Source organism: Epinephelus fuscoguttatus, linkage group LG4, assembly GCF_011397635.1.
Source record: "Epinephelus fuscoguttatus linkage group LG4, E.fuscoguttatus.final_Chr_v1".
NCBI classification, from domain to species: Eukaryota; Metazoa; Chordata; class Actinopteri; order Perciformes; family Serranidae; genus Epinephelus; species Epinephelus fuscoguttatus.
The window spans coordinates 9,670,697-10,215,914 of NC_064755.1; the positions used below are offsets into that span (position 1 = coordinate 9,670,697).

The following is a 545,218-nucleotide window of genomic DNA, read 5'->3' on the forward strand; positions in this document are numbered from 1 at the left end:
TCGTTGCAGAGACAGCAGGCGGTTGAAAAGCGCCTTTTAAGGGCATAAGATTTACCATGCGAGTGCGCTGAGCTGGGTGTGATGCATTGTAATGAAGTCTTGTAGGACAGTGGATGCACCCACGTCGGCACAGTTGAATGTGAAGGTGACGTGCAGCCATCTGCCCACGCCGAGTAAACAGACTGGTGTAAACAGGATACCAGTGATGTGGGCAGCATGATGGAGCACAGAGCTAGAAAATCATTTCTGAACCAAAGTCGTCTGGAGTGCAGAAAATAAGTTTCAAAGTTCATAACTGGGGCATAACTCTGAATGAATGAAGTTGACCTTATCTCTGTAGCACTCCCTTCTTAAAGTTACATCCTACATATGATGAGACATGTGTATTAGTTAGGCTATATAATTACTGATTGCAGTGTTATAAAGTGCTGCTCTTTTCCTTCTGTCTGTATGACAACCATGCTGACACTTATCTGTAGAACATGCTGTAGCTTGGCTGTAGGATACTTGTTCTTTCAGAGTCTCCAACACTCCTGCTCTACAAGCTGAGACATCTGAGGATCGCAGCAGAATTGAAGCATTAATTCCTTTTTTAATGAGTTCAGGTCATCATGTAAACATACAGGATATAGATAGATAATAAAAGCCTTTGTGCTGACACTATTCAGTGTAACTAAATTATGTAAGAGTGCAGAGTTCAACATAATGGACAAAACTCAGTTAAGTTATTCTATTTTATTTATTTATTTATTTATTTACCCTCTTTTTCTTCTATGGAGTTTTAATCATCTTTTGGCTTGTTTGCTTTTTTAATATTTTATTGTCTTGTCTCTGTGCCATTCCAATTTTGCCATGTGAAGCACTCTGGTCTGCATGTTTGTATGAAAGGTGCTATATAAATAAAGTTGACTTGAGTTGTATTTCTGGTAAATTCTAACAGGGGCTAGTCCCATTGTGTACAAAGAGCACGAACTTCAAAAATATTTTTAGATTCTGAAATTTTAATTTAAAAAAGACACTTAAAACCCTTTTTTTTGTTTTATTACAACCCATGGAAACAGAATGTGAGTCCAACACAGCTGGAGATGTAATGACACCTCGCTAAAAAATATGCAAATTCAGTGCTACAAGCACTGCTGGAAACACAATGACAGCTCTCTAAAAAAAAACACCCACATTTGGTGGCACAAACACCACTGGAAATGCAGCAATGGCTCGCATAAAAGATGTCCACATTCAGTGCCACAAACGCTGCTGGAAGCGTTTGGTGACACAAGCACCACTGGAAACATTAAAAAAAAACAGTGTTCTTGTTTGTTGGTCTCAAACAGTGTTTCGCTTTGGAATGCAGCTTGGCAGTCATCTCACTTAGAGTTTCACAACTATAATCCTTGCATTAAACCTGTTCACCTTCATCCTTGTCGTGTCCTGCGTTTGGGTCCACCTACAATACAACAAAGTGACTGTTGAGATTAATGGGTAAATTGACACAAAAAAGAAAAGATGGCCCTCTGGCTTCACAACTGCAAAACCTCTAGGTGTAATCAGTCTCTATCTCATTCTCTTTGCTCTCTTCACTCTCTCTTGCTCTGTTTCCTCACCAGTGTTTTAAGCAGGTACAGACAGAACCAGGCGATACACATGGTTCACTGACATGTGACTGTGTATGTGCACATGTTCCAATAAAAGAGTCTTCTTGACTTGATTACTACGAAGTGAGCTGTGTTCATGCTTCTATACTGATTCAGCTGTCAACAAGTTGAGACTTGAGAAGTGAGTCTTGTTAGTTCTTCTTTTCTCTTCCCTTTGCCCACTAACCCTCCTCTGAGTTGTATCCCTATATGGTAAAAGTCTCACTACTGAGTGACTGCACAGGAAATCCACCATTTGAATACAAAGTTTAAAAAAAGAAAAAAAGCCACACACACCACACATTCGCTTTGATAGACTGAAATCATCACCCAACTTCAAAGCGTTCTTACATATCCATTTCAAGAAAAGCTATTCTCTGCTGCCTTGCCACATGTAATTGTAGTCAATTGTACTTTCTGTATTTGGTCGGTATTCTCAGTCCAAAGATCATGAACATGATCACATGACATTTTCATTCATTTTTTAAAAGAGCTTTGACACAGAAAGGTACAATGACGTGTAGTAAAAACAATAAAGCATTTTTCTGTTTAAGTTTAAATGGCATGAGGTCTGTCACAAGGGGAGCTGTATTTCCCAGGTCTCATAGTAAAACAACAAAGCCAAGGGCTCCTTTACATGTTTGTCTTGTGTGCTTTGCATGTGTTTATCTAAGGATTTTAATAAGATGTACACTCCTCTGAGTCTGAGACAATTTTTGAATTCTTACAGAAAACCTGATTATTCCCTGTGCTTGTGTGCACACACCACAATGTACCACCTCCGGCTACAGCGGAGCGTCATCTCTGAAACACTGTAAAAAACATAATCACTTATTGTCATGTGGTTTTCTGGTAGATGACAATCTACCAAGGTAGACTTTTTTTTCATGTGCTCTGGCTTGCGATGGTGGAGGGAGAATCATTGGCCATGTGGAAATTAACATTTTATGGACTCATCTTTGTAGAAGTGAGATCATTTCCAGCTGCGCATGCCCATTTAAAATATTTGCATTAGTGTGACCAACCATATAATGAACCTTAAACAAGCAAGCAAACACACACATACTGTACACACATAGACATTTATCAAGAATTATATATCTTTCTGTCAGCTGCAGTGGAAGACAGATTCCTCAGTCTGGTTTCTGTCACAGCAGCTGATTCATCTGCTGAAATAAACCAGGATGTCATCACAACTTTCATGTGGGTGTTGAGACTTCTGCTTGCAGGTTTGACTGTAAAGTGCAAACTTGTTAAACGGACCTGTTACAGAGGGCAGCTTCAGTGAATGCATGTTGCACAGGAGCTTAGATGTTTCATATCTCATTTGTCTGACATTTGTTCAGCAAGATGAGACCACTGTCATTTAAAATACGGAGGCACACACATTTTGACAGTTAAGTAAGTGCAGTGTCCAAAAATGCAAAAAATAGTGTTACTTTAGGTGTTTCAAAAAGTAAGGATGTACCACATTGCATCCATTTCATAACATGATGGCTGCATTCCACTTAGGTGTGTCAGTTCCATAGTCCTGGTGTCGTTCACCTAAACCACTGGAACAGAGCCACCATTAATTTTATTAGTAATATCTGCTGTTCCCTCCAGGATAATGGTACAGTGTTAAAACACGTCAGGCTGTTCTCATGCGCTGTTCATACCTACAGTATACATATGAAAAGTAATGCATCCAGATTCATATATAACCCATGCATTTGGGAAGGCTGCAATCACATGACCAATATGCTAACACAGTCCATATAAGCAGGGTTAGGGTAGTGGCTGGGTCAAATAAACACAGGACATTCCCCAAGAAGATTGGCGTTCACGTCCTGTGTGAAACCAAGTGAAGTGTGAGTTATTTTGAGATTCGTCATCACCATGTTTCTGTTCCAAAACCCAACCTACATAACTTTACTTGCCGAAACCTAATCTATGGAACTTTACATTAAATGCGTAACTTTAAGTGCTTACATGACAACGGCCAACTATGTTTTTTTTCAACTTCACATTAAGTATGCAACTTAGTGTTAAGTATAGGCAATAATGTCCAACGATGTTTCTTTTCATAAAGCTACATTTACTACATACATTTACTTGCCTAAACCTAACTCGTGTAACTTTAAGTATGTAGCTTAAAGTTAAGTACATAAATGATGACGCCCAACCATGTTTCTTTTTCTAAACCTAACTTACGTAACATTAGTCTCCTAAACTTAGCCCACATAACTTTACTTTAAGTATGTAACTTAACGTTAAGCATGTAAATGATGACACCCAACCATATTTCTTTTCCTAAAGCTAACATACGTAGCTTTGCTTGCCTAAACCTGACCCACACACCTTTAAGTTAAGTACGTAACTTTACGTTAAGTATGTACAATACAATGCCCAACCATATTACTTTTCATAAACCAAAACTATGTAACTTTCCCTGCCTAAACCTAACTCACGTAACTTTACCCTAAGTATGTAACTTTACGTTAAGTGTGTACATGACGATGCCCAACCATGTTTCTTTTCGTAAACCTAACCTACATAAATTTACTTGCCTTAACCTAACCCATTTAATTTTGCATTAAGTATATAACTTAATGTTACATAATGGAAAGTAACAGCATTCAACCATGTAAACCTAACCCACATAACTTTGCTTTCCAAAACCTAACCATACGCATGACAACGTCAAACCATGTTTCTTTTCGTAAACCTAACCTATGTAACTTTCCCTGCCTAAACCTAACCCACATAATTTCACATTAAGTAGCTAACTTTACATAAAGTACACACATGACGATGACCACGTTTCTTTTCATAAACCTAACCTGAAAAGAATAGCAAAACAGAATCATTTTCTAAGGTTAGTACGTAAATGATGACGCCCAACCATGTTTCTTTTTCTAAACGTGACCTACATAATATAATTTTCCTAAATCTAACCTACCGAACTTAACGGTAAGTACATTAGGTGTCAATGCTATTTGTGGCGTGCTAATTTGGTAAATATCATCAACATTTGCACGTGAATACTTTCACTTCTTTTTCACTTCAGTTGAAGCCCATTCAACAAACAATTTTAAGTATGCTTGTTGTAACTAAGTACATTTATTATATTGTACTCCACTAAATTAATTCAGAGATCAGTTTGATATTTTGGGAAATACACTTCTTCACTTTTTTCAGTGAGTTAGACTTGAAGATTAATACCACTCTTATGTCTGTATATTAAATATAAAAATCCAGAAAAAAGCTAAACTTAGCTTAGCTTAGTTTAGCACAAAGTCTGGAGGCATGGAGAGATGGCTAGCTTGGCTCGATCCAATCAAAATACAATTACTAGCATCTCTAAAGCTTACTAATCGACACATTATAATTCATATTCATGCATATCCACTTTGACTTTTGTATATCATGAATCAAACAGATGTAGCCATAGCTTACAGATCAGTGCCTCAATCCTCCCAATAGCTCTCCAGCTGACCCATGCCTTGATTTACAGTGATATTACAAAAACTGGTCCTGGAGTCATTGAGGGTGCCATTAAAATGCACAGCTGTTCTCATTCTTATTATAAAGGTCCACACACAGAAGCAGTTGACCTTTTAATGTAACCTCATGGCTACAGAAGACAGCGCAATATACCAATAGAGCAGGTTCAATAAATGAATAACTATTTTACTGGGTGTCACTGATCCATGCAGAGCAGAGAGTTACAGTTTAATTAAAGGGAGACCAGAATATTCAGCAGGAAATAGATGTGCATAGTGTATTAGTAACTGGAGTGAATGGGGAAGCAAAGTTTAATGGAAAGAGAAAGACTTTAAAAAAAGACAGTAATCGTTTGAGACAGCCAAAAGGGGGTCAGAAAGCAGAATTATGTAAGATATTGCTTTGGTCTGACAGAGACAGATGAAGGGAAAATGTAGAAGAGAGGAGGAAAGAGGATATGTGTTGCCTCAAGGTAAAATGTTGAGATGAGGGTGAGTGGAGCTGTTGTGTGGGCCGATGTTAGTGAGAAACAGACATGTGACACTCAAAAGAAGACACTTGGTTCACAAATAATTCTCCTGAGTTAACAGGCGGATGTGAAAATGTTCTGTAGGGTTACTGACACACTCTCATTTTCAACAATATGACATGCTGTATATAATATATACAAAACATATGTACAGTATATTACTACAGGTTATAAGAATGAAATACAATGTGATGCAAAACAATACAGTACAGTACAGTACAGTGGGATAGGATACAATATGATAAATAAGAAGTCAAAATATTATGATATGCATAATAAATTACCTGATAAGAATTACATAATACCTACAATATGACATAACAATTACGATACATATGAAACATATATTATACAATGTGATGTGATCCAGTGAGATATGATGCATTACCTTATGGATCAGTGCATACTGTTGTGATGTGATGTGATGGGATAGGATGCAAAATGATACAAAATGATCAATACATACAATGCAAATAATATTATGCAACAGGCCAATACCAATATGAGTATGATGCATATGACATATTTTAATATGCTGTAATGCATTACAACATAATACAATACAGTGCACAATACAGTTACATGGCAATACACTAAGATCTAATACAAGTGACATAATATGTTACAATACAATCCGCTACACCATGATATAATGATGATACACTATGATATGATGTGATATGATTTATCATTTATTACATAATATAAAGTGACACATCACCACACATTACAACTCAATACAATTCAAATAGACAATTAGAGACATTAGAATATACTGAACTCAAATTAAGACATTTTGTCACGCACTCAATAGATACATTTCTCTCAAATTTTGAGAGATGTTTTTTTGGGATGATCATAATAAAAGGTCACTCTAAAACGTGCAGTTTGATCGCACAACACAATGAACACAGATGTCAAAAGTTTTGAGGGACCACGTCATTGCCATTCTGATTGCAGGAATGTCCAAAAGAGTTGTTGGCCATGAACTGAAGGATTTGTTCACGTTCATAAGCTGTTTCCAGTGCTGTTTCGGTGAATTTGGCAGTACATCCAACCAGACTCACAACAACAGACCACATGTAGTCACACAGCTCAGGACCTCCACATCCAGCGTTTGTCTGAGACCAGTCAATTAAACAGCTGATGCAACACATGGTTTGCACAGCCAAAAAATTTGGAGTTCACGGGCAACACCTCTGATGGACATTTCTGCATTCAGCATGCCAATGGCACACTCCCTCATGTGACATCATGATACATTTTAGAGTGGCCTTTTATTGTGACCATCCCAAGGCACTTCTGTGAACCAATGATGCTGTTTAAACAGCAAGTCGATATGCCACACTTGTCAAGCAGATGGATTATCTTGGAAAAGGAAGAGACAAATTTGAGACCAAAATTTGAGAGAAAAATATTTATTGAGTGCATTAAAAGTCTTAGATCTTTAACTTAAACTTGTGGAAAATGGGAGCAAAATGCAAACAAATCCTGCACAACAGAATCGTGATTCTTGATGATCCTTTTATCAAGGGTTTATATTGATGAATCATTAAATTGTGGACAATCTGGGACCAGTTCAGCTGATACAAGACACCTCTTTAGTTTATCATAAAAAAAAGTATTAGTTAACCTTGTCAGTCACTGTGAATCAGGATAAACATCATGAATGCAATCCCAGAGGATACATTTTTACTTTTCTCCTCCTTGCATTGCTTCCTTCGCCCAGTCTAGAATGGACAGCTGTCTTTGAAATAACCTTTGGAACAGGAAGTGAGCTGGACATTTCAACTTCCTCACACACAGACACAGATAAGCACTTCTGCTTAATTTCAGTTACTTAACCCCTTAGTGAACTGCTAAAAGAGGCACTGTAAAAATGCTTAGAGAGAAAGAAGCGGAAACGTGTAAAATAGCATCTAGAGTTTTTAGTTTTCTTCGAAGCATTTTTTGATGTATCAGTATAGTCACATTGCAGCTTGGTAAATCTATGGTGCAAGGGCTGACCTCTGAGCCAAACTTAATGCTGGACTGACTTCCTTGAATAATGACAGTGACAAAGAGTGAAACTGACAGCTCAGTGTACAAAGTGATAGAGGAAAACATTTAAAGATACCATAAACCAGACTAAAGAGATCCACAACATTCAGTGTGCTGTATGTCTAAGAATGTTGGATTTCAGTACAGTTAAGTTACAGGTAAATAAACCAGCAGTTTTATATAATTGTGACAATTTTATGCCAAGACAATCTGAATAATTGTAATGTTTAAATTATTTTTGGCATTAAGATTAGATTTTAATAATTTCAGCACAATGAATCCTCAAATCTGAATATTAGCACCCATGCTACACTATGACTCCTTGTAACTCTGTAACTGTTGCAAACTGACTAAAAGGATAAGTCTGCCCAAATCTCACAAATAGACCAAAACCATCAATGAACTGATCACACTAACACGTATTATGTGAGTGTGTATAAGTATAAAGATAAAGTAGATTACTGGCTCCAAACATAAAGAGTAAAGAGTAGAACTACAGTTTACAAAAAGAAACATGAAAATACTTGCTCCCTAATAAATATACATTTTTACTCATGTGCGTTACTTGAAACACGTCACTATCCACCACTGCTAGCAGGATGCTAGTTCAGCATGTTCGGTGTCATTCTTCTCTATTTTTCCTCGATGTTTACTTATGTTTCCATTTGAAAACCTCAACCTGGCTAGCTAGCAATTAGCTACCTATATATGGGGTCCATAGATCAAAATGAGTTTGTGTAAAGCATTAGCCCCCCAGGTTAGCTCTAGCTTGCAAGTAATTTGATGATTTTTCTGTGGCACTGATGTCACAGAGAGAGGGGGGGGGGGGCAATGTAGTGTATGATATTGTAAATTACAATGAGGGCAACAAGTTTAAACATTTTTGTGATCTGAAGTCATCCGAGCTAACTCAGCTGTGAGTCTTAGCAAGAATGCTGTTGTTCCTATGTTCATATTCCCATTCCCACTTCCATTCATCTTGCCAAGTTTGATCTCCAGAGAACACGAGTTTGAACTTGGTGTACTCTGTATTTGGGAATGAAGGCCTTTGATATGTCCTTGAGACACAAACAAATAGCACCACACTAACTTTGCAATGGGGAGACATCATTAAACAGGATTATCTTATATGAGAGGTGAATAACTGAGAGAGGCTGATCATCAGTAGTAATAAAAAATCAATAACAGACTGACATCACAGCAAACAGACACCCCACTGTCAACACAGCTTTAGAGTGTAAATGCACTCAGTAAACTCAGTAAACAGATGCTCATTTGGGGTGGGAGAATGAAGTGGCCCTCAGCTCGTTAGTCTCTGACAATGGCACCTCTGTGCCAAAACTGTGCAGCGCTGGCACACAGGAGCACTGAGAACTGACCCATTCACACTCACATTCCCTCTGTCGCTCTGTCTTCCCTATTCACACGGCTTGGAAGAATCTGAAAAGAGACCCACCCCACCCCCCACCACCCATTTGCTTTGCTCAGTCGCGCAAATTTCAATTTCCAAGCCCCCCTTCGTCCTCCCGCCAACCATTATCTCTCCTCTCACTGTCTCTCTCTCCCTCTTCACGTCTCAGTCAGGCATCCAACACCTTCCCAATTTACATTTTATTTAGACTGAATGCCACAGTGATGTAAATTAGTAATGCGATTCCTGGATCACAAAGACATTACAAGCAACTAAAATAAAAGAGTTTTGTAGGTCACATTCATTGTGCCTTTATAAGCTTCTTATGCAAACTACAAGTCAAGATTTTGTTGGTAACAAATTAAAAATTACAGATGTAAAATGCATAATAGGAAACAAGTTGTAAATGCAACATTGATATAGTTTCACATTTTAAGTAGATGCTAAACTGTTATTGAACAGTTGCAGCTTTGCACATTTGGCAGATTCGGAGCAACATTTGCAATTATCTGGAGTCATCTCTATGTCCACCTGATGAATGGAAGTCCAACTTTCACTTCTCTCTGACCTCTGTTCTGGTATCCACAGACTCCTGAGGGAAATTTCTAAGTCTTTAGAAATTCCAAATGCTCCACTACATTCATCAGCTACCAGGGCCGCCTGTAAGGGGGGAAAAAAGGGGAAAGCTTTCTGAGGCCCGGGTGCTAGGGGGGAGGCCAACAAGAATCATTGTCTCATAATAATGAGAATGAAAAATCATTGTTTCATAATGTAAACCTCTCTCCTGAAAATGGTATGAGTTGAGCTGTGGATACAGTTCTGGTCTACTGACAATGAGAAAGGAGTTTATTGCCTATGTTTAACAGGTTTTCACATGTTTAAAAAAACCTGCATACACATGCTAATTTTGGTGGAAAAGGTGTATAACAAATAACCCTCCTCCACCAAAATTAGCACGTATACAGGTATTTTAAACACAAAAAACAGTGTTAAGCGTAGGCGATAGACTCCTTTCCCAGAGAGCTCTGCGGCAGACGAGTTTGTTTCTTTTCCTCTGATGTGTCATGTTCAATGCAACAGACAGGCCAGAAAACAGGTTAGTACAGTAACAGTGGAAATGTTAACAAATGTTATGGTGTTTGCTCCTTTTTTATTTCTCTTACTTCCTCAGTCTCTCTCTCAAACTTGATGCAAACTAAATTTGGACGATGCTGAGAGCTGCTTAGATGGAGACAAACCATATTTTGTGGCAGGGTGTCATTGCATCGCACTGGCAAAGGGGTTAAAATTAGCGTGTTGTATTTCCATTGTTGCTAATTCGAGCCACAGCTAATAGATACAGATATAGATTAAGAGGGACCCTTTTCATATCACACGTTAACATTTGATCTCATATAAAAAAATATTGAATGTAGCAGCTTTAAACATAAAGTAGGGATTTTGAGTAAATGCCTAATGAGAGGAAAACTATTACAGATTATTTCATATTACGCAATTTAAATACAAGCGAGGTGCTATCTAGAATCTGCTGGTAAAAATGAGCCATCATGACCCCTGTTAATGATTCATTTTACAACAGGCAAAGTACAACAATCACTAATTAGAGCAAAAACATCTTTAAAAAATGTAGAAAAGACAAAATACACTATGGGAAACTCGAGAAATATTTCTTGAGTAGATTAATTCATTATGTGGGAAGAGATCCCCCATCCCAAAACACACAGAGAGCTCATACACACCCAGGGCCTCTGCCTGTCTCTTTTTTGGAGACGTTATGAGCTCATTCCCAGAGTGAGGGCTTGTTTCAACATCATTCACTCTCCCACAGACGACTCGGAGCACGCTGGTCCGTTTGGATTCAGGATCCCGCTGAGCTGTGACTAACCAAATGTTGAATCAGTCAAACGGTGGTGACGGAGTTGCAGATTGGAAGTGAAAAGAACCAACTGACCAAGTTTGAAAGGCTTTTATTCCAAACTCTAAACAAAATGTCTCATATTGTGCGTCCACGGCCAAGAATTATACAGATGTAATGTATTTCAGCCTTTTGGTGTTTATGGAAAAAAAGACACGTCCTTGGTGTGATAGAGATGTTTAAACTGGAGCAGACACATGCTAACACATACAGAGCAGTGGTTTCCTTTGTTTTAGGTTGTTTTTTTTTGTAATTACACCAACTACAGTATATAACTTCATTGAGAAATGTACCCAATTTAAAATGAATCCTTATCTAAACTCTGAAAGCAGTTGTCATCACATAAACATTTGGAGACATTGGATGCCGAAAAGACAATTCTTGCTTTTCTCTCTCTTTCTCTCTCTCTCTCTCTCTCTCTCTCTCTCTCTCTCACACACACACACACAGACACACACACACGCACACACACACACATGCTTGGACAGAGCACATGACTTGTTGTGGGCTATAAAATATGCTGCTGTGAGGTCTGAGGAATGCAGGAAGGATCTGAGTGGTATCGTTCTGCAGGAACTGATCTGACTGTCCTTGTTTGAACACTCCTACAGGTCTCTCTGGCACACACCATCACACACACACAAACAGATTGGGTAATATCTCAAACCCCAGGTTTCCTTGACAATCGCTGATGTTATTACACTTAACTGTGTTGTGTTTTAACAATGTACTTGAAATATGGAGACCATGATACAATCAGGGTGTGTACTGTATATCTAATATCCATTACAAGTCCTCTAGGCCCAGAGATCCAAGTTCAGTTTATTCAGCTGAAGTCCCAGGGAGTAACACAATTTTATGATGATGCTCGGTATAAGTTGTGAGTGAGTCACAAGGATGTCATTGCTGCATTTTAACATGCAAATAATGAAAAAGACTATACAGAATTGAAGGTGGTTACGCAGAGTTATGTTATTAGAAACAAGAACGGAAAAGCACACTTGAAAATGTTGTTGCTGTTTATATGAACATGGATGAATAATGACAACACATCCTGTTAGTCACAGTGTATTAGATCAGTTCTAAATCAGACTGAGAAAAAAACGCCTACAGATCAGTCCTGTTGTGATCAAATGGATGCACAATAATACATGTGAAAATAAAACAATATGGCAAATTAAATTAGAATGTCCCTGGTTTGTGTCTGTACTGTGTGACAATTTAATTCCCACAGTACCAGCACAAAATAAGTAGTATCCCTGCATAAAAAGATAGAAAATTAAGAACTTATCTAAACTTGAAGAACTACTACTCACCATGATTCTTGATGAGTTGAAGTCACTGTGGTCCACATACCCCCGTACAGTATGTGTGAGCCAGCAGAGGTCATATATGTGTGCATGCTCTGCCACTCTCTGGGCACCTTACTCATAGATGGAATTGTTTTATATTATAACGCTTTAGCAAAAATGCATGTGTTTGGGAAATGTGTTCTCACAGAAGGGTTTGTATTATTATGATGTATGATAGAGATAATTGATATGATATTCTACAAATTAGCGCCCCACAAATGTCATTATGTTTTTAATGGAAAGTTACAAAGTTAGGTTTAGGTTTTCCTAAAACTTTGATTAGGTTTAGGAAAAGTAACATGGTGATTCTGAATACGTCTCCTGAGGAAAGTACTGGGGGAAAATCCTGTGTTTTGTGACCCATCCACCCACTCACCACCTCAGCTTGCCTCCTTACAAGACTGCTCAGCAGTCCTTCCTTGTTTAGTCCCGTCGTGCTTCAGTCATGTGATTGTGACTTTCCATAATACATGGGTTAAACACAAATTACTGGCTCATGATTGAGCTGGACATTAATACATTTGGGTGCATTACGCACTTAGAAAAATGTAGAAAAATGTGAAAACAGTCTGGTTTGGGATGTACTAAAACATATGACTGGATGAATGAAATTTTGATTTCGAGTTGTGTGAGAATGTGTAAAGTTTCACTGTTGTTAAACATGATCCCCCATGACTTCAACCCATCAAAATTTTTTTCCATTTTTGGTTCTTTGTTCATCGTTTAGGCATCAGAGAAAAACAAAGTTTTCTTCACGAATTCAGTGTAACCTGCGTTGAGTAACCGATATGATGCTGAAATGGTCATTTTGGGAGTAAAGTATTCTAAGACCCCAATCCAACACCCTAAATTTACACTGTTATAAGACTTTGAGCATGGAAGTTCTAATCTTGATCCTGGAGACAATATGTGATACAAAATGAACTGGGCTCCAAGGTCCACTTATTAGCCTTTTAGATCGTTCAACCTCATGGTCTTAATGAGACATGGAACAAAATATTCGTTCGGACAGAGCACTGAAGGTGAGTTTGCATTATTTGAATGCCATTATTTGTTTTATTCATGCCTTACATTCATTGGCTGTTTGGCTGCTGGCTGCTGGCTGACTGGCAACATCCAGTCATACCACACCAACACCTTCTTTATGTGCTAAGATTTTGGTAGAGTTGATTTAACTAAAATCTATTGTTTAAATGTGAGTTTTTAAGGGGGATTAGCCCTCCAAGCACAACCCTTGTTGCTGCTCAGATTCTTTGAGATGAGCTTCAAAGACCAGAACATTTCTCCACCAAACCTAACTATACATATAAGTATTTGCTAGAAGCATTTGTCTTCAGGGTGTACCAGCAGTGTGATTAACTTCTTGCAATTTGAAGCCTAGCTACATGTTCAGACAGCCGGCTACACAAGGGAGACCCACTGGATTGCTTCTGGTGGTCCCTGTTGAGTAAGCAGTGTCCATCCTGATCCCGTATCATCATCCCCTTGTACCCACATGTCAAGAATGCCCCTCAGACCTGCCGTAGAGCCCTCACCCTATCCACCTAACTGGCAAGAAGTTGCTCTGTGTAGAGGGCTCCTCGCCACTGATCTTTTATGTTTTTAAGGACATTGTAATATTGGTCTGTGTGAGTGGGTTTCTTGTATACATCTTTATCCTACCATCAGCCCTCACAAGCCTTTTTTGTGGCTTTCCAGCAATCCAACTTTTGGCCCACTCTTTGCATTGATCTGAACACAAGATCCAGAGCGTGAGAGACTTCCATGCATCATCTGTGTTACTTTGTTGATTACATCACTGTTAACTGTGTGATCCTCTTTGTGTGAAATAAGTTCAAAGTACTGCTGTGCTTGAGTACAGCCTTACAGAGCCATTAGCATGGCTGTAGACACTTAAGGCTCATTTCTACTCCCTCTACATACAAAAATAGACATGTCCTTTTCAAATGTTGTAAATGTTACTGTCGCCATACTGCCACATTAGTATTGATACAGCCAATAGTTGGCTCTAGAGAGCAGATTCCACAGTTTCACATGACAACAAACAAGGTGACAGTGGAGGTTGTAATATTGTACCTTTCAATGCAGCATTGTAGACGGCAGTGGTCTGTGTGGCCTGTTCGGTTCTGCTATTATTTAACCTTCTGCTTCTTCTTCTCTTCATCTCATACAGCCTCTCATATGGTGCTTGAACTACGCTACACTGCCTTCATAATTTTTGGAGGTACTGCTCCGTTTCGTTTAAGCTTTCAGAAAATGTGCACAAATATGAACAAAATTAATGCAGAGTATGGACAGAAGGGTCCATCCATCTCCGTATCTAGCACTGAGCATAAATGAGCCCTTAGCAGGCTTTTACATCAAGAACCGGGATCCGAGTGAACTTAACCCATTTCATTTGATCAGTGTGAGCGCTGTGTATCACACCTCAGCACGGTTTTTCGACCTCTGCCCAGGTCCACTTGAAAACCTGGGCTGGAGTGAGGTTCATGCTTAGTCGCATACGGTTTGTGTCAGGTGTGGAAACCAACTTTATCAAAAAAAAACACTATGCCACCAGGCTCTTCCAGAAGTTATGCAGCAGGCACTGATTTCATCTTCTGAACTGCATGACCATGGGTGAAGTGGGTGGGTAAAGTAGGACAGCCCATTCTCATTTTGAACTCGTCAAATACTGCCGCTTTGTCAGTGATTTCAGCATCAGACACAGATACCAAAAGGCACCTTTCCCGGCGGTATGATATACCACTAGATGGCATTAGTTTGTAACGCCACCTGTAACAATGTAATATAAGGAGCTGGAAAGTCTCTATAGAGTAGCCGGGAGGGGAGGTGGCTGTGTCCAACAAACTACGGACATTTGCCCAGGAGCCTGCTGCTCGCTTCCTGTGTGAATGTTGAGCCAAATCATGATGTTTTTTTCAAAACCTAACCATCTGCTTTTGTTGCACAAGGAAATAAACGTAAATGTGAGGTGTTTTAACTACATTGCAAGACTGTATGCATTTAACAAGCAAACATTATACATTTCCTGTGAATACGAAAGTGTATTTTGAAAACACATGATGCATGTAACAAGCATACATTGATGCACTGTCCCAGAATATCAACAGCAGATGCAGGAGGGTACCTAGCACGTACATTTAGACGTCATAGTCCGCCGACAAAGCTGCGAATTTGACTAGTTTGGATGAGAGCAAACTGAGTAGGAAGGCAGGCAAGAAGGTCACTCTTGACAATCGTTTAGCAATAGTAGGCATATTGCAAAGGTCAACCCCATTGTATGGGCTTGGAATCCAGTGATTGGCCGCTTTTCTACACTGTAGCAACAATATTAATATCTCTTTTCAGATTCTTCCAGGATCGTACTCAGAAAAATAACTTGGACTAACTAATATGGAAGCGCCCTTAGTCTTGGTTTCTTTGGCCTCCTTTGAGTAAGTGTTGCTGTGTGGTTTCTGAAGAAATGAAAAAAAAAATTCAAGGTATTGTGTACATATCAGGAGGATGTTGCCTTCCAGTTCCAGTAGTTCCTCATTCTTTGGAACATGAAAAAAATAAAAGGAAATGATGCTCACAAATATTTCTCCATGATTCAAACTGATATGAACTCTAGAAAATGATCTAATCTGTGTAGGAGCACTAACCTTATTATCATGGCCCCTTAAAACACTCCACACAAACTCACACACTATAAAATGAGCTTAAAGTACATCCTCAACTACTCACTTCCTCACAGCTTACTTAAAGCCACAGTGAACAATACCAGAGCTCTGTCATTATACAACCCCCTATTTGTACTCATAGATCACTGCAACCACCCAGCCAGCCTGCCTGACATACTCACTCACTCTGCAGAATTATGTTTGATCAGTGGCTGAGTCATGCAGACAAACCATTAATCCATTCATCTGACAGCTGTAGCAGAATAGCACACACATGCTGATGGTGTGTGGGTTTAAACAGCTGGGAGCCATCCACTGACCTGATACAGACTGGCAGACGTCACTCATATTGGAAACCTGGCATTGAAAGTGACAAGAGAACAGGCAAATTAGGCCTCTTTATTGGAAATCATTGTCCAGTCTTTGATTATTTTACAGACTGTCCCCGGCCTCTGTGGACATGTTGACTTACCACGCCCATGTGAATGCAAACTGCAGGCAGCTGAGTGTGGATTCAATCAATAGAAGCATACTTATTAGCAATGTATTTACCTATCCTGCTGAATGGTAGTATTGAGAATGACTGTTTAAATACAGGGTAGTGAAAGGAAATATCCTCTGTGTACAAGTAATCCTATTATTGACTGTACAATTAGATTTGAGAAAGGAGTAGAGGCTGTCGGCATGGCAGAGACACATAACTAAACAGCATTATGGCTCCTCATTATTAATAAGTGACTTAATAACATTGCTTTTGAAATGACTAACATTTAATAAGTGATGTATTTATTTATTATGGTCAAACAAAATGACTGTTGAGAGGATTGCTTGACTACAACAGAGGGACGAGGACAGATGGTGAGGACCTAACTGACATACTGTATGACTAGATACACTATAAAACAATGACTCTCCCTCCCAGACTGCTGACTGGCTAAGCATGACGATTATAGTGGTCACCATGGAAACCCTTGAGAGTCCCCTAAGCTCCCAGAGACGGTTGCTGTGTGGACCCTAAATCCACAAGTGCCAAAATGCTCCCATTACCTCATCCTACACTGGGAACAAAACGAGATCTGAAAAGAAAAACAAAAAATTAACATGGCACTTCAGACTTATGTATTGCCAGTCACAGGTCACTTCTTGGTACAGGGAAGAACACTTTATTAGAGGTTTGTGATACCATTGCACTCCTATATCACTGTCTGACTCCAGATGGACAGGTTTTTTTATCCCACACATTCTTCTTTTTGTCAAAACCTGGCATTTACATTACGCACAATGCAACGAACCGCCAACAGTTTGGTGGGAGAGTTGGGTGTGTTGTGCTAGTAGCAGCTAATGTAGCTTCAAGCAGAGATAAGGTGTGGGCTACAGAGGTCTGGTAAGCTCACTTCTTTCTTACTACACACCCAGAAACCCACAGAAGTCTTTAGCCACAACTGATGCTGACTTACGTGACATCACATCAAAGTTTAGGCTCTCATGTCCTTTTTGCAGTGTTGGTGGTGCTTTTTGTGGTTGGTTTTGGACGGTGGTGATGTGTGGCTGAAAGTCACTCCCTGGGATGTGGAAATCAACCCATCAGTCTTTAAACTCTACTCCTGCTACTTCTGCTAGCTAACTGTTAGCTAGCCAGATCAACGTTTTCAAATGTAACATCAGTAAACAAGGAAAAGATGGAGATGAATGGGCACCAGCCAAACTGGCATCCCGTTTGCCTGTGTACAGGCGTTGGATGATAAACTGGATGATCTCCGTGCAGCTTCTGTTCTCAGTGGATATCAGCTGCAATATTCTTTGATTCACTGAAACTTGGCTAAATCTTGGACAGCGCCATTTAACCAAGTGACTCTTTTTCTATATGCTGATCCAACAGAGCAGAGGACTCTGGTGAGAGAAGAGGTGGCGTGTGCTTAACAATGACTAAGGACTAGTGTGACGATAGGAATGTGAGGTGCTGCGTCATTCCTGCTGTGAATCACTGCTTTACGCCTTGCAGAGGCAGCTGCAGAGTGAAGTCGCTGCCCGTGTTCAGGTGGAGCAACCATATGGTCATCTTGTTTAGGTCAGGATGTTTGGACAGTTAAATCATTTCACAACCAGAAACCATGGATCACCAGAACCATCTGGACGCACAGACAAATTAAAGCAGCAGCCAACAATATCCCTTTTTACATGGAGATCACACTTAGTGTGAGATAAAACATATGCAGCACTTTCTTAACAACAACGGCATTACCATGGCAATAAAAATCATTTTCCTGTTTATATGGCAGCTGATCTTGTCCTCTGCTCGGAGGGTAAGGAGCTCTAAGACCTCATTGTTTTCCCAATTTGCGGTCATTTTCAGCCCCTGTTGTTCCTCTTTGAGTTAGCTGCTGACTGCTATCAGCTACCTTTTTTTAATCTCCTGCAGCAGGTCATACATAAAACAACTGTAAAAATGTCTTGCCAGCTGTCTCTTTTAAAGGACATTATCTCAGGGCTGTTACTACTTTCAGTGCTGGCTTAAGGCTTATTTATACTCCTTTTATGTACAAAAATAGATACGGTATAGAAAATAGAATAGATTACATACACAAATACGGATGAAAGGAACGCAGAGTACAGATAGAAGGCTCTGATCGTCTCTGAATCTAACGTTGAGCATAAGTGAGCCCTAAAAGGCCAGATACTCTGTCTTCCCATTCCGCAGTTGTACCTTTTATACAAAACAGTGTGAAATTCTTGCTTTGACAGGCAGTGTAAAAGGGGCTTTGGACACATCACAGAGGGAAACCTCTTCGTTGGGGTCTAAGCCAACTCAAAAACTTGCAAGTGACGTAGACTCAACCCAACTTCTTTTGGCAGTTTCAGGTCCTTACCAAAATAACTACTATTGATGGTAACGTAAGATTCAGAGACACATAAAGACACTGAGAAGCAAGTTTTTGGAAAAAACATCAATTTTTATTTTGAAATGACTGATCTTGTGCCCACTCAGTTTTCTTTCTTTTTCTTTTTTTTCATTATTTTTTTTGAAAATCTCTTCTGCCAATGTCCAAGATAACAATGCTCTTAAAAATAAAATCAAAAGGTAAAATTCTTAAGAGAAAATAAAATTCATTTCAAAAACAAAAAAAAAAGGTACAAGAAAACATACATATTTTTTTGCAGGGGGAAGAGAGGGTTGAAACTAAATAAACTGAGATGCTACAACCGAGAAATGGCTCCTCCTGGGTTTGGACGATAAGCCCTGGCCCACGTTGTGATGAGCCATGAGCAGATCAAAGTCCCACCCCCATGTAAGAGCAATAGCCAATCACAGTGTAGTGTTCACAAGCTCCCATGATGCCCCTCTCTCCCTGGGAGGCTAAGGCAGTCAAACACAGTAGGTTATAGTAGGCATGGATACCTTTAAGTGGTAGACCGTGAGATGAAACACCAGAGGAAAAGATCTCCATTCTCAGAATCCTTTTTGGATTTTGGGAAACAGAAGTGCTGCTTAGGGTTCAATATATTAGTTGTTTCTCTGTATTTCTGCGCCATAATATCTACAGGTAGAAAGCCTCCTGTAAGACCAAGAGTCTCAATCTTTTCCATGCACTCTTCTACAGTTACTGCCCCAGCTCTGGAAACTGCTAACATTGATCATGTCTAGCAAAAACTAGAAGGAGAAAGTAAAAAGTAGATCTAAATAAGGTTCAGAAATAATCCCACTCACAAAAAGACATGTTTAGACATATGATAAAAGGGATTCACAGCACAGAGCACGTAAGTATAAAGACAGCAGGGTGAATTACAGTCTGTCTCAGGGTAAGATGTAATGGTTAACTTGAGGCTGTAATCCAAACACAGCTGTCTGGCTGGAGATGAAGAGGTGGTTTAATGTGTACTTAGCAGTATGACTCAAGATTATTCAAAGCAAGCCAGCAACCATTACCAAGGATATTGTTAGACAATGGAGATCATTTCCTCCTGGAGGTACAGTGTATCATGACTAAGAGCATGCTCTGGTGTTAAACACATGCCTGCAAGTAAAGAGGTTCATTTCAAAATGGTATTCTCGTCAGCAAACTCCTTCTTACAACATGACCCGTGATGAGCAGTTTTGAAGTGAAACCCTTAGTTTTTTTTTCTCCATCCTCATTACATGACATTATTCCGTGCAAACAGTGCTGAAGCCTTGATGTAACTTCCTATTGCTCAACTGCAGCCCAGCTGAGATGAAGATGAGCGTGAGATGTTGATGCACAGCACAGTAGATAACCAACCATGAGCTGACTGGGGAGAGGGCAGAGGCTAGAAGAAGAGAGGGCAGTTTGTGATCTTTAAGAGTGCTTATATGCTTGCTTTCAACTATGCATCTGTGTGTGCATGATGGCTACTTTAAACAGTCTACGTTTGTGTTGATTGTGCGCATCCTCAGAAATCACTGCCAGTGTAGACACTTCAGTGTATGCAGACACCCAGTATAGTAACAGGCCACATCAATGCCCACTGTCCGTCCATTTCTGGATTAGATCCAGGCCTTAAAGGGACTGTCTGACATTTTGGGAAGTGTGCTTTTTTTTGGATTCTTGTTTATTTTAGGTAGATGAGAAGGTCGATACCACTCTCATATCTCTCCGTTCAATACGAAGCTACAGCCAGCAGCCACTTAGCTTAGCTAAACAAGAATTTCCTAAAGTATTCTTTTAACAACACATTAACGTCCTTGAGTTTCATCTTGTCAAGTTCGTCTTGTGTGCAAATTCTCTTGGAGGATATTCGCCCAAGGATAAGGATAAATTGGTCCTGATCTGCCCCCAGATGTACTGGGAATGTACTTTTTAATCTTCCACATACACAAACCGATGCAAACAAGCATGTGAAAGATTCAGCTCACACACACTTTTTGAAAATCAAGCATATAAACACACCCTAATGCCAATGTTATAATTTTTGAGGTGCACCAATAGCATCTGAACTCCTTGGAACTGTGCCAGTTCACTCAGTAACTACATGTGTTTTTATCTATTCTGAAACTGTTGTTGAGAGTAAATTAATAGCTGTTAAACTAGTGGCGGGAAAAAGAATGTTCTGATTTCTAATAAACCATTATTGGGCATTTTTAATTGATTAGTATTTGAAAGGCTTACACTGGTTCTACAAACTGCTCTTTGTGAACTTCTGCTTTGTTTATGTGAGAATTTCCCTTTTTCTCCATCGCACCCTGCCCTCTCTCCAAGAGGTAGCAGCCCTGCCCAAACCCCCCCTGCTCCCACTTACTCCAAAATACCCCACCCTAATCACACCCGACACCCCCTAACCCCAACCCCAACCCTTCCAGTGGACTATGGCACTTCTCTACTCGGCCTGAGCATCATAGTTGGCTCCACCAGCCTTCTTCAGCTCTGTGCGGATGTTGTCTGCATCCAGTTCCCTCAGCTCACTAAACGTGAACTCCTTGGCAAAGTTCTGCAGAAACAAAACAGTTCAGAAAACCACAAGTTACTTTTCATTTGTTGCAGAATGGGAAGAAACCAAGACATGTAATGGGTGATGTTTTACATTGATTTTTGTACAGATAGCAAAAATAAGACTCTTTTTCTAGTACTTTACAGCTTTTTATACTTGCGACAGACCCATTTCACAGAATATCTTTATGTGTGAAAAGGAGAGCTTGCCTTAGTGTCATTTATCCAGTCAGTTTTCCCTTTTATTTTTGCACGTGTACATTTGCTTTAACACAGGTAGCATCCTTGACAGAGTTAGCCGAAATATGCTATTTCAAATTATTAGTTGCTGATTTTGACTCTGTGTTTTAGTTCCTTATTTTTCCCACCACCACATCTCGTCTTCATATCATCAAGTGTTCAGATGGTTTGTTGTTTTTCAAAATCCTATTCTATCAGACTGTACACAGCACTCTGTTGCCATATTGCCCCTGGGACCATCCACTTTCCCCAAACAGACCATTACAGCTTCAAGCTCTTTTAATCTCATGATGACAAACATAACTGGTACTGTCTCAGCGTGCAACACCACAGAGTCACTGACCTGCACAATCTCTTTGACCAGCGCTTTGTCAGTGCTGATCTTGGCGCGCTGCAGCCCACCGACGTTCTCACCAATCCAGGTGATGAGAGTGAACTTGGCCCGTTTGCTCATGGTGTCTCCCGTCGTGATCCGGACAAAACCAAACAGACGAGAGTCATCTGAGGGAGGAGTTGAAGGAGATTATGTAAGACTGAACATACAGAATGAAGGTTCTTACAGCTAGTATTTTAAAATGTTACACACTTCAACACACCCTGCTAGAAGACGCACACACTCTCCTGTCCAGTCAGAGGCTTACACACAAATGGCACTCTGTTGTTGTTAAGTTGTACTAACTGACCTCCTGTCATGCTCCATTCTTCCATCTGCTGATAAAAAAGGCTTCACTATTGTGATTTCATAGTGTCACTTTGTGTCATGATGATGTGTATATCTGGTGTAGCATCAAGTGTTACAGAACTGCATTGTGTGTTTGTAGGGCAGTGAGCAAAGAGTTTCACTATTGCAGTGCAGATGAATACAAGGTTCTGCTTTTTGTAGTTCACCTTCAAAGTGTGTGTTTGTGTGTGTGTGTGTGTGTGTGTGTGTGTGTGTGTGTGTGTGTGTGTGTGTGCGCGCGCGCACGCGCGTGCGGGCGCAACAAAGAAATATTCAGGTCAACAGACTAAATGAGTAAAATCTTTTGTGAGCCTTGCAGTTGTGTCAGAAAGCTCCCAGTGGCCACGCCTGTCACTCTCTCGGTGGTCCACTGCAGACCTGACAGTCTGTGAGTAATGTCTCCATACATGTAACAAGGCCAAAAAAAAAAAAAAAAAAGAAAGAAAGAAAGAAAAGAAAAACACTTCTATGGCTTTTCTTACGGACTTTTTTTTTCTCTAACTGTTCAGGCCCCTAAGTCCCATTCAAATAAAACAATGTCAGGGGAACAGTCTTTAGAGTGGACTGCTCACAGACATATCCAACAAGAGGAAAACTGAGGGCATGTATTTTTCTATGAAGAGAAACAACTCAAATCAACCAGACACCCTAGTTAAAGGAGAGGTAATAAATATCGCCAAGAACTTAAAACATTTAGGTATAATCACTGTTTCCAACGTAAATTTTAAGAAACAAAAAAGGTCTCCAGAAGTGTCAGAGCTAGTCTAATGAATTTTAGACATATTACATACCAACTGCCTCAGGCCGCTGCTAAGCTCTTTAAGCACTCAATGATTATCCTTTTATCTTACTGTGCAATAAGCTGTTCTTAGGCAGGTGTGACTACACTGAAATCATAAGACGTGAAAACTCTTGCAAAACTAGAATTACCCAAATGTAGTCATAATTAGCAAATTAATTCAGGAGTTATGGCCAAAAACATGTTTTGTAAGGTCACAGTGACCTTGACCTTCAACCATCAAATTCTTATCAGTTTTGTCAGGCGTGGCTTCTGTTAAATAAACTAATAAACTCAACGATACATGTAAAGAGGGGTCACTAGTAGACGGAAATTGCCTATAAAGGATAACACATCAATAAGATTAGGAACCAAAGATATCAGGCAAAGCCGCCAGTTCGGGAGTTAGGGTATGTATTGGAATTCTCCAGAATAACCCCTATATCCCCCGTAAGTGTTATGAATATAACACTGGCCTCTATCAGTGATATTTGGCATATCCAAATGGATAAAGTAGTTGTAATATGGTCATCATACTGGACAGGGTGGCATGTAAAGTCTTATGCACTGGTGGGTTCTACACGCATAATACTGACTTGAAAAGAGTGCTTGTTTTGCAGAACACATTTTACTCTAATTCAAGTAAAATACATATACTTCTACTCAGTTACATAGGACTACAAACCTCTTGCTAGCTACTTTTACTGCTACATTTAGCAATTAATAATTGTTATATTCTGCTGAGCTCACATGCACGACAGCGATTACCCAACAGCGAGCAATAAGACAGCCTGTACACACGTACACACATCAAGTACACTGCGCCCAAGCCTCTCCTTCAAGGATTCAGTAACTGCTGGATTCTACTGGGTGCAGCTGCAGTGGTGAGCTGGAGCTGATTGCGGCCACTCCAAACAATGCCTGTTACTTCACCAAACGCGCCCCAGCACGTTTCAGGTTGCTCTGCTAGTCTTTGTTTTGTTTTGAAAGATTAAACAGTACACAACAGCACATACTTTGTCATTTCTCCGATTCTGGATATGCAACTTTAATGACAATTTACATACATGTCAAATTTTAGTTTAAACTCTAGTCAATGTAATTGTAAAGAGTGACAAAATATGTATGTCAACGACTTTTTTTCAATGACTAAGACAAGTTAACGACAATACAGCAGCTGCATTTCCTCTGTTGTGTGCTCGGAGAAACTTACTAATTGACTTACTTATTTACTTCCTTACCTACTTGCTTAAGAGCACTTGGCCCCAGGCTAGTTGTTTAATAGTTTAATAAGTGTTGTCTTTCCTGGTTTAAAAGCTTATTACAACAAAATTATGTAATTTTCTGAACTCAACAGACTGTTTAAGCTCACCCAATTAGTTATTATATCCATATTACCAAAAATCTTATGGTGTAAATATTTTTGTGACACCACCAATAGTCACCCTACAATATTGTTGCAACATCGATATGACAATATGTGGTCAAAAATATAATGATATTTGATTTTCATCATATTGCCCAGCCTTACCTAATGTTAGTCAAGTTGGCTTTTGTCTGTAAATTCAAGGGTCTTTACTAGTGGCAAAAAAATGCCAACAAAATACTTCAGTATTCAAGTCTATCATAATAATGTCCTTGTTAAAAACAACAGATTCTGTATGTAAACGATTTTCTTCTGCTAAAATTTAGCAAATATAACCAGTGGTGCACAGTTACTATCTGCCAATTGGTAAAGGTGTTTGATAAATCTAATGAGCCCTCTATTTACATTGTGCACCTGCCATCACATGATCTAACAGCTGTCATATTGGCAGACAGAAAACACACTACTCTCTGTCCTGCAAGAAAATAACTGCATGTATACTGACAACCATAGAGGAAGCGATAGTTTTTGTGGTTCAGCTTGGAGCCCACAGAGCTGACAAGGCTTTGCAATGATCATTTTCTAAATGATGACTTTCAGATTTCCCCTCTAGACACAGACACAGACAGACACACACACACACACACACACACACAGAGTCACCTGATTCATCAAAGTCAAGGAAGGTGCACTTTTTTGTTTTTGGATTTGGATTTGTAAAAATTATAGAGAAGGTGTAGTATTAAAGTGAGCTGAGAAACACAGGCGACACATGCGATTACATAACTTTATTTTATACACAAAGTAAGCAGAAATTTTTTTCACTGTCTTGTCTGCTCCTTCAGGCAGTACGGTGCCATTTAGGTTCCATTCCTTTGTAGATGATACTTAGCTTTACATCTGTGCCTGACAGCTGTCATCAGCAGGTAAAACTGGACAAATGTATCAGAAATCAAATGATTGATGTCATCTAACTTCCTTCTTTTAAATGCTGAGAAAACTGAAATAAAAACTTTTGGTCAAACGCAGATCGGAAATAAATTGTCTGATCTCACTCTGAATGTAGCCAGTTCCACAATTTCACAAATGCCTTCTATTAGAAGCTTCAATGTCTCATTTGATCCTAACCTCTCCTTTGGAAAGCATATCAACAATAGTACAAAGACTGCATATTTCCACTTATAAAACATTGCAGAGATTCGTCCCATTCTATCAATGCCTGATGCTGAAAATCTTGTTCATGCACATGTTTCATTTAGGCTTGACTACTGTAATACACTTGTCTCTGGCTTTCCTAAATCAAGTATTAGCAATCTATAACTTCTACAAAACACTGCTGTTAACCAAATGTAGAACATTCAAACATATTACATGTTAATATTCCATTACACATTGCATACATACATATTGTTTCCCCTACCACCTGAAAAGCAGACAAAAATATCTGCATTTTTTAAACACTCCCAGAGTGGTGAAGATGGTGAAGAAGAAATGTTCCAATGTTTAGTTCAATGTACAGTTAAAATAATAGTTAAGATGTTATATGGACTGCTGTCATGTATTGTATTCCATTTGTAATTCTCTGTATGTCATTTATCTCACTTCTGTATGTTTTTTTTGTGCTTTCCTAATGTTGCTAACTGCTGTTTTTATTACATGTACAGCCCTTTGCGGCATGCTTTGCGGTATTGGTCTATGATAAACTTTGAACTGAGTTGACTACTTAGTATTGTCTTTCCAGTGTTCCTGCCTCTGTGTGACTGGCAGAAACTCTGTATACTCTGACTATGAGCTGTAGGACAAAAACCTTCTTACTTCCTCAACAAAGCAATCTAACCACTGACAGAAAGATCGTTGACACTCATGTTTCATCTGGAATTAACATCCATACTGAATTAACAACACACAAAATCTGTGTGTAAATTCATTTAACACATACTGAAGATCTATAAAGTTCAGCGACTGATGACTGGTGGGAGCATGTGACTCGATCAATGAATCGGCCTAAAGTCTGTTTTCCTGCAGTAACACCACTGCAGTGCACCACTGACTGACAGAAACCCAGCCAAAATCATTCACTGTTACTTTTAAAGTTCCACCAGACAGCATTTTTATGAAACATCACCCTAAACCTGAAAGTGGAGCAGCAACAGTGAGGAGCAGGACGCAACAACATCACACATCAGCCAGTCTGTGAAACATGAGCACACTGTTTGCAGCTCACTGCTGGAGGGATGGATGTATTCATCATTGTAAGTGTGTGTTTCTGAGCAATTTACTGATTCATTTGTAGAATTAATTTTGACATTCGCTTAATCTTTTAAGTCATTTATGTCATCTTCACTTTGATACTTTAGGATTTTAGAATGCTGGAAAATCTGAAGTTGTCCTCATGTCACCTGTCTGAAATTTTATTGACTAAAGGAGGAGCATACGGCAAATCAATATTGCACTTCCATAAACCTGAAGTACTTAAAAAGGCCAGTTTAAAAAGGAATGATCGAAATTGAGGAAGCAGAGGCCAAGATTTCCTGACTTTCCTGACTCAATGGAGTCTTTCTTAAGATCCTCCCTGCCTGGTAAATGCCCATGTCTTGCAAACTCCACATCTACTGCTGATTTTATTACCCTCTTTCAGTCTTTAAATTTTAAACAGCATGTAAAAGAGCCATCTCATAATAAGTGTCATACCCTTGAACCTGTGTTGTCTTCTGGTGTTTCTCTTAAAAATTTTGAATTGCTTCATTTTAATTTCTCTGATCACAAGGCTGTCATTTTCCAGACCTTGCTCCTGCTTTCTGTCCATAGGCCATCTACCTTCAATCACTATCAGTCTCTTTTCCCCATAATGACAACATATGACACCCCCCCTTAAATCCTTAATGACGAGTTTTGACGCCCCTGGCATATCCATAAAGATGGCATTTGAACAGATTCTGAGTTTGGCTTTCAAATGGTGATGACTTAAATGAATGAAAACACATTGAAATCCTCATAAATAGATAGTTTAGAGTCTCAGGTTTCTAAACATATATGGCATGTTTATGTTTCATGTAGGTTGGTGGAGTGTAACATTCATTTATAATCACATTTAATTTTTTTATTCAAATAATTCCATGGGTAGCATTAGAATGTTCAGTAAGGGTGGTTCTATTAGGCGTTCTCTGGGGTAAAGAGTTAAACTCCAAGTTAGCCTGAATTTCATTGCTAGAATTAGAGGATCTTATTTTTAACAATTTTAGACCAGTTTCAAAATGACTTGTTTCATCCCAAATTTCAGGAAAGTCTGCTGCCACTCCATTAATCTCACACATGGATAACAATAATATCTTTGAGCAATTTCAATCAGGATTCCGTACCTAGCACAGCACAGAAACAGCTCTTATTAGGGTTACTTATGATTTACTTCTCGGTGATGATTCCAGGGTTTGCTCAATTTTTATTCCGCTCGATCTGACTTCAGCATTCGATACAACAGACCTCCTTATAAACAACCTTGAAAACGCTGTTGGAATTAAGGACAGTGCTCTTGCCTGGTTTTGCTCACATCCCTCTGAAAGCTCTTTCTCTGTTGTAATGTGAGAATATTCTTCATCCACAGCCCCCCTCTCTTGTGGTGTTCCCCATGGTTAATTCTGGGTCCTCTTTTGTTTTCTATTTATATGCTTCCTTTGGGTCAGATAATCCCTAGGTATAATATTAATTGACAAAGTTATGCAGGTGATAAGCATCTTCATTTTCCACTGATTTGTAGTGACATTGGCAATTTTACTCTTATGTTATGGCTTGTCTCTGATATTAAGTGCTGGATATCAAAAACCTTTCTCTTGCTCAATGAGTCCAAATCTTTTCTTTCCTTTTCTTTGGCCCCCCACAACCTGACCTGTGACTTAAAAAAAGAACCCTGGGAACCTGTCCTCCAATGTTAAATATTCTGCCAATTTGGGTGTCAACCAAGGTTGTGTAATCATGCTTTCTTCATATTAGAAACATTGCAAAAGGTGTCTCAAGCAGACCTTGGAAAAGTCATCCATGCTTTCATCTCGTCACACCCAGTTTGCTGTATTCAGGGATCAGCCAAAATGCCATTTGCCACCTCCAACTTGTTCAAACTGACAGACTTTTAACACATTCCAAGAGACAAGACCACAGCACTCCCATTCTTGCAAGGCTACACTGGTTACCTCTTAAGTATAGAATTGAGTTTAAGCTTTTACTAATTACCTTTAAAGCCCTGCATGGCCTTGCTCCTACCTACATTATAGATTTACTTAAGTCCTATGAGCCTAGCTCATAGGACTCAGGTAGGACCCGCATAAATGTTCCTACAGCCCACCTCATTATAAAAGGAAACCGGACATTTTCCATTAGAGCCCCGCAGCTGCTGAACTCCTAACCTGAGGAACTTAGATTGGCAAACCCAGTATCTTCCTTTAAAACACTCCTCAAAACATACTTTTACAGCAAGGCTTTGTTTTTACAGTAAATCTGTTGTCTGTCTAGTTTCTATCCCTCTTTTATCAACAATAATAATAATAATAATAATAATTATTATTATTATTACATACTCTGTTTTATCTGGTCTTAGCCTATGTTAAATGTTTTTTTATTTGATTTATTTATGTTATCGCTGTTTTTATCTTGATGGTGTATACTACTTTATCTTGTCCTATAAGCACTCTGTAACTGTGTTTTGGAAAGTGCTATGCAAATAAAGTTTATTGTTCTTATCTGCAGTTTGAAACTCAGGCTTCCTGTTACAAAGTCGTAGTCTCCAATTTGCAAGCTGAGATAACATAACAAACTAAACACGACAATGAATCACTTTATGATTTTAAATTAAGATACTTAAATTTAAAGTGATAAATTCTGAAATGGACCTGAAGGTGGTAGCATGCTCATTTAAGCTGCCATTCTGTTATATGGTCAGTTGATTTTACTAGATTACATCAAGAGTTTTTACAACTTGTATAATCTTGATGTACCTGTTGAAGCAGCTGATTAAGACTTTCCTGGCAGAGCTTCAACGTTACTGTTCTCAGATCAGAGCAGCCGCACATTAACAGGAGCAGCAACTACAAAGAGTCTTATCAGTGTGGTCACAAAGGACATCGCTAGTTTCAACACCTTGTTTGAAGCAATACATGCATGCACGCATTCACCTGACTCAATTAAGTCAATTCTGACACTCATGAATAGCTTCCCTTTGTCTTGCTTGCCATTGTCACTGTTTGAGATACCAGAGAGGAACTAGCACAAACACATAACCTCACCCAAACCAGGAGCTCGCCCACACCCCCACACTTCCTCCCTCTGCCAGATTCTTCCTGGTTTGCCTTCCCTTTAAAGCCATGCTGACACTGCATGTAGTTTCATCTCTGCAGCCGGCCTCCCCCCTGCTGCAGAGAAAACTCTACTGAAACTACAACAATGATGAGACAGCAAAAAGACTGGTTGGGAGACACATTGCTCTACATAAACTGACTTCATTTTAGCACAGCAAAGGTTGGCAGGTGACACTGAATCTTCCTGTGTACACTCTCTGAGCCCACGCTCAGTCCCTCTGCGACATAGCCTGTAAACTAGAGCTGTCTCAGGTGGGTCTGGCAAGGAGTGGTGTTACCAACATGTTCTTGTTTTTATCTTAGCTAACAGCAGGGCCTGAGGATGGTGATGCAAGTCAGGTAACCAATTAATTTGGTGTGGATCCCCTAAGGAAGGTGATAATTTCCCCTTGACCAACTCTTTCGTCCATGACAAAATATCTCAATGCTACATTCCCTAACAATCAGCTGTGGATATTTTGGGGTCCTTAGAGGATGAATTCTACTGTACTGGGTGATCTCTGACTTTTCTCTAGTGCCATCATTACACCAAGATTTTCACTTGTACACAACAAATCTAAAAATCTATCAGATAGATTGCAATTTAAGTTACTGAGCCTATTCATGCTCCCCAGAGGACAGACAATTTCAATTTGATCACTCCATGAGCTTTCCTTTTATGCTACCCTCACGACAAAATGTCATCTTTGTACACGAGGTATGATTTACTAATGAGATTTACCAGAACCTCTGAACTCCCCAGGGGGTAAACCCTTTCCTCTGGCACCACTCTATCACAAAAGCATGTGTGTTTTTCTCCACTCAACAACTTAAGTTCTGAATAATTAAGTCATTAGGATCCATTCTCAGGGGATGCTGAATATCTTCATATCAACCCAGCTAAAAAGGTTGTCTTAAATATCAACATTATAGTGGCACAAGAGGAACAATCAGTGGGATTCATCCTCTGGGGACTATGATTGTCTGCACAAAATTCTGACCCAATCCATACACTAGTTAAGTGGAAAATTTGACCTGATGGTGGCACTAGAGGAAAAGACAAGGGTTCATTGAAAATTTGTAGGATTCTCTGAGGACAATGAATGTCTGTACCAACTTCATCATCCATCCATCCAATATCTGTCAAGCAATTTCAGTATGGACAAAAGTGGTGGATGGACCAACCAACACTGCCATCGCACAAGCCATGTTGCTAACATGACATAAATATTCTTTTTAATAACTATTTTATAATGCAGACTGAATAAATTTTTGGTTGTGGCCACATTTGTCAGCAGACATTAAGCTTTAAAAGTCTTGGAGGCAAATCAAATTAGATGTAAGAATTTAGGACTTGGTGGAACAATGCCATGCATGCAGTATCTTCTTGCATTGATGGAAGTGCGCACACCCAAATTAATCTATTTCTAATTCCTGCTTAAGATCAATATTCAAAGGTAGCCCTCCTCTTCAAGCCTCACTAGACGAGCAGTCTGCATCAGCTTCTCCTACATTCAGAGGGATTTTCTGCAGAGTTACAACTTCACCTCTAAATGAGGAAAACAAGCTCAGACAGAAAAATAGAAGTCTGATAACATGTGTGTCATCTTTGAACAGGAACCAATGGCAGACGCACCAGCTGAACTGTTGTAAAGCATGGTGATAAATGAGCTATTTCAACATAGGAATGTGAGCTCTGAAATATCGGCAAGGAAAATAACGGAGTACAGCCCCGAGGCAGCAAGCTTTAAAGACAACTAGAGCAAGCATCAGAAACAGCCACACCCAAAGCCAACATCTGAGCAGATGCTTTACTCTAGAAGACACAAGAATCACACAGAATGTGAGATAACTCCACATCCAGCCAGCACCTATTAGTTATTTTTGCTCAGTGGGAGTCATTATCTGAAAATCCCTACTTGACTTTTTGCGATTTCTCCTCTTTTCTTTTTCTGTGACATACAAAAATGAGCTCCATGCAGACAGAGATACTACTAATCACTGTGCTGTGCTGTGAATACACAGCAGATCTGATCCTTCATTAAAAAGGACACACAAGCACACACACAATCAGACAAGAGGGAAAACATGTTTTTAACAATGCATTTCGATTATTCAGCTGCATGCAGATGGTTTTTAGATTCATTTTTCAAAGGCAAGTGACAGATTAAAAACTTCACTTGCATGACTGACAACTAGTTGAGGAACCATGACTTACTACAAGTATGCTTTCACATCCTCAAAGTGCCCTACTTAACAAAAGGCTTGCCTTAAATGGTTCACCTTGTAAAAACCAGGTACAGGAAATTGTTGAAGAGATTATGCAATGCATACAGTGCTAAGTGCTTTGACAGTGTAGTTAGACTACAGGGCTCAAGGCCAATGGGTGACAGAGCACAGAGTCTTAAAAGATTAGTGTCCTGCCAAGTCAAGCTGTGTGGCATAGGCTATAGGCTGTGTAACCCGTCCAGAAACGGAGTGTGCATTGGCCACACACTCACAAAGACACACACCACAAAATCTGGACTAGCCAGCAACAGGGAGATATGTTTCATCCATACTGGCAAGGCTTGGTTAACAGCTAGGGTGGAATATTAGAAATGAAATCTACTCCTTACCTGTGCACATGCTCTTGAAGTCCTCATAGTCAGTCCCTTGTCCTGCAGGCAGGATCATAGAGCCGTCATATTTAAAAGCAGCCCTGCAAGATGCAGAATACACTGTGCATTAGGCGATTACTCCATGTACCATGTATCTTCCAGTTTCATAATCTGTTGATTCACAACATGGCATTGTGTGCACATCAGACCCATTTTGCAAACTGAAGCAGCACACAAAATACCCAAGACACCCATACAAAGTGGCAGCTGTGTGTAAGTATCACTACTATAACGTTATCCTCTGAATACAGGACAAAGGAAATTACTTCTGCCCCGCTGGGCCTGATAACTGTGTAGTGTGTGGCCGCTAAATAGCCAGAATACAGATCAGCTAGATCAGATCAGCGAGGACAGGACACTGAATGTTGCATGTATTACAGCAATTATTCTTATAAACACAAGCCCTGGAATTAGGGATTAACGTTTCCATTGTGAAACAATTCACGAGGGTTTCGGTTGCGGCCAATCCCCCCAATGTGCCATTCTAGCGCGTAAGCAGGACGAACTACTTAAAAATATCTCCCAATTTAAAGTTACCTTGGTTAAATAAAAAAAGTTAATGCAACATAATATACAGTTCATTACATTTTTTATGTCTTCCTGGATTTATCTTCCATTCGGCTTGTGTCAGGTCACCCAAAGTGTTCTTATTTAGATAAAATGTAAAGTTTTATAAAAGGTCCGCCTCTGATTTTGGCACCCTCTGCCACTGAAAAGACGGCGCAGTGGGCGGTAACAGGCTATGTGAATTAAATCCTTAACTGAGATTAGATCGAAAAACGTATTGATTGATGTAACGTTATTATATATGGTTACTTGAATAAATAACGGCTTATATGTTTTTATTATTCAGATAATGTGTGGCTAACGTAATGAATGAAACATCCACTTTTGAAAACGTGCAGGAAATATAAATTCGTCACAAATTTTACCGGAGTATGGATAAGTAACCATGTCCGCAAACTCACCAGTTGGTGTCCGTGTTATCGTCTCTGACTTGGTTGTAAGCCTCTCTGCAAGCCTCTTTATCGATTTGGGTTGCCATTTTTCGTATAACGTTAGACAGCAGCCAAAAAAAGACGAAGTCAACGTTGTATCGGTCCAAATCAGAGAGAGCTAGCTATACAGTAATAAAGCAGCTAACTTGTATAGTTAACGTTATGCATCAGACAACTATAATTGATAACGTTATACAATAGGCTTCACTCCAAATCACTACCACTGCAGTGAAACAATCGTGCCGGTCGGATGTAGCGGAAAAATACGGCTCTTCTTCTAGCAGCTAGGTCTATTTCCTGTATATTGCTACTTTATGGGCGTTGGTGATGCTAGTCGACCAGGTTGCCAGCACCAGCAGACAGACAGAGGACTCCCCCAGACGCTGGATTCACCTTCTCCCTGTGAATGGTCAATGGTATGAGGGCCGCTGTCAAGGCAGCTACAACCTACAACCACCTTTTCCGGTGAGGACTTTCAAAATAAAGTTAAAAAAAGTGGTAAAGCCTGGTTGCAGCCAGAACGCAGTTATAATATTCACAGAAAGTATATAAATAGCAGTGATAAATTTGGCAGTCAGACATGTATATCATGACTTTTGTAATATTAAAATGAGCATACAGTCTGAGAATCACCACCAAATAACTTGGTCTGAACACATGGCACCAAATCCAGGGCCCTGTCCATAAGCAGTCTCTTTAGGCCCCCTGCCCTTCCTCTCATGATTCATGTTTCTCTCATGCATCTTTTGAGTTTTTTCTAGGTTTCTAAGTCAATCCCTTTCCTTTCTTTCTTTTTCTCTTTTGGAGAACCAATTGCCCTTTCTTCGGGGTATTCCCGCAGCATAAGCAGTCATTAGCCCCTTTTACACTGCCTCTTCAAGGCAGGAACATCATACCATTATGCTGCCTCTTCTGTATAAAAGGTATCACAGAATGGGGGGGACATAGTTGTCAGCCTTTAAGCTAGGAGCAGAGGTAGCAACAGCATTGAAACGACCTCTGTATAAACAAGACAGTTGGCAGGACAGGATCAGGGATAGCACAGACGTGATGTTTGACGTGATGTTTGCCACGGGAGATTTAAAAAGTAGGTGTTTGCAGTTAGCTGCTAGCTCACAGAACAAGAACAGTCACCAAACATGTCCGCAAACTGAGGAAACATTGAGGTCCGGGAGCTTCTTACCCTCCAGGCAGAGGACAAGATCAGCCGCCATATGACAGAGACAGTAAATGATTGTTATTGCCATGAGTGTCCACAGTATTTTTAATACAAAGTTCCGTCTTTTAACCAGTTTATTTCACCAACTAATTACTTAAAGTAAAAAAAAAACTTTACATCACAGGCTTTTCAAGGTCCACCCTTTCACAGGGGACCTGGGTAAACAGGTCCACTTTTCTCCCCACTACGACGCCCCTGGGTGTGGACACCAGTAGTAACAGTACTTTCAATTTCATATTAAAATTATTTTTTCAGTGTCAGTTTTCTCATTTATTTGACAACCTATTTATTAGCTTTTAATTATTTCTAATTTTGCTAAATTCTCTATATATTTTTGAGTCTCTCAGGGAAAGGAAAACTATCTTATTTGTTTTACATTATGTCATGATCCAGTTTTCACATGAATATAGTATCCTACTTCCTACAGGACACTGGCCCTACAAACAGACAAATGTACTCCATTTAGGCGGCATGAAATTCGATCTTCCTCTTGTTAATGGTTTGGTGTATCCACAAACCTTACAGATAAGAGGCAGGAAAGTTCATTTTGACAGGGTGTTGAGAAGTCAGGTCTGCTGTCAAGAAACAAGGGTAAGGGGAAAGGAGAGAAATAACAAGCGATATCTCTGAAGGTAATCATTAATCAAATAACTGCCACGAAGGACAAAGGAGTAATGTCATAAAATGCAGTTAATGAATACATGTGTGACATCCTGAGAGGAAATGTGTATTGTTAGAAGTACAATTGTTTTGTTTTTGTAAGCCAGAAAATGCAAAATGCTTGTTTTGTTTAGGGGTTGGGTTTTTTTCCCCTTCCATCAACCATACGCTTTACTGTTTTATTCTGAAGGCCAAATAATCAACTTCCGGTTTTACTTGGACTGATTTGTGGAACTTGCCCAGTGCAGAGGTATTACAATCCACTAATTTTGTTTAGTTTCATTTTAATTCACAACATTTGTCCCCGAGGACCAATTCATGTTAAATACAAGCAGCCACATGCAGAACAAAACTGCACAGTCTTGAGCTACATTAAACGTTGCTATGCATTGCAACATTCTTGAAGGTAAGCCTTCAACACAAGACTAGTGTGGCTATGATACACTTAAATAGAATACAAACTATATGCAACTACACAACAAAGTGTATCTGGCAGCCAAGGGCGGGGTTGCATGTGTAGACTACATGAAGCACTGTGTGAAGTTCAGTGATGAAGCATTGGGCTGTGGTGGTCAGTACAGCAGGCAGGCAGCACAGAGGCCACAGGTCTCGCTCCTCCTCCTGGGACTCCTCCAGCTCTCACCAGCTCTCTGATGACTTACACTGATGAGGCCCATGACGACCACCACCTGGTCTGAGCTCTGTCCCTCTGGGTCGTCTGTTACTGCGACACCACGCCACCTGCTGGTCCAACAACAACCCATCACCCATCCCGTATTATTGCGTTGATGTAAAATGCATAGTCTGGTGTACATAGTCAAGCCAGAAATTGAAGAAGAAGAAGAAGAAGAAGAAGAAGAAGAAGAAGAAGAAGAAGAAGAAGAAGAAGAAGAAATGTGTGGGAGTTCAGTTTGCTATTCTTATTCCACATACAAAGCAGTAATAGAGCCAACCGTTTTTATTTGTTCATATAGGGGGGATGTGCCAAATTTCTGCTCAGCATAGGCTACATTATTTTGAGGTAATTTAGGGAATATTTAAAATAGTTGAAAAGAATTTAAGTTGTAGTTTTTCTGGGTGTGTTTTATCCCAGTCTTTGAATTGTGAGATTGAGCCCCACTTCATCTCCTCAAGATGAACTCATGATGGGAGTATTCTGCAAGTTACTGTGTATACTCTAGACAGATTTTAATGAATATTAGGTCGTTTGAGTTGTTGTTTTGTTTTTCAAAATTTGGTTTTAGAACAGAAAAAAAGCTCTCCTAGCTTTAAGATTCTCTGTGGTTCTCTCTTTCATTTTGTCTGTGTGTATTTTGTTTTTCTTCCCTGTAATGTGCAAACTAAATCAACCCTTTGCTCCGGGCACCTTGAAAGGGGAATGCTACCTAAGTTAAAAATTCCAATATGTTATCCCCATGGCCTAGGAAAGTTTAATCAATATTTGTGAACATGAGCTAATTTCTCTCAAAGCCAGAAACCAGAGAAGTAAGTCTCAAACTTGCAATGATCATTGGATATTAAGTCTGCAGCTCTATGGAAAATGAATGGGAGACTGATTTTGTGAACCCACAGAATGCTTGCTCTCTTTTTATGCCCAAATGAGCTTTATTCTATTGTAATATTCTCAGCTCTGAAACAGGAAATGTAACCATATACTCAGAACAATCCCCAGGGTGTTCTCTGTGTCATCTAGATTATCTTTCACCATTCATTTTCTATGGAACAGACTACTGGAGCACATTATGACTCTAATTCTTTTGATTTGGATAAAAGTTTTTCATGCTTACTAATATTTTTGGACTGTTTCAGACCATAGGACATGTGCAAACATGTGAAGTCAATTCATTTTCAAAATTACCGTAGTTTCCCTTTAATGAGCCATGCAAATGCTTGAAATATTTCAAAATAAGCATAAGGATATTGCAATGCAAGGCATGGAAAATTATAGAATTTTTCCTCATAAAGGCTTTTGTGTTTTATTTTTCTCTAATATGTGTAGTTATTGTGCTTGCATTCACATTCTTTTGACAGAAATGCAACCCTGCTTTCAAGTTCATAATGATCTATTTACCAGATCATCGAAATGTTAAATGTCTTTAAAACGTTCGCTGAAATTGCAGGTCTTGAATGTACTCGCATTTAACTGGTTGTGATTGGTCCATTGTGTGCATCTTATTTCCTGGAGTCAGCGCCGTTCTAACCAGCTGTCAATCACAACACCGGGCTGAAAGGTTTTGGCTTCAAAATAAGATGTTAAAATAGGAGGAGGATGACATTTACAAGTGAAAATTTAATTACCAGTTACATTTTGAGAGACCACTGGGGCCTGACAGTAGTATCCTGTTGTCACATTCATCTCAAACACCCTGTGACTCGCTGTTTCTGCGTCAAACAATGTTTTGTAACAGTTCTTCAATTTAAGACAAAAAAATCTCTTGAACCCCTTTACGAAGCTGTCAGGTTTTGGAGTTATTATATTTTACCGTATCCATTTTTATTTTTTCTCATCATCATTCCTTGAATATTTTGCTTTAGTTTTTGTGTGTTGTTTTGTTTTTGTTATAAGACAAATTAGTTTATTTTGAAAACCTATACCGGAAAAGCATTTGTTTATACAGGCTAGCCGACGCTACCCACAGTCTTTCCTCTCTCTCAGTGGTCTAAGAAATGTAAGAACAAATGTATTTACAGGAATGTGTCTCTGTAAGAAGACACTGTGTCACCAGAGACCGTTTCGGGAAGCTCTCCACGTTTTGTCGTCGTTGAAAAGCGTCGCATGTTGATCGTTTCCTTCAAAAATACAGCTTCCTCTCCTTCCTGTGCTAAACTGCGGTGACGAGAGATGCCACTGCCTGTAACAGTGTCCTCTGATATCTTCTTCTCCACGACACGTTCAAATGTAAGCGCTACTCATGTAATAACAATGGGAGATTTGGGAGAAACATAGTCTCTTGTTACTGACTGTTTGACGGTGTAGTTACCAGCTAACAATATGTACTAATTTAGGATACACAACGTTAGCTTTTCTTGTTTAGCCTACACTTCTGTACAGCAATGAGGCACAAATTACACTCAACACTTTTGTTTTTGCTCCTCCTCCCTTTTTTCATGCACTCGATATAATTCTCTGAAATTTTTGTCTTAAAATTTATAGAAATTGGCGAGCACTTCTCCTTTTCCAAGATAACCCATCCACCTGACAGGTCTGGCATATAAAGATGCTGATTAAGCAGCATCATTACACAGGTGTGCCTTGGGAAGATCACAATAAAAGGTCACTCTAAAATGTGCAGACTGATCACACACACGTTTTGAGGGAGCGTGCCATCGGCAAACTGACTGCAGGAATGTCCACCATTGCTGTTGCACCTGGCCTTAATGTCATGTCACTACCATATGCCACCTCCAGTGCTGTTACCTGAATTTGGCAGTACATCCAACCAATCTCACAACAGCACAAGTTGGTTACAGTGACAAACTGCTGTCAGGTTTAAGACCCTGGTGAGCATAAGCATGCCCATGAACTTCACTGAGACAGTTTCTGATGGTTTGCAGAGAAATTCTTTGGTTGTGCAAATCAATTGTTGCATCAGCTGATTACATGGCTGGTCTCAGATGATCTTGCATGTGGAGGCCCTGGGTTGGTGTGGCTACATATGGTCTGTTGTTGTAAGACTGGTTGGATGTACTACTAGATTCGTAGACAGCTTATGATAGTGACACAAACATCCAGTTCATGGACAACGGCTCTGGTGGACATCCTGCAGTCAGCATGTCAATGGCACGCTCCCTCAAAACTTGCGACATCTGTGCGATAGTGTTGTGTTATCAAACTGCAGATTTTAGAGTGACCTTTGATTGTGACCATCCCAAGGCACACCTGTGTGGTAATGATGCTGTTTAATTAGCATCTTGATATGTCACACCTGTCAGGTGGATGGATTGTCTGAGAAAGGGACAGTTAATCACTGACACAGATTTTAACAAATCTGCAACCGAAATTTGAAAGAAATACATCTGTTAAGTGCATAAAAAAGTCTGAGATCTTTAACTTAAACCTGAGAAAATGGGAGAAAAAACAAAGTTTTGTTCAGGATAGTGGAAGTTCTTACTCAGTATTATATGTGTGTATGTCCCTTAGGTGATGCCTGCCTGAGGGGACATAATGGACAATGGCAAACCGAGCCGTGTCAGTCGGCCCCAGCGGATCAGTGAATCGTCCAAGGTGAGTGTGTATGTGTGTCAGTGAGAGGCATGATCACAGAGCTCAGTTACTTCTCTTATTCTCTCTATATGTTACTTTTCGAAACTGATACTCATCGTTATTAAGACACCAGAATCTCAGCAAACAGATGTCTTTGTGAATAAGGCCTCAACATTTGAGAACAATTACAATATTTAAGACATATTTTCATGTAATTTGTAGTGAGCAGCACATACACTTAAATGTGCTTTGTGGGGTTTTCTTGTAATAAAAAAGTTATGTTTACATTCAGTGTTTCTCACCAATATTCAATCAGCCTCTTTACACTTGGTTTTAAAGCGTGATCTGAACACAAGCGGACAGTCAAGACGCATTGCCATAAACACCTGTATCTATCGTGTATCTTCAGCTGATCAGTTATAATCAGATTTTGTTAGTGTCTGCGTCACTTCCGCTAGCATGTCAAAGGGCCCTTCGCACAGTTAGTACATCCACACTCTTGCCAGTCACATCAGCAGTTTGTGTCACTTCAGCTGTAAGTTATTGCTGTCAGCAGATTACAACATGTCTCCTTCTGTAGGGCAAACTGATGGATGGTCATGCAACACATTCCCCAACTTTTTGTAAAATAGGAAGTTATGTATCGTTGGAGCCATAGAAATACATTTTATAATTTCTTTTTTGTAATGATATTTTTATGGTTTGAGCACTGTCACCTAAATGACCACCACATCATGCATTGATCCTGTTAGTCCTTGTCAGGAACGCATTAGCATGTACTACACTACACTACAATAGATAGGCTATATTTCAAGTGGCTTAAGTGATCAGATAACACTGCGTCTTGGTGGTTGTTTACACTTGTATTTAGCGCTGTCAACTTGTGAGCCAACTGGCCAAGACACATTTTAAAACCACATGTAAATAGGGCCATTGTGTGTCCTCAAGGGCTTAAAATTGTATTGATGTCAATGTACAGTCAACACAGGAACTCACCTGTCCAAACATTGCTCCATAAACCCAATAATGCTCAGAAAGTCCATGAGGTACCTTTAATGCTCCTGTGTGTAGAATTCTATTGTATATGTGAGTCAAAGACCTGGACCACCTGCAAGGCTGTCATTGTTATACATATTCAGAAAATACAGGTTATCCCCAAACAGCCACTGACTGTCAATACCCAAACCAGCATAACACACGCAATCACTCTAAAAACCAGTTTCAACGCAGACAGACTAATAAATGTGCTACAAGCTGGCCTGAGCTAGCCAGCCACCGGGAGTTACGACAGTCTGGTAAACTGCAGCAGGGATATGTAAAATTCTAGTGCACCTAATTTCCTCTCTATACTCTTAGACATTTGATACAAACATGGAAAATGTGTAACATGTATCATGGAATTTTCATCCTCAAATATCTTTGCTCTTGAACTGTGTCTACAGAGGGTGGATCCTCAAAAAATCCTGTGTAGAACATCACACTGTTTCTCCAGTGGTTAAAACAGATTAGAAATTTAAAGGAGACCACAGCTGCAGAAGAAATACATAGGTTTTAGTTGATGATTATGATATATAAATAACTGCTGTATTTGCTGTGTTGAAGTGGTTTACTCATAGAACCTATCGTAAGAAAGCTTTCTGCAATTCAATTGATGTAGACCATTTCAAGATACAACCACTGCGGCAGGTTCAATAAATGCTTCACTCACACAAAGAACAAACAATCAAACAGTTATAACTCACCTATGAAGCGTAAGGGTTATTATAATCCACAGATTGATATTATGCCAGCAAAACACTGCTTACACAGTCCTCATACATTACACTCCCAAAGGTCCAGCCAAATATTAATTCCAAACACATCATTACATCCATAGATATCCATGAACTGTCATTGCGTTGTTTCAAACGTCCTTATTTCTCCACATACTGTCTATAATATGTCCAGTTTGCATGTTAATATCTCTAAACTGAACCTTCAGCTCTAAGCAGACGCATGCACCCTAATTTTGAGCATAAAAAGCAGTTTTTCTTACATTGTGTATTGTTAGAAACAAATCCCATCCTTGGGAGAGGGTTAAAATTGCACTCCCAAGACCTTTAACAAACTTACCTTTAACCAACTGTGCTGTGTTGTGTCGGCAGGTATTCCGCTGTGTGGATCAATCCGTGGAGGTGTTGCAGGGCCTCAACGAGCAGCGGCAGCACAGCCAGTTCTGTGACGTGGTGCTGGTGGCTGACAACCAGCGGGTCCCTGCTCACCGAGCCCTGCTGGCTGTCTCCAGCCCATACTTTCACGCTATGTTCACCTTGGGCATGAGAGAGGAACGCCAGCAGGAGGTACTTAGGAGGGTGCAAAGAAATGTTTCTACACAGGGAGAAATGAAAAATGGGAGCCTCTGTGTCCTCTGTTTCCTTATTATTGTTCTCACAAATGCATTCATCTTGCTTTGTCTTTCTCAATTTACATGTAGATGATTAATAGTAAAGTCATTAGGATATGTCGTGTTGTGATAACTGTGTAATTGGATAGAGTGCGAAATACAAATGTCTACAGACATTATTGTATGTCTGACTCCTGATTAACCTTCATTGTCCTCTTCCTGTCTGTAGGTGGAGCTGGTTGGGATGTCCTACATTGGTCTGAATGCTGTAGTGGACTTCCTGTACAGCGGTGAGCTACCATTGGATGGAGGAAACATTGACTATGTGCTGGAAGCTGCCCACCTTCTGCAGGTAGGAAACTGGATACTTTCTGTTCAACACATGATGTTAAATAGAAGAATTAGGGTGAATCGTAGCATATTACAGTGTGTGTGAAGGACAGATGGACAAATTGGTTTTGGCTCAGCTTCAGGCCAAAACTCAGTGGTTAGAATGCATCACTTTCCCAAGTTTCATCAACATTGAACCAGTTACCTTGGATATTGTGCTGTATTATAATAAAAAGAACACTTTTTATAATGTGATATATGAAAAAAAAAAAAAAAAAAATATATATATATATATAATACGCTAAAAAAATACTTAATAAGAGAAGTTAAAATGAAGTATTACCTTTGAATTGTTATGAAATGAAAGAACCAGTATAGTTCATTATGATGGCCTATCAAATGTAAAAACCTGCTGGTTCAGTTACAGTAAAAGTTAAATATTATTTCTTCAAATATTTGTCAATGTTGTACTTGTTCTGCTTTCCAACTCTGCTGTTGTTCAGGTGTGGCGAGTGGTGGATTTCTGCTGTCAGTACTTGGAAAGGGAGGTGAGTGAGGACAACTACCTGTACCTGCAGGAGCTGGCTCTGCTCTACAGTCTGGAGCGACTCGACACCTTCATCGACCACTTCATCCTCACACGCTTCGCTACGCTATCTTTCACCCCCGATTTCCTTCATGATATTCCTTTACACAAACTCACGTCCTACCTCTCCAGTGGCCAGGTACAGTCTGTAGGATGTTTATATGTCCACATTGAAAGTTTATTCTTGAACTCAGAAATAGTAGTTGACAAAACAATGGGACCATGTTTAGGAGAGAGGGGTTAGATGTTCGGTAAGATCATAAGAAGCCATCATCATTAATATCTGAGCTCCACTCTTCATCATCAGGTTCAGCATGACAGTGAGCAGGCACTTCTCCAGGCCACCCTGCAGTGGCTCAGCCAGACTCCTGAGCGCACCGCTCATGCCAGACAGCTCCTCTCCCACATCCGCTTCCCTCTGATGCCAGTGGGGGACCTCGTAGACCGAGTGCTACCGGCTCTGCGAGCCCTGCTGCCAGAGGAGGCAGGCTGCGAGGCCCTCGTGGAGGAAGCTCTGGAGTACCACGCCAGGCCCAGCGCCCAGCCACTCCTGCAAACTGGTCGCACCACTCTGAGGGGAGGTGTCGAGCAGCTATTGCTGATTGGAGGAGAGGTACAGGTTGCTGATGGATTGCTTTGATGATGACTTAATTTTGAGAGATATCATAATGTGTTTGTCCACAAAGTTTATTACTATATAAAAGATTTCTTTATGTTTGGGGGGGGGAAGGGGGGGTTGTTTGTTTTTTGTTCTGCTCAAAAATGGGTTCATATAAAATATTGGTTTTCAGCTGTACAAAAAAAATCATTCACAGCAAAGTTTAGATATTACAGCCTTAGCAAAAAAATGTGTTCAATACATGAGCAGGTTAGAGTTTCTAGACAAACTGTAGACCTGAAACCTGAGTCAGACTTTAGTTGTAAAAATTCGAGTTTTCAGGGAATGTGCCATTGGCATGCTGACTGCAGGAATGTCCACTTGAGCTGTTGCGCGTAAACTGAATGTTACTTCACTACCATAAGATGTCTTCAGTGTTATTTCCCTGGATTTGGCAGCAAAACCAACTGGTTTCACAACCACACAAAACCCTGGTTAGGATTTTGAGCATGCAGATGAGCTTCCCTAAGATGGGTTCTGGCAATTTCAAAAGCTTATGGCAGTGAAATGACACATTCAGTTCATGGGAAACAGCTCTGGTGGACATCCCTGTAGTCAGAGTGCAAATGGTACACTCCCTCCAAACTTCAGACGTCTGTGGCCTTACGTTGTGTCATCAAACTACACATGTTAGAGCAGCCTTTTACTGTGACAATCCCAAGGCGTACCTGTGGAGTTATGGTGCTGTCACTAATCACTATTTTGAGATGCTGCACCTGGAAGGTGGATGGATTATCTTGAGTGCATGAAAAAAATTCTTAGATCTTTCACTTAAACCTGTGAAAAATGGGAGAATGAACAGACGTATTGCATTTAAATTTTTGTTCAGTATATAAGACACACCTCTGCTTTTTTCCTGCTATACGTGACATGGATTCCTGTCACCTCCTCCCTTTCCTACTTAAGGTGTCAGAACGTGGAGAGGAGCTGAGTGCCAATGTTTGCCGACTGGGCGGTGAAACTGGAAGCTGGGAGGTGGAAACAGAGCTGCCGGCACAGCGGAGCCACCACTGCCTGGCTGTGCTGGGGGGCTTCATATTTGCTGCTGGCGGCAGCTCTTCCAGGGACAACGGTGGAGACGCTGCCTGTAACCTGCTGTACAGATACGACCCCCGCCACAACCAGTGGAGCAGGGTACTGTACCAAAGAGCCAGTTCCTTTCTCTTTATCAAAGACTTTTTTTCAGCTTTCAGATGAAACGTGTAAAGCATACACACAACATGCAGGTTAAGGTTTCATCTCAACTTGAGCACAAACAGGAAGTAATCTGAGAATGTATCAGAGTAAAAGAAGATTCCCCACCTTCAAGCTGCCATTGTTTACTCTTTTGTCTCACTTCCTGTTTGCTGTGCTTGTCCTTTAGCAATTAACTAGGCCAGACACAGTGACAGTGTGATGCTTTCACAGGGTGCTCCAATGAATGAGCGGCGGGTGGATTTTTACCTGGGGGTGGTGGGAGAGTGCCTGATCGCCGTGGGTGGAAGGAATGACACCGGAGCTTTGTCCTCTGTGGAGGTTTACTGTCCCGCTGAGGATTGCTGGTCCTATGTGGCAGGACTGCCCAGGTAGGAACACATGTTACTACTGGGTCTGCTGTTTAGTGGGAAATTTCTGTCATGGATGGCTCGCCATGAAATTGGACATTTAAGGTCCCCTGAGGATTTACTCCTATGTATGACTCTCACTATGACTTTGGCGTCTGCCTGACTTTTCAAATAACACTCCCAGTAGGTCAAAACACTGTGTGTGTGAAATTCATGTCAGCCTTAGCTTACAAACTACAGTGTAAAGTAAATGTAAAATTGAGCCTGATTATATGATACTACATCAGAATTTTACCATTGCAACTCACCTCCTTACAGCCGTCTCAGGGGACATAATGTGCAATGTCATGGACATTATCATGAATATTCTGTGTTAACCATGCTTTCTTACTACCTGTACTTCCAATTTGATAGTATTATTGTTTGGTTTTATGCCTCTGCAGCGGCAACAGCCATGGCCAGAGGCATTGTGTTACCAGGCTGTCCATATATACAGTGGTGGGAAAAAAGTTTTCGGACACCCTTAAAATTTTACACAATCTCAAATATTATCATGAAATATTTGAGGAAAAATCTTTTTTGTGTTTCAAAAGGTGTGGCTGCATTAGACAGATACAAACAAATACAAATTATATTTTTTTGTTTATTGTTTACAAGAAAAACTAACAAAACTAAATTCTTGACAGTTTCAATATGTCAGTTCTCAACATTGTCGGTATCAAAGTCAACAAATAACAGAGAATGTGTTCAAAACTGAACAAAAAATAAATAAACCATCATATCATCAAATTAATATTTAGTAGTCCTGCCATTGGCACGTAGTAGAGCTCTAATCCTGGCTGGCATGTTCCCCACGAGCCTTTCACACTGTTGAGGGGTAATCTTGTCCCATTCTTCTTGAATTACTGCTTTTCATTCTTCTAAATTCTTTGAAACAGACCTTTTGATAATCCACCACAGATTTTCAATGGGGCTCATGTCCGGGGATTGAACTGGCCACTCTAAGACCTGGATACTGTGCTCCTGCAGCCAAGTTCTACTGGCCTTGGATGTGTGGCAAGGAGCATTATCTTGCTGAAACATCCAGTTTTTACCTCAACGGAACAGTGCACGCGCAGAAGGGAGCATGTGGGTTTCGAGAATGGTACAATACTTGGTAGAGTTCAATGTGCCATCACAGACAGTGAGATGACCAACACCAGCAGCACTCATGCATCCCCAAACCATGATACTGCCTCCACCATGCTTGACAGTAGGTACTGTACATGCTGGAGATAATGCTTCGCCTGGCCTTCTGCGTACCCTCACATTAGTAGGAGGAAGATAAAGCTGGAAACTGGACTCATCTGACCACAAAATCTTCTTCCAATTCCTGGCTGTCCAGTTCTTGTGTGCCTGGGCCCAACGACGCCGAGCTAATCTCCGTCTCTCATTGATCAGGGGCTTCTTGATAGCCTTGTAGGACCTTACGCCATGATCTAAAAGTCAGCCACGTACAGTGCGGGTGGAACACTGGACACCAGTTTGGTTTGACCACTGATGCTGAAGCTCCTGTGATGTCATTCGGCGGTTTTGCCTGCACATGCGGATCAGGATGTGGTCATTTCTTGCTGAAGAAACCCTTGGACGCCCAGATCTTGGTTTGTCTTCCAAGCTGTTGGTTCGTCTGTATTTCTGCAGAGTGTATCCAACTGCTGAAGGACTGCATCTGCACTTCCTGGCTATCTGGCAGCAGCTGTACCCTTCCTGGCTGAGAATCTTTATCTTCAGGCATGTTTCCTGCGTTAGGTTCCTTGTTTTAGCCATTTTTGTGTCTGAAGAACTTTCAAATGTGCTGGCTTTATGTAGACACGAAACTTGGCAACAAAAATTGTGTCTTTTAATAAAAAGAACGACCTTCATCACTGGTACCAAAATGACCCAATACTCAAAATTTCTTATGTATTTTTATGGAACCAATCAATTTTAAGTTTTTAATGGCTTTTTTAGGATTTATTTAGTATTTTGGCTGTGACTGTACTAAAAGAAATTGCACTTGAAGACCTAAGAGTGATTCTTAATGCAATATTTCACAAATGCATGGGGTGTCCGAAAACTTTTTTCCACCACTGTATGTCCCATTCTTTTGAACACAGTATCTCAAGAACACCTTGAGGAAATTTCTTCAAATTTGGCACAAAAAAAATGTGATGGTTAAAGTTCAAGGTCTCTGTGACCTTGCAAAACATGTTTTGGGCCAACATAACATCGTAATGTTCTGCAAAAACACTTTTGTGGCCATTACTTAACGTCGTAACTCGGGAACAGAAGGGGAGACATTTGAACAGTCACTGAATTGGTGACAGTAATCTTGAATGTCCACCTTGAAACTGTGCTGATTGTATGGATGTTCTGTGCTGCCAGGGAGAGGTAGTGTGTAGCATTTGTGTTTTCATAGACATGGATGTGAACTGTAAGTGCAACGTGACTGCTTTGTGGTGGCGCACAACCGGAAAGGAGTAATCCTTGTTCATATTTACACTATTTGTATTTGCACTCTTCCCACTTTGTATTTTATCTTGTGTGCAGCTGAAGCTGATGGAAATTGACAGCTTATAGAAAACGTCAAGTCTGACAATTAATCTGATAAGAGATGTCCTAAAATGGCCACTGTAGAAATGGCAAACCTTTTTATTCTTTGTATACAGATGTATTTATAAACAAATAGTCCTTCCCTCAGTTTTAAAAACAGTTCTGTCCAAACAACCTTTAGTTAACATTATATCTCCATCCACACTAAAATGACCCCAAATGCTCTCCGGCGTCCCCATCCCAAGGGTAGTTAAGCGTGCAGTCTGTTGGAGATCTCATCACCATTGATTCCTAGTCAATATAAGGACGAAGAAGCTCACTTAAACATGCGAGTGTTCCTTCTACTCCTCATCGACAACAATCCCACTCTTGAAGCTGTCCCACCATCTGCTGGTTGGACCAGGTCTGATCCTAAACTGTCATTCCTGGCCGATTTTAACCAGCGGATGCTGACGTGTAGCAAATAACATTGGGTGCAGCAGACGGCTCCATTTGTCTGTGAAGTGGGGTAGCAATAGAGTTTAAGTGTAAAGTAGTCATTAGACCAAGCAGTGCTAACAAAACATTAGGAAACTGACAGTCTGCCATTGTTGTAGCTTTTTTCTGTTGCACACAAAGCGACGATGAACATGCATGAATTGAGGATATTATGTCATTGTATTCCAAACACTGTTTTACGTGTCTACCCAAGTAAACTGTTAATGGAATTAAAGGCATTTATAAAAAATATCTGTAATATTGACCCAAATCTCAGTTTGAATGTGGACGAAAGGCGAAACAGAGGGAAATAATATCAGTTTTCAAAAACATCTGTGTGTGTGTAGACGGGTCGTAATTTTTGTTTGTAACTTTTGTTTGGCACCACGTGGGCCTAAATGTATTTTTTCCCCCTGGTATTAATATTCAAGCTTATGTTTACAGTTCTATAATGTGTGGCTGTAGTGCCTATTTATTGTTTTGCCAACTTTTTGTTTCGATGCTACATTGGGCTTTTTGAATTTTGTCGTTTCTAGGTTTACTTACGGCCATGCTGGGACGGTCCACCGTGGTGTAGTCTACATTTCGGGTGGTCACGACTATCAGATCGGCCCATACCGCCGAGATGTCTTGAGTTACGATCCATCACGGGACGATGAAGTGTGGGTGGAACGCCAGTCCATGTCTCTGGCCCGGGGCTGGCACTGCATGGCCTCCCTCAACCACCTCATCTACGCCATCGGAGGCAGCGATGACCACGAAGACACCACAGAGCGCTTTGATATCCTGCAGGTAGAATCTTATGACCCACGCTGCGGCCAGTGGACCCAAGTGGCACAGCTGCTGATGCCCAACAGTGAGGCGGGGCTCTCAGTCTGGGCAGGGAAGATCTATGTGCTTGGGGGCTACAGCTGGGAGAGTATGGCGTTCTCTAGAGCCACTCAGGTCTACGACCCTGACAAAGGCTCATGGTCTAGAGGGCCTGACCTGCCAAAATGCATTGCAGGGGCCTCAGCGTGTGTTTGCACTGTGAAGCCCTCACTATCATCAGCCTCTCCAGAGAAGAAGATGGACAAAGGGATAAAAGGAAGATTACGTCCCACGTAACAACAGCGATGAACTTTAGCTTTGTCCAAAAATACACGGCCTGACTTTTGGCTGAGACAGAGCCTGATGCATACTTCTGATACTAAATCTTTAATAGACGAGAAATATTTTGTCATGTCTGCTACACGTGTATCAGAATAAATTGCTCACAAGCTCAGGAGCACTGCAGCATCACAAAGGGAGAGAAGTGGCAATAATTGAAAACACTGAAGTAACCAGACAGTGTTTAGTAAAGACCACCTGACTAATGTATGTTGACAAAAACTACATTATATGAAGGACAGTCTGTGCACTGCATTTGCCTTTACAGCTAAATATAGATGTACTCTGAAGAAAGCAATCATTTTATGTCTCTTGTACAGTTGATACACAATTAAGCTTTAGCATTCAGGCGCCTCTCTGTATTTTTAAAGCCAGGAAATGAGGGCTTGTAGAAGCTGAAGGCTGGATAATGTCTTAATATGTGGTTTAAACTGCCAGATGGGTGAAGGGTGAGAGTTGTAGTTGTACTCTCACAGTCTAATCTGCACTTTGAACATATTTATATCCTGCAGAAAGAAAAGACACCCGGAAGGTCAACGTAAAACTTGGTGTACCTGTAGATTCTTTGGCACGGTGCTAATGTTTTTGGAGCTGTCCATAAATGAAATGTAGGCTACATATAATGTGAATACATGGCATGAGCAACTCTATTAATACAGTTAACCAGCTGCTGACCAACATACATCTTGACATATTCTTTTGAATATTTCTTATAGTTGACCCATACATTGTTACCTATTAGAAATCAGATACAGCAGCCATGCCCCAGGTCCTCTCACCAACTGCTGTCATGTAATCAAATGCAAAACCCCTCCCCTAACACAGATTGTCCAATCATAGCTTAGCAGCATTAACCAGGCGCTAATGCTGTCATCATGTGCTCTACGTGGACAGCAGTTAACAGTTACAACCTAATACCATATTACAAATTATATGTAAGGAAATATATAAACATACATATGTATGCAGTATATGAATTGATTAAAAGTTTATCAACATCAACAGCACATTTACTTTTATCCGCCATGTTTCTGTATATAGAGAGTAGGATCCTGATGTGAGCTGCACTGAGCGACATAAAGCATTGTGGGATTTTAGGACACGGAAGCTATGGTAGAGACTGAGTACTACTAGATGACAAGGTTGTCTTATCCATCTTGAAAACACGGTGGAATGGTAAACGTTGGCTGCATTATCAACTGCCATAATCACTCTCACAACCAGCGTGGGAAACGGACAGCTAATGAAGTGTGCTTTTTCAGCTTTCTAGTTTGCAGTGGACACTGTGCACACTCCACTTGATCACTGGAGCTGAGGATCACCCATGACTTGAGTGGAGGTTCATGAAGGCGTTGAGAGTGCACAACCTAAGACATAAGTAACATTGACCCAAGTATAATATAAATAATAAAATAAAAAACAATCAACATAGCCACCGCATTTACAGCTTTTAAGTTTACTAGTTAATCACCATGGTGGAAACTAGTCCAAAATAGAAAGAACAAACTGCAGCAGCAACAACAACAGCAATGACTCCACCACCGCTTTGACTGGAAAGCACACTTATCAATGAACTTAGCGGTAACCAAAATGTGATCTAAGTGAAAGACAAACTGTAATGACTAAATGTGATGCAGTGTTGGCCTTGGAAAAGGATATTGTTTTCTTGAGTTTGAAGTGGTGACACAAAGAGATGTGTGTGGTGAGTGGCGATGAGGTTAACTACTTTTGCGCAAACGATGATTTTCTGGTCCATTAGTGAATGGAAGGTGGGCCTCGAGATTTACAGTTTTGAAACTGCTCAAATGTGTAAGCACTTACACCACAAATGAGGCAGGAAAACATGTCCAGAATTGTTACACTTTTTAACTTGCTTATATTACCCGACCACTCCTTGTGTTCATACAGATCAAGGCCGTTTATTTCCTTCAATTTTGGAGGCTGTTTTTAAGCTACTCCTGGAGCTAACATTAGCTTAAGCAGCTAGCTAGCTACAGCCGATCAAATCTGTCAGTGACACGTGTAATTAAAGTCCAAAAACAATCGTCGACAAAGAACACTAAGCTGTTTTTGTTTTTTTTGGAACATTTATTAGAACAAGTTCCTTGACAGAGTCTCACACATTATGACAAGTATCAATACTCATATTGGTATCAAACTGACAAAATGCAAAATACAGGGACAATCAAATAGCAAAGAGGTGAAAGAATATTCTTTGTAGATCTAATTAGTACATCTAACCCAGTTGAACAGAGACAGTAGTCTCACCTTTCCAAATACATTATAACAGGTGACCACTTTTCAAGATACAAATCCGTCTGGAGTCGAAGGTTTGCCGTTATGTGTTCCATGCAATTTACTTCCTTAAGCCTTTGAGACCACTGGTCCAGTGTGGGTGGATGGGGCTTAAGCCAATTTACTGTGATCATTTTATGTGCAATCAATAAAAGAACCCTGAGCATGAAAACGCTATTTTTCCCTAAATCCGTTAATGATATAGTACCCAAAATTAGTTGCTGTGGTTCAATTGGTCTATTTAAATTCAAAATCTCACATATTTGTCGCTTCACATTCTCCCAGAATTTTTGTAATTTAGGGCAATCCCAGAAGATGTGGGAAAAGTCCCTATTATACATAACCCCTCCAACACAGTGGGAACAATTATTATCATAACTAGCTATTCCCAAAGGAGTTTTGAAATATCTTACTCTCAACTTCCAACCAAATTCCCTCCAAACTGGGCTGCTTAAACATTTCTGCCAGGGCACCCAAGAACTCTCCCACTCCTCGTCAGCAATTATGGCATTAGCTTCCAATTCCCATTTAGCTTTCACATCAAGTGTATCCACTGATGTATCCATACGGCCCTGCCATATATACATGATATTATGTTTTTAGTGTTCATCTTATTCTCAGCTATCTCAATCCAATATTGTTCAAAATTAGATGGAACTTTTTTAATTTTGTCCCACTCTTTGTGTGTCATCAGGTAATGCCGAATTTGAAAATATCTAAATAAATCCTTAGAATCAATGCCCCACTTTGCTTGAAGTTGTGAGAAAGCCCTGAGAGTCATTCCTTCGAATAATTGATTTATTGTGATGAGGCCCTTCCCCGCCCATCTAAAGAAACCACTGTCCATTTTTGCTGGCAGGAAGTCACCGGCAGTAGTTATTTTTGCTGCCCTTGATAAAGATAGAGGTAAATTCAACAATCGTCTTGTCTTCTCCCAAACCCTTAATGTATGATTAACACATTCGTTTTGTATCCTAAGTTTACGCCTTACTTTTGAATTTAGAAAGGGAAGGATTGAGAGCGATATATTTTTTACTGAACCTTGCTCTATATGTACCCATTTTGTGTCCATATCTAATCTCATCCATGAAACCAATTTTCCAAGTTGTGCTGCCCAGTAGTAGCTTCTGAAATGCGGCAAGGCTAATCCACCCTTCTCCTTGCATGCACAGAGGACTTTGAGTCTCACTCTAGGCCTTTTGTTCTGCCATATGAATTTGGAAACAAGCTTATCCAGAAATGTAAAGGTAAATACAGGAACATTGATAGGTAGCGCATTCAAAAGAAATAACAATCTTGGCAGGACATTCATCCTAATAGATTCTACCCTCCCAACTAAAGACAAAGGAAGCATCTCCCATCTTTCCAAGTCATTTTTGATTTGAGAAATAAGTTTATCATAGTTTGCTTTATATAACTGTTTTGAGGTATGGGTCAGAATGACTCCCAGATACCTGAAGCCCCCTTTTGACCACCTGAATTTCACCTGTCTATCCAAGCACGTAGGCCAACATCCTGTTATCATCATTGCTTCTGATTTCCCCTCATTAACCTTGTACCCTGAGACCTCCCCATAGTCCACCAGGCATTGCATAAGAGCCGGTATAGATGACTGTGGATTTCTTATAAACAAAAGAACATCATCTGCGAACAGTGAAATTTTATGCATCTCGCCTCCCTCATCCACTATTCCCTCAATCTGATCATTTCCCCTTATTAACTCAGCAAGCGGTTCGATACACAGTGCAAACAAAACAGGAGAGACCGGGTTTCCCTGCCTAACACCTTTTTTAAGATCAAAAAATTCGGGGCAGTACCCATTAACCCTAACCCTTGATATTGGATCTTTATTCAGGGTATTAATCCATCTTATAAATGTCAAATTGAATCCCATTTGTTCCATAGTATAATTCAAATATGACCAATCCACCCTGTCAAATGCCCTCTCAGCATCAAGACTGAGAAGCATTGACGGGTGGGCAGAATACCTTGCTACTGCTTGTACATTTAAAGCTCTTCTTATATTGTTTGCTCCCTGACGACCCGGTATAAAACCGGTCTGGTCAGGGTCAATCAATTTACCTAAGTATTTCTGCATCCTATTCGCCAATATGGCACTGATAATTTTTACATCATTCCCCAGCAAGCTGATTGGCCTATAGGCACCACAGTCCAGTGGGTCTTTCCCCTCCTTATGTAAAACTGTTATTATGGCCTCTGACCAGCTCTTTGGTGGGTCATTTTCCTGTAAAGCGTAATTAAAGACCTGACAAAGTTTTGGCACAAGCTCCTCCATAAAGGCCTTATAAAATTCACCTGGTAGACCGTCTGTGCCAGGGGATTTGTTGTTTTTCAATGACTTGATAACGTCTTGTATCTCACTTTCTCGAATAGGAGCTACTAATTCATCCGCCTCAGACACAGAAAGTTTCGCTAAATTAAGATTTTTGAACATAACTTCCAATTTCCTTTTGTTTTGTGTTTCTTCTGGTGTATCATAAAGCTTTTTATAAAAAATTTGAAATGCCTCAGCTTTGGCTTGTGTATTGAAGCGCTCCCTCAGCTTTTCGTGTGAGGAGTTCATCCAGGGAAGTTCTACAGTCTTGTAATTGCTTCAATACACTTTCATCTCTGGTCACTTTGTGTTCATGTCCTAGTCTTTTTATATCGCTTTCCAACTGTTTTTCCCTTTCCATTCTCTGTTTGTTTAGTTTGACAGCAATTTCAATACACTTCCCTCTCAGCACTGCCTTCACCCCATCCCAAAGAGTTGAGGGGGATACTGATCCATTATCATTAATTGTGAAGTATTCGTCTATAGTTTGTTTTATTTGTTCTTTTATACTTGGGTCCGTTACTAAGCTGTTTTTGTCTACTGGTTCTCAGACCAGTGCCAAACCCACAACACTGTTTAGTTAGGGCAATGGGCTGGAAGAAAGAATTTGTTGTGCTTTTATTTGTGGAGCATCTCCTACAAGACCTATAGTTGAGTAACAAATGCCTGAGCATTAGCACTGTACAGGCACACTTCCACTGCCAGGTATCGGATCAGGTGACCATTGAGGTGGAACACATTACCATAAAAATGAGCGACGTGCCTCCTCATCCTCATTCCAGCTCCAAGCTCCATCTGCTTTAGGTGACCAAAAGTTGTGGAACTGACAGTGTCTACAACAGACATTGTAACCACTGCCTCTTTAGTACATTAATTAAATGCTTTGTTTGTTTGTTATTTAATAATTATAAGGACAGACTTAAAGTGATCTACAGACTGAAAAGGCTTGTCTGTTCTCTGTTAGACACCAAAGCACAAATTGTTGCAGCGAAAGAGCTTCATGCTTTTTGAAGGTGCACCCAGCAATGCCAACCTTAACACACATATACTGAAAGTGTATGTAATAAAAAATAATGTGCTCAGTGTGTTGTAATTTAATTTATAATTAATTTGTAAGTCTTAACCTGTCATACTGACTTTAATTAAAAATGATTTGTGTAAACACAAATGTACAGTATTTTATTCATAAAATGAAAACATAAAATTTAGCATCTCATTTCTCAGAGCTTATCAGTGCCCTGATCTTTGTCACATTCATAACATTGAGAAACTGAATTGTCCTTAGATTTGTCTTCACTTTCACATCATCATTATTATCATGTAAAGAAGGCACTGATGAATTACAGCAGGTGATACTGTAGGTAGACTGCACTTAGCTACTCTTTGTCTTGTTGATGTTGATCAGAAGATCCAGTTCGCTGTCTCTTTTGTCTCCTGGCAGCCTTATTCAAACGGGTAGTATGGATGAGACTTGGTCCTGAGGAACAGAACAACAGTCATTACAGTGACAGTAGCTGCACTTTGCATATGATTATTATTGTGTGTTCACTTACTCGTCAAGGGCCAAAGTCCTCCAGCCTCGGTTTAGTCCTCTCAGTGCTGTCATGTCTTCTTCAGTCAGACTGAAGTCAAAGATCTACACAAACAATGAAAACTGATTGTGACAAATGGGCTTTTATAGGTAACCAGATTTATGCTTATTCTGTTTCCTCATAACAAGTCCTAGACTATAGTGTTATTATCCTTGCAGTGGAGTTAATAGACCAGCCCCTACAAAGGTAAATACACCAGTTTGGGGCTTATTGCTCAATTGGTCAACTTAGCTATTAAGTAGCCTAGTGAAAACAGACACCCAAAATCGTCTGTGTCAACTCAGAAGAACATGTTGTGTTGAATGATGACTACAAGCTGGCAGTATGCAACATGAGGGGAGGGACTTTTTAGTATTGAAACTTTAGTAGTGATTTTTAAGCCATGTTAGCATCAGGGGTCTAAGGATGGTGAGGTCTGCAAGTCCAATAAAAAAAGTTAACGCCTCCACATCATGGTGTCTATTGCATCGTATATATGTGTATATATACACAGGATACAGTATAAACACATTCATGCATACACCAATAGGCTGTCAAGCTCTATGAGTGCATTCACATGAACATGAATATCCCATTTATAATCATGTTTATGAAGTAATCTGTTTATGTGTTTGAGCTTGTAAACATCATATTCTGTTTGTCAGAAACCCGAATATGCTAGAGTACTTTGAAAGAAACCGTGATGTACATGGGAAAGATGAATAACCTGATTCTTCTGTACCCAAGTAAGTGGTTAATCATCCAACCTGCCCAGGATGGTTAACATCTCACAGCATTTAGCAATTCAAGAAGGTACATCTCAAAGACAAGTATCAGAGATTGCTCAGAGATACAGTGGTAGCGAGCATGTTAGACCTTCAAGAGGAGGAGGGCATAAGCACCCTCTCCAAAGGGAGAGCTTTTACCTCTCTCTCTTCAAACTCCAACACCAAGAAGGCTGTATGAAAAATACAAAGTACAACATTTTTTTAAATTTCAAATTAAGATCTACTTAAAGGTGAAAGGGGTAATTTTTTTTAACCTGAACCCTCTTTCCATGTTTTTTGCCTTTAAGTAACTAATAGAGACAACTGGGGTTTTTTTGTTTTGTTTTTTTGTTTTATAAATCAGTCCAGTATTGAGCAAGACTGCTGTAGCTGGCAACAGCAAAACTGGGGTCCGTTTCACAAGGCAGGTTTAGTGAAAACTCAGAGTCTGTTAACCCTGAAATGAGGGAAACTCTGAGTTTTCCGTTTCAAAGAGGGGGATAACTCAAACCAGAGAAAGAGGGGTAACTCTAGCCTGTTTCAGAGAGAGAGGTAACTTAAGCTCTCGGTCAGTTACCATAGTAACATGAACGTCTTGAAAACGAACCCCGTTTTTCGTTTGGGGGTTCCCGGTCTAGACCGATTCATGTCCAAGGTCCAAGGCTACTAACCTAACCTGGTCGGGACCAGGTTTTTCTCAATGAACCTCGAGTTTCTCTCTGTCTCCGCCCTCTTTCAGAGCCACACGCTCCATTTGATTTCCTCATTCATTCAGTCAGCAGGCGAGTTTTGGCGTAGCCTAGTTCTGTCATTTTAAAAAATCAGAGTCAGTATATTAGAAGTCCATTAGGCACAGTAGGTGGCGACTTTTTTCACTAACATGGCATGTCTGTTGATAACGATCCCGTGGATTAAGCATTACTGCGCAGAGAATTAAATATTCGTCGGGAGATGGTTATCAGACTGCGCATAGATGTTTTAGCATTTCCACACAATTATCTTTTTGAGCTGTACCGTTTCACGTCACAGTCCATCATCTACATACATAACCTAATCCGTCCTTACATTTGCAACATTACCAATCGTAGTCATGCTCTCACATCCCAGCAGATATTGTGTGTTGCGCTGTGTTTCTTTGCAAATGGAAGTTTTGTGTACAATGTCGGAGATGCTGAGCACTTGAGTAAGGCAACTGTAGGCAGGGCGGTCAGAAAATTGTGCTCGTTTTACGGGTATCTGCCCTCTTTCTGTTGGCTGAATAGAAGTCTGTGTTAGTTTAAAGAGGCTTAATTAGCCTATTTAACAGAACATGATATAGATGAGGAGACATTTATGTGTGTGAAAACAGCATTATGTTGGGGATAAAACAACTGCACAGTCAAACAGCCACTTAATATTTACTTTACAATGTAAAACATGATCAAAATGAGGTACCCCCATGAGATTATGCCGAGTTCTTACCTGTTTGAACAATGTTTTTATATTTCATTGCACCTAAATGAAATAAATTAATAGGCTACCATTCCAGCAGTTTTCCCCTGTAACATTATTGTGATTGCAAAGGACTACATTTAAACTTACGCATTGACCCGAGCAGCAATGTTCTCCCACACCGTCTCCCTCTCTTTTGCAGCTGCAGCGGTGTTGCACTTCTTTTTGAAAACGTGTTCAAACTCGCCGTATGAGCGCATTAAGATTTCTAATTCTAGTGGGGTGAAAAACGCAGCCCTCCTCTTCCCCGTTGCCATGGTGACTCGTCGAATCGGGGCTCCATTGATGCTGGCTTTTTATAGTTGTGGTGCACGCGCTTAACTCCAGGTGAAACTACTCCGAGTTGATTAAACTGATTCACATCAGCTGTTCTGGAACCGGAAACTCAGAGTTTCCTATCTCAGAGTAGATCAACTCAGAGTTCAGGATTAGACTCAGAGTTTGTTGAACCTGCTTTGTGAAACGGACTCCAGGCTGCAACGTAACGGTACAGGGCAACTGTACACCGTCATCTTGCATCCACTAAAAGTGCTTGTTTTTGTCACTGATAGGCTCAGATTGTTATTTTTAGTATCTGACAACACTGCAGAAAGGACTCCAACATTTTTGTTAAAGAGTAAGGTCCTTTTTGTCATATTCAGAAACAGCACCAAAATCGCTATCATCAACCCATCACCAGACTCCATTTAAAACAAAAAAAAACTGTCTTGGTTCATCTTTCCACTGTTTCAACAATCACCGACTCTGGTTTGGTTAAGATGAATTCTCAATTCACCCAGTTAGAAATGTAATAATAATAATAATAATAATAATAATAATAATATACTGGCTCTATACACACTAAAATGACTGTTTATTTAAATGGAGTCTGGTTGGTTTGCAGATTGTGATTTCTGGGTTGTTTCTAGGTAAACGGATTTTATTCTTTGACTTTGAAGTGATACTTTCCATAATGTTGGAGTACACTTAAAATAACAATCTGAGCCTGTCATTGGCAAAAACAAACACTTTAAGTGTACGTAAATTTACAGTGCAGACATGCCCAGAGTGTTTGCATTGCAGCCTGTTTCACACTCTTGATACTGCTCCCATTAGTCACTTAGACACAAAAACAGGAAAACAGTGGCCAGGTTGAAAAATACTGCAGTTACCCTTTAAGGTATATCTTCTTCTTGGTATCTCATCAAATTCTTGACACATGTGTTTAAATACAGTGCATATGTGTGCAGATATTCTGATGTGCCTTTATTGAGTTATTTATCCATTTTAAGATTCTCCTAGACAGGCTTGGAGTCAGTGTGCAGATGTTTGTTGATTTTTAACTGATGCTGCTTTTTACATCCTTCAAAGAAGTCTGTCTGTGCACCACTTTTGTTCAGACTGAATTATTTCCAACACTATTAAAGGGGATGAATTGTCTTGACATTTTGTACAGACATTCATGGTCCCCAGAGGGTGAATCCCTGAATCATTTGGGGTTATGAGAGAAATTTCTTGACAACAATGGATCGCCATGAAAGTTGTTCACGTCCCCTCAGATGAATTGCAATAACTAGATCCCTTAACCTTTCATCCAGCGCATTATTGTTAAACTTTCCGACTACACTGTAGCTGATGTATGATGCATTTGAACTGAGAGCTCTGTTGGGCCTTAGCTGCATGTAAGAGCATTTACCATTCTGCAGTTTCCTTAAAGCAACAAAATAATGCTAACGTCCAGAATCTGTGTGGACCAGAGTCCAGATGATATACTGAACAATGTCTAATGAACACACAACTATCACAAAGCAGCGTGAGCACTAAAGAGAGCAGGCAATTAGTGGGAATGAGCCTGCCAGATGGAAACAGTTAGAGAATAAAGAGCAGAGAGGAAGGAGAGGTTTTACCTTTGTGTTTTCAAGGATGTGATGAGGCTTGTCGCTCTTAGGGATGACTGAAATACCCTGCTGCACATGGTACCTCAGTAATACCTGTGAGAATACAGTTGTTACTAATGAAGAAATACACACATACTTACACACACACAGTACACACGCTCACACTGACCTGTGCAGTGGTGCGTCTGTGCTTCTTGGCTATGTCTGTTACGACTGGGTCCTCCAGGAGCTTATGTGGATCTGTGTCTCCTCTGAGCCTGAGATAGACAGATAAAACCGAGAGCACAGGATTGTTCATTCACAAGAATCAGTAGGCTGAATAGGTAGTTATTGTACATTTCTATTACACTCGTTACTCCATATTTCACTACTCTGAAGCAGCATCCTGCGTCAGTCTGTGTCAGAAACATCAAAGACCAACCTCACCTTGTCTGCAGTCACTTGTGCTCATATCTATCCATAGAGCTGTAGACTACTTCTCATTGAACTCAAGCTCAGAGGTTGTGGATCAGATAGGCTTAATGAGAGAATAAACCTTAAGCATAACAATGAGGCTCAGTGTTGTGAGATCTGCTTAACCCCTAACCCCACAAAGCCAGACTACATCAGCAAGATCCTCCTCTACTCCCAGAATTCTCTGTCACAAGAGAAACTAAAACTGGTAGAGCTCCTCTCAGGATTCACATCAGTGTATCCTTAAATCAGTAAGGAGCTCGGGGTGAGGTTCTAAAGTTCAAAAGCCAAAGCAGTTTCTCTGCACAGTGAGAAAAGTTTTGTTTGGGTGTGCTGACCTGAGGTGTAAAGAGTAGAGGAACTTAGAAAGAGTGTTGCAGGATTCAAGGATTTATTATTGTCATTATATGGTAAAGATATATTAAACATGTATTTTAATTAGAACAGAATAAAAACTTATAAAACATATTCAAGAAAATGTGACTTTGTGACTGATACTCGGTGGGTATCCCAATGCTAATATTACAATTGCTAAGTTTTAACAGCAGTAACTGTATCATTAAGGCCACACACTGTGTGTATGTCTACTACATGTACTGCCTACTACAGGTACTACAGACAGCAAAAATATGACATGTACTATACTATGTGCACTGCCTACGACAAGGAAAACAATGCTATTTCTCTGAACTCTCTTTACTGGTGTGAAGATGACAAAGGGTTGCTTGTAGGATCACAGATACTATTATGTAAAATAAATAGGACCTGAATTATCTGACCTGTTTAGAAGCTCTAATTTGATTATAACTCTGCAGTATGAATCAACACAAAGTGGATCTAAACACATCTTTCCTCTGGATTAAAAAATGACCTCTAAGCATGATCATATGCACTTAAGAATATAAACAGAAGTATCCAGATGCTTTATCCATCTTTAAGCCTCAGTGTGAGTAAGTGGAGTGTGTGAGTGAGTGATGCTGTATATCTTACAGCTCTGGGGGTCTGGCAGGTGAGCCGAAGGGACTGTAGGCAGTTAAAGCGACGTTCTTGGATTTACAGAACTCTATCATGTCTGTCTGCACCAGGTAGGGATGTAGCTCGATCTATGGATGATAAAACACCCAACTAAAGGTAAATACAAATGGATGCTGATCTAGACATAGCTCATTCAGAACTTTGATGTACAGTCAGCTTCTAAACTGGACCAAAGTTTAGTTCCAGGATGTTCTCTCTATGGTGTTACATTATTGTTAAAAAGCAAAACCTGTGACACATCACAATATGTTGCAGTATGCTAGTTGCACTGCCATATGATGTAACATGATTACATCACACAAATTACATGAACAAACTCGCCATATAATGATGCTATGTTGTATATGGCAACATATGATGTCATAGTAACCGAAAGAGAATTTCATTTGTGACATCATATAATATCACATAATATCATATAAGGTAATATGATAACCAGCTAAAGAAATCATTCATGCAAATAATCTTAAATATTTAATCATGACATAAATTGTGGTGATATTTGTGTAATGTCAAATGATGTCATATGACCTCATGTAATGCCATTTATCATATAATGCAGTACAATGACATCAAATGACACCAGTTGATCGTCATCAGGATGCTTTAAAATGTCATGGATAAATATTCACGACTCTTTGCCGTTAAAATAATATTTTTTTTCCAGTTTTCCAGTCATACCCAAAATATGCAATTCCAAGACTGTTTAAGAACCCCAGTGTGTAGAAGTATTCAAATATACCACTTTGAATATGGTGATGCCACTTTTTGTTTTTTCCTTTGCCAAAATTTTTCATCCATCCTTGACAAGACAGCTACTGTAGCTAAGTACTCATAACTTGTATTGTCAGTGATATAAGGCAGTAAGCAAATTGTTGCACTTGATACTTTCATCACCCTTTGACCCACTACACCCACGCCCTGCATCGGAACAGATTCATCCTACTTCCAACCAGAGTGCCTCCCCTGTTCCTCATTTTTATCTACTGGCTCATTAAGACAAAACAAAACTCAACCTGATGGAGCTATCTCTACCATTCAATGTGATATGTTTTGCTAAAAAAAAAAACCTCCAGATGTCGCTGTGTCTTTAAATAGTCTGCCTTTGTGGTTCACTTCCTACAGTAATTAGTTAGAGGAAAAAAAATACAAAAACAAAAGTCTAATAAAGGTCAAATTGTTATTTTTAAAAGCATGCCCTACCAAACAGTTCATTTGTTCTTTAACAGTAAAGATCGTGAAGCTAAGCTTATGTCATTAAAACTGGCTATGTGCTAACAAATGAAAACACTTCTGATCATCCATTGTTGTTGAACAATGCATTTAGTGTTATCCAACACACACACACACACACACACACACATATATATATATATATATATATATATGTATGTATGTATATTTTTTACAGTCTTAAGCCATGCTCAACCAAAAAGTTGAATTGTCCTTTTATGGTAAAGGTAGTAATGCTAAGATAATACATTTACAATTTTTATGTAATTAAAAAAAAGATTCATATTTACTGTTGGTAATACCATATATTTAATGTTATTCCATCATATGTTTGATGAAAAGAATCTATATCACTATGATTTTTCACCATCTCTGACATGTTTTCAAAGTACTGTAATGGTAAATATCGAGGAAAAAAATACCTGAAAATAATACTAGTAGTGGTAATATTACTAATTCCATGGTAACAAGTTAATATATGTTGGTATACTAACATATTCCTAGCATTATAACACTATATTGTTTGTAATTTTATTTATCTATTTTGTTTTACAGTTACTATAGAGTGACTTTTAAAAACCTATGGGGTCTGTTAAAAAAAATAAAAAATGAAAGAAAAAAGTTAATTAGGATAACCCAGCTGAGGTTGGACCACTTATTTTTTTTTACTTAAACAATAAATTAAATTAATTGGTCTATACTTGAATAAGTATGATGGAACTGATATGAGAATGTTATCTTTCTCCTGCTTATGTCAGTAATGGAGCTACTCTAAATATGTGGTACCTGATTGACAGCAGGGGGCACCCTGCACAGAGCAAGGACTCTCTCCAGCTGCAGGATGCTGAAGTTGGACACACCAATACTCTTCACTTTCCCTGAGGCCTGCAGGGCTTCCATTCCCTGAAAACAGATCGTGACAGTGAACACACGACAACCATCCGCTCTCAAAGGCTAATGTGGTTTAACTAAAAATAATCCAAATGTACTTCCCGTGCCAGGTGGTTGTTTGTTTGGTGTGTTTTATTTAAAACAAGAGAAAATGTACGGTAACTACTGAAGCGATTCTCTATGATATAGTGGATCAATGTGTAGAGCTGCATATATATATGGTGTCTGTGGTGGTGCCAGTGCAAACAGAAAGAGTACATGTGTTCATACCCTCCATACATCTACATAGTCTATGTCAGAGGTCAGAATCTTTCCATCCTTCTTCGGGAAAAACTCATCACCAATTTTCTACAAAGACATTTAAAGGTATCAGTCAGACAGATGCAAATATGTAGCATGTGTTCTTTTAACATATACAAGTACTTCCCTCTTTCAAGCATATTTAGTAAAGTTTTAAAACATGCAGATACAGAGACTACTGGCATTAAGTGACTTTTGTTACTGGCAAGGAATAAAATATGTGATTTCAATAGGCTGGTCCTACTGACAAACATACTTAGAATAAACATTGTCGCTTTACACAGTTTTAGCTTCTTTTAGCTCATTATTGTTGTTCTCAGGCCTGAACATAAACTCTATAAATGCCTCTCCCTGCTCTCACTAATCCCCCAGGGAGAAATTTTTTAATTCAGTTTCCAGCAGCATTAGGCAACTGTTTTCAGCAAACTATGATGAGCAGTGACACCTCCAAGGGGGGGCCAAACAGGGTCATGGCCATAATTGTCTTTAAGAGGCTGTGGCACTCATTTTTTAAGCTATCACAAAGGTAGAAACTAGTCAAAATCGAAGCTATCCATTGATAACAAGCATGTCGGCATAGCTTGTTGGAAAGGGGGCTAAATAACGTTCTAAACAGTAAAAGGCTACACAGGGAAAAAATGCCAACAAAAAATCAGCTGTCAAAAGTCAAAAAAGTCCTGTGCACACCAAAACAGTCTTGGACAGGTGCGTAGATGGGGCAAACAATGAATCAAAAAGGAGAACACCACAGGACTTTTTTGACTTTTGACAGCCGATTTTTTTGTTGGTATTTTTTCCTTGTGTTGTCTAATAAATGTAACCTTTTTCTGCAAGTGCAGACAGTGTGTGGGTGTTCTCCTTTTTGATTCATTGATTGCCCCACCTGAGCACCTATCTAAGACTGTTTTGGTATGCAAGGGACTTTTTTGACTTGGTGAGGAAACACCTGGCATGGCCATTTTCAAAGGGGTCCCTTGAAGCATTACCTCAAGATATCTGAATGAGCATGTGTTCTATGGGTGCCCATGAGTCTCCAACTAAACTTGAAAAGTCTTGTTCCCAGTAAACACATTTACTGTTTGGGCAGGACCTTTCCTTAATGGGCTCTTAAGCCGCAGAAATTCATACCAATTCTAGTCAAATATCTTTTTTTCTCTAGCTTGGGTCAAGGATCTCTGGGATAAGGGCAGGAAAAGGAATTTTAGATTTTACACTCCACCTGTAGGCCAACAGGAAAATGCACAAGGTAAAGATCCAGGTAGTCCAGCTGGAGATCATTCAGGGACTTATTCAGACACACAGGGATGTCCTCTGGGGCATGGAAGGTAGACCACAGCTATAACAAAAAGGTACAGGGCAGGAGAGGTGACAGAAAATTAAAATGTTGTATACAATACACTAGGTAGCATACTAAAACCATAAAAAAATCTATACCATAATCTAAAACATGGTACTTTTTCTTCTTTTACTAACTCAAAAGCTTTTTTGATCAAACAGAAAACTTCAAAGGTGTAATTAACGATGTAATTCTCCCTCATCATGTTGCATCCTGACCTTTTTGTAACACCTGTTCTCCTCAGCACCCACCTTACTGACGATGAACATGTCCTGGCGCCTGATGATGCCTTGCTCTATTTTGGAGCGCAGAGCCTTGCCAATATCAACTTCATTTTTGTAGCAGAGAGCAGTGTCTATATGGCGATAGCCGGCCGCAATGGCAGTCTCCACTGCACCCTGGACCGAGGTGCGGGGAAGATGTGAGGACTGTGAGAAGTAAAACATGTTAAAATAGGTCTGTCACTTTCTTGACATCTCCATCACTATCAGTCATATTAATAACAATAAAATCGCCAGTTCTCTTTGTGCTGTTAACAATTTAAAGCATATTTGAATATTGGGGCAATGTGTCCCTCCCAGTATACTGTATATGATATTTACTGCCTAGAGGTGTACTAATGTTCAGTTTCTTTCTGGGCATCAGATGAGAAGACTGATACCACTCTTACATCTGTCCGTTGAAAGCCTTACTGTACTTTGTCAGATTTTTTAGTACAGTAAGCAAAAGAGAGTCTGTTATGGGTCTATTATACAATTGCAGCATATCACCAAGTCTGTCTAGATTAATAGGCAAATACCAGGGCTAAAACATCTGTCCCAAGTCCAGAAGCCAGGGCAGATGCTTCAGAACAGGCTCCTGGACTGTGTTCTTTAAATGGGGCTTAACTAATTCAAGCTAAAATAATCCTGTTTATTCTCATCCAGCTAATTTGGTGTAGCATCAGCACTTTCTCCATTACAGTAAAAATTGTAACATTTTGCCTGTGTGTTGCATCTCTGAGGCAGCACTTTCTTTGCCCAATTATTTGAATGTCACTTAAAAAACGTTAAGGATCAGGCGGTTAAGGTTTTGTCATTGTTTGGATTAGGGTCAGTCTTAAGGGAACAGTTCTACATTTCTAGAAATATAATTTGCATTCTTGTCAGGCGGTAGATAAGATCAATACCATTCTCATATTTGTGTCAATTTGCTCAGCTTGGCTTAAAGACTAGGAGCAAGAAGCTAGCCTGGTACTGTCCAAAGCTGAGAAAACACATGTGTGCGAGCACATATGTTTTCTCAGCTTTGGACAGCTCACTAAAAAAAAACTTTACACAGTAGACACTTTGACATGTCAGGAAAAGAAGGTGGATTTCATAACATTAACGATGGCTGCGCTCCACTTAGGGGAGGCCCTGGTATTGTGTGTGCTGGCTTACTGAAATAGTTTACTGGGACACTTAAGTGAGCCATTGTTACTGTTATCAGTTTCACCTGTTCTTTTCTTACCATGACAAGTTAAAACTTCTGCTGTGAAGAAGCTTTGTCATCATTTTATACCTCATTTGTTCAATCCATATAGAACAGATGTTACGTACTGTAACTAAATCTCTCCTGGCACAGCTACTTCCTTTTTGACATCACATTAAAGTAGGCAGGCAACTAGGGAAAACTCTAGGAGGTATGATTTTGGTTTCTGTAGAAATTAAACAACAAGATATAATGTGTTGATTAGTGAGCTTCAAAAGTGCTCACAGGCAGATTTTTAGCTTCAACCAAGCGACAACCTCTGGGGCTAAAAATAAATTAAGCAAGCACAGAATTGCCTCGCTCCAGAAACAAGTCAATCCCGGTTGACCCCCATGTTAAAATACCTAACTCACTCCTCCACAGCTCCACCCACTCATACAACTTTGGTCATTTCTGGCTCCAAAAAACCAAGATGGCAACAGCCAAAATGCTGAACTTGGAACACCAGAAGAGGAGTCCACGAACCACTGGGGGACGTCACAGTAGCTACGTCCATTAATTTATACAATCCATGGCTTCGACCAGCAACTCTATAGGTCGTTCTGTTGGTCAGTCATTCCAAAAAAAATTTGGTGGTCATTGCTTTTGCTTTAGGAGGGTGAAATCTGGGAGTGAGCGATAGGAGTGGCCAATAACCAAAACTGCATAACTTCTGATTGGTCTCCACACACAGATTGACAGACATACACATACACATATATACACCATGGTTGTCAGAGGGAGCCTTAGTTGGATTTTTGACAAGTGTGTGTGAGGTTGTGCATGTGTGAATGCATGAACTTGCAGATGAATGCAAATTAGCACTTGTTGAACTTTGGACAGACCTAAAAGCTGCTTCCCTGTGCTTCCAGTCTTAATGCTAACTTAGTTAATCATCTAATGGTTCCAGCTCCATATTGCACAGATATGAGCTTGGTATCAATCCTCTGCAAAGCAAAATAAGCACATTTCACAACATGTCAAACTATTCCTTTGATAAAGGGGGTGGGGTCAGTGTGCAGCCTGAGATCAAGTCCCATATCCTTTAATCTGGAGGATAAATGATTGCCTATCAGAATCCAGTATTTTCAATTGACAAACGCAAAGTTCATGCAGTATGTACTCTTTAACCTAAAATTCATGTATTTGCAAAGCATGATTAAGAACTTTACTCTCAAACAGTATGCAAGAAAATAAATTGTTAACAGCTGGATTGTTTGCAGTAAAAAGCAGATATAGGAATAAGTGTGAGGCTACCTTCCATGTCCCCAGACCCAAAATTGGCATTCGTGTGCCATCATTCAACTCTATGGTCCTGGCCACCTGTGTGTCCTCCATGGAGTAGATTGCACGGCAGGAGAAAAACAACAAAATGTAAAACTCAGCACACACTTGCACACTGAGCTTTCCTCTTCCTCTTGTCCCCTCAGACTGCAACTGCTGAGTCAATGTCCTTCCTTTTTTTCTATGTTGACTTTACTTCTCTATCTGACGTTTTTCTTCCCTTCTCTCCCTTATATCTTCCCCTCTGACGTGTTTTTTTCTCCCTTCTATTTTGACCTTATCAGTCACGTAGTTAATTATTGGACAAAATAGAACACTCTACCACCATGAAGTATTTATGTGTATAGTTAGTAGGTGAGGAGGAGCATGTTGCAAAGGTCACTTTTCTCATAGGGGTGGCAGTACACACACACACACACACACACACACACAAAGGCACAGTCACATTGTAAGAAAAAACTGTTGTAATATTTCCAGTTCAACATTAGATGGTGATGTGGTATCACCTAAAATAAAAATGCTGTAGATTTGAAGGAGTAAGTTTTTATCCTATTATGTCCAGTGATAAAAGTCTAACAATCTTCATATATTATAAATAATACATAATAAATACGGATTAATGAATGATGGGGTCAGAATCATTCAAGGAGCATGATACCATAAAGTCATGTAAATGAATCATTTAGATGTATGACTCATGATTCACAATTATGATTTCCATTACACTTATCATGGAGCAAGACTTTACTGCCTCTTTGAGGTTGTACTTTGGCACAGCAGTGATTTGAGCGACATACTTTCCAACGGGCAGGGCTAGCAGCTGTTAGCACTTGGCAGTAGTAGCAGCGTGTGGCTGGACCCAGCTGCCCACATCGCACATCGCGGGGTAAGATGTACACTCACACAGACACAGTTTAACTTACACAAGTTACAACACATCCCATTTACTGTTACAACAAGCCCCAGGCCCAGGCTGATAATATAAACTGTCTGCAACATTTCTCCTGCATTGTTCAAAAGCCTACTCAATTACGAGTGCTGCTAAGCTAAAAGCTAATGATTTAGTCTCGGCACCAGACAATCGGAGATCTCCGCCTTCTCATAGTCTGGGGACACTCCTTTCTAAAGTGTGTTTAACACACCGGCAAAAACAGCCGGCAACAAAGCAACGCCTCTTGCGTTTTTGAAAAGAACACGCCTTCTCGGAAATGTGTGCTCCCCCTTTTCTCGTCCGCAAGGAAACAAACACACAGAGAGCTTGAAAATGGATGCCGAGAGATTTAACTCCATTTTATCAAATGTGTGCTCATCCGTGAAGAAAATATTTTTTCCAACGGATGTCTTAGTTACAATATGATTGAGCTAACTGGAGTAGTTTCATGTCGTATCAGACAACGGGAGGCTTTTAACAGATGACGTCCTGATGTTAGCTTTGCTGCTAGTGTTAGCTGTCCCTGTCAGCTGCAGCCACTGATGCTTTCTAGACATCGTGATTTCCCAAAACTGAATAAATACCACACACAGCAACACGTTTAATGAGTTATTACCTATTACAGACACCGCTAATGGCTAAGAAATAGTAATGTTTATTCAATCATTGTGTTTATAGGCTTTACAAACATCGGATTAGTCTAAACGGTGATATAGTGATGTGAAAAATGTGATATATATATATATATATATATATATATATATATATATATATATATATATATATATAGCTAAAAGCTCCACTGGTTTTCTATCCGGAAGTAGGCCTATTTGTAAACAACAAGGCGATTCCCTCTAGTCTATAATCCGGCCGGACGGATGAGTCATGGCCTTGTAAAAGATTATGTTTGTTTCTTTTAGTTGCCGAGAATGTGTTGCCGCAAACCTGACAAACATCCGCTAACTTTGACGGCGTTTTCTGCGAGCACAGCTGAGCCATTTTGCTACACGTGTTTCTAGTGGGACTATGTTTACAAGCACAAGAGTTCAACGAGCCACCGAAGGACCGCCCTGCAGATTGACTATTGGTTCTGCAACATAGGGAGTTTTTTTAAACTCTGAAATTGTATCCGCCCACCTAAACACAAAATCAGGGAGAAAGTCATCAGTCTTTAGTTAAGCAAAGCATCTTGTGAGTCTACTAATGATTAAGCTCAGAGTTTAGTGATAGAGAGGACAGGAGAGAAAGAAGAGGGAGAGGACAGGACAAGAGCAGTCAGCGGCGGAGCGGCTCGTAGTTAATGGGTACCTGTCTGTAGGCTCTCCACCTGAGTCAAACATGAAAGACGTGCACTTTAACCGACGAGGAGCGGTCATTACGCGCGACTATTACGCACGGTTGTGAGGTGCGCAGCAGCAGATCTCAAAGCACACTGTTTATAAACCAGTTTACCAGTTTAAGTGCAGGAAATGTTAAGTTGTTAAGCCATAAGTTAAAGATTAGACATTCACTCTGCCTGTTGGAGAGATAGAGAGAAGATTAAAGTGTCAAATTGCGGTAAAAGATGCTGTATAAAGGACAGGCTACAACTTTTTTTCCTTGTCATCCCTGGAATTATTTTCTATGGATGGATTACTGAACAGGCCTACCAGGCACAGGCACAGGCACAGGAGCCCATAGTGTCAGAGTGTCACCTGCAAAACCTCAGTCAAATTAACACAACCCTCTCATGAAGAGATACAAAATTACCTCAAATACCCCATTGTCACCAAATTAACTTTGGTTCTTGAACTGGTATCATTCAGGACTCTCGGAACCTTGGGAATATTTAGCGAACCAGTCTGTGTTTCCACCAGATTTGATTAGAAGCACTGTAATATGTGAAAGGATGTGTGATCAACAGAGGGCACTGCACAGTGCATAACTGAAGTTAATAGTTCTAGCAAGATGGCAGATGGCATTGATTACCTGCAAACCTTTGCTCTGTTGGTTCAAAATTAGGTTTGGGAACCGGCACAGAGCCTGTTCCATGCTGGTGGAAAAGGGGTAAGCTGTTTCAGGCCCAAAGACACACAAAATGATTTTTTTTTTTAAAGACATAAAACTCACTTGAAAGAGACACAAAACCTTAAAAAATGCATGATCATTATGAAGCCATGCAAAACAACAAAAAATGAAAAGGGAAAAACTCCACAAAGTCAGTGTGTCTTGCTTCTGTGTGGGAGAGGTGGTGGGGTCTTTTGCGTATCTGTGCCCAGGGGCCCATTCTGTCACAATCCACCCATGATCTTCAGTGCTACTAGAGAAATGTTGCCAAATTGAAAACCATTTTATGCTCCAGAGATGCTACTTAGGTTTATGGAGGAGCTCCAAGTCAGAAAGAGTCCCAGTCAGCAGGCTGCAGTGGAAAGATAGATCCATGAGTGTACTGTACATTTATATATTCAGGTGCGTAGTCATACTGGAGGAAGTTACATAAGAATCAAATACCCTGTTATAAAGTACAGTACAGGCCAAAAGTTTGGACACACCTTCTCATTCATTGTGTTTTCTTTATTTTCATGACTATTTACATTGTAGATTCTCACTGAAGGCATCAAAACTATGAATGAACACGTGGAGTTATGTACTTAACAAAAAAAGGTGAAATAACTGAAAACATGTTTTATATTCTAGTTTCTTCAAAATAGCCACCCTTTGCTCTGATTACTGCTTTGCACACTCTTGGCATTCTCTCCATGAGCTTCAAGAGGTAGTCACCTGAAATGGTTTCCACTTCACAGGTGTGCCTTATCAGGGTTAATTAGTGGAATTTCTTGCTTTATCAATGGGGTTGGGATCATCAGTTGTGTTGTGCAGAAGTCAGGTTAATACACAGCCGACAGCCCTATTGGACAACTGTTAAAATTCATATTATGGCAAGAACCAATCAGCTAACTAAAGAAAAACAAGTGGCCATCATTACTTTAAGAAATGAAGGTCAGTCAGTCCGGAAAATTGCAAAAATTTTAAATGTGTCCCCAAGTGGAGTCGCAAAAACCATCAAGCGCTACAACGAAACTGGCACACATGAGGACCGACCCAGGAAAGGAAGACCAAGAGTCACCTCTGCTTCTGAGGATAAGTTCATCCGAGTCACCAGCCTCAGAAATCGCAAGTTAACAGCAGCTCAGATCAGAGACCAGATGAATGCCACACAGAGTTCTAGCAGCAGACCCATCTCTAGAACAACTGTTAAGAGGAGACTGCGCGAATCAGGCCTTCATGGTCAAATAGCTGCTAGGAAACCACTGCTAAGGAGAGGCAACAAGCAGAAGAGATTTGTTTGGGCCAAGAAACACAAGGAATGGACATTAGACCAGTGGAAATCTGTGCTTTGGTCTGATGAGTCCAAATTTGAGATCTTTGGTTCCAACCGCCGTGTCTTTGTGAGACGCAGAAAAGGTGAACGGATGGATTCACATGCCTGGTTCCCACTGTGAAGCATGGAGGAGGAGGTGTGATGGTGTGGGGGTGTTTTGCTGGTGACACTGTTGGGGATTTATTCAAAATTGAAGGCACACTGAACCAGCATGGCTACCACAGCATCCTGCAGCGACATGCCATCCCATCCGGTTTGCGTTTAGTTGATGATCATTTATTTTTCAACAGGACAATGACCCCAAACACACCTCCAGGCTGTGTAAGGGCTATTTGACCAAGAAGGAGAGTGATGGAGTGCTGCAGCAGATGACCTGGTCTCCACAGTCACTGGACCTGAACCCAATCGAGATGGTTTGGGGTGAGCTGGACCGCAGAGTGAAGGCAAAGGGGCCAACAAGTGCTAAACACCTCTGGGAACTCCTTCAAGACTGTTGGAAAACCATTTCAGGTGACTACCTCTTGAAGCTCATGGAGAGAATGCCAAGAGTGTGCAAAGCAGTAATCAGAGCAAAGGGTGGCTATTTTGAAGAAACTAGAATATAAAACATGTTTTCAGTTATTTCACCTTTTTCTGTTAAGTACATAACTCCACATGTGTTCATTCATAGTTTTGATGCCTTCAGTGAGAATCTACAATGTAAATAGTCATGAAAATAAAGAAAATGCATTGAATGAGAAGGTGTGTCCAAACTTTTGGCCTGTACTGTAGAAGAAGAGAATTGCAGGAATTTTAAACCATATTGTTCAGGGGGGCACACTTTCACAAAACCCTGAGCTATTATTCTCATATGGTTAGTATACTTGGCAAAACGCTCCACCACATTTTCAAAACCTTTATTTCGTTTTTATTTTTTAATCATAGAGTGGTTGGTATGCTGCAGATTGTAAAGTCCTCTAAAACAAATTTGTGATCAGATTGATAAGGTTCATACTGTCTTCTTATTTAGACATGGGAGGCGAGATAGGCCTGACAGATTCTGATTGGTCTGTCAGGCCTACCACCTGATATGTGACATGTCAGCAACACGTTGGATGACGCTTCTGAGGAAGACTGGAGTCTCAGTCAAAACTGTCAAGCAGGTAAAACACACCTCCTTGCATCTTGTCTGTCTGAATATAAGAAAACCTTAAAATATACATTTGTGATCAGTGATGTAAAGTGGACATCGTAGCATTTTCAAGTTTAAAGAAAAATTCAGCCCGTGTATCATTTTCTTGTAAATGTCTTATTTTGTGATGGGGGTTCTATTAGGCTGCTCATTTCCTTACTGATCAGAATCCATCCTATAATACACAGAACAGTCTTTTTCATGGGCTGTGGGTGTTTTGTGTGCAAAGCACTTTGATCTGAGAGTCATGTCAACATGCTTTTATTAGGCAAGCATTAACAAAACCACTGAACAAACTTTAGCGTCTGTAAAAATATATATATGTAATTCAATATGGCACACAATTAACATATAAACAACATACAGGGAATGTTGTGAAATAAAGAGCATGCCAATGCAGTCTAAAACTACACTGAGTTATTTTCTAGCACAAGCAAAGTAGAAGATACAGAAAATTATCAATACATAAAGTTTAGAAAAATGGATTATCAAATAAATGATCACTTCACTAATTGTGACAGCAAAGAAGCCAGCCGGTGTGCACAGAGTGTATGTTTTACAATCCTGTGGTTAATATCAAAGAGGTTACATTACAAAGGCATACAAAGCATTTCACAAATTATATAAATACACAAAGTACACAAGAAGAGGTTAATATAAGTTGTATAAAATATAAATATTAGGTCTGCTTATTTCAAACGGTTTACATCGAAAATTACAACATCAGTGGACCATAAGATATGTTGCTCTCCTAGTTTTTTGTTGCCACAGCGATGATGAAATATTAACACTGTTTTTGACATCAGATTTCTACATCTCTAACTTCATAACACAATGGAATAAAATTTCAAAGCTGATTCCTGCTCAGTATCTGTGACTAGAGGACAGTTCTTCTGTTGTCGAGGCTCATGTCTTACGGCTGGTCCAGCTCTGTTGCATCACTGGTCCAGATCATTGCTGTCACTGCTGCGGGGCCGATAGTGGCGCTGGCAGAACTCTCTGATCCGACCACAAGCCTCCACCATCATCTCCTCCGGCACCGTCACCACAATGCGAAAGAAGTTGGGATACTCAAAGGCCTGGAAGAGGACAGAACATGGATACTGTCAGAACAGAAAGGATCACACGCACTCCTTAAATCTCATTCTAAATTTAAGTGTGTAGATGGACATAGGGACAAAAGGATAAATAGACAAAGGTGTCTCACCGTGGCAGGCAGACAGAAGACAGACTGCTCAGTCACCAGCCGCTCAGTGAATTCCACATCATCCTTAAAATCTGGAAAGTGAGCCATTTCAATCCCCACCTGGAAAAAATGTGCACAAACACACACATTTCCTCTTTTAAGAAAATTATATTCATATTTAAACCTCCTTTAATATAATATAATACTGTAGAATGAGGAATCACATGCATGGGTCAAAAAATATAATTATGCACATACATATATTCCTAAATAGCATAAACCACACACACTTTTAGTACTGACCATGAGGTACATGGCTCCTGAGGGCATGACAGGGTTCAGGCCAGGGACGGTGCACAGCTCATTAAAACAAATCTCAGAGTTGGTCTGAGGAAGCAAAACATAAACCATCCAATCAGTCTCATATACATATTATCATGATACATCATACTGGAAGTCCAAATAATATGAATAAAACAGGTAAAAAAACATTTTAAAAAAGACATAGTAGAAGAGGTGACCACTCGTTCTCATCCCAACTCGTCAAATATAGTCGCTTTGTCAGTGGACTTCCACATCTACATATGATGTGCTCAGTACCCTCTTTTGTCTATTGTTGAGGTACTAGGACGCCATTTCAATTTACACTTGTTACGCGCATTGTGTCTTCTCAAAATACACTATTGCTTTTACAGAAAAAAAGTACAATTTTTGCACATTAGATACATAGAGAAAAATAAACTTATTCAGAAAAAACATCATGGTTTAGTTCAACATTTACACAGGAAGCGAACAGCGGTCTCCAAGGTGAGAGTCTAGTAAAAGCCCGAGCTTTGATGGACCATCCACCCCTTGGTTTATCTGCCCTATAAGAACTTTCCAGCTCCTTATATTACATTGTTACTGGCCTGACAGTGTATATCATACCCCTGCACAAGGTGTCTTTTTGCATCGGTTTCTGACACCAAAATCACTATTTGAGGAGTTGGGAATGAGAACGGGCTGGAACTAAAGACATGTAATGATGACTTTTTAACAACACATTAAGTGGTGGTGGACAAGAAATGTGTAATACTACATGCTTATAACACAAAAACAATGCTAATGCAAAGTCTTTTAAAAACGGTCGCAGTTTGGTTTAGGGAAAGAAAAACACTTGATTAGGTTTAGAGAACAAAAACATAATTTAGGAAAAGATTTTAGTTTAGCTTAAAATACTTACATACTGCACGTAAGTGATGTAAACTTACATACATTGCACAGTTAGGTAAAATACCTACGTTAAGTACTCTGTGTAATAATGTAAAGTCCATAAATTAATGCAACCACACTGACTTTTGGTTTCACACGGGACACAGCTTTCTCATGGTTCAAAGTCCGTGTCCACCAACAGCAAAGACTTTCTCACTCTTTTTCTTAATTTATGTGTCCAGCCCATCAAGAGAGCCTCATTAACTTCGCATCTGTATTGTTTTTGTGTTGCCAGCACATAATATTAACACACACAAGTCCCAATAACATGTGACATGGTAAGAAGACATATTCTATATAGAATGACATAACAAATTATTCCCCTGTTTACCTTCAGGAAGCCGATGGTGTTGTTGTAGAAGCTTTGAGGTGTGTTGTTGAGGATGCTCTCCAGGGCGCCCTGGACGATACTGCAGGCTCCCAGAATACGTTGAGTGAGTTTGACCAGACCCTCTCGGATCTACGGAGGAGACATACTGCATGTGTTAATTAGGTAAATGTAACAGTAATCTACTGGAGTCTTCTTGTTCGCTCACTGCTTAAAGAAGAATGTAGAAATAAAGCCTACATACCTTGGATCCAAATATATTATTCCTGTCATGGATGAGGATCCATCCCAACCTCCAACCAGGGACCAGCCAGCGCTTAGCCAAGCCGCCACAGGAAAGGATGGGAACGTCACTGCTGAGAGATGCCATGGAGGGACAACTGCAGCCAGGGAAAACCTGAGGACACATGCAGGTACAAAATGGAATGCGTTAAGACAGCAAAATTTTAGTTTATGCTGCCGTCAAATGAAACTCCTTTTCTCTGTTTTTTATTGTCCTCGAAACAACTATCTCCTCCCCCCAACATGAGAAAGAAAGTGTCTGCGATTGAAAGTGTTCTAACCTTTTCTATATCTGTGTGGTATAGTTACTCCACAGTTCAGCAGAGGAAACAGCTGGACAGAATTGTTTCCCCTGCCTCAGAAATCATCAGCTTATCTTTGATGTGGGTGTCATAAACTGCCAAAGATCTTGATCCTTTGCAGCTTTCGGAGTTGTGTTTAAGGCCAAAAATCACTCTCATGTTATTTCTGTTTTGGTCTCTACCAACTCCTGAGAAACAATATCTTGCTTTTTAGCAACTACATGCTCCATTATGTTCACCAGCTAGTTGCTTACTTTGTCTGCTGTTTGGTGCTTGGCCTGCTGCAGCTGGAAATGAGATTGTTAAGAGTGGCAAGAGTGAGCCAAATCAGTGATGTTGTTGACTAAACCAATAAACTGAACTGAAATATGCTGAAACAATGCATTAAACTGAGGGGAAATGCAGAGTGAGGCTGTGATTTGTCACAACTAGTAACCGTTTTCACATTACACATAGTCATTAGTCTTACTGCTAATATAAAAGTATTGAAAGCTGGTACAGCACTCTAACAAGCAGCATGCCTCGAACTTTTTAAGTATCTTAGCTTCAAAACAAGCATGGTATGCAAATTAGCTGTATTACTTTTGAAAAAATACCCCAAGTACAATAATAATAATAAATTCATTAATCAGAAATATTAAGTATAATTTTATTTTATTATAAAGAATACTTATTTTGTGCTATTTTAATGCAATTATATAACATTTATTGTGGAGATGAGGGAGAAACCAAATGAAGAATAAGAGGAGAGAGAGGCCATTGGGAAAGGGAGAGTGTACAGTAACCACAGTCAGCAATGCTCCCACAGAAAGCTGGTTCTCATTAAACATTATCAGTGGCGCCCAGCGGGGAACTGCCCCACGTCCTATTGGCCAGACTGCTATGAGTGACATAACAGCATTGCATGAAATGTGCCGACATAGCTCTCCGCAATTTTGGGTTTGTGTCTGAGCTCAGATCCCCTGCTAACCCTAACCCACATCACTTGATGTGAGAAAACATGGAGCAATTACCAACTACATCGGCATTCACTACTGGTTATTTAGAATTGTATGAATTAAAAGTGTGAAAAAAAGAAAACCGACATGTGTTGTCAGAGTGTAATTCAGTGCTGAGGGCCTTGTGCAGGAGCAATCGGGGGTATAATGCCCCACTGTCTGAACCTAGCTTGGCTGGTGCTGTTAAAAGACACCTTGACCCCTTCCCCCCTAAATACTCAGGCCATAAAGAAAAGGCCTCACCGACACACCCCCAACTGGCTCTCCACCCACCACACGCCCCCATTCCTCTACTGTTCCTGCTGCGCCAAATCCTGACAATCTGCACTAATTGCAAACACATGCTGCCAAAAAAGTGCAAAGTCATTCTGGTCTGCTCGGGTTCAATGTGAAGTGTTCATATGGTGGGGATGCACTCAATAACCTCGACTCTAAATGTTTCCTCTCACGACATATTTTAAAAGCATAAATGCAAGCCTCCAAAAAGCATTCTTTGTGTGACTGGTGAAAAGGCACATTTCCCTTTTTTTGTATCTGCAAGACAAAGCTTCTTTTCTGGTATCCAGCTGTACTCTCTTCAGCTCCGTCTGTGACCTGATCTGTTGTCTTCGCTCTGAAACTGCAACATCCCGCGTGCACTCAGTGCAGATGGCTGACACACAGACTGTTTTCATAAACCTCACACTTTAATAAATGAACAAACCAAACCTCTATTTGTCTATTTGTCCTTTTTAATATCACACCACTAATAATTTCTTCAAGGGCAGCATCAACATTAATGTGATATGCTATATAACACTGACTTGTAAAAGAACAAAGCTGAATAAAGACCAAAAACTGAAACCGGTTATATTCAGTGAATCAAAGGCTAAAAGATACGTTTATACACCACCAATGATTTGTATTTATCCCCTTATCTGAATATTTCCTGAGTGGAAAATTACTGGAATACACTCCACTTTTTTTATTGAGCAGCATTCAGTTGTACGTGCGTGTGCGTGTGTGTGTGTGTGTGTGTGTGTGTGTGTGTGTGTGTGTGTGTGTGCGCACGCAGGAGTCTACGTGTATAGCTGTGTACATGTTTGCATGACCTTCAACTACAATTTGACCGGTACAAACTTTTCAAGGCTGACACTGATGTAAATGCTTTGGACTGAATGTGCCGAGAATGTTGTTTTCTCGCAGTCAACATTCAAATTTGGTCATTTGCCTGTTTAAAGGGAGAGCTCGAGCACTATCTGTCTCTTTGATTTTGGCCTCAACCCCAGTGCATTGGAGATGACTCAGATATCATCTAAGGGGCTTACAGCATTGTGTTCCCAACAAGCTATACCGACATGGTTGGTACCAATGGATGGCTTAGGTCTGGGGTCTTCAATGTTTCTAGGCCAAGAACACCTTAGCTGAAAGAGAAACCCCCTCCTACACATGCAGTAACTCTGAGGACCCCCTAGGGGTCACGGACCTCCTGTTGAAGACCCATGCCTTAGGTTGCCTTCACTATCTTACTTAAAATATGAGCACAGCCTCTTAAAGACAGTAATATCAGCCTCCAATTATTTTCGCCTAGGGGAGCCTCTGGGAAGCCCAGCTATTGTGTCGAGAAGGCCATGGGCCCCCCTTTGGGGTGCCACTGATCAGAGAGGAGGTACAGTTGCAAAAAAGTCAATAGAAAGATGTGACTGAATGCAAACAGACATGAATTTGCTCTTGACTGCTTGAATCGAGGTTCTGTTAGGACATGACTACATGAGCTGATAAAATGTAACCTTAAGTTTGAAAATTGACCTCCACTACAGCTAAATCTAATGTCTGTAATGTCATTAGCCCTTTGGACTGAATAAATGGCAAAAACACTCCAGCAGTCAAACTCCACACAAAAAATCAATCTGAATGTACCCCACTGTTTCTTAGAAAGAAATGCTGCTGCTGTATAGACAGCTTCATTATTATTATTGTGTCACTAGGGCAACAGTTTTGGTTCCTTTTTACTTCATGTCCAAATTTTGCATCTGTCCAGAGTTTGGTGTCATTTCTATTGGAGTCAATAACCCATTATAACTTTGCTGTTTCACCATGCAAAATTTGAACACTGTCACTGACATCACGTCCTTTCCTTCTTCTATAGTTTTCTTTGTCAGCTACTGCATTAACAAATTAGGGATACACTGATCGAACTTTGTCTCTCCGCCTACCAACCCTGATGCCTCAACTAATAATATCTACCTTGAAGAACAAGATAGTAGTGTGCTCGTGGACCGTCTTAATCATAAGATATTCAAGAAAAAACGCAGGTGCTCTAACAATATCTACCATCAAGTGCCATACCTTTGTCAATTCTCTCTTTTCTCCAAATGTAAAATATGTGATTTTCATCGAGTCATCGAGATTTATTTTGTAAAGTAACCTGAGGCCAGGGTTAGCTATGGACTAAAAATTTAGTTTTTACAATAAAAAGTTGTAATGCCATGTGACAAAGTTCTAATATGTTAAAAAATAAAGTTGGAATATATCAAAGAGAAGTCATGATATTATGAAAGTAAAATACTCAGTTGTAAGTTGCCCTTGCTGACCTCCATGACCCCTGCTCATCCAGCCTACCCGCCTTACTGGTTGCTGCTTCCAGGTCTCATTCACAGCACATGGCCCCTAATCCCCCCTGTGCTGATGTGGGGTTGTCCAACCATCATTCAGAGCCAGGGCAAATACCACCAAATGAAACACAACCTTTTCTCTCACTGTGGTGAAAAATGTGCCTCGCTGGTGTTACAGTGGGCCAAGCCCTGGGTTTGTACTCACCATATCACTGTAGATCTCATCAGCCAGAATGGGAACGCAGTGTCTGGAGGCCACTGAGAAGAAGAAGAATTATTTCATTATTTACGTGATAGTCCAAATGTTCGCCTCTGACTTCAACAAATTCAAAGCCTTTGAGTATTTCTAACTGTTTTTCCTAAAACAGAGCAGGGCAGAACTGCAGCTAACCTTTGAGGATTTTCTGTAAGTGTTCCTTGCTGAAGACAGAGCCACATGGGTTGGATGGATTCGTAACAATCAGACAAGATGTCCTCTCATCAATCAGGCTCTCCATGTGTTGCAGGTCAACTTCCCATGACTTCTCTGGCTGCAAATCAAAGATATATGTCAGAGTTAGGGCCATAGACTGTGTATAACGATGGACAATATAACAGTTGCCAGCTTCAATCACCCACTGGTGGCTCGCTGCAGTGTAGGTCATAAACCCCGACCCCTCCATGTTAGCAGACGGGAAATCAAACGAAAAGATCAGAGTTCATATCAAGTAATTTTTTTCCCCAGTTTTTTTCTGTCATTTTACGTTGTTCTTATCATGTTCAAATGTTGGGAAGTTTGTTTTTAATTAGTTATTTAATTTAAAAAAGGGAGTTTGACGTCATGATTGACAGCTATGTGTGCTGATATGTTCATGATCAACACCGCTGCCCGCGATTGGTCAGACGGGTGTATGGACAGGAATTTGATACAGTGAAGATTGCTACTGCACAGACACTGGCTTCAAATGATCACCAGCGCACAATGGCAGCAGCTGTATCCTGGATATGTTGAGACATGTATAGCTGCAGACAGGGCTGCCCCTGACCAAATTGGGGCCCTAAGCGAAATTTTATTTGGAGGCCCCCATCCCAAATGTATCATAGGTACAAAATGACCGTATAACAACTTGCCATTTAACTTGACAACCTTTACTGGCAATAACAAATGTACTGTAGATACAGTAGTTTGGCTGTATGAGTCAAATAAAATAAAAAATTCAACCTGAAATAAATAAATAAATATTAAATAAAAATAACTTCAAACTGAAATAAATAAATAAACAAATCTGAGTCACAAATAGCCATCAATTACTCATCAAAAGAAATTAACTTCTACCACCTCAATCCCCCACCCTTGATTAAACACTGAAAATAAAAGAGGGAGACAGGTTTTCCCTATTTAATCTTATTTTGTTATATTTCTCCCTCTCCCCTCTCTGGAGGCGTCCGATCTCCCTCAGCCCTCCGCCTCTCCCACCTTAATTAAACACTGAAAACAGAAATAAAATACAGAGACATTCTTTTCTATTTTCATCTTACTTAGCTATATTTCTCCCTCTCCCCTCTCTGGGATCATCCGACCTCCCGCCCCGCACATACCCCCGAGGCTCGGGTCTCCCCGTGGAGCCCGCCCTCCCTCCCGTCCCCGCACATACTCCTGAGGCTCTTTTGGACGACATGTTGACAACTCTTCACCTGCTGCAGTTCTGCAAGTGCCTGCCAGCGCACCCCTCTGATTGTTAAGATGTCGAGTGCTGTCAATCATTGCAGCGACGCATGGGCGGTCAGGTCTCTTCTCTCCTTCCTCGAGCTGATTCTACGCGCATCTCATGGTAGCGCATGTGTGCATCCATTGCGCATATGCGCAAATGCGTCCCCTCGCGCAAAATGTGGCCCCCCCATGGAAGATGAGGCCCTACGCACAGCGCGTGTTCTGCGTTTAGGGAGGGGCAGCCCTGGCTGCACACACATTCTGTTTGTAGCGTACACAACACACCCTGACAGACCACACTCACCTCTAGTAGAACATAAGCCCATCAACACAGTAGTATCATACCAAGTTATCTGAAACCTGCTACTACACGATGTTGGAATGAATAAATAGGGCCAAAAGTAGCAATAATCCACATCAATTGACTGTTCACTAAGCCCCGCCCCTTTGTAATGGTCCATCAAGCTGTCGGAGATAGCAAAGAGCCCACAATGTAACAACTGCACTCTCTAAGGAAATACCAAAGTTTTGGGAAGACGAAAAAGCAATTTTAGAGAAAAGCTGACAGAAGAGTCTACAATATGCGCTTAATGGATATATCCAAGATGTCAAACTGACTCAGCAGCAAAAACAGATTGAACAGATACAGATAGTAAGAAGCTAAAGCCAAACTACAGGCTACAGACCACAGTGTAAACATGAACCATATATAGAGGGAAACTTCGCTGGACCTCTGCCGCCGGACCTCCTCCAGTGGACAGGTGGAGAGCTCTGGGGAAAGCCAAACAGCGTTCATCTGCACAAACTGTGATGACTTACAGCTGGTTTGATATCGGCAAATTTTCCCTGTTTCCCTTCACTGGTTCCTGTTAATCAGGTTAGGCCTCTTTTCACTATTATAGACATTAAAAGCAAAAGTAGCATGTGTAAACTAGCTAGCTAAGGCTACACTTTTCAGGGTTTGTTTTTTGTTTTGAAATGGGGAGGAAATGTGTATCACCTTCCAGCCTTTCTGGGTAATGAGTGTCATTAATACACATGTATGGAGCTTTATCCCTATCTTTATTCAAGAGTGGTCTATCAGTTTGAGAGCATTATTTATTGATTTCACATTCAAAAACCCTGCCCTCGCACTCAAATAGCCTCTGCTTGCACTTGGATCTACTCTGTTTCTGCTCAAACTGTGTGCTCGCACTCAGATACCATGTTGCACGCATTCAGATACCATTTGCTTGCACAGATTTCCTGCTCGAGCTTCGGCTTTTCTCCTCGCGCTCAAACTGTTTCTGTGCACTTGTGGAATTTCTGCTCTCAGATTTCTGCCCTGCGCTTGGATTTTTTAGTGTAACAACACTGTCAAAATTCCCCAACCAATAAAACGCCAGATTTACTGTTGACCGATGAAATGATCCCTGCCTCCTTATGGGCGCGCTCGCCTTAGTTTTAGAGCGTCCCGTCCGGGCGGGCACTCTTTAACTGGGTTCATCCACTCCCAACCACCAGGGAAAGCCCTGTAAATTAAATGTTTTTCTATTGCTTTCTTTACCACTTTTGGAATAAAGGGACTGTTAATTTACACGTGTGCCATATATATATGATATCTTTAAATTTAATACTCTTTTGTCCCAGCTCGTCAAACGTCTCTGTTACGTCGGCTTTGGGTTGGCCCAGTGCCGTAGAATATACCCGCCCACATACGGAAGTCGCCACTGAAGGCAGAATTTCATCTCGGCGGTGTTTGTTTGGAACTGAGCTCGCGGGACACAGTATCTCATTGCAGTTGGTTTCAGGTAACGTTAAGCTAACCGAAATAAATTGGCAGCTAATAGCTTTGTTCTTTATTCTGTGACCGTTAAAAGAGGTTCCTGGTGAGTGGTGAGGCACGACTGGGTGTAGTCTATATAGCACAGGTCCTCCACCAGCTAACGTTATCTTTCGTTAGCTGATAGCTAGTTTAGCTCATGCTAGCTAACAGGCTACAACTGCTACATTTTATTTTCTCTAGCTGACGTTATCTGCTCATCTGGTTATCGTGAGCACTCGTTTTGGGTTAAAGTGGAAGTGCCTGGAGCTGCCACCCGTGGTCCCGGGCAGGGCTCGAGACTTGGGATCCACTCACCTATGGTCCCGCCCGAGCCTGACCTCCGCGGCCTGGATGGGTGCTCAAGTGTGGGTCAGAGGAACGGAGAGGACCACGGAGGTGAAATAGTGAAGTTTGAGGATGCCTTCAGTATGTTGTTAATGTGGTTTTATGGGCAATTTATCAGTCGATGTCGTCTCCTCTGCAAAGCAAACTGACCCGGTGGCTATGGGTAATAGCGCAGTTTTGAAACCACAAGACCGTTTTTCCGAAATGAGGGACTGATTGTTGAGCTGCTGTTAACAGTTAATGGAGTTAACGCCAGATCCCGTTATTTAACCGTTTCAACAATAAATTAAGCAGAGTGACGGACCCAAAGCCTTCAATCTGGCTAAAATACAGCTGAAATGCTAACAAAAAAAATACAGTGGTGAAGTTGGGATTTTTTTTTTTTTTTTTTTTTGAAGTTATGTGCTCATGTCTTTTCTGTCTCGTGCAGGCTGCCAGGAGAAGCGGACTCGCCATCAGATATTGTTTATGGAAATTTGAAAAATAAAGTTTGTCAAATTGACTTTGACATTGACTCTCTAAATTGTGCACACTTACACGAAATAGGGTAACAGTCAAGCTAGTTTTGAATGTTAGCATTTCTCACATTGAATGGTGAAATATTTGTAGTTTGAAAAGTCCGATCTAAATGAATAATAGTCGTAGTTAACGAAGCATATGAATATGTTTGAATGTGGCGTGGTGGTCATTTTCGATTAAAGGACGACGTCTCAGCGACGTCTTGGCAATGAGCAAACGTTCTCCCTGCTATGTGTTAACGATCTAAACTTGATACATCGGGCTGACATTGGCCAGATGTGCTATCTGGGGTGAGTGCTGATATAGACTGGGACTTGTAAGAGTAAAATCACTCTGCTCACAGGTGTTATAAATATAAATACAACCATTAATTAACCAGCAGTCACACTCGCTACATTGACTCAAACTGACACTAGCGTTACACCAAGAAGATGGCTATTTTCCCTAAAATTACTTTTGAATTAAATTATGAGTGGTCGTCAGGAGAGGACGAGGAAAAGGAAAGCCAGGACTCTTCTATGCAGACCTCCAGGTGTGTTTGAATCCGGCCGTGCCAACATCCAGGTTTGCTAACGTTTCATCAGCCGAACTGGACGAAGTTACACAGTTGCAGATCAATGTAAATACAAAGTAGCTTTTCAGTTCCTGTTGTGTGTGCTGCATTGCCTGGCAACAGACTGGGGGAACTGTTTTTTTCGCGGAGCTACATAACATACTTAAATCATTTATTTCATCACCTTTTGTTAACATTTCCTTACTCAGCATTGCTGTTTAAGCTGTTGTTGAACTGTTGTATAAAAGCAATAGCCTATAATAATAATAATAATCACATGAGGTCGTGACGTTGTACTGTATATCGTCACACAGCTGTAATTGTCTTCGACAATATACAGTATCACTCCCTCTCTCTCTCTCTCTCTCTCTCTCTCTCCATATATATATATATACACACATACATACATATATATTTGTAAGGGATAATAGTGAGCCGGTGACTGTTGAAAAATAACTCCTGACAGGGGAAGAGGGTGGGAGTGGATGAACCCGGTTAAAGAGTACCCGCCCGGGCGGGACGCTCTAAATCTAAGGTGAGCGCGCCCATAAGGAGGCAGGGATCATTTCATTGGTCAACAGTAAATCTGGCGACACAAAAAATCCAAGCGCAGGGCAGAAATCTGAAAGCAGAAATTCCACGAGCGCACAGAAACAGTTTGAGCGCGAGGAGAAAAGCCGAAGCTCGAGCAGGAAATCTGTGTGAGCAAATGGTATCTGAGTGTGTGCAACATGGTATCTGAGTGCGTGCAATATGGTATCTGAGTGTGAGCACACAGTTTGAGCAGAAACAGAGTAGATCCAAGTGCAAGCAGAGGCTATTTGAGTGAGAGGGCAGGGTTTTTGAACGTGAAATCAATAAATAATGCTCTCAAACTGGTAGACCACTCTCTTGAATAAAGATAGGGATAAAGCTCCATACACATGCCCAGGGCACAATGTTTAGCTCAAAGGACTTAGCGAAGGTCAATTCATTATACATGACGAACATAACCACTTGTCTTTTAATTTATTACTTCATAGTTAGCCAAACGCTATCTTCGCATTTTGTCCAGGTCTTCCACTTCCAGACCAAGAAGCGGAGGGAGCTGAAGGTGGACTGATGTAAATTATAGTGGTGGGCGAGTCATGTAGCTGCTCCAACTGCAGCTATACCTAGGCTACTGACATATGTTGGCTTTATTTTTGTACAGTGGGAGGAAGCATCTTTGTAGTCTGGTTAGGGCAGACTCTTTATTGTGCATGATAATACATCCATGTCTTGATGATGCTCGGGGATACTCACTACTGCAAACATGAGAAATATCATAGTGAGGTTAGGCTGATGCAGTGTTTGAGAGTGTACCAGGAAGGTGACAGGTATCATGTCCTCAAAAGCCTGTTGTACAGCATCTGACTGGCCAAGTCATTAATACATGATGTGCAGCAACATCACTGTTTTGATCCCACAAGTCCTCTCCACAGTGACTTTTTTGCAATTATGTCAGCAACCCATGTTTAACTAGACTGCTGTTACATTTCATTGGCCTGTGGTCAGTTGAAAATATGAAATATATTCTTTGTTCAGGGGGGAAATTAATTCCTGTCATTGAACTAACTGGTCCACCACTGATTTATTACACATTCTATTGTGTTTGATGGCCAGTTAGTTCAGTTTTTAGTTATGAGGGGGAATTTTTTGGCACCATACTTCTGTGCCTTATTACAGATCACTGAACTGTGCTGTGATTGGCTAGTGCTACATGCTGTGATTGGCTAGTACTTGTCATGTTGATGAATGGAAGGTAGAGGCGATTAGGGTTGGGGCAAAGAGGTCATGGTTAGGTCTAGTATTTGCCAATCAGAGCGCAATATGGGCTGGACTTGCTAAGGAATACAATGGGCTCCACAATGCCATGTCTGTGCTTCCAACAGCAGCAAGCTAACCAGTGAGCCTTTTTGATTAAGAAATGACTCCAGCCACTTCTGAAACCACAATAATTGGCTCATATTTTTCATTTCTATTATTAATGAATAAAAAAATATAATTAAGACAACTTTAGAGTTTTTTTAGGGGGATGGAGGATGGATGGGGTTTCCCTTACTTAACATATCACGTCATTTTATATCGATGGCGAACAATATAACTTATTTCCAAAAATGTTGAACTTTGAATAAAGTTACAATAGACCAATTGAAAGGTTCAGTAGGTTCAGTTAGTGTTTGTGTTTCAAACAAAAGAGAACAAACAGTATTGTGATGATACACCCTCCTACTTACCAGAAGGTTGTAGAGTTTGACCTCAATGCCCATGGACACAGCCAGAGTCTTATATAAGGAGAAGCCTGGGCATGGGACCAGGATGTTGTCCCCTGGGTTACACAGGACACTGATTGCCAGGTCAATGGCTTGACTGCAGCCACTGGTCAAAATCACATCCTGGAAGAGAGGATGGTGCACTTTACTTTAAAGAGCCTAGACACCAAAACCACATATCCATGCTAACAACAACACCTAACAGTTTATAGTCTTTGACTAGAATAAAGTCACTGTGACAAGCAGACTGACTTTCAAGACATGCACTCATATACATCTGATTATAAGCCTATTAATATTATGAACGTAATATCGCATGTACAGTTGTTGTAACATCATACTGCTGAAAGTCATTTTCGTTCACTCATTATGCCCTTAAGTTCTTGTATACTGTGACTCAGATTTAGAGGTAGCACTGCAGAAGAATTAGGATGAGAAAGCATACATTAAAAACAGAGGTATGAGTTGGAGTATGAGTTAGTACCTCTGCCTCTACGGGAGCCTCAGGGCAGCTGTAGAAGTTGGCCACTGCCTGTCGGCTCTTCAAATAACCTGCAGGTGGACACAGAGAAAATATTAAGCATGCGCAAACAGAGATACATTGGGTCAACTGATGGTGAATCAAGTCATTTAAAGTTTGGTTAGGCAGTTTATTTTGGCATCATTCAGCAAAAATCCCAGGATAAACTTTGAGCATGTTGAAATTCAGTTGGACTGAGCTAAAACTAGACTTCTGCGCCTCATCTTGGCACTTTTTCAAGGATTTAGAAATGTCGGGCAATGACAGGAGACTGTGGCCAATCACAGGTCATTTCAGACAGAAGGCGCTCCTACTGGATGTTTTAAAAATGCAGATACAAGTGCACGTCCCTTCGATGAAAGCTTGACTGAGTGGCAAAAAATCTTGCAAAAAAAAGTTGCTATTCCAGCACTGGCAACAACTGCCTACACTGCAAAGCAACCCACAAAAGGTGGACGAACTTATCAAAAATAGAATCTAAAAGACAGGCTGATAATAAACAGCTAGCTAACATTAGCTAGAGTTTTGAATCACAATGTGTCCTCTGTCTCACTCCCCACTGCTACAGGCCACCTCGCCGGGAGGAGAGCAGGCAGTAGCTCTGGAGACAGGTACTTTGTCAGTGACCAAAGCACCCCGAATCCAGCCAGTGCAAACCTCAGCTCCGGGGACCTGACATCCCCAACTTCCCGCTGGATCAGAAAACTTTCTGTTGCTGCTGTTACACAGGTTAGACCCAGCACTGCTGCTGGTCCCCAGCCCGCTGTGACACCCAGCTCTGGGGGGTTTGCACTGACCAAATTCGCATATACAGCCTCAGACCGAGGTCTGTCTTTAAGCTGCTGCCCACTGTCCTCCCATTCTTGTTTAATTTGTGGACTGATAAACAGAGAGAGAGCTAAGCAAGGAGGAGCTGAGTGAATGCACTGAGTAAATCGACAATGAAATAAGGTTAAATAAATCAATGTATGGGCAACACTGGGTTACTGTATAAAGTGCATGAATATGTCCATGATCATCTGGTGGGAGGTGTATAGTGTAGAGGGGGGAGCTGCAGGAGGAGGGTGTAAAAAGTTCTTAGATCTTTTATGTAAGTAAAAGTAGCAAGACCACAGTGTTGAAATACTGTGTTACAAGTAAAAGCCTGCATTCAAAATGTTACTCAAATAAAAATACAAAAGTATTAGCAACAAAATATACTTGAAGTGCTAAACGTAAAAGTACTCATCATGCAGAATGGCCCATTTCCGAATTCTATATATTACAGGATTATTAACTGATGCATCAAGGTGTTCGTGACCTAAATGGCACAGCTGGTCAAGATGGAGCTCATTTTAATCCCCATATAAACTGCTGGGCGATTTAATCTGTAATAAATCATCATCATTTATTGGTGGATTGTATTTTGTATTAATAATTTGAATCTTCAAAGTAACTAAAGTTATCAAATAAATGTAAAAGTACAAAAAAAGAATAAGTAAAAAAGTGGGAAGTAGTAAAAAGTACAGTAATTCCCTCAGAGATGTGGAGGAGTAGATGCACAAGGTAGCATACAATTAAAATACTCAAGTTACATTCCACCATTGAGTGAGCAGTAAATGATTTTGACATTAGACAATTTCTGGTTAAAAAAATTCAAAATGCAAGTTGAAGGTCACTATGTAGAGTCCCCTAACTGTAAAACATCTCAGCTTTAAGTATCTGCAACTTTGTTTTTAAAACCAACATGAAATTGCATCTGTGCATTCATCAATGTTTACTTTGGATTTAGTTAGGTTAGCGCGACTCACCAACGGAAGGAGCGTAGCCGTTGTATTTTTGTGAGTCGATGGCATCTTTCATGGCCTGCAGCACTTCATTGTCTGTAGGCAGGTTTCCAAACACAGTGGGATCCCCTGGGAACAGATAATAGTAAGCAATCACTCAACAGCAAGAGACTATAAAGATTAACCATTACATTCATGTTAAAAGTCAGCATTTCTCTACACATGAAAAAAATAGGAGTCATGGGATACCGCATACATACATGTGTAAGAAATGTAGTTTGTTTCCAATCTTAGAAACTAATTGGAAATCTTTAGTCTTTTTGATTATAGTCACACATTGTTGGAGTAATCTGACGAGTATTTGTCTGACATCTGTCTTATTGATTGTTGGTTAATTAATAAATTAATAACTACTGATTAAAAACAAAGTGGCATCTCTAGATTCAGTTTCAGTTTCTTCAGTTTCATCATGCAGAAACCCTCTCACCTATGGAAAGTGCAATCATGGGTTTCTCTGGGTTCGGAGTCAGCTTCATCCCATCCACAATGGCTCTGATGGGATTGAGTGTTTTGTTGGCCATTTCTGAGGGCTTCACTTCCCATCTCTGCCTGCGGCTCTTGGCCTTGGCTGGATACAAGCTGCCATTCACACTGACGTGATGGATGCCGTTCCCGTGTACTGCCTTCCCATTGACTCCGCTTCCATTCAGGCTTTTGCCATTGACAGCGCTTTTGCCGTGGACTCCATTTCCATTCATCTGAACCACGTAAGACTTGTTCTCCATCCTGGAACTGATGAAGATGATGGACAATGAGTGATAGAGCAGTAAAATAAATTTACTCAATACTTCAGTGTAATCTTGAGGTACTGTTTTATGCTACTTTATACTTCCCCAGTACAGTAGTGAAACTTCATTACATGTATTTGATATATATTTACTTTAAACATTAAGGTTAACTTACTTGTGATCAATTTATAAAATATAATGAATTGTTACAGACTGAAATGCCCAACACTGTAAAAAAAAATACTCAAACTTAGCTCCCCCTGAAACAGCTACAACCTTGATAAGTTCCTACATGCAGTGTTGGGGAGTAACTAGTTACATGTTAATGTTTAAGTTACCTAATCAATACTTAATACAAAATGAATGTAACTGTAATCATTACCATTACCGAGAAAATATATGTAATTAAATGTCAGTTTCTAATAAAACTTTTGGTGATTACAAAGGGGTTGAATCTGAATGTATTCTGTTTGGTAAAAAGTTTATATGTACAATAAAACACAATCCAGAAATGTCTTAAGGCAGAACTCCCCCCAGCCCTGCTTAAAATTTAATAACAGCCTATATAATATATAATATATAATAATGTAATCCTGCACACAATGAGTACTTATACCTAATATTTGACACGTATTAAACATATTAAACATATTAACATACATAAAAAAATTAAGAGCATATTTTGCTTATACAGCAGTATTTTATACAGGGTTATTCCTACTTTCATTTCACTTTGGCAATACTCATGTGGAACTGCAAAAATCTGCCTAGAAATTGTGGTTTGACGCATAAAGGAAATACGAAGGTTTATTGTGATCAAAATATGCTAATGATCACATCTGACTGCGCATATTCAAAGATTATAACCAGATGAACATATTCAGCAGACTTTCTTTGTTAATATTGCTGGATTTTCAATTTATTATTATTTAATTTTTCAGTCATTAAGAATTCAGTCTGTCCATTCATTGAACCGACAGAGAGGAGATGAACCGGAGTCGCTCAGGTCTTTGATGAATTTATTAATGCGCAAAAACATTAGAACATTAGAAGATCGACTTACAACAGTATATCTTCTAAATCATCAATAAAACAGAAAACGTGCATTTTATTTTAATTCAACTCCATTCACAGTTCATTTGTTTAATATCAGACCGTTAATTGAGATTATGAAATAAAATGAATGAAAGTATATAAAAATCACATTTGTACTTACTTCATTATTCAACAGGTCTCAGCGAGTGTCTCCAAAAAGCAGCGGTGCAGGTTAATTACTCTCACATAAGATGAACAGTATGGGATGTTTTACGCCGTTATATATCAAGATCCCCGAAAATGGGTGTAGAGCCCTGCCCATATTTCCATTGGTGGAGACTGAGGTTTGTACCATTACACCCCTCTTACATCACTAATCAGAACCATACCACCTCAAACTTTTAGCGGCATCAATTACCGGCCGGAGGAGGAGGGAGGGGAGGCGACGGGACGGGATTACGTAGATGACAGGACACCTCAGTGGCGCCTGCAGGAATGCGTCATAACGCACTCAAAACAGAGGGCGCAAAGTGCGAGTCAATGGCAGTAGAGATGAATCTAAAACCTGTGTGAAACCTGTGATTTCTTTTCCGACTATAACAAGTCAAACTGTCTGCTGTAGCCTACAAAGGAGTTTATAGAATTAGACTTTGTCCTTTGTAATGGATTTAAAAATGTTTAACTCAATATTCTAATAAAAAAAACGTCAATCTAAGTCAGGAATGCTCACAAGAAGAGCAACCATAGTCTTTTGCCCCTTTGCTTCTATGGTGCTCCCTACTCAAACAAGAAGTTACTTATTCATGATGGGTATGACATACTAAGGCTAATACGCGAGTCAACAAAACATGTTGTGATTTCATGAATCAGTGTCTGCTCGATGTGAGCCTCTAGACGTTCAGGTCACGTTGTGTTAAATCAATATGTCAGACACACAAACAGTTTCGACAAAACACACTGATGGTGTTGTTGTTATGCACTGAGAGCATCTTTGAATGTTCTGATGCATTCATCTATAAAGTTAGCTTCAGTGAAGTGCTGTTTGCAGTGAGTACAAGCGCACTGTGCTGGTAGTGAAGCAATAAAATGGGTCACACTTAAAAAACATCTGTGGAAAACTACTCCTTACATAATAGCATGTCAGTCAGGCTTCTTTCTAAACTGGGGCGTTTTCATGCACAGCAGCGGTTCATTTTACAGTCCCTTTGGGTGAAATAGTGCCAGTGAAGGTAGGTAAGGTCCTCTGAGTGATAAAAGAGAAAAGTGGTTAAAAAAATGGAGAAATAAAAACTAAAAGGCAGCGTTGCATCAATTATAACGAAGGGTATTTTATTTTTTTCTTATTGACAAATCACATGATGGGAACAAAACTAACAATGAGTTTATCCCACAATACAGTTCTACACCACAAGAGCAAAACAAGCTCACGCTACACAGAAGAAAGAAAAAAGAATAAAGTCATTGCTGTTTTCTTCCTAACAGAGGCGTGGACTCGAGTCACAAGACTTTGGATTAAATTTGGGAAAATCAAAAAAGACTTGCAACTCAACTTGGACTTTAACACCAATGACTCGTGACTTCGCTTGGACTTGAGCCTTTTGAAATGAAAACACTTCATACCTTACCCCATGTCCAAAGTTTAAAATGTATGTTGTGTTAAAAAAGTATGCAGTAATTCAATTTACTTCCCTTTATTTCCTGAATCAACTAATGTTGAACACTGTTCATTCCCACCAAGTCGACACTTAATTCCTCGGATCCTCTTACTTTCATACAATTCGACAGCATCTAGTCAAGTTGCAGGAGAGAACAATGAAGAACTAATGCTACCTTACTAAGCGGCAAACTATACAAAAGATCATTTTGTTTGGTACAAAAACTGCATGGTGTTCAGCAAAAAATGAAATGCATCATGCAAAACATGTGGGTCAAAAATTACAGGAACGCAGCAACTTCCACCAAACTTGTTTTCACAAGCAAATACAAAATTTAAAAAAGCATTCATGAATGACTTGCAGAGCAATGACTTGGTCCTACCTCTGCTTCTTAATGGGATCTAACAACAGTTTTAAAAAGTGATAATTAATAAAAAATAATAATAAAAAAAAAACATCACAAAGCTTAACATTTAGTATGAATCCATACTTGTGAGCAGAGATCAAGCTTTTTGTGGACCCTTTTATTGTCTTTTATATCTGGCCAACAAATGTAAAGCATGTCTGAGAACATCCCACCCAGGTGGTATCTGGTATGTCCTGAACACAACATGAGCAAACTATGAGTGTAAGCTGTTATGGGAGGTGTTTTGGCTGCTTGGCTGACCCATAAGTTTGACCTCCACTTTTCTCCAAAAACTGCAAAGTCATTGTCTAGTACTCCGTCAAGGGGGGACCTCTCAGTTTCATATATCAGCATGGTGGGAGAGTCAACATGCACCCAGCAGAAAGGGTCAAATCTTCAACTTTAAAACTGTACTACCGGCAATAATATCCAAAGGTGTCACAAATGTATTCATATATTTATCTAATGGACGTAAACCCCATGTCATTTTCAGTCATTGGGAGGTTTAAAAGGTGGTCTTGTGACCAGAGAGTCCCCAGAATGAATCTCCAGACAGGCAGTAAATGTGGCTGAGAGGTTGCATGAGTGACTGTTACTCCACAGAGACCTGCTATTGACGTGCCATTGAGCAAGACACAAAACCACCTTAGTAGTGCAGTCACTTAGTGGCCAACAGGACAACTCCCAGTATCAGAATTGCTCATCTTATTGTGAAACCAGATGATCTCAGGACATTATTACACATGGTGGATTAAAACCTTTATATTTATTATTCTCCTTCTATTTTTTCTAAATCAAATTTATTAAATACATGAACAAAACAAAAAAACTCACATAGTAGACAAATCACCCAATAGCTGGTTATAGTGATGTATGGTAGATACACTTTGTTCTCTGTTCCAGAGACTGCATTGCAATAAAAAAATAAATAAATAAATAAACAAATTTAGATTTGGGCGGCACGATGGTGTGGTGGTTAGCACTCTCGCCTCACAGCAAGAGGGTTGCCAGTCGATCCCGGGCATGGGAGCCCTTCTGTGTGGAGTTTGCATGTTCTCCCCGTGTCAGCGTGGGTTCTCTCCGGGCACTCCGGCTTCCTCCCACAGTCCAAAGACATGCAGATTGGGGACTAGGTTAATTGATAACTCTAAATTGTCCGTAGGTGTGAATGTGAGCGTGAATGGTTGTCTGTCTCTATGCGTCAGCCCTGTGATAGTCTGGCGACCTGTCCAGGGTGTACCCTGCCTCTCGCCCGATGTCAGCTGGGATAGGCTCCAGCCCCCCCGTGACCCTCAAGAGGATGAAGCGGTTAGAAGATGAATGAATGAATGAATGAATTTAGATTTGTGTATATTACATTTATCAAGCAGGATCATGAGGTTTATCATAAAATTCAGTGAATTAACATTGCTTTGAAATGAAAAAATAACATATTTGAGATTCATTATCACAGGTGGATTAAAATCAGTATCACAGGTCAAAGCCCCATTATTTAAAAAAAATCAATTTATCCCCTATAATCCCCTGGTGGTAGTACTACAGGAGGCAGTGTGGCAGACAGTATTGCACACTGCTATGTGCCATGCCCCATGACATCAGCTATTCTAAAACATGCTGTGATGGTATAAAAATGTCTTGAAAACAATGAAAAACAATTCAGTGTTACTTCATCAGTCATAACTCTTTAGCCTCATGGTGGGAACATGTAACATCACTTGTATCTGATACTATATGGTACGAGGAGAAAGCCAATAAACAAATAAATAAATAAACCTTCATCTGAAAATCCACTAATAGAATTATTCATTGTTTTGAAACACACTCAACATTTTAATTTATTAAATCAGAGGCATTTTTCTGATGAATTCTAATGTGTGGGACTGTTGGATGTGAGAGCTTAAATTGAAATATCATGGGGACTAATATAATGACATCATCAATTCAAGCATGATGCTGTGTCTATGTATGTCTTTACATTAGCTTTATGGACTTAAATACTGTGAATGTCTGTTGTAGAAATTTCTGTAATAAAGTGTATTCAACAAAAGCAGTTCTTTCAGCATCCTATTACAGCTGCTTGTATGATCACCAAGACTGACAAAAGGAGTGCTGTTCTCAGACTTACAGGCAGATGCAACAGCAGCCTCAGTGAAGAGGGACGATGTTCAGTGCTGCTGATTGTAGTGTTGTGGTCAACACCAAGTACACCGAGACCAGACCAGTGGGAGTCCCACACTGCATGACACTTTTACAATAAAATGTGCAACATGCAAACCATAAGCACTCCTCAAATTAATCTGAAAGATCCACCTTCCCATTAAAAACACCCTCGTATTTACAGTAAACAGCAATAAAAGAGATGCATGAAGAGGAATCTTCATTTGTTTTTTGTGGGTGTTTTTATGGGAAGGTGGAACTTCCAGATCAATTTGAGGAGTGTTTGCATGTTCTACATTTCATCATAAGTGTGTCATCCAGTGTGGGACTCACACCTGTAGTGTGAACAATAGCCGGCTCAGCCTGCAGAAGTCTCTAGTGCACCTGCTCTATGGGCCGCACAATACAGAAGCAGTGCCCATCATCCAGGTAATTTCATACACAGCAGTTGAACCATTTTGACTTAATGTGTGACTGAGCATCTCTTAGAGGGATGAACGGGGCCCTGACACCAATGCTGTTTCCAGGTCTCTTTATACATTCATGGGGTGAACACACACTAATTTTAGCCCCTTTACCAGCGAGATGCAATGACGTTCCACCACAAAATACCGTCCGTCTTCATCCAAGCAGCACTCAAGTATCATTCCAAATTAGTCTGAGTTTAAAAAAGAGACTGAATAAGTACAAAATGTAATATATTCAGCCTGTCTGTAATGTCAGATGTGACATACCAGTAAAAAAAAAAAAAAAAAATTGAGCACCATGCTAGTCTACTGGGAAAGGAGTCTAATATTAGGGTATTTTCTCGTGTTTAAAAAAAACCCTGTAAACAGCTTGGTCTGACTGAAATTGGACTATCCTTAGCTCGACTAACACACCTAGATAATTCGATTGGAAATCGAACTATTGCTTATTGTTTGACTGGAGTCGGACTCTGCGTTCTGCACATGCACCACTTTCTTTCGCAGGCTTTCACCTAGAAGAAAAAGGAGATGACGTAGCAGCAGTGCAGTAACTCCTGGAAAAACAAACAAACAAACACCATAGCGACCGAGAAGAACAAGACGCACTTCTGGACGGACAAGGGAACTAAATTCATGCTCCAACAGCTAAAGGAGCTTAACATTTTGAAGTTTATGGACGGTAGGAAAACGCGAAACGCAGATTTATTTTAAAAAGTTCCTGAACAAGAACCAGTACTAGTTCAACTATATTAAAAAGGACACAGCACCGCCTATCAAGGCGGAGTTAGACGTACGTCAGAAATTCGATTTTCTCTTCTGCATACAGTACAGGCCAAAAGTTTGGACACACCTTCTCATTCAATGCGTTTTCTTTATTTTCATGACTATTTACATTGTAGATTCTCACTGAAGGCATCAAAACTATGAATGAACACATGTGGAGTTATGTACTTAACAAAAAAAGGTGAAATAACTGAAAACATGTTTTATATTCTAGTTTCTTCAAAATAGCCACCCTTTGCTCTGATTACTGCTTTGCACACTCTTGGCATTCACTCGATGAGCTTCAAGAGGTAGTCACCTGAAATGGTTTCCACTTCACAGGTGTGCCTTATCAGGGTTAATTAGTGGAATTTCTTGCTTTATCAATGGGGTTGGGACCATCAGTTGTGTTGTGCAGAAGTCAGGTTAATACATAGCCGACAGCCCTATTGGACAACTGTTAAAATTCATATTATGGCAAGAACCAATCAGCTAACTAAAGAAAAACGAGTGGCCATCATTACTTTAAGAAATGAAGGTCAGTCAGTCCGGAAAATTGCAAAAACTTTAAATGTGTCCCCAAGTGGAGTCGCAAAATCCATCAAGCGCTACAACGAAACTGGCACACATGAGGACCGACCAGGAAAGGAAGACCAAGAGTCACCTCTGCTTCTGAGGATAAGTTCATCTGAGTCACCAGCCTCAGAAATCGCAAGTTAACAGCAGCTCAGATCAGAGACCAGATGAATGCCACACAGAGTTCTAGCAGCAGACCCATCTCTAGAACAACTGTTAAGAGGAGACTGCGCGAATCAGGCCTTCATGGTCAAATAGCTGCTAGGAAACCACTGCTAAGGAGAGGCAACAAGCAGAAGAGATTTGTTTGGGCCAAGAAACACAAGGAATGGACATTAGACCAGTGGAAATCTGTGCTTTGGTCTGATGAGTCCAGATTTGAGATCTTTGGTTCCAACCGCCGTGTCTTTGTGAGACGCAGAAAAGGTGAACGGATGGATTCCACATGCCTGGTTCCCACTGTGAAGCATGGAGGAGGAGGTGTGATGGTGTGGGGGTGTTTTGCTGGTGACACTGTTGGGGATTTATTCAAAATTGAAGGCACACTGAACCAGCATGGCTACCACAGCATCCTGCAGCGACATGCCATCCCATCCGGTTTGTGCCAAGAGTGTGCAAAGCAGTAATCAGAGCAAAGGGTGGCTATTTTGAAGAAACTAGAATATAAAACATGTTTTCAGTTATTTCACCTTTTTTTGTTAAGTACATAACTCCACATGTGTTCATTCATAGTTTTGATGCCTTCAGTAATAATCTATAATGTAAATAGTCATGAAAATAAAGAAAACGCATTGAATGAGAAGGTGTGTCCAAACTTTTGGCCTGTACTGTATATACTCAGACAAGACGAGAAGTTCGACCTGACTGATTAGCCGAGCTATGAGCTTAGCTCGACTACTGCGTACATGTAAACATACTGACTGTATCATGCAATGTGGGACTCACATTGGTCTTGGTCTTGTCTTGGTCTCAACACACTCTGGTGTTGGCTATGACTTGGTCTCAGTTTAGGTGGTCCTAACTACAACATGATGTTTAAATGTACCACGAGATGTTTCTTGATAAAATAGTCAAAAGGCATAATGAAGGTGAATTTTATGTGTGGGAATCTTCCTTTGTTTTCTATGAACAAACAAATACAAACAAACACAAGGAGCTGGAATCAACGAAACATTCTTTATTCAACACTCATTTTTGCACAGGCAATTTAGTGATATTTCTACATTTGTGGTCTTGCCCGGTCTTAAAATAAAATTCTGATCCCTCTTTGTCTGAGACTGAAACGAGAGCAAGACCTTCAACTGGTCTTGAGACCTGTCTCAGCACCAAGACCGATCTCGGGTACTACAACACTGGCTGACTGTATTCAAAGAACACAGAAAACTGGTTTGGACAGTTGTTGTTTTTTTTGTTTGTTTGTTTGTTTTTCTCTTAAAAATAATAACAATTTCTTTACATGCTTTGACCCAGAAGCCATTCATAAAAGGGCATTCAAAAATACAATGTAAATATGAACCCTTAGTGATTTTACACTTATTACTTATTGAAAGCAAAGTTTTTTTACTAGAGGATTTGGCTTTGTTGGTAAATAAGCAACCTGAAGAGGTTATAAAAGTTGTTTTAACAGAGATACATGCACCCATTAACAAGGTGCACCTGGCTCTTTTTTTCTTCTTTCCTGCAGTCAGTCTGCTAATTTATCTGTCTGAGAGCGGTATGATAAGAGCTTCTCATAGTGGGATATGTTAAGGTCAAAGTAACTGGCGAGCTGCCCGCACACACAAAGCAGAGATGAGACACAGGCCATATATTCACCAATGTGTATAGTTAATATATTATATAACTTAACCAAGGGACTAATATAAGCAGCAAATACGAAATTTCCACCATAATGTCGTCATATTTATCCTGCTTTAGGGGTGGATTTTAGAGACTTATATAACAAGTCAATATTCACACAGTATACCCTTTGAAACTTTGTACCCTGCCATTCAACTACCACTGTATCACTTTGCCAAGAGCCTTGGTCAGTCTGTCTCCCACTGCTGGCAACAAAATTACGTGCGCAAACAAAGTACATGCTGCGTGAGCATGAATGATTCTCAAGAGAGCAAGATGAACAAGTACAAGCAAAGAAAACCCCTTCATTTTGTGGAAGCTAGATTAATGAACATTGACTACTAAACATCAGACTGTAGGCAGGTGGATTGATGGACTACATTTACATGTATGTCACGCGTTGCAATTAAATAATAGAGGCAAATGTTGTGCATTAGCCTGACAATCTAGAATAGTCAAGACCAAGATTTTTAAGGGGTTGACATCAAGTCAAGACCACGACTAGGGCAGGGCGACACCGAGACAAGACCAAGACAAGACCAAGACCAGTGCAATGTGAGTTCCACACTGCACACTGTTAGTGAGCACTTCTCCTTTTCCAAGATAATACATTAACCTGACAGGTGTAACATATTGAGATGCTGATTAAACAGTTGGATTAACACATAAAAAAGCCACTCTAAAATGTGCAGTTTCATCACACAACACAATGCCACAGTTCTGTGGGAGTGTGCCATCAGCAGGCTGACTGCAGGAATGTCAACCAGAGCTGTTGCCCTTGAACTGAATGTACATTTCACTTCCATAAAACGCCTCCAATGTCATTTCTGTGAATTTGGCAGTACATCCAACCGGCCTCACAACAGCACAAGTCAATTACAATGACAAACTGCTGTCAGGTTAAGACTCTGGTGAGGACAAAAAGCATGCAGGTGAGCTTCCCTGAGACAGTTTCTGACACATTGTGTTCTTTGGTTGTGCTAAACAATCGTTGCATCAGCTGTTTGGGTGGCTGATCTCAGATGATCTTGCACGTGAGGACACATTACATTGCTTCTAGAGGTAGAACAGTCTCAGCTATGATTATGTAAGATTATCCTGTATAACTTTATGAACTTCACCTTCAGACTGCAGAGTCTTGGTGAAATTCCAGATTCAATACTTCATGATTAGACTTGCAGTGTGAAGTTCATTGCCCTGCTTTCACAGGACACAAGACAATTAATTCAAAACTACTAGACTTGGATTCAGTGGAGGCTGCTTTAATTGTAGTTCTCAACTCAGTTACTTGCTAAGAAATCTGTTAGCTTAATAACCCCCCCAGACCTCTATTAGACCATTAAAATGTAAAGAACAACATTCTTCACTAAATGGCCACGTGAAACGTATCAGGTCAAAGTGAGGTCCATTATAACACCTGATCACATCAAACCAACAGAATGTCCTATACTTGTTCTCTATTGAGCTTTCTGTTCATGATGTATTATTCAAGGGCACATTTACAAATCAATCCCAAGGCCAAAAGCCAGTAACCCGTGTCCTCATTTTACCTCCACAGCAGAGGAGGGAGTGATCTACTACTCCCTTGGACAGTGCTGTGTAAATACACATATGCAAACAGAGGGCGTTACTGTCGGCCTCCGTACTGACCCTTGTGATTCGCCATTCAGGTCTACACCAGTTTTTTTTAACATAAATTTGACCATCATGTGGACAGTCTGTGCTGTGTCGTGCCACATGGCAACCTGCAATGGAGAGCCGACTTCCACTAAGCTGATAGTCTGACTCAGGAGACAGCCACATAACAGGCCAAAGGAAAGTAGATGTGACGCCCAGTGGGCGGTCCATAGGTTGGAGGTCCATCTCTGCCCGACATCAGTGAACAAGGCAGTGGACTGGACACAGGCTAGTCCACATGCTACTCTTTTTTGTATTGTATTTTGTGCCAATGATATTTAACTGAAACCAGGCTCTTTACATAACACCAGGTAAATGACCTCTTAGCTTGTAACACAGCTGAACTGACTTTGGCGCTTTAAAGAACATTTATCTCCACATCAGAATGCACACATTGGATGCCTTTAAAGAAGATGATTCTACAGGGCAGCCATGATAACGGCTCTGCAAGGCAAACCCAACAGTTGGAAAAAAAAATGTTAGCATTGGGGGGATACCTTACATTTACATGTTACCATGTAGCATATGAGTCCTTAAGAGGGGGTCCGCGACCCCTAGAAGGTCCTCCGAGTTACTGCAGGGGAGAATCTAAGTTTTGATTTAAGTTTGCAACATATTATTAGCAAACCTATTTGATATAAAGAACACAACATTAATGATAGGCTAACTCATTCATTCATTTTCGAACAAAAGACTCTGACTCACCATCCACCTCAGAAACCGCTGCCAAAAGAGCAGAGGGTGAGGCTAACACACTGGGCCATGCTTCAACTGCTGCTGACTTAGCATCTACAGGCAAGCACAAACCAGAAAGGAAACAAAAATATTCAGAGAACTATCTCAAGTGCAACTCAATTTTATGGAGTATATGTAGTAGGGGGTCCCTGCTACATCTGTCTTTGAGCTAAGGTTTCCTGGGCCTGAGAAACGTTGAGGGACCCTGACATAGCTGATACACTGAAACTTTACATCTTGATAACACTGTGGTGTGGTTAGGTTTAGGCACAAAAACCGCTTGGCTATTGGGAGGAAAAGATCATGATTTGGCTTAAAATACCCAGTTTGGGGAGAGCAATACCACTGGAAAAGCAGCAATGTCTCCATAAAAACAACTGCTTTTTGTGTCTAATGAGCTGCTGGAAACAATACAATGACTCGCTAAATCACAACCTGTTTTATTGTTTGTTTATTTTATGTTAGTTTCGAGCATTGGTCTACAGTGGTCTGCAGCTTAGCAGGCATCACACCACCCACCATCTCTATGGAGTTAGATTTGTCTCATTAATACCTGTAAATGCACAGAGGGTGATCTACAAATATTTCTTGATCTGCACACGTTTCATAATTATGTGTGAACAGATCGACAATCTGTGTGTAAATGTGTAATCTTTAAATATAAAACACATTCCGCAAATACAAAAAATATCTGTGAATACATTAAATTAATTTGCAAATAAATTAAAAGCATTTATGAATATCTTCCGAACATTTACAACTTTCGAACAGGCATTTGTGAACTCATTTTTATTTGTGAATCGAAAAAACATTTGTGGATCTCAGTTCTACGCGTGTGGATTTGCTTTTTACACACACAGATTTTTGAGAAAACTTTCCACCGGTCCGAACGAAAATGCATCTTCTACCGTGGCCCTCTTTACAGGTTGGATGGTACTGACTTCTGGTCTATTAACAATGTATAAAATGCTGCACCCTGCTTTCGTCCACCCAGCCCGCAACATGAATGTTTACTCTTGCCATGGCAACAGATGCTGTTTCAGTAGCTAATGTTAGCTTAGCGCAATCTACATATTAACAATGAACAATACAACTACAATATTACATTTCTAAACAAAAAGAGCTACCAACACCAACAGCTGTTCTATCAAAGACCTTAACCAGGGTGTTGCCAATTGTCATATCTTACAATAGTTAACGTAACCTCACTGAAACGATGTAACCTAACTAAACACGATGCGGTCAGCACAGACATTACAACTACATTAGTAAGAGTACACTAATAATAAGATGTGACGTGCTTTGTGACTTTAATCCTACTCGAAAGAATAAATGAAAAATATAAAGGATGAGTTGGCTGATAACTGCCAACTGAAGAAGCCGCCAAGCCACCGTGCCTTTCATACTCAAACAGAAATGTATACAAAAGTGTGTGCCAGATACATAGAACAAATAAACCCACACTAATACTCACTGTATGACATTAACATAAAACAATGAATGCACGTTACTTATCGCTGATTATTATTAAAACAACAACAACAAAAAACAGCTCATAGAAAGACTGCGTGCTCTTACTTTCACATGCGGAAATGACGTCATCAGCTGGGTGATCACGTGCTATCCGAAGATGGCATTTTCGTTCGGACCGGCGGAAAGTTTGTCTCAAAAATCCGTGTGTGTAAAAAACAAATCTATACGCATAGAACTGAAATCCACAAATGTTTTTTCGATTCACAAATGCCTGTTCAAAAGTTGTAAATGTTAGGAAGATATTCACAAATGTTTTTCATTTATTTGCAAATTAATTTAATGTATTCACAGATATTTTTTGTATTTGTGGAATGTGTTTTATATTTACAGATTACACATTTACACACAGATTGTCGATCTGTATTAATTAGTTAATTAGTGTATTAATGAGACAAATCTAACTCCACACATCTCCTCCACCTCTAGATGATAAAGTCAGCCCATGTACTACATCATTTTAGAAACACTGATATGCTATGTATGAATCATGCAAATATAATGTATTTGTGGTTTCAAGGAGCGTACAATGCAAACATTTTCTTTAGGGGACTGGGCAGATGAGGCTGCACTGAGGCACACTGGTGCTTTGAGCTAAATGCTAACTTCAGCATACTAACATGCTGCCAATGACAATGCTAAAATGCAGATGTTTAGCAGGTAAGGTTTACCATGTTAGCCCAGCATGTTTACATGCTGAATTTGCTGATTAGAACTAAACAAACAATACAGCTGAGCCTGATGAGAATGTCGTTAGTTTTGCAGGTCTTAAACCAAAGTATTGGACAAGTAAGTCTGTCTGAACGCAGCCTAATCAATGAAAGCTCCAAATTTTATGTTAATTCATCTCATAGTTGTCGAGACATTGTACTCAGAACTGCAAATATAAACCTCATGGTGGTGCTAGAAACCATTTTATGTAGATACAAAATACCCAAACATTCAAGAGACCCCTGCAAGAGGAAATGCTACAATAAAAACTGAGAAGTAGCAGTAATATAGCAGTAGCTCAGTCCATAGGGAGTTGGGTTGGGAACCGGAGGGTTTCCTGTTCGAGTCCCCATCCGGACCAAATATAGAGCCTGGACTGGTGGCTGGAGAGGTGCCAGTTCACCTCCTGGGCACTGCTGAGGTGCCCTTGAGCAAGGCCCCGAACCCCCCAACCGCTTGGGACGCCTGACCAAGGCAGCCCCCTCACTCTGACATCTCTCCACTTTGTGCATGTATAGGTCCTGTTTGTGCATGTGTGTGTCTTTCGGACCTGTGTGTTAATGACAACAGAGTTAAAAAACTGAATTTCCCCTCAGGGGGATTAATAAAGTATATAAAATTAAAAATTAAATTAATTAATGTATATTTGTTAGATAGTGCAGTTACCACCCTTCAATTAAAGGTGGAAACTAGAGGTCTAAGGTTATATAGGTCATTTGAAACTTACTGAATAGCAGTCTTTTAAAAGTGTTAATAAGATGATTTAAAGCTGCAGTTTTTTTGGCTACTTTGGGGACACAGAAGCTGAACATTATCCATCTTTTGCTTGACATATCATGGCCTTGTAGAGTTGATATGGCTAACTTGTTAACCATCTGTCCTCTCTTTACACAACCAACGAACACAGAGCAACATTAGGATTCATTTGAGGATGCATTTATGTCCACCTATTTGTGTCACTCTCCATTTAGCTCTACTTTAGACAATACCTACCTCTGAGAAAAATATGTCTCGTTGGCTGCTACAGGCTCCACCTTCTTCACCTGCTAGTAACTAACTTTGAAACAGGGTTGATTGTGGTTAAACTAAATAAATCCAAAGATGCTAAAACACTCCACAGAGCTGAGGGGAAATGCAGAGTTGGGTCATAATTCTCTGTGGATTCACCAGTACAACCGACCCCTTTCACATTACACACAGTCATTTGACCTGTTGTTCACATTAATATATTTATCATTGCAGCCTTAAAAATTACACATTCAAGTCTTCATTTCAAAATGTCAGTTTGCCTGTATCTTGAGTCCCACTCGATTCAACAATTGTTCAAGAGGTAAGTCGAACAAAGTAACAGTAACCTCAGACTTGATGTCAGATCCAGTATATCATCCAGTGTCATTGTATTGCAGATGTATATATTACAATAAGTAACAAGGACTTGCAGTACAGAAATGTGAAACTGAGTGTCACCATAATGATGTTAATCCACCAGAGAACCCTGACAAGTTGATTTTCAGACTGTAAAATGTCCGTCTGTCTGTGTATTTTAGTGTTTTTGTTGCAAAGTGTACTCTTTGCAAATATATCACTACCTCATTCCACAACTCCAAATATCATTTTAAGTAATGGTGTCAAAAAGCCAGTACAAGACAGGCTATAGTCTGTATGTTCAAAGGTTCTCATTTATGACTGAAAGTCCTTGCAGCCTCATACTCTAACAGCAGTCTTTTCTTGTTAATGCGAGGTTTGTAATCAGGGTCGCAAACAAGCGAGTCCTCACTGTCACTGCTTGAAGAGTGACTGGAGAAAAGAGTGTTCCAGTCGAAAGAAGAATCTGCAGCTTCTTCCTCCACCTCCCTCCTGTCCTCATCACTGTCATCACTGCTGCCTTGTACCACAGGCTCTACATGCCTGGTGGAAGATCTCCACTTTGTCACTCTGTGACACTCCTGAGCACTCAGTCTGATAAGAGTCACAAAGGGCTGTAGCACATTGGATTGCAGCAGCACAGCCTGACTTGGCAGTGATAACCTCAGCTGGACTCTTTGGGCTCTGCTGGTCTCAGAGCTGACAGAAGGACAACTGGAGCTGGACGTAGTAGTGACGACAGTGGAGCATGGTTGAAAAGGACTTATGTTGTGTGTAAGAGGATAAGGATTGCTGGAGTTCTGAGGGACAACCTGTCTAGATGATTCAGTAGATAAAGGCATGTCAGTAGCAGCACAGACTGAGGATAGAGTCTCTGAATGAGACAAAGAGGTAGAAACATCTTGAATAGGAGGCCCAGAGACATTGAAGTTGGTTAAGGGCGGGCAATTTGTCCAAAAGTTAGTAAGGGCCTTTTCGAACTGCTCAGGTAAAGGGTTTTGACTAAAATCGTCAAGAACTTGTGAATGTCTTGTGGAAGTGCAAGCCCTTCTGAACTTCCTTGAAAGTTCGGACCAAGACTTGCTAGTTGGAGGTTGAAAGCTGGTAGAGGTAGATGCATCCTGGAATACAGGAGCTGTTTGTACTTTGTATGTTGTGTTCTGAGGTTTTGTCAAGACCACAGTGTCTGGTGGGTTGAAGGTAGAGTCTTTCATTGTTTGAGGTATGGCATTGTTCCCTGAGGTATGGTAGTGTGGAGAGCGTCGTACCTGAGGACTGCAAGCGGACGCTGCCTGTTTTTTACTAGACCTGGTGAAGTGTCTTAGAGATGCTGGATGGGGTTCAAAGGTAGGGCAGACCCCTCTGATGGAGGCAATGTCTATCAGTCGGACCACCGGCGACAACAGGGCAGGCAAAAGAGCGTCTCTGGACAAAGAGGGTTGTGGTAGAAGTGTTTGAGACATACCACTTGCTGATCCAGAGATCTGCTCATCTTCAGGGTTTGCTTGTTCAGATGTGCGGGCTGCTGACTGAAGAAGGGTGGAGGTCTGTGAAGGTGGATGCTGTTGGTCTGGGGGAGATGCGATGAGGTCAGAGGGAGTGCGGTCCTGCGATGAAGTGGTGGATGAGGACGACTGGAACAGTAGGGGAGAAGAAGAAACGTTGGCCTGAAGCAGCAGCTCCTCTGAGCACTCGTCAGGACACTCCTGCAGGATGCTCCTCACCCATCGCTGGTGCTTGGAGCAGAACTGAAGGGAGGAGGCAGCTTCTTGAGTACAATCACTGCTTCTCTGACTGGTTCCCTCCTTTTCCTTGTCACTGCTCTCTTCATCCACCCTCTTGACCACCTCGCCATCCTCCTCAGTTTGTTGATGTCTGCTAACATCTGATTTACTGTCATTCTCCTGTATAAGAAAGAAGTCTTTGGACACATTTTGGTCAGCCTCTCCTCCTTCCTGAAAAACCTCTGGCTGAATCTGTGGGGGAGTCTCAGCTTCCATTGACTTGAGGAGAGCTTTTGAAGAACTGCTATGCAGATCATCCATTGAGAGTAGAGAGTTTTCCACTTCATTCTTTCCACGTGCTGATGACTGAGAAATACTCCTCGGACGACATGATGCAACATCTAAAGGAACGCACAGGCATTGCATTTTGATTAACAAATGTGCTATTATCACCAAAAGAATAAATACATTGTTGGCTAAATGTAAACACAATCTTTTGTTGCCATGCAAAGATAAAGTGCAACATATAAGAACACACAAAAGCCCCTTTTAAACTGCCTCTTCAAGGTGGGAATTTCACGCCATACAACAGGGATGGTAAATGATTGTTATTGTCATGTTAATGCCACTCTTATCGTTTAGAAAGTTCTGCCGATGCGTTTGTTGAATCTCACACTCGAGTCCGACGTTGTTGTGTGCTGATATGCTGATATGATGCCGTAGTTGTTTGGTTCTGTGTATAAATGCAAAGGCGGCATTAAGAAGGGACGTTGTACTGGCTCTACAGCATGATCTCTGTGTAAAAAGGGCTATAGTTTAGGCACAATTCCTCTTATTTTGCACTCTGTTGAAAAGGAAAGTTGGTTTACAGGTCTTGGGAGAACGACTGCATATGTGGAAAAAGTTGTCTGATAAATTGCCCTAGCTGATGTGTCAGTGTTGGTTGGGTCTGAAGACCACATGTTCGAAAAGAAAAAATCTGGGGGTGTGGAGTTAGAGAGGAGCTTATCAGACCTCTGTAGCTCCTCACTTCTGCTAACCCTAAGCAGAAGTGAGGAGCTACAGAGGTCTCGAAGCTACATTAGCTGCTACTACAGTAACACACCTTAACATCAGATCAAACTGTCATCACTTGAGGTCATGTAAGCACCACGTTTTGATGAGGAAGAAGAACGCATGGAATAAAAAAATCGACTTTAACACAATTTTTTAGATTTACAACCAATCAGAACAACACATGCAAGTTGGGGCAGTACTTGGTCCACTTTCAACCAGGAAAAAATGGGTTTCTGGAAACATTTAAGGCGGGAAATAAGCCATGCACTAACAGATTCTTCATTCATTATTTGATCAGCACTGCCTAGTTTGACAGTTTGATCTCAGTTTCGTCAGCCTGGTACGTTGTGCTATGTATCAGAGAGACTTTTTTGTGTGACACGTGGCGCTCCTTTGTCAATCATTATATCAAACTCTCCTCACATTAGATAAACAGCTGTGACTGGCCCAGCCCGCAACAGGCCAGCTGGAGGACCAGACGCATCTGCCAGAGCAAATAAAACCTGAGCTCGCAGAAATTCGTATGGTTCCCAGTCTGGTAGAGTATACATTGATACTGGACAAATATAACAAGACGTTGAGAGGAAAGACTTTATGGATTTTGATTAAAGTGTTTTATAGCCATAATATAACATTTATTCAATTATGTATTTTATCGTATTCTTGTTTTTAAATGTTTTCCTTGCCTATTAGCTTTTTTTTTATTGTCTTTTATTTTTATTGGTTTTATTACATCATTTTTATCATTATAATTTTTCATGTGCACTGGTCTCAAATTGTTTTGCTGTCAGAGAACAACTGTGAGTTAAGAAATAATTGTATCAATGACGTAGAGTGTTATCAGTTCTCTCGTGAGCTGCATTAGTCATTTGTTTCAGATCTCTGAAACATCGCCCACATCTGATATTTGTTTAGTGATTCAAACAGGTCAGGTGTTCTTCCGTTCTCTGGCTTTTGCACATCTTATCAGAGTTTAGTGTCAGGGATTATGAATGGGGACATCATCTTCCTACATAGTAGGGGTGTTAACGATCCATTGATCTGGATCGATATAGCGATTTAATAATCAACGATCCAATATCATTGATGCAAAGTGAAAACATCGATCCATATCGCCATCGTTAGGATAGGTCTTTATCTTAGCTTTTTTTTTTTTTTTTTAGTCTGTGTCACTGTCAAACAGTGGCAGGCAGATGGCAAGCAGCCAAGAGAAAGAGGATGAGGATAACGTTTAATTACTCAGAAATACATCAGCAGAGTGGAAATAGTTTGGATTTCGGGGAAAATAAGGATCAACAGACAGAGCACATGCCGTATGTAAACACTGATGTTACGAGATAAAACACTACGTAATATTACCTGCCTGGACGAGCGTCTCACTCCGCTAACTTCTCACTACAGCAACATCAGCTGCTCTGTTTTGACAATGTTCAACTGAAAAACCGTGCATGTAGGCAAAAATAACTGAGTGAATGTGGTGATTAATAATGATAATGACGTTAAATGTAATTTGTTAAGCTATGAGTAGAGGAAAAACGTCTGCTAGCCGCTAGGCTAATTTACACAATGTAAACATGCTTAAGCTAATTTCGGAGTCACTAGCAAAAAACAACTGTCTCTGAAGCTTGACAGTTATTACTGAGCTGAATGTTATACTTTTGTTGAATGATCTTGCTGTTGATCTGTGTTTTATGGCTGTTTGGGGAAGGTTGCCTTCAGGGCTTTAAGCTAGATATTCCTTAAGTTAATGAAAAGGATAATTGTTTGGGTTAAAATGAAAAGATTTTTTTCAGAAAGGTCTCTCTGACAGAAAGCCCATTTTCTTTTTTATATGTGTCAGTGGAGTCAGTTTTAAGTGAACTTTACTGTACTTATTATTTATGTGTTTTTTGGCCAAAAGTAAAAAGAAAGGGATGGTAGCATCTTCTGTAACAGATTGTGTTAAATGGGCATGTAATATTACATATTGATCACAGACCCGTGACTTGTATCAAGTCAAAATCATATCGTGGCAGACTTTGCAATATCGGAAAATATTGTATCATTGTCCAAAGTATTGATATCATATCGTATTGTGATGAGACTGGTGATTTACACTCCTAGTACATAGCTAACTAGTTACCCAGTGGCATTCATGAGATCGATGAAGCTGTACAGAATGTTGTACAGTGACTTGCAGAAGTAACAACTCCTTAATCTATGTTTCACTGAGCAGAGTCAGGTTGTAGCGATGGCAGCCAGAACATGCCACAGCTGCACCTGGTGGAATTGTCTTTCCTGGCTCTTTTACAGTCAAGATGGCAGCGCAACTCACATAAATGGTTGTCTTATTCATCTCATTTCGTGCCTAACTTTAGTGGATCATAACATATCAGGTATGTAATTAACCTGCAGATGCTCCAGTTCAAAATTACACCATGGATGTCAGTTTTTGAGCCACAATGAGGTCCAAAATGAAGCCTGCAACAGACTGTAAGGGTTGTTGTATTTAGCTGAGCTGGTTTCTGACAACTTGCGGCCCTACCAGCCAGTTAAGAGGAGTGAGGAGCCAGCAGCAGTCAATGACGGTATATGACAGTCAACACAATTGTGAGATGAGAGGTGAGAGGTCCCTGAGCATACAGTCATAAATATGCACACAAAATATGAGGCTAACTGGTCCAGTAGTTTGCATGATTAGCTGCAGACAGACACACACATTCCCACAAGCAAATAACCAATGGCATGATCTTCTGCAGGTTAACACGTGGCAGAGATAATAATTGCCTCTCCCAACAGGAGACAACTAACATATTGTCTGGCTAAATGAAATGAGCTGACACAAAATGGCAATCTAGTGTGATTATCAGGCCAGGCCTGCATCACCGATCCATCATTCATTCATTCATTCATCTTCTAACCGCTTCATCCTCTTGAGGGTCGCGGGGGGGCTGGAGCCTATCCCAGCTACATCGGGCGAGAGGCAGGGTACACCCTGGACAGGTCGCCAGACTATCGCAGGGCTGACACATAGAGACAAACAACCATTCACGCTCACATTCACACCTACGGACAATTTAGAGTCTCCAATTAACCTAGTCCCCAATCTGCATGTCTTTGGACTGTGGGAGGAAGCCGGAGTGCCCGGAGAGAACCCACGCTGACACGGGGAGAACATGCAAACTCCACACAGAAGGGCTCCCACGCCCGGGATCGAACCGGCAACCCTCTTGCTGTGAGGCGAGAGTGCTAACCACCACACCACCGTGCCGCCCCACCGATCCATCATTTTTTGTATTTTCCACATTATTTTTACAGTACTGAGTGTGTATATGTAGTACTAAATACACAAGAGAATGAAACTGCCATGCTGTAAAAACAGAAAAAGTATTTAAAGTACAATTCTGATTTACAGCAAAGAGATACCGTCTTGTTGTCTATGCACTTAGGAAGTGAGTTTAATATTTGTATTTTAGGAGGCGTTTCTTACCACAGTGCAGCAGATTCTTCAGAGTTGTTGCAATGTTTGTGGAGTCCGAGGCAATTACTTCCAACAGTAGCTTCTCCTCCTCAGTCTCAGGACTTTGTTTCTTCAGTATCTAGTTCACACATTTGTATATGGCAAAATGCAGTCAGTGAGAAATTCCTATAACGATATCAGAGGCAATTCAAGTTGATGAACAGGCCTCAAGACTAAACACTATGGGCCTCACTCACCACCCATTACTAAAAGGAAATTTCTTCTTAAAACCTACTTACACAGTTTTCATGACAATTCTGACACTCATCAATGTTTTCTTATTTGGGATTTGTTCATAGGTAAGAACAGAATCTACGCACACATATTTTTATCATTTATATCACTTTTTAATGATTATTTGGATTATTTTACAAAAAACATTCTGGTCTTTTAAAACACTACACAAACACTTCAGTTCACAGCAGTTATGTTAACGTGAATCATGCCATCTAGTAATTAGCGGTTGATGATATTAGAAAATATCGCAGGCAGGTCGGAGGGGCAAAACAAAAACGGGACAAGGCAGCATTCTGAGTAAGTTATTAATAACAATGCATCTCTCTCTCTCTCTTTCCCCCTCTCTGTCTCTCAGTCTCAAAAACACACAGCCTGCTCCTGTAATGCATACATGTGGTGTGCAGGTTGGGTGGTTGATTGAAGCATATTTTTAACATCCCATGCATCTTTTTGTGTTATTTTATATCCACTCCCGATGATATTAAATATGAGAGCCTGTTGTCGTTCGCTTTCTGCAGAAGTACCTCCACTTCAGAACTACTGAAGGTTTTTTTGTATGTTTTTCATTTTGGAGTGCAGAGCTCCACCCTCTTTAGATTTTCAGTTGGGCATTCTTGACTTAATTCTCTCAACTTCTTGTACTTCTTCTTTAGTTTCTGTGCATGCACATGGCCCAGCAGTCTCATGCCCTTTTATGAGGACTGTCGTGGTGTTTACCAGAGCTAATTAGGATCAACTGACATGTGTTTAACTTAGGAGAACAAGGATATTCGTCATTATACATGTGCAAACAATTCTGTGGTTTAAGAACACATCTCGAATCCTGACATAGACTTTTCTTAGAAACTCTCTTACGAACGTATTTATGAAAACAACCTTGGAAGATACTGGAAAATGAAACCCTGTGTGTTTTGGTGAGAAACACTGAATGAAAACTAAAAAAAACTCTCCAGGGTACCTTAGGCACTCAGCTATTGAGACAAACACATTATTTGTCTATTCCTTGTTCTTGACCGTTGTAGTTGCAGTACCTTTATTTTTCTTTCCTCTTATTATGTTTACTGTATGCACCAAGGCAAATTCCCTTTAAGTGATAAACTACTCATTACTTACTAAATAAAGTTTTCATTCATAATAAAATAGAGCGCAAAATTTTACCTTATAACACCGTCAGAGATTCTACATCTCATCTACCAAAATAATGTTTCAGGTAAGTCTTTCAAAACTGGACAACAAACAGCAAACACGCATTAAAGCACACACTAGAACACACACCTTATCAATGTAGGTATCTCCTGGTAACACAGTCTCCAGCTCATGTAGGTAGTGCAGCAGCCTGTCCTCCACTTTCTGGGCATAATGTTCACCATACCGCTCCTCCATCTGAGTCTGAAAGACAGCAAACACTAAACATGTCACCTGGATAAAACCCTCGATCAGACATTCTGCACCTTGCATGTAGTTTGGTACTTCGGGTTTAATTATGAATTCAGAAATCTAGAAAGTAAACTGAAAGTTAGTTGTCATAAAGAAACATAACCTGGCTTGCACACAATATTGCGTAATCAGAGCATTTCATTTCATTTCATTTACTGCACGGGATAGATGAAACAGTCATGGTGCGGGTTTCAAAAGAAAACATTTTTATCCGCAGTGTTGCTCTCTATTTGTTTACTGTTTGTCCAGTGAACTTAAATACCTCTCTCATCCAGAGGTTTCTAATGCCACTCCAGCACCCTCTAAACAGTTTAGGAAGAATGATCTAGAATGTTTCCCCACAAAGTTTAGGTTTATTAGGTGTGGTTGGCCACAACAGGAAACAATGATGCAAAGCATTTCTCACTTCTCATGACACCATGTCTCAGATGTTCTGAGGACACCTACAGCCCTGATACATTCAGTATGCATCAGGGTTTAGTTTTAAATATGGATCTGTAGTGCCCCCTGCTAGATGGATATAACCCGGGTGCACAACCAATCACAGCAGAATAAACATGATAAATCTGTGTGTAAACAAACAATATTAAGAGGATTTAGACTTGTTTCAATTCTTAAAAAAATTCTAAAAAATATCATGTCAAAGGCACAATTAAGAACCACACCAGAACTAGTTTCCATGATGCATTTTTTTTCTGGATGTGATTTATGATATATATATTTGACTGAACTTCAAATGGGTTAAATCTAATATGTAGGTATTATTCTAAATGTCTGCCTGTATCCCTGTGTGATTAATTATATTCGATTTGATTCATCCTCTGATGTGTTGTATTGTGTGTATCCTGTTCACAGAGGCATGCTTGCTCCACATGTGGGAGTATCAGACAGCATTGTTAATCTCTGCTCTGATTGGTCCAACTACCATTTATTTGTTAAAGCCACAATTAAGGTCATTTATGCATATCAAACAAATGTTTGGCCCTGAATCGATGTCTGTCTGGAGGCTAAAGACCTTTAGTTGCACAGTTAAGAGCTGCTGTTCTTCCTCTGGTCATCGAGGTTGGCAGATTCAAAAATAATAAAATATGAAGGTTCAACGTTAATGGTTTTTTTTTTTTCCACTTTCACAATTGAGAAAGTGGGTCAGAGATACCAACTTGCCCAAAAAAAATTTTTATTTGCCCTCATACAATTGTTTTTTTGCGACTATCAAATAATTTGCAAAGTGAGTGAGTGAGTGCATGAGTGAGTGAAAGTCCAGGCATCTAAAAACTTAATGAAACCATCAACATACAAATCTTAATTAGAAGGAAGCAAGCAACAATTTAAACAATAATGAAATACATTTTTGTATTTTTATTTACTTTGATTAAAAGAATCTTGGCATTAGTTGTTTTAATCATGTATTAGAAGCTGCTTAGAGCTGGTTTTAGGAAGTTAAACAGCTCATAATTCCCTACTTTGTATGTAGCCTAGATATAAACGGCCCATTCTAAGGTAACAAAGACACAACGATTCAACAACAAAATTGTCATTACTTTTATATTCCATTTCTGTAAATATTAATCCCTCTTAACCCTACGCACTGGACATTTAAGGGAAAATGCATTTTCAAATCTTCTTCTGCCCCTCTAGCCCAGCTGTCTAATGCTATATATCACCAAGCACTGACAAAACTTCAATGTAAACATGTCAACTATGAAACTGGGCTCTTTAAGTCATTTTAAACCTGTTAAGTTTCTTGCATCCTTTATCCTGGCATTTACTCATGTGCTCATAAGACAGTGTGGTGAAGTATACTAACCTTAATGTAGTCTTCAAGTTTGTCCTTGTCCATAGCGAGTGATTGTGCCAGAGCCTTGAAGTCCAGATGGTTCTTCCTCATTAGGAACATTTCATGTTGGCTCTGTCCAACCAACAAAAAAAGGGACACAAAACATCTGTTACAAATCAGTAAGCTTTTCCAAAAGGCTGTAGTTAGGCACAGACCTGCCGTGATTAACTGGACAATGCTGTGAATAACATGCTTATTTTATTATGTGGCTTATAAAATGTATTTAAATTACAATGCAGGGGATAAGTGTCAGGGGCAACATTCAAGAAGTGTAGAATAGGTATAACAATACAAACACAACACTTTGTGAAGGCACTGGACTCACAGTCATGTCGACATCCCAGTCTCAATAAACATGATTTGTCAGTTTTGTAGGTACACAATATTGTTTCAGTTAGTTGTTCTTTTCTAAAGTCAAGTTTGTTTTTTGTTTTTGTTTTTTTTTTCAATTAACGACAATGTTTTTCACACCTTGTTTCAGTTCTGTATAGTTGTAGTTCACTATATATCAACCTTGTACCACAGCCGACTAAAATCAACAGAGTAAGAGCAAGTTTTACAATTTCAGAGATATAAAAATAAGCACAAACAATAGCTCCCAGTTTGGACACTCACACACTGATCTTGGTATTGAGGCAGTTTACTTGGGAAGAACTGACTGATTTTTAACACAGTATCAACCATTCCCCAGCCCTCCCTGAGCATCCACATAATGACCTGGAAGGAGAGACAACAACAGAGAGAGAGAGGAAGATGAACAGAGAGCAGGAAACAAGTAAACTTTAAAAATACGACCAAGGATCAGCTGCGACTGGAACATGGAAGCAACACCAGGTTTACATGCTTGTCTAATGAATGAATGCCACTCATCTCCATACCATGGTCTTAAGGCCAAACATGATCTTCATGTGTTTGATTGGAGCCACGAGTCTGGGAAGAAGTCTGTAAGTGGCTTCCAGAAAGCCAATCACTCTCTCAAAGTGCTCCACATCCCTGTTCTTCATGATGGAATATACCTGGGCAGAGGCAACACGCAGCCTCCATGAATCTTCAAGGCTCAGAGGCTGGGAGTCTACATCTGGCCAACTGGAAGGGTCCACTACTGTGAAGAACAGACATGATGAAACATGTCAAATACTCTGATTTACTTTCAATGCAACTGTCAATTTCGAAAGAGTCATCTACGATGTCGACTGGCCTAAAAGGTTCTTCATTTCAGCTGAGGTATGTGTTAAAGTGCAGCTAGGTTCAGGTTTGTTGTCAATGGTTTACATGTTCTTCACCAAAAATAAGGTGTTAACAGACCTGTTGTCCATTTTTTCTTAAAGAAAGATATGGTAGTATTAGCAATAACATGCACTTTAAGTATCAAAGTAAAAGTGCTCATTTTGCAGAATAGCCCTTCACAGGGTGTTATGTAATAATATAAATTAATGTGAAGTAATGAGTTAAATGTACAATATTTCACTCTGAAATGTAGTGAAGTAGAAGTAGCAGGTACAAGTATTCTCCAACCCAGAGTTGCCTCGCCCTTGAGCTGACATTGGAGGTAGTAACGGTGCCGAAATGACGTCAGTATAAAAGGGACAGCCGGCAGGATGGCATCATGGGCAGCAGGGGTGTGACAATTTGACGATGTGTTAGACATGCAACCCATCACGGGAGAGTTTTAAAAATAGCTGCTAGCAGTTAGCAGCTAACTCAAAGAAAAAGAACAGTAGCAGAAAATGTCCGCAAACTGGGGAGACAATGAGGTCTGGGAACTCCTTACTCTCTGAGCAGGGGACAAGATCAGCTGCCATGTTACAGGGACAGTAAATGATTATTATTTCCATGTAATGGCATTGTAATTGTTTAAAAAGCGCTGCAGACACATATGTTAAATGTCACACAAGAAGCCGATGCTGTTGTGTAACATCATCATGATCATGCCTCTTTGGATTCCGTTATGCCGGCATGTTGTCTAAAATCGCACAACCTAACACAGCAAACAAAAAACAAAATTATAATTGTATCATTAGATGCAGAAAAAGCATTTGATAAAGTAAACTGGTCATTTCTATTCAACACTCTTCACAAACTCGGCTTTGGAGAGTCGTTCATCCACTGGATCAAAATTCTTTACACTTCACCTATGGCCACAATAACCACAAACGATATCACATCACAGGGTTTCACACTGCACAGAGGAACCAGACAAGGCTGCCCACTCTCACCTTTGTTTTTTGCCATCTTCATTGAACCCCTCGCCACAGCAATACGACAAAGTAATAACATTAAAGGAATTCAAAACAGCCATTCACAATATAAAATTAATTTGTATGCAGACAATATATTATTGTTTTTACAAGACCCCTACAAATCATTAAAAGAAACTTTCAATCTAATCAGCAACTTCTCCGCGATTTCCAACTACACAATTAACTGAAACAAATCAATCATACTCCCCCTGTCTGAAACCGCTTGGGATTCTGCAACTCAAGACCCACTCCTCCCCTTTCACATCAGAAACATTCAGTATTTGGGTATCAATATTTCCTCCAGGCTGTCAGAGTTATTTAACCTCAATTATACTCCACTGCTAAAAAAAATACAGGACGACCTGAAACGATGGATAAATCTCCCACTCTCACTAATAGGACGAATTACAACAGTTAAAATGAAAATCTCTCTATCTCTTTTCTATGCTTCCCACTACCCCAACAGACAAATGGTTTCAATCTCTCAACTCCTCAATCAACCAGTTCTATTGGGAAAAAAAAAATCTCACTCTCAACTTTACAGAAGAAAAAATCCCAAGGCGGCCTTGAGGCACCAAACTTTCCACTATACTTTCTAGCAAATCAATTACAGTACAGTACATTGGAGGTGAGCGGGGGCTCCATGCCTGGTTCTCTTGGGGCGTGGCGGGACGCGGGGAGGCTGGGCCCTACCTCTCTCCCTCTCTCTCTCAAAAAAAAAAAAAAAAAAAGCCACTCCTCAGCAGGCAGACAACCTCCCAAGGGTCTGGGAGTTGCCCAGACCAGGAAGAGGCACAGGAGGTCAGATCTGCAACGGGGCAGCAGCCACCTCTGGGTTTGGTTGCGGCCCAAGGTACAATCGCCCCTAAATTAAAATCAAATCAAATAGAATTAAACAAAAATTAATCAAGGAGAAAAGGGGGGGGGGGGGCTTTCGCTGCCTGCTTATATTATCTAGACCATATTGGACATAATAATACCATACCATCTGTTTTTCACACACACACACACACACACACACACACACACACACACACCTGCCTATATACATATCATTGTTACTTCATGTTGTTTTCTGTTGTTGTTTGTACTGTATGTCCACTGTTTGTACTCCACTAAGTCACCTTGTCTGTTGTCACGTAATTTTTGATGCTATGTAAAAATGCAAAGGCAGAATAAAGAAGTGACTTCATAGCAGCCCTATAGTGCAACCTCTTTATAAGAAGGTCTATAGACTTTGTGGTGGTTTTGCCTCTTTTTGTTATTGTCTTGCGTGTCGTTGTAGTCATTTTGCATCTTTTTGTAGTTTTATGTCTGTGATCTTTTTCTGTGGTTGTAAATTTGTCTCCGTTTGCAGTTATTTTGTGTCACTCTGCAGTTCCTTTGCATGGCCCTGTGGTCTTTTGTGTCTCTTTGCAGTCATTTTGAGTCTCTTCCTTGTCAGAAAGTATTCATTTGAGTGGCAGGTGGAGGTCATGGGTCCCCCAGTGACACTCTGGGCCCCATTCAATAATCCATCCATAGACATCACCTGTATAACAATTTAGTAACAACATAAAGTATCTGATATGAAGACATGGTCTAATGTGAAGGGAAAAATCTGAATATATTTCACTATAAATGCAGAAGCCTCTGTTTACTGTTCTGTTGATGATAGGTGAAGTCTACTCAGTTCATATTCCACTGTATCCAGCTGTGACTGGATACAATATTATCATGATACTTTTGTCACAATACAATATAATTGTGATTTTAAACCTTTGGTAATATGCTTATTTTTGCAATAACATACAGCTTATTGCAATATGTTGCGATTATTATCTTTTTTTAACCTAAAATTATGTCCCCCAAGGAAAAATTTGTCAGCATCCGCTTAGATAACATCTCTCACTGCAATCATTTTTATTCCAGCAAAATGTATCCAGCGGACTGAAAAAGAAATTGATTTTATTATTCTAGTAGGCTACCAAATTTGCATTTGCAATACTAATAATTTATATAATAAAAAAATAACACCTGGAGTCAGTGTATTAATACAATAATGCCTCATAAAATATCACGATACTATGTTGTTTTCATTACACTTAAATGTTATTATATATTACATTATGAGATACTTGTGTATTGGTGATTTTCCTCTCATCTTTTTTGTGAAACACTAAATGACTTAAACCTTTCTGTAATTTTCATAGTAAAATCATGTGAAAGCTTAATCTGAAAAGCTACTATTTTGTCATAAATATGCAGTGCAGTAAAAGTATTTTCCTGAGGTACGTGTACAAGTAGCATGAAATAACAAATGTATATTTAAAATACTTTCCATCCTTGCTGCATTACTGTATCAAATACAGTGATAATGCAACAAAACTGTAAAGTAACTTGGATAATAATTAATGAAACCGACCTTCCTGTATATCCATCATCTTGTGAGCCCAGACATGCTCTATGATCCACAGCGGGAACTTTGGGAAGTTTAGTAAACATGTATTGGCAGGCTGCAGCTCTGTTCCCTCCATCATCAGATGCTCACAGGTACTGCGGCGCTCAGCTCATCAGGGTCTGTGCAGGGACGACAGCACCGACTATCAGCCCGCTGGACCCTTTTGAACCCCCATTCATGAATGGGCTGCGACCACCCACCACACTGGACATGTACCGGCAAGTTGAGAATGAGAAGTTTTGAACATGGCAGGTTGGGAGCTGTTTGCAGATCGTTTCACTTTGAAAACGTTGCAAAAAACTTCCCTGTGAAACTAACTAGTTGTCAAAATAAAGTTATTTTTGAGCTGTACTGATAACAATGTTAAAACGTTCAGACTTTTATTTTGAAGTGCGCTATGCCGCGCGACAATGATGACCCGGAAGTAGTTTAACAGAGCAGTTGTTCTCCACCTTGTTCCCCGGTCACACCTTCGGTCCTGAATATAATGGTCCCTTTTCAGCTAGAATGGTGGCGTACACATTAATGTAAGGTAACGGGTCTATGTAACGTGTTCATGTGTGCAACTGCTATGCTAAGCTAGAAGCATTTATCGCTGTTTGAATACATCATTTATTGCTGTACTACACAAACATGCTAACGACTTAGCTTTGTTGCCTGTGGTAGCTGTTGAATGGACGCGCGTGTATAGTAGCACTTGCGTACCCCGTCGGCGGTGTTTGATGTACTTAGAAGCTAAGATGACTTTTTTCTTTGGGTTTTTTTTTCATTGAACGATTTTTTTATGTTCAGACAACATGGCATTTACGTCTTTGCATTACATCAAAAGGATCAGGTGCATGATAAAAATCATGCAAGAGACATAAATATTAAATTCATTGACATATAATCATCTGTGAAGAAATAGAATTAATATTAAAATAAATTGGTGCTGGGGCTTTTTGTAAATTATTCATTATGCTAAACAGTTCTGTTGCATTTTAATTTCTCGTGAGTTTAATGGTTTTCAAATAAGAAAGAAACTCATAGTGAGGCACACTAACCCTAGGCTTCACCCTCATATATTTGAATTTGAAGCAGACAAGACTGGGCCTGGACAAAATGCCTCACTATCATCAAAGTGGTGATCTCATAAAATCTCAAATCTCTCTTAATGGCACATACATGAACTAAATGTCCTTCTTCTGTATGATTCTTCTTACAGCACTGTGCATCACACCCCTTACATGTGACACATCATCCCAGCTGCAGCTCTACCGTGAAGACAAAATCATATATGTTTCTGCTCCAGCTCCCCAGGATGGGGTTCAGACTGTGTGCATCCAAAGCCCTGCACTACAGTGCCAGGGCTTTGACTTTAACAAGGACTTCCACTTGTCTTCCACATATCTCACCCCACTGGCCTGTACCCTGCAGTCGCTCTTACTCCAGTAGCATTAAGGTGCGCCCCTATCTTCAGTACGTGAAACGTAAGATCATACCTCCTCCCAGTCCTCCGTACTGCCACGTGTGCCAGGTAGGGGACCCAGTGCTGCGTTCACATGCTGCTGCTGTTGACCCTGCAGCTATAACAGGCCCTGAGATCCAAAAGGTCATCAACACTATGGTGAAAGTGATGCGGCAGCTTGAGTGTGTGGGACTTAGTGCACCTCAGATCGGGGTGCCGCTACGGATCTTGACCCTTGAATATCCAGAGAAGATGCTGAGAGAGAGTTCGCCTGCATCGAGGGAGGCCCGTGGTCTTTCCATGCAGCCCCTGAGGATCTTTGTCAACCCTCAGCTGAGGGTCCTCGATGGGCAGAGTGTGGTCTTTCAGGAGGCCTGTGAGAGCATCTCAGGCTTCTCTGCTACAGTTCCGCGCTACCTGTCTGTGGAAGTGTCCGGTACGCATGTTTATATATTAATCCAGTGTTTCTGTGGCTTTCGAGTTTTGTGCCACATCTCCTTTGCCGAGACTGTTAAGGCTACAAAAAAACAGTACACGGAATGAAATTTGGCTTTGATTTATCCAAAAGAAGAATAACATTTCAAAATCAATCATTTAAGAGTACAAGTAGTGTGAAAGAGGATGCTGAAACTACACCACGTTTCTGATGGGGAATTAATTCCACTGTTTCTAATTAGTAGACACATTATAGGGCAGTTGCTGATGCATTTCTGTATATTGCTCTGATCCCTCTGCATGTTCACCCTGCAGGTCTGAACGAGAAGGGTGAAGCTGTCACATGGCAGGCCAGTGGCTGGCCCGCTCGTATCCTCCAACACGAGATGGACCACCTGGATGGGATCCTCTACATCGACCGTATGGACAGCAAAACTTTCATCAACATCAACTGGCAGGCACACAATGAATAGAAGATCCTCAGGATGGACCACAAACCACATAAAGAATACCTAAAACTGATGATGTGCAATGATTTAAGTTTATCTCAGCACCATCTCTGATCAGCCTACATTGTGTTGGTGAAAGCTGCTGTTTTGAGCACATGGTGTCTTTTTATCTTTCTGGTATTGAAATATTTTGGTTTGTGTTCTGGTTTGAACAAAAGCTCAGTGTCATGATCATAATGAACTGCCTCATCTGGAAATCCATCACTGGAAGTTTTTTTTTCTGCTGAGCAGAAACCCCAAAGCAATTATGACCACTTTGAAGTGCAAGCCAAGAGAGCCATGTTCTATGTCTGATGAATAAAGAGGTCGATATGTTCATGATGAAATGAATGAATCGCTAATGTCTGCCATCATCACAATGAATGAATGCAACTCTGATACTACTTAGCAAAGGAGAAGGGGGTGGAACAAAGGGTATTGCCTATTTATCTCAGAGACTTCTTTTTGTATAAAACTGGTCATTCTCCTGGTTTTACATGAGAATGGACAAATGGATGAATCTACATGAAGTTAATCCAGGACAGGGACTCAGGACGTGTCTGGGACATGAGCAGGCATGACCCAGGAAAACAGGTGGTTTTAACAGTGTTAGAAATGGTTCAGTTGTCTGGTCACTTTAACTTGTATCCAGGCTTCATTTTTCTGTATGTCAGTCTTAATGATTTACATGTCCTTTTGTGTCACTAAAATGTTAATCATAATGTGTTTATACATCTGTTTTTATTTTCTTTTATTTTTTTGGCACATTTGTCAACAAGGTATTTTCAAAACACTAAATGTTTAGCAAAATAGATTTGGATTTCATCCATCCAGCTAAAAGCATGCATCTCTTGGTGATCTTCAACTTTAGATACAGGAATATCAAGATGAGAAAACTTTACACTCACAAAACTGTTGGACCTGTGAAATGACCCAGCTACTGTTACAAAGAAATGTAAAATGTAAGTGTAGAATTAACTAGACTTACCGTCTCGTGGTCGTATGCCTCCATGAACCAGTCAAGTTGCAGTTACAGTTTACATCCATGTAGCCATCACAGCAGACAATACTTTAAACATGGATGTTGCTGTTAAGAAGCTGAATATTCTAAAATATGGATGCTTCACACACAGCTACAATCTGACAGCACAAAATATCTATACAATCAGCACAGTCTCAAGGTGGGCACCCAAGATTAGTGTCACAAGTTCAGTAGCTGACCAAATGTCTCCCTTTCTGTTCCTCAGTGATAAAGTTGGATTATTGCCAGAAGAAAAGCAAAACATTATGGTGTCACAGTGAAATTGACCTTTGACCTTTTGGCTCTAAATGGTCATCGCTTTATCCTATCAGACATTTGTGTTAAGTTTTGTTACAATTGGCGAATGAATTCTTGAGATATGGCCAAAACCATGTTTTGGGAGGTCACAGTGACCTTTGACCCCCAAAATCTAATCAGTTCATTGGTGAGCTCAGGTGGATGTTTGAAGAAATTCCCTCAAGGCGTTCTTGAGACATTGTGTCTACAAGAGAGAGATAGACAACCCAAAAACACAATGCCTCCAGCCATGGCTAGTTGCTGATACTGAGGCATAAAAAGCCAAATTTTCCTGTTAAATTTAAATTTAAATAAATATATGATTATATGCAAACACCATTACAGTGCACCTTTTTCCACTGTGATTTCAACTGAAACCTTGTCCAAAATACTCTGTAATGTTTCTAACTCATTGGTTAACAGAAAAATAATTAGCAAAATGTTTAATTGATTTATCAAGAAAATAATTGATAAAAATAATTGTTAGTTGCTTAGTTTGATTTTACAGCAAATAAATACAAAAACAAATAGCATGAAAACTATTGAAATCTTATGAGTGCTTCAAACTGTTAGTTATGATTCAGTAATAAATTAAATGTGATAACTTATTTTCATAGTACTTTTTCAAAAGTTTCACTAGTCCATACCTTAAGTAATTTGCTCATAGAACACACACAGACAAGTGAAGTATTGACCTTTTTTACTCCAGTTTGTGTGCAGGCAGCAAATACAGATGAAAACAGACTGCTTTGTGCTTTACATTAAACTACATTTAAGTGACCCAAAAGCACAAACCGCAATCACGACTTCAAGTCTCAGCAACAGACATTTTCAAAAATGTAGATAATGGTAAATATAGCCACGTAGAGAATAACCGTATGACAGAGTGATGAGGGTCTCAGAAAGAGGACCAAACTAAAAAAAAAATGGAGCACACTCAATACTGCATTTCAGTACTGTGTCAAGGCAACATTTGATTAATTGTACTTGATTTTAAAAAAAAGGAAATGTACGCAGATTTAAGGCACTGTGATTTTGCTAGTTGTGCCTCTTCAGTGCAATACATTTCCAATATAAATCACACAGATGATGACTGGTCAAAAGTTTGGCCACAGGCGCATACAACAGGACTTCTGTACCAGCAATCGCTACAATACTCATTTCCGCAATATCTGCACAGAACCAGAGGCTTTCTGGAGCACGCCCTCCCACAGGCGCACACTCCCAGGGGCTTGATATTGTGGTGACTTTGGCAGAAATCTATCTCTCTGCAGGAACCAGAGTGGAAGACTCCACAGCTGTGGCACAGGACCTGAGGGTCCAGCTTGGCGAGGTCGCAGCACTCATGGTAGGTGATTGGATGACGAGATGTAACTATTGATTTAGGTTCATCACGCAAAGCTAAGGAGGACATTGCTGCGCTGCTGCTGATGAGAGTGGGCGATGTGCTCATATCACTCACTCTGAGGCTTCCGCACTGTGGTGACTCCGCTCTCAATTCTTTAATTTCTTCTGTTGCATTGTTAGTGAACACTGTGTGGTGGCGTTTGTTTAAGCACGGCTGAATCAAGGCACAGGCAATGTCATGTGAAATGTTGCATTCAGTGCAGAACTTAAGACAAAGACGAGGAGTTTGGAGACAGCTGCAAAGGTGGTTGGCTTCAGCCTCACGCTCGCAAAGCCCTGTTGCTTCTGTCTGCAGACTGTGTGACTGTGAGTCCCCTTTGTCAAACCTCAGCTCTTCACAGGGGCGTCTGCTTTGCCTCATGCTGGCTGAGGAGCTTCTGGCAGTGTCTGATTCCAGTGCTGACGTCTTGGTCAGCTGGCAGTTATATGTAGAGATGCAGACGTCCTCTCTGGTCGACAGGGAGGTGGATGAGGAAGACAAGGACGTCATGCCATTGCTGTGTGATTTGCCAGCAGGGGGTGATGCACTGCTTTGATTTATCCAGGTTAAAGAGCGGGGACTCTCATCGACAACCACCTCCCTCTGCCCCCCGTTAACATGCTCATCTGTGTACAAATCCACCTCCCCTTCTCCATCAAATGGCTCCATCAGTGGTTTGTTGACACCGAGGGCCTTCTTGGTGTTGTCCAGCGCAACCTGTTGAGATGCACAGACAATGAATCCTCAACAATTCAAATGTATTTACTGCTCAGCAGGATTAGATCTTGTTGATGTTTAGTGCATTCAGCTGTTCACAAACAATGGTGTATCAAAGAGTATTACTTTTATGGTACTGACTGAAATGTACCCACAGTAGCGAGAATGTAAAGCTGTCATGTATTGAAAGATGGCAATGACTGTCACTTAGGGCTGGGTATTTCAAACAATACCCAGTGGGATGGAATCAGTCCAGGGGCAACCAGCAAAATAGGAGATCATCAAGTGAGAAGCAAATGGCAAACTATGTGACTGAAAATTTAAGCCAAAACCTGCAGTTCCTTAAACGGCCACTTGAGGGTGGCTCCAGAAGCCAATCAGTCCCCATAAGGCCTGTTTCCACCGCAGGAACTTTAGGGTAATTTTATGGGGCCGGGGCTGTTGGTGCGTGTCTCCACCGCAGGAACCACCCCCGAAGGACAGAGTTCCGGAACTTTTACAGGGGCTAAACAAGTCCCTGCCTCGGAGTAGGTACTTAGAACGGCCCCGAAAAACTCCTGGGTGGGGCTTGGGGATTACTTGGTGCTGACTGGATACACTCAAGGCAGGATGTGACGTCAACAGAAAGCAACAAAATAGCCAGCGTCACCCCGGTCAAAATGGTCGCGCAACGATTACGTCACATCTGGAGCCCAGTAACTTTACAGGAACCTTCCTCCTACTTCACCCTCTCAGTGGAGACACGGCGGTTGAGAGGGCCGAGCGGGAGGATGTTCCTGTGAAGTTCCTGCCCCCCCAAATAGTACCAGGAATTTCTTCAGTGGAAAACGGGCCTATAGACCCCCATGTTAATATTCCCAGCTTCACAGCATACATATTATGTTGACATCCTGGTACAGTAAACAGTTTTGGTCTATAGCTATTACTGTATGCACACTGCAATAAAAATCAGCCTAAACTCTTTGAGTTCTCCACAAGAATTTAAAATTGTCTGCGTGTCTGAACAATGTCTCGCAGCACAAGTGAGTTTAATTTGCCATATGCCAGGCAGACGTACCTGCAAGCTGCTTCCTCTCTGCCTCTCCCTCACCAAACTCAGCTCCCACTGGGCCTCACCGAGGTGTTTCCCCAGAGCTGTCAGAAGGAGGCAACACTCGCAGCGGGCCAGGAAGAAGGCACATGACAAGCAGAGGAGGTCATCCAGAGAGGAAGGACTGACCCTGGGCAGCTGGAGACAAAGCTGCTCGTGCCGAGACGAGCTGAGCTGGTATCCTAGCAGGCCAAAAAGTTTCTCAATCTGTGGCATTGAGAGCACCGGTTTGATATGGTGGGTAAACATACCAGAGTACATCTGGGACACGGAGGACAAGAGAAGAAAAACAAGTGAGTCAAAAATCAGGAATTTTATGGTTTTGTCCGTGGCTGTCTTGCCAAAAAATAAAACTACTGAGTGTAACCCAGAATTTAACAAACAAACATAAATAATAATAATTCTATCTTTGAGAAGAAACTCGGCAGAAAAATTATTTTTGTAAGACTAATTAAAATCAGTAGTTAATACGTGACTTCATTGTTGCAGCTCTTTTTCAGCCAACCTTGACAACTTTGTACTCGTCTCTCCAAGGACCGAGGTACAGGTTCAGGGCAGCTTGCTCCAGGACCTCAAAAGCTTTAGCCAAGCCCTGCAGCCCTCCTCTGGCTTTGACTCGCCCAGCACCGGCTGCTGTTGTCGATGCTGCTGCTGCTGCTGTGAGTGACTCCTCCATCACACTCAGTGGATCCAGACCGAGGCAGTGTGTCTCCTGAGCATCTCCGTCCCTCAGCAGGCCCTCCACCTGTTTCCACAGCTCCTCATCTCTACATGCCAGGCTGGAGCCTCGTCCCACAATTTGCCTCTCCAAACTGCGATCATAGCTGGTCACTAGATCCCTGGCTCTGTGCCTGGAGATGCTCATCTCTTTCATTCAGCTGAGAGGGAGACAAAAGGGACAGTGAAATGAAGGAGAAACTATGGCACTTGTTCATGCCTGTACTGTTTCTATCTAATTAATATTTAGCACCAAACACTGAACAAAAATTTAAATGCAACACTTTCATTTTTTGCCCCCATTTTTCATGAGAAAGATCCAAGACTTTTCTTGTGCACTTTATCGATACATTTCCTTCAAATTTTGGTCACTAATTTGTTAAAATCAATGTCAGTGAGCACTTCTCCTTTTGCGAAATAATCCATCCACCTGACAGGTGTCACATTTCAAGATGCTGATTAAACACCATCATTACTACACAGGTGTGCCTTGAGATCATCACATTAAAAGGTGCCATTGGCATGCTGACTGCAGGAATGTCCACCAGAGCTGTTGCCTGTAAACTGAATGTTCATTTTACTACCATGAGCCTTCTCCAATGTCGTTTGTGTGAATTTGGCAGTACATTCAACCAGCTTTACAATCACAGACCACGTGTAACCTCCCCAGCTCAGGACCTGTACAGCCAGCGTCCTCACCTACAAGATCGTCTGACACCAGCCACTTGAACAGTTGATGCAACCACTGGTTTGCACAACCAAAGAATTTCTGCACAAACTGTCAGAAACCGTCTCAGGGAAGCTCATATCAGTAGCTGGTCTCAGATGATCTTGCAGGTGAAGACGCTGGATGTGGATGTCCTGAGCTGGTGTGATTACACGTGGTCTGTGGTTGTATGGCCGGTTGGATGAAGTGCCAAATTCATGGAAAAGGCTTTGGAGACATCTTATAGTTATTTGAGAGCAATAACATCTTTTGTGTACATACAAAGAGTCAGATTCTTTTTACATTAACATGACAAAATAGGAGCAAGCGTTGTGTTTATTTTTTGTTCTATGTACATCTATTGTGCAGATTTCTTAAATTTGAAGCTGGACGACATTAAGTAGGAAACTTGCATATATAGGAGACATACAACTTAGTTGAAACTAATTTTTTTTTTTTTTTTTAAAGATTTTTTTTGGGGCTTTTTGCCTTTAATGGACAGGACAGATTGAAATGGGGTGAGAGAGAGAGAGTGGGGGTTGACATGCAGCAAAGGGTTGCAAGCTGGAGTCAAACCTGTGACCGCTGCAGCGAGGCATCGCCTCTGTACATGGGGCGCCGGCACTATCCACTACACTACCAACGCCCCGAAACTAAATTTTAAAGATGTACTATCTACACACATGCTCCACAAGAACTCATCAGTGTTTGAGCCTGCTTAACATGCTGCAATGATCACAGTCTTTCAAAATTAAAATTGTGTCAGTACAATATGATGAATGTAATTCTTAAATACATACATTTACTTCCTTTCCTAAGCTGGTTGACTACTGGGAGGACAGTTTCAGTTGGAATGCGGTGTAACCAGACCCAGCGATAATCACTTTCACACACCACAGACAGAGACTACTTTGATGCTGTAACAAATACTGACCATTGCTTGTGGCTTCATACTAGCAACCTATTTGTTTTACTACAACACTGGAAAACAACTGAACCACTTTTAATACGGCAGTGGTTGAATGTCAGGTGCCCTCCACTTTGAAAGAATCAGGTTTGCTCTAAAGGACGAATTTGATGCATACCAATACTAATGCTAACTCTCACTATTTATCTCAATCTTGATCTTTTCCCCCCTTTCCTTCTAATGTATTTATTTCTGCAAGTAGCCTTTGAGTTTCTGTTTGTTTTGTCAGCTTGTACCCTTCAGTGTTTTAACTACATATGCTGTTGTGGTTCACACATGGATGGATTACTGATTGGACCTACCAGACACAGGCGCAGGGGCCCACAGTGACAGGGAGGGCCCTGGCCTTCATCTGCAAATGTCAAATTAACACATGCTAATAAGGAAAAGACTCAGATATGACCACAAATAGACACAAACCCACAAAAAGATGCCTAAGGGCTGCAAAACCACCACAAATTTGTGTCTAGGTGGTGGAGGCCGGTTCTTTGCATATACATGCACAGGGCCCCACTGTCCACCATGTTTTCTGTTCTGCTGGTTGCCAAGTGTACCAACTTAGTGAACATACAAAAAAACAGGGCCAAACATCTGCAATGTTGCATGGCTTTCAGTAAATTATGACGATTTGTTTTCATGGAAATGTATGGTTGCCACACGTGCTGAGGAAATTATAACCACTGGCAACATAATGTTAATTATTACACGACAGCTGCATGACATATTACACACATCAGCTGTAAATTGTTTTGGGCGTAGACACTTACATTTATAACCGAAAGTGAAAGTTATGACACCTTGACCTATGTGAAAGAAAACTTAAGTAATGATAACGTTAACTTACTTTCGCAATGAGTCGAAGTGTTGACCAACGCCGTTTTAACATTAAGTTCGCCAACAGGTAAAAACTGGCTGTTAATGTGTGACAACATCGGTCAGAAACAAAATAACAGTCGTCAGCATTTTATTTCACGTTAGCATTAGCTTAATGTATTTCAACACTGACTAGCTAGTTTTGCTAGGTTAACGTTACCTGTTAGTGCTGCCTTTTGGTCTTTTAGAAACTCACACCAAATGTCATATCGATATGATACAATTTAAAGTGTTCTAGCTTTTTTCACTTAAATGAATTTAACATAAAATACCAGGAATGTTTTCAGAAACGTGTGAGCTCTTCTTTCAATTCGGCTATCGTACAATCCACCAAGCAACGAAAAGTCGACTTTTAGAGTTGGGTTAGGCTGATCTCCGCCGCCTTCCAATCTGTGGGGAAAAACCCAGGAAGTGACGGCGAATTTCCTCAGTGTAGTTAAAATTTCGTATTAAGGAAAGTTTCAAGTCCCTGTGGACTAACGCCGAATTAAAGGGCGACTCTCATTGATTCAGGTAACGTTGTGTCACTGAATGTAGACGGTACGATATTTTGCAGATACGCGAGGTAATATTAAATTATCTGAATTATGAATGGCAATTCAATCCAGGACAACATTGCTGCTGTCGGAGCTAAGCTAACGTTACCTCGCAGCTAAAGTTTGATCGAAGTGCAAGCTTTGATCGACAGAGATAGATACACACAAACTCACCTGTGTTTGGCACTTATTTAGATTCTTATTAATGAATCTGGTAGCTACAACATTTCCGGTCACACAGGCATCGTTGTGCAGCCGACACCTGCTTGATTGTCTACGATAAAGTAAACATTGTCACGTGGCACGGATTTTCCCAGCTTCAGATGGGTGCGCCTGGTTGGAGTATCAGGGCGGGCCGGAGAAGACTCTGGGAAGATGAGCTCTGCTGCGGAAAGATGACTTTGAACTCGAAATGCCCCATCAAAACTAAACTAAAAACTAGATTAAAGGACAACACGTGGCATATTAAAATGGTGTTGCGAAATCAATCGATAAAAATGACCAGTTTGCCTGTGTAAAGTTTTCTACTACTTATAAGGTCGAAAGCGCATAATTCACTAGGTGGCAGCATTTCATCTTTTAAGACCCCTAACAGTCTGTATATGAAGCAATTGCCCTGTCGTTGTCAGTTTCAGAGAATAAACACTCGCACACTCACATACACACTGTCCCGGGATGAAGACAGTGATGAGCCTCTTTTGTTGACCTGCAGGCGTGGCTTCAGTGACAGTGGTAGAAGGGCGGAACTGTGGCCCCTGAGTTTAGTTTAAAGCATCCCGTGTTGACCAAGATGCTCTGCACAAGTCAGCAGCTTCATCTCCAGCACACACACAGAGTCATCCTCCATCCTCCAGCAGGTCCGTGCAGCTGCAGCCAGCATGTCAAACTCGGACAGGGTTGTGTTAGCTCTTGGAGGAGCCGGCACAGTGGGCTCTGGGATAGTTAAAGCACTGCTCGACAAAGGTAAGCTGCAGAGAGGCCACTTGGAGACACAATGAAAACCCCTTCTCTACTGCTAAAATAGTTATCAGAAATTTTAATAATATACACTTTGAAGCAGATGATATGACATTTTTAACTCTTAAAACGAGATTAATCGGGGGACTGTCCAAACTCTTTTACGCACAGATGAATGTCTTGCGGATTTTACGCAGGGGGAGATTCCATCGTGATAAACTGCAGAGGAGATATTTTATGATTATTTTAGTTCTGTATGAGCATTTTATAGCTTTGAATTGTTAAATGACTGGCTGTTTATCTGATGCTGACAGCGCGTCTGCGTGCGTAAATGTGTTAATTGTAACATCTCCAAGCGCTGCACTGATAGATCCAATAATGAGGTACATGCTGTGCTTTACATTCAGGTACGTAATGTGCCGAAATAAATAATGGCATAATGTTAAATAATGTAAATATATGTGTTTTAAGTGTGTGTTGTGAGTTTTTGATAACTTGCACTTTTTAAAAAAAAAAAAAAAAAAAATCATATTTGCAATGTTGTCACTGGTGGTTTAATCAACAAAGTAGCATGAAAAAATAATTTAATGGTTGGAGGTAGTTGAGTGTAATTTCGGTTTTCAGATCAATTTCAGTTTTCAGGATATGCCGGCTTAGAGGCTTTTTCAGCTCCAAAGCTGCAATATCTTTGGCTTATTCATTGCGCACTGCTGCCTCTGCACTCTGGATGAACCAGTGAAGGAGACAGTGCAGGATGTTGTGATGAGAGTCCACTGGTTTGGATTTACATTGCACCTTGCACCTCCATAGCTTTGCTGTTTGAACTGAGCAGAAAGTTACCATCTGCTGCTCTGTCACGTTTATCCCTCTGATGGCCTTGATAACCAGATTTGGACAATGTAGGCCTATTAGTGAATGTTCATTTTCATGTGAGAGGGATTATTGCTAATGTGTATGTGTTAAAGGTGCTCTTTTTGTGTGTCTGCACAATAGATGAATGTAGTATCTGATGTGTGTGTGTGTGTGTGTGTGTGTGTGTGTGTGTGTGTGTGTGTGTGTGTGTGCGTGCGTGCGAAGGTTTCAAAGTCGCAGTGATCTCCAGGGACAGCAGCCGGCTGGAGAGGCTCCAGTCATTTGTCTCTCCCAACACAAAGGATAACCTCACCACTATAGTGGGGAATGTAGGTAAGTTGGTTTATATAGTTCCATTCATCTAGATAGCTGTATATCATTAATCCATTCATCCATCTATTTGAAGCTCCAGAGTCTTCACAAGCTCTTATAATAGCGAAAGACATCATCTATTTTATGTGCAGTGGGAATGCCCATGTTGGAGACTGTACTGGATATGACATCAAACTGTATTATGTCTGCATTGAAAAGAACCTTTAGTAGCCCCTTTAAGGCTGCAGAGTTCATTACAAATTTGATCACAGCTTGTACTTGTGTGTTTATTTTACAAATATCAAACAACATTAGTTTGGTTTTGTTCAAATTTATTGATAATTTGCTTGTGTCAAACCACATTTTTAATTTACTAATTTTTTTGCCATGAGTACCACCAAAAGCTGCCACAAGTTTTCCCTGAACAGAAAATATTGGGGTTGTCCCCAACTAAAACAAATTTAAATATTCCTGATACTTTACATATGTCATTTATACACAGAACAACAGTTCAGGACCTAGTACAGACCCCATGTGGAACTCCACAAGTAATATCCAGACATAATGATTTGTAATTACCAATATGTACAAATTGTTAATAGTTTCCTAAATTGCATTTTAGCCAGTTTAGCGCAACCCCTCTGATTTAAATACCTTTTCATTTTATTGAGTAATATGTCATGATCTATGGTATCAAATGTTTTTTTTAATCTATAAATACTCCCCCTGCATAGTTTTGTTATCTATACACCTGGTTATTTCTTCTGTTTTCATCTAATTAATGCCATGGATGTTGATCTGTTTGTTTTGAATCTGTGCTGACTGTCTGACAACAATATGTGCTTTATGAAATTGTCTAACAGTCCACAAAGAGTTTTTCCAGTATTGTAGAGAATCATCGTAGAGATCATTTAGCTGTTTTCATTTTACGTGGAAACGTATCCATTTTGAATGACAGGTTACAAATGTAAGTTAGTGGTTTAATAATAGCCACGATGACTTTCTTAACTAAAGTGACATTCATTCCAGTCTGTTGATGTTTTGTTCTTAAACTTGCTTACGATATCAGTAATTTATTTTACTTCTGCTGCTCTCAGAAAAATAGAGCTTGGATCTCCATAATCCTTTATAGTCACCCCTTCTTTTGGCTGTGGATGATTCAGTTCATCTGCCAGTTTGGGTCTTATAAAAAAAGTTGTGAAATCCAGAAACCACATCATTCATATTGTTTACAGTTTTTCCAATGTCAATAAAATACTGAGGATAACTTGTGTTTCTGGATCCATTTTAATAATGCTATTTAATATATTCCATATGCCCGCAATTTTGTTTTTGTTATAGCACTTATATTTGTTTTTTGCTTTTCTTTTATTCTTTATACAGTGGGATTTTTGGAGGCATTTTGTTGTCCCTTTGTCATCCATAGCCTATCCTAACTTACTTGCTGTAAAAAAACCCATGCCTGGTTCAATACTCTTGGGAGTTTTGTCGCCTCAACCTTGCTTGTTCTGGTATATGGTATGACCAAGCAAGCTTATTGTTGCTAATGTTTTCTAATGTTTGCAGACTTTTGATTTATTCTTGTGTTAGGAATTAAATAAGATATTTTATGTTAAAGGTTGTCAATTAGGGTTTTTTTTGTTGAAGAAAGCTCTTGGTCGTCAAATTGGAAAGGGTTCATCATCGGGGGAGCATAAATGTTCTTAGTAAATGTTACTGATAACCTGTTATGAAAATGTGTCTGATAGTAGTGCTGACGGCAAGGTGAGAAAGTAATCCAAAAAACATTAGGATTCATCCTTTTGGGACCATGACTATTGAAAGAAGATTTAATGGAAATTCCAGCCTTCCATGTTTGATGACCTTGTACCTTACCATGTATCTCAAGAGGAAACAGTTAGGTTGGAAGGTCACCATAATTGTTATGAATCATCCTCTAGGGGGGCAACTTCTCAGGCTCCAGCTCTAAATGTTTTCTGTCAAGCAGCCCCTGCAATTTTTATTGCAAAAACACGGCTAAAAACACTGCAACATGCATTGCAATTTTTTTTAGAAAAGCTGCCGGGAAATCAGACATTTCAGGCTGCAACAAACTTAGAAAATAGCCACAAAATCCTGGAAGGAGTGATTATGCCATTGATTCAAATGTTGCAGATTTGTCAGTGTTACAGGTACCGGGTTGCAGCACCAGTATACAGTTGTATGAATAACTGAAACAAAAGAAAACAAAGGATGACACGGGAGACGTGGCTTGTCTTTGCTGAATCTTCCTCAGTTATGTTTATTTACGTTACGTCATTCACTGTACTGTTAACACTGTCCATTTTAATATTCACTCAGCATCATACTGTATATGTATTGTCTTTCCAGACATATTTCAGTGTTCATAAAACACACATTTTCCGCAAAACACACTATCAAACTAAAAATAACCACCTTTCGTCACAATATCATCTTCATGTCACCTTTCCATGTCTCAGCTCAACACTGGTCATAATTGCACTTTAAATGTACTTTAAAGAGAATACTGTAATATTTCCTGGACTCACATGTTACACAATAGCATGTAAAAAGACATGAGCTTTTAACCTTTTTTTTAACCAACTACTATATCAATCCATACATATTAACTTTTTTTCACAAACATATTTCTAATGAATTTGTATACTTTTTACTTAATTACTTTTGACATATGGATTTTCAATATTTCCCATCAACCAGTTCTCAAACCACTTCCACACAACATGAACCTTTAAACATAATAAAATAAATCAAGGAGTTTACCATGGTATGTATTAAACCAAAAGAAATAGTTGTGCAGTCCACACTAGCCCTCCACATCTAGCTACTTGCTAGCAACGACAGAACATGGCGCCGCCACCACCATTTCCTCGGCGGGCGACGAGTCCGAAAACACTCAAATACTATCTCATGGCTCACAAACAAACCCGTGCCTAATGCAAAATTATCCTCAAATATTTATCCACCAGTTACGGTTACTTTCATTACATTTTCATATACCACGTACCTGAAACAAAAGAAAACAAAGGATGACACGGGAGACGTGGCTTGTCTTTGCTGAATCTTCCTCAGTTATGAGGGAAGACAGCAGGATGCAGGCAAACCACAAGCTCACAGTCAGTACGTTTACATGGACAGTTTAATTCCACTTTTAATCGGAATGAACGGTCATTCCGATTGAAAATTAAATCCGATTAAAGGGGGTGGTTTATTCCGTTTGTCATTCCGAATGAAAGAAATTTGTGTGCATGTATACACTCATTCCTCTTTAAGTTCATTCCGGTCTTTCTGCGCATGCTCGTTTCCTTGCGCTTCTCGTGCGATGACGTATATAGCGCGCATAGCAACGGGCTGCATAGCAACGGGCTGAGCTAGCGCAGTTGGACTCGTTGCACTCACCGGTTTCCATTCGCCACAGCACGGTCTTCTGCCTCCCTTCTCCTGCTCAACAGATGAAGCATTAGCAGAACAAGGTTGTTGTCGTACTGCTGCTTTAAGAATATAAGCAAAATACGCCCGAAAAAGGCACTAAGAACGGCATCGTCAAGCATCTTGTTATCCGGAGCGAGGACTACAGTGTTTTCTTCCGGTAAACGTAAACACGTAACATCCGCCCCGCCCCCTATCCAATCAGAAACCTTCCCTGACCCAAACCTTGCGCAGACCTGAATAAAGGCGATTGAACTGATCTCCCATGTAAACCCTCATTCGGAATGAATATTTCCCATGTAAACTACCTGGAAACACTTTAATTCCGAATGATTTCATTCAGATTCATTTCATTCTGAATGAGAAGCCATCATGTAACCGTAGCCAGTGCCTCCTACTGGCAGGAACGTGGCAATTATCTATACTGCATCTGGTTTTCCTAATTTGTTACTTGTGGTATAAATAAGCATTTAAAAAAAAAAAAACACAACAAAATGAATTTATAATGAACAATTAATAAGTAAGGCTTGTTTTAAACAACTAATATTAAACCAATATGCACAAATGTGAACACACATTAGTGGGCTTCACATCAGCAAAATATTCATTCTGTGAATTACAGCATATTATAACAAGGATACATTTCACTAAAGACACTTAAATGGCTTAACTTGCAATGGGATTGCTCCAGCTGCAATACAGCCATCTGCAACTTAAATCAAATGTTGACCAGGTGCATAAAATGAGGCAAAGGGCCAACAACACCTTCCCAATTTCCTACCCCCCTACTTGCTTGGACCACACCCATCTTCTCTCTTTATTTTGATCTCAAGTACACACCTGTAAAGTTCCGTGACAGCGTATTGTACAGTTGCAATGTTATGGCATTAACAAAATGTGTCCACGAACAGACAGACACATAACCACGTGGCAAAATACTCAACAACAATCCTGTAGCAGTTCCTGCCAAAATAGGTGCCACCAGGACTCTAAGACCCCCTTAGGTTTAGGCCAAGCCCTCAGTGCATATGTTTGGCTCCGCCCCTGCTCCAACTTCTGTTTGCAAAATATAGCAGCTTCAACCAAGAACAATTAATATCTGCCGTTAAAACCTTATATTAGTCTAAATATACACATATTTGTCTGAAATGCTGTTTTGAAGGCCTCAGTCTCAGCTGGACCATCACCTGGAAGTATATCCTCTCCTGAAACCTTGTCTCTGTTCCAGGGTCAGAGGAGGGAGCAGAGCAGGCAAAACAGGCCCTGCTGAAGGCGGTGGGAAAGGTGACAGACATTGTCTCCTCTCTGGGCTTCAGTTGGTGGCAGGGAGGACCGCCACACACCCAGTCTCTCAAAGACCTACACTGGGTGAGCAGCATACAGACATAAACCAGACACTGGCAGGACCAATACATGAGACTAACAGTGGTTTTGATTAGATATTTAATTTTATACTGTTGGCAGTAATGGTTGTCAGATGAGTCTTAGAAGTAGTAGTACATCATGTCTGAAATTGTTGCAGAGGGTTTTCCTCTGTTATACGGAATAAATTCTGATTCTTGCCTGATCATTTCATATTTCATCTCCCATCAACTCTCTAGGTAATTGAGACGTTACTTTTCAGTACATTTGTGTCATGGAAGGCCTTCTTTCCCTTGGTGAGGGACAACCCCAACTGTACCTACACCTTCATAACAGGTGACTTCTTTAGCTGTTTATTTCTACCAATAGCACTCTGTAAAAACTGATGTAATCTGAAAGCTGCTGCCTGCTGCTGCTAGAGGCAAGGTTGATGGAGCAATGAGAGTCAATCAAAATAGTAAAGTTGAGGGCCATGAGCAAGAATAGTAAGCTGAAAGATGCTTAGCAGCTTGGAGGAGCATTACACAAAGTCACTTCATCCATTTTTAATAAAAAATATTGATTAGTGCAGCTTTAACTTATAAACTAAGCATATTAAAGTCATCATTACAACAATTTCAGTCATTTTTACCATTTTGTCCAAAAGAAACAAGAACAATCCAGGAGATTTTCATAGTCAATAAAAAGGAGTGTGTTGTGGTTTTGTGGTCTATAGTCTCCTCAGCCATATCCCTCAGCACATAGACTATCTGCCCAGCTGTGGAAAAGCAGCCAAAAAATGATTGCTAGCAAGTGTGACATAGTTATATAGTGTTATGCCTCTGTTTCTCTGTGCCACAGGAGGAGCAGGTGAGAAGTTGCTGATGCCTGGTACCGGCTTCTTGACAGTAGGAGCTGCCAGCACCCTGGCCTTCTGCCAGGTACTACGAGAGGAGTATCCTGAGGTGCCCTGCAAACTCAACCAGGTGAGGCTTTAATGGAATTACGCAGCAAGACCTCAATTAAGGAAGCACCAAAGCTGATATAAGATATCTACCTGACCTCGATTTTATAGCTTCAGATCTGTTCATTTAGGTCTCCGCAGCTCAGCCCGAGATTATAAAAGAAATCCTTCAGATTTCATTCAGTGTGGCAAAATCCTGTTCATTCTCCTGCAGAGACTTTAAAGGTCTAGTGTGTGGGATTTAGTGGCATCTAGTGGTGAAGTTGCAGAACTGCTACTTCACCAATGTGCCAGGTGTGTGAGAGAACCCCTGGTAAAAACACAAATGGAGCCAGTGTTTGGTTTGTCCATTCTGGGCTACTGTAGAAGCAATATAATGGACTCTGTGGAAGAGGACCTGCTCTGTAGATATAAACAACTTGTTCTAGTAACGAAAAACACAACGATTCTTAGTTTCAGGGGATTATTCACTAATGAAAAAATGTTTATGAATACTGCGTTAAATTTCTGCCAGTGTATCCTCCTAAATTCTACAGACTGGACCTTTAAATGAAGAATTCATGCCTTTTTAAAGATGGCTTGCTAGAAAATTGAACAATTAATCAGCTTGATGTGCTACAGGTCACATTAGAACTGAAATACAACTTCAGGATTTGTCTTTTCACATAATGCTTTTCACATAAAGTTGAAAATGATTTCTCTCAACAGTTCTCTAAATCATTTGCCCTGTGTTCTCCTTTGGGAAAATAAAAAACAGAAACCAAAAGGTATAAATATGTATTTTATGTTCATGATAACGCCCCCTAGTTAAGTACTTAAAGGAATATGATTTTGCTGTCTGCCAGCTCAAACAAAAAGGATCGTTCTGATATCTCCCCAGTTCTGGTAAACATATTCATTGGGTTTGGCTATTCTCTCTGCATTCGTCATGTGTTCTTAGAAAACATTCCTGAAACAAGACGCAAGATACCACATTACTTTATTATCCACAATGTTTGCAACTCATGTATTAAGAGTTTCTGAAGCTGGTCTCTTCTCATCCGTTCAGTCATGGTGTTTTTTGTTTCATGCACACAGGAAATAAGGAACATCACCAACTGTGAGTGTTTCCCTAGTAAAGCTGGACAGTAAAATGTATGTATAGGAACAATATGAAATGGAATCTTAATATTATATTTGATTTTAATTGTTAATGTCACAATTTAATTCAGACTTGATTCTCAATTTCAAACTGTTTCTTGATTCAGTAAATAGAGAAAGAGGCACTGTTTTTAGGGATCTTACTTTGGTTCACTGCCAGACCAATCACTGGTGTTATGCTGGTCAACTAAATTGTAATATACGACATTTTTGGCTGTTAAACAAAGCGGTCCTATTTAAAGTCTCTGACAAACAGAAAAAGATACAAAAAGGGTTTAAACGTAGCCTCCAGCAGTGAAGACTACTCTCTCTGATGCCATGCTAACACCACTGAAACCCATTGTTATCTATAACTCAGTACGGGCACTAGGGCTTTTGAAATGAAACAAAATGTGGGTCGAGTTGTTTTCTTCATCTGACCAGAGTTACCCGAAGTGCTGCAGTGTGTTGGTTTGTTAATGCTGAGTTGGCACTCATTTTAAGGGTAACGGCTTGTAAAGGTTTAATAGACTACTTTGCTTACATCTTGCAAAGCTAATTTTTAAGTCACTAAAAGGAATACTTCACCCACAGAATGACCATCTAATATCAATAACTCACACCGTGTTACCTTGAATTTTTCTCACATTCCTCCTGGGTGAACGGAGAATCCAAAAAAGTTGAACATTCTTTATAAATTCAAGTAATTAGGGACTACATTTAACAACAACTAAACTATATCAAAACATCTGTTTACAAACTCTCGCACAACTAGTGCAGTATAATCCAAGTTTCATTTATCCAGTCATATGCTCAGTACTTCCCAAACACATACAGTTTGGCTAAAACATTACTATATAGAACACTTCTGCCTAAGAGTAGAGCACCCTGGGTAAGCTTGTAATTTTGAGCTAAGGTGCATGTGTGCCCTGGCACGCTACTCGTTTGTGTGAGATGGTTTGTACTGACGTGTTTTAAATGATTAAAATTAAGCAAAAATACATGTTTTGATATAGTTTTGCAGACCTTGATTACTTTTATTTATGAAGAATGTTCACATTTTTTGGATTCTCCACTCACTGTGGAGGCATGTGAGAAAAACAAAGTTTTCATCATGGAGTACAGGCAACACGCTACATCTGGGACCATGGCAACATCCCTTACATTAAAGCCTCTACAAGGAACTTTTAACTGGATATGCAAAAGTCTCTCATTTCTGCTGATGTCTGTGCGTGACCTACAACAGCAAATGAGACCATCGGTGTGAATATAAGCTATTTCTATATAGAGTATATCCATACCTTTAGGAAACTGTCTCTGGGCCCGCCCCAGGTCGCTTCCAGGGCGAAAGATTTACGGCACTCAGACGGCACACTTCATCTTACCTAGATGCTTACATTTATAGTGACTCTTATAAATAGTCGCTATTCCTCCTCCTCGACCCGACATCCGTGGAGAGTTAAAATAGCAGCAATCATCGAGTAAAAGTTCTGTGAAAGCACTGGACTCACCAACAGTCAGCCATGTCTCAGTCACACAGAGAAAACCCAATCCTCAGGAAGTCAGGAAATCCTTCAGGATAAACGTTTTGTTCACTAGCAATCTAGCATTTACCAGCCCAATCCTGGCAGGAGTCAGCGGGTCCATGGCGTTAGCTGTCTGGAGAGCCACACACAGAGGACACAGGTTGCGCAGATTCACCCCGCGTCAGCGGGGACGAGGAGAGCAGGGGCCGCGGGGCTGGAACACCTCATTCGGGCCAATGGCAGGTACCAGCCAGGCGTCGACAGGGTCCAGCGAGTGCCAAGAAATAAAGAGGCGAGGCACCGCTCCATACTCAGTCCAAGTGCTCGCCAAACAGGCCTTCAACCTCACCAGCCGACTGCTGCGTTTACCCCGGCGGCAGTGGCGCTTATGCCGGAGAGGTGGAGCTGGGGCGTGGCAGAGGTGAGCTGGGACCCCCGACAGGAGGGGTCCATGTCATTGGTCCAACAGCCCATTGGCCCGACATCCCATTAGTCCGATGGTCCACGGTGCTGAACAGCTCCCAGTGGGCGTATTTCTGCCTTGATGGTGCGCCACTACCAGCTCTGGGTCAGCTGGGAAAGACTTGAGGCGGAGCAGGCTCACAGCTTATGTGTTTGTCACTTTCTTTTTCATTTTAACCCACAGCATGATCTTTTCCTGACCCTAACCAAGTGGTTTTTGTGCCTAAACCTAACCAGACCTTAACCACAGGGCATCATGATGATTTCGGAACAACGGGATTTCGGAACAATGGGTTTAATATGGTCGGAACAATGGGATGTCGGACCAATGGGCAGTTCCCAATAGGAGTGGGGGCAAAGTTTTCCCGTCTTGTTGTTTCATTCATCCCCAAAACAAACACATGTGCGAGCCAGGTAAGCGTCTTTAAGACAATACGCGCTAGAGCTCATGGGAATTGTAGGCTTCATTCCGGCAAAACACTACCGCTTTTGTCCACACCTAAAAATCAACTCAAAATGAAAGTTCCTTGTAGGGGCTTTAAGTTTAAGTTTAACTTGGCAAGAAATGCAAACTGAAACATGATCAGACAGGTTTTAAGTACAGCTAAGGGTAGCTAAACTTATTTGGAAGAGAAAAAGAGAGTTTGACCTCCAAAAAATTGGTTTCATCTGGATAAAGTATTGGCTTTTTTACAACCTGTCCTGTTTGACTACCTATCGAAGTGATGCCACCATGTCCCGACCACTTACTTTGGTGTTACTGTAAGCAATGTCCAAAGCAGATGAACTGATAAAGACCTAATTTCCTCTTCCCCAACTCTTTGGTGTCCCTAATCACCTCGCATTCAAATCTGTCTTTCTTTCCCTTGGCTTTCTTGTTTTGTTAACGCCCTCATGTGTGTACCCTCCCTGCTCTTGGTCCTGACAGGTGAAGATCGACACAGGTGTGGCCACTCCAGAGCGCATGGCACCTGGTTACCTGAACCACCTGGACCTGGGTGAGGCTGTTGCCGCCCTTGTGGAAAGACGAAACACCTCCCACACTGTCTTCACTGTCAACTGTCCCGCAGACTTAAAAACTGTCCTTCTGGACAAGAACCTGTAGACTTGCAAACCCTTTCTCCAGCCCTGCCTTGTTGTCACAGGGACACATCTACACGTCTTCTGCTTCTGCTCTTGCTGAACTCTCCAGAAACACATTTACAGTGTCTTTTTGTTTGTTTTCTTCTCCCACACCTCTGAACTCCATCCATGCATTCATGTGAATTGTCAGTTGTTTCAACTAATACTGTACTGTATATTCAGCTGCCTGTTTTGCAATTGCAAGTGTTTGCAATTGTTTTCTCTGCACGTGCTGTTGTGTGATATGTTTATAAAAATACACAGGATTTGTAATATTCACCTTCACATTGTTGCATGTTTCTGTACAAATACTATCACGCAGTTCTGTTCTTTCTTCTACATTGTTGGAAGACATGATATCCAATATAATGATACCAGTTCTCCATGAATTTGCTAAATATACAAGGTATACAACTCGACTTCTTAAGGCCAAACTATTGGAAGAAGCAGGTTAAGACAGGGTGGAGGGGGTTCGAATTCCCTGCTGGCATTTTCCCAAGTGGTCCAAAAGGAAGAGGTTGTTTGGTTCTGATCGTATGTATCCACAAACCTAGTAATCTCTCAAGACAGATTCTGCAATCTACATTGTAAAGGAAGAAAAAAAAAAAAATATATATATATATATATATATATATATATATATATATATATATATATATTAATTTTTTTTTTTTTTTTTTTTTTATTTATTTATTTTTTTAACCGATGGATTTCCAGATTGCAAACCTGGTAAAGGTACCCTGTAGAGCTATATGGAGTAATGTTTTAATGAGCAGATGCCTGTTTTGTTGTGTATTAGTTTGCACAAGAGGACGCACATTGACGCACATGAGGAAAGCTTTATGCAGGTTGTTAAGACTGAAAAAAACAACTTTGCAGATGTTAAATAAAGAAAGAAGTTCTATTCACCTTTTTAGGCCTACAGGAAGCACTGAATAAAAGTGAAACTTTTTTAACAAGAAAACTCCACAGGATACCTTTAACACATTGACGTGAACGCTAAAAGTGCAACATGGTCAAACAGTGGAGGCAATACAACACTTACAGGTGGTGACCTGAGATGATTACGGACTTTGAGATACTGGGGATGTAGCTGGGGTGGAACTTATATGTTGAGGACTTGTCTTTTTTAGTCGTGAAATGTTGCAGACTTGTAACTGCTTAAAAAGCTGCAGAATTCTCTAAGGACCTTACATATTAGGAAAACTCAGATAATCACAACCTTCTGGAGACATTGAAATGTTAGGGAAATGATGTAAGGAAAAAGCAGAAGAGATGAATTAATTTCCTGTTATCCTTAAGGGTTTCAGTATGCTTGAAATAAACAAATTTGCATGATGGCGTCGTCCAATGTGTTCATACCTGATCCAAAAGCCATACTCAAAGACAGCGCAAAAATCATATCCTCTGTTGGCTGCATCCCACTGTCTCTCCAATCTCTCTCCAAGAACTCTGTGGCTGTGGCGAATCTTTGTACTCTCAATACAACTGAACTCTATAAATTGGGATGATTGTGCATACATTCCTACAGTCTCTCATTGAAGACATTCATATGCTGCACTTGGTTGTAAATGCAAAATGTGACATAGATAGTTGTGTGTAGACTGAAAAAAGAGACTTGTCACTTATGCACACCATTTCAGACATTTATAGACAATTCGACAAGCACTTTGTTGAAGCATACTGAGTCTTTATAGGCCTGCATGTGTTTAAAATTAACAAGTTCATACAACATGCCGAAGTTGTGTGAAGAATTACAAGAGAGCTCAAACCCCATCTGCCTTCTCACCTCTGCACATCTGGCCAATCGCTGCATAAAGAAGACCTCATTGTAAGATTGTCTCTGTTTCAGAAAGTCATAAAGACTGTCAGATGCCCCCATAAATTCCAATGCAGAATAAGTGTTAGGGTTTCAGATACTGTTTGAGTTGATGACTTAACAGACACTTCATTTGAAGCATACTGACCCCTCACAGACACCATGGCTCTGAATAGTTAAAATCATTGGCTCATTGTGGATACAAAGGTTACACATCATGTCCTTGGTGCATTTTAACTCCTTGTTAGAGTTTTAATAAGGTACAAATTATAGTTTAAATATAAAGCATTTTGCATTCAAAATCCAATAAACAAGAGATGTGCCACATTCTTGGCCCTATGTGTTCATTGTGGTATTTGGCTGAAAATGTGTCTTATTAGCAGTGACAGTGTGTGCAAAGGACATGGTTAAAAATTTCAATGGAGGCATTACTGAGACTTGCACTGAAATCAAATTAAATGAATGTAAAAAAAAAAAAAAAAAAAAGGCAAGTAGACTGATCTTTGGGGCGGGTGAGTTTGACACATTTACAGTACAAAGCCCTCGCGTGACTCTCTGTCCTGTTCACAAGCACAAGCACCGACCCCCTATAAGCCCCTCTATTTATCTGCCACCCATTATTTGGGCCAGCATGTCCCTTAGATAAACTAAACAGAAGTTTGCAGGCCACAGCAGATTGCAGTATCAGAGGGGGCATTGTTGTCTTGTGTACTGTCTGATTAATGTACACTTCGACAACAAAAATGCAAATTTGTCATGCCAGTAAAGATGTACTGTAATGAAGATTTGGATTGCATCTGGGATGACCGGGACTGGACAAGAAATCAGGGAAAGCGAGCGTAGTAGTAGTGCAGGGGGGGTTGTCAGTCACAGTTTTTGTTTGGAACTTGTCGGCTGACAGCTCAATTAGGCCAAATTTTAATTAAAGCACGAGGGAGAACCCGTTGGGCCCCACTTTCTCTTCCTAATATCCTCCTCCTTCGCCCTCCCTTTCTCTTGCCCTGAAAGGACGAAAATGGTCAAACACACCCACACAAACAGCCATGTTCGCCCTCTGATGATGACTCATCTCATTCTAATAGGAAAAGAAAACTGGCTTTTGTTTAAGGGGGAACGAGGGGCCACGGTCCTCTAAACAAGACTCAGTGAAGTGGGGATCAGTCAGATTAAATGAAAGAGATTAAGTGAAATGAGAGCAAACACTGGAGCAGGGAAGCTGTAAGGACAAAAGCAGTGTTAGTCAAAAGAATAGAAAGATCGATAGAAAGCTTTTATTGTCATGTTAAACTATACAATGAAGCAAGTGCTGATTGGTGCAGTAAGAAGACACAGGAAAACACAACAATAACAAAACAAATATCTACAGCCGACAACACAAAATGGATGGATTTGGTTATTGCACTAGTATGAATGTAATTGTTGCACTAGATGTACAATACAGGCCAAAAGTTTGGACACACCTTCTCATTCAATGCGTTTTCTTTATTTTCATGACTATTTACATTGTAGATTCTCACTGAAGGCATCAAAACTATGAATGAACACATGTGGAGTTATGTACTTAACAAAAAAAGGTGAAATAACTGAAAACATGTTTTATATTCTAGTTTCTTCAAAATAGCCACCCTTTGCTCTGATTACTGCTTTGCACACTCTTGGCATTCTCTCCATGAGCTTCAAGAGGTAGTCACCTGAAATGGTTTTCCAACAGTCTTGAAGGAGTTCCCAGAGGTGTTTAGCACTTGTTGGCCCCTTTGCCTTCACTCTGCGGTCCAGCTCACCCCAAACCATCTCGATTGGGTTCAGGTCCGGTGACTGTGGAGGCCAGGTCATCTGCCGCAGCACTCCATCACTCTCCTTCTTGGTCAAATAGCCCTTACACAGCCTGGAGGTGTGTTTGGGGTCATTGTCCTGTTGAAAAATAAATGATCGTCCAACTAAACGCAAACCGGATGGGATGGCATGTCGCTGCAGGATGCTGTGGTAGCCATGCTGGTTCAGTGTGCCTTCAATTTTGAATAAATCCCCAACAGTGTCACCAGCAAAACACCCCCACACCATCACACCTCCTCCTCCATGCTTCACAGTGGGAACCAGGCATGTGGAATCCATCCGTTCACCTTTTCTGCGTCTCACAAAGACACGGCGGTTGGAACCAAAGATCTCAAATCTGGACTCATCAGACCAAAGCACAGATTTCCACTGGTCTAATGTCCATTCCTTGTGTTTCTTGGCCCAAACAAATCTCTTCTGCTTGTTGCCTCTCCTTAGCAGTGGTTTCCTAGCAGCTATTTGACCATGAAGGCCTGATTCGCGCAGTCTCCTCTGGTGACTTGGATGAACTTATCCTCAGAAGCAGAGGTGACTCTTGGTCTTCCTTTCCTGGGTCGGTCCTCATGTGTGCCAGTTTCGTTGTAGCGCTTGATGGTTTTTGCGACTCCACTTGGGGACACATTTAAAGTTTTTGCAATTTTCCGGACTGACTGACCTTCATTTCTTAAAGTAATGATGGCCACTCGTTTTTCTTTAGTTAGCTGATTGGTTCTTGCCATAATATGAATTTTAACAGTTGTCCAATAGGGCTGTCGGCTGTGTATTAACCTGACTTCTGCACAACACAACTGATGGTCCCAACCCCATTGATAAAGCAAGAAATTCCACTAATTAACCCTGATAAGGCACACCTGTGAAGTGGAAACCATTTCAGGTGACTACCTCTTGAAGCTCATGGAGAGAATGCCAAGAGTGTGCAAAGCAGTAATCAGAGCAAAGGGTGGCTATTTTGAAGAAACTAGAATATAAAACATGTTTTCAGTTATTTCACCTTTTTTTGTTAAGTACATAACTCCACATGTGTTCATTCATAGTTTTGATGCCTTCAGTGAGAATCTACAATGTAAATAGTCATAAAAATAAAGAAAACGCATTGAATGAGAAGGTGTGTCCAAACTTTTGGCCTGTACTGTAATTATCATTTATAAGTATGAACATGATTATTGCACCAGTAATGTAATTACTGTACAAGCAAAATGCAATTATTGCATGAGTATGTTTGTAATTATTGTCTAGTATATAAGTAATAATTGTATTCGTATAGATGTCATTATTGCAGGAGTATGAACATAATCAATGCACAAGTATGAATGTTATTATTGCACTAGGTGTAATTATTATACTAGTATGAGCGTAATTATTGTACTAGATGTAATCATCATTTATTTTATGTTATTGTTATTAATTATTTATTAATTATTGTGCAAGTATGAACATAATTATTGTGCCAGTAATGTAATGATTGTACAAGCAAAATGTAATGATTGCATGAGTATGCTTGTAGTCATTGCATGAGTATAAAAGTAATTATTGTATTAGTATGAATGTCATTATTGCACTAGTATGAACATAATTATTGCACTAGTAATGTAATTACTGTACAAGCAAAATGTAATTATTGCACGAGTATAAAAGTAATTATTGTACTAGTATAAATAGTGGACTTGTATGACTGTAATTATTGCACTAGTATGAATGTTATTATTGCGCTCGTATGAATTTTATCATTGCCCTCCAAAGTCATTGAATTGTATGTGAGGGATCATTCAATATTTGTTGAAGATATAGTGCACTTATGGCCAAGGGAATTATTGTACTAGTACGAATGTAATTATTTCACTAATATGGATGGAATTATTGCACTAGTATGAATGTTATTATTGCACTAGTTTGAATGTTATTATTGCACTAGTATGGATGTAATTATTACACCAGTATGGATGCAATTATTACTCTAGTATAGATGTAATTATTGCACTCGTATGAATGTTATTATTGCACTCGTATGAATGTTATTATTGCACTAGTTTGAATGTTATTATTGCACTAGTATGAATGTAATTATTGCACTAGTATGAATGTTATTATTGCACTAGTATGAACGTAATTATTGCACTAGTATGGATGTAATTATTACACCAGTATGGATGCAATTATTACTCTAGTATAGATGTAATTATTGCATTCGTATGAATGTTATTATTGCACTCGTATGAATGTTATTATTGCACTAGTATGAATGTTATTATTGCACTAGTATGAACGTAATTATTGCACTAGTATGGAAGTAATTATTACACCAGTATGGATGCAATTATTACTCTAGTATAGATGTAATTATTGCACTACTATGAATGTTATTATTGCACTAGTATGAACGTAATTATTGCACTAGTATGGATGTAATTATTACACCAGTATGGATGCAATTATTACTCTAGTATAGATGCAATTATTGCACTAGTATGAATGTTATTATTGCACTAGTTTGAATGTTATTATTGCACTAGTATGAATGTTATTATTGCACTCGTATGAATGTTATTATTGCACTAGTATGAATGTTATTATTGCACTAGTATGAACGTAATTATTGCACTAGTATGGAAGTAATTATTACACCAGTATGGATGCAATTATTACTCTAGTATAGATGTAATTATTGCACTAGTATGAATGTTATTATTGCACTCGTATGAATGCAATTATTGCACTAATATGAATGTTATTATTGCACTAGTATGAATGTTATTATTGCACTCGTATGAATGCAATTATTGCACTAATATGAATGTTATTATTGCACTAGTATGAACGTAATTATTGCACTAGTATGGATGTAATTATTACACCAGTATGGATGCAATTATTACTCTAGTATAGATGTAATTATTGCACTACTATGAATGTTATTATTGCACTAGTATGAACGTAATTATTGCACTAGTATGGATGTAATTATTACACCAGTATGGATGCAATTATTACTCTAGTATAGATGCAATTATTGCACTAGTATGAATGTTATTATTGCACTCGTATGAATGTTATTATTGCACTAGTTTCAATGTTATTATTGCACTAGTATGGATGTAATTATTACTCTAGTATAGATGCAATTATTGCACTAGTATGAATGTTATTATTGCACTAGTATGAATGTTATTATTGCACTCGTATGAATGTAATTATTGCACTAGTATGAATGTTATTATTGCACTAGTATGGACGGAATTATTTCACTAGTATGGATGGAATTATTGTACTAGATGTAATTATTGCACTAGTATGAATGTTATTATTGCAATAGTATGAACGTAATTATTGCACTAGTATGAATGTTATTATTGCACTCGTATGAATGTTATTATTGCACTAGTATGAATGTTATTATTGCACTAGTATGGAAGTAATTATTACACCAGTATGGATGCAATTATTACTCTAGTATAGATGTAATTATTGCACTAGTATGAATGTTATTATTGCACTCGTATGAATGCAATTATTGCACTAATATGAATGTTATTATTGCACTAGTATGAATGTTATTATTGCACTAATATGAACGTAATTATTGCACTAGTATGGGTGTAATTATTGCACTAGTATGAACATAATTATTGCACTAGTATGAATGTAATTATTGCAAAAGTATGGCTGTATTTATTGCACTAGAATAGATATAATTATTGCACACATATGACTATAATTATTGCACATGATCCAGTATCTTTGCCCTTCAAAGTCATTGAATTGTATGTGAGGGATCATTCAATATTTGTTGAAGATATAGTGCGCTTATGGCCAAGGGAATTGTTGTACTACTATGAATGTAATTATTTCACTAGTATGGATGGAATTATTGTACTAGATGTAATTAGTGCACTAGTATGAATGTTACTATTGCACTAGTTTGAATGTTATTATTGCACTAGTATGAATTTTATTATTGCACTAGTATGAATGTAATTATTGCACTAGTATGGATGTAATTATTGCACTAGTATGAATGTAGTTATTGCACTAGTATGGATGTAATTATTGCACCAGTATGGATGTAATTATTGCACTAGTATGAATGTTATTATTGCACTACTATGAATGTAATTATTGCACTAGTATGAACGTAATTATTGTACTAGTTTGAATGTTATTATTGCATTAGTATGAATGTAATTATTGCACTAGTTTGAATGTTATTATTGCACCAGTATGACTGTAATTATTGCACATGATCCAGTATCTTTGCCCTCCAAAGTCATTGAATTGCATGTGAGGGATCATTCAATATCTGTTGAAGATATAGTGCGCTTATGGCCAAGGGAAACAAACAGTTCTGTGCTCAGTCAGTGCTTTGATGGTCTTGTTGTGCCTGCCACATGGCAACGGGTCAAACAGGTGGTGTCCAGGATGAGAAGAGTCCTTCAGAATTCTTTTGGCTCTGCAGAGGCAGCAGGAGCTGTAGATGGAAGATGTCTTACACAGAGGCCAGATGGCAGCTGATGAATTTCTGTGTGGTATTGATGACCCCAAGAGCTCTCCTGTCTGCCACTGAGCAGCCAGCATACCACACTGAGAAACAGTACACCACCGCACTCTCGATGATCTTGATTTCAATGTGAAATCTAAATTTTACAGCATGGCTCTAGAGATGGCAATGTTGGGCTGTTGGTCTAATGGCCAATCATTTACGATCACCATTGGCTCACAGGTGTTTTCCAAGACTGCTCAGACGCTTCACCTCGAGAAGTGTTCAAGTTCCTAAGTCTCCACATTAAAGTTCATGAGTTGCAAACTGATGTATTCAGTTCACTATTCACCAAAAATACAAGCATGTTGAATAAACACATTCTTTAAGTGTATTAACACACAACACTGCAAAGGTTTGTGCAAAAATCCATTGTGACCCCCTGACTTTTTCTAGCTCCCCCAAGTTTTTTTTTTTTTGAAAAATGCCTCACCAACTATTTTGATGGATTGCCATGATATGCCAAGATATTCATGTTCACCTCAGGATGAATTGCAGTCACTCTGGTGATCCTCTGACTTTTCATGTAGCATCATCATCAGGTCAAACTCTGACGTTACTTACTCAATACTACTATCATCAGCATCAGCTTTGCCTTGTGTTTAAATGCTAATTACCTCCACCAAGGAGGTTATGTTTTCACCGATGTTTGTTTGTTTGTCTGCAAAATAACTCAAAAAGTTATGAATGGATTTTGATGAAATTTTCAGGAAAGGTGGATAATAGGACAAGGAACAGATGGTAAAATTTGGTTGGTGATCGGTTGAAGCAAAGTGGATAAAATAATTATTAAAGTCTATCTTCTGACAGCCTCAGCAGCAATTCAAATTTCTAAAGACGGTGAAAATAGCGCCATCTAGTGGCCAGAAAGCACGTCTTGTTCTACTGCTAAATATTAATGTAATTCTAAAGTTGAAATTAATGTTCTGTGTTGAAAAATACAAAAAAACATTATATTCTGCGTTGGTACAAAATAAAAATGAAACAAATACACCACATTGTCTCCATGGTGAAGGCATACATAACCTAATAATGATAGTGATGCAAATAACCTAATTGTGATGCAGGCTGCAAAACCTGATGCAGAGGGGGAGGGAATATCACTTACTTAGGTCTGCAGTCTCTGAGTGTTTTTCTAGTTAGCAAATGTTAGCATAACGATCGCTCAGCCCAGGCCTTTACCTGATAATACAACAGATTATTGTTAGAATGAAGAAGATGATAGCGACAAGGATGGAAGAGCAGCTAACAGTTGAGGGGTGGGTGTCAAATTGCTCTTCTGCTTTAGATTAAAAACTGGAGCAGCCGAGATGAGAGGGATTAAAATTTTAAACCAGATGGAAAAACAAGCTGTGATCTTGGCAGTATGGTTCTCTGCCTTTCGTGTGAGAGCAGGGAGACCTCACCAAAACACTGACGAAGCTTTTAGTTTGTAAAAAGCCGACGCACCACATATTGACTTGCCAGGCCACACCACAAGGCGCAGCCAGACCAGCTGACATACAGACAGAGAGACTGTAGTTTAGTTCGAGATATGACGTGTGTGTGTGTGTGTGTGTGTGTGTGTGTGTGTGTGTGTGTGGTCCCTTGTGAGATATCATCTTTCCCTGGCCTGGAGAGTCAAAAGGAGTCATAGCATTGTTGGAAAGGGGGACACCAAGGTAATCAACCCATGAAAGCAGTATCAGTTTAATAACAGCTGCCTGTATGCTTGTTGCTGTGGAAATGATTGATACAGGCTTACACACTCCAGAGGCTTGTGTCATATCAGCGGCCAGCTTTGAGGTCAGGGAAACACAGTCACAACTCTCAAGTCACGCTATCTCCACCAGGGTGTGTCCCGCAATCACTGACACTGCAGTAAAACACACTCGTAAACACAGATGTATGCCAACATGTCACACGCAGTAACTCAATTATAAACTAATTGGTTCAAAATGTGGTCTTGTAAAGTGGTTTAGGGCGAAAGTGTGACAACAGGGTGAGAGTATATTTTAGCACACCTGCCATGTTTGGAAGAACATAAGTGGACGGCTCGGTCCTTTCACCATGATTCACATTTCTAGGAGGACAGCAAAGTAAAAGAAAAAAAGAGCTTTGTTCCTGCTTGCCTGTACTCTATTTGCTTTGTCTCTCATCCAAAGATGTAGGTGTTCTCTATATGATATTCAGAGCATGTTTATCAATCAGAGGTTGTCTGTGCACAGCTCTCAACATAGAGGTGGCTTAGCCAGCAGCGAGTAGCTATCAGTGCTAATAGTCCAAACATTGCTAATAACAGCAACAGTCCTGAGAGGCCTAACAGAAGCCCCTTTTACACACAGTTTGTGCTACAGAGTTGCTACGAAGTCCCTTCTTTATTCCGCCTTCCCACTTATACACAGCACTAAACAGGAGCAGCATCATGCCACCTCTGTGTGACTATAAACAGCATGTTAGCATTGCTGAGGCAAAAGAGGCGTGACAGGTGCCAATTTTCGGAAAATTCCAATAAAATTTGGGCTACATCCGGATGGAAACACTACTGGCTTTATATAGGGCCATTACGTTTTCAGGTTTTTGCGGCAGCCACTGTGGTTCTCCTACACGCTAGGCACTCGGAAAAAGTTTCAGTTGGTTGCAATTTGCAATGTCACCACTAGATGCCACTAAATCCTACACTAGACCATTAAAGTCAGGATCTGTAGCAGGCTGTAGTAGATGGGAAATATGCAGTGTTCTTGGAGTCCTGTATTGTTATGAACTTGATCTCTTTGGTTAGATTGTAATGTTAAACAGAAATCCTTTGATGATTTGTTCTCCAATTTTTTTCACGTAAATGGTCGATTTGATACCTTAAATATGGATTCATCTATACCCAAAGTACTTCAAAGCTCTGTTGTTTATCACTTCAAATGTCCTGGCTGCTTGCTGATTATTACAGACAAAGCTGTTTGTAAATGCTGTTTACTTTCTGTACTAAGAAACCACCCAAGACGACCCAGCAATGTTGTGTATCAACATTTAACATCATGCAATGAATTTAAACATGTAACTGTTATGAAACTTCGGCTGAGTTGTGTTTGGAGAAAACTCTTGTGGGTACAACATTCAAAAACACAAGAAATAAATACTGGGACATTTTATTTCTTAAAGTAGAATGCAAATGCTTCTTAAAGAGGAATCTGCCCATGGTGACTTTAGATTTTCTCTAAACAGTTCAAACAGTGGTTTGAAAGTTTCTGAGGAACTGTTGTTTTTTTTTTTTTTATTGCAAAATGTCAAATGTCTGCTGTAAAAAAAAACTGCTAGCACACTTGATATTTGCAGATCGTTTATCATTTGACTTTTACAATGAATTTGGAAATTATGTTTTAAAGTTTTCATGCGGACACTGACCAATTAGTCAAAATGAATTAACGCAATATGTTGCACGTTCATTTTATGTTTAATAGTAATAGCTGTCTAGTGTTCAGCAGGTTTGAACAGTGTGTTGTATAAAGACGAAACGAGTAGCTGGACATTTTGAGAGTTAATGTGAAGTAGGTGCCAGGAGATGATGAGCTTAGCATAGCATGTCATTAAAACTAGAAACAGCCAGCCTGGCTTTGTTAAAAGTGGAAAAGAAAGCAGCTACCAACACCACTCACAAATAGAGTGCATCAGCGTTTAATATGCCAAAGCAGAAGTAAGTGTGTCCCTGGTTCTCTCCTCAAAAAGCCTATGGGACTTTTCCATTGGATTTTAAATTACTGCAGAAAATAAGCTCTGTGGCAAACAAACTTATGATACACGTTTTGTTCAGCAAGAAAATCTTCAGAAATGAACACCACTTCCTTTCACAGAGCGTGATTGTACCCAAATGCAGCACTCAGAGAGGCAGGCAGACAGTTGGTAATGACCTTTATTGCTTACACAAATATGCAACAGCTCTGGGGATCTTTGGATTTGGCTTATTTGAAGTTCCAGCGGTGAGTGAATGAGACGAGAGCAGGCAGTCTGAGAGCTATGAACTGCACCGTGAGTGCAGGTGGGTCTCTTGGGAGGCTGGCAGTGGAATGAAGACCCAACGTAGCTAGCCGAATTAGGAGAGCTGAGGTTAGCAGGACTGGTGTCACACCATGCAGCCACAGAGCCAAGCAGACGAGAACCAGGAAGGGAGCAGGCAGGAATCGGAGTCGGAGACAGAAGGCTGAGGTGATTACCAGGGCAGAGACGACAGGGGCAGATCAGGAACGGACAGGGTCTGTACCAGGCTTTCAAGCCAAGAGTGAGTGCTGCAGTGTCTTGCATGAAGTTGAAGAACAACCTGGCAAAGAGTTTGTGTGCTGGCGAGGCTTTTATACCAGGCTGATTGGCTGATACCAGGAGCAGGTGAGGGAGAGAAGCAGACTGTGACACGTCCGTGATTTTTGAAGCGCAAGTACAATCACCAGAAGTAAAAAGGCAACATTAGGCTATGAACAACCTACAGCATGACTTAACGGTGCCACCACGACAAGGCTGAACAGCTGCGTGTGGCCCAATGACGTTCTGTAGTCTCATTTAGCCACTTGTTAGCAACTGCCTTTTTAAAGACACATAAAGGCTTCAAAATTTAAAAGTAGGGTATTTACTGACGTATTTTAAGTCGTGGATCAAAACATGAAAGTCTCTTACGCTTGTGTTAACCACAGACCTTATTTCAGGCATCTGAGCAAAAACACATCACGTATAACACAATGACTTTGAGACAATGGAACCAATAAGTGCAAAATGTTGACTCATTTCTGGGTTTGAAGACTCATTCCTGCACCACTTCATCAGCACATTATATGTAATTTGTCACTTGTGACGGGAAAACAAACAAGATGTAATGTCTTATTTAGGGAGCTTCAGAGAAGTTGGCACGTTCCTCTCTGGGGTGAGCCATGTCGGCTGTTTCCCTGCTTCCAGTCTTTATGCTACAAAGATCTCCTGCTTGTTCTATCTTAATACTTCATATTTCCTACTCCATACTTCATACAGACATCTTTATTGGACAGTTTGACAGTGACGAGACAGACAGTAAATGGAGGGAGAGAGAGGTGTATGACCAGGCGCCCAGGTAGTGCATCACACTTTAAGCCAATTTGACATAATGGTCAAACTGTGTAACTGCAACTTCACGTAAGCCACATGTTGCCATTGGGCCCATAAAGACTTTTTCCAATAGACCTACATTGGGAAACAGATATCTGTAAATCAGTGGATAGTTTTTCTGAGCTCAAGCCCCTGTGAAATGATTTGTTTCACAATCGGGATTTGATCCTTTCGATCCAATAATAAGTCTAGAAGAGTCGCACAATGAAGTCATTTTATAAACAATTAAGTTCACAGAACGTGAAAGTGGTAGTTAGCCACTTGGCCAGCGAAGTCTCTTGTGCACTTGCTCTATGGGCCCAATGACAATGGAAGATCCAGCGAATGTTATAACTGGGGAGTCAAACTTTTTTGGCTTCATGAGCCACTGAGCAACTGTCAGGAATGAACAGAGCCCCCCTCCAGCGCTGTATCCAGTTCTTTTTATACATCCATAAGTATGATATATAGCAAAGATCCCTGGCTGGAATCAATCCGGCGATGTTATGGTTATACGACATGTGCTGTACTGTAGCTACTTAAGTTAAGATTAGGTTATATTAGGGTTTAAAATTTCAGGTTGAATATGTGACTGTGTTGTTTAGGCTAGCTGTGACTAAAAACATGGCTAGTATAATTGAAGCTGCAGTCATTTGAACCTGAAGCAGGAGGCTTTGTGATGACCCCCCTGACCTGGAGTGAACCCAAGGAACTCTGAAACTGCTGAAGTGGAATGAACACACAACGAGACAGAAAAAGAACATTCATGGAGAGAGAGGGAGAGAGCGCAGGCAAGAGGATGATGACATGCTGCGTGGTGCTGTGGCTTCTGGTGGTGTTCTGACTGATTCAGAGTGGCATGTTGTTTTTTCTTCAAGTTCAAAGGCTTCCGCTGCTATTCAGCCATGTGCCCATCACAGCCTCCTGCATCATCCCCGCGCAGACACCCTAACAACTGACAGCCGAATTAAAAAAAACAAAGAAAAACATGTCACATCAGTTCCTGTTAGTATTGGATGTCAGGAGGCAGGGATACTTTCTTTTTCTTTTTTTAATGTTTGTTTCAGCTGTCCATTTGGTGGAAAGTGAAACAAGTCAAGTTCTACATTGAGTCCTTTCTCTCAGTAAAAAGTAGATAATAGATATGATTTCACTGCTATTGTCTTTGTTTCCAATTAGAAGTTATCACTCCTTAGTAAGGATGATCCATTATTATTATTCAAAACACATGCGCCTTTTTCACAGAAGACTTTTTACTTGTCATAGCGGGAAAAGCACAGATATATTTAGTGATGTTAACAATGGTCCCATTACATTATAGTGTGTTCTTAACCATCACCAGTTAGCTAGCACAGTGGTTCTCAAATGGTGTGCCGTGATGCAAATCCTGGTTTGCCGTGGGATTTTGTGACAACCACACAGTATTATTGTAATATTCAACTGGGCCTATACAAAAAGTTATGGATGAATTTTTCAATTGACTCTATCAGTATAGTGAACACACCCATTTCCTAATAAAGAGGCGAACTCTACCTTAAAAACTGTAATTTAATTCAATTTAATTAAAAAATAATTCACAGGGAACCTATTGGTCATCGTTCTTGTGAGGGAATTATAAGTGTGTAACACACCACATTATTTTACATTATCTTACATTAGTTCCTGTTTTAAAAGATGTAAATGGTGCTTTGATGTAATTTTAAAAAGTTTAAAATGAATTCTTGAACCATTTTGTTAATAAATATTTCACAAGTAATGCTTACTTGTCAATTAATATTTGATTTAAGTAAATAAAAACAAACATTTAAGATGCAAAAAGAGAGATAGCACACGTTATAGAAGTGATTGTGTACAGATATACATACAGGTGTGCCTTGAGATTTTGGCTCACCCTTTGGTGTGCCTTGGGCACAAAAAGTTTGAAAACCTCTGAGCTAACATACACATTACAAGAGCCTTAACTACTGTAGCTCAAACAAGTCATAAGGCACTCACTCAACAAATGTAATGCCATTTCTGCACGGTTTTCTCCTGCTAAGTGATTGGATGCTGTCAGATTCCAGAGGTCCAAGTGAGGTCATAAGTCCCTAAAGTTAAAGTCCAAGTCAAGTTGCAAGTCTTTTTTGATTTTGTCAAGTCCAAAGACATTAAATTTGTGACTCGAGTCCATAACTCTGGTATTTAGGGGGTATGGACAGGGATAGCTCTGTGATTAAAGAGGGTGAAAGTAGTGACACTAATACATTCTTTCTGATTGCACCCTGTGCCCAAGTGAGCCACAGGGCACCAACGGACTCTGGCCACGAAATTACCAAAAGTGTGTTTGGCATGCTCTCTATGCACTTGGCAGGGCGCACTTGACTGTGATCTGGTCAATGCGTGAGAGCTGGCCTGAGTAACAAAATCAGCTCCCTCTTCATAGATAGCACCAGTGCTACAGTAAGAATGCTGTTCTATTTATTTGCAAGGTTGTTGTTGGTCTCACTGAACTACTGAGTATGTTTGTAGCATTCTCTCGTCAATTTGCCCACGCTGGCTATAGGAGATGTATTCTATAAAATAGTAGGTAGCATACACTAATAGTTCAGTATATTATTATGTCAGTATGACATTCACTTGAATGCGGTATAATTCCTTCAAACCACACCATAACATTACCACTGATTGTGTATTTCATTTTACACTGCTGATATATTATGGGACAGTGTCCAACCTAAATGTAGTTCTTGAGTACAAAATTACTGTATCAAGTTTAAAGTTTAAGAGCTGTAGAATTTACATCTGTCATGTTAGAAATACTTGGTAAGCACTGAGTTCATTGAGTTAAAAGTAAATATTAACTTTCAAATTTACACAATTAGCATTCCCCTCTTGCCGTATTTGCAGCAACAGAGCTGCTTTCTGCTGTATTTTTATATGTTCTTAATAATAGATATCTAATATAACAACCTGTTCCTCCTGGCTGAGGTAGGCTTTGAACCTGTGTCATGTTACAGGCCTCGGGCTGAAGTCAGACCACAACACACATTAAGTGATTTAAATATTTCTCTGTTCTCTTTATTGACCCATCTCTCAAACACTCATTTATCATTCTTACATTTCCAACCGTTCACAGTAAAACTGTTTGATAACACATTCACATTCAGTTTTCAGAAGCAATGAAAACTACTATACATCATTTACATGAAAACAGTGGCTTAGTTCAATTTGCAAAATATCACAGCATCCTGTCATTTTTATTATAATTACATAAAGATTATTACATAAACAAATTTGTTTTTGGTGTTAAAGTCACAAAAGTAGGCAGTAAATCCAAGACAGTTCTTAGGACATATTTTCACATCTTCTGGACACATGCAAAAATAATGATAAAAATATTAAATTTGAGCAAGCAAACAAACCAAACTAAATAAAATGACAATATATAAAACTGTAGTTTTTCTGTGACACTAGAGGCAAGTCTGCTTCAGGTGTGTCTTCAAAACACAAACCAAACAATATTTTTGCACATTTTAGCATCCATTTATTACACGACACACACACCACTGGCCATCATCTACTGAGGGACATCATGATTAAAGACATCTGAATGCACAAGATTTGCCACAACGGCACACTTTGAACTCCTTGAGGTTTTAACTGCAGTACTGAAACACAACTGGAAACAAACTGGGTCTAATTTGATGCAAGTTTCCAGAAATCGAACGCTGATTTGTCCACTGTGGTAAGATGAATAAAAACTAATGGCTGCCTGGAAGGAATGAATGCACATTTAAGACTTACAGGGAAAAAAAACAAGCTTCAGAGAATTACCACTCAAGTAAACATGATTTGCAGGTAACGAGCTAAAATAAAAAATGCATGAACACCAGACCCTTTCAGGTAAACACCCACTCTGTATCTGCATGTATTTAAAACCAAACAGCTGGAAGACTTCACAGAAAAGCATTTTAGAAATGTTAAATATCGGTAAGAACGCAGTCCAGTCACGTCAAAGCAACATGACATGATCTCTGTATAACATCTCATATTCTCTGAGAGCCTCAAGATCTACCAGTGGATAATCTGTTTCCAAATATATAGGTTCTCATCTCACTCCCATTCTATGGTTGTGAATTATGTGCAACTGTGGACGTCAGAGAAGCATTGGGACATGGGAGAAAAGTATAAAATGAGTTGTGAAAGTGAGTTCACGTTTTTGCTTTCCTGTAAAGACTTTGTTGATTTTGAAACTTGACATTAAAAGACAGAAGCCCTTTGGCGTGGTTTATGTCTTACAAGAAGCACACACAAACACACACAATCTTGTACTTCTACTCCATTGAGGACATTCACTGACATAATACATTCTCAAGCTCCTTACCTTAACCTGAACTATCACAACTCAATGCTTAACCCTAACCCTTACCCTAATCTTGAACTCAACCAAATTCTAACCTGAGCCTTAAAGGAATACTATGTATCACGTTGAACTCATAATTCATGAAGTAAACTTTCTCACATGGTGAACAAAGAATCCAAAACAGATGAACATTCTTCATGAATTGAGGTAATCAGGGTCCAAATTTAACACAAGCAGAACTATATTAAAACATTTGTTTAAAAAACTTTCATACACCTTGTGCAGTATAATTCAAGTCTCACTTATCCAGGCCAACATATGCATTTTTGCTATAACCTTACAATATAAAACACTTCAGCCTAGAGCCTGTGCCCTGAGCATGCGCACGCTCGTGCAGAGTTCAAACACAAGCACCTGCTGAGGTACACTTCTCAGCCATGTATGAGACAGTTTGTACTAATGTATTTTGAATTGTGAGGTTTTAGTAAAAATGCATGTGTTTGGGAAGTACTGAGCATATGACTGGATAAACGAGACTGGACTCTACTGCACGAGTTGCATGAGAGTTTGTAAACAGATGTTTTGATATTGTTTTGCTGTTGTTAAACACAGTCCCTATTTGCTTCAATCCATGAAGACTGTTTGCCTTTTTTGGATTCTTCCCTCTGGAGCCATGCCAGGAAAACAAAGTTTTCTCCATTAATTCAAGGTAACACATAGTGAGTGGCTATCCAAGTGATCAGTACTCCTTTAAAACCACGCCTGAACCCTCAAACCTGTATTTAAAAGGTCTGTTAAAGGTGAGGGCAGGTCTAAATGTCCTCACTTTGCGAAAATTTCCTTACTCTGTATACCTGACTTAAATCTTAACCAACATGCTGTTACATGCAAACACAGCAAAGTACAAACTGGACTTTTCACCCCACAGCAGCGGGGCATCTCTAAAAATTGTTTGCTCTCTCTCCCGAAGGCAAGTCTGTCTGCAAATAGATCTACTGTCTGAACTCAAAGTCATCATCCAGTGTAGCCTCAGCGCTGAACGCTTCAGCACCCAAAGTACATATATTCAGTTTTTCTATCCATAGTCTGTGGATGGATTTTGTCACCAGTCTTAACATGAACACACACATACACTAACAAATGCGCACACTTAATTACGGGTCTGCGTGTTTTTGTAAACAAAAAAAAAACAACAAACAATGAAAAAACAGAAAGGCAAAAAGCCACAAGGTACATGGAATAAAACAGACATTTTTCTTCCAGTGAGTTTGCTAAAACAATGAAATGCTATTACCAAAGTCTACGGAAGACACATATCAGTCTAAACACACATGGTTGGCTTCTTCACGCAGGGAAAAAATCATAAGACCTGTAATATGGTTTATAATCATATTCCCTCAATAGTTAAACATATCACAGGTTTTACCTCAGTAGGAATTCATATAATTAATGGCTTCACTTCCAAAAGTTCCCTAAGACGACTCCAATCTCAACCATGTGCGGTCCCTTTAACAATCCAGTGCTTGCCAATGCAGCAGTGCTTTACAGGTTAAAAACACACCCTTAGAGGTCCCAGCAAAGCGCAGTTTCTGATTTGGTTAGACACAAGTCATAGGCACTGGTTTAGTTCTCAGTTGCAAAGAGAGCAAAAGAAGTCCTTTCGTTAAATATACAGAATGTCTGTATGTATACAAGATAACATGCATCTGCAAAACTTGCAGGGAGCTGCAGGTTCAGCTGTCACCTCTCTGTAGTGCAGCAGGTAGTGTGGGATGAACTGTTGCTAGGGTCTCTTGTGACTGCAGCAACCTACGAAACAAAATGGGATATATTATTCCCTCCATTGGACATGCAGTTTAAAAATGTCTTCAAGGTTAAGTTATGCTGATTTTTTCTAATCTCATAAAAAGACTAAAACCAACAATGTGCGACCAAAAACATTTACTAAGCCTGTCTGTGGCCAGCAGTCCAAACTGAGCCATATTTGTTCCTACCAAGACATATACAGTGGTGGAAAAAAGTTTTCGGACACCCCATGCATTTGTAAAATATTGCATTAAGAATCACTCTTAGGTCTTCAAGTGCAATTTCTTTTAGTACAGTCACAGCCAAAATACTAAATAAATCCTAAAAAAGCCATTAAAAACTTAAAATTGATTGGTTCCATAAAAATACATAAGAAATTTTGAGTATTGGGTCATTTTGGTACCAGTGATGAAGGTCGTTCTTTTTATTAAAAGACACAATTTTTGTTGCCAAGCTTCATGTCTACATAAAGCCAGCACATTTGAAAGTTCTTCAGACACAAAAATGGCTAAAACAAGGAACCTAACGCAGGAAACACGCCTGAAGATAATGATTCTCAGCCAGGAAGGGTACAGCTGCCGCCAGATAGCCAGGAAGTGCAGATGCAGTCCTTCAGCAGTTGGATACACTCTGCAGAAATACAGACGAAACAACAGCTTGGAAGACAAACCAAGATCTGGGCGTCCAAGGGTTTCTTCAGCAAGAAATGACCGCATCCTGATCCGCATGTGCAGGCAAAACTGCCAAATGACATCACAGGAGCTTCAGCAGCAGTGGTCAAACCAAACTGGTGTCCAGTGTTCCACCCGCACTGTACGTGGCCGACTTTTAGATCATGGCGTAAGGTCCTACAAGGCTATCAAGAAGCCCCTGATCAATGAGAGACAGAGGTTAGCCCGGGCCGTTGGGCCCAGGCACACAAGAACTGGACAGCCAGGAATTGGAAGAAGATTTTGTGGTCAGATGAGTCCAGTTTCCAGCTTTATCTTCCTCCTACTAATGTGAGGGTACGCAGAAGGCCAGGCGAAGCATTATCTCCAGCATGTACAGTACCTACTGTCAAGCATGGTGGAGGCAGTATCATGGTATGGGGATGCATGAGTGCTGCTGGTGTTGGTCATCTCACTGTCTGTGATGGCACATTGAACTCTATCAAGTATTGTACCATTCTCGAAACCCACATGCTCCCTTCTGCGCGTGCACTGTTCCGTCGAGGTAAAAACTGGATGTTTCAACAAGATAATGCCCCTTGCCACACATCCAAGGCCAGTAGAACTTGGCTGCAGGAGCACAGTATCCAGGTCTTAGAGTGGCCAGCTCAATCCCTGGACATGAGCCCCATTGAAAATCTGTGGTGGATTATCAAAAGGTCTGTTTCAAAGCATAAACCAAAGAATTTAGAAGAATTAAAAGCAGTAATTCAAGAAGAATGGGACAAGATTACCCCTCAACAGCGTGAAAGGCTCGTGGGGAACATGCCAGCCAGGATTAGAGCTCTACTACGTGCCAATGGCAGGACTACTAAATATTAATTTGATGATGTGATGGTTTATTTATTTTTTGTTCAGTTTTGAACACATTCTCTGTTATTTGTTGACTTTGATACTGACAATGTTGAGAACTGACATATTGAAACTGTCAAGAATTTAGTTTTGATAGTTTTTCTTGTAAACAACAATAAAATATAATTTGTATTTGTTTGTATGTGTCTAATGCAGCCACACCTTTTGAAACACAAAAAAGATTGAGCATGATATTGTGATTGTTTTCCATTAGAATCTAAACTGATTTGTATATAAAAGTCCACAAATATTTCATGAGAATATTTGAGATTGTATAAAATTTTAAGGGTGTCCAAAAACTTTTTTCCACCACTGTATCTTTAAACAGAATTACTATGCTTCGTGGTTGTATGCCTCCGTAAACTAGTCGTTGCGATGACAGTTCACGTCTATTTCTGTGAAAATATGGATGCTTCACACGCATCTTCCCCTTCACAGCACAGAAGATCTGTACAATCAGCAGTTTCAAGGTGGACACCCAAAATTACTGTCACCAATTTGGTATCTGACCAAATATTTCCTCTTCTTTTCCTGAAATATGACATTGAATAATGGCTGTTTTTTTCAGAACATTATGATGTCACAGTGAAGTTGACCTTTGATCCTTTGGATATAAAATGTCATCACTTCATCATTTTATTCTTTTAGATGTGTGTGTGAAATTTTGTCATATTTAGTGTAAGAATTCTTGAATTATGGTCAAAAACATGTTTTGTGAGGTCACACTGACCTTCGACCATCAAATTCCAATCAGTAACTCGTATTGTAGCAGTGCCTGGACAGCGTGACGTGTGTGGTTGTGCTGCTGCCGTGGTCCTGCCAGATGCCTCCAGCTGCTGCTGTTATCATTAGTCATACTTCTACTGTTATTATACACATATTATTGTCACACATGTATACTATGAGATATAAATATACTATTATTAATTATAATATTATTACTTTCATTAATGTTGTTGTAAGCTACTGTCATTACCGTCTGTCCTGCATCTCTCTCTGTCTCTCTCTGTCTCATTGTGTCATACGGATTACTGTTAATTTATTATGTTGATCTGTTCTGTACGACATCTATTGCATGTCTGTCCGTCCTGGAAAAGGGATCCCTCCTCAGTTGCTCTTCCTGAGGTTTCTACTGCCCCCCCCCCCGTTTTTGGAAGACTTTTTGAAGATAAAAACACTTTCCGACCACTGATTAATAGGGGTACACAATAACTATCGGGCCGATAATTATTGGACCGATAACAGGAATTATTACATCATTCCACTAAGTCCGATATCATGACGAACAGCCCCGATAACATATATAATTTTGTCAGCACGGCAGTGCCCCGCTCACACTATGAGACCTGAATGGCGTTCAAGTGACGTCGGCATAATCAGAAAAACTCTTTCTGACTGGAAAAATTCATGAATACCCCCTCATGTTGGAAAACAACTCGTTAACTCGGTCATAATTTCACACAGACGCGCACACTCTCTCTCTTTCTCACACACACACACACACACACACACACACACACACACACTCTCTCTCTCTCACAATTTGCATGGTATACTGGTACCAACGGTAGACCGCGGCACTAAAACTCCACAGTACATATCAGTGTTTCCGCTACATTCATTTAGCAGCAGTGTGTCGCCGCTACTAAATTATTGCCGCCGCTGCTGCTCCTTCAAAACATTTTTGCAAATGCACCACCACTCTGAGACATCTGTGCACTTGCACAGCGCAGCAGCCAGTATAGTGAGGAGAGCAGTGGTGAGGGGAGTGGGGAGTGGGGGAAGGCTCCTATTTAGGGATGCACCGAATATATTCGGCCGAATATTGCAAAAAAAACCACACATTCAGTATTCGGTGAAATAAGTGAAAAGCAAGGCCGAATAATAGCGGCGTGTTTTGATAACGCAATCAAACAGCATGCGGTGACGGACAGAGTAAAATGTCAGCAGTGTGGTGATAAACAGTGACGGCGAAACCCGCCGGTTGTGGGTTGAATGGACAGGAATACGTATTCCTGTCAAATACGGCGGCGCATTATAACGGCTTACCGGCAAAGAAGTCCGGCTCCAGGTGAATAACTTGTTGTCATGACTGCCCAAAAGTACCTGAACAGCTGAGCCATGGCGGCATGTGGCGTATCAGAAGAGAAACTTTAGGGACTGTTCTTTACTTATGAAGGGACTTGTCAGGGGAGGAGGGTGGCTGGTTGATTTTTATTTTATTTATTTATTTTATTTTGATCCCCCCTATGTTAATCACTTATTGATGCTGTTTTTGAAGTACGAATAAGTCAATAAGTAATTTATTCCATTGAAATATCATTGATGTATTATAGAAAAGTGATTTATCTTTTTATAAATGACAAAAGGCACATCTGCCTCATTTTTGCTGTGGTATAGTGATACTACTCAGAACCGTGATACTGTCACTGGTATTGTACCGTGGGTCCCAATTTTGGTACCGTGACAACACTGTCTCAAACACACAGAGACTCTGTGTCTCTGTCTCTGTCTCTCTCTCTCTGTCTCTCCTAATATGAGATAAAAGAACAACTGAACCTCATTTACCTTAGTGAAAAGGTATTCATTTGAATGGAACCATAAGCCAAAATTCTTTAAACTTATTTTTTTGTTACTATGGAATGCACTTTTCAGTTTGTTTACATAGACAAGTCTAACTTGTTCAGTGCAATCATTTTCTATATATATTTATTTTTTTAACTTCTGGAATGAACTTTTTCAGTTTGTAATCCCGATGCATGTATTTGCATCAGTTCAAGGGGTCTTTATTTTTATATCAGTAAGTAATGCACCTTATTTAAATTGATGTTCATTTGAGATATCAAATAGTTTTTTGTTTGATATCTTTTCAAAAATGTTTGAGATGCTTGCCAATAGTTTTTCATTGAAAAAAATAAATATCTCTTCATTTAAAGAGTCAAAACTGTTTTGGTTTTGTTTATAGTATTGATGTTATGATCTTAGGGATATATATGTATATATATATGTATACATATATATATATATATATATATATATATATATATATATATATATAAATAATGTATATGTGTGTGTTATCGGTTATCAGTTATCGGTATTGGCCTTTAGGAGCTGAAAGTTATCGGTTATCGGTATCGGTTTAAAAGACAAGTTATCGTGCATCCCTACTGATTAATAACATTTTCCCAAATTACCAGTAGTACTAGTCCAAGGATAAGATAATTCCTTATTCCAAAGTGTTTTTCTCTCATTAAAGTGAACAATTTCCTTGAAAACATTAACTTAATTCCAAACCAACTTTGTATAGTCTGTCACGTTTTCAAGCCACCGAGAGAGAACAGTTGTGGTTTTGAGTATGTTGTCAAATCCTCAACAACTTTTTCAAGAAAAAAAAAGCCAATGCAGTAGGTTTTAGACAATAATGGTAGTTCCCAGTAGTAGTATCAAAAAAAAGACACCTTCTTCCTTCCACTGATCTGACTCCGGCACTGAGATAAACTGAAAAAAAAAAAAAAAAAAAAGACTATGAAAAAACTGGGTTAGTTTGATTGGAAAATTACATGAAAATTTCACACAAAGGGGCTTTTCTTTAATCAGGTTTTCCATTATCACCCCTCTGTATATATTCAGTTCAAAAATAAAATAAAAAAATCTAAATTAAGGCTTGTTTTTGGTCCTGGATGCTGGATGGTCCTCATCTGCCACTGGCTAGTCTGGCAATCCAAACATATTTTTCACCAGCCAAATAAAAAAAATTGTGCCTTATTTGACGAAAAATAATTACCTTACGTTTTTAGTATGAAAATCCAACTTTAGGAAAATCCAACCCTGTCCTTTGTGTTTCTTTGGCGTGCTTGCGGCAAAGGTTGTAGCTCATCATGTTGGTGTGCAGGTCGTAGGTCAGCCATGACCGCAGCTGGCCAGCCTCGTCTAGTTTCTGTTTTTCAATAAAATGCCCTGCGACATTTGTACTCCGTTTAACTGTCTGTTCTTCTTGGACCTGGAGTCGGACTTCTCTGTCGCCGGTAAGCCGTTATCTTGTGCCGCAGAGCACTATGAGCCTCCGCCGTATTCCTGTCTGTGACCCCCGTTCAACCCACAACCGCCAGGATTCGCCTTTCCTTTCTGCTGTTGGTTGAAACGTGATAATAGGGGCGCCCACTCCACTAACTTGACGTGGAAATGAGTGGTAGTCTAGATAAACTGGCGAGTTGGGGTTTTTTTTTGGTTTTTTTTTGGAGGGCGCTATGCCCCTCACATAGATTGCGCCCTGGGCGGTCGGCCACATTGCCCATAGCAAAAACCGTCCCTGGCCACAGCTGGCAGAAATGGTCGAAGCACATAAAAAACCCACATGCAATTCAAAATTTTCCATCGGCCACTGGTGGGTGTGTGTTTTTGTTTTACACGCCAAACTCACTATTTTACCTGCCATTGGCGCTTGGCGGGTGTTAATTTTACGCTCTGCCTGGATGCTTTTGGGCTGGACACATGCCGCATCTTATACCGCCTGGAAAATGTGAGGTTGCCAGAAATCCAGAGTTCGGAGCTGATTTTCTTTCCAGGCATTATTTTTTCTAAGTGTGTATTAGGCCCAAAATAATGTCTGAGGGAAAGATGTTAAGTAGCCTTGCACTAGAATGATCAGCTTTTCTCCCATATTTATCACAGACTGATGTTCATGCAAGAAAGGAAAGACATCTGCTGGTTGTGATTAGCTGCTGTTCGTCACATGACATGCCATGCATGTTGCTGCATTTCAAGAGTTTGTTTGCCCAGAAAAATAGGCACTTTGGAACTCTTGTGCATGGCAACAGCATCGCTCTCGCTTTAGCCTTACACACGTCTACATTGAGTGCAATGAATTTGAGGGCTTTAAAAATGCATCATGTGTAGGGGCCTTTAAAGGGTTTCTGAAGCTCTGGCAGAAAGCAACTGCTTATGATTTAAAGCCTTATTAGATATGAATGTGGTCAAAATTGATTTTGTGTAAGAGAGAAGACATGTGAAGCCATACATGTAACGACTGTCTAAATATTGTATAAAGAAGACATAAAAAAATTAAAGCTGTTCCTTTAGTATGTATGTAAATGCTCGGAATTCTTCCACTTCTCAATCCAGCCACCCGGCAGATGAGCGACAGCTCTGTGGAGCACAGCGATCTGCAAAGTTAAATATTTGGCTGTAGTGGAATCATTGTGTCACTGGGAGTTTTGGGGAATGCCAGTTGAGGATGTCACATTTCATAACATGCAGTGTCATCACGCCCCGTCCCGCCGAGTAGCAGTGTGGAAACATCACCTTGGGCGCCAGACAAGCCATTCAGCGACACACTCATCCTTCAGTGTAATGCATCAGTCTCAGTCTACTTCACTCCATCCACCCCCCCCTCCCAACATCTCTCCTCCTAACTGCTGGTAAAACTGCTCAGGCCTGTGTTTCACAGCTCAGTCTGTTCTAAGATCAGCTCTAGTAAACAGCAAACTGACTGAGACACAGATCATCATGTGAAGTCATTAAGAAAAAACAAAAAAAAAAAAACAGATCAGTCTAAACAAAAACACAAAATGTGCAAAATGTGTTTACTCATCTCCATGTCAGTTGAGTCTACATCGTAATCTGTAAAACCCAAACAGCAAAGAGTTTGGATGAAGGCTGACACGCAGCCACAGCCACACAGCCAATCAACAGCTCACAGAAAGGCTCCAAAAATCCCTCAAATTTGTAAAAACAGCTTGTGGAGAGGCACAGAGTTTGAAGTTATGATACAAGGGCACACTGCCTCCATTAATCAGTAATCATCTTCTAGAGCATCTCAGTGTATTAATCGGTTTCAAAAACACTACGGCATTTTCATGCACCTGTTTTCAAGCGGAATTTTAATTTGACTGGAATTTGCAGAAATTTCAGACCCACAATCAAAAAAGTTGTTACACTTGGCCGAGGTGAGGAAGAGACGGAAAATAGCAACAGATTAAAAGTCTGAAGTTTGTGGAGTGATGAGGAGACTGTAACGCTCCTCAAATCAATACAGTACATGAAACAAACAAATGTCATATTTCCATCATGTTTTCCACAGTTTGATGTTTGAGGGACCCTTTTTGATTACTTCATCTCATTGTTCCTTTTTCTTATGCAATTGTTTAATGGCACCAAACTACAGAATTAATGTCACCAGTTGTTATTCCATGCGCATTAATTTGCATTTAACCCTGTTAGCCCATTTCGCCTCTGTCAGTCCAGAATAAATGTTGAAACTGTACATTTCTTCAAACCATGGATATGTTACATTTGTACATTTCCGATTTATCATATTAACTTTTGCTAAAAAGACGTAGTATATAAGTTGATTTTGTCAATGGATGGTGGAGGGGACAGTGGGTGGGTTGACACCTACTGTGGGCGAGACTGCTGTAAAGCTGCAACAAAACCTGTTGTTTGTTTAGCGAGACATTACTGCGTTTCTAGGGGATTGTGCCACCAAAACTGGTTATTTAAAGCCAAAATATAATCTTTTCCATAACCAAGTGGTTTTTGTACTTAAACCTGACTACCTGTTAATTACAGTGTTGTTGAAATGTTAAGTTTAAACATATTTACTACATAATAATGTACACATGTAACATTATCCATGGTTTGCTAAAACCCACAATGCCAACATTTATTTATTCAAGATGCATTGATTTTGCAGTCACTTGTAAACAACTGATTATTTTGGCAATTTAGATGAAACTGAACAAGGCTGAAACATCTAACTACACACCATCAGCTTAGTGAGATGAGAGAATATTTTGTTAGTAATCCAGCTGTTGTATCCAAAATTATGGTCTTCACAAGGCTGGGGAGACATTAATTTTAATAAAAGATATGTGTGCACATCATTTGTCAATGTCATAATATTTTTCAAATGTAAGTTTAGGTTACTGACAAAATGCTCAAAGATCTTTTTTCCATCTTAATACTATATTTTCTTTGTTTTAATGAGAAGCCCAGTTCATATCTTTATAGCTTACTTTGCACAAAAGTCAACAAAATGTTTATCAAAGTGTGGACGTTCCTTTACCTTTTTCAAATGTGTTTGTCTGCAGGAAGGCGAGCTCCTCCTGTTTGCAATGACTCGACATAGGCCAAGGCACTCTGCATGGAGGTCAGACAGTAGCCCTCCTCTCCTATCAAATAGCTGCAAAACAGAAATGAAAGTTAACATGCCATCTGTAAGTTCAAGTAGAAAAGGTAAAGTTGAGCTCTTTCATTTATCTGAACTTTGTCAAAGAAAACTGTAAGATGACAGAGACACAAACACAAAACTATTTCATTCTGACAGAACTAAACAAAATGAGGCTTAACTGCCCACAAATATTCCAAACATGCCAGCGCATAATAGATTCAATTTATTCATTTTGCTGAAATCACCACATCAACATTTTCCCATAGTGAGCAAAGGACCAAATATCTCTGCTCAATGTTCAACACTTTGGTACACAAGTATCAAATAGTTGGGCAGCATGAGGAAAGAGGGGAGTGACGGATGGAGAAGAACAAGTGATTAAGGAGGAGATTTGTTCAGATACAGCAGAAGAGAGACAGAAGGGGACTGAAGGGCAAGTCAACTCTGGCTGACCTCGACTAACTAGAGCAAGACATGAGACCGACTGTTGCGAAGACGCTGCACTGCACACAAAGAGTGAGAAAGGAGATAAGAAGATGCTTATCTCTTGACTGTGTTTTAAGCTTTTAAGAGCATCTAACAACCTTTTAGCTTCTTTTAAATTGTGGGTTCGATCACCCTTTGTGTTTTATTTTTTCTATTTAGACAACTTGGTTTTAAACTTAACTTATTAATTATTAACTTATTAACTATTTGGAAGACTTTACACTGAACCTTATCGTGTATTTTAAAGGGGGTTTTTTCTCTTTACTGTGGTCCTTTAATTTTTTCTTTAACCTTAAACACACATATGAATTCACATATTTACATATTAAAGAACAATTTGTATCACATGTATTCACAATTGAAAATCAACAACAGCAATCAGTTTCAAAGTCCTTTTTCTGTTCCTTTTTCTTTCCGGGGGGGGGGGGGGTTCAGGTATCTTCCCCAAGGTCTAGCATCTACTCCCCTGTTGCCATACGGAACTCGCATGAGCCACTAGATAAAGGAAATTTTCACTAAAAAAAAAAAATGTCACCCAGCATCTGCAAATAGCCGGAAATAACCGCATTTCACATCACTGTACAAAATAATATCCTTGTTATAAAGTTTTTAAATCAAATCTTTAATTCTGTAATTTATTGAACCACAGTGTACTATTTTATATATATATTTTTCTAACTCCTATTTATTCTCTTTTAAAGAAAATTAAATATGAACTGAACTGCTGTTTTATGTCATCTATTTATTATCATGTTTTTTTTTTCAGTGTTATGACTAACCTTTAGTGACCTGGGTTACACCATACTGTCCTCGCAATGAGTCCTCATACAGAGCTAGACAGTTAGCGAACAGTCTTGTTCTCCAATAACCAAAGGCGTGACTTTTCTTGAAAATTTAATGGAGACCAGTTACTGCAAAACTGCAACAAAAACACAAAATGCAAACACAAAACAGATTCTGAATACTTATCACACTGACATGACTATATCAAAAATAAAATATACCGAGTAGCAGAGCAAAGCACGTTAGCCAGTTAGCAAAGTTAGGCTACACGTCATTTTAGCTGAATTTACAGCAAAACGAATGTACAGAAAACATATTGTGCATGTCATATCTATTAAATGTTAAACCAAAATACTCATGGACAAATAGTGTCCAAGGCAACAACGCTGAAGACAAAACTGCAGCAGGAGAAGCGGTCACCATATGCTCTTCACCAAGTGCTTGTTAACTCTGAGGGAAATTCCCTGATCTACAGCTACTGCTATTGAGTAACCAAAAGGGGGCACTGCAGGCCACAAAACCTATTTAAATATTATATGCGCTCAAACAGAGAGCAGAACAGGGCTTGTCATTAAGCTATTTTTTTTTTTTTTTTAAATAAAATAAACACGATAAGGTAGGTGTCAGTCTGTATGCCCCCAGTTTTAAGAAACGGCAGGAGTGCCGAAACGCAGGCAAAGCAATGTGCTGCTGTGGATGGGGGTCAGTAGCAAAACATATTTCAGACACCTAAAAAAATGCCACCTAACAAAGTCCGACACTTTAAGTGTACACAATTTTGGGAGCGCTTCACCTTTCCGTCACACAGCCTGTTCTAACAGGGAAAGTGTTAACGACTTCAGTTCCACAACTATGCTCTTGTCAAAGCCACCACACTCCATTGACAAAAACAGTAATTTCACATCGCTGAACACAGGAGCTGCAGTTCTACTGCTGCGTCATTCAGTTATTTGGTTTGCGTTATTGTGTGACTTTGGTGAATCTGAACTAAACGCTTAAGTCACACAGTAGCACAAACTAACTGATAGCAACAGTAGTAAACCAGCAGCTCCTGTGTTCAGTGGGGTTAAATTTCTGTTTTTGTCCATGGAGTCTGGCTTTGAAGAGAGCTATATAACTGCTTCAATTCCTCATCGGAAATTACTGTCTGACGACAAGGTAAAGTAGTGAAAATATTCTCAATATAGCACACACTTAAACTGATACAGATTTTTTTAGGTAGGATTTTTTTTCAGTTGGCTGAGATGCGTGTTGCTGACTTCATCCACAGCAGTGCATTGCTTTGTGTCTGTGTCAGTACTGGTTGCTTCTCCAAACTTGAGGTGCACCAACTGTCTACTTTAGGTAATGCAATGACTGTGGAAAAGAGCCTAATACATCCCTACTTCAAAAATCCGAACTATACCTTTATTGCTAAGCCAAGACAATTATTTGTCTAAGGAACAAAGAACACAGTTACACTAGTGAAATAACCATGTAAAATTGTGGTAGCTTTCTTCACAGTATCAAGACATTTTAAAAGACACATCTTCAAGCATGTACCTCTGCTGTAATGGAGACACACATCCATGCTACGCTGGGCTGATGACCAGGTCAAACCAAGTCAAGTCCAGCCAGCACATGTGTATGGAAAAATGCCACAAGACAATGGGTCTCAGCTGTGCTCCCGCCCCAATCTTTCCTTTGTTCTCACTAGGAGATGAACCTCCCTTGTAGTGGAAAGTTGACATGAGACCTATCTTTGACAAACTGAACTGATTGTGCCCACATGCCGTTCACAACACACCAAGAGTCGAACTCAATGCAAGCCAGCCTAGTTCTGCATGTGGTCTGGTTGATCCGATCCTACTGTGAACAAGATCCGATCTTGGAGTTTACAGACTTGACAGTTAAGTCTCATTGAAAAGACGAGTGTGACCACAGCCTACATCTTTGAAGAAACATTTACTGAGGGGCTTGACAGCAGCTGGTCCACCTCTGGTGACTGCAAATTAACTGGATCTACAGTAAATTCTACTCCTAGCCTAAGTAGAAAAAACATGTCAGGAAGAACACTAAAGCTACAGTAGGTAGAAAGCCTGAAAACGGTCGATTTTTGAGTCTCATCTGAGTTAGGTTTCGTTCGTCTCCGCCCTGAGCCCCTCCTACCAGACGAGCAGGCGAGTATTTTATCCTACTTGGTTCTATTTCTCCCTCTCTGGGAGCCTCGGCTCTCCCTCACCGCGCAGCAGCCCTCCCCATCCCTCCCTCGCGGCCCCGCACATACTCCCGAGCCTCGCTCTCCCTCACCACGTAGCAGCCTGCCCCATCCCTCCCTCGCAGACCCGCACATACTCGCGAGGCTCGGCTCTCACTCTCCGTGAGAGCCCTCGGCTCCACTCCCACGGCCGACCCTCGCGCCCTCCAGCTGGGCCTGGCCCCATCTCACCCTTCCCCTCCCTCCAGGGCTCCGGAGAACCGAGTTCTGTCTTCCTTTTTTTGGGTTGTTTAGCCGTGTAGGCAGTTGTAGCCAATGCTGGAATAGCTATTTTACTTGGTGCACTGTTCGCCCTTGCCGCTTGCTCTCCCCTTCTGCCGGCGGCACGGGAACGCGCGTATGCAGTAGAACAGCCAATAGGAAGGCAGTGGTCTGAGCTGACCTTCCATTGGTTGACGCACACTGGCATGATACTGATTCTTTAGAGGTTGAACACAGAGCCATGGTGAGGTGCAGAAACCTATTGTTTGTCTCAGACCACTTGATTTACATTATGCTTAGAGGATATTGTAAAATTTTTACTCAATTATACCAAAACAATGTTGCCTACTGGAGCTTTAAGAAGCAGAGAAAGCTAAAGGTGCTTTTTTAAAAGAGCTTCTAATTTGACATAGTACTCAAAGGAAAAGAATAAAAAAAGAATATCAGAATAAAATTAAATGTTATAATCCCATCTCAACTAGTCCATGTGTGAACTGAAGACATGACATTATACTTGGAGATGAAATCCCATATACAATGACAGTTGACTAAACCAATCGTTTTAAAGACTCTTGGCTATCTCATTCACAGCCTTTGGAGAACAAGAGCATATGCACCCTCTCATAGCCTTGTGGCCTGTCTTGGTTCCACCTCTCCCTTTAATTGAACTTTTCCAACCCACTGAACTACATAAACATCAAGTGGGATTTTATTTGTATTTTTATAGAGAAGAAAAACCAAATCCCAAATATCCTGAAATTCCTTGGCCACTGCCAATCTAACCAACTGGCTCTTACAACCCACTGTTTTTATGGCAGTGAATAGACCTCTTGGGTGTGGTCTGAACTCACACGCAACCAAGATCAGCATGATGTAGTATCTCAACTCAAGACCTCCAGCCCTCACCTACTGTCCTATCTTGGTATTTGCCAGCAGCTATGGCTTATGCATACAACATGTTATAAATAAACTTGTCAATGCTCTCTTGTGGACAAACTGTAATGTCATGAGAATATACTGGTGGTGTATAGAGGGCATTTTAGCTGTAATGTGTTATTTTGATCTAATTCCATTGTAAACACGAATAAAGTTTGTTTCCCATGGTATAAATGCTTTATTAAGAGGTTTTTTTCCAGCTTGTAAAGATTAAAATTTAAAGTTCTGTATTGTTTTGTTCTAATTTAAAGCTGAACACAAAACTGATATATTATTGCATGATGAGATTGTTGTGGTGAACATGTTAGCAACAAGTGCCTTTTTATATATCCAACAGACAGCAACATTAGCAGTCCTTTTTTGGCCACCTATTAATGCAAATATTCACTCTGCTTTTAGTTGAGAAAAATATCTGGTTCTTTAGCAGCTCTAACTTTGTCATTTGGTGAAGGTAGTGTACAGTGTCAAGAGATTTTTTCACTGAAAACAGCGACCTGCTGCTGCTAATGAAAAGGGTTGATGAGGACAGAGTTTAAGGGCTGGAAAACCAAAACAATGAGCTAAAGGACACTAAATTACTCTTTGAGGCTCACAGCAAAGTTAGTGATAATTCTCTGCGGGTCCATTAGCTAGCTCCCTTGATAGCTCACAAGATAGCTTGCACGACAGACAGACAGACAGACAGACAGACAGACAGACAGTGATGACCAGCGTAATACACTGCCAAGTTCAATTGGACAAATTCTAATCTGCCCTGAAACGCTGTAATCAATCAAAACTGTCACAGTGTAGGGGTGTAAAGACACATCAATATGGATTAATATATCAATTTAGTGATTCAACAATTCAATATTATTGATGCAAAGTGAAAAGGTTGATACATATGTTCATCTTAAAGTCTTTATTTTGAAATTCCTATGGCATTTTTGTGTCACTTTTTCCATCTATTTCAAGTGTACCTCCTTCCCAAACAATAAAACAGGGCCAGTAGTGTAGTGCCAGGCTGACAATGGCAAGCAGACACAAAAAAAGACTGAGTAATTTTAGCAAATATTGTATCATTCAAAGAATTGATTTATCATGCTGTGATGTAACCTTGGATTTAGACTCCTCTCAGAGTTATGAGTGTTGTGCACACTGACTGAGATTTGTATCAGGTTAACTCTGGGCATGTTTAATCTAAGTACAAGGCCATTTGTCATGGGGGAAGGCTACTGTGCAGATGGACATTCCTTCAAAACTGGAATTTTAACCACACTAACAGAGAACTGTATCAATGATTATTTAACCTTGCAATGGATTAGGGGCAATACCATCATGATCATTATCTGTCCTTCCAGCCAATCAAAGTTTGCTTTGGGAGTTGGACCTCCATAACCCCATACTATGGGGAATATGGTGTTGTATGACCGGTAATAGAGATATAAATCAGGCCCAACCAGTTCTCATTTACTCCTCTGCACAATTTCTTGTGATTTATCCTATTTTTTTTCCAGAGAATTAATAGGATATAGTATTTATTTCTTTAAATCAATTCATAGGAATGTGAAGGGGAAGATGTAACGCAATCTTGGGAGGACATTAATGTTTAATACATCTACCCTTCCTTACAAAGACGAAGTTTTCCATCTTATACAGTCATCTCTTGTGGTTCTTATTAAACCTGGACCACTGGACTCAAAAATAATCAGCTGTGTTGCAGGTGTTTTGATATTTATACCTGAGTATTTTAGTCCTTTAGGTTTTTAGACAAAATGGGCAGAGCCTACATGAACACAAGTAAAATGATTTAGTCAAATGGCTTCAGTTTTATTCCAATTACTTTTATTCTCTATCTTTGACAATTTGGGTATAGAGGTAAGTGGATCAGATGGTCTTAATAAAACATCATCAGTGCATAAATTTCATGAAAATGTCCACCAATTGAGATACTTCTTATCTATGGGTTTTAACGAAGAGCACGAGCTACAGGCTTAAGGGCTAAAGAAAACATTAAAGGAAATATTTGGCACCCCGTCATGTCGCCCAGTGAAGATGAAAATGGTCAGAAAAAATGTTGTTTCTGGTTCACGTTGTTTCTCATACAGATGGGATCAAATCCAAATTTTGATAAAATATTAAATAAATATGGCCATAAATTCCTGTCAAAGGCTTTTTTGGCGTACAGCCCTATAAGTGTTGGCATTGCCTGAACAGCCTTCTCATGTTTATAGCTGGCTGATGCCCAGCATCGAATCTCCCCTGATCCAGATTCACAACAAAGGAATAACTTTACAAGACAGAGGGCGAAGACTTTTTTCTTATTATTTAATGACTTTATAATAACTGTTTAGAAATATTAAAAAGACTTTTGTCCAGTTGCACCAACTGGTCTTTACTATGCCTGGTCGTAACTCCTAAGACGGTCTTTGTTAAGACCAGTCTTAAGGAGTGGACTTACGCCAGTTGCACCAACAGGGCTTACGCCTGGTCTTAGCTATGCCAGTCTTAGCTGTGCACGTCCATGTGAATGCTCACGGAATGCAGCATGTGGCCTGCCTAGAGCAGCGCGGTGACATTAAATGACGCGCTGCTGATTCAACCCGCGTGCTTGACAGTTGACAGCCCCTCTCATCTGTGTTGACAGTTTATTTACAGTTTAAGATTTGAAGAAAACATGGAGGATCAACGAAAAAGAAAGGCTAACTATACCGACATTGAAATTAGAAAATTAATCGAGCTGTACGGCCAGCACAGAGACGTGTTAACTGCCAAGCAGTCAAACGTCATCACAAATAAGAAAAAACAGTCGGTATGGGCAGAGATAACGGGGCACATCAGTGTGTTCAGACTCTGGCTGCCTTCATACAGAGGCTGACATTAGGAAGAAGTGGAAAAATCTCCTCAGCAAGGCAAAAAAAGACGTCTCCTCCAAAAAAATTTCACCCAACTGGCGGGGGTCCTCTCCCGAAAACCTCAATTTACGGTGACATCATTGTTGATGTATTTGGGGAGGATTCCCCTGCCCCGCAATCAGCAACTGTAAGGCTGCATTGCGGCCCAACACAAACTGTAAATCTGGTGACAGCTCTTCAGTAAGTTCAAACAGATCTCTCCTACCGAATCGAAACCTCTCAATCAGCTCCTCATCATTATATAGGTCCAATGGATTGGTTCTGTCCTTAATTACTCTCTCCTGTCTGAATGCCCGCTCGTTGTACAGATGGTGGATGAGACGTGCCATTATCAAGCTGCACTCTCTGCACTCTAGAGCACATGGGCGCAGCTTGATAATGACCTTACACCTGCTCTTGACTAGGCGTAAGATTTACGCCTAGTCTTAGTGAGAAGAAGGGTTAAGCCTAGATGGTGCAACCAGCGTAACTATTAGGTCGGACTTAGAACACCAAGTTACGACCGACTTAGCTTGAGACTACGCATAAGCTCTGTTGGTGCAACCGGCTGTGCATAGGATATAGAGGCATCTACTGGCATAAATGGAATGTAACATTCGTAACTATGTTTTCATTAGTGTATGATCATATGATCACCTGAAACTAAGAATCGTTGTGGTTTTTTTTTAAACTAATAATAAGCCATTAATATCTACATACAGAGCAGGCCTTTTTCCGTCCACCGTGTTGTTTCTACAGTAGCCCGAAAAGGACAAACCGAACATTCATTAGGTATATTAGGAGTCCAATGCCCTATTCCATCAAAATTGTGACAAATCTACTCAAAATTTTGTGTACTTGGTGCAAACAAAGGAGATGCATTCTCACCCTTCATGAATAAACTCCTCCAAAGCAGCACATTCAGATACCAGCTGAGGACACTGGCACCGTAGAGCAACGAAGGACAGGATGGGCAACAGGTCATCTGCACCGCTGTGAGACGAAAGAAGGAAAGAGGCAGTGAGATCAAGTAAAAGAGGACAACACATGTAAATAAATAAAGCAGAAGGGAAAAAGAGTGACATTTACACAGTATGATGGCATGCGTTCCCTAGGGGACCGAATGGAAACTAAATTAAATGTAGCTCTTAATGGGATGCGTGTTCAGGGATGGAAATGATAAAGCTTTTTTTCTCTCCCTGAGATCTGTTGGGAGGACAAATTGCAGCCATGGAGATGATGACAGCCTGATAGCATTCTCCCTGTGTGCAGACAGTGACCATTTGTTTATCAGGACTCACACGCAGGGCTAACTGCTTGCTTGCTAGTTTGCGTGAGAAGGTAGTTTGCTGGCCCTCAACTGACCCAGCCACATGCAATTGGATACTCTCCTCCTGCAGGGTTCTGGAAGGTGTGGACAGACTCATGTAACCACTGAGAGCTGGACCTCACATACACACACACAATCGCAACCCTGAATTATAATCTTCTGAGTTCACTACTGTAAACACAGACATTGATCCACTCACACTAAAACCAGTCTCTCTGCATTCCAAGGATACAATGCAGTCTTCCCACACGCATAAATACTGATTTTAGTGAGAAGATTACGCTCCATTATGGGTTTGCAATGCATTCCTATTCAGTGAAGGATAAAACAAGTAAAAAAAACAGCATAAATGCGAAAAGGGGGGAAAAATCTTAATTAACAGGATACAGAGGGAAAGTGCCGACCAATTTAGCAGTACAATAGAAGAGAGAAAAGAAAGGGATATGGACAAAAGCACACTAGAGAACAAATGAGCTCCTAGTTGGTCAAGGACAAAGAACTGACGAAAAATGGAAATGCTGTTGAATGAATAAAAGAGGGCAGCCAGTACAATAAAGTGCATTTGTGTGTGAGAGACTGTAAATTAGAAACCAAAGTAAAAGGGTACAGCAAAAAAAAAAAAAAAATAAAATAAGTTGAAACAATGAGGGAGGAGAAATAAACATGCCATGTAAATATAAAGTACACTAATTCCTGCTGAAATCTGGCGGGTTTTGTCTGTCAGCAGAATTTTGTAGCACTTCCAAATTCTATCTGACTCAGGCCTTGATCAAAAACACTTTATGTGAGTCACAGTGACATGTTGAAAGGCAATGTGTACTTACATGGACTAAAAAAAGAAGTCACATATGGGTCTACTGAGCCACAATCAGGACAGGAAAAATGTGGACACTGGCAGATTGGAGGCAGGGAAGGACATTTTAGGTTCACTTTTGAATGAAAGTTTCATTGAATTAGAGTTGCCAGAGGCCACTGGCTAGATTATGACATTGTAAAGTGATGAGCAATTAGTGCAAGCCATTGAAAGCTTTTCCTTTGAAATGCTGGTTTGATTCATATATATGTAATTGTGGCCAAGTTGCACTGATTTTCAGGGAAGATGTTTGCAGATTATATTCCGACATGTCAGACATGATTGCATTCTTGGTCCCTACAATATAAACAAGGAAAAAATTAATCATCGATTGAGATCCCTTCTGCGGTTTGGGCCATGTTTGACTCATGTTTCCAGGTAACAAAACAAATCCTACACAACATGACCGTTTTCATTTCTTGGAACTACATGTTGTCACCAAGCTGTATATTTTATTGTACACAGTACACACAAAAATCCTTCAACGTCACAACTTCTTTGGATAAAAAGCTTTGAGAGGGGCCGTGCCCGGTCGACTCTTCTACTCCGCCATTTCTGATCACCTCATACGTATTCCAATACAAAGAGACAGATATGGAGCAGGAGACATCGCCTCAGCCATTCTCAAAAATCATTAGTGGATCCAACAAAAGAAAAAAACAGGACAAGAGGGTACGAAAAAAAGACAAGCTATCCGATAACTCTTGGGAACATTGAAGAACATGATTTTCTGCATGTTTTGTTCCCTGACACTGGGTGTTTGTGGGTTGCACTACACACCAAACAGATGACTTTTACAAGCATTAAAGATGTGCACTTACATACACACATAAACCCTCGAGTACTGGTGATATCAGTTTCATGGTAACTATTTTAAGCCCTAATAAAAAGTGTCAAACCTTAACTTAAGACTGGCTCTCCCAAAAAGCAAGTAAAAGCTTGTATTTCAGGACTGAGATCTACATCCACCTTAAAAAATAGTGGCTCTCTTTAGCCCCTTTTCTACAGAGATTGTGCAACAGGGCCGCTACAAAGACCCATCATTATGCTGCCTTTGCTCTTTTACATAGAATCATACAAAGCAGGCATCACACTGCCCTCGTGTGTGATTTTATGTAGGATGCTGGTGCTCTGGAGCAAAAGAAGCCTGACACTGTGTCCTAACAGCAAGTGAGCATCTGACTATGGCAATGCATCGCGTTAATATCGGACTCTCTGTCCACAGCAGATCCAATGATTATAAAACTCCATCACATCATCTAACCAAACCACTCTCCTAGCAATTGTGATCTCAAATTAACCACAAAAAAATGCCAACTTATTTAGGTTTTTGTAGTGAAATGGGATAGTATCATACAGATAACTGCTCATTTCAATCTTGTGAATGAGCAGTTCCTCATCCAGGGCAGCACTTTCAACTAAAGCAACAGGAATAAAATAAAAACAGGGCAACTGGCAGAAGTTTTGTACAGGCAGTTCGGACAGTCCAATAGAAAACAATGGATCAATCAACAATCAAACCGACTTTTGCTCACGTCGCATCTAGTTAGGACACTAAGGATATGACTTGTAACACAACAGCATCGGCCAATAACAATGGCATAACATGGCAATAACAATTATTCACTGTCCCTGTTACGTGGTGGCTGACCTTGCCCTCTGCTTGTACGATAAAAAGCTCCCAGACTTCATTGTTTTCCCAATTTGTCATTATTTTCTAGAGGTGTAAAGTTTCATCACGATACAATATTATATCAATTTGTTTGGATGACGATACAATGTTTGCCGATACCACAAAGTCTGTCACGATACGATTTTGATTCGATTCTATTCGATTCGATTCGATTCAGGAGCCTGCGATTGATATGACGCGATATCATATGCCCATGTAACACAATCATTTACATCAACTCACAAAAACAACTAGGATATGATATAACCATTTTATTTCTGAGCTCTGTTTGTTGTTTGAGCAGAGGCACACTTGCCCAGAAATGGTGACACAGACGTGCTATGTGAATTTCAAAATAAATGTGTATCTTTAAGATGACGATATGGATCTATGTTTTCATTTTGCGTCGATATAATCGGATCGTTAATCAATGAATCGATGTATTGATGTGGATCAATGTATCGTTACACCCCTATTATTTTCCATTGCTAATTTTTTTCTTTGAGTTAGCTGCTAACTGCTGCTGGCTGCTTTTGAAATCTGCAAAGGATACAGGACTGGTGTGAGGTTTTGATGTTGTGTTATGTGTGCAACCCAACACTAGGAGGTTTAAAAAGCAGCTGCTAGCAATTAGCAGCTAACTCAAAGAAAAAGAACAGCAGCTGAAAGTGTCTGTAAATTGGGTAGACAATGTGATCCGTGAGGTCCTTCCCCTCCAAGCAGAGGGTGAGATCAGCCGCCATATAACAGGGGCAGTAATTGATTGTTATTGTCATGTTAATGCCATTGTTGTCTAAAAAGAGTTGCCAAAGAGTACGTTATACGTATGTCACACTAGAGGCCGAGACTGCCTTGTTACATTAAACGCCCGTCGCACCTCTTTTGTTAAAGTGATCCCAGCATGCTGTCTAAAATCACACACTCAGTACATTAACATGACATCAGAAAAAATCAATTTATAAACCGGACTTTTAAAATACATGTAAATATGTTAGTCCGACTGATATCATACTAAATGGAATTTAGTCAGACTAACAAACCCAGATAACGCAATGGCGAGTCAAATTACCCCTGCATGTCTACAGTCAATCGGACCCAAACTGGCCTAGGCACTCAGCACATGCTCCACAGTTTCTGCCCTGGGCTTTGACCCAGAGGTCAAAAAGCACTAAATGCTTAACAGAAGAAGAAGCTGGTAACAACAAGTCACAATCTACATCCAGAACCATGCATTTTTGGATGGATGAGGAAAAACAGTTCATGCTGTGTCAGCTAAAAGAGTTTAATATTTTAAAATACATGGTTGGGGGGAAAGCACAGAGTGACGATTGTCTGATCTGTGATGTAATAAGTGAACCTGAAAAAGGTCAAATACTAACAAGCTGAAAGGAGGCATATCACCACCTATCGTAGCGAAGTCCAACATAATAAATAATACTCAGGTCAATAAATCGTTTCCCCTCCTGTGCTTGTATACTGGGACAAGGACAGTGCTCCTATTAAATGGCCCAGTCGAGCTATAACCATAGCTTGACTTAACTGTGCATGTAAACGCACTGACTGGAATAGCATGATGACGTTGTTTGGTTTTGTGTTAAAATTATAAAGGCAGCATAAAGAATGGACTTTGTAGGAGCCCTATAGCGTGATCCCTGTGTCAAAGGGGCTTTATAAAGGCAACTTAGAATAACAGAATAACATTCCCACCTTGATCAGGCAGTGTAAAGGTGTCCTCACTGGAGGCTCGTTGCTTGTGCAATATTGATGCAAAAGTATTCTCAGTTCATTCGTTAGTTCATTAAACTAGGCAGTGATGAGGTTGATTATAAGTACATCACTGCTTTCCCCCTTGGATGTGGTTCACCAGATCATGTAAGGCCACAATGAGAAGATCCACGTTGGACCACAGATAAATGGATGCAGAGGAAACTGTTCTCAGTCAAACTTTGTCAACACAAACTGATTTGAACTGAGTCCATAACGCATTGTACATTGTCCAGAACGCATGCTACAACCCACTGAGCCTTTGTCTGACTCTCTGTGCATCATCATGGATTCCATCTCTTTTCTTCTCTTCCCCAAACCCCTTGTTGGGCCCTGGGTCTGTTCTAAACCCAGACACGACGACCCACTTTTAGGCCTAGCTAGGAGGAGGCACTCTATAGGGGGGCAATAGACCTATGAGAGCCCCTGCTGTGACAGGCTTAGCCGAGCGATGATGAGACCTGACAGGGCAGCTAGCATGGCAAAGAGCCCTTAAATGATATTTGGGTAGTTTCACTGGACAGTCTTTCCCTCTGTATCATAAGCATGGAGTCAACGAAGAAAGGGCTCTTATTTTGAACTTTAATGAGGTGTACTTTGGAGGAATTTGACTAAAGGAATAACACAACCCATAACAGTCCGTCACTGTTCTGGACAATGTTCTTACCCTTTAATCATCAAACTGTTGTGTCAGGTTAATGTTATGAGGTGTCTCATTTTACTGTTACATTTTCCAGTAAAAATCCCTCAGCATGTGATTTTAAGTGTGCTGCAGTGACAAACACCAAAACCCCGAAAAGTTGGCACTTGTTGTAGCTGATGATTTACTCACATGGCAGCTGTTTTGGGTGTGGAGTCCACCTCATGAAGACACCTGTAATCCTCAGCACAGGCACAGATCAGTCGTAGTGTCCTGACTGTAACAAGACATAGCAGAAACAATATATAATATCTATTTATGTAACCCATGTAAAAACCCTGTCCTCAGACCAAATTTACAATAAACACAAACACAAAGAAAATGCTGATAGCCCACAGCTCAGCAATGTAGCTAAATGGCTTGCCATAATTAAAAACACAGCTACTAAATAAATTGGTCCCAGATAACATTAGAAACAGACTGGATTGGTATAGATTATTTGTCCAATTAAATATCAAATTTGGGCTAATGTGAGTGATTTGCACCCTGCCCACACCAACCAGTGTTGTATGTTTTGTCAATTAACTGCAAATGGTGCCTTGAAGCAGTCAGAAGATCATGGAATGAATGCATGCAGTGTGATGGCTTACATTTTTAACATGTTTGCAGTGCAGCTAAAGCAACTACGATAGCCACCACCATGAAGAAAATAGCACTAGTTACAGAAACTGAGGGCCCTATTTAAACTATCTATAGCTCATGGTCAAAAATGAATGGCACAAGTGCAATTAGGGCAAGTCCAACTCCACTTTGCTGGTTAAACAGCCCATAATCTGGGTGCAAAGTAAGACACAACAGGCAAGGGGGCTGTATTTAGTCCCATAATTAATCATAGGTATGTTCTGGATGTAATATGAAGTCAACCAAATCGAGTGTCATCGCTCATTCCCTTTAAAAGCCATGTGCGCCTGTATGTGGTACACTGCTATTTACATGGTGGATTCTGCAAACTGGAGAAGCAAGTGGTTTTCTGCAGTAAAGGCAGCAATGTCGCTGCCAATGGTGCAATCGCTTTCTGCCATTTAAAAATAGCAATACACCAACTATGCCATGACTACACCTCATTTTATGACCTGCATGCCCACAGGCACACAAATGGGCACAAGTACATTTGCTGTCGCTGTCTGTGCAAAGGACAACTGCCCTGGTCTGAAACTAGCAATGACAGTTGCACTGGGCAGTGTGCCGCTTTTCCACTTAATGCCACTTGCGCCGGTTGTAGGATAGGGCCTTCAGACAATCCAAGGAAAAGGGACACCTCAGTAGTTCCCAATTTAAGGAACATCATTTTAAAGATATTGGCTTAAAGAGCAAAGCTTTCAAAGGACTGTCTGTTAGGAGAACATGTTCCTGTGCCTTAAATGAAATAGTCTGGCCTCATAGATACCAAAACTTATGACTTTAGGCAGTCTTTATTATCACTCCACATTTCTGAGATTACTGTTTACCTGTAAACCAGTAGAAATCAAGTTCCACAACATCTGAGTTTACAGTAAAAGCTGGGACTCTTCTGAACATGACTGACAAGGGACATCAATGCATCAGGTTAATGGTAAATGAACCCATACTACTTCCATCTATTTGTAAATTGCCTCAACTGAAGAGGTTATGGTTTTGAACATATCTGTGTGGAGGAAATGATTTATTTACTTTTAAATGAATAAATGAAACTCATTTACAGTAACTAGGCATGATTTTAACATTGCATGTGGTAGTCATTAGGCCCAATTTCAATCACATTTGGGGTACATGTGTCATTTCCTCTCCCACTCCTCTATATCCCCAACTGTCTGTTTGCTTGATTCTCCAATATGGTTTCTTTTCAACACATATCTGGGTGTTTGACTCTAAACCGAGTTACAGGTAAACTCTTCAACTAAGCTTCATATAAACCATAAAACCACAAACTCACTGCTGAAAAGCTACAACAGAAGGCATGTTTGTATCTATTATATTAAAAACAGGGTTTCTGCAGGTATCACCAGGTTGAATTTAAGACTTTTTACTGTAATACTGCAGAGAATGCAATTTAATACCTGTTTCATTATCATACTGCCAAAGCATTAAAATTTTTGGCCTGGAGTAAATTTATTATCATAGATCTATGTAATAACCACTGCAAAATCTACTTAAATTAATTATTTCATTTTTTCCTAAAAGAAACACATTCTCATTACAGTATCACACAATAGGCTTCCTAGCTACTGTATAAAGCAGTAGCAACAGGTCTGATGGTGCAGACTAACAGCCTCCTGCAGCACATTGCACTGACAAAACATTCCCACTATTAGTTCATAGTTCTAGAACATCTATTAACAGCCTGCAATTGGATTAAAAATCTCTTCTCATCTTACAAGTGTAAAATAAATTCAAGACTTTAAAATTAAACTTCTAAGGCCTGTTTTCCAATGCTTCTTCACTGTGCAGATACCCTGAGAAAAAAAAGAAGATGAGACTCAGGACTATGACTGAGGTCATGACAGAAAAGGGTGGATTGCCTCCTTGGGGTTGAACTGATACTCTCCAAGAGAAGCTCTCTGTACTGAAAGTCAGCTTTGTGTGAGGAAGAATAAAACAACAGTCTGACTCACCAATACATTCCAACTTCCTCTGTGGACAGCAGTCTTTAATGAGAAGCTTAAGCTCCTGAACAGCAGACTCGTAGGGGTAGGAACCTTGTAGTGCACCAGGGTCTTTGGGGAACAGTTTCAAAGGAACACCAACATCTCCAGGCGAGGCATCCTGGTATGACTTCATATTTGTCTCAAAGGCCTGCTCCCTCTCCCTGTTGACCCTCCTGAGAAAGAAAGACAGACTGTTACCAAAGTAAAGTTACCAGACTGAAAACCCAGGCAGGGAAAAAGTTTGAACAACGGATGCTTGTAAGTAAGGCACACTACCAGGCATTTTGAAGGAAGAATGGTATTTGCAATGCCGTGTTCACACTACACAATATTAGCACGATTATAGCGATTATATATATATATATATATAAATAAATAAATAAATAACAGAGCATCATGCGTGTCAGCTCAGATTGTGATTGTGACAACGAGTGTCATACCCAATAATCCATTTTATCTTGTGTAGTGTGTCATAGTAGATGACAACCAACACCACATCTGGGAAGCCTCACAGGGTCCCGACAGAGAGTCTAGCATGTTTGATTTTCCTTTTGTCGTTCATGACCTCTCCTGTCACAGCCACCACTCTGACCAATAGAAACACAGAGCGATCCGATGTCAACAAATCCCAGCCTTTATGATATTTCCTCTAGACTACCACACAGAGTGAAAAAGGAAAAATTATGGCGTCAAACAGCAGAGGCAACTTAGCAACCCAGTGCGTACTACTATTAGGGTAACTGTGGATTTGTTTTAACTTGGACCTGTTGTTATTATGTTTTTGTGTATAAGTGACTATTTGGAACAACAAACTGGTCCAATATTGAGTGAGCAGCAGCGATACAGGCTGCAATGTAATCCCAGCGGGCAACAGTTTAAGGAGGAACAGCTATTGAAAATTGACATTGCCACTGTCAAACCCACCAGACTCCTTTTTAATAAACAGTAATGTTATTACTTTATTCAAAGTCGACAGAAACAAAATAAAACTCACAAAAACCATCCTGGTTCATCTCTCCACTGTTCCAACAATCACTAACTCTGATTTGGTTGAAATAAACCTTTAACTCAGTCAGTCAGATGTGAAAATATGCTGGCTCTACACATGCTACAATTACCGTTAACTTATATTGAGTCTAGTGTGTTTAGTAATGGCAATTCTGGGGCCATTTCTGGTAAAATAATAAAGATGTTACTCTTGGACAAAAAGATTAACCTCAATAAGGAGCCTTCCCATAATGTTGTCAGACACTTACAATACCAATCTAAGCTTGTCAGTGGCAAAAATAAACCCTTTTGATGGACATACATTGATGGTGATCAATGGCCCACAGTGATTACTTTGTAGTCTGTTTTGCTACTACTGGCTGCAGTGGTCTCACTCAATACTGAACCAATTTCGAAAATGATTATTCCCATTAAACACAAACAGACACAAAAACATGCGAAACTAGGGTCCAGGGTGGAAAATACCAGTTACCCTTTAATTGACAAATTTCATGAGTGCAGATGGTTCAAGCTTTCCACATTTTATATTTAACAAGATGAAAGACCATCAGTAGCAATTTGATCACAGTACAATTAAAAAACTGATTGTGGTGTAGGGGTCTAATTTCAAGTGGCTTGGGTATTCCAGAATAGTAACTGGCTATGTTCATGGGTGGGAAGTCTGCAGGGGTTCCTATCCAAGTGGCTCCATGAGCATTTCCTACTGGCCGGTCAGGCCGAGGGTTGGAACTGGGAGTTTGGGGATTGTGTGAACCTCCCACTCGTTAGGTTTGTAGTTTTCATAATGTGGGCTTGCTGAGACACTGAAGGGGAGCACACAGGTTCAGGGGAAAAATAAATTGAGTATGAAGTCGAAATATGTCCCATTGTATTCTGGGAAGAGGTACATATATATATATATATTTAGTGGAAGTCAGTTAGGGTTGTGCTAGTAACCTTGCAACATAACTCATCATTCTAAGGACTATTTGAGTGTAAGGAGAATCAAATCAGGAATAGAAGCTTCGAAGAGGCCGACATACTTAGAGTAGCACTGCCACATGGTGGTCATGACCCACAATGTGTTTCTAGAAAACAAGTCAAGCCAAGCTCAAAGTTCACCATGAACATGTTAGTCTATATTCATTAAAACTTAAATTTGAACAAAAAAATACAGCACCAACACAGCTGATTTGAATGTTTTTGAACACAACCCATATAGCCTGATACTCTGCCTCAAAATTTTGCTGTGTGAAATAAAACTGAACCAATTCATAAATGCAAGACAGTCAAACAATGTATCAACACTCAATGAGCAGTCACTTCCTTTACTGTATGCTGCTGTGTGTTTGCATGTGCAAGCCAATTAAATAAAGTTTATGTTAGCAGCCACTGATCTGAGCTCATTTTTTATTAAGCTGCCAACGAGCAACCTCTCAAAATTGTTTTCTTATTGTTTGTTTCCCCTAGTGTGGGAAAACAACAATACGCATGCCAAAGTGTTTGGCAATGAAAACGGATAGCACATATTTGATGCCAAGTGGGGCTGATCGCCTCTTGCCCTCTGAAAATTGATTGGCTGTTTGTCAAATTCTGTTTTTTGTCATTTGCTTGTGTCTGGCAGAGGTTAGTATTTCTTTTAAAGAAGACAGTAACTGTGGCCACCATGATGTAGACTATCCTCTTCTTTAGCACAAATGTGAAAATTTAACTTTTGAGTAAATACTTACAGTCCCACTTCATTAAAAATGTGTTTTTCTTTTCTGAAGTCCTCTAAAATGTTTGATTTTGATTTGTATCTGTGCAAAATCTGAGATTCACATGTATGCCGGGCAAGCTAAATTAGTTATGTCACTAATACAAAAGTCAATGCGCGTCGTATACTGTAAAGACACATCAAACAAGTAACAGTCTTCAACACAACACTAGCAAATAAACCCGAAACCCCCAGAGCAGAGCAGACTTGTCAGTACAGAGAGCAGAGTTGGTTTTAGCACAATGAAGTTTTTGACAGCAGACATGGCAGAGTGTACAGTTTTTGGTTGTAATCCTGACCAATTGTGAACACACTGGAACATTGTAGCAGATATTACTGTATGTTTGACGATGACTCTCGACATGTCAACCACTGCCAGCCTTAAAGCTAACAAGCTAACAAACAACAGAAACAATAAAAGATGCTCACAACACTTAACATTCTGATATGTCTGCTATCCATCAATGTTGGTGTACAGCAGACTCCTTATCTGAGTCTGGGTCTGACTGAGGCTTAAAAACACCTAGCACAAACAGTGCTGAAGAAAACACGAAGTAAAACCTAACGCAAGCGTGGTAGTGGGCGGGGTGGAGGCCAGATTGAGAATTTCTCAATGGGGAGAAGGGTAGATCTGCTTCCAGACCCTTTTAGTTTTTTGTTGTTTTTTTACTTTTCATGAAAAAAAAAAAGGTACAATATCCTGGTTTTAAGTCATGCAATGTAGTTACCGCTCCACAATTTGTTTTCCAACTAAAACCACCACGAAGGGCCACACACACACACACACACACACACACACGCACGCACACACACAAAAATATATTCATGATTCAACTTTATGCTGTGACTATCTTGCAATGGGATCATGCCAGCCAACATACAGCTCTCCGTGACTTGAAATTAATTTGGGCCACAGGTGTAAAGTGGAAGCCAGTGGCCCTTTCCCAATTTCCTGCCCCCTACTTCCAGCCCTCTTGCCTGGACCACATCCATCTTCTAGCTTGGCTTATATTTTGATCTCATCTACACACCTGTAAAGTTTTGTGCCTGCATCTTGCACAGTTGTGATGCTATCAAGTTGGCAAAATCTGCCCACGGAAAGACAGACAGACAGACAGACAGACAGACAACACAGGGCAAATTACTCAGAACAGTTTCTGTGGTAGTTCCCGCTACAACTGATGTCACCAGGACCACATTTTGCCATGATGACACACGGACTCAGGAGGTGAAACCACTACCAGTCGTCATGACGTTGTTACAGCTGGTAATCATTTAAAAGATACAGTGGTGGAAAAAAGTTTTCGGACACCCTTAAAATTTTACACAATCTCAAATATTATCATGAAATATTTGTGGAAAAATCATTTTTGTGTTTCAAAAGGTGTGGCTGCATTAGACACATACAAACAAATACAAATTATATGTTTTTGTTTATTGTTTACAAGAAAAACTAACAAAACTAAATTCTTGACAGTTTCAATATGTCAGTTCTCAACATTGTCGGTATCAAAGTCAGCAAATAACAGAGAATGTGTTCAAAACTGAACAAAAAATAAATAAACCATCACATCATCAAATTAATATTTAGTAGTCCTGCCATTGGCACGTAGTAGAGCTCTAATCTTGGCTGGCATGTTCCCCACGAGCCTTTCACGCTGTTGAGGGGTAATCTTGTCCCATTCTTCTTGAATTACTGCTTTTAATTCTTCTAAATTCTTTGGTTTATGCTTTGAAACAGACCTTTTGATAATCCACCACAGATTTTCAATGGGGCTCATGTCCGGGATTGAGCTGGCCACTCTAAGACCTGGATACTGTGCTCCTGCAGCCAAGTTCTACTGGCCTTGGATGTGTGGCAAGGGGCATTATCTTGTTGAAACATCCAGTTTTTACCTCGACGGAACAGTGCACGCGCAGAAGGGAGCATGTGGGTTTCGAGAATGGTACAATACTTGGTAGAGTTCAATGTGCCATCACAGACAGTGAGATGACCAACACCAGCAGCACTCATGCATCCCCAAACCATGATACTGCCTCCACCATGCTTGACAGTAGGTACTGTACATGCTGGAGATAATGCTTCGCCTGGCCTTCTCGTCCCCTCACATTAGTAGGAGGAAGATAAAGCTGGAAACTGGACTCATCTGACCACAAAATCTTCTTCCAATTCCTGGCTGTCCAGTTCTTGTGTGCCTGGGCCCAACGACGCCGGGCTAACCTCTGTCTCTCATTGATCAGGGGCTTCTTGATAGCCTTGTAGGACCTTAAGCCATGATCTAAAAGTCGTCCACGTACAGTGCGGGTGGAACACTGGACACCAGTTTGGTTTGACCACTGCTGCTGAAGCTCCTGTGATGTCATTCGGCGGTTTTGCCTGCACATGCGGATCAGGATGCGGCCATTTCTTGCTGAAGAAACCCTTGGACGCCTAGACCCTGGTTTGTCTTCCAAGCTGTTGGTTCGTCTGTATTTCTGCAGAGTATATCCAACTGCTGAAGGACTGCATCTGCACTTCCTGGCTATCTGGCGGCAGCTGTACCCTTCCTGGCTGAGAATCATTATCTTCAGGTGTGTTTCCTGCGTTCCTTGTTTTAGCCATTTTTGTGTCTGAAGAACTTTCAAATGTGCTGGCTTTATGTAGACACGAAGCTTGGCAACAAAAATTGTGTCTTTTAATAAAAAGAACGACCTTCATCACTGGTACCAAAATGACCCAATACTCAAAATTTCTTATGTATTTTTATGGAACCAATCAATTTTAAGTTTTTAATGGCTTTTTTAGGATTTATTTAGTATTTTGGCTGTGACTGTACTAAAAGAAATTGCACTTGAAGACCTAAGAGTGATTCTTAATGCAATATTTTACAAATGCATGGGGTGTCCGAAAACTTTTTTCCACCACTGTACACTTTCTGGTGCTGTTAAATAAATGACATTGATTCACCCTGCGAGACAGATCTTAACACGGTAACGGTGCTTTGTAGAGTTTATATGCTCTCTCCCGTCAAGGTCTAAATGAAACACTGCATGTTTGATTTGCAAAACCAGTGAGAAACAGTATATATTTCAGACACTTTAAGTATGGAGACATGTTCTAAGTCACAAGGATTTTGACTGCAGTACCTGAAAAGAGCCACCAAGGCGCTCCAGAGTGGCGTGAAGAAGGCTTCCTCTAAGCTCGCGAGGCACAGGTCTTTTGAGCTGGCTGTGTTTAGGCATTCAAAGGACAGCAAACACAGTGACAGGAGCTGATCTGAAACATAAACAAACACCCATAACATTTATTATACAACAATTCAGCCTTAAACATTTTCAACAGCAACAGGATATTGCTGCTGAAAATAAACACAGTAACACTTTCTACCCATGCAAACGTAAGCTATCCACCCTCTGTCATCATGCTTACCAATTGCAATATGAATATCTTTGACGATGGCCTTTAGGTGTTCTCTCAGTGCTCTCATTTCCAGCTCCTGGATGTTTGTCTCGTCCTGACCTGGCTGAATTAAGGTATTACAGGTCAGCTCTGAATCAGAGCCAGTGTCATCTGCACTGCCGTGGACAGGAGCCCAGTCCAGCTGAGTCAGGAACTGCTCCAGATCTTCAAACGAATTCTCCCGATCCACTGTCACCTGTGTGTGAGGCTCCTCCCCTTCCTCATCATCATAGCTGGTGTGGAGGTCGTGAGAGAGCGAGGGCGAGAGTGATGAGCTGGTGCTGAAACTCTGACCGCCGACGCTACTGCCCCTGGTCGGCTTCTTCTGGGTCTCTGTATGAGCGATATCATTTTCACGTAAACAAATGTATTCATATTGATGTAGCAGCCAGTAGTGATTATAATCTAACCTGTCACTACAGCTCTTGTCACATGGCTACAGCATGGCTCCTTTGCTAGTGTCATGTGCATTTTTTAAGCCATGTGAAAAAACAATCTTCCCCCAGGCCTCACCCAGAAATGATCACTTTGAGCTTAGTTGGCAGTTATTGAGCATGGTCAGTAGGTTTGGGCCAATGTAAATTCTATGTGTGATATTTGGAGTGTACCAAATTTTACCACTAGGTGTCGCAATTGACTCAGCAGCTGCTCTATAGTGGAACATGATGAATGAGAAGGCCCATAAATGAAGGTGTAGCAAATGATACATGTGCAGTCTAGACAGGAGTAACTCTGCCATGTCTCATCACCTCACCCCAGAAAACACAAAAACTTTCTGGTAAATAAACACAACATGGGCAGAGTATTTCTTCTGAAATTTGATCTCCTTTATGTTGCCAGCCTCGGCTCACAGCCAAAAAGACACTAGTGGCTCTATCTGGGGGGGTTGTAGGCATTGGTTAGATGCAGGGTTCATTTACACATACTACCCACACTGTTTTAATACAAAGCTGGTTAAAAATCAGCAAAGTATTCCTTCAAGAGTCCTGAGGATTTGCACAATTTACACTCAATTCTCAGCTGAGCAGCAGCTCTGTGCCTTGGCCAGAAGAGGGAGCAACAAAGGTGGGTACTGCAGCAGTATTTACAAATGCAGAGAACTGGTTGGCAGTGGAAGGAGTGATATCATGGACATAAATTCCACACAGTGAATGTAAATATAACCTAACAGACAACAGTCCAGAAAATTTAGGAAAAAAAAGCACTATCAAAATTGGGTGGTCTACAAATAAAAGCATACAGTACCGGATTTGACACAGTCTTGCACAGTCGCAACTCAAAAGCTAGATATTTATTTTGTCAGTGGTAAAAAATATGCTGATAAAATGGCCACTGTCGAATACAACTACTAAAGCCCCCGTTCCTAATGTTTCAGTCACTATACAATCTACTGGCCAACTTTAGCTGAGCACATTTTAATTCCCCAATGTTCAATTAAGGACCAAACCAGCTGCCACAAAACAATAACAGACAGAATCTGAGAAAATGTGAACACAGCCTTTTCCACATGAACTCATCTCTGGCCCTACCTGGATTAATGAGGTTGTGAGTGCTGCGAGAAGGCCTCAGTGGCCGGGCAGGACTCTGGGGGAGGCCTTTGCTGACGATTGGGTAGAGCCTGTTGTAAATCCGGTACTGGTGTTTTCTTAGCAGTTTCACCACTGGGTGATCAGACTGGCTGAGGACAGAATACAAATGTTAGTTGATGCTCATTTGGCCTGAAAATGTAGGATGTCCTCTTACAAATAGTGCAATGGTAGCACCCCACAGCTAAGCAATTTCCAATAAGATGTATCATAAGAGAAAACAATTAGGCTGGTGTTTTTTTCCCATTTATTTATAACTGATAGCTTATATAACATATTTAAAACCACAAACATTTTCTATTTTATTTCATCTATGACTGACCACAACAACAAACAACAACACATACAGACTGTATGTCTGTGCAAAAACATAACTTTGTAATTATCTGATTTAAAGGAAAATTTCACCTTGCACATGATAATATACAGTACAGGCCAAAAGTTTGGACACACCTTCTCATTCAATGCGTTTTCTTTATTTTCATGACTATTTACATTGTAGATTCTCACTGAAGGCATCAAAACTATGAATGAACACATGTGGAGTTATGTACTTAACAAAAAAAGGTGAAATAAGTGAAAACATGTTTTATATTCTAGTTGCAGCTCAGATCAGAGACCAGATGAATGCCATACAGAGTTCTAGCAGCAGACCCATCTCTAGAACAACTGTTAAGAGGAGACTGCGCGAATCAGGCCTTCATGGTCAAATAGCTGCTAGGAAACCACTGCTAAGGAGAGGCAACAAGCAGAAGAGATTTGTTTGGGCCAAGAAACACAAGGAATGGACATTAGACCAGTGGAAATCTGTGCTTTGGTCTGATGAGTCCAAATTTGAGATCTTTGGTTCCAACCGCCGCGTCTTTGTGAGACGCAGAAAAGGTGAACGGATGGATTCCACATGCCTGGTTCCCACTGTGAAGCATGGAGGAGGAGGTGTGATGGTGTGGGGGTGTTTTGCTGGTGACACTGTTGGGGATTTATTCAAAATTGAAGGCACACTGAACCAGCATGGCTACCACAGCATCCTGCAGTGACATGCCATCCCATCCGGTTTGCGTTTAGTTGGACGATCATTTATTTTTCAACAGGACAATGACCCCAAACACACCTCCAGGCTGTGTAAGGGCTATTTGACCAAGAAGGAGAGTGATGGAGTGCTGCGGCAGATGACCTGGCCTCCACAGTCACCGGACCTGAACCCAATCGAGATGGTTTGGGGTGAGCTGGACCGCAGAGTGAAGGCAAAGGGGCCAACAAGTGCTAAACACCTCTGGGAACTCCTTCAAGACTGTTGGAAAACCATTTCAGGTGACTACCTCTTGAAGCTCATGGAGAGAATGCCAAGAGTGTGCAAAGCAGTAATCAGAGCAAAGGGTGGCTATTTTGAAGAAACTAGAATATAAAACATGTTTTCAGTTATTTCACCTTTTTTTGTTAAGTACATAACTCCACATGTGTTCATTCATAGTTTTGATGCCTTCAGTGAGAATCTACAATGTAAATAGTCATGAAAATAAAGAAAACGCATTGAATGAGAAGGTCTGTCCAAACTTTTGGCCTGTACTGTATATATCAATCACTCATCCTGTGTTACATTGAATTCAGGAAGAAAAATTTATTTTTCTCCCACATCTCAACAGTGAATAATCCAAAAAGGCCAACATTCTTCATTTTTAACAAAAGTTAAAAACTGTATTAAAACTATGTTAAAACATCCTTTTACAAACTCTCACACAACTCATGCAGAATAATCCAAGTCTCATCTATCCAGTCCTACCAAACGCATGAATTTGCACTAAAACCTTATTATCTAAGTCACTTAAGCATAAACAGTGCAGGCCCGCTATTTGCTCTCCTTTTTTGGATTCTTCGTCCACCGTGGAAGCATGCAAGAAAAACAATGTTTTTTTCACCAGTTCAATGGGACTAACTGACACACAAATAATCATTTGGGGTGTGAAGTTTTTCTTTAAGAGTCTATACTACTAATCTTGCATCATACTAACTGGAGCCATCTCTAAATATAACAAAAGGGAAACAAACACTTCTAAACCAATATATATTGACAGGGCTGACGCAATACAACCAAGCAAGACTGAATCAACTTTCTGAACACATCAGTACATGCGCTGGTGTGATGGCAAAACAAAAGCTATCATTCAAATCTGTTTTTGTAAATATTAACACTGCAAAATGTGTAAGAATGATGACTGTATAATAGGGGTCAACTGGTTATTGGCTGCATTATTCATCATTTTTTTATCAGAATCATGTTTTTTTTTCTTTGTCCGATTACTGATACAATAAAGTAATAAGGCTACTATGCGTCTGACAGGGTAAGACAAACGCAGACTGGAACTGCTCCAGTGAGCAAGTGAAGCTTTGTGTCCACTGTAAGGAAGCAACTATTTGTGATGTTGCAATAAAATCACAATCTTCAGCTGAAGTTGCAAAAACAAACAGTGTTTCCACTGGTAACATTCCGCTGTGGCGGCAAAAAATATATACACCACAAAAGAAAAATCAGTCAAAACCAGTCAGAGGATGTTGTCTAGCTCCAGTTCTATGAACACAAGTACTGCAATGAGAGGAGGAAGGAGTGAAACTGCACCTGGATGTGGCAAGAGATACCAGCAGATTACCATAGTTTATAAAAATGCAGTGCAGCGAGGATATAGACATTTCCTACACTAGATGTACATGACGAGGATCTGCTGATGCACATTTGACCCCCATTGGACCGTTATTGAGTCACTCTTGTTTGTTAATTTTAGTAGAGAATCCAGTCTGCAGTGTAGTTCATAAATTCACTCAGAACCATACAATCATATTGAGTTACATTAGGCTTCATGATCAGAGTTTCCGTACTTTGTGTATACTTCTGTCCATACTTTTTTTTTTTAAGATAATGTCAAAAAGTTATCTTTTGCAGCATTTACTTAAACATAACTCATTTGTGTTATCTACATTTTAAACAGTGAGATTTTAACTAATAGTCACTGTCGGCCCTGAAAGCAACACATTAGTCAACCTCTGTTGTAAGTGTGTATAGCATTCCTAACTGACAGTAACATGGAGAGTAACTGGCTGAAATGAAGGTTCAAGCTGGTTGAACACCACCTGAAACCTGAAAACTGGTCTGAGACCAGGGTTTACATCAAATTAACTTGTTATAATACAGATTATTTTCAGGCATACGTTTCTATAGTGACGAAGATATTCTGCAATGTTTGTATAAGGAAAGACTTTCAGGGCCAGCATAATTCTCCCTGAATACCCCTCGATTTACTGCATCTAACTGACAAATACACTTAAACCTCTGCTGACGGGGAAGATCAACAATACAGCCACATATATATAGTATGGTATGATCTGCTCCGTTTTATTACTCAGCTAAATTTCATGACATCCAGGTGTGTACAGCATTAACTGGGACTGTTACTATCATGGTATTTTATCACTGGAAACCAGCTGTTTGTGTTCAGATGGCTGAACATAAAAAAGTGAAGAAATGCTGATGGACATGTTTTATAAAAGATACGTATATTGGTGTTAGAGATTCAAAAAATGTATAAACAGCCCGTCTGCATATTGAGAAAGAATAGATTTTATATCAAAATATTGAGAAACCTTTTACTGACAAAGGCTTTTTAAGAAGTTGGTTTTTAATAATCCTCCTATCGTCCAAAATTTGTTTCAAGTGACTAGTGACATAAAAATAATAGTTAGCATGTTAGCCGTTAGCATAGATACAGCCGGGGCGCATAGTAGCGTCAGACCTGTTAAAACGTAAGTGAACGGGCATACTTCAAGTGCAAAGTTAGTCAACTAAACAAGCTTTTTTTCCACAAAGACCGCCTCATATCATTAGGAAAAATGTCAGAGAACATATAAAAAACGACACGTAAACATGTTGTCTTACTTTACCGGTGTGGTACCATGTTTGTTTACCATTTAGCTCTGCTTTCCAAAGCGCGGCCGAAATATCGAGAGAACAAGCAGTGATCTCATACTGTGTCTGAAATCTCGCGAGAACAAGCAGCAATAGCTGGAAGGCAGAACCAGACAGTAGCCTGAAAAGTTCATTCATTTATTTTATAAAAGATTTATAGAATAATGGCTGACTTTTTGCCAGACTTCGACTGTGTGGAGGAGGAATTTGATTTTGCAGAGTTTGATGGCCGCCCTTATTTATTTGAGCCAGAATACACTGACGAAGAGCTTCGTGAAATTGAAGAACGGAGGAGGAGAGAGAGAGAGCGCAACAGGTAGAGGACGAGAGAGGAGGAATGGCTGCTGCAAGGTTGCGTAGCTCTGGAGATTGGTGGTGTACCTCTGAATGCTGTGCCCCAATGCCCACAGAAGAGGAATGCCTCTGTTGCAAGGAATGGGACCAGTTGCAGCCTTATTTTCAAGGTCTGGATGTGACCGAGGACGAGACACCTCCACCTGGAGTAGTATCCAGCTGGGCTTTATCTAGAGTTTGCGAGATTTCAGGCACGGTATGAGATCGCTGCTTGTTCTCGCGATATTTCAGCTGCGCTTTGGAAAGCAGAGCTAAATGGTAAACCGACATGGCACCACACCGGTAAGGTAAGACAACACGTTTACATGTCCTTTTCTATATGTTCTCTGACATTTATCCTAACGATATGAGGCAGTCTTTGTGGGAAAAAAGCTTGTTTAGTGGACTAACTTTGCACTTGAAGTATGCCCGTTCACTTATGTTTTAACAGGTCTGACGCTATGGCTGTATCTAGGCTAACGGCTAACATGCTAACTATTATTTTTCTATCACTAGTCACTTGAAACAAATTTAGGACGATAGGAGACAGGTTGAAATAAACCGAAATTTCCCTTTAAACTATACCAAAATGGTTGTGTTACCTGAGCAGGTAGGAAACCAGACCTGACACTAATGTGACATCATCAGGATTCTTCTTCAAGTTGGCTTTCCACAGTTTGGGCCAATCCTAAAGAGATTAAAAAAATATATATATATATATAATTGATTTATTGGCAACTATATCAATAATTTCACACAATGCTGATTAGTTGATTCATTTTAACAGGTCAACATAAAATTGACCAATGCCAAATTTGGCAATTGTTTTCTTAAGTTGTGCAAGAACAAGCGTCATTGGAAACACAGATGCATACAGTTGTTGGTCTTGTAGTGTTTCACATATATATGCGAAAATACCCCAGGTCAGACACCGGTCAGAGCAAGGAAGTGCAGCTCCAGGCATCACTTTGTGTTCTGCTAACTTGTAACGCCATTCAACTGTAATGCCACTAATCTATCGGTTTTTACATATTTATGATGTTTACTCGCAAACTTACATGGTCTTGCTCATATTCCAGCACGTTGGTATAGAGAGCACGCTGCTCTCGCTCCTCTGTGGTCATCGCCCCAGACGCTGCAAATCTCCTGTAATGATACACACACACAAAAGATTTACGTACATCTACATATCACCCTCATAAGTCATGAGTGTGTGAATATCAAGAGTCACTGATGTTATTTTATTTATTTTTTTTTTGTCTTTATTGAGGAACCACAGTATGAAACCTGCGTCTTTATAGACTGAGTTAGCATTGACAGAAAGGCTTATTTAAAATTAACCAAATTACTATCACTACACAGGCTAATTTGACTTTCAATTCCTTATAAATTGATATGTCAGTTATCCAGTATATATTGTATGTTTACTGCCATGATCACTGAATTAAACACAAATAACAAAGGGAGGACATACTGATTTTTTCACACATCTGTGTTGATGCAGAATTTAATACCATCATATCCCACTTCCTATACAACTTAATTTAAGCATTGTTATATCATAGTATGGATGTGTCAACAAAGTTTTTCCTCATTGGGATTTTTGATTGTTTATCTTTAAAATTATGAGCCTCAGAATGATTTCCAAAACTAACTAAACCCTTCCCAAGTATTTACTGAGTGCTTGTTGTTGTCGACAAAAAACAATAATTCTCTTTCTATCATTTAAGATTGAAAGCAGAAGCTAAAAACAGAATAAAGTTTTAACCCAATTGAGTGTGTTTGTCCGTGTGTTTGAAAATCATGGTTACCTGTTGGCCTCTTCCTGCAGCCTTAGTCTTCTCTCCTCCATCTTCCGCTGAAGCTAATGTTACAACAAACATTAAGGAAACTTCCAAACATCACAGTCCTCACATGGAGCCTATGAGCAAAGATGTCTTTGAGTTTAAAACAAAGACATCTTTCGATTATAATTTGTGGTGAAGAAACCAGCAAAGATAAACATTCCATTCTTTGAATATCACCATTTAACAGCTTAATATGATCATTTACAATTATTGAGAGCTGGTCACTAGGTCATCTTACACCTGTTAAATGTCTGCTGTCTGTCCTCCTTCACACAGCTCACCACTCCCACTGAGGTGGGAATAGCTGAGAATATGATATTAATTAGGACAAATCAAGTCAAATATGCTCTTTTATTCAAGCTTCAAACACTGCCTCAGTGAAAAACACTGAGATTAGTAAACCCAGCCTCTACCCATCCAGCAACAAAGATGGAGACTTCTACAGCACGGTGAAAACAATAAACAAGCTGACATCAGAAGGATACAGCATCCTGCCTGGCTTTAGCTATGATGAGGTTCTCCATCATCTGCCTCTGGAGAGAGAGCGTCTGCAATGGAAAAGATGAGAAGAAATGTCATTCATACAATTAAGAATGATTATGACAAGCATTATGTTAAGTCATATTCAAATGTGAAATTAGCTTATGGTCAGTTTCTAAATATCACCAGGAGAAACAAGAAGTCAAGCAGTTAACACCAACATACTGAGGTAAAAGTGAAAGAAGTGAAATGTAAAGCCACCATGTCGTGACCCATCAGAATTCCCATCTAAAATCTACAAAATCTAGCCTATACAAAGTTAGGGGGAAAAAAAAAAATCGATGCTTCAATTTAATTGAAATGCAGCTAGGGGGAACAGTTAGGCCACATTGATGCACAAGTTCTGGGCATTCAGTAGATGCATTTTCAAGAGCAGTAACTTTAAATTAAACGGAGTGAGTAAATTTCTAAGATATCCAACTTCACAAGCAACCAACTGAGCAAGTGCAAAAGACACAAAACAGTGCCTTTACAGCAGATTATGATACAGTACAAAACAGTAGAAGAAAAAGAGAACCCAGATCCCAAAAAACAACCAAAAAAATAATATGATACTCCTTTTGGTAACCTTTCTCACTGCAGTCCAACGCAAACGCACAGGTTGCTGGAGTTACAGGACACATGATTCATTTTACATTTAGTCAAACCTGTGATTAGACTAATTGTTGTTCAGTTCTTGTTTTGTTTTTTTTCCCCTACTGTTTAAACTTGTGGATAAAATGTTTCTTAATTGAGAATAAAACTACATATTAAAAATGTATTTTAATCATTTCAATTACACAATTCAAAGCAATTAAAGCATTTTGTCACAAATTACATCTTATCTTTTCTGTCCTGCTACATACAAATTACTCAAAAGTATTGAAATACTTATTTTAAAAACATTTAAGTGGAATACCACCCATCTCTGACCACGATACAACCTGCAATGCAACAAGGATAGGGACAACACACAGATCAAAAGCATAAATTATTAACCATTAAAACATGACTACATCAATCCGTAGTGATATCTGTGACAGTTTGCAACGCCAACAACTTCAGAAACTTCCAGACACAAGCAATTAAATAACTTACTGTAACACAAATTCTCATCTAATGTCTGAAAAACATATAATTTTGCTTATGAAAACATACAATTAATGCCGCGTAACAGGTCGTGGCTATTTTATCTAGGTTTATTTATCTTCGCGTGCGCCATTTTAACTATTTAAATTAACGTCACTCCTCTCTTGAGTGACGTTTAGGTGACACGAAAAAAACCCCAGTAGATTTAAAAATATTTTTTGAACGATTTCAGTGTTCCTACTTGCGTTAATTTATTAGCTGATACGACTTTACCTTGAGAAATGCCTTTAGTTTTCTCCAGTAAGCATGGAGCTCCACTTGACGCCGAAACATTTTCCGTATCTGAATGACAAGTTAACATTAATCTAAAGACCTCCAATAGAGCACAGCATTTATATCGGGTTAACGTACAATGTTAACCGAAGCAATTAACAAAATGGCTAATGTTACAAATTAAATGTCATGGTCTCCCTTACCATCTTTTTTTCTGACTGGAGGTAGTTTTCACCAAAGAGATGAGTACGAGTAGTAGAGGAGTGTCTGCTCTTTGACTGAGACGATATCTAGCTTTAAATAACCCATGCGGTCCAGAGCAGAGGTCAGTCCACTTCTCCCAGGTACTCATTCATCATCACGTCGCGTCACGTTAACGTCGATATCAGACCGGAAGTACTACCAAAATCCAAAATAAATGCGCATATGATGTCGTTTAAAAATGTTAAGACCACTATTGAAAATAAGTATGAATGAGCTTTATATTTAGGTTACGGGGCGTGTTCCTTAGGTTGATACAGCTATTATGAGAGTAGTCAATGTTTTTTTTTTAACTAATCACAAATTCAGAGGCAAATTTTCACAAGAGTTCTTCAATCACATGACATTAAAGAGTCAGTTCACCCTAAATCAAAAAATACATATTCTTTCTCTTTCCTGTCATGCCATTTATCAGTCTAGACAGTTTTGGTGTAAGTTGATATTGGCTGTAAAGATGTCTGCTTTCTCTCTTATATAATGGAACTAGATGGCACTCAGCTTGTAGTGCTCAAAGCGCCAAAAAAAAATACATTTGAAAAATTTCACAGTAATTTCTCCTCCCAGAAATCATGGTCTGGTTACTCAAGACAATCCACTGACCTTGTTGTGAACAGTTTTATGTAGGAATAATAATAAATAATAATAACACACTGGATTAATATAGCGCTTTTCAAGACACTCAAAGACGCTTGACAAAGAGCAACAACAGCAATCCAATAGGGGGGTAGGGAGGGAAGTAGTCCAGAAAGGGCGGGCGAAGTACACTGAATTTAGAGATTGTAGGCAGTTTTGAACAGATGTGTTCTGAGGGTTTTTTGAAGGTAGAGCGTGTTTAGGGAGTGAGTTCCAGAGGGTCGAGGCAGCAGGCCTGAGAGTGCAGGAGGGAGTGTGCTGGTGGAGGAGCTCAGACAGGTAGGGGGGAGCCAGGTTGTGGAGAGCTTTGAAAGTGATGATCTGAAGTGAATACGCTGGGGGATGGGGAGCTAGTGGAGGTTATGAAGGACGGGGGTAATGTGGTCACGGGTGCGGGAGTGTGTGAGAAGACGAGCAGCTGAGTTCTGGATATATTGAAGTTTCTTGAGTGTTTTGGCTGCCAAACTGTAGAGGAGGCTATTCTAGTAGTCTAGAATCGTTTCATTTATACACGCATCACAGTGCAGAAGGAAGTGTGCATCTCATGACAAGAGTACAAGAGGCTTGCGCTCCTGAAAGCTTGACTTGTAAACATTATTGGTGTCCTCCTTGGCTGAGCTGTAACATTAGCCAGCTCAGCTTGCAAGTTGAGCTAGCAGTAGATACACACTTCGTGCTACGATTAGGTTAGGCCGCAGCCTAGCAAAGACCTACACTCTACTGAGTGCACTTTCTTACATTTAAAATACATTTATTGCCCCTTATAATGAGTGGGTAGCAAATGGGAAAATTCACACATTTTGAAACTTGTTTTAAAATGTTTTCATAATGTTGGACTGAGTGGGGCCTGCTCAGGCTGCTGCTCCGTTATGAAAGTATCGTGCACGACACAGTGCAGTATTTCACATGCAGCTTATCTGCGTATCAGAAATAGGAACCCAAAACAAATTTCAACTTGTAACATTTGTCTGTTGTTCCATCGTCATGAGTATAATATTATCAATAAATGGGACATGTATTCCTGCAAGACAACTTCTGGTGTCCAAAAAGTATTTGGTCACAGACTGAAAGGTCTCTCTCCTTCCCTCTCTCTCTCTCTCTATCACACACACGTATGCACAAACACACATACCAAAGACGTCTTCTGGTAGGCCTGACCAGGTGCGAGCCTCGCCAGACGAGCTTCATAATTGGCTTTCAACTTCTGGTTCAAACGTGATGCTTCTTCAATGGGTGTCAGCTCCCTGAAGCACGCGCACACACACACACACAAACAATTAATATGTAACTTAGGGGTTGTGTCAAAGGCAAATATAACAATCTCTCTTTACACATGTCAGTGTGACAGTCACAGAGAAACTTGCTTTCACTGCTGAATATTTAAAATCAACTTGGCTGACATTCTCATAAAGAGCTCATACAACCACCACCAACATTCACACATGGCAACGACAAAATTCTTTAGGTTAAAAGTAATATTTTGCAGAATATATATTTGTCAATTTACAAATACTCTTTAAGCAAAAAGAGAATTGAGTGTGAAGATGCCAGTAAGAGGGAGCAACACATTTAAAACCTTGGAAACCTGATTAAAGACTCTAATATTTGTATTGACGTCAGAGGTTTTTCTTTGTCGCTTTGGTGCATTTCTTAGATTAGAAGTGAAATTCTCAAAACTACTTGTTCAACCTCCATATCATAAAAGCAATATCATGCTTTTACACAAAGTGAAAATGCTTTTTTACATTCATGCAAATGATTATGTACTTCTTTATTTAAATAACTCCTCAAAACCTACTTTTATAGAAAGGCTGTTTTATAGTAAATCTGGTATTTGTCTAGTTTTTATCCCTCTTTTATCAGTTTTACTATTTTTTGATTACACACTGTTTTATTTGGTCCTAGCCTATGCTCAGTGTTTTTTTTACTTATGATATTACTGTTTTTTTCTTGAAGATGTATATTATTTTATCTTGTCTTGTAAAGAACTTTGTAACTGTGTTTTGAAAAAAAAGTGCTATAAAATTACATTTTATTATTATGACAATTGCCTGCTGTTTCTTACATTACCAATTGCTTAGGTCATCAAAACGGATTATAATGGCTCTCTGCTTGAATAGTCTTACCTTGCTAAAACAGGTAGTTCATTGCATAAGTTATTACATGCAAAGTGGCTGAACCAGTTTTCATAATCTGTTAAGCATATTTTCTTTTCATTTCTATTACGCTTCTTTTGTAAATGTGTCCTGAACTGATGAATTGCTCTTAGGTGAATCTTGACTTTCACCAAGGAGGGAGAATGAAGCCTTAGGTCATCCAATTATTAATCGGTTCTCTAAAATAGCTCATACATGTGCATCTTACATGGATAAACAATCAAAGAGATTGTTTCCTTGCTGCATTGCAAGGAAAGATATCCGTTGTGATGATAAAAATCTGCAGCACAACAAACAGAAACGTGGGGAGGTGCAGAAAGACAGCAGGGTAATTCCCCACACAGCGCTGCATGTGCAGTTCTGCCTAATGGGTGTTTCCTATGTTTACATTTCTCATTTTGTATTTTCGTTCCCTATGCAGTGCTGGGAAACAGTCTTCTCTTTCTCTTTTCCGTGTTGCAATGGCATGGTCTGTCAAGAAATGACAGTACAAACACTAAATGTGTAAACGAGAATCCTTCTCAATCTCTTGCAATCAATCTCCCACAAACAGTGATGTCTAACTTTCTACTTGAAATGCCAGAAAAAGTGCCACCTTGTGCATTTTCAATTTTCGTAATCAAAACCTTTACCGTAGTTTACATCAGGAAAGTACACCCTTATATTGATAACATGGAAAAGCAATTTGGCTATCTTGATTGTAAACAATGACACAAGAGGGGTGTACCATGAAGTGAGATTAGTGGGTTGGAAAGATATGTTGAGTCTAAAGCCAGGGTTTTTCTGTGTCCGAAGGTGGCTCTCTTTTAACCTGGCTAGATCATCAAAGTAAGTTATGCTGCATGACTAATCTAGTCCGGAGCAGGTTATATTCAGTGTTTCAACTATAAATTGGCTAAAATGTGGCTTTCACTAATCATTTCCTTTGGAAATAGCATAATTTTATAGTCAATAGTAAATCTATGAGTGATACAGATTGTCAGCCGAGGGAATATGTTGTTAAGTGCACCATATCAAACCTGTTGAGCAGTAACCAAACTAAGCCGTGCAATTACAGTAGCACTGTACACATCACGTTGCAACCTATATAAGTGATGTAAAAGAGCTGAGCAAGAATTCTTTGTTTTTTTGTTGTTGTTTTTTGCAAGGTTGTTGCTGCTCTCACTGAGCTACTGAATGTGTTTGTAGTGTTTTCTGATACATTTGCCCACACCAGCTTTGCCAGAAGCCCTCTGTAAAAGCACAGGTAGCATTAGCCTATATAGCCTGTTTATCACTGCTAGTATATAACAAATGGAACATCAATTAGATAACTGATTAGTGTATTAATATTTATCACAGATAATATTCAATCAATAAAATTCCCTTCATGTCGATTTGGCCAAAAACTAAAGTGATTTCATGTCTCCCTCATTGTGGGACAGTAAACGACAGTGTCAGTAAACATACATGCAGTTTGTCTTCCCGGACAGTGAGCTCTGGAACTTTTACCTCATTTGAACTCTTAGTGACTAAAGTTGGGCATGCTAACCCATTTCACTGTGTTTTAATTTATCGCCCTCCTGGTGTTAATGGCTCTTTTTTTTTATCCGAATTCAGTGACTTCTTAGCCTCCATAATTAAATTTGAGAATATCCTCCTTCTTGGTGATTTTAACTTGGCCTTAAATGACACCACAAACACCTTTGCAGTGAACTTTGTAAAAGTCACTGATTCTTTCAATTTTACCCAACATGTCAGCGGCCCAACACACATTAAAGGGCCAGTGTGTAAAATGGGTTGAAAACAATGACATCAGTGGTCAAATTCTAGATTGCAGGGCTCACTTGCTTGCCCCTCCCGTCGGGTAAATGATGGTGGCCTCATAGGGACAAAAAGCCTTGCGCGAGTTTTTCAGGGGTAGGTCTATCTAGCGACGAGGTGAATGTTTATTTAGAAATCTAAACCATGTTACGATATTGTAATGAATCCCTCACGGGCAGGAGACCAGAGGAGCGTTCGGGAAAAAGGCCAGTTTATTTGAGCACTCCAGAAACTCCGGTAACACTCCAGGGGGTAAGAGACTCCGTCCCAAACTCTGACTCTTCTGGCATAACAGACACACTTCATACACACATACTCGTTTAACATACCGAGTGGGGACCCCCCTCCCCTCTCTGCTCAATCTCCAGCCCACACACTGACTGACAGCGTAGCCTGTAAACAGAGCTCAGCTGTTTATTTAGCCTAGCGATATCTCCGAACTATAGTAGCTGCAATGGACGACTTCGAACGCGATTTTGAAGAGTTTCTTGTAGCGGACACAGACCCAGAGCCATACCTGTTTGAGCCGGAGCATACAGATGAGGAACTCCATGTGTTTGATGCTGAGAAGAGAGGCTGAATGCACAGAATGGGATTCGGTGCTACTGCTACCATCGTTGGGGAGATATATCATCAGGAGGAAAAGCGCCGCAGAGAGTGCATCACAAGGAGTGAAGTTGCGTCTTCTTTTCCTCACAGATGACGGTTTGGGTTCATTCTCTCCTGTTGCGTGGTAAGTGTGGTCCATTCGCAAACTTTATAACTAAAAAAACTTTTCACTACTCTCTATCGACGAACTACTAACACTCTGCTGTTTCTTCCTCCTTCTTCCTTCCTTCCGCTGTCTTCGTTGGTTTATTTATACACGCGAAACGCGTTCTCTGGCTGGCTGGATTGTCTGCTCGGTCTGCCTTACATACATGGCAGCGCAAGATGGCGACCTCTCTAAAGCAAGGCCCTTGCTATATATATATATATATATAAAAGCATTATTATAAGGCTACGAAAACCAAACGAATTTTATTTTATAGCGATCATACACTTGTATAAACATATTAATGGGTAGAATATTCAGATTCAGATTCAGATTGACAATAAACCATGCCAAATATTACACACTGGCCCTTTAAAGGCAACACTCTGGACCTGGTTTTCACGCATGGATTAAAATTAGACATTATCGGCTCTGAGGAGCTGCTTGTGACTGATCACGAATGCATTCTCTTTAATGTGTCTTTTAACACTGATTGTACACTCAGAAAGCGTGTTATTCGTTCATGTATGTTAAATGACCTGTCTGCCGAGAAATTCTCCTCTGTTTTTAACAACAGCATAGGGCAGCTTTTTGGTGATGAGAGTGATGCTAATTCTCTAGTTCACACTTTTAACTCACATTGCTCTGTTATTTTAGACGAGATTGCTCCTCTGAAACCCCACACAGTCGCTACTATTAATTCTACCCCCTGGATTAATGATGACATTCGTTGTTTTAAACACAAATGTCGCCGTATCGAGTGCCTGTGGAAGTCTTTAAGGCTTCAGGTCCATCATATTTATTTTAAAGAACTCTTAACGGAGTATAACTCAATGGTTAAAGCTGCTCGGGCCTCTTATTTTGCTGACCTCATTTCCTCTAATAAGCAGAATCCCAAAGTTGTTTTTGACACTATAAAGACTCGTCTATTCCCAGCCTCCTGCGGTGCCCGTCTTCTCTGTTAATGACTGTAACAATTTTCTGTCATTTTTTGTCAACAATATTGCTAGTGTTAGAGCAAGTATTACCCCCTCCTCTGCTCCACCCCCTGCTCTTCCTTTACGGCAGCCAATACCGGATCGTTTCTTGTCCATCTCCCTACAAGATTTAACTAAGCTAGTGAGCAGTATGAAGATCTCCTACAGCCCGTTAGACATCTTGCCCATGTCTCTACTGAAAAAAGTTTTTGGTTCCATCGGCTCTTCCCTACTCTACATTACTAATTGCTCACTGGTCTCTGGCTGCTTCCCCTCCTATTTTAAACAGGCGGTTGTCCAGCTGCTTCTTAAAAAGCCCAATTTCTAAATTGCCTTTTATTTCAAAGACTTTAGAAAAAGTCGTTGCTAACCAACTAGTCCCTGCCCTAAATAAGCATTGTATCCTTGACAAATTTCAATCTGGTTACCGTCAGAAGCATTCCACTGAGACAGCACTTCTTAGAGTGTCTAATGACATCATGATGGCCTCTGACACTGGTAAATGTATCATCCTAGTGCTGCTTGACCTTAGCGCAGCCTTCAATACCGTGGATCACCACATCCTGTTAGATAGGCTCAGTGACTGTGTTGGCATTTCAGGCAGTGCCCTTGACTGGTTTGCCTTCTACCTCTCTGGTAGAAGTTTCTCTGTAGCATCTGGTCCTTGTATGTCCGAGTCCCTCCCCCTTTCTTGTGGGGTGCCTCAGGACTCAGTGCTGGGTCCAATTTTGTTTGCCCTGTATGTGCTTCCTCTTGGAAAAATTATCAGCAGGTTTGAGGGTGTATCATATCATTTGTACGCAGGTGATATTCAGCTGTATTTTTCTTTTAATCCTGACAGGACCGACAGTCTGAATGTACTGCATGACTGTTTTTCTGCAATTAATGACTGGATGGTCAACAATTTCCTCCAGTTTAATGCTGCTAAGACCGAGGTCCTTATTGTCGCTCCTGACTGTACTGCTTCTAGGTTGGCGAGCTGTATTGGGTCCCTGAATTCAAATATCCGCTCTAACCTTAGAAATCTCAGAGTTATTTTTGACCAGGCCATGCACTTTGATAAACACATCCATGTGTTGACCCGTACATGCTTTTTCCACCTTAAAAACATTGCAAAACTGAGATCTGTTGTATCACATGGTGAACTGGAAATGATCATTCATGCCTTTGTGTCATCACGTCTGGATTACTGCAATTCTCTTTTCATGTGTCTCAGCAAAACTTCTGTAGATTGCCTCCAACTGGTGCAGAATGCTGCTGCCAGGCTGTTTACCAAATCACCCAGAAACTGCCACATTACTCCTGTCCTGGCCTCCCTACACTGGCTTCCTGTCAGCTTTAGGATCCAGTTCAAAATCCTTGTTTTAACATATAGAGCCCTTCATGGTCAGAAACCTGTGTATCTGTCTGACCTGCAGCATGTATACGTTCCTAGTAGGACACTTAGGTCGGCCGATCACGGTCTGTTGGCAGTTCCTCGCACTAGGCTCAGAACTAGAAGTGACCAGGCCTTTGAGTCCATTGCGCCCAGATTGTAGAATGCCCTCCCACAGAATTTGAGAGCCGCAGCATCCGTCATAGTTTTTAAGAAGCACCTTAAAACCTACCTCTATGGGCAGGCATTCTTCAACTTGTCTTAACTGACTTAGTTTTGCAACAACTGCTGCAGTTTCATTTTGTGTCTCTGTATGTTTGTATGTATGTATTCTTGGTTGTATTTTAATCCTGTGAAGCACTTTGTGAGTTCTCTCTGTGAGAAGTGCTATACAAATAAATTTTACTTACTTACTTACTTCTTGAGTTTAACATATAAATCTGTTGGCTGGCTCTGGCTTTGTTGAACTTGCTTCGTGTTACAGCTGTATGGACTTGTCGATATAATGGCACTGACATGTTCACTGACATTAATATTTACTTATGAGTGATAAATGAGGGATTTTGAGCAAGTTATGAGCTTTTGCAGTGTGGTGCCATTTGTACAAATTATTTTGACAAACACATCTACTGTTCTGCAAATGTTAAGGATGTTTCAATAACTGTACCAAAGTGACTGAGAAAAACTGTAAGAATCATCAGTGAGTGTAAGAATCTGATGTTCTGACCTGCTTGGTCAATTCAATGCGTACTCTGAATGGAAACTAGAAGTAACTGGTTCTTGGAAATCTCTGCTGTGTTGCTCACGTCAGAGAATATCTGTCAATAAATGGATCAATATTGGTCCTCCTTGATAAAGAAATGACCCCTACTTTTTGCTTTTGTCCTGTGACTCCACTGTCTGCTGTTTCTGGAAGACTTCTGGAGGCAGAAAAGGGGAGAGTTCGCTGCTACCATCTGACAACACCCTGCGGTGACCAGTCTTTGTCGGGCTGGTTGCCTTACGCCCTGCGTTAACAGCAGTATGAGATGGAGGGACTGTGGCAGCACAGGTGAAACAGAGAGACAAAAAGTTGTTACTAGTGTAAAGAACAAAATCACAAGGCTATACATTGGCTAATTTTAAATTGGGAGCCCTGCAGCAGGCTCTGAGTTAGCCGTGATTGAATGGTATGTTAATAAAAGACATGATTCTGATTCACCAGTGTTTGCAGCACTGGCAGCTGGGACGACAGCAGTCTGATGGGGCTCTGACTGGCCAGGTGAACAGGTAGCGGAGACAGAGGCAGGGAGATCAGGGGGGTCAGCTGTCTTCCCTATAAATGACTTGGCTCTCTCCAGACACTGCTCAGCCAAGCTCAACATCCGCTCCACATCCACCGCAACCATGATCCTCTCCTCCGAGGCTGTGACGGAAAGACAGAGACGACTGAGAAAGTCACTGGATGATTGGTCTAATGCAGGTCTACCATATAAAGGTCATCACATGGCATTTGAGATCTGATTCAATTACATGCTAATACACAACCACTATACTCAAGTTGATTAGTTCAAGTCTAGTTAGAATTCTAATCTGTGTCTGCAGGCTGCGCTGCCTGTGCTCTGCTTCTCCCCATGAGTCAAGTCAGAACTGGTCACTGACTGTCACATGTTCAATCCTTGTAGGATTTTCTCTTGGTCTATAAACTTATCAGTTTAATGGTCCAGAAAAGAGCTGACTGTGCACAAATTATCTGAATAATTTGAATATTGCAACTTGTAGGTCAAATACATATACCACCATCCTCAAATACAGCATGTGAAACTGGCTTTAACTGCAATAAATTAGATAATTAGTTGGCGTGTGAGATTTCATTACATATATACACAGTTAAGTTATTTCTTGTCCGGTCTTTCTGATGGGATGGGAATCACCTGAGGCCCCACAATACAATCATATTGCACTTTTAAAAGTTTTCCATAAGGCTAGGCAAATAATGTCCCAAAAGGAAAACTTTGTCAACATCTGTAGTCAACATCTCACTGAAAAAGAAACTAATTTTCTTATTCTAGTCGGCTACCAAAAGTTAAATTTGTGTATTGTCAGTTTATAAAAATCAATATTTGCCATTCATGTATCAATACAAATATTGCCATGCAGAATACTGCGATAAAATGCCGTACCTATTTTTCTCTTCTCCCTATTAAACTGTGCTGAGTTTCAAAATAATAAGCTGGAAGGACATTTTTGGATTTGAGGGGCCAGACTGAGGTCAGTAACAAAAGATTGTGTCTTTGAATGACAAATAAAAATCAATAGCTTGATAGTATTGATTTCTCTGTAAGTGTAGGTTACATACTTGTGTGAAAACAGCAAGATAATTCAGCAAAATGAACACATTTAGCAGTGATATTTTCACAAAGGTTCAAGATGAACATTCGATGTGAAGCCCATTTTAAAGGTATTATAATGTTGCAGTTGTGACATTATATACATGTGAACATGTGCCCATGAACATGTGCCCATGAAAGTAAAATCACCCTAAAAAAACAGCACAAAAGCGTAGGGTAAAGTACAGGACCCACAGCACCCCATTGTTGATGATATAAGATGCCTACAGCGACTGGTCTGACCACACTATTGTGGAGAATAGTGGAGAATCAAGTCTCTACTTTCTTTAGATCCTACACTTAATTGCCAGTTGATGCGAACTTGTTTCTCTGAACTCACATAGAGTAAAACATGGACTTTTCATGCCCACGATGAAGGCATAAAAAAGCATGTTGCAATGACACAGGACAGCTCCATCAAAAAGAGGTCCAAGCTGCTTTGCCAATAAATAAAAGCCTATTTCATAGTCTGTATTGATGTTATAGTTCTAACCCGATAACGAGGCAGGTTTAACTGCTACATATTTGAATGAAGGCCTTCAAAAGTGAAAGTTTTTTTTCTGATCAGTCTGAAATGTATTCATTTGAAGCCCACTGGAAAATTGTGTGCCATAGGCAAAACTGAGTAAACATACAAAAGGGAAAATGATCATGATAATATGATAATATTTATCATAAAGCATCTAAGGCCCACACAGAATCTGTGCCCGCAAAAAAACTCCAACAACACCTCTGCAGATTTTTTTGCCACTGAAAAAATGTTATCTTGATTAAATACTGTTTATCACATTAAAAGAAAATTTCACAGATTGTCATTCCAGATCACTGCTGAAAACTGTGGGGAACAAAAATTTGCAAAGTCTGTTGGGGTCTGAGCATCAGTCTTGATATATGTCAATACTCAGATCTTACTTTGTGAACCAGTGTCCTCCAAAAGTGCATGTGATATGTAGTTGATGGTCCGGAGATATTCACAGTAAGCTTCCTGCAGAAAGACCATAAGCATGTAGTATTGTATTATTATTATTATTATTATTATTATTATTATTATCGTGATACACAGCAAACATCATAATAACTACGGCCAATGATACATTTCAATAGTACAAAGTATTAAAGAATTAAAGTAGTAAAGAACTAAAAAAAGCATTAGCCATTGTTGCTAAATTTGAAACCTCAAGCCGAAAATGCAGCTGTTTTTTTTTTAAAGTTAAAAATACATATTACCGTTAAACTTGAATTAAAAGCCTAGTCCCAGTTAAACGCCCAGTCCCTTTTACTGGCCTGGTGTGGCTACACATTTTGACAAATAAAGGCCTGTCTCAATTAGATGCCTGGTCTGGTTGCCAAACTGTTATTTTCATGTAAGTTCTTTGGATGTGTAAAACTGTATTGTTTCCTGCCCTCCTGAGCTAACAATAGTTAGATTGTGCATAGGTTTAACTTTTATCAATATGGAGATGTTACACATTGTTAGCTTGGTCGATTTCACTATACTGAAACAACGAGCACCAGAGAAGTTCCTGAGTCATTCAGATTTACCATCGTGACAAACAACAAATGGTGACTCCCTTCTTCTAAAGCTGTCATAAAGTCATAATATGTGTCCAGTCCCCGATTACCTAGACAGTTATTTATATTAATTTAATCCTTAAAGGTCCATCAATCAAAATAATCAAAAGTGTTTGTCATAAAAATTAATCCAAGTGAATGAATATGAATAATGTTTTAACAGGATTAAGTAGTGTTGTGTCGGTATGGCGGGTGCTGTTATCCTCAGGTGCTATCTAACAAGTATCATAAAATAACTGATATGTTATTTGAAGCCTAATTTTTATACGAGTAATATTCTTCGCTGAGCAACAGTTTTGTGTGAAAGGAATTAAAGGCCTGTCCCATATAGCTGGCTGTCCCAAATATAAGCCTGCTAAGTTCAGCAATTTAAGCAAATAATAGCCCTGGCTACTAATTTAAGTTTTATGGTGTGTAAAAATTGAAAAAATAGATATCTAGTGTCAAATGTCCTCAATGACTTAATATCTTAATAACTGGCGTACATAACGTTACTTCCTGTGATGAGAAGGATAGCACATGTAATACTGATACCATGTTACAGCTTATTAAGGCGAGATATGTGAAGCAATTTAACCTACTAGGAATATTATCTGTCTGTATTCTCATTAGTTGCACCTGTCTAATTCAATTTGGTGATCTAACGTTATTATAATACTCTGAAATAAAAAGTGGCCTCAAGTGTTTATTAGCACGTTTTATTCGTGTTTCAATAAAAGTGAAAGGCAATAGTGCTTTTATAATAAATAAACTTCTTCTAAAATTACATTAGTGATACCTACAATAATAGTGAGTAGTCAGTGAAAAAGTAAAGTGCAAACATTTAAAAACAACTGAAATTAATAAAATGAACATTAATAGCGTTGAGTAGTGTAATGACACCTGTCAGTGATAACAACAACACACCTCGGTGTTTAACTGACAGGTTAGCTAGCTAACCCTCTAACGGTTTCCGCCCCCCTCCGTCTGTTTACATCACAACACAGTGTTTCCTCTGCGGTAAAAACCTTCGTGTCATGGCTGCTGTCAGGCTGTGTAACACACTACCTTGTGTTTGTTCTCTCCGTCCAGTTGTATCGCTACTTTTGCCATTTTCATAGCATTTTGAAGGGGCTTCACCCCACTGTCAGCTGTAGCCATGGTCATTCCAGATCCGGATCCTCTGCTTTTCCTCTTCTCCGCTTCCTCTTTCTTCTTCGCTGTGCTCAGTCATGGCGGTCACAATATAAAGGCACATACTGCCCCCTACTGTAGGGGACTGGCAGAGTCAAGGCACTTACTTATCTGAATGCTGATGTTACAGTAATGGATAAATTAACGATTGTTATGTTTTTGGGTTGCTCGTCCGTCCCATTCTCTGTACACGCCATACCTCAAGAACAGCTCAAGGGAATTTCTTATCATTTGGCACAAACGTCCCCTTGAAATCAGTAATGAACTGATAAGATTTTGGTGGTCATAGGTCACAGGTCAAAGGTCAAAGTCACTGTGACCTTATTTGTCTCATCCTTTCACACACAAACAGCTCAAGGGAATTTCTTCAAATTTGACACAAATGTCAACTCAAACAGAAGAAGGTCAAGGTCGGTGTGACCTCACAAAACATGTTTTTGGCCATAACTCAAGAATTCTCATGCAAATAATGGCAAAACTTCACACAAATGTCAATTAGGATAAAAATATGAAGTGATGACGTTTTACATCTAAAAGGTCAAAGGTCAGTTTCACTGTGACATCATAATATACTGCATAAAACACTTATCTGGCCATTATTCAATGTCATATCTTAGGAACAGAAGGGGAGACATTTGGTAAGATACTGAATTGGTGACACTCATCTTGGGTGCTCAGCTTGAAACTGAGTTGATTATATAGATCTTCTGTGCTGCCAGAGGGGAGAAGTGTGTCAAAGTATTTACAAACATGGATGTAAACTAGATAAGAGAAACTTGACTGGTACGTGGAGCAATACCACTATATAATATAATTTTGATTTGTTAATTAAACACAGATACTATGCTATTAAAACAGTCATAAAACAGTTTATGATTCAAAAGGTTGGTTTTTTTTTTTAAATTGCAAAAAAAATTGGATGGATTAGCCCACTGAACAGGCCAACAGGGCACAGGCTCATGTCCCCAAAGCATTAGCCCCACCCCCCAGCATTCACCAGCAAAATGTCACTCAATGTAGTATGTACAGATCAGGAAGACACACAAAAAGACCACAAATAAAATAAAATGCAAAGCTACTGCAAAGAGATACAAAATGACTACAACTAGGGACAAAACAACCATAAAGAGACACATGTATAAATAGAAACAAAATGACAAAAACAATTTCAATTGCCTTTATTTAAATATTCACAAGATATTGTTTCTCTCTCTCTCTTGTTTTTTTGTGACACCCATGCAAAAAAGCTGTTGTGCTGTTAACAGTGAATCCATTTTTAAAGCTGTATCTGGTTCCTGATCTGCATGAAAACACACATTGATACGATGATTTGCTGATTTCCTGATAACCATGATTTTTGGATATTGTCTAAATCATATCCAGGAGTATTAAGGCTGTGTATGTGGATGAGTTGTGCAAAATGTCAAGCAACTTACACTTATGACTGTGGTGTTATAGCCATTGTGTTGTTAGTATTTGCAATTACATAATGAATTTAAGAGTTACAGCAGATGCTGAATTTGCCACACCTCAAAGATATAGACAACCAACTGTAGGAAAAATGTGGGATGTATCAAATTCACCCATTCATGATTTTTTTCAGGCTAATACAGACTTGATTGTGGCCTATACTGAGAGATTGGACCATGAATGCAAGACAGATGCTGGGAGCATTTTAACATGCTGCAGTATTACTGTTATGCATGTGTATATGTTCCTCTATTCTCATTGCTAACTTCCTGTGGTTGATTTTGTCAACATACTGTGTAGAGAGGCGTTTTGTGACTTCTTCTAAGTAATGTCATCTTACATTAACCTTTAGACGTGAGAACGATAATGCAGGATTGAATCACTCTGAATAAAAAGTTATACTACACAGTGTGCAGGTCTTCTCTTTTGTGAGCTAAGCAAAATTGCAATACATCACAAATCTGTGAGAGTTGACAGCTATATTAAGTTGTATAAAGCATTTTTATTTTCATTTTATGAATGCATATATCGATATATTTGTAGAATGCAATTAAAAAGAATAAAGCAATCAGCAAAACAATCAATAGCTGCACTAAAAACCGTCTTGGAAAACAGATGTTTTCGTTATCATGAAAGATCAGACGGAGCTGTATCATGGCTTGAGGGTGAGTAGATGGAGATGTTTCATCATTTGCTGCTGAATTGCTGTTGGTTGAAAGCTCTCTGTGCCCAGTTCACATTCTGGCTCACGCAGATCTCATTCCCTCTGGCAGTGCTGATCCTGCGGAAGAAAAAATTTCAGTAACAACACAGTTAGGACTGAAAAAATAATTTTCAACATTTTATCTGTTGTGTTTTAATCAGTCAATCAAAACTTTAATACACTCATAAATAAAATGTAAGACATTACATAGAATGAATCATACTCAAAAGCACAATTTAAAAACATGTACATGCAAAAACAAAAACACAAGAGTATTAATCAGTGTCTTATATAGAGACAGCTATACCAATGCCTCCCAAACTGGGATTAGTAGAGTGCAGTGTTAAACTTAAAACGTTGCCCAATATTTATATACTTTGCTTCATTATTCTTTCTGTTTTGTGCTCAGATAAAAACTGCCTAACACTGTTGCTCTGGTGAGAATCACTCTAGTGACATAAACAAATGTCAGACGTACACAAATCCCTTTTCCTGACAGCTGCTGTGAGTCTTGATGACGGAAATAATTTGCAGCTGCGGCACCCGTCCTGTATAGAATTGAAAGCAGCATGATCCGGGCGTCATTTCATTCAAGGCTTGAGCTGGTAAAACAAAACAAAACAAGAATCATTTAGCATCACGTAGCATCAACATGTGTGTTGCTGCATGCTGGCAACATCACATCTGCCTGAGAGACATTCAGTGCACAAACACAAATCTTAGGTCAGTATTATAATGTGTAAGGCTTATTTCTGCTCTATCATTCTCATATCATTAATATTTATTGATGTGTACAGCTTATTTCTGCACAAATATTATCCTTATTCTCATACATTATATTTCTTTCCTTTTTTTGCACTTGCATTTTTACATATGTTTTTAAAATTTCCTGTATTTTGTTACCTACTCTATGTGCCTCTGCAAACCTATAGATTCTGTGCTTTGACTTCACCTTTATTTACTACAGGAATTCCAGTAAACTAAATATAACTCAAAGTATGATTGGAAAAATATGCAATCGCAAATGACAAAATATAGATTTAACTAAGAAATTTTAGTGAGCTTTGTCACTTCACTGAGGGAGATTAAGATCAAGATCTCTTTTGCATTTTTCTGGGAATTTGTAACTATTTGAGTTTTTATTATGCAAATAAAAGCTCCGACAGGATGATTCTTGTCTACATTTTTAGGCCCATATATACAGCTATAATCATTTTGTCAAATTAAGAATTGTTACTGTTTTTTTTAATGTAATTTAATAGTAAACTGCATATAAAAAAAATTAAAAATATAAAAATTTAAAAATCCAAAACCTGCTCTAAAACATTGGAAGGGGGTGGTATTTAAATCACACAATCAGATACGTTAAGAATAAAGATTGCATGAGATAATGGTATCAGGTGTTGTATATGTATAAAATGAAATAGTAAAATTTTAAAAGGTCATTGGAAGCCTAATCCAGAAAACAAATGACATCTCTCTCCACTATGATTTATAAATGAGACTGACAGACTTACGCATGGCAGTGCAGTAAACAGTGAGCAGCAGCAGGAGTCCCACTGTATTGATGAGAGCCTTCATGATGTCCTCAGTGCAGACGTGATGATGCTCTTCTGTCTGTGCTGTATGAAGTGATTCGCTCTGATCACTACGTGTCTTATAGCTGCTTACATGTTCTCATGCTATAGCAATTCTAAGAAAAGGACCACAGTGGGTGTTGTCACAGTGCTGAGGAAGTTCGAGGGTCACCTTAGGATGGCAAGATTAACAATTGACGAGATTGAGATGTTGAGATGTTAATTACAACACAACCAGATAACAAGTAGGATAAACATTTATATCTGATGAAGCTGAGAACTTTTACTTTGAAAGCAATGAAAAATGATTTTAAGGTTAAAGATAGAGTTATCAGCCTGGTTTGGTTCACTGTCCAACATCCACCGCAATCCACTAAACAAAATCATAACAATGAGCAGTAAAATAATCGGACTGGCAAAGGAACCACTTCTCAGCATCTACAATAGAAGCACTAAACAAAAAGGTTTTCAGATAGCTTCAGACACCACCCACACACTGCACAGCCATTACAAACCCCTACCCTCAGGTCTCAGGTACAGATCTCTTCCTTTTGAAACAAAGAGAGCCATGTCCAGCTTTGTACCCTCATCCATCAGACTATTGAATAACAGCTGATTTGATCTGGTATGTGTATGCTTGTGGGTGTGTGTGTTTGTTTTTCTCTCCTTTTAACATTTGTATTCGTATTTTTAACTTTTTAACATTTGTATTTATCTATTTGTATTTATTTTGTTTAATATGCACTGTCGCTCTTCATAGATGAAGTTCCTCACAGACAAATAAAGTTCTTTGAATTGAATTAAGTTTAGGTTAAGGGTAAAGGTTGTTTTTATGTCAATGAGGGACAAACGTGTGTCTGAGTGCCAATAAACCACTAAATGCTGCATGCCGGACCAAGTGTTTTAACTTAGGCCATTTTATATATGATATCAATGTTACTCTATCTTCCTGAACCAAGTAAAAGTGATGTAATCATGAAATCTAATCATCAAATTAAAAACATGACAGTAAAATTTCACCACTGTTTCAGTATCAGGTTAGAGAGGGTGTTGTGGCCTTGTTGCAGCGCTGCCTTTACAATAAATGATGGCATATGAAGATGCACATCACACCACAGACCAGCAGCCTCTACTGATGCTATCAGGACAGATAGAGATTTTGCTGATGCTGGCGTATTAAAGTGTGGTCACACAGCAGCAAAATAAATAGGCTGTGTGAAAATAACACATTTCACACATGCACACAATAAGTTTGCAAGTCATGCTCAAACCTCACTGATCTTATCACAACAAGAAAACAGCTTGCGGTGTAAATTTGTGCAGGGGCTGCAAATCTTCAGAATGTAAAAAAAAAAGAAAGAAAGAAAGAAACACGCATAGCACATATATTGCATTTGCACTTTTCAAAGATATTGCATCTATGTGTATTTGATTCCAACTGTAACATTATAGTTTTGTTTTGTTTTTGTTTTTTGTCCAAAGCAATGTCCAGTATATCACTGTTGTCATAGCTGAGTGAAACAAGGCAAGGACTCAAACACACAGCTGGCAGACAGAGCAGATGAGCTGAATTCAAAGTTTACATGGGTCAATAATCAGAGCTTAATTCAGCAACAGGCAATCAGACCAAGCAATTGGAGCAGGCGCGCAGGTGGCAAAAAATAAATAAGAGAGTAGAGTAATGTCAATAATAGCATTAGCAAGTGTTATCCGATTTTCCATATTTCTGAATCCTGTTTACCAAAAGGTGGAAAATAGAACTGATATGTGAGTGTGAACACTGAAGACAGATTCACAAGCTGCCCAGCTGTCCTTAGCACAGCTCACCTTGGAGTACATGATATATATCTTATATATCTTACAACAAAGCAGTCAGCAGGCCATACAACAAGCCTTTAGCAACTGAAGAGCCATGTTTTTCTCACGAGTTGGCAAAGAAAACACATCTAAAATGAGAATTAATGTTACATCCAACAGGTCAGATCTGTTGGATCATAGTGAGCAGCATTTGAATGTGTTCCATATCATAGGATAAGATGTTCTGTGGTATCCGTTTAATTAGGGAAACAAAACTTAATAAATTACATTACATTAACAAATTAATTATTATATATGGAAATTAATCTTCCATGTCATCTAGATTGTATTTCTTTAGTTGAAGTCTGCTATTGCCCAACTGTCTGATAATCCATAAAAGGCCTTAACAAGGGAGATGTTTTGTTACACTCTAATAAATGCAATCAGAAAACACACAGAACCAGCAATTTCGCTCAAAACATCAGTCACGTTTTTATTAAAATAGAAAGTCCTCACACATTTTGCCTGAAAAACCAGGCAATAATTCATCACAGTATTATACAATAATACATCCTCATTGCTGCTAACCGCTGCCCTCAGTGTTGTGGAGTTGATTGTAGAGATCCAGAGCCCACTGGAAAGATCCACTGTAGCAGATCTCTTTTCCTCTGATAGTCTGGACTCTGTGAAACATACAGGAGAGAAAACTCAGATCATGCCTCTTCTTTTGTGTTTTAAGAGTAATTATAAAGCATGCTGTGGCTTTGTATTGATGCCTGGAGGTCATCCATTATTCTATTCGTCATTTCATCTTCAGTTATGAGACAATAACAGCAGCACAATGTGGCACAAACTTACATGAATGCCTCCTTCAGACAGGAGCTGTGGGTCTTGATAATGTTGGATACCCTCTTCACATGTATACTGCGGTTGTAAAAGCCGAAGCAGCAGTTTCCAGGTGCCATGTTGATCTGAAGAGCTGTAGCTGTGAGGAAGGTAAATGGATAAAGTCAATCCAAACATGTCTGTGAACAAACTCTGCAGACGATGAGGCACAAACACAGACACAAACTCACGTGTGGCGTCACAGCAGCAGGCAATGAGCAGCAGCAGCCCCATAGTGATGCACAGAGTCTTCATGATGCTGTCAGTGAAAGGATGAGGAGGATGATGCTGTTCTTCTTCTCTCTTTGCTGTGATCGACTCTCGGCACTGTGTCTGATATAAATCCTGTCCATTGTGGAACCGAAAGGTGTATGATGTACGTCAGCCTTTCCATGCTACATTAATCCTGCCGTGAGACATCGGGGAGAATTTCCCCACACCTCCTCAGAACTTCCACTGCCAAGAAAGGCTCAGATGACTGCTGATGATGACTTTTGTTGTAAAGATTAAAATCAGCTCCCCGACCACAGAAAACAGAAGAGCCTCTTCAGTATTTATCTCGTCTACATCTCAGTGCACTTTTAGACTGTGTGTCACAGCTCAGGTTTCTTAGGTTGTTTTTATTCAGTTATGTTGTTTCCTGTTTTACTTTGAAACTCACATCTCTTCTTATTTCAAATCACTTCACTTCCTGCCCCTGTGTGTTTTCCCTCCCTTTTCATGGCTTCACTTGTGTCTGATTGTCTGTCCTGCCCTGATTAGTCTCACCTGTGCCTTGTTATCCTTCCCCTCACCACAGTATTTAGTGTGTGCCTTGTTTTCTCTCTGTGCCAGTTTGTCTTAGCTCCTTGTATGTCGACGTTCCAGCTTTTTGATTCCCTCTTTGTTGGGTTTTTGGACTTAGCCTGTTTTTTGACTCTGCCTCTGCCTCGTCCCTTTTTGGATACTTTTGCCTCTACTGATCTCCCTGTGTGTACCTCAACCTATTTTGTCCAGTAAAGACTTTTTACTTACCTGAACTGCCTCTTGAGTCGTGCGTTTGAGTCCATTCTCTCCTGGTTCACCAGTTTTAACACTGTGGAAAGGTTAAAGGGCCAGTGTGTAATATTTGGCATGGTTTATTGTCAATCTGAATCTGAATCTGAATATTCTACCCATTAATATGTTTATACAAGTGTATGATCGCTATAAAATAAAATTCGTTTGGTTTTCGTAGCCTTATAATTATGCTTTTATATATATATATAGCAAGGGCCTTGCTTTAGAGAGATCGCCATCTTGCGCCACCATGTATGTACGGCAGACCGAGTGGACAATCCAGCCAGCCAGAGAACGCGTTTCGCGTGTATAAATAAACCAACGAAGACAGCGGAAGGAGGAGGAAACAGCACAGAGTGTTAGTAGTTTGTCGATAGAGAGTAGTGAAAAGTTTTTTTAGTTATAAAGTTTGCGAATGGACCACACTTACCACGCAACAGGAGAGAATGAACCTGAACCGTCATCTGCGAGGAAAAGTAGACGCAACTTCACTCCTTGTGATGCACTCTCTGCGGCACTTTTCCTCCTGATGATATATCTCCCCAACGATGGTAGCAGTAGCACCGAATCCCATTCTGTGCATTCAGCCTGTCTTCTCGCCCGCTCAGCATCAAACACATGGAGTTCCTCATCTGTATGCTCTGGCTCAAACAGGTATGGCTCTGGGTCTGTGTCCGCTACAAGAAACTCTTCAAAATCGCGTTCGAAGTCGACCATTGCAGCTACTATAGTCCGGAGATATCGCTAGGCTAAATAAACAGCTGAGCTCTGTTTACCTGCTACGCTGTCAGTCATTGTGCGGGCTGGAGATTGGTGGAGCAGAGAGGGGAGGGGGTCCCCACTCGGTATGGTAAACAAGTATGTGTGTAAAGTTATGACGTGTGTCTGTTACGCCAGAAGAGTCAGAGTTTGGGACGGAGTGGAGTGTTACCGGAGTTTCTGGAGTGCTCAAATAAACGGGCCTTTTTCCAGAACGCTCCTCTGGTCTCCTGCTCGTGAGGGATTCATTACAATATCGTAACATGGCTTAGATTTCTAAATAAACATTCACCTTGTGGCTAGATAGACCTACTCCTGAAAAATTCATGCGCAAGGCTTTTTGTCCTTATGAGGCCACCGTCATTTACCCGATGGGAGGGGTGAGCGAGTGAGCCCTGCAATCTAGAATTTGGCCACTGATGTCACTGTTTTCAACCCATTTTACACACTGGCCCTTTAAAGTTGTGTTAGTATGCCATAAAATTGTCATTAAAAGTTAATTAAAAAGTCCAAGTATACTATGTCATTAAAAAAAAAAAAAAAGTCATGATGTGTGCACTTTTCCTGTGTGGCCCAAAATAACATGCTGGCTCTGTAAAATGGCACTCAGTCATCAAAACTTTGAAAACTCATGATCTAAAATCAATTGTTTCAAAATGCTTTAAAATGATCAGATTTGCTGTTAAGTTTCTACTGAGGGTAATTCCCCCCAAACCCCCTGAAGGGTTGGGTTGCCCCCCAGTGTTTACAGGTGATTACACCCATGGGATAATACATGATGATCTGAAAAGTTTCTGTCAACCTCTGATTTTAAACCATGTTTGGATGGTCGAGCAGTTTAAAATGCAGTAAGTGTGATTCCCACTGACCTGCAGGAGAAAATGACCATTAGAGTCTGTATGTGTGAGGGTTCATACGTCTGTACATCACAGTAACAGGAGCGGCTGTCCAGGTAACATTTCTCACTGTAGAATAGAAAACTCTAAAATTGTAAATGGTGTAGCTGTTTATAATGGGATAATGGGGACATATTGCCTGTTTACTTTTTTTTAAAGTTGCAAGTTGTGTCAGTGAGCCTTGTTTGACACAACTTGACCGTGTTTGTATGAACACACACACGCACACACACACACACACACACACACACAGCAAGATGACAGTAAAATGTCAAAGGATGAATATAAATAAATCAGGGAAAAACATGGTTCTTAAAATACTTTTGCTTCAAAGAAAGATCAATGGCTTTCGTTTGTAAAAAAAAAAAACAAAAAAAAAAAAAAACTATTTTCTCAGATGGCTCATGGGTTATAAATACAAACAAAAATACCATGAGTCAATCAAAAATACCATGAGTCAGTTCCCCTCTTTATGCTAATCTTTGCGGTTCAGACCGAAGTGATGGAGATGGCATGATGTTCGTGAGATCTTATCACAGCTGCTTTCAGATGCATACACAAACCCAGATTTAGCAAAGCATCTCTGACCTATTTAGATCTCTTCTGTGCGTGCACTTGCAACTCAATCAATTTCCTCATAGCTCTGTCAATGGTTTCTAGAATAATTTAGCACAATTGCAGTTATGTTGCTGATATCTGACATCAGATGAATAATGAATGATGAATAATAGGCATCGCAATATACAGTAGTGCACAAAACCAAAACCCAAGCAGACACAGCCACTAAATTAAAAGTTGTGGATCATATTTAGATCTTAAGCTTAACTTAGGTAAATAAAATAAAATATGTTCTACATTATATTTAGTATTGTGAGCAGAGATCACTCACTGGGCAGCAGAACGTCCTCTTTCTGTGTTATTAGTATATCATGACTGTTGCGTTACTGGATTATAATTACTGACTGATCAGAATGTTAATGTAGCAGCTGGTCAAAGTGGAGCGAATTCTAGTGAATTGGGAAGTACAGTATATAACAACGCAACATATATTCTTTGAAATGTAGTGAGTAGAAGTGTGTGTGTGTGTGTGTGTGTGTGTGTGTGTGTGTGTGTGTATGAGAGAGAGAGAGAGAGAAAGAGGTGGGTGGGTGGGTCATCTCCACAATCGTAGGCCGTGTTGAAGCAGACACATAGAGAAATCCCCACTTAAGGTCATCATATTGACAAATCCAACATTCTCACCACAGTCAGATCTTACATTCAGATAAAGATTGATATTTCAGACTATTTGAGACTTTTAATTCCATTGCGTCATGTATAGGCTACAATAATGACAAAACAATGGTACCTTGCCTTAATATAGTGCTGCATAAATTATGCCAAAGGTGGATTTACCAAAGGTAAACCATTACTTAACCAGGGGCATAATGTGAGCTTGTCTGTAATGTTATGTTTTCATGTGATGGACATGAAAACAGAATGGCCATGGTAAAAGTAGCAAATGACTGTCTACCACAAGAACAACAACAATATTCTGTACCAATACTCAGCAGTGGCACAACAGTAAGAACTGGTATGCGCAACTAAAAGTGTTGACTTCCCAGTGAACACTTTTTAACCTTAATGCTGCTGTTGCACTTTTTTTGTGTTAAAATGTAGAACAATGCTTATCATCTGTCTTTCAAGTTTACATAAACACTTAGTTATCAGTTTATTAGGTACATGGGTAAATCCTCCCTTCATTTAGGTACTAATGTTGACATTAGTAGTGACACTGTTTTCAAGAGGTGTTGATTCAACTGTATGATTATCAAGCTACAGCAGCAGCTACAGATGGAGTGCTGCTGGATTGAATTGCATTATACTAACAGGTATTTCAATTATTTTGTACACTTCATGTATATCACTGAGGTCACCATCAGCAGAACTGATAGATGGAAAACTTCATTAACAACAGGACATAAAAACTGGATCAAGTAACTCATTCAATCACTCTGTATATTATGTCAGTACATTTATAGTCTGCATTCAAAAACATGTTTTGCTTATTGTTACTTCACCTGGATGTTTGAGCTTCACTGTGCAGAATGGATGATGAAGGGAGGAAGGAAGGAGGATATGCAGTAGTGAAGCAGGAATTATCTTGTGTCCAACTGTTAAAGATCCAGTGTGCAGGGTTTAAAAGGATATAATTGGTAGGAATGAAAAGTAATTTTCATAACTATGTTTTCATCACCTGAAAATAGGAATCGGTGCATTTTCATTATTTTAGAAAGAGCCATTTATGTCTCTGTCATTTTGTTTCTACGGTAGCCCAGAATGGACAAACCAAACATTGGCTCTAGATAAGGCTATTTGTGTTTTTGCTTGGTTCACAGGAGAAATTTTAGTTTGGTGCAATCTGCAACCTCACCAGTAGATGCCACTAATCCTCCACATTGGACCTTTAAACTTTTGAAATGAACAATATTTGCATATTCACAGATTCTGGATTTTTCATGGAAGGAAATAGAGTAAATGAAAAAAAGCATTCATTCATTTAGTCATCTATTCATCCATTCATTATCTGTGACTGCTTATCTTGTTAAGTGACCTCTTGACATGTCGCTGGGCTATCACATAGAGACAAATGAGACAAAAAAAAACCCATCAAAATCTTTATATTTCTACATATATTATTCTCACAATTTTCATTTACTATTATTCTTATTTATGCACACAATATGATTATATTTCAGATTTACACAATGAGCAAGGAGAAGTATCTTAATATTTATAGTTCTCTAACCTGTCAGTGAGCCTGGCCTTATTCTAGCCAGTTAATAACAATAAAATCACCCCCTGCACATTTTACGTCTGCATGAAGTTGTCAAGATTTCAGTCTTTGAAGATACCTAGGTAGTTGCCTCAAACCGATTTATATGGTCATATTTTCTCTAGACGGCAGGAGACGCTGTATCATATACCCTCCAGGATTTTGCTCCACTTGCACTTCCGGGTTCTAATGTTTACAACTGGGAGCACCATAGAAAGCTGCTGCTGTGGCTGCAGCTGGCTCATGAAAACCATCTCTCATGTTAAACACAACATGCACCTGAAGTGCTAGGATATATACACTCTGACGGTAGGCTATGACACGAGACTGCACGAGTCATGACGACATAACATTCTGGCACGAGCTAGTAGACGTAGCAGGCTCATTCAGGCTGCTCAGGCTAACAAGCTAACGTTAGCATGTTGTAATGAACACAAGTGGACAGACATCAGTCGTAACGTCACTGTCAGAATATTTTAGACGTTTTATTCTGTTGGTTTTATCGAAAATAAATGAGTTAGGCCTAACTACTGTGCAAACATAACGTAATGTTAATGTTAGAAAAAACATTTATCTTATTATCTAGGATTTGGTTAACCTACAGCTCACAAGGTTTTTGAATGTAACTCCTGTTACCTATTGTTTTACTGTATCCTATTAATTTATACTTTGTAACGTTATATTATATTCCTGAAACTGCACTGGATGTTGCTGATACATGTCGTGTTTTTAAATAGCTTTGTGACCGTGGCACCTTGGCAGCAAGTAGTAGTTTAGCAAATACTGCTGCTGATAATTGCATCATAAAAACATGTTCACTTAATAGCAATTTATTAAATTTAAAGTTTTAAATGTAGGGGAATCGAATTGTTTCAATAATATTTGTGTAAAGGTATTCATAAATGCTTCTCACTTATTTAAAAACTAATGAAATGTATACAGATATTTTTTTATTTGTGAAATTTGTCTTGTGTATGTGCAGCTGCGCTTTATATTTGCAAATCAGTTTTTTTGAGGTTACAATTTTTTTTTTGTATTTGTGGAAAGTGTTTTATATTTACAGATTACACTGACACGTGTATTGCTGATCTGTTCACACAAATAATTGAGACAAATCTGTCTCTGTAAAAATATAAAAACATGTTGATGCACAGAAGGTTTGGGAAATAGCTAACTCTAACATTAGTATAGCCTACTCTTTTGGATAGTAAAGTGTATCAGCATCAACAGTAAGTTTAAGATTATATATATTTTAAATAATTGTTTATTATGCAAAGATAGATGAGACAAAGTTAATCTCATTGTTACTTAAGCTGTAAATCTTTACAGTGGCACAGGCAGCAGGGCTCCATCATCGAGATCAGCTGCTGAGGGCTGAGAGTATAGAATAAACTATGAAGAAGAAGAGCCGACGTCCAAGGTCATCTGAGACTTCACGACAGACCAGCAGGACACAGACAACAGTGGGCGTCGGCACGGAGAAGAGGCCGCCTGGAAATAGAGGGAGACCTCGCAAGACTGTTCCTGTAACCACAGACAGTTTCTACCATGATAACACTGCAAAAGACAAAACTGCTAACGTAGACTGTAGAGTGGCGGCATCTGACGACACACAAAAATATCCACAGAGCAAGTCTAGATCTTCAGGTGCGTGTCTCAGAACCAGTGCTAATGAATTGCCTCTTGTCACAGTTTCCTCCAGAGAACGATCAAACATAGTGTCCATTTGCTGATTTTGGGTCTTGACTGAAAAAACACTGATCTGTTATTTCGTCCAGCAGGTAGACTGTCAACTGCCGTCTGTCGGCTCTGCCACGGGAAGTTCTCTCCACGCAGCCTGCGGCACGCCTTCAACAAGTGGCCTCAGGATTCCATCGATATTGTTGATGACGAGTCTGACGCGGCGGCACAGTCACCCCTTTTATTTCACACAGACTTCCAGCAACTGGTCGGGGTCCAGTTGGACCGTGACCCCCGGTTATCAGAGTTTATCTGCAAGAAATGCCACTCTAAGTTCTACAAGTGCCACAGCATCCTAGTCAGGTTTCTGCAGAGGGTCAACCTCCCACCACTTGGGAAAGAAAACCTCAAAAGCTGGTGAGTCTAAGGAAAATATCTCCCTGAGTGTTGACTTTAAAAGTGTGTGTTTGCTTTAGTATTCTCAAAGCTTCAGGCAGAAAATCTACAAATATAAGCAACTGTTTGTTTCTATTTCAGGAAGAAGTGTCCAGAGGCCTCAGTAAACCATGGCTCAGCAAGTAAATTAAAGAATTTTTCTTTGTTTTTGCTACAGAAATGACATAAAACACAGGTTAACTGACTGCACTACTCTGTTAATACATTCTTCTGTTTTCTTTCAGCACCACAGTCCTTTACCTCAGACCCTAAGTGCCTCCACAGCCTGGTGTCCTGGGCTCACCACCACGGAGAGGCCTGCCGCTCCTGTCCCAACCTGAGAGAGGTGTTGGAGGGCCAGTGCTGGGGCTCAGTTAAGGCCGTCTGGGGTTGCGTTGATGGTCACAGATACATCATGGACACATGCACAGGCACTCCCAACCCAGGATACACAATGAATTTAAGCAGCGGACCATTAGGGAGTGGCAATGGTGATGGAGTGATGTCAGAGGAGGAGGAACAGGAGGAGGAAGATGAAGAGGAGCAGCCCAGTGGGAATGGAAGGACCCCAGCAGGAAATATGGACACTCTGGCTCAACACAGTCCACCTGCAGTCACAGCACAGACTCAGAGCTCAGCACTGGCTGACTGGACCACTAACACTGAAGGTGAGACTGTTGATAGATCATGAGATCTCCAGAAGGTGTGAGGCAGCATCAGCTGTACATTAGTGTCAAAGGACCTTATTTTACACCCGACGCAAAGCAGCACACAATGCAGCGCAACCGTCATTGCTAGCTTCAGACTGACGGTTGTCATTTCCAGGGACAGCGTCCACGTTGAGTAAGTAGCAAATGTACTTGCGTCCATGGGCGAGTAGGCTTTAAAATGAGGTGTGGTCAGACACATTAGCGTATTGCTATTTTGAGCAATTAACCAACAAAAACCTGATCTACAGTCAGAATGGTGCAGTATTTTCCTGCTATTTAAAGAGGGCACATCATTCAGATTGTAAGATGAGCCTACAGAGGTGGATTTACAACACATGTACACTCTGCTTGTTACACACACAGGGACGTGCGGACGGGTGAAATAAAACACCAGTAATGAGAAAAAATATTTATTATATTCTGTAAAATGTGAACATAGCAGAGAGCAGAGCAGAGCTGCTGTCTGACTCTCCATTAATAGTGGTGCTGTGCACATTTATGCACAAGGAGCAGGGCAAACTTTAGTGCACAATATACAGGTGCACCAGGCTTCTAAAGGGAATTCATGTAAAGGATATTTCCCTGACACTGAACAGCATCTGTTTCTCAGTCACATTTCCATTATAGCTGTGAGTTGTTTTGCAAACATGTTTTGTGTATATGCATACTCAAAACATTTTGCAGCTGTAAATTTGCAGCTCAGTAGATGTGATGAGATACACTTTGTGGCTGTACTCGGGTTAATGCAACACCACACCATCATCTGTATTTCCTGAATAGTGTCTATTAGCGGCATGGAAACTACTTCCTCTTACCCTTTTTTCTTCTCTTTCTCAAAACTAGTTTTGCTGTACATGTGTTAAGGTGAAGTCAATGTCAAATGAAATCAGCCATAACAGTCCTGCAATAAATGTTGCATTTGCAAAGATTATAAAATTCTGTTAAAGCGAAACTGTCGTAGAGAGGTGTTGATTTAACTCTTCGATCATTTTGGAGGAGGTAGTTTGCGATGCTGTTGCAGTGTATTGTGCTGTATTTAGCCTCCACTGATATAAAGGTGGTAGACATAAGAGCTTAAAACCATTCCTTAAATGTTTTATGGATACCAGCCCTGGTTTATTCATGAGGAGTCAGCTGCAGGATTTTAAAGGTTCATGTACACAGATGAAGCAGCCAGACTGTAAACAGTACCTTGTTTACTCCCTACATGTAGAGACAACCAGTGGAGCATTGATATGTCAATAATTCTCTACTGTGTCTCCTGACACAGATGTTCAGAACTCATCACAATGAATCGTCTGAATGCTTGTTTGGCTTGTGTAGTGTCTGTATGAATGTTTGACTCACATGGTTGTGCTTTTTTCTCAATTAGGTTTTACAGGTCATGAGGAGGCGTCGTCTCCTGCTCCGGCCCAGCTGGAGGACAGGGCTGCTGATAGTGATCTGTCTGACAGGTTAGTCACACTGTTGATCTTTCTCATCTGATTCTGTCTTATAACCATCAATTTGTGGTAGAACTGTACTTTTTGGATGCTTCTCAGCTTTCTAAGTGATGATTTTTAAGTGAAGATTGATAAAAGGCCACAACATCTACAAGAACTGTAACTGTGTGTGTGTGTGTGTGTGTGTGTGTGTGTGTGTGTGTGTGTAGGGTCATTTCCGAGGATGACTTTGAGGAGACTAGAAAAGAAGGATTATCAGATGATGAGTTATTTGAGCCGTTCTCAGACAAGAGGTGGGTTAATTTATTCTTTAGCAGAGTTTTTTTTTCCCATCTCAAACAGCAGAGATGTTCTGAAAATGACTTCTTACAGAAACCCAGGTTTGGTTTTTAGAGTACCTTTCTCTCCCCCTCCCAGAGCTCGCAGGGTGACCGTCCCCAGCAAGAGAAGAAGAAGCCCGAAGGCCCTGGAGGAGCCCAAAATAAAAAAAAAACCTGGACCCAAACCTGGCTGGAAGAACAAGTTCAAACCTAAAGCGTACGTATTTGACACAACTTGAGTCCTACATTTCCTTAAATACACAACCTCCAGTCAGGAACAGTTACACGTAATATTTAAATGTGTAGTTTATCTCAGTTGGAAGGATATTATATTCTGTTAAAATGTTTTTAGACCATGTTCATTCATTGTAGTTGACTATTTTAACTTTAACAGATGTGCATGAAAGCTACAGTTAGAATCTGTTATAATAAATCTTTGTTATATTTGGTTAAACTGTCATTGCATCCATACAGACGTACGTGAGAAAGAAAATCTGTGGAAAACATCATACTTCTCTACCTCCTCGTAGTGCTTCTAAAGGCATTTGGAAAAATCCACTGTAGGTGAACGAAAAAAGTCAGTCGGACCCGAGGAGTCTCTAACGCAGCTGGCAGTCATGTCAATCACCGCTCATGAACTGCGGTCAGACTGTCAATATTTGAGTGTACTGTTTAGCTGTAGAACAAGAAAGTTTGTGACCCGGCCTCCATGTTGGCAACAGTTAAACCAACAACGAAGCACCTCCCACCAGGAGGAGCAGACACTCTGCCTAACTTTTACAGCTAAACAGTACACAGTAAACAGTAAAATATGTTTCTGAAAACATTTGACACAAGAAAAAGGCAATGCAGTAACGGAATCTTGATTTATATTTGATCAGCACTGTGTAGTTTGACAGCAGTTCATGAGCAGTGATTGACATGACTGACAGCTGCATTTGAGACTCCTCAGCTCTGATTGGTTGTTTTTGCTCAGATGCGATGGGTTCTTGCAAATGCCCTTGGAAGCATCATGAGGAGGAGGAGGAGAAACCAAATTTTTTTGTACCGACTGTCTTTGGTATGTCTTAGGTATTTCTGTGTGGATATACTGATACACTGAACGAAAATATAAACGCAACACTTTTGTTTTTGCTCCCATTTTTCATGAGCTGAACTCAAAGATTTAAAACATTTTCTATATACACAAAAGACCATTTCCTCACAAATATTGTTCACAAATCTGTCTAAAATCTGTGTTAGTGAGCACTTCTCCTTTGCCGAGATAATCCATCCCACCTCACAGGTGTGGCATATCAAGATGCTGATTAGACAGCATGATTATTGCACAGGTGTGCCTTAGGCTGGCCACAATAAAAGGCCACTCTGAAATGTGCAGTTTTGCTTTAACTGGGGGGGGGGTGTCAGAAAACCAGTCAGTATCTGGTGTGACCACCATTTGCCTCACGCAGTGCAACACATCTCCTTCACATTGAGTTGATCAGGTTGTTGATTGTGGCCTGTGGAATGTTGGTCCACTCCTCTTCAATGGCTGTGCGAAGTTGCTGGATATTGGCAGGAACTGGAACACGCTGTCGTATACGCCAATCCAAAGCATCCCAAACATGCTCAATGGGTGACATGTCTGGTGAGTATGCTGGCCATGCAAGAACTGGGATGTTTTCAGCTTCCAGGAATTGTGTACAGATCCTTGCAACATGGGGCTGTGCATTATCATGCTGCAACATGAGGTGATGGTCGTGGATGAATGGCACAACAATGGGCCTCAGGATCTCGTCATGGTATCTCTGCATTCGAAATGCCATCAATAAAATGCACCTGTGTTCGTTGTCCATAACATACGCCTGCCCATACCATAACCCCACCGCCACCATGGGCCACTGCCATCTGCCCTGAACAGTGAAAACTGGGATTCATCCGTGAAGAGAACACCTCTCCAACGTGCCAGATGCCATCGAATGTGAGCATTTGCCCACTCAAGTCGGTTACAACGACGAACTGCAGTCAGGTCGAGACCCCGATGAGGACGACAAGCATGCAGATGAGCTTCCCTGAGACGGTTTCTGACAGTTTGTGCAGAAATTCTTTGGTTATCCAAACCAATTGTTGCAGCAGCTGTCCGGGTGGCTGGTCTCAGATGATCTTGGAGGTGAACATGCTGGATGTGGAGGTCCTGGGCTGGTGTGGTTACACGTGGTCTACGGTTGTGAGGCTGGTTGGATGTACTGCCAAATTGTCTGAAACGCCTTTGGAGACGGCTTATGGTAGAGAAATGAACATTCAATTCACAGGCAACAGCTCTGGTGGACATTCCTGCAGTCAGCATCCCTCAAAACTTGCGACATCTGTGGCATTGTGCTGTGTGATAAAACTGAACATTTTGGAGTGGCCTTTTATTGTGGCCAGCCTAAGGCACACCTGTGCAATATTCATGCTGTCTAATCAGCATCTTGATATGCCACACCTGTGAGGTGGGATGGATTATCTCAGCAAAGGAGAAGTGCTTACTAACACAGATTTAGACAGATTTGTGAACAATATTTGTGAGAAAATGGTCTTTTGTGTATATAGAAAATGTTTTAGATCTTTGAGTTCAGCTCATGAAAAATGGGAGCAAAAACAAAAGTGTGGCATTTATATTTTTGTTCAGTGTAGTTCCAGCGAATATGACAAAAAGTTATTTTTATAGAAGATACCAACTGTAGCTTTAACAAACCACTATTGTGGTTTTACTTTCAGAGAGGAGCTGCCCAACATCTACAAGTGTCCATATCAGGGATGTACAGCCGTCTATAGAGCTCCTGATGGTTTAAAGGTCAGAATTCACAAACTCTTAACATAATTTCACTTTATCCAAGTGACACATGCTCAGTAATTGGATTACTAATGATGTATATTACTCTTAGGACGCTTACTTAGTATCGGGTGTCCGGCCTATACATAGCTAATTTCACTTTATTTTTTTACAGTAAAAGAATAATATCCTATAATATGTAAAGTACAATTAATATTCTATAATATTGTTAATATATAAATATATTACTCTTAATCTTGACTGTCTATATGACTGGTTTTCTTATTGGGGGGGGGGGGGGTTTAGAAACACATCAAAGAGCACCATGAGGAGATGAGAGAGCGCCCCTGCCCTCATCCTGGCTGCAACAAGGTTTTCATGATCGATCGCTACCTCCAGCGACACGTCAAGCTCATCCACACTGGTGAGGTCAAAAGCAAGACTTTGTTTTACATGTGCTGTTCTTCCCACCTGGGGCCTCTGTCATAGAACAAGTTCAGCCTAATCTGGCTCTCTTTGGGCTACTTGGCTTCACGGGGCCTAACATTTGCGATCCTAGTTCCTACATGAAACTGCACACAACAAGGTCTGTGGATTATCATTTAAAATACATTTGAAAAACTCAACATCAATGTCTGAACTTCAAATAGATGTGCCATGTTATACAGACTGTAAAATCAAAGAGGCATTTGTTTTAGGTGTCAATGTGTATTTTTGCTTTAACTTAACATTGTCATCTTAGTGGTTTTTGTTTGTTTGTTTGTTTGTTTCAGAGGAGAGGAACTACATTTGTGACCAGTGTGGCCAAACCTTTAAACAGAGGAAACACCTTTCAGTTCACCAGATGAGACATTCAGGGGCCAAACCACTGCAGTAAGAACTGACGATGTGATTTTTTGCTTTAAAACTTATGTAGCTCATGAATAATTATTTCAACTTGTAGATATAAAATGAAGCATCATTCTGACACTGCACTGCATTTTTTGATTTTGGATTTAGATTTCAAATATTAAAGCATGGACTGGAGACAAAGGCCATATTTAATGTTAATGTTTTTTTTTCTCCTATAGATGTGAGGTGTGTGGCTTCCAGTGTCGTCAGCGAGCGTCACTGAAATATCACATGACCAAACACAAGGCCGAGGCTGACCTGGAGTTTGCATGCCTGATCTGCGGAAAGCGCTTTGAGAAGGCCCACAACCTGAACGTCCACATGTCCATGGTCCACCCACTGACTCAGACTGAGGTTCAACGAGGCAACAGCCAGCAGCAGCACCAGCCGCCGCTGTACTCTGACCTGCACACCATCACTCTGACCGGGGAGGTGGTTCAGCCAGACCAGGACAGATGACGGCAGGGAGTCCAGGTCCAGGTCTGCTGCACGGGTACATAAACTGTGGGAGTTTCCCAGTTCTGACAGCCTCTACTGCAGTTTCCATTTTTTCCACATTCAGGTCATGGACTGTGATGGGACCTGCCGTATGGCAAAACAGATGTTTATCTCAGTTCTCTACCAATATTGCAATTTTAGCTCAGCTTTTGTGTCATAACAACACAATTTAGTGGATCAGTTTTTTTATATTTACTGTCTTATGGACTGCTCTACAGCTTTCAGGAGTCACTTTTCATTCCAAACTCAAATCTTCCAACAACTTTAGATTTTAGCTTGTTTTTGGGGAAGCAGCCAGCTTTCCTTCACATATAACATTGACAAACGCTGCAGTGCACCCTGACGCCATGTAGTGAAGGCATCAAGAATCTTAGGATCCAAGTTTCTGGGTCAAAAGGTGGGGTGTTTTGTTCTCATGCACAGTATGAACTGAATAGGGACCTAGTAAAAAGAACCACCAGGCTTACGTGTTTACAGTGTAGTCAAAATTAGTCACGTTTTAATAAGGAAATCAGCCGATAATGATTATAATAACTGTTCTGATTTCATGGTGAGCATGGTGCGAGTGGAAACAGTAGGACAAAGTAGAGATATTTACCCCGGCCTGTCTTCTCATTTAGCTCACTGTGGCTGCTCCTGACTGTTTTATCACTCCCTGCAATTTTTTAAATTCATCTGCTGTCCAAAAATGGCCACTGTCGGTGTTGTCAGTGCTAACCTTAGTAAAACATGCACTGCATTTCTTGTAACTGCTTTACAATAAAAGTCACCCTGTGTTTTGCCCGAGCAGCAACCTGCAGGGCTGAAAAATGAAGGCAACACTGAAGTGCCAAAAACTGCAGTTCTTTTAACGGCTACTTGAGGCTGGCTCCAAAAGTGAGTCAGTCTCCACAGACCCTAATGATAAAATGCCAGACTTTACAGCAGAAATAAACATGTTTACAGCCTGTTACATAAAACGGTTTTGGTCTCTAAAGCTAATTTCAACCTTTCATGACAGCTGTACGAGAGATCAATTTTTATATAACTCACCCATTCACTTCTTATTAAGGCTTGAAGTTATGCATATTTAGAGGTAGGGCCACTAGCGTGACAAGGCATCGCTACAGTCTGAGTCAGATTCACCCCTTGCTCCTTTACAGCTGCACCTTATTGTCAAGATGGTGACCACAGAAATGCAGAAGTCAAGGCAACAAAACGACAGTCCACAAACCAACGGGTGACATCAAGGTAGCTGCGTACCTTATTTTATGAAGTCTATGGTTTCACCAGTTGAATGCTTTTCATGTGAAGCAGCAGCAGTAGGTAATGTAAGGTTGTCCTGTCAAACCCACATTTGTAGGTAGGCACTTGAATCCAGGGTGGGAATGGTGGACTCTGACAAAAAACATAGCAATTTAGAATCTTAATGTTTATAAATTGAAAGGCGACAACAACTTTTGGTGCCTCTGTTTCAGATCTGATGTAAAGATGATTTTACACTGCCTGGGGACGATATGGATCTATACGCAGTTTTATTTGATTGCTGAAGTGCACAGTAGCAGCCACATATAAATGACTGTGTAACCTATAGCAATGCAGTTCTAAGTCCTATAATGCAATATTCGTGTTACCTAAATATATGTGAAGCACTTGTGTGGGCTGTGTAATCACACAGTGCAAATAGCTTCAAGAATATTCACTTCACTTTTATTAGGTCACTGTTTTTTATTAAGTTATTACAATGCTAAGCACTCTTTTTAAGAGTTTATATCTGTATTGTAAACAGTGGAAAGGGCTTCAGATGTACATGTGTATAATAAAGTCCTGTGTCTATTATGTGTAAAAAGACAAATAAAATGTAGAAGTTTTTTTTTTGTTTGTTTTTTTTTACAAAACTGAGTATTTAGACTCGTAAAATCTGAACTATTTAATAAATATAACAAGAGGAACATGTTTTCTCTTAGATGTAAAGTTGGATTACAGTAAAACAAATAAAGTACCTGGTGTAAAGTCAGATACCGTAACTGTCTAAAAGACACTTCCGAACCTCAAAAGGAATGTAAAAGATTTTGTAGTAAAAGTGGTGTCACAGTTCACTTTAGACAGTTTTTATGACTGAACATGAGTTGGCAGCTTTTCAGAGGAAGTCCATCTCCGGGCTGAGGCTGTGAGGGTCAAGGTGCACAGAGAGAGCTGCTGCCACCTCTGGGTCCAAGTCTGCACTCTGGGACTCCAGCTGGACCAGGAAATAAGTGATGAAGACAAGACAGGAGAGTGTGAGAAAGATGTGTGTCAATGGAGGATCTTACCAAGAGGTGTAGTATAGATGTGTACCGTATATACAACATGCATGTGTGTGTCCATCTGTCATGCATTCATAACACAAGTAGACAGCAGACACATCGCTGTTCACACGTTTCTATCGTGTGTCCAGCTGACCACTTGGGTTTAGATTTCATTACCGCCTGTGTCATCTACGCTACAAGGTCAAAGGGCCCCGCATCCAGTTATTGCATCCACACTCTCACTAGCTGTTCACTAGAATGTTTGCTAGTCATGTTAGTGGTTGTGTTGGTACAGCTGGAAGTATTGCTGTCAGCAGACTTCCACACCTCTCCTTCCATAGGGAAAAACAATTGACAGCCACACAGCACTTCGTCAAACTTATCATAAATGGGCAAGTTATAAAGCGTTAGTGCGCAGTCACTAAAACAACCGCCCATCCTGCATTAATGATGTAATCCTTGTCAGGGACACATCAGGGTGCATTAGCATTTACATTAAGTATGTGAACAGGCTCTTTGTTGGTTACCTGTCTGAGTTGGCCAGAGGACAGGGTAGTAGGAGATGTCTGTGAGATCACTCTGAGGAGAAACTGTTTGGCGTGGCTCACAATCTGGAAAGGCTCCATCTGACAAAATAATTCATAGGTTTGACTTCAGAGCAGCATCACAGGTTTGAATGACAATCATCACCCTGATATGAACCATCATTCTTACATTTGGTTAAAAATTACACTATATTGAAATGGTCTTAAAAAGCATAAATGTAAGTGTTTGATACCTGTAGACACTCTGTCTGAGGCTCAGTCACCTGATTGTCAGAGGGATCAGTGGCTGGTTTAAGTGTGTGTCCGTCCAGGAAAAGCTGCAGCAGATTGATGTAGCAGAGGACAGCAGTATGGAGGAACCCCGGACAGCGCACAGCTCTCTGCAGCAGCTCAGCACTCTGCTGGAGCAGCAGGCTAAACACACACACACACACACACACACACACACACACACACACACACACACACACACACACACACACACACAGACATTACAAAATGGAACTGTACAAATACAGTACAAATGGAAGTGCAGAATTCCATAGAGAAGATCTGTTTTGCACATTTTATTTAAGAACCTGATGCACATCAACTGATGGTTTTGGTTTGTTGCAAACCTGAAGCAGCCATCAAGTTTACTTTCCTACCGTCCAGTTAGTCATTAAAAATTTTAATCTATTGACTGATAAGTTTAAGACAGATACTGTAGCCAGCCACCAGGGGGCGATGGAGATGTTTTGGCTTCATTTTGTGGTAGCTGCCATGTCGTCCATTTCTATTATACAGTCTGATACACCAGGCAGTATTAAAATTGTTTCTAAGAAATGCAAATTTTAAACTTTAAAATCTGATGTTCTTTCAGTGCTACAACTAACCTGTAGAAGGCCCAAGGCATCAATCGGGTAAACTCATCTGATGTCACCATTGCCATCGACTGGTAAACACCTTGGTCTAGCGTTAGGGGAAAAAAACATACAGCCCACTAATTTAACACAGCATAAATACATGTGAGACACAATCATTTAATGTCAGTCTTAATGCCAGCTTTAGTCTGCCAAATAATGACCACCAGGTCAATAAAACTGATGTAAACGAGCATGTGAAGTGAACTGAGATGTGGTTGTTGAACACAATACTCTGTACCGTTTGATTTAAAGACGAACAGCCAGTCTGCCGAGTCCACCAACACAAGCAGAAGGTCTGTGCATAAACTTCTGACTTTCTGATGGCTCCTCTCCTACAGAAATAACCACAGACAGAACATTACACAGAGACTCCCTCATACAGTAGGAGCAACAGACTTCACTGCTATATGGGAGATGTTTAGACAAATAAGTAGTGGAAAAACACTACGCATTTTACTATTGTATGAAGAACTCAACTGCTTTTGCATTTCATGTAAAATATACCTGTGTTTTGCCAAAGGTATGTCTTGGGGTTTATTTGTGACATATTATTTACTTTGCAAACATGGGTTGAAGTTTGGCCTGAGGGAGTGTGTTTAGCTTAAATCAATGTGTAAGACCTTTGCATTATCCTAAAGGAACAGTTCAGCATTTTGAGAAATATACTTATTTATTTCTTAGTGAGCGTTCGATGAAAAGATCAATATCACTCATGTCTGTAAAGTTAACAAACGAACACTTTACAGCTACGCTGTCTCCTAACTTTAGCTTTATATTGAACAGACAGATTTGACAGTGGGTTGTCATCTAACTCTCAGCAAATAAGCAAGTGAGCCTGTTTTCCCAAATATCAAATTATTGAATGTCCAGTATGAAGGATTTAGGGGATTTTATTGGCAGAAATTGAATATAACAAATATGTTTTCTTAAGTGTATAATCAGCTGAAAATAAGAATCACTGTGTTTTTCTTAACTCAGAATGAGGGATTATATCTACAAAGGTAGTGGGACCTCATCCACAGAGACTGCCATGGTTACTGCAATGATTCTACAGTAGCCCAAAATGGAGAGACCAAACACTGGCTCTAGATATGGCCATTTGCATTTTTGCATCAGCCACCATAATTAGCAGCATCAGAAAATCACTGATGTAAATTACCACTTGCATTTGTTTTGGGGAGGAGGAGACCTCTGCGGGTAATTTGGTTCCCGGTACAAAAACACGGAAGGAATTCTAACCAGGAGGAGTTTCAGCTGGTTGCAATCTACAGTTCTCACCACTAGATGCCACTGAACCCCCCTAAATCTTACACACTGTTCCTTTAATAATATAACCATTTGCCTGAGCACTCTTATTTAGAGAGATAAACAAAGAGAGCAGCAGTAAAGTACGCTTCAATTCATATATCACTCATCCATTACTTTCATAAGGAGCATTTCCATGACCAAAAACTTCTGTTCCTTCCTGGACTATGTGTATGGTGTTACAGGGTTCATGTCTAATAATGAGCTTCTAGATAAACAAAAGACATGTTTATTTTCTCTCAGGCCATGAGTCTGTGTGGATGTTGCTATTAGGGTTTATCAACTGGAGCTCGGCCTCACAGACCTTTCTCTCGAACTGCATAAAAATCCCCATAACACTTTATCAGAGTACCAACACATTTTCATGGACAATATTTCAGAACTTTTCCATGACTTTTGTGGACCCATAATATGTATATATAATAATATATACATATGTATAACACAAACATTGCTACATCTAAAAAATGCAGTGCAATTTAAAAGTAGTAGTGGGTCATAGAATTCACATGGTAATTTTCCTGACTTTTCCAGGCCTGGAAAATGAATTTGTGTAATTCTATTACCGTTATAGGTTTTCCAACACCATGCTTTACACTAAATATTCTGAGAACATGTAGGTATGTTCATAATTTGTCACATATACTCTACAGATCATTTGTTTAACATCCACAGACAGAGTAAAACAGTTACATTGTAATCTCAGCTAATACGCTGTTAAAATGTCACAAATATAAACTACTTGTAGGTGGACGATCCAAATAAAGTGTTACTAAATCCTAACTGCTTTGCTGTGTCTAACCAACACAAAAACAAAATCTGCTAGTAGAAATTGTTTGTTGCAGAGCAGGGTCAATTAATTGCTATTCCTTACCTGAGGATACAGGAGTGATGACAGATAGTCATTTACACACAGGAAAAGCAGGAAAACAAGCACCTGGACAAAGAAATGAGATGGCAGCAGGTAAATATAAGAAACATGGGAAAACACAACAAAAGAAACCTCTGGCTGTTTTCAGAGCAGGTGGATGTTAAAACAACAAATGAAATGTATATTTTTAGAGAGCTATGTATGATCAGAGATAATGGGACAAAGAACAATAAGACTATTATTTCTGGAATCCGGTTTACCCACTGTTACTGGCTGCCATTAACCTTTATGACATGAGCACTGTTCATCTTGGTGGTGTGGTGTGATGTTAACCAACACCTGGGGCCAGATGCATAAAACTCTGTAGATTCATGACTAAAACTTTGTGTACGCACAAAGGCGGAAATGTGGAGAGGCATTCTTTTCATCAGATTTATAAAGCCATGTGTACGCCTGATTTAGATCTACAAATCTCAATCCTTGTGGGGCTGGGGGCACATGCACGAGCCGCATTTTCACATCCACAGTTTCCATAAATGGATATAGAAACACTCTTAAATATCTGTTTGCATATCAATACTGGTGCCCCTCCACTATTTATTAGACCTGTCTATGAGAAATCCGGTAAAGAAAGTGCAGTTTCACCAAATGTGTTGCATTGGCTTAGTTGTCCAACAGTACCAGAGCAGCTGCCATGACACAGGGCTGTGGGAATTTGTACAGTCTGTACCACTATTTCATTTTTTTTTCTGCAAACCATCACTGCAGTAAAATCTCTATCATTATGATTAAACATCGGAAGGATGATCAATGATTCATTCATACCGCTTATGTTGAAACTGACTTTACAAACTTCACAGGGTGAAATTAAACGATCATGAACAGAGATAAATGTTAATGTTTTCTGGGGGTTTTTGTGCATACACCTTGTCTATGCATCTGGCTCCAGAAGATGAAGCCAGAGGAACATGGACTCTGTAGGAACAGATGCCAGCTGGGAATTGTGATAGCTGATCAAGGAGAACTGACTGTAGCTCATCTCCAATCAACCCAGCATCAGTTGGGAGAGAGAAAGGCAAGAGGCCTCTCTCTCAATCCGGTGGCAGACAAGTTGAGTGAGGTAAGACAAAAGCTTAAAATACATTGTTGCCTTGTGCTCACAGAATGACTTGTGTGTCCCTCCTAGGTAGACAGAAACGTCTAGGCCACAGACACTGAATTACCCTCGACTGAGAAAAAATTCTGTTTTTTTGCATCGTTTCCCTTTTCCCTCCTTTTTTTTTTTTTTTTTAAATTAAAGGAATGTTTTGTTGTGTTCTTGTCCTCTTTTTTCCAGTTTGGACAATCACCTCACCTCAGTAACAAAGTTGACACAGTAGCAGCATTAAAACTGTAGCTCACTGTGTATAAAGATGATGTTTTTGAATGGAAACAAATCTGCAAACACCCTGGTTGGTTTTGACAGAGGGGTGAAAATTACATTTATGTGTGAAAGTTCTTTACCTGCCGGTGTTTTGTGCCCCTCTCTGGTTGTACCACATTCAGAGCAGCACTGAAGCCCTGGTTGTCACACCCAGAGCCCCGCCAGGCACGATGCAGGCTGGCGGCCAGCTGCAGAGCTGCAGCTTCAGGCACTGGCGATGATGACAGCCCCTTCTCTAAACTGAACGGCAAACAGAATTAAAATCACCCCAATATGAGCCAAGTGAACCAAGAGACACACAAAGCACCAGAAAGATAAAACTGACTCTGAAATGGAAGCTGAGGGTCCAGAGGGGACTGCTTTGTGTCAGCTCTTCGTATCCTTCACACTAACAGTAAAATGTTTCAACAGTGGCATGGAGTGAAGTGAATCAGAGAATCAGGGGTGGTGGTTTATGAGAGTGAGGCTTTACCTGCATGCCCAGTTCTGACAGTCAGAGAGGAGCTGCAGCTGCTCTGGGAGAGGCTCTCCATCACATAGACGATGCCACAGTGACAACAGCACTGGCGACAGACGCTCCCACCAGTGCTACAGACACACACACACATAATCATCATGTAAATGATGCCTGAGCCCGCAAATCAAAAACATTCACGAGGTCTGCATTAGTACTGGTTTTGTTCATTTCCTCTCCATGTAATAGAAGCATGATGTCATGTTATTGTCAAAATTATGCAGTGAGGATGATGGTAATGGTCTGACTGTGCAATGCAAGCAGAAGTGCTGCTATTCTCCATCACAGTCATTCCTCAGCTGCAAGTACATTGCTAACATACATGAGGCTACATGCTAAATCGGGCAAACATGTAATTTTGGTTGCAGATGTCGAAAAATTCTGCACAATTTCATTTCATCTTCCTGCTGGAACACGTCAGTTGTCTTGTTTTTACCATTACAGCATGTAAACATGTTTTAGTATATACAAGTATCAACCTGAAAATGACCATTCATTAGCTGTATGGAGAACAAACAGTACCACTGTGGAGACCAGGAGCAAAGGACAATGTAGACTGATTTGAGTCCAGGCTTTGTTGACTTCTTCACCTGAGCGTCCACAACGTACACTAGCACATAACACACCCTGGAGAGGACACACAGACAGCAACTTATTAAACTTGAATTTCTCACAGGAGGTTGTGGAAATACAGTGAAAAATGTAGCTTATAGTGATGCACAGGTCAGGGTATTTTAAGATCTGCACCAATCCAGCCTGTTATGAGAGCCAATCCTCCATGCCCAACCCGTTAACACATGCCTTAATCAATGACCCAAACCCAACCTGCAAATCCAGAATCCTGCAAGTTTCTGGTAAAAAAAAACATCACTAATAACAACCTAATTGCTGTTGGCTATGTTGTATGTCATTTCCAGTAAATATCACCATATAAAACAACTGTTACATAACATTACAGAAGTGCATATTTAAAGGATTCAGTGTGGACAGAGAAACACTTGCTGTAAGGACACGGTGTTAGGCGTACAATATTTTTTTTCACTAGTAGCTTAGATTTAAATTGTCTTTAGATTTTAATGAAATGATTCTCACTCTCAGGAGGTGTGATGTTAGATGGCAGGACAGCAAGCCGACTAGAGAACACATCTTCCTCTGTTGTTGAACAGGAGAAGATGAAAAATGAGAGCACTTTTCCAAACAGCTGATCAGATTTGGAGAGAAATGTATTACAATCTGATACAATCTGAACTGGGCAGCTCACCTGATGCTGGTTGACATGTTCTATCAATGTGTTGCACTCCAGAGTCATCCTCCCTCCTTCAGACTTTACTTTAATGAATAACACTGCTGGGAGAGCCAACAGCACTCTGTGACACACACAGAAGGTTTTCAGTGGCTATACATTTAATGTGTGGTTTTCAGACTTTTCGCACACAAGACCAACTCAGAAAATATTTGGTTCCCCAGGTATTTTGGAGATTCCTCCATGTACCAATAAAAGGAGCTCGTGTACAGCGCATACCTGTTCCATGTGTTCAGTGTGTGTTGCAGGCTGAGCTCAGAGCTGATGCTCGGAGGAGCTGAGGCCTCTGTGAAGCAGCATCTCTGAGACACCAACTCAAACAGGAAGTCACACACATCAGCTCTGCTCCTATGGCTGCCAGGGAGATCGCTCACTTCCATCTCATAGACAAGCTCCTACACATACACATGCACAGAATGATAGTTGTCTTTTTTTTTTTTTTAATTAAAATCACTTTTAATAGATTAACTAGGAATGTATTTATGAGCACAACATCATTCTAATAAACAGTTTGTTTATAAGCATACTTGTGTCAGATGAACACGTCATATTCAGTGTACACACCTGTAACCTGGACAGGATGTCTGGCAGACAGGTTCCCGTTTCTGACGAGATCTTTTCCAGCCTCTGCTCACTGTTGACATAAAAGAGTTAAGAGTTGCATTTTATTACAGTTTATTTCCAGTTTATTTCCAACCTATTATTAGGTTTCACAAAGGAGAGAACAGGGTGTACTTGTTGAGTCTTTCAGGGTGCTATAGTACAACATAGAGACTACTGTATTCACAAGCACAGGGAGAGAGCCAATATGCCTCATTTAAACTTCATTTTTCACTTGACTTTTTAAAAACCACTGTAAAATTAACCTCATACACTCAACAATAAGCTGTGTACGCTTCAGGGGTCACTCATGCTGACCTGTATGCTTTCTGTGAAAAAGATCTGACACACAAACTTTTGAAAAAATGTACTAGCCTGTTGCCTTGAGCTACACAACAAAAATTAAATCTATTACACTTCGATGTCTTTTGTAAGTTTGTTTATGTCCATTAACAACGCTAATTACATCTACGACAGAAGACATTTTGTGTCACCCACTTTAACTGTTGGTCCATGATGGCTTTGAGCAGATGAGAGCAGAGATTCTTCACATCTCCACCACAGCCTCCCTGCTCCTCCGGACGAGACAGATAGAGCTCCAAGCAGGCCCACTGTTGGTACTCCTGACTACACACACACACACACACACACACACACACACACACACACTTACTAGGTACATTGACTTTATTTTTGCTGTGTGTGTGTGTGTGTGTGTGTGTGTGCTGCTTTACCGTTCTGGGTCTGACAGGGCGTCTTCACTTCTCTGTACTCTGAGCTCATTAGCCAGCCATTCTGAAATCAATAACTTGACAAACATAAAGGGTGAGGGTACTTTTGTCGTCAATAAGATCAGTCCATCAATCAATTTAAATACAAACTAGAAAAGTGCACTCAGCAGACCACAGATCTCCACCCGGGTGCTAGAGGTGATCATGGCCACTCAATACATGCAGTGCAGCTGTGCCCAGTGTAATTGCTCCTCCTGATAAAATGTTTTTTTCCTCTCATATCATGCCCAACCTTAGTGGATCATAATGTATCAGGAATGGAATTAATCTGCAGACACCCAGGTTCAAAATAAGACCAAACTTTTCTTTTTAATGTCAGTTTTTGAGCCAAGACGAAGGCCAAACTGTGGCCTGCACCAGACAGTGAGGCTTGTTTTTAGCCTGCTGATTGCCAGAGATGCCTTTGCTCTATGCTGTTGCTACATGAATTTGTTGAGGACTTGTGGCCCCCTATTGGCTGGTTAAGAGGAGAATGGAATCAGCAGTCAATGACGGTATTAAACAGTCAATAAAACAACAACTGCGAATCACTGAAACCACAAGAAGTCAATGAGCATACAGACACAAATCTGCACACAAAATAAGAGGCTGTTTGGTCCAGTAGTTTGTGAGATTAGCTGTGGACATAGACACACACACTGACTTACACACACGAGACACACATTGTTCCCTCCAGTCTTACACCCGGCGAAATTTATATAAGTAACAAAGTTACTGATTGCTCTCTGATGCTCACTGAACATAATATTCCACACTAACACATCTCAACACTCACTAAGCCGACGCTTTATTCAAGTCAAGAACAAGTGGAGCCAGTGAACCCATTTTACCTGATACTGCGGTGTGTGTTGTAGCTGACAGAAAGCTGGGTGCCTCCACAGATGCAAAGCCGTTTTTCTCCAAGTGTTGTTGGTGTCCGTGGCACTGCTCCACAGGCCGGGCAGGTTCTCCTCCTGGTATTCCCTTATGTGACCGCCAGCAGTGATGGGAGTTCTTCTGGCTTCAGGTAACAGTCTTGGGATGAGGTACAGAAGCTGGACAAACACACAATTACATGCAGAGTTGAGGATGTACCAACTCATGCCTCCATAACATCAGCAAGAAAAACTTATTTATTAATGTTTCACAAGTAAATGGTGTGAGTGTTTCCCTGTAGCTCTTTCTTGAGTCAAGTGTTTTAATGTAACACATGCAAAACTCATGACATTATGGCAGTAAGAGAAAAAGACACCTTCTTATAGAAGCTGTTGAGGATGTAGTCCTGCTGTTGGTGCTGGGGCAGTGAGTCCCCTCTGCAGATCCCATAACACAAGGCTGCCACACACAACCTGGACAGCAACAACAAGACTGTGAGTCGAGGCCAGATGCCAGTATCAGAAATTGACAACACAAGATGAGTCAGGTTAAGTTTTTCACCATCCAGCCACACTCACCTGACACAGAAGAGCATGTTAGCCTGTGTGCTGCAGACCAGCGCGGAGCTAAGAGCTTCTCCGACAGGTACTGGCTCAGGCAGAATGGGCGGGACCAGCTGAACCAGAGGACTGTGGGACATGGAGGCGTGGACATGGACCATAAATGCTGCCAGACCAAGTAAGTGGGCAGCACTCAGCGATGACCCCTTTTTGACAGAGGAAGTTTGTAAGGCTGATGAGTGAATGTACTGATTTGAGCAGCGTGGGGGAATAAAGAGGTCAATTGACTTTAATCAAGCCTAAAAGTTTAAAACAAAACAATCCATGTATGATGTGAAACAGTAAGAGTTACCAGACACAAACGTGAATATGGATTTATGTACCTGGTTATGAAATAGGTCCCAGAGTCTTTGTATAAGACTGGAGAGGAACTGTGTGTTACCAAGCAGGACACTGACGAATCTGGAGGCCCACTGGCTCTGTCTGGAGACATCACAATGAAAGAGATCTCATAACATCAATTGAATTTATATCTAAACTTGTGCACTGAAAACTGGATTGAATTACTTTGTGCCTGCTGTTCATCACATGCGGTATGTAGATAAAAGGGTCTATATGGCCACTAAATGGTACTCGATACAACTGAGATTTTTTTTTTATGATTAATCCATTGGCAATGATCTTATTTCTTGTTTATTATTTGTAAGATTTTTTTTAAAAGTTGTAGCACTCACTTATTAGGAGGGTTTGCTCTGGAAGCGTCCAACAGGCACTGGCAGAAGTTCCTCAGGATCATGTTTACAACCTGAGAATATAGGCGAGAGAATTTAACAATACATAAAATTCTTGACGTGCATACAGACAACTGATACAGCAGCAACTGGTGATATAAAAACATGAAAATAAAGAATGAAATTCATCAGTGTATACTTTGACGTGAAGATCAGGAGACGGAGGGGTGTTAATGTGAAGTATGATGACTGTCTGCCTAACCAGCTCATCAGGACGGCCCGGAAAGATGACGCCCAGAGTGTGTGAGATCCTGGACAGCTGGGCCGACATATCTGTGGATACATGACCAGCTTGACAGGTATGGGAATGAGGGAAACAAAGGACCTCATGATTCAAGACTCAAAAGAGAGGATGGGGATGTGCTGTGTGACTGAACTGACTGAGCAGTTATGGAGCAACATTAATATTCACATGGAGTTGTTTGTGTGTGTGTGTGTGTGTGTGTGTGTGTGTGTGTGTGTGTGTGTCCTTTCATGATATCTGCTCACCTCCATCATTTCCCTTATTAACCAGCTCTGTGAACTCCTGCAGCTGAACCTTCAGGACCTCCAGAGGATCATCATTAGTGTCCACACACACTGCACTCCCTGAAAACACAATCATGTGACTGTCGTACAATATTACATCTATGTTTGTCATGATGGGAAAAGAGAAACCACAGAGTGATTAAAATGTGACAGCATGAGGAGATTTCCACTCTCCCTGTAAGTGAGCTGTGCCTCTGTCAGATGACGCATTCACAAATTTTCAAATATTGTCATCGCTGTATTATGTAACCTTCTGAAGTTTTTTGACGCCAATATAAAGTAAAATAAAACTTACTCTTTTGTAGGTGGTTGTTACATCATCAGAGTAAATCAGATTTATGTACCTGAATTTGAAACCATGTACAAAAAAAGATAATCTTTGTGAGTACACAATTAATGAGCGTTATAAAGAATACCCACCACCCTGCTGCCTCTGTTTCTGGCAGGACTCCACATAAGATGAATACTGTGCAGCAGGGATCTTATCTGCTCTGAGTACAGACAAACATGTGTCAGAACAGTGAAAACATACAGAATAATCACAGATAATCATTATTGATAAGAAGCAAAAAAGGAATGGTGCTAAATCAAAATTTCCCATTTCCCCAGATTAAATGTGTTAAAGAATATATTTTTGGAGACAATAAATACATGACAGGATAAAATTCTGCACATTTTACAAGCCTCTGAAAGTAACTCACTTTTTCAGAGCTTCTATAAAACTCATCCGAGCATCAGCTTTGACAGGAAGCTGGAAGTGAAAGACAAGAGAAACTTGAATTTATGCATGTGATGTGAAGATTTGTGACAAAATAACAGAAGAACGTGACATCTGACAGCGTGTAGATTAGACACAAAATAACAGTAAGGTGTAGGTTATTTACCATCCTCGGTGTCAGCAGAGCTGGAAGGAATCGTGTCAGGAAGTACTGCCTCCGGAAAATACTGTGAGACCACAGTCAATTAAGTGCCCAAGCCTCTGTTTAATTCAAGTTCTTACATCTACACAAAAACTCAGACTTCTTTAAGTCCTGCATATACTATGAGGCACTTTCTGAATATGCTGCAGGTGAGGTGACTGAATACCTGGCCTCCATGACTGTGGCAGAGATTCTTCCTGTGCTCTCAAACAGAGACACGGCCTTCTCCACATCCTGGACAGCCTGGCACTGCGGCTGAACACACACAGACATTATACTGTTATACACTGTTAAGAGATTAAAAATGGTTTCAAAGCTTGATGCTGTTCCTGGGGGCTTGACCTAACACCACTGAGCTAGTTAATGCTACAGCTGAGCCGAGGAGGACGCCATTAATGTTTACATCTTGTGCTGTCATGAGCATGAGCCTCTCGTCCATGAGTAGATGCACGCTTCCTTCTGCCCAGTGATATAGCTGGCAAGTGTAGTTTTGTAGAAAGAAAATAGTTCCTACATTAAACTGCTCATGATTAGGTCTGTGGACTATCTTGAGTAATCAGGTCATGATTTCTGGAAAGAGACATTGCTGTTTGTATTTTTTTGGCGCTTTGAGCACCACAGGCCGAGTGCCATCTAGTTTCATTATAACTAGAGTGAAGGCAGACATCTCTACAGCCGATATCTCTGCAACTCACATCAAAACAATCTCGATCTATGAACAGCACTAGAGGTAAGAGGAAAAAATATGCATTTTTGGTTTTAAGGTGATCTCTTCCTTTAATTATTGATTGTTATGGTATTGCTATTAAAACTCTACTATTAGAACCAATATTGAAACATTTTAAGTATTTAAAACTAAAAATTTGTTTTAACTAAGATTTTTACAGCACAAAATGATCACAGCTGCAAGAGACTTGATTGGCTGTTGATTAGCATCAATTATAACTTCACCAGGTGCTGAGGTTTCTGGTTTTCAAATCTTGGTTTAGACACAATACATGAAATGTTTGTTTCAGTACACCGGGGGGCTTTCCTTATCCAGTATATCAAAGAGTTACAAAATAAGGACATTCTGTACTGAAATCTCTCATCATTTGTCACTGGCCAGAGAGCTGAGGCACCAACAATTCACCATGGGTGTCATTATACAAACAAACCACTGGGTGTCACTGTTACCTGCACTGATGCTCCACCTGCACCAGAAACATCCTCGTATAAACCCATGTCCTCCACTGACTCCTGCACACACACACACACACACACACACACACACGTACGTCATGGATAGAAATCAGGACTGTGTGTACTATAGATTCTATTGGATTCAGAAATTCTTGAAACCAACCAATAACATAATCATTACATTTTTCTTCCATCAATATGAAAATTAAAAATAACACAGTAATCATGCACTGAGGCTAAATCCCTCCTTTTAAGACTGAACCTTTTTACCCCTGCTCTCACCTTGAGGTCAGCCAGCCTGGTCTTGGCCAGAGTGACATACTCCATCAGGAGGCTGCGGTGTTTCACGGGTACATATGGAGGCTGCAGGATGTGAACCTACCAGAGGAAAATGACAGTGAGGTGTTAAAAATCACAGCTGGGTGATTTCTCTCTTTCTACTGTTTTCTTACAGTTACACTCTTAACTGTTTTGGTTTTCTAGTCCGGCACAGACTGCAGATAGTGTTGGAGGAAGGACTCTAAGTACCAATGTAACTACTGAAAAATACTCCATTACAAGTAGAGGTTCTGCATTCAAAATATGACTTCAGTAAAAGCATTACCTGCTAAGCATGTATGATTATACAGTTAGACATCGTCTGTGACTGATACATTTTACATTATTAACTTGTTAATACTGAAGCAGAACTGTGTAAAGCTGGTCCAGGTGGAGGTAGTTTTACTTTCTAGGTTTTCAGCCTAGAGGTCTTGTGAATGAATAACTGGATAGGGAAAAGGAGCTGCTCTATCATCGCTGAGCTCAAAGCATTCTCCACAGGTTTCCATAGCCAATGCATGGCAGCTCACCACAACCCACACTTAGCTGCTGCTTGGTGTGTTTTCTGTGTTGCTGATGATATCTATCAAAAATCTCATTGTGTAAAAGTTCAGTGAAGGCACCAATAGTCAGCTGTATAATATCCACATGTAGACACAGTTCTATTGTTAATGGTCATAAACCAAAAAGGTTGAGAACTACTGGTTTGATTTTTTTAAACAATGACTGTGTTTTATAAGCTTATCATGTTTTTTAGCTAAAAAATCTTAATGTTAAAAGCAATATAGCTGTAGCTGTAAACTAACGCTGCTGGATAAATGTTGTGGATGTATTAAGAAGTACATTTTCCTCTGAAATGTAGTGGAGAAAGTACAAAATAGCATAAAAACTGAAAGTACAGTTTTATTTCTACATCTATATAAGTTTGCCCGTGGGGATCATTACAGGTTCATGAATATATAAGACACGATGTATCTTATGTCCAGTGAAATGAGGTTATGGATAGTCATAGACGTGTGCAGAATGTCACCTTGAGGTACAGTGGGGGTTCAAAAGGCACCAAGTCAGACAGAAACTTCAGCAGAAACACCAGAGATTTCTTACTGGTCGCGTGGTAGCCACTGCCTCCGCCGAAAGACATCTGAAAAGGCACAATAAAGAAATATTTATAAACTCTGGCCCTCTGTCTGTGTCAGGAACAACTGCAACAGACAATCAGAGGATCTTGTAAACTGTTGCATCATCTGTTTGATCAAAAACCCTATTAATCCACACAGACATACGATCAACCTTTGTTAAATAATCTGGAAAAGTAAAAAAAATACTTACTGCACATTTCAAATGATAATTATTAAAAAAATAGGTCTTACACTAGTACAGAACAAGCTGATCAAAATCTATCAAATACAAATGCACAATTATTCAAAATTACACTGGCAGGAATTTATTTTATTATCTTGAGTTTTATTCGAGGCATATTATGTCCATAGTCTAGACAGTAATTCAGAGGCATTTTCATCCTGAACAGAATTCATTCCTTCAGCACAGGACATTTGAGGTATGTACAGCCAACTAGTGTTGCAAAGCCAAAATGAAACCTTGAACCAGTTGCCGTAGGAAGGGAAGATGCCTGGTCCTTCCAGTGCACCCTGTCGAGCCAAGAGGAAGGCGGTTATCATGTTCTCAAGGTCATAACCTTCAAACGCAGAGCTCAGCAGCCTGGACAGCAGCTCTGGTGGAAGCAGAGAAACATAACGGAGATGACAAGCCTTGTAACACTAGAGTAAATATGATATGATTTACATCTGATTTCTATCAATCTGTGTTTCCCATTGTGTTTATAGAGTGGTTAAGTAATGTATTCTTAAACCTGGGAATAAGTTAACTTTTTTGCACTCCCAGTTGCCTCATCTCAAGGACGAGGGTTGTGTTTGAATTGATTTTTGGTTAGATGCCTGAAATAAGGTCTGTGGTTAACACAAGCTGAAGAGACTTTCACGCTTGTTCTACAACATAAAATATGTCAGTAAATACCCCACTCATTATTTTGAAGCTCTAAAGGGTCTTATAAAAGACGGCTGCTAACATGTGGCTGAATGAGACTACACAGCGTCATCACTCCGAACACGGCTTTACAGCCTCGTTATGGTGGTGACGATGAAGTCACGCAACTGTGGTGTGGTTTGTTTATAGCAAAACGTTAGCTTTTTCCGCATGGCAATCCAAAATCCAGTGGAAAAAATTACACTGGCTTTTTGTTGAGGGAACCAGGGCAATGTTAACTGCCTTATAAAGGGCAACTTCTAAGTACTTCACTCATCTATAAAAAACTGCAAAACTAAGTTAATTCTATTTTGACAATCTGACTATATGCGTAGTCTCAGCTCAAAATATTGGCACTTGGCTGTCTGAATCCAATATAAGAGATACCGGTAAAAGCAGGCTGCTGTGTTTACCTGTTAGGCTGGTCTGGGCACAGGGGTTGTAAACCAGCAGAGTGGAGAGGAAACACAGGACGTGTTTCCAGTTGACCTCATGGGTTTCCAAAACCTTCTGCAGGTGACACAGCAGCTGCTCCACACTGAAGATTACAGCCAGCTGGTACAGAAACACAGCGATAACACAGACAAGTTACTGTTAGTTCCATTACAATAGACCCTTGTGACCACAAATCTGAAAATACAAAAAGCATTAAAAGTAAGCTCTTTAGCTCTGTGAAACCATAAACTAAAGTGCTAGTCTAAAGAAACCAAGAGCAGAACACAGGGAGTGACTGACAGACAAACAAGCTGTTTGCTGCAGCTAAGAACATCATTACAGATAAATCAATACACTCAGTGCTGTGTTCCTCTGGGCTGAACGCCTGAAGCTGGAGGGATTTGATTGCTGTTGCATCTGTCTACACTTGGGGCAAGTTCACGCCGCAAACATACACCCGCCGAAAGTGCTTGTTTTTGCCACTGACAGGCTCAGATTGTTTTTCTAAGTGTCTGACAGCTTATGGAAGGTATCCTTACAGAGGTTGACATTTTTGTGAGAGAGGAAGATCCTTTATGTTTAACGAGAAATAGCCCCAGATTGTGACAGCAAAAGCCACCAGACTCCATCTAAATAAACAGTAATTTAAGCATGTACAGTATAGAGCCAGCATATTTACACATCATAATTGGGTAATTAAGGGTTTATTTCAACCAATGATTTGATGATTTGAGTTGATGATTGTTGGAACAGTGGAAAGATGAACCAAGATGGTTTTGTGAGTTTTATTTTGTTTCTCTCAACTTTGAAGTAAGCATGTCTTACAATTATACAATGATGGTTTTCTTAAATGGAGTCTGGTGGGTTTGTTGATAGCAATTTTGGGGCTGTTTCTGGTTGAACAAGAAGAATCTTACTTTTAAACAAAAGGCTCTGTTTTTACTGGTATGCATTCCATAATGTTGTCAGACATTTAAAAAACAGTATGAGCCTGTCAGTGGCAAAACAGGCACTTTTAGTTGATGTAAACTGACAGTGCTTAATTACATTACACTGCAGCCAGTTCACTAGACCAAGTTAAAAAACTGTTGCTCTTATTAGTCACTTTAACACAAAAACATCAGGTTGAAATTACTGAAGTTACCTTTTAAATATATGTTTACAAACTGGACGACATAAAACATTTACCTTACGGAAAAGAGTCGTCAACAACTGGCTGGCTTTTGCAAAGGTCCACTCATTCTGCTGAGCGATGGCATCCGACACTGTGGATATGTGACTTAGTTGTGACACATCAGGTTTCTACAAATTATTTCTGTTATCATTTAAAAAAGCAGCATGCACCGTACATTAGGATTCATATTTCAAAGTCTTCCCAAACCTGAATTTTCTGAATTTAAGTTCTTACCAGATTAGTGTACAGCAAAATTTAAGTACAGGCATTATCAAGAAAAAACAGCATCAAGCTATTGAAACGTTCTGTAACTTGTCTTTACCTGTTAGCCGAGGCTTGTAAGTGAGAGTCTGTGTGAGGGAGTGTGTGAAGAAACGCTGAAGGGTATCCACGGACACTGAAACTCCACACAATGAAGCATCAAATATCTTAATCCTGTACAAACACAGGGCAGGGCAGTAAGAAACAGAGACGTTAAACATCATACATGTTCTCATTAATGATGCATTGATCACATATCTCCAGGGACACACTGTTTGTTCACTATAGATAAAAAACATACCCTAGAATTAAACACATTTTGTATAGAAACAGCACAATTAACTTTCATGCTATTGGCCGTAGTGTTTAATTACAGGAGATATATTCCACAGTCAGTGTTTTACATAAATGACTCTGAGACTGAGAGGGGATGTGCACAGTGTTGTACTCTAAGTGGACGCTGTCGTAGACTGCCTCCATGTATAAATGAACAGCTTACTGCTGCAGACAGAGGCAGGGCTGTGACTCAGTGTGTGAAGCACCCAGGCTGAGCAGAGACGGCCAGTTACAGTAATACAAATACAGTCTGATCGTAGGTGCCAGGTGCTCTGCCTCAGCATTTCAGGACCAGACAAGCGGCAGGAATTTTACTGAGAACAGTGCAGAACAGAAAAATTATCCAGTCAGCTGCCGTCCAGCTGGATCAAAGTATTCAGAAAATGCGGTGAAGCTGCCAGACAGGCAACAAGTCTGCACAGAAACTCTTGTGAAGTTTACCGGCTACAGTAGCAGATGAAGTTAAACAGGGTGTCTGCATGCATCAGGCACTTAAACTGAATGCTCTTCAAGACCTTTTCAAGATGTTTTTTAACCAATCTAAGACTGATTTTTGGGCAAATCATCTTTTTTTTATATTTAGAATTGCAGGTGCATATAAATGGAAGTAGTAAGGTAGGTTTTATATAGGGACATGGTTATAAGGGTGGGTTAGGTTAATCTACATTGGGCCAACAGGAAAGTGCAAGTATAAGGTTCAGTGGTAGGTTTAAAGATTTGCAACAGTAGAAATGTGGACTTTAATGCAGAAGAGCTAAAGAGACTCATTTTGACAAAAGGAATTTAAAGACGGATACATTAAATTAGATAAAATATTTGTGGCAATAACAAAGTACAGTTTAAGACTATTCAAGGCCAAATGTTTATAAAATTGTATTTTAGACATTTTAATGACCTGCAGACACCCCCTTAAAGCAGGCATGAGCTCAAAAACTGAACAGCTGAAGAAAGAAGAAACATCAGTCAGATCTACAAAATCCTGGTTTCTTTTGTCACACGATGTCAGAAACTGTCAGGCACTAATCTTTTCCTGTGGCCCAGTGTAGCAGCAGCGTTCTTATGTATTTTTAGAATAACCAGGTGACACTAATCAACTCCTAAAATCAGGACATATCACATGACCATGATGTCTTCAACAGGTTTTTGCCTTTAGACTGTCATCAGTCACTGATACCTTAATCAAAATCTATTTTGATTAACGATTAACCCTTTACTCATTCTTAAGAGCTCCTTCTCATTTGGTAAAAATTGTTGCTTTTCTGTCTTTTGTAATGATAAACAGAACATTGTTGGATTTTAAACTGAAAAGATGAGTCAGCACATTCCCCAATAATGAAAATAACTGTTAGCAGTTAGTTGTAGTCTTAAACTACGGGAGACTGATGGAAAAAAAAATCACTGCGGTGTTAAAAAGGCGGGCATTTATTTAGAAGCCTGGACATGGTTGTTCATCACAGATAAAAAATTTTGAATATATATTTAACATTAATCTGGTGCATTGTTGCTAGCTGTCCTTGGTATATTAAAATGAAACACCACAGCCTGTTCTGTAGACTCAGCTGTGAATATTTGATGAATTAATATTTGACTCACCAGAGTGCACCATTCTAGCTTGGATTCTATGAGGTGCGATTTTGTGGAGGAAGAGCAGGTTAAGCCCATCTGACAGACCTTTCTACTTGGACTTAAATCTGTAGTTTTTAAACTTTTACAAATTACCTTTTTGTCATATTTTGCCATTTGCTGAAACTATCACTACATGCTGCCTAGTTCGACAGTTTGACCGCAGTTTACAAGCAGCGACTGACATGATTGACAGCTACGTTAGGGACTCCGCAGCTCTGATTGCTTGTTTCGTTCAAGTGCAGCAGATTCTAGCAAAAGCCACTGGAGGCACTATGTACAGGCAGAGGAACAGGTTTTTTTACCCACAGACAATCTGTCTTATGTTTAACTGTGTGGATATGGTGAGCAAATATGATAAAATGTTATTTTTATAAAAATTACTGTCGCTTTAACGGATCCTTTCGAAGATCTGGTCCCTTGGTTGGGACATACAGTATGTCACCATTCCACCTGAACTTAAAGACATTATCCTTTTTTTCTTTTTTTCGCTTATTCACTTTTTTTGCTAGTTTCTAGTTGGATGAGAAGATCGATACCACTTTCATATATGTCAGTTAAATATGAAGCTACAGCAGGAGATAGTTAGCATAGATTATCATAAAGGCTGAGAACAGGAGCAAACAGTTTGTATTCAGGTCTCTTTCTTCAGACAAAGAACTCAGTCTGAACAAGACCATCTGACATCATAAAGGTTATAAAAACAAACAAATGAAAAGCAAAGAACCATAGCTCAGCTCCCGCTCCAGCAGACTGCAGCATCACACTCTTTTCCACAGTGTCCAGGAGCCCTGAAGAAAACAGACAGAAAAACGATTAAATGTTAAAAAGGAAGGCAAAAAAATAAAGTACTAAAATGATATTTAGACGTCTTATCAGTTAAAGAAAAAATAGCTTTCAGGGTCCGGAGGTGTGAATCAAAGTGCTTTACTAAATATTTCATCAACACAGTAGAGTGTAAGTGGGATGGGGACGTGTAGACTCACAGAAGAGCATGTCGTCCAGCACTGAGCAGCAGAACAGGGACGTCTTCCTGTCTGCAGCTGCTGGCTCCTGGCTCGCCTCGAAGCCAGTTCCAACTAAGACTCCAACCACAGCTAAAATACAGAAGATCTTTCATTAGCATTATCCTGAGCAGCAGCTTTTGTTTTTTGTGCATATTTTTTCAAGTGTTCTTAATACCATGAGCGCGCCTTTTTTTATTTTTACAGCTGTGCACTCATATTTATGACTGGATTGTGAATAATCCAGACTCTAGCTGCCTATGTGTTCAAGCTCCCTGTTCAAAGTATGTACTCAGGGACTGACCTGGGTTGTTTGATGCTGGTAATATGGGGCAATAATGGCATTAGTAGACATAACAATTATTTTCTGACAATGTGGCAATGAAATCTGAACAAATAATTGAAAAAAAAAAAAGATATCCTTAGGCCGGACTTCTTTTGTAATTTGCAGATTAGGCATTATACATATGGTACAGCACATCACTAGTTGACCACTCTGAAAGATCTTCTGTTGAGAAATTGTTTTTTCCAACAACTGGAAAAATATGTGTCAGTCTGTTCTTTCAGGTTTTGAACCCCCTGTTACTTTACAGGGGCTCAGGCACACATGGGACAGGTACCTATCTGTCAAAAATACTGATGAAGAGTAGGAAAATATCTGGAGGCATGCTACATCTATTTCGGTCTGCAATCAAATCAAAGCAATATGGTTTAAGATAACACACAAAGTGCATATATCCCCAACCGTAGACATCATTTTAGCCCTTCTCTTTCACCCATGCGTCTTCAATGCAACACAGAAATGTTGTGGACGGTGGAGTTCAAACAGTAGCAAACAATATTGTTTGGATCACCTGCTTTAAGTATTATAATGAGCCATTTGTTGATGAGTGATTGAGCCAACATTTTCCAAGAAGCACAACTTTAACTAGACGAGTGAGAGAGATCTGTGTCCCTACTTGACAGCACTTTGTGTTGAACTTGTTTGGTCTCCTCTTCTCCCTGTGGAGGTGTCCATCCGCACAGAGCCTTCAACTGAGACACCAACCACAACCTCACTGTTTCATCACTGAATGGAGAAAAAGCAAAAAGAGGGAAAGACTGAGTGAAAGGTTTTGTTTAAAAGTTTGTGTCCTGCAGAAAGGTTTTAGGTGTCAGCCATGCTTTTAACATTTACTATCCTCGAAATCTGAGTGACTTGTACAGTATATCCTTTTTTTGTTGTGTGGAGCTTACATTTGACTCCTTCTGTAAACTGAACAATTTATAGATGGCTCTTACTACAACCACAGAGAGGCACTGTGACACAGGACTGATGGATAAGTGTCTTCTGTTGTTCAGTTCTGATGCAGTATTGAATCTTATTATTGTGAAAGCCACCTTTGTGAATTCATGCAGTCTGATTTCTCACCTCAGATGAGTCAAACATTCAGATAGAAATCCAGGCTCCGAACTCGTGACTTGTGACATGTGACTGAGAATATATCCTGACAGGACAGACGTCTAATCAATCACCTCAACGTTCAAGTTTGAATTTTAAATTCTGTTGTCTGAACTGAACCAATCAAATTTGAGCAACCTGATTTTTGGACTTAGACTGTTTTTTTTTGAAAAATGAAACATAAAATCATGTTTGTGAAACTGCACTACTGTTAACCCAACTCACACAAATTCAGATTTTGTTTTCAAACTAAACTGTTTCAATACTATAAATTCAATAGTACTCAAATTTTAAAAAATAAGTGCTCAGAAGTGGTTCACTCTCACAATTATGTGTTCAGTTAATTATAACATTCAAATCCTTATGGTCTTTCTTCATTTCCACAGTGTCTGTAGAAGTATTTTGTTTAATTGTTATTGTCTTGGTGGGACATTTGTATGTTCACTGCGTGTTTCAACTTTTACTGATAAGAAAGACAAAGATAATTTGATAATCGGTAACTTCAAGGTGAAGCCTGTCTATACTTTAGCTCTGGAGGAACTAACTGAACCTGTTAAAACCACAGACGATTTGCAACATGTGGCTCTTGCAGAACATTATTATGACGATATCACAGGCACTCATGTGAAATGAAACAGATCGGTATGAAGTCAATGTCAGAGTTAGAAAATGTGGCAAATCGGTATCATCATCAATAGCATAGTGGATAGTGCCGGTGCCCCATGTACAGAGTCAATGCCTCACTGCAGCGGTCGCAGGTTCAACTCTGGCTTGCAACCCTTTGCTGCATGTCACCCCCCACTCTCTCTCACCCCATTTCACCCTGTCCTGTTCATTAAAGGCAAAAAGCCCAAAAAATAATCTTTAAAAAAAAAAAAAGAAAATGTGGCAGATCAACTCCAACTGGTTGTGTTAGAAAACACTGGGCACAAGTCTCCTGCGAGAGTCAAGGTTTTTCCAAGGTCATTCACAAGTTGGTTTGTTTGGTTTTTTTGTTTTAGATCTTTACACCAATTCACTGATAAAACAGCACAGGCATGCCTTATTGCACAATCCAAACCTTTATCAAAACTTGCCATTTTGAGCGTGTAGGCTGTTAGCTCAGAGGCTGTTCCTGTTGTGTCCTGTAGCGAAGGATCTGGAAATGGTATCATGCAGATAGCTGATGGGAGAATGCTGGCTTAAACAGCTGGCCAATGACAGATTCATAGCCACTGTGTACACCTGGTGAGTCAGACAACACTAAACTGTAACCATCCAATACTACCTGCTCTCTCTCATCCAAGGCAACCACACAGCTGTAGCTGGTGTGTTGAAAATGTGCAGACTCAATTCAGGTTTCAAGGTATAGCATGATAGAAAAGTTGATGGTTATCATACTGTACATTTGCTTATCTATAATATTGGAAAAATCAACTGACCGCTAACTATCTCCTTTATTTCAGTTATTTTCTAAGGGGATACTTTTTACACATACTTCCATTAACAAAATGGTTTCAAGTTCCAATTATAGTAATAGACATTTGTTCAACCAATAACAGGTCTTCCATTTTCATTCCTCTAAGGGTCATTCTCACCGATAATCTAAATTCTGTAATACCATGATACAGTGAAACAACACTATTTTCTGAGACGGTTATCGTACCATGAAAATCTCATACCGTTGCAACCCTGGACTCAATATTTTTCTTCAGACATGCTGACATATCAGGGAAAAGATAAAAGATAATTGCCTGACAAACCAAAGAAACGAACCATTCAAACCTCTACAGATAAAGCTTCATGTTTCCTTTCCTTTATGAGAGCTTTCAAAAAGTATATGACAAACATGTGCAGGGAATCGTAATAAAATAATCTGTTAGTTAAGTTAGCACCAACAGCTTTTCAAATCTAACATCAAAGTGCACGACAGCTTGAATAAAAGTCAAAAGTGTTTTATCTTCTGCTGGAGTAAATGCACCGTCTTAAATACTAGTTGGCTGCTGAGCACATGTTTATGGCAGTTACAGAACATCACGCCCCACTGTTGCGTTCTCATGTGCAGATATCTGTGTTTAATTTTTCAGAGTCTACTTTCTTTGCAATGTTGTTGCCTGATTATCAGACAGAATTGTCAACTCATTACACTCTGTTTTCATCTTCAGTCTGACATTGTGTCCTCTTTTTTAATTTTTGTGGAGGAGGAGGATTTTATTTACCCTGTCCAATCACTAGAGACCAATGTATTCACCTTAATCTAACGTTATTTTAAGTTCACACTGATGCGTAGCCATGCCAACATACTTGTTTTGCTGTGGTTTTAAGGGTTGATTGGCCATCCGTCCGTCTCCCCTCTGCGCTCATTGGTTGCTTTTCATATCAATATAATATATATATATATTTATATATATTATCATTATTAGATTAAACAAATTAATAAATACATAAAAATAATTTCATATTTCTTGGTCTGTTGTTTTAAAGTTACAGTTGTGCATAATATTAAATGCTTTGCTTGAGGGATACATCAGGGTACAAGCACAAATGAGTTCTTGTTTGCACCCCTATAGCCTGAAAATATAAGTGTGCCCAGTATATGTATTGTTTTTTGTCTACGGTTACATGTTGGTCATCCAAAGACAAAAAAATCAGTGTCTACGTGGCTAGAGAGCTTAATGAAAAGGCAGGTTAATTCTTTGTCCCAGAACCTGATAACTGATGGCACAAACAAAATTCCCCAAAAACTGAACTGGAAAAAAACCCTAACAAACAAAAAACACCCTCATATTTCTCACCTCTCTATGATGTACTTCAGAGTGAGTATGTTGTAAAAGTGAAGATGGTACACCACCTCCAGCTTGGGTAATCTCTGTAAAAAAAAAAAAAAGAAGCACATTAAATATTTCATTTACATCTATTATATAAGAAAGCCAAGCTGGGTTTTTCCCATTGCAGCAGTGTAAAGGGATAAGCAGATATAAAGAGATAAATAAAGTGAGTGATTTTACATTTTAAACTGAACTTCCTCATTTGTGTATTTACTGAGACTCAGCTGTGTAGAACTCAGACTGAAAAACCATATTTTAAAGCAAATTAATGGAATTTAACAATTGTGCAAAATCTAATCAGAAGTAAAAACTTTCTTTAGGTCTCATGTATGAACTCTAACATGCGCACACACCTGATTTCTTCTGTACTCCTGCCAGAGCAGTTTAGGGCAGAGGGCTCCCTGGGACAGGAGTTCTCTGCTGGACTTCAGCAGGATACACAGATGGACCTGGAGAGGACAGGGGTGGCACTTATAGAAATATCATATTTAACATGATTTTTTATAAAAGAAACTGAACAAGAATCCTGCAGCAATGAATGACAAACTCAAGGTGGAGACTTTTGTGGCTTCAAAAATGTTAAACTACAGAAGTAACAATCTGCCGTGAGATCTGCAGCACAGAAGTGATGCAACAACCATTTTCAATATGCAGAACTGCATTAAAGTGAAGTTGTGGCACCAGGGAAAACACCATGTCACTGTGCGTATGAAAACCACAATGACACACTGAGTAAAAAAATACTAAGACACACATACATCACAGTATACTAAAGTTGTAGCTGACATTTTTCATGAAAATATATCTTTAAAAAATGAGTGCATGACATTTATCAGATTAAATATCACTTATCAAATCAGGTAATCTGTTCAGAGGTAAGATTTCTTTCATAAGTGAGACCCAAGTACAGCAGAAAACAACAGGAAAAAAGACATAACACAAACACTGCGAATCATAAAAACCCACAGATAGAAATAATCACACTAATCACTAATTGGGTCCAAATTTAAACGTTTCAAATCACCTCCTGGGATGAGGTGTGAAAGCTTTAAAATCTTTTGTAATCTTTCAGTATACAATGCATAGTTAAGGAAGGTAGTCTTCCCTAATTTATCATTTACCTGTGCAGCATCCTGATCCTAAAATATGCAGCGTGTTCCAGCTCAATTCTACACACTATTTATAGACATTATGTACTATTAACACTATGTCATTCATTTTTTCCCCAAATGCCTGTTTTGTGAAGATGAGGATTACTGTTGTCATTCTAATGAGCATGTGTATGACGTTACTGGTTGCATGCAAGGCATTTCAGGGCAAATATCTGTTTTGTGATATCAGATATGGATCACATCAAACATGAATGTAAACAGTCTAGGCAGAAAGATCAGATCTAAGGAAATAATCGGAACTGAGCTGTGATGTGAACGCAGCCTATGTTTTTCCTTATTAGTTTTCTTCTGTTGGATGTCAGCAGGAAATGTTTTTAAAAATCAGATTATTTGTTAAATTTAGTGCAAAGCCTCTGATGATACGAGCAGCCTTCTACATTTTCACCTACGGTTCCAGTGACACCTGCACTAACTTACTCAGCCATCAGCATGTTGATGAGTTGGCAGGTTAAAGTTCAGATGGTCTAAAGTTAACAGTCAACATTTTTTTTGTTACGTTTGCATGAGGTTACAGACTGAATGGATTACGCCTCAAAGATTCTAAACATCAAATGTCAGATACTTACCCGCTGAGAAGAAGTGAGCAGCCCTGTCATCTTGTCCTCCTCCTTCTCCACTTCCTCATTTACAGTGATCTCCATCAGTCTCTCCAACATCATCTTTACTGACAGCGCTGCCACCGGGACACCCAGCTGCGAGGCCTGACGCCTCAGCTCGCACACTGTCCACAGACAATACAACACATCCTGTAGTTCTGAGCGTTTACTTTGTGTCACAGTTAGGTTGTCGTCATGTGGCACTACTGTGAGTAGTGACCATTTCCATGAGTCTACTTTGTGGTGTATAAAAGCAAGCAAAAATCTTCTGAATACTGTCAGTTGTCAAAAAGATAAACAATGAAAAATGTCCGACATCATGCAAAGATTATGTGAATTTGATCATGTCTGCTGTTTAGATGCTAACCCAAATGTGAGGTGTTGAAGAATCCTAACACACAACAAACACTGAGAGTTGCAGAAACTCCTTCCTTGTACCTCACTTTTCTTTCTTCGTAGTTTTACAGCGCTTGGTTTTGCGATTAATGTGTGGAGCAGCAGGTGTCTCTGAGGCTCTGACTGTGTCAACTTTTGTCACTGTGGCAAAACTGATGTACAGCACAGAGGCTATTTCTGAAACTTAGTATCAATAACTCACCCAGCAATGAACCTGCAATGGAAGATGTGATGCCCTCAGACCCCGCATGTTCCTGCTCTCCTGTCTGAGTGCGGAAAGCGTTGCACAGATCTGGATTCTACAGAAAGTGTGAAAAAAAAAACAGTGAAGGTTAGTAACTACTAAAATTCAAACATATCATCAGTCCAACCCTCAATTTGAGGATGAAGCTGCTTTCCTAACTCTTAAAAGGCCTCTCTATAGTGCATCATACATGTATCATCCATCCAGAAGCACTTATTCCAAATGCCTTTGATGGTTTAATGCCATAAATAAATAAAATATAAATGCTTTTAGCCACAATGCAATGTAGAATATTTTTCACCAAAACCAATCAAGTTGCATATTGATTGATTGATTGATTGATTACATAATATTGGGTAAGTGCTGTATTGTGGCCAGTAAAAGCTGCAAATCTTTCCATACAGTCAAATATAACATCACAATTTACTTTCTTACCCATCTAGCACTTTCGTTGCAAATTTGAAGTTATGACATCATCTGACAGTTATGACACTGTCAGCTGTTACATGCCTTTTACTTACTTAGTCCACAGATTAGAATAAAATGTGGTTATAATGGTTTAATGTCTGTACATTGGCTGTGCAGCCCTGTGGGTTCTGCCTTCATTGCTGATGTATACTGACTCACCCCGACCTCCCTGAGCAGACTGCAGAGGTTCTGCTGCTGCTCCAACAGCTGGATCGTTGCCTCCTGCAGCCTCTGACCATCGCCCTGCTTCGGCCTCTTCACCACACGACCAGCTGGGAATACAACAGCAGGAAAAAAAACACATAATGCTCAGAATAAGATTTATATAGAGACAGTGTCAATATTGTGTAACACAGTTCGCCAAACAGTACAGAATTTTCTTACTTTGTTGTTATGTTACTTATTGCAAATATTAAGCTAGTTGTAAAATGTTGGCCAGTTTTACAGGGATCGTTCAGTTTTTTGAAGTGGGGTTGTACGGGGTACTTATCCATAGTCAGTGTATTACCTACAGTAGATGTCGGCCGGCACAACACTTTGGAGAAGCAGGTTTGAGTCAGACACGGAAGCTAAGCAATGTATTGCTTTGGATGGGAGTCAGCAACAAAATCTTAGCGTATCTTAGCCACCTAAAAAAAGCCCCACCTAAAAAAATCTAAATCAGTTTGAGTGCACACTATATTTAGAGTATTTTCACTGCTTTACTTTAACCTCAGACTGATTTCCAACTGGAAAATAAAACTGTTATATCGCTCTTTTCAAAGCCAGACTTCATTGAGGAAAAATGTGATTTAATATTGCTGAACATAGGAGCTATTGGTCTCCTGCTGCACACAATAACACAAACTAATGAACCATTTGAAGCAACAGTAGACCAGCAGCTCATGTGTTCAGCAAGCTAAAATGTTTGTGTCAGTGGAGTCTGGTGGCTTTGATAAGAGCATAAATGGGGAACTGAAACAGTTAACGGTTTAAGGGGCTGTCTGAGGAAAAGGTAGAGCACTAAATATACACTCAATATGGCATACAATTAAACTGATATTAATATGTTTAAGTAGGACTTTTTAGGTGGCTACGTACAACATACGTTTTGTTGCTGACCCCGTCCACAGCAGTACATTGCTTAGCTTCAGTGTCAGACTCCTGCCTGCTTCTCCAAAATGGGGGCGTGCCGACTGACATCTACTGTAGGTAGCACACTGACTATGGATAAGGACCTCATACAACCCCACTTCAAAAACAAAAAGAACTATCCCTTTAAGGAGGGCAGATAGGTGACATGCTGGCACCTTTGGAAGGTTATTTAGTTGAAAAAGAAAAGTATATAAGGGTGCTTCCCTATAAAGAGTCACACCAAACTCCACTTAAAAGTTGGCAATTTAACACACTCATGCTAACAGCCGACGTTACAAACGTCAGTCAGTATTTGTCGAGACAATGAAGACATAATCATAACAATGGTTGTTGGTCTGACTACGTTTTTATAGCGTGTATTTTAATTTCAGACTGCATTTACATATTGTGTTAAATGGTGCTAACGTTGACATAACTCCAGCTGCAGTTATGCTGCTAACTCACCGAGGAGGCTCGACACAGTCCTTTTCTGAGAAACCGAATCACACGTTGCACTCAGTGACATTTTACTTTAACTGAATGTTTCTCGGCGCTTTTAAAGACAGTCGACGTTTTCAATGACCGCATTCATTCCTTAGTTAGCCCCATTTCTCTTTCAAGCTGGAGCGGCACTGTTTTGGCTGTTCTCCTCCTCCATGTTTCTCCTCGCGCTCTTCTCTCCCATTGGTCAATGCTACAGCCAATCAGGATAAACCACTGCCAGTTACCAGCTGTGGGACAAACAGAAAACAACCCGGAGTTATAAAGTCCTCGACTGTCGTTTCCACAGATGTTTGTTTTAAAAGTTCAAGTTCAGACGGTCAGTTTCTCACTCTGAATAACTGTACTAAATGAATGAATGAATAAATAAATAAATCCATCACATTCATGTATGTCTTTGTGGAAAAAAATCCTTACAAAATTAGTCAGGTCATTAACCAACACATCAATGTCCACACACATGACAGTGCACAAATAGATTAATGAATGGTACAGAAGGCATGTCACCTCTCCTTCTTTAGTCATCAAACAGGACCAGCGATGCCAGGTGTTTACCATCCCCATATACTGACTGACTGACTGACTGGAAGCATGTAATTAGAAAATTCAGTGAAATTATTATTATTATTATTATTATCATTATTAGTATTGATAGTAATAGCTAGTTGTACTATTAATAGTAGTAGCATTACCATTATTGTTGTTATAATAAGAATGATGATCATCTTTATTTCTAAAGCACTTTTAAAACAGTGCTTCACGGGACAGCAAGATAAAACAGACGAGTCATGGAGTCAGTAGGTTTTAAAGGTCCAGTGTGAAGCAGATGTGGAATTTAATACAATAATTATGTTTTACTTTAGTGTATAATCACCTGAAAATAAGAAATGCTGTGTTTGTGTTACCTTAGAATGAGGGTTTATATCTACATAGGAAGTGGGTCCTCATCCATACATATCGCCTTGTTCACTACCATTTTTCTACGGTAGCCCAGAATAGACAAACTAAACACTGACTCTAGATAGGGCCATTTGTGTTTTTGCATTGGCCACTGTAATTAGCAGCCACCCCATGATGAGAGTGTCAGAAAAACACTCATTTTTAACAAGAAACTCCTTTACTCTGTGTTTTTAATGGTTTAAATCACTGGGTTCATTTGTTCTGGAGAGGAAGGGGCCTCTGTGGATAATTTATCCCAGTAAAAACCTCCTGATGTTTGGATCTTAAATTATCAGAGAACAAAAAGGTGAATACAAATCAGCAGGTGCTTAGCTAGTGGTACTTCTCTAACGTGATGAATTACGTCAGAGAAACACTGATTTGTAATGTGAAACTGCTTTATTCCGTATTACACTGAAGGAATTCTAACTGGGAGAAGTTTCAACTGGTTGCAATCTGCAGTCTTCACCTTTAGATACCACTAAATCCTCCTAAATCTTACACACTGTTCCTTTAAATGAAAACAGATTTTTAAAAAAATATATGCCTACACTGTCACAACCTTGATTCGGGGGGTCTGGTACTTCAGAAATAATCACACCACTAAAATATGGTCTTTATCATCTCTCTGTTTCTTAGTGGTCAGTAGCCAATCATTTTCTTTTTGCATCTCCAAATCCTTACTTTTCTGAAAAGGTAATGATTCAAAAGTAGGCTGCTCATGCGCCTCTGGTAACTACATTCAGTTCCATGTGAACTTGCTGAACAACATTTTATGCGCTTTTTGAACATGGCCGAGATGTAAACAGTTCTGAAACTTAACCTGAACTTTTGTTATGTAGCCAAAGATTGCAGGAGTGTCAGTTTACTGTACCCTATTATATCATAGAAACACCTCTGCACTGTATATCAGTTTTCATTATCCTGTACTGTGTCTGTTCTTTTTTCATTTTTTTATTTGTTCTTCAGTGTATGTTAACAGGGCGTTGCTGTAAAGAGCACATATGCTCAACTGATCTGTATTTAAAAAGGTTAAATAAATATAACTGTCTGAGGAGAATATGGATCCTTAAAACATACACATTTAAACAGTTAAGCCATGTTTCAGCCGCGGCCTTATTGTGATGTTGTTTTCCCATTATTTGTGATAGCATTGCATTATTTAATCTCACTGACAAATCGTTTTGCTGCAATCTTTAAATAGTGTTAAACACAGCTATGGAGTGGTGATGTAGGTTTCTAGAATTAGCTTGATTTACACAGGAAGCAGAGAGTCTACAGAATTAAGTGCACATATATAATGGAGGGTTTAGGGGTTGTTGAGTGTCATCCACTTAATTTCTTGCATTTTGGTGAATGGTCATGCACCAATTTGTGCATTTTCTGCATAAATTTATGGTGTAAATGTCTTTAATTTTCCATCCCTCCATCCAATTTTATCGACTTATCCGGGGTCGGGTTGCAGGGCCAGCAGGCTGAGCAAAGTACTCCAGACGTCCCTCTTCCCAGCAACGCTTTCCAGTTCCTCCCGGGGGATTCCACAGCGTTCCTACTAGTTGGGCGTGCCCGGTAAACCTCTAATGGGAGGCGTCCAGGAGGCATTCTGATCAGATCACTCATGAACAAAACACCGAGATACTTGAACTTCTTCGCTTGGGGCAGCAACTCTCTCCCAACCTAGAGGGGGCAAGCTCCATCTTCTGGCAGAGAACCATGATCTCAGAACTGGAATCTTCACACTCGCACACACATCAGACTCAAACCACCTGCAAACCACCCCAGTGCATTCTGGACGTCACAATGTGATACAGCCAACAGAACTACATCATCTGCAAAGAGCAGATATGCAATTCTGAGGTCCTCAAATAGTCTTTAGTTTTGTCAAGATAAGAGTCCTCCACTAATGTGCTTATTTTAAATATTGAGGGGGCTCATGTCCCCTGCCTCTCCCCCTGAAATCTACGTCCATGTATGATGATACAGTTTGTAAGTGAAACATTGATCTGTATGTATCCACTTTTCCAACATGTTTTTCTCCATATTTTTTCAGCTGTAACCACTAATGCAATAATAAAACATACAAATACAAATAATACTAGATACAAATAATAACAATAATAATAATCTTTATTTACAGAGCACTTTTCAAGTCATTAAAAAACACATTTTGGTGTATAAAAACCAATACGGTGTATGAAAAGGTGAGCAGAGGGAAAGAAAAACTTTTTAAAAACTTTTATTTATTTATTCTCAGAGGAAATAAAAACAGTCCGAGGAAATGACTCTATTTCCACTGTTGCACTGTGGGACAACAGTATCCATGAACACCACAAAGAAAATCTGAGTAAGAAAAGGAAAGTATGTTGGTACTCAACTTTGCCTTTTTTTCAATGTGAATGCACCAGAGACTAATGCTCTGTATAACCGGCATGTACTGTAACCAGGATGCAGGGCATGTTGGGACAGGTGTGGCTGTAATATAAGCTTCCCCCGCATCATAATTGAGATCTGACCTGGTTTTGTGGGCCTAAAGGGTTGTCTTATTATGGGAAGCTGCAGCTGAGTGTTTTCTCAAAACTAAAGCTATCAACCAGGTTATTATGTATAGAAATACCTTTGTTATTCAAAACAAATATGATTGTTGTGACTCAGTGCAGGTGAGTGCCACACCTTGCCAAACCACACTGAGTGACCATGACTGTACAGCAGCAGGCTCCGTCTCGTCCTTACTGTGTTGAAGATCATTCCTCACAGTGAGTCCTCTCACTTCAGTCTAATATGTTTTTTCTGGACTTCCCAGCTCTATTGCGGCAGGCAGCAGGAAAACCGTCTCATGGGAGCCGGTGAAAGGAACTCATGAAAACTTAATGCAATGTGTCCTCATGAATTTTTAAGAGCGCTCTCTTCCTATTGTGCCACTAATGTGTGGGATAGTAATATAAACAGGAGTGCTGATGTACAGGGCTGAGTGCAAACCTACCAGCAAGGCAATGTGTCATCACCTGTCAGCCCCATGACAAACAACACACAGTGACACCTGAGCATGCGCGCGCGCACACACACACACACACACACACACACACACACACACACACACACACACACACACACAAGCGTTCAGTTACAGCAGCAACTCTTGTCTGAATCACTGGAGGGAAAACTTTTGATTAATGACTGACTGGATCTGGACCTCAGCAGGATTTAATGTGCGTGTGTGTGTATATAATAAAGTTTGAGAAGGAGGCAGAGGGAGCGCACCATGTCAACATGATGTTGCTGTGATTGCATTAAAACTTTCCACTTCCAGTAGCAGGTTAGCTCACACAAAGCATACCAAGTATTAGATATAGCCTACCAAATTCAAACAGAAATTTCATGTATGTCAAGTCAAAAAGAGCCTGAAACAAACACAGCGCAGCCTCTGAAAGCCAGAATTCCCAGCTACTCTTAAAGCAATCACAGACTTGTTTCCTATGTATTAATAAATGATTGTATTCTGGACATTTTGTACTGTGGGACAATACAAAATGTAATTTTTCATGCATCTTTAAATAACAAAACTGACTAAAGAAATGAAAGAATGCTTCATTTAATGTCCATTCCTTATAGAACTTGTTTTGTGACTCAAAGTGATATTAGCAATAATAATAAGGGTGGTTTAGGAGCTATCACAGACTATCACAAATACAAAGTTTTCAAAATTGTTAAAAAACTATTTTATGACCATAGACTGTATAAAAAAAACAGACATAGCCACCGTGACATCACCCTTTGATTTTTTGGGACCAGAAGTGACCATATAAGGATGAGAGGGTGGAGCTGTAGAGAAGAGAGAGGTAATGGTGCGTTCGTTTTGTACTCAGAGGTCGGAAGTCGGAAGTGGGAATGATGTCAACTCCAAGTTGACAACAGTTACCGTTCTACCATTGGGCTAGCCGTAGCCACTGTTAGCAGTATCAGTTGATAACAACTCTCTATGTGACATTTTGCACATACAGACAGCATAGCAACATGCCCACAGATAAAAATTTAACAGTACTATGGGTATGGCTGACCTAGTGTAAAACAAATAAGATAGAATTGCTATAAACAGTACTTTAGCAGAGTGTTTACTCACTGTGTATGTGACCGGCAGCCATCGTGAATTCGTAAGTCAGGGTTGATGTGGTTGCTCCGAGTTTCCGAGTTGGAAATCCGACCTCAGGGTGCGTTCAAGTTTAAACTTCAGACTGGAAACTGGGAATTTCCGACCTCTGAGTACAAAACGAACGCAGCACAAGTCTGACTCACACACTGCCGGAATGCCTCGATGACATCCTGTGACTCAAAAAAGCCCCACCTTTGATAATATGTAACTCCAATCCCCAAAAAATGTACATAGGTGACATAAAAAAAGAACTCACCCAGTACAATTGTCATGAATGGGGAAAGTAGCGAGACCAAAACTTTTTTTCTGTACCAGCCTGTAAACGTATTTATTTATGCTGTAAATGTGGGCATTTGAACATGGGGGGCTGTGAGGATTGACTCTGTTTTAAAGCCAGCCTGAAGTGACCATTAGGGGTTTTGGCATGTCTGTGCTGGCTTAATGTTTCAGCCTCAGAGGTTGCCGCTTGGTCTCTATAGTTCATTTCTTCATTTATGACAACTGTATGAGGGTTAAATCTTTGTGTAACTCACCCATGTAGATTTCATCAAAACTTAAACTTCTGCTTATTTAAGGGTGGAGTTTGAGTGACACGCTGTCTGCGAGGCGTCACCACAGTCTGAGAGTCAGACTCTACTCCAAATATGGTCATTTCTGTCTGAAAAAAAAAAAAAAAGGCTGAATGCAGAACTTAAGTCTTCAGAAAGACAGTGCACATACCAATGGGTGACGTCACAGTAGTTACGTCCATTATTTACACAGTTTATGGCTGCTCTACATGTATAATTTATGTACACAGTAGCAGCTCTCATTTATTGCATGTTCGTATAATATACTGTATAGCTGTACTTGATTATGATAGTATAGGAAATGAGTTTTCAGATTTTTCATTTCTTTGTGGGGTGGGCATACTCTCCAGCAGATTTGGCCCCCCTCCAATGCTGATTTCATGGCTACGGCCTTGGTCAGATCTATTTAGTCTCCACTGATTCACAGATGTATTTAGTTACAGATGCATCCATGTAGGTCAGGGAACAGCTCCGTCCATGACAAAGACTTCGAGTGACAAAAATCAATAATGATGCTACAAAAAGGTTCGTGTTTAACGTATGAGAGAAAGGAAAGTGGTCATGATTCAGAGAGATCATGTTGCTCTTCCTATAGCCATCATTCCCTTGGGACAAACAGAGAACGGGACCACCCCTCCTCTCTCTGCGAGGCGGCCACCAGAGTTGGAACACAGCAGCACTGACTGAGACTCTTATACCCAACAACTTCTGCTCGGCCCGGAGGCTTTACAGCTGTGCTACATTCCTGAGAGCTCAGTTAAACCTGCTGGGCCAAAACAGCAGGTCTGAACTCTCTTTGTTTTCCACTACATCAGCCCCCTCAGCAAGTGTGTTAATGAAAGCACATAAAAGTCTGTTGCTCTCGATGCGTAAACAGGAAGTGCGATCTGTACATAAAAATACCTGCATGTAAAACATTCCCCTTTTCTCACTGGAGCTGTGAGCTGTTTCTTAGACAGGAAAGGGAAGTGTGGTCACTGTGAACAGTGTGTACATATTCTGAATCCGCTTTCAATAGTTCAACAGTGAGCTGATAAAAACTGGACCTTGGCCTCTGGTACAATGGGTTACTTATCTAAACACCCACACTGTCATTTAACAGACTAGTCGTCTTTTTAACCTACTCTCTTTGATTCTTCTTATAGTACTTAACCATTCTCATTTTATCACTTCCGAAAAAGCACTTTGCAAATTGTTCCACTTACCTCTACTTGTATCTAACACATAGTTTTTCAGGAGACTCAGACAGTTTTGGTCTCATTTGCCCATGTTTTCTACCAAAGACACATCTGCCACCAGAAAGGAAGTATGTGGTGCTTGATGCAGTAAAAAAACAAACAAAAAAAGGACATATGGAAAACGCCTACAGCAACATGTCTTCCCAGACACAATGTTCTCAGACCACACTGTAAACACTAAACTCAAAGCACTTTGTACCAAAAAATCAGTCCCTACAGGAAAACTGTCGACAGTGTGTTCAGTGGGTTATGTAAAGTAACAGGGACATTTTACTGTTGAGCTTTTCCACTTTTTTCAACTGTCTTAATACACTGAGCAGCACAAACTTAATTCCATTCACCTCTGTTGTAAAGATACTACAGGTAAAAGTCAAAACTGTACTTAAAGGTATTATGTGCAGGATTTTCCTTTAAAAATGCACAGACACACAGAAGTAATGCCTCTCACTTATCACCTATGACCCACTAAAAGTGTGTGATGTATTTATCTTCAGACACTTTGCCCTCTGCCTTGGTTTTCCTACTATTTTGTAAGTAAGTACAAATATCCCAGGATTATTCCTAGTACTTGAATAAATCTACCTTTTCTCTGTAATGAAATAGCAGTCAAAGAAAGTAACAATGGCCTCTCCTGCTCTATGAAATGATGAAATTTTTTGATTTAAATATATTTAACATTAGAACTGCAACGATTAATTAGTTCTCAACTATTGAAATCAGTTTGAGTATTTTTTAAGTCAAAATTCTGTGATTGCAGCTTCTTAAATGTGAATATATATATATATATATATATATATATATATATATATATATATATATATATATATATATTTTAAACTCCTCTATCACAGCAAACTGAATATCTTTGGGTTGCGGACAATAGCAGACATTCGAGGACGTCATTTTAGGATTTGGGAGACAGCGATTAACATTTTTCACCATTTTATGACATTTTACAGACCAAACAACCAACTGAGAAAATGATCAATAGACTGATTGACAACGAAAATAGTCATAAGTTGCAGCCCTATTATATATGAGAGCTGGAATCAGAAGCTTTAATTAAAAAAGATTCAAAATTATATATGTTCCGCATTGGAATTTAAACACATACTACGATGCCACTCTTAAAATATGTTGAACCATCTTTCTACCACCTGTGTGCTAAAGTAAAACCAAACAGTCACGGGTTGGTGTTCTGGTGAAATGCAGCCTGGTCTCACTCTTCATGTAACAAACAGCCTGTTAACGCTCTATCGACATTGACCTGTTAGACGTGTTTCTTTGCACACAAACTCTGAACACACTGAAGCCTGCTTTAACAATGTTTTTATTTACTTTTTCTTCACTTCTCCTGTCTAATATTCAAGTACATGGATCCGCAGATCCAGGAAACACAATCAGTAGCAAATACTTTCATAACATCATCATGTTCTTGTTTGATTGACAAATGATTCCACTTTACCCCCAAAACTTCTCCCCTGGGCTAAGACACATGGACCTCTTGTAAACATGATGCAAATCAATCTTTGCTTTTTGATTACAAAAAGTAATCTGGTAGAAAAATATCTTTTCTTTTATAGGTATGTCTCTTCTTAGGAATATTTACATTGTATACCTCACAGTATAATCAGATTTTAAAAAGTACATACTGTAAAATAAACACAAAAGGTCTCAGAGGGGTAAAAGGCCTTTGGTTTTCATGAAAAATACGAACGACAAAAACACAAAAAGAGTCCATTCACTGTCCCGTGTGCCACAACAGTGATGACTGGATTGGTGATTGTTGTGTCTCGTAGCCTTGACTGTGGGACACCAAATTTCCACAGGTTTGAAAAAGTTCATTCTGCAAAAAAGTTCAGAACAAAAAAACTACGGCTACAATCAGGCGTCACTCCTGGGGGTGGCAGACCCACACAACCTGCGCTGAGCAAAGTACCCCAGAACTATGAGAAGCATCTCGGAGGTGCTGCTGAGGGCCACGATGAAGGGTGCCTGGGACGCGAAGTCAGCCTCCAGACGGCGGAAGGACAGCTGCATGACAGCGAGTGCCAGCAGGCTGTTCTGGACGCCCACCTCTATGCTGACAGTCTTCCTCTGCGGTGGGGCAAGGCCCACCAGCTTGGCCAGGATAGCCCCAACTAGCAGCCCCAACAAAGGCACCGTCACCCCAACTGCCACAATCTGGGGCCTGACATTGGCCAGGATGGATGCACCCATTTGGTAGGCCATGAAGATTCCACCTACGATGAGCACGAAGCTGAAGGGTCGTATGAGTGCCAGCAGGACGCGTGTGAGGGCAGGCAGGCGCAGCTTGACCAGCATGCCCAGAGAGATGGGGATGGCGATGAACAGGAGGGTGCCAAGGATCTTCACAAACGGCACGTGCAGGGCAGCGTGCACACCCAAGAGCCGACCATACAGAGCTGATGACAAAGGCATGGCTGCTGCCGCCACCACTGTGGACACCAGGGTCATGGAGATAGCCAGGGTGACGTCTCCTCCGAGCAGCAGACTGTACAGGTAGCCGCCCCCACCACCTGGGGCAGAGCAGGTGATGACCAGGCCCAGAGAGAGCGCTTTAGGCAGTGAGGCCAGCCGGGATACACAGTAGGCATACAATGGCATCACCAGGAACTGACCCAGCACCCCTAAGAGCAGGGGCACCGGGCTCCTCAGTAGACCCCGCAGCACCTCCACCTCCACCTTGCACCCGAAGGCACACTTGTTGACGAAGATGAGGGGCAGCAAGGCAAACAGCACAGGGTTCTCAGAGAAATGAGACAACCCACCCGACTGGATGAGCCGGGTGGCCGGGTCATCATTACCGGGCGCCACTCTGATTGAATAATCCGTCCTCTCCTCGATCAGAACCGGCACCGAATCCTGGTCCAGGTCCAGCAGCTGGATCTGCAGCTGAGCCCGGCCTGGGAGCCCGGAGCGGATACTGATAATGTAGCTCTTGGCTAGTCCTACGTGGCCACTATCTGTCACGTTAAGTATGGAGAGGACCTCCGGGTCCAGGGAGCGGACCGTCACCGTCTGCTTCCAGCTCTGTCGGCCCTTCCTGCTCGCCGCGGCGCTCCGGTACTGGCTGGAGATTACAATCACGCCGTTGGTGTTTTCGGGAAACTCAAATTCCTGCGATGACCCGTCCCCGATTGTGATATACCTGCTGCTGCTGTCGGCCGTCAGGTTGGTGTCGTTGCTGCTGTCGACAGTTAGATTTCCGGTGGCCCACGCCCGGTCCGCTCCGCCGGTAATAAGGAAGAGACAACAGAATGTAAATAGCGTCCTCATCTTATTGACGGACAGGGGGCGGAGGGGCGCCGCAGAGACACGCTTCTCCCCCGCCAGCGGCCTCCCCCAGACGGTTACACCGCCGCCCTGTTACACCAGGACGGTAAACCTCTCATTCTAGTCTCCGGTATAAAACGACAGCGTCGGCAGCCGGCTCCACATCTCGTCTGGTTCCCATTTTCTCGCTGCCTTTATACCGGAACCTAAACATCACCCCGCCCTGTCCTGTCCGAGCTCAGCTCCACAGCAGCAGCCCCGGGCACACAGGAATCACACACACTCACACAGGTCTCTCACGGCCTCCCTTTTGTCTACTCGGTGATAAGATGTCCGTGTCGGTAAACCAAAGCCTCGCCTCGTCTTCCGTTTTTATTGTCTCTCCGGTAAACGAAAACAGAGAGCATCGTAGCTCAGCTGCCGTTTGGTCGCTGCTCACAGCTAACGTTATTTCTTTAAAGCTATCTTTAGCAAAAGTCTCACTTCCGGTTATGACATACCAAAATAAACCCCTTTATTTATCTCAGTGATAAAAAGATGGATTAACAACTGGGTAGATGTGTTTGGTAGCCTTATTTCATTAACTGCAAATGTAACTGAATATTTGCATCACCAACATATGTTTTAATATCAGCTAAAGAAGGTCCCGGATGTGTCAGAATTATCTTTACAAGCTTGTTTTTATTGTGCTTCCATTGTGAAAATTCATACATTAAATTGTAGAATTACCACAAATAGACTCAAATTAAGTGTTTTATCACTGTATAGGATAACTGGCTGCACTGGACTCCATAGGAATCTGGAGGCAATAAGATTTGTACATGTGGTGCAGAGGGTTAGTAAAACCAGGTATATACATCAACATTCCACCTGTGGCATAGACCAAGGATACTCAAGTTGCTTTGCCCAGGGGCCACTTTTGCAGAATGACAGGTAGCCAGGGGCCAGACAATACAGCCCTGCACAGATAAGTTGCAGGATCAGGTTTCGAGGATTTGAGGAAATTCAGGGCTTGGCCTGAACACGCTCTATTTTGATGCTTTCTATGCACCCTGGCACCTTATTTACATTAAAAGTGCAAAAAAGATCCCATTGTGAATCAACTTATTTAAATTGGGAATAAGAACAAAAACTGGTTGGGGGGGAACCCAGCATCCTGTCTGGCCCACAGCCCACTATTTGAATATCACTGGTATAGGCTCTCTCTAGACACCTACCCTACACTGGAGTAGCTTGACATACGCCTCCTCAGAAATGTAACTACACGCTGCGGCAACATAGACCATCTATTTATTTTTGTAAACTGACAACCATTTCCCTCATTGGAAACAAGGTTGTTTTTTTTTTACTTTGATTTCATAGATAACAAACAATAATTTGTAAAGACAATACAGCTCCCAACAAATAGCATTTTAACTGCTGTGTGTGGTATATCCTGGCTTTAAGAGAAGAGTCATCAGGGGCCAAACAGCAGTTTTTTACCCAAGGCCCTTTTTACAGGTTGATCCAGCCATTGTGACCCTCATTAAAATTAAAACTCCAGTAAATTGTCAAATTCTTTGTAATTTGTATTCGATTTTTATTATGAGAACAGAGTAGAAATACACCATTTACATCATACTCCTGCACTGTATAGGCTAATCTGTCTTGCATGGATCTCCAGAGGCTCCAACAGCTCCAGTGTTGCAGCAAGTTGGGTCTTGCTTTATCATATCGATTCAATACAACTTGATGTATGCCTGTGCGTGCATGTAATGCAGTAGCTCGCCAACTAGGTCAACGGATACACACACAGAAGATTAATTAATCACAAATTATAACAGAATCTAGTGGCCCCGTCATGAAATGCAACTCTGTGTCACAGTTTACTTACCTTTATTGTTTCAGTTTGTGTCATTTGTTGGATATTGCTAAATTTGTGTATTTAACCAAACCACTCTTATCTAATGCGTATGTTATTCATATGGGTTTATAATATTTTCACACACTGGGATAATTGACGGTTTCTTGCGTAATATTGTTTCTCAAATTGTCATGTACGCACATTGACTTACTGATGACAACTTGTATGCATTTATTTTTTTAAAGAAAAATCCCACTACTTCCTGTTTCTTTCTGGGTGACTCTGACTACCTTGACGTAACAGTTCATTAATCCAATCGGAGCGCCCCAAAGCTCAACTCTCCCTGTCCCTCAGCCAATAAACAAGGGCGGTCACATGGGAGAGGGAACACTGATTTGTACCCACTGGGGGGAAGGCTGGGGGAAGGGGGGTAGCCAGGGATTACCCATCACACACAGACACAGGGGGACATGCATTCAATATCCTGTCCATAGTAAAATGGCGGAATTGCTAGAAACAGAAAACATGATGATTAAGTGATAATTAAGAAAATAATAAAGCTTGTTAAAGTCATGCGCACCACATGGGCTGTTGGTGCTTATGTTGACGCTGCCTCCAGATCATCTCTCTCTTCCACATTGTCTTTATTAATGTCTCTTTCACACATTGAAATTGTATTGCTCCTCTCTTACTCCAGACTTTCAGTGTCAGTTTCTGTTCCCTGACCTTTGATCCCTGTAGTATCTGGTGACACACACCCATAATGCTCATAGAGGCAAATATACACAGTCGAACTCCCTGAGTAGTTTCCAGTTACAAACATGCTGCCAAGTAGGCTATTGCTTATTTGTCATACACAAACAGCAGACACAACCATGAAACCTGACACTGCCACCCATCTCGGCCATGTGGCATTAAAGGGGAACTCCATTCTGTCAGCGTCATCCTGTGAGCATCCCTTTATATAGTAACTGGCTCCTGCTGGGAGTCACTCACATATTTAAAAGTCATGTTCAATTCATAAGCTCCAGTTTTTTTCCTCCCCTGGAGGGTCAGCGAGGACACCGGGTCGGTAATTCCCAGAGAGAACACCACCTTGGCTTATCCTCGATATTAACTGTCACCACTCGGTGCGTTGAAGTCAGTCGCGGGACAGCTTGTTCATCATCTATTGTGTTGTCATGAGTTGTGCGTCCTCCTTCTGTCACCATGGGTAAGTCAAGGCTTCCATAAAAAGAAAAGGCGGGGGAGTCCACAGTGGAACACTCAGTGCACGCCAAGACAACCTGCTGGGGTGATCGCTCTGGCCTCTTCTTTGACATTTCATGGAGCGACAGCCAGTTGTTATGGGGCTGCCAGGCACGCACATTTCCTGCCTGGCATTTGTGCTGCTCCCCTCCCTGGGCTGTCTAATTATTTACCCATGGTATGATAATTTACCTCATGACTTATTTCACAAACAGAGCAGGGGAGAGGGACAGAAAACGAAGAAGAGGAAGAAGTAAAAAGGAATGCAAAAAGCCCCTTAAGTTACATTCCACCACTGCCCATCTTTAGACTTTCCCCAATGAAAGCTTCCCTGAGAAACTGCAGGAATATTTGCTGTTTGTGCTGCAGTTTCAACTGTTTACACAGAGAGCACAGCAGCCTGTATTTGCCTTTGTGCATGAACACTCTGCATCTGTGTGAATATTCATGAACCAACTCAGGGCAGCGGTTATGATCCACCTCGTGTTGTGTTGCAAATGAGATGAGAGCAGCCATGATGACTAATCCAAAAGCCTTGTCCTGAAACTTCAATGTAGCACCAGTCCACACAAGGTTATCCTCGGCTAGATGGCCCTGCAACAGTATGTCAACAACAGGACCGTAGCCAGGATTTTATAAATACTGAAGGCTCCCAGTGAAACCCCACCTGCCTGAAGAGCTGGGGTCCAGACTGAGGAAAACTAAATTTAGAGGAGGTGCAAGGACATAAGAAGCCAATGCAGAGATGTGATCATACATGAACTTTCAATGAGCTTCAACTTCAGTGAAAAAAACACTTCATCTGCCTCACTTCATCTGAGGCTAATTCAGTCCACTTCATAAACATACAGAGAGAAGAGGGATAATGAGACAGCCTGAAGGAACATATCTGGATTCATACACCCCTTTAACACCAAAATTACCATGTGTAGGCAGTTTTTTTTTTTCAACATAAGAAATCCTAATAAAATTGGCTATAGACTCCTTTCCCATTACCAGTAGACCAGAGCTGTGTTCACGGCTCTGCAGCAGCTAAGCATACCTTTCTGTTTTGTTTTTTCACTGGTGTGTCACATTCAGTGTCATGGATAGGCTAGACAACAGGTTAGTAAATAGTAGAAAGTAGTATGTAGGCCTGTGAATCCATTACAATGGTTCTTTTCGCACACACACACACACACACACACACACACACACACACACACACACACATATATATATATATATATATATATATATATACATATGTCACTTATTCAGTCTCTCTTTCAAACTTGGTGCAGACAAATTTGGAACCATGGGTACAGCAACAAATACACAGCCCCATGTGTCGCGTATCAAATTACCCGGATGATCAGGGTATTATTGGCGGCCCATACAGCAAGCGCTCTAGAGACTAATGGCAGCCAAGCTAATAGTGAAACAAGTCATTTCCCAGGTTCTGACACTCAAAAAAAAAAAAAAAAAACGTATCCACTGATTTACAGGTGTGTCTTTCACAATAAAAGTCAATGGGGAGAAAAAGTCTTTTTGGGCCACAGGACATTGCTTGACAGACCCCAGAAATTGCAGTACCACTTCCACTTCTACCAGGCTTCAAAGCCTGGCAAACTTTCCAGAGGCCTTTTATCAATGTGGTAAAAGGACTAAAATTAGCACCTTCACTCAGGTATTGTACTTACATTGCTGCGGATCGGTGCCGGAGCCGATAAATGCTGATTGTAACCTTTCCCATTACATCCATATGTGGCCCTGCCTTTGAAAGACAAGCGACGGGCTGTTTAAAGTCAGCCCCCAGGCCAGACTTTAGACGTGCCTGAGCTAAGCCCTAGGCAGTAGAATGGCTGGTTTGGACAAATGCACTTGAACTGCAAAAACACTCCAGCTGTCAAATTCAGGTGAATGACCTGAGGGAGACATTTTGCTTCACATATGATCTTAACGACCATAACATTAATGTTCCAAAAGAAGTATATATTCCTGAGGCAGGTATAAGAGGTTTACTCTTGAAGAGTAAACCTCTTATACCTGTTTCTTTTTACATTTATACAGTTTCACGCTTTATGTTTTCTTTGCAATTATATATGACATTTATTTGTTTTTATATGATGGATTTTAAGTGTTGAATGTTGTCTCTTCATCCTTCATTATTAGCTCACCAAAGTAACTTTCTAACAGCCTTGGTTAAATAACATTTAAGTTATCCCAACTCCATTCAATCATTCATTTCAATTCAATTCAAGCAAATTAAGTTACATAAACTCAAATGTGATTTCAAGATGTCCACGTAATACAGGATTCCCACACATATTTGTGGATAAAAATTTTTCCATTACTTTAAAGAATCCATAACAAAACTTTTCATGACCAATTCAAGCAAATAACACTAATAGAACTGAATAGTTCTTCCCTTAAAATGTTGATTGTATTATTATAGGCGGTCCACAGAAAAGGAGCACTACAGCTTTTGCTCTTCTTGTCCAGTAATATCCAAATGTACAAGATTTAAACAGACAGCTGACATACATGGAGGGAGAAACGGAATGTTGGGAGAAAATTAAGAAACGTTCATGATGGCAGACAAAACATCATGCATTGATGCAAAGCTACGCAGAAAAGCACTCCGTTACTTCAGCAGCTACAGAAAATAAATTGGCCTACATTGTGTGGAAGGTTACCATGGAAGATTACTGTAACAATTAATGTTATTACACACAACAAAATTCCATGACTTTTCAAAAACTGGAAAAAACTTTCATCATGGATAAAAGGAGGCTGCTGAACTTTTTAGAGGAAGTGAAATTTATGGAGTGTTTTATGAAGTGAAGCATTTGCAGCCAAATCCTTTGTCATCACACTTTCGATGCCATCCACTCCTGCCTGAAATGTGAACTGACACATACTGCTGTACACACAGCTCAACCACATCAATTTAACCATCGTCCGTGTGAACTCAACACCCAAACCACTGAAGTAAAATGAGAGACTGTGTCAGAGGGCAAGATTTTATTTCCCACAAGATAAATATAGAAAACAAAAAGTGCTGCAAAGTCTGCCAAACTTTGAGTATAAATAAACCCTCCCTGTACTACAATGGACAAAAAACGGATAACATCAGAGGGTGAAGCTGCTCTGTCAGAGGTTGAGGTCAGGCTTCAACCTGCCTGCCCTCTCACTGACACTGAACACTCAAAGATGGAAGCATCAAAACCAGTGAAATCTCTTAACAGCCATCTCAATATGGAGCTATGATCTCAAAAAAAACTACAGAAAAGAATCCTGTTTTCTGTTAACATGGTGTACAAGGCAAATTAGGGGTAGACACTGATACTTGTCAAATGAAAAAAAAAAAAGATCCAGCATGTACATCCCTGCCCTAAAAAGATGTCTTCTCCTGAAAGTGTTTGGTTTGGGACTGAGACAGGTGGGGGGGTGATTATTTTGAGATAGAGAAGCTTCCAAAAATATCTGTGTGAGGTTTCAGTGTTGCTGGGGGAGAGCTTCAAGAGATCAGGCAACTTCACTCTGCAGATTTAAAAAGATAATAAATGTCCCCCTGTGACAGCTCACACTCATCACAGCCAGCGTTGAACTGAAGTTGGCTAAGAACATGAGGGAAACATCTCAGGCTTGTCTGGCAGGAAGAGGAACGCAAAATTCCTCGTTCTGACCAATGTTGAGTTTCAGTTTGCTGCTGTTCAGTTTTTAAAACCACTGTCCTATTCAGGCACTGAGGGGGGGGGGGCATCTATGCAAGCACCTGCATCCCGAATAAGGCGTTCAAAGCAAAAAGTCTGAATACAAGTATGAGAAACAATCAACAGCAAATCTAAATAAAAAGAAAATACAACACAAAAAGAATTCCATTTGACGCTGAGAAACAAAAGGTTTGAGGATTGTCCTTCGTTGTATACAGTGTTACAATAATGTCACAAAGCAGTTTTTGCTTGGATGAATCTGATGGAGTGATTAGTGTTACCAACACGTCTGTTTTTAACTTAAAAAATGTCCAATCCCAAAATGCAAAAACTGATATTTTTTTCCCCATCAAATTTACATCTCCTTCCTCCCAACAGATCCATTCATTTAAACCATCTGTGACTGACAGAGCCTCAAAAAAAAAAAAAGTAAAAATATGTCGATATATCTTTAACCCACCCTGCACCATATGAGAGTCAGGGATGCCCAGACCCCCTTATAATCAAAACAATATCTGCTTATTAAAACCTTTTCATTGTCTTCATTGTAAATCATACAGTTTGTAAAATGTGTTGTTTTTTTGTACAAAGCATACATCCAAAAGCATGTGATCAGAGAACTGGTGAGCAGAGCCACAGGAGGAGGAGGAGGAGGAGGAGGTGGTGTTAAGGGAGAAAAAAGGAGTGAGAAAAGGAGATGTTAAAGGTAAAATGAGACCCAGTGGGGAATTAGAAGGGAAGATGGAAACAGGAATAGATGGATCGAAATGCGAAGGTGAACCAGACAGAGATCCATGCCTTCTCAGGTGGTTTATTTCTAGCCGGTGTGTGTGTGTGTGTGTGTGTGTGTGTGTGTGTGTATTTATAGAGCAGGGGGATGGTAATCGATAGGCTCATTAAGTCCTCCCGGTAGGAACAGTTCAATAGAAACACACACAGCTCCTGTCGCCGTCATTAAACTCGTCTGCTTCCGCACAGCTGTAAGCGCCGTCACCTCTCCTGGAGGAGCCCTCAGTTCCGCAACTGAGCCAACCTGGAGTGTGTGAAAAAAAGAGGGAGAGTTTTATTGTTCGGTGCTCTTGCTCTAAATGAGATGCAAGCCTTAAAACGGTGCAGTGCTCTGAATTACAGTTCCAAACTGTCATTGTTATAAACTGGGGTAAAACACTCCCTCTAGCTGTCATCAACATCTAATGACAATCTATATCAAATACTAAAATACATTATACATATGGAGATCTGAATGACGACGACCTTTTTGGCTCCTTGTTGTTTTGTATCTCTCTGTAGTTCCCATGCATCAATTTCATGGTCATTTTTTTTAGGTCATTTGGGTTTGTTTTCATTTTTTTGTTCATTTTGTCTTTCATAGTCATTATGTGTCTCTTTACCGTTCCTTTGCATTCGTTTTATGATCATTTTTTGTTGCTTTGTGGTCATTTGAGTATCTTCCTGCTTGGTACATGTTAACTTGAGTGACATTTTGCAGGTGGGTGGTCCCTGACACTTTGTGCCCCTTTGCCTGTGCCTGGTAAGCCCAATTAGGCATCCATCCATGATTATAAATATACTGTAACACAATATAAATATGTCGACTGCCAGAGATTTTCACTGTTTCACTGTTACATACACAGACATCTCCTCAGTAACTCTAGTTGCATGAGGCTATTGTTGGAAAGGTTGAAAATCCATTGGCAGGACTGATTTATGGCAGTATTGGATTTTTATATTATTTTTGCACCAATGTGATGAAGTACTTTTATTTATCGGGTATTTCATTCACTATTCATGACATTCAGTCTCTCTTTGTGTTAAAGGTTTTGTAACAGATTTATAACAGAGCTAGCCTGAGAAATCTACTAGGCCTGATGTATGATGTTAGCTTATCACAAATATATTTGCATCTGCATAAATGCTGGTCCGTAACAAACAAGAAATTGTTGAGCAGAAATGTCAAACATATGTTAGCGGTCAACATAGATCATTTAGAAATGATAGTTTGTCCAACAGAGAGCACTGGCAAGATTATTGTTTAACAGTAAAATGTCCTACTCAGCACACATTTGATCACAATTCTTTATAAACCAAATTAATTTCCCTTCTTCTATACTAAATATATCTGATTTACAAAAAACTTGATGTTTGAGAAATAAGTGCTAAAACCTAATAAACCAAGCAATCACAAATGTTGAGGAAATAGCAGTTACCCTGGAGACAGGGCCGTGCCTCCTGTACTTGGAACTGGTTACGCAAAAAAAAATTAAATGTGAAAATTTTGACTTTTGCACACCTGACCCTATGGTTCTTTCAAGCAAGATATTGTGGCTTAGAGCTGTGCATGCTGGACTGTCTAATTTTTCAACAAGCAGCAACCAAAATAAAACAATGTGAGAGATAATCACATCACCATTTTACACATAAGGGCTCAAAAAATGGTCATAAATCTTCAGCAAGTGCAGTTTTCTTGATTTACTTTTACCAACTTAAAGCTTAAAGGGGAACACCGCCTAAATTAAGAATCCAAATATGTTATGTCCATAGCCTAGTGAAGCTTAATTAATATTTGTGAACATGAGCTACTCTCTCTCAAAGCCAGAAACATCAAGTAAGTGTCTGTGGAGCAGCTCCAGACTTTCTACATGATAACATCACAAATGTGAGTTTGAGCACACCAGATTTTGGATTGGAGAGAGAGTTGTTCATGCTAACTACTATATTTGGACTGTCTTAGAGCATAGGAAGAACATGTACGAATTTTGAAAATGGGCATAGTTCCCCTTTTAGCTGACAGCCTGTTGCTGAAGCAACATGTTATCCTGTCAGAAATCTGTTAGCAATGAAGTAACAGCAACACCTCTATATTTTAACACCTGCTTACTTTGCATCAGGTTGGCATGCAGGTTGCACAATAAACTTTTTTTGTCCACTATGCAAATGGCTGGTGAATATTCAAATTTTTGTAGTTATTTTTGGCTGGTGCATGAAGCAAAGCTACAAGCCACCTGCATATTTTACCAGCAGTTAGCTAGCAGATGGTGCTAATTTTGTACCCTGCTGGCATGCTGGTCCCTGTCTTGTGTCCTAATTATCTTTACTAGAAATAACTTGTGATTATATGGAAAGACCACTATAATAGCTCAATAGACAGCAAAGCACTTCACTGATATCAACATCAGTACAATTATTTTAAGCAGCTCTTCTTGGCCTGATAAGATAGAGTCTCTTAACTCTATTTTTGAAACACAGTCGAGTTGAAAATATCTTTATTGATCAATTAATCTGTTGACTATTTTTTGGCTAATTGCTTGATATCGATATGTTAGAAAACAATTAAATGTGCCCATTACAATTTCTAAGAGCTCACAGAGGAAACTATAAAGGAAGATCAGGTCATGACATCAGTGACAGCATTCGAATTTTGCATTGGTACCAGACTTTGGTGCTAGTTTTTGTTATACACCTATATTTCATCTTTGACTGAAAAATCCTTCCACACAATTAAAAAACACACATTATGTGATGCTGACTGATATTTTTTTTTTTATCTAAATGTGCAAGTTTGTTCTCCTTTTTATTGGTAAAAATGATCAAATCTGTTGAAAACCTGAGAGATTAACTAACAATTAAAGGATTTATTTAACTTTTTTTTTTTTGTTATTTTAACTTAAAAATTTTTCCAGTAACACTGTCAATCTGCAGATACTCTGAGTCAACCAAAACTTTAATGACCAATTACTACAAACTACAAACTTTTTTATTTAAAGAATATACTGTGCTGTGCTTCTTAAGTTAAGGCTGCAAAGGCCTATTTTTGCTGCAATGTTTTTTATGTCAAAACATGACAAACTGCTGTCTACTTCCCCCGCCACAGCTCATTTGACTTTTCTCATGACCCTTATCACATGAATACAACATCCTCCTTCTGTCTTCACTCATGACTTTGCGGCCACAACAACAGTGTTGTGTGTGGGGGTAGAGTGCTGCGTAATCTAATTTACTCATCTCATGCTCTATTCTAACTGCAAAATTGCCTCTTCATGTGCTAGTTATTAGCTCAGTGCCAGAGAATCAAAAGAATTTACCAGGTGAAGTGTGGGAAGATTAAGTGTCTTGCCTAAGGAAACATGAGCCAGACACACAGATGTTGCCTCTAAGCTGTAACTCAGTAGCTATGGGAGGGAACATTATTGTCTTGTACCAAGTATAGATACTGGTCCTTACCGTCGAGACAGCTGGTCCTCCTTGTCCTGGCTCCGTGAGCTCTCTGCGCCCACTGAGCCGGCTCCTGCAGGCAGCTGGCTGAGCTGGTCCATCACCTCCAGGCCATTCTCCTCTGCTATTTGGTGAATCAAGTCATCCACCTGCTCCTGAGGCGTGGTCAGCGTCATTGCCGAACTCATAGAATCCTCCATCACCTGGTGCAGGAAAGAGTGTGACGGATCTGAGTTTAATTTTTTTTACGACTTTAAAAAAGTATAGAATATCTTACCATGCATAGTTTTCAAAAGCAGGGCACTTATGGTGCTGTATGAAAATACATAGACAAGAACAAATGCACAAAGTCTGCAGCCACTCACTGATGTGTGGACGTCCAGGTTCTGGACTTGGGTTTCAAACTTATCCATGACTGCAGAGACCTTCTGAAGATCCATGGAGGACAGAGCTTTGTCCAGAGCTTTGGTCACCTGGCCCATGTTTTTGGTAACCTGATGGAAAAAAATGCCTTTAAATACATTTGTCTCATTCTGGAGAGACAAAAATGATGTGGTAATAAGAAGAATAGCTGCTCTATAACCATACATTTTGAACATAAAGTAACTTACCCCCTTCATGGTGACAGCAGTCTGGACCTTAGAGGCTACTGCGTCCACTCGAGATGCCATACGCAGAAAATTAAGACCTTCATTTTTTTTCCGGATAGCGTTCTCTGCATAAACTCTGGCACATTCCACATTTTTCTGTTGCAAAGCCTGGTGATGAGACAAAGACACAGTTAACATAACTGTATCTGCAAGTCACTGTTAGTTTACCTCATTTAGTACAATCTTGCATGTGTATGTACAAAAACAGCAATATGACAGACGGACAAAAACACCTTTGTATAGTCTTCAGTGTAAACAACATTGTACATAAGCTGAGATGTCTTTTTTTTGTTTGTTTTTTTATTACGTCAACACAGGCTGCAACTGATAATGATTTTCATCATCAAGCATTTTACTTTTATCTAATCTATCAAACCACAAATATGCTACATTTGTATGTTTTATATGTATCATATTGTATAAATAATAAAATTCTTTCCAGTCCATCAACATTTCTCAAGTGATGTAGTATATGAGCTGACTTTGTCATTGGGAGGTGATGTGGATAGTGGATTGCATGACAGTTAGGCAAGATGGATGCCAAGCTTTAGACCACTGTTTGGGTGCAACAGACAGCAAAAGCCAGGATAGTGCCACGAAAAGCGGCCGTTTTTTCATCAAAACATCACCACGTTTTCTGCCGGGATTGTGCCACCAAAACTCGGTCTTTTAAGCCAAAACATGATTTCTTCTAACCATTAACAAGTGGCTTTTGTGCCTAGACCTGACCAAATGTTAATCACCTTATTGAAACATAAAGAAACATGAAGTTTTAACATATTCGCTACATACTAACATACAAACGTAACATATCCACAAATAAATATTAGGGAGGATGCATCGCTGGTGTGACTAAATATGTATGCAATAAACAAAATGATTTATATAACTTACTGATCATGTTGCAGATAGTGCTGCCTGATTAGACCAGGCATTTTAAATCACTTTTTAAATATAAGTTTGTAAAGTTAAATTATTCTTGTCTTTGTTTTAGATCATATCACGGTCATTTCATGTGTGTACTACATCTTGAAAAGTGTGCCTCACATAAAGTTGGCAATACTAACAATCATAATCTTTATAACAGTAATAAAAACCAACAACAGCAGATTCCTCCCCCTCCATTTTTCAAATCCATGTAAGCTCTAAGACAGGATATGAGAAGTAAAGTGAAGAATTCCTGACCAGTGAGAGGATAAGGGATCATTGTGACTCCGGTTGTTTAATGAAAGAAGTCATACCTCTTCTCTAATCTCCAAACCAAACATGCATTTAAAACAGGAAGAGAAATACCTAATGACCCTACAGAAACAGTATTCACCTCTAAAACATAGAAATTAGAAATTAGCCATTCATGATAATAACAACAGTGACATAGCCAAGGCACTCACTGTCAATGCTTACACTCGTACTGCCCCCTGCTGACTGATGTGTAAACTCTCTGAGTCATTTGACCTGTGGAATGTGCATGAATAATCTACTGATAACAAACTGACAAAGGAGAGTAAAAGGTTATTACATAAGGTGAAAATACAAATGAATATATCAGTAAGTACTACTTTTATTAAAATCTAACTACACTGAACCCAAATCTAATAGCAACACTGTTTTTACTCCCATTTTTCACTTGTTTAAGTTGAAGATCTAAGGCTTTTTTCACGCACTCCCTTGATATACTTGATATACTACTTTTAATTTTGGTAACAACTTTGTTTTAATCCGTGTTTGTGAGCACTTCCCCTTTTTAATAATCCATCCACCTACACATCTACAAAATGTCAAACACAGTTTTACTACATTTGATCAACTTATAGGATGTAAAGGAAAAAAGAAATGAGAAAAAAAATCTATTTTTTTTTAGTCTCTGACTGGATGTTAAGGGAAAGAAAAGGCTTCATATTTGTTTTTACATCCCATTTTAATTATTTACCCCCCTGCATTGTCTATTGATGTATTCAGTTGTGATGGGGCTGTAGACACAATGACTTAATAGGTCTGGAAAAATAAGAGCACAAGCCCCAGACAGCCACGCCCGGACATCATCATACTCCTTTAGAGGCAGACTGGATGCTTTACATTGTGCACTTGTGCTAAACATGGAGCCATTAGTGAGTAAATAGACTTTTAAATACCAATCCCTAATAACAACATTTCCCATCATTTAAATGCTTTGGCCAAATTAAGCTTGGTCTCTTTTAAGATTATTATTTTGGGGGGATTTTGCCTTTGTTAGAGAGGTCACAACAGAGATAAAGACAGAAAATAATGAAGGGAGCGTGAGAGGAGTATGATGCTACAAAGGCCCCTGTAAATGGAATAGAACATTGTGTGACATTGTGAACACAGAATATGGCATGCATTTCAACCAGCTGCCACAATACCCAGTTTTCTTGGTCTTAAACTTGGGCCACTTTGCTCACCTTCTTGACCTTGGCTTGCTCCTTTTCTGAATCCTTCTCTGCCTTCTTGGCCAATCTCTCAAGCTGCTTGGCAGTGAACTGTGGACCACAATGAAAGGCGTACAAGAAATGAATAATTAATCCCCTTTTATGGGCTATATCAAGCTGATGTGGATTCAATCTTGTCAGAGATACATACATACCTTGAGCTGGAAGAGTGTTTCTGCAAAGACAGTGAGAGGCAGTTAGAGGGTTATGTAGGGTATATAATTTAAACTGTCACAATATTATAAACTGCAACACTGGATTTTCATTCTCTGAGATTGATGACTAACTTTTAAAGAGCTGTCTGGTCTACAGCTGTACAATATGCTAAAAAAATCATATTGCAATTACTTTGACAGACATTGCAAGTGCAATTTCACTTTCACTGAAAAAATGTTAAAGATTTTTGCTAGGGTCTAGACCAAACAAGCCTGTTCCCTTACATCTGGAATATGATTTGTAGGCCAGGGCCTCTCTGTGGCACCAAAGTATTTCATTTATAATGGAATATTGTGACACACTTTCCTTTATTTTATTTATTTATTTTTTTTTTAAAAAATGCAGTTCCTGCGATTTGGATATTGCTCTGATAATATTTCGATAAATTGTGCAGCCCTTGTCTAGTCTGTCTTTTCTTTGCTTTAAGATAAGTGCATTTTCAGTGGAAAAAGTAGTGTTGTACACACTCATTTTATATTTGCAAAATATTTTTTGTGCTTAGAAATCTTGTTTGTATTTGTGGAGGTGTTTTATTTTTACAAATTACACTTTTAACACACGGATTGTCGATCTGTTCACACAAATAATATTGAAACAAATGTAACCCCATATTTAAGTTAACAACAGTAATGTGTGAATGGGTTTCTTTCCTCTAGGGGCCACTTATAATGATATGACTTAGTGGGGGCCTCTGACTGGGCCTCTTCGTTATAAACTGGGCAAATGCTGTTTAAAAAAACTGCAAATTGTTGTACTATAAAATAATAAAAGGGGAACATGCTCTCAAACACAAAAAACAATAAATAAATGACAAGAAGAAGTTGCAGTCAACACAAATGTTTCTGAAAGGGCTGTCACTGTTTTCCAGCAATGGGACGACGATAAAACATTACTCACTGCTCATATAGTATCTTAATTCTATAGTTTAATTAAAATGTCACAACAAATATAAACATGCGAGGGGAATAAATACAACATGGACAAAATGCTAACCCACAAATGCTGAATCTTTAGGTTATAATTCTTAATGTTTTTGTACAAGAACAAGACGTTTTATCGAAGCTACACTAATCACATTTAGAGGGAGTGTGACATTCCTGACACATCAGTCATTTGTTAGGAAAAGATTCAGTGACAGGCAGCGTTAAGACACCGTGTTAAATTAGACCATAGGCTAAATTATTAGTCAGTCTTGCGATTACATTTGGATTTGATAAATGAATGAACTGAAATAAAAACAGGTTTGACAGCTAGCCTAGCTAACCACCCACCCAAGCTAACAAGCTAATGTTAGCTATGTGTCATTAGATTGGTGGCAGAGCCAAAAAAATAAAGCCAATTGTTATCAAGATAAAGCGTTCAGCTGTTAAAACACGACATACCATCCATGTCGAGACGATTATGATTCCAGGTGATCACAGGAAAACTAACTATCAGCCCCCCAACAGTCTCGTCTTGGTTTGTTTTGTTATTACGATGGATCAGACACCGCACTTCCTGGTCCAAAAGTAGTCACGTGATCATAATTTCTCTTCTTCTGTTGATGTTTTATGGCGGTTGAAAAACAACGGAGTGGCGCATTACCGCCATGATGTGGCATGAAGTGTGGATAGGGACTCAGAATGTACAGCACTCATTTGCTTGAACACATTTGTCCATTTAGAAGTTACATTTCCAAAACATTTCACACACAGACCTACACTGACAGTTGCTGGTCAAAATGACACTCACAAAACATTAAAAATATGCAACTAATGCAAATATTTCCATCAAACAACACAACTTGCGATCAAATAAATACATTCTTTCAGTGAATCACTACATGCCTGTACATGCTTAATGTCTGTGTCATGTGTTAATACTTTTCATTGTTACAGTATGTGCCAAAAAATGCAAGCAAGTATATGACACCATGAATTAAATCCCCTTTCCAAAGATGATTTTACTGAAGATAACAAACACTGCAGCACCCTGCATCTGCCCCTTTGCACTATTGTGACATGCCCTGTTTAAATATTGTAAAAAAAAAAATATCAAAAAACAAAACAAAGACATTTTTTAAGAAACATTTAGTCATTTATTTTGTCATATTCATAAGTATTCATTACTATGAGCCTTTGGCCTCTTTGATCCATGCTTGCAAACAGCAGCACAGAGGTGACAACTTTTATAGATGAGGACTGATTGCTAATTGATGAGTTTCACACAGGTGCATTAGAGATTTATTTGTACGCAACGCAAGTAATTTCGATCAGATGTGAAGAGATGTTTTCTTTGTGTTTACCACAGTTAATACAGGAGAGTTTGGGGTCTTTCTATGAGATCTGCGTTAATTGTTTTTTAAAAAAAGCGTGAAACCAATGAAAATGTTCTAAGACATATGTAAGAGATGACCTCTGTTGTGCTAAGAAGGTGATGATGAAGATCAAATGGATCCCAGTTTCATTTAGTGGGTCTCAGCAATTGGGAAAAAACTGTAAAAATTAAATTTAAGGACTTTTCAGAGACTTTCCACGTCTTATTCCCTCAAATTCAAGGACCCAACACAGCATAGTTTGAGACATGCATCAAGGTTAATTATAGTTACACACAGAGAATCTTTATAAAGAAGTAGGCTTTACAGAAACTCACAAAAAAATAAAAAGAGTGAACATGTCTTTAAATGTGTCTTTAAATTTGAATTCACTAAAGTATGTTGTTTGGACCATGTTGTAAGTTAATAATATTTATATTAATTCTCTCTCTATTTGCATTAACATAAAGTTGTTGTAGGCTACTATTAGGCAAGACTTGTTTTCATAAATGCTAAAGTAATGTTAGCTCACACAAACAAACTCTCCAGGCAAGGTAAAAACAACAAATGGAGCCCATGTCTGGTAACATTAAAATCTAGGCCTTTTACCTGATATTGTGGAGTCTGGTTGGAATAAAGACATTCAATTCAGTTCATTAAGCTTTATTGGCATAACATTTCATATGATGCCAAAGCAAAATTACAATTTCAGACAGTGAATTCAGAGACAATTAACAACATGTCTTCGTGAGTGCTATGTTGTAGCAGCCTCCTGTCTCCACCTGTCTCTGAGGACAGAGCTGACACAGCCTGTGTCTGCCAGTCTCTGTGCCCATCCATTATCTACCTGTACCAGCCCGCGCGCATTTTCGTTCGAAAGTGGTCTCCACAGTTACAGGCAGTCATCACTACAAACCCCACAGCCATCGGTGCAGGGCCACGACCTGGACCCTTTAAACTGTCGGTTTGTGTCATAGCCAGCATCTCAGACATGTCTTTGCTTACCAAGCTGTTTAGTGGAGGAGAAAAAGTGAGAAAGACGTCCTGCCAACAAGAGGAGACAGAGAAACTTCCAGACAGAGAGGAGCTGCTGATGAAGAAGAGAGACTGTCTGAAGAAAAAGATTGAGCAGGAACTTCTGTTTGCCAAGAAAAACTGCAGAAAGAACAGAAAAGGTGAAACATTTTTAAATGTGCTGATAGGCTCTAAATTATCTATATGTCTTGTATAATTCTCACCCATTCAATTAGCCTGGGAAGCTAATAGTGTTAGCCGAAAATCTTCCGTTAGCAAATCAGCTAACGTTAACTAACTTGAACTGCTAAGCGACCTATGCAAGCAAATGAGACCATTTAAGGCTAACCCAAATTTATTAGCACTTATGTAAGAAGTAAATTAGCATGTATTATATGAATGTCATTCAGTGTAGTCTACTAGACATATTGTTATTGAATGGAAATCACATTGATACATCAATGCAAGACATATCTCCAATGTTGGGGAAACTAATGTTACTTTGAAAGCATAGCCTTGCAAGCTAACGATTAATACACTTAAGGCTGGAAGAAGTTGAACTACAGGAGAAATCTGGGTTGGTTAACTGAAGCTACTTGGTAAAAGTAGCGCAAATTGCTTTGTAAAAAAAATGATCATTTTGAGAATGTAAATGCGATATGAAATTATAACAAAATATAATACAAAAACTCCACATGCTAGCAAAAAAGTGCCCTCTTGTTCACTAGGGGTGTAACATTATGATACACTGATCTTAAGTGACATATCAATTCAGTGATTCAACAATCTAATATTATCTATGCAAAGTGAAAACATCGATTTGTCATTTTAAATTCCCATGGTAGTCTTTGTGTGTTGAATCAAATAGAAATCAGAGACGTTTTGATATCAACAAATATCCTATCATTGTCCAAATAATCAAATATATTATGGTTTTGTGATGGTACTTGTGATTTAAACCCCTATTGTTCACAGGTCATAAACCAAAAAAAAAAAAAAAAAATCCCCGCCGTTCGTGGAAAGTGCAGGAATGTCAGCTTTGGGTTGTATTTAATATCCATCAGTCAGACACCTGAAACCCCTTCAAGAAACCACAGGGGTTTCTTGAAGGGGTTTCAATTACTGTAGAGAAGCAATGATAAAATAAAAAAGCACTCCTTTGCTTTTATGGCTCAAAAAGTATTGTAGTTTCAGATCTCAACCACACAAGAAAATGGCAAAAAAAAAGTAAACTACTGGAATCACTACGCAAATATGAATGTAATTGAACTACCAGCAAGCTACTGCAGAATGTAGTTTAACTTCTAGTTTATTTCCATGTATTACACCACTTCCCAACACTGATTTTGACGTGTCGCTGGAGGAACAGGTGTGGGTAACGTTAATTACAATATCATGATATAGTACACTTGTTAACTAATTTACATAGTTTGCTAGAGTTTATTAAAGGGAGAGATACCACAGTGCAGATTGTATGACACAATGTCTGACCTTTGACAAATGTACAGAGAGCACAAGTGTTGAATCCAGTTTATTGCCAAGTAGGTTTTCAGGTACGTAAATTTTGCTGTGGTGTATTGATGCATAACACAAACAAAGTGAGAGAAAATAAAATGAAAACAAGAAAAAAATATTAAAGAAATATGTACAATAGATTTGGTCCCAAAGATGTGCATTAATGTAACACATATAGACGGACAGATGTGAAGACATTCATGTAAATACTGTATAATATTTTATCTTTCATGATATGGCTTACTGGGATTAGTAATGAAACTGAGACATCTTTAATTCATAATTAGTTACATATCTGCAATTTTTCTGTTGTGATAAGTTAAAATGTCTGCTGTGAAAAAGGTCTAAAGTCAAAGTCTGGTAATGAGGACTATTGTATTTTAATACTGTATTACGCTATAGTGACAGAAACAGGTGTGTCTGTATTTTAGAAAATCATGTGCTGAGGAAGAAACCTGCATGCTTCCTGCATTTTCACACATCCCTCACAGAAAACTTATACAGTAACGATTAAAGCTGCCTTTCAGATAACATTTCTCAACAGTTACTGTGTGATGACTGCGATGTTGCTGTTTAATCTGCAAATTCCCATGATTCTGTTTTTCTTTTTACTTGTTGAGAGCATTCCTACTCATATCTCACTGTGTTCTCCTCACAGTGGCTCTGCAGGCACTGAGAAGAAAGAAGTGGTACGAGAAACATCTGAAGGACATCAACTGCACTGTTCAGGCCATGAGGTCCACTCATAAACACACGTAAGGGAAAAGACATCAGCGTAAATGGTCATTTAAATTATGACATGTATGGATATCTGTAAGAAATGGAGCAGGATGAAAAGAAGAACTCGTAAAATGTTAGTTATTGTAGATAATAGGTAAGATTTTGGATACCGTTTATAATGATACTGAAGCAAAGTGAACGTATGTGATGTTATGTTTTTTACATTTGATTTGAGTTTGGATCCAGCTCATAGCAAATGTTATAATGTCCTCTTTATGTGTAAAGCCTAATAGAGTTTTAAAGAAGGGTTTAACTGAGACAGGAACTTTCTGCTGGCTGTTTCAGACATTTTGTCAACGAGGTGAATGACCTGATCAAAGACATTACAGAGGAGCAAGATCTGATTGAAGACATGTCAGACGCCTTCCACACATCTGTGATCTTAGGAGTGGAATTTGATGAGGTACAGTGACAGTATTTCCTCAAGAGATTTTATTTTAGCGTAGCTTTTTTGATTTCAGGCGTGGACTTTGTTTATTTAAACTGAATAGAATTTTTGTATTTTTTTGTATTTACACGTAATTCTGATAAATATCATTTGCCATATCACAATAAATCGCTCATGCAGTAAGCCAAAGATGTGGTGATTTGTGGTGATATAAGCCAGTTGCTTTGTGTGTGGTTTGCTCAGGATGAGCTGCTGGCAGAGCTGGAGAGTCTGGAGAAGAATCTGGATGAGAGTCTCTTTGAGAAAGACAGAATGGAGGAGAAAGACTTTTGTCCCAAAGTGTCACCCATTGCATCACCTTCTCAACCTGGTAAGAACCATTTTAGGAGCAGATGTAGAAACATAGTTAGTTAGCTTTGTTGGTAAAGCAGAAGACTTGTCACACCATAGTGTTCATTTGTGTGGTAGTGCTAACGTGGTAGTGGGCAACTTCACATGTTAGCTTCCTTAATAATAGTTGGAAAGCTGATGATAACTGCTAAAATACCATGGTATAACACATTGGTGCAGTTGGCTGCAGCAACTACTAATTGATGCAAATTGCTCAGAGTCTTTGTCTTTTCTTTCCCAAAGCCAAGACGGAGGAAGATGAGATTGAAGATGATTTAGAGTACCTGCGGCGCTGGGCGAATGGACCCTTACAGCCACACCATCAACCACAACACACGGGTATTAAAACCTAAAAAGGAAAGGACGGAATAAATAAGTTGAAATGATATGTTATTATTCATGAGTGTTCGATGTTTATGTGGGTATTTGTCTTCTCTACAGCAAAGTATCAGTGAAAAAGAGTAGCTTGCAGAGTCAGTAAAAGTAGTTCATGTAATGCACAGGGTCTATATAGAGTGCTGCAGGGATGACATTTATTTGTAAGCCAACACGAAAGCCCTGGTTCCGTCGTCAAAAGGCCAGTGGGATTTCACCATTCTTTCTTCTGTGGCAAACAAACGTTTATGATACCATAATCTTCACAAATGAAAACCGCTTTATGATTTTAAAGCATAAATGCAATCACCAGAAGTAAAAAGCTAACATTAGGCTATAAATGAAAAACACTACGGACACATGACTTCAGCATCGCCACCACAACAAAGGCTACAAAGCCGTATTCGGCATTTTGACGTCCTATGTAGCAACTGTCTCTTTTACGACACCTAAAAGCTTCGAAAATTACAAGTGGGGTTTTTACTGAAATATTTTATGTTGTAGAAAAAAAATGTGAAAATGTGTTGTGATCACCAAAGACCTTATTTCAGGAGTCTAACCAAAAACCCACTGACTTCAAGGTGAAGGAAGCAGGAGTGCTAAAATGCTAACTAATTTCTGGGTTTTAGGACTCATTCCTGCAGCATTCCATTATAGAAACTACAATTTTTGTTGTTGTAAGGTATTATGAGCTCTGTAACTATATGCACTATAATTAGGGCATTGTTTACAATACTAAATGACTAAATGACTTCAATCTTGAGCTGTCCCCTTCCCCTCAAACTCCCAGCATTGTTCCCGCTACTCTTGCCTGCTTTAAAAGCCTCCTCACCAGTGTCTCTTGTCATTTGATGAATTACTAAAAAAAGTTTTTTGTTTTTTTTTTAATATATATGATCTTTGCTGTAGCTAAGAGGTTCTCTGAAGACATTGTGAAACACGGTGTGGCCTTTCTCTGTTGGCTGTCCAGGTCTTTCTTAGAGTTTTCTTCAGAGTTTTTGTTTCAAATTGCTGAATGTTATAAAAATAAACATTGATGTAACACCTTAATAATGGCCTCCAGCAGGAGACAGTGATTTGTACTCATAGGATTTCAATCAACATGAGTGTTTTAATTATTTATTGATCATTATTATCCATTACACACAGACTACTTGAATAGTAATGAAAATAATTTGATCCCTGAACATGTACATGTAGCCTAAAGGTTCATGTTGGCTTTTGGGTTTGCAGTGCCTCACAGACAGCCTGTCACTCAAGCAGTACCGCTCCTAAATATGTGTTACTTTAAATATATGTTAATGGGTATGTTAAAAAAAAATCCTCCCATGTACAGTTGTCATGAACACTGAAATTAACTATAAAGATTAAAACAGTTTCATGTACCAGGCTGTAAACATGTTTATTTCTGCTGTAAAGTTGGGCATCCATGGGGACTGACTCTGTTTTGGTGCCAAACTGCAGTTTTTGGCACTTCGGCATTGGCTTTATTTTTCAGTCCTGGTGGTTGCTGCTTTGTCCCAACTGACTTGCTCTTCCGCAGTAAAAAACAACACTATAATCAGTATAATTAATTGTAAACCCCCTGGCATGTGGCGATCCCTGAACTGCCATCTGGTAGCAATAAATACAGCAATTTGTTTTCTTCATAATAAAATAAGTTTACTTCACTTATCCCTATTTGCCCTTTAAGTCCGGTGTCTCACTTCTGCTGTGAGCAACTGTGCAGGATTAGAGTCTGTCACCCAGACAGAGCGAGTGACGGAGACAGGGAGGGAGTGGCAGAGACGGGGAGAGGACTGCTGGTTAAGCAGTAGCCTCAGACACAACACAGGCTCCTAATGTGCTGTAGCATAGGCTGGTCAAAATGTGAGCGCCATGTATGTGGGCATGTAAGGACTGTACTACAGCTGACTGAAGCCAAATGGGGTCAGGAGCAAGCCAGAAGGAATATACAGGTAGGGATGAAACACACTTAAAGTACAGGGTAGGCTTATCTGTATATGGACTGTAGATGGGAATATTTCTGTGTCTACTGACCCACCACCCTGATAACTTATGAAGTTTGTATTACTTTTTGCTATCAGCCATAGAGAAAATACTAAATTCATTAAGAAGGCAGCTATCCCAGTCCAGGTTTACGAGCATTAGAATATGGCTTTACAATCTTAACATCAAGGTAATTAATTTAACGTCTATCATTAGTACAGATGGTAGATAAGATGTGTCCTGTGAGACGAAGGTGCAGATGACCACATCTCTTTGTTATTGTGATAATAATACTGATTAGTAACAACCATGCCGACAAAGCAGCTATGGAATTATCAGCCCACCAAGCCCTCTTTATGATGATGTTTACAGTTCGTACGATGCTTCAGCTCCATCATCCACCAAGGTACAACTGTTTCCAGCACTGTATTAATGTCTGGTGCCTTGTCCTCAAAGCAGTTGTATATATTAAGATACCTCATCATGGCTGATCATTGCATTGCATAAACGCCATTACACTGATATGATGTAGACACAGCTCTAACGCTCTTAAGAAATTAGCACAATCCAATTTAAAAGGTGTTGTTGCTCTTCATACCAAACAAACACTGTGACCACATACCTATGCGCGCGCACACACACACACACACACACACACACACACACACACACACATGCGCACACTGCTGGAAATCCTCCAGTCAGCAAGTTTACCTCATCTGACCTGCAGGCCTATGACAGTCCAGTGTTTCTCTTATATCTGTGAGGACTAGATTAAGTAGACAAGAATTAAAATAGAGGCCAGAGAAGATGGGGCGTAACTAAAGAGCACCTTTAATGAGTTTAATGGGTACATTCACCTTTACTGTAAACATGTCCCAAATCAAGGATGCTGTTTGAGTAGGTAAAAATAGTCAGTCAGTGTGAATCTTCCACCTCTCAGTTACAGAGAGCCCCCCATCGTCACAGTCCAACAATGAGTCCGAATCAGCCAACTGTACTCCTCAACCGCCTGCCATCATCGTCACAGCTCCATCACGGGAAGACATCCACGCCTCGCCATCCACCATTACTATAGCTGATGCCATCAAAGAGAGGAGGCCTTCTTCTGCACCCTTTGTAGTGGGGAAGAAAGTAGAGACCAGACAGTGACTCAGCATGTCCTGCCACAAAAGGTAAAATAGGAATCAAACTTTGGTGAACTCAGAGAGGAGAGAAAAAATCTGAAACTACAGTTTACTGCATAAATAGTAGTAGTAGTTTACTACTGTAGCCTATAAACAGTAGTGTAAGAAGTATTCAAATCCTTTACCAAAGTAAAAGTTGAATTAGCAGTACATTTACGCAACAAAATGCCCTTACTGCAAATAATCCCTCTCCAGAGTGTCATATTATTATTATGTACATATTAAATTATTCTTATTTATTCAATCAGTGTGAACAGCTTCTAATGCTGCACCTTGTTGAGGTTGTCATGACTGTATGCACTTCTTTGCAACCTTTTCACTTACTGGTACCACCCCAGGTGGCAAATTCTAGTGTGGTGTTTAGAAAAAAGTCTCTATCTCAAGATCATGTTTCAACATGATAACCTTTCTCAAGTGGCAGCTTAGTCACAGGTGTCAACCTTTGGCCACTTTATTTGGACAGAACATGTTATACAGAGAACAAAATGAGAGTATCTTGAGAGTATTAGGTTTGTTCGTCATCATTGTCATCATTACCATCATTACCATCATAATCAACCACTTTCACAACAACTTCTGTGCACTTTAATTTGTTGGTAAGGCAGGGGCAGTCTGGAAGGATGTAGGCCATCAGTTCCAGGAGGGCCAGTGGTGCTGGGGTCCTCCACTCAAGTCAAAAATCAGCATACCTGTAAGAACAAGTGGAAGATATTTATCGTCCAATTTAGTGAGGTGCCAAACTGTCCAGAAATTACCTATATATATTATACCATTTTATTATTAGAGCAAGATAATGAACATTTATTTATTGCATTTATGATAAGTATACCTTTGTTATCAGTTGCCAGGCTTAACCATGACTCCATCAGTCCACAGCCTTGATTTTAAGTACTCAACAAACATGCAACACTATGTTCAGCACAAAACCAATCTCTCAAAAAGTCTTGCCATCACCTTTCAGTTTTTGAACAAGGCTCATTCCATCGATGATGCATGTCAAGAGTTCTCTACTATCTTCAACTGCTGATGCTGATTTCTCAAACTCTCTTGAAAGAGCGGCCTTGTTAGTTGTCCATTATGAGCCATCTGGATTTGAGGGTGCTCAAAGCAGTGGACCAACTGGATGAGTCAGGACATCTTTAAGGATTTTAACTTTGCAAAGCAATGCCCAAGGAGATCTCTATCTGCTTTTAATACCATCACCCTGTTTTGTGCTTACTTTACACATCATTTTTCGTGATGCTTGAGAATGTCCTCAGATACTGTTTTCTTATTTTGTCATAGAACTTGGATGTTTGTGACTCTTTCTCCAAATGTTAACTTCTAAACCTCTGATATGCTTCCTCTAGGGTCTGTTGAGCTTGCAACAGATCGCTGGCTATGTCTGATGACACAGACTGATGATGTCAGGCTAATCTGGACCTGGAGGGTTCAACCAGCTTTTCTCCATAAGCTCTGCAAAGGCATTTACATTTGCCCTATGCTTCTCTATCCTGGTCTCCTGTAGATCTTGATGTCTGAAACAATCTGAAGATCCATTGCCGGTCAGGTCCCTGAGTTGCTTCAGATACTGACTTCTGTTTTCTTAAGTGAGATAACATCTGGTGAATGCTGCAGTTTTCAGACTGAAACCCTTGGTTCCTCGGGCAGTCTGGGTATCCTTGTTTACAGTCTCCTCAATTGTCTGGTCCACTGGAATCATACCAGTGGAATTGTTCCTGCCCAGCTGGACAGAAAACCACCATTTACAAAGTGTGCATGAACACCAGGATGATCAGCCTCCAGGCAATACTTCCGAGCATAGTAGTATGTCAGGTATCTGGTCTAGTTGATCTTATCATAAGCAAAACACATTGAATGATGGTACTAATCGCTGCAAGATACATGGATAATTAAAATATGTATCCCTGTTTTTGTTACCTTGGAATGAACCCTTTATATCTACAGAGGGAGCAGATCCTCTTCCACAGGGCCTGTTATTTTGCACCGCTATGTTTCTACAGTAGCTCAGAACAGACAAGCATGTGTAATTTTATGTGTGAGGCAAACTTATGCATTGCAAATATTGGTACCTACAATCTTACAGTAGACTGCACACAAACCTACTGTGCAGTTACTGTAGGACAGTAATGGCAATGGTTATCATATTTAAAGGTACTTGTATGGACCCTACAAAAAAAATGGTACTTTAGAGATTTTGCAACCTCAGATGATACCAAATTCTGGCCTGGCCCATGGACCATCAGCCTGGAAAAACAGTTGTATAACGTCTTCTGTGGCTCTGGAGTAACAATTGTCCCATCTGACATAGGACATAGGCAGTAATTATAATGTATTTTGAAGGACATTTTTGCAGAAGCGCTCTGAACTCCTTGTGTTGAAAAAACTTGAACTCAAAGCGGAAAAAATGCCCTACGTCATCTCTTTTTCCCATTGTCCAGTGGGATGATCTGAGAGGCGGTGGGTCTTCTGGTGGTACTCTCTGTGATCCACCCTCTTTTTTAGGGTCTCATGAACTCACACTGACTGCTGTTCTCCTGTGCCCAATAAACTATTTGCTGACAGCCTCTCACCCTCAATCAAAGCTAGAGCTAGTACCCTCTGTCTGTCCATTTTAATAACGAGATACTTAACACTGTAAAATAACTAAACTAAATAAGTAAATGGTACATTGATTACATGGGAGGGTTAGAATAAGAAGGTGAGTCCATGGTTGCCTGGCAACAATAAAAAGGTGCAGCAAGCGTTTTGTTTTTACTAGTGGCATTCAATTAAAAAAAAAAGGGGACATAGTGTTTTGCAACCTTCAAAACGCTTTCTGTGTGAATGTCAAAAAAAGTACTAGTACTACTACTATACTAATATAGTATTTCATAAATATGTGCGCTCTTCTTAGTGGCCTTCAATGATTTGCTGGCTCTCTAAATGGCACTTGGTCATCATAACTTTTAGCACCCCAATCTAAGATTTTCTGTTTCAAAAATGCTTTAGAATGGTCAGTTTATAGCTGTTAAAGTCTATCCTGGGGGGGTTTGGTCACAGAAGGTGACCCCCAACATAAAATAGGTGATTACGGCCCTGCTGTAGGAAAAAATATAACCCTGATGATGTCATCAACGCTAAGAGATGGTAAGTTGGGGGTGGAGAAATGTGGACTTTTAGATGGCAGGGTCTAATGAAATGATACATATGTTGGTTACTGGAAGAATCTTGTCCTTTACCAGGGACTTCTGACTTACTGCTTTAAGTTTGACCATTCTTTAAAAATCTGTCTATGGAAGTGCATTAACGTTACTAACTTGCTGGCCCTTTAAGCACATTTCTGCTTTTAGTGCTCCTGCAACTACATCCATTCTTAGGCCTAATATTTGCTCACTTTGTACTTCAGTTACAGCCTTGTATCCCATGCTGTTTTTGAGAGGACTAGTGTGACTGCATCTGTGGCTCAATCCTTATCAAGTAGAAAGGCTAGATTTGTAATTTCTGTATTTTTACTTTATTACAGTCTTCGAAGAAAGACTCAAACTGGACTTCTCCAACACCACCCGGCGGCAGAACCGCGGAGACAACGTGTTTCCGTGCGGTATCCCCGCCTGTTCAAACTCCGGGAAAGCACCCAGTTGTCCCGTTGGTGGCCCAAACCAAAACACTATGGCGGCGCCCAACTGAGTGAGCTGCGGCCTGACGAGCTACAGACACAGCGGACGACACTCCTGTCTTCAGAGGTTAAAAACGACTCTTAAATTAAAGTATGGACGCCGTTGGAGAAGACGAACCGGACCCCATAAAGCTCAAGTCTATCAAGAACAACAAAACATTCACAGTGCCTCAAAATGACAGGGTAAGAGAATTAGCTCCGTGTAGGGGTGAAGCGACGCCAAACTCCGTCCAGGACTTTGATAGTTTAATAATCCTTTGCATGTTAGCAACAATACATAACTCACAGGTTACAAATGAACACTTTTCACAATACTAAATGGCCCAGTCTAAAATTCGGCATATATCTGATACATGCAATATTAATTATAATGGGAACATTTCACTATGTGGATGTCTTAAACTCAATATAAACTAACTTAACGTTAACGTTAATCTTAATCCACATAACGCTACACATCTGTAGCACCAATGCTGAAAGCAAGCAAAACATTATGCACCACTTCCTGTACAAGTTGAAAATTCATCGATACGATTGAGTTTAAAAGGTATCAGCTCTAAGGAAATCTTTTATTAAGCAACGTGGTCGCCGGTGTTGAGAAAAGCAAGGTGGTTATTAAAACTGTAGAATTGTAAATGGTGTTTGGCGTCTCTCCATCAAAGGGAATACGACGTTTGTTTTAGTTATGAACTAACCTTACCTGAGCCCACGAGTGCAGTGCACACTGTGGTAAAGTAAAGTAATTAGTTAGCCAGGCGCCTTTATGAGTAACTGAACTTTAAGGGTGAAATTAAGGTCTGTGTACACCTCACTACTTCAGTCATTGTCTCCAGCAGCACCAATCTCATTACTGGCTTCCATCAACACGTAAGCCTGCACGTTAAAGCACCCAAATCTCTGCGTCATGGTGTGATTCCCTGGTGAATCTCCAGGGTGCCTTTTTTAGGACTAAGTAAACTACAGTGGAATCGCAATTACAACCTTTTGACATTAGCTGTCCCAGATTGGTTATCTAATGAGCATTGGCCTCAAGTTATTTTTCCATTTAGGTAATGGTAAATTCCTCTCAGATCCAACTCTTCTTAGAGGCTCAAGACACCTGTTTACTTTGATAATCACCAGTAAAACCCTTATTGATGTCTTGTTGTTCAGCATTGCATTTCAGCTTCACAATATGTTCATTTAAGTAGTTCCGAATACATAAAACATGTTACATGGAGCCATACAGAGAAATAGTGTAACTGTCAGTGTCTGTTCATTTATTCTTAAGTGTATCCTGTCCATAATGTTGCACTGAAAATCAACACTCTCTGTCTGAGACAAGCATGATGATGAAGTTCACCCAAGTGTAGATAGCCTCTTTACCATTTCTTTGTCTCTTGACTTCTTTTCAGTTTGGGAGCTGCAGAAGTGTCAGAGAGTTTGAGAAACTCAACCGCATAGGAGAAGGAACATACGGCATTGTGTGTAAGTCATTAATATTGGAGACTGTGGATTTGTTTGGCTAGGAAATTTAAAAATAGCAGGTCATTTAAACTGCTCAGTCAATAAACTGTTTTCTGTTCTTAATATAGACCGAGCGCGAGACACAAAGTCAGATGAAATTGTAGCATTGAAGAAAGTCCGGATGGACAAAGAGAAAGATGGTAAGATCTCTTCTTTAATGCTGATTCATGTGTATGAGTATTTTGAATCCAGTAGTTTTGTATGGACAAATTCTCCACTGTTTGGCATTTCGCCTTGCTATGTTTGTGTTTTTTTAGGCACAGTGTTTCTTGGATGCTTTTTGCTTACAGTCAGGCACCAGGTTGCCACCTTTTTATAAAGCACCAACCTCACCTGAGCACTGTGTGGATACACACTCATAAATGACCTGAACACATAGATAAGGGGAAAATACAGGCCATAGATACCCTGACACATACTTCTGTTGGGTCATAAGTGATGACTGAAAGGGATTACTTCTATACAGTTTTTAGGAAAATCCTGCATAGTATACCTTTAACACTTTGTTATGTCTTGTATACATGCGGAAATTTTGGCTTGATGGTGATGCGTAAAGGAGTTGAGTAGTTATTGAGATATATCTCTCTTGCTCTTGAACACATTGTTGGACATACCAGCTAACCAATATTGTCATCCTTCAGTCCCACCCTGAGCTCTCCAAAGTTTATGTTACAGTCAAGGTCAATGTGAACTCACATTTGTCTTGTTTGCAGGAGCACAATATCCCAGCAATGCTTCAAGGAAATTTCTTAAAATTTGGCACAAATGTCCAGTTGGGCTCAATGATGAACTGATTAGATTTTGCTGGTCAAAGGTCAAGGTCACCATGACCTCACAAAAGACATTTTTGGCCATGATTATGGCTAATTATGACAAAATTTACTAAAAACGTCCAATAAGATAAAATGATGAAGTGATGGCATTATATATCCAATAAGGTCAAAGGTCAACTTGTGACATCATGATGTTCTGCAAAAGCACGTCTGGCCATTACTCAATATCATAACTCAGGAGGGGGAGACATTTGGTCAGATACTGAATTGATGACAGTAATCTAGCATGTCCACCTTGAAACCCTGCTTGTTGTACAGAACTTCTGAGCTGCCAAGGAGAAAATGTGTGTAGCTACATCTATATTTGAAACATTATCTACTTTTATGGCTACATATGAGTTTGGACAGACATGGATGTAACCTGTAATGTGACTGTCTAGCAGAGGCATTCAGTCGTGAGGTGGAAATTCTAGTTCTTGTTAAAATGGCCTGTAAAAGTTCTTGAACCTGCTGCTCTTTCTCAGGGATCCCCATCAGTAGCCTCAGAGAGATCACTCTGCTGCTGAGGCTGAGACATCCCAACATAGTGGAACTGAAAGAAGTGGTTGTTGGCAGCCAGCTAGAGAGGTAGTACACACACACACACACACACACACACACACACACACACACACACACACACACACACACATATTAGGGGATTCACAAGCAATAAAAGAGAATATTCTACAGCGACAGTTAAAATTGCACATGTCTCTGTGTGCAGTGTAACTGTTCATAATCTGTCATGTTAGCCCAGCTGGTTTTGTAACCTTAGTCACCATAACCTGTTTTACTTTTGTATGTTAACTTAGCACTTAATCATCTTATATTGTGTAATTCTGTGTGTGTCTTGTTCAGCCTGTTTCTGGTGATGAGTTACTGTGAACAGGATCTGGCCAGTCTGCTGGAAAACATGCAGACACCGTTTTCTGAGGCTCAGGTAGGACACTGATTTGTTCTTGGGTTGAATGTTTAGCAAAATTTGGTTCATTTGTCTTCAAATGAATAAAATGTGTTGAAAGCTTTTTTTTATGAGGGTCCATTGTTATCCCCTTAAGGCCCCCTGATTTTAAACATCCTTTTGACAGTACTTAATTAGTTTGGTTTGCATGACTCTTTGATTGCTGGGCCAGGTTGTGTTGTCTGCATCATAACATTTTTTTTCTGCTGTCCTCTTTCAGGTAAAGTGTATTGTCCTTCAGCTGCTCAGAGGCTTGGAGTATCTCCACCACAACTTCATTATACACAGGTCAGTCTCAGACATTTATTGGAAACCCAACACTTAAATCTACAGTTTTCTCTGTACTCAGTATACTCAAGAAAAACAAGTTTTAAAAAGCTGTGACAACCACTTTCTATTTACCTTTTTCTTCGAGAGTTCCATACCAGTATCTGAAGTAAGAACAGGGGCCTTGCAGTAACATAACACATCTAAATGAATTTGTGTAAAAAAAAAATAGCATCCTAAATCCCCTCAGATTTCATCCTAATATAGTTCAGATTTAATGAAAATGTACTGTCAGCAATGATTAATCAGTTTATCTGTGGCCCCACAGATAAAATACACAAAGTACTGATGGCATATTTTAGGTGGGGATCAGTAATCAAAGAGCTGCTGTTTTCAATGACATCCACTTAATGCCTTAACACAGGCAGCAATACAGCACGAGTGCAGCCACAATATCTTGACCCTTTTTCTTGCCTCAAAAACTTGAAGACGACGCTTCCTGTTGTGGCCTCTTCTCTGGTGGCTATTGGAAGTTGTTCAGGGAAAGGCAGTAAATTTGTTATTGATGTAGAGGGCAAACAAAGTCACATACTTTATTACGTTATGACCCAACATAAGGGGGAAAAAAAAGCTAATGGAAATTGAACAGCAGGTTAGCAGTTGATGGTGCAGGAATCTGTAAGTTTAGTTAAGGAAAGCTGATCTCTGTTTCCTTTTGCAATTAGAAAAAATGTACTTAAGATTATAAATGAAGGTATGCCTCAATTGTAGAATATTTGCAAATAAGAAAAAAGAGTGAAAATCCAGTTCCGAAAATCTCCAGCATCTGTGTTCATGTTACTTAAGGCAACATTCAGTCGTTAACAGATTAAATTCAGTCACATTTTACTGCTAAGACCTTCAGTAGGAGAGTTTCCCAGAAACAGCAGCCACGTTTTACCACAGCTAGACAGCGTGAGAGTGCTGTAAAATGACGTGAAGCCGATTACAAACGCTCCTCCGTCCAACTTGACCGAGATCTAACAAATATGCCAAGACGAAAGACTGTTACTGACAGCTGTAACTGAAAAGGTTCAAAGCAATTTTATATTTGCCTCTACAAACACATGACATGTGGAGGGGGTTGAAAGTATCGCATCGTCTCGGAGCAGCCTCATTATCCTCTTGAATCTTGTTATCAGGGACCTGAAGGTGTCTAATCTGCTGATGACAGACAAAGGCTGCGTTAAGATTGGTGAGTCATCACTATTTTTATAACCCCCTCTACAGCTCTCACTATAATCATATTACTCCTGTACTGACATACATACCAAAATCTGCCAGCACTGACCTTTGACCTCTCTCCCCCTGCCTCAGATGTGTTATGGTCTTCTAGTTTGATATGGTTTACTTATATCTGCTTTTCTTCTGTATGTAAAATAGGTTTATTTTTTATGCAAATTCAAGTTTATTATTTTATTTTCCTAAACTTACAACAACATACATCACCCGCTCTCTCAAACCTGTGTTTCTGATATGGAAAAATAAAAACAAAACCTTTAATTAAAAAAATAAATAAATAACTACAACCAACAATACCAATCAGTCAGCTGAACAAAGTCCAGCTGCTGATCAAGAGAAGACCAGGAAATGTGGTTGAAGTGGACCTTAGTTTAAAATTGTTCTGTTGACCCACTATGTGTAAGTTCAAAAATGAACATTGACACTTTTTGATTTGTTCTGTGATCAATTAGTTGATTGATAGAAAATAAATCTAAAGCAATTATCATAATTGTCATATATTAAGCAAAACATGCCAAATATTCTGTGCTTCCAGCATTTTTAAAATGTTGGATTTTTTTTTCTCTTTGCCACTGTAAATTTCTTATCTTTGATTGTGAGTCAGAACAAGCTATTTTAATATGTCACCTTGGCTCTTCGGAAATTTTTATCGTAATTTTTATCAAATTAATTATTCATTTATTGAAAAAATTATCAGCAGATTACTTGTTAATGAAAATAAAAGTTAGTTGTAACCTAACGACATATATATAAATTAAAAGTAGTGGTTGTATTTTTTATGGATCTCCTTTTTTTGTTTCTGCTCTATGCAGCTGATTTCGGGCTGGCCAGAATGTACGGCATCCCACAGCAGCCCATGACGCCTCGAGTGGTCACACTGTGGTGAGTGTCTGCTGGGCCTCTTAGCCATGTTTACCGTGATTACTCCTTTAGCCGCATTCTAATAATGTGTGGATGGGTGTGGCATGCACTGCAGATAACCCTTGTGTTGCTTACGTTGCACTTGTGCAGCCTTAGTGGAAACTCCTATTTTTAATCTCTCTCAGCAATCCTTTATTAGCTCTGTTACCTCGGTTTGGCCTGCTCTCTGTCACGATATGCGTTCCCTCCCCCTCCTTCATGTGTTTGCAGGTACAGAGCTCCAGAGCTCCTCCTAGGGACCAAGAGCCAGACTACAGCCCTGGACATGTGGTGAGGCTTCAACCAGAAATACAGAAATACACAAACGTCCACTTCATGCTCTTATCACATCTTAGAACATAAGGGACTCCCACCCAGGGAGGAGAATCTCTATTTAAAGGAACACTTCACCTCCCAAATGACCATTTGTAAATCAGTTACTCGCCCCGTGTTACACTGAATTCTTGAAGAAAACTTTTCCTCACACGGTGAATGAAGAGTCCAAAAACAGAGAAAAATTCTTATGAATTGAAGTCATTGGGGATCACTTTTAACAAGAGCAAAACTCCATCAAAACATCCATTTACAAACTGTGACGCAGCTCAGCAGTATAACTGAAGTCTCATTTATCCAGTTGTATGCTCAGTACTTTGCAAACACATGCACTGAAACCTGACAACACTTCACACAAACAGTCTCAAGCACCGACGAGTGGCATGGTTTCTTTATCACAGTCAGAGATATTGCAGACTTTCTCTCGCACCACATTAAGAGCCAATAAAAAAAAAGAAAGAAAAAGGATTTGTTGATAATCCCAAACTTTCCATGACGTGTTCTTTGCAGGGCTGTCGGCTGCATCCTGGCTGAGCTGCTGGCTCACAAACCTCTGCTGCCAGGAACCTCGGAGATCCAGCAGGTCGACCTGATAGTTCAGCTGCTGGGAACACCCAACGAAAACATTTGGCCGGTGAGACCTCAGCTCTCCATATCTCTTTCTCTTCAGCATAAACTAAACTCTATGATGTCTGGTGATGTTAAGGCAATATGCCAAACTGTGTGTGTGTGTGTGTGTGTGTGTGTGTGTGTGTGTGTGTGTGTGTGTGTGTGTGTCAGGGTTTTTCTCAGCTGCCCCTCATTGGTCAGTACAGTCTGAGGAAGCAGCCATACAACAACCTGAAGAATAAATTCACCTGGCTGTCTGATGCTGGACACCGACTGCTCAACCTGCTCTTTATGTACAACCCACAGCGCAGGTACAGCCACACACACACCGAAACACACACACATACTGCCTCTGGCTTTTTTCTCATTAAAAAACACACATGTACGTGTACGGCTGACAGTCCTTTTTCACAGAAAACATTTAACAAGTCACAGTAATGCCAGCCTTATATCAAATAACACTGTTGCCCTGATATGTCAACAGTATATCTGTCGAAGGTAACAACAGCTAATTTGGGGCATGTTTGGGGCAAACATTTTCTGTGTTAAACCGTAATTAATCTTGATCCATGTCTTAAACTATGCTGTGTTGGATCCTTAAAGGATTTAGGCCTGGAAAGTAATTGAAAAGTCCTTGAATTTGATGTTTAAGAAGGTGTGGGAACTTGAGAAAATAATAATTTCAGGAAAACTAAAATAACTTGATAAGAGCGTAACTATTAACACTGACTGTGACAAAAATGCAGTAAAAAGTACAGAGTTTTCCTGTGAAAGGAAGTGAAGTGTAAAGTAGCATACAGAGGAAATACTCAAAGTACAAGAGCTTCAAAACTGTACTTAAGATGAATACTTTGGTAAATATACTTAGGGACTTTCCACCACTGCCCATAATCAATTAAATTATGTTATGTGACACTGATTATAAAAATATTCTTCTGTCTTCAGCAAGTGGTGCCAAGAGGTTAAAGTCTGGTCTTCATATTGAAAAGTTGGCTCTTCACCACCCGCTCAGTAATATGATTTGCTGTTAATAATTCAGGAGAAAACATTTTCACAAAGCCTGCAAATGCCATGATAGCTCTGTGATGAAGTCTGTACCTTGGACTGTCACACCTTGATGCTAGAAATGCTGTTTTTAAAAATAAGCATAGTGGATCTGCAGTCCTTTTACTCTTGTAGCCTCATCCAGTGGTGTTGCCATAGTTACTGCAAGGTTGGGATCAAAATCGTGTCCACCTCATCCCTGTGAATGATAATAGTTTACACTAAGTTACCTACCATATTCTCAGGATGACAGTATTTGATGTGTCCTTTGAAACTTTATACACACAGACACATAAATTCCACAGATTAATTTGCTGTGATTATGTTTTGTATTATCATTTATTAATTATAATAAATCAGGAATGATCAATCAATAATTATTTTGTAGTTTAACAAAGAGAAGTTCAATTTCTCAGGTTCACTTCGGCTCATCTGCATGCACATGTCTATTATGGTAGAGGTGGTTTTAAGTCCAATCTAACCCAACTTTATTTGTAAAGCACTTTAAAACAACCACAGAGGAATAAATAAAAGACAAATGTGTTTTGCTAGGTGCTAATGTGTCTGTCTGTGCAGTCACAAAACTTTACAGGTGTGTAGTTGTGATCAAAGTGAATCCCGAATTTAAAGATGGATCTCGTCTAAGCAAGGGGGGCTGAAGTAGGTGGGTGGGAAGTAGGGAAGAGGTCATTGCCCCTCTAGTTTACACCCCTGTCCCATAATGCGTTTTAATTTGTGGTCTCTAGTTTGACTCTGTGTCAGATATCATGTCAACATATGACTTATTTGCTGTACTATTAAGGGCCAGGGCCTCTTTACAGAAGAATATCCTAACTGCTTGTCTTTTTGTGACTTGAGTTTCAAAGATAAGAAAAATCCTATCTTCCTATTACAGAACCAATTCTCAAACTCATGGCTGCGTCCATCCTTCCATCTCAGACCTCCCATTTTATCTTAACTTAAGAAATCCTAACAATAATAAAATATAAACTTCAATTCTTCAATCAACACTCAACCTGTCATGGCTGTATCTATGTTGAGAGGGTAAACAGACTGCCTGTATCTTTGATTAGAAAGTACCTGTAGGCTACTCAAGACAGACATGCCATAATAACAATGGCTTTCACTTATCACTGGCTAGCCACCTTGCTATCATGCACAAAAAAGATGGCCATTCAATTTTAGCGATGAGGAGTAGAAGGCACAGATTCTGACGGTGGAGGATATTGATCAAATTCAAAATTAATTATTAATTTTTAAGTTATTAATTAACAATTATTGGTCTTTGCAGTCAATATATAACCATTAATACATAGTCTGAGAAATCTGAAGCATCATCATAGGCTGCAGTTTGAGTAGCTCTTCAATTATTATATTTTGGTGAAACTGAAAAAAAGAGACAGTGAGACAGACAGGTAGACTTGTAGTTTGCTTGGGGATCAATAAGTCATAACCAAAAAAATACCAGTGCACACGCTAGCCCTTTTTAAACAGGAATTGTGAAAATTTGCAGGAAAGCCCAATCAGTCTTTTTTCAGCATTGGCAGTATAAAAACAAAATAGGGGAGTGCAGGATTTTGTTTATACAGAATGCGCCTTTTTCGGGGCAATGGGGGGCGTGAGCAAGTAACAAAATGTGTAGCTCAGCCTGTGACGTAAACAGTGACGTGGGAGGGAAGCCGCAGCTAGTCAGTCCTTCTGCGATTCTCTCCTAAGTCGGCCTGTCCTTCACCGTCCCCGTCATCTGACGGTTAATGGCCTCTTCGTTTGCGAGGGTAAGGAGGGCGCACAATTCCTTGTCTCCCCAGTTGCTCATCTTCACAGTGTCTGTCAGGTTTGTGTTTCCCTCTTGCTACTAGCTGCTCCCTAATTCCTGCTATCAACTGTTTATCCACCGCCAGTGGCTTGCACGTGCGGCGTCATCAGCAGCTCCTCCCACAAATCTTCAACAGCCCCTCCCGTGGCGGAAGGCCTCGCCTTAAACTAAAAGGGTTCCACCAATATGACTACCGTACAAGGCGGAAAGTTGGGCGCCTCGGATCAACTCGCTAATCCGGCTCTGTGTGTCTAAACGCTCACAGCTTGCCGGCAAAACGGCCCAACATTCGGGGAAATCTGGCAGTGTGAAAGGGGCTATTATCTTTCAGTGTTCCTGGTCATCTTCATTGTCATTGCCATACAGACCTAAACAAAGTGCTTTCATTCATCTCATTTTTGTGAACACAATATCTCAAGAACACCTTGAGGGAATTTCTTCAAATTTAGCGCAAACATCCACTTTGAGTCAAAGATGAATCTTTTAGAATTTGGTGTTCAAAGGTCAAGGTCACTGTGACTTTTCATCAGTCTCATTCTCGAGAATGTGATATTCAAGAAGGCCTTGAGGGAATTTTCACAAATTTGGCACAAACATCCACTTGGACTCACAGATGAACTGATTAGAATTTGGAGGTCAAGGGTCAAGGTCACTGTGACCACACAAAATTTTTTTTTTTTGCCATAAGTTAGAAATTCTTACACTAATTATAACAAAATTTCACACAAATGTATAAGAGGATAAAATGATGAAGTGATGACATTTATATCCAAATGGTCAGCTTCACTGTGACATCGTAATGTTCTGCATGAACACTTTTCTATTTTGATGTCATACCTCAGGAATAGAAGGGGAGACATTTGGTCAGATACTGAATTGGTGACACTAATCTTGGGTGTCCATCTTGAAACTGTGCCAATGAAAAAGATTTTCTGTGCTGCCGGGGGGACGATGTGTGTGCCGCATCCATGTTTTTACACACATGGGTGTAAGTTAGTGCAACTTAACAGTGTTGCAGAGGTATACAGCCACAAGGTGGTAATTCTAGTCACAATGCCAGAGATCCTAAATTTCATCCTAAAGTGAGGTAAGATAGGATTTCAGACTTAGGAAGTTTCTGTAACGAGGCCCCAGTGTGTTATTTCCCTGGACTCCATGTCTGTATGATTAAACAGTATTGTTATATTTCATAGGAATTCAAAGCACAAAGACTAAGCTGATTTAAATGCAATGTTATTTTCCACTACTGCTGACCGACAGGCTTGTAACAAGTCTTTGTCAAATATGTTAAACTGTAAGAGCCATCACTGACTGCTTATTGTCTGTTTTTCCTGATCCAGAGCTACTGCCAAAGATTGTTTGGAGAGCTCCTACTTCAAAGAGAAACCTCTACGTGAGTGAGAAGGTTTTTGATGTGTCTCAGCTGTAACCCCTGCCCTCTGATGGACTGTAAGTCATTAATCTTGTCTCTCTGCTTCTCTGTGCAGCCTGTGAACCAGAGTTGATGCCAACCTTCCCCCACCATCGCAACAAGCGGGCTGCTCCTGCAGCAGAGAGCCACTCGAAACGGAGCAAAGTGTGATGAAGACTCTAACGACGAGACATTGGACTCGAAGACAAACCTGTGGTGGTGACATTCTTACAAATGTGCACTCAAAGGATGGACGTTGGTGTCTGGCCACGCTAGATCTGCTCGTAAAGACTTACTCTGGAACTTTGAGCAAATGCAAAACAGAACAGTTCGTATCAGTTTCAGCACAGCCACAGCAAACAGACTTGGATTAACACATTGCTGGACTGCTTTCACAGAACTCTGTGTTCGGTATAATGCAGCAGAAGTCGTGAAGATTTCGAAAGGCTGCAAGAGCACATTTTCTGCTGTAGATCTGGTTGTTTGCAGCACTGTTCATGGGCTCAATAGAAATCTCCTCTGTTAGGTTTCTGAAGTATTTCTTAATATTCACATTGCTGCCAAGGTCTGCGCGCTAAATGAAGCGATAGTAATGAGGACAATGTTGCCTTGACAGATATGCTGAGGTATTTCATCCCTTGTGTGGAGCATTTGTCACATTTTTAGATGTGCTATTGTAACCGTCTCTGCTGTTCTGATAAAACTATGAAAGGGCACGGCAACAAGGAACTGAACCAACTTGCATAAGCTCAGTCTGCCCACAGAAACACTGGGTCTGTGTGACAGCCTCTCGTAGGGATTTGAGCAGAAGAATCAAAGGAAACAAGAGTTGGTGGCAAAATCATAAAAAGCTCTCAGGTTTGGTCCTCCCAGCATCAGTATAATGTCGATGACCAGCTGTGTGTCCTGTCGAAGTGTCCTTGAGCAGAAATACTGAACTCCTCAATGTACTTGCTTATTGTTATTGTTAAAGGAATAGTTTGACTTTTTGGGAAATATTGATACCACTCTGAGATGTCTGCAGGCTAAATACGTAGCTAGTTCTTATGTTGAGCTAACAGGCTGCTGGCTGTAGCTTCCTATTTACTGCAGAGCCCTAAGATTTGTATCAGTCTTCTCAGAGTATTCCTTTAAGAGCCTCAGCTTCAATGCCTAAATGTACTGTAAATAAAGAGTGGCCTCATTAGTAGAAATCACTGAAATGGTGTTTACTCCCAGCTGTCAATAAATAGGTATCATGGGTGGCACGGGTATGATGTTTTGGCAACGTGTTATGTGTGCAATCCATTACAGGAGATTTAAAAAGTAGCTGATAGCAGTTAGCAGCTAATTCAAAAAAAGACAAATAGTGGCCAGAAATGTCCAAAAATTGAAAAACAATGTGGTCTGGGAGCTCCTAATCCTGCGAGCAGAGGACAAGGTCAGCCAATATTTAATACAGAGAGTAAATGACTGTTATTGCCATTGTTATTGTTTATAAAGTGCTGCTGATGCCTATGTGTTACGTTGCACTAGAGGCCGACGCTGTTGTGCTACAAGACACACCTCTTTTGCTTCCATGATGTGGGCATGCTGTCTGAAATCACACACTGGGGTGACATGATGTCACTGTTTGGTTTTGTGTAAAAATGCAAAGCCTGCACGAAGAAGAGACTTCACAGCGGCCTAATAGTCCAAATTCTGTGTGAGAAGGGCAAATGCTACATCTCATGCTGTCATAAGTGCGAGCCTCTCATCCATTATTAGATGCAGGCTTCCTCCTCACAGTGATACAGATGGCGTGTGCAGATAAGTAGAAAGAAAATACTAGTTTTCACATGAAACTGTTCACAACAAGGTCTGTGGAATATCTTAAATACTGAGTCATGATTTCTGTAAAGAGACATTGCTGTTGAGTTTATTAAATGTATTTTTGTGGAGCTTTGAGCACCACATGCTGAGTGTCATCTAGTTCCATTAGATAAGAGAAAAGGCAGACATATCTCTAACACTCGGCAACCCTCGCCAAAACAATCCAGACTGATAAACAGCTCTACAGGTAAGAGGAAACATGTATTTAGGTTTTTTTCAGGTGAACTGTCCCTTCATACCATCAGCTATTAAACATAATAAAACTGTCAAACCAGCAACAGTGCCTTTGTTCATTTGAAATGTCAGTTTTTATTAATGCAGGTTAAATTAGTAGTAATGGTTACATGGCCAGCGGCAGGTTGGGTCCCCTTACAGGGACGTTAATAACTGACCTCCCACTGAACCAGTATGTACCTCCACAAACACACAGCAATACTAGCACTGAGCTATCACAAGAAGTCCCATCACTGAGTTAGCAGACAAGCCTGTGGTTCTGGTGCGATAGTGAGAGGTCAGAGAGTTGGTACAGAACAAACATCCAATAGCAGATTTAAAAGATTATTTAAAACTGACTAACTGTGTGGTCCTGCTTCTCGATAGCCAGCAGGGCTCGCTTTCCTTACTGACAACAGGACACTATACTATTTAAGCAGGAGAAGGAAAGCCAGCCCTGAACAGACAGTAATGAAACAATATGGTGGTGATTGCCTCAGATTTGAACTTTGTGTGTACATTTGCCTCCCAAAAGAAAAAAACAAAACAAGATTTTCACTGGAGCTCCTTCATGAAACATCAACAAAATAAATACTTCAAGTGTAAATGTTCTGTACGTCTATTATAGTTAGTCAAGTCACATGTCAGATGTGATCGAACAGGTTGTGTAAATAGTGTTCTGTAACACTGCAGGACAATTTATGACAGGGCAAACAAGACAAAATCAAAATGTGCAGATTTAAAGAGGTGTGCTTGATTGATTCTCTTACATGGGAGGAAAAAGAAAGAAACAAACTGCAACACAAACTTCTATAAAAGAAAATCCAGGGCAGACCTCACATTCAGACAAGTGTATTCTGGGAAATGCAGTGCAGAAACTAATTTGAGTTGATTTAAACAGAGCAGCTGGAGTTGAGGTTTAAAGTTCATCCTTGAAGTTGGAAGTAGCATTTCAGAAAACAGTCTGAGCTTTCGATCGTGTCACGTGATCTTCATCAGCAGATAGTTTGCCCAGAATCTCCTCTGAGCATTTCCTGGACCTCTCATCAATGCTGGCTTAAAAGCTGTGGTGTTGAAGATCATGTGAGATAATCAAAAGCCCCACAACAGCTTCTAAATGTTGTTTCCAGGGTCAAGTATGAAATTTCAACCTCAAATTTTAAGCCGACGTGAATGAGAAGCTGTTAAAGTAAATTTAACAATACCACAAGTGAACATCCGTTGAGGAAGCTCACCTGACAGTCTGAAAGCTCCAGAATAGCTAGTAAATGAACCTTGTGGTGAGATTACCACAGAGTTTAAAAAACTTTTAAAAGATTTTGGACTGAGGGAATGAGGTGTTGGGACTCTCAATCAAGCACATCTCTTGTAATGTAAATATGGAACATGAAAGCCTCACTCAGACTTCTGCTGGCACAGAGGCACAGGCCTGATGCAGACACACACAGAGCTGTAGAGGGACACTGAGGCAGTGATGATCAATTAACTCTTCATCAAAAAAACAAAAAACAAAAAAACAACAGGGCTCCCAACATATAGACAAATACATTAAGACACACAAGTTTCATAAAAACACTTAGATGCATTCACACACTCGCATGCCTGGCAGGAGTACTATCTTTTTCTTTTGTTTCTCCTTTAAGCGTTACTGTCCTTCATTGCGATCCAAAGCAAAGTGCACGATGGCAACAAAATGTACAGTCCTTCAGTCAGGGAGAATCGGCTCAGAGAGGGACAAACTCAATGCATTTGGCTTCAAATGCAGCTTTCCTCGCATAAATGCAGGTTAGGTGAAGAGTTCTTGTGGTGAATACACTGTAGCGGCTGCTTTGTAACTGAACATCTGAAATGAGGGTAAGACATGGGTTCTATTGTCCAACTACCAAATCACACCAAGATTTTCTACTATAGCATTTAGTCAACTTCCTCCAAGGATTCAAAAATTCTGGCCTGGATGATTAGAGGTAAGAAATACAAGATTTCCCACCCCTTTCATTTTTTTGTTCCAACAGACCAGTCTCTTCTTTCAAATCCATGAGAGGCAGTGAACCAAGCGCTCAGCTGAGAGATGAAAGCCTACAGGATGGTACAGCAGTTGGGGCATGGGGGGGTGATGAGTGTTGGTGGGAACAGTTTGACCCTTCTCGTGGACCGGGGAGAGGTGGGGCAGGACTCTGTCTCTCAGCCCTCCATCCCAAAGTCCTCTGTGAACTTCTTAACCTTCAGGAGATCTTCAGTGTTGACTGTGGGACGGGTGGTGGACAGAGAGCGCAGCATGTCCGACTGCAACAGGACAGGAGATACATGTCACTTTTGGTTGACATTGTTTTTATACTCAATTCTCCAGACACTAGACTCATAGACGGGTTACTGCGTTTCTAATAACAAGCTGCTTAATAATGTAACTGAAAATAAAGTGGCATATTAAAGGGTAAACTCATTCATAATTTCAACCTGGACCCTATTTTCCCATGTCTTTGTGTCTAAGTGACTAATGGGAACAACAATATTTTAAATTGGTCCAGTACTAAGCAATATAATCCTCAATTTTGCCACTGACAGGCTTTGACTGGTTTTGTAAGTGTCTGGCAACATCATGGAAAGGATACCAACAGAGGTTGTTAAAGATCGTCAAACCCACCAGACTCCATTTACATAAACAGTAATTTTACCCTCGTAAAACGCACTTCATTCAAAGTTGACAGAAGCAAAATAAAATTCACAAACGCCCTCTCGGTCAAACTTTCCACTGTTCCAACAATCACCCACTCTGGTTTGTTTGAAATAACCCCTTAATTCACCCACTTAGCTGTAAAAATATGCTGTTTCTATACACGCTAAAATTACTGTTTACTTAAATGAAGTCTGGTGGGTTTGGCAATGGTGATTTTAGGGATCTTTCTGGTTAAACAAAAAGGATCTTACTCTTTCACAAGAGGTCCACCTTTGTTAGGATCCTTTCTACAGGTTGTCAGATACTTAAAATAATAATCTGAGCCTGTTGGTGGGTAAAAAAAAGCACTCTTTGTGGATGTGAATGGATGGTGCACAAATGCCTGTGAGTTTAATTGGCAGATGGTTGAGCTGCTGCCGACTGCAGCGATCTCACTCAATGCTGGACCAATTTCAACTGTTGTTCCCATTTGTCACATGGACACACAAACATGAAAAAATAGGGTCCAGGGTGAAAATTATCAAAGCTACCCTTTAACTGTGACTAATACATTTTATTCCACACAGGACTGGCTGATTCTAGCTGCAGCCTTTCCACTCTTATTCCATCACTGCAGCTCCGGTGAAAAAGATGTGACTTTCTGAAAATGCTATAGCATTTATTTAGACTTCAAATATTTACAAATCAATTTCTATCACATAAATAAAATATAGACATGCCATTTCTGTCAAACAGACCTTTTGAAGCATTCATTTGTTTCCTTAAAACAATTCAATTCCAAAAGATTAATCATCTAATTTACTGTAACGCTGGCAGCAGAAACAACATTGCTTTCAGCAGTTACACAGTGCTGTGAGTCATTTGGATTTATTCCTTACAATCCATCTAGAGTCATAAGAACACAAATGTAATCCATTTGTTTCCCATACTTATTCTAGCCTACTTAAAGCACAGCACACAGATACAATCTGGGCTTCTGTTGCTCCTTATTCTCTTCTTGTTGTGTGTTTACTCACAGTTTTAATTAGTGTGGGTGTATATGTGACAATTGTTTTGTGAGAATGAATTAACTTGCACATATACATTATGTTATTTTTTCTGAGGTAAGGTAGGAATATTGACAGGGTGTCCATTCAAAAATGTTGAAGCGCCTGTTCAGTTTTAGATCTTGTGTAGTTGTTACTATGGAGATCTGAAACGACGAGCTCCAGCACTGATCATTTCTGTGTTGTCATTAATATATGTGTATCTCACCATGCAGACTATGGGCTCCAGTAGCTTATCACTAGGCACATCCATCCAGGTCATCTCTATGGCTGCAGGGTCGCCAGGGGAACAAGGAGTCAAGAGGTCGTCCACCATCACCTGGTTGTTGCTTCGGGATGGGCCGCGAACCTGCAGGAGGATAAGAAAAAACGTTGAATAGTAATGAAAGAATTATTAACCATAACAAATATTTGACTGAGCTTTGAAGATTTAACGTGTTTCTATGGATTTCTATTCACGTCACCTTTTTGAAGTGGGTGGCAGACTGGACCTTCCTAACAGGCTGCATGAGAGCGTCCCGGACAATAATGCTGATGTCAGCGCCAGAGTAACCGTCTGTTTTGTGGGCAAGCTGCCGCAGGTCGGCCTCGCTCAGGCTGTGCGGCGTGTTCCCCAGATGAAGACGAAACATCTGGGCCCGAGCTGGCTCCTCCGGCAGAGGGATGTAGATACGCTTTTCAAATCTGACACACAAAAGAGGACAAGAGCCATTCAATCGCACAATCACCAGCTGTTCAAGTCATACAGGACAGAAATGCTCGCAGGTATCGCTCACATGTAAGACTCTAAAGAGCTTCTGAAAGCTGCCTGGAGCTGAAACTGACACTATAAAAGAGGACAGAATATAAAAACACAGGACAGTATTCTACAATTGTGTTAAGTGAAGCAGCAACATTGATAAAAATAATACAACTGTCATATTTTGGATTACCCCTGATGTGCATAAAGCCATAGTGTCAGGAGGTTATCTCGCTTTCTGAATGGGTTCAGTGAATCTACAGATTTATTCACATTTGGCTTATTTCATGCACCTTGCATTTCATCTGACGCAATCAACTGACAATGCTACCATCTACTTACTTTTACTATTACAGGGTGTCTACAGGTTTCAGACACTTAAATTTAATGCCTTTCAAGACCTTTTCTGTATTATTTTAACCAAAGCTAAGACTGACTTTTAAACAAATCATCTTTCTTATTCAAGCACTGCAGATATGTATGTTAAAACGTGTTGGTTTATCCATGCCAGTCTTTATCTTTATGAGACTATTGCCCTATCCTAGAAGAGCACCTGCTTTTTTTTTTATAACTAACTAAACAGCTCAATCCAGTGCAGCACTCCCTACTTCCTTAGTCTCATTAAATTTAGGCATTGTAAGACTTTTAAAGGACCTACAGGCACCCTGCTGTTATTTACCAAGATGATTAACAAATATAAAACTGAACTATGAACACCAAAGTATACATAAAATGTGTTTGGATAATTGGGCAGACAATAAGCCTATATACTGTATATATACTTAGTTCCATCAGTTTCTTATTGCTCTGTATAATTTAAATGGAGCTGATAAAAATAATGAATGTTAGAAGGGTAGGTGTAATAAACTAAGGCTTCAGCCTACACCTTTTCGGTCCTGTTTTGTTTTGTTTTATAATGCTAAAAAAGGCATTAACTTCATGTTTATTCATTGTCTATCTATCAGTACATTTGTGTTTTATAAGTTGGAAAGTGACCGAAATAATAATGGTAGTGTATTTCAGTTGTCATGCAAAGACAGCTGAAAACCGCCTTCCAATGCAACTTATCAGTGACTTTAGGTCTTTTGGGAATTTAAAAGGAAAATGATGGAAATGGACAACGTGCTGCTAAGATGTGAAGACTTAAGTTTAACTATACACCACTACAATAACTTCTATTCATCTCAGAGACAACGACCATGCTCCAGTTGCCTTAAATCATAACCTTTATACATAATGTACAGCAACAGTGAAATGTCTCCTCTGACTCACGGGGATGAATTTAGGTCAAATAATTGGTCATTTGAATAATAATAAGACACAGTCAGGACGAGACAAACACACATTCAACCCAGGAGTACTGTAGTGACCTCTGACCTTCTGCGGATGGCAGCGTCTAGCACCCAGGGGATGTTGGTGGCTCCCAGCACCAAGATACCATCGTTGTTGTTTCCCACACCTACAAAATCAGAGATCTTCAGTCAGCTCAATATGAGCACTTTCTGCTTCTCTCAGTGTCCATGCAGGGTTATGTATTTGCATTTTTAAGATGTCTGTAGTTTCCTATTGATCTTTATCCTCATCTCATTCGGCTCACCCTGCATCTGGACCAAGAACTCTGTCTTGATACGGCGCGCGGCCTCGCTCTCATTTTCGTTCCTGGAGCCACACAGCGAGTCCACCTCATCGATGAAGATGATAGAGGGTTTGTGCTGGCGAGCCAGGTCAAATAAGTTCTTCACCAGCCTGGGAGACACAGGGAGAGATGGTGGAAGCGAGACTGAGAGAGACACTCGGACAGCAATACTGAAGGAATTAGTGAATGCAAGCAGCAGAGGTGAAGAGCGTCCCTGACAAAAACAGAGAGAACTGCCAGTCTGGGCTGAAATGGATTTACTACGAGTTGTAAGCATCCTATATTCTGTTAAGGCAATGTGTTTAAACAGTTTCAAAAATCAGTACACACAGGAAAGGTTGTATTTAAATGGAGTCTGGTGAGTTTGGGGATAGCAATTTTGAGGCTGTTTCTGGTAAAACATAAAGGTCTAACTTTATGGGTATTCTTCCCATAGTGGTGTCAGATATTCTGAATAATAATCTGAGCATGTCAGTAACAACAACAAGCACTTTTAGTGGACATAAATTGACAGTGCACAAATGCCCTGAGTGGTTACACTGCAGCCTGTTTAACAGCTGACAGCTGCAGTGGTCTCGCTCAATACTAGACCAATTTCAAGAACTGATCCTCTTTGTCACTTAGACACAAAAACATGGGAAAATAGGATCCAGGCTGAAAAATACCTACGTTACCCTTAACATTTAGATTGTTCACGCATTGTTGACAGGATGAAGAGTCAGATTTTCACTCTAATTAGGCTGAAAACACCTGATAAAATCAACATAGAAAAGAAGTTAAAAACACATTCTGCTATATTTCTGTACTACAACAAATATGTCTTTCCCTGTGTAGAGTACAACTTCAGACAGCAACCACCCCTGAGGAAGAGACGTACTTCTCACTCTCTCCCAGCCACTTGGACATGAGGTCTGAGGAGGAGACAGAGAAGAAGGTGGAGTTATTGGCCTCGGTGGCCACGGCCTTAGCCAGGTACGACTTTCCTGTTCCCGGAGGACCGAACAGCAGGATGCCTCTCCATGGAGTCCGCTTGCCTGAGAACGCAAAGACCAGAAGCGATGTTAGACACATGTCATCCTCTGATCAATTCAGACTGTTATGACAGACCAGGGGCGAGAATCTGAGAGAGTTTGGGCAGTTTTGGCTTCATAAATGATTAACTGAATACCAAAATTGTTGCCAAATAATCTGTTGATCAAGCGTTTTAGCTCTGTGCACACCCATCATCATCACATTATTATACAACAATGGATAATGTATATTTTTGGCTCCAAGCACATCTAAAAAATTTACTAAGGAAAAATATTTGAAACTACACTGAACAAAAATTTAAATGCAGCACTTCTCTTTTTGCTCCCATTTTCACAGGTTTGGGTTACAGATCCAAGACTTTTTTCATCAACTTAAAAATCAGATACAGTTCTCTCACATTTTTGTCGCCAATTTGTTAAAATCATGTCAGTAAGCACTTCTATTTTCCATCCATCCATAATCCATCCACCAGACAGGTGTGACATATCAAGATGCAGATTAAAAAGCATCATTACTGCACAGGTGTGCCTTGGGATGGTCACAATAAAAGGTCACTCTAAAATGTGCAGTTTGAACACAAAACACAATGCCACAGAAATCAAAAGTCTTGAGGGTGCATGCCATTGCCATGTTGACTGCAGGAATGTCCACCAGAGCTGTTGCCTTTGAACTGAATGCTCATTTCGCTACTATAAAACGTCTCAAGTGTTGTTCCCTTGAATTGGGCAGTACATCCGACCAGCCTCACAACTGCACAAGCGGGTTACAATAATAAAGTGGTCGGGTCAAGACCCTAGTGACAACAACAAGCATGCAGATGAGCGTCCGTGAGACAGTTTCTGACAGTTTGTGCATTAAATCTTCTGATTGTGCAAACCATTTGTTGCAGCAGCTGTCACTTGGCTGGTCTCAGACAATTTACAGGTAAAGATACTGGATGTGGAGGTCCTGAGCTGGTGTGGCTACATGTGATCTACAGTTCTGAGGCTTATCTTGGAAAATAAGAAGTACACAGATTTTAACAAATCTGCCACCAAAATTTGAGAAAAAAAATCTCTCGAGTGCATTAAAATGTCTTAGATCTTTTTTTTTTTTTTTTTTAAAAAAAGGCCTGCATTTAAATTTTTGATCAGCATATTTGATTTCAGTGTATGATAGTTAATGGGTGTAAACAGAATTGGAGTGGGAATATCCTACTGTACCTGTAAAGAGGTGAGGAAATTTGATGGGCAGGATGACAGCTTCCTTAAGAGCTTCCTTTGCTCCCTCCAGTCCAGCCACGTCATTCCACCTGACATTGGGCTTCTCCATTACGATGGCACCTGGAAACGCAGGCAGAGCATGATTAAGACTGACAATGCAGATGGCAGAAACACTCCAAAGGTGATTGTGCACCTGTAGCCATTACACAAAAAAGACCATATAACTCCACTGAACCTAAGACTACTACTGATAAAAATAAGAATTATGCAAGGTAACATTTGATCAGAGTGTGGTGTTATTGAGCTATACAAAATTATCTATTAACTATCTAACTATTTACCCCCCATGCACATGAACTCACCCATAAGTTGCTCCTGTAGTTTCTTCTTCTCTGGGTTTTCACCCTCACTGTCACTATCACTCCTACACCAGACACAAACACAGAGGTTGACACAAACACAGTAAAGCCCACAGAATTGAACATATGTTTTGAGAGCGCAAAAGACAGACAGCATACTTGTCATTGCTCTGTGCCTCCTTGACAGGCTTCTTGCCCTGTTTGTCTTTATTTTTCAGATAGTCTTTGAGTTTCTCCGCTCTGTCGAGGTACTGCATACACTTCGCTCGTATACTCTCCTTCGCCTTGTCGCTGTGGGCCTCATCTATGAGAAAGACAGAGTTCCAAACAACAATGTGAGAAAAACCCACTAATGTTAAACTAATTTCAACTACCTATCAGGCTGCAGCACTCACATTTGATGGCATGTAGGAAATATTCCACAGCATGCTGGTACAGTCGCAAGGCCTCCTCATAATTCTTTGCCTTGTCTTCCTCTGTGGCTTTGGTCACAAGATCAATCGCTTTCTGCAACAGATGCAGAGAGACTCAGTCAGAGGGCAGATGTAGGCATAGATGAATTGGGCAGGGAATGTGCACATTAGTCATCCTCACATCAGCCTGCACATGTCAACACTGAAGCTTCAACCAAAACAAAGCCAAAGTTATACAACTAGCATAACATGTTACACAATGGGATCCTGATAGTTTATGTGATATACAACAAAATCCACTGGTTACTTCTCAGGGCAATTAAAGCACAAAAAATAAAATGTTCCGTTATGTTATAATGTTTTTTTCTTTCTTTATAGCTGTCAGTGAGGAGGGGCTATAGCCCGACTAACGCTGAGAGAACGGTTGCTAACGTTATAAACATCATCCAGCAGAGCTTTAACGTTAGTGAGCAATCCACAAATGCACAACCTACATCAGTATTAGTTAATATTATTGTTATACAGCAAGTAGTTAGCTAGTGCAGTAACGTTAGCTCTTGCTAAGGCTAATCTTATATCCAAGACAAAGTACTAATAGACTGTTTGCGGGCTCAGTTACCTAAACTGGCTTGCTCACAACATTAGCAGGCTTTAGCGTCAGCTGTTCTGCTAGCACGTTAGCTTGCATTCAAGCAGCTGTATGAGCTAAGCCGAGTTATATGCAGTTGTAGCAAGCTAACGGTAGCTAGCAACTATTAGCCTACCTGTAATGTTGACGTTGTCATTTCATCTCAGTCTTGCGCTCTCCTCCCAGATTTCTATCCTCTGACCCTACCAGAAGGTGGATATGTTAAAAAACGAAGTCGCTAGCAGCCCTGTGTTGCGAGGGGGTAGGCTGTTCTTGACATGACAAAACAGTAGCTAATGCGTTAGCTAGCTAGCTGATATGACAGCTCTGCTTCGACCCAACAAACCACAGCAACAACGCTGCGACTACCAACCACAAGCTAGCTGACACAAAGACAACTTCCGGTTGACACTTTAAAAATATAATTATTACAAGCTTATGTCTGCAAAATGACAGAATATACACATTGAACAGCTTAAACAATATTTTATCGCTATTAAAATTAATTTTGTTTTTTTTTCGATTTTTCCCGTTTTCTTAAACACAAAATTATACGAAATAAGTCTGGGAAAATATGTACGAAGGTACATTGTGCTACAACACAAATACAGAAATTAACAACAGAGGTAAAAGAGGTATTATTTTGAAAATTAAAAGAGAAAAATGAATTTTAACGAAAATGCAACAAAAATAAAAAGGAGAGACAATCAGGTAAACAAATAAGGAGCACAAAAGGCAGGGTAAGAGACATTAATTACACATTAACACAGCTTTTAGCTTTACTCTTCAATTTGTCCATATATTTTAGCGATTTGAAATAACGTTAATGGGCAAAGTAATTTGTAACCACAGTGAAAGAGGGGGCACACCCTTTCCACTTACAATTATGAATACAATATTTACCCAAAATAATTCCAAGATTAACAGTTATGAAATGTTTGCATCCACGTTGTCTTTAACAACAAAATGACATTTAAATGACGGTTTATTATCCTTTTTTTATGACCAGACATAAACAAATTTACATATGGACATTTAAAAAAAGGTAAATGGTTTTATCTTCTGAGGAACAAAGTGTCTACTTCAAATTTAAATCTTATGTGAAGAAAATAATTAACAGGGTATAATGCTGACAGTTTTAATGTAGGTTTCTTTAGCTTAAGGAGCAACATGGCATGGTAGATGAAATAAAAAGGACATTTTCCTTAAAGGGACCTCTATATTACCTAATACAGAGCATGAGTTCAACTCCCTCCGAGTGTTTGTGTAAAAACTATGCTCATCATTTTGTTGACAGATTTTTGATCCAACAAATTAACATCACCAGAGGAAGAGAAATCCGAGAAAACTGCAACGTTATTTTGTATCATAAGACGTAAAGGATTTGGAATTGCTTTGCAGATTTGGTGATAACCTTTTGTTAAAAAGAGTATTATTAAAGTTTCTAAAAAAAAAAATCAAATGATCATCTGAACGTAATAAGTCATATACAGAGACCCTTGTTATACTAAACAGCTCTACTGATAGTAATAACCCTGTTGTTCAATGACAGAGAATTGTGTGGTGATAAATCCAACAACGTGACAAAGGAAGCTGCTGCTGGCTCCACCTAGCGGCCATTTTGGTGCCATAGCAGTCGTACTCCCATAATTGAAAAAGATGCTCACAATAAGACAGGAAATAGATACATTGAAACACGTGTGGACCTAAACACCGAGAAAAACAGTCAAAACGTAAAATGAAATTAGAATATGGTCTTTATTACAGCCTACATGTAAATTTCCACAACAAACAACACATCAATCTATGTAATTTGTAACGGTTTTATTGGTAGGTATTTACATTTGGGATTATTACATTGCTATCATACATTGTATACTGTATCTTGGAAGGAAGTCTAAAATACTTTGCATATGACAGGTTGTTGCAGCAGCACTTTATCCTGTTGTGACTTTTCAGTTCAATGATTGTGTTGGACGCAAGCTGCCACAGATATTACCTTTGGTTTCAAAAACCCCTTCTTTGAAGCATTGCTTTGCATAGACAGGATAGCCACGATTTCAGAACATATAGAGAAAAGGATGAAAAATAATCACCTGGAAGAGGAGGGGAGGTGTACATTCACAGATTTAAAGGGGTTTGTTAGGTTAGTGCATCAAGCTCGAAGAGGGACGGCCTGTAGCTCGTTGAAGGTTGACCAACTTAAGACAATCAGATCTGTGCAGTGAGTTAGAGGAACACGATTGACATAAAATTAAAAGTGTGGTTAATAACTCAAACCTCCCACATGCAGATAATAGTTTAGGGGAAGTAAAGTCTGCCTCACCTACTGACTATAGCTTGAAAAAGAACTATAAGCTACAACAACTAGTTAGCTTACATAAAAAAGCCCCCCAAAAAGTTGTTTAAACCATCACAAGGACATCAGCATCCAAAATAGAATAAAGGTCATTCAGAGTGGTGACTGTGTTCCTTATCCAAGGACAGAGGGGATATCTTGTTCTCCTATGTTGCACGGTCAGTGGACACAATGGGACATTGTTTGAAACCCAAAAGAACACAGAGGCTCTACTGAAGGGAAGGGCTGCTTTAGCAACTTGTACCATGATCCAGCAGAGAGTTATGAAAATGTTAATTACAGTCATGCTGAATTTATAAACGATAAGGTCTTAACACAATATGGAAATAGATTTGCCTCGGTATTATTTGTGTTCAGTTCAGATCAACAATCTGTGTTAATGTGTAATTCATACATACAAAATACAAAAAAAGATTTGTAAACCCAAAAATCTGTTTTGTTAATATAAAATGGATCTGCAAATACACAAACATAACACAGGCACCGGACTGAACAGAAGAACTGAAGAGAAGATTGTATTGAGTTTAGTTAGATAACTTCAACCCACCTCAATTTTAGTAACAATTTAAAAAATGAACTAATATAGGGGTACTGTACCATAAGTGGTACGTAATATAGATAAATAAATGTCTGTTTTGTGGCATTTACTATTGGTAGAAACTTTAAAAATAAAGTTTCATAAGAGCGTAAATGTTTATTCTTGAGCTTGGAAACGGTAGTTTAACAAATAACCTTAACTCTAGGTCCATTTACTAACTTTTTTCCAGAGCTTTTAACTGCACCTCACGGTCTTCATCAGTGGATGGAGTTTGCTCACTTGTTGTCAAGTGACCTCACACTTGACCTCAGTTGGCTCTGTTGTTAGTGTAAATAATAATAATAATGATCTAAGACGTTTGATAAAAACTAGTCCAGACCAAAAGCACTGAATAGGAAATGGGCAAAATCTCATCAATGTTAGTGGACGGCTGGAGAAAGGTCAAGGAGTCATTCACGTGTGATAGCAGAGACCATCTCCCCCAATCTACTACAACGTGAGTTAAAGGAACTCCATGCTAAATTCAGAGCGTATGAACTGTCTGGACATGGTTCCCAAAATGGAGGTGGCTGAGCCAGTGGCTAGCAGCTAATGATGCTAACTCTGTAAACAGTGCTAAATAACAGCAACAGTGCTGACAGAGCTAACAGTGTTAACCAGGGGGAACTGGGAGGTGGCTGCTAACTAACTCCTGATATCAGCAGTAACCGCCCTATGAACGCAGTGCAAAGTGATGGCGATGAGCTATACAGTGGGACACACACATGCACGGGCCAGCTTACCACAACAAACCACAGAGAAGCTCAGATAACACCACACACAGAGGGAGCATAACTTTGTTCTCTGCTCACAATGTCTTTACTCCACTATATCTTTACATAGTAAATAGTGGTTTGCTGCTATATTAGTGATCTGCATGCCATACGCACAACCTTTAAGTTCTAGGCTTCGGTCACGTAATTACAGCTGAGTCATCTATATGACAAGTGAGACCATTATATGTAACTGAGAGCTCCAAAAAGAAAGCCAGTCATTGACCTGGAGTTAAGATCATTTTCTTGAACTTGAGACAAAAACGGAAGGAAAGGACCACAATAAGCTAAAGGACATAAAGTGTACAGTAACTTCCCTTCTGCAGGGGTTCAGAGGAGGTGAGATGTGTTTGACCACTGTAGTTCGGATTACGAAAATACAATGGTACTTCTGTCATGTGGTGGCCCACCTTGACATGAGCCTGTGAAACAGTCCTTAGCCAGAGAAACGCTGCTGTAGGAATGGTAACAAGAGACCAGTAATCTCAAGGAAAGTGGAATGAGATGATGGCGACAGTGAGACGGAGACAACGTGGTAGTGTAGGTAAAGAAGGGGAGGTAACACATGTTGTATATCATCGTCTGATACAGAGGTCAATGTCAGGAAGTCATGCTATCATTGAGTATACACTTAAAAAAACAAACGCCATAAAAACAAAGTAACATGGTTTACACTATAAGAGTAATACTATTGCTTGCACATGTTGAAAGCTTGAAATTCTCTTATTGTGTGAAATTTAAAAAAAGGAAACATTACAAAGAGTGTCTCTGACTACATGTAAAAAGGCACAGTTGGCAATCCTGATTACAACAGTAGTTTGGGATAATGTGCTAAAAGGTGGGTCTGTCAGACAGCAGGCACACTATCAAGCCAACAGAAGCGTGTAGTATAGACACACACACACACACACACACACACACACACACACAGACCTTTCTTCATTCACATAATCTCTGTTTAGTTAACTGCACTCTGACTCTAAAACAGCGTCATTCACTCACACGTCTACACAGACACAAACAAATACATTAAAAATAGCCCAAAGTACATTGGAAGGCTGTCACGGAATGATAGGCATAGAGTAAAAACAGGGAGCATTTACCAGTCTGTGCTTGGCTGTGTATTAGTTGTCTAAAAATCCTTCCTTTCCATAATATATTTTAGCAACACTTTGCTTGAAGTGCACTGGTAATGGAAACTCATAAGCACATCACAGCATCTTAACTTTTTTATTTTTTTTTAACATATCAGATAATTAAATTTAATACATTATCACATGGAATGTTATGAGATTGTTAATAGCTATTTTTTGCACGTTGTGACTGTCTCATCACACCTTATGACTTCAAGCAAAGTGCCACTTCTTTTTACCTGACCTCGCAATTCAAATAACTGCAAGGAAAAGTTTGGAAGAGAAGGCACGATTTCTAGACAATCGACAATACAACTCGTGGGTTAAATCTTCCCTGCAGCTTCAGCTGTGAATGGAGGAATTGGAAAAAAAAATTAAAATAAAGAATCAACCCCCGGTATCAGCATTTTGGGAGCGTCTCCCCCCTCCTCGCTGTGCCTGGGCACGTCCTCTGGTCCACACTGCTGCTGTTGGTTGTTTCACGTCAGGAGGCCCATACGAGTGAGCTTGGCTGACAGGAAGGAGTGGAGGACAAACACCACTGGCTTTGGACCGGAGTGGAGGTCAAATACCTGGAGGATAGAGGGAGGAAGTGAGGAAGGAAAGAAACAGCAGAGTAGATGGAACAGGAAAAGAGAGATATTAGAATGTAAAAAAGGGTCAAACTCTGATTTCTATAACCTCCTTGCATCTACTGAAATGCAGATTATTAACAGTATATTATGCAGATCACATTACTACAGTAAACACTTCATTTGAGTTCCTAAATTATGTGTACAGTCACTTTGTGTGTATCTGTCTGTCCACAGTTAATTTCATAAACTACTGAACCAATCTGCCCCATATTTTGTGTGCACATTTATGATTGTATGTTCCAGGTCCTCTTGTATTTGCAGTGACTCACAATTGTTAAAAACCCATGTTATTGACTGTTTCATGCATTCGTTGACTTTTGATTCCCCACTCCTCCTAACTGGCTGGTCGGGGCAAGTCCCTAACAAAATCACATAGCAGCAGCAGAGAGCAAAATGCATTTTTGGCACAACAGCTAGGCTAAAACAAGAAGCCACACTTGTTGCAGGACAATCCCCTTTCTTTGTTATCCTTGCCGCCATATTGACAGTTTAAAAAGACGTACAAAGAAGTAATTTTTACAAGGTACAGAAATGAAGACTGGGATTGTTGTGCACACTAATGGTGATATTGATATTGTTTTTGGTTTTCTTTTTTGGGTAGTGTTGTTGATTACAAATGTTTATATAAAAAACATGAACAGACTGGTTCATGGTTCATAAAATACAAGGCAATGTCACATCACTTCGACTGCGGAAAGTCTCTGACAGATGTCTTTATATATGAGTTTCATTCTTTCTGACAACCAGAGACTGTGTAAATCTAGGTATTACATACCGTCTCTGGCCGTCACCCAAAAGTCACATAGCTGTATTTACATGCACATCTCTGCGGATCCATGTGTCACATAGTTGGAGCTCCCCTTCAACATTTCAAAATGGTGACTTTGGTGCCCCCAAATGGTATTATCAAAAAAGACACTCTGCCCCCCCAGAAAAATCTCACATTACAATGAACGAGCTTAAAGCAACACACAGACTGAACAAAGTTTGACTTGAAGTATTTTTTTCTACCAACAAAAACCTGTGTCATCAGAATAATTTAGATGTTTCCAAATCACTTAAAAAAACCCATCTATATTATTTTAGACTAAACAACTAATTAAAAATGTTCGATAAAAGTTACAATGATGTGTCACATGATGGAGTAATCCACCTGCTCTCCAGCAGGAGTAGAAAATGGTGAAAAGTCATGACATCATATCAAATATTACAGTAAATCTTATTTTCCCCATTGTCTTAACTTACCATTTCTCCCTCTGGACCCCCAAAGTCAAGGTAGAGGTTGCGTATTCCGTCATCGGCGGACATTTTGAGCTTCTCGTAGGGGTATCTGAACAGCACAGCACCCCCGGCTGGATCTGCCGGCTCCCTCGTCACAGTGAAGCCCTTCTCATAGTGCAGCGTCAGTCGAACATCCTGTCTGTTCAACGTGCAACCTGGAAGAGAAAAAAAGAGAGCTTCAGAATGGCGGGGGAGGCAGGGTGAGAAATGTACCAGTGGGTGAGTATAATGTGTACTGCATGTTTAAATAACTGCATGGGACGCTTTCTTTGGTCCCAGCAGTGATGCTTTCTGTCACCTGAATAATAACTTAGACAAAGTTAATTTACAGAATCTGCTCCTCTCTGCTGCAGCCCAAAGACAAGTGCATCTTTCATATAAAAATCCTGCACCGTGCAGTTTAAGCTGTGTCGTCATTTGATCTGAAAGCATGTGTATTGCTGTAACTTGACTTGGCTTTAATGTTCCTGCACAACTGTAGAAGGACAGGGAAGACGAAAAAGGAAAAAAAAAAAGGCTGATTCTTTCCAGTGCTGTTCCTGCAGCCAACTATTGTTCAGCACAGAGTGGAAACATTCCCCTCTGCTGGCTCCCACTTCTGCTTTTCCTGCAGAGCTGCTCTCTCTGAGCTACAGCACACTGTGAGTGTGCCAGTTGCTTTCAGGAGCTTCCTGTCAAAGTCAAAGTACTTTTGCATTTAAAGGCCTATGTATGTACATAGAAATATTTTATCTGTGCTTCCCTGGAAAAAAAACTCATGTACAAGCATTACATGAGGTATAATTTCTCTAGAAAGGTAACTTCCTCTCGTTATTCACTTAATAGAATGATGATTTCATGCACAAAGATGAACCCACATCCTCTGGTTAAAGGTCTGCTTACTCACTCTGCCATCCTGCTGCCAACCTGTCTGCACCGACACAAACCACATACACTGAATATAAAACAAGCACGTTCATCAAAACTTGTATACATGAGCCGAGCACCCCTGTGGTGCTCAGTCCACTCTGGCATTGTTTGAGGTTGTAGCCTGTGGTGTTGTATTGTATTGCAGTTTATAATGAAGTGTTTCCTGTGGACAAGAAAAAAATGCCTGGGGTGACCTTACATTTAAATCAATAAGCATTATCAACATTTACCTTGAAGACAGTTATTGTGGCGATATATATATATAAATATATATATAAATATATATATATATATATATATATATATATATATATATAATTTTGGCTCACAGGCTTTCCTTCCAGTTAAAGATAGTGGGCTGTTGGTTGGTTGGTTGAATGTCTGGTTAGATGTGATCAGTGGTGGAAAAAATAACATCAACACCCTTTATCCACACCTTCAGAAAGTGGTTAAAATAAATAAATAAACAGCAAACAGCTGCCAATTTAATTTTTACACATTCAGCAGATACAAAGCTATATTAGCATTCACTTAGAGGCATGTTTGTGTCTAATATTCACTCCCCTTTTAGCTCTGTTTTTGGTCTCCACCAACTCCTGATCGAAATATGTTCGCCAACTAGTTTGTCTGTCTGCTGTTTGGTGCTGGGCAGGTAGTTTTCAGTGGGTTTATCTCAGCTTTTTTGCTAGAAACAGCTGCCTGCTACTGCTTGAAACTGTGCCGATGAGAGTGGTTAGAGTGAACCAAGAAGTTTCAGAATAAAAAACCAAAACAATGAGGTGACAGATGCTAAAACCCTCTGGTAAGATGAAGTAAACTGTAGAGTTTCTAATAATTCTTTTAGGGTTCATCACAAAGAGCAGTATCATTTACATTATGTATAAATATTACATAAAACATGACAGAAAATATATAAATAAATACTGATTATAGCCATTTTAGGTAAAAGTAGTGACACCACAAATACTCGATTTTAAGTCAAATACTTTTTTTTTTTTTTTTTTTAAAGTACCAAAACTATTAAAAGTATAAGTACTTATTATGCATAAGTCCCTCAAATTGTACCTCAGTAGAGTTAATATCACATGTAAATGTGATGTAAACATATGTTTGCCTTGAAGCTTGTTTCAGCCTTAAGACTATTTGGATGTCTACAAGCCCACAGGGACTGACTGAACTTTAAACTCTTACAGACTGATCACCTATTGCACACACACCCACACTCACCAATGGAGACCTCTTTAATGAGCTCAGCGGCAGCATGTGCCCCCTGCACGAGGGCTCGCGTCCATGAAGACAGATCCCAGTGGGTCTCCACTCGGAAGATGTGGGACTCGATGCCCCGCCCTGTGCCCGTCCGAGTGGCGAACACCAGGTCTGAACCCTGGGCGGGAGAACCCCGGGCGCTGCCGGAATGAACCAGTCTGGAGGGAGAGACAAATGAAAATACAGACACGTTTAACATTCTCAAAGACCACCCGCATAGATAATCTGCATTGGTGAGACTCCTAATTGAAATTGCTTAGCTCCTCTTAAGCTGTTTATTAAAGTTGGCAAGGAGTCCTGGTCTCTGAAGTTGCTAACCCACAACATCGACTGGTCTGGCTGGTGTAATTTCCTAAGTGAAATGAACTGAGTGTTGAAATTTGAGTCGTGTTTTACGGGTGGGGTTTGCCAGCTGTAAAAGTTGTTTCCCCCCAGAATTCACATTTACACTGCAACAAAACTGAACTACACTGAACAGGTCACCACTGTCCTAACAAAACTTTACTTCACTTTCATTTTAATGTGACCAACTGTAAACTTCCAGGTACTTACCATAAATTACACTTTGTTAAACGTACAGTGACAATAAATGGAAAGTACTGAACTGAAACACAGCTTAACCTTTTGAAACCTTTTTCCCCTTTTGACAGTCAGCTGATATGCTCTTGAATATTTACTGACATCTTGCAGAGAATCAACAAAAAAATGTCCCACCCAAATGCATATTAACATAAATATATATATATGTACCGTAAAGAAATGATAAACTAATTTCACAGGTATGATGACAGTGAACTGTTCTTAGCAAAAGTTAAATCTGTAAATGAGTCATTTCTACTTGTGACTTTCATTTGACCCATAGCATGACATATGTATGTGTTTCCTGATAGACCTAAAGCAGACCAGTCAGGTAGGATTGAACGTTCTGGCTTTAGCTGAGTGCACTTGCTGTCTGATGTCTTTACCTTGTGGCTAGCAGCGGGTGTGTGAGCAGAGGCATGGACCAGGACTCTCTGCTCCACGGCACTGATTCAAATAGCAGGATGTCCTTCTCGGTCAGTGCCATGACCACTGGCTTGTACTGCTGCCGTCCACCTTCCAGCTGGACCTACAGAAGAAAGTCAGAGGGAGATGTCAGTACTAATAAGTTAAACTGATACATCAAAACAAAGTAAATCTCTAAATTACATTTTTACTTCATGTTTTGTTCAGTAATTTACAGTAATTCCATCAGTTTACTGCAAAAGGCAGCAATATATCCACTTTCTCCTACCATTAGTCACCTTGCATCAGAGTCATTCTCTGATCTCATGAAAAGGGTGTGTTTTTATTATAGGTAAGCCTGTGTATGTTAAAAAATTAAGCAGATGTGTTCTCCAAGTCTATAATTAACTTACATATGGCATATAGATCTAACTATTCAGTTCATGTGTAAAATATCACATTACTGAATAGAGACAATTTTAATGATGTAGTTTGGCAGTGTACAGGTATAGTGGTGTAGTTTAATGAGTTAAAAGTATGGTGATGAACGTAGTTTAATGGGGTATAAATGACTACAGGGTATGAGGTATGGTTATTGTAGTGTAGTTTGAAGGGGTACAGGTATAGTGATGTAGTTACTACAGGCATCATGATGCAGTGTGACATAGTACAAACCATTACGGGGTATGGGTACAGATATAGTGATGTAGTTTGATGGGGTGTGAATAACTATGGGGTACAGATATAGTGATGTAGTTTGATGGGGTATGAATTACTATGGGGTACAGGTATCATGACGTAGTTTGATGGGGTATGACTTACTATGGGGTACAGCTATAGTGATGTAGTTTGATGGGGTATGAATTACTATGGGGTACAGGTATCATGACGTAGTTTGATGGGGTATGAATTACTATGGGGTACAGGTATAGTGATGTAGTTTGATGGGGTGTGAATAACTATGGGGTACAGATATAGTGATGTAGTTTGATGGGGTATGAATTACTATGGGGTACAGGTGTCATGACGTAGTTTGATGGGGTATGACTTACTATGGGGTACAGATATAATGATGTAGTTTGATGGGGTATGAATTACTATGGGGTACAGGTATCATGACGTAGTTTGATGGGGTGTGAATAACTATGGGGTACAGGTATCATGACGTAGTTTGATGGGGTATGACTTACTATGGGGTACAGCTATAGTGATGTAGTTTGATGGGGTATGAATTACTATGGGGTACAGGTATCATGACGTAGTTTGATGGGGTATGAATTACTATGGGGTACAGGTATAGTGATATAGTTTGATGGGGTGTGAATAACTATGGGGTACAGGTATCATGATATAGTTTGATGGGGTGTGAATAACTATGGGGTACAGGTATCATGACGTAGTTTGATGGGGTATGAATTACTATGGGGTACAGGTATCATGACGTAGTTTGATGGGGTATGAATTACTATGGGGTACAGGTATCATGACGTAGTTTGATGGGGTATGACTTACTATGGGGTACAGCTATAGTGATGTAGTTTGATGGGGTATGAATTACTATGGGGTACAGGTATCATGATATAGTTTGATGGGGTGTGACTTACTATGGGGTACAGATATAGTGATGTAGTTTGATGGGGTATGAATTACTATGGGGTACAGGTATCATGACATAGTTTGATGGGGTATGAATTACTATGGGGTACAGGTATAGTGATGTAGTTTGATGGGGTGTGAATAACTATGGGGTACAGGTATAGTGATGTAGTTTGATGGGGTATGAATTACTATGGGGTACAGATATAGTGATGTAGTTTGATGGGGGATGAATTACTATGGGGTACAGGTATAGTGTTGTAGTTTGATGGGGTATGAATTACTATGGGGTACAGGTATCATAACGTAGTTTGATGGGGTATGACTTACTATGGGGTACAGGTATAGTGTTGTAGTTTGATGGGGTAAGAATTACTATGGGGTACAGGTATATTGACGTAGTTTGATGGGGTATGAATTACTATGGGGTACAGGTATATTGACGTAGTTTGATGGGGTATGACTTACTATGGGGTACAGGTATAGTGTTGTAGTTTGATGGGGTATGAATTACTATGGGGTACAGGTATATTGACGTAGTTTGATGGGGTATGACTTACTATGGGGTACAGGTATAGTGATGTAGTTTGATGGGGTGTGCATAACTATGGGGTACAGGTATATTGACGTAGTTTGATCAGGTATGAATTACTACGGGTTATTACACAGCTCTATTAAATGCTGTATTCTGATTGGTCAGTCGCGGCATTCAGTGGTCTGATATTACTGTGTAATGCCCGTTGCTAGTAGCAACGGTCATCACAGTTGCTATGTAGCCCAGTGTTGCTAGGGACGCTGCCCTGCAACACTGCAGCTGTCAAACAACTTCCGAGGGAAAAAACAAACAGAAATGGCTGATTTTAACATTTCTTTTAACTTATTTGGAGAGTAGCTACAAGGATTTTGAGGAATGGGATACCACTGAAGAAAAAGAAATGGAGAAGGAAAGAAAAAAATCAAGCGAAAAACGGCACAAGGAACTGACACCTGAAGAGCTTCAAGTGATAGAGGAGGAGAAAGATGAGATAAATACAAAAAAGACAACAAAATGGGCTACTGTACTATACTGTACTGTACTGTACTGTACTACTACTACTACTACTACTATAGGCTACTGATGGACTTTCTCTGCCAAAAACAAAAGATCACGGATTTGAATACACACTCAGCAGTCATGCTTAATGACATTTTACGTGAGTTTTACGCCTCGGTTCAGTCCACTAAGCCTGGGTGAGTACAAAACTTTCACCAAAAGTTGTCGAATCCTTGTCGGTTTTAATGCACTTCGCGGAGACAGACAACATTATTTATTTAACTGATAATTAGCTGTGTAATAAGAGGGATAATGTATAATGAGCCGGTCGGGAGTTATTTTCCCAGTATTCACCGGCTCATTATACATTATCCCTTACGTACAGGTATAGTGATGTAGTTTATTGGGGTATGAATTACTATGGGGTACAGGTATCGTGACATAGTTTAATGGGGTATGAATTACTATGGGGTACAGGTATACTGATGTAGTTTGATGAGGTGTTAATTTCTATGGGGTACAGGTATAGTGATGAAGTTTGATGGGGTACAAGTATAGTGATGCATACTAACTACTACAGGGTTTGGGGTACAGGTACAGAAATGTACTTTGACTGTGTAGAGTTGTAATGATGTAGTAATATAGTTTAACAGTGTAAAAACAGTTGTTTGGGTGTGTGTAGTGATGCAGTTTGACAAGATACAGGTACTGTGATGTAGTTGGACAGGTACAAGTATAGAAAATTGGTCTTACAGATAAAAGTGATTGTGATGTAGTTTAGTGAGGTACACTACACGGTAAACTTGTACACGGCACAAGTGTAGCACTTCAGTTTAACAGTGTACATGGAAAATTGAGTGTGACAATGTACAGCTGCAGAGGAGTTAAGTAGCTCACCCTGACAGTCTGACCTGAATTTTGAGAGCATTGTGGTAAAAATAGGGCGGTGTGTATTTGTCTGAGTCACGGCTGGGTGACTGGAGTGTTGGTGGAATTACAATGAAAAGCAATGACATAAAACCAGACAGTGTGTTTGTGAGTGCAACCGTGGTGAGTAGGTGGGCTCTACAGGAAACAGTGTAATGCAATGGAAACTTGCATTAGACTGTTTCCTGTTTGAGCTGGGTCAAGATAAACACAGCCAGGCATCCATACATTCAACATGACCTTGAATGAACACTTCATCAAGGTGAAAAGATATTATTCACAGTAAGAGCATTTTCCTGGATGTGAATTGAGAACAGCCCTAGTTCACTTTTCAATGGATGTGTTTAAATTTAGGACTAAAGCTAATTCAAGAAAACACGCTCTTCCTGTGTGCTGCTGCGGAGCAGAAATGCCAGTGTATATGCTTGAGATCTATGTGCGTGCAGTGATTTAGGAGCACTGAAACAGGTACTGTAACATACTACACTGAAAAAGCACTGATACCATTTCCTTTTGAGAGCAACTCGTGTTTCAAGTATATGTTTATCTGACCTGATAACGCACTGTGTTCCCACAATACCATCAAAACGTGCTGATAAAAAATACTTTACAGTGTGATTATCTTGGCCAGTGCCCCAGAATATATATTACCTTGACATGTATTGAATTTTACAATTTAATGGCATCATAATTCATGACTTCAGCAAAGCATTTCTTTGAATTGCAATTTAATTTAATTTTAATTTTAAACTTTGTATCTTTGTTATCAAAGTGTAGAAACAGAAACGTCAATGTGGTTTTAGAAACATCTTTAATGTGGAGCTACAGTATTTCTTGACCAAGCTGGGGGCATGACTAGGTTCAGCATGTCAGTTGTAGCCCCATCACAACACAATGAGCTAGATTATATTACTTAAGAAGACTCACCACTATTTTCAGAAATGCCTTATTTTTATTAGTTGTGGAATTAGCATTAAACAACCAGAAGAAACTTGAGACTAAATTTACATAGACATACTGGAATCTTCAAAAATAATTAGTGTCATTGCTTTTGTGACTTTGTTCTTTGATTACATAGTTTAGGTCTATTTACAGTATGTAGTTATTTGCTATATTATCATTATGTTTGGTGTTATTCCATTAGTGTTATTCTTGTCTTCATCCCGCTCTGTGATGCTGCAAAGCATCTCATGTTTAAAGATTAGCAATAAGCCCTGAGCAACTGCAAAGGATTATCACCTGTATAAGATAGCATGCAGCTGTTGAACTAAACAGAGCTGAATATACCTGTTCGGCCAACCAGCCAATGTGTTTGAGATGGGGGTGCGTGGAGGACGAAGACGAGGCCCCTAGGTAAGCGTTGATGTGAGCCAGGGTGTGAGGCAGCAGGGCGGCAATGTTGGTGTGGACGGCAGTGAACCAGGAGTTGGCAGTGGGGCCGTCCTTACAGCGCAGCACCACTGTGTGTTGGCCATCTGGGGAATGGAGCTCAAGAAGTCTATATGGGACAAAGGAAATATATGAACTGTATCAGCAGCCCCATACAGGGACTAGACGGAATAATGTTAACTTCTCATGGAAAAGAACTAACCACAATCACAAACGTGAACCATTAAGACCAGGATTCTAAGCTATGAAGTTGTCTGATAAAACAGTTTTCTTTGAGTCTTATTTCTTTTAGGATATATTCTAGTTGAACACACATTTTATTCTTTGAGATATACTTGAAAGTTGCAACAAATATATAATTATTCTATGTACTCTCCTTGGAGCTTCCTCAGTGTTCTAGACCAGGGATCCGCAACCTTAACAATCAAAAAAGACATTTTCTGCCAAAAAAGAAAAAAAAAAGAAATCTGTCTGGAGCTGCAAAACATATTTGAGCCTCATAATAAAGGTAACACAGCTTTTTAAGTCTAATTTGGCCTATCAGCATTGCTAATAGATAATTAGCATCCATTAATATGTTTCAGCACAAGGTGGCTACTCTGCAGTGGGCTATATTTGATTATTTGATACTTTGACTTTGCATGCACTATTGAATTCTCGACTTTCCCCTGAGACTTTCCCTTTTTGTATTTGGCAATCCAAAGCCAGCCTAGCTAGGAAGACTCAAGACTATTGTAGCAATCGCTAGTGATCATTTTAGAGAAAAAGGCGCCAGGGCAGACATATGATGCACATTTTGGTTGACAAAATGTTAAAACATTATTTCAAATTGGTGTACGGGCTACGCATTTTTACAGTTGAAGAATGTAAGAATCACTTCAATCATTTTACGCCTACAGGTTATTAATGGTTATTCATTTCCAAATAATTTATTGCCAAAGCCACAGGGAGTCACTGGAGAGGTGCCAAAGAACCGCATGCAACTCTGGAGCCGCAGGTTGCCTACCCTTGACCTAGACCAATAAAAGAAAATTATGGCATATACAAACCTGACAGGTTAATGGGTCCTAAAAAGGATAGGGATGGTATTATTTTTACAAGTTACTTTGAGTGGTATTGTACATCAGGGATATTGAACTTGACTTGCTGGGAGGAGGGGCCTTTGCAAAATGACAGGTAGCCAGGAGCCAGTCGCAGCAGCCCCGCACAGGTCAGGTCAATTTAAATCAATTTATTTTCCTTGTGAATTCAAAAATGCTTGGCAACAACTTGGCACCTTATCATGGGCCAGATTTGGCCTGCGAGCCATATTGAGTAATGGCTGAACTATTTTTCTGTCAAATAAAAGCAATAATAGTTTAATATTGTGTCTGTTGTGTCTGTTTATATTTTGGCAAATCTGTGCCATGAAAAATCATGCTGCATTAGCTACTAGCATTCCCTGTTTGAACTGTAACCATGGATGTATACAGAAACAAAGAACCCTAAGTCAAATAGTCAAGCTGCAGATGTGTCAATCAAACCTGCTACATAATCTAATTTTGACTCTTATGACCATCTATTTAATAACTCCAAACATAAAGAGCATTTAGTCAGGATCATTATCTCTTACACAACAAACATTCCAATCTAATGAACAGAAGCTGAGCACAGGAAAAAAAAACACACCCAGTGGTAAAACACACACACACCCAACTACGCCTATACTCCTACATACTCAGATATTTCTCTGTGATATACACACACAAACTTTGAGGAGTTTCACAACATACCTGTTCTCCAGATCTGGCATGGTGAGGTTCCTGCTGATGTAGCACATCTTCAGGCTTATCACTTTTCTGTCTTTGGAGGATGAGGAGCTGCTGTGTTTGGGCGACCCAGAGTCCTCGCTGCCACTGTAGCTGGGCGACTGTGGGCGGACGCCGTCCCACGGTAGGTCGGCCACTAGGGACGGCTTCTTGAAGAGCGGAGAAACCTCGCGGATGTACTTCACTGTGGCGGAACACAGAAGAGACATATGTCAACCTATGGGCATCCAATATAAAACTAATAAAGGTGACATGATTTAGTGGCACTCAGGTTGGCTGATATGGTTATATCATGACAGTGTCCACTATTTCAGAGGCTTTTTACCTTTCACAAAATAGAATCTCAGAGGTATTTAAATCCTTAAATATTTTGTATTTGCACATACTGTATATTTGATGTTTAATTTAAAAGCAGCAGTAATTTTATTTTGCAGCTTGGGTTGATTGGTACAAGTTGAATATACACTGTGTGTGCAGTTTTATAGCTTTCTCTTGGATGCCTACTGCTACTACATGATTGCTACTTTTTTATAGACCTCATTTGCACCCTACACCCACAAACACAGTAAAGTAAGAAGAAAATACAAGCAGAGGGAACAGTCTGTGCAGATAAATACACCACCACACACTTGTAGTGGGTCATCAGTGATGATTAAGAGGTACTACTTTAGTATGAGCCTGATCCTGCGTAGTATACTTTTAACATATTATCACCATATAAAGTGAATAGACAGTTTCATTGCTATTCAGTTGCTAGGGCAACAGTTTTGGTACCTGTTTACTTCCTGTCAGCTACCAAGGAACCTATAAATCTATAGTTTCCTTGCCAGCTACTGCATTAACAAATACTCTAAAAGAAAATACACTTGAACCCATTTAGAATTTTAATGTTGTCAAGTTTGACATGGTCTATATGACTAATGTGTAAGCACAAAGCTGTTTATGCATACACAGCATTTTTTTTGCTCTGTTTTGGTCTTCACCCACTTGTGAGAAAAAAAATCTGTCTCTTTACCTCTTAAATACTCCACTACAGCTAGCTGCTAGCTTTATCCATCTGCTGTACTGTGCTGAGCAGGCCACGCACAGTGGCTTTATCTTGCTCAAGCCTAGCAGTACGCCTGTTTATCTTTTTCATCTTTTCTGTTGATACCCGTGAACCTAAATATTGGGATTAAAGACACCAATGAATGAATACCATATAAGTGAGAGAGGTTCGCACTTAGAAATGTATCATTCAATAAGGTTACTCGATCATTTGTCTGGACCTCCGGGGCAGCAACCTGAAGGGCTAAAAAGTGAAACCAACATAGAAGTGCCCAAAACTGCAGTTCTTTAAATGGCCACTTGAGGCTGTTTCCAGAACCCAGTCAATCCCCATGTTAAAATGCCCAAGTTTACAGCAGAAATAAACATGTTTACTGCCTGGTACAAAAAAGAAAAGAAAAAAAAAGAGTTTTTGGTCTCTAGAGCTAATTTTCCCTTCATGACAACTGTACAGGAGGTGAATTTTTATACAACTCACCCATTTACATTTTATTGAGGTTTTAAGTTATGCATAATTAAGGTCAGGCCACTTTGATTAACAGGCTGTCTGCCAATAGTGTCCTCAGCTTCTCAGTCAGATCCACCCCTGCTACTCCACAGCACCAGCCTCTCGCCCAAATATGGTCACATCTGGCTCCAAAAAACCAAGATGGCAACACCAAAATGCAGAACTCAAGGCTTCAAAAGGGGATTCCACAAACAAATGGGTGACATCACAGTAGCAATGTCCATTTTTACAGTCTACGTTCTACACCTTAAGTGACTCCTTTGTTAACACAAAAACATTTATTACTGCAGCTTTAAAATACATTGAATATGCTGAACCATACTTGTAATGTGTAATATTTCTAAAGGAATCAGTGTTGCTAATACCAGTAGCCATAAAATAATTAACCACTGGGAAGAAAGTTAAATAACAGTAAGTCTGTTAATCGATTAAATTCATTCATTCATCTTCTAACTGCTTCATCCTCTTGAGGGTTGCGGGGGGGCTGGAGCCTATCCCAAGAGGCAGTGTACACCCTGGACAGGTCGCCAGACTATCGCAGGGCTGACACATAGAGACAGACAACCATTCACGCTCACATTCACACCTATGGACAATTTAGAGTTATCAATTAACCTAGTCCCCAATCTGCATGTCTTTGGACTGTGGGAGGAAGCTGGAGTGCCCGGAGAGAACCCATGCTGACACGGGGAGAACATGCAAACTCCGCACAGAAGGGCTCCCACACCCGGGATCGAACCGGCAACCCTCTTGCTGTGAGGTGAGAGTGCTAACCACCACACCACCGTGCCGCCATCGATTAAATTATTAGGGAAAAATTCTAAACATTCTCTAGTTCCTGTTGATGAAATGTGGAGATCTGATCTGATGCCCTGTTTTATATTATTACAATTTAAATATATTTGTGTTTTGGACTGTTGCTTGAACAAAACAATCAATCTGTAAATGTCACCAGAGACTCTTTCCAATTCTTATCGACCATTTCATAAAGCAAATGGTCGATTCCTAATGACTCATTAGTTGCAGCTCTGAATTGGAACTGGCTAAATGTCCAACCCAAAACATTAAATTTTAAATTTTGTAAAGCTTTAAAAGAATGAGAGTGACAGTGCAGCAGATTTTTAATGAGCACTGACTCAGTCACTGAATCACATCTCCAATAAGTCTTTAAAATGTTGCTTCAAATGCTCCATGATCTATCTTTTGCTATGTCTTCACACAGAAAAACAACAAGGGTCACACGTAACTCCCTTTTACCTTTCCTAAGTACAACAATTCTTCTCAAATTAAGGAAAATCTTTCACTCTGCCTCTTATCATAATAAATCAACACGTCAGTTTGCTTTAGTTTGGCAGGGGCAGCTGTTGAATATCTACAGATCTTGAGGAAATAGTGTGTTGATAGTTTGACCATCTGTGGGATTCCACCCAATAACACCACGTCACTCAGGATATATGGTGTGGCCAGCCATAAACCAGGACATAAGGAAACACTCTGTGAAGTTTTCTGAAAGAAGTTAGCATTTAATCTCCGTCCAAAAACACTTTGGGGCCCCGTTAGGATAAGACTGTTTAAACATAGTTGGAGAAAGCTGAGGTTTTATTCTGTCAACAATCAGCTTGTAAATTCATGTGGGATGGAAAATAGATTGTGTCCTGTGTTTGTCCAACCTAAAGTTTAATCATACCGAATTATTCATACGGTGAGTTATTCAAATGGAAAGGGCACTGATCATATTTCAGCCAAGAATTTGGAATGTAAACAGTGCCTGCTATCTTCCAGCATGTCTTAAAAGGACATATTGGTCCCTTGTGTGAATTTATCTAAGAAAAATAAAAGTCGACTTGGCCACACAGCTGTGAGCTTGGCAAGTCGGCTGTTTGTAAAGGAATGGCTTTTGCTCTGAGGTGATGGATTCACTTTCCAAATTTGGTCCCATAGCCTCGTACTCCTTCCACCCCCACCGATACAAACACGTGCCCTCACTTACTCTTGCTCTCTCTTCTCCTCCTTTGCGCATTTTATCTCCTAAGTGTTTCCTCCATTGCATGCCCATAGTCTACCTGTGTGCACATAATAGTGTAGTGTGAATAGGAGAAATGAGAAAGACAGAAACTGAGTGTGTGTTGGACCATCAGGTTGTTCGGCTCTGTATGAAACCTGAGACAAGACTCAAGAGATGAGGTCATTCTTGAATGCATACTGATACATTAGGTTTGGGAAGGTGTGTGTGAGTATGCATGCATGAGAGCTACAGAAAGATGAGATAAAGTCTAAAGTGATGTGCTTGTTTATGATTCTTAAGTCAACAAGAGATCCGTAGAGTTTATGACTGAGCCTAAGAAACAGAGAAATCTGCTCAATGCTTGAGTCCCTCCATGTTTGTGTATACATTACACTATGTATGAGTCAGAGTGAAGGGCGGGGCTGGTAGTAATGCTGAGGCAACAAGCCAAGAAATTGAAGCCGCATTTCACCGGCCCTCATAACCACACCGCCCATACCAACAAGGTCTGGGACCATTTCTGCAAACGTAAGTGGTTTAGAGTAAGTAAGTGACTGTGAGAGCATTCCTGAATGCCCATGTTTATGTCTGAGGGTCATATGGAAGAGGATGTCTCTGCTGCAAAGCCCTACTTTCAGCCTAATAATCAGATTTGCTGCAGAGATGTTCGGCCAAGATATTTTCCGTCCACAGACCCAGGGCTCTCTGTGGTCGTTCTTGTTTATATCTCCAAATACTAAACGAACAGCTCACTGAGCATCACTGTACAGTGGTTATCAGCTTTCAAGTCATCTGTTAGCAGTTCTATAGTTATTACCAAATGTAGTTATAATACTGCTAATAACAAAGCTATTAATAATACTATCACTGCCTCCATGACTATGACCACAATATATGAAAAAACTGGGATGAACATTACAGGGAATTAAGAAATAATCAATCACAGCACATGCTGAAGTTGGAACTTAAGACTACTGCCCAAAATCTGAAGTTGACACATTGCATAAGGGGGTCAAATAATTTTTAACAATATATAACTATATATGTTAGCCTTTTTCCAAAAGTGAAACAATAAACACTGCTGATTTTTACTACATTAATTTGCATTTGCTTAAAATTTGTCACTAACCAAAGCTTTAAAAAGTTTTAAATAGGCTGCTGCTGAAAATGTCTGGCCCATTGATATATATTCCCTCAATTTAAAATCTGGCCCAATTAATTTGTAATTGAATAGCCTTGCTCTAAGGGAAATATTGGCTTTACGGGACAGAGTGGTGTCTAGTAATATGCTGACATTTTTGGATGGCCTGTGTAGTATTTCATTACTGACTGATTTAGAGGATGAAATTTTCCATGGAAACTACGACTCTTGTTGAGACCGAGTTTGGCACAGTGAGCACAAATCTAACTGAGATGACATGTAAATGCGCAGGCATGCCTGAACCTGAGCATAAAAGCTGAGAAAGACGTTAAGTTCAGTGTCAAAGACATGGCAGGGGAAAAAATTGTAGTAAGTAATGATACAGCAAGAATCTAGTGGACCAGGAATAAAAATGAAGGACCCAAAGTGGAGCCCTGGGGGACCCCAATGCATTACAAGTAACTCTCCACATAGCCTAATAAATGCAATGATAGCAATGGTGGGTGGGACTATGTATGAAATCAATTGGGGGGGGGGGGGGGGGGGCTCTACAAGTCTCTACATAAAAGTGAAAGAAAGTAGGCTCAAAACAAAACTTTTAAATAAGTTAGTTCTTGCCTTCACATTTCTTATATTTGTGACTGGTAAATTAGCTCAATCACGTTACCCTAAAATCTGTGCAAGAGACAAAAGCCACACACCATTTTTGTATATAATAACCAAAAACTCTCACACATCAAATATGAGTTATACCCAAAACATACATGCTGTATCAACTACACTCTCTGCAGCTTTCTATTTAATGCCAAACCTAATTTATATTTGGCTACTTTAATTTCACAGAGACTGATTTGAGAAACATACAGTAGGACTTCAAGCTGTGCGTGCAGGTGTTAATGTTTAACAAATCAAGCCTTTAATCAGTCAGACGGGAAAAGAGGATATGGGAACAATTCATTTCCCAGAACTCACACAGAGTTTCACAATCATGGTTGGTCTCTGTAAAGGGGAACATGAAAGCACTGATTCATCAGCAGGTTGTCATCACTGTGAGTAAACCCTGACAAAGTTCAGATTTATCTTGACACTACATTTGAAGAATCTGTTGGTTGACAACCTCTGACCTAAAGCAGATTATATCCCTCCAATCAAGAAAAGTTAGAAAAGCTGACTGTAACAATTGTGACAACATATTTAAGATGATGCTAATCATATTCCTTTGACAAACTTGCACAAAAATTTGCCAGGAATGGGAAAGGAGTGGGACTGATTATGCAATGACGGTGTTAACTGATGGAATCAGATTATAAATCCTATCCTATCTAATGTCATTTATCGTGTAAAGCCTGTAAAAAACAAAACTCTTTTCTACAAGCAAACAACGCCAAATCAGGATTGCATATTGCATCATTGTATATTGTCTGACACTACTTTGGAATGATTTTGGGCTGAGGATAGGTCACCTGAAAGCCGACGAGCCTGCTGATAAAGGTTGGCTAGATTTCAACCTGATGCATTGTTTTCAGAGGAATCATTTATTAACAATAAAAAGCTGTCATACTGGTAGCACTACACTTGAGACAGTTAACAGAGATCTGACAATGGAGTGAAGTTACATGAAATTCTGTTAAAGATTATACCAAATCCTATTCTCCATTTCTCCGATTCTGTGATTTTAATGTGCATAATTAGATTCAGATTTCATTGTGAGATAACTTCACAAACAACACTTCTAGAATCTTGGTTGAGAAAACCTTTTGCTGCTGTGAAGCTTATGAATGCTCTCTGTTGTGTAATTTGTTGGCAGTGCGGACCAGTGTACATCTGCTCCCACTAATTTTTTTTTTTTTTTGTCTTTTTTTGTTCAGTCTAAATGAAAGGCCTGGGAGCAGTTGCAGTCTTTGATGTAGCCACAGAAATCAAATCCATCATCATGGGATGTAGCCTCTTTATAACTGATGCCGCAAACACTACAGGTTTATCCGAGTGCCGAAACAAGGTCTGTATTAAAAAGACAGCCTGCAGGACGGGGTCATGGATGAGATGGATGTGATGTTTTGATGCATGTTCAGTGTGCAACCCACCTCTGGGAGATTAAAAAAGCAGCTGATAGCAGTTAGCACCTAAGTCAAAGAGGAAGAGCAGCAGCCTACAAATTGGGAAAACAATGAGGCCTGAGAGTTCCTTAACCATGCAAGCACAGGACAGGATAAACCGCCATAAAACAGGGACAGTAAATATTTATTGATATAAATAATAACTAATAATAATTTATATCCATGTTATATGTCATACTAGAGGCTGACACTACTTGTTACATGACAATGATTTTCGTCATGCCTCTTTTGCTTCTGCGAAAATCACACATCAGAGTGGCACAATGCTGCCATTGTTTGGTTCTGTGTAAAAATGCAAAGGCTGGATAAAGAAGGGACTTTGTAGCAGCCCTCAAGTGCAATTTGTGTGTAAAAAGGCTACTGTCAGCAATATGGCTGAAACATGGTGACCTATGCATCATACTTCATGAAGTCTGTTGGCATTTACACATGAAATAATTTATGTCTGAGAGATGATACACAACAATAAGGCTGGATATCATTTAGAATTTTGTGATACTGGTGCTGCTACAATATCTGAGTTTTGGTACTATAACCAAATATTTTAGACTGAAGGATTCAAAGAAAATATCCAAATGCACATTTTCTGGCCAATACTTAACAATTTATTTTCCAATGATTTCCTAACAAGACTATAAGCCTACAGCCATGCTAGCAGCTCTTTGAAGCTGTACTCATAAACAGTGCTGCTTTGAACTAAATGCTAATGTCAGCAAACTAACATGCTCACATTGACAATGCTAACATGCTGAGGTCTAGAAGGTATTACATTTACCATCTTATTTAGTGTGTTGGCATGCTAATATTTGCAAATTAGCATTTCACACAAAGTACAGCCAAGGCTGATGGGAATATCATTAGTTTTGCAAATATAGAGATGCACAGGGATGATGTTCATTTGTAGGCAAACCTGAGGGTTAAACTCACCCTGGTTCTCTTGACAAAAAGGCAATGGGATTTTTCCACTGGATTTTGAACTATTGCAGAGAATAAGCTTGTGGCAAACAAAGATTTATCACACTTAAATGTTTTGTTCAGCAAGATAATCTTCTCAATGCTGATTTACGAAGCATAAATACAATCGCCTGAAGTAAAAAGCTAATGTTAGACTATAAACAAACTACACTCCAGTCACATGACTTCAACGTTGCCATTATGTAGTCTCATTCAGCCACTTGTTAGCAACAGTCTTTTTTAAGACACATAGAGGCTTCACACTACATTGTTGAACAAAACCTGAAAGTCTCTTAAGCTTGTGTTAACTACAGACCTTATTTCAGGCATCTAACCAAAACCCATTAAAAAAAAAAAAAACATCGACTTTGAGAAAAGGGAACAGAGAGTGCCAAAATGCTAACTCATTTCCAGGTTTTAGGACTCCTGTAACACTATAGAGTGCCTACCTGCTGTCGGCAGACATCAACTAGCACAAACAGAGCAATTAATTAGTGTGCAGACTTTTCTCCCGTCTGCTGAAACTGATGATTGTGTTGTAGTTGAAACATTTGATACTGACAATCTATAGCTGTGCAGGATAATCAGTTTTATTCTTTAACTGCATAATGATGACAGTCTTGCAGGTTGTGCAAGTATTTTATTATTGTTGCTTAACTGTCATGCACTTAAAATAAAACAATGTTTCAATTCTGCATTTAAAGGAAAACAGAAAGTGTGAAATGACCCCAAGCTTGAAAAAACAAAGTTAAACAAAACTTTATTTTTTGGCCATATCTGCCAGCCATCAAGAACAATCGGGGAAATACATGAAATACCAGAAGATCATCATAGGATGTTTGCAGTGGCACTGGGGCTTTTCCAAGTTACATATTTCCCACTTTTTCCTGCCAGAACTAATAACTCTTCCTCTTTCCAGTCTGTCTCAGATAAAATGCTTTTTTTTCTCTTTCCATCATTACAGACAGATTCAGGGCTTTCTTCTTGCATTGCATGTCTGTTTGTCTATCTCTGTCTCCTTTGGTGCCGTTAAATGAACTCATTAGTTCTGTCAGGCCTTTCACTCAGCTCCACTTCTGCTTCTAATTAGGCCTGTACACAGAGGACTAGATCATTGTGTGTGTGTGTGTGTGTGTGTGTGTGTGTGTGTGTGTGTGTGTGTGTGTGTGCGTGTGTGTGCGTGCGCGTGTGTGCTCTCACACATTTTTGCCTGTGTATGCATTTACATTAATGTGTGCATGAGAGATTCCCCAGAGATGCCAACCAACATCCCATGAGGCCGGCTCATCTGCCTCTCTTCATACCTCTCTGCCTACAGCAACAGAGGGACAGAGGGAAACAGGGAAGAGGATGGGCAGAAGAATAAAGGATAACATGCACAAGAGGGGGAGAGGGAAAGTCAGAAGAGTTTGACTCGACACATATTTGGTTGTGGCGTTAGTTGTGGCGAAAAGCTATCCGTAAAACTACCCGCCTTCAAACCGCCTTCTACTCTTCTTTCTCAACACACACACACACACACACACACACACACACACACACACAGAAGTAATCATCTTATGGTATGGCCGAAATAACGAAATAATAGCTTACAGAGCAGCAAGTGAGGCAGTCAGACCCCAGCCTCTGTATTTTCCCCAAAAACTGCCCAGAAATTCCCCTGTGGTTTGGCCTGCTACTCTCTCCTCACTCGCTTCTCTCTCATTCCTCTCTTGCTCTCTTCCCTCCTTTCTTCTCCTCCATCCCTCCTCCTCTTTTAGCAGTCCTCCATCTCTCACTTCACTCTCGCTGTCTCCCACTCCCTCCTGTTCTTCGTCCCTCTCTTTTCTGTTCCCTTGCCTCTCATAAAGTCCTTCCTCTGTCTTTTCCTTCTTGATCTTGTCTGCCCCCCCAAAGTCCGTTTCTGCCAGAAACCTAATGAGAACAATGTGTGTGTGTGGGACAGATGGGTCCTCATGGGGTCCTTCCACTAGTATACACATGTGCAGATATATTCACAATAGCATTATGAACAACTGCAGGTCATTTTGTAATACAGAACAGTTTTTACATTTACTAGCTGATATTATAATATTACTTGTGTTATAATTCATATTTTAATGTTCAGTTCTCTTGATTAAACAATTTCACTTTACAGTTTGTGATAAAGCAAAAACAATTAGTCAATTCTAGGGCTGTCCCACGAAAGTTGAAGATTCAAGTTATCAATTGACTAAGATTTTTGAAGTTGAGCAGTTTTGGGGGGGGGGGGGGGGTTGGCAATCAGTGTATAGTTTAGCCTACTTCTTGGGATGTTGTGGTCCCCAGAGTTAGCTGCAGAGTGTGCACCCCTCTCTTTCATGCTGCTCTCAGGCAAAGGCAGTGCAATGGAGCCAACTACCCGGAGAAAGAGAAGCTTTGCCCAGTCAGGCTCCGAGATAACGTTATCTTCTGCCCTCTGCTTAGAGGTGGTGAATTTACAGCTCACAGCAATTTAATACGCCACAGTGTCTGGCTTTTGATATCTAGTGCCAGCAAAAAATGCTGTTGCACATTTCTGATCCGTCGTTATCGTAGTTAGCTTGCATTAGCTCGGAGGACTAACTTGGCTTGTTCAATATATTACATAAGCCTCGCTATCACCCTTCAGGTCCCAACGAACCCCATTCAAACTCTTATTCTCTATATGGGAAAAAAAGGAGCAGTCTAATAATTCTATTGAACAGCCGATTCTGATTTTACTGACATAATTTTGAGACAGGCAATTGATTAGTTGATCAACACGGAATGAATCTGCAACTACTCTTATAATTGATTATTCCTTTCTATAAGTAAAAACAAATATGCTCTGATTCCAGCTTCTCAAATATGAACATATTGTTTGGAAGACTACTTCTATGATAGTAAACTGAATATATTTGTGTTTTGGACTGTTGGTTGGTCAACACTTTTTGACTCATCACAGTCGCAAAGCGCAGGTGTTACTAATAACATTAATGATGGCAATGTTCTATTCAGGTGTCAGTCGACCATGACAGTGTGACAGTGAGACAACATGAACAATACCAGGACCCTGAAGGGGTCAGTGATCTGGCTTTGTCAGGTGGTCAGATTGCTACGGAAACCCCCTCCCAAAAAACCTCTGACGTAAGATTGTGAGGTCTGTGTCCAACAATCTGACATTCACACCCACTTCACACAGTGATTGGCCAGCTGTGCAGAGAAGGAAAAAGGTTTCTTAAGTCTGGCAACATAAACATGTTCTAAAGGCCCATAAGTGCTTTCAATTACTCTGGCTTATTAGACCACTGCTCAGGTTGACATTGGGTGGAGCCATGTTGGAAATTACATGAGGTCATTGACTCAGAGGACATACAAGACTGATCAAAGTATTATTTGTTTAACCTAACTGGTCCACCGGAGCTACATAGATGTCAATCAAGGACAGAACCACAGGTGAACAGGACTTTTAACCCTTTTTTTTTTATTTATCAACTTTTGCAAAAAAATACTTAATGCATCAGTGTTAAATGCCTGAGTAAAATACACCTTTAATTTAGTAGTTAATAGTTAATTAGTTAACTGACATAGTATCTCAAAATGACTTACTATCTCAAAATAATGACTGACCTACTTCAAAATGACTCACTATCTCAATATGACTCACTATCTCAAAATAATGATGTAGTACTTCAAAAAATAATGACTTAGTATCTCCAAATAATGACTTAGTATCTAAAAAAGACGTAGTATCTGAAAATAATGATGTAGTATTTCAAAATAAGGACTTAGTATCTCCAAATAATGACTTAATAGCTCAAAAAAAAAAGACGTAATACTTCAAAATAATGATGTAGTACTTCAACATAATGACTTAGTATCTCAAAATAGTGACTTACTATTTCAAAAATAATGACTCACTTTCTCAATATAATGACGTAGTACTTCAAAATAATGAGTTGGTATCTCAAAATAATAAAGTAGTACTTCAAAATAATGACTTAGTATCTCAAAACTGTGACTTACCGATCTCATAATAATCACATACCTATCTCAAGTTACTTATTATCTCAAAATAACTTATGTATCCCAAAATAATGACTTCTTATCTCATAACGATGACTTAACTACCCCACAATAATGACTTACTTATCTCAAACAATGACTTACTATCTCAAAATGATTACTTACCTATCTCAAAATGATGACAATCATTTCTCATTATTTTGAGATATTTAGGCAATATTTTTAGGTTTCTCATTATTTTTAGGTAATTAGTCATTCTTAGAGATACTAACTCGTTATTTTGACATAATACGTCATTATTTTGAGATATTTCTCATTATAATGATTTGCAGGATCTTTTTTCCATCACACTAGCAGAAATGGCCTTCCATAGTAGCTTAGTCTTTAATATCTGTGGTTGCTTTCAGCTGTCGCAGTTCATGTTGCATGACAGTGAGCGAGACTGCTTTATGGTAATATGGATTTACAGGATTTTTACATCAACATGATGAAGTCACTTGATTTGTCGGGTATTTAATACACTGGATTAGCCAAAAACAGACATTCCATTAGGTTATTTTCCCTATAAATGTTTTTTCAATTTATTTTCCATAAAATTCACAATATCAGGGACATCCTCGTGACCCACAGTGGTTTAGATGTACCATATAATTGCAACATACCCAGTTTGGTTCAGGCATGTCATGCTGCTCTCTCTCTCCCTATTTCTTGTCTGTATCTGGACTGTAAGATCAACACAGAAAGGCCAGTAATCTGCTATATTACAATAGATATTACAACCTTAATCTGGATCTCTCAAAATTAGTCACTGGTGACTATTTTATGACATAAATGACTAAATGGCTTGCCAATAAAAATCCCTAACAAAAATCCGGAGAAAAGATCTCTCTCACACACACACACACACACACACACACACACACACACACACACACACAGATCATCATAACAAGAGAAAGTATTCCCTTGATCCCTCGAACACAGAGTCACACCTGCCCCCTCCTCTTTGTTGTCCTCTAACGTGGATCAGAGAAAAAACCTTTGGGAAATCACGCTGTTAAAGTGTAAACACACTCGTGTGTTTATCTGCAACACCACACTATAACATTATGAGATTACATAAATGAATTTTCCAAAGGCCAGTGTATTCAGGGAATGGCCTGGAAGTGTATCTGAATATGTGTGCCAACTTTCTACAAAGGATAAAGCAGATTATGGACAAAAATAATCACATTCATCATTCTCAACTGTAGTGACTGTTAAAGATTACAAATGTCTGCCCATCGTGCGGGCAGGGAGAGCGCAGATTGATGCTGGTTTTAGGTCCTGACAGGGAGGAAATGCTGGATGCCTTCTGATGTGGTCTAGTTTTACAATCAAGGAGGGACGTGAGTCTGTAATACAAATAAAAAGACTCACTTTCCTACGTGACAGGATGCAGGGACAAATATTAACAGACTTCATACACAAAGTCAATGGGAAAATAATAGTCTAGAGGCTGTACCAAGGGGAGTCATGTGAGAAACAGAAGGAACGTTAAAAATTGACAGGACAACAGAACAACAGAAGAGAGTGTCACTAATATCTCTGCCAGATACAACTATTACAATGACTCATACTGTATCACTTATTGATGTAGTGAAAGGTTTCTTGTCTTGTTTGTTGAGTGGCCAAACACTATATGAGAAATCTAAGCCACATAAAAATAATACATTAAATGTTGTTATGCTACAACTCATTATTTCAAATGGTTGGTGCTTTTAGGCTCAATACTGTAAATGGGCAACACCCCAAATGAAATGTGCTCTGAGGGAGACCACATAGTTTCTCCATAGTGGCTAATGAATGCTTCCACTGAGCCACTTTCAAGTTTGCTCACACTGGACCTTAGTGGGGCCTTGATAACGACAGGGCGGCCAGAAAAACACATCACAGAGCATGACGCCACAGTAACGAATAAATAGTGACCAAAGTATTTTTTTCTTCTTTTTCAGCTCAAAGCTCCATTAATCTTTTTTTTTTTTTTAAATCTTTTTTAAAAAAGGGGGGTCCTACTTTGTCCGATAACTCCAACCCAAGCTGAAGACGACGCACTTATTTGACATATTATCACCATTTAAAGTTGTTACTGCTAAAATGTTAGCAAATAATACACATAAAGCAGAGTCAGAGGAACTAAATACTGTAAAGCCCAGTCCCTCTTACAAGCCCGGTGTGGCTACACATTTTGACAAATAAAGGCCTGTCTCAATTAGACGCCTGGTCTAGTCACCATGTAGTTCATTTTTATAGAAGTTCTTTGGATGTATAAAACCAGGTTGTTGGCTATCCACTTGAGCTAATACTAGTTAGCTGTTTAGATCACACAAACAAATATAAATGCTTGAACTTTTATGAATATGGAGATGCTACATATTGTTAGCTTAGTTAGATTCTCCATAATTCGATCGATTAGTTCACTTTACTGAAGCTATGAGGACCAAAAATTAATTCATTCAGACTTACTGTTATGGTTAACAAGAGAGACGGGAAAAAGGTGGGGACTTCCTACCTCTGAAGCGGTCATTAAGTCAGAATATGTATCCATTCCTCAATTACCTGCTAAGTTATTCATATTCCATAAGTCTGTAAGGGTCCATTTATCAAAAGAATCAAAAGGGTTTTTCATAAAAATTCATCCAAATTGGGAGTATTGTCTCTCTCTGATGTGCTGTCTGTTGGAGATAAATCAAATGAATGTGTGAAAGGAATTAAAAGCCTGTCCCATATATAAGCCTGTTAAGTCCAGTGATTTAAGCAAACAATAGCCCAGGCTACTAATTGAAGTGTTACAGTACATTTGGAGCTGTGTGTCTGCCAACAAACATACATCTTCCATTCACTTTCCTTTTAGCTTTCATCTTTTTAACTTTTCTCACCTGCTAGTTGTTAGTTGCTTACACTGTCAATGTTTGGTGCTGGGAAAACAGTGTACAGTAACTTTATCAAAGTTTTCTCACTGAAGCAGCTTCCTGCCGCACATGGAAACAAAGCTTATGAGAAAACAGAAAAGTTGTGGGCCATAAAACCACAACAATGAACTGAAGATACTAAAATGCTAAGTAGAGATGAGGAACTTCAGAGTTGGTGATACGATTCTCTATGGGTTTGAAATCATTTAAATCTCATATGAAGTTGATTTGAGAAAAAAATGGGGGAATTTTTGATTCCATCCTCGGACAATATTAAAATGGCTACCATTAGGAACAGTAACAACTTGTCTTACATGTAGCTGTTTTTGTATTATGTATTTAGTACTAACATTTGAAAAGCTAATAGTTACCGTATCAGCCAAACTAATGAAAACACACGTAATTGAAAATCCAGTTCCTGTCACATTCCAGAGGGTCATTTAAAACTCTCTGTACAGCTGGATACCAGAGACACATCTGCACATGGATATCAGAGGCAGTGGGGTTCATACTGAGACAGAGCTGACAAACTGATGTGGCCTGTTTCAGGCTGTGCAGACTCATGCTCCGTGGCAGATCTCGCCTCACGAGGACAGCCATCGACACAGTGAACGGACGGTCGGCTAGTTATGGCCTCGGAACAAAAGAAAAAGAACTGTTCCTTGTCAGGGCTGTCCCCATTTCATCAATAGCCTCTGTGTCTGGTATGCGCTGTTTTTATTCCTCCAATTACTCACACAAAGGGCTCGTCCTGCGTGTCCTTCCACTGACCAGCAGGCTAACCCAATAAGACACAAGGGGTGGCCGTGGCGAGCTTCAACTAATCATTTGGACATATGGGATATTATGTCTATCAGTCAGCTGGCGACGGGAGGGGGATTAACCAGCGGCGTGTCGTGTCTGGATTATATGTATGTCATGTGTTAATGGACCAAAACCAGTCTGTTTGAAAGGAACTCGATCATTCGTTCCTTTGGCCTCTGAGAGTTAAACCACCTTTATAGAGCCACAAACCTTGACTCTGACAAGAGGCATCAACATGAAAAAACATCCATCATCACAAGTTATTTCCTTTGATTAACAATATGTTACCACAACTCTCTGGCAGATTTTTTCACTTGGTTTAAGAAAATACGATTTTAACTTGGTCTCAGAAATAGTAGAGCTGCAAAAATTAGTCAATTAATTGATGAGTCAATCAAAAGAAAATTAATCCCTAACTATTTTGAGAATCAATTAATCATTTCAGTTATTGTTCATGCAAAACTGTCAAACATTTGCTTGTTACAGTCTCTTAAATGTGAGAATTTGCTACTTTTCTTTATTATTTAAGATAGTGAATGCAGAGACGTTAGGTTTTGGACTGTTGGTTGGACAAAATAAGCAACATGAAGATGTCACTTTGGGCTCTAGAAATTGTAATTTTTCCTATTTTTTGGCACTTTATAGACTGAGTGATTATTCAGTTCATCGTGAAAATAACTGGCAGATTAATCGGTAATGTTAATTGACTGGCTAATATGGAGATTTCACTGAGCTCAAACTTGTTCCCCTTGCTGTTCAACTTGTTAGTTGTACCAAGGCTGAAAAAAGCAGATACAATTCATTGCAAAAAAAAAAATACTGTGTAAGCTAGAAGTTGCCCGGCAACCAACTTGGATTTTGTGAATTAAAATTGGACCTTGACAAAACACCGCCTGACCTTAAAAGCTGTAAAAAGTAAAGAAAATGAAAATAAAAAGACAAAAGGCCAAGTGTTGTTTTTGCTTTTCACTGAAAACTGCTGCCTGCTGCTGGAAACAAGACAGATTTGAGCAGTTTGTGGGCCAGAAAACCAAAACAATGAGCTGAAAGACCCTAAAAAGCTCTGCAGGTTGACAGGGAACTGCAGAGTTGGTATTAATTCTCTGTGGGTTCATGACTTTGAGCAATAACTCACATTCTATCCATAGTTATACAAAAATATTCAAAATGGAGTTTTAAAATTGGTCTGACCGTTGACATCTAGCTTCCTCCTCACAGACATCTCAATTATTAGTGGGACAACCAACTTGGCAGGAGACAATGGGAAAACTGGCATGATTATGCTGTGTTGAAATGGAATCAGGCAGACGGCAAACTGGATATATTTTTAGTGGACGAGAGCAGGACAGTAACATTAGGCCGGCAGAGAAAACCAGCACCAATAGCCATAGACAACAATGGCACTCAACGTTAAAATATTTTAACTTTTTGGGGTCCTTCATGATGGAATTTACAACCAGATGTAGCGTAGATCTCTCACACAGGGAGAAAACATGTGTGATCTAGACAATTACTGGATTACTAGAATAATTAAATGGCATAATAAACCAAAATAATTTTATTAAACGTAACCTACTGCATTCTTTGTAAACAATACAAAATCTCAATTGCAAAATATTGTCTTTGGTTTACCATCTGCCTGATTTCATGTCAACACAGCATTATCCTGGCCAATTATGATTCACAATATTATGCCAATAATAAATTACATATGCTTAAAACTCTTGAAACGGCCCTAAAACAAGAATCATTTTCCCTTACATTTTGTTAAGAAATAAATATTTTTAATGCGTCACAGATAGGGCACACGTCATTTTTTTAGGAAACATCCTTGAAAGCGAAAATGAAAAATCGTAAAAAAACAAAACAAAAAACAAAACAAAACAGGCTTTTCAACTATTTGAAATGGCATCATGTCTTCCGAAATGAAATATCTCAATGCTTGATTAAAATCTTTTGTTTTGTTTTGTTTTTTTTTTTCAGGTTGATGCATATACAGCTTGTTTTTGCAGAGAATCTCTTATTGTTGGTTGCCGATATTCATGATTATCCTGATAACGGAAATTCACTATGACCAACTTTTTGTGAATGTTTTTTTGTCCCCAATCCACAAAAAAAGTCATATATTGTCCCATGATCCCTACAACCATCCAAACCTAACTTGTTTGTATGGACTGAACATCTTGAAACAACAACAACTGCTTGACAAGATTATCTATCTTGGATAAAAACAAACAAGATTGAATCATCTTAATTAAGATAATATGACTTCCTACAGCTGATCTTTGTGCCATGAAGCAACAGTGACATGATTGAGACCAGTAAGTTGATTTGCAGTGTGAAAATGACTCAGGCCACTGGCAGATTTCAGTGCTTTTGCTTGGTATTTACAGCAGCATTCACAGATATGGGCCAAGATTAGACTAACAACATGCATCTCAATTAAATGGTTGGTGATGAGCTTTCCTAAAAAAAACACAAGACCCTGCCCTTTGTATCCATCCCCTGCTCGTATGTGCATCTCTGCTCTCTCTTCCATCATGTAGCACCAGCAATAAATATCACTGAAAGTGTGTCCTAAGCGTGAAGCAGCACAAATCATCCAAGCCGGAGCCACAAGTGTTGACCTTTGCCCTAAATACACACATGCAAGCAGAGGTCAGGAATGTGGGGCACCTAAGCTAATTGTGAGAATATCTGGGGGTTTATGTATTGTGTACATGGCATAGCAGTCTGGAAACTCAAGCCTCGTTCTGTCTGACGGCTGTTTCTATCTCAGGGCTGTGGGAGCCGAGCAGACGCACAGGGGGACTGGGAGAGGGAGCCGGTCCACAAACAACACGACTCAGCCCCTGTCAAACTGACAAACAGTGACAGGCAGCTGACACATTCTTCCAAACAGCGGCCCACGTCTGGACTGTGGCTGTGGCACGAGGCTGCACATCCTGCCTGTGCCTGAGGGTTGCTGCAAATGTTTTGATACCGATGTCAGTTGCAATAAGCCAAATTCCACCAGCAGTTTTGAAATGATACACTGTGTTACACTCTGCATGTCAGAGTCGCCTATCTGAAGATCTCCATCAACAAGCTGAAAAAACTAACCGAGTATAACAACAAAGTATTTTGGATCATTTGTGGTTAGGGAAAAACTGATGTTGATACAATTTTGGAGCAGAGCCTCGGGTTTTTATTCAATCGGCACAGTGGATGGCTTAATGACTCCAGAACATTTTACCTTGGTTTATTTTGGGAGGTGAAAAACAGGTCTTGTTTTGACTTGAGTGGAAATGTGTCACACATTGATTAGTTCCTACAATTCCTGCTCGTCAGTATTCATCCAGTGTTCATTCCAAACCATTAAACACTGCATTTAGCCGTTCCTGGCCTGAAGTTTCCGAACCCCAAGGGCTCTGTGGCCTCCCTCCCTCCAATTCACTCTTTTTCCACTTTTCTAAAGATTGAACTGTTCTATATCAGCGCAGTTCAGGATCTGAACTCATCTCCATGGAGCTCTGTTCAGTCCTATAATAGAGCCAGTACGAATCTCCTAACTAACACATTTCCCTATGAGAACTCAATCTACAGTACGTACGTGTTACTCGGAATGTGTTACAGTCCTTCCATCTGAAGGTTAGTAGACTTTTTGATATGTGAATAGTTTTGTGGAATGCGTGACTGCACACTAAAGCTTTAGCAGAACCAATTTATTATGAATTTCTGTGGAGCTGCTTATGTGAATACTACGCACATGTGATGCATTCTTGAAGACAAAACCCATAAAAATAAATTTCCCCCCCATATCAAATTGATAATGGTTAGTATTCATTCTTTCTTTAGCTGTTTAGGCTTTAGCTGAGATGCTCTCTCATTACACAGTCATTTGATTTAGCCTTATTATAATAATAACCACTGATTAATTCATTTTTAAACCAGATCATTTAAGGTCATTATGTGGCTTATTTGTATTATCAGTTCTCCTCTGTTTTTAGTTGTATTGTAGAGCTACAAGTTAGTTGCCATCTATTACAGTAATCACCAGAAAAAAGTGAAATTCTCTGATTCCAGCTTCTTAAATGTGAATACTTTCAGGTTTTTTTCACTCCTCTATGACATTTCACTGAATGTGTTTGCTCTGTGGACAAAAGATGATGTCACCGAGGATGTCATCTTGGGCCTTGGCTTGGACTCTTTCTGACCAAACAACTACTTGAGAAAATATTCGACAGATTAAAAGACAATGAAATGAATCGCTAATTGCAGCCCTATTGTATCAGAAGACAAACTAAGAAAAAGGAGACAGAAAAAAACTACAAAGAAGATGACATAAATGTTAATTCCAGTCTATCCCATACCATCAGTAAAAATGACTGGACTTACAAACAAATATTACTTCTAAAATCTGATATTGGCCAAAATTAGTGATGTTAATTTATATGTCTCATATATAGATGTCATCCTCTAAATGCAGTGAGTACATTTTTTTTTTTACAATACGACTGAATTTTTATCTTTTCACATACAATATTTAACACACTGCATCTACTATAGGGTGTGTTTTCATTTCCTTTACATTGCTGAGTATATTCCACTGCTTTCGTTTGGGCCATGCTTACACAACTGCTCATTAATACATTTCTGCTTTTGACTTTCCCGATATATATATATCGGTTATATTCTAGTTTATGCAGTTGCAACATGCCAATTTCCCCACAGATCATTTACATGTTTTCCTCTTTCGCTCCCTCTGTCTCTCTCCTGGACAGTGTCAGTGTAATAACGCAGACTGATCTCATCTGCTTCTGTTTACTGTGACCTCTTATCTTTAGCAACCCACAGCCATTCAAATGTACAGAGCACAATGTATCCAACTCTGACTGTGACCACAACTGTGGTTACTTTCCTGTTTACACTAATCAAAGGCTTTCTGATCTGTTGATATTCAAGCCTTCCCCCCTCCTCCTGACCATAGATCAACTGTTACTGTGCGCCTGTTTGTTTATGTCAGACTGTCTGCTGTTGTGTCATAACGTGTTACAGAAATGGTTGTGTGGTGAACATTAAAAATCAGAGCGTGTGTGGAGTATCAATGAGCTTTAGTGATGGCATTGTGCATCCTATTACTCTTATTTAAAAGGGGCCAAAGCTGTGATGCTGATCGGTGCATTATCTTGTTATTACAACAGGAGCATCAATTCACTTAGTATACACCTTCAGCTATTCTTGTAGGCCTACTTAATGTACTTTTCAACTTACAGAAGTCAGAGTCAAGGTGAAATTTTAATAATGAAACAATTATCAATATTATTTTATTTGCATTTTCCATTTTTAAGATTGCTTTAAAACATTTATAGTTTAGTCTCTACATGATAATGTGCTGCATGTTCAGGACAGACTCACAAGAGTACTGATGTACAGACAAAGTAACCCACCACACAGACGCCCATGCCCGAAAATGAAAATGCACAGATGTGTGCAGCCAGATCACAGAAGTCTAATCTCGGCCTTTGCAAGTCCTCGCTCTCGCGTTGGCCAACTTACCCTCCAACGTTACTTCTTTCCCCGCCTTCTTAAGCGCCTGGACCGCCAGGTCGTGTGTCGCCTCCCGGAGGTCGTTCCCATTCACCGACAGGATCGCGTCGCCCACCCGGAGAGCCCGGCTCTGGTCGGCAGCGAGCCCCGGGAAGATCTTGGAGATGAGGATGGGCATCCGGTTCTCGCGCCCCCCCTTGATACTGATCCCCAGCCCGCCAGACTCCTGTTTGACAACTCGGACCTTCCGCACAGCCTCAGAGGAACCGTCCAGACTGACGGGGACGTCGCCTTGCCTTGACCCGAAGCTGGACCCGGGACTGCCGTAGCTGGATCCGGGGCTTCCAAAGTCAGAGTTTGTGCCGTTATTCGGGTACTTTCCAGGGCTGCTTAAACCGTAGTTGCCGTCATATTGACCCCGGCTGACACCCCCGCGCCCCGGGCTGCTGCTGCGCCCCCTGCCCCCGTGGTTCTGGAGTTGGTCTTGACCCGAGGACGGACCGCGGCCAGGGTTCCCCGGACTCGCTCCCGGGTCGTTTCCGTTCGACATGCCATTTCGCAGGCCCGCCGAAGAGTTGTTGTAGTCCCAGTGATTGCCCCCCTGTCCGGTTGCCTCCGCTTCGGCCGTTAAAGTCAGCGTTTCTCGGGTGAGTTCGGCGGCCACTCGGATCCAGCGGTCGCGGAGCAGAAGGTCCAGTTGACCGTTTTTATCCGCTCTGGTCCAAACTGCCATTCCTGTACGGTTAGCCTGCTCCGAGGCGGGCCGCTTTCACACTAAACTCATCATCAACTTTTTCCTCTTTTTCAGAGTGCGCACAAGCTGCGACTAGGCTACACTGGCCCGCATCGACACACCCACTCACACTAGGACTGCAGGCACAGGGCGAGAAAAAACAGGACTCCCAAAAAAAGGAGGGAGAGAAAAAAGAAAAGAACAACTGGCTGTGATGGGCCAGCCTGAGAGGGCTTGTTGTTGAGTTCAAGCTCTAAAGCTGTCCGACTTCCACTGGGAAGTTAGTGAGAATACAACGACACAATATCCCTTTGATGCTTTCAAAATAAAAGACATGCACATGAATTTTGTTATGGTCACATTTTGGAGTCATAAAAAAGACCAAAGTAACAACTGCAGACACTGTGTCCAACAGAAGGCTTTCTGGTTGTTCCTTTACTTTCAGTCACTAAATGTAAAATAAATTATTCTCCTTTTTTCTCAAGAATATGAAATTTAAAAAAAAGTGTTACAACAGCACAAAAATATAAAAAAAAATAATATTAGTAATAAAATAATATAAATTATTAATATAAAAACAGTAGATTAATAATTATAGCCTATAAAACATAATAAAGGATGAAACAAACAACATTTAAAAGCTATGTATTATTATATTACAATATATTACGACTGACCAAATTTGCAAATTTTCATAGGCGCAGGTTTAGGGGGGATACAGGGGACATGTCCCCATCAGTATTTAAAACACGTGCATTTGTACCCCCCAATAAAAACATAAAAGTAAGAGAAAACTTACTTTCTTTTTATACAGAAATTTATACATAAATGCACAAACAGGAGCATAGATTTTCATCAAAACACAGAAAAAAAACTATGCCCAAAAGAATAAAATAATAAAACATTTCCTGATATATATTTAGTCGACTTAGGTGGTGCACCTCTGAATTCCTCACTGGTGTAAGTGTAAGATCAGGGTCTGAACTCAGACCAATAAAGATATTGACACAGACTGAAGCATTTGTCACAGGTGGACCTCAAAACATTAAAAAGTCAATGAATGCACAGTAATGAAAGTTTATTACATTTTACGCTTTTATTTCGAAAGTATAATCACTTAACTTCCTGTTTCCCTCAATGTCATTCATTTTGTCTTCACGCAGTTTGTCTGTCTGATGAGTGAACTCAGAGCCGGATGACAGACAGACACAGCCAATAGACATGTAGACCTGTAGATTATTTATTCATGATGATAGAGGCGGGGCGTCCACAGACGCATTATGGATCCACTGACCGGGGACAAAGCCTACTTAAGTTCACTCACTGTGTTGCCTCTTATAATGGATTTGAATGGCCTTCTGTAAACTTTGTTTTCATAATCTGGAGGTTTTATTGACATTCACAAAGAGTTAAACACTTATTAAGGCAAACAGTCAGGATGGACCTGTTGGCATTTTACAATGATCATTGTCCCTGAAGTCAATAACTGCTCTGTCTGAACAATCATAATGATTTGGCACTGTTTGTTTTGCTGCATATCCCATGTCCACTCTAGAAAGCAGTTTTCTTTTTGTTCAGAAGGTGCCAAAACCAATTTGTTGTGCCACAGAACAACCGTTGAATGATCAAACTGAGGCTGTGTTGTTGAGATGGCAAAACATTTCCTCAAGAAAACTTTAAAGCTTGTGACAAGTGTGAAATCTCTGGCTCTTTAATATCAGACTGAAATAACTCAAAACACTGTTAATCCCAAAGCAAGAACTCCCTCAGGCCATGTGTGGTATCACTTCAAATGTTTTGTTTTCCTTTGATCACAAAATAATATGCAACAAGAAGACAGTCTTTTGTTGAGTTCACAAAATATTAATGCTGTGATGTTCAGATTCTTTTTTCTTGAGCTCCCAAATTACTTTGCTCAAGATCACAATAGAATAAACTATTAAAAATATTTATCTTCTTTAAAGTGAGAAAATGAATTCCTAACATTACAGGTGACCAGACAGTATAACACGGTCATAATGATTACACATGATTTAATACTGTCTGTTTTTTCTGGATGTAATCTAATGTAGACCTACTGTAAATGATGATCACATGGTCACCAGGTGTCACTTAGATTAGATTCTTGGATTCTTTTAGTTAAAAAATCACATCTTCCATTTATTATAACTGAGACATTTTAACAGTAACACCAAGCTGCGATGCAGTGATACACACTCTTCACAGTTCAGACCTCCAGTGGAGTCACAACGTGGGCTTTGCTTCCTGTGCCTTTATTCTTCACCACCAGCAGAGTCACATCTGAAAGCATTTTACCAAGCGATCAGTTGGATCCATTAATTTTCAATGAAAAGAGCTCAGCTGCTGCAAACCTGCATGTTAGGAAAGCTCCGTCTACACATTAAGAGATGAAGTGCTGCATGAGACATGTCAGAATGAATACAGCAACACAAACTACAGCCTCCAAAATGACCACATAGTAAAAACAATATATTGTAAAACAGAACATGTGGTAGGATTTACTGTTGTTTTACCGCTATATAACACAGAGTTAGTTTTGGCAAGGTGAACCTAATAAGTGACAACTGAATGTAGTTAGCAGAACATTACTTGTTTCCTTGTTAGGGACAGTGGTGTCCCCAGAAATTCTTCATAAGTGTGGCCAGATGGGGCCACTGAACATCTTGGGTTGGTACACCAAAACCAAATTCATAACTGAATTTCAGGAATTATATTATGCTGTTGAAGTATATAGGCTAGTTGAACCTTAACCCTTAGAGACCCACCATAGACCTATTTCTGTCTTTTTAGGGGGACAGTGGATCTTAAGGTGAAGATAGCAGGTCAACAGTATATGCCACACAGCAGTGGTATCCATCATCTGAAAGCTTAAAACCTGGATATCAAATGAGATCCAGATCAGCACTGTGTGTCTGGTTTTTATAGTCAGTCTGTAAAATAAATACATAAATAAAATATGGTGTTTGGCTACTCAAGAATTTATTAAAAAAACAACAACAACAACAACACAAAATTACTCAAAAAGTACCACAATAAGACACAAAGAAGACTAATGAGCCCAGATGTGAGAAATACAATAGGAGTTATCAATCTTAATCGCAATAGCCCGCTTACAGACCTCTGAATTGCCAACCACACCTTCTGATCCACTGATTCAAATATACTGAACAAAAATATAAACGCAACACTTTTGTTTTTGCTCCCATTTTTCATGAGCTAAACTCAAAGATCTAAAACATTTTCTATACACACAAAAGATCATTTTCTCACAAATATTGTTCACAAATCTGTCTAAATCTGTGTTAGTGAGCACTTCTCCTTTGCCGAGATAATCCATCCCACCTCACAGGTGTGGCATATCAAGATGCTGATTAGACAGCATGATTATTGCACAGGTGTGCCTTAGGCTGGCCACAATAAAAGACCACTCTAAAGTGTTCAGTTTTATCACACAGCACAATGCCACAGATGTCGCAAGTTTTGAGGGAGTGTGCAATTGGCATGCTGACTGCAGGAATGTCCACCAGAGCTGTTGCCCGTGAATTGAATGTTCATTTCTCTACCATAAGCCATTCCAAAGACGTTTCAGACAATTTGGCAGTACATCCAACTGGCCTCACAACCGCAGACCACGTGTAACCACACCAGCCCAGGACCTCCACATCCAGCATGTTCACCTCCAAGATCGGACGATGAGCGTGCAGATGAGCTTCCCTGAGACGGTTTCTGACAGTTTGTGCAGAAATTCTTTGGTTATGCAAACCGATTGTTGCAGCAGCTGTCCAGGTGGCTGGTCTCAGACGATCTTGGAGGTGAACATGCTGGATGTGGAGGTCCTGGGCTGGTGTGGTTACACGTGGTCTGCGGTTGTGAGGCCAGTTGGATGTACTGCCAAATTGTCTGACATGCCTTTGGAGACGGCTTATAGTAGAGAAATGAACATTCAATTCACGGGCAACAGCTCTGGTGGACATTCCTGCAGTCAGCATGCCAATTGCATGCTCCTTCAAAACTTGCGACATCTGTGGCATTGTGCTGTGTGATAAAACTGAACACTTTAGAGTGGTCTTTTATTGTGGCCAGCCTAAGGCACACCTGTGCAATAATCATGCTGTCTAATCAGCATCTTGATATGCCACACCTGTGAGGTGGGATGGATTATCTCGGCAAAGGAGAAGTGCTCACTAACACAGATTTAGACAGATTTGTGAACAATATTTGTGAGGAAATGATCTTTTGTGTGTATAGAAAATGTTTTAGATCTTTGAGTTCAGCTCATGAAAAATGGGAGCAAAAACAAAAGTGTTGCATTTATATTTTTGTTCAGTGTAGGTCTGGTGTTTTGCTTCCCCCAGGTAGAAAAACAGCTGATGAATGATATCTTTTTAAGAATGGGAACATCATCAACTTCTCCATAGTTTGGTAGCAACAGAGCTGCATCCATGTCTGGTTGGAGAAAAGCGTGGCTGAGAGTTGTACAAGTTGTATACAGTCTCTGCTCTTGATCTGTACCGTTTCTTCTAACCCTAGCAGGAAGCAGTACCACAACTTGTGTGTCAAAAGTATTGTTGGTTGGACAGATGTGCAAGTTGTTACTGACTGGTACTCCCATAAAGTCTGCAAACAGGAACAACAGCTGAAAAACTGAAGTGGCATGAAGTGGCAGTTGAGTCTGATCAACAGACTATAACCCCACAAGAATTGTTCCTAATTTGCCTCACACACGTAACCTCTACCAGAGGACCACAGCAATGCATTGTAGTGTACTATAAGGCTTGGATCTGAGTGATTCAGCTGGTAAGAGGTCTTGGAACAGGTCTTAAAGGGGAACTCTGGTATTTTCCAACCTGGACCCTGTTTTCCCATGTTTCATGTCTAAATGACTCATGGGAACAACTGAAATTGATCCAGTATTGAAAGAGAGTGATAGGTATAATAAGTATGTTTCATCATTCTTATCATTGTGTATTTGTTGCCTAACACTGGCTCTTGACAGGACAAAGTTTTAGCACTTTACAGTAAATCAATGGGTCCTGAACATCTGGACCTGAAGTTATCAGAGAAAGTCGGTGGGCACTCATTAGCAGGTGATGGGCAAACAGCCTGTCTGTGACATGCCAAAGAAACATTGATTTGTAACGTGAAACTGCTTTCACGTTAGAGAAAGAGACCTTTGCGGATAACTCGGGTACTGCTACAAAGAACACTGAAGCAATTCTAACTGGGAGAAGTTTCAGCTGGTCGCAATCTGCAATTCTCACAGCTAGATGCCACTAAACCCCCTAAAGCATATACACTGTTCCTTTAAATGTGCCTGCTTTTGCCACTGACAGGCTCAAATTATTATTAGCAGTGTCTGACATCATTATGGAAAGGAAACTACAAAGAAATTAATGATTTTTCCATATCTTACTCTTGTTCCAGTCTGTTCTGTGTCCATGTCTTGCTAAATGAGAGGTCTCATTATGAAATCTCACAAGAGGTGACTTGTTGCAGGAAGAGAACGGTGGAAACGTGAGTGACAACCAGAGAGAGGAGTGAAGGTAAGTTTGTTTGTTTGAGTACAGAAAACATCTTACTCTTATTTGGCTAAATATTAAGCTGATTTTGGTAATGCTGAAAAGTCTACGGCAGGAACAAGCTAAAGGTACAAACAAATATTTCTTTTCTCTGTAGGCTACCTTCCATAATGTTGTAAGACACTCAGAGTAACAATCTGAGCCTGTCAGAGGCAAAAACAAAAATTTATAATGGACGTAAATTGAAGGGGCGCACCTGTCTCGAGTGGTTACATTATGGCCTGTTTTGTGGCTGCTGACTCCCTCTCAATACTGGACCAATTTCAGAAAGTCCCTTAGACACAAAAACACTGAAAAAATAGAGTCCAGTTTGAAATATACTAGACTTCTCTTTTCAGGAGTCCTGTGGAGACTGTTGTCAGAATGTGTGGACAGGAGGAGCATCACACAGATGTTGGGAATTTGATTTTCAGTTTCTACTGGTGCAAGGCGATATGGAGAAAATCAAATATAATGATATTTTAGACCAAATGCCAAGAATTTGATACTGTGATGATATTTTAGCGTTGACTATTAGTGAATTCACCATATGTTTCCAGAATTAGATTTTGATACATAATCTCTGAACCAACAACATGTCAAACCTTGAAGCAGATGGGCTACAGCAGCAGAAGACCACACCCGGTGCTACCCTAGGCAGCTAAGAACAGGAAACTGAGGCTACAACTCACACGGGCTCACCAAAATTAGACAGCAGGGCCCATATTCCTAAAGATTCTGAGAATCCTCTCAGAGAGCTCCTAACTTAGCCTAAAAATTCCCAGCAAGGAGTCTTAGCTTAGGAGTGATTCCAGAACATTCTCAGAGAACTCTGAGCAAGGAATGGACAGAAACTCTTATCTTAGTGAGGAGGTGTGGTTGACCCCATTGCTAGGTATGAATCATCATTTCAAAAGGTGTGATTGGTTGATCCTAAAAGCTAGATGAAAATACACTTTTGGTGATAATGGGCATAGAATGGGCTGTCAAATCAATAGACTTAATCATAGAATCTAATCTCTATGAAGACTGTGTAATTATAAATAATATTTTACATAAAAAGAAAATCTCTTTTAAATAAATAGTAAGGATACTTTAAAATTATCCTACAAAATGTGTGAAAACTCAGGCCCACTTGCACAGTATTCACATGCTGATAGTTATATTTATTTGCTTACATCCATTTACCATGCTGATAATTTTTGCACTTCATCCATTTGGTATTAACAAGGGTAAAATAGCTCAGCTTTCAGCAATTTCTGTGATTGCTAACTGGCCTATAAGAAGCAGTGCTGGTTGGCATTCAAATCTTCCACAAACTGAACATCAGTGGAGAAGAAAAGAAGTAGGAAAGCCAACTGGACAGAGGAACAGTGTTTGCTTCTGGCTCAATTGGTCAATGAGAATAAAAGTAACTCCTAAGCCTCTTAAAAGTCCTCCTCCCTGCTCTTAACAGATCTCACCTTAGGAGCTCTCTTAAGAGCTAAGATTCTTTAGGAATACCTTTTATCTTTACCAGGATCTACTCTTAACTTTGAGGGGAAATTCTTAGAAAACATCATGATTCTAAGAATTTTCTTAGTATTTGGCCGCTAGGAGCAACTCTTTGCCCTAAGAATCTTTAGGAATACGGCCCCAGAAGATCAGACAATAGAAGATTGGAAATACGTTACCTGGTTTGATGAGTCTTAATTTCTGCTGCGTCATTCAGATGGTAGGGTCAGAATTCGCCGTAAACAACATGAAAGCATGGATCCATCCTGCTTTGTATCAATGGTTCAGGCTGGTGGTGGTGGTGTAATGGTGTGGGGAATATTTTCTCAGCACACTTTGGGCCCCTTAGTACCAACCGGGCATCGTTTAAACACCACAGCCTACCTGAGTATTGTTGCTGACCGTGTCCGTCCATTTATGACCACAGTGTACCCATCTTCTGATGGCTACTTCCAGCAGGATAACGCACCATGTCACAAAGCTCAGATCATCTCAAACTGGTTTCTTGAACATGACAATGAGTTCACTGAACTCCAATGGCCTCCACAGTCACCAGATCTCAATCCAATAGAGCACCTTTGGGATGTGGTGGAAGGGGAGATTCACATCATAGATGTGCAGCCGACAAATCTGCTATCATGTCAATATGGACCAAAATCTCTGAGGAATGTTTTCAGCACCTTGTTGAATCTATGCCACCAAGAATTAAGGCACTTCTGAAAGCAAAAGGGGGTCCAACCCTGTAGTAGCAAGGTGTACTTAATAAAGTGTCCAATGAGTGTATATTGTGTATCTAAATATGACCTAGTTTATAATCAAGCCATCTTCCCTGCTTAGTTCCTCTATCTGATTGCTTTGATTACAAATGGCTTTGTATGTACAAACAAAATGCTTTTGTTTTAATCATCCCTCCAGAGAGCGTTATTACTTTTGCATATTTAATATGTTCCAATTGGATTTTTCTTCCAAGACAGTAAAAAAGGAAATGGACATCATGTTTGTATTTATTCATGAAGTGCAGCCCTGTGACCACAGAGGCTGTTATGTGGCCACACAGAACAGCTGAACACAGCATGCAAACAGTAAAACTCAGAGGCAGCACTGGTCTTGTTTGTCATTAGATTTTATTGCAGTTGAGGTTTACTTAGTGTTTACAAAACCAGAGCAGATTGCAAGCGTCCATGGGGAGTGAGAGAGGTGGGAGTTTCATCTGCTCGCTTCACATCAGCATCGTCATGCTGCGTCAGTTAAAGGTGCAGTCTGCAGCTTCACCCTGATACATTCACAGTGTCGCCGCTGTTATATCTCGTCCAGCTGTACCTGGGACTTTACAAGCATGTCTAAAATGCAAGAGGCCTCATTATGCAGCAGCCGCTTGTTACAAATCCCTTTTTGGATGATTAAAAATAAATGTTACTATGCTGTGTACAAGCTTATCGTTTTACAATTCTGATTCTGTGTCTCTAAGTTACATTCATGACAAAAACAAGGCAACCACAGAGAGCTAAAATGCTAGGGTTACATGTTGACTCTATGCTGCGCAGCGTTTGTCCCCCTCTCAAACCACCACCACCCAACACCACCTCCACCCTCTCTCACACAGTGTATACTCCAACAACCGTCAGTACTTTCCTCATCTGCTCTCTACTCCCATACGCCTGCCTCCCAGCAGCTGTGAGCGTCAGGGAGTGAAGTCATGGTGCTGTAGATGAGACAGATACAGACAGAACTGCTTCTTATTCAAACCTTATAAAGTGACAAGCGGGGCTCTGTATGCGTGTGTGTACATCTGCTGGGTGAGATGCTGGGATATGGAAGATGATGTAGTTGGGAAGTGGATAATGGGTGAGGTGGTGGTGGTTTAGAGTCACTAGATTCTTACTAAAAAGGGTTCTATACAGCTCCAGAAAAAAGTTTTTTATCTGTATATATCATCGCATAACTGTTACAGTAATAACGCACTTAATACTCCCTCCCTAGGACCCTCACTGGAATATGTATTCTCATTTATGTGTTTGAACCAGTCCAATGGCTGTTTTGAGTCATCACTGACGTGCATGTAACCACCAGAACCCTATAAGAACCCTACTCTTTCTGTGCATGTGTGTGTGAACAGTGCAGTGCAGGAGCTCGACTCATTCGGGAGTGTGTGTGGGCAGAAAGGGATAAAAAGTCAGTCATTGATTCATGTTGTTGATCGTCTTGGTGTGGAAGTGCGGCGACAGAGACGGCGATGATGCATGAAGCCGCTGCTGTTGATAATGGGACTGGGAAGAGAGCGAGGGTTGACACTGTGACTGTGGGTGAGGTGGAGGGTGACACTGAGGGTGAGGCTGGGGAGGGTGTGGTTGAGGGCAAGTCTCGAGGTGTGATTGACGTTGCAGCGGTGGTCTCTGAGGGGCAGCAGCAGCTTTGGCCTCCTTCTTGGGAGTGTTGTTGAGGATGTCTAGACTCCGGCGGCTCGAGGAAATGACATCAGCCACGAATTTGGTGCATTCAGCGCAGATGTCGCGCAGCGTGCAGCCGTGAGCGTACAGGTGGGGGAACTCCTCCTCCACTGAGCGGCGGGATAAGGTGCGCAGGGACCTGCAAGGGGACAGGAAGGATTGGATTTGTAGGGTTGTAGGTTGTGGATTTGAAGGTTTTGTATGAATGAATACAGTGCATGAGTATGAATACAATGGTGTAGCACACTTGATGAAATTAAGTTTTACTGTTATTTCTGACTGATATCAATGTCTGAAAAAAAAATCACAGCAGGGATCTGACTTAGCAGCTTTAATCTAAGTATAATAAAATAAGATTTAATGGACATATCATAATGCATTTAAAACAGAATAGGTTTAGAGGAAAATAATTTCATCTCAGTGAAAGCAACTCACTGCGACGTAGTGCAAAATGCTTAAATCTCTCACCTTTAGTTCAACTTTGGTAAAATCAGACATATAAAGTTGTGCTATCACCAACAGAAAATTGTCTTAACAATGCTGACCTTTCAGGTAATGGAAAACAAAAGAGTCTAAAACAGAGGAAACTATTATAGACAATCAGCTGCATTAAATCATCAACTTTTATTTAACACTCCTCTGTTGGGAATATAAAGTGCTCCACAAAAAGAGGCCCAGTTTAAAGACATTCATGAGATAAGAGTCAATAGTGATGTACATCTCTTGCATAAACTGTTAACTTACTGTCCAGTTAGCAGTGTCGGGGGTAATGTAAAGTAACACGATTGCAGTAAGTGATTAAAGCACTGCGTTACAAAGTAAGCCGATTACAGTAACATGTTAAAAAGTTCTTCAATTATCTGCATAATGAGCGGTTAGAAAAAGGCATCATCAAATGATCTCCACCAAAGGATCTCCACCTCATAATGTATAACCACTGTTTTTATTATAAGCAAGTCAAATAAACTGGACTAATAAAGTAATACTATAAAGTTATGGTTGGTGAGTGAGCAACTCGAGTGAGTGTGAGTGCAGCTCGGTTGTTAAATGCAATTTATATGCCATTTAAACACTTTTTTCCCTTGTAATTCTCTAGTCATCTAAAGGTGTTAGGCTAGTTTCTTGCTTTATTTTACTCAGGCCTAGTGATATGTTATTTTGAGGTAATATTTGTATATAATAATAATAATAATAATAATAATAATAATGTATATCATATTTGCACTGTGCGGTGTTAGGAAGGCCAACCTCTTTTACATATGTATATAGATGTTATTGTGAGTCAGTTATAGTCCACTGCAGTGCCATCCCGATTCTCGTGATACTTGTTTTGTGCCGAAATGTGGGTGTATGTGGTGTTTAACATTATGTTGTTAACTGCAATTAGTGCAAGTAGCTATGAGTCAATGTATTTTAGGCAATATTGCAGAGTAACGCAAAATGAATGCAATAAGTTATTTTCAACAGGGCGTAATTAATTAAAGGAATAAATTGGGGGTTTTTTTGTTAATAGTGACAAGTAATGTGTAATAGGTTACTTTTATGAGTAACAAGGACCCCAACACTGCCAGGTAGTGATTGAGCTACAGGAGCTGGCTTCTTCTTGTTCTTCCGAATATTTTATTGCAATATATTGTTAGATACCGTCCACATTGGTAGATAAAAGTAATCTAATTGTTCTCCAAATGACTGCATTACAGCAGCATAACAGAACATGAAATTACAATTATTTGGTGGCTTTTATCCACATTAATGGGCGAGGTAGTTAAAAAGCAAGAGGGCAAAACAATAAAAAAGTAAGGAAGAAAAAGTTTGTAATACAAATAAACACATACAGCTACCACCTAATATATGTGATCCTTCATCCCACACTTCCTCCCATAGACCACTTGAATGTCTCCATACTTGTCCCCATGCCTTATCAAACATCGTCCACCTTTGTGCAATCTTGAATCTAAGCTCTGTCAGCCATCTGTCACTGCCAGAGTTCAGCAGTGTCACTTTTATACCTCAGAATGGCCAAAAGGGCATTGGACTGTAGCTAGCTTCTTAACGTCTTCTTAAGGATGCATGGATAAACTCAGCTGTGCCTCTCTCTGGTGTGACTGAGTCTTATCAAAACGATGCTGTCCAGTTAATAAATGGAAAATAGCATTTTTAAGGTTTGAGTCCTACTAGGGACTAAAAGTCAGGATATCTTTGTTTCTGTTGTTTTAATTTTTACCATCTTATTTTTTAAACCTGTTTCTTTTGAGTCCCCCCAACTCTATGAAAGTACTAATACTGTAATACAAATATTATATTGCTGGAGTCGTCTAGGGATTAAGGATTAAGTATCCTATGAAAAGAGACGGCCCTATTAGTGTAACCATTGTGCCACTACACTACATCTACTTAGTTCCATTATGTTACATTTGGTTTCGTTTTCCTGTTATGTGTAAATAAATATAATTTTCTCAGATTATGATGACCATCAATGGGAGATTTAAACATTACCCTAACTTCACATTTGTCTTTGCACTTGTTATACAGTCACAGTCTGTTCTCTTCCTCACTGAATGAATTGTCCCACCTATAATTTAATATCTTTCTTGTGGCAGCATTTTAAAATGGCATACAAACTGATTAATATTGACCTTTCAAAAGATAAACAGACACATAGTGTAACCCATTACTCACAGTTAATCAGCTGAGCAGCTGGAAAAATGAAGCTAGGCTTTATCTTGTTTGCCTTTCTAAGCTTATTTAATACAAACACAGCATGATAGATTGTGCAACAAAGAAAAGAAAAAAAAGAGTGGGGTGAAACCATCACAGTCACTAATAAAAAGCTTAAGGTTGTCTTTGCTGATTAAAATAATGCTAACATTAGCTGTTATAAAACCTACTATAGCTGCACGGTTGGACGCGTAGTGATGACAGGTATAAGACAGCGGATCAGCACTACACTCTCCTCTCTCTCCAACTCAGTGTCGCACCGTCTCTCTTTCCGTCCACCTCTTACTCTCACTTCCACGTCTGTCTTCACACAGGCACGAGGAGTGAGGATATTAATGACAGCTGGGTAATTATTACATAATGGCTGCTTCGAGGCACTGCTCTGATTATATAACAAAGGGATGGAGGGGGGTGATTGGATTGAGTAGGCACGCTGCAATTGGTTGAGGTAAGCACAGAGGCTGTTTCTGCTTAGGTTGGAAAAGGTTAGCAATCAGTGGCTTGAGGGAGGGGCAGACTTAAATAGATTTAACCTGTGTTCTTAACTCTAGCTGTGAATGTGTCCTTGGATTGAACAAGCGTAGTGATTGGCTGAGAGGACTCTGGGGAAACTGGGTCACAGTCTCTGTGTCACAAGCTAAGAGTCCATCCAAATGGCAAGTCAACTTTACCTTGAGTGAACTTTGGAAATGACACACAAAAAGGCTAATCAGTTGCACTGACCTCAGATAACCTCCTTAGCATCACAGTAAATAGTCACATATACTGTATGTTAGAAGAAGAAAAGGAAGACGAAGTGCTTTTATGGCTGATATTTTCATTACACCTCACCATTTTAAAATATCAACATTGCATACAGATTATTTTCATTTTTAGCCACAGTATTAGTTCTAGGAATATCAACGTTGGTCTGTCGATCCGTCACTTGGGTCTAGACTGAAATATCTCAGCAACTACAGGATGGATTGCAACTTAATTTTGTACCAGTCTTCCTCAGGTAATGACACCTAATGACTTGCCTGATCCCCTGACTTTTCTTTAGTGCCACCATGAGGTTTTTTCGTTTTGACGACTGTTGGATGGATTGCTATGACATTTGGTACAGACATTCATGTCCCCCTCAGGACGAACTGTAATAACTTAGGTGTTCCTCTGACTTTCCTCGAGCACCATCATCCCAACAAAACTGCTATTTGTCCTGTACTTTAGTTTATGACCAAACACATTCAAAAGTAATGGATGGATGACTAATTAGTGCTAATTACCAAATGCTAGAAAGCTAGCACGCTAAACTAATATTGTAAACATGGTATACTTAACACCTGCTAAACACCAGCATTTTAGCATTGTCATTGTGAGCATGTTAGCATGCTGACATTAAACACAGCTGTGCTTTAAGAAATCTTGTGAGAGCCCTACTAGTGTTGGTCTGTCATGATGGCGATTCTAGAGAAAAGGTCATAGAAATCTAAAGATGTATCCCCTTGGGAACATGAATATACAAATTAAATGCTAGTTGTCCATTGAATTATGATATATGATGTCTGAAATGCTGAAATCTGAAAAAAGAAGGCACCATTTTGGACCAATTGAGAATCCAAAATCAAAAGGGTGCACCCTCTGAGGAGTATGAATGTGATCAAATGAGCCTCATGACAAACTGACTCTTAGATTGTGATATTTCTTAAAATAAAATAATAAAAAAAATAAAAATAAAAATTGTGTGTGGCAAAAATACAATGGGTCTCATTCATGAAAAGTGAGTAAATCTGTGTGTAGATTTGCACATAAAAGCCTACTCTACTAAAACCCTACTCTGGATTCAGGAACACGGCGGGAAACTCAGATTTGATCGTAAACATGTGTGTATGATCATGAATGCCAATCCATCGTAAAGTGACAGCGCGCTCCCGGTAATCAGCAATTAGCATAAATCCCTGCCCATGAATATCCAATGACCACCATATAAGGAGGTGTAGGTGCATCCAGTCGACCTGTCAGTCATGGCGCAAAGAAAGAGAGAGAGAGAGAATGAAAAAGAGTTTTTCCGAAGCGGAGATCGAAATAATTTAGGGGTGAAGTGGACTTAAGAAAAAACATTTTATTTTCTTCAGTTAGTAGTGGTGTGACAGGGACAGGCAAAGAGAAGGCCTGGAGGGAGGTAACAGATGCTGTTAATGTTGTCTCCGTGGTACAAAGAACAATGTCAGAGGTGAAGCGTAAATGCTTTGATATGAAACTGGAGGCAAAGAAACGCATAAGCACACACACAAAAATACAGCGGTCACCAAACAAACAGAAGAGGGAACAGAAGTGGGAACGGGAAGCCAGAGATGTTTTGTGCGTAATGGATAAACTCTAAATCGGTGATGGCTGTCGGAATGTAGAGCTATTTAACATTTATTTTAACAAATGATACGGATAACATATAACCTACAGCAGTTTGTATGCATCGTCTTCAAATTATTAATCTTAATAGCCTAAAGCTCTGTTTTATACAACGTAAATTAAACATTTTTCAAATCAGATTTATTCATTCAAATGATCAAAAAGCCACAAAACAAAACAAAACAAACAAAAAAAAAAACGTGTTGTCTCAAATAATTCTTTCAGCTGGTGCGTGCTCCTTCGTGGCTCCACCACCTGCTGCTCCTGCTCCTGCTGCCTCTGCTGAACCCAGGCACCAAGGCCAAAGAGGCTGTGATCTGGCTGTCCTTACGGATATTTTTATTACCATCATTCAACATGTAGCTAGAGAGAACGTGTAATCTATTGAGTCAATTTACATAGATAATTCACAATCATAAACCTAATCTGGATCTTAAACCTGCTAATTGCCAACTAATTTAACTAAATGTGTTATATTTTTAATATTTTGTCATGTTTAGATTACGTGTTTCAAAGGCATCTGTGTATTGTGTACATAACAGAGCACAATACGAATTAAAATTGTAATTTCCAGTAGTGACAAGCAATATTTATGTGCTTTACTAAATTTACACAAGCACTACGAGCGGTCAGGAGCGGGAGTAGATTTTGTTAGTAGCTATGAAAAGATCGGAGCTACTAAAATATTGATGAATGTGGACATGCACGTAAATTTCCATCTGCGAACAGTTTACACACAAATTCCTTCTGCTCATGTTTCATGAATGAGACCCATTGTCTTGACTTTCCAATTCGGCTTACTTGAAACCTCTGAGATATATTTGCGCCATCTACACATACGTAACGTAAAAGTAGTTTTCAACCAGGGGACTGGTGACCCCCAGAGAGTTCACGGCAGTCCCCAGAAAAAAGGGAAATAGTTTAATTTCCCTATTTTATTCACTATAGAAGTGAGCCTGATGTGAGTAAAAGTCACATGAGTGACTACTCTGATCATAGGTTCCACTTCCTGTATGAATATCTCATAAGCTGTAGATAACAGCAAAAGAACTCTGGTTTTAATCATATATAACATCAAAAATCTTTTCAGATGGAGGTCCCTGAAGCTAAATCTTATCAAATGGGGGTCCATGACCTCATGTGTATCAATTTAGGGGTCCCTGTCACAAAAAAGGTTGAGTACAATTGATCTAAACTTAAGTGTCTAATGCATGGACTGAGCAATCTTTTAAACCATTCTGCTGTCTAGGCTAAGACCTTTCAAAATCTGCATTGGTTTTGATTACAAAAATATATTTTTACTGATCACTGTTCACGTCAGAGACTTTTTTGGTTCATTTATGTATAAATCTCTCATTTTAGGTCACCTTTTATGTTTAAATTATAAATCACCAAAAGGCTCTAACAGTCTCTATAGATAAACACAGACTCACTTATAGACTTGGCTTTTGTGTCCAGTGTTCTTTGGAGTGCTATGGAAGCCTACAGTGTACACAGGAATATGGGCCATCTTCTTTGAGGGAATCTTCATCTGGAGCACAGGAAGAAGCATGAGAGAAAAAAACAATGAGACAGAAAAGAGAAGAGAAACAGAACGGCATTATGAAAAGACAGACTTGATGACAAAATACTTCATTTAAGTATTTACAGAGTCTCCAAGTCCAAGCCAACAGATTCAAATACACAAACACTCAGGACTTCACATGTACACAGCATATAACCATGGCCAAACATATATTTCAAACCACAATAATGTCACAAAACACAAATGACTCACGGCACCCCAACAAACAACACAACACACATCATTTATAATAATAAAAAACACACCAAATCCAAACAACCTAAATCTCAAACCTACAGAGCACAGAACCAAACATCCGACACGGTCTGGGACTGAGGCAACAAATCAAAACCAACAAAAGAACAACAGAAGAACTGACGTCAACAGAAATACCAGCCACTTTACTGAATGATGTACTTGACAAACTGAAATAATAAAAGTGTTAACAAGTGGTACAGTATCACATTTAAAGTCCTGATGTTGTTTTACAAAGCAATAAAGAGCCAAATAAGCACAGGACCATACTGAAAATAAAAATAAAGCAAAAAAAACCTTGATGGTTGCCATCATTACACTCAGACTGTGAGTAATTAAAGTTACCTTTGCACTGCAAGAGCCACAGACAGATCTATAAGAGAAACACAAATGAATCAACACACCTGTATTCCTGAATGTTGTAAAAGGTAAACTGTTTTTTACTAGCTAAAGTAATAAAATGACCATGATAGATCTGTGGGGTTAACTGGGCGGAGTATCAAGATCACTAACAATAATCAGCTTGGGTACTCAACTCCAATATTAAAACTGTCAATTTCAGATCACCATAGCTCAAAAGGGCAGTTCACCCCAAAATCATGTAGACTTTCATGTGGTCAAGAACAAACATCAGGTAGGATTTAAAGGTAAATGTGGATTCAAAAAATGTATGTGATACCTTTTACACAGTAAGCAGGTAGATGGCCATGAGAAGAGAGGGAATTTCACTCTGCAGCAGCAACAAACCTGAGAAAACACACACACACACACACACACACACACAAAGTTACTGAGTCCATTTACTGTAAACACAGCACAGTGAGAAACAGCAACAAGGGAAGTTCCACTCTGTTACCTTGCCTTTCTTCAGATTATTGTAGAGCTCTTTGCTCTGAAGAAACTTCTCCATCTCTGCTTTTACCAGCACTCTGCGCACGTTGATGACCTCATCCACTGTTAAGGCGAGACTTTCCACAGGGTGGCTGAACTCCTCCTGAACACAGCCCACAGCAGAAGAAGAGAGGAGATTTATCAGTGAGTCCGCTCAGTAGTTTACTCTATAGTGAGCAGTAGACAGATAGATGTCAAATAACAGCTTGTAACACTTTGAAATCTCAAAGGCAAAACAGTGCACCACAAAATGTAAGTCTATATGAACACTGTTTTATATGTTCCACTATAAGCCTTTTTAGGACAATGTATCGAGAATATATTTTAAGATAAGATTTATATGCTAAAAAATAGCTAACACAAATTAGCAACAACACAAGAGCACAAGAAAAGTGAAATATCAGACACATAAGAATGAATGAGATTCCATCCTTTCCCCCTTCAAACAAAGAAGTGTCTCCATATGAGATCACTTATGCTCTCAGCTTGCTTCTTAACATTGTTGAGAAACCCTGCATGCTGGTAATAGTTGTATCTGACAGAGTATTTCCTGCCCAGCATCAATCAGCACACAAAGTGTTAGAGAACATCTATCAAATAAAGAGTAAGATATTTGCACCAGGAGTTTGTGGCGACCAAAAGAGGGATAAAATGAGGGTGAATATTTGACTTTATTCATCAGGTGAACACAAACATGACTTCAAATGAATGTTGATGTTTCTGTGTCTGCTTCATGTGTAAATAGGCACGTATCAACATTAAAGGAGCTATATGTAAGAAATCTAAAGCAAATGGTCGTAAAATCCTCCTAATATGTCACAGAGACTAAGGAATAATGTTCATATAACATACTGATCTCACCGACAACAATAGTACAGCCAGAATATTCGCATCTAAAAAATTTTTTTGCGTTCCGCAAATCATGTTTATGTTTTGAATTTGTGTTTTGGCCTGTTGCGCCACCCACCGCCGTCTACCAGTCACACAGTCAGTAGAGTCTCAGCATCAGTTACAGTTACAACTGAGCTACAGCAGCACGGCAAGCAGCATTAGCAGTGTCCCGGTACATAGCATTAGCAGCTGGCTCCTCAGCTGTATCCCGGCAGCAGCGTTAGCAGCAGAGAAGCCGGACTTGCTCGAACAGTCCACTGGAAAACCGAAGAGCAAGGACGCCCGTGGGCAAACAAATCAGTCTCCAGTGTGCCGCTGTCCAGCAACCTCGAATCTGTAGGGGAGGGGGGGCGGACACGACTCACGGCAGTATTTTGAATTTGAGTGCAGTAACTGTTTTGGCCACATTCTTACATACAGCTCCTTTAACCAGTACCTTTATAAGGTGACAATATGTCACTGTATTGTTTATAAGCTTGTCCCAAAATGGCCAAAGAAGCCAATAATGCAGGTTTACATCCTATATATGTGTACGGCATGTATGCGGCATCGATTTTCATTTCAAAAAAAGAAAATACTTGAGTAAAGTGACCAGTTTGCACAGTTGTTCAGTTCAAAAGAATCAGCATCAGACTTAAAACAGTACTGGTGGGAGCCTGTGGATAAGTCACTGCTGAAACTTTAGGTTTGTAAATGCTTTGTAGGGCCAGGGATAACTTTTTTCTTTTTTAAAATTTTTTTAATTGTGTATGTTGTTTGTCTTGCTCTTATGGTGCTATGGACCTCTCCTTGAGATGTGTCTTTAATAAAGTATGAATTGAATTGTATTGAATAACTTAACCTGCTTCCTCAACAGCGTCCACTGTAGTTTGGTGTGATATGCCATTGTTAATACACAGGAGTAGAAATGTGTGGAAAAATGCATATGTAATGACAGTGAGCAGTAGCCTGACTGAATGTGGGGGAAACATACATATTATTTTTCTTAAGACATCTTGGGCTTCATCATCTTCAAAATTTGGAGGTGTTGTTATGTATAGGTTATTCTGCAATGGTTTTACTGGTCCGGCTCACGTGAGATCAAAGTGGGATGTATGTGGCCCATGTACTAAAATTAGTTTGACACTCCTGCTTTAGTAGATCTTGTTGCAGTCCTGTGATTAGGAGGACATCACAGTATGGCACACACTATTTGACGGACAGGTAGGGTCATGGAATTGTAGATGTTCAAATCACTTTCAGAACCTTTTGTCCATTTTGACTTTAAAGCTGAAGTGACAAACATCATGTGACTGAAAGCTATACTATAGGTACAGTCAACTGTTGTTTCCAAGATTAAAAATGAACTTTGAACTTTTGTTTTTAAGCCAATATAGATGAGAAGCCTTTAAAGCGCTCAATTTCAACATTTACAGTTCCATGACTACAGGGCAAACTCCATCTGCTGATGAAGATCATGTGATATAACTGAAAGCTCCAGAGCAGTTCCTATATTGACCTTGTGGTGACATGAAAGAAGATCATTTTGACTTGTTTAGAGGACTTTCTTAAATCAAGTGTAATCTTTCTAGAATCTAGTGCATCAATCTGTCACATTATGTCTTCTGAAAAAATACTGACGCTCATTTCCAGAGAGTATTTGAAAGAGGTTGAAATCCTCTAACAAGGACTCAATAATAGATGAAAGTGACTTGGGAAGATGAATCATTTTGCAGTGCACTGTCATCACCAGTGGGACCGCTGAGTGTTCACATGACGCAAAGGACCGACTCTGATGCCGACTTTGATTCTAACTCACCATCCACTGGTGCTCGTCTCCAGCTCTGGAGCCAGACGTCGTTTCTGAACCCTCTGTGGTCTCGTCGACTGAACTCAGAGACAGGCGGGCCGGAGAGGGCGGCACCCAGCCGTGAACTGGGAAGGAGGCTGGATTGGGCAAATGGATAAAAAGTGTAAGAGACGGGGAGGAAATAATGAGAGTTTAAATGGGGAACTAAATACCACCAAATCAAAATGGGGACAACATCAGACAGTGAATGAGAGAAAGCCACAAATCCCAGTCTAACAAGCCCATGAATTACACATCAGCCTCTTTCATTCAGCTCCGTCTCAGATCTCAGCCCCTCAGAGTGCTTGTCGATTGACTCCAACACTGTCATGTATTATTAATCTGATTCCAGTGGAGGGATTCAGCCCATGCTGCTACATCTGTAACTTATATCACAGTGAGAGGTCTGAGCTAAAAGAGGAGCTCAGGAAAGGCTCAGTTAACAGACTGTGGGAGGGGGGTTAAAAACAGGCCACACACAGCTGAAACTGGGTGCCTCTTCGATCCTGCAAATGGAAGGTGTCAATTTGGCTCTAATGGAAAGTAAACAGGCTGGAAGGGAGGCTGGAACAGGCTGGTAAACATCATCAGTACATATAATTTGGATCAGCTGCTGATGACAGCCGGGGCTTACAGGCTTATATCCCCACATGTATAGTCAAGGCTAGAGAGCCCCCTGCTGGCAGAGTTATGTACTACATAACACATTACTCTCTCATTGTCTAAGGCCTGTGCCATGCAGTGGAGTGGATTGGCTTGCAGCCATCTAGAGACTGAGAATGGATTCAAGTCGAGAATGTTTTTCAAACAGTTACCTCTGGATATGGATGGCTGGACTGCTAATGCATGAATTGTGGCCATCAAATAGATAACATCCTCCCTGTGGGTTACGTGCAGCACCGATACAAACCCATTAGCTCCTACCCTCCTTTACTCAGTTAGACTTTATCAGCACATCTTTATATTTGATTAGAATCCATCACAGCAGCTTCATGGCAGATATATTCCCTGTCAACTCCATGGCAGCAAGGCCTGTGAGGACTTTACCACAGTGGGCTGACACATTATTCAGCTCTTATTTCAGTGAGGTAATAGGGATTTAATGAGGTTAGTGCTTGAGGTATAACTGAGGACAGACTGAAAGTGGTGGGGACGTAATGTCTCCACAACGAGTGAATCATTTTATTGCCGTTACAGTTGAAACAAAACCCTTGAAAAAAAAAAAAAACGTTTAATCTAAAAGGCAACCCCAATACCAAAAAAGTTGGCACACTGTGTAAAATGTAAATAAAAACAATGCAATGATTTGAACATCCCTTCTGACCTACAACTGAATTGTTTTTTTTTCGATTAACATTTTTTATTGTTTTTCAATGCCACTACAACAACTTATTCATTGTTGACTTCATTACAATTCTCTTTAAATAGATACATGAATGTCCGGGTTTTGTATTTCATGTAAAGAGGGACACTTATAGAGTCCGATGGCAGTCAGTACTAGTTACAAAAACAGACACACAAAAAAAAAACAGAGAAAAAAAAAAAATAATAAAAAAAAAATAAAAACAAGAAAAACAAACAAACAAAAATAAATAAATAAATAAATTTAAAAAAAAAAAAAAACCTCCAGAAAAGTGATAAACTTATAAACAGGTGCAACAAAAGACAGGGGGCATTGCTGAATGCTCAAAAAAACACCTGTTTCAATAATTCCAGAGGTTAACTGGTATTATGGGCGGGTTTGAAAGGATGGCTCATAAGCAAGGATGGTCACTTTGTGAGAAAATGTCCAACAGATTTAAACAACCTTTTTCAAATCACAGTTGCAAGGAATGTAGGGATTTCTCCACAGTCCACATTTCAAATTGTTTTTGGAAATCATGGATGTCGTGTCCTCGTGGCTTACGAGGAAAAGGACCATCCAGATTGTTACCAGCTTAAAGTTCAAAGCCAGCATCTGTGATGGTATGGGGATTTGTTAGTGCCCATAGCATCATGGGTAACTTGAACATCTGTGAAGGCATCACCAATGCTGTAAGGTACATATACAGTAGGTTTTGGAGCAACATATGCTGCCATCCGGACAATGTCTTTTTCAGGGACGTCCCTGCTTATTCTAGCAAGACAATGAGACACTGTGGCTTCATAGAAAAAGAGTGACGGTACCAGAATGGCCTGTCTGGAGTCCAGACCTGACTCCCATTGAAAATGTGTGGCGTGTTACGAAGCGCGAAGTACGACAGACTGTTGAGCAACACAAGTCAAATATCAAGCAAGAATAGGAAATAATTTCACTTTCAGAACTTCAACATTCATTGTCCTCAGTTTCCAAACACTTACTGAGTGATCTTAAAGGAAAGAATGATGTAACACGGTGGTAAACACATTCCTGTCCCAACTTTTTTGGAATGTCTTGCAGGCATCAAATTCAGAATGAGTGTATATTTACAAAAAACAATAAAGTCTGAGCATTAAATATCTTGCATGTGTATTATATTCTATTGATATCAGTCAAAAAGGATTTACAAATCATTGCATTCTGTTTTTATTTATGTTTTGCACAACGTCCCAACTTTTTTGGAATAAGGGTTGCAAATACTCTATAGTTACAGTAAGTATAGAGAGGGCTAATTTTCAGCAGTAGTTTTGTCATGATGTTCTGGTTAATGCACAACTGCTTTCCTTCCAGGCCTCAAGGCAGAGGAGCTGGAAACTTTAAAAAGGGTGTTTAGGGTGCTAGCCGCTGTATCGATGATCTAATCGCACTCAGTTTAACTGTTTGTGGCAGCCTGGGTTTGACGTCACTTTATGGCCAAACTGTTTGTGAATTAATTAATTCATAAATGAGGGGAGATGTACTGACTGTGGAAACCAGACTGCCCTGTATTATAACTGGCACTGTGTCTCCTTCTGTGGGAGGAGGATTAAAACTGCAGCGTGTGTGACTCATCTATCACAGAGGGCCAACAGTCTGCAGGTTTTCATTGCAAGCAAACACTACGGCAGCTGATCTCATTAATTATCTTTCTTTCAGCCAAACAGGAGGAACTAACCAACGGCATGAGCTGCAGCACTGTTTGATTGGGATTAACTAACTTCAGACTCCTGAATATGAATGAATCCTGGCTGAGAATAACTGTAAAGAAACAGAAGTAAAGATGTGTATGGCTACAGTATGTTAAATGTAGAGCAAATGAAAAACACAAAAACATGCTACAATCCAGCCCTGAAACAAAACATTGATTATAGTTAAAACACTTTTTTGCATGAGACATTTTGACTTGTCACAGTACGAGAGCACAGGTGTTACTGATAACCTTAATGTTGGTTCTGCTAAGTGTCACAGTGAAACATGACGGTGTGACAGAGAGCTTCCTTTCAATGACATCTGGTGTTAGGCCATGAGCAAACTGTAACAACTGATGTTTGTCTGACCTTTTTTTGTGGCAGTAGTGCCACCATGTGTTCATTTACGATGCACTTAATATTTTTTCCCTCACAATTCGAGAAGTAAAATTCTTTCTCTTGGAATACTGGGGCTTTTCTATCATACCCTCCATTTGGAAGCTGAAAAAAATTGTGGCCCTCCTCTGTGCATAAAGTGATAGCATTTTTTCAACCTCAATAATTAAGAGAGCCATCACAGACAAGAGATCATTAGGCACCTATTCCAACTTTTAAAGTTTAGAGTCTATAGAGGCTTAGAACATTCCCAAATATGTCTCATAAGTTGTTGCAGCCACTTTTGGGTTGATACCATTTGTTACACAGATTTGCTGTTAAATTTAAGCATTTTTTACCACTTGAGAAGTGAGGAAAATGGTCAAAAAATCCCCTAAAATGCATGATTAAAAACAAGACCTTGAGAAGAACAATATAAAAAAAAACTATGCTGTGATTTGGTATCAAAAGCTTTTGACTTTTGGGGAATTACATTTTTTTTCAGTGGCTGGATAGTAAGCACTTCTGTTCTGGAAACTGCTGAGAAAACTCCATTATTGTCAATATACTTATGACAGTCATACAGCCTCTGAATGCCTGAGGTCTCTAAATTGTTGTTGTGAAGTTTCATGAGGCTGTGATTATCCTCGAGATCACAGTAGGTTATTTTATACAGTGATGTCAAGTTTAAAAAGAAATTGTCTCACTGCAATAAAATGGCTACTATGGGAACTACCATCACCACATATGAATAAAATTGGCCTCATAACTCCATAATAGTCTCAGCTTTAGAGTCATACCTAATTGATGCATTTCCAAAACTGATTAAGGACCCCAGTGTTAAAAAGAATAGGTGAAAATAACACATGTATACTGTGTGCAAAAAAATAGCATACAGTAAAGTAGGCATGTTTGTAAAGGGGAGACTCTTAGGAATCAGTAGAGCCCATTTGCATTCTGATATCTTGAGGTAAGATGTTAAGGAACCCTTTTAAAAATGGCTATGTCAGAGCGCTAAATGTAAAAATGAGCACACCACAACCAGTAATGTCATCTGAGATCACTGGCAGTCGCGCAGGTCTTTCAGAGATAAGACTGGGGTCACTAGTAACACAATGAGCCGAGGAGAATTTATCTAAATTTGACTATCCAGACCATCACCTGACTTTTCCTTTCAGAAGTTTTCACAAAATGAAACTTTGCCCAAAGTGCCAGATGTTTTACACACAAAAGCTGTCAGGCTCTCCTGCGACACTGAGAGTGACCTCAAGTGCATGATGAGCTTCATTATATCTTGAATTTGACTGACATGTTTGCTTAATGAGAATCACTGGTTTTTCTTTTTTTTACCCTGTCAAAAAATATCCATCTTGTACTGAACATGTTTTTTTTTTCTACATAAATCTATAATAACAATAATGAGAGCACTCATGTTGTTGTTCCCGAATGAATCGGTCATGGGTCTTCTTCACCGCAGACACTTTGACCTTTCATAGCAGGAGAAGCCCAGATGAATACTAACAATATGATGGCTGAAGCAGCATTTTATAACACCGTTAGTCATGCTTTTGTTTGACAGGAAAAATGTCTAGAGTGTAAAAGGTCTATTCAACTTTTTCTTCACTTTCTTATTTTCCCCTCTTAATGTGTTACTATGTAGGACTGCTCGCACCTGAACAGATGTTCTGCAAACTTCTTCAGCAGTCCTTTGATAGATTTTGTCTCATCTTCACTGAGTTCTGTACATGGCATATGTGGATAACCATGAAAAAATCATATGTTTATGATATGTCAGATGATTTTCTCATAACTTATCTGATTGAAAGCAAAGCTGATTTGCTGCCTAACATCCATATTTCATTGTGAATTTCACTGTGAATCATTGTGCAGTAATTTAGTTTAGATGACATGCACAGAGCTAGCCCATGCAATCTCACAAAACTCTCATGGGAAGTGGCCCGCACATGTTGCTATGGCAATATGATGCTTTAAAATGGACAAAGCTCAGTGTAGTTAGGGTGACTCACTTGTTGGTCATTAGTGGGGCCCCCTTGAATATGACATGATACATCTCAAGTTGCTCATCCTGATAAAATAAAACTGACTAAACTTGAAAATTATCCCGACGTCATAGGTATATAGACTTTGGAGCCTCTGTGGATGTACACACCGTAGTGTTTGTAAAAGTTTCCCACTACTGATATCTGGTTATACTGATGAGTCAAAAACTTCCATCTAATGAATGTGTGGAGCAACTAGACTCCAATATCAGTTTCCTATTTTCAGTACGTGATTTCTCTAATCTCTGTGATACTGAAGGAATTCCATGACCAGCTTTGATCTAAAAATGAAATCACAGGGTGTTGTGTTTGTATATTTGCTCTCTATATAGAAGTAATCATTTATAAATTGAAGTATGAACTGTTACCACAGATGATCAGTCTGCTTCTACATACTGACCTCTGTGAAAAGTTGGAGGCCCGGCACCGGTCAGCGTCCTGGAACGAGGCCTCTCACCCCTCAGCCTGACCGCCCCGACCAGCTGCCCCGACTCAGAGAGCGAAGGCAGCATCTCGGCACGGAGCATGGCCAGGTCGTGCTCTGAGAAGGAGCGATCTCTTTTCAGAGGTGTTGGGGAGCTCTCTGCCCTCCTCAGCTCCCCGTTGTCTGGGGACTCCTCCTCCTGGGTTGGAGAAGGAGAGGAAGGGTTAAGGAAGAGGGGAAGGGAAGAGGTGTTGTGGGTAGTGCTTTAGGTTGGCTCGACTGTTTTCAACATGGCGGCCAGGTCACAAACTTTCTCACTTTACACCTCAACAGTACACTTAAATATGTGTCTGAAAACATTTGAGGTGAGAAATGGGCAGAGCACTTGACACTTTCATCACAGTTTACGAGCAGTGCTTGACGTGACTGACAGCTAATTTAGGGTCTCCTCCTTGCTCTGTTGGTTGTTGTCGCTTAGGCACAGTGGCTTTTTGTCATTGCCATTAGAAACACTACAAGGCGGCAGAAGAACATGATTTTTTTTCATGGATTTTTGGTCTCATGTACTACTGTCAGGATGTAGTGACAGATTTAGCAAATACGACAAAAAGCTATTTTCATAAAAGTTTCCACCTGTAGCTTTGAGTCAGATTTATTTAAGCCTCCTTCATGAGAACGAATATCTTAAAAACAAGCCTGGGTTAACTGGTAATCTTGGTTTATGAAACAGCCCTCTGGACTGAAACTGAATTGCTGTCATTTAAGGGGTTTTCAGTCTCGCTCGGCTTTCTCACAGTTTCCATTTGGGGCCGCACAATATGCAGACCGAGTCATAGAGATTTCATACATTGACCACAAGCACAGCGGTTTCCTAACTTAATAAAGTCCAGTTCTGCTTGAATTGCTAAGATAACAATTACCTTGGCAGTTACAAAAATGCAAAGCAGCTCTTAAAAGAAAAGTCAGGGTTACTGCACACCCTCCAGTGATCATTTTACACCTTAATTCCTTTTCCTCTCCAACGGAAGGAGATAACGTCTATCTATTATTTAGCAGCTGTTTCTACAAGAAATATCTGCAGAACTTAAACTCCAATCTGCTTTAAATTGGTTCATTTGGGTAACACAACAAGAGAGGGGAAAAATACATTTTCCCAAGTTGTTGAGTCTTTGTGCAAAAAAAGGATTCATCTCAATCAGTGTTTCGCTTTCCACCCTCTGTGCTATTCTGAAACTGCGCAGAGGCATCTTAACCCACTTAAGCTGGGAAACAAAGCATGTTCTACTGTGAAAAGCACCAGTCAGCCCTAAGAGACGCCAACAATGATTCCAATTATTCAACCCCTCCCTGTCTGCCCTCACCTCAGATATGTTCATCTCCTCCATCTCAGCCAAAGTCGGAGCCTTGAGCAGGATACGAGGGCGGGACGGCTGCCGGGGGCCTGGCTCCGACACGGACAGGTCGATGCATGAAGTTGATTTGACGTTACAAGGACAAGTCTGAGCCAGGCAGGGCAGAGAGCCAAATGCTGAGTGAAGAGAAACCAGAAACACCTTCAGCGAACAAATAAGTCAGAAACAGTGAGATCAGAGGGCACTGACTCTGAGATGTACCCCGTGTAGGGGTTTAGCATCAATAACTTATGAACACACTCATTTTGAGTTAACACTCAAAAGTTAATACTGTAAACCAACAATATTGGAAGAGCTATGTTGCAGTGTCGGAACAGTTGCTGTGTAGCATTTTACTGACTTTATTGAATGTTGTTGTGAGTCATATTTGGAGGAAACTGTGTTGAATTGCTTTACAGCAAAAAGCAGAAAGAGTGTTCCCTTCTTACAGTACAAACAAAATGTAAAGCTGCACTTATTATTAGATTTAGATTACCAATGGGTCAGTTGACTATGTTAGGCAAATGAGGTCACTCATCATCACAAATCCACAGAAAAGTATCACCCCACTCAGTAGTTACTCTCAGCTCTACAAAGTTTTTAGCATCTTTCAGCTCATTGTTTTGGTTTTACAGTCCACAGCTACACTGTTCTGGTTCAGTCTCACCTTCCCAGCACCAAACAGCGGACAAAGTTAGCAGCTAATTGAAGAACATAGTTCGTCATATAGTTCCCTCAGGAGCTGATGACGAGCAAAACAGAGCGAAAAAGAGAGTTATTATTGGATAACTGAAATTTTCCAGGTCACTTAATATATCTTTAATCTTTCTGGCAAGGGGACTGAATTTACCATGGTTACTGTTGGGTTTTTTTCCTGCACAGATTATAAAACAACTGTCCCATTAGGTCAACCTACAAAACGGGTTGCAATTATCATATTAATAACAATACTTTAATAGTATCAATGATAATTCAGACTAATAATTAATTTCCAGATATCTGTTCAGTCAGTGTGCTCTTTAGATGTACAGTGTGAAAAGTCCTTTATCAGTGGCCCACACACTGAAATCAACTGACCTTGATCTGCAAACAGCCGGTCAATTTATGAAATGCAACGCCACCTCCACATGTACTGTATCTCTAAATGGAAAAGTACTCTTGTTACACACTACAGCTTACAGACTAGTATACAGTGCCTCACTGTAGTGTTACCCTCACAGGCTACAGTACAGAATGTACAGACCAGAGCATCAGCCCTAAAGTAATTATTTAGCAACATGGGTGGTCCGCTCACCTTCACTGTAACATTTGCTTTGTGAACAGCACAGCAAGAAGAACACTGAAAGTCATGCAATGACTTTAAAAAGAAAAACACACTGGCACAGGGAGAAGACGCAGCGACCAGACCTTAGCTTTTACTCCACTATCACCATACGTAACGCTTCTCCCCAGGCACCATCCAACTGTTTTTGATGTTAACAAATGCATACAAACAGCAGTGGCACCTTGATAGAATTGCTGCTTCAACTAGCTTTTATACTTCAACAACATAATAAAATTACAGAAATTTAGTTATGGCTTTTGTTTTTTTGAGACTTTCTATGGCCCCATCTGGCCACCTCTATTAAAAGTTTCTGGCACCACTGACAGCCAATACACCATTTTAGACTATTCTTTAAGTACTTTTGTGTCTGTCTAATGGAAACAAAACAAGGTCTACTCTCAGTTGTACAAAGCACCACAGGACAATTGGAAAAAAAAAATACTTTTATCGTAACCAAATAAAATGTTATGTTTAATAAAGACAAACATACATTTCTTCATATGGGTCTGCTCCGAGAACTTACATTTTTTATGTTTTGCATTTAGTTCTTAAATAGTGATGTGACCTGTGGTGGAGCTTCAATTTAGTTATAGTTCGGTAAAAAAAACAATGGTGAATGATTGTCCCCTTACGTCTGGAGCTGGGCAGGGACACAGGCCTGAGCTTTCTCTCTTGCTTGATCTCAGCCAGGACCTGGTCATGGAGGGACTGCTGCTGCGGTGGAGGAGGCGGAAGGCTGCGCTCTGAAACCTAATAAGAAGGAATAATTAGAACATATCCATACTTCTGGGCAATCTCAGATTAGAATTACTGCCTCATGGTTGTATTCCTCCACAAACCAGTCAAGCTGCAGTTACAGTTTACATCTGTGTCTGTGAATATATGGATGCTTCATACACATCTATCCCCTCGGCAGCACAGATCTATACAATCAGCACAGTTTCAATATGGAGACTTAAGATTAGTGTCACCAATTCAGTATCTGACCAAATGTCTCCCCTTCTGTTCCTGAGATATGGCTTTGAATTATGGCCAGACAAATGTTTTTACAGAACGTTATGATGTCACAGTGAAGTTGACCTTTGACCTTTTGATTATAAAATGCAATAACTTCATCATTTCATCCCATTAGATATGTATGTGAAATTTTGTTATATTTAGTGTATGATTTCTTGAGTTATGGCCAAAAACGTGTTTTGGAAGGCCACGGTGACTTTGACCCTTGACCACCAGATTCTAATCAGTTCATCGCTGAGTCCAAGAGGATGTTTGTGCCAAATCTGAGGAAATTCCCTCAAGGCCTTTTTGAGATATCTTGTTCATGAGAATGAGACAAATGTAAAGTCACAATGACTTTGACTTTGACTTGACTTTTGGCCATCAAAATCTAATCACTTCATCGTTAAGTCAAAGTGGATGGGTTTTTTTCAAATTTGAAGAAATTCCCTTAATGCACTCTTAATATATCACGTTCACAACAATTGTTAAAGACGTATGGGCTGAGGGATATGTATATGTACATACAGGTATGGGTGAAAAAGGTGCCAAGATTTAAAGATATGATGTGACCACCCATTCAAAGTGTCTCAACTCAGTTACTCAGTTATTATTATGGTAAAACCCCAGTAATACAGTTTGAATATAATTCGTTACAATGTAATGAAGCAACTATCACCATAGTCATGATGAACACAGCTGACTCATTATATAAGATGCCTGATAAACTGATGTAACACTGAAAACAAAAACTGCCAATTTGCAATTGGCACCCATTTTGAGAGACTGGCTCCTAGTACTTAGCCTTTGGTTGCCATACATGGTAACCACTCTAACATAAAAAAAACAGGGACAGCAAACAACAATACATGCACCCCAAAATAAATTAATTTTGAATATTTTTTTGCATTAGTGATATTTAAATATTGCTGTTAGTCAGAACTAGAACCAGACATCGCTGTATGTACGTTGGTGTGTTTACTGGCATGAGCTCAGGCATCTGTTTTAGAGACAATGGTGAAGTAAATCAAGTTTCCATGGGAGAAGAAAGGACTGCGCTGATCAATTCACAAGCTTTATAAGTGCAAAAAGAATTGAAGTCAATAAATTGATCAGTGTGTTCCAGTCCTTTCTTCTCCCTTGGAAAGTCTCTGTCCTTGAGTATCATGCTGTTGAATGATGCACAGGGAACCCTGTTTCAACGAAGCAAATTAAGCTGTTTGACTGTTTAAGGTTCGACTAACCATCAACATCACAAACAAATGTGCAAACTGATTGAACTGATAAAGAACAAGATGAACCTTAAATAAAAAGATATGACCAGATATCTAATATAATCAGATAAAACACAAACTACTAAGAGGGTTGCTTGGTTACTGTAATAAAGCTTTTAAACATTCTTTTATGTCACATTTTTCATTATTAAGCTGACGTATAACTGCATACTATCTTTATACTCAAAATATAAGGTGACTAAAAATGGCAACCATATTTTCAGTTTTGGCAACCAACCTGGCAAACAACTGTATTTGTCTGTCAAACCATGTTAATCCTGTTTGCCAACAAATCAACCAAAAAACTAGACTTTTATCAATACAAGTATTCTTCTACCTGCCTGCTTACACTCAGGGTTTCAGGGTATACTGTAAAAAAAAAAAAAAAAAATGCACACATGAACCCTTCTTCACTCTGCTGTGGTCAACTTCTATCAGAAGGTGAAACCCACTCACTGGTTTAAGTGGAGGTCTTGATCTGATGAAATCCAGTATCATTTCATGGGCATTCCTCTTCACTCTGGTAGGAATGTCACCGTCCACCTGGGTAATACAAGAAACACCACACTAATTGTAGTACTGTGTCTGTACATCATACAGTGAGCAGTGTAGCAATGCTAAAAACTGTTAACATAACATTGACACATTATCTCCTGATAAAGTTTATACGGCAAACATGTTAGTATATTTACCATTGGCACATCCAGCATGCAGTCTCCTTTTAGCCCTATTTTGGTCTCCACAAATCCTTGAAATAAATATAGTGCTCTTCAGCTGCTAAATTCTATGTTCACCAGCTAGTTGCTAACTTTGGCATGTAGTGCTAAGCAGCCACAGTACAGTGGGTTTATCAGAGCTTTCTCACTGATAACAGCAGCCTAATAGGAGTTGATAAGAGTTGTTAGACTGAACCGAAACAGTTAAGTTGAGGCCGTAAAACAAGACAAGAAGTTTGAAGAAGCTGAGGTGAAGCTGAGGGGAACTGCAGAGTTGGCTGATGATTTTGGCTGCTGTGAGGACAGAAGGCCGAGAGAAATCTTCATTAATATTTGTGTTCTGAGGCTGAATTATGTATCTGCCCGTGGAGATGGCCTCAAGGTGATTGCCTCATGTATGCCTGCTACATAATATTTTCTAACTGTAACAAAGCCTGTACAGTACATGGTGCAGCGGACTGCCTGAAAAGAGGACAGTAGCTCCAAGGTCTTCGAATGACAAACAGGTGTTAGAGTCTCACACAGTCTCACTGCTGTCTGCCCTCAGTGTCCTCGTGCCCCGTTTGAACAAAGTGAATTGAAGATTAAAGCATTTCTTGCTGGGTTTCACAAAGGAAAGAACAATCTTGAAATATTTCCTCTGCAACATCTTCAATTTCGCTGCTGTCAACAAGGTTTTGTATGCAACATTCAGAGTGTTAACGTAGCAGCAAATAAATGGTTTACTATGTAAAAATATAGTGGAGTAATGGTGTCCTGAGCAGAGATTAAAGTCACACCACCTCTGTGTGTGTTGTTATCCCAGCTTCTTCTTTGTTGTGGTAAGCCGGTCCTGCCGCATGTGTATATTAGTGCATGTGTGTATCCCACTCACTAGCTCATCGCTGATGCTTTGCACTGTACTCTGTGGTTACAGCTGACATTGGGACACAGAAGTGTTGTCACAGAAGCGTGTCGGCCACCCTCCAGTTACCCCCAATCGACACTGTTAGCTCTGTGAGCACTGTTGCTGATGTTTAGAGCTGTTAATGGAGTTAGCACCATTAGCTGCTAGCCGCCAGCTCAGCCACCTCCATGTTGAGAACTGTGTCCACACAACTCATAGGCTTTGAATTTCGCCTCTAGCCCCTTTAAGACCTCTCCTGACATTTCAACTGCTGTAAAGTGCTTACTCTACAACTGACGTTTCAGCTGCTTTCAGCATTTACAAGTCAATTAACCTAGAGAAGATTTTCTACAAACAATTAACTGTCCACATGAGCCAACGTGATATTTTTGGAAAGTTCCAGTCTGGCTTTCCAGAAGAACACAGCACTGACGCTGCTATACTTAGGGTGATCACTGATCTCCTCCTTGCTGCTGATGCTGGGGAAGGGTCTGGCTTGATCTTACTTGACTTAAGTTCTGCTTTTGATAGAGTTGATCACAGTACCTTAATTAGCCATCTAAAAGACAATGAAAAAATTACAGACACTGGTCTGAAATGGTTCATCTCCATTATGCACCATGGAGCACCCCAAGGCTCTGTCCTGAGTCCTCTTCTGTTCTGTATGTAAATGTTTCCTCTGGACAGATTATTTCACAATCATAAAATCTCTTTTCATTGTTATGCCAATGACACTCAACTCTATGTCTATATAACCAGGATACCCCAATAAAGAAAAATCTGAAATTGTATTGTTTTGGGGCTGTTAAACACTTCTGCATTCAGTGATAAGTGCCAGAACTTGGGGCCCTCGGTTCAGTCCAATGCTGGAAATCTAGGAGTTATTTGATTCCAATTAAACTTTCAACAGGATGTCAATTTAGGGAGTTAAGTCCTGCTTTTTTCAACATCTAATGGTCTAACATTCTCTGACTTGAAGAAAGTTATTCATGTCTTTATTTATTTTCTCTTGAAATTCACCACTAACTTATGTTGCCAGCTGTTTAGATGTTGATGGCTGTGTTTTGAGTAATTTTCAGAGGAAGGTAAATCTATACTACTATACAAGCTGTACACTGACTACTTTAAGTTATATGTGTCATTTCTATAGTGTTGTCCCATGAAAAGATATAATGAAATATTTGCAAAAATGGGAGGGGTGCACTCACTTATGTGAGATACTGTACATATGTGAATTTATATGCCCCTATCTACCTGCACGCAATCTCAGATTGTTCGACAAAAATCTACAAACAGTCCCTCAATCTACACTTAAGACTAAAGCTGTCAGGGCCTTAAAACTCTAGAGGAGTCTCTCGGTAGAAATCTGTCTTGCAACCTTATTCTTTTAACTCAAAACCAATCAGCACTTGGTGGATCATATAATCTGTGAAACATTCTGTAACACAGTTTTAGAAGATGCTATATAAACAAAGTTATTTTTATTACCGGGTTTACAGTGCAGACACTTCCATTATCTCTGTCACTTAATCTACAACTGAAATTGAAATTGTTTTAATTGTTTATAATTCAACTGCTTTTATCTTTTACTCTTCGACTGACATGTCATCTACTTTCAGTGTTTACTAATCAACTGACAATTTCAACTGCTTTCATGGCACAGATGTTTTAACTGCTTTCATATCTTCATATTTACATCATATCTAATGCTTGGCTTGATTATTTTAAACTAAGTTTTGTCTCTCACCATGACTTTGCGTAGCTGGAACTTGCGAGCTCGTATGTCCTGCATCAGCATCTCGAAGGGTGTGAGGCTGAACTCGGTGGGCAGCAGGTTGAACGGCTGCTCCTGCACCTTCTTCAGCTTCACTCCCTGTCTGAGCTCCTTCATCAGCTGCACCCACAGACGTGCCTAGGATGGAAACAACAGCACACACATCTGCATGCGTCAACACGACAACACTGCCTTCTTCAGTCAAACACACTGTTGTATTGTCCTCCCTGTCATGCTGCGCCCTTGCTTGTTTCGTCTCACCCAGTCTCTATGCTTCAATGCGTCCAGCTCTGCAGTAGACCTGTCTTCCAGCGTTTCCTCTGTTGTGATCTTCCTCAGCATCTGTGCAACAAATAGTGACAATGGTAACATTTTAAACACTGTTTTTTTCAGCCACAGGTGCAAAATACAAGATCTGAAGAGGATGTACTCAGTAACTTAAAACAGTAATTATAATTCTGTGTGTGGTGGCATTAACCCAATTCACTCAGCATATGACATTATTTTTCAGTAAAAAACAAAAACAAAAGTGAGACCCAAAGTGTCAGTTATAATCCAAATGGAAAACCATGTGCACACACACCTACGGCAAGTACAGCGGGTCAAAGTTTAAGCAGGAAGTTGGTCTGTGAGCTGTTTACGGACAATTTGAGTAATGATTTTTCTCTTCAACTTTGTATCTCTTCCCAGCAAGTTTGGCTGCCCTTTATATCTACGACCATATTCCATAACTATATGATTTGTTCTGTAAACACCAAAGTAATTGCCGAAATCTTGGAACATGGCAACATTGCTAAAAGAAGGTCTCAAGGGGCAACAACCACGAGGACAGATGATCGGACAGGTTGTAAACAAGTGGCAACCTCTGGGGCTGGTAGCTGGGGGTTGCAGATGAATAAACTGGGCAATACAGATTTAACAGGCTGCAGGGGTGCCCATGGACGGGAATATGTTTTTGGCAGACAATCACTTTTTGGCACGACACTGGCAAGTGCCACCTGTTTCCAAAATTAGGTATCTAGCAGGCTAGGTCTTAAGGGAGTTACCTAACTAAGGTAAGATGGAATTTGAACTGTAACATTAGCTAAGCTAGTTAACATCATTGGAAAGTGACATTGTTGAAGCCCTTATCAGGGACTGTGCCATGCTGTGAGTAAAGCCAGGAGGAAGACTTTTTAGAGGTAGTAATGGACTTCAATTGCATGTGTATGACTTTTGTTTTTGGACATTGGTGCTCCCTTTTATTGTGTCCATTTAAACTTTGTGGAACTTATAAAGCAAAGGGGTCACCTTCATGTATGTATGTATGTATTTGTGTGTGTAAGTGTCCATATACGTGCATTATGTGTAAGAGAGATGAATACTGGCCTAAAGTTAGTCACCTTGTACCTTTTGTTGATGCAGTTTCTGCAATGAACATGTTTGCTTCACTGTGATCTTACAATAATTATTTGACTTGTATTTGTATAAAATTAAACTGCAGTCATGAGTGATTATCAACATATTACGTGTGGCTGGTGTTTGTGCAGTTTGGACATTCAGAAATTTCAATTCTTGGACCCCTACTATTCAACCTCTGTATGCTCCCACTCACACGTTATACAGAAACACAACATAAATTACCATAATTATGCATGATGATTCACAACTCTACACATCCCTATCTCCTGATGACCTAGATCCCATACATTCCCAAACTCAGTGTACTGAAGATATTAATCTATGGATGTCAGAGAGTTTTTTAGAACTGAACAAAGACAAAACAGAAATACTCATCTTTGGTGCAAAGGCTCAGAGACAGAGAATTGCAGCTCATCTCAATTCTCTGTCTCTGAAGAGCACAAGTGAAACTAGAAATCTGGGTGTGATCATAGACAGTGATCTAAATTTTAAGAGCCACATCAATCATCTCACAAGATCAGCCTTTTACCATCTAAAAATGATCTCCAAACTAAGGAGCTTTCTATCAAAATCAGACTCTGAGAAATTAATCCATGCTTTTATAACAAGCAGACTAGATTACTGTAATGGTCTACTCACCGGCCTCCCAAAATCTGCTGTGCAGCGACTACAGTTAATTCAAAATGCAGCTGCACGCATTCTCACCGAAACTAAAAAGTCTGAACACATTACACCTGTTCTTAGATCCCTGCATTGACTACCTGTCAAAACCAGAATCGATTTTAAAATTTTATTAATAGTATACAAAGCTCTACATGGCTTTGCACCTCAGTATATAAAAGACATGCTGACTGGATACAAAATAGCAAAAACTCTAAGGTCCACAGGCAGTGGTCTTTTAACCATCCCATGTACTAACTCTAAAGCAGGAGATGCTGCCTTCTGCACTTATGCCCCAAGAAGATGGAACCCCCTGCCTGAAGACCTGAGAAAGGCCCCCACACTGAACACCTTTAAAAGCAGGTTAAAAACCTTACTTTTTAAAACGGCCTATGGTTAAATTCCTTGTGTGTGTGTGTGTGTGTGTGTGTGTGTGTGTGTGTGTGTGTGTGTGTGTGTGCATATTTCTCTTCTGCACTTGCACTTCTATGACTGTGTTGTGATTGTATTGTAATTTGTAATGCACATTGCGTTGCCTTGTGTATGAAATGTGCTATATAAATAAAGATTGACTTGACTTGGACAGAGCAATAGTTGAGTCCTGATGGTACCTGGCGGAAGCCGTTGTTAGGCCTGAAGCAAACACACATGTTTCAGTGAGAGGAAAGTCAGGGTATCTATAATACATTTGGTGAATACAATATCATTATTACTGATGGAAGTAATGGCCAAACTATAAATAAGACCCAAGTTGTCATAAAGGAATGAATCCTCAGTCTGCTTAACCCAAATGACTCCATACCTGACTTACTGTGGAGCGTTCAAATTATTGTTGCATTGTTAAAGAACAGATAAACAGCATACATTTTAATCAAACTATGACTCTCTACTGGACTTTTTATGCAGCATCTAGATGTCCACCTGTACATGTATAAACAGTTTAACAAGGGTAAACCACTGCAGTGACACAACAGGAGTCTAGATTCGAAGCTGAGCACTTAAAAAAATACTGTGGAGGTGGCATCTTCAGATGTTTAGTCTCTGCTCTGTAGCATGTAAACAAGAATATTAATCGAGCAGGGCTTTAAGCATTTTGTATTCAAAGAGTGCACACACAGAGCGAGGTGCAGACCACTGAAGGCAGGAGCAGTCAAAGTCCACGGCTGAAAAGCAGGTCATGCATCTGTTCTCCTCCATTTATTCTCTACATGTCTTTAGCTACATTATTTCACAAGCAAACAGGTGTTCTATTGAAAAGACAACTTAATGTACCTCCTTAGCATCTCTGATCTTGATGAGGAAGGTCTGTAGCTCCAGAGTCTCTACAAACAGAGCCCTGCAGACAGCCTGGTAGTGCTCCGGAGCCAAGCTCGGGTTAGCCAGCCGAGACGCACACAGCGCCATCACTTGGCGGAATGTACACACCGGCCTTATTGCTCCCTCCTGCTCCTCCTCCTCTTCCTCCTCCTCCTCTTCCTGGCCGCTGTACCCCTCATCTTTAGTACCGTTCCCAGCGGTGCTGTCACCCTCTCCAACCTGCTCCCCCCCAGCCATGCGTTCAATGAGGCTCTCCAGCTGGGGGGTGAGCTCCCGCTCCTCGCTGTCATCCAGTCCCCAGTCCAGAGCTCGGTAGATGGCCACACCCAGCGACTGGACCAGCTGAAGGATGAATGAGGAGATACAACAGGGCAATAGTAAACAGTTTGTTCTTTACCAAAACATTACCAACACCAAGTTTGTCATGATCCTGCGTCTGATTGATCAAGACGAACAATCATGTGAGACCATGTTGAAGGGCCTTTCATACACATACATAGCAGTCCTGGCAGTAGCTGACAGAAATTTGTTCTCTAAACCATCCAGCTCTCATGTAGGGATGAGAATCGATAAGATTTTGTTGATACGAGTGCCACTATCAATTCTGTTTGTTGGTCTTGTTCTTTATTGATTCCTAATCAATCTTCTGTGTGGGAAAAAAAGTGGGCCTACACACGTTTTCAGCACCAGTGCAACTGTTTTCTTATATCTGAGTCTGAACACAGAGTAGCTGCGAGGCGCTGTTGTTATTAGAACAGGATATTTACCCTCGGTTACGGAGGTGCTGCTTGGTTGGGAAGAAGTGGCACACGTGCAGGGAGTGTCAAATACATGGCATATCTGATCTCTAAGCCCATGTTGCATAGAAGATGTTTGAGCATATGGCTGGTATTTCCACGTGTATTTGTCATTTTACAGACATTACAAGTAGCACTGTTGTCATCTCTGTCTTGCTGCAAGTTTCCAGCAGCACAGACACCATTCAGTCTGACACCATTGTTTAGTAATGCGCAAATGTCAGCATCCATAAAAGGAATTGATAAGCTTGTGGCCATATGATTTCAATAGTTTTGACTATTTGTACCCAGTACTCAACTGGATCCAGTTCTCTATTCCCATCCCTACTTGTATCCTTAATAGTAAGCATCCAACGATCGATGTCTAAGACAAAACCTACAGTACAGTACAGTGGAGACGGCTTACAGTGATCACAGATACAGTGAACAACAGCTTATATGATCAAAAAGCTTAGGACGCAATAAATAATTCACTTATAGTGGGTTAATCAAGTAGTCTAATTCAAGTGTTCATATAGGGTCTTTTCATACATGACAACTTACAGAAAAAAAAAAAACTACAGTAATTTTATCTATTTATTTTTTCTAACTTTACTCCAATGACACTTTGCCCTGCAGGAACTCATCTACTTCCAGCTGGCCCCCTGAGGCTAGTGCTGCTCGAAGCTTATGCAGCAGCCAAACTTGGTTGTTCTTATGCTACCTTGTGTAGACTGGTCAAACAATGAGAAACAATAACAGCTGCTAGTGACAGAGACAGAAAACAAATATGCACGTGAAAGCACCTGTGGTTGAAGCCCTGATAATGCCGGTCACATAATGACTGTTTGAAACAGTCAATTAAATCCAGTAATAAGCAACGCTGTCCCATTTAATTACATAATGTAATAAACACACAAATGTCAATTAGATAGTCATTTGCATTGACAAATAAAGAATAAAAACTTGATTATAATAATCATCCTTCTTTAGTCTTTAGTGATCAATTTGACCAGCACAGACAAGATCACTATGAGCAGTTTCCACTGTATTAAATGTCAAAACATTGTTCCATGTTTAAAAATAAGGGTGAAATTAATTTAATAATGTGTAAAATCTAGTTTATGTCACCTGGGAAAACCTTTTATGACAAATAAAGGTCTTGTAATAACTGATATGTAATTAATTTCCATAATAAAAAGCATTTTACCGACACCATTGAAACAGTGAGGTGCTCTGTGTCTGCCTTCTTTCTTTCTCACCTGGTGCTCTGCAGCAGGCAGAGCAGGAGGCCCATCTGTGTCATCTGAGGAGACAAAGGAGGAGACGCACAACATTTTATATAAAGAACAATACTGGGTGATTTTTTTAAATCAACATTTTGCTTTTTATTCCACTCTTTCTACATCTGACATGTCTGCCAAAACTCTGAGATTAAATCATTTTTGTCCATTTCCGATCAACGTAGGAAAAAAAAACTTGTATCAACTTCAATTGATACTTTTTGGCATGTTTTTATAATCACAAAACATAATGCCAGTGCAGATATAAAATACTTTTCAAAGGTTTTAAGTGTCTTTGATGCTTTTAGGTTGTAGAAAGTCACCTTGACAAATAAATGTTATTTTGTATAAAGAGTTTATTTTGTAGATGAAGACAAAAAACCTGTAAAATGGTTTAATCAGAATAAGAATTACTAAGAATAAAAAAAGTTGTCAGTCACTGGTAAGAGAAACCAGAAGCTTTGTATCAAAATGTGTGCAGATTTAAAGAGGAACAGGTCCCTGTTTTAGCGACTGCACTACGAGCTGGAATTAACAGGCAGCGTGTTGGAAATGGATCAGGGAATATCAGCTGAACATACTGTGGACTGATGAATCACAGGTAAACCTTGTTCAATCTAACCACCAGCAGGCTGCAGAGAGCCCAAAGAAAAACAGCTTCTCAAATTAATTAAAGCTTAATTGCGCTGTTGTACGTTTCTTTGGACTTAAAAACAAATTCAAAATCAAAGTTCTAAACGTATTCTCCCCTGTCATCCAACACTGTGGGGATGTTGACTAAACAGAAATATTAATCGTTTCATTTTCCCCTTTGGGGCCAAAACCATTTCAAATGTAAATAAAACATTTGGTGTCTGAATCATACTGTTTTTATCTGTTCAAATACTTATCACTGAAGTTAAGAAGAAAAACATCAAACAACAAACAACATGTAACAGCTGATTCCAAGTTTTCATACAGAACAGTGCTGTACAGTATGAAGACATAAAAGTCACAAAGAAAAAAAGTGTAACAATAAATTAAACATCTCTGAATCATAACAAGAAAGAAGTTTCTATATTAAGAGTGAATTGAAAAGAGATACCCTACTACAATCATGACAAGTGGTTCTATATTCTCTTCCCAGTTCTGCCAGATGACTTTTATATTGTTTTATTGTTTTTCTCACTGCATTTTTTCATATTGTGGAAGTTTATTAGAAACTTAACTTCTGTTAAACTGGGAACAAATATGTTCTTTTGTTGATACCAAATCTTTCTGCAGGGGATTGCTCTAATAACGAACCATTAATCACCAATTCTTTCTCTATGTTTTGTTGAGGGTTTTTACTTTTTATGAAATATGGGGCAAGCTGAAACTGTCTGTTTAGTCTTCATAACTTTCTAGTTTTTTAAGTGACTGGATTTTTTTTTCGGTGACCACACAACATGTACAGTACAGGCCAAAAGTTTGGACACACCTTCTCATTCAATGCGTTCTCTTTATTTTCATGACTATTTACATTGTAGATTCTCACTGAAGGCATCAAAACTATGAATGAACACATGTGGAGTTATGTACTTAACAAAAAAAGGTGAAATAACTGAAAACATGTTTTATATTCTAGTTTCTTCAAAATAGCCACCCTTTGCTCTGATTACTGCTTTGCACACTCTTGGCATTCTCTCCATGAGCTTCAAGAGGTAGTCACCTGAAATGGTTTTCCAACAGTCTTGAAGGAGTTCCCAGAGGTGTTTAGCACTTGTTGGCCCCTTTGCCTTCACTCTGCGGTCCAGCTCACCCCAAACCATCTGGATTGGGTTCAGGTCTGGTGACTGTGGAGGCCAGGTCATCTGCCGCAGCACTCCATCACTCTCCTCCTTGGTCAAATAGCCCTTACACAGCCTGGAGGTGTGTTTGGGGTCATTGTCCTGTTGAAAAATAAATGATCGTCCAACTAAACGCAAACCGGATGGGATGGCATGTCGCTGCAGGATGCTGTGGTAGCCATGCTGGTTCAGTGTGCCTTCAATTTTGAATAAATCCCCAACAGTGTCACCAGCAAAACACCCCCACACCATCACACCTCCTCCTCCATGCTTCACAGTGGGAACCAGGCATGTGGAATCCATCCGTTCACCTTTTCTGCGTCTCACAAAGACACGGCGGTTGGAACCAAAGATCTCAAATTTGGACTCATCAGACCAAAGCACAGATTTCCACTGGTCTAATGTCCATTCCTTGTGTTTCTTGGCCCAAACAAATCTCTTCTGCTTGTTGCCTCTCCTTAGCAGTGGTTTCCTAGCAGCTATTTGACCATGAAGGCCTGATTCACGCAGTCTCCTCTTAACAGTTGTTCTAGAGATGGGTCTGCTGCTAGAACTCTGTGTGGCATTCATCTGGTCTCTGATCTGAGCTGCTGTTAACTTGCCATTTCTGAGGCTGGTGACTCGGATGAACTTATCCTCAGAAGCAGAGGTGACTCTTGGTCTTCCTTTCCTGGGTCGGTCCTCATGTGTGCCAGTTTGCCAGTTGTAGCGCTTGATGGTTTTGCGACTCCACTTGGGGACACATTTAAAGTTTTTGCAATTTTCCGGACTGACTGACCTTCATTTCTTAAAGTAATGATGGCCACTCGTTTTTCTTTAGTTAGCTGATTGGTTCTTGCCATAATATGAATTTTAACAGTTGTCCAATAGGGCTGTCGGCTGTGTATTAACCTGACTTCTGCACAACACAACTGATGGTCCCAACCCCATTGATAAAGCAAGAAATTCCACTAATTAACCCTGATAAGGCACACCTGTGAAGTGGAAACCATTTCAGGTGACTACCTCTTGAAGCTCATGGAGAGAATGCCAAGAGTGTGCAAAGCAGTAATCAGAGCAAAGGGTGGCTATTTTGAAGAAACTAGAATATAAAACATGTTTTCAGTTATTTCACCTTTTTCTGTTAAGTACATAACTCCACATGTGTTCATTCATAGTTTTGATGCCTTCAGTGAGAATCTACAATGTAAATAGTCATGAAAATAAACAAAACGCATTGAATGAGAAGGTGTGTCCAAACTTTTGGCCTGTACTGTATGTATCTATTTGTGTGTACATGTCAGGTTTTGGGATACTGAGCTGGTCTCATCTTATTGTTTCCATATTTTTTCCAGTAGAAGTTTAATTTCTTATCCTCTGAATGCAGAGTAATGATGTGAGTCATATCAAATGTTTTAGATGTGACTGTTCCGTTTAACTAGCAGTGTTGGGAAATGATTTGAAATTTAATAGGTTACAGATTACTAGTTACACTGTTAAAAATGTAATTAGTAATGTAACTATTTTAACTTAGGCTGACCAAACGTCCTCTTTTGTCCGGACATGTCCACTTTTCACGTCCTGTCCGGGGTGTCCGGGGGCTTTTTATAAACTGATGATAATGTCCGGTTTTCCGTGTGTTTGTGTGTGTGTGTGTGTGTGTTAGAGTGCGACACAGGCAGCATATTTCTGTCCGAACCCGAACCGAGCCCGACATTATTTAATGACCAAAGCACTGAGTTTGTGTCACACAGTGGTTACGGTTACAGGCTATTTAACAGGCCGGGCGTGCGCTGTGAGTGCTCAGCATAGAGGGAGACCTCCGTGTTTGAGACAGGAGCGGGAGGTGGGAGGTCCGACGCTTCCTGCGAGGAGAGAGGGAGAAATAAAACAAAATAAGATAAAATAGGAAAAACCTGTCTCCCTCTTTTATTTTATTTTCAGCGTTTAATCAAGGCGGAGGCAGGCGGCTGGAGGTCCGAGGCTTCCAGCGAGGAGAGCGGCAGAAACAAACAGCCAATGTGTGTCTGTGTGTGTTATGTTCAGGTGTTGTCACGTAAATAACAGTGCCCAAGCAATAACAGAACAGGACAGACAATAGGATTTTATTTATTTTTACACTACATTTTCACTGAAAGCTGACCGAATCCGACCTGAGCCCGAATACAATTTATAGCTACATTTCTGACCAAACCCGGCCCGACCTGTCGGGTACCGTCAGGCTCGGATCGACACTCTCTAGTGTGTGTATGTGTCTCTTTTGGGGCCTATCTGAATTTCTGTCTTTGAGAGATATTATTTTCTAATATAACTAAATTTTCTATCCATACATATAAATTTTAAATATATTAAAATGATAAGGCATCTTTGAGTAAACTGCGAGTATCATTTAAGTAGGCTATGTCGTGGCCGGCCGAGTGTCCTCTTTTATGGAAATCAAAATATGGTCACCCTATTTTAACTACTTCAAAGTAATGTAACTTAATAGATTTGATTACTGTTTGATTACTTTTTTGGGTTATAGGCCAATGAGTGCTGCATTCAAATTTATCACAAAAGCATGCTGCACAGCGAAAAGACGCAAAGCAATAGAATGAATTTTATATTCCACATATAACTTTTTTTAAAAGTATATATTCAGATGTAACCCCTTTGTAATCAACATTTTCATTAATAACTGTAATTCAATTACATTTTTATTGCAATAACTAGCAGATTACAGTTACATTTGCTGTGTAATTTAATTACATGTCACTACTTACTCCCCAACACTGTTTAATAGAGAAGGCTATTGTCATAATTCCACTCAGCATCACAGGTTTGAAAAGTTTCTCTGAGTTGCTGTTATGTTTTCACAGAAGTCCAAACTTGCATTTTGTTTTCTCTTAGTGTCCTATTTTTCTACTTTAATTAATGAGCTCTGGGTTTTGCTGCCATACAAAAATAATTAGCTCTGTGACCCTTTCAAAACTTAAATCCATATTTTAATTGGAAGGTTTCTCTGAATAGTTTGCATCTTATGCTTTTAATATGCTGCTGAAGTTCTTTCCTGCCAAAGCAGTTCCAGCCTGGTAAAATTTTCTTGCACCGAGTCAAGTCAGTTTCATGTGAGTGTGAGCATTTGGGAACACCACCACAGAGAAGAGGCAAAACAGGTACAATATAAGATTTTTCCTTCTCTGATTTCTTTTCCAAAATAAAGCCTTCGCTAACAGCTGGCAGTCTACAGTAATGTTCAGGGGAGAGATTTACACGTCATGTTGAACTTGATTTGTCACTTCCTGCAGTTGGAGACAAATATATATATTACTCAAAATGTTGCCAGGGGCAGCCTTAAAGAAAATCTGGTTTCATATTAAACTGGATGATTGATCAGCAAGTTGTTTGAAGAAAACCTGATATTTGTGCCACTAACAGCTCTGCAGTCAACTTTATAGCAATAATAAAAACTAAGCCAGCCTGTTTTCAGTCTTCTACTGAGTAAATCAAATGTGTAACTCCATATGTCCCACAGTCATAACTTGGCCATGCATTATTATGTCGCAGCCAGGTTTGGCATGCCTATGTGAGTGTGTGACTGTGCATGTGCATGTGTGTGTGAGAGAGAAAGTAAAAAGGCTCTTTCTCCCAGCTCGGATGTCAGTAATGACACCCGAGAGGCCTGAAACTCCTCGGTCAGCAGCTCTCACTGCAGAGAAACAGGAGAACGGATGGACAAGAGAAGCAGGAGACAGAGACAAAGACGGAGAGAGGGAACCCGTGGAAACATCAGAGAAGAGAGAGAGATGAAAGCAGTGACAAAGAAAGCAAGATAGAGATGAGAGATCAGCACAAAAAAAGATGAGAAATGTGAAGCATAGGTCTGGACGTGGTGGGGGGGAGGGAGGGAGGTCAGCCTGCCACAGCATCCTCCCCTGTCAACAACAAAGTGCTGAGAGCAGAATGTGAACCTTAGAGCAACAGAGCATCACTCTGTTCCCTGTGAGAACACAGACGCTGCTTTAACCTGCAACAAAAGGCTCCAACCGACACTAAAGGAGGGTGAAGAAACTCGCTATTATGAGAGATGATAACATGAACCTCTGCAAACCTGTCAGACGGGTTCAAATAATGCACAGCCAGGTCACATAGTGAAACCGATGATACCTCTGCTGCTTTCCCACAGTTACAGGTCAGTTAACACAAAAGAGGAGAGGAATCTGGATCGCAATCACTTCCAGTAGCCCTCAAGCTTAGACGTCGTTGGAAAACACAACAACCCAGTGAGATATATGGACAGGGGGAGGATGTTTAGGCCCATTTGTCTTCGCTGAGCGGCAGTGATTTTCTAACCGGCAGCAGGGCTGGGCGATATGTAGAAAATCAAATATCACAGTATTTCTGACCAAACTTTGATGTCAATACTGCTACGGGTTGACTATTGGGGCTTTCACAAAATATCTGCCCAGTGAGATTTTTAATAAACAATCATCAGTCATGTGAATATAGTGACTAAGCGGGCAAAGGCAAATAATAGAACAGCTGCAACAGTCTGGTAAGATCAGAAAATTATGTCACTTTACTTTAATGCAGCCTTTTAAACCAGGAAAAGTTTCATATCCTGACATCAACTTTAATACCAATAAATAATAATACATAACATATTGCCCAGCCAAAACTGGAAGAACTGAAAACAGCAGTTTTTTACAATAAACAAGTGCGAATTAGCAATAGCTATGAACACGTATGTGCATGCATTCATGCGATCATGCATTTACACATAAATGGACTACACTTATATAGCATCTTTCTAGTCTTCGACTATGGGGTGCCGTTTGTAAAGTGTCTCACGCTGAAAATAACATCAACATTTTGCCACATTTAGCTTCAAACAATGTTTAAAAAAGTATTGTGATTTTTTTAACGTCACCTTTTACCACATTTACAGCAATATTTGTTAACTTAGAAATATATTAAATAGTTAAATCTAAATATTAAATGTGGCACCTAAATGTTAAATGTTAAATCTAAATATTAAATCTAAATCTAAATCTAAATGTTAAATCTAAATATTAAATCTAAATCTAAATGTTAAATCTAAATGCTAAATATAAATATAAATATAAATGTTAAATCTAAATATTAAATCTAAATCTAAATCTAAATGTTAAATCTAAATGTTTTGGGTGAAACTAAATATTTAGCTAATGTGCAAATTCACACTGCCGGTCACCGGAAGTACCAAAATAAAAGCTCGAGATGGTCAGACTGTTTATAGAATCAAATAACGAATTAAAACCAACTTATCGGGGGAAATGGACACTTGAACATACATTAGCGTGATAATAACTACCTAAAATAACAAGAAACGTGTTTGGAGAAATTTTATTTGATGTGTACTTTGAGCTGTTAGTGTCCCTTCGGAGGGAATCACCTTGTTGTTTACAAATACTTCCGGGTAGAAAACCAGCGGAGTTTAGCAACATATATATATGCACATCTCACGTTTTTCACGTCACTGTATCACCGTTTAGACTAATCTGGTGTTTGTAAAGCCTATAAACACTATGACTGAACAAGTATTACTATCACGGTCTGAAATTAATAACATGGTTATCGTAGATTAGCGAGGCTAACTGTTAGCTGTTAGCCCCGTTAGCGGTGTCTGTAATGACTCACTAACTCGGTCCGTGAAGAAAATATTTTTTCCAGCGGATGTCTTAGTTACAACATGATTGAGCTAACTGGAGTAGTTTAATGTCGTATCCGACAACTGGAGGCTTTTAACAGATGACGTCCTGATAGCTTTGCCGCTGCTGCAGCCACTGATGCTTTCTAGACATCGTGATTTCCCAAAACTGAATAAATACCACACATCGCAACACAAAACTGCTTTGCTAGCTCAATCATGTTGTAACTAAGACATCCGCTGGAAAAAAATATTTTTTTCACGGACCGTTTAAGAGTTAATGAGTCATTACAGACACTGCTAACGGGGCTAAGAACTGACGGTTGTTAGCTTAGCTTAGGTTGTTAGTCCCTCCGAAGGGACACTAACAACTCAAAGTACACGTCAAATAAAATTTCTCCAAACACGTTTCTTGTTATTTTAGGTAGTTATTATCACGCTAATGTATGTTCAAGTGTCCATTTCCCCCGATAAGTTGGTTTTAATTCGTTATTTGATTCTATAAACAGTCTGACCATCTCGAGCTTTTATTTTGGTATTTCCGGTGACCGGCAGTGTGAATTTGCACATTAGCTAAATATTTAGTTTCACCCAAAACATTTAGATTTAACATTTAGATTCAGATTTAGATTTAATATTTAGATTTAACATTTATATTTATATTTATATTTATATTTAGCATTTAGATTTAATATTTAGATTTAGATTTAGCATTTAGATTTAGATTTAATATTTAGATTTAACATTTAGATTTAGATTTAGATTTAGCATTCAGATTTAGATTTAATATTTAGATTTAACATTTATATTTATATTTATATTTAGCATTTAGATTTAACATTTAGATTTAGATTTAGATTTAGATTTAATATTTAGATTTAACATTTAACATTTAGGTGCCACATTTAATATTTAGATTTAACTATTTAATATATTTCTAAGTTAACAAATATTGCTGTAAATGTGGTAAAAGGTGACGTTAAAAAAATCACAATACTTTTTTAAACATTGTTTGAAGCTAAATGTGGCAAAATGTTGATGTTATTTTCAGCGTGAGACACTTTACAAACGGCACCCCATATTCGACCACTCCAAGCGCTTTACGTGTCCTATCACCTATTTGCACCCATTCACACACATGTGGCACCATGTATGGGGGCTGAGGCATAGTGAGTACATGGTGCTACCTGCTACCCTTCACACACTCTCACACCCCCCAGGGATACTTCGACATGGGATCGAACTGCTGATCTTCCATTTAGTGGATGACCCGCTCACCTCTGTGCCACAGCAGCCACACAATCTGACAAACACTTGTCACAGGTCCAGTGGTGCCTCCCTATGACAACCAATTCAGGAGTTGTGAAAAAGGGCATTGCAAAATGGTGTGTGTATATGTGTGTGTGTGTGTGTGTGTGTGTGTCAGCTGTCCTTTGTTTTATGGCCAATCTTTCCACAAAACCTTGAACGATTCTGTGTATGCATTTGGAATTTATGCACCGTTTTGCAATTAGTTCCTCCCATTGCCACGCCCACTTTCAGCCATATAACACACCTTCATGAACACACTCTTGACCTCCATGTCAAATTTCAGCCTCCTAGGGCAAACTTTGGACACCAAAGGGTGGGGAAATGTTTGCGGACCAACCGACCAACCAACAGACAGAGCTATCTATAGAGCTGCTGGTTGCAACTAAAACTTACAAATACATCTCAACAGCTTATCAGTTGAAGTTGAAACGTTGTTAGGACATTTCTGGGAATGCTTTAAGAGCTACATAACGACAGGGGACATAGACATTGAAACTAAAGACATGCTCGCAGCTCTGTGAGGCTTTAATCCCCATTTTTAAGAAAAACAAACTGTAATGGATTAAAGTTGAGGACTGGAGTTTGCTTATTTATACTTTACTGTTGGGATGAACTGAACATACAAAAATGTTGGTGTCTGTCATGCTAACATAGTCATTACTAATGATCGGCATGGCTAATTAGTAGGGGTGTTATCATACATTGATATAGCCATTCAGTGACAGTATATAGTCATCTTTAAGATTCCCCTTTATTAAGAAATTCCCATTGCACCTATGTGTCACTATTTCCATCCAAGCACACCTCCTTCCTAAACATTTGAACAGTTGTAGTGGCCTAGCACCAGGCAGACCAGGGTAAGCAGCCAAAATGATAAGGATATTCACTTATGTGGTTTGATATCAATCGCAGGCTCTAAATTGACACAACTCAAAATCATACTGTGACTGTGTACTTTGTGATATCAGCAAACATCATATCATTGTCCAAAGAATCAATATAATATTCTATCAAGATGAGACTTGTGAGTTAAAGCACTACAAATTACCACTTGCAGTGAGTGAAAACAAGACTATAGTCTACAGCCATGCTCTGTGAGACTAAATACTCACATTATATTAACATGAAAAAGTTTAGCAGGTGTAATTTTTTTTACCATGGTCACCATCTTAATTTAGCATTTCCTGTGGTAACTTTTCTTAACCACCACTAAATGTAGTTGCCCCTTTTTTGCTATAGAGTATATTAAATTGGCTTTATGTCATTTGTCATTGGAATTTATACACACCAAGAAATATTATAATGCTGTCAAAATGCCCAAAATGAAATGAAAATCTTAACAAGCATGTTGTTTTTTGTAGATATAAAAATTGCAGTTGTGAGACATTGTGCTTCTCAGTGATGAATACCAAAATTGCAATTTACTGTTAAGTGTTATTCATGGAGGGGATAGTGAATTATGTCAGACACAGCCATGAAGCACATTTGAGGTCGAAGGAACTGTCACCAGTTTTGCAGGCGTTTGGTCATTAATCAAACTACTGGACAAATTAAAATGATGACCTGATGATGGCACTAGATAAATAGTCAGAGGAACACTGCAGATATTACAATTCAAACTGAAGGGACAGAGACAATTTCATGGCGAGCATCCAGAAACAGCAGAGATATTTCAGTCTGGAGCAGAGTGGCGGCCCAGCTGACAGAACAACCAACGTGGCCTTCAACTAGCACGGAACGATCTGTCAACTATCTTCTGATATTTGTTCTCACGGGTGTCTCTTAGCCAATCAACAGCAGACAAATATTTGATCATGTTTTGTGGCTTGTCTGATGGACTTAATGCAACATCTTGACAACGCCCAGTCTCACCACACCCCACAGTGTTCCTTCTTATCAGCTTGAAGTCACACAATGTTTATTCTGGCAAAAGGTGGAAACTATTTCATCCTTAAAACCTTGATAGCCCCACTCCCATACACATACACTCTCATTCATAGACATGCACTTACACTATTATGCATACTCTCCCAAGATGGACTTTGCCATCTGTTGCCATGGTAATAAGGCCTGAGAGATTAAATTCAAAGAAACCACAAAGTGACAGAAGAAAAACTGGGCTGGGAGAGCAAAGCTAGTTAAATGGATTAAAGAAAAAGAAATAATACTGGGAATGCAGGAATAGAGCGTTGTCAAATTACCTCTATCTCAAAGTTCTTACATCAGGTATAGTAGGGTGTGGCACGTAGACCTTTACCTACATGTCAACTCAAAGTTGACCTTTGCACTTCTTTCAAATCCTTGAGTGCATTTACTGCAGGAGAGCAATAATCAAGGGGGTAAATCACTACAATGACAGCCTCGATTTAGATATTCAAAGGCAATTTCCAAAAAAGCGTTACGTGAAGTGACTGCTGTGCATCAAAGCTCCCCTCTGGGTGAGAGAGATCTGGCATATTCTCGAAGAGCATAGTGATGCTGCGATGGGAAAACCTTGCAAATCAAATTTTCTTGAGTCTCGTGTTTCAACAATACACGGTCAGCCAGCTAAAAACTGCTTTTTGTCTTTCATCTTAAAAAACAAAAAAACAAAAGCAGTTGACATTTTGATGATGCAAGCTTTTTATCTGACGGGAGCGATATGTATCTGGACTTTGACTTCTGCTGGTCTTGAGTGCACTCAGTTGATCACCTCACCCTGAAGTCTCGTCCAGCAATGTCTATCTGCAGCCTTCCCATGGTAACAGTGAGGAGTCTCATTTCAAATCGAGGAACTGCTGCTTATCTCGTCCCTAGTTCCATCTGTTTATTGTTCACAGATTAGGATGCAGCCCAGCTGATGCAGGAGGAAGATATTTAAAGTTAAACAGATGAGAAGTCAAGCGGAGTCCTTTGGAATATGGAACAAAGCAGCTGCAGACAGCACAATCAGTTTTTATGAGGGAAAATATGATTTCCATTAGACCCACTTAGTTATAAATCTATTAATGTGCCATTAAAGTGATCCTGACTCACGTAAGGACAGTGCTGCAGCTGTGATGGGACAGCACAAACGTCAAAGTTTAAATCCTCAGTTTTACAACAAAGAATTGTGTTTCCATTAGAGCTGAGCGCAAAACTCAGTACTTTTTGCATCTCTTATTAATAATAACAGGCAGAAATCATGTTTACATTTCTTAAAGCAAGGTATCAAAAACAGTTTCTGAAACTGGGGCATCAGTATGCTATTTAATCACTTCCTTCTTATCAAGTTTGACAGAAAGAATCAAAGCTCCTTGCTTGTATTGCCTGTAATAGTTTATTTATTAATACTTGCGGTTTTATGTATTTTGATGAATGAATGATTGTAAGGATGCGGCTAAGTATTTGTGGAGATGAATGTCCTGTAATTCAGTGATGCTGGGCAAATGAAAAGTTTCTCCAAGGGAACAACACAGTTTACTTATCAACCATGGCAGAAAGAATTAAAGAGGTTTCTTGGTAGGCTGATGGGTTCTCATTTCAAAAATAGAAATGTTGAAATATATCATCATTCTATCTGATTAATTTGTTGGTTCATCCATGTGCTAAAGGCTACATTCATCAATATGTTTATATTAAAGGTGAACACCATTTAAATTTAGAATTCTAGTATGGCATTTTCCATGGTCTAGGAAAGTTCAATCAATGTTTGTGAACATGAGCTGCTTGCTCTTAAAGCTAGAAACCAGACAGGTGAGTCTCAAACTTGTGATGTCATAGGGCATAAAGCCTGGAGCTGCTCATTGAAATGAATGGGAAACTGATTGTGTGGACCCACAGAATGTTTGTTTTCATATTTATATCAAAATTAGCTTTATTCTATTGTAGTGTTCTCAGCTCTGAAACAGAAAATGTACTCATATACTCAGAACATCCCCCTGGAAAAATTAAAACCATGACGCAGATGGGTTTGCCTTTTAAGGACATGTATAGTAAATGGCATAAATTTTTAAATCAATAATTTCCTTTCTTTTTTTTCTTAATTATTTATCTTTGAACACAGGTATATTTCCAAGGTGACAATCTGAATCACATGCAAGGGCCTGCTCTCTCTATGAGCCCCTCCACCCCAGAGGCCCCGGTGCCATCGCACTGCCTAGTGCCTACACTGTCTATATTCACGCCCCTGTTTCTGCCTTACATGATATTAATGCAGAGGTGGGACCAAGTCGTTGTCTTGCAAGTCACAAGTTCAACTTGAACTTGAAAATTTGTCTTTACTTGTTTAAACAAGTTTGCAAAAAAGTTACTTAGCTGTTTAGCTAACGTTAGCTTAGCATTAGCTGACTAACAATGTAAATTAGTTTTGACTTTCTGTTCTTCGTGCAATTTAAAATGTGAAACAAATTTGTAAGTTGTCACCTCTCCGTCTATGATCTTCAACCTGTAGGTTTTGCATACGCTAATACGTTTTGGTTTACAAAGTTATCTAAATTCTTTGGTATCATTTTTTCCAACTGGCACTCAAAACTGTAAAGGTAGTTCTTCATAGCTCTCTCCTGCAACTTGACTGGATGCTGTCGGATTGGTTCAAAGGCGAACTGGGGAATTAAGAGGCAATTCCCTGGGAATAAATAGCGTTAATGTTGGTTTACTCAGGAAATGAAGGGACATGAATTGTTTTGTGGCACACTTTTTAAATGAAATATGTTTCTCTATTTGGGATTGGGCAAATGTATCAAATCTTGAAGTCCAAGTTGAGTTGCAATTTATTTTCAATTTATTTTGTCAAGTTAAGTTTACAGTCATCATCACATTTGTGACTTGAGCCTGGCTTAATCCTAGTCATGTGACTCGAATCCACTGTAGTACCATGAATTCAGTTGCTTTTATGTGTTTGAGATCAGATTTGCGCTCTGTCTGACGGTAGAGCCGGCCTGGCACTTACTGCAACATCTGATGTCAGTGATGGCAGTAAACTGCACACAGACTCATGTTTACCAACAAGGACGGTCTGTTGTGTTTCATATGAAAGGTGACTACAGACAAGGAAATGAAAGCAAATATGTTGATGAGTCCAGCCTTCTGTGGACATGCTGCTGTTTACTACTGTTACTGCAGGTTTTATACAACCAGACACCAGAATTTCATTTGGTAAACAGAGTGAATCTGCAGCGTGTCAGTGAGGATGAGCTGTTTTTCTCTGTTGCAGTCTCACTTAGTGACTCAGGCTGATGTTTACATTAAAATGCTGTGGTGCCGCTTCAGTCTATGCTCATATTTGGATTCACATTAATTTCCTCCTCCTTTGCAGACTGTTGTACAACCTGATGAGGTTTAGATTTACAGGAAAGAGAAAGTCATTTGAGACTACGCAGGCTACCTGCTGTGAATACTAATGTTACAATATATTTCATATTCCCAGGATGGAGTATCATGTAAGATTTTATCACAGTTCAGAGGTAAAGCTCCGTACATGACTTGTTTTTCTCATGAATGACAGAAATTGAATATATTAAACTACAGATGCATTTTTGCAAGATTTTACCAGTGTAATTGGCTCAAAGGTCAGGTGAATAAACTTACATACATACTGTAAAATTAGCATTTGCTACAGCGTACCTGCTAATGAGAGAGCCACAGTTAGCCCATCTGCTAATGAAGATTAGGTGACTGAAAGCTCCAGAACACCAAAATTGAACTCTGCAACACCTACCAACACAAGTCCTTAGGGTGCTCAGAAACAATACATCTTCAAACATCTACAATTCCAAAGTCCATCAGCTGGAGCAGATCATGTGATGTGACAGAAAGTGTCAGAACACCTACAAAGTGGACCTGGTGGGGAGATTGTGTTCTCCAAAGCCAAAGTTTCATTAAAAAGGTCATGACTAGTGTTGCAACAATTACTTGATAAATCAGTTAGTCTGTCCACAGAAAGTTGTTTCACACTTATTTTGATAATTAATCATTATCATTTTAAGCCAGTCTGGGACCCTTCTGTGTAAAGTTTGCTTGCTCTTGCTGTGTCAGTGTGGGTGTTCTCGGGGTTCTCCAGCTTCCTCCCTGAGTGTGAGCTTGAGTGGTTGTCTGTCTCTATGTGTCAACCCTGTGACAGTCTGGTGACGTGTCCAGGGTGTATCCTGCCTCTCGCCCAGTGGCGGCTGAGACAAGCTCCAGCACACCCACGACCCTTGAGAGGATAAGTGATTACAGAAAATGAATGAATAAATGAATTTTAAGCCAGTTATTAGTTTAATATTTGAGAAAACTCATCAGACAGTTCTCTTGCCATCCTTTAAGCTACCTTATGAGACCCAGCTGCCTTTAGCTAAAAGGGATATTGTGGGAGAATGGAAATCAGTTTCGCAGACTTGGTCCTCCTCTGACACTTTTTGTACAATTGTAAAGATTGAGTTTTCCTCCTCTGACTGCATGTTGATTTCAGAGCCCCACTGAGTGTGTCTGTTAATTTGGACAGAGCACATTGTAGGACATCTCCAGACCAGACCTTTGTATGAAGAATTTAAGGCACCATGACGTAAATGTCTGAATGGAGATGCAGTGCACCTCAGCATGCATAGACGCTGACCTTTTTTCATTGTTAGTTTGGCAGAATTTAGGTGTAATGGGTTTAGAGCCGTGTCCTAAATATTTTTGAGCACTTTTCGGCCTTTATTTGAAGATGGAGAGTGGAGAGGAGACAGGAAATTAAGAACAAGAGAGAGGGAGAATGGCATGCATAAAAGGTGCCCGACCAGAATGAATCCAGGTCAATCGGCATATACTAAGTGTCTTAACCATTAGGTCGCCCCCTGTGTGTTGCCTCTAAATTACATGTCTATTTATAGTTGTTTAAAAACCTTTTAAAGAAAATTAAATAAATGATAAGCAGGAAAAATATGAGCAAAATTACTACACAATAACATTTGTGTGATTTGACAATCCTGTGCCAACATGTGAAGGTATGGTTGTTATACTTTATGTGACATTATGCCTGTGGTGGGTTTTGGGGCCCTAAATATGCATGTGAGAGTAGTATAAATGTCAGTTGAAGTGATCAATAAAACAGTGTGCATTATTAATGACGCTTGGACCTGAGATTATTGTTCAATATGAATTGTTTCCTATACAGCCCAGCTGTCTGTTGCGGTGATTTGGGATGATTTTGGCCACTGAAAGAATGCAAAGGCTCCTCGAGCTGACTGGCTGCATTAATAATGCACACAGACTGGCTACAATAGACTCACATCATGCTGGTTAAGGGATTTGAACCGCTGCATTGTGTTTACTTATGGATCAGCAGAGCGTGAACCAACACAGGCTACAAGGATAAACAACTGTGCTAATGAGAGTTAAACATCTCCTCAGTGAGAGCTGGGAGTGAATGATCCTAATAGTGTGCAACGGTTAAATGGCAAACGTGATGCACACGGACCTAAAGTAGTTCAAGTGTCCCCCTGTGGTCCATGAGGGGGATCCAATGGGTCCCCAGCAAAATGAGGAACACTCTAGAGTTATTATGGTCTCTTTGAATAGAATACAAAGGTAATTATTATAAGAACTTCACCACTGTTACCACCTCAGCATGTAGACAGTATACAACAGAGTACTGAAATCACTCTTTGGGGTATAGGTGCTTGGGTGTAATTTTAAAGGAACAGTTCACCCTAAAAATCAAATATACATATTTTGCCTCTTACCTGCAGTACTGTTTATCAATCTAGATTGTTCTGGTGTGAGTGCCTGAGTGTTGGAGATATAAATGGTTCCTACATGAAACTGCTCACAACATGATCACATCATGTTTTCTGGAAAGAGACATTGCTGTTGAGATTTTCAAATGTATTTTTTTGGCACTTTTGTGGCACACCGCAAGCCGATTTTCATCTAGTTCCATTATTTTGGAGAAAGGCAGACATCTCTATCTTCAACACTCAACAACTCACATCAAAACAATCTACAATGATAAACAGGAAAGGGTAAAAATATGTTTTTTTGATTTTGGAGTGAACTGTTCCTTTATAGTTTATGTCTAAGTGTAAAGTTTAACAATGCATGAACTTTACAATTACTTAATAACAAACTGTTAATGGTTTAAGATAGATGCTACCCTGTTGCTGAGTGACATGCATAAGCATTGCCTGGAGACACACTCTAAACTTTTCCCATTAACTCCTTTAAAAGGTGCTACACAGCTGTTACTCTGTGAGACAACAGCACGAAAGCGCGGGTTCATCCAGTTGTGACGACTTGGTGCATAGTGCACAGGCTCTGGGGCTATCCTGTTTATTACTGAGATTTGAAAACTCACATCTCTGCCTCTCTCAACATCTCTTAGTAAGGTTATTAATGTTTTTTATATTCTGGCTGCATGCTGCTTTACAACAAAGGTGCAGCAAATGTAATAATGGAAATGATTTAAGACCTTTGAGAGGCTTCCTGTGACCTTCAGCACATTTGGTGTAATAGGCTACAAGCAGAACTTGAATAAAACATCAGATTCTGGAAATAATGTCTGTCCCTGCCTAAGGCTGCGTGAATGCAGAAGTTGAGACTTCATTCAAACAATATGTGGTTTGTCATAAAGTGGCTCTGAAAGAGTCAGAATAAAACCTTTTTCTAAATCGAGTTTGGCATGAAGTTGTGTCTGTGCTTATCTGACTTCTGGAGCAGGTTTGTTGGGCCCATCCGCAGTGAGGACATAAATACTTCACATGCAGTAGGATATTATGCAGGTACAGACTCAATTCAGTGGGGGAAACAACTAGAAGACTGCCTAATATCCTTTGGGCTTCCATCCACCCTTTGAAGTCTCCAAAACAGTCTTTGCAAGAGGAGATGCTGGGGTGAAGCTGTGCTCTATGAATAATTAATCATTTACCGGCATAATACAAGTCATCCTTGTTGGCATCGGGAGTGCGACACAATAGCGACTTTATTCAAAATACAGTGTCCGTCAGTGTAAAGTCAGCTCAAGGGTCTGCGATATTATCAAATAATATAGCCGAAGGTCGATTATATTTTGTTGTTCGGGACGGGTTAGCACCGATGCGCCTGTTTCTCTCCTGTGGACAAGATGTTCATGTGTACCAAACTCCATATAAAATTTGGATCATTTTACGTGGCATTGATTTTGTTCAAGGTTGCTGCAAGATAAAACATAATTCAATATCTTTTATGGAGCACTGGTAGACACTGTTGAATCCCGCGTTGGTACGGTCAGCCAGGCAGTTTGCAGTCTAGTAAAAAAAAAAATACATTCATTTTGGTTTGTACATTTGAGCTGCGGGATACCGCGGGATAGTTTACTGGAAGATTACAGTGGGAATCAGGTAGACCAGTTGAAACAGTCGACATTTTACCAAAACACAGCGCAGCTTCGTGGACATAACTTTACGCCGAATTGAAAAGTGGGTCCTGGTATTTAAAACATAATGTCGCGTTAAACGTTAAGCACGAACTTACTCTGTGCATCATAAACATATTGTTAGAATTTACTTTTTCATAGTTGAGTTTTGTGCGGACACGCGCCCAAGCAGAGGGAAGTTGGTGGCATCAACGGCCGGTTGTCCTACCGTTGTGTCGGGGCTCGTGCTGCAGTGACACGGTTCCGTCCCTGTGCAGGAGGATGGAGGACGGGTCCTTCACCCGCCTGACTCTCCCGGCCGGCGGGCGGGGCACCCTCAACCCGCTGCAGCACTGGTAGCACACCGCCCATGCCTGCTCCTCGTTGATGGGCTGCTCGTAGGACTTCAGCACCTCCTCCAGAGACAGCTCCCGGGGCTCGGCCAGGTCCCGCGCCTCTCCGCGGTCCGTGGGGGCGCTTACCCGCGAGTCCCCGTCCTCGGCGCTTCTGTTGGTGGATCTGGCCATGGCTGCGATAGCGTGGAGCCCATTCTTCACTCCGGAGGCACCGGGGCCATTTATGCTGTCCACTGACTCCTGCTGGGCCCAGTCTCCTGTCCTCTGCTTCACGTCTACCGCTCTTCAACTACCGCAGCTGCACCTCGTTACCACAACAGTGTCAAGGTAGCCATACTACCCGCAGCACTTCCGGTCCCAGTTTTCATGTTGCAACTTTTTTGGGCAAAGTAAAATAAAGTAGACAAATGTGTTGTTGATAAAAAAAAAAAAGTTATGTGTTTTCCCCGGTATATCCAACAACGTTACACCCTCAAAAAAAATACTGTTTGTTAGCATATGAGGCAGATTACTGAGGTCAACAGTAACCAGGGGCGTAGCACCGAATTCTGCACCCTACACCTAAACAGTCTCTGTGCCCCCTCCCCCATCCTTTTTTTTTAGTTTATTTATTTATTTATTTATTACAAAGCCAGTTTGCTTCATTCCCTTTCCTTTTTTTCTTTTTTGGAACTGTGATTTTCTTGGGCAAAGACACGTACATTGGTGCTCCAGCAGCAAAAGCTGTCACTTACTCGGCTTTAGCCACATTCAGAGACAACTCCCATGATGAAAGGCTGGACTAAACCATTTTGCTCCTTTCAGGGGTGAGAGGGGCCTCGGGATACTTCCACTATTTCTTTTATTCAGTGTTCATTCTTTCAACCGATTTATTCAGATGATTGTGATTTAGTTATGGCACTAATGAACTAAATTACGATAAAGATAGATAAATTCCAGGCTTATCAAGGGCCCCCTCCCACTGGGGCCATGGGTAATCAGTCCCACTATCCCCCCAAGTATGACCCCCCCGACATCAACTGCTGAGGTGCTGCAATGAACTCCCAACAACTCAAGCCCAACATAAGACTGTTTAAGTCTGTATTACTGTATTTCTTTAACGTATGTGACATATAAATTACAATAAATATATAATATTTGTTGTGTTTTCAAACCTGGAATGTTTTACATATTGCAATATTTCAAATTAGTCATTTATCTCTGTATCTCTACATCTGTTTCAGACACAGGTAGCCTAATTTGAAACACTTTTTGGTAGATTACCAGGAAAATTAACAAAAACTGTGAAGACTACCTCGAGTGTTATTATAAGAACTTGTTATATATCTCTGCTATATTTCTATTAAAATATATGTTGCCAGGTAAAATAATTTAGAAACTTTGGGCTTTCAAATACATCAAGGATCTCTACCTCCCTCTGATGACATGTTCAGATAAAATGGGACAGTCGTGAGAGGTCGTGTTTGTTTTTTAAATGGTTAAATCCATTTATCACTTCAGTCATTAATTCATTAAATCATAAATGTAACTTGTTGCTAAGGGGCAGAGCTGTCCTCCCGCTCTGTGTGTGATTTTCTATTACATCCTCGTTCTCCTCATCATCATCATCCACCTGAATATTACTGTCTGAGCTGTTGAAAGTGAGCTATTTGAGTTATGAAATGTTATATGTGCTTTATTCCTCTCTGTTGTTGTACATTTCCTGCAGGCTATGCCAGTTTTGTTCACTCATTCTTGGTCGAACAACTCTCTAAAGGATTTTAATGGATGTGAAAAGTGCAGAATATCAAACCCGTTCCAAAACTTTTATTGACGGACAAAAGTTTCAGAGTGCAAACATAACTGACACAATGTGTATTTATTTTTATTCTTTAAACAAATGGACACAGTGGGTTGCAATGTAACTCTGTAGCCTCTTTATTTTCAGGGCTTATTGTTGGTTCTGTTCACAGAGGCCCAAAATTAGGTGCATATATGGATTCAGTTACCTTTTGTGGCTTTTATTTTTTAAATGAAGCCACCAAGCTTCCGGTCACGGTCTGGCTTATTCCGGCTGACTTGACTGAGCTTGTTGCCATATCTGTAAGTGAGGGAGACGACGATTGGATCTTCGGGGAAACGTCAATCAAAGGCCGGTGAGGCAGAAACCATCCTCCTGGCTGTCGCATTATCCACCTGCCAGCAGCCGAGAGCAGGGAGGAAGACAGGAAGTTGTTTGGAATTATTTACTCATGAATCAGGTATAACTATGTGTTGGCATATATTACCACACTGGGATGGTGGAGGTGAGTGTTTGACTGCAGATATCCCACTTTCCTCTTAACTCTTTTCACCAGTGTCAAGTAAGGGACTGTTTTTTACTTATACGAGGAGGGGGTGGTTGGGGTGTGACTTCTTTTTGTTTTGTTTATGACCCTCCCCGCAGCTACAAGAATTTTTCCTTGAGCCTTCCTGAGTGACTAGCAGAAAATGCATGACCCTCCCTCCATCATAGATTAGTAATTAGGTTTTTGGAACTTACCCTTTGATGTGTGAAAGTTGAGGACGAAAACACAAAGTTGAAAAAAAGCCTCGGCTTTTCACTCTTGTCGTGCAGACGGTTTATTTTTGGCCAAATTTTAAATGAGACATAGATTGAAGTGACTTTTTTCTAGCGAAGCGTTTGTCGCACATTATGTTGGCAGAACTATTGTGCAATTTGCAAATCCTACAGTAATTTCTGTTTTTACCATTTCTGGCTCTGATATATGGTGTCATTTTGGTGATTTTTAAAGAAAGCATTCCTTCCAAATCCACCTGCATGATTTCTTTAAAAATCAGTGTTTAGTTAAATACAACCATTTCACTTTGCATACCCCTCCCCTAAGCCACATAAATAAGTCCCTCTCCAGAAAAAAAAATTAAAAAATTATTTGACATGCCTCCCCTTTAAGTACCACCCCTCCCCCCTCATAAATAACAAACAGTCCCTAAAAAAATTGAGTAGAACTTCCGAGCACATCTTTGAAAACAAAGCCGTTATTCCTGACCCACCAACAACATTCAATAATTCAGGGCCCTAATCACCTGTTAAACTGACCTTTTAAGAGCATTATGAAACAAAAATCTTAGAGCTTTGTGACATACTAGTGTTAGGCTATACTTATGACATACTATACCATGACCATGATTTTTAATGTCATATAACATGTCTTTTAATGGCAGTTTTATAACATACTCACAATGAACAGTGATTTAGCCTATAGAGAACACTCGTATTACATTTGAGTTTGTCACTTTTACTTTTGAAAATAATCAAATAGAAAGACAGTACAGTGTTTGACATTGATTGTACCAACAAACAGCAGTCAAGCAACAGCTTCTGCTGGGGTACAGCAATACCACTTGCACAAACCCTATGCACAGCTGCAGTACACTGTAATATTAGAACCAGTAGTAATAATAATCAGTGGCAATTTAAGTTTATTTATGATTGTTATTACATTTACTAATGATAATTTTGGTTATTTTAGGAGATTAAAGGGACCAAATCAGTGGCTTTGCATGTCCAACTACTGAGATTTCAAGCTGCAGCAAAGATTTTGTTGAAAGAAAATTGTCCTCTGAGCAGATTTCAGTCATGAATACAGCAGTTAACTGTTCAACCCTTGGTTATGGAGTGTCCTTGAATGCTCCACCGAGTAGTGTTTCCAAAGAGATCTGTACATGAAACTGTGAGCTGACAGATAGTGGACAAACTGTAATAGATTATTTATCTTAAATGAACTGCAACCAATTCCTGGAAGCACATGGTATACTATATGCTTTGGCAGTTGAGTGGCAACAATATAAAGAATGTGATTCATAGTGAACGGTTTAGTCCTTTAAAATTGCGTCACAAAAATAGAATAGTGTTATCCTCCAAGTTGTTTTTGCAGCATAGTCTAAGACATATAGATCTTCATTAATGGAGATATTTGGAATCAAGACTCAAATGCTAAACTTAACCAAATATTTGATTGTATTTTTTAAACTGATCCTTTATTTCAGCAGCCTGTTGACATGCAGTTTGTCTTCTGCCAGGGAGTCATGGTCAAGATGGGCGGCAAAATAAAAAAGTTTTAAATTCAAGAACAAACTGTGACAGACAACTTCACAGAAACCCCCCCAAATATTATTATGCCTTGCATCTCATTTCAAGCTTGTGGGATGTCGAAGGAAAAAGCAGATTTACCCACCCAAATAATTTGGTAGGACAGTTCAAATCTAATTTTAACTCATAACCTACATCGTTAATGTCCTAGCAACTTCTCATGTCAGCTGGCAGACTGCTGTGTGGGGGGTTGGTGTCGGTTCAGTCAGGGAGTGGGGTCATTTGTGCCAGTGGGAAAATGGAGTCAGTGTTTGTTTATGGTAGTGACAAAGACATAACATGAAGTAGATCAGCAGAACAGATGAAATGACATTATACAAATCATACTTTTCAGGCAGCAACCACCACACCTGGGAGGTGAAGCAACTGTGTTCACTGCTGGCTCCAAAACATCCCAGACTGTTTCTGAAGTCTTTTCAAAAACTCCACATTATACTAGAATTTCTAAATCAAGACATTTTTCGACAAGATGCTAGACTCTGGCTTTTTAAAAATGATTTAAAGAATCATTCTTTCATTTTGGACGTGTCAAGGCTTAAAAAGAAGCATGATTGTTTTCTTGAGTGACAGCTGTGTCCAGCAAATATAGTTAACTGGTGTTTGCCTTTTGCTGGTCTCACCCATCCCCGCCCAGGCTTCCTTCCTTCCTGCTAACCAGATTTGGATTTTCCCAAACTTTAACCCTTACTACCAAGATGGTGATGAGCTATGAACCCATATCTAAGCTGCCAAACCTCACTGCTGGAGCCATCATAGATGCTACATCCAGTGCATACAGTCAGGGGTAGAAGCCTTAAAGAGCATTTTGAAGTGGGAGTGTAACAGTGTTTTTTTCTACAGTGGATAAGGAGGCAGCAGCTCATCTTCTCTCTCAAACATATGAGCCACTGGCATGTTAGCCTTTAGTCACAGATGTTCTCTCCTGTACTCAGGAGCTTTCTTTTTTCTATACAAATTACATTTGCATATAAATTTATGATGGCACCAACACTAGCAGTCTTCGACAATGCAAATCGCCATAGCTACAATAGCTTTGGCTTTAGAAACGTAGGAAATATGTAGGTTTTGCATGATACATGTTTGCATGGCAATATCCAGAACTGACACTATGACTGAATATCACCAGGGTTGTATGTTTAAAACAATTTTCAGCTTTGTGCAGCTGCCAAAATCTCACAGCGATCCAGGAGAGGAATGAGATGATGTTTCCTATAATGTAAACATCTCAGTGCCTCATGGAACTGTCAGACCTTTTTATTTTGAAGGCAAAATTGCTTAGTTTCCTGTTTTAATCTGACATCTAGTGTTATCTTTTTTTTTTGCAGCATCCTGCCTCTGCAGCACCACTCCAACTGAACCTGCAGGCAGTTTCCAAGACAACTTTCTACCATTAAGGTTAGGAAAACATGTGATTTTGATTATCATGAATACATTTTTGTCAGAACGGGCTTTCTTGGAGACAGCCTACAAGGAAAACCTCTCCTATGTGCCCCCTGCAGGAGCTTCATCTAGTCAGCACACTAAACCTAAATGGAAAAAAACCCCAGCAAACTTTTATATTGACAACATAAAATGTAAATGATTATTTTATTTCTCGTAATCATATTGCGTAATTTTCCAACAGAGGAAATGAATACTATCATTAAAAATGTCTACTTTTAACACCTTCCACATGCAGTTATATGTGCATATATACATCCCAATAATAATTGCTTTCTATCTGATAAATGTCACGTTGTACACAAATCACTTTAGGAATAAACTGTGCTCATTACAATTCTGAAAATGTATTTAACTGCCTGTATGACCTCCAGTTCCCCAGTCTCATTATCAACAGCTATGTTGTACGTCACAGTTAGTTATATGTGTTTTCCTGTGGCACAAGGAAGCTGAACTATTTCAATTTGGTAGACAGGGATGCAGGTGGTATACCAAAGTGTTGTTCCCTTTTTAACCTCTGCTAAGCAGAGAAGGGGTTTATCAGTCAAAGAGGGAATTTCCTACATAACACCCCAATGGGTGGTTGTGGTGTGTCCTCCTCGACCTAAGGTCCTCTACCAGAGGCCTGGGAGTTTAAAGGTTCTGCGCAGTATCGCAGCTGTTCCTAGGACTGCACTCTTCTGGACAGAGACCTCAAATGTTGTACCTGGAATCTGCTGGAGCCACTCTCCCAGCGTGGGGGTCGCTGCCCAGAGTGCCCTGATTACCACTGGCACCACTGTTGCCTTTACTCCCCACATCTTCTCCAACTCCTCTTTCAGCCCTTGGTATTTTTCAAGCTTTTCATGTAGTCTGTCTTGTTCTGTTGCTTATCTATCTATCTATACACACACACACACACACACACACACACACACACACACACACACACGGAAGATACACAATTCATTTGTCTGCAGCAGCCTCATTGCTTTGACTGAATTTTGCAATGCAGTGCAAAATAGTTTTATTTCACAACTGCTTATGTGTGTATTTTATGCTCCTATGATGTATGTATTTTTTCAAATGCCGTATGTATTTTTAAATATATGTTAGACTTTAATACTCTCAATTAAATATGCCAAAAAGACATATAGACTGTGTCTTTGTAAGGTTGATATCTGTATGTATCTACAAATGTTAAATTAAGTAATTGCAGGGTCACAGTGATCTGAAATGTGTATTTCTTCTTGATTTGTGTGTAGAATCGTTGATTTCTGTGAAGTGCAACATTTAAAGAAACCACTGGCAGCCAACATCATGAACAGTGTGGTGAATAGTAAGTAGTTAATACAAAACTAAGGGATGATTTTGTGGTTACTATGTACCTTTTCCTGCAGGGTCCATCCTCAAATGAATATTGGTTTGTTAGCCCTTAATTATCAGCATAGACATACAATAAACATTTAGTGAAGATGTCTAGAATCTATTTCATTCATTTACAGTAACTAGACTCAGCCAACAGATGGCGCCCACACATAAATTAAGTACAGCTAAGAAACACTCCATCTTTCAGACGTTGTGAAGCCAGGTTTATAACCAGTTTTCAGTTAAAAGCAACAGAAGGAACGCAGACAAAGCTTACATGTAAATATTTATTGCGGTCATTAGTACCATATAGTTTCTGCTTCGTACGTCATCTTCAGATAAACACGAGCAAACTGGCATGTCTGTCAGCCAGAGCCCTCTGAAAGGCACCAACATGACTCTTCATACAAACTAAAACTTAAAAGAAAGGGCAGACATGTGGTTAAACGTAACAGTAAACTGTTTCATAGTTTTCACATTGCATAGGGACGCATGTTAACTGTTCAGGCACTTCATGAAATCAGTGGCAACTTTTTTCTAAAAACATTTGATTAAATCCACTGTGAAAAACATGTTATGTCAATCTATCAGCTTTGAAATGATTCACAACATTAAAACATGGTCAGTTTATCTACATATAGGAGCCTGGACTAATGGTCCTGTTGTGACTGAAGCATCACTGAGCTACTTTATTAATTAGTCATTTAATTAATTAGTTACTCTTGACCGTATTAGTGTTAATGTGTGTTTGACTTGCAATGCCTTACGGAGAAAATGGGAAAAACTCCCTGGATTACCTATAAAACAGCTGTTAAACACTATCAGCAGAGTGCAGTGTGTTCTGTTCAAGTCTCCCTTTTATTACAACTTTGAAGCTAAAAAAATGATTAATGCAAAGTGTGGAATAACTGACAGGCCACGATGCAATATAACACTGTCCACTGGGAAATCCAGCCCTAAACATTTCTGCATACGTACTAAGAGAACACAGTGTACTCAGTGAACTCACTGTTCCATATGTTCCAAATCTTCCATATGAGACAGACACAGAGCCCAGAAACTGCCTCTCTTCTTCAGCTTTAAAAACTCTCACTGACTATTACCTTTTCAACACAGTAGACACACTGTGTTATATTGGATTTTAGTCTATTACTTTACCTGTCTGCAGTCAGCATTTCTTAATGAATTAAGTATGTGTCAGCAGCTACAGACTGATCAGCTTCCCAGTGAGCTGGTGCAGAAATGCTTTCACTAAAATGTGTCTGGTGAAGCCAAACAACAGCCAAGACTTTAAAGTTCCAACCAGCTTTGTTTCTCACCAATGCTCAAGACATTCTAGTATTTTGTGATGAGCTGTTATTTTGGTGGAATTTTCCTTTAAATGCTCAGTTCTCATCCTTAGAGAAATCCCTAGAGTCACACTCTTCATGTAGCCTCTGGTGAAGTCCTGTTTTCTAAATGCTAGCAGCTCTTTGGCTCCATCTGTAAGAGGTTTTTTTTCTCAGCTGCCTGCTGCTGCTGGGAACAAACTAAAACAATCAGCTAAATGATGGCAAAACTCTCTGTAAACCATGGGGAACAGCATAATTGTGAGTGGGTTTGTCTTTCACATTACACATCATTTGCGCCATTGTTAAAAAAAATATCAATTAGTGCAGCTTCAAGTTTATCAATCTGACATCTTAACTGTGTGAAGAGTGCATCTCAAATCCACTTCGATGTCTTGTGTTGTGCTGTAAAATGCACTACAAAAAAAAATCCTTATATAGGTATGTGTCCATCTGGGACACAGCTCAGGTTTATCAGAATGTATGGAAGGTATTGTTTCAATCAGAGGACAATTTATGTTGAAGGGAAACTACTGTGCTTTGATGCTTGGCCATTTTTTCTATAGAAAGAAAATGTAATATCTTAAAGAAAGCACTATAAATACTAGCAACAAATAGTAGTTAACTGACTCTTTAATTTGGCTCTGAAGTCATAAATCAACATGATTCATTATTCTATTGACTAATGCTTTGATCATGTACTCTACTCAAACAATAGTCACTTAGTGTATCAGCGTAGTCATTAATCAACCAAAGAAAAAAAGGAAAAAAAAAAAAACTGTAAACAAACATAAATAAAAAAAAGGGGTACTCCCAGAAGCAAGTTTACATGTAGCCAGATTACATCTTCATGTATCTCAACATTATCAACAGTCATGTATGAATACTTTCATGACTAAGTTACAGTAAGTAAGCTACTACAGTGGAGGCAACTCTACACAACTCTACACAACTCTACACTTGTGTAGAGTTGTGTAGAGTTGCCTCCACTGTACTGAGGAGTTTCAAATGGCAGCAAAAAGAATGCAAAATGTTTGAATTTGTTCATAGTTTGAAATACCAGGAACCAGACATCCTTTAAGTGTAATGAGAAGGAGGTTTATCCATTAATAGTTCCAGGGGGGAGAGGATTTGCAACAACCAAATTGCTAGAATAAATGTTGCCTTTGTATATACCATTCTGCAAACCACCGATAGGTTACATTTGCACATTATCATGTATCACATACATTAAACTTTACGTTTTAACAGCACTGTGTTATTGTGTGGTTGGGTTTTAGGCACAAAAAAACATGCTGTAATGGTTCAGAAAAGATCAAGTTTAGGCTTAAAATACTCAGTTTTGGTTGGACAATCCCTGCTATAAATACAGAGATGTCTCAGCGAAAAAACACAACAACTTTTCATGCCACTATCCCCGGTGGAATCGCAGCAGTGGAATGGTGGCTAAAAAGTTGGTGAAAACGTGAGACACTGGTTTTGTTGTTTGCTGGTTGGTTGTTTGTTGGTCAGACAGTGATGTGCAGCTTGGCAGGTGTCTCACCTAACTGTCACACCACCAACCGTCCCCTCCAACTCCAGATGACAAAGTCAGCTCATACTGCACTACGTCATTTTACAAACATTGATATGATGTGTATGCAAATGCAGAAATCTAACATTCCTGTGGTTTGCAGAAACGTACAATGCCAACACTTTCCTCTAGCACCTGGTCTGATTTCCCAACAGTGACAACACAGGCACCTGGAAGTAATTTTAGGAAAAAAGATGTATCTACAACCATAGTCTGAAGATTGTATGTATTTTTGCTGAGTGCAAGTGAAGCTTTGATGATTCAAATCCAGTACATCAAGCTATAAGCAGACCTTTGCAGTTTTCTGGCAACAATGTAAGTGTGCTTCCTGACTGCCCCAGTCGTAGATCCATAACATCAACAAGCATCCTGACTCAGTGACACCACAGGCCTCAGGCTAGCCTCTCCTCCTCTGTGGGAGTGTCATCAGTGATCAACAGTCTCCTGTTGGGACAGACCAGGCCTTCAGGGGACACTGGCATGAGGCCCAGCTGCAAACAATGTAGATTCAAATGGGGCGAATTCACATTAGTTCTCTGGCACACAGAGTGACGACAACAGCTCCACAAGATATCAGAATTCTTCAATATGTGCAGATTTCTCAGACTAACAAGATTGCAGAGATTCATGTTTTGCAGGAACACAGTACTGCTAAATATGCTCGGACTGTCACCACCAGAATGCTTGCACTGTGCAAAACCCAGATTCACTTTGTGCAGGGGAGAGTGCCATGAGCTTAAATGATTCACAAACTGTACACAAAGTGGAGAGCTACTTACAGGAAAGGCAGACTACCCCCAGCCCCTTTATGTTTGTCCAGACCATATAATTATCTGTCAACTTCCTTATGTTTCCAACTGAATTATTTGCATGTATGGCCATGCAAAGACTATGGCTGCTTAACAAATACACTGTCACACTAGGCCTGTCATGATAACTATTTTGGGTGGATGATATATTGTCCCAGAAATAACTGCATTAAACATTATTAGTGTAATTGTAAGAGCATTTTAAGCCATTGATACAGAGATAATTTAACAGCATATTAATGCAGGTGCACCCTCTGAAAGAGCAACAATTCTTCAAATGTGTGTGAGTGAGTGAGGAGCTGAGCCCATGGTGAGGGTGAAACCTTGACACAGGGAGAAGATGAGAGGACAAAGGCAATGCGACCAGAAATGACAGCAAAACATGTCCATGCTAGAGATCTCAACCGTCACCCCTTAACCTGTTACCCGCCAAAAATTTTTTTGACCAGTTACACAACTTTCCTATAGGTTAATTTGCCACTATCCAGTTTACTGTATTGCACACCACCCAGGTCTGGTAGGAGCTAGTGGCACCACTCATTTGGCCATCACTAGTTACGTCCTTGCCCAACAGCGTTGCTGTGGAAACACTGACTCAGACTCCACTCGCCCCCCAGCTCACCCCAGTCAGTAAGCAGCTCATTTATGAGCCCCAAACCCTCCTTTAGCATTATTGACTATGTTAGCTCTGTTACCGCCGTTAGCAATGTCAACACAGCTCATGGTGCTAACATATTAAACAATGCTAAAAAGGGTTAAATGGCTTACAATGAGGCCACTTACTCACCGTGGCAACTTGGGGGGAGACCAGAGAGTGGGTACCATGTTTCCACAGCAACGCGTTCAGCCACTTGTACAGTGTTATCAGCTGTAATCGCTGAATGCGCAGTGCTGCTAGCTAGCTAACGGTAGCACAGGTGCTGCACGGTCTAGAGTGGCCAAGAAACCAGTGGAAACCCAAAATTGGGCAGTGAGCATGTTTCCACCCTGATGTGGTTGATTGTCAGTAAAGTTAACAGAAAATAAAGTAAAAGGCAAGACATTTACATCATGGATCATTAAAATTTAACCACCTCTAATTGGATAGCGCTTTGAAATGCAGCGCTCAAGCTCACTGAGTCAGAGGTGTGCTGGACTAACAGCAAAGGCCTATTATTAGTTTGCTTTTTTTTTCTTATAAATTAACCAGTTAGTTACCATGACAGGCCTATGTAATGTCAACTCACCCAAATGATAAAATCTTTTGAAAAGTGTAGTGAGGACTGGGCTGTGCCAATCCAAGTTGTATGATTGCTGCAAAGAGCTTTTCCCTCAGACATCATGCCAGTGTTCCCCCAGTTGATCAATCAGTCTGTGGTAGTACTCATTAAAGACTTAAACAGCCAATAAAGCCTATAAAGAATATAGACTTCAGTTCAGCATAGTCTCTTGGTGTCGCTGTCATTCAAACAGAATACTGTCATTTAACTATTACTGGGATGCTCTGTTTTAGCTGGCAACCAGCTGAACTGATATGGTTCCCGTGGTACTAGTAGATCTATGTCAAGTCTTTTCTGTTCTTTCTCATTGTTTACTGTCCTGTATCCAAGCAATGACATGGCCCCTTTACACACTTCCTGAATTCGTTTGACCTTGTTGTGTGGCAGCACGGTACGCCAAGCCTGCGAGACATCAGCGGCGTTTCGTGACGTGATTTTGAAGGCCTCTTTCCTGGACCCTTTGCCTTTCCCGTGAGTCACCCTGTAGATCCACTCTTCCAACTGTGAGGTCATCTCCAGACCTACAAAATCATACATGGCAGCTATCTCCACAAGTGGGTTGCGTGCAACATCCTCATAGCGGACCATTTTGTAGCGGCCTTTAAGAAATGGAGGGGGCTTCATGATGGCCCTCTCATTAATTCGTACGTGGCTACGGCAGATTTCCTGCATGACTTGATACTGCACCTCACCAGCTGGTATGCTTCTCTGCTCTAAGACGACAGCATTATCACTCACGAAGGCTTTAGCTGACTCCTCTCTAGACTTCACCACAGCCCGAGGGTCTCGGACCAGGTGGATGATGCGGAGATCTAGGCTTGGGTCCTGCAAGAGTGGGTAGAGGGATTCCAGCTCAAAGAATCTCACTTCTTTTAGTACTATGTGACTGTAAGTCCCACAGGCCTCCTCCACCCTCTGCAGGCCCCTAGCATCACATGTCTGGAAGCACCGAGTCTGGTTGCTGAACTGGTTGCGTGGTGTGAGAGAACAGGCCGGCGGTGAGCACAGTGCTCTACTGTGACTCCACATAAACAAGGAGGACACATTGTGGTGCTCCGGCAGGTAGGCCTCCATCACAGAGAAGTCACACTGGAATACGCTCCGTAATAGATCCCTCACAGCCATCCGGAGTGATCGTGCACCTGGTTTCTGCAGTTTGGTCCATACATGCCAAGCTGGCTCCATAAGATAGAAGACAGATGGGTGCTGACTGAACACCTGACCCACGAAGGACGAGCCTGATCGCCACGATGACAGCAGCAGAACGTGAACTTTGCCATTAGTAGGGGCAGAGCCACAGGGACTGAGCTGGACGTACCAGCCACAGAACAGCACCACTGCTGCCCCCTGAAGGATCACCAGGAAAATCATGGTGCTGAGGTTCACTCTGCAGCGCATGATGGTTGAAGATCACTGTCAGCCTCTGGTGCTTGATGTGGATCTTTCTCTTTTTGTCCTCTGTGGAGCTGTGTGATGCCTCTGCTGAGAGAGACAGAGAAATGGATATGTTAAAATGGAAATGCATGTTTCCACAATGCACAATTTTCCCTGCAAATCACCACTTAGCAACTTTTACCATTGGTATAATACAGTGGATAATGAAAAATTAGACCAATTTCATCCTAAAAGTATTATTTATTAAATAATCAAATAATTAAAAACCCTAATAAAACTGTTCTTTGATTAAAGGCTGTTGAGCCAAAAGCAATACAAGCAATTTAATTAGGGTTGTCTTGAATATCGATCCGTTCTGCAGAGCTTCAGTCTTAATCAACAGCAAATATTTGAAGCTTCAGCAGGGGGTGGGGGTGCTAAACATGACCTGTGAAGGACTCAGCCAGACATTTTTCCATTCATCATGGCTGAGATGGACGGCACAGCTGCAAACCATATCATTCAGTTTAACTAAAGGCATTTTTAAGGGGTTTGTTTTTTGTTGTTGTTTTTTTTTACAGTATTGATTGTTGTTTTGTTATTTGCTAATAAAATCAGGTCCTATCTATGCAATTTTATGACAAAATAACAATTATAATAATAATAGCTTGGGACAATATTCTTATCATGGATAAATTATAGACCAACATAAATGCCCATAATAATAGGGTTCCAATCCAAAACAATGCCTTAAAAAGTGCTGTGAAAAAACAAACAAACGAAGAACAAAAAAACATCTGAAACCCAAAAATTGAATACTGAATTCTTAACCACCAAACAAATATGCGATTAGTCAAGTATTTTGGTCTAGCTCCATAAATAATATCCCTTGACAGATTTTTAAGCAGTTTTAGTAAATAAAGTTGCGTTACGTAATGCCAAGTGGCAACCTAATTGGCTGAACTCCCATGTTAAAATGCCCAGCTTTAAAGCAGAAATAAACATGTTTACAGTCTGGTACAAAAATTGGTCTCTAAAGCTAATTTTAACATTATGACAACTGTATGGGGGTAACTTCTTACATAACTCACCTTTTACATTTTATTAAGACTGAAAGTTATGGAAAAATAAGGGCGGGACACTTTGAGTGACAGGTGGGTGCCGTCTGTTGACAAGCTACCACAGCAACAGCATTGGTTAGTTGACATAAGCATGGCATAGAATAGGCGTAGCCATAGCTGTCGCTGTTTCAGTGTGTTTTCAGTTCATAAAAGTTAATTATAACATTTTTGTCACCAAAAAAATTTGTGTTCAGGGTTCAGCATGACAACTATACCCGTTCACATTTTATGAAGGCTTAAAGTTAGGCATAATTAAGAGTGGGCTGCTTTGAGTGACAGACTGTCTGCCGATAGTGTCCTTAGCTTTTCAGTCAGATCCACCCCTAGCTCCTACAAAGCACCAGCTGCTTGCCCAAATATGGTCACTTCTAGCACCAAAAAAACAAGATGGCTATGGCCGAAATACCTTTCTTAAGGCTTCAAAATGGGAGTCCACAAACCAATGGATGACATCAGGGTACAGTAGCTACATCCATTATTTTTACAGTCTGTAACGCTACATTTAACTTTCGGTAATTTCCACCCTCTTCTCCAAATATGGTCACTTCTGGCTCCAAAAAACCGAGATGGCAACAGCCAAAATTCCTAGCTCTAGGCTTCAAAACGAGTCCACAAACCAATGGGTGATGTCACAGTGGCTAAGTCCATTATTTTCTACAGTCTATGGTGGTACAGTACCTGCGTAACAAGTTAATAAAAACACAGCACAAGACCATTGACCACCTAAGACAGCAGACACAACAGAATGAAAGGTATGGCTATTCACACAAATGGACTCAAAAGCTGGCACAAAGGCTGACAGAAAGTCTGCTAGTCATTGTGAACTGGGATGGCACCGTCCCCTCACCTAAAGAGACTCTAAAGACACCTAGCAACACTATAGGGAAAAATTGAGAATGGCTGCAAATGTCCTCAACCAGGCCAGATTCAAGCATTTGTGTTCAAGGTATAAGACAGGAGTGATGCAGTTGCAGGTCACCATTGGGTCTCCAGGTTGCTGCCTACTCTGCAGCCTGGCTCTCTTTCTTTTGAGCCATAAGTATTCACTGTACTGTCATAGCATCTGACAGGAAACAAATACTGATAAGCTCCAACTTCATGAGCCTTAGCTGTTGTCATCAGTATCCTCCTCCATTCTCTACCAGAACCCGTGTGTCTTTTCCTAGAATTTGTACCTTCCTAATCACACACACAGCCACACACAAAAACACAGAAAAGGAGTTACATTTTTCTTAAGTAGGCTTGGTCTATCTCTGCACATGAACTATCCCTGACACCCCACATTGTTTGAAAAACTATATCAGTTTCAGATCATAAAAATTCCACGTCGAATGTGAATGTCAGTAAGGGCTCGATTTACAGGAAGCTCTGGATAGATAAGAGAAGGAAGAAAAATGTGGAACAAAAGGAAAGTGACTATGCAAGTATTACTCCTTGTCATCTGATCTGAGCTGAAAGATAGAAAACACTACCACTTGGATGCTTTTCAAATAAGTTTACAATATGCATGTTATTGCACTTCTGCCGTATGATGTCATTGTGCAACACATGTTGAAATGTGTACTTTAGGCCGGACTTTGTTCTTACTGTTCTTTACTAGTCTATACTGATTACGGGAAGGAAGTAGTTACATTTCACAATACTGTAATACTTGTAATAGTAGTTACTGTACGTGACACGCAGGCATATAAAGTTAACAAACGGGAGACACAGAGTGGAACTTAGTGTATGGGACGTTATGGTCACATTAAAACTCTAATATTGGTCATTCTGATGTTTTATCGAAATTTAAAGGTCCTCTCCAGACACATGTTTAACTTTCTGATACTAATACTAATACTAATATTTTGCTTAACATGGTTTTTCCACATAACAGTTGGGGAGCTGAGGCTGGAAGCAGATCAGCTCTTTTGGTTTTCACTTCCTTCAGAATTGCACTAGGCTGACCTGCAGAAGAGCAGGGTGCATCAAAATGGCTAGTGTTAGCGTTTGAAGAAACATTGGAGAAATTCAGCCATATATGCTTGAGCCTCAGTCAGACCCAGACTAAGATGTAAGTATCAGAATGCTAAGTCTAGCTAGCATCTTTCATGTAGCCTATCTTGTCTTTTAGCTTGACAGCTCTGTGGCTAACTGTCGGTGGCTGACACAGCATTAGTGATTGTGAAACATACATTAATATCTGCTATGATGGGGTTTTTAGTAGATAGTAGAGGAAAATTCCAGGTCTACTGTCACTATGGTACGGCTAAATCTCGCTCTCCGTACTGACAGTCCAGTCTGCGCCTTAGGTTTCTGGTTTCTAACAGGTGTTGCATCAAAGTCTTTTCCCCCGTCGATATGTGTTTTCTGTATTTGACAACGACTGGCTTTCGTATTAGTGACGTACGTGATCTAACTGTTGTACATATGAATCTTCAGGAAAGGAATGTGGAAACACCTCTCTTGTGACAAACTCTGCACGGACACAAGTCATTATAATCAAGGTCAGACATTTAAGAGTCATAAACAGAAGAAAAACATATTGACACAGCATGACATAGCACAGTGGGGTAGAGGTTAGCACTGTCACGGGACAGCAAGAGAGTTTAAATCTGGTTTGAATCCACAAGCCAGCTGGGGCCCTTGTGTGAGGAGTTTGCATGTTCTCCCCATGTCAGCTTGAGTCTTATCCCGCTTCCTCCCACAGTCTAAAGTCATGCAGGTTAGGTTAATTGGCGACTCTAATGCCACTACACGATATCAGCCCGATTATAGCCAGATGCAGCATCATACAGTGTCGGCTCAGATCTAGAATGACAACTAGTGTCATATGCGATAATCCATTGTTTCATCTCGCTTAGTGTCAACTGGCGCCTCACGACGTCCCAACAGAAACTCTAGCATGTTTCATTTTCTTTTTGTCATTCACAATTTCCTCTGTCACAGCCGTCAATCTGACCAATAAAAACAAGGAGCGACCCATACTGTATGTCAACAACACCCCAGGGTGATATTTCATCTAGGGACGTTACCACACAGAGTAAAAAAGGAAAAATTATGGCGTCAAACTGCTAGCAAAGGATGTTATTTCGTCATTTCAAACTCACCACTTCCTGTACAAGTTTAAAGTTAAAAGCCCATTATAATTTTGGTTGAGAGAATCCCTTTATTTTCTAAAAAGGCTTTTATTGTGAAACATTTGCAGGAACTTGTTGTGGATGATTCTGTGACTTGCATAGTTTGCATGCGGTACTTCCAATGTAGCTCCTGACATCTGGTGTCTGGTTACTACAATAACATTTCGGCTGGGACATTATGAGCCACAGTGACAGTGACAGTGAAATAATAGTAATAATAATGAAAATAGGACAAGAATAATCCGATGACATCACACACATCGTGATAGATGACCAGGGATGATTGGTGTGGACCATCGTGTAGTCTGTCATGTTTGTTGGCTAAGTCACAGCACAATTTTATGAATCCCCAATTGTCTAATCTGACTGTTGGATCAGACAAAAATGTTGTGTAGTGTGAACCTGGCGTAAAGCTTCTTTCCCAATACACAAAAAAATCTGCTGACACCCCCTAACATCTGGCTTTTTAATGTAATGGGAAAGGTTACAGTTGACATTCAGTCCTGTTATTTATTGGCTCTGGCTTTGATCGGCATTGATGGAAACACAACACCCAAGTAAACGCACTAATTTTAGCCCCTTTACTAGCAAGATGCAATGACGAGCCACCACAAAATATGGTCTGTCTCCGCCCAAGCAGCGCTCGAACATTGCTCCAAATTGGTATGAATTGAGTTTGAAAGAGAGACTGAATAAGTAAGGCATATATAAAAAGACGTAACCACCATTAAGTTTTCACAGGCCTTTTTCATACTGCTTTCTATTGTTTACTAACCTGTTTTCTGGCTGACTGTGACTCTGAACGTGACACGAAAAAAAAGAAACCACACACACACAGAAAGGAAGGCTCTCCTCTGCTGCACATCAGTGTAAACAGCTCTACTCTACTGGCAATGGGAAAGGAGTCTATAGCCTATTTTTAATGGGTTTTCCCGTGTTAAAAAAAAAAGCCACATACACGTGCTAATTTTGTTCGAAAAGGGATATAAATTGCCAATAGTCCATGTGAATGAATGAACCCTCGGTGTACCCTGCCTCTTGCCCAGTGTCAGCTGGGCTATGTTCTCCCTCCATGACCCTTAATGGAAAGGTCAGTTGATGGAATGGAATTTGATAAGATAACTTTATTTGGCATTTGTAGACCTGCACGCACTCTGGGTACATAGGAATTCATGTGCAGAAAACACTCCGAGTCAAGACTGAAATAGACAAGTAATAAACAGTAAAAGATAAAGTGTACAACAAGGTATGGAAAGTTTAAAAAGTATAATATGTACAAGGATATAAACCTCAGATGCAGGACTTTTAAAGAGGTATTTCACACTATGCACATTTCCAGTTTTAGTTATTTATTTATTTATTCAAATGTTCCCTTATTGTGTTACTTGTACTGCACCTGTTCTCACCATGATAAAATACAAGGAATTATTCAGCCAATGTTTATGTTTTTCTGTATCAATTAGTAACACAACACAGCTTTGAATACTGGATCAAAAGAACTTTTACAGATATGCCTTCGTGTGTAAAAGTCTTTTAATGTGGGTTTAAATGTTTGTTTGGTTTTTTTTTTGATACAATGGAATTGTAAACTAAACAATATTTAAACATCATTTAGCACCACATTCTCCATCTTACCAATGCACGATCACACAAATTTTTGCATGTGGTGGTGCATGAGACAATTTTGTAAGCCAAGATTTATTAGCATTTAACTATGTAAATGATTTCGGTATACATATCAGAATTTCTGCATGATCAGTTTCAGTTTCCTTTTTTTTTTTTTTTTCCCCCTATTTTCAAAACTAATGGCTACTAACTAATGGCTTCCTGAAGATCTGGTCTCTGTGGAAATATGAAATAAAAACCTTTAGTTTTTGTGGGTTGAGTAAATCATAAGCAATTTTTGAGTTTTTGATGAAATAGTCTTAATCCAGGTATTTAATTGTTGGAACAGCTGAAACTAGCAATTATTTTTATTGGCGATTAATCTGCCGATAACAGTATTTTGTCGATTATTTGATTAGTTGTTTACTCTATAAAATGTCAGAAAAAGGTGAGAAATGTCATTCAGTTTATTGTCATCGAGGAGTAAGGAAACCACAAAATACTTTTTTCTTAAAAAATCACTCAAACTGATTGATTATTCATCAAATTAGTTTGCGAATAAGTTTATAGTCAACAACTACCCAATTAATCGATTAAACGTCACAGCTGTATTACACGCTTCTTTGTATCAGTTCAAAACCATCCTGTAAAGCTCTGTAGCATGAAGTTGAACTTTGTTCTTCCCCCTGCTGTTAAATGTTCTTTCATCCTATATGCAAAGCATATGTAATCCAAAGTGCTGACGTGTTAGGGGTTATCACCTCTACAGTTTATGGTTTGAATACTTTCAACGTTATCTCCAAGCGGCAAACGTGCAGGTGAGCAGGAGAGAATCAGACAGAAGATTTAAGGGAACATAAAGTACAAAGGTGGACCAAAAGGCTCTCCATCCACATGTGCAACATATGGAAGCAGAGATGTATGTGTAGATGCATCTGAATATGTATATCAAAGCAGGAACACATGTATATTTACAGTAAAAAAAAAAATCAATCCTGATGTTATCATGATGTATTTTCATATGCAGTGTGCAGAGATAAGCTTTTCCTGTCTTCCATTATCTGTCTTTTAACTATTAGTTAGAACTTAAAGTTTCTGGCGAAGATTTTTTTGGGGGGGGAAAAACACAGATTTCTGAGTGTTTCTTCAAAGACTTTCAGAGTGGAGAAGCCTGTGAAAGAGCATTACACCCATCATGAAAGGACAAAACTATCCAGTGAAACAGAAATTCTTTTAGAGTGAGCTTAATGGCAGGGACACCCACCACACCTACTTAGTGGTTTATTCCAGTCTCTAAATGAATTCATTCACTAAACAGTGAAAAGAAACAAGAACAAAAATGAGAAGCAGACACAGTGTTTGTGACTGTCCTTTGATGTTTCCAGTGGGGGATCAGGATCACTGCTGACTGAGGTGATCCATGCAAGCGAACCATAATCTGTTGTGCTTATTGAACAAGCCCTGACATGAGCTCCTCACCTTCAGACCCTCCGGATACAAAGGTAAACATCCTGACAGATCTGTCTTCTTCTCTCTCTACCTGCCTCTCTCCCTATCATTCAGCCTCAGTTCTCTTTAACTGCAAACTATCTATTTTTCATTTGTGTATTAAAATGTTAGAATAGTACGCTAGTCATAAATGTTTCACCTTATCAGATCATCTCATCTCCAAACCAGTTAAACATTAGAAACTTTACAGGAATACACCAGAAGACTGTGATCCACCCTTCTTACACAATTTTTAAACAGAAGATGATTTTGTACAAGACTGAAAAACTCGACTTTCCAATCACTGAGGTCAAACAACCACCATAAAGAACAATTACTGTTATGTCACTTACGCCAAATCACTTTATCATGTTAGCAAAACAAAGACAGGCAAAACTGATATGGGTTTTTGTAGCCTCCACTCTATCCCCAATTTTCACATAATATGAACATTTTGAGTGTCATCCAAGCAGCAACTTCCAGGGTGTCTGCAAGGCATCACTACAGTTTATAGCCCTTTTTACACTGCCTGTTCAGGGCTGGAATTTCACAATGTTGTTCCACCTCGCCGTTCTTTATAAAAAAGTACAATCATGTAACTGGGGAGACAGAGTGGTCTCACCTTTAAGCCGGCATTGGAGGTAACAACAACGACGTCAGTGAAAGGGGACGGGATCATGGATGGGACGGGTGTTTTGACAATGTATTATGTGAGCGACCCACCACCGGGAGATTTAAAAAGCATCTGGCTTTGATGCTAGCAGTTAGCAGCTAACTCATAGACAAAGAACTGACTGAAAATGTCTGCAAATTGGGAAAACAATGAGGTGCGGGTGCTCCTTTCCTTCTGAGCAGAGGATGAGATCAGCCGCCGAATAACACAGATGGTAAATGATTACAATTGCCATGTTATGCCATTGTTGTTGTTTATAAAGCACTGCCAACGCTTAAGTCATATGTTACACGAGAGGCCGATGCTGTCGTATTACATGTCACGTCCATTTAAAATCACACACTGGGACAGCATGATGCTGCCATTGTTTAGTTCTAAAGTTAGTAAAAATTCAAAGGCAGTGTAAAGAAGGGACTGTGTAGCGGCCCTATAGTGTGACCTCTGTTTAGAAAGGGCTCTTGAGTGATATTCATTCCTTGCTTCTCCACAGCTCTAATGTCTCATTCAAATATGGTCACTTCTGGCTTCAAAAAAAACAAGACAGCGACAGCCAAAATACCAAACTCAGGGATTCATAATGGGAGTCCAATGGGTGACGTCACGATATCTGTGTCCATTATTTTGTAAAGCCTATAATTTTTATCATATGACTCAGTTGCAAAGTTGAATATTTAGGGGATTATAAGGCCTGCTCTTTCTTTAGAGTTATTTTCTAACATCCTTGATTGGCCCAACAAAGCAGCCTCTTTAAGCCAGCTACAGTAATTTACATTACAGCGACTCACATCACAGCTAGATAGGAATTACAACAAAATTTAAAATCAGGTCAAAACAAATGAAATAACATCTTGAGTTACTAATTCCTTGACTTTTGATGTCACTACATTTACAAAAACCCTACAAACAGGACTTGAGGCTGAATCTCTGGCCTGAAGCAGGACAGTTCCAGTCATCATGAGTTGCCACACACACTGTAATTCCTCCAAGTGGGTGCAGCTGTGATCAACAAGAACTGGATCCAGGTAATGGGCAGTTTCAAATAACTCTGTATTTCCTTGAAATCTAGCCCATGTTCGATTGTTTAACAGTCTGCCCTGCAGGAGGAAGACAATGTGATGTTAAATCCAACTCAGGATAAATGTTGCAAAACGTAGCGGGGCAGAACTTCACTATAGTATCAGCTCCAAAAAACTATAACACTCCAACAGGGGAAAGCTTCCCATCCTTAGTGACAGAGCTGCTGTTATATGACCTCCATTTTCCCATAACAGCAAGAAGTTTCTCCTCTGGTCCCTATGTTGTCCATTGTTACAAAGTATCACAGACATATGCACAAGCATGAACATGACTGGAGTCACTGACATGGAAAACTGCCTGGTGTGGCATGTATATGTATCCTCTCGTTGCTAACATGCTGTGAAGTCTACAGAGAATGCAGAATGTACCATGACAGGCATGGGGTATGAACTTTCAAGAGACCAGATGAGTACATTTTAATCCACCATAAGGGTCTGAAAAGTTTTCTCACAAGTTCAAAGCATTAATAGAGTATCTCTGGTGTCTATCATCAGAAATCTATCTGGATCATATTTCCCACTGTGTCAGTTGTAATTGCATCCCCAATTAATGTGTGATTAAAGTCATTTATGGTGACAGAGTGAATGGGGCCCCCATGTGCTGCCGGGAAATAAGCCCTTCCCTGTCACTGCGGAGACCCAGATTCAATTCCCCACGATTATGGCTGGTTGCCCAATCAAACACAACTGTCAGAGTTTAGTGGGAAGCTGGTGAGGGATCAAGTTCTGGTTGCCCAGCATGGAGTCCATTAATGCTTAGAAACTTCAGAATAATACACCAGGACAGTGGTTCCCAACCTTTTTCCTCAAGGTACTGCTTGTCTATCATTAAGTAAACTGATGACCCTTGATGAATTTTATGGATATTTCATATTATATTTAATGCATAACTATAACAGCACAGAACAACCGATAAACTGCATCATTAATTCAAATAGTGAACACAATTTGTGTAAAAAAAGAGCAATTTGGATGAAGTCTGAGCAGGTATTCCTTGTGAATATTTCATCAGAGATGAGTTTTCCTGATATTTTTAGGGCCTTTTTATACAATTCTCCATTAATATTGGAGATTTTTTTTATTTTTTAACAGTTATACATACTTCATACTGCCTTATTTTTTGACAAATTCAGTGCGACTGTTCCATTAACTCTTTGGTTGTTTTAATTGCGTACTTTTCTAAAGCAGAACGAGGCTGTTAAGCAGAGAGTGAGGGCCCTGTGAATATAGTTTGTCTTCAGGTCTTCACCGTGCCTGTTTCTTAAAAGTTTATATCTTGAATAATGTTCTAAACTCTAATATAACAAATTTAGCTCAGTTGTTTTTTACACCCCTTAAAATCAAGAAGGCCTCATGACCCCCTGTGAAGCTTTGGCAACCCCTGATGGGGGTTGGAACCTCCAGGTTGGGAACCAGTGCACTAGGAGATGTTCAAAGTCTACTTTTCATTTTCATAGCCCAGACGCTTTCCATTTGGTCCATTTGGTTGTCTACCCATAATTGTGAGGGTCTGCTTTAGGGACAAAACATTAAATTTTAGATCTGGTTCCAAGCTAATATAATACCAGTACTTTTTTAAACGCTGAATCTTTCACTCGTAATTTTTCTTAGAAAGTCACGTTGTTGGGCTCAGTGGTTGATGGCAGCCATTGGTGATGTACAATGACATCGTCTAACGGCCCAACTGGAACATGAACTTATATATTTATACAAACTTGTGTTTTCACAAAATATCTATTTAACAATACATATATATTCTGAATCTTTGAAACAGTTACAGTACTCATTTTCCGCAGTAGCAGCTGCACCTCCTTGCCCTCTCTTATTGTGAATGTTTACTACAGTTTGCTATTCTTTGCTACTAACCAAGAAAAGTCGTCATTATCATGTTATAGCCTTCTTATACTTGTCTTTTAATACAAATATGAAATTCTATGCCCCCAATGTCAATATTTCCCCTGACACTGAAAATGTTATCACATATTAATACTTTTCAAGGTATTGTTACTGAAGATAGAAATTGCAGTATTGTGACAACACTAACACAAACACCCAAAATAGGATTAACAAAACCATGTTCACAAGTAATGAGACATGTATAGCTGCAGTCGCATTCTGTTTGGAGCCTACACGACATGCTCTGACAAACCGTGCCCACCACCAGTACGACACAAACCCACCAACACGACATTTATTTGGACCATGGACTACATATAAAAATGGACAACATGCCTCCACTTCCCCCCACTGTACAGAAGTGAGGCTAAAATATCGTGTTATTCGGAGTCTGCGCACTAGCAATCTCCGCTCTATCAAGTTTCCCACCCGTACACCCATCCGACCAATTGCAAGCAGCACCAGTGAACGCGAGCCCACTAATTGGTTCATGTAGTTGTCAGTTGTGTTGTAAAATCCTGGTTTTAAAGCATTAAATAACTAATTAAAACCAAACTTATCAGAATAATGAACTCTTGGACATACAGCAGCAAGATAAAAAAAACTACCTAAAATGAGAGAAACCATCTTTGGGAAAAATGTATTCGATGTGTACTTTGAGGTTTTAGTTTGGCCCATGTCCCATCCATCTCCATAGAGAGGGCGGGCTTTATGACCTATACTGCAGCCAGCCACCAGAGGGGTGATCTAGATGTTTCAGCTTCACTTTTGGGGAGCTTTCATGTCGTCCGTATTTATACCTGTATACAGTTTATGATTTTAACCCTAGTAAATAAATATGATGCCAAACCTAGCAATAATCCACTTTATAATATATTAGACACGAAGGGGTGATTCTCCTTTTAAATAACAAGATTTAACCCTAACCCTAACCTTAACCACCTCTCTTTCAACCTATCACTTCATATAGCTAAATGCTAACTTAGCATTTTATTAGGGCTTCTGTTTCCAAGCTAAGGGAGAGGACTGATCATGGACTGATGGTGAGCGAGTCATGGAGCTAGTGGGCAGGTCACGTAGCTGCTCCAGCTGCAGATATACCTAATCAGATGTGTCTAGCCTTTTTTGTGCAGCAACACTAGCACTGATAGGTTGGGTTGCCTCCACAGAGTGAGGCTGGATGTGGAAAGAAGATACTTATTCTATGTCTGTTCTTCTTATTCCTGAGAGTGCAGTTACCAAAAATCTTGGTGTGTAAAGCTGCTTGTTGTGCTCAGCTGTCTAAATGGAGGAACACTATCCCAGCAAGCTTCTCAGGGTTGTTTCAGCATGTCATGCAGCTGTGTAGATCAGCCATGAGTATCAGCAGAAAAAGCACTGTGTTTAGAGGATAAATAAACTACAGAGTCAGGCAGTCTTCTTTACCAAAAGCCTCAAACAGCTGCCAATTTTGCCCACTCAGGCTGTCTTCAATTAATTGTGCCGAACACTTTGCAAACATTTCAGAGTGATGTAGTTGGTAATAAAAAGTAACTATGTGAGATCCAGCTATTGGTCAATCAAGCAATGCCATTTAAATAGATTACATCTGTTTTGTATCAGTTAAATGTTAAATATTCATGTATTCATATTAAAACACACAAAAAATGATTTTAGAGGCTGTTCGGGCTGGACTGTGTTATAATTTAACACTGTTGATCATTAAATGGTCATGACATGAAATCACTGTTTTACAATACTGCTGCTGTCAAACTGAACAGCATTTTTGTTCTTACATTAAATATCATAAAAATTATTCCATAAATACTGCCAATCTTCATTCAACCATATTGTTCAGCCTTAGGCTATTCCACCCATACAGAGTGTACTCACACTACCCCCATGGCCGTGTCCTCCTTCCCTGGGTCTATTACAAGTCAAAATACAACTACACCCATTTTCAAACTTCATATGGTCTAAGACAGTCCAAAGGTATCGGGTAACATGAACAGCTCTTTGCCAAATCCACAAACTAGTGTGCTAACTCTTAAATTTGTGATGTCACAGGGTATAAAGTGTGGAGCTGCTCCACTGACAATGACTAGGGAAAGATTTTATAGATGGCACTGAGAGTACCCAGGGGAATATGGGTACATTTTCTGTTTAAGAACTGAAAACACTACAATAGAATAAAGCTCATTTGAGTATAAAAAAAGAAACACTTTCTGTGTGTCCAGTCCACACAATCAGGCTCCCATTCATTGTCTGTGGAACAGCTCCAGACTTTATACCCTATGACATCACAAGTTCGAGACTTACTTTTATTTTACTTTTATTTTATTTATCATGGACAATGCAACAGGTTACAGGTGCAGGTTGAACATAGGATTTCTTTACGATCCCTGTCCCTGGTTAGGGTTATCTGCTTAGAAAGTGCAAAAGTTATAACATATCATCACTTCTCTGGCTTCAGGCTTTGAGGGTGAGTAGCACCGGTTCTCAAATTTTAATTAAACTTGTCTAGTCCATGGAAATAAATCATTGAAGTTCTTAATGTGGGTGGTGGTCCCCTTCAAGTCACTGAGCCTCAAACTGGGACACCCCAGGACTACTTGAGGGTGATACAGAGAGGTCTCTAACATGTGGAATAATAGTTTGTATAATTGGAGTTATTCCAGTTCTTCTCTAGTCTATCCGCACTGCCAGGACTAAATGGGATCAGTGGGGTGTTATGGAGCCCCCATCTGTCCGTTTAATAAACCCTCAGTATGGTTTAAGTAAGTTTCTAAGTGCGTTTAGCCGCCAGTAAACCATTAGTTTCCGCACGTATCTGAAGTTTTTGGACAAAAAGAGCGAAACTTTATGCGTTTTTTTGTTTTAAAAAGTGCCCCTGCGAGTTTCTTGCCACCGGTCCCACGGAAACAAGCCACACGATTTACCAAGGTGAACAGAAAAAAACGGTCCTGGGGGAGCGGAGAGGACATGTTATTATCTTTACCCCGCATTTAGCAGAAATATCTTACCTTTAGCTTTGTTTTCGGTCCTGCTGCCTGGCGACGGAGCCGGTGCGCAGTGTTCTCTGTCCCAACACCCCGCAGTCCTGTCCCCTCCTCTCCTCTCCTCCCCTCAGTCCTCGGCCAGCAGCTGCTCGGCTACCTCCACTGTCCGGTTGGGTACAAAGCGGTGTTTTGAGACGTGGCCAGTGGCTGTGCTGGGCTGCCTGGCAGTGGGTTGGGCGGAGGGCTGGTGCTTAGACATAGAGGAGGGTGGTGGGCAGTGGGGCGGGCGGGACTTGAGCCAGTAACTGTCTCCGCAGCAGGACCGGAGCACCTTGCTGCCAGATAACCTCTCAGGGTTGCATCTGCTGAGTCAGGACTAAGTTTGCAGAGCTTCAACAGGTCCTGAACATTAAATATTTACACTGCTAAACACATATTACTGTCATAAATCATTGTGTCAAATCAAAAAGTAAAGTTAGGCTGCATCAATTAATGAAAAATTGGCTACAATCAGGGCCGCACATAAGGGGCTTAAAAGGGGAAAACATTCTGGGGCCCAGCTGCTGGGGGGCCCCAAATGCAATATGCATTTATCCCAATTATAAGCAAGAATGACCAAATCTTACTTTGAACCAAAATATTCACCATTTCTTATCCGAACAACAAAAAAAGTTAAGCTAAAGTTAAGTTAAGTTAAGTTAAGTTAAGGTAAGGTAAGGTAAGTTAAGTTAAGTTTCTAATCAAAATGTTGATGATTACAAAGGGGTTACAATCACATATGTCACCCATTTTTTGAGAGTTGTGACTAATAATGTCTTACAAAAAAGCCTTAAAATTACAATTATGTTATCAACACACTAATTTTGTTTTTGAATTCATGAAATATTCATGATTTACAAAATATTTTTGATCTTCCTTAACTTGCCCTGTACCAGAAAACACCCTTGACCTAGACAGGAATTCATAATTTAAACAGTTAAAATTGTTAAAAACCTTCAAAATCTAAAACTAACGGTCTGTAGTGACAACATTAGTGTAAAATTGTACTGCTGTTGTTTTAAAATATTATTTTATGAAATAATATGAAAAATTTAAGGTGTGTCCCAGATTTTTGTCAACTCCATCAGATTTCTACAAAAACATTAAATAATCAGGCATTAAAGGTGGTGGCTATATCTGATGGAGTCCTGTCTTTCCTCCTGGTTTCCAAAAAAGGCAAGAATACTGCTCAAGGGCTAGTAAACTTTCTATTTTTATTTTTTTCTATTTTTTATTTTTTGAATTATAAATCCATTAAACAATAGGCCTATTGTTATTGGGTATGTCCCGACCATAACATGTCTTCTCCATAGCCCTTCTAAATCAATACTAAAAAAAGATTATGGTTTAAAAGTAAGTATTTTGATTAGCATTAAGATAACTCTTAACAACTCTGAAAAATGAAATGGCGACTCACTATCACTGCTGTGAAGATTTACTCTTGTTATAGTTCTCTAACTTTCTCTGTTTTTCAGATTGATTTATCATCATCAGTCAATAAACAGCATGATCCCCACAAAGCAAGTACAGGTACCCATAACTTCATACTGATGTTCGGCAGAGGTGTCAAGTACTGTAACAAAGTGAATTTACCCAAGATCTGAACCCTAAGCACAAATGTGTAGTACATGTATTTCTTTGAGGTTTCTCGTTTTATGCCATTCCACTACATGTTAGAGGAGAATTTGTACTTTTATTTTACCATTTGCGCTGTTCTAGATTAAATCACTCAACATTACAACAAATATTTTAAATCTCCACTTCCACCAGCTACATCAGCAAAATGCTGCTTACACATGAATACACTAGCTCACATCATTGTACCATCCTACGCAAGCACAAACTTCTGAGCTGGGAGGATTAAATAAAATACAGGAACATCTGTCTGGTCTTTAAAATCCTGCATAACTTAGCTCCCCCTCCACTTAATTCAACCATAAACCAACGCAATAATACTGGTCAGATCACTAGAAGCATCACACGTGGTGACTTATTAGTCCCATTCAGGAAAAGTCTCTGTTAGACCAATACAAAATTGGAACTCACTTCCCACCCATATTATAGATACACATACATACTCCACCTTTACAGCCAAGTTAAAAACATGGTTTACTGACAATTACACCTGTACACACTAACCTATGTCTGTGTGTTATTGCGTCATGATCATAAACGCTGTGTGTCTACACGTGCTGTCTGTCTGCATCCCTGAATGTGATTGTATGTGCTGACGTTTTGTGTGTGATTATATAGCATGTGCTGCTTCTGTATGTCTTGTTTATATGTGCTGTCTCTGCATGATTGTATTGATGTTTTACTGTTCCTTTTTATCTTTATTGATCTATCTTTTTCTCTTCACTCTTAACTCTCTTTTTTTATTGAATGTGCTGTAATGTACTGTTCTTTTTAGTGTGCCTATTGTCATCAGGCCGGGGACTACAGCTGGATATTAGCCATGTTGGCTAAAGCTGCCCTTTTTACTGTTATTTCTACAGTCAATTAATTGGAATTGTCCACAATACTATAAACTAATAAACTAAACTAAACTAATACTCCAATAATATAATCTATGAAAGTAAAACACTCACAGGGGCCCTTCTGCATTTATTAAATTTACTGAAGTCCATCTTGTAGATATGTACTTACCTTAACTTACAATGGATTATTTTTACAGTGTGTTATTACTACTTAATGACTTAACTTCCACTAGTGCTCATGAGAAGTATTTTATGAAAATCCATTTAAAGCCAGCACAGTAATGTCAGCTCATTTTAAGACTTCCATGTTAATACCTTAACTTACAAAGTAACCGCAGCCATCAGAAAAATGTAGTGATGTAGGAAGAATGTTATTTCTTTCTGAAAATATGCTTCATCTATCTGCCTGCCAGTCTCACAAAGTGGCACCCTCCAGGACTGAAAAATTAAACCAACATGAAAGTGCCAAAAACTGCAGTACCTCTAATGGTCACTTGAGGCTGGCTCCCAAAGTGAGTCAATCCATCAATCCCTATAGATGCTAAAATGTCCAACTGCACAGCAGAAAAAAAAAGTTTTAAGCCTGTTACAAAAAAAACCCAAAAACGGTCTCTACAGTTAATTTCCCTGTTCATGACAAGTACTTAAAGTTACATTTTACATCCTTACAACCCAAACTCCCTCCTTGTCAAGTGCTGATACATCTTTAGCAAGTGAGCTAAACACCTTTTATGTTCGCTTTGAGGCCATCAGCAGCCAACAAGCAAAAACAGCTGACACAGAGGTTAATGGATGGGTGGGTGCACCTTTGAAATCTAGCACCCTTTCTCAACATGACGTCAGGAGGGCTTTCAAGGCTATGGACATCAAAAAAGCAGCAGGACCAGACAGTATCAGTGAGAGGATATTCAAACTCAAAGTCTTCCATCATCATGTGCCGAAGAAAGCAAACCTACCTGCCTGAATGATGACCGCCCAGTGGCTCTCACCTCTGTACTGATGAAGTGCTTTGAACTGCTGGTTAAGGATTATACCTGTTCCACACTAACCAGCACACTGGACCCACTACAGTTTGCCCACCATCCCAACCAATCTACAAAAGGTGCATAGCACACATCCTCCACACCACTCTATCTTATCTGGAAAGGAAAGGGAGCTATGTAAGATTACTGTTCACTGTTCATCTCAGCAGCCACAGTCACCTCCGGGCTGGTCACAAAGCTCAAAGAGCTGGGATTTAACACCACACTCTGCATATGGATCCTTAACTTCCTAACAGGCAGACCTCAGGTAGTGAGAGTGGGCAGACTTACCTCTTCCACTCTCATCCTTAACACTGGAGCACCCCAGGGCTGTGTTTTGGGTCCCCTACTGTACTCCTTGTACACACACGACTGTGTAGCCATGACACCAACACAATCAAGATTGCCGACGACACAGCTGTGGTGGGCCTGATCACAGATAACAATGAAAAAGCCTACCTAAAGAGGTAGAGAACCTGACCCGCTGTTGTCAGGACAACAACCTACTCCTGAACGTCAAAGCCTAAGGATAGTGGATTTTGGTAAGAAGCAGCAAAGAAACTATTCACCCCTCAATACCAACAGGTCCTCATTGGAGGGGGTTCAACAGCTTCAAGTACCTTGGTGTCCATATCACAAAGGGCCTGACCTGGGTGCTACGTACTGACTGAGTGGCAAGAGAGAGACTGTATCATCTCAGACACTTGAGGAAGTTCAGGATATCCCATCAATTACTAAGGAATTTCTACTCCTGCACTATCTAGAGTGTCTTGACAGGGAACATCACTACCTGAACAGGACCACAAGGCCCTGCAAAGAGTGTGTCATTCAGCTGAACCGAGATAACTGTCCTTTTCTCCCAGTTGAGTTCTGGAAGAAGGTTCTGGATACACACCAGGCCGGCACTGAGAGGCTCAGGAAGAGCTTCTAGCCTCAGGCCACAAGGATCCTAAATAAAGACACTGGCTAAGATGGCCTAACATGTGAGCTCAGAGGCTGCTATGATTATATTCGTAGCATTTTCGGGACTTCACAATCTGCTAAAAAAGACTGTGTGATACTATAAGGTTGAAAGGTCAGGAAAAGGGATGGCAAGTAGTGTTCTTTTTTTTAAATCAAAACACTGATGTGATTTGGGGTCATTTAAAACATATTCTTAAAGTGAAAGGGGGAGATATTGATCACAAGTTTTATCTAAACAGAAAGTAACACAACACTGAAAGAAGGATGCAGCTGGTTCCTGTATAAACCAGACTCATATCCTGTCTTTCTGCTCTCTGCAGCCAAGGCCAAAGCTCTCTGGTCACCAGTAAATGCCTGCTGGATGAGGAGTGGAGAGGGTAGAGAGGTGACTGTGCCTCGAGGCGCTGGTGTGAAATCAGTTTGAAACAGCCACAGCAAAGTGTAAAAAACCGAATACAGTACTCTGTTACTCACAGCCTCTGTAATAGTATTTGATGGCGCTATCATTGATTGTAAGAAACTGATCAAAATGCTATTTATTTTGTTGTGGCACAAACACACTGATACCTTAATGATATAAAAAAAAAATCTTTGTCCAATATTAAGTTGATGACCACATACCTGTAAAACTAATGACATTGCCTGAGTTGTGGTTTGTGTTTAGTGCTAAAAAGAAAATGTTAACATGCTGATATGCCTAACAAAGATAGTGAGCATGACAAGCATTATAACTGCTTAGAATCAGCATGTTAGCATTGTCATGGGGGTGTGATAGTTTGCCAGTGTTAGCATTTAGCTCAAAGCACTGCTGTGGCTTAGTTTAGCCTCACAGAATGGGAAACATAGAACCCTGGAAACATAGGGATGATCCCCACAGAACCATCAGCATGACTGTAGTCTCTCAGTCTTGTTTGTATTCATCATTTGAAAGCACATCACACTTCTGCTTCACCTAAGATGTTAACACAGCACCACTGACATATACTGTATAAAATACTGTATATTAGCTGATTAAGTGGAAAACAAGGCAATTTATACAGCCTCTGTGAAAAATATGAATCACTGATATGTTTTAAAGTTTGTAATTAATACAAGGCTACAATATCAGTACTGGATATTACATGACTTCCTTCTGCTTTGTTCCTCCCTTGTTTACAATACTCCTAACTAGTACAACCTCTCTCTATAGCTGCGCTTCTGGCAGCATGAATCTACAGGAGGGTGACTGCTAAGTGGCTAGAAAGTAAATGTTTAAGGGTAGATGAAAAGTTTGGGTACTGTAGTTGTGCAAACAGGGTGTGACTCTTACTAAACTGTTTGGTCCATCCAGAACTGGCTGACTGAGTGGCTTAAATGACCTAATACAGTGGTGCAGGTCCAGAACTACACATTCACAGACACACACACATAAAGAGAGAAAGAGAGAGAGAGAGAGAGAGAGAGAGAGAGAGAGAGAGACAACAAACTGATTGTGGACATGCACAAATACTAACAAACATCTTTTGAGACATTGAGCCAGAAAGCAATTGAAAACCTTGACTTTTGCCTCTGAAGTACTGCAGATTATCCTCCCAAGTAAAATTGTGTTATTCCATAGGCTGTCATTAAACAGACATAAAGCAGACTGCAGAAGAGGCAGTTGTGTATCATGTTGTTTTTCCGCTGTGATCAATGAAGTGCTCGCATGTTACTTCAGGTTGGTCTTGCGAGGTTGCGAGGATGCAATCCCCATACATAGGTGATACCAACCTTCCTTTATATAACAAAAAAACCAAAAACATAAAAATATCTTCTCTTCTCAGTGTCCCAGTCACAGTCAGTCTCTATAGTCAGGTGCAGGGCCACCCATAAAAGGGGGGGGGGGGGGGGGGGGTAGTAAAATGTGGCCTGTTTCATAATGAAAACCCCCTTTACAGGAAACAGTATGGGCCTGCTCAGGTGTATTCTACTGATGGTATGTGGTCACACATTAACATGCCTTCAGGATTAAGAAAGGACGGAAGACAGAAAAATTCCAAGGTCTGTTCTCCTACCCTTGCTATTGCCATAATAAATATCATTTGTTTAATTAAAAGCACTAATATTTTCACTGCTGTTGCTTACAAATTTATTTTTCCACTCCAAAGAATTATTCAAAAATAAATAGTAAATAAAAGCATTACAGTTGAGGAAGATACAAAATGTTTATTATCCATTACCTGAAGCTATGTACAATACAAAAATGAATGAGCTTATCAACAAATAATTTCTTTAATGACTGTCACAAATTGTCATAAACATACAAATAGTAAAAATATGAGAAATCTATTAATATTTTCTATAAATTAAAAATGGTTTAAAACAGCATTAAGACAAGAAATGCATTTTTCAGGGCAACAAGTAGTGTACTTCCTGTGGAGGAGGGCCTGCATAGAATCCTGTCTGGGAAAGTTTAATTACAAAAGTGACCTAATGGCTAATCCCTAAAACTCAAACAGTCATTTATTTGGTATTACATTTCAGTCACAGATTATCAATCTTGGCAAGTCATTGCAAGACATGTGACACTGTGTTTGAAAAAAGCAGCCTGGTGGTTTATGTACACTTGGAGGTCCAAGCACCACCACTGCATCATGACAGGTGAGGTTTTCCCACTGGTATGGGTACGGTGGTGAGGACCTGGTTCTGGAAAACAAATCTCTGGATGCGTTCAAAGACCCAGAGGAAGATGAGGAGGACACTGACATACTGAATCCAGGCAAATTTGATGGTTTCCCAGAAGCCAGGACGATAGGTGGAAGGAGATGGTTAAGGCAGAAACAGCAAGAAAAAGTTCACAGTACAGGCAAGTGAATGTAGTCCAACTTGTTTTGACCAAAAACTAAAAGAAGTTGAGGACAGTGAGGAACAATACAAAAAATATGGATAGCTTGGAAAGTGTGTGGCATACAGGGTCTGCTAACCCATCTGCCATGCAGATCATTTTAATTTTATTTACCAAACTCACAGATATCCACTGCTTCCATCCCAATACAATGGAGGAGAAATGAATTTAATTTTGCACTCTGAGCTGTAGTGTTGTTGTCAAACTACTGCAGTGCTATAATCTAGCCATACTCAAAGCATCCTATATTTTCCCCCAACTGCTGTTTACTTGTTCATCTACTAATTTATCAAAGTTGGTTACTTTTGTTTGCTTGATTTAAGATAATGTTGTGTATTAACAGATGTGACGAGCTCAGACACATTTCAATAAAGTGAGGATTCTTGAGGCTTTCAGTGTTATTTTGCTTCAAAAATAACTGTGATGGAAAAATGCCCCAACTACAAGTTCAACTACTTTCAGTGTTTTAGTGCATACATACCCACTGACGATTCAACTGCTTACAGGGAATAAACTTAACTTGAAATTACATGTTTTATAAGCTTTCAGCAATTGCACGATTGATTCTAACTGCTTTTGACTCTTAAACTTCAGTGTCACTGCTGAGCCTGACCCACACTTGTTTCTTACCTAACGGTCAACAGAATACAAAAAGGAACATACCTTTAAAATATCACCAGGTTAATTTAAATTTTGTACATATATATATATATATATATACATTTAATAAACTGTTTATAACACACTACAATTGGAGACAGATCTAAGTCTTTAGGTATGTATTTATCAACACCTATAACTCCTCCTGTGGGCATCCAGAAGTGGAGGCTGGTGCATTAACAGATGGTTAATAATTGTTTTACTGGAAGTGCATTGCCAGGCGACATTTTGGGTCCACGTTTACTTTCTGTCAGCTGAAGTCATTCACATACACTGCAAAAAATTCTAACAGGAAATACAAAGGGACCCTTTTAGAAGGATAAATGTGTCAAGTTTGAAACGATCGATGGTAAAACATGGAGACGTTGGACAAATACTGTACATTAATAAACACTTCAGATCTTAGTTAAAACATTTATAAGGACATTTTATATTTAGTGTTTACATTACTCATAGTAAGTGCTACATTGGGGGTTTAAAGTGAACTGTTTCCATAGAATGTGTATAAAAAGAACACCTTCCTGCATTTATTAAAGGATATCTAATGACCTCCACAGGGTATCGAATCTCAGCATTAAGCTGAAAGGGAGAGCCAGCAGCTCGTCCCACGGTCCAGACGGGCATGGGACAGGACAGCACTGTGGTCACTATGGTAGAAAAACAGGACAAAAAGACATTTTACAAAATGCATGTAATGCAGTGGATGTAATAAGCAAGGTTTAAATCTTGCTCGAAGGTGGTGGTTCAGCTCGAGTCCATTCTGGGTTTAGTCACACGGTCTATTCAGCAGTAATAAAGCCAAGCAAACAAAATAAGAGCCTTTGTCAACTTACAGTTTCTATCCTGGTAGCTCCTAATTATGTTGTCAAGGTCGTATGCACTTGCAAAGGGGCTGGAGCCATCGATGACTGACACCTAGGCATCGATAGAGAGAAAACAAACAAACAGATGAAGATCCACTATTCCAGTCACGTCTCCCTCAGCATGTGGTAGCACATGTTGAGTATGTTGCAATGAAATGTTTATACTGTGAATATTATGAGGGCTAGAATGTAGATGTTACAGAGTTCAGGGGTGCAGGGTGCAAGATTGTCAGCTGCTTTTAATACTGTACATTAATTCTATTTGGGATTATACAATATTTGTTTACATTTCTGCAACTTTGCAGATATAAAGTCTTCTGAATTAGGGGTGTATTTTTTTCTATGATTTCTAAATGGACGTATATTTGGGATGGCCATCAGTCACACTGAATCTACAAATATGTGTATTGTGTGTTCTTTAGTGACCTCAACACATCTGCAGAATCACACACTGGAGCTTGTGTTCAGTAAAACTGTTTCCCTGGCCACCCCAAACATCTGCTGTTCAGAAGATGATTGCTTCACTTGACCTGTTGCTCTACCATTAGTGTTGCATTCAGTAACATTCTGTCTCTGTCAGTAAAACAAGAACCACTGACAATCCTCCTGTTCACGCTGTGCACCCATACCTGTAATTTACTTTTGTAAAGTTCGCGTGGATGACACCGGCATCATCGGCCAGTAAGTAATTCATTCAACAGTAAGAATTCATGTCTGAAGGGAAATCAACAGTCTTGCATAATGGTGAACAACCGACTGCTCAGCGCCAGCAAAACCAATGTGCTGATTGTTGATTACAGAAAAAAAGAGGTGAGGACACACTACCCAATCAGTGGAGCTGAGGTGGAACAAGTGAACCATTTAAGTTCCTAGAAATCAGCATTATAAACAACCTGACTTCACCATCAGACATTTCCATCCTGGTGAAAAAAGCTCAGAAATTACTGTATTTCTGAAGGAAACTTAAGAAGGCAAAACCCCCCTGCCAAGTTCTTGGTAACTTTTGCAAGCAATAGATAATTTCCTGACTGGAAACATTAAAACTGGTATGGTGTGTGCACAGCCAAAGACCGGAGGGCTCTGCAGCGGGTGATTAAAACCGCCCAGAACATCCCTGGTACCCCTCTACTGAGCATCAGCGATATTGGTCAGGAGAGTGCCTGCACAAAGCCCAAAGGATACTAAAAGACTATACCCACCCAGGCAACAGTCTGCTCACCCTGCTGCTGTCTGGCAAGTAATACACAAGTATCTGCTGCTGCACCACCAGATGGCTTCTTTCCTCAGGCTGTAAACTCCTCAACTCTTCCTCATCCTCCACAGTCCACCCACAGAAATTGTTTTGTTTTGTTTTTCTAATGTACCATAAAAGGGACTACAGTTGTATTTCACTGTGAAACCCTGTGTTGTACAATAACAATAAATTACCTCGAACCACTAACTTCAGATATCAATCTTATGTTCTTGAAAGATACAGATTCAAGGACTGAATTCATCCACATTCCAGGAAGAAATAGACAAGAAGCAGCAATAAAAAGGTTGGAACAAATAAGCAGGCAGCTTACTGACATTCATAAAAAGGTTAAGTGCATGTAACAGTATCAAGTGTTGCAGATGTCATGATAACATTAATTCAGTCAGCCATCTTGCATGGTGCTATCAGAAGAAAAAAGTATGTTCATGTCAACGATCAACCTCTATATGTTGGCTAAAGAATATAACTGCATTATCCAACATTTTAGCTTCTCCTCTCAAACTAAACCCAGAAATGAACAGTACTTCAGGGAAAAAGCTTTTGAATGATTCACTGCTCTGCAGGGGAGAGCACATGTGACGATGGTAATGCTGGCTGAGCAGCAACAACAGAGAAGGCGGGCCTAATCAAACAGTCTGGAGTTTAGAAATTATAAAACAGGACTCACTGAGGAGAGTCAGTCTGTATTAGGCAGAGCAGAGTGAAATGGACACTGTCTGTGTGCGTGTGTGTGTGTGTGTGTGTGTGTGTGTGTGTGTGAACAAGTATGTAAATGGGGCCTTTTCCGCAAGAACAACACCTGTAACCACGGTAACTGTGCACCACAAAGATGGTGACAGCTGTAGCGTCAAAATGCTGAGGACATAAAAATTTAAAATGCATCACAAAAATGAGACTAAAAGGTCACAGACCACAACGAGACTGAAGGGTCTTTAGTTTTTGTTAACTAAAAGTAACACAAATCAAATGACTAATATTTGACAAAAACTTGGATATTTTTGTCAAAAGACTAAGACAAAAAAAACAACTACAATATGTGCCAGAATTAACACTGGCCTCTGCACCAACTGACATGTATCAGAAAACACAGAGGAACAACAAGAAACCTTCACAGAGGACCTTCTGGTTGTGTGAACCCATTGTTTCACCCATTCACACATCCGTTGTACCTCTTTGTATGTGATACTGTCTCTTCTCTTTTACATGTAGCTCCAGTTTCATCTCATCCATCCTATCACTGCCTTTGTTCCTGGTTCACTATCACACCATAAAATTGCCCTTTCACTAATTTTCTCTGTTAAATGTTTTCAGCTTCACCTTCCTGCAGAGCGCTCTGCCAGGCTCTGCTCAAACCTGTTACAATGTAACCCTTTAAAGTCTCACAGTGTGTCAAAATATATTTCCATGTCATTCATGGGTGGCAAAGTCTGCTCTACTTGAATTTGTCTTGGTGCATAAGGGAAAAGGAAAAAACTGGTGGACAGAGAGAAAGACAGTGTGCCAGTGTCCTCTCACATTGTAAATGTTGTACAGTCCCCGGTGAGGCAGCGGCGTCCTCTGCTGCAGCCTCAGGTCTCCGCTGATGAACAGCTTCGCTCCCGGGACAGAAGAAGAGTGCTGCACATAAGCCAGGCTCTGCATCACCACTGTGGACATCCGCTGGGAGGACATAGATAATTAATGTGCTTTACTTAAGTTGGGACATTGACTGAGGCTGGTCTGGATAGGTCTGAGGTCATACTGCAGTTAGCAGGCTGTACTGCCAGGGTGGCATACACACACAGAAAGGGATCTGTGGCTTGCTGAGTGTAACAGCTAATTAATCAGTGTGCTATTTGTAAAGCCATTGTTTACTTAATAACATGAAGTAATTCCCTTTGCAGCAGGCAGAATAAAAGAGATAATGGCTCTTGCTCCATGCGTCTATGAATGAAGTTCACACTAATATACTGCGTATTGGCTAGTGGCCAGGGGTACCTCTGTTACAATGCATATGACGATAATATACATTCGTCCCCAAACGTATTATTACACTAGCTGTGTATGAAAGTACACAAATGAGGGAAAATCAGGGGACAAAAATAAACAACTAAGACTAATCCTAAAATCTGTTTTTGGTAGCAAAAAATGTTACGTTAACATGAATAAATGTTAATGTAATGTAACTTGAAATTGTGATATTAGCTACATAAAGATCTGAATTTGGTCTGAGTTATGACTAACTCATTATTTCCTAGCATCACGTTGAGTACAGCTCCCTTTAAGGAGAACTACGGCCATTTTTAAAATTCAAACCTGTTTCTGCTATGGTCTAAGACAGTCTAAAAATATAAGTTAACCTGAACAGCTCTCTCCCAAATCCAAAATACTGAGTGCTGAAACTCAAATTTGTGATGTCGTAGGGTATAAAGCCTCATTGTGCTGTGTATGAGGTATGATCACGGAAAGGGAGAGCAGCGTTGTCTTGCCCTGAAGCTCGCAGCAGAGGTAGTAACGGTGTTCAAACAACGTCTGTATAAAAGGGACAGCCAGCAGGATGGGACCATGGGCGGCATGGGTGTGACGTTTTGACAACGTATTATGCGTGCTACCCACTGCGGGAGATTTAAATAGTAGGTGACAGCAGTTAGCAGCTAACTCACGAAGAAGAACAGTGGCCAAACATGACCACATACTGGGAAAACAACGCCATATAACATGGACAGTATATGATTGTTATTGTTATACCATTGTTGTTGTTTATAAAGCACTGCTGTTGCGTATGTTACATATCACACAAGAGGCCAACGCTGTTTTGTTACATGACACACCCATCTCAGATCTTTTGACTCAGCAAGGCACATTTTCTGTTTCCGAACCGAGAACATTACAACAGAATAAAGCTCATTCGGGTATTAAAAAAAACATTCTGTTGATCCACAAAATCAGTCCCCCATTCATTGTCTACGGAGCGGCTCCAGGCTTTATACCCTATGGCATCATAAGTTTGAGACTTCCTTCTATGGTTTCTGGCTTTGTGAGAGAGTAGCTCATGTTCATTGATACTGAGCGAACTTTCTTAGCCCATATAAATAACATACTGGAATTCTTAAATTAGGTGGTGTTCCCCTTTAATATTCAGACAGCTGAATCATCTACAGTAAGTCTTTTATGCACTGCAGAGGAATACGTACAAAGAGCTTGTAGCTGAAGGTGAGCAGCAGCTGGACACTGTACACCTGCTCCTCAGGTTTTAGAGGTAGCTGCAGTTGAAAAACCAGCAGGTCCAACTTCCCATCCTGGTTCTGGTCCTCCTCTCTCACCTGTAAAGTGTGTTCACCCACACAGTTAACAAAATAAACATACTGCTTAGAGGATTGCTAGTGATTATGATGTGAACAGAGGAACTCTCTTCTTACAGACACAGCAGGGATGCGGAGGTTGGCCCCGAGCATATTGTTTAGATGGGGGAAGGTGCTCCAGGCGACGTAGTCTCCCTGAGTACTGGTAGCTGCCACCAGCAGAGTCTCGTACTGGTACCTCACAACCGGCTGCTCCTCATACGTGCTTCTCTTTATCCAGAAACCTAAGACAACACCAAGCAAGCGTTTCTACTTCTTAAACAAAAGCATTGAAATGTAGGCGTATCTACACTTAACGGGACATTCATAAAGTTTATCATTTAACTATGACGACAGACGCAATGGTTGTAATAGTTAAGCTAATTTAAGTGTTTGACATCACAGTATTGTAACGTTACCTTGGCTCCTGTAGGCAACGAGCAGAGGTGGGATGTAGGTAAGGCACAAAACAACAACCAGAAACAGAGTGGCTTTCGTGCAAACACTCGTTTTGTACCGAATCAAAGCCGGGTGAGAGTAGACTTCATAGAAAGCCATAGGTAACAATATAAAAGGAGTTCGCCAGTATCAAATCAGCCTGCTAGCTAGCTAACGTTTGTTAATGTTCAAGCTAGCATAGATGGTAAATGAGTGGATGCGCCCGTAGGACTGACGTGAGTAAACGCTCATAGACGGCAAACTTCCAGACAAACAAAGACTGACCCTCGCTAAGTAACACAGAGAGTGTTTTCGGTAAAAACGTAGCGTATAAACATGCTATTTACGTTAGCACGCTGGCTAATGAAGGACCATGTACCGCGCCATGTTAGCTTAGCGTCTCACGGTTACCATGGCTGCAGTGTTAGCACTCATGCTGCATTCACGCAAAGCCAGTACAATAGGACAAAAGACAACACCTATTCCGAATTGGGATTGTTCATGCAGGGTTATCCCCACAACCTGTCAGCCTGAATATGATACTTTTGCGGTGTTCGGTATTTAAAGTCATTCATGAAACCAACGGATACAGAATTAACGTCGTATATCTCATTTTAAATGAGCTGGAGTGATTGTATTAGTGTAGGCTAATTATTGGATTTTTTTTTTCAATCAAATTGTCAGCAATGTTGGCTCTGCAGCCATTTCACCAACAGTTTGTTGACACTTTTGTAGTTCTTATCATGCAGTGGGAGCAGTGGCGTGGCACAGTTATCTGGGCCCTGTAGTCCCAGTGGGCCCCCTTCCCCTTTTAATACATCCATTATCACACCTGTAAAAATAGTAAAATGGAAATATCCTTTTAATGTAATCTGCTGCGAACGGCTGCTTTAGATGGCATTTAGTATCCACTTTATAATCTCACTGTGTCTGACATCCTCAGTAATTTGAGAAGATGGTGATGACGTATCTGCAACTGATCCACTCTGTGGCTGTCAAACTGAACACAATATGGCATCCTTTAACAGCAATCTGTAATATGGAAGGGATAATGTATAATGAGCCGGTGAATACTGGGAAAATAACTCCAGACAGGGGAATAGAACCCAGCTCATTATACATTATCCCGCTTATTACACGGCTAATTATCAGTTAAATAAATAATTTGAGACAGAATGTTGCTTAATTATACGATTTTTATTGATTTATAAATCATCTTATAAATCGGGAGGAAAGAAAAAAAAAAGCTGCCGGCAACGGCTGAATCTGCGCTACAATAGCTACAGGGAATCAAGAGAAAATGAAAATCATGAAATATCATGAAAATACTCCATCTTTGTATCTTGTAAATTATTATTTTGAAGCGGTAACGGCTACGTTAGCCCGATAAAAAAGTAACTGTTGTCAGGGCAGCGTCCCTAGCAACGCTGGGTAACATAGCAACGGTCATTACGCAGTAATATCAGACCTCTGAATGCCGCGACTGACCAATCAGAATACAGCATTTAATAGAGCCGTGTAATAATACAATATAAGCTAGCTTGCCACATTACATACCAATAATCATTCTGACAAACTTCTTGCAAGTTTGCCAGTAGCTGCTTTCCCTCTGATTGTTTCCTTTCATGCTCTGTCTTTAGTCTTTCTTTTGGTAGCCTGATTTGACATTTTATGGCATGATTGCTTCAAAGTTCACTGAAAAGAGATATCTGTATATGTATGCAGAATACATACACACCATGAAACAAAGGAGAGAAAAAGAACATGGGGCTGCAATGAAAAAGAAGTGAGAAGAAACAGGGGCAAAATTACTCAATATTGTCTCACTGTGAAAGTAGGATTCCTATCCAAGCTGCCATAGGCAAGAGACCATGCTATTTTGATTTATCAGAGGTCTTTCCCCAAGACCACTGGATATAACAAGAGGCCTTGCAGATGACATGTTTCAGAACCTTTGTTAGGACCCTTGATCCACGCTACAAGTAGGAAAAGTTAAATGGAAAAATCTATAGATGATACAATGTGGTGCTTACAACAGACAGGTGCACATCAAGAGTCTTTTAAGCCCAAAAGGGAGGGTGGGGAAGAAGAATCACAAAAGGGGAAATAACTGGCAGTTGGTCAGGTGTAAGTTACAGATAACAGTCACAACATGGTAGCTACGGTGTAAAAAGCAGTTTTGGTTGCACTGTCTAGTATGTTGTGCACTCACTTTAGTTTTGAATGACTACATAAAGGCTTTTCATGATCTACTTTGCATCCAGGGGAAATGCAGTGTTATAGTGGCTTTAAGAAAGTCTGCTAAAGATCCCAGAACACAACCTGACATAATCACTTGAAACATGGTGGAATGCAGTATTCTTCATGTTGGAAAGGTTATGTAAGCAGAAAGAAGCCCCTCCGTTGTCTTGGAAAGAGCTCACTGTGCTGAGAGTAAGGGACTGGTCCTTGATCAGCCTCTCGATTGACACCCAAGAGAAATGTCATGGAAGAAATCGTTACAAAAGTGATTCCTCTTGTGTCTCTACTTCTAAGAGCAGCTGCATGAGTGAAAGGTTGCGTGGTAGCACAATGAAATGATAAAACACTGACAACATGCTTTTGATTTGAAGAAAAATCTCTAACTGGAGGAGAGAACAATGGTGGAGGACAGATGGTGCGTCCATGTGAGACAGGAGGACATATTTCAGACTTTTGGTAAATAAATCTGTTGTAATTAAATCATATCCTTTAATGTTGCTAAGAGCCAGCAAAAAAAACTTTGTAGTACTCAGAGACAGGATTATACAACTCTGACAAGCACGTTCAACTTTTTAGCTGGACAACCCTGTTGATCCCCAAGTGCTCCAACAGATTGGCTCGATTTTAAATGAATGAGAGCCATTTTTCACACTGTGCTGAAGTCAGACGGTCAAGTCGACAGCCAGACAACAGCCTGCTAAAAGCCAGAGATTTTTTAACAACCTACTCTCGGTTCCATGCTACAATCTCCTTAATTAACTCTCAAAAATGAGTACGTCTTGTGATGCACCTTAGCTTGTTGAACTAGAAGAGACAATGAGAAAAGTACACTATAATGTCATTTCACAGGCTAGTTAACAGCTAACTAGTTGGTCAGCTGCTGAAATTCAACAGTATGTGAACCTGCAAATGTCACTTCAAAATGTTCTTAAATGCACCTGCTAAAAACACACTACCTGTCTGCCCATGGCTTGTAACACCCTTTATCCTCCAAAATGAGTGCACATTTTAACCGCTGGAAAACCCGCTAAAATTGAGGGATGTCCATTAGCTCACCTGGTAGAGCGGGCACCCCATTTACGGAGGTCATGTCCTTGCTGCAGTGGCAAGATTCCAACCTCAGCTCTTTGCTGCATGTCATACCATCTTGCCCCCCCTTTCATGCTACAGCTTTCCCTTCTAATAAAGACAAAATGCCAAAAAATAATCCAAAAAAAAAGAGGCAACTATTTACTGCCTGTTAGTCTGACTCACAGGATGTAGACTGTGGGTATAAGCCTGTCGCTGGTCAGCTATTTCAACCGGCATTTCCTCCACTTCCACTATCTGTGTGCTACCGATTTCCAAAGGCATCACCACTGCATCCTGGGCCACATCCTGCACCACACATGATGATTATGATTGGCTTAGAGACATATAAATAAGCCAGAGTATTTTTTTTTCTCTATACCAGTATGATAATGGGTGCCTCCAGATTTTTCTCTAGCGCTGACACACACTGTGAAGATGGATCTGGCTACATGAGACTAGCTCCCAGTAGACGAGTATTCCTTACTGTTTTCATCTGGTGTGTCAAGTTCAACATCTCAAACATGCCCTGAAACAGAGTTGGTAAAGAGACAGCAAAATGGTAGGCAGTGAAAATGTTACGAAGCGTTCCACAACCAGAAACCATGGATTACCACACATTCAGAAACATCAACAGTTATAAAGCAGTATGATGTTTGTCACATGATGTCTGTAAATTAGTGGATAGATTTTTTTGAATGTCACAACCCCCACGAAATTTGTTGTGTCACTATCTGAATTTGATCCATTTGGTCCATTTGGTCCTATAACATCCGAGCCACAAGATTAATGTATTTTTATCTCCATTCATGTTAGGGAAGCGCTAAACCGTGGTTTAGCCACTCAGCTTGTAGAAATTAGCTGCTTGCCCGTGCTCAGCCTCCGTATGTCTCTAGTGTATTTGCTTTATGGGCTCCACAGTGCAAAAAATACGGATAATTTCACATCGCAGAAATCGAGCTTTATTGGCTTCATGTGCCACTGAACAACTTTCATAGGAATGAACGGGCCCCTCATCTGACACAGTATCCAGTTCTCTTTATACATCCATGGCAGGGTGGTCATGGAGCTGGAGAATGCCATGTTCAGCAATAGTCGACGCACGCAATGCGAGCAAGCATTGCAAGTGACACGAGCAACGCACTTTCTTTCATAGTCAACACATTGAATGCAAGCGCAGCAGGCGACACTTAAAAGCAATACATCGCTCGCGCAATAGGGGGTAGCAGAGTCACCGGTACATTCCGGCTAGCTAGTACTGCTATTTTATTCGAGTGCAGGGCACTAGAACTGTCATAAATGAGGGTGTGCCCGTACGAGTTCGCAAAGTTTTTCCTCCTCGATCGCCACATTTCATACCTGCTTCATCTGTGAATAACAAAAAGTGGTCCATAACTGCTCATTAGAAAGGATGGTCTTACGCTGAAGACAAAAATGTTGAGAAACTATGAAAAAAAACTTTTTTTTTTTTTTTTTGCATATGTTGCCTTTATGAAAAAATTTAAATGCAGAACTTTTACATGTAACAGAGTATTTCTGCACTGTGGCACAAATATTTAAGTGCTTCTTCCACCACTGCCTGGAAATACCCTGCACATACCAGTCAGTATTGTGTGTGAGGGACTGATTCTTTCCGAGAGCACCTGAAGGCAGCATCATCATCACCACCCCTCTGTCAGACAGTGACGTAACCTCACAGCTAACGTTAGACGGACGGTGTGAATCTCCGGGCACAGAGACATTGTTGACGTTTTTGTTTTGATAGCTTTTGTCTGGATTTTTGGACATTACGCCGACATTTTGAAGCCCGCCTTTCGACTCTACCATCACGCCTCAGTGCGGGGATCCAGCAAAGATGAAATGGATGTTTAAAGAGGACCATTCCCTCGGTAAAGGGGTCTGGGTTGTTATGAAACAAGAGATGCTCTTGTCATGTCATGCGCCCTCCTTTCTGTGCTGCTCTCTTCGCGATTTTGCCGTATCATTCCACACAGGTGCAGAGATGCATGATGGTCACAGCACCCCGCATATGACTGATCCATAATGGCTAACGGTGCATGACTAGCAACAAAAGCTAACATGTTGTTCCTGCACGGCAAATGACCGCTGTCATTCACCTTTAACTGCAGATACATCATAGGAGTCAGCTGTTTGTTTCCCTCAAACGTGTCTTTCCTTTGCATGAAGGCATTTCATCGCCAAATTCCATTTAAGCATCTGACAATTTAATGTCGCCTTGGATTTAAAAAACCTTTAGAAGAAACTGGCTCAATGTGGTAGTTAATGAGGCAGAAATACTCCACTAATGAGCACTGGTAACTTTTTGCATTGCTTCACACCGCCCTCCTAAAAAGAAAGCGAAAATTAAAAAAAAAGGACATTTGATTTGAAAATGAGGAGTAATTGTGTGCTTCATGAATGTCGAATTAAAGATCATGTCCTCAATATTTGTTCCACAGCTTGCAACTTGCTTCACTAACATGAACATTTAAGTGTCAGGTGGAATATTAATTTACCATAATTTTGAACTGAGTTTGGTGTAGAGTTCTCTCCATACTCTGATGGCTGGGGTTTGTGTTTTTGCAGCTCCACAAGTGACATTTCTCAGCTCATCAGCTCCTTCAGGCTTCTGTCTCCATATCCTCTTCAGATAACCTCAACTCTTCTTTTTAAAGAAACGCCGCTGCCGCTTTGGTAGAGACGTTTCCAAAAGTAGGCCTCTTATCTGGGCTAATGAAAGCGTGCAAAGTGTTGAACCTAAATGGATCACCCATCAACTCACCCTCCCCTCTCTGGCCTCTGCTCAGTGTCTGCATGCTGCATCTGCTCACAAAGCATCCTGGAAATAGATGCACTATCACTCTGATAATGATAAGTACTAACACGTTGTGTATCACTATCAGCATTACAGACTGTTGATTGGATTCATTACACAAACTAAACAGTCACGATTGTTAGATTAGGATCACTGCTAACATGACTAAAGATAATCACTGGCTGTTCATGTCGCTGCCAGCCCTTTATGCTGTGCTTGATCTTGCATATGGAGCACTTTATCAGACTGGGCTCAGCTGTATTTGGCAGTAAGGCATGAGAGGAGGCTCCCAAGAGGCCTCACTCATCCCTTTAATCCTGACTTCCTGTTTGTTTCCTGTCTCTCCCTCAGAGCACCGATGTGTGGAGTCAGCCAAAATACGCAACAAATATCCTGACAGAGTACCGGTGAGTAAGGGGGAGGCTGTGTTTTTGGTGGTGGGATGGGGGTTAAGGGTACAGATAGAGTAAGTGACAGACAGTCGAGAGCTAAGGAGTGAATGACCGGGTGAGTGAAAGACAGTTACGGGCGGGAAAGGAGAGAATGAGTGAGTGGATTAGGAGAGCAGCACAGAGAACCAAGGTTACAACTGTGACCCCAGTGAAAACTCGTGTACATGTTTTCAATGCTCTTCCATTTTCCCATCAGGTAGCTTCAAGCTTTATGTACGGATATGGAAGATGACTACATGATCACACACACACACACACACACACACACACACACACACACACAAACAGACACCACAGACTGATCAACCATGCCCACCAGTTTAACATCAGCCACTGAGTTCAGATCAGTTTAAAATGGAAGATCCCAGAGTGGGTCTATCCCAAAGAGGTGGTTCAGTTTCAGGGAGGCAGATGTGGGACAGACTACTATCCTCTGCAAAATATGCCACAAAATGATTGCTGCTGAAGGTAGCAGTGCCATGGATCGGTTCCAGCACTGTAGACAAGCCAGCCTGCACTTCGAAAAAGGTGGTCAGACTTGCCCCTGCATTGTTTTGTGCTGCAGAGCATTAGGGAATGAATGTGTAAGAACCAAGTGGCAACCTCCAAGGCTGAAAAATGAAGCCAATGCAGAAGTGTCAAAAACTGCAGTTAATCGAATGGCCACTTGAGGCTGGCTCCAGAAGTGAATTAATCTCCATAGACCTCCATGTTAAAATGCCCCTGTTTACAGCCTGGTACAGTTTTGGTCTTAATAGTTAATTTCGTGCTTCATGACAACTGCACGGTTTTGAATTATCACTTCTGGCTCCAGAAAAAAACCAAGATGGCGATGGCTGAAATGCCGAATTCAAGGCTTCAAAACGGGAGTCCACAATCCATGGTAAAATCTGACTTCAAAATAGAAAGAACTTGAGAAGCTATTTCACATCCATTCAATAAATCAGTCAGTCAATAATGCATAAAGAAATAAACATAAATAAACAACATGAGTAAATGTTTTATACAAAGAAGGAAACTATTTCAGAAAAAAGATCTATCTTAATGTGAATAACTAGTCGAACTTAATAATAAAGAATACATTTCCAAAGTAAAATCTGACTTCAAAATGATAATACACCGCCTCAGAGTGTCTCTCAGAAAATATCAGGACATTCTGATTTGAAATTTCTAAATTAAACCCTTTAAAATGTCATACAAGCTGTGTTCCCTCTAAATTTAGATTAGTTACTTGAATAACATATGCATCAAGGGTTAACACTTGGATATATGGACATATTATTGATAAGCCATATGGCCCAGTCTTACACACAAGTTTGAATTTAAGATAAGGTAAGATAATGAATACTGAAGACACTGAATATTGTATAGATCCGTAGGTTTTGAAAACTGTAAACTATATTTATTATGAGCATCTACTTTACAAACTGGAAAAAAAAAACAACCAAAAACAAAACACACTAACTACTGTATACACTGAAATAATAGCAATTGTTAAGCATAATGAAACAAAAACAGTCACAAGTAAACTAAAGGAACAAAGGACTGCAGTAGGATAAAGTGTATTGTGTCCAGAAAAAAAGTTACAAATATATAAATACAGAATATATGGGTTTATGGATAGCATTAGCTTGAAAGCTAACACTAATGCTTTCCATCAGCAACTACAATTAGTCTCTAATAAAGAAAATATTGGCCAACCCCACATCTGCTCATTTCATGCACATAATAAAATACTCGATATATCAAATATATTTACTAAATTGTGGCTCTAACCCTCCTCCAAATGCTGTTATGCAGTTTTTTTCATGCTATAAAAAAAATACAGGTCTGTGGAGAAACAAACAATTTACATTTTGGGGAATAAAAGAACAAAGTGTAAATCAGATATCAGCTTTAGTATAAAATCCAAAGAAAGGCCTTTGAGAACTCACAGTTCATTGTTACTGTTGATGTGTAACTGATATGACACTATATGTAGACTTGAATTTATCTCACACTTGCTACCTAAATCACAACCACCTCTGAAAAACCCTTTAAGGCATTTTTCCCTTATATTGGGCTATATAAATAGAATTGACCTGACTTGAAAAGCCTGTGAGATAACCTGTGCCACGCTGGCAGGAAGGGAATATAGCAGCTCTGCAGACTGACACCTCAGATCAGAGAGCATACAGAGGGACGCTGGTGTAAGGTGTTTAACTGGCTGCTCTGAGGAAATACATACCAGGAGCCTATTGTGTGGATGATAATGCCTGTTAAACTCAATCCCTTTAACTAATTCTTGCATTCTGCATCTGTTGATTGGGAAGACTGCTGGGAGGAGCACGACACAGACTGAAAGCTCCTCCTATTGTGTCGGCTCAATGCATTGTTAGAGCTTATACACGATGCTGGGTTCAACACTGTTTTCAGCACAAATGCTTTTACAAACCATACAAATGTGTGTGTGATGTTCAGCTTGTCACCACATGGCCAAACGTACTGTACAATTACTATAGCTTTAGGCTCTGTCTACATGTACCAGATATTTTTGAAAATGAATATTTTTCTCCTCCATTTAAAAAAAAAAAAAAAATTCTGACCGCATGACCTTAATTTGACCTTAAACACTTGACCTTAAAAACAACCTAAAACTCTCACCAGTGTTATCTGTTTTTGGCATTCTCCCCTAGTCACAAAGGTAGTAAAGTGTACAGGCTAACATCACCTTTTTCAAAACGCCAACCAGAGATCACATCTGCATTAATTTTCTTTCGACATAAGGCAGCAATACCAAACTGGAACTCATCTGAACATCTGCTGTTTCAACCGGGTCTGATCCAAAACTATCATTTCTGGCAGACTTTAAACAGCAGACGCTGAGTTGGAGTGATAACACTGGGTGCAGCAGGAGCCTCCATTCATCTTTGGAGTGGGGCAGCAATACAGAGTTTAAATGTGAAGTCATCATTAGACCAAAAAATATCTGTATTCATGTGGACAGGGCCTTACACATTCCTGACATTTTATAATGTCTGCACATAAACAAGGTCCCTGCTTGTCTCAGGACTAACGCTTACTGGTGAAATACGTAACTGAAATTTTATTGGCTACCAGAACAACTAATATGAGACATGTTTGATGAGGTCAGGACTCACTGCAGAGACAGATTGCAGCCCATGCTGTATCACACAGTATTGAAGCCTTTCTCCTGTTAATGTGTGTGCTCCAGGTGATAGTGGAGAAGGTTTCCGGCTCTCAGATAGTGGACATTGATAAGAGGAAGTACCTGGTGCCGTCTGACATCACAGTGGCCCAGTTCATGTGGATCATCAGGAAACGCATCCAGCTGCCTTCAGAGAAAGCCATCTTCCTCTTTGTCGACAAAACTGTCCCTCAGTCCAGGTGAGAGCAACACGACAGTCTGAGGTTGTATGGTTGTGTGTAGTGGAAGTACGACAATGAAATCTTGTAGGCAGAGCTGTTTCCTGTTTTGTATCATCAACCTACAGTGTGACATTTGTGACTTTCTCCCTCAAAGTATCCAGGTGGTACACAGTGTAAAATGCAGTGAAAAACAGGGCAGCTAAAAAGGTTTGCATAATTCTGTTAAGTAACTAAAGTAACTAATCATCTAAAGTAACTGTTTGCCAAGAAATCAGTAAATATATCACTAATGCTTGTTTTGACACACGTAGTTATTTGATTGAAATTGTAATTTAAAAAAAGAAGTCAGTTTTATTTGTTTTCCCCCTTCTGTCTATAACATGTCATGAACACAGCACTGATTGTGCGGGAGCTGCAGATGACTCAGCCAGTGTGTTGAATCAGTGCTAACATTAGGAAGCTAGGCTAACTAGCGTCCACTTTCTAAATGGAATACAAACTTATCAACACAATGAGTCCTCCTTACTTAATGTTTTGAATCTTCAAAGGAGCAGATATCTGTTGGCGTTTGGTGTTTATGTTGAAGAAAAGGAAAAACCTCTTATGTCATTGTTTAGGGGCTATACAGGGTTATGACATGCTGACGTGTTAGTAGGGTGCCCTAAAGTTGATAGTGCGTCTCCTTATGGAAAGCCAAACATGTCATTTTTAGTCTCCTTTGCCCTACCAAATATTGTTTGATATCACCAGTTGGCATTTATGAATCAATTGCAGACGGCAGTCGGTATTTGTAGTTGCCACTCAATTAACCTGCACAACATGACTGCCAGTGCCTGTTCTCCAAACGGCACTTATAAACACTGTTGCAAACACTGCATGTGAACACTGCTCTATGCACATGTGCCTGTAAGGCAACAGTTTTTTCCTACCTTATTAAAAGTTCAAACGGACATCTGTAGACCATGATGTTATTGCAATACAGTACAACTGAGAACATGACTGCCGAGACAGAGGCCTGAAGCCTAATTTCACAAATATATCCAAAAAATATCTTAAGTATTTAGTTTAGATTTTCTCACAAAAAGTGAGCAGAACTCAAAAGTTAGTGTGACTTAAAAAAGTTGCCTTCTGAGGGCCAAGAGTGCTAATATATGACACACTGCTGCTGTGAATTTTTGTAGTCACATATAAGGATAGACCGATACATCGGCCGGCCGATATATCGGGCCGATATTTGAGTTTTTTACTTGTATCGGCATCGGCCGATATGCGCGTGGGTTCGCGGATTTATTTTTCCCTGGCATGATTTACAGACAGGCATCCATGGGCAGCTCTGCGTTGCCGGAAGACCCTGCAGCACACATGCAGCGAGTCCTACTGTGTACAGTAGTTGTTGTTTTATTTATGCTTCAGCTTAAATATTTGTTTATTTTATAAAGACATTACTGGAAGATTTAAGAGCACTGAACTCTTTTTTATTTGAATGTATTATAATGATAATAATAATAATAATAATAATAATAATATTCTACCTGTTCTACCTCAACTTTCCATCTTGTTTTAGTATTTTTTACTGTTCAATAAATGTTTCTTATTTTAAACTTGAGACCTGTAATATTTGTTATCATTGTGTCATTTTTTTGATGTAAATTGAAGTAGCAAAAGCAGTATCGGCCCCAAATATCGGCTCAAGAAAATTGGCAGTCCATAATCAGTCATCGGCTAAGGGTGATGGAAAAAAATCGGCATTGCCCCTAAAAAATCCATATCGGTCTATCCCTAGTCACATAACCACATCGTAGCTAGACTGACACATATATATCTGTACTGACATTCACTCAGTTGCAGGTTTATTAGGTATGCCTAGCTAAAACTAATGCAGCCTAGTACAACAGTCCTACAATTGATACTCTGTTCATGAAGGTTATATTGTTTAGGTTTTGTGTTGTTTTTAATATTTCGTCTATTACATTTATACCAATAAGGAATGACAAACTATTAGGGACACCTCTCAGTATGACAGAATGCAGATCAACAGCACCACAAATTAAATCCTCCCCCTAAAAAAAATCCAAAATTGGTCGGACAATAAACCACAAATGTATTGATTTTATAAATCATGTATTGTGTTGACCTGGCCTGGATATGCAGCTGAAAGTTAGTCTGACTTTCCCATTCATGTGTTTACTATGTGCCGTGTGTTTATCTGTCCATCTGTGTTACTTAAGAGCAGAATCATATGAGCTCTTGGTGTGTGTGAAATCCATCTCCCTGTGAAAGCGGATGAGGCCACACCTGCTCTCTCAATTTACACCAAACCCCTCCATTTTACTGTTGACCCTCATTAGCTATTGACATGCTGATGTGATGCATATACATGTAGTATCTCTGAGGAATCTGACCTGCTTCCCAGACCTTTGTATTGTATTGATAATGCTCTTGTGGAAAATGGCTTACATTTAGTTTAATACAGTGAATCCACAGCTCCTAAAGAGTAACTACACCCACTCTAATAATCTGGCTTTCTTGTAGCATGACACTCTAGTATCATGCTAAGTGACAGCTGGGTGTGGTCACAAGCAGAACAGACCAAACGTAACCACATCCAGCTGTGAAGTTTTGTGTGTGGTGGTCCACCACACTTTGACCTGAGGGTACTGATGTTGAAATAAGAAGAAATGTTTGCAAACCCATGTTGCATTGATTTAGTGATCTGCACAGATCGTAATCAGTGATGGAGGCTAAGCATGTGATTTTGAGTTTTTTAATTGGAATGTAATAAATGTAAAGGATCAATGCCACAGTCAGGAGCGGCCACAGTGAGCTTTTAGATGAAGACACATGCTGCCCACCTCCCACTCCTTAGCAAGGCTAACAAACAGTGACCTAGTTTTGACTGACTTCTTTTTTTTTTTTTTTTAAAACAATGCCACTTTGTTTGACTGTACTGTAAACACATATTGTAGTATTAAACTGTACTTGGTGTAATCACATCATAACCATATGTCAACAAATAAAATCCAAACGGGACTAAAATTGTAAGGGTTACAACTTAAAGGGACAGTTCCCCCCAAATAAAAAATACACATTATATTGGAGAAGGCAGAAAGCTCTACGGCCGATATCTCCATCACTCAGCAACTCACACCAAAACATCCTACACTGATAAACAGCACTACAGGTAAGATACAAAAAAAAAAGTATTTTATATTTTTGGGCAAACTGTTCCTTTAAAGTGGTGGTTAGCACTCTCGCCTCACAGCAAGAGGGTTGCCGGTTCGATCCCGGGTGTGGGAGCCCTTCTGTGCGGAGTTTGCATGTTCTCCCCGTGTCAGCGTGGGTTCTCTCCGGGCACTCCGGCTTCCTCCCACAGTCCAAAGACATGCAGATTGGGGACTAGGTTAATCGATAACTCTAAATTGTCCGTAGGTGTGAATGTGAGTATGAATGGTTGTTTGTCTCTATGTGTCAGCCTTGCGATAGTCTGGTGACTTGTCCAGGGTGTACCCTGCCTCTCGCCCGATGTCAGCTGGGATAGGCTCCAGCCCCCCCGCGACCCTCAAGAGGATGAAGCGGTTAGAAGATGAATGAATGAATGAGATGAATGTTCCTTTAAAGTCATTTAATTATAACAAATTTTTTGAAAGTTACATTATGTTTTTCTAATCTTACAGTCACCCCATAAGTTACACAAAATGACACATTCAGCAGCCTCATATGATGTGAATGCCACTCAGCTGACACTTATCCCCAGCACCAAACAGCTGTGACCATGAGTTTATATCTTTGCTTTTTAGTACATGCTTCCTAAAATAAGAAGTGATGTTCTAAGCACTGAGCAACTTGACGTCACATTCTCCTAAAAGGCATCCTAACAGATGCCCTGTTTGGCCATTGTGTTGAGGAAGGATACACCTGGACTTAAGACTATCAGGGCACAGACACTCCCAGCAGATGAGTCAACAGAGGAGTCTGGATGAATAGGAGCTTAGAGGAAATATTACAGACACCACTTCCTTATTCTACTTACTTAAATCCGTTTGATGATAACACAAGAAGAGGTTATTATGTCTCACACATGTCTAAGTTATATCTGACTCTAGCCAGACAGCAACAAAGTTTGATTCCCAAAATGCTCTTTAAATGTCAGAATGGATCAGAAAGTACAAATATGAAGGCAGATGGACTCCAAATAGCTTAAAACCTGAAACATCCTCAAATCTGGAACATGGACTAATATAAAAGAAGACTTGGGAATATGTCTTTCCTGCGGCAGACATTTTGACTTGTCATAGCAGAAGAAGCTCATTATCGTTTGTAATTTCAAATAGTATGTGTAACTTGTTACAAGAAGGACCGGTGTTCGGCTAACATGATGCTAAGCTATCACCATTTGGGGGAGGAGTCTGACAACCTTGACTATATGGCCTAACCGATACTGTATTTTTGAGGCCGCTGCTCATATTTGGGAGTTTAAAAAATCCATTAACAATGTATTGACAGAAAGTATTTTTACCTTGTCAGCACTCTCTTATCAGCACAAAATGTTTTTTTTGCATTTTTGGCTGCAATTTCTTGCAATTCTGCTTGCTGACATTTACATCATTAGCAAACAACATGCTAGCTCACAATAGCTGCAACATTTACTCTGTTACTGACTGTATATCTGAGAAAAGCTGAAATCATCCTAAAAAATCGGCCATGCTGGTTTATTAGTTGGGCTTTAATCTGTGAACTGAATGGATGAAGGCAAGACAGATTTTGGAATTAGACATTACATGAATAATGAATTCTTTATTGTATGTATGTGTTGTTCTTCAATAATGAGGACACTAAAAACTTTTCAAAACGTCTTTTACACCTAAAGGGAGTGAGTATTTGAAATTTGAAAGACTTTGGTAGACTAGGCCTTTTGTTTTTGTATCTACAGCTTTTCTATGCGTCCACACTGGCGACACCTGTGGCTTGAGGCATTATGTTTTCAAGTTGTCCATCCATTCAGACGTATGTTTATGCATCTGTCTGTCCCACTCTTGTGAACATGATAATCTCAAGAATGCCTGTAGACTTGGCACAAACGTCCACTGGAACTCAAAGATGAAATGCTTAGAATTTGGTGGTCAAAGGTCAAGGTCACTGTGACCTCGCAAAAATTTTTTGGCCATATCTCAGGAATTCACACGCTAACTAATCAAATCAAATCAAAATCCAAAAGGTCAAAGGCTAACTTCACTGTGACACCACAATCACTTTTCTGGCCATTACTGAACGTCCTATCTCAGGAACAAAAGGGAGACATTTGGTCTGATACTGAGTTGGTTACACTGATCTTGGGCAATGAAACTGTGCTGATTGTACAGATCGTCTCTACAGCCGAGTCGAAGATGTGTGTGACGCGCCCATGTTTTGCCAAAAAACACACTTCATAACTTTTATTAAAGGTCCCATATTATGCTCATATTCAGGTTCATACTTAATTACTACATACTACTACTACTACATAATTTGGGACTCTACTCGAACATGTTGACATGCTTTAATGTAAAACAAAAAACAGTATTTTTCTCAAAGTGTGCCTGAATATACCTGTAATCACCCTCTGACTGTAACGCTCAGTTTCTTAATCTTTTTACTGTACAAGGTTTTACTGGATTGCTTGACAACAGCTTGGGTCCATGTTTACATCTTGTCAGCTGATGTCATTCACAAACACTGGAAAACATTCCAACATAAAATTCAAAAGGTCCCATTGAGAATGTAAATGTTTCAAATGGTCTATATAATGTACTTGTGACATCACAAATTCACAGAAATGCTGACAGCTCTTTTAAAGGCACAGTCTCTGAATATGAACTGTCTGCATTTCTCTGTGGATTGAGCATTTTGATAGTTTCACAGTGTCTATGTTGCACCCATACCTGCTTTATTTGTAAAAGACATGGAAATCTGACTTTTCACAATATGGGACCTTTAAATTCCTTCAACATCTTCACCACAGTTACTATGAGTCTGGCCAGACAGACTGAAATTTGACTGGTTGGCATAGGCATACGTGTTAGGTGGTAATTCTAGTTTGAATGAGAAAGCATTTTCCTAAATGTTTGTGCATTTGCTTTCTCTATGTGATTTGTTCAGAGGGACTGCTGTAGGGTTTAGCACAGTGGACGGATTTAAAATTCTGTGGATCAGCACAAAATAACCACTATAGGAGGCGTTTGTCTTCACAAACCCATACAGGAGATGTAAATATAATCAATGCTGCTCGCCTGTGTGTGTGATCTAATAAGAGTCTGGTTTCTGCTGTGTGTTGCAGTCTGACTATGGGGCAGCTGTACGACAAGGAGAAGGACGAGGACGGCTTTCTGTACGTGGCCTACAGCGGAGAAAACACCTTTGGTTACAAGGCCTTTTATACAACACGGGGTTAACGCTTCAGCGACTACCAGTCTCTCTCCAACACATACACACACACACACATACAGTGACACAGTAGAGCCGACATAAACTGGTGCACAGTGTTTCAAATATTGGCCTTTTTATGTGTTAATGCACCTAAACACTTGGCACAGTTATTTACGCTAGATTTTTGATACTAGAAAGAACACATTTATGGTGAAAATTAACGACACCACCCAGTAAACTTGCTCTGATTTTTTCTGACAGGCTCGGATGATCATTATTGTCAAGAGATACTTGATTTTAATGGTGTGTCTTTTGTTGTGGTTACTGTTTAAAGGTCAGCTGTGGAAAGAATATCTTAACACTGCCGAAAAATAAGAATAACAATGCACATTACAGGCATGTCAGATATCATTAATTTCCCAAGTATCGACATTAGTATTAAATTAAAAAAATATAATAATGTAGGCTCTGACAGACACACAAACACACACACACACACACACATGCCAATCATCACTCATCATTTAATCACGCTACCCTTTCTTTCTTTGTTGTCACATATATTTGTGTTCAGCTGAGGTGAGAAAGAAACCCTATAACCATGTGACTAGAATCATTAACCACATTATGGATGTATTTGTATGGCTCATCATATCATGTATTTACACATTATGTTGGCTGAATAGATGTCAGCACCACCCAGGTTTTAGACTCATGATACCAACAGCAAGCCATGAACCTCAGTGACCTGTTTCAGAAACCCAACACTTTACTTGAAGTTTGTTGTGTTGAACTGTGATGTTTTTATGTTGTGATCACAGCTCAACTATCTGGAAATTATAAACACTTGACAGGGAAACTCACTCAGATGCTAAACAGGGTGAGTGAATAGGTTAAGTTCAATTATTCTAAGAATATGTTCATGAATTGTCACATATACTCCATAGATAATATATTAAACATTTGCCAACAAAGCAAAATAGTGGAATTCAGGGTTGGGCTGGTGCAAAAATCTTCAAACCTGTTTGGACCAGACCGGTATCCCAAATTTTACCAGCTGTCCCACCTGATTTAGCAGCCGCTCCAAAGCTCCTGAGTCCTACATTTGTAACATTTTATGTTGTGATATTGACTGGAAGTACCATTCTATGTAGCCAACTGCAAGTAGGTTGTTATTAGCGATGGTTATTTAGCCTAACGGAAACTTTCAGCTCCCCGACAATCTCCATCCAGCCAGCTGCCACCTTATTTAGGTTTTTGTAGTGAAATGAGCAGGTATCATGCGGCTAATTCTTTATTTCAACTACATGAATCAGCTGTTCCTCATCGACTGCAGCACTTTCAAACTGAGTAACAGGTATAAATAAAAACACGGGTGCAGTTTTCTTGAGAGACTAGGTTTGCTACGTTTCCTCTCGTCACCCCTAAAAATATATTAAGATTTAAGTAAACAAACACAGCACTGGCTGCTCATCCCCTTTACTGAAATTTGATCTCTTTCATGTTGCCAACACTGACCTGGACAAGAGGCCAGACACTATTCAGTTTAAGAGCATAATATCATATTAATCACATTGTCATATTGCTTATTACTATTGCTATATATGCTGCGTTTACTGCCTGTGACGCTGTTTGCACAGGTTACTGTTACTGATGGAGGCTATATGTTATATGCCAGAACATGTATTGACAAATGTCGATTCAGCCACTTTGCAAAAAATCAAACTGGTTTAAGGTTGACACCGGACCAGACTAGAAAAAAAAAGGACATTGACCCAACTCTAGTGGACTTATTGAATCTCAACTAACTGGCTGTTATAATGTTACAAATACTTTTTAATCTGTCTGTAAGTGGACTACCCAAATAAAGTGTCACCACGCCTTCTATAATGGTATTAGCTTTAGAACATGTTATAAGCCATGTTGTGTTTTGTGTAAAAGGCTTGGGCCACACACTACTGATCATAAACTGGATGGCTAACAAGCTACAAGTAAGACGTTTTTTCTCTCTCTGGAGTTCCTTTTTTCAAGGCATTCAGGAAAATGTAAAAACTCAAATCCTGCAGCAGAGGAAGCAGGCCATACAATAACTCAGTATGTAGCAGTGGATCAACTGTTTACATCCCACTGTGAACACAAACAGGGGCTCCTGCACTGCCTTTACACATAGCTATTGTAATAATTTGTGCTGCTTGTAAAATTGATTCAAGTTTAATTTCAGTTTGTCTTTAGAAGGACAACTGCTAATACACTGTGAGCCATCGGCACACTAACAAGTACATGACATCAGGAAGATTTTTATTTTGTAATATTTGTCCTTCTGTTCCTGGTATGAGACACAGTGTTTGATCCTGTCCCTGCCCATTATATTTTAATGATTAATACACACAAAGTTCTCAGAGGAAATGTTGGTTAATAAAATCACTGAAAGCTCATTTTTAGTGTGCAGAGTGCTTCCACTCTTGTTAATGATTAAATACCCATATTTAATGAACCTTGTGTCCATAAGGAGCACTGTAATTCAAGTTTCAAATACTTCAAGTGAAGTGTTGCTCAGGTCTTTGGCTGCATGGACGACAGAGGTATAAAATCAGAACCACTCGTGATCTTTCTTCTCTTCAGTCAGATGACTCTGAAGCTGACATTTTGGCTGCATCTGTAGTTTTTGGTGCTGAATCAGAGTAAGACATCTGGCGTATTTCCACTCTTTACTCGACCCATCAAAGTATTCATATTTGTGCACCACAAAGCTGATTCAAGCTTTTAAACATGGTATGTAGATGTGTAATATATTGATGGAATGCTATCATATACAGTATTGTTTTAATTCATCCGTGTTGTATGTTTGTTAAATATATCTTAAAGACATAAAGGAATTTTAGATATTTGAAAAAGGTAAGGTAGCTGGAAGACCTGACCAATAAAAATGAATGTAAAATGAATCACGAGGTGTTTCTGTCTTATTAAATAGGAATTAATATGTCACTACACTTTCACTTCATACTGTATGTGCTCAAAATAAAGAACCCTTGTGCAGTGTTTACCACTAGTGCATTGGCCCTTCCACAATTAAGTAGCTTAATTGGAGGCCAACACTGGGGTCTAGAAATGCTGTAATGCACACATTTTTTTAAGCTAGAGCACAACGGTAGTGGTATCTTGTGAAACTACACAACTAAAGGTATTCATTGGTACTAACCATGTCAGCATTGTATATCAGGAAGGGGGATAAATAATGCTCCAATGTTAGGCTAAATTTTGGTGAGGGTACAACTGGCATGGTCATTTTCAAAGAGGTCCCTTGAGCTCTCACCTCAAGATATCTGAATGAAAATTGGTTGAATGGGTACCCACAAGTCTCCCTTAAACTTGGTTTGTTTCCAGTGAATGTTTCATTTTTTATAATCAATGCACTCCTTCAAATTAAAGCTGTATATTTGTCTTTTTAAAGAAAAGAACAACAAGCCTATTTAAAGTTAATTACCTAACATGTATTAATAGATTTACAACACATTAAAACAGGATTATATCAGAATGTGATGCCTCAACTCTCCATATTGACATTGTTTTCAATCTGTGTATACCTGTGTAGTAATATTTTACAACTGGGTCCCTTTTTGTATCATGCATGTGCACAAGGACACGCACCACTGAATAGAAACAGCACTGAATACAAAGTGAGAGCGTGTTGAGTGTCAGTAACATGAAATGGAATATGTAGTTGAGCTTTAGTCACTAGAGGAATTTGGATTAAATCCTTGAGATGTGATTGGATCACAGGCCAATACGATGCCTTGATAGAGAGGGAGATAGAAGACAAAAACATGAGCTTGGGAGCTGCAGAGGACTGCTGGCTTTCCTCACCTGTTCTGTTAGGCCAGGGAAGAGAAGGAGGAGGAGGAATACGGGTTAAATGAACAAATTAGATCTTAAACAAAGGGTTAAAAACATTCAAATTAATAGAGACACTTGAGTGGTTTTTCTGAGCATCACCATATATTTACAGTACATGTATGCTTCAGTGAACAAAGAACATTTAAAAGATCAAGTTAACAAGAGCTCTGAATCTCTGCTGCAGAGGAATGAGAATGACATTGAATACACAGTGTACAGCTTCCTGGTCATAACTCGCAACATGCTGTTCAGTGTTAGCTGAGCTGAAGTGGGTTGTTAATTGTCAGTGGAATCTGCTGAGCGAAAGCAATAACACAACTGATCCTCAGTCCTGACATTGATTTGGTGTCTGCCTGGTCTGCATAAAGGACCTGACTGTTGTGCAGAAATATGCAAGTTTAACTTCTTCTTTGTCTTTATGAGTGAGTTAAGTGTCCTGGAAAACTGGAATCTATTCTAACATGCACTGGAAACACCCTGATCAGGTTTACAGGTCATCACAAGCTGAATAGACACATGTACTTTCATTACCATGCTCTGTTTGTCTTCAGTCCACCTGAGCAGAACACTTACACTGGGAGGAAACCACAGTGGGAGAGCATTTAAACGAGGACTGGGAGTCCACTTGCAGACAGGTACGTCCAGCTGTGTTTTCAGAACATGAACACTGGCCAGCTGCAGTCACAACACGTTACACACTGTGGAAAATAAAACCAACATCTGAGGACACTGAGCAGCGGTCATCAACCTCTATGAACAGCATGACAGAGCTGGGTGTCCCGCTGGTGTGAGCGGTGACATCCTGGGCTACGCAGAGTCAAATATAGCCAAACAATATTTATCCAGACCTCTAACGTCGCTGACCAGCTGACCCAACAGTCAAGCTGGACCTTGATGAGGACAGTTCAGCTGCAGAGTGGGGTTTAAGGAGAGTGGGCCTTCAGTGGAAGAGCAGGAGATTTCTGTCACTGCGTGGCCACAGAGGAAAGGCCTGGCTGTGAAGCTGCTGCCAGGCCTGCTGGTACAACTGGGATGCCTGCTTGTAGTCCCAGTAGGTCTGCAGCTCTGCTCCCCTGAACACATACACATAAAACAAGCATTAGGGGAGGAACCCAGTTACAATATTGCTTGTAGTTTAATTCTTATGTTTGCATGATCATTTAAATAAATCTCCCTGCTGTAGTTAATGCGTCCCCTATTCTCACATACAATTAATTGACAATAACAAGTATTGTCTGTGTATCAAAGCCTGATATTTTATGTCTTGATACCACAGAGCTCCACTGTTGTGCAGAACGTATTGAAATCACATCAGTGAGCTGTTTTATGAAATTACAGAGCCTTTCTGAAAGCATTAAACTTTACTCCTGAGCTGTTATTAAAGATTTATGTCTCCAGTGAGAACAAAAGAGCTTGGAGTTGAAAGCCACTGACAACGTAGAGAAATCGCAAAGTACTGAGAGACGATTAACCCATTGCTGGTTTTGGTCTTTTCATGGGATTTGCTGATATTGAAATATAAGGGTAATATTGTGCCTTTTAAGGGAGGCAGTGTTGTAGATGGCAGTAGTCTTTGAAGCCATTAAATATATTGTGACGTGGATGGAGAACTATGTTACACATTCGTTTCATTCTGCTTAGGGAGTTTAAATGTCTCTGTCATGTCCCATGGTCATATCTCACTTAAACTACGCTGCACTGCCCTCACAATCTCCTGTGGTACTGCTCCGTTTCGTCCGTAAGCTTTAAAAAACGTGAACAAATACAGACAAAATTACTGCAGAGTACAGACAGGAGGCCCCAGTAGCGTCCGTATATGTCGATGTCGATATTGATGAACATAAATGAGCCCTTACTGGGACACTTGAATACAACGGAACCATCAATAATGTTAAAAGTAACACCTGTGAAGTCAAAGAGCCTGTTAACGCCTGGTGTTACCTTGCATCTTGGGTGATCCAATCACAAGTGGACAGCACGAAATACAAATGTACACGACCACGAAGATGTATTGTGATCTGATCACTCAAACCATTTGCCGAACACATTTGACCACATATCTTTTTAGCGCGGTCATCAATGCAGGACGTGGTGGCTGTTTTGGTGACAGCACACTAATGGTCTATAACGTGCCCATTCTACATCAAGTTGGACAGTGTTGCGTGACTGTCCCTTATTTCTCCCTAAGGAAGGAAGGAGACGTGTTGAATTCTGCAGACAAACAATTTTTCTGGCTGTACCGACACAACCACTAACATGGCTAGTGAGCATGCTAGTGAGAGAGGACGAGATAACTGTGCACAAGGCCCTTTGATCTTCTAGCGTAAGTGACTTAGGCAGTAATAAAATCTGAACACATGTGGTCAGCTGGAGATGTATGATAGACACATGGCACATGTGAACAGCAATGTCCCGTCCAAAGCAAAACACTATAAATGCAGACAAATGGCCACTCCCTGACCTCAGCTGTCTCTCCCAAGACATACCATTGCTGTTGTAGAAAATGTTGTCATTGTTTGCTGGGGTTGGGTGAATAAGTGTGTATGAGTGTGTGTCCATCCAAGTGTAGGCCCGGCTGGACTGGGCCAGGATCAGGTTATCTGCTAAAATGCTGATAAACAGAGAGACCACTGTTCTCCCTTTAGAGAGGATTCTCAGCTATCAGTGCACGCACACACATACACACAAAGCATGTGAACAACCCCAGATGCACACGCTGGGACTAACAGATGAAATGTGAGTGCTTAATGTCACATACAAAGACACACACAGTGAGAGCCACACCACACACAAATATGCACACACACACACAGACGCAATTTGTTGTGTAATTTCAAGCAAGCTATGTGACACCATTTGGAAAGAAATACCAAGGACAATATGAGCCCAACTACAAAAAAATACTCATAAATCATGAGCTGTAAACAAAAGCACAAGAAGGTCACACACAGTAACAGCAGCACTGACTCACTGGTCTCAGTGTTCATTATGAAATAAAGCATCACTCAGTGTTCACTTGTCTGTTATCCAGATTGTACCGTGACTTGCTGTGATTGTACGACTCCTTCAAACCCTGCTGCTGTTACTTGTGATGACTGTGACACATAAACATTTTCTTATTGCTGTTGGTAGTTTGCCTCCCTATCGATTCGACATGCTTCAGCAGCAGATGAGATGAGAGTTTCCCAAAGAGACAAACTGATGAAAGCCAGACCATCGTTTGGAGATCTTCATTAGTGATTCGTGTTGCTCAGATTTAGTTTGAGGCTGTTTAAAACCACAGTCAGATTATGAAAGAGCCTATTGTTTGTTACCTGAGGGAGTTGGGAAGTGCTGAGGGGTCAGTGGCTGCTACCAGAGACAGGAATGAATGAAAAAGCTCCACTTTACACAGAAGAGACCTGAAGACACAAACGTGAATTAATATAACTGACATTTGGTCTAAATAAAAAGTCTAATGTGATAAAAATCAGAGGCTTCTCATTTACGTCATAATAACAGTTGATAGTGTGAAAGAGAGTTGGATCTACCTGACTTTAGCTGTGCCAAAGGCCTTCTTGGTGACTCCGTGTTTGTAGCCGTTGGCAGTGACATCTAGTGGCTGTTCAGCCACATTACACCAACTGATGGCTGAGGGGAAATATATGGAGATTGTTGACTCAACAAAACTTCAGTGAGTGAGCTCCTAAAAATCTCAATCTGAATATTTTTTCTCCCTTGATGGCCTTATGACTGATGTGGTAGGAATTATGTCCCTTGTTGACTCTACTGGGAGCGTTCTGGGACCAGTCATTGTTGACCAAGTGAAGCTCTGTAATGATCATCTACATATACCATAGCTATATAGCTATATAGCTTTACCATGCATATCAAACAAATGTTTGGCCCTGAATCAAATTTGTCTGGAAGCCAAAGATCTTTTTTATGATTATTTATGTGCAGTTTTGCCTTTATTAATAGGACAGCTGCAGATTGACACGGTGGGAGATAGAGAGAGTTGATGACATGGAGCAAAGGGCCACAGGTCGAAATTAAACCATGGCTGCTGCAAAGGACTGAGCCGATATGGGGCAAACACTGTACCGGATGAAGTAGGGTTCACACAGAAGGTAAAAATCTTTAGTTGCACAGCTGAAAGCATCTGCTCTTTCTCTGGTCACTGAGGAAGGCTGATTCAAAAATATGATACTAAATATTTTTGTACTGTATATATAATAATTATTTAAGAATGTCAATTTTTACATGAAATGTGTCGACACAACCCTTAAAATGATGTGTTTATATGCCTGTCTGTAGACGGATTTTGTTGACAAGTTGGAATCTAGAGATAACTGTAACTAACTGTAATGACATGAATGTGACATTAAGGCTTCCTTTTGATCATTTAGACCAAAATGCGTGAGTGACGCCCCCACCTGCTCCACAGGGGGAGATTCGTCCCTGTCCAGCCTGGTGTCGGAGCTCAGTCTGGGCCTGGCTGAAGGGGAACTCCAGGCCGGACTGGAGCAGGAGAGGTGGACAGACAGAGAAACCAGCGGGGAGGTCCAATACACGGGAGCACCTGAGGAAGAACAGGGCACTACTTATTATATGGTGAGGTTTTAAAGCTGGTAACAGGGTGAATATCCAGCATCTGTAAACCTGACTAATTTGATTTAAAAACATGATAAACCCTGAATGACAACAGGTACATTTTTATCCTTTTAACTAAAGAAGAAGAGAAGAGCTCATTAACATTGATTTTTAACAAATTTGTGACCAGAGAGATGAGTCTTGTGTGTGCACAAAAATCCTTAAATCTTCAATGTAAAGTCATGAAAATGAGAGAAAAAACAAAAGTGTTGCGTTTAAATTTTTGTTAAGTGTGTTATGAATAATGGGTCAGACGTGTAATGTGAAAGCCAACAGAGAACCATCTCCTGACGCTGAAGCTCCCCTCGGCTACAGGTCTTTTTTTTATCACCACCATTTAGCACATTGTTTTGTTTCTGCTCAGCAAAGTCTTTTCTTATTTACTTTGTTTCCAGCCACAAAAAGTAGCTGTTTCGAACAAAAAACACTACACACCCATCCAGCATCAGACAGCAAAGTTAGCAAACTAACTAATGAAGGAAGTGAACCATTTAGCAGTAAGGAGACAGATATTCTTCCCAGGAGTTGGTGGAGACTAAAACAGAGACTAAAAGGACAGTGGATGTTGGATTTATATTCAGTAATTGAATAAATATTAATGTTGCTTCATGTCTGCTGGATTAGCAAATGTTTGCCCACAGATTCAATTTAATAAGGGATGTAAAATGTTGCAGCTTTTACTACTGCTCACCAGTGGTAAAAAAAAAATATAATCAATGCAACTTCAAAAATGGGGTCATGAGAGAATATTCTTTTTCATAAGCTTAGAACTTGTCGCTCTGCTCCTCGTGATGATGTTGATCTCAACAAAACTTTTACCAGGTAAATTTAAAAAAAAACAACAAAACAAAACAAAAAAAAACTCTGACTGTTGTTTCTGATATTTTAGATGTTATTTACAAAGCTAACAAGATGAGCTAAAAAAGGCTCTTCTTACAGCTTTCTGTGAATTCTCACAAGTATCCAATTAAAAGTTAAACTGTGACAGTGATTAATCGTTTGTCTACGTCAGATAATAAAGACAAACAATGATGATAATTTCTCCAAGCCCGAAATGACTTGATTTATTTGATGTTTATTAATAACAAACTAATGATGTATATTGATTGGCTTATTGTGTCAGCATTGCTTCTTACCTTGTGACCAAAGCTCTCTGCATAACTTCTTTGTTGTATGGACACTTCCCCACCACCACCGTGCTGAAGTAGAGCGCCTCCTGAAGGTAGTGGGACAGCAGTGCACCCTGGAAGCCCAGCACTCCCCAGCGGGCCAGCTTGTCACTGCAGGAGAGGGACAGAGTCGGCTCTCCTCGTCCAGGCTTCACCCGGAGAACCCCTGTGCTATGGTATCCCACCCCAGGGTGCAGAGGGTCGGCTGGGGCACCCGAGACACACTTGGCTCCAGTTCTGTGAATGTCTGAGACCTGTGGATGCAGTCCAGCCCTGTCAGAGTCAGGGTCTCTGGTTTTTGTTATCAGCTGGGCTGAATCTTGTGAGACAGTTTCCACAGGTGTGTCTGCAGAGTTACTCTGTGATGGATCTTCACTTTGAGATGAATTTGAAAGGAAGGGTTGTTTTATGTCTCCTCTGTCCTCTAGCTTTGTCTCCACTGTCTCCTGTTCCTCCAGATGAGGCCGTTTAATGTTTTTCCCTTCACTTGGTTCCTCATCTTTCCTTTTCAGGTTTCCTCTTCCATCGGTCCCTTCATGGTTTTTTACAGATGTGACAGGAGGGCAGGGCTGAGACTGGCTGTCAGCCATAGGGATGATGGCAGCGTCACCACCTAAAAATACACAAGAAGTTTTGGACTGATTTGGGTTTCCTGGACAAATCACTGGCATGAGTTCAGCTATTGTTTTGTGAAGGTTGATATTTTGAAGTAAAGCTGTCTGACAAAGTTAAAGGCCCTGACACAGCATCTTTACCACCACGGGGAGACTCTTTTTTTAGCTCAATAAATCATGGAAAGAACGCACATTACTTCAGAGCCTTACAAAAATATATCTAAATTGCAACAGATTAAAAAATATATGACAAAATATATAGCTCGATTTGAATCCTGTGGATCATCTAACATAACTTTTTGGTGGCCATGTTACATGAATTCTGTTACACAGCCACCCAGTTAGATATTCTGGGAGCATACTGGACTCACAGGGAGTGTGACTGGTAAAGAAGAGAAAGGAAACTCCTGACTGAAGCCTCCACTTCCCCCGCTGATCTGCCTTACATAACACAGAGCTGTCCCCACCACTCACAGCCCTGTGCAGCTCCTGGATCAGGTACCTACAAATACACACACACACACACACACACACACACACACACACACACACAACATGGTAACAGCTTATGTATATATTTCGTGTACACTCAAGTGTCAGCGTGGAGCACCAGAGCCAACAAGATATTAGGATCGGAAAATTTACAACAAATACACACCTGATGCATCCCCTTCTAGCAATGACTTCTGCATGGCTGTCATTAAGAACATCACCTGAATAGATGAGAGGATAAAAAAAGCTGATCTAAAGGCTGTTTGTTTAAATATGAAGACAAACATTTTAACGATTATTATTTATATTGCACTTTTACAAGCTAACATGAATGTCAGTGTGTTCCACAAGCTGAGAATGTATTTGTTTATTTGTAATCTTAAGTCCACAAAAAAGGACTGCAAAACATCACTGTATTCAAAGACAAACTTCGGTCTAGGGAGGATATTTTTTCAATATGACATAAATGCGCCATTTCTGTGGACGTTTAAATCAGTTCTTACTGTGAACTATACACAGACTAATGGAACGATAAGTATTTTGTGTGGTTGCAAATCTATTTGGATGGGCTGGCAATTAAAACCTGTGTGGAAGACAGAGACATGGAGCACCTAGCCCATTCAGAAGACCTAAAACACCAGTTATCAAAACCACAAACCATTGGGACTCATCGCTGTCCGTCCAATACATTTAGTCCCAGTTCCCAGAGAAACAACCTCCTTCTTAACTGTGAAAGAAAAAAAAATGATAAGAGAATAATTTATCACATATCTTGTCTTAGTACTTTTACATTTTTCTTATTCTACACAATATCATGCCCTAATTTATGTTTCTTTAATTTGTTTTGCTGTTGAGCTACTACTTTGCATTGCCTACATATACTCATAAAATTCATTTTCTTCTTTAAAAAAAAAAATTGTGTCAAGGCAGCTTTAACTGTAGCACATTTCACACACCTGGGCATTTCACAGTGCTTTATTTAATAACTTTTAAAGTTTGCCCTGAGCAGAGTGATTGGGACTGTGTTCTCTTCACTCTTTAAGTTTAAACCGACACTGCTGCTGCTCCATTTACTGTAATCAAGTGTAACATTAGCTCACTGTCACCCATCTTACGTGCAGGTTTTTGTTTTTTTTTTTACCAGTAACGTTAAACATTAACGTTAGCTAACAGTATGATAACGTTATGGTGAACGAAAGACAATATCAAACAGCATAAAGTTTAGAAAACAGCTGGTCTCTGTGCAGTTACTGAGCATTGTTGACATAAAGAGAAGGTGAAATGTGTTGAAACACATGTTGTAGGTCATTCGGCTGTCCAACCTGTGTCAGAGTTAGCACACCGGGTGACTTTGACCACAGCGGCCAGCAGGGTCCACTCTCTGCCCGGCTCAGGCTTCCCTCTCCGGGGCAGCTGGTTGAAACGCTCGTAGCACAACTTGGCAATTTCATCCGCGTTCACCATGTTAAACCGGACAGGGACGTTTAAATGAAGGCAGTCGGGCATTACAGATGTGAACTTAGTAAATGGTAAAGGTAATTTATCATTCACAATATCATATGAACAGTATTTTGGCCAGGTTCCGCCAAACGCGCTGCTGCTTGGAGGAACCTCGAGAAAACGAAGACGTTACTTCCGGGCCGAGCGAAGATGGCTGTCCTTTCACAATAAAAGTCTTTACTTTATGAAGAACCGAAAATCTTCCAGACAATCTAATCTCGAAATTAATAATTAATATTATAACTAACAGGATCACATTAGTTGTGTCCTCGCAGTATAGGAACGTATAGTAGGTATTATATTAGTTCATTAAACCATTAAAAGGTACAAACATAAAGACACAAAGCACATAAAAACAGTGACTGTATGAGTATTTTAAATAATAGAATACATTAAAATGTAAGAAAACACCTCAAAGAAAGAAAGAAAGAAAGAAAGAGAGAAAGAAGAAGAAGAATGGCAATACCACAGTACATGTGTATGATAATAGCCTAATACTGTAAACTGTATTCACACTTTTATACTTAACAGATTTTGGACCAAGTCATTGTTTAGCAAGTCACAAGTAAGTCTCAAGTCTTTGCATTCAAGTCCTAATTCAATTCCCAAGTCAAGTCCTAAGTCAGCACTGACAAATCCCAAGACAAGTCCCAAGTCCTAAACTTTTTCCCTAAACAAGTCACCAAATTCTATGCCATTTTAAGAACACTGTAATAATGTATTAAATTCAGGTACTTATTTTTTAAAAAGAAAGTTTGTTGGAAGTTGTTGCAACTCCATCTGTAAGTTTCCCACACATTTTGCATATTTTTTGTTGACCACTGTGTTGTTGTTTTTTGTTTGTTTGTTTGTTTCTAAATTATCTTTAGGATATTTTATTTTTCCCAGCGGGTGCTCCATAACGCAATGGTAGTTCTACCTGATTTGCTCTTGCAACTTGACTGGATGTTATCAGACTGGTTCAAACAAAGTGAGTCTGAAAGGTATCAAGTATTTTCAAGTCAAAAGGCTCAAGTCTGAGTGAAGTCACGAGTCACTGGTGTTAAAGGTCAAGTCCACTTGCAAGTCTACTTTGGTTTTGTCAAGTCAATTCTAAAGTCATCAAATTTGTGTCTGACTCTAGTACCAGTCAGGTGACTGGAGTTCACACCTCTGATAATTAAATTGGTCATCAGGCAGAAAAATACTGTCCTCAAAGGGATATTTATGTTGTATTAGTATTGTATTGATTTTATATTATGTAGACCTAATTATAACCACTTTATATACTGTTGGTTGTTGTAGTCCATGCATCGTGTTGTAGTCCATGCATCGTGTTTTAAACACTTACCTCATGTTTTGTATCTAAAACCTTAACAGGCATAGTAGCTGCCCAAGAAATGGAGCACAGCAGAAGCTAAGACATTTTCACCTGAAACATTGCAGCAGAATAAAATGGGAACACAAGCAGTAGAGTCTCAACTCAAAATTGTTCTTAGGTACAGTACTTGAGTTAACTGAAATATTCTACACAATCAGTATAAGTAATACAATTGATGGTGGTAGCAGTTTGTTATTAATATTAAGAGGAGTAATAGTAACTGTAGCAGCAGTGTTTACTTCTACATACACTCAGCCACAGACTTTGTCACCTGTGAAATGTTACCTGACTTATGGATTTCTTCTGACATGTTATATTTAGCTCTACAGACACACACGCATCTGTTCATTTGTCCGAAATGTTTGTACTTTCTTCTACCCTGTGCATCCTTTCATGAAAACAAATACAAATACTTTTTATATTTTAGTTACTGTCCTGACAGATTCAGACTTCATTATGTAAGAGGTTTTTCATGCGTTTTAACTACGATGTCCCACCAGAAATGAATGTGTGTATTTGAATGTTCCTTTAAGGTCCACACTAAGTAAAAATCAATAGAGAACATTTTTCTTTGCATTTTTTTTAATTCCTTGGGCCAAAAATAACTAACAGACTCCATAGATTTTTTAAATATAGGCCTCTTTCAAACAGCTGAGGAATCACTTCATGGTATTCTTAAAACAGAAAGAAAAAAAATCAAAATTGCAAACCATATATTGTTAAAATGCTAGTAATTTGTTAATAGACCATCATACATCAGTGTGTTACCATGGAATTAGTATTATTACTAGTACTAGTACTATTTCCACATATTTATTCTGGATATTTATCATTACAGTGCTTTGAAAACATCTCAGAAATGGTAAAAAAAAAACATCCTATTGATTTTTTTCATCATATATATAATGGAACCACATTAAATTTATGGCATTAACAACGGGGAATATTCCTCTTTTTTATTTTATGAAATATGTATATTTATTATCTTAGCATCACTACATAAACGGACAATTCAACCATTTTCTTAAGCATGGCTTTAGACATTAAAAAATCATACTTACGAAACTGTTTCAGCATGTACATATTGGGTAACATTAAATATAGCACCATTTAGCAACAATGAATGATCAGAATAATTTTTTCATAGCAAATAGGCAGTTTTAATTACACTGCCAGCACACTGAGCCCTCATGTCTGGAAGGATTTTATTTGTTATTAACTTCCTGTAGCAGGTGAACTGAAAAGGCAGACTATTTAAAGACACAGTGACATCTAGTGGATCTTTTTTAGCGAAATACACCTAAACCGAATGGTAGAGATAGCTCAATCAGGTTGAGTCAAGTTCAGCACATTTTTCATTAAGATATAGCAACTGATGTGCACTACCAAATGGGGGAGCAGAATGATTACTGAGTGTCTGTTCTTGTTGTGTTTGTTCAACTAATCAAACAGCAGCATTGTAGCAGATGAGGAAAAGCTAACAGATGTGTGAGTATCACTAAGGGTTCACCTCAGGTCATGTGATGCTTGCTCTAACCTGACCATCTCTCCTTGATATGCAGTCCCAAACATGCAGGTCAAACACTGACTGGCACACACTGATTCCCTTTGGTCAAATTTGTCACAGCGTTTTGCAAACACTGCAGTGCTGCTGTTTGGCTGCAGCCTCTGCTGTAACGGCCAGCACGAGAACACTGAGCCTCTTTGTGTTCATTCAATTCACTTGCATCTCTTACGCAAAAGGAAAACGTGGAAACAGATTTTGCTCCAGTCGTCATTTCTTCTACACTGAGCCAACGCTGGCCAAAGAGGCAGATCCCAACGCGGTCCCCATCTGTCAGAGGTTCATGTGGAGGGACCTCTTTGCTTCTCTGTATTCCCCACACTTCAGGATCCCCCTGTGCTCTGTTTCCACTCTGTATGGCGATGGAGGAGACTGCCTTATTAGAGAGCTGCTGGTGAGGTAGAACACCATCTGGTTCATGGAGCCACAGGTATACACTTTCAGACGCTTATCTGCACCGCACTGTGTGTGCATTCTCACAGTTAGAAAATAATTACCTTGTGGCATTAAAGTAATAATAAAAATGTGATACACACTAAATATTCCATAGTTTGTTCCATCTTTTTTTACGGCAGATTTAAAGAAGAGAGAATAATGATTCCAGTTCACACAGTTAGTGACTAGGCACATCTGTCATCTTTGATCAAAGTCACTGAACCTCCCAGATGCATTCAAGTTCAGAGACTGTAATCTGTGACTCCACCGTTATGCCTGAAGCTGTAAACTGGACAGCCAATGGGAGACTAACAGTGGAGATACATAAAAAGTTTGTTTGTATGGTCACATCCAAATCTATATTTTCAATTACTGCGATCCTGCCGGCCAAACCACAAAACCTGCCCAGATGTGTGGAAAAAGCTGCTGGTTTTGGCACAGCTTTATCCATGTTACGATCATTCCCCTTCTATCAGTGCTTACCAGTGTGACCGATTTGACTACGAACCCATTATTAGCTTGTCGTTCCAAAGGCAGTGGAAAAACACACGTCAACATTCCTCAGATCAGCCTTATAATTCTTTTAAGATCAAGATTTAAAACTCTATTGTCTGTAAACAATTGTCTGTAAATGAGGCAGAAAGATGTAGATCATGTACGACTGCAAAAGAAAGGCTGTGAAACAAGTCAGTTATTTAAGTAATGTACAACAGTAGCACATAGAAGTGCTTGTTTTTTTTTTTACTTCATGCAATTATGTAGTCATGAGTCTCCTCTATTTCACACTGTGTCATTGCTTCTCAACTTTTTTGACCTGACCCTCATAATAAATCAATGTGCACTTGAGGCCCTTCATCACAGGTTATAGCCACAGTGTGGACATGAGTTGTGAGCAGCTCAAACAAAGAGTGACTTTTCTTTCTTGGATTGTTTTAATTAAAGCGTTTTTAGAAGCCCAGATAATTTTGAATAGAAGATTTCTTGTGACCCCTCAGATTAATCCTGGGACCCCCTGCATGGGGCCAAACCCCCAGGCTGGGAGCCACCGCTATTTATACTCAGTATATATAATAAGTTAAGTAGACATTATTTATTAAGGAATGTTTTAACATTTTCAACCATCCATCCTGCATTTCTGTTCAGTTCAACTGTATCTGACACACAAATGCTCAGCTAGATCTGGGTCTTTAGATTCAGATTATTCCAGTTAAAGGAACAGTTCACCCCAAAATAAAAAACATATATTTTTCCTCTAACCTGTCGCACTATTTATTAAGCTAGATTGTTTTGGTGTGAGTTGCCGAGTGTTCAGCCGTAGAGATGTCTGCCTTCTCTCAAATATAATGGAACAATAGCACTCAGCTTGTGGTGCTCAAAGGCAGGTTAAATGTGTGGCAACTATGAAAGTCTCTCAAAAACGATGCTCAAATACAATACATAGTTGCTTAAATTCTAAATAAATAAACCCTAATTTCTCCAAACTTTATTTGATGCATGCTTAATAGTGAATATTCCATGTTAAGGGAAATGCTTAAGCTTTGAAACCAAATTTTCAGTGGCTAAAAAACATCTATTTATGGATCAATAACAATGCAGCATGAATGTAAAGATAGCTTCACTGAAACCAAATCTATCCTATAATCTACTCTATGTCTCAATTCCACACTGAACCTATTCACTCTTAACAGATTTTGAATAGTGTGCTGTTCAGATCATGTTTACGTTGTCATTGTGAGAATTTTAGCATGCTTACATTGGCATTTAACTCAAAGTTCAACTGAACCTTAGTCTCAGAGCTGCCTTTCAAAATGACACTGAGTTATGAGAACTTTGAGAACCCCTTAACTTCGATTAAGATGTTTTAAAATGGTCTTAAAAGGTCAGCTTAGTGAAGTTTCTAAAAAAATACACTTATGTTTATTGAAAAGTTACTGAAAATTTTCTCGAATATATTATTCCTCCAAACCAGACTCTCAATCTATCATATTCAAATTCTACAAAATATCCTTTGTTGACCAGAATTCATCCAATGTAACTGTGTATCCTGAGGGGGGAGGGGGTTGGGGATATTACCCAGGTCCCCCTTCACAGTTGGGTTGCAGAGGGTGTAAATTTAAAATGTAATGGGAATGAATGGGGTTGTGATTATTGCTCATTGCTCTCACACCAACTACAAATTCATTCTGTTGAGCCTGGCTTAACTGTGCAATAACTGATGCAATAATTAAACTCCAGCAATATTCGGTGCAATGATTCAACTGTTCAACATATTCAACATATTTTACATGTTGCACATTTTATTCTTATTCCGTGTGTATATATTGTGTTGTACATTGTCGCATTATACACATATTTTATATTTCTAACTTTACATACTAGTTTTATACATTGTATTGTGGCATAAGTTGCATATTTTTTACACACTTTACATCCTCAGCACATTAAACATATTTTATATTTTACATACAAATGTTAACTTTGTAGAATATTGCACATGTCCTATTTCTACTTCTATAATTCTCTGTACTTGGTATCAGAGCAACTGTAACGAACCACAATGTCCCCACAGGGATCAATAAAGTATTTCTGATTCTGATGATAGTATGACATTAACAATAAACATTTTGTGAGGTCATTCTTTTGCCTATGCTTTGTCTTTTGCTCTTTTGGTGGATGAACTCAGAGTTCAGGCAGCACACCTTATTCTGTTTTATACAAACCCTGTATATATCATATCAAACTGTCTCTTTAAAGAAAGCATCAGTACAGCTCAAGATTGAAATCTCATTTATTTTAGTTATGTACAGAAGAAAAATGCTGAATTTCACAAGTAACAGAAAAATAAAAAATAAGATCACATCTCATCTCTCTAGCCTCTGTAACAGAGGTGCACTAGGTCATGATAACAGCTCTCTGTCTCTCGTATACGGACACACACATGCACTCGCACACTGCCTCTATGTCTCTCACACTCTCCAGCTCTCTCTCTCTCTCTTTCATCACTTTAAAATGTTAAAAAATGTATTTCTCTCTGGTAGATATGTTATACTGCATTTTGCGGGTAGCTGTGCTGTTGTGAGTCGCTGCTGACATTAAAACTATCCTGTTGTCTGGGTTCGGTGCGTTTCTAAGCAGTGAGTAGGTGTATATGTGGGGGTGAGACTCTAGTCAAATATAATTCTCTGTATGTGCCATCCTGTCCAACCCACGTAGACATACACACCATTTATATGCATATACACAATGGCATTAATGTGAGCAACCACACACATACACACAAGTAAGCATTCACACTTTTCCTCTATGTTCTTGTGTCTCCATCTCCCAGCTCCGCCTTTATGCCATGATTCAGTTCACAAACATGATCCCCTCCAGGTGAGGGGCTAAAGATGACAGGTGATTTCTCAGCCCTGTGATTAACAAATGCAAAATTATATATATTAATAACAAAAAACTATCCCACTGAATTAAGTGTTCTCTTTTAGCCGTCTTGCGTCCGTTTCCTGCATCACTCCTGTCCAAATCCCTCCGTCTCCTCGATGGCGAACAGGAGTTTCTCTCGGAGCTGCTCCAGGCTTCTGTAGGGCGGCAGGTCCAGACGGTTGAAGCTGTGAGGAAGAGACAAACAGGAGGAGACAGGCAGGTCACTATTAGTCATTCCTCTTTGTGGATTCACAGAGTGGAATAACCACAGGTCTGTCTGGCAACAGGCCTGACTCAGACACAGCACAGCAGTGTTGGGGATACTGGGTTGTTCAGGATATTGGTTTGACATTAGCGGGTATGTTCCTGTCAGGGTTCACTTTTCATGACTGATACCGAGCACTCTGATTCTGTCTGAACTCTGGACGTCTCTGCTGTCTCACAATCCTACACAAAAAGTGACCTGATACCAGAGATGGGGACTCGAGTCACTGTGACTTGGACTCGAGTCGACTCGAGTCGCTGTTTTGATGACTTGTGACTTGACTTGACAAAAAATAAAAGACTTGAGACTTGACTCAGACTTGGAAGTTAAAGACTCGGGACTTGACTTGAGACACGATGACTTGTATGACTTGAGTGTTATTCACATCATGTTTTTGGTTAGAATATAAAATGAATAAATTAATTTAAAAAATAATGTTGATTCCCGGTAGGAGCGCAGGCTGAGAATGGCGTTGTCATGATTGGATCACTACCCTGTCAATCAGTCATGCCCTCTCTATGTATATATATGTCTCTACGTGTTTATTGGAGAAACAGGCCCTCTTATATCAGATAGGCATCAACATGTCAGCTGAATTACCATTATTACGGCAAAAGACGAACAGCACAGTGCAAGACATGCGGCATAAACATCTTGGACACCTAGACGACAACTTCAAACTTTGCTGGTCATTTGAAGAGACATTCTGCCCAGTAAGTGCTTGTCAATTAGCTAATATTATCTGGTTAGTTGGTAGTTAGCTAACGTTAGCTTAATACGTACGGGGGTGGGGGGTCGTTTGATGGAACTTGTTTTTTAATTGATTTGCTAACATTAACCCCAGAAAACATGAGCGAACATTCCGACCGGTTCATCACAAGACCGGCTGTACGTTTTATGAACGAGCAACACAGGGTTAAATGAGCTAAATGGGTGATTTTGGCCGCTGCCTTGGTTAGTGTGTGTGTGTGTGTGTGTGTGTGTGTGTGTGTGTGTGTGCACGCGCGCATGGGGGTCGTCCCTGCAAAGTAAACATTGCAGCGATGAAGTCAATGTTTACTGACAGTTACTTATATCTTGTCTTTTCACTGTATTAAGATCAGATGCTGCAGGTAAAATTACAATAATAAGGGGACTTGGACTTGACTTGACCTATTACAGGACTTGACTTGACTTGACATAACCTGTGACTTGACTTGACTTGCCCAAGAAAAAATGACTTGGGATTTACTTGAGACTTGAAGGTTAAGACTTGAGACTTACTTGAGACTTGCACATGTGTGACTTGGTCCCATCTCTGCCTGATACGAAGGGAGCTCCCAAACACTCCCTCACTGTGATCAGACTCCACACAAGTGTAGTGAATAAATGCATTTTAATCTTTACTTCTTTAATCACCATGGGTTTAAAGTTATAATCCTCAAGATTTAATGAAATTAAACCAGTTTTTCAAACATTGGCCTGTCACTGTATTTACAATAATTACCTCCCCATGTAGTAGCTTCATTTTTAGTGGCGAAGTCCGCCATTCCAGCTCTGGTTTGAAGGTCCAGTGTGTAGGATTTAGTGGCTTCTAGTGGTGAAGCTACAGATTGCAACCAAATGAAACTTCTCCCGTATTCCATGGGTGTAGAGGAAGTACTTTGGTTGGTGCAAAAATGCAAATGGCCCTATCTAGAGCCAGTGTTTGGTTTGTCTGTTCTGGGCTTCTGTAGAAACAACATGGCAGACTCCATGGAGGAGGACCTGCTCTGTATGTCGATAAAAAAGGCTCATTCTAAGGTAATCAAAACACAATGATTCTTATTTTCAGGTGATTATACACTAGTAAAAACATAGTTATGAATTTTGTATTCTATTTCTGCCAATATGTCCCGCTAATACTGCACATTGGACCATTAAATGGCCTACCTATACAAGAGGGACTCACCAGAAACATAGCAGCTGCATGTAATCCAGTACAAAATGATCTAAGCTTAAAGATACACTTGCTATCTTTTTGGAGTTTTTAATCGCATCATCTTCCCTTCCCACTGTAGTCTTCGGTCAGTAAACCTCTGAGCTTAGATTATCTTGCTACATGTTTTCCATGTTCACAGATAAGGCATCAGCTCACCATGTGTGGCTTCTTGGAAGCCAAGTCTCCTTCCCCACCTTGTCTATGCAGAACTTCTGGGGACCGTTACTTCCTGCATGGGAAGAAAGAATAACTTCATCAAATATTAGGGCTGCAACTACGATTATTTTCACGGTTAAATATTTTCTTGATTGATTGTTTGGCCAAGAAAAGTTAGAAAACCGTGAAAAATGTAAATCAGTGTTTCCCAAAGCCCAATATGATGTCCTCAAATGTCTTGTTTTGTCCACAACCCCAATACATTCAGTTTAGTGTCATAGAGGAGGAAAGAAACCACAAAATATTCACAGTTAAGAAGCTGGAATCAGAAAGCTGCTGTTAATGAAATGTCCAGTAGGTTTTTCCAAAATAAAAGCCTGTAGGAAAGGCTGGGATACCATTAATGTAAAAAAATCTGCCAGAGGTGGTGAACTGCACTCACAGTAGCTCAACACTGATCATTTCTGTTAGAGAAGATAAAGTGAGAGCAGCAGAGTGGTTTCACACTCACCAGTGTGCCATGAATACCAATGCCATTCTCTGGAAAAACTACCTAAAATGATGTATAGTATCCCCGGAAAAATGGAATCTCAACAAATACACAGTGGATAGACATCATCACTTACACCAAATATCCTTATGTCACAACCCTTTCTAAAGGAAAATGACACTTAGCCATTCATGGTTGTGACACTGTGTGAATCAGTGTTGTGTACCTATGAGCTCAGCGAAGCCTCCGACAGGCAGTCGACAGGTTCCCGTTACAAACTGAAGCAGACGGATTCTCTTCTCGTTGTCCATCTCTTTCACCACCTGCAGAAACACAACTCCGTTACTCACTGGACACACTCACATCAGTGCCAAAATATGCTGTAATGCATATACTTTATCACAGGAGACGTGTATGTGTTTAGATCCAGGCTTCTGTAATGTCTAACTGAACCACAGTGTGTCCGCACCTGCCAGAACCAGTGGATCTGCTTGCTGTTCTTGGTGTAGTGTCTATAGATGGTGTTCTTCTGCCAGTCGGCCAAGTCGATCTCCTGCATGCCACACAGCATCAGCTGCAACAAAGAAAATGATGTTTAAAGTCCACTCCAACAGAATCAGAAATACTTAATTGATACCTGAGGGGAAACTGTGTGCAGTGTTGTGTCCTTTATTCTTAGTGTTTGTCTGACTCAGTAGGAAGAGGACAACACGGGACATTCACAGTATGTCCTATCTCTGCTCCAGGCTAATTTTATTCCCTGTGTATATTAGACTGACTTTCTGCTGGAACAGAGCTCAATCGCAGCAGGAGTCAAACTGTTCATCAGTCAGGATCAGGAACTATTCATAAACTAAACCAGCATCACTAACAAAAAAACAAGAAAAGGATTCTCAGTACACGCAGTAGAAAATTAGTCACCAGTCAGCCACAACATTAAAACGACTGACAGATGAAGTTATTAACTCTGATCATCTCATTCCAATACAATGTTCAATACTGTTACAGACCAAGTACAACCCCTCATGGCAGTGACCCCCCAGCAGGACAATGCACCATGCCACACTGCCCACGAATGGCCCGAGCAACGTGACAAAGAACTCAAGGCGTCAACTTGCCTTCCTAATTTCCCAGATCCTAATCTGATCCAGCATCCGTGGGAAGTGCCAGTACCCCACCTCGCAACCCACAGGACTCAAAGGATGCACTGCCAAGGCCCTGGTGCCAGACACCACAGGCCCCACTGTGGGTCAGACTTGGCTGTGACCCGTCGAGGCATGGACACAGGACGTCTGGGGTATTGGCACATCCCACGGCTGCTCAATCAGATTGGGATGTGGGGAATTTGGAAGCCAGATTGATGCCTTGAGCTCTTTGTCACATTCCTGGGGTTCATTCCTGAGCAGTTTTTGTGGTGTGGTGTGGCATGGCGCACCGTCCTGCTGGGGGGGCACTGCCATTAGACAGTGCCTTTGCCATGAGGTGATTTAAATGGTCTGTAACAGTGTTTGGGTGGTTGGTGTGTGTCCAGTGACATCCACATGAATGCCAGGTTCTAAGGTTTCCCAGCACAACATAACATTGTAATGAGACGATCAGTGTTATTCACTTTGCCTGACAGTGGTTTAAATGTTGTGGCTGATCAGTGTATGATGCTGCACGTAGTTCAAGCACCCTCGGCTAAGACTATTTAAGAGTTAAAGCTCATCTTTCAAATCTTTTTTCCTAACATACGTTGTACTGCGGCTTTTTGTATCATATAAAATATAAATATAAATTAAGGGATACTGCTACCATTTCTCCCATACACAAAGAGGTGTTTAAAGTACCACCACACCACAATAGGTGCTTTATTTTTCATCTATGTTTAAGACCAATTTAACCTGTAAAATAAGGAAACAAAACTAACAAAATGGCTTCTTTCTCACTGAACACAGCAAGCATTTCTGACAATATACAGTCTATGACCTATCACTGCTTTGTATGAAATATGACGGAAACTTTGGTGGAAAAAAAATTGTCAAAAACTTTGCTACTAATAAGCTGAAGGCTTATGTTCATTACACTTCTTCTGACTTCTAAAGGATGTTGTTTTATTACTTTTGAATACTGATGAACCTGCTACCTCTCCCTACAGCCCTCCCGCTCCTCCTCACCTCCAGCTCCTTCTCGTCAAAGTAGCGAAGCCACTCCAGAGGGACCACTTCGTTGAAGCCGTCCAGGAAGGCTTTGGTCTGCTCCTCCACTCCACGTGTGAATCTCCAGTCTGTCAGCAGGCTGAAGGAAGGAAGAGCGGTTGGTTGGTTTTTATGGTTGCGTCTCCAGCGCGGACATCACTTGGACTTTTTATTGATGAAGTTTGGATTTTTGTCTCTGGAGCTGTGGTATCTATTATTGCTGATGTTAACATACCTGATGTACTCTTCCTTGTTTTCCTCTGTGACCAGCTCGTTCTCTCCGTCGTCTTTCAGCTGGTGAGTGGAAACCTTCCCGAGGATCTCCATGTCCTGTGCAAAATACAGTTCTACGCCACACTCCTCCAGGTTGTTCTCTCTGGACAAACACAAAAACGACCTACATTTAAGGCCTTTGCTACAGCTACACTTTTTGCAAGAAGGATGATTCTTTTAAACTGAAAACCACCAGCTACTCTGCCTAGGGATAGAGTATATTAAATCCTCTGGAACTGAGAACAGTGTTCCTGTGGATCCTTAAGAATTAATTTAAAAAAAAAAAAAAAAAAAAAAAAAAAAAGGCCTTAAGTAGTATCAAAATGTCTTAAAGTAGTCTTAAAAATGCTCAGACATGGGATGTAGGATTTTATGAATCAGTTTTTTTTTTGTGACGTTGCATTGGATAATCTCAAAACAATCTGTAACCCCTATTTTTCTTACGCAATTTACTGAATGCCTCTCACATTGCCGTCACAAGGATCAGGATAGTGGTCCCAAAAATGGTTGCATTTTGTTTCCGGTTGGGATGCTCAGATGAGCAGAGGATCCACTGTCTATTAGCTAGCTGTCACTTTGCCTTGGATAACATAGGGAGGTGCAAATTCAGCGTAAATTGGCTATTTAACCAAGATTTCATGGCAAGGCTAAAGCCAGTACATGGCAAAGCATGCAAGGCTCAGTTTACTTAATGTAATACGTTTTTTAAACTCGGCACAATGAGATTCAAGGCTGTGGAATCCACCATGCAGAGTGAGAAACCCAAAACCGCCAGGAAAACTCATCAGTCAATGCCAGGTATTTCACAGTTCTTAAATTTCATTTGCAGTGGCACTAATAATTAAGCTGCAGGAACCCTGGAGAAAATCAGGCTATCATTTAAAACTCAACCTCTTATGTTTTCCATGGTTAGTAATCCTTAGAAAACATATTTTGGAGAGACCTAAATTTAAACAACGTTTCGATTTTATGTGGTGATTAATAAAAAGTTTTTTTCTTCTTCTGTTTTCAACATGACTGATTTCACACCTGGGTTGTTCTTGTTCAGTTCTTTCTTTCAATTACAAAACAAATAAAAAGTTATAAAAAAGAAGGAGAAGGAAAGGCCTGGAAAAATGCTATTACTAATACTTTCCCTCCACTTTCTACCCTTGTGAGCATAAAATAATAACAACACACGAACAGGTAACCCACCCTGCATTACTTACTTGACCCACATGATGGAGTTATAAAACTCAGGGTCTATGGACTCCAGGTCTTTCAGCGTGGGTTTCTTGTCCAGCATTCGCTTGTAGAATGGCAGCGTGAAGCCGGTGTCGATGAACTTTCCATGATACAAAGCCTGCGAGGAGGATTTGTCACATTAGAAACAACTCACTGCTCAAATCCAAAAAGATACACATAAAAACACAGCATCAGTTCACACAATGTTATGATCTGGCAGCTTTAATCTTTGAAGTGGGGGGAGTATTTTTCCACTGCTGTAACTGCTGTGATATTATACTGTTATTGTATGGCTATTGGTGACATGTGGTTCAAATTTGTTCTTGACAAATTATAAATATTTTTATCTCAGTCGCTCAGTGTTTGCAGTCATGATTCACTGGGGATTGTTCCGTGCCCATTCAGGTGTTAGAAATGTTTTAACAGCCAGTCACTTTTACAGGAAACATGAATGGGGCTTTTATTCTGGAATCACGACAGCCTGATTTAATCCTACCCACTTCATCTGCTGAAATCATTTAGCATCGAACACTCCACACCTGCTTATATATATATATGACAAAACCACACAAAAGCTCAATTTGTGCATGTTTCTATAACCACAGCTGCAGAGAGTGACGCATATATTTGTTTCTGATTGGTCCAGAGGGGACTGACATTGTAGCTGCTGCCATGTGAACATTTGACTGTAACATTATTCTGGTGACACATTCTGTACCTTTTATCCTTATTTTCATGGTGAGAGCTACGAGGAGTCACTTAAATTAAGATTCAGAAACAAAACACTAAGCTAACTGAAATCCTCGTGTGCACTTAACACAAATACATTCAAACTGCTTCAAACCAAGTCATAATCTTTGCTTTTGTTGTGTGTTCACAGAGAGTGAGCAGACTCAGCCAGATGGAGCTGTTTAATGTTAAAAAACCACAGAGGGCTCAGGGCTATGATGAGCCAAGAACAACACAGACGCCCACTGACTGACTCAGTCAGTCTGCTCTGTCCTACTGTATCCTGACTGACCATGTGTCTGTCTCACAGCCAGCAACACACACACAGTTAGACAGGAAGATTTATAGACAGAGGAGAGTGTCAGTGGAAAGTGAGGAGTAAAGATGGAAAGTAAAAAAGGTAAAGAAGAGAGAAAGAAAATGAGGCAGCACAAGGGTTTGGTAGTTGAGACTTGGTAGAGACAAGCATCTTTATAAGGGAAGTTAGAAAAGCGCATTTTAGGACTAAATATAGGCAGCTGCTGGCGGGTGTGGGCTGGGTGCGGCAGTGAGGTCATGGTGTGGGTGAGGGGTGGGGTGGCAGACGGAAGGAGGGGTGGGGGTGTCGGTTTTGGGACGTACAGCTTTTTGGAGTTGATCCCAGAGAGAGAAAGACATTATAGTACATACTGTAGATCATTTATATACACTGAAGATAATGAATGTTAAAAAATATTCAACTGTGTGCATCCTCATAACAAAAAAATCAGTCAGTTGTAATTGTCACATGAAATCATATAGGGAATAATTTCAGCCAGGGACCTCTGTTACATGTTGCACCCCTTTCTGTATCTCTACTGTCACTGTCAAATAAACGCAAAATGTCCCAAAAAAAAAAAAAAGCACACATGTGGACAAAATGTTTCTGTCTGTGATGATCGTTAAAAGGAAAAAAATCTCTGGATCCAGCTGTCCTACAACTTGTTTACATGCACATAAAAATAATAACAATATGAATCTCTAATCACATTTCTGTTTCCACTAAATGGAGTGTGAATATGCCTCCTGCACATTGTCAGAGTTTCTGTGCAGAATCCAACCTCAAACCTGAAATGACTGGTTTCATGGTTTTGTCAGTACAGATTTAACATAGCACTGCCATCACACTGTCGGACTCACAATAGGCAGTTTAGGAAAAAGGATCAAAATCGATGTATTAGAACCACAGACACCAACTATTTTATTCCATGCGTTGTTCTTGTCAAAGAAACCCACGATGCACAATCCACAGTACAACTTAACTGCTGACAGATCAGTCAGCGAGTCGGATGTGTTTGGCTATAAGAGGCTGGCGTAGCACTGCTGTTTGCCTGCAGCAGAGATGAGGAGCTACAGAGGTCTCACTTCTTCCTCCAATTCTTTTTTCATTTTCTACCTTGTATTCATCAGAACTAACTGACGCTGACTCAAGTGACATCACTTGAGGACATTTATCTGATTTCAATTATCTAGTAACTATTTTGATATTCAATCAACTGATTTAGTCATTTTATGTCAAGTAATTTGTAGTTTCAGCTTTTCCTATGTGAGATTTGGCTGTTGCTCTGTTTTATTGACGCAAAGTTAATATCTTGCGATTTTGGACTCTGACAGAACAAGAGTTGAACAGAGTTTAACAACAGTTAAATTTGTGATGGGACTCTTTCAGTACTTTCTGACATTTTAAAAATCAAACAACTGATTGAGAAAACAATTAGTCGACACGTCAACCATGGGAATAACTGTTAGTTGCAGCTGTAGCATCCTGTAAGCTGCAGTGTCTGAAGAGTCTCACCAGTTACACAGTCCAATATGAATGGTCTCTGATAGATAATGTTGGTTTAAACCAAGCGGAAACCTCTGGCTCTAAAAAATGAAGCCAATGTAGAGGAGCCAAATACTGCACTTCACTGAATGGCCACTAGAGGCTGGCTCAAAAACAGAGTCAATCCCCACAGACTTCCATGTTAAAATGCCCAAATTTACAGCAGAAATAAACGTGTTACAGCTGTTACAGCCTGGAACAAAAAAGAAAACAGTTTTGGTCTCTAAAGCCAACTTCAATATTCATGACAATTCATGACGTTTGAGTGCCACCTATTAGAAAGTTGCTACCAAGGTTGGTCTATGTTGATCATGTAAGATAACCATGGCGTAACCCCCAACTAATGGTGTGGACATAGCTGTCGCTATTTCAGTGTGTTCAGTGTTTCAGTTCATGAAAATTATTTATAACATTTTGGTCTACTAAAAAAGTCCTGTTCAGCATTTGTTTGAACTAAAAGACGCTACAAGGAATGGGATATTAGGTTTTTCTGGTAAGTAAATGTTTTTTTATAATGCTTCGAAGCCTGCTTTTGCTAGCAAAAATTAGCATTAACATTAGCATTAGTATTATAAAAGTTAACCATAGCTGTAAATGGACTATGCTAACCAAGCTAGCAGCTAGTGTTAGGGTCATCACCACCCTGTCATCCAAATATGGTCACTTGTGGCTCCAAAAAAACCAAGATGGTGATGGCCAAAATGCCAAACTTGAGGCTTCAGAATGGGAGTCCACAAAACAATGGATGACATCACAGTGGTAATGTTAACACTGATAATACATGAAAGAAAATTCTATAGTGTGACTAAAATATGTTACATGTTACAATATGTTGGACTGAGCAAAATCAGTTAAACATGATGAGAATATGCTGTTTAAATGGGCTCCACGTGACTTGGATTAGTGCTGTCATCACATTATGCTTCAAATTTTGCTGTGCATGTAAATGGCAACAAAATGAAAGGTCAGACACATTTAACTTTTGAGATCCAATAAATCTTGTCAAAATATCAAACTGCACTGAATGAGCATTCAGATTAAAATGACTAAAAACGGTTCATATAGACCTTTTTCACGGCAGACATTTTGACACGTCAGAGTAGGAGCAACACAGGTGTGTTCAATGACACTAATGACAGCTGCATTCCACTTAGGGGAGACCCTGGTATTGTCCATGTTGGCTAAATGTTACTAGCTTACTGGGACACTGAATGGAACTCAGCCATCCTTAATGTTATCAATTTCACCTGTGCTTTTTCTACTGACACAAGTCAAAATGTCTGCTGTGAAAACGGTCCATTACGTCCCCTTTAACAAAACCCTTTGACAGACACACAACAGCTCTGTGACTCAGGCTGCTCTCTCATATGTTAAATCCTCCTCCATCACAACTCAATATTTGGTTTTATTGTGTATTGTGTTATTTAAACTGCTATCATATTCTTAACACGGACGTTGGTGGAGAGTGGCTGAAAGGTGAACCGTAAACAGCTGCTCTGATAAAAAGTGCTGCAGTTGGCACCTCTGCAGGAAGTAACACTTCCCAAATTGATGTTTTTAGAGGAGTACACTTGACTAAATGTTGAAATAAAGACATGGATTTTGAGTTGTGTAAGCTGCTCAGGTGCAATAACCACCAGCAAAAATGAAACATGTTGTTGAAAGCTAGATTTTACAATACATGTCAGCAGAAATGTGTTTGAAGCAGCATTTTCTGCACAAAAAAAACTACATTGGCAAGCAAGTACCACAGCCTCAAAGTAAAAACAGCAAAACACAGGTGTTGCCAATTGTAGTTCAGTTTTAAAGAGCTTGCCAAATTCTGAGTATGATTTTACTAAAACTATTCTAAAGTGAAGCTCACCATGGCAATGAAGCGTCCAATGAAGCGGAAGTATGTGAGGTGGTCGGGGTTGATGGAGGAGGCTGGGTTGATCTGCAGACAGTAGTTGTTCTTGCCAGCGTATTCAAACAAACAGTACATGGGGTTCAGCACCTCGTGAGACAGCAGGAAGAACCACTCCCTGCAGAGTGAGAGGACATGAGACATTAATGCAGGAGAGGAAGACACGATACTTTGAGGCCTGAGAGATGACAGCAGGGATGCACTACTATAAATGCACACACTTGTTCTTTTTCCTTTTATAAATGTAAATGTAAGGGCATAATGTTGGATGATTCTGTAATTTAACATGTCAGAACTACACTGAACAAAAATATAAATGCAACACTTTTGTTTTTGCTCCCATTTTTCATGAGCTGAACTCAAAGATCTAAAACATTTTCTATACACACACAAAAGACCATTTCTCACAAATATTGTTCACAAATCTGTCTAAAATCTGTGTTAGTGAGCACTTCTCCTTTGCCGAGATAATCCATCCCACCTCACAGGTGTGGCATATCGAGATGCTGATTAGACAGCATGAATACTGCACAGGTGTGCCTTAGGCTGGCCACAATAAAAGGCCACTCTGAAATGTGCAGTTTTGCTTTAATTTGGGGGGGGGGGGACCAGTCAGTATCTGGTGTGACCACCATTTGCCTCACGCAGTGCAACACATCTCCTTCGCATTGAGTTGATCAGGTTGTTGATTGTGGCCTGTGGAATGTTGGTCCATTCCTCTTCAATGGCTGTGTGAAGTTGCTGGATATTGGCAGGAACTGGAACACGCTGTCGTATACGCCGATCCAGAGCATCCCAAACATGCTCAATGGGTGACATGTCCGGTGAGTATGCTGGCCATGCAAGAACTGGGATGTTCCAGCTTCCAGGAATTGTGTACAGATCCTTGCAACATGGGGCCATGCATTATCATGCTGCAACATGAGGTGATGGTCGTGGATGAATAGCACAACAATGGGCCTCAGGATCTCGTCACGGTATCTCTGTGCATTCAAAATGCCATCAATAAAATGCACCTGTGTTCGTTGTCCATAACATACGCCTGCCCATACCATAACCCCACCGCTACCATGGGCCACTCGATCCACAATGTTAACATCAGCAAACCGCTTACCCACACGACGCCACACACGCTGTCTGCCATCTACCCTCAACAGTGAAAACCGGGATTCATCCGTGAAGAGAACACCTCTCCAATGTGCCAGACGCCATTGAATGTGAGCATTTGCCCACTCAAGTCGGTTACGACGACGAACTGCAGTCAGGTCGAGACCCCGATGAGGACGACAAGCATGCAGATGAGCTTCCTTGAGACGGTTTCTGACAGTTTGTGCAGAAATTCTTTGGTTATGCAAACCGATTGTTGCAGCAGCTGTCCAGGTGGCTGGTCTCAGACGATCTTGGAGGTGAACATGCTGGATGTGGAGGTCCTGAGCTGGTGTGGTTACACGTGGTCTACGGTTGTGAGGCCGGTTGGATGTACTGCCAAATTGTCTGAAACGCCTTTGGAGACGGCTTATGGTAGAGAAATGAACATTCAATTCAGCTCTGGTGGACATTCCTGCAGTCAGCATTCCAATTGCACGCTCCCTCAAAACTTGCGACATCTGTGGCATTGTGCTGTGTGATAAAACTGAACATTTCAGAGTGGCCTTTTATTGTGGCCAGCCTAAGGCACACCTGTGCAATAATCATGCTGTCTAATCAGCATCTTGATATGCCACACCTGTGAGGTGGGATGGATTATCTCGGCAAAAGAGAAGTGCTCACTAACACAGATTTAGACAGACTTGTGAACAATTTGTGAGAAATGGTCTTTTGTGTATATAGAAAATGTTTTAGATCTTTGAGTTCAGCTCATGAAAAATGGGAGCAAAAACAAAAGTGTTGCATTTATATTTTTGTTCAGTGTATTAATTTTCATTAAAAAACTGATTCAGAGGAGGACGTGATAAAACACACTTTGAGCTCAGGAACAAGGACAGATAAAAGTAAGTGACAAGCACATGATGGAGGAAAGACAAAAACAGTTACAACAATACATTTAATCCAAAAACAGAACATTATCAACAAGCACAGTTTATAGAAAATAATAAAAAAACACAGTAACAAAACTCACAATACAACACAACAACACAGTAATTTAACCTCTTCACAGGAATCATACATTGTATGTTTGAATTATAGCCTACGTGTAGCTGAGAATTGAAGTCGACTGACCAACAGGCCTCATTCTTCTCAATATTTCCAGGTTTTTTACCAGGTTTTTATAATCACTGTGGTGTCAGGTCTCACCCCAGCACAGAGGTCTGAGCTGAAGAATTATCCAGTTATCCTTGAATTAGTCCCAGGTTGATTTGACATGTGATTTTAGGATGCATGAAAGGAGCATCATTTATAAGAAAGACTACAAGATTTGGGGGAGGAGTTGCTGCCTCTCTGTTTTATTACATCACAGTACTATACTGAGTCTTTTAGTCTGAGGAAGGTCTAACTTTAAGTGAAACTCCAGTGAGCTTGGAGTTTATTTTCTGAATTCCCCTCATTGTTTAAACACCACTTAAGATTTTTTTTCCCCAGTGCTGCCATCATAGACCGGATAAAATAATTAATGTAGCCACTGTGACGTCATCATGACGGTTTCAAGATTTTTTGGCCGTCACCATCTTGGATTTTTGGAGTCCGAAATGACCACATTTGGACAAGAGGGTGGAGCTGTGAAACAGCGAGGGGTGGATCTGACTCACAGACTGTGGTGACGCCTCACAGACAGCCTGTCACTCAAAATGACCATGCCCTTAATTATGTGCAACTTTAAGCCTTAATAAAATGTAAACGGGTGATTTCAGATTGATGCTGTGTCTAACTCTGTGTAACTCATACATTTTTGTTTTTACACTTAAATTTTTGTTCAGATTAAACGAACGAGATATTATGCGTTAATGAGTGAGCTTTAGGGATCCTGGTGGGCGGATTTTGCTACCTTTGGACAGAGACAGACATGAGAGAGGTAATGATCTTCATATCTGCTTCTCTGAAAAAGAAGCAAAATGTAGAATTTCAACTTAATGAGACTATCTTCTCTTCATCTAGTGTGCCATCTTGAGTGTAAACCAGCTGTCAAATATAGGAATTTTATCAGCCTACTCTGGATAGTTGTATAAATTAGAATATATAATACATCACCAACTTTTCACTCATCCTACAATCCAAATTTAACACATAAAATTACATGGAGACAAAACATGTAACATGAAGGATAAATACAACAGGGCAGGATAAAATAGACACATACAGACTGTGGAAGGATGCATGTTAGAGAGAATGAGGGCCCCACTAGCAGCAGCAAAACCACCAGCTGTAGCACCAGCACCTAGCGCTCCCAAGGCCCCTGCCCTCCCCCTTGGGGTTTATGGGAAGGGGGAGGATATGGACTGACGGACGGACGGACGGACGCAGACACCTCACAACATCCCGTCCGTGGTTCTACCCTGTGGTAGAACAGCATGATGTCACCTACCATAGGGTAAAACCACTGACGTGACACCGGAGACAGAGACACAATGCAAAACCAAACAAAAAAAAATGAGAACACCGCCAACAGAAAAATAACAACATATACAGAGAGGAAGACCCGGAACAAAGCGGACGCAGGGGGCAGGATGGATACATGTGATGGGTGGATGGAGCGGTGGGGTAAGGGAAGGAGAACAGAAATGTTGCAAGAGGGTAGGAGGTGTTGTGCGATTGCTGGCAACCTGTGAGAACTTTATCGTCAGACGCACGCAACTCTCTGACACACCAATCTACCCTCAGAGAACAAAATAAGTTGCATAAAAACAAGTTTTTACAGCGAAGAGAAAGGCAGCAACCTTGAGTCAAAACCCCCATAATGCCCTCTGCCTCCTTATGGTCTTTTAAAAATAGCTTCAATCCTGCCTGAAGCTGCTGTTAGCACCAACATAAAAGCTGATTCCAGTGGAGGAGGAAGCTGGTGCAAAGCTCAAGGAGAGGCACAAAAAGGAAAAAACACACCATCACTGTCACCAACATTTAAAAACAAATTATCAAAAAAACATCAGAGGGATAAATAACAAAAAACCCTGCAGGACCACACACAAAATGACAGAACATCAGGAGAAGAAGAAGGGTGTGTTTGTTGTGTTGCTGCTCTCACCTGGCAATGCCTCCGTAGTCCAGTCCCTCCTCTCCTCTCATAATGATGTAGAGTCTGCGGCGTAGGTCGTATGGCTTCACATTCATGATCTGATCACAAAACATATTAATATACTATTAATAAATATATAAATTACTTTTTAACAGGCAATATTTGAGATTTATAGAAAACCAGAGCCAAGAACAAAGTGGATCAGACATTTATTTTCACCTTTAATTTCCCAACAGCCAACGTGAGCAATGATGTAGTCATTTTTTCATTGTCATGTCAGTGATACTGCACTTAGAACCCATGGGCCAAATCTGGCCCGCAGTAGGGTGCCAGGTTGGCCAACCGACTATTCTGTAATTCATAATAAAAATAACTTATTTTCCTGTTTTGCTTTGAATGTAAAGACGTTGCCAGAATGCATAGAAAGTTTCTTGTTTTGTTATTTTTGTTTATTTATCTTAAAAAAAAAAAAAAAAAAAAGTGCCAAGGGAGAATCCCCCAAAGGCCCCCCCACACTGATGTCTGACCTAAACCCCGAAAGTCCTCAAATCCTAGCGACACCCCTGCATACACCGTACCTGTGCACCTGTGACTGGATTTGCCTTGTTTATTCATTTTATCTGGTAACTATTATTAATGTTTGTTTATTAACTGGCTCCTGGCCTCCGGTCATTTTCCAAAAGTGGCCCCTGGGCAAAGCAAGTTGAGTATCCCGACTCCATGTTGACCTTAAATGTGTCAGATGCTTACGAGATGTATCCATATTTATTTTTCTAATGAATGTGTGGACCCATCTGAGCCTGGTTTACACAGACTTCAGTCAAAACAGACTGGGAGAATTTAAAATTGCATTCAGGTTAAAAAAAAAAAAAAAAAAAAGGTCACATATAATTTAATTTTAGTCAATTATACTTTTGTCTAACCACAGACTGTAACATATATATGTTATACATACAATACAATACAACATACAATATTGTATGTGTATGATCATATCTTTTAATCTCATGTCATGGTCATCAATAATCAGGACTTCATTCATCATTAACTAAATAAGTTTTTTTCAGGCTTAAACCTTTATTTGTTTTATCCTGTGACTGCCTGAACTCTTTGTTTCTGGTAACATTTTTTGGTCATCTGGTGAAATTTTAAGTTTTTGGCGAACTAAACCCAAAATGATGTCATTATCTTCAAGTGCAGAACAGATGTGCGTTTGGTTGGTCTCTGACCTGCTGAAATGAATCCTCAAACAGCGTCTGTCTGGACACCGAGATCTTTACGTGGCTGGGCAAGGCATTGGACTGGGCAGAGAGACAAAATGAAAAATAAATCAATCAACTGAAGAGCTAAAAAACAACTGCATTTTGAAAAATAAATTGTTTTAACAGGTTTGAGTCAGTATGACCTTCTGCAAAGCCTTTAAAGACACTGACAGCTGCTGATTACCACAAATCTCTGGACTCTCATCTCTATCTTTAACCCTTATCCAGTGTGATCCTTTAGTAGTACTTGTGTTACAGTGATATATTCAGTGCTGATCCTGGCATGTAGCCAGCAATATCTGGTCCTTTCAGTTTAGTCAACCACTGGTGATGAATATAATGCAGTTCATTATTACTATGAAAATATTAACCTACTGTATATACAGCCTTAAGCTAAAACAGTCACACACACATCAAGGTGAGATGTGTGGACAGGGTTTTGTCGTGGCTTCAGCCTCCAGTTAACACTTACATGACACAGGAAACGGAACTGGTGGTACTTCCACCTGAAGCTGCGGTCGTAAGCACCAGGTGAACCGCCCTGCCGTGACCTGCGCACAAACACACACACAAAGAGAGAGAGAAGAGAGGAACTTGATCAATGTGAAACTATTTAATCCACAGAGAACCCTGATTAAATAATTCCAGGGTAGATAATACAAAACGAGACAAAATGAGACAGCCTTGGTATCAAAGTTTTCGGCTCTTCGGTGGACGGTTGATCAACAGACACATGACGGTCTCCTTTAAGAAGCCCTCATGTTCTAGGTTGTAGGCCAGAGACTCAAAGTAAATATTAAATTCACACCAGCAGCCATTCTGTTCTAAATAACGGCTCGGTGCGTCTGGGTCTCAAAGGCAGAGGTGAGTCTGGTCCTGCAGCTGTGTTAGTATAAGCTCCACCAACCCACTGCACACACACGCTGGATATGTGCCTTGTCAGCACTGGAGAGGCCGAGACACAGAGAGAAAGAAAGAGAGAGTGAGTTAGGAAGATAATGGGAGGAAGGGAGGAGAGAGAGTGAAATGGGGGGGAGAAGAGAAGAAGAAGGAGGCCTCTAATGCGTCGGGTTTGTGCTCGCCGAGCTGCCGGGCACATCTTGGTTTGGGTTAGGAAATGGAGACCGCAGAGGCAGAGCGCTGGCCACGGACACACACACACACACACACACACACACACACACACACACACACACACACACACACTCCTGCAGGATCCAGTGTAAAAACAGTAAAGACTCTTTCAAAAGCCCTCCATAACCAGCGGCCTAAAAATACGTTCAAATATCAGCGTGAAAAGCAGTTTGCAGATGCACGCGCATACACACACACACACACACACACACACACACACACACAAGCAGGCCATAAGCAAATACACACTTATATGTTGAACATGAACACAGAAAAGCACAAACACCAGAGTGCGCACACACCCACACACATGCCAGTGCAGTCTGCAGTGGATCTGTTGTCGCACATCTGCACATTCTCCTGACTTTTGCGGTGAGATTTGAGACTGCTTCAAGGCAAGGCAAACATCCACAGGCTGAGGGGAAGAGGTGTATGCGCGTGTGTGTGTGTGTGTGTGTGTGTGTGTGTGTGCTAGCATGAACATGTTGCTGTGATAAAATATCACTTCTTGTTAAAATATCTGTGAGGCTTAAGTTAATTCAATCTGGCCCAAACAGGTATTTAAAAATAGAAATGAAAGGCGAGGCGATGGATAAAACATGGGCTCAATACAGATGCAGACAAAAAATAAAAAAGATGATGTAGTTTAGATACAGCTTTGACCTTTTTCATGATTTTTAAGCTTCTCACAAAACGAGGGGATTGTTTAAATTGATATTTGCAATGTAGTTATGTCAGACCAAGGCAAAATCATTGTGCAATAATTAATCAAATTGATAAAAAAGCTGATTTAGTTCACTTCATCAGGTTTTTGTCTCCATGAAATTCATGACAGGGATCATTTCCTCAGAGTCAGAATGTCTTTGCCTCAGCCTGTGACATACTTTGAATTAAAAAAAAAAATAAAAAAAGCAGATCTGGGAGGAAGGGCTAAGAGAATATTTACCCTGACTCAAACCCAGGTCGGGGGTCTTTAAAGGTGGTGGTGCGCGAGTTGTGGTCCACAAAATATCGGACTCCCTCGGCGGTGTACTTCATCTCCCAGCCCGGGGGCAGGGGGTGCTCCTTGATCATCCTGCAACAGGGAGAGGGGCAGTGAGCACGGTCCCAGCCGAAGGGGGCCCCGTCCTGGGGATGAAACTAACACACCTCCCCGCCAACCTGTGGATCTAAAGCCCTAGACGTTGAAACAAAAACCCTGCGCTGGTACAAAAATTCACAGCCGTGCTCAGGTGGAGTTTATCTCCTCTGAGGATCCCAAAGGCATTTAGACTGCTTCCAACCAGAATAAAGTCTAGAGAGCCTGCATCAGTGGGGCCCACAGCAGCAGAGGCCCGTAAAAAAAGTTATCTTACTATAAAGACTAGTGACTCGAAGCAATATTTTTAGTGTGGCCAAGAATTCCTCGTTCCACTCTCGCCGCAGTTTGTGCTTCTCATGTATTACATCTGAATCACGGAGCTAACCATCAGTTTGTCAGAACAAGAAATACCCAGCGATTTCTGAATCACTTACCGCTGTTCTGATGGTATTCCCAAAGTCCTCAAAAACTCCTCCACATCATCTTGATAAAAAAAATATTCAGTCTGCTAAGCATTTAAAAGATTTTTAACCCACTTCACAAGTTATGACTCAAATTGTGTTTTCTATCTTATATGTCACAGGGAAACAAAGATGTTTTTTCAATGCAGTGGAATATATGTAAGAACCATTTTTAGGCTACCATCTTTTTTTGAAACTGCTTAAAAATCTTTTTTCCCCCTGTTCAGATGGCTAGCAGAGTTTGGGGGGATTGTGGAAATACCTTCAGAACAGCAGTAAGTGTTGTATGACAAGCTTCTGGGTTAGTCAAAGGCTGCTATACTTAGCTCTGTGACCTGAATGTAACGTTAACAGATGAGAGGCACAAACCGAGGCAAGTGACCACATCTCCAGCTTACCCTTATGATGTCATATACAGCAGAAGATGCTCTGCACCTCTAAGAGCCTGACCACAGAAAAGGACTGAAAATTCAAATCTGTAATGTGTGAAATTTACTTCATCCAACCAAGAGTTAGAGGTTCAATTAGAATGAGTGATGTGAGAGGAAAACAATTCAGCTCAGGAAGTGTTTAAAATGTCAAAGAAATAGAGTGATGCCAGAAAAATGATCAAATAAACAACAGAGAGATCGAAGGATATCAGCCTAGAGCCCAAAATTTCTATAGTCTCTAAATTCCAGAATATTCCAGGAGTCACCCTGATCAGTGGGGAACATGTACACATTGTAATGTAGATCACTCCCTCTGTCGTCACACTAAACTGTGTGTGATGATTAAATCGTCTTCAGTACGAGCAAACACCCAAAGCGACATTCCATCTAACGAGCAGGCAAACACATGCACACACACTAACACACACAGGTATTAGTACTTGTTCCAGTTCATAGTCTCACCCTTGGGTCCGAGGATCGTCCCATTGTGTTGTCCGTGTGTTGTGGTTGACAAAGTAAATTCTGCCATTGTCCTGACGCTTCTCTGTGGACACAAACACAACACAACAGCACGCTGAAAAAAAAAAAAAAAAATCACTTCTCTAGGGTTTGTGATGTTTAAACTTGGAGGGTTTTAAAAGCAAATAAATTCCACAATAAATCGATGGAGATCAGAGGGATCACCTGAGAGTCTCTGACAGCAACAACTGGGCTCACTCCCTCTTTCAGCATGGACAGGGAAAAAAAAATCTCACCACCGTGATAGAAAACCAGCAAGTCTATGTGATATTTCACTGAGGCTTGATTCGAATAGCTCACCGGGGTAAACCCAAGTGTGTGTGAGTATGTGTGGCATTAGGGTCGTGGTGGGGGTGTCTCAAAGTGAAAGTGACCGTGCTGTTGGGAGCAAATATTAAGCCCAGAGCCAAGGACTCATTTCTTTAAAAAAGTACGAAATACCTGAAGGACTACATAGGAAGCACCTTGAACATAGAGTAACATTTTATGGAAGTGTGTAAAGTGTGTGTCTGTGTGTGTACGGTAAGCCACTAGTCTCATGAGAAAGTAGCTGGTGCCCCATCCTCCTCCCTCCATCGCTCTGACATCTTTTTCTCATTAACAGGAGTGTGTGGAGGGCCCAGAAACAGTAGTGCTCACATTGCAACTGTTACTAGCTTTCTCCTTGACTCACTCCACCCCCTCTTTACTATCCAGTTTGAACCCCCCCACCCCCATCCCCTCCGCTTTTTTAGTTTCTTTCATTCCAGTGTCTCTTGTGCTTCTCCTCCATCTTTCCCTCTTTTCTCCCATCTTTCTCTTTATGAATCTGAGCCTTGAAAAAAAAAAAGGCGAGGGGATCGACCACAGATGAAAAAGAGCGCGCCAGAGAAGCGAATCTGAGCCAGTGATATAATTGAGGTTTTGGTCTTGAGGTACCGCAACATGTTGAAAAGGCATCATGGGCAAGGGAGTGAGGGTTTTTGGAGCGAACATGGCTGTGTGATGAAGTCTGTGAAAATGTTGGTGCGGAGCTGCCAGCGGCGTTCCTTTATGAATGAATGTGTGTGACATGATTCTGCGTGGATCCGATTACATTACTCATTTGGGAAAATGTTGGATGATGAAGAGTCCCATCAATAACGCGGCCTCTGTAATTTGCAGACTTAAGAGTAAAGGGAGTGCGTACAGTGATGAATTGGTATAACATGAGCAGGGGATGAAAAAGAAACCAAGAGACATTTTATCCAGATTTTCAACACCGGAATGAAAATCAAAATCAGGAGCTGAGACATAAATCAATCAATTAACAACTGTCCTCACTGGGGGGGCTACAAGGAAGACGCACTAGCAAATAATTGAAGCCACCGAACCAGCATTATTTCTGGTGTTACTAAGAGGCTTAAAATGATCGCCCAGAGTTCTGTGGAAAAGAGAAAATGCTGCAATGCTGCAAAGATTTTGCAACACTTTACCCAAACCTCACTCCATTGCAGCTGTCTGCAGAAATAAAAACCACATTTTGAAAAACTTTAAGTGACCAAATCAAGAGCCCACCGTTTATATCTTGACAAATTGCATTGCTTTGCCGTTAACTACTTGCAAGAGTCATTAAAAAATACCTACACAAAACTGGTGAGGATTTCACGTTGTGATTGGAAACAGCTCAGACTGAAGAATCCTATCCTGACTGATCAACACCTTCAGCAGGTAAAGAGGACTTTCAAACTGACCAAAATCTTTGTCTGGAGTGTATGCATGAGGAGTGTGTTAGGCAAACTTACCCCATCCAGGAGGCAGTGGGCCCAGAGGATCATTTTCCACCGGAGCACCAGACGGCTGAGAGAGAAACAGAGAGAGACAAAACAAATCCGGTTAGGACACCTTTCTGTCTCTGTCCTCTCTTCTTCCATCTCTCTGCAGGCCTTTTTTCCTGCTTTCAGCATTTGTTGTCCTCATTGTACGTCACGGTGTGAAGTTCTTTAGTCTGTCCATTTGGTTTCTCACCGCCGCGTGAGGATGAGAAGGAGGAAAAGATTGGGAAAAAACAACCCAAAAAATACAGAAAGAAGGGAAAACCAACAAGAGTTTGGATGAGAAAGAAAAAAACTAGAAAATAAAAAAAATCCAGAAAAACTTACTTAGCAAAGCTGCCCCGAACTTAGACAATCAACTCTTCGCTTGACCTCGCTAACTCACACAACAGGGATGATACCTGTGGGTGAGTGAGGCTGGCTGTGTGTGTGTGTGTGTGTGTGTGTGTGTGTGTGCATGTGTGTGTGTTAAGGGGTGGGGGTGGCTCCTCTCTGCTGCGGCGGTAAGGGGCAACTGAGGGAGCTGGCCGGCCGGCGGCTCGTATGCCTTCCAAAAACTACACGCTCGGTAGGAGGATAAAACAACAACGCTGTTCCAATGAGCTCACTGGCTGGATGCAAGCCCCACCCCCCGGCTTCCCGCTCACCTCCTCAAATACACCCCACCTCCTCCTCCTCCTCACCTCCTCCTCCACCCTGGCACCCCTCCCTACCCCACCTCTTTTCTCTTGCTCTCTTCTAGTGCTGCTGTGAAAGTAGGCAGGGAAGTGCGATGTCTGAGGGAACTGAGGGAACATTCATGCTTGTTCCAGACTGGACACCCCCCTCCCGCCTCCTCACCGGCCGCCCCAACCCACCCCAGGCCTGACAAAAGGCACCTTTATTCACCCTGGGTCTGGAAACCACTGAGGGGTTTACTCAGCCTACACTCATATACACACACACTGAAAAAAAAGTGTGTGTGTGTGTGTGTGTGTGCCATGGTGTGGAAAGTTTGTCCGTGGCAAACAGTCAGTCAATGTGTACGTTCTTATGTTGGAATACACACACACAAGCTCACATGAATATATTAGCTCGAGTGGAAAAGTAGCTGAAAAGACGCTTGTTAGGAATTAGTGGCTGCTGATGGGATTTCATGCTAAAGATGTTTATCAAAGAGGTTGATGTAGGTGTGTTGCAAACTGCTGCAGAATCATTTACTGCACCACCAAGCAGTTCCTCTAATGACAACATGTTACGCTGGATAATATGTCAGTGGTGCTGCAAATAAAAAAGGCGGGTGCACTGTGAGTTGTATTTGGGGATTGTAGAAGCCAAACAACCCTCAATGTGGACAAAAAAACCCAAAAAGCCCCACAGTTATTCATTTATAAAATCATACAAAAATGCATGAAAAAATTGGTTTCTGTGGCTTCACGTTCTGTTTAATAGCAGGTTTTGGCAGCACAGGTAGCGCATGTTGTCCTTTATTAGCTACCCTGAAGTGAAAAAACCCAAAGCCACTATTTTCCAAATGAAAGCTGGTGGACCTTCAAAGGTTTTTTTTTTTTTTCACTGAGACATGTTGCGCCACAAAAGTGATGATTATTTCCTGAGAAGCCATAAAGTAGAGTATTATCCACCAAATGTCAACGTCACTTTACGCAGCATTTCCCAAAAAGAAATGTGACTGTGCCCATTTAAAGCAGCTCTGTCATGGAAACTCTGAGGAAGTCAGGATGGAAAGGACGGGGCCTGCTGAAGGAACGAGAGTGGGCACATAACAGGGTTAAAGGGTGTGTGTGTGTGTGTGTGTGTGTGTGTGTGTGTGTGTGTATATATGTGTGTGTCGCTCCCATCAACAGCCAATCTATGCCCCGGCGCCCCACCCTTATGGGTTTTCTGTGACTAAAAAAGGTAAAAGGAGAATATAATGATATAAAGACATGATGACTTCATCCTGGCTCTGACCATTCAGCTCCTCAGCAGCTTCCAGACAGAGTGAGGCTGGAGGGAGGAAAAGAAAGAGAGACTGAGAAAACAAGGGAGGGAGAAGAAGAGAGGGAAAAGCAGCATGTTGGCAGAAACGTGTGAAATAATGGCTCAGTGTTATGGATCTGAATGGATACCATTTCATGGCCAGGCACCACAGGTGAAAATGATGATTTCAGCCAGTTGTTTTTAACATGTCCAAACACTTTTACCACCAATGCGGCTACAGAAAATATGCAAATCTATTAAAAAAACTTTAACTATTAATTTATACATCTATAAAAACTTTAGGCACATTGCTGTTGCAATGACGACTTGCCACTTGTTTTGCACATCTGCAGAGAGCAGAGGCAAATCTGTGCCCATGAGGAGAAAAAACGAATAACAGGAATCCATAAACTTGAGGTCAGTGGGTTCATCGGCCATTCAAACACTCTGAAAACATGGATGCTCATCTGTGTTTCAGACTGATTTAGCCAAGCAGTTTTTGTTATGTTGTTTCTCATCTTATATTAACTGATGGTTACTTGCCCAGTGTTCAGAAGAAAAAAAATCATAAAGAAAATATTTTTGCTGGTGAATATTTGCATCTTTCTAATTTGCTCCCTCAGTCGACTTGACATCAAGGCTTATATTCTCAACAGATCGGTTTTAATTTGACCCGGTTCAGGCAGAGATGTTTGAGGACAATTTAACAAATGTGCAACAAAATATCTCAACTCAAAGTTTTCTTCCACAGCGTTAAACTGAAATCCATGGTCTCAGGTCTTCTAATGACCCTGTGAGATGTGGTTGGGCTGCAACTAACAATTTTTTTCATTATTGGGTCATCTGCCAATTCTTTTCTTGCCTGATTAATTGTTTGCTCTATAAATGTACAAACGCTTTCTTCAAAGATGTTTTTGCATTTTTGTCCTTTTTTGAGAGAGGAAAGTAAAGAGTCAGACTGGGAATTTGTTCCCAACATTAAGAATTGAGTTAAATGTTCAACTTTAACAAACCCCATGGCAAATGACCAATTATCTTAACATTCATCGAGACAATTTAAACATTATCCACTATGAACCTTTGCCTAAACAAAACAAATCAACATTATACCATTGATCTGACATTAAAAATTTTGAGGTTATTGTAGTTTGGCCTGCTTATCCACACAGTCAGCAACTGGAGCTGTAGCAGCTGTGACACACAGCTAATGGAGGACATTACTTCCCTTGCTTATACTTTAAAAACCTTAGCACCTGATTGCCAAATTTGCTTCATGAGTCATACTCCTTCTCTGAGTCACAAATCAGTCAAACCTGAACACACAGACATGATACACATTCTGTTTTGCTAGATTTAGTGTAACTTTGCAAGGATAGCATTATCTTCAATGTCCACTGCAAATAAACATCCATAAAATTGCTTGAAAATCATGCCAAAGACATAGCTCCAGAACAAGCCTGACAATCATCATGTTTTTAAGTTCACACATGGGTACACAGCAAACAGGAATTGCTCAACACTAATTAGGCTTACTTGTAACGGTGGCATAGATGCCAAAATGTCAACATATATAGGCTATTCCACATATATAGGCAATTCCAAGATGGCGCTGTACTATAACAATTTATGATAATAACTAGATACTGGATGCCAAGATGGCACCTATTCATACCAATGGAGTTGCTCACCTAGCACATATGCCAAAAAAGTTTCTAGCTTCCAGGTTTACTTTTGCAGCATGCAGCCCACTGAATATGTGAAGTAGTGTTTCTCCTACTGGCCCCGTCCGCGAGTTCATGCTCGGCTCGGCTGTGATGACATCACAGATTTCGAAATTGCTTTTCTCTGCTAGAGGAAAGGGTCACTAACATAAAACCTCCATGGATCAAAATACACAAAGAAGAGTCATAATTGAACTTGTTTGCAGTTTGAGGTGTCCCGTCAACAGTTTTACAGGCTTTACTTTTACAGTGGTGGCCTGTGGGGAAAATGCTTTTTGGGCTGCAGGGAATTTCGTCGCTTCAATACTGAGAGTGTCCACTGGGAAAAACTGGCTGCAAGGCTGAGTTGTGTTTCTAGGGGCCTGCTTGCTAGGTGCTGATGCTGTTACTTTTTGTGGAACTGTTTCCTTTCTTCTGTTGTTGTTGTCTAGGGATGTGGGCCCTTTGCGTGTGAAGAGAGTGCCACTGAGCACAAACATTTTATTGTGACTTTTTTGCATAGGAAAATTACTGTGAACTCTGACTAAATATTTGTCCACAGTGCAGTGTACTGTAACACGTAAACAAATTACTGCTCTTTGGCCCAATGGTGTAGTTTGGAAAATGTCTGAATGCAACTGTAATATATGTGAATACAAATGTAGGTATTTAAATCATAGGATTATATGTGTGAAGAGGAAACTTATCTGCCCATGCAAACTAGCAGGTTCTGTCCACTGATGTTTAATTTTAACGCAAGATAAACATTTTTAATGTATAGTAAAACCAACATACAGTAAATCACACTCATAGGATCAATCTTTAATTCACAACATACTGTTAACAAAACCAGCATCAGTGCAGTTTAAATAACGTCTGTTCATTGTCCTTTCATAGTATTAACCACTCACAAACGTGCTTTATGGAAACATGAGCAATGACGGGTTGTGTGTAAACATCAGCGAATGTGACTTACAGCCATGTGTAAGCTGTTCAGTGGTGCAAGTGATAAAACACAGGGCTGATTCAGGTGCTGCTGTTAAGGGTCCTTGTTCCAGCGAGAATGGACAGAGAGTCGGAGATGGGGGGGTGGAGGGAGGGGGAGAGAGGCAAGCGAGGGAGGTTGGGAGGGGGACGAATTCTGAGGCCGGAGGAAGAAGAGTGGTAAAAACAGAGATAAAGAAAGAGAAAGAAGGAGACGTGATCGCAAGCGAATCAAGATAAAAATGATGCAGAAAAGGGGAATTTTGAGAGGGAAATGGAGATTGGGGGGATTTTGGAGGGATGACAGAATGATGGGCGGGGCTAAAGAAACGGATAGAGGTCAAGGAAAGGAAGAATGGTAAAGGTGAAAAGAAGAGGGGGGAGAGAGAGGGGAGAGCCGGAAACAGCAGTTAATGACTCTGAGGCAGCTCTCTCTGGGGTTCCTAACGAGCTGCAATTACTCTGAACACACACACACACACACACATACACACAGGACCAGCTAAAAAAGGGTATATCTGCAAGTATTTGTGTGGCTACTGCATAAAAACTTTGAATGCTTGCACGCTTTGGTGCTTTATTTTAAGAGTTTGCTCAGACACAACTTTACACAGTATGTGTATCTGTGTGTGTCTGTGTGACTGTGTGTCTGTGTGTGTGAGTCTGCATGCATGCATGGAGACACCAGTTACAGTGCCATGGTCCATTTAAGAGGACAACCAGCCCCTTGACCCTCTCTGGTTGTCATGTGCTACAGAAAAGAAATGTAGCACCTGACCTCGACATTACAAGCCTGTGAACACACACACACACACACACACACACACACACACACACACACACACACAAACTCAGAGAAGAGGAGCACGTGATTTAACAGTGGGGACCTACATACACACGAGCATCACAAACACAAACAAACACTAACAAAGAATCCTGAACAGCCACAGAAAATAAAAATAAAACCTTATGACCATGACCTTATTAATAATGGTAAGAGAGGATGATATATTATCTAACTAATTTTCGAATAATTATTTTCTATAGTGCGTCTGCACACAGTGAGAGTGTTAGTCGGGCAGTAGAACATGTGGCTGTGCTCACAGTTCAACTATGAGCTCTTTTGTGTGTTTTCTTGTTCACACACACTGGGGCCATAAATAGTAGCTGCTATCAGCAATGTGGGCATTCCAAGACGGAGCAGTGTACTATCAACATGGAGGGCAGACCTGCCTTTTGGCTTTTCTCACACACACACACACACACACTGAGGGAGTGCAGGGAGGGAGGGAACCAGGGCGGAGGAGGAAGGAAGTAGGCAAGTTTCCAGCCAACGCTGAACCTAAATGTCTCTGTCACAAGGAGGACTCAAGGTGTGTAGTGTCCTCTTTGGTGACATGAAAACCTGAATTAATCCTGACACTGCTCAGTATCCTGAATGTACCCAGAACTTTCTATCTTTTCCTAAGCATTGCCAAATTTTTGATCCAGTTACTCCTCCCTAAAAAAGGCAGAGAACAGTGGAAAAAAAGTATCTGGAACAACAGCTACACTACAGTGTTTAATTTTGTCTAACACAAGCAACTGTACAAGTTAACAGTGCTGTACGAGAAAGGTTTAAAAATATCTGATCAAAGAATAAGGAAACATGGCTAAGAATCCAAAAAAGCATTAATGTCAGCTTTTGGTGCTTTCAAGACTTGCTATGTACACATTTTTTCTTGTACCCAAAAAGTACTGAGGTTTGATACCCAGCCTTGGAACAGAAATAATAACAACTTTAGTGTAAACAGAAACACAAAATGATAACCAGCCAAGAGCCACTGTAACTGCAAGTGAACAATAAATCAATAATAAGTTAGCAGCTACACCACATTTTGTGTTTAACTTTTCATAAAGGAGCTTTGTTTCTCTGCTGCTTGTATGTTAACTGCCCAGATGTTTGATGGGGGTTAATGCCCAAAGTTTAACTACTCCTGCTTCAGTAGTCTGAAGACCAAAAAATGAATCTGAGTGTTCTGGTTAAATTGAGTAATGAAACATTTCAACACTGACCACAGCAGCCACATGCAGACAGGGATGCTGTGAGATGATGGGATCTAGAGTGTGAAGGGAGAAATCTTTGGGTGTGAAAATGTCAATGAGTTTAAAAAAGGGAGGGATGTGATGATGGTGTATGAATAACAGGACAGACAGATGATGGGAGGGTTCGAAGAATGGATGGAGTAAAACATTTTCAAAAAAACTGAAATGCTAGCACACACACACACACACACACACACACACACACACACACACACACACACACACACACACACACACACACAGAGTGTTGGGTGGGGTGTTTTTATAGAAGCCTATAAGTGTTTTAAGGCTGGTTTTACTAATGGTCCATTGAGAAAGCTCTGTTGATTTAGTCCCATAAGTCTGTACTGTCTGGCTGCAGTCTGACCTTGGCTGCTTCACTGAGAGGAAGGCGACTGTCAGAGACACAGCCGAACCTCTAACTGACTCCACTGGAAAAATACTATAAACAAGTCTCAAATAACATCTTTGATCCCCCCCTATAGGCGACGTCTCCAACAAGTAAACCACACTGTGTCATATACAGTGCTGATGTTACTCAAAACATGTACTGATTGTGTTCAGTCATGAGGTGCATTGTGCGACAAATCTAAACAAAGATCTACTATGTGACATTTCATGAAAAGTATTTCACAGCGTTTTCATTCTCAACAATGTGAGCTGAAGCAGATCAACTCTAGCCCAACTTTAAACCCTAAAGTAATGCGTGACACCGCAGGGTTTTACCTCCAAAAACAGTGGCTGAACGAACGGATTTGTGCTGCTTTAAAGTAACAATGTGTCAAATTTAAAAAAGTTTGTCTTTAAACATGTTTTGTGAAGGCACCTTTGACCACCAAACTTCTAATGAATTAATTATTGAGTCCAAGTGGATGTTTGTGCCAAATTTGAGGAAATTCCTTGAAGACCTTCTTGAGATATCGCCTTCACACAATGAGACACACGCAAAGTCACAGTCATCTTTTACTTTTGACCACCAAAATTTCATGTTTATTCTTGAGTCTGAGTGGACGTTTGAGCCAAACTTGAAAAAATACATCTATAATACATCTAAAAATCTATACATACAGTGTAATGTCTACACACAATAAAAGTCATAAGTGACCGAAGAAGATTCTGCGTATTTGTGAAATTGGAGTGACTGTGGTTTTGTCTGTCGGTTGACACGCTGCTATTGACGGGAATTTCTGTCCTCCATGTAACACATCACAGGCTGATAAATCACGTCACATCTTTCTGGTAAACATGGCATTACTTTCAGGCCTACTCCACATGTACATGGCAACGTTTGAAAACGTAGCTTTTTTAAATGTGTTTTGGCTTTTCATCCACACCTAATCTGTGCTTTAGATCACTGTAAATGGACCATTTGCAAAACCCCATCCAGGACGAAGATTTTCACAAACTCTGTTTTCAGTGTTGACGGGGTGATGGAGAAAACAGTTTTTTTGGTCAGAGTGCACCGTTATTTTCTGTGTGAGGTGCCACAAATGAGGCGACATTTTGTGCAACAGCGAACATGACAAAAATAGTGTTGACTCTACCTTTGCTAAGAGGACTTTTTATATATAAATATACAGTTACTCTTTCACTATGTTGAGGAACAGAGGCGTCAGAATGAGCTATAGAGGTCACTGCTACAGGTGGCCTTCTTTCTCCTGTGTACTAGAATACTGTGTGCATGAAAACTTGGCCAGTTAAGGTTTGAATACCTGGTAGAGGAAGCGCTGACTGAACTGGTGCATGGCGCCCTGCAGTTGGCTGCGCTGACTCTGCCACTGCTGGTAGTTGCGCACAGACTCTGCTGTGGGCCTCTGCCATGTGGTGGTTCTGGTGTTGTGGTCCACGTAGTAGAACCTGCCCCGCTGGTCCACTCGCTTCTCCCAGCTGGAGTGGGGACAGAGAGAGAAGGGGGGAAATGTGAGGGGCTGCAGCTTTCAACAACATCTTTATTAAGCACAAGTCAAGAGTGGGTGGTTGTATCAAAACGTTACGCTGCTGATAGTAACAGTGTTGATTTATAGAGACGAGGAAAGAAAAAACAAAGGCAAGAAAAGGAAAGAAAACAGTGAGAGGAGGGAGACAGAGTGGGAGGGAGGAAGAAGAAAAGAGGAAAGGGGATAAAAGCGTAAAGATGTATAGAAGCAGGAAAGAAATGGACGAGGAAAAGAAGTGGAGGGGAAGGAAAGGATAGATTATGCTGCTAAAATGGTTAAACCAAAATATCCCTGACAGAACACGTTAGTGATGAGAGAGATTAAAGTTGTGGATTACTGAGCTTAGTAAAATAAAACAGATACCAACATATTTTTTCCACAAATTTGGCGTAACTAGTTTTCTACTTTTCATAGTGTCTAAGGGCCTGTGCATGTAAAAAAAATATCCCAAACTTGCATATGGTCAGCGGCAAACTTTAAAACTTGGTCAATATCTCCAGAAAATCCGCTTTCCAGGGACAGAATAAGGCTGCTGGATATTCACACGGCAGGTCCCAAACTTTGGTTTGGCTCGGCCTCAGACGTCATCAAACAGTTTATTCACTTTAAGACAATGCCAGCCCTCAATTACAATGATGAGGGAAAACAATAGGAGACGCCAGGTTTCTGAGTGACAATAACCATGTGCTGTGGCATGTGTTTGTGTGTCAGTGCCTGCCAATGGCATTACTCAGATGTCTATGTATACCCTGTTCCTCCCCTGAGATGGGGGGTCTGGACACAGACTGAGATATAGACGTTCCACAGAAATACACACACACTCACAGGAAACACTGGTCACATATGCCAAACACACACACACACACACACACACACACACACACACACACACACACAGAGGAACATGGCTTCACTCACTCACTCTCTCCCGCACGCACGCACGCGCGCACACTGACCAGTTTCCTTGGCTCAGCAGGACAAGCTGCTGTTATGCTGCTCTGCTTCTATTCTCATATCTCTGACTCAAGTGCTACAGAATTTGGAAGAGAAAACAGCATCAACTTCCGCATGCTAACAAAAACACACTGCAGATACCAACAGGCTTGAGAAATACGCACACACACACTTACACACATATAAAGGAATAAAAGCAGACCAGGAAAAAGCTTTCATTGTTGCCCCGATGTTAAAACTCCATGACATTCTTTAGACTTTTCATAACTAGCTGGAGCACTATATCTCTGTGATCCTCTTCATTTCTAGTTTGTTCAATGTTTTTCTAAAGTGGGCTTCAGGTCTGGTTTCCACCACAGTCAGGATAAAACTAGAATTTCTGCCTTGTGGTTGTATCCCACCACCACCATGTCAAGTTACAGTTTACATCCATGTCTGTCCAGACTCATATGAAGCCATGACAGCAGACAAAGTTTTTAAATGTGGATGATGCTACAAATAAACTACATATTTTAAAATGTATCGATTCAACCTGTACGTTTGTGTTAAATTTGAAGAAATTCCCCCAAGGTGTTCTGGAGATATTGCATTCACGAGAATAGGGTGGATGGACAACCCAAAAACATAACGCCTCCAGCCATGGCTGTTGTCGGCGTGGAGGCATAAAAAAAACACCAGCTACTGCAATGGATGTGTGAGACAAGCTGTAAGATAAAACTCTGCTCTAGTTTCCTACAATGAACTTTAATTTGTCAAAATCTTATCTATTCTATTCTACACTTTAACAGTTTGAGACACACTTTTTAAAGCTCTCTGGTATTGCATTACATGGAAAAACACAACATTTCATTACTGGTGGGAATCTGAACAACACACAAGGTTTCCAAGGTTTTCATTTGCTGAATCCTTCCAGGGGTTCAAGTCCTCTAAATAGACTCACTTCTGTTGCACCAAAGCTATTACTGCAAACTCACACACACACATTCACTGTGTATTCAGTGCACAGGAGGAGAGCTGCATGAAAGATTTACTCAAGTTAACATTCTCAGTCAACTTTCCCTGAATGAGTACATATTTATTAAATGTTATAATCCCTGAGATTTTTATTAAGTTAAGTCTCTATTCATGGAGGGTTTGGGGCATTTTATGTCTCTGTTACCAAGTTGATAGTAAAAGGTGATGAAAAAATGACATGCAGGATTCAAACCAGTGATGTAACTGTTCTATGTCGGCAGCTTATCCGCTGCACCACCAGGGCATCCCACCTCACTTTCTAAAGGCTATACATGGCTGGCATTTTTTCAGCAACAGCAATTCAATATATTTACATCTTGCATTTGCCCCTTATGTTGTAGTTTTCATTGTTAATGGTGCAGTCCGCCTTTCCTGTGTGGATTCAAAACAGAACACAACACACAAAGGATTCACAGGAAACAATGCATGTGAGTACTCTACTGTTACTGTTTATTTCTCTGTTTAATGACATCTCTGCTTCAGCCATGTCTCGCTAATGCAAACCAAACACTTTTTTCTGTTTCAGATTAAAAGAGTTCAACCGGCAGTACATTTTATTGTGAAGCAGCAACAGGTAACACAAAGTATTTGTTAGGGAAATTTTTGTACATTAAAATCAGTAATCATACGATATAGGACAATATGATACAGTGATTCCTCTCAGTTCACATTTTTGGCTGTTCTATATAAAGATACATGCTAATGTTTTAAAAAACAAGTCACAAATATAAAATGTATTTATAGACTTTTAACAAAGCTCTACATTACTGAAACTGCTGGGATCTGTGGTTTTTATTCACTCAACAGAAGGGAGAAGTGCATTTGTTGAGAACTATTTTCAGCAGTGGATTAATGCACATTCAGTGCCCTAGAGAGTGTTGGGGCAGCAGGAAGGTGTATGTGGGACTGCATCAAAATAAATGACAGTGTGTGTGTTCGTGGTAACGAAGGTGCAACAGTGTGGCTCACTTATGTTGTTTTTAATGGTTTCATAGTAGAATGAATATATTGGTGGTTTGGGTCCATTCATATTATTTGTTGACAATATGAAAAATAGAAAATTTATCCCCTAACTTATCCTTTAAAACACACTTGCTATTACCACCAGTAACCACACTATCTCCAAATCAGAAAGAAGTAAAATCTTAAAGATGATGGGCCCTGTCTTACATCCAAAGTGATGCACAGTGCAGCGAAACTGTCATTGCCCATTTAAGACCGACGCAGTTGTCATATTCGTGGCTAGTGGCCACATTGTGTAAGCTGCAAATGTACTTGCGCTTATCGTTGCGCCCCTGGGTGTGGATGTCTTAAAATGAGGTTTGATCAGGTAAACTGTTGGTGTATTGCTATTTTGAGGTAGCAGAAGGTGATTGTGCCATTGACCAACAAAAACCTGGTCTGAAGTCAGACAGCTGCAGTAATTTCCTGCCATTTAAAGGGTGCATTATTCAGACAGTAAGATGGGCCGACATAGGCGAGTTCACAACATGCATACTCTCAGTGGTTGGGTGAAATAAATCATTAAGGAAAATATTAATTACATTCTCTAAAACTTGAACATAGCAGAAAACAGAGCTGCTGTACGACTCCCCATTAATAGTGCTGTGCACACTTACGCATGAGGAGCAGCGTAACTTCATTGATTATTTCAGAGGCTAAATGTTTAGTTCTATTTTCATTGTCAAGTTCATAAAAACAGATCTTAGTTCTACATATAAACAGAAGTTGTGCACCAGTATTAGGCAAAATAAGTGATCTAACTTGAACATCATCCAACATGCAAAGTGAGTCTTCTGGCACTACTAATGTTTATTGTATTCAGCCTGGTACTTGAGTGAGATGGCAGCTGATGCTCAACAAGCAACCGAGAAGTCTCAAAATATGAGACACCAAAAACAACAACTAACAGCTCTTTTAGTGGCCATGACAAAACTGTATGACCCTGACAGACAACTTCACTTTTCCCTAAAACAGAGAAGTTTGAGCAACACTATAAACCGTCGACACTGTCATGTTCTTGATAACTGTATGTGCACATACAGTACGTACTGTAAATGGTACTTCTCAGGTCTTAAACTGCTCCTTGCTGAGGCCTTACACATATCTAGCAATAGTGTTTTGAAGCCCACATGGTCTACATTATCACCCTGAAGATTTCAGTTCAGAAACAACACTGTACTAAATTAGCTAATGTGAGGATTTGAATAAATTGTCTTCTGAGGGGAAAATCTTTTTTCTCTTGTGGTCACAAGTCAGACTCAGCAACACAACAGCACCCGCGAGCTGGCAGGTTTCAATATCTTGCTCAAGGACACTTCAGCAGTGTGGATGATTGCAAACACAGGGAGTTATTTTGTTGAGGGATAGTCTCTCTGACCACTATGCCTCCGAGCCTCCTTTAAAAGGCAAGAAAAATACTGTTCCCTCTCTGATATTAGCACTAGCTAGTTATTTACTGGAGCCAGGGAAAATCCCAGAGCCCGCAATGGCCTGTCTGAGAGTCTCTACTTAGTCCTGCTATCTGACTTCAACTCTTTGTACCAGTCATGTCATTAACTATCTACTGCATGTATATCTTGGAACTAGAAATGTAAAGTCTCCTCACTATGAACTGTCCAGATTAAGACTATACAGTACATCCTTTATCTTCTTTTGGACAGTCCATTCATTGTTTATCACCATGTTGGCTGACAGCAATCACTATGAGTTCCTATCTTCTTCATTCTCTATTGGGATACAGTTTGATATGTGTTTATTGAATGAAATGGGGCAATCTGCTTTCAGACTCTGCTTTCACATGTCTATACTATACATGTACTTACTGCTTGCTCTGGTGATATTCCACTGCTCATGTCAATTGCTACTCATGAACTGCGGTCAAACTGTCAAACTAGGCAGCGCTGATCAAATATGAACCAAGATTCAGTTACTACATTGCCTATTTCTTACCTTCATTGTTTTCAGAAATGTATTTTCATGTGCTGTCTGGCTGTTAAATTAAAAAGTTTGTGACCCATGCACCATGCACTGGCCAGAGCAAACATTCTCATTTTAAAGCTAACAGTACACTAAAATATGTTTCTGAAAACATTTCAGGCGAGAATTGCAGTAACAGAATCTTGTTTCATTTTTGATCAGCTCTGCCTAGTTTGACACTTCGACTGCAGTTCATGAGCAGTGATTGCTGTGATTGACAGCTGCTTTAGAGACTCCTCTGCTCTGATTGGCTGTTTTCATTCAGCCACGCTGGATTCTTGCAAATGCCATTAGGAGCACTTTGAGGAGACAAGAGAGCATGATTTTTTTTTGACAGTTCAACAACTGTCAGGATATAGTGATACTTAAAAAAATACTTTTTGCAATATATGCTGAAAAGGAAACACTCTAATAAGACTCTAAATATCACCCTGTCAACTATTAAATTAATCACCAAATAATTTAATAATCGATCAGTCGGTATAAGTAATTTTTTAAGAAAAAAAAAAATCCAAATTCACTGATTGCAGCTGTGTTATGTAAAACAGTTTCTGGTTTCTTTGGGTGGTGAACAAAACAAGACATATGAGGATGTCATCTTGGGCTTTGGGGACATTTTTCACCATTTTCTGCCGTTTTATAGACCAAAAAACTAATTGATTAACTGAGAATCAACAGATTAATCAGAAACATAATGTTCAAAACACTTAAAGGAAACTTTTTGTGCTGCTTCTTTTTTGCTGTCTGCTGGCTCAGTCTGTGATGGCATATCACTAGTGCTCACTTTACTGATGAAAGCGCCTCTCCATCAGCATACACTCTTTCAAGACAGAAATAATATTCTCAGGAAGTTGCGTGCACTGGACAGGCAGAAATTAAACTGTAAGTATCTCAGGACATCCATCATCCCTCTGGTGGTTTGATCCTGTGCTGATTCATGATAGAACTAACTGGCAAAACTGGGGTTTGTTAAGCATCCCAGCATCAGTATTGCTCAGTAACACAGCCACATTAACGTACTCTGCCACTTCTAGAAAGCCACCAGCAAACAGACAAGATGGGAGACACTGCAGTCCCAGTTGTCAAGTATTGCTCACAGCTGTAATTAAGTTGTTCATAAGAAAGAGTTCTTTTCTTTAGATTGTCCATTTGGCCTCTGAAACTGGTTTTTGGGAAGATGTTACTGCTACATTTAGGCTTGGTACAGCTGTTGCCATTCAATGGTGGGAATTCCCTTTAACCATTTAAAAAGCATTAGTCGAGTTAAAATGTAACCATTTGATCTTTTCAAATGCAATATTTCATATCACCATAAAATGCTTTACAGTCTAGTTTCTATTGTTTAACTTTGTCTGAATAACACTGTCAAAAATCCTGAAAAGGAACTGTAAAAATGTGGTTGACACACATCGTGCCATGCTGACAAGTACGGCTTGGTGTAAACACAGCATCAGTTTTAATTTAAGAGGCCTTACTACGGCTAGACTAAAACAAAGTGTGTTATGACATCCTGCAGCTTACGAGAGTGGTTAAGCCTGTGATGTATCACTAGTTACAAACTCTAGAGTATATTTGATAAAGAGCAGTGTGACTCAGAAGCTCTCCTCAGCCTGGCTTCGGATGGCTTTCATTATTTCAGCTTCCAAACCTCGATTGCCTAACCCTCCCCACCCTGCCCCCCCAGCCTCTAAACAGTTCCTGGTGTGTACATCTGGAGCACTAGCCCAGCATTAGCTTGCTAATTGATCCTCTGAAGGGCCACGGCGGCCAGCAGCCAACACAGTGGTGGATGGAAGTACATGTGGCTCTAAGAAAGGACTTTTGTTCTCTGGGCCCCCACGTTCTTGTTCCTTGTATGGAAAAACTGAGATTGGGGGGGCGGGGGGGTTCGGGGAGAAGGAGGGGGTGACCTTTTTCTAACAACAGTCTCTCTTTCCCTCTGTCACCCAGTCACACACTCTGTGAAAATCAATAAATAATAGGTGCAAGTAAAAATGTCATAAAAGGGCTGGACTCTGGCAGGGGTGCTCTGCTCTCGTAATGCTGTCCACAAAGTGAGGCAGAAAGCTGTGTTCTCATTATGATGGCTTAGTACACAAACACTAAAATCACACTGGATAATTTGGGACCAATTACAGTGTATGTAGTTTTAACTGAGAGCAAACATTCTTGATACATTATTAAATCAAACGAGAAACAAGGAGGCTCGGTCTGGCAGCTGACAGGAGTGGAGCTCAACATGAAATCCTCTGAATACATTTCTGTACTTGATCTGCACATGGCCAGTGATGTGAGCTCCTAAAGGCCTGGTCGTACCACCAATTAACATGGCTAAATGTGGAGGAAAATTTAATTCATTTCAGTGGAACTGCTGCGGTCAGAGGATTGGCTGGTAAGGGTGAAATAAATCTGCAAAATTTTTTGGCATTGAGTTCAACTTTGATGACACAGGAATTTGTAGCTCATCAGCTGTGTTGCACCATCCGCTTTTATTTAAAGGTGGACCATATTTTGTGTCATAGTGTAACAATAAAGGATGTTCATAATAAACGTGGCAAAAGTTTCAAATAATGAGGTAAACGTATACTGAAGTGATTCCTGTGAGCAAGCTACATGCTGATGTGCCGACATGTAAACTTTGTTGCCGTAAATGTAAATTTCTCCCTGATTTCAGATCATATTCCTGCTGGAACATGTCTGGTTGTGTTCAGAAGCTTTTATTGGTGATTTTTCATAGTAAAAAGTGCAGCTATTTTCTGTTACAGTCATTCTCCACCTCACTGACTGCAGAGACGCTATGGTATGGAAGACTATGAAACACAGAGCAACTTGAATAAAATAAAGTGGGTTTTTTTTGTTTTTTTTTTACAATAAAGCATGTGAACCTTGAAAACAAGTATGAACTTGACAATAAGCATAAAAGATCCTCTTTAACCTCCTCTGTCTTAATAAAAACTCAGCAAAAGAGAAATGGTTTGCAGACAATTGTAAGATAGTGGTACAACAAATACATCTTTTGAATGAACTGTGTGAACTACTTGTATTGAGAGTTTTTTATCTCTTCAATAATGGAGAGCTATTATTACTGACTAGTGCTTGCATATTCCTGGCTGGGTCAAAGAGCCCTCCAAGTAGTCTCCTAACAACCAAGTGCGTGTGAATGTATTTATGTATTTCTGTACAAACTGTACAGTCTGGACAGCAAGAAACCACATAAAACGCGTTTTCTGCAAATCTGATCCAAACCATATCTGATTCTAATTCGTTTTTTACAGATGCATCTCAGTCTTGACGCTTTGGCCACTCAAATTATTTCAACATGTCAATGAAACATCAAATCCCGAGTGACCGAAGTGCTGAGCAGAATCCATGCTTTTAGTAGCAGAGCGCTTTGGAGGACGACATGAAGAGCAACAGTCCATGGATAGACGCTGGAATAAATTGTTTGCTGGCACCTTGACAGCGGCTTCACAGCTTGATTGTTTGGAGGGAAAAATGGTGGACCAAATTCTCACGCTTCCATGTTGGTAAGCCGCAGTTCCAGCGTAGCTACATAGTAACTGACACCTGCTGTACATCATCACCACAGCGACCAATAAAGTTATGTTGATGTCTGGACACACAAATCTGATCACTTCCAAATAACACTGTGGACAGCCTGTCTTACAGATCTGACGTGAGAAACAAATCTGATTTGCCAGCAGTCTGAGTATAGCCATCATGCCCTACTGAAGTGTGTTTATAATCTACCCTTTCCTCTTCTACAGACATGTTCTGAGACAAGAGAACCATTTTGTTTTTGTAAATACAATTAAAACATAGTCTCAAAGCAAATTAAGACTATAAGGCTTATAATATGAATGCTACTGTTCACAAATGAAACTAATTGCAGTCTTTCTGCTGCTGAAATGACTGCTCTTAAGGAAGACATGACTGACTGATATCTGATTTTTAAACCGAATTGTCAACCCAGCATGTTGGTGAGTCTAACCAGCGCTCAAAAAAACACTGCATCAAAAGAGAAAAAACATATAAAAATGAAACAGGCATACCCTGGTGGCAGTGGTCTCTCCCAGGTTGTCGTTTTAGTGTTGTGGTCAACATAGTACACTCTTCCATGAGGCAACACCCTCTGCTCCCAGCTACACACAGAGACAGAGAGAGGCAGAAGAATTACGTTTACGTCTGCAATTCACACTTAATATTAGAAGCACCTATTTTTAAGCATTTCATAATTAATGTAATTACAGCAATGAAACTACTCCCCAGTACACAACTTAGATTATTTTGAGAGCAAAGGGAGTGTCCCTCACTAATACTCAGTGGGAAACAGTGTGTGACCAACAAAGACAGAGAGGAGCATTGATATCATGAGCCCAGAGGAAACATCAGCTCTCTAAATATGTCTCAATCACCTGCAATCATTTACTAACATGAGCTCTTAGTGCCGCGGACTCCCTTGCAATTATTTACCAAATATATCACATTTATCTTTGTAACTATTTATTCTTGTCATTTGCTTTGCCACCAAACACTGGTGTATTTAATTTCAATACAGCTCATTTGACTTAAACAGAGTGTGAAAGACATTAAAAAACAGTTAAAGGAAAGCAACAACAAATCAGTGGAGGAATTTAAATCTACAGCTGTTTACAGCAACGTTTCTTCCATTAATCAATAAGCACATTCATAACTGCCACTGTAAATGCATATTTCAGTATTGCATTGTATCACAGTATTGTAATTACATTCTGCTGTCAGTCTGCTGTCAGCAGTCAAAAAGTTCACCACCTCCAGGAGAAAATATTTACACCACTGTGACTGAAACTGGATGTTAACACTTCTTAATATCTTATTCATTGGTTGATTTGTTCTGACGTTCAGAGTTAAACATGATGCTGGCCGCTATTTTGGAAATGCATCATTAAAAATCGATGTAGAAACACGAAGTGGTTTACAGCTGCAAGCAGAAATATAGCAAGTAGGCTCGATCTTTGTTACTGTATGGAGGTGTGAGGAATACAATGGAAACTGAAAGTTCGGTGAATTCTCATATTTCAGTGTCTTGTGTGGTTGATGTGTGTTTACAGTTTGGTGAGAGAATCTCTTTACACTTTACATTTGTATAGCTAATGTACTTTTGGGAAGTAAATATGAAATATAACCGCACTGCTTTAACTAATAGACAAGATGTAAGATGTTCTTATGCACTTTATCTCTACATGCACTGATTCTCACCCTGCCGGGAGTGAGTCTGTGTTGGACTCTGTGGTGCTGTTGCTGGCCTGCTCGGTGCTGGAGGTGGCGTTGGGAGTGGGCTCCGCCGGCGTGGCCGGACCCAGGGCATCCTGACCTGGAGAAGGGCTACTGCTGCTGCTACTGGCAGCTGGGGATCGACCTGATGGAGAGGATGGAGGAGGTGTGTGACGGGCCACGCCCCCGCGACTCTCCAGCCCGTTAGACGTCAACTCAACTTTGTCTGTGAGAAGACATAGAAGGAAAGAAGGATGGGAGAGCAGAGATAGATAAAAAAATGACTTACTGTTGCAGTGTAAGAGAGATAGCTCATATCAAACCGGGACCTAAGAACCAGCTGATGTGGTGATTATTAATTTTTAATACTGCATTCATGAAGAGGCTCTGACATCTGGGGCATCTAGCTGGCTGCTACACATTGTTACATTCTAGTCATCTATAAAAAGGACAAACAGTAAGCAAACAATTTGTTACAGAGGCCTCAGCTTTATAGGCTTAAAATGGATAGTAAATATATATAACTTTGCTAAAAAAGGTTGCCTGGATAAGCGTTAGACTGATTTCAATTTGTTCAGATAGGAGAGTGGGATATTATGCAGTATAACACAGATATAATAGATGGTTACGGCTATTCTGTAACTGATCTCTGTTATTATATTATTAGTTCTGGCTTCCGTTAGTAGTCTGAGTAGAACTGACTAATCACATTTGAACAGCAGGTAAACAGTCCATGTGAGGAGGCAGAACACACTGGCTGAAATGCAGTCCCTGAACTGAAATCGTCTGACATAGATTCAGGTTTACATTCGCTTTTTTTAAAATCTATCTGTGTGCAGTCCAGAGTATACTTTATGTTGTGAATGTCCGCCAGTCTGTGTGGATGCAGGCTATATAAGAGGGAGAGGTGACAGATTTTAACTTAAGTCTCAATGAGGACAGCATAAAGAGAGAACTCAGCTTTTTGAGAAGTCATCATTTAGGCAAAACTATTGTAGACTCTGACGTCACGTAATGTGGTTATTTTTTACTAAGTAGCGGTCAGAACATCTTTTTGTGCCCCTTTAAAGACACAGAATATCTTGATAAATTACAACCAGCAGCCCCTATCCATTTTTACATCAGAAATCAGCTCTGACAAAAAGATCTGAGTCTAACATTAAAGTCTAAATCCTGTTGAAGTCGACACACACAGTGTAACACAATAAGGTTAGCAGACTTTTCCTATACCTGCGCTGCTTCCAGGGCTGACGTGACTCTTGGAGGACCGATGGCGAGCAGACGAGCCCGGCCCAGAGATCTGCTCCTCATTCAGGTCCCCGTTTGTCAGTGAGCCCCCTCTGGAGCATCCTGGGGAGCCGCCCTGCGAACCTCCCACTGAGTGCCTGTTACTCCTGCCAAAAGAAATAGAAACAGAGAGAGACAGAGTGAAAATGGCAGATGAGGGAAGAAGTGAAAGAAAAGGAGATGATGAGGAAAGGCAGAAGGGAGGAGGTGAGAAGAGACATCAACATTTGCACTTACTGCATGGGAAAAAAATGTGTGTATGTTTTACTTGTTCTTTGACTGTCTTTCATATGCTCCTCCTGGAGATCGCCCCACAGCTTTGTTTTGACAACTTATGATTAGACCTATTGTTGTTCCTGACTCAGGGGAGCAGACCTGGCGCATGTGCGAGTGTGCACACGGACAAACCCAGCACACAAAAAACACACACAGAGGTGTTGGTGTCGGCTACTTTTGTTCTCTGAACAACCTCATATTTTCCTAACACTAAATATAACTTTGCTTTTCCGACAAGAACTTTTATACAGGGAAAGACATGTTGGCTTTCCCTCCCCAGGACTGAGGAATGCTGAGGCCAAGTTTGGATGGCCATCAACAGCAAACCGGATTAAGGGTTGTGCTCTGTTTATTCGCTACATAAGGAGAAGCAGCAGCAGCAGCGGAAGGAAGCAACCATTTGACATTGACACTTGGCATGTGTGTGTGCGTATATCCTTCTGAATGCGTTCTTACGTGGGCACCGAGCTCCTCGTCATGGGAGAATGACAGAATTCACTTCTCCTCTACGTCTGTTCGTACACAACTGGATGGAGATGTTGACTGCTTCTCCATGACAGCGGCGGTTTGGGCTCTTGGCTGAACTGTGTTTAATGCCCCCCTACAATGTTTAGAGGGAAATACCATCCGACCCCATGCACCCCCACCACAAAGCTTTGAAATAAATGCAGACTGCTCCACTATTTATTATCCCACTACCATTCTAGCCGGTGAGAGCAGCGTCTGAAACCACATTCAGGGGGGAATAACATGCTGGCAATCTGCATAAGTGCTTCAGTCGACCATACTGGCAGAGGCCTCCTTCACTCGAACCTTTTCTTTTCTTTCATTTATT

At 40.1% G+C, this 545,218-nt stretch overlaps 25 protein-coding genes across 44 annotated transcripts in view; 7 read left to right on the forward strand and 18 right to left on the reverse strand.

Annotated features, from left to right (window-relative positions):
- Positions 1 to 18,959: 18,959 nt before the first annotated feature.
- On the reverse strand, positions 18,960 to 33,980 carry cotl1 (coactosin-like F-actin binding protein 1). The gene is made up of 4 exons (XM_049573745.1): positions 33,528 to 33,980; positions 32,518 to 32,600; positions 22,054 to 22,211; positions 18,960 to 21,471 (listed from the first exon to the last, which is right to left on the reverse strand). Exons 1-4 carry the CDS (start codon positions 33,602 to 33,604, stop codon positions 21,361 to 21,363), a joined length of 429 nt encoding a protein of 142 aa, XP_049429702.1. The 5' UTR covers positions 33,605 to 33,980; the 3' UTR covers positions 18,960 to 21,360.
- Positions 33,981 to 38,059: 4,079 nt separating this feature from the next.
- klhl36 (kelch-like family member 36) lies at positions 38,060 to 51,662 on the forward strand. Its single transcript, XM_049573721.1, has 9 exons — positions 38,060 to 38,335; positions 39,578 to 39,661; positions 41,785 to 41,979; positions 42,253 to 42,375; positions 42,857 to 43,078; positions 43,247 to 43,552; positions 44,504 to 44,731; positions 45,005 to 45,162; positions 48,726 to 51,662. Exons 2-9 carry the CDS (start codon positions 39,602 to 39,604, stop codon positions 49,294 to 49,296), a joined length of 1,863 nt encoding a protein of 620 aa, XP_049429678.1. The 5' UTR covers positions 38,060 to 38,335; positions 39,578 to 39,601; the 3' UTR covers positions 49,297 to 51,662.
- Positions 51,663 to 54,135: 2,473 nt separating this feature from the next.
- zgc:56622 (uncharacterized protein LOC326033 homolog) lies at positions 54,136 to 67,918 on the reverse strand. Its single transcript, XM_049573738.1, has 10 exons — positions 67,671 to 67,918; positions 65,174 to 65,350; positions 64,806 to 64,922; positions 63,557 to 63,634; positions 63,182 to 63,298; positions 61,118 to 61,230; positions 59,844 to 59,931; positions 59,684 to 59,767; positions 55,522 to 55,604; positions 54,136 to 55,445 (listed from the first exon to the last, which is right to left on the reverse strand). Exons 1-10 carry the CDS (start codon positions 67,749 to 67,751, stop codon positions 55,412 to 55,414), a joined length of 972 nt encoding a protein of 323 aa, XP_049429695.1. The 5' UTR covers positions 67,752 to 67,918; the 3' UTR covers positions 54,136 to 55,411.
- A 5,487-nt stretch (positions 67,919 to 73,405) lies between these two features.
- Positions 73,406 to 91,784, reverse strand: tat (tyrosine aminotransferase). The gene is made up of 12 exons (XM_049573729.1): positions 91,597 to 91,784; positions 90,080 to 90,384; positions 89,617 to 89,721; positions 87,791 to 87,858; positions 87,271 to 87,429; positions 80,493 to 80,631; positions 80,307 to 80,359; positions 76,170 to 76,322; positions 75,929 to 76,057; positions 74,650 to 74,733; positions 74,368 to 74,466; positions 73,406 to 74,239 (listed from the first exon to the last, which is right to left on the reverse strand). Exons 1-12 carry the CDS (start codon positions 91,599 to 91,601, stop codon positions 74,099 to 74,101), a joined length of 1,440 nt encoding a protein of 479 aa, XP_049429686.1. The 5' UTR covers positions 91,602 to 91,784; the 3' UTR covers positions 73,406 to 74,098.
- Positions 91,785 to 104,759: 12,975 nt separating this feature from the next.
- Positions 104,760 to 120,011, reverse strand: LOC125887138 (uncharacterized). Of its 2 annotated transcripts, none has more exons than XM_049573715.1 (7): positions 119,730 to 120,011; positions 115,964 to 116,184; positions 115,701 to 115,802; positions 115,056 to 115,157; positions 113,087 to 113,200; positions 111,545 to 111,653; positions 104,760 to 107,420 (listed from the first exon to the last, which is right to left on the reverse strand). In XM_049573715.1, the coding sequence occupies exons 1-7, from the start codon at positions 119,842 to 119,844 to the stop codon at positions 105,607 to 105,609; spliced, it is 2,577 nt and encodes an 858-aa protein (XP_049429672.1). In that variant the 5' UTR covers positions 119,845 to 120,011; the 3' UTR covers positions 104,760 to 105,606. The 2 variants fall into 2 exon arrangements, with proteins under 2 accessions (XP_049429672.1, XP_049429671.1); XM_049573714.1 differs by having other exon boundaries at positions 115,964 to 116,187.
- A 159-nt stretch (positions 120,012 to 120,170) lies between these two features.
- On the forward strand, positions 120,171 to 123,653 carry pdf (peptide deformylase, mitochondrial). 2 transcript variants are annotated; one of them, XM_049573739.1, is made up of 3 exons: positions 120,171 to 120,292; positions 120,970 to 121,648; positions 121,963 to 123,652. In XM_049573739.1, exons 2-3 carry the CDS (start codon positions 121,042 to 121,044, stop codon positions 122,118 to 122,120), a joined length of 765 nt encoding a protein of 254 aa, XP_049429696.1. In that variant the 5' UTR covers positions 120,171 to 120,292; positions 120,970 to 121,041; the 3' UTR covers positions 122,121 to 123,652. The 2 variants fall into 2 exon arrangements, with proteins under 2 accessions (XP_049429696.1, XP_049429697.1); XM_049573740.1 differs by having other exon boundaries at positions 120,187 to 120,297; positions 121,963 to 123,653.
- A 483-nt stretch (positions 123,654 to 124,136) lies between these two features.
- spata2l (spermatogenesis associated 2-like) lies at positions 124,137 to 131,012 on the reverse strand. Of its 6 annotated transcripts, XM_049573726.1 has the most exons (6): positions 130,071 to 130,165; positions 129,882 to 129,949; positions 129,340 to 129,389; positions 127,153 to 127,525; positions 126,615 to 126,908; positions 124,137 to 125,557 (listed from the first exon to the last, which is right to left on the reverse strand). In XM_049573726.1, the coding sequence occupies exons 4-6, from the start codon at positions 127,519 to 127,521 to the stop codon at positions 124,532 to 124,534; spliced, it is 1,689 nt and encodes a 562-aa protein (XP_049429683.1). In that variant the 5' UTR covers positions 127,522 to 127,525; positions 129,340 to 129,389; positions 129,882 to 129,949; positions 130,071 to 130,165; the 3' UTR covers positions 124,137 to 124,531. The 6 variants fall into 6 exon arrangements, with proteins under 6 accessions (XP_049429683.1, XP_049429684.1, XP_049429680.1 ...); XM_049573727.1 differs by lacking the exon at positions 129,340 to 129,389; XM_049573723.1 differs by lacking the exons at positions 129,340 to 129,389; positions 129,882 to 129,949; positions 130,071 to 130,165 and adding an exon at positions 130,621 to 131,012.
- On the forward strand, positions 129,906 to 143,093 carry si:dkey-238o13.4 (uncharacterized protein LOC560780 homolog). Of its 2 annotated transcripts, XM_049573742.1 has the most exons (7): positions 129,906 to 129,938; positions 131,301 to 131,409; positions 132,481 to 132,588; positions 137,246 to 137,385; positions 137,619 to 137,715; positions 138,220 to 138,344; positions 142,358 to 143,093. In XM_049573742.1, the coding sequence occupies exons 2-7, from the start codon at positions 131,325 to 131,327 to the stop codon at positions 142,532 to 142,534; spliced, it is 732 nt and encodes a 243-aa protein (XP_049429699.1). In that variant the 5' UTR covers positions 129,906 to 129,938; positions 131,301 to 131,324; the 3' UTR covers positions 142,535 to 143,093. The 2 variants fall into 2 exon arrangements, with proteins under 2 accessions (XP_049429699.1, XP_049429698.1); XM_049573741.1 differs by lacking the exon at positions 129,906 to 129,938 and having other exon boundaries at positions 131,199 to 131,409; positions 142,358 to 143,035.
- Positions 143,094 to 161,335: 18,242 nt separating this feature from the next.
- On the reverse strand, positions 161,336 to 216,033 carry vps9d1 (VPS9 domain containing 1). Of its 2 annotated transcripts, XM_049573717.1 has the most exons (17): positions 215,905 to 216,033; positions 214,198 to 214,270; positions 212,118 to 212,321; positions 211,788 to 211,953; positions 204,984 to 205,095; positions 201,562 to 201,624; positions 201,041 to 201,093; positions 200,288 to 200,375; positions 199,832 to 199,917; positions 194,885 to 195,033; positions 193,326 to 193,688; positions 193,043 to 193,172; positions 187,141 to 187,346; positions 184,682 to 184,766; positions 179,119 to 179,223; positions 170,590 to 170,706; positions 161,336 to 161,964 (listed from the first exon to the last, which is right to left on the reverse strand). In XM_049573717.1, exons 1-16 carry the CDS (start codon positions 216,001 to 216,003, stop codon positions 170,595 to 170,597), a joined length of 2,094 nt encoding a protein of 697 aa, XP_049429674.1. In that variant the 5' UTR covers positions 216,004 to 216,033; the 3' UTR covers positions 161,336 to 161,964; positions 170,590 to 170,594. The 2 variants fall into 2 exon arrangements, with proteins under 2 accessions (XP_049429674.1, XP_049429675.1); XM_049573718.1 differs by lacking the exon at positions 214,198 to 214,270.
- A 1,187-nt stretch (positions 216,034 to 217,220) lies between these two features.
- On the reverse strand, positions 217,221 to 219,839 carry LOC125887158 (C-C motif chemokine 3-like). Its single transcript, XM_049573747.1, has 3 exons — positions 219,721 to 219,839; positions 218,682 to 218,805; positions 217,221 to 218,281 (listed from the first exon to the last, which is right to left on the reverse strand). Exons 1-3 carry the CDS (start codon positions 219,782 to 219,784, stop codon positions 218,188 to 218,190), a joined length of 282 nt encoding a protein of 93 aa, XP_049429704.1. The 5' UTR covers positions 219,785 to 219,839; the 3' UTR covers positions 217,221 to 218,187.
- A 2,252-nt stretch (positions 219,840 to 222,091) lies between these two features.
- Positions 222,092 to 223,043, reverse strand: LOC125887157 (C-C motif chemokine 4-like). Its single transcript, XM_049573746.1, has 3 exons — positions 222,654 to 223,043; positions 222,436 to 222,562; positions 222,092 to 222,260 (listed from the first exon to the last, which is right to left on the reverse strand). Exons 1-3 carry the CDS (start codon positions 222,715 to 222,717, stop codon positions 222,161 to 222,163), a joined length of 291 nt encoding a protein of 96 aa, XP_049429703.1. The 5' UTR covers positions 222,718 to 223,043; the 3' UTR covers positions 222,092 to 222,160.
- Positions 223,044 to 228,158: 5,115 nt separating this feature from the next.
- Positions 228,159 to 238,536, forward strand: znf276 (zinc finger protein 276). Of its 2 annotated transcripts, none has more exons than XM_049573719.1 (12): positions 228,159 to 228,279; positions 229,300 to 229,617; positions 229,749 to 230,067; positions 230,188 to 230,228; positions 230,331 to 230,753; positions 232,168 to 232,249; positions 232,447 to 232,530; positions 232,655 to 232,774; positions 235,297 to 235,372; positions 235,658 to 235,775; positions 236,125 to 236,224; positions 236,422 to 238,536. In XM_049573719.1, exons 2-12 carry the CDS (start codon positions 229,365 to 229,367, stop codon positions 236,699 to 236,701), a joined length of 1,896 nt encoding a protein of 631 aa, XP_049429676.1. In that variant the 5' UTR covers positions 228,159 to 228,279; positions 229,300 to 229,364; the 3' UTR covers positions 236,702 to 238,536. The 2 variants fall into 2 exon arrangements, with proteins under 2 accessions (XP_049429676.1, XP_049429677.1); XM_049573720.1 differs by having other exon boundaries at positions 229,752 to 230,067; positions 236,422 to 238,535.
- LOC125887136 (Fanconi anemia group A protein-like) lies at positions 238,428 to 268,194 on the reverse strand. Of its 7 annotated transcripts, none has more exons than XM_049573712.1 (42): positions 267,997 to 268,194; positions 266,578 to 266,690; positions 265,909 to 266,005; positions 265,281 to 265,435; positions 263,896 to 263,991; positions 263,510 to 263,583; positions 260,254 to 260,363; positions 259,277 to 259,387; positions 259,018 to 259,081; positions 256,393 to 256,505; positions 256,085 to 256,161; positions 254,875 to 255,016; positions 254,017 to 254,150; positions 253,449 to 253,559; positions 252,383 to 252,478; positions 252,095 to 252,157; positions 251,085 to 251,173; positions 250,883 to 250,943; positions 250,700 to 250,749; positions 250,419 to 250,489; positions 249,960 to 250,058; positions 249,673 to 249,743; positions 249,414 to 249,484; positions 249,063 to 249,162; positions 248,698 to 248,885; positions 248,496 to 248,592; positions 248,095 to 248,298; positions 247,208 to 247,281; positions 246,972 to 247,100; positions 246,438 to 246,507; positions 246,093 to 246,268; positions 245,832 to 245,937; positions 245,663 to 245,722; positions 245,093 to 245,197; positions 244,529 to 244,644; positions 244,137 to 244,296; positions 242,637 to 242,699; positions 240,696 to 240,789; positions 240,428 to 240,503; positions 239,786 to 239,966; positions 239,535 to 239,633; positions 238,428 to 238,958 (listed from the first exon to the last, which is right to left on the reverse strand). In XM_049573712.1, the coding sequence occupies exons 1-42, from the start codon at positions 268,055 to 268,057 to the stop codon at positions 238,860 to 238,862; spliced, it is 4,326 nt and encodes a 1,441-aa protein (XP_049429669.1). In that variant the 5' UTR covers positions 268,058 to 268,194; the 3' UTR covers positions 238,428 to 238,859. The 7 variants fall into 7 exon arrangements, with proteins under 7 accessions (XP_049429669.1, XP_049429665.1, XP_049429663.1 ...); XM_049573708.1 differs by having other exon boundaries at positions 239,816 to 239,966; positions 249,610 to 249,743; XM_049573706.1 differs by having other exon boundaries at positions 249,610 to 249,743.
- Positions 268,195 to 276,237: 8,043 nt separating this feature from the next.
- On the reverse strand, positions 276,238 to 278,704 carry slc10a3 (solute carrier family 10 member 3). The gene has a single exon (XM_049573730.1). The coding sequence runs from the start codon at positions 278,223 to 278,225 to the stop codon at positions 276,810 to 276,812; it is 1,416 nt and encodes a 471-aa protein (XP_049429687.1). The 5' UTR covers positions 278,226 to 278,704; the 3' UTR covers positions 276,238 to 276,809.
- A 5,600-nt stretch (positions 278,705 to 284,304) lies between these two features.
- On the reverse strand, positions 284,305 to 294,058 carry chmp1a (charged multivesicular body protein 1A). Its single transcript, XM_049573744.1, has 7 exons — positions 293,919 to 294,058; positions 292,476 to 292,495; positions 292,294 to 292,371; positions 289,835 to 289,981; positions 289,589 to 289,717; positions 289,233 to 289,426; positions 284,305 to 286,044 (listed from the first exon to the last, which is right to left on the reverse strand). Exons 1-7 carry the CDS (start codon positions 293,923 to 293,925, stop codon positions 286,023 to 286,025), a joined length of 597 nt encoding a protein of 198 aa, XP_049429701.1. The 5' UTR covers positions 293,926 to 294,058; the 3' UTR covers positions 284,305 to 286,022.
- A 1,438-nt stretch (positions 294,059 to 295,496) lies between these two features.
- LOC125887154 (charged multivesicular body protein 4b-like) lies at positions 295,497 to 300,423 on the forward strand. Its single transcript, XM_049573743.1, has 5 exons — positions 295,497 to 296,004; positions 298,017 to 298,113; positions 298,424 to 298,541; positions 298,770 to 298,896; positions 299,160 to 300,423. Exons 1-5 carry the CDS (start codon positions 295,821 to 295,823, stop codon positions 299,267 to 299,269), a joined length of 636 nt encoding a protein of 211 aa, XP_049429700.1. The 5' UTR covers positions 295,497 to 295,820; the 3' UTR covers positions 299,270 to 300,423.
- A 5,581-nt stretch (positions 300,424 to 306,004) lies between these two features.
- Positions 306,005 to 319,074, forward strand: cdk10 (cyclin-dependent kinase 10). The gene is made up of 13 exons (XM_049573737.1): positions 306,005 to 306,308; positions 307,520 to 307,592; positions 307,700 to 307,771; positions 308,929 to 309,031; positions 309,305 to 309,386; positions 309,628 to 309,695; positions 310,856 to 310,908; positions 311,768 to 311,837; positions 312,087 to 312,146; positions 312,699 to 312,822; positions 312,969 to 313,108; positions 316,998 to 317,050; positions 317,145 to 319,074. The coding sequence occupies exons 1-13, from the start codon at positions 306,219 to 306,221 to the stop codon at positions 317,237 to 317,239; spliced, it is 1,083 nt and encodes a 360-aa protein (XP_049429694.1). The 5' UTR covers positions 306,005 to 306,218; the 3' UTR covers positions 317,240 to 319,074.
- A 126-nt stretch (positions 319,075 to 319,200) lies between these two features.
- On the reverse strand, positions 319,201 to 329,238 carry vps4a (vacuolar protein sorting 4 homolog A). The gene is made up of 11 exons (XM_049573734.1): positions 328,998 to 329,238; positions 328,216 to 328,327; positions 327,980 to 328,124; positions 327,824 to 327,885; positions 327,462 to 327,581; positions 326,105 to 326,261; positions 325,189 to 325,337; positions 324,969 to 325,050; positions 323,317 to 323,536; positions 323,061 to 323,201; positions 319,201 to 321,415 (listed from the first exon to the last, which is right to left on the reverse strand). Exons 1-11 carry the CDS (start codon positions 329,016 to 329,018, stop codon positions 321,314 to 321,316), a joined length of 1,311 nt encoding a protein of 436 aa, XP_049429691.1. The 5' UTR covers positions 329,019 to 329,238; the 3' UTR covers positions 319,201 to 321,313.
- A 1,362-nt stretch (positions 329,239 to 330,600) lies between these two features.
- Positions 330,601 to 367,586, reverse strand: sntb2 (syntrophin, beta 2). The gene is made up of 7 exons (XM_049573722.1): positions 366,602 to 367,586; positions 345,496 to 345,715; positions 343,622 to 343,832; positions 338,760 to 338,902; positions 337,756 to 337,952; positions 335,584 to 335,774; positions 330,601 to 334,275 (listed from the first exon to the last, which is right to left on the reverse strand). The coding sequence occupies exons 1-7, from the start codon at positions 367,323 to 367,325 to the stop codon at positions 334,183 to 334,185; spliced, it is 1,779 nt and encodes a 592-aa protein (XP_049429679.1). The 5' UTR covers positions 367,326 to 367,586; the 3' UTR covers positions 330,601 to 334,182.
- A 7,917-nt stretch (positions 367,587 to 375,503) lies between these two features.
- spire2 (spire-type actin nucleation factor 2) lies at positions 375,504 to 425,844 on the reverse strand. The gene is made up of 15 exons (XM_049573716.1): positions 425,409 to 425,844; positions 407,083 to 407,126; positions 405,000 to 405,386; positions 401,928 to 402,008; positions 401,640 to 401,804; positions 398,747 to 398,833; positions 396,653 to 396,770; positions 394,667 to 394,833; positions 393,282 to 393,504; positions 387,351 to 387,478; positions 384,627 to 384,764; positions 384,450 to 384,517; positions 384,116 to 384,143; positions 383,385 to 383,482; positions 375,504 to 376,984 (listed from the first exon to the last, which is right to left on the reverse strand). Exons 1-15 carry the CDS (start codon positions 425,704 to 425,706, stop codon positions 376,576 to 376,578), a joined length of 2,439 nt encoding a protein of 812 aa, XP_049429673.1. The 5' UTR covers positions 425,707 to 425,844; the 3' UTR covers positions 375,504 to 376,575.
- An 8,893-nt stretch (positions 425,845 to 434,737) lies between these two features.
- On the reverse strand, positions 434,738 to 453,141 carry chst6 (carbohydrate sulfotransferase 6). Of its 2 annotated transcripts, none has more exons than XM_049573736.1 (2): positions 452,778 to 453,141; positions 434,738 to 438,902 (listed from the first exon to the last, which is right to left on the reverse strand). In XM_049573736.1, exon 2 carries the CDS (start codon positions 438,819 to 438,821, stop codon positions 437,628 to 437,630), a length of 1,194 nt encoding a protein of 397 aa, XP_049429693.1. In that variant the 5' UTR covers positions 438,822 to 438,902; positions 452,778 to 453,141; the 3' UTR covers positions 434,738 to 437,627. The 2 variants fall into 2 exon arrangements, with proteins under 2 accessions (XP_049429693.1, XP_049429692.1); XM_049573735.1 differs by having other exon boundaries at positions 434,738 to 438,905; positions 452,778 to 453,139.
- A 6,286-nt stretch (positions 453,142 to 459,427) lies between these two features.
- On the reverse strand, positions 459,428 to 467,054 carry tmem231 (transmembrane protein 231). Its single transcript, XM_049574186.1, has 7 exons — positions 466,635 to 467,054; positions 466,294 to 466,460; positions 466,069 to 466,197; positions 464,411 to 464,554; positions 461,611 to 461,692; positions 461,319 to 461,424; positions 459,428 to 460,027 (listed from the first exon to the last, which is right to left on the reverse strand). Exons 1-7 carry the CDS (start codon positions 466,771 to 466,773, stop codon positions 459,865 to 459,867), a joined length of 930 nt encoding a protein of 309 aa, XP_049430143.1. The 5' UTR covers positions 466,774 to 467,054; the 3' UTR covers positions 459,428 to 459,864.
- A 4,578-nt stretch (positions 467,055 to 471,632) lies between these two features.
- gabarapl2 (GABA(A) receptor-associated protein like 2) lies at positions 471,633 to 483,656 on the forward strand. Its single transcript, XM_049574898.1, has 4 exons — positions 471,633 to 471,851; positions 473,129 to 473,184; positions 476,444 to 476,616; positions 482,912 to 483,656. Exons 1-4 carry the CDS (start codon positions 471,818 to 471,820, stop codon positions 483,024 to 483,026), a joined length of 378 nt encoding a protein of 125 aa, XP_049430855.1. The 5' UTR covers positions 471,633 to 471,817; the 3' UTR covers positions 483,027 to 483,656.
- Positions 483,657 to 486,547: 2,891 nt separating this feature from the next.
- adat1 (adenosine deaminase tRNA specific 1) lies at positions 486,548 to 495,399 on the reverse strand. 2 transcript variants are annotated; one of them, XR_007449206.1, is made up of 10 exons: positions 495,124 to 495,399; positions 494,460 to 494,528; positions 493,968 to 494,022; positions 493,681 to 493,811; positions 492,663 to 493,308; positions 491,310 to 491,455; positions 490,425 to 490,524; positions 490,209 to 490,295; positions 487,743 to 487,967; positions 486,548 to 487,592 (listed from the first exon to the last, which is right to left on the reverse strand). XR_007449206.1 is itself a non-coding variant. In XM_049574890.1 (9 exons), exons 1-9 carry the CDS (start codon positions 495,305 to 495,307, stop codon positions 487,835 to 487,837), a joined length of 1,551 nt encoding a protein of 516 aa, XP_049430847.1. In that variant the 5' UTR covers positions 495,308 to 495,399; the 3' UTR covers positions 486,548 to 487,834. The 2 variants fall into 2 exon arrangements, 1 of the variants encoding a protein (XP_049430847.1); XM_049574890.1 differs by having other exon boundaries at positions 486,548 to 487,967.
- Positions 495,400 to 501,430: 6,031 nt separating this feature from the next.
- wwp2 (WW domain containing E3 ubiquitin protein ligase 2) overlaps positions 501,431 to 545,218 on the reverse strand; it is a 70,777-nt gene continuing 26,989 nt past the window's right edge. Inside the window, exons 7-24 of one of the 2 annotated variants that reach the window (XM_049574882.1) lie at positions 544,051 to 544,214; positions 542,806 to 543,046; positions 541,620 to 541,709; positions 532,396 to 532,570; positions 523,926 to 523,980; positions 522,106 to 522,187; positions 520,617 to 520,745; positions 519,009 to 519,087; positions 518,504 to 518,575; positions 517,284 to 517,372; positions 513,065 to 513,224; positions 508,613 to 508,746; positions 507,367 to 507,507; positions 507,111 to 507,231; positions 505,424 to 505,528; positions 505,181 to 505,277; positions 504,465 to 504,537; positions 501,431 to 502,268 (exon numbers count right to left, since the gene is read on the reverse strand). In XM_049574882.1, the coding sequence (XP_049430839.1) occupies positions 502,169 to 502,268; positions 504,465 to 504,537; positions 505,181 to 505,277; positions 505,424 to 505,528; positions 507,111 to 507,231; positions 507,367 to 507,507; positions 508,613 to 508,746; positions 513,065 to 513,224; positions 517,284 to 517,372; positions 518,504 to 518,575; positions 519,009 to 519,087; positions 520,617 to 520,745; positions 522,106 to 522,187; positions 523,926 to 523,980; positions 532,396 to 532,570; positions 541,620 to 541,709; positions 542,806 to 543,046; positions 544,051 to 544,214 (2,107 nt within the window). In that variant the 3' untranslated portion in view covers positions 501,431 to 502,168. The remainder of the gene's footprint in view (positions 502,269 to 504,464; positions 504,538 to 505,180; positions 505,278 to 505,423; positions 505,529 to 507,110; positions 507,232 to 507,366; positions 507,508 to 508,612; positions 508,747 to 513,064; positions 513,225 to 517,283; positions 517,373 to 518,503; positions 518,576 to 519,008; positions 519,088 to 520,616; positions 520,746 to 522,105; positions 522,188 to 523,925; positions 523,981 to 532,395; positions 532,571 to 541,619; positions 541,710 to 542,805; positions 543,047 to 544,050; positions 544,215 to 545,218) is intronic. The other variant, XM_049574883.1, reaches the window with a different exon arrangement.

Coding starts and splice junctions, on each gene's coding strand:
- sntb2 (XM_049573722.1), bottom strand. CDS start 367,325: ATGGCAGTTTGGACCAGAGCGGATAAAAACGGTCAACTGGACCTTCTG. Junction 345,716..366,601: donor GAAAGAAGTAACGTTGGAGG/GTAAGTTGGCCA, acceptor GTTCCGCCACAG/TGAAGTACATCCGCGAGGTT. Junction 338,903..343,621: donor TTGGCTGGTTGGCCGAACAG/GTATATTCAGCT, acceptor TTTCTTCTGTAG/GTCCAGCTGGAAGGTGGACG.
- cdk10 (XM_049573737.1), top strand. CDS start 306,219: ATGGACGCCGTTGGAGAAGACGAACCGGACCCCATAAAGCTCAAGTCT. Junction 311,838..312,086: donor CCTCGAGTGGTCACACTGTG/GTGAGTGTCTGC, acceptor ATGTGTTTGCAG/GTACAGAGCTCCAGAGCTCC. Junction 313,109..316,997: donor ATGTACAACCCACAGCGCAG/GTACAGCCACAC, acceptor TTCCTGATCCAG/AGCTACTGCCAAAGATTGTT.
- LOC125887138 (XM_049573714.1), bottom strand. CDS start 119,844: ATGATGGAGGGAACAGAGCTGCAGCCTGCCAATACATGTTTACTAAAC. Junction 115,158..115,700: donor CTCAATACCAAGATCAGTGT/GTGAGTGTCCAA, acceptor TTGGTTGGACAG/AGCCAACATGAAATGTTCCT. Junction 111,654..113,086: donor GAGATACCTACATTGATAAG/GTGTGTGTTCTA, acceptor TGTGTGAACTAG/ATACTGAAGAAACAAAGTCC.
- LOC125887157 (XM_049573746.1), bottom strand. CDS start 222,717: ATGAAGACTCTGTGCATCACTATGGGGCTGCTGCTGCTCATTGCCTGC. Junction 222,563..222,653: donor CTGCTGCTGTGACGCCACAC/GTGAGTTTGTGT, acceptor CCTTCCTCACAG/CTACAGCTCTTCAGATCAAC. Junction 222,261..222,435: donor TGTCTGAAGGAGGCATTCAT/GTAAGTTTGTGC, acceptor TATGTTTCACAG/AGTCCAGACTATCAGAGGAA.
- chst6 (XM_049573736.1), bottom strand. CDS start 438,821: ATGCGCTGCAGAGTGAACCTCAGCACCATGATTTTCCTGGTGATCCTT.
- gabarapl2 (XM_049574898.1), top strand. CDS start 471,818: ATGAAATGGATGTTTAAAGAGGACCATTCCCTCG. Junction 471,852..473,128: donor TAAAGAGGACCATTCCCTCG/GTAAAGGGGTCT, acceptor TCTCTCCCTCAG/AGCACCGATGTGTGGAGTCA. Junction 476,617..482,911: donor AAAACTGTCCCTCAGTCCAG/GTGAGAGCAACA, acceptor TGTGTGTTGCAG/TCTGACTATGGGGCAGCTGT.
- si:dkey-238o13.4 (XM_049573742.1), top strand. CDS start 131,325: ATGTCAAACTCGGACAGGGTTGTGTTAGCTCTTGGAGGAGCCGGCACA. Junction 137,386..137,618: donor CTCTCAAAGACCTACACTGG/GTGAGCAGCATA, acceptor TCAACTCTCTAG/GTAATTGAGACGTTACTTTT. Junction 138,345..142,357: donor TGCCCTGCAAACTCAACCAG/GTGAGGCTTTAA, acceptor TGGTCCTGACAG/GTGAAGATCGACACAGGTGT.
- adat1 (XM_049574890.1), bottom strand. CDS start 495,307: ATGCCCGACTGCCTTCATTTAAACGTCCCTGTCCGGTTTAACATGGTG. Junction 493,812..493,967: donor GCTAGAAGGGGATGCATCAG/GTGTGTATTTGT, acceptor GTGTATTTGTAG/GTACCTGATCCAGGAGCTGC. Junction 491,456..492,662: donor CAGAGAGCTTTGGTCACAAG/GTAAGAAGCAAT, acceptor GTTCTTCCTCAG/GTGCTCCCGTGTATTGGACC.
- slc10a3 (XM_049573730.1), bottom strand. CDS start 278,225: ATGAGGACGCTATTTACATTCTGTTGTCTCTTCCTTATTACCGGCGGA.
- tmem231 (XM_049574186.1), bottom strand. CDS start 466,773: ATGGCTTTCTATGAAGTCTACTCTCACCCGGCTTTGATTCGGTACAAA. Junction 466,461..466,634: donor CGTTGCCTACAGGAGCCAAG/GTAACGTTACAA, acceptor GTGTTGTCTTAG/GTTTCTGGATAAAGAGAAGC. Junction 460,028..461,318: donor TACCCTGTGGAGGTCATTAG/ATATCCTTTAAT, acceptor ATCTCCTTCCAC/CTATCGTCCTGGCTTCTGGG.
- chmp1a (XM_049573744.1), bottom strand. Junction 289,718..289,834: donor CTGCTGTCACCATGAAGGGG/GTAAGTTACTTT, acceptor TTTTTCCATCAG/GTTACCAAAAACATGGGCCA. Junction 289,427..289,588: donor ACCTGGACGTCCACACATCA/GTGAGTGGCTGC, acceptor TTCCTGCACCAG/GTGATGGAGGATTCTATGAG.
- LOC125887158 (XM_049573747.1), bottom strand. CDS start 219,784: ATGAAGGCTCTCATCAATACAGTGGGACTCCTGCTGCTGCTCACTGTT. Junction 218,806..219,720: donor TGTTTACTGCACTGCCATGC/GTAAGTCTGTCA, acceptor TTGTTTTACCAG/CTCAAGCCTTGAATGAAATG. Junction 218,282..218,681: donor TGTCAGGAAAAGGGATTTGT/GTACGTCTGACA, acceptor TTTCTTCCGCAG/GATCAGCACTGCCAGAGGGA.
- LOC125887136 (XM_049573705.1), bottom strand. CDS start 268,057: ATGTCACTGAGTGCAACGTGTGATTCGGTTTCTCAGAAAAGGACTGTG. Junction 250,944..251,084: donor GCCACAGTCATGGAGGCCAG/GTATTCAGTCAC, acceptor GTGGTCTCACAG/TATTTTCCGGAGGCAGTACT. Junction 250,490..250,699: donor TTTATAGAAGCTCTGAAAAA/GTGAGTTACTTT, acceptor GTCTGTACTCAG/AGCAGATAAGATCCCTGCTG.
- LOC125887154 (XM_049573743.1), top strand. CDS start 295,821: ATGTCTTTGCTTACCAAGCTGTTTAGTGGAGGAGAAAAAGTGAGAAAG. Junction 296,005..298,016: donor CTGCAGAAAGAACAGAAAAG/GTGAAACATTTT, acceptor TTCTCCTCACAG/TGGCTCTGCAGGCACTGAGA. Junction 298,897..299,159: donor TGCATCACCTTCTCAACCTG/GTAAGAACCATT, acceptor TCTTTCCCAAAG/CCAAGACGGAGGAAGATGAG.
- pdf (XM_049573739.1), top strand. CDS start 121,042: ATGTTTCTGCTCCAGCTCCCCAGGATGGGGTTCAGACTGTGTGCATCC. Junction 121,649..121,962: donor CCTGTCTGTGGAAGTGTCCG/GTACGCATGTTT, acceptor TTCACCCTGCAG/GTCTGAACGAGAAGGGTGAA.
- vps9d1 (XM_049573717.1), bottom strand. CDS start 216,003: ATGACCATGGCTACAGCTGACAGTGGGGTGAAGCCCCTTCAAAATGCT. Junction 211,954..212,117: donor TGCCAGTGCTGCAAACACTG/GTGAATCAGAAT, acceptor GTGCTGCCACAG/TCCCTCCATCTCATACTGCT. Junction 187,347..193,042: donor GCCTTGGTGGCTCTTTTCAG/GTACTGCAGTCA, acceptor TTTCTTTCTCAG/GAGGGTCAACAGGGAGAGGG.
- znf276 (XM_049573719.1), top strand. CDS start 229,365: ATGAAGAAGAAGAGCCGACGTCCAAGGTCATCTGAGACTTCACGACAG. Junction 229,618..229,748: donor GAGCAAGTCTAGATCTTCAG/GTGCGTGTCTCA, acceptor TATTTCGTCCAG/CAGGTAGACTGTCAACTGCC. Junction 230,229..230,330: donor AGTAAACCATGGCTCAGCAA/GTAAATTAAAGA, acceptor GTTTTCTTTCAG/CACCACAGTCCTTTACCTCA.
- cotl1 (XM_049573745.1), bottom strand. CDS start 33,604: ATGGCAACCCAAATCGATAAAGAGGCTTGCAGAGAGGCTTACAACCAA. Junction 22,212..32,517: donor CTTCAAGAGCATGTGCACAG/GTAAGGAGTAGA, acceptor CTCCTCCCTCAG/ATGACTCTCGTCTGTTTGGT. Junction 21,472..22,053: donor TGGTCAAAGAGATTGTGCAG/GTCAGTGACTCT, acceptor TTGTTTCTGCAG/AACTTTGCCAAGGAGTTCAC.
- klhl36 (XM_049573721.1), top strand. CDS start 39,602: ATGGACAATGGCAAACCGAGCCGTGTCAGTCGGCCCCAGCGGATCAGT. Junction 43,079..43,246: donor CCTACCTCTCCAGTGGCCAG/GTACAGTCTGTA, acceptor CTTCATCATCAG/GTTCAGCATGACAGTGAGCA. Junction 44,732..45,004: donor GCCACAACCAGTGGAGCAGG/GTACTGTACCAA, acceptor ATGCTTTCACAG/GGTGCTCCAATGAATGAGCG.
- vps4a (XM_049573734.1), bottom strand. CDS start 329,018: ATGACAACGTCAACATTACAG. Junction 327,582..327,823: donor ACTACAGGAGCAACTTATGG/GTGAGTTCATGT, acceptor CTGCGTTTCCAG/GTGCCATCGTAATGGAGAAG. Junction 326,262..327,461: donor ATTTCCTCACCTCTTTACAG/GTACAGTAGGAT, acceptor TTGCGTTCTCAG/GCAAGCGGACTCCATGGAGA.
- spata2l (XM_049573723.1), bottom strand. CDS start 127,521: ATGAAAGAGATGAGCATCTCCAGGCACAGAGCCAGGGATCTAGTGACC. Junction 126,909..127,152: donor ACGAGTACAAAGTTGTCAAG/GTTGGCTGAAAA, acceptor TCCGTGTCCCAG/ATGTACTCTGGTATGTTTAC. Junction 125,558..126,614: donor AGAGAGGAAGCAGCTTGCAG/GTACGTCTGCCT, acceptor GCATCTCAACAG/GTTGCGCTGGACAACACCAA.
- zgc:56622 (XM_049573738.1), bottom strand. CDS start 67,751: ATGGAGGACACACAGGTGGCCAGGACCATAGAGTTGAATGATGGCACA. Junction 59,768..59,843: donor ACAGACGCACCACTGCACAG/GTCAGTGTGAGC, acceptor GTATTCTCACAG/GTATTACTGAGGTACCATGT. Junction 55,605..59,683: donor ACATCCTTGAAAACACAAAG/GTAAAACCTCTC, acceptor TTGTTTGTGTAG/ATCTTTGACTTCAGTCTGAC.
- spire2 (XM_049573716.1), bottom strand. CDS start 425,706: ATGGCCAGATCCACCAACAGAAGCGCCGAGGACGGGGACTCGCGGGTA. Junction 402,009..404,999: donor AGATCAGAGATGCTAAGGAG/GTACATTAAGTT, acceptor TTTGTTGCACAG/ATGCTGAGGAAGATCACAAC. Junction 384,765..387,350: donor GAGACGAGCACCAGTGGATG/GTGAGTTAGAAT, acceptor GGCTGTGTTCAG/GAGGAGTTCAGCCACCCTGT.
- tat (XM_049573729.1), bottom strand. Junction 74,734..75,928: donor ACACCATCGGCTTCCTGAAG/GTAAACAGGGGA, acceptor TTGCTTCCTCAG/ACCAACTCTGAGATTTGTTT. Junction 74,467..74,649: donor CAGGAGCCATGTACCTCATG/GTCAGTACTAAA, acceptor CATTTTTTCCAG/GTGGGGATTGAAATGGCTCA.